Here is a 404,361-nt window from a genome sequence, read left to right as displayed (position 1 = left end):
GAGGGAAAAAAAAAAAAAAAAACAAGAAAATAAAACAAGAGATACGAAGGGGAAGTGGAAGGGAAATTAGACGAACAAGCCGGGGAAGAATGAAGTAAGTCAGTCGCAGAGTCGCCATGTCCATCCACAAATGCGGAGGCCGATGCCAGCCGCGGCTAAACACGGCAATCGTCGCACTTTGCTTCTCCGCAACTTCAATTCCGGGGTCACATTCGATCATATTCCTCCCCACGCCCATTGTCTTCGTCTATTTTTCCTTCATCGGCCATTGTTTCCACTTGGCTGCTCCCATAAAGCTCTGGACAGGACCATGAGATAGCTCAACCTGGTGTTTCGCGGTGCTACTTCGTCTTTTACTCTCCCTAGATTATCCCCGCAATGCGCGCACCGTCTCCGCTCCTGCGGAGCTTGAGCTCCAAAACATCGCTATCGCTGCCTTATTCGCGACGACTGCTCACGCCTCGCTTTCCAGTTACAGTCTCCTCTAAAACATCCCTCAGGACAGTTGCGAGCTATACGCATCCCCATCATGCCTCAGCCATATCGGTTCTGCCCACGGCGGTGGACACGTCCGCGCCTGATTTCAAGGAGAATGCCGAGCAGATGAAGGAGCTCGTAGATCGGATGAGCAATCTACATAGCACCATCTCTCAAGGTGGGCCACAAAAAGCAAAGGATAAGCACATTGCCAGAGGCAAAATGCTTCCTCGAGATCGGGTGACAGCCCTAATCGATCCCGGCACATCGTTCCTGGAGCTCTCCCCGCTGGCCGGCCACGAAGTGTACCCAGGCGAAGACGTTCCTGCCGGTGGCATTATTACTGGAATTGGAACCGTCGAAGGCGTAACATGTATGATCGTGGCCAATGACAGCACTGTCAAGGGAGGCACATACTACCCGATCACGGTGAAAAAACATCTCCGAGCACAAGCAATCGCCCAAGAGAACAAACTCCCCTGTCTCTACCTTGTGGACTCCGGCGGTGCCAACCTCCCCCATCAAGCCGACGTGTTCCCAGACAAGGAGCACTTCGGCCGCATCTTCTTCAACCAAGCCCGGATGAGCTCAATGGGCATCCCCCAGATCTCTGTGGTGATGGGACCCTGCACAGCAGGAGGTGCCTACGTCCCAGCCATGAGCGATGAGACCATCATCGTCGAGAACCAAGGCACCATTTTCCTGGCCGGTCCTCCCCTCGTCAAAGCCGCCACAGGCGAGGAAGTCTCCGCCGAAGATCTGGGCGGCGGCCAACTGCACAGCACCATCTCTGGCGTAACGGACTACCTCGCCGTAGACGACGCTCACGCCCTCATCCTCGCCCGCAGATCCATTGCCAACCTCAACTACCCCAAAACCAGCGTGCCCCTCAAACTCGACGACAGCACTATCAAAGAACCCCTCTACGACCCCGCCGAACTAAACGGCATCGTGGGCACCAACCTCCGCCGCCAGATCCCCGTCCATGAAGTCATCGCCCGCATCGTTGACGGCAGTGAATTTGCCGAATTCAAGCGCGACTACGGTACCACCCTTGTCACAGGCTTCGCCCGCATCTACGGCCACCAAGTCGGCATCGTCGCCAACAACGGTATCCTCTTCTCCGAGTCCTCGCTGAAGGGAGCCCACTTCATCGAGCTCTGTGCCCAGCGCAACATCCCCCTCATCTTCCTCCAGAACATCTCCGGCTTCATGGTCGGTGCCGACGCCGAGAAGGGCGGCATCGCCAAAAACGGCGCGAAGCTAGTCACGGCAGTAGCCTGCGCCGATGTACCCAAGTTCACTGTTGTCTTTGGCTCCAGCGCTGGCGCAGGCAACTACGGCATGTGGTAAGTTACACACTCACACACACACACACACACTCCCCTTAGGCCTACTAAGACAAACCCAAAAAAAAAAAGAACCAAAAGAAACAAACACTAACAAACAACCAAACAAATAGCGGCCGCGCCTACTCCCCACGGCTCATGTTCATGTGGCCCAACGCCAAGATCGGGGTAATGGGCTCTGAACAACTCTCCTCAGTAATGGAAGCAGTCGGACGCACCGCAGACCCGGCCCTGAAAGCTCGCATTGACCACGAATCCGAAGCGACTTTTTCATCCGCCCGTCTCTGGGACGACGGAGTTATCCCGCCTGCGCAAACGAGACGCGTTCTGGGATTGAGTTTGGCGGCGTCGTTGGGTGGAAGGGTGGATAAGGATGTGCAGACGCGGTTTGGTGTTTTCCGGATGTAGTCTACTTGCTTTGAGTGACAATATATTATATCTATTTATCTATTCTACTCACGCCTAGGTTCTCGGTCTGGGTCTTGTGTGTAACTGGGTCCTTTTGCGGGGTGTTTGTTTCTTGGTATTATATATCTTTGTCTTTTACATGGATATTGAGGTTGACGTGATGTATGGTTGGTTGGGATAGTAGAAATGCATGGTTTTACTTTTTTTTGAGTTCTTTTCGTATGTTAAAGAGTTTATCTGCGATAGGGTGAAGAAGAGGGGGCTTCAGTAGTGGAAGAAATCTTAAGTCGCTTATTGTGATAGTCCCCATAATTTATGGTGTGAAAGGAAGAGCGAATAAGAAGAAGAGGAACATCGCATTCTAATAATCTACTTCGCGTTGAACAGACTACTGCTAGTTTCGAAAAGGACGGAAATTTGATCAGAGTGGGAAAAAGGGGGAAGGGAAAAAAGGGGGAGGAGTCGAAAGGAATAACGGGCCAAATAAGGCACAAAGAAGCAAAAGCAAATATAGAAAATAAGTACGGAGTAGATAGAGAGAACTCAGGAGAGGAACTACTCTGTAGGAAGAAAAGAACAAGAAAAAGAAAAGCATAGTGCTGTTCTTTTCCTTAGCGGGTTTGCTTTTATCAGCTCGCAAAAAAAAAAAAAAAAAAAAAAAGATAATACTAATAATAATGATAGTAGTAGTAGTAGTAGTAGTAGTAGTAGTAGTAATAAAAAGAACGGCGGCGGCGTAGTTATAAAATGAACTGCTCTATATCCATAAAGGGAATGGTGAATGCCAATGCGGAGGGAAACCGAAGACAGATGCAACTTTTTCTCATTCCTTGAAGTAGAATAACAGGTGAAGACGTGTCAATTGGAAGTAAGACGAAAAGAGTTGAATGGTTGTGAACCGACAGATATCTATCATTGGATGGGCATATGATGATTGAAAACATTAGCATGGGTGAAGATATGTAATATGTATGTGCAGATAGGATGTGAGCCGGTGGCTTGAGGTATGCGTCGAGATGTGAGGTAGGTTTGGTTCAAATATACGATTGGGGAGCGAGTCGTTGGTCTGCTGCCCCTCCTTCATTTATAACATTCGTTAATTTATAGAATCACGCACGGTCCTTTCCGTTTCGTCTTCTGTCGTCGTTCTCGCTTGCGATCAGGTCGATTCGTATTTTCCCGCTTGGGTGGTTCGTCGCGACCCTTGGAGTTGCCCTGCAGGTCCTTTCGGATGATCTGTCGGCAGAGGTCAATGAAGACCTCGTTGACGTTGGCTCGTCGGCGAGCCGATGTCTCATAGTAAGGAGCGTTGCCCCAGCTCTGGGAGAGGGCAAAGGCGCGAGCACGGGGCACCGCGCGGTCCTCCTCCAGGTCGGATTTATTACCTACGATGACGATGGGGACTTTCTCGTCATCCTTGATGCGGATGATCTGTTCTCGTAATTCGGACAGCTCGTTCAACGAGGACATGCTCGTAATGGAAAATACCAGGAGAAACCCTTGGCCCTGTTTCATGTAAAGCTCTCTGTGAGTCAGGGTTAGCATGCGGGTCTGAAAAGGAAGTGAGTGGTTATGTGTCAGTCCTATAGCCGCAGGAGTGGATCCCCCCGGTGGACTGAAGAAGTGGGACGGATTGCTGATTTACCTCATGGCAGCTAGGGCTGTGTTAGTGGGAAAGACAGAGCCGTACTGTTGCAGGGAGACTTACTAAATTGTTCTGTTCCTGCAGTGTCAAGAATTTCTAGAATGCATTGTCGCCCCTATGGCAAATCAGCAACACGGATGACATGTGTGGTAACATGATCCACTTACGTCTACCTCGATCTGTTTGCGATATGAATCTTCGATCGTCGGGTCATAGCTCTCAATCCACACATTTTGGACGAATTGAGCTGCACGGTGTAAGTGACCATTATCTCCCAGGACGGGATGACCCCTGAGTCAGGTCCATCGACGAGTCAGAGGGTATATACCAGTAAGACAACTCTTTCCCACTCCACCTGTTGCGCACGAAATAGCAGATATCAGCGATAGACCTCAGCTATCTTCAATTGTCAGATGATGCCTACCAGCGCCGAGCACGACAATATGGTATTCCCGTCTGTATCGAGTGAAGCCATTAGCATCCGGCGCGCGCGCACGAAGTTCAGGGTCAAGGGACCCATATTGGGGAAGACGTACTGCGGCCGCATTGAAACAGCAATTGTAGTTCCCACTCAATCAACTGAAGTTATTCGATAAAATTTGGGCGCCTCGAACGGACCGGGACGATGCGATACTTGGTTCAATCGACCTCTTCCAACACAATCTTTGCTGGACCGTATTCTCCTAAATTTCCACCAAAGCGTATGATGCGACGATGCAATTCACGCAAACCAGCCAGATCAGATGAGTAGATAAAGGGTACACTTCGTTAGATTCGTGTCTCGTGAACAACCAAAGATCTCGGTGATGAATCGCGATTTCAAGCAATGGGATGGTCTGATACTGGGTCCCTTTGGGGGCGGGGGTGGGCTGGAAGAGCAACGGCAGCGATAACGCGATGCGTTACATCGGTCACAATGCCAATGCCAACCAATGCCGCGGAGGGAGGGGAGGAGGAGGGGGAATTGGGGATACTATGCAGGTCGTGGAATTGACAGCGCCACCGGGACCTGAGGCAATCACTTGGACTCGAGTGAAGGGTCAAAGGGGGTCGGAGAAGGCGAGCGCAGGAAAAACGGTTGATGTCAACAGAAATTCGGGTGGATTTCCGGAGACTAAAGACCGAAATAGAAGCTAAGTCAGCGCGCGGTTGTGGGGAGTTTTTTTTTTTTTTTTTTTTTTTTTTTTTTATGAGGAATTGCCAAAGGGTGGAAAGGATCCGAGTCGGAGGGTTCATGTCAAAGAGAAAAAAAGAAATACAAATAAAAATAACAATACCATGAAGGATGGATCAAATGAAATAAATGAAATAGTACAAAAAAAAAATGGTACATAATTCCCTCTTTTTGATCTTTTGTTTTCTGTTTTAATTTTGTTTTAACCCTGAGGTTTCATCTGATTCAATTGGGTTCCAATCCCTTGTTGTATCTTTTTGTTCATTTTGGGAGCCAACTTAACGTGTGTAGTTTCTTTTACCTTTTTTCTTTTTCTTGTTAATTTTTTGATATCCCTCTGTCCCTCACGGTTTCCTTTTCTTTTCCCTTTTTTTTTCACGTTGTCAACATTCGAAGCGGTGTGAGTGAAAAGAAATAATAATAATAATCAGTTTTGAACAAAATAAATAAATAAATCAAATCAAAAAGAGGCTTCCCAAATGTGCGCAACAATTGGCACGAAAACCTTAAGCCAGCAGTGGTTAAACCTGGAAAGGATTAACTCTCGTGGGACTTTCCTCAATCAATCCGCTGCCCAGTCCGATAAAGGTTTAGAGAACCCTAGGAAAACCCCCTTTAGTACTCCAGTCCCAGTGGTTTGGGATTTCCATTATTCCCTTTTGGGCTCATTCAGGTCGGGAACGAAAATAAATAAAAAATCAGAAACGAAATAAAATCCACCATCCGTGTTCAAGGGGGCTGGTGAATACCATCAATGGATCACCAAGGGAGAGAGAGAGGATCAAAACGGGGGGGAAAGAAAATACTAAGCCAACAAACAATCTATAAAAATTCAAAGAAAGCAAAAGCAAAATGGAAAAAAAAATAAAATAAAAATAAAAAATAAAAAGACATAAAACGAAAACAAGGAATGAACACTATCTATGGAATGTTTGCGGTCTCCTTTCGTCTTCTTCGTCTTCGTCTTCCTGTAGATAGTCCAGGTGGTTGGATCCTGGAGAACAAATAGTCATCATGTTCTCCAAATCAAGGTCACCCCCAGCCCCGATCGAGGGGGAAAAACCAAAGAGTTCCCACCAGAGTATCTGCAGGCGACGAAGGGAAAGCAACGAATTGTCCGACTCGGCCATAGCTCGGATTGCCAATCATTGGAGGTGAGGGTGATGGTCCTGATGATCTGCTTTCGGGGCTCCATCCCACCATTCCCAACCTGACCGACTGACCAAAAAAGTTCGAATGGACTATTGAAGAAAATGGGATACCGGACGAGAAAACAACAAACGCCCAAAAATGAAAAGAGTGAACAACGTACCAGAGCATGTATGAGTCAACCCGTTATCCTGTCAAAACAAATCAATATAGATCTCGCAGGGATCCCTTGATGGACGACGGGAAGGCATTTAGTTCTCAGAAATATAGAAACCTACAAGGGGGAGTCGGAATCAACCGTCGAGATATAACAACGTCCCATTAGCCTATGACTCCCTTTCTTCCCCCCTCCCCCTTCTCCGTTCCTCCGTAGATCCTGAAACGCTCTCCGTCCCCTGACCAATCGCTTAAACTACACGGTTTACTTTTACCTGTCACCTTGTTTCCAACCCCTCGGCTCTCCTACACCAAAAAAAGAAACCCACCTTTCCTTCCTCCCGGATGAGTGGAACGGGATCCGGTCCAAAGACTGGGCCACCGTACGCTGTCAGGCACCAAACAAACCAATGGCCAGACTCTTGACTGGGACATCCAGGGGGCGACGATGGGGCGCAAGAAGTACGACGCAGTGTCCATGTGATGGACCGGTCGATAGGTCCAACGGGAAGCATTTCCAGGAGGCAAACTCAACGACATATGTAACGTGATATGAGAAGGGGGCGTTGGCTCTGACCAGTAGTCTAAATGAATGCCAGCACGTCAGTTCGACCTGAAATCAATGTATCACATTCGACGGCCCACACACTGTGTGTCAAGCGAGGTCGACCGGCGTGCGACTGGTCATGGCCTACTTCTATTGTGTGGATGATATCATAATATGAGATACTATAGCAGCCTCGACTTACGGGCTGTACGACAAACGGCCCATGGCGGTCACCATATGTGTTCAGGAACGAAGAAAGAAAAGGAGAACCAAAAAGGAGGTATGAGCGCTAACGTGAAGGTATTAACATACACCATTATAGACAAACCAACCTCAGTCCGGATACGCGCCGGTATATACTTTGCACGAATCATAACTCATGCTATCTAATGCATCTCTATCCCCTAAATCGCGATCGCATGCCCCGCATCTCCGTTAATCAGGCCCGTCATCGCCGCCTCAAGCTGGCTGATGCCGCTGTACCGTTCGAGAGCCTCGAAGACATGGCTGAACACCTGTTGCTCTACGTCCACCGCCCACAAGAAATCAAGATGTTCGTACTTCGGGATGATCTTGGCCGTGGTCCCGCGTGGCAGCTCCTTCAGCATCACGTTAATATCCACGAGGCTGTCATTGCCTCCGTACAGTAGCACAATGGGCGTCTTGATGTTCTTGGTAGGGTACTTGACCGGCTTGTAAAATCGCTCGCTAGCGACAACGCTGAAGGGGGCGTGAATCTCGTCGTCGTAGAATTGAAAATTTTTGTGTCGGATGATCTGAAACCAATGAACTACGGATTTGGTGCTGGTGAAGGAGAATAGATGTAGGTATCCCGCTAGCTTTTGCCAGCGACTGATGTTCCGGCATTTCCAATTGAAGAGTCCGTCAAGGCACTTGTCGATGATTTGAACGAAGATAGGCGGGTAGAGGACCGTCTGCCACATCGTTGTCGAACTGAGGATGCTACGTCGGCCGAAGAGAAGGAACAAGAAATTCGGTGAGGCCTTCATCAGTGAGTCAACGAAATGGTTTGGCAAGCCCGTAGGCGCCATTGCGGGCGCAAGAGCCACGAAAACATCGACCTTCTGGTTCAGCAGCGGGTGGATAGAGAGTGTCGCGAAGGCTTGGGCGGTGCCCTGCGAGAACCCAACATACGACAGAGAAGGCTGGCCCGTGACTTCCAGAATATAATTTATGCTGTCGGGAATATCGTGAAACGCAAACTGATCGATGGAGAAGTCCCAGAACTCGTTAGACCCGGGCGAAAACCGCACGGACTTCTTCGAGTACTTGTTGCCGCGATTGTTTCCAAACCACACGTCATAGCCCCTTTCCACTAATTGAAAGGGAAGACACCGTTGTTCTTCTGACAAACATACCCAAACCTCACTGCACATCATGAGCCCATGGTGGAGGAAGACGACCTTCTTCCGAACGCCCCCTTTTCCTTGATTGACGCGCATCTTCTCCTCGCCTCTCCGGTAGGCCAAGCGGTGGAGGCCGAGCAAGTAGCCATCGCCGGTCTGGACAATATGCTCCTCAGTCTGATAACCGAACAAAGCGCATATATCTACAAAGTCGGAGGCCTGTGCGACTGCGGCGGCGATCCGTTCTTCTTTACTGCGCTTGCCTTCATCCTCAGGAGTTATAAATAGGTTGAAGATGGTTTTCGACCGGTCGTAAAAGAACTTGATTACCGTTTCAGCTGTATGAGGTTAACGAATAATTTGAGAACATCAACGCGACTCCTCTAACTTACGAAGACAAAATGTAATAATATGTATGATCCATTCCAGCAATACCAGAACCAAAGAAGCGAACAGAGCCAGATATTCAAACCAAAACAGTCGACCAATCACAGGCATGCGCGCCATGATGAGCGGCTTATACCTGAATCTTTAGTATAAGTATAGAAGGGTAACGAGTCTATCGCACTACCCGAGGCCTGAACTCCATCATGGGGGAAGAGGCAGAAATGCGCCAGGAAGCGAAATAAATGAAAATCTCCGAAACGCCCCCAGCAAAAGAAATTCCAAGAAAAGGAAACGCTCAGACGTCATTAGCATTTTCATGTGATAGCTGCTTATCTAATCCGGGGATGGCCCCATTTTTGCCTTCTTTTCCTGGAGTCTAATTTTGCGCCGGACAAGTGATTGGCAGGTCTTCCTTCCTCTGCCTTGTCGGCTGGTCTCCTACCTATAAGCAAAATGCCGAACTCCTGCAAAGACATCCGTGAGTACCAGCCAGCTCTCTCAATTATCGAGCCATTCGGGGTGACCGACCGTCGCTTCCGAGACCAAACCCCGAATCTCATGCTTAGCCTGCGGCCAACTTATTACCCTCCGCGATTGGAAAGGTTCCCCCTAGTCTAACCATGCTTTGATATCACCTTACAGGCGATGCATTGGCTCAATGCCTCCAGGAATCCGACTGTATCATGGTCCAGCGCCACACGCCCCGTGAATGTTTGAGCGAGCCGCTAGTTGACACACTGCCCATGCGATGCCAACAGCTGCGGAAAGGGTTCGGCGAGTGCAAGTGAGTCATATATACTTTCGATGGAAGACCTCTACAATGCCGAAACCAGGCCTAACTTGCAATCTTCATCCAGGCGGGGTTTGATCGATATGCGCAAGCGATTCCGCGGAAACCAGCCACTCGCCGGCGCCAGCGAAATGGAAGGCGGGAAGCGGAACAAGCCTGAGCAGCTATATGCTGGGAAGCCTGCCTTTGAGTCCGTCAAAGAGATTAGTGGGGATGAGGTCCAGATGGATCCCGAGAAGACAAGGGGCCTGTGAGGGGATGTTTCGATGCTGCCTCAGTACTGAAACCCACCGTTCCCTATCTCAAGTCGTTGACTATAGCTGGACTTTTGCAATTTTGTTCTCTTGGCATGGTTTGGAGTTTGTGGAGGGACTTGTACGATTATAGACCTCATGATTCCGGTGTACGATCTACTGTACATACTAGGTAAATTGATATTCACCGCTACCAACAGCTACTTGTTGGGGTGCAAAGTAGGCCAGATTGGTGTAGGGGTGCCCTGGAGCATACTACATGAGAGATAGCTCACCATCTGGAAAGATGGAGAGAGAGAGAGATAGGTTGTGATTTCGGATAGTAAACATTCATAAGTGCGAGCTTCAGCGGGTAAATTTTCAGTCGTAACTTTACATCTCCCCTGGCGCCAGTGCAAATAGATCACAAAAGAAATGCCTGCGCCACACATCCTGCTACCTTTAGTCTGATATCCGCTCTACATGCTTAACTCGGCCATCCTGAGAAGTCGTTCGTCCTGTTCCTTGGATCCACCCTTTGCGAATGCTTGGTAGCGTCGAATAGCAGCCTGACGGTGGCTGTCGTTCTCAAATATACATCCATCCTTTCTAGAGAGCAAACCCCCAACCGCTTCCGAGTTACAGTCAATAGCGGAGTTCAATGGGCACCCACAGAAACAGGAGTGGATCTCATAGCAGGGGTTATCACATTTGTGACCACATCGCATCTGTCGACCACAGACCTCAATGCACTTGACTTGATCATGGGAGAGACTAGAAACCCACACGGTCAGTACTACTATCTAGTTTCTTGGACGGTTCGCGCAGCTTCAGGTACCTATGGCATGATAGAGGACATCTGTGTCCACAGCCTAGACGCTCGTAACATGAGAGGTCACAGCCTCCGTAGGCAGTGTCCCAATCAGAAGGATCTGTTGACATTTGCCATGAGAAAAATCCGCTAAAGAGGGCATAGCAAGCACAGACCTTTCTTGTATATCACATTTTCATGCTTGGTGCATGTTAAAGGTAGATAAAAACCAAGCCTTCGTTTTGGATTCTTGCCCCCCATGAGGGTGACAACTTGCCACCAGAGGGAATCCGCATCAGCAAGCGTCGTTGAGTCTCCAAAGATATAAAAGCCGTTTCTAGCACGCGAAAGCGCAACGCAGACCCTGTTCTCTATAGATAAAAACCCGATGGTAGGCCGGCCGCTTCTCACCAGCGATAGAATCACTACCTCGTTTTCTTCTCCCTGAAACGAATCAACCGTCGCAACGTTCACATACTGACCCTGGAGATAGGAATTCTCCTTGAATAGCTTGAGCAGCTTCTTTCTCTGGCCATTATAAAATGTCAGAACGGTTATATCCTTGACCGCAACACCGTTGAGCACCAGGTGCATGAAGAATCCTAGAATCATTTCCGCCTCCTTCTCATTGTACTTCGAAGATAAGCTGTCATTGCTTTCTGGCCAATTGTGGGAAAAGAAATATGATCGTACATTCCCCATTCCTGGCACTTTGGGGCGTTCAAGAACTGACTCGTGATCATGAAGCTCGCCGTAAATGGGTTCCAGCAATCGTCGTATCTCTGGCACCATCCGCCTCTGTCTTCTAAGAGTCTCGTATTGAATCCCGTTATTCACGAGCCTTTCGAACATTGAGATGTCCAGGAAGAACGGTTCACCCTGAAGGTCCTGTACCGAGCAACTTCCCCTGAGTTGTTGGTGATCTCCCACAAGGATCATATGCTGAAGAGAATCGAGGCACGCCGCTGCTATCGGTGCTTCGATGGCTTCGGCTGCTTCTTCTATCAGAACAACCTTCGGTTTTAAGCTTGATACAAGAGCTCGGTACTTGCTAAGGCCCGTTGTTGTCATCCCAATCAGCTTGGCATACCGGAGGAGATGATTGTCCCGTTCCCACTTTCCTATGCGGAGGTCTTTGCAATTGTTTGTATTGAGTGTAACCAAGCTTTGAAACTTCCGCCTGATTTTATCCTTGAGCAGTTTTCGAAGAGTATTATATACTCCTCCACGTGCTTTGACGGGTATCTTCCACAGGTCGGGTTCCATCAGATACTTCTGGCTAGCTTCTTCAGAGGCCGAAGTACTTTGTCCGCAGAGTCTTTCTCGGAGACAAATGAACGGACCCTTGAGAACTTCACGGTCCTCCTCTTCAATCCCTTGCTCGGCTTCTAATTCTTTAAGTTGTTCATACTCCAGATCAATCTCGTCTTCATCGAAGCCGAAGTTCTCGGTTGAGTAGTGTACTTCGAATGGAACCACTTGCTCTCCAAGCCAAGCTATCAAGGGATTGCCATCTTCTTCATCATTGGGTCGTATCCAGCCCTTTGCCCCCTTCTCGAGAGAGTCACATTGTGTCGCAGTCAGTAGGCCATACTTTGTGAAAAGCTCAGGCGGAAGAAGACCGCCATCGTTCTCGACACTGAAGTTCTGCAAGAGATCAGCAATCGTGTGATAATATTTATTGTATCGCCTTTGGGCCTGTCCAAGAACACTGCCTTGTATGGTAGCAATGGGTTCATTTTGTCGGACTTCAAAAAGGGTACGCTTTTTTATCTCAGGGTCATTACTTCTGCCGCCCAAGCGAATATACTCCCTCTCAAAGCGAGAAATGTGCCTCAGGAGCTGATCCAGAGCATGGTTTGTCTGCGAGGCGATGATTATAGGCGGATCTCCTGGGTTCATGTTGGAGAGCAAAATCCTCAACGCAATTACAGAGACGAATGTTTTGCCGGTTCCTGGGGGCCCTTGGATAACGGCAAGGCTTTTTGTAAGCATTTGCTCCAAAGCCCTCCATTGAGTGTCATCCAGATCACCAGTTGGGTACTTAGGCCAGTATTCTAGAATATTAATTTTGCCTTCTTCTCCAGATGGACTGATAGCGGACTGTATGTCCATGACTGGGCCTGCTTTGACATACTCGGGAGTTTCCGTATTAGGGTGGAGTAAGCAGATTTGTTCGGCGAGTGGAAACCTGTTGAACTGTTAGTAGCTACGTTCGGTTTCAATACTCTTAGCAGGATGGAAAACTTGCTTTTCTCGGCTCATTTTCTGCAAAGCTGTCATCGTATGTCTCATGGACTCGAAGTAGCCATCTTTGGCCTCAACCATGATCCATTCCTGATGTGGATCGAACTCTGCATCCACAGACCGCGCGAAATAAATATCGATCTCTGGAGGGAATTGCTTTACACCATTTAGTGGCCGGGCTGCCACGACAGCAATAACACATTTACTTCTGAACGAATCAACCGCTGGAGAAAGTGCAACAATGGTGCCTGTCCGTAGCCGGTTAGAATATTCCCAGACAATGTTTTTTCCCGATCTAATGGTCGAAAACTGGATTCGAGTCGCCACGCCTTGTTGTGTAAATGTAATACCTACAATATGTACCTAGAGCCACATGATTCAGATAATCCCTCAATGAAGCTGAGCGAGAAAGAGGTACAAACCTTCTCGTAGATAGATACGATATTCGTCTCTTGCATCTCTGGATCCTCTCGCACGTACGCTACAGCGTCCCGTAGGGGAGCAACTGAGTCTTCTCTAAGCAACTCATAGTGGGCTTTCAGATACTCGTTCTTCGAGCTCCAGGGACCTACGATCCGATTTGGCAGCAGATCAACGAATTCGGTCTCAGATCCAGTTCCCATTATCTCATCAGGTGACGGAATTTCTGGTTTCAGAAGCCACTGCTGGGAATTATTGAGGACTGCCTCGGCAAAGTAAGCTTTGACATCTTGGTTGACGGGGACAACGGGGTGAACTGTTGGTTTCGTGGGTTGCTTATGAAGCGACCCGTTACTAAGAATACGGGAGCCACTCGATGGCTTCATGTTTTAGAGCCTGTCACTAAGAGTTCAGTGAGTTGTTGGTAATGAAGGTGGTGGTGATTCAAGGTAAGTTTTGAGGGAAACGAGAATGAGAAACTGAGGTTGACTCGTTTGCACTCTCCCAAATAGGTAGGCAGTTCAGGAACCCACACGAAAAGCAGGGAGCTTAGAGCGTTGACCCCCGGGTTATGTACTAGTGAACATTCTTTTTTCGATCTATTTTTCTCAGTAGAGAGTCCAATTCAATGTTAAAGGACAGTCGTTTAAGACTGCTCAATTCACTAAGTTGAGGAGCTTTATCGGAATCTTCCGAATCAGCCTTCAATCTAGCGTGAAAAGAGGAGATCACAACCGGAATTCATTCCTAATAGCAAAGCTCTTCCAGGGGATTCTGCTCGTTTCAGAAGAAAAGACAGGTCCTGTTCAAAGGACGCTATCGCTTGCCATACTCTTCCCCATCGAGTCATTTCTTTCACAGTGCTCTCGGATGCACACCGGCTGTTATGGTAAATAACAGAGTATACCTACATGTACAAAGTTCAATAGAGACATAAACTGTAAGAGACTTGAATTATCACGGTCTGAGAGGTGGAATTCTGCTTAATCAGTGGTCGACCACTTTAGTTGCTACTAGTATGGCATAATCACGACTATTTGTTCTTGTATGGACAGTCATGTTACGAGTCGCTAAGCAATCTGCCCAAAAAATAATTCAAATAATTTTCTTTTTCTTTTGTTTCTATCTTCTTTTCATTCTTTTCCTTCTTTTCCCATAAGCAATAAATTTTGTTGTAGAGGGGCATCCGCATCCAATGTTGTTACAACATACTATGATTTAGATGTATGATATGACGCTAACTAGATATGGATAGGTGTTTCCGCCTCAGGCACAAGGTGGGCGGGCAACGTGACTGAAGCCGGGGAAAGAACGATAAACGGATTTGGAGATAAAGAAAGGCGTCTTGCCGATTCCAGTATACACCCTCGCGCCGCAATACCATAGCTTCTGCCTTGATAACCCTGGGCGCAACATATGTGCGACTGAATTTCCTGCCTATTTCCCATCGTCTAAAGTCAGTGCGAGCTATCAAGCCATGAACCCTTGAAGTGCGGAGGCTCCCACCGAGAGATGGGCCATTGAGATAGAGCTCTTTGTTCGCTACTTATATATACACCTTATATGATATAACTTTCAGCTTCGAGATCGCATGCTCTAGAAGAACCGGGCCTTGAACTTTTACCGCTTGAGACAATGGCTTCGCTCGGGGAAGATGATGATGACAGAGATCTTGCAGGTGAGCTTCCCCTGTAACACCATTAACGATAGTTGCAGCAGCCTAATGATTTGGGCGATACATAGGCTCGCAAGATGGTAGCTCCGATAATGAAATGGACGACACTCTCCGGGATGCTGACGATGGTGGCAATGACAATGACAACGATAACGACAACGAGGCCGACGCCGACGATGACGCTGATCAAGACGCAGATGGCCAGTCAAATGCCAGTCACGTATCGGATAGCGCTGGTGTACCCCAACCAAATACTGATGTTGAAATGACTACGACCGGCCCAGTGAACATTGTACATGATTCAGTATCTGTGTATCATCCTCCAGTCCGGCCCAAATGTCTCACTGCCTCTACCTACGATATAGTTCCTACGACGGCTGCGCCCCACAGTACATCGATTAATGCAGTGACGGCGACTGCAGACATGAGATGGGTATTTAGTGGCGGCTCGGATGGATACGTACGGAAGTTCAATTGGGTGGAGTCGATTAACAGCAAACTGATGTTAACTGTAGCGCAACGGCACCCCTTCGTGGACAGCGTGGTCAAGGCAGGCGTGGTGATGACATACTGGGAAAACATGGACGGCAACACTCTGTCACCGGTGTATTCTCTGGCTAGCCATAGTGAGGGTTTGTGGTTACTGTCTGGCTTGGAGTCGGGTGCCATTCGCCTACAATCTGTCCGTCATGACGAAGGCAAGGAGATTGCGTTACTACAACAACATACTTCAGCCGTGTCAGTGTTGAACCTGACATCTGATGAGAAATCATTATTGTCCGGAAGTTGGGATAAGCGAGTCTTTGACTGGGACCTGAACACGGGCCAGACTAGGCGCTCATTTGGATCCAGTGCCAGACAGATATCGGCCATTGACTTACGGCCAGAATCTAGCCTTCCAGTTCCTAAGGATACTGAGACACCCCTTCCTAATGGGACTTACTCGTCGAATTACCAGGCAAGTGGTGGTAATAGCTTCGACTTCATGGATACGTCGAACGACCAAGGCGGTGTTGGCGACTCATCAAACCCGCAGGCGGGCTCACCGGCAGACTCACTTTTCGGTGGAGCGGACTCATTGTTCGGGGATGCAGATGGCACTGGAGGTGAAGGGGCAGGCGCGTCAGGGAATGCTTTTGGCATAGACGAGGATGATGAGTTTGGTAAAGCTCTGGCCAATGGCACCCTCCCCGACGCTGATGCACCCGGTGAGCCTGAGCCATCAGGTCAGCAAAATGGTGTTCCAGAAGCGCCAGCTTCAGTTGATACAAGAGCTCAAATAAAGGAGGAGGACGCGGCGCCCCAGCAACCAGAGACTCGCGAGTTAGAAGCCGCCGGTGCCTCGTCGCAGCCTGTTGTAAACGGCCTGCCCCACGCGGAGGAATTGGAAGCTGTGCCAGAGAGCCAAGATCTCAGCCAACAGACGCAGTCTGATAAGAACATATCCGATAACACCTTTCTGGCCGCATCCATAGATGGCACTATCCGAGTGTGGGACAGACGGCAACCGGACCCCATCGCTCGTATCTCGCCTCGCAATTCTCCGCCCTGGTGCATGAATGCATGCTGGTCTCCAGACGGCAATTATATCTACGCCGGCCGTCGAAATGGAACTGTGGAGGAATTCAGTCTTCACAAGGGCCTACGAGATCCCGAGCGGACTTTCAAATTCCCCCAGGGAAGTGGACCTGTTACGGCTCTCAGGGCGATGCCTAACGGGCGACATATAGTTTGGTAAGCCTTTGGCGATATTGATCGCATACGAAAAATAGAGAGTGAGCTAACCCCCACTTTCAGCGCCTCCCATGATATTCTTAGATTATATGACCTGAAACACGAGCAAGTCGCCCGTCACTCAACTGTCCCCTTTCTTATCATCCCAGGACATCGAACAGGAACTGTCTCACAGCTATACATCGATCAAGCGTGTCGGTTCATGGTTTCCACAAGTGGCAATAGAGGCTGGGAAGGAAGTACCACCGAAGTTTTATTGGGGTATGAGATCGGCGTTCCTCGATAGTCGGCTGTGGATCTGTACACTATCTGTATCTCTGGCATGCTTGTATGCGTGCTGTAGGGAATGCTTTGCTGTTTGGTGTAGTTTTAATGCATGTACCGGCGATATGTTAATGATAGCGCTGTGTTGAGTCATGTTAAGACACGACTGATGAGTTATACTATGATATCATCTCAGATTTAATGTTCGGAAATACCTGAATGAATCTACTAGTAGTATCGTGTATTGGCATGTAGCTCCGTATATGCAACCAATAAAGAAGAAAAGTACAATATGCTACATCATCCCTATAAAACCACCAACACCAACCAGATATGTCCAAGCCAAACAATAACCGTACCAACCAGAAAGCGATAAACAAAAATCAATCATAATCATAGCCCATAATCATCATGCACATCATCAAAATCAATCCCCTCACAAACATCATACTGTCCCGCCCTCCAAGGCCCAAACAACGAATTCCTCGACCAAGAAACATGTCCATCCTCATCATGCTCAAAGAAAACATACCCTGGCTGCTCCTCCCCAGCAGACTTCTCTACGCCCCAAGGCCCCGTAACCAAAGACCCAAACCCAGGCAGCGCCACATTCGGTACATGCCCACGAGCCTCAACCTGGCCCGCGCCCACATTATTAACAGTAACCAGATAAACGGGCGGGAGAGCCACATCCCGATCCGGGCGAAGCGGCATCGGAATCCACGCCTCGTTCATATACGACTCCGGCCTGTTCTTATCATGTCTGCCCGGTAATGGCCTGGAAAGAAGCATGGAGTCCAGTTTTGCCGTGTCGAGGAGTAACCCTGGTGTCTGGACGTAGAGAACGGAGTCGTACTGCATGAACTGGATCTGGCCGAGGCGGAGTAGCTTTGTATCTGTCGGGGTGTAGCCGGCGCTGGTGGCGGCTGTCATGTCGATGGGGAGGAGCCAGATGTTATATTTTAGGGAGGCTGTGCGGAGGAGGGAGAGCGCTGTTGAGACCTCGGTGGTGAGCTTGTGGGGTGGTGTTTGGTCCCATTCTTGGGGGTACATGAAGAGGCGGTCTTGAATTGCGGTGTTGTTTGTTGAGAGGGTTTTGAAGAAGAGGATTGCGGAGCAGATGTTTGAGGGGTCAGGCGTGGTAAGAAGTTGGAGATAGGCATAGTTGCCTGTTGGGTGGTCGTCATCGTCATTGGGGCTGTCTAGAAAGGTGGTGCGTTTTGTGTTGCCTCCATGGTGGGTGAGGCCGGGGATGGGATCTGGTGGTTGCGGGGGTTTGATGGCGTGTTGGATGCTGCGCACGGATTGTTGTTGGAGGACGTAGCCGGAGAGAAAGAGGACGAAGGTGAAAATGCAGATCACTCCCGAGGAGAGGATAACGGAGACCGTGGAGGAAGTTAGGAGGACCATTGCTGGTTACAGGGCTTTCTGCATTGGTATGTGGGACGTGGTGGTTGGATAGTTGATAGGGTATGTATGGATGACCTGTTGGTGTAGATGGTAAAAAAACCAGTATATGGGACACCGTTATACCACGACTGGGATGTATAGTCTTCTTGTTTAAATAGTAATATAGTAACTCGTAATCTCGTCTATCATGCAACTCATACGTCAAAATCCAGCAGATGAAGATCAATCGATCGCTCAAACCTGTTTCATCTCGTGTTTACAGCCAACCCGTTGGCGGTGCGACTATCGATAAGGACCAGTCTTGGCAGAATCCCGACCGCCAAGACAATCGCCTCAACTCCGATATCATTCAGTTCAATCTTTCATCTGCATCATTATTTCTCCGCAAATCCTTCACCTCACCTACCAATCCACCCCGGAAACCATGGCATCCCACCGCGCCGATGCCAGTTCCCTTCTCGACAACCGCGGCTACACCGGTCCATTAGTGCGCGGTGTCAATCCAGCCACTCTTTTCGAAAAAGCCGTGCGCGACCGTATCACGGACTCCTACTACTGGAAAGAACAATGTTTCGGATTGAACGCAGCGACGCTGTGCGATCGCGCGGTTGAGCTGACATCCATCGGAGGAACGTACGGCGTTTCCGAGAAGCCCACACCATTCCTCTGTCTCGCATTCAAGATGCTGCAACTAAACCCGGACCGGGATATCGTACTGGAGTACCTAAATTTCACCGACCCGGTCAACGACGAGGAAGGGGAGCAGACAGCAACGGAGCAAGCTGAGAATGGCGTGGTCAAACAACAAGGTGATTTTAAGTACCTGCGGGCTTTGGCGGCGTTTTACGTTCGCTTGACTTTCGACGCGGTGGATGTGTATAAAACGCTAGAACCGCTGCTTCTTGACTATCGGAAATTGAAACGGCGCGTACGCGATTCGGTCGTTCTTACGTATGTGGATCAATTTGTCGATGATCTCCTCACTAAGGATCGTGTGTGTGGTACGAGTTTGTGGAAGTTGCCTTCGCGACAGCAATTGGAGGATTTGGACCTCCTGGAGGAACGAGTCAGCCCGCTGGCCGCTGAGTTGGAAGAGATGGACAACGAAGAAGACAAGAGTGAGGAGGGTCAGGCTAGTGATGCTCGGTCAGCTGATGATGCCGGTGATGATTGAGATGGCCACCGGCTAGCTGCGAACGTCCTTTGGCTCTGCCAAATAATATATTGGTGTTGAGCTTCTTATTGCCGGCTCGGTCTCAGAGGCTACGGCTACTCGTGCAAACTCATGACAGTTTCCGGTGAGCAGTCGTTTTCATTGAGCCACTCACATCCCTTTAATAGGCGTGGTTCTCATTTGACCCCGCTACCTTACGTGCCCTGATAGGGCAACGATCGAATATCCTCGAGCGCCGTGACACAGACGCCCACGGAATTCTTGTCATCCTCTTCCAAATGGACTTGACTGTATGGAGACATCTACTACGGGAGAATGGGGCTCTACCTTGGGAGTTAGGAATTGGAAAAACGGCATTGCTGCTTGAGCATAGTACCAGTTTTGGTTACAATCTGCAGCATTCGGAGATACCCCATCATCTTTGCTACTCAATTGTAAAACATATGTTTATTTCACTTGCTGATTATCTCAATTGTACCATGTTCGTAAATTACTTAGAACGCAAATAAATAATCTCAATGTGGCTGCCTGGCCCAGTATCACCGAAACGGTGCAAATCAGAAACCATATCGGGGAATACGGATTGGGAAGAGCTTATGAGCAAATGGTACTAGAAGCCTTGTTGGCAATGCCACTTTTCCTGCCAATTTTGATACCATGGGCTATCATCCAATGTAGCTACCTCCCAACCACTGGGAACGAGCTCATTCTCCTCTTGTTCTTTTGCCCATTCTTCAAACTTGGGCAGTACAACATGCTCCACGTGCCATGTACCCTTGTACTCCAGTATATTCTTCTTGCCCTCCTTCAAGACCTTGGTTATCAATGCGGGCACGCCAGGTTCGTCCCGGAATTCGGTCACAGGTGTGAAGAGTGCCTTGAAGTTGAATACGATAGCCCCAGAAATGGGAAGGCGGCGGAGTGTTTGCCAATCTACTCTGAGATAGCAGTCCTCTAGTTGAAGATTGGGATCTTGGTACAGTCGGAGTTTCTCGTGGGGGTCCCCTTTAGGCATATACAAAGGCTGCCCGACTTCAAGACCCCAGGATCCTCTTTGTATCGGTTTGTCGGTCGGCATTTTGGTGAAAAACCTGCGTGATTATCTGTGAGTAAACAGTGGCCGAGACATTCTGGCATGATACACACCGATCCATGGAGAACTGCATCTTCTCCCTGTAATCTGGAACTGAGCCATGGATATGATGAAGCTGAAGTCCGATCTTGGTGGCGACATTCCACCCCAAAGCAGAACAGATGACTCCGGCACGTAAAAAATAGTTACCCGTTGTGTCATCACGTAGCATCACGCCGAAGTCCTCGGGTACGTTGTCGAGCAGTACCTCAAGGGGATGCTTGGATCTAACGTCCTGCTCTACTCCCAATATCCTATTTTGTAGGATGCGTCTGTCCACTAGAGAGAAGTATTGCGGATACCGGGCGCAGATGAATTGCAGGACCATTTCCATGAGTTCTTTACAAGCCAGCTCTGATCCTGGGAGCCAGCCCAGGACCGCATCCCCATGCCTTGCATACAAGTCCTTCCGTTGCGCAATCCGCTGTTTGTAGGTATTCTCAAGCTCTATCCACCAATCCGTTTCTAGCTTTGTCAATGCTGCCATGGTTGTCAATTGCACAAGTTATGTGGCGGCACTCGTAGTCAGAAATGAGCAAACGTACACATTGTCTGGTGGTAACCCCATCTAAACGGACGATATGGCCTAGGTAGCGCTTTTTCAATCTCGAACTCGGGATACGCCTGAGGCAAGGGCACACCGCTGAGTTTCGCATAGTCTGGAAAGTCCCCTAAGGCCTTGACTTCAGCTATTGAAAATCCCGTTGGTGTGTACCTGTCTTCCTCGCAGGTCCTATAGTCCGTGGTCATGGGAAGGATGTGCTTGAGAACGTTCTCTTCGCTGGCCTCACTCCTTCCTGTCACAAATTCCGGGAATGCAGTGAGTGTCTGACCGTTCTGAGGTGGTAAAACATTCGCATACTGCGTTGGTCTCTTCTCCGGTGTTATCGACTGTGGTGGCGTGACACTTCGAGGGCTGTAAAGTCTTGACCAAAGCCAAACTGGTTTGTGCTGCAACCTACTCAAAGCAAAGCATAGCCCAGCTAGTCCGAACACAGTGACGCAGACCAACCACCGATTATCCAGTTGATCGAATGTGTCCATGATGCTCCCTAAAATACGGTATGGCGCAGTAAGAGAACATATATGAATATTTTCGCTATTGCAGGCTCGAATAGTGCGAAGTCACATCTGTATCGTATCTCGTACGTAGACTCGAATATCGTGTGTCCAGGTATGGATGCTAGAGACATGACCATGAAGGCCCAGGGGGAATTAACCTTGATTTAATACCCTAAGGCAGATATGTGATCATCACTGAAATCAGAGATTGGCGGGATTCGCGGCTAGTTTGGGTGTGCCATGCAGAATCTGCAGCCTCTCAGGAGCAATGTAACCGAGTGTTTTTACTTTGTTCGGTGCGGAGATGCGGGTAAAGATAAGGATACCCTCTCGTATCGAGTACTTCGATGCGATAGACCTGAGAGGGGAGTGCAGTGCTTCTGAGAAGGTGTGAGGAGCCAATCCTCGGCGTCATAGAACTAAGCGGACGTAATATTAGAGGCCTGTTTCACCGACCTATGCCACACATCCACTGGCTACAGATCGTTCTACATTTGTATGTAGCATCGGAGTAGCCCGAGATGTAGGCACGTGCCCCATGATGTAAGGTAGATGCTCCCTTCATGTGAACATGCCATATCAAAAGCGGCAGTACGTCGTAAATCGTCTAAAGTCATTTAGCCCAGCTTTCCATAGTCTCAGTATTTCGTTCCGAAGCATAGATGAGGGGTCTGACCTACCATGAGATAAGTGGCAATAGATAATGATCAACCATGAAAATGGTCCTCCAGTAATATTGAGTTGATACAGAATGCGAGGGGATAAATTGCGAACAGAAATGACGGAAGGAGGAAAGAAAGTGCGCACCTCCGCATTTCCCGGAAAGGGAAAAGTATCCATCATCATGTGTCCAAGGTATGGCTTAGTCACAGCCCTATATGCATTCATATACGTGTCTATAAAGCTATTGAGATATCCTTATGCTAACCAGAAAGCTTTCCATTCAATGAAATGGTCAGCGGAGAGCTTAGGATTTCTCTGCGCAAACTAGATCTTTTTATCTCAGAGAGAACATTGAACATCGGCATTGGCTCCTACCTGCATTATCACCAAAATGTCGTGCCTTCCTACTAAATTAGTACTCCAGGACATGTAACAAATCTATTCTATATCACAGTCACGCGCTAACTGGTTTCCAAAAAGCGAAGATTGGCGTCACACATTCGCTTGGCCTTGTAAAAATCACCGAAAAGCAACATACATGTGGATCCGTCCGTGGAAACATACGATGCCACGACCACGAAACGACAGGAGGATCCTGATCTGTACTGTCCTGGCACTAGCCCAAAAGGTGAATACCGCGTTGGCACTGCCCATTTCTGGTCATGGGTCAGTTAGATTCACGCTGTCCCATTCGACGTGACTTCTAGTACGCCCGCTAGAACGTTCTAGGTCGTGAAGAATAAACAAGATGCCTAGATATCCAAGGAAGGCTGTAGCCATCAATTGTTGTCTTCATATTGGAGATATCTCTCAATGCTCCAATGGCCCATAGCCTTGATGATGTCCAGAGGTGTTTGGCCATTGGCGTCTCTAAGGCGTAAAATAGCCCCGTTCTCAAGCAGCACCGCAAAAGTATCGGGTGTCGACTGTCTTGCTGCCATGTGCAGCGGCGTTTCGCCATTATTAGCGAATACATGAAGATTGAATGTGTCTTGAGAAAGTAGAAGATTTACAACTTCAGCCGAATTGTCTCGGGCTGCGTAGTGTAGCTCGGTCATTCCACTTTCCCCTGGGATGTTTGTCTCGATTCCGCGCTCTAGAAGAAACTGAACAACTTCATAGGAGCCATGAGAGCAAGCTTTATGGAAGGCAGTCTCATTCTGAGCGTTTCTGATGTTCATATCAATGCCGGCCTCAATCAGTATACGAACCATAACGGTCTGACGATTCCGGTTCTCCCAGAGTCGAGCCGCTCGAAAAAGAGCCGTTTCACCTTTAAAGTCCTGCAGAGAGAGCAGATGGGCATACTTTTCCACCAAAAGCTCTAGCACATCTGGCTCGTCATTCCGTATGGCTTGATGAAGCACAGATCCACCCTCACCACACATATGGCTCAAGTCGACCTTATCCACAATGAGTTTGAGCGATTCGAGGTTACAGTAAGGTATAATACAGATCATCTTGGGCTGAGGCAGCAACCGATACAGCTCCAAACTGGCGCCTCTTTCAAGAAAGAGTTCCACAATCTGGGTATGCCGGAAACCAATTGCAATACCCAGCATGCTAATTCCAGTCACGTCATGGGAGTTCGGGCTGACCCCTGCATCGAGAAACCCTTTGACAGCGTTGATTCTACCTTTCTCGATGGCATCTGCAAGTGGCTGGCGTGGGAGATTGATCCTGTATCCGGACCTTTGGAACCGATAAATGAATGGGCATTCGGGAATATATGCTCCTAAGTATCTCGTGAGATATTGAGTGTAGTCCTCTTCATTGGCCAAAGCATAGCCCTTGGCAGCCTTGGGCAGTAAGGAGCGTAATATTTTGCTGAACCTTCGACAGGTGCTAGCGAGTTGTCCTAACGATGGAGCGTCGAGATAGGTAACAATCATATCGATCAGCTCAGTTGGCAAGCCATTTAGTCCACGAGACTGTCTCATCTCGGTTTCAGGTGTCATGATAGAGATAGGATATGTAACTCAATGTGTAGAACTATCTATGGCTTTTGCTAGCCACACTCGACAGTGCAGAAATTTAGAACATGTATGTAGTGTCTCGTTGCTGGTTTGCAATCTATTCCCAGTTTCTGTACCTTGTGGCCGATTAGATGACCATATATACCTCATTGGGGGCACCAGTTGCCAGAAAATTTAGAGAACTTTAGAAACTTCTACTGCTCGTTACTGTGCAGTCTTAGTGAAGATACCCCCTTTGTGATTGATTAGACCATGTTGTGAACAATCCTTTTGCGGTAATCATCAGCCATACAAAGACTCAACATAGAATCAATCAAGAAGGGTATTCATTGAACTGAAGTGACAATCCACACCTGAGTATGCTCAACAAGTAGGTACTGAAATACACTGGAGAAAGTGTAGAAATTTGCCTGGCAATTAGCGCGGCGTATGATAGACTTATTGGTTCCAGCATTGGGACAAGATCATATTTAATGTCTTTTACATTACTTACCCCATCTGAGAAGCATGCGACACTGCACAAACATCTCAGCCACGCTGGCAATGCCATTGATATGTTGGAAGTATGTCCTGAGGCTCCTCATCGTGAGTACTGGATGTGAGGCTAGCGTGAATGACAAACGGAGTAAGGTCCGAAACTAGGACAGATCAGCCCGCAGGCTTCGGAGATCCCTATAGAACCGATCAATCAAGCAAACAACCATACCCATATGTGGTATAGCAATGTACGTATCGCAACTGGGGTTCACTGTCTCGTCAGTGTGGGTCTCACCACTCAGCCTTAATGACTCATTGTGAAGTTTTGAATGGTTGTTTGTATGTTTTCAACGCTAGGCTGTTGGTCACTAACTGCTAGTCTCATACTGAAACCATCTGTGATCGTACAGAAGTGGCCAGGCCGGGAAGACCACTTATTCAATTCGATCTGATGGTTAGGTTAACGTTTCAGTGGGCGTTGTAAATCACCCGAGAGCTAATGAACGCTAATTTGGCGGTTCAATGGAGACGCATATAGGCAGCGATGCTTAATACATATCTTGCTAATTCCATTATTATAGGATTACATCCATGCTGGACCTTTCCCACTGACAGTAACATATTTGATTGTATTGCAAACATCCAGCCCGCGCGCTTTACAAATGCTCCGTATGACCCTAACAAGTATACAACAAAATCAAAAGAGACAACTTAAAAGAAATATGCATGGAGAGAAGACACTTCAATGAAATTAGTTGTATGTACTTTGGAATAGCACACTTGCATGTGCTTTCATGTACACGATAAGGTCGGTCAAGGTATGTGGCTCACGGAATAGAGTAGAGTCGGCGACAAGCGGACGACTGTTTGGGTGTGTGGTTATATCGTGAGACGTTGACGGCTGCCAGCCTTGATACAGGCCTTCATAGCTGTCGAGGCTATTTTCAAATGGCAAGGCATCATCAAAACCATGCAGTTGCGGGGATACCTGTAAACCCCTGCAATCATGGAACGACGCCGGGGAGTCCCGAGCCTATCAAGTCCTGGACTTCGGTAGGTGAGGAGGATATGTCACAAATGGGTATCATAAGACCGCTATATTCGCCGAACGCGCAAATCGAGATGACAAACGAAAAAATCAAGACGGAAGAAAGAAGCCAGAATCTCTTTCTGGATCTTATCAATCGGGGTTCGTAAGCTATGTGTAGTCAACGTTAGCCTTGTGAAGCAATCAGTTGACAAAATAAGAACTGTACTAACCCGAAGAACTGGCCGAGAGTAGTCTTCATTGTCCTGGAGTGACACGTCACTATCACGACGGCCACCTGCGTACAGTACAGTATCCGTCTTCAAGCGAGTATCGGTAAACGTTGGTAATCTTGAGGAGCCGGCAGATAATGTATGGCTGTGGTTGTCCGAAAAAGCTCGATTTGCGACACTCATCTGAGAACCTTTGCTGTTCCTACCATCTAGCAAGACATTTGAGACGCTCGGACTTGGGCTTGTCGAACGTTCCTGGCGTTTCTTGAAGAAGATCAAGAAGCAGATGGCTATAATTGCAGCCAAGCCGCCGATTGAACCCACGACCACGCCAGCAATTGCACCTCCACTTAAACCCGAGCCGCTACTATCCTTCTCAGACATACTGGCACTTGGGTCTGACGTAGGCTTCGCATTGGGAATTGTGATCGTTTTCACCTCCCCGGCAACGGTTTCAACCGATTGACTTGCCGTCGTCGTCGGTGCATCAGTGGTTTTGGAAGAGTCCGTCGATGTCGTCTGCTAAAGGTTAGCACGCAATAATAACCGATGTGTGTGAGACTGCAATGCCATGATCCCCATCATTCAGCTTAGTAACTTGATCAACTTGTTCACCTCATTCTGTGCAAGGACTAAGTGACTTCAATGAGGGAGCAAAACAGCTTTGGCTTTCATCCACACCAAAATGCTGAGTTGACGGGAGTTGATCGATTGGAAGGGAACTTTGCGTGGGTTGATAAGCAGACAGGAAAGATCTACTGACCGATGACTCTGTAGATGTCGACGTACTCGACGAAACTGTGGCTGTTCCTGAGGGCGAATGCTCGTTCATTTGGATATAAGCAAAAACGCCCTTGGACGCACTTCCACAACTATCATCGGGATACCCGGGACACCCTGTATCACACTTCGACGTATCAACGTTGGTCGCTTTGTTGGGAGCAATGTTCGAGCACCAGCAGCTCTTCCCTTGAAGAATTCCAAAAGCATAATCGGAATTACATGTATCCGTACAAAGTCCGTTTGATTGATACACACTGATATCTATGTGCAGGTTAGAAAAACCACAGGGCACAAGAGCACCACAGAAACATACTAGCAGAGTTCGAAGCTCCCGTGTTCACGGTAGAGCAATATGTGATATCCGAAGCAGCAAAGGCTTGCCAGGAGAATAAAGTAAATAATATGAGAGCCATATTACGATGCATGGCGGAAATGGCCGGATAGCGGTTTAGTCGTGGCAGTCGTACGTGCGTTCCTTTCCCAGCTATGCGACACCTAATATAAATCCCGGCCTCGACCAAAACGTGCGGAAAGAACCTCCCTCTGGATCAGAATAAGTCCCAGGATCGATAAAGGTTTTAGATCGGTCGCTCGGTCGGCAGGATATACAATTGGTGGATTTTTTGGTCGGTGTCGACTGAGAAACAAAGCTTAATAACCGTGGTCAGACCGTGATTCAAGCTCAAGGCTAAGAAAAATTGTCTGTTGGCTCGGGGTTCCGTAGAAGATCCTTCTTCAGTAGGATCAGTGTGGCAGTTAGTTACTGACGTCGGTCAGCCACAGCCATGAACACATACAAATGGGCTTGCAACTACCATGCGACATACCTGTGAACTAGCAAGGCCAGTTAACCTTTTTTCTTTTTTTTTTTTTTGTGAATTATTTCTTCCCCTCTATCTTCAAGATAAAGCTCATCTAACTGCGACTAGACGGTTGTTTTGGGGGCCAAGAGTACGATAGCGTGCGGATCAGAAGACTATCGCAACATCATGATCATCGTCACCTTACAGACAGGAGAGAAGGGACGGCCGACCGGCTCACGGAGGTTTGGATAGAAAAGAACCCGACAGGATGTCAATAGTAATGACAGAAATTAAAAGTGAAAGGGAGGGAAAGAAAGGAAGAGAGTGAGAAAGGAGAATAACGGTTCTCCTCTTTGGGTCGACGAGAAAGAGTGAGTTGAGTGAGTCGGGTAAGGTCAGTTAAACAATGGATCCAGTTAAACAGCTGGTAAGTAACGAAACAAGAAACATGGAACGAGAGCGGGTTCCCTTCCCGGCGTTCCACCAATGCAGCCAGTAATCGTTCTAGAAAAACACACCAAGAAAGAAATTTTGATTATCAGGGTAAGAGTCCGTCGTATGTACGGCGTACGTATGTCCATGCATCTAGGCTCCAGCTACGCTAACCTAATGGGTAACAAGGCATCTACCAGCCGAATCGGCCGTAATTCTGTCCAGGATGAAGTATGGGGGAAAGAAGGAAAAATGAAAAACAAACGAAAATTACCGGCATACCCACTTGGAAGTGGGGTTTAGAATACCAAGCAGTAGTACCTTGCCTATCTTAGTACTATGCAGGCTGCAACAATGGAGTAATTCGATTTACAGCTGGTCAGCCCAAGGTTTTAGTAATCCCGCACTCAGTAACTACGACGGAGTACTCCGTACAAAGTAGTTAACTTGTTATCTTGGTTCAACTTTACAATCCAGAATGAAACGAAGTCTTCTAGTGAAAGAAGGGAAATGAGAAAAATTTATCTGGGTTTGTATACCGTTCATAGAACAACATTCCACTGGAATATCTCACGAATATATTTTCTGATCCAACCTGACAGCAAAGGGATTGGCTGTGTCCATTTGCAAGATGCCTCGTCGTCAACATGAATGTAATCTATTACTATGCCCGTAAATATCGGTCTAGTATGTGGGTATGTACAAACTATCCAAACAAAAACCCCCAACTGTGAGGAGTGTAGTAATAGTATTGTTGTACCAGAGTGGCGCCACCTGGACTGAAGCTGGAAAATATTTCCAAAAGACAGGCCATGTACAGTAGGTACTGTACCTAACCTACATACTAAGATCCTGCCCAGGAGAAAATAGAGAGAAACAAGCCAATTCTTATTTCCTGACCCTGGAGATCGATGAAAGGTACACCTGTGCGACTGTACATTTAAGGTAGAAGAGAAACTCTAATGGATCTGTGGTTGCACGCACTAAGATTCAAGTACAAAGACATCCTTGTCATTGACCTTAATTTCTTCAATGATGAATGGGAGACTTTTTCACCTTGGCCGCGTCATTTGTCTGACACAGCGGGACGACAATACGTCACGTCACATACCACAACAATACCACACACTCCTTCTCTGCCTCATCTCTCTCACCTGGACTGGTTTTCCTCCTAAAGGTCAGGGAAGTTGTCAATATAGTTCTTGATCAGGGAAAAAAAAATTGTTTTTGAGTCTGCCTCTTTCTTCCTACTATGTTCCTTACTTGAATAATGTGATGAACGATTCAGCGTTTGAGACACGGTCACGGATGCAGATCCTGCCGGTCTCATTGGCCATGCATTGCCCAAAGTAGTACTAGTACTTCATTCCAAATATTCCATACCATACTGATCCAATATCAGCAAGTTGATATGGGAGTTCTCGCGCTTTCTGGAATTTCCCGTTACTGGAGTTTTTATTATTTCATGTTTAGGGATCTAATCCCAACACTTATTTCGATTGTTTATATCGTGGCATTCCCTGGACCGGGGTTACTTCTGAAGGGGGTGGGTGCTGACAGTTACCGTACAAATTTACCCTTGTCGTTGATAGGAAGATATGTATAGACAATACAATAGTGACGGACTCTCGCACCCGCCACCGCACAGGACAACTTGTGGTCCTCAAATGGATTCGGTCAAGTGGAGATGCGACTTCGAAGCAATGGTCTAGAAGGGAGACCACGCGGAATTGCGATGAATTCCTATGTATGAGGTTGATTAATGTGTCATTGACCTTATTATTATGCTTACTCGAATATTCTCGTGTCCTTTCCGGTTTCCTTGCTGTTCTGGCCGTGCCTGGATGGGCTGGACCAGCAGCCGACGATCCATGGAAGGGAGGCTGCGGCTTTAATACGCAGATAACATACAGCGTGGTGGGTCTGGTGTGGTTTCAGGTCGGCTATCCCGTCTGTAACCCAAGGTCGACCTAACGGTGAGTTCCACGGACAATAAGATATGTAAAATCGCAAAGGACAAATCACACAATACGGAGTACTTCCCACTTGAAATATCCATGGGTACACCCATCTCGGGTCAATCACGGTACGCGTTCGCGAGATACACTTCACGATCGAGCGAAAAAAAGGTCCTTCAGTCCCAATACATCATACTTACGTGGTCCAACGGCTGGTAGCAATCAACCATGGCCTGGAAATCAAGGCAGGCAGGCAAGCAAACCAAACCACCTATTGAATCTCAGAACATGTGACACCAAGAATGAGTGGAAGGAATCGATCCGCGATCTCTCATCAACACACACGGTCAATCCTTTCTCTTTCAGATCCTCTACACTGGTACCGATCAAAGTGATTGCCGATGCTTATCTTAAGGGACCACTTTGCGAAAATCCGCAATGGAATCTATTCTTGATTGAGCAGTTACCCTGACTCAATATCTGCCAGTGCTCATTAAATATTTTCTGAAGAATATGCTGTGGCATTTAGATACATGCCATTTCAGAAGCAAGAGCAATGGTCGAAACTTTCCGACATGCCTTTCTTTCCCGGTCGCATTGATACTCATCCCCGCTTTAATCAAGAGTCTAGACACATGGCCAGTCAAAAATCATGACTCCTGCCGTGGCTGCATACTTATCCTCCATTGACATAGGGGCATGCTTGAGATATCTACGTATCGTTGGACTTGCCCTGTCCATCGTGGATACCATGGTACGACTAAGATAGGAACCTGTCGCAGAGCCCGACCAATAGCATGGGCCAAACGCAACCCAACGAAGGAGATGACGACGCCCACCCTCTGCATGCCATTTCTGCCCAGTGTACTTCGCACGGGGAAGGTCCTGTCGAAGTGATAAAGAAGTGAAACCCCGCCTTTCAGAAGTCCGTTCTCGCAAGCAGAAGTTTGCCATCAGTGAACCTTCCTCGCAGGTCTCCCGCGCAGATCATACCATCTACTAGCCTTCTCAGACAAAGTGCAAGCGCGATATTCGTGATCTAATTAGAAAAGGGTCGTCTACAATTCTGACTTTGGTCGACAGATGGCGATCAGTAGTGGCACGGCCACCACCGTATGGGCCAGCTTTGTGGAATACGAGTCATATAGTTCACTGGAATGGAGGGGTTGTCTGTACCTGGAAGCTGTCAACACCGCAGCCTTATCTCTGGCACAGGCGGTAATATGCCGGGCTGCTGCTTTGCTATGCTTGACATCCACAAACAACCGGATAGGGATACTAGGGATTAAGATAGTATCTCTTCGTCGAAGCTCAGGCCATAAGTGTACGAGTGGTCGCCATTCTTGACATAAATCATAAAAACCCTCACTAATCCCTAAATGGTAACGTCTCGTATTTTCAAATGAAAGGGAAACAGAGGAAAAAAGAAAATACCAATAATGGTGTGGCTGAGGCAATGACAAGAAAAAGTGGGAAAATCGATTAGTCAAATGCCGATCCCCTTACTTTGCATCAAAAATAACCTAAATCATTGCAATTAAACCCACAACACCGGTAAACAAATGGTAGAAAAAGAAGAGAGGTAAACAAAACGCCCCTCCAATGAAAGAACATAAACACCAAAAAATCCCAACTACCAATCCACCAGAGAAGAAAAGAAAACAAATATAAAAAAAAAAAAAAATAAATAAATAAAAAGAACATCACAACAAACAAACGAACATTCCCCAATGTCCAAAACAGTCTCTGAGAAGAGATTCCTTTCCCCCGATCTCAATCAACAAAAATAGCAGCATGAAGGGAAAGAAACAAATAATTACTTATATTTAGGATCATCCCGTGTCCATGATCCATTATTGTGGGAACTTAATTTAACATTGTTTTTTATTATTTCATTCCTTGGCTGTGGCGTTTCTCATCCAATACAAATACAAATACGGCCCATGTATAGTAAATCTGCGCATACACATTAAGTACATACATACACAGTACTCTGTACAGTACATGCAAATCTCCCACCCGCGTATATTTGGTGACCCTCCTTACACCGGTCTCCCAAGCAATCATTCAGTTCAATCCGTGATCTGAGCTAGAAACAAAACCTGAGGATCTCGAATCGACCTGCTAAGCCAGACTGGATTGCCATAAACCGGGTCCCAAAACAAAAGCAAAATACCCAGGCTTTCCCACGTTACAGTAACATCGTTACCACCACTCTCTCTCTCTCTCCAGAAATATCACACGGGTAGCCAAATTCCAGCCCGTCCCATAATGTCAGCCCTGGCCCAGATATCCACTTAATAAAGGGAAACTAGAGACGTGTCATATTGCAACCCGGTCATCGCCTACTACAGCACATACCTAACCGTATGGGAAGGATGGAGTAGGTACTATGTACAAAGAAACCGAGACGTTATCCACAGCGTACCCATTGTTTTACAATATGGGATAGGCAAGTGTCCTTCGGTACTTGACTCGGGCAACTCCTGTTTCGGATATCGTACCTGATCGTCATGAGAATAGTGGCTATCTGCTAGCCTTACGGCGTTCTTGTTTCGCTTTGCTACACAGTAAATAATAGTGAATGCCTTAGGAATCAACTGGTAATAGTATCAAAGATAAGGGGAAAGAGAGGATTGTATGAAGCGATGAGGCTACAAGGGGTCGGAATGCCACGTTCTAGGTCATTCCGATTCGTAGATATGGAGACATATCTGAGAAATATTCCTCTCAGCCGCAATCTGCCAGGGTGCCCTGTTCCTGTTGTATCACAATTCACGACATGGCCCATCAGGGGCTGGATGCGCTGCGTGCGTCTGTAGCTAGAAGTCCAACGGGGGTAGTGAACATAGCACAAGTGCTCTTAGGTATGTAGAAGGCTTTCGGGAATTAGTTGTATGGTCGCTCAATAGCTTTGTTCGTGTGTGGAGGGACATACCGGAGTATAATTTTTTTTTTTTTTTCAATATGCATCAGTGCTTTAGATGTAGATGCTAGATATGCGGTAGAACGCATGTGTTTTCAGTGGCTGTTGCTTTCTTCGTTGGTTGGGTTAGGAAAATAGTTTTCGATCGCAGCGCGGATGTATGTGTCAGGGATGTGAAGTGCGGTGTAGCAGTCATGTATGCATGGGTGGGAAAGGGAATAAACGATGGCTATGGCTGAAATTCGTGTAGGTCAGTCTACGTGTACTGTATTATGCTGGGGTCTCGAATTTGTTTGCATGTTGCATTGGATCCTTGATATATATAGTGAACTATCTACTAAGCTGCCACTGATAGAATTGATGGCCGCATTCGAAGACCATCTACTGCCCCATAAAATTGATTTCAAGCTCTGTGGAGTAACCTTTCCATCCTGCTCTCTGCAACTCATTAGCTACAAAGATAGCATGTTAATTGCATAGTGTTCATACATATATCGAAAACAATAATCACCTTCCCCATATCCAGCGTTAGCCATGCGCACCGGCAACCCCGAATGAGACAACCAACACAAATGCATAAGACATTCAAACCATACTCCCACCTCCTGACAACGGCACCCTCCCCTTTGAGCAAGACCTAGGCTGGTAGTGGTGGAAGTGTACGATGGTTTACTGTGGGTATAATTTTCACAGAAAGATGTGTTTATCACGGTAAAGTGTGGGAAAACAATGATGGTGAAAGGGTCCAAAGAGGACAGAGAAATGAATCTCTCTTTAAAGTGGACCATATTGAAAGAGAAGTAAGTGCCGTTATCTAAAATCTGTTAGGATGAATTAAAATTTTTGACATAGATATAATTCAGCTTCGAAGTAATCCTTAGATGTCCTAGCCAAAGAGGTACTCAACCAAAGCACTGGATAACTTCATGACAACGCTCCCTACAGAATTTCCGACCAATCCTGCCTCCTAATCCAATCTCCGACAGTAGGCACTTCGAAGCCAACCTCAAGCTATGTTAAGTCAGCACCACGCAATGGCTAACCTGTCTAAATCATATAACATACCTGGTTTGGATGAACGACAGTAGGGTCATCACGACCCTCATAGCCAAACTCATTCCAGTATCCCCAGTTATCGATGAATTCCCTCTTTAGAATGTCTGGCACACCCTCGATAGACTGTCCTTCCGACAGAGTAACACACTCAGCAGGAACCCCAAGCACACGACTCCAGGTACGAACAAACTCCTCCGGCGTCATCCACTCCCGATAAGCGATCAGATTCTTCCCCGGCGGGCACGCAACAAGAGCCTTCACAGCTGAACCAGTATCCTCTTCAGCAGCAGCAATAGGAAGTTTAACGTCTCCTTTCAATCCACCAACAAATTGATAGACTCCATTCTCGGCCTACAAATCATCAGCAATGAAACCAGTGATTACAGTAAGTTCTCAACAAACCAACCTTCTTTGGTCTCAAAAACGGACCGAGAAAATTCGACAAATACCACCCAACCTGAACAACACTAGTCTTCTTCCAAAGCTCCGGATACGCCCTCCTCCCGTAATCAACCGCGTGTGCCTTGGCTTCAAAATGCAGCACCCGTGTATACTTACCCTTCGACCATTTCGACGCATCAGACAGACTAGAGAAAACAAGCCTCTCCAACGTCTCTACCTTGATTGCAGCATCGAAAACATTCTTTCCCTGCTGTAGCTCATACTCATATGTCCGTCTGATCTTCGCTTGATCTTCAATCTCGCTGTTCTGGGTAATTGTCGCGAATGCGTTCCAGAAATCAGTCACGCTGAAGATGGCCGTTGCTCCTTGGAACGCTGCTTCGAGAGAGGCGGTGTCATCCAGCTCTGCTTGCACAACTTCAACGCCCTGTGCTTGGAGGGATTGGGCTTTCGCACTGGAGGCATTCCGGGTTAAACCTCGGATTCGCCAGGTAGGGTCTGCGAGGAAGCTCTTGATAACGGATCCGCCTTGGTTACCGGTGGCACCGAGCACGACGAGGAGTTTAGTAGGCGACATTTTAGAGGAATCCTGAGCTTCGAGAGTTTATTTTGAGCTGCTGTTCTACCTTATCCCTTGGAGAGCATTGAATCGCCCTTAAGTATCCTGTTTCATTGCGTTTTTTTGAATTTCTAAGCAACGGATTTAGCATTCTTATGCCCGTCAAACGACATCGAACTTGGTTATATTATTAAGTATAGTGGACTGCGTTAGATGTTATGGATGTTTACTAATTGATTCTATACAGATTGTCATGATACTACTAGTAGTACTCGAGGGATGCATGTCTGTCCAATCATGTTTTCAATTCTTTGTAGTCATATTGATGGCCTACCAATAGGATCAAATCAGCCCCATCTAGTGATCCAGATCATATTTATTCTTCTCAAGACCTCCAAAGCTACCACAAGTTAAAACCTAACAGCACATGTGAAGCAACTGGTCTCGATCCCAACCTCCTTGTGTTCCATACTCCCAGGATTTCCAATTGCCCTAAGCAAACCTCATAAATACAGTGTCGCAGCATATCTTGCCAAGGCGCTGTGATTATCCTATATTGCCAACACCTCTTCTTCTCTGTGTACATCTTCCGACTACATATTAGTAAGGTGGGTCTGAAGTGATTGGGGGCGAAGAAAAGATATCCCACCATCTCGGAGAGAACGACGTCGTCTGCAGACTAAGGCAATAGTAGTCCAAGGGAGATGAAGGGAAGGTCGATATTTTAGTGAAGCTGTATCGATTGAGGTAGCTTGCTTACCAGAATGCGCTGAATAGGGATTTTCAGGCCATGTGGCTTCATTCTTCTTTTGGGAATATAAAGTGTGTTGAGGTTATTGGTGTCGGTAGTGACAGGACTGGAAGAAGAGATGGCAGGGAGTGAGTAATGGTCCATTTCCCTGAGCTCGTTGTGGATGGACATCATTTGATGGCGGTGGTTGGATGTCTCCTTCCAGTGGCTGGAGGTGTCCAGGTTCATGAGCTGGAGACCTATCGGACCTGATACCGTGGGCCAGGACGTGTATTACATCGTGTCTGGTTGTAAGAAAGCGAAGATTGGATCGGTTACGATGTTGAAGCCCTATGCGCGAGCAATGGTCCAGTTTTCTTGGTCATTGTATGGATTTCGGGGTGGTCTGAGGGACGGGGTATGTGTTCCACTTGTTTGACGGGGAGTGGTGATTGATGGGATGAGGTCGGGAAGTAGCTGCTGGATAGACATACTATTCGAGTAGGTATGCCAAAGGGGCAGATTATCCAAACTCAGGCTGATAAAGACAGGTTGAATGCGTGGGTGATTAATAGAGAAGGCTACAAGATCCGATTATCAAGCTTGTAAACTACACGAAACTCCGCTTTGAACTACCGGGCTAAGAGATATGAATCTCGAAGGGCTATCGGCCAAGGAACAAATGGACCCTTCTGTCAAGGTATGGACTGTATCCATGCCCTCTATGTTCATTGAAACTGACGTTTGCTCATTAGTCCCAGCTGATGGGCCGTTCTATACCAGCTTCGTGGAATTGGATTCATCGCCCCGTTTTCTTTCATGGCAAGCACGTTCATCAATGGGCGGATATCCTATTATTCATGGGCCACAAGGAGCTTGCCAGACTCGACAGCTAAGGTCATTTCCCCCACGGTGGCGGCTGGATCTATCCTGCCAACAGTGCTTTTGTTTTTCCCAATTGAAGATGCACAGACGCTTCAGTCAATAGTACCCCTATGGCAACCAGCGCCGGTATTTGCCGCTTTCATGACTGAAGTCCTTTGCCGAGCCATCGAATACATAGGCCGAGGTAGACAGGCCAAGCCCGATTCTCCGTCAGCAGGTGAAAGAACCGATTCCGATTTGCTCCATTTGCATGTCTCTATACAACAACAGGGATCATCTCAGCTTGTTTTCATGACTTCGATATTCAGCTACCTGCGTTCTGAAATTTTCTCCCTCACCCGCCTGTCCTTCTCAGTAGACTCATTTGCAGCCGTCGTAACTTTAGCGGAGGGAGCTTCCATATTTCCTTAAAACGATTTCCTCCTTGTGGCTGCGTCGACCTTTCTGTGGTGCTGGGTTAGCGTCTGGGATCTTTACCGGGTCAGAATTTCCAATATATCCCCGTTGTCAGCATTGGTCGGGCTGCTTGCAGGTTTTTCAGGGATTGGACCCGGTGCAACCGCGGCGGCCATCTGGTTCTGGTACGAACGGATGATGAACCAAAGGGAATTCCGTCAGCGCAGTCAAAAACTTCGCTGTTCTCGCTGTGTCGTCTTAGAGATGGGTATCGAACATGAAAGAGTGGGGAAATAGTGGGAATGTTGCTGGTGAACAGACGTGGACAAGAAATAGAAGTTGGCCCTATCGTCTTCTGTAGACCTACTTATTTCGCTGTCCTTGCACCGTAGGATGATGGGTAATACATATAGATGTTGTGGCCGTAGGTTCTGGACGTAGAACGCTTGTTCAGCATTCACTTGTGTGGTCCCCAAACTAGATTGGTTTCCAACTAACATGCTGCCATATTAGGGTTTCAACATCAGAGCGGCGAAATCCAGCAACACAACCAAGACAGATACAGAGACGACTTAGTTCTAGAGCAGAATTAGTAAAATCCTCCGCGTGAGCTTATTGTATGTTCAACATACTACCAATGACTGTGGCCTCGTCCAGGACCATAACCACATTACTGGAGGTACTCTGGTTATGAATACTTAAATCAGATGACCCAACGAGGTTACCACTTGGGAGTAACAATCCAGGCCTCACGCTTGGACTGCTGTTCGTACGAGATGAAGAAGTAACCGAGGCTTGGTAGCTCTCCTCAGTTTTGATGCCCTGCTCCGCTAAGAACCCTTCCATATCCTTGATATCAAACCAGTCTTCATCACTGGGAATCGCCAACACGCCATTCGTCTCACGAAAGAGAAGAAGGTTCGGAGAACGAGAGTCCCGCCCCGCGGAAGGGAAATGCGTCCCCGCTCCACCGAGACTAATAAAAGGAAACAGACGGTCATGGACGGGATTACATGGTTTCTTCTGGAGTACCCGCTCAAAATAGAGTCGGATTTGCTCTCGTGAGACAGTTTGCAACACCAGCCCAAATTGCGGCTGCATCTCCTCGTCGGTCAGTGTGTCGTTGCACACGAGCCGATACCCATTTTCTGCGCAGGTACGGTAGAGACTCTCTGTGAATTTTGAAGTCGTGTATTGTATGGCGTGATCCTCACGGCCTACAGAAGATGTCTCACGAATGTAAGCGTTAGGTTCATGAGCCGTAGATGCAACCGGCGGCAAAAAGCCGTTAGATGAGCCCAAAAAGCGACGCCAAAAATCAGACGAGAACGCCTTTTCTTTCGTCCATGTTGGGGTACTAGTAGTTTCTTTATTGACCTGGCAAGGGCCCGAGGACGACGGTTTGTCGCTAGACCTTTGTTGGGGTTTCTGACTTTGAGCAGTAGTTGAACTGCGTTCCTTTCCTTCATTGGGCGATGCCTGAGAGTCGGCCCTTTCTAATTGGAAGCAGATCTCATTTTGGAAAAGCTTCACAGCCTGGAGCAGCTGAGCATGGGACATTTGAGCACCTGGCTTGATAACTTGAGCGTCGAATGAGTCCATGATCTGATTAAGTTGTCCGAATGCATCTTCTAGTCTAGCAACCCGAGATTTTAACGAGGCAAATAGCAACTGTTGCCGGGACCGATACGCCCGCTGGGCTTCTCGAAGCTGCGTCCGTCGTACCTACGCCAACTATGAGAAAGGGGCCAAGAAGCGAAAACTATACCGCTCACCGTGTCCGGTGCCACGGTCGGCACTTTACGAGGCCGGCCTCTGTTCCTCGATGACTCTCCCTCAGCGGTGGACATTTCTGTCGGGAGCCCCTTGGAAGCTTCTGTCTGTCCGTAATTGACGATTCTGGTTGGTTGGTTCGTCGTCGTTTTGACGCGCTTAGGTTGAAGCTTTCGCCTTCAAAGTCGACCAAGGGCTTGGCAGTCTAGATTTATTGATCAGTAATCAATCTATGCACGTGTCTACACTTCCCTTCCTTAATACAATTAATTATATTTAACGTAACTGGTAAGCGAGCGACGCATGTAAGCTGGCGACGCAGCTCTATGTTCCATACAAATCAGCCCTTTTTACTACTGGAATATCTCAGCAACCACAAGCCATAGTAACATAATATTCGAAGATAGTATATATTGGTACTTTATCTTTAATCTATAAAGTAGGGAAGTTTATATAAGCGATACTTCTTTCAGTAGTAAATATTGCACCTGTATTTTTGATATTTCTACTGGAAAGTGTAAGACTGAAAAATAAAAAAATAAGAGAAAAATATTTAAAGCCTTTTTTACCCTATAATATATTATATATAAAATATCATATCTTTGCAATCTCTGGTTGCTGAGATATCCAAGTAGCAAAAAGGGCTGATTTGTATGGAATACAGAGCTGCGTCACCCGCTTACATGCGTCGCTCGCTTACCGATCACGTTAGGCAGACTGCCCCCATAAAGAGATGATGGCACCGACCTCCAGTGTGCTCTACAAAAGCTCATAATATAGGATCTGTGTTGAGAATGGCCTCGCTCAGAGAAACGTGATACGGGCTCAAAATCTCATATTTGTTTTCATAAGTCATGTCTCGTGGGTCTCCTTGAAGGCAGAGTAACAATATCTAAATACTTGTTCCAGCAAATTTAGAGTATTACTCTCTGTCGTGTCGTTTAATCATGATAGCTGTAGATCAAGGAAATTCAACGCAATGCTTGCTATTTTGAAACAAGCCCGCCGGGAGATCAGATAAGTATATCACCACCTTCCCGAGCGAGGTCTCCCACGTCTGTCATCAACCAGCTCACGTTGTTTCATCCGTCGCTCTTCACGAGGCCGGAAGGGGGGAGACATCGGTCTGTCCAACATCAATGGCGGTTCCCCTGGCATTGCCGCTGGTGGTGGTGGAGGCGCTGGGGGAGGCATGGAGCTCCTTTCACGGTGAATTTCTTGGATTCGTCGACGACGTGCGCGGCGAATGTCTTCCGACAAGTCAACAAGAGCAGAAACATCTTCCTGTTCGAAGCTATTAATAGTAAGCTTTATAGTGGGAGATACATTCACTCACGAATTGAAGGTATGAAAACACGTAATAGGAAGATACTGTCTCCTCGTATTCAAACCCAGATCGTTCAATTGCTTCCTTCACTACAAGGTCCTTGGTGATCTCCGTCCAGAGCCCATTTCGTTGATCTTTCATACCAATGTATCGCCGGCCCACTTTGCCCCGTGCAAAATCTGGGTCGCTTTCCGAATGTCTTTCTTCACTTACAGTAAACTTGGGCTTTTTGTCTTTAAGGGCTGGATCTCTGGGCCCGTGACAAATTTCATCTTGCAATGCCTCCCGCTCTGTCTTGGGGGCTGCAGAAATAATTGCCCAATCGTCTCCGGCCATTTTAGGAGTGGTTTCTCGTAAAGACCTCTCGAGCTCACGAGGTCTGCCATAGACCTCTTCTAGTACTTCATGCTCATCGAATCCTCCTGGCATTACTTCATGGATGGATATTTCCTTCTCACGTTCGATAGACTTTGATCGAGATTGGGGAATCGGATATTCTTCCTGCCTCTGCCGAAGAAAAGGCTCCGGAGGTGGGCCGCGTACTATATTAGGAAGCTCTGGTCCACCACGTTCTTCAACGACTATCTCTCCATGAGATGCCGGTCTCAACTCTTTCCTCTTGGGCTTCTCAAAGCTGACTTCGGGACTAGGTGCGCGGGGCGGACGAGGTGGTCGGGAGAGATCATAATCTAACAGTGGGTCAACTATCATGCTACCGTCTGTGTCAGGCAGCAAGCTCACCTTCTGGATCGTGTACATGTCGCTTCGCTGGGCTTCGGTGAATAGGCGCCCGAACGAGAGAAACATCCGCAGAGTCTTCTGATTCAGGGGATGACGTGCTGTCGTCGTCTTCATGGAGGTCAGCCTTTCTTGGAGGACGTCGCCGCCTATTTCTCCGAACTAAAATATCATCTTCTTCCTCTTCATAATCATCCTCCTCTACGTCTGTGTTAGGGCTAGACTCAGGCCGTAGCCGCGGCGGTGCATGATAGTGAGGGCCACTGCGGGTTTTCCTGTATTCGTGCTTCATTTCATCGACACTGGGCGGTAACTCCCGCTCATATTCCGAACGACGGCTTCTCGGTTTCGAGAGCTCATCGCGTACGTCGCCGCGCCGCGCGGCGGAACGTCTCTTCGGGATGATGGGAGCTTCGTCTTCGGACTCGCTTCCCGTCATCCTCCTTGTCAACTCTTCATCTTGGGAGATATATTCTTCTTCCTCCACGACTTCTCTCCGAGGTGGTCGACGACGTTTGAAAGTATCATCCCTAACCTTCCGGAGCTCTCTCGATGTCTCACGAGGAGGTTCGCGGGTCAATTCAAGCCCTGCATTGTCTCGAACGCGAAGACGATCAAACTCCTCGACTAGTGGGGGACTGGGAGCTCGAGGTTGTTCGTAGAGTGCTTCCTCCTTGTAATGGCGTCCACCTCGCGGTCGATGTTGGTATTTACGATGATGATGGTCCCGTTCAACTTCGTACATGTCCTCGTCATACTCACGGGCACGATATCGCCGGGGCATGGTGTAACCCAATAATCGAATAGCAAATAAGACGAATTATCCAAGTTGACCGTAACAAAAAAATTAGAAGTGGAGCTAATTGGTCTTTATCGGGTGCCTTCATTGGACATTTCTGCTACACCCGTCCTGTGAGGGGCAACTCGTGCAGAGTGATTAATTGATTGTAGGCACTCGGGATCCTCTGCTGATTCTCAGAAAACAGAGATGACCTGATATCGGGTGTAGGGAAATAACCCGTGAGACACGTGCACTGTTATGGTAGGCGAGAGCGAAATCGCTGAAACGTCAAATCACAATGACTGTCTGTTGGAATTGAAATTCGACCCCGCGGCTGAGTTTGCTGATGTCACCGCTGCACAACGGAACCTAAAATGACCTAAAATGTGACAAACCACCAAATAGCTTCGCTTATTGCTCTTTTAGATTACTATACATCTCCATTTCCAACCCGTTATGATCGTCTGCTGGCTCGTCAAGTTCGAAAATACCTAAATCCGATAACTATATTAAGCCCTTTCACTTTTATTCTCCCGTAAGTTAAGATTGACGCTCGAACCATGGTTGAGGTTATGGCTTAGCCAAGAACTCCAACATTCGTTATCGATCGGAATCGGCTGGCTTCTTGTTCACTTGATTGGTGTGACATGATCGAGGGATCTACGACGAATTTCCTCGGGGACTTATGAGCGATGCAGCAGCTTTCTTAATGCAATTCACATAGCTTATAATGCAATATTGCACGGTGAGGTCCGTTGAGATCAGCAAGAGGGGGGAAAAAAGGCGAGGGCTCTTCGTTTCTCCTTGTGCACCGAATGCATAAAGATCAAAAGGAACAATCTCCTCTATCGGGTTTGCTTGAATGACTAAAGTCGTTCCTTTTTTTCCCAGTCGTTTGATTATCGTGACTATTTCAAGTCCGACGGTACTATCCGAAAGCGAGACGCGTCTGCCCTTTCTCAGGCTTGCCCCGGCTATTACGACCTGGTCTGCCACGGGTGCTGGAAGATCCCGTGTTATTGGACGGGCGTGGTGTCTTCTGGGGTTTTATGGCTTCTTGTCTTTCTTGTCTTTCTAGTTCCTTGGCAAAATGCCAGTCATCGTGTTCATCTCTTTCAGCCTCCGGCAGCCGTTTTTCGCACCGTCTACAAGTATAGAATCCCAATCCAACTTCTGTCATTTCAGGATTGCATGGGCCTTCAGACAGAAGCATGTTCTCGTTACTCTCTTCCAGGCTCGGCGCCGGTGTCTCCGACACAGCCTCGCTTGGCTGAGGCTTCGTGTTGAGCCCGGGAGACTGGTTGAAGAAACGTTTTATACCATCGTCTTCGACTTTCCTCCGTTTCTCGCTCGGTTGTAACATTTCCGGCAAGCCATCTGTAAGACGGCCCTTCGCTGGGTGACCGATACTTCTGGCCTGGTCTCCTCGGAGTAGAAAAGAATCTATTGCTTTATGATTGCCAATTCCATCCTCGAACCCAGCGACACTCATTGACAAGTTTGCACAAGGCCAGGCGCGTCCGTCACCGATGACCTGTCGAAGCAATGTCCTCCCGAGATCGAACAGTAATGTCTCGTCGATCGGTGTTGACCCAGGTATGGGGCTTTGACGAGAGCGAACTTGTGCCCCTTGCCTATGATGCAGGGCGAGGGTTTTCGGACGGCGTCGGTGCTCAAGCACACCATCTTCCACGAGACGGCCATAGATATCTGCAGCAAAGATCCGCAACCACCTTTCCGCCTGCTCGAAGGAGTTGATACTCGGTCTGAAAGACTTGGCAGAGAGCATGGACTTGATTTGCGTTCTGGGGTTCACTTCACTCTTATCCTCACCGCGAATGATTCCAAAGATCCAATTAGCAGTATCATCATCCAGCTTGGCCCGGAACTGCTCCAGCGTAACTTGTAAAAGATCGCTAACTTGTTCCGTCCCAAAGAGAGCTATGACCTGATCGCCCAGTTTACCCCCGAGCATCCGTATCTTGGTGAACTTGAAACCCCCAAGAAAGTTTTGGATAGCGCGATTGCGTACAATGGTCTGTTTGTTGGGTTTGTTGCTGGAGCTCCCCAACTTTGCCATCATCTTGTTCTTCGCTATACCTGCGGAGCACGTATAACTCAGCCTATCCCAGACCGCCGTGCGAACCCCTCGGACAATCTCTGACCCAATAAGCATCGCAACGTCATCCCAATCAGGATCATCCACTTCCGTCTCGTTCTCGTCTAGATCCACTAGACAATCGTCCTGGTTCCATTCCAGTGCCGTTGTAGGGGGGCGAGGTAGCGACGCAACACGATCATCGCCATCTGGCCCATTTCGTAATTCTGGATACTGTCGAAGTAGAACACCATAAACCAGCGGGGACAGATCGATGAAAACTTCGTCGACGCTAGCTTTCTCAACGCTAGCTTGTTGTATCTGAGCGTGAGGACCCAGCCCCCGTTCTTCATCAACCAGGTCCGTATACCATCTCGACAATTCCTCCTTCATTTTTTTCAGGATCTTGCGCGATTCCGCCCGATACGGATCCAAACACACTTTATCCGTATTCATACACTTGTAAGAATCCTTCCTGTACGCCCATTTTCCACCCTCGCCTTCTCGAAACGTCGCAACATGCTGTAGAATAATCTCCGGACATAGCTTTCGGGCTTCCTTCGCAGAAATCATCCTTGTTATCCCGAACGCCCGAGCAGGGTAGTTAATCGCGATCAGCGAGTCCCACTGGCGTACAGCGAGGGGTATCTCCCGCGGTGTCTGAAGACGCACCATCTCACATTGTGCGTAGAATGCATCAAGATCAACATGAGCAATTACTCGGAGCGGAGAGGCTGTCGAACCTTGGCGAAGAAGCTGCAGTTGGCGGTAGGTGTACCGGGAATGGTTCTTCACGGGGTGGCTCGGGGAGGAGGGCGATGCGACGAACGGATCTGGGGACGAGCGCGACATATCGATCTCGATGATTCTAGCGTCATGCTGGCTTTACGAGTGAAACGTGAAAATTCGGAGCTGTGGCATCCCGGTTTGTGAACGCTCGCAGTCTCTGCTCTAAGAACCATACTTTATGTCGAGAGTGAAGATCATCGCCTAGACTCAGACTCGTCCGCCGACCACATGGCTAGCCAATTGGGAGCCATTGATTAATACCAATTTGGCTTAGCGTTCCATTCGACATGGCCCACACAAGGTATCCCATCTCTTCTTATTATGTTCATCCAAAACCTCCAGAGTATATGTTCATAGTCAAAGTGACGATATCTCGGTAGAGAGGAACACTAGACTCGATATTAACTGGTCTCCATCAGGGCTGTTGCTCGGATTGGGCCAAACTCCTCTCAATTGAATCCAAGTTCGATCTGGAACAGACGCCTGGAGAAACTTGGACTTTGTAGGACCTATGATATATATATTTCCTAGTACTAACCTCCAAGAGTGAAGCTTGGGCTCCAGCGAAACCATACACCATACTACACATGAATTTTTAATACCTCGGGATGGTAACATGAAGAGTATATTCACTACTCTAGAGCAATGTCTTAAGCACTATTTCGTGAAATTAGTGCTCGTGCCGTACAATCTGCCCAGATCACAGAGGATAGATGTTCAGGTGTACTATATGGCTTCTTATAGTTTTCCTCTCCTTTCCGTTCTTTTTCTTTTTCTTTTCTTTTTTTTGCCCGTTAATGATGAGAATTGACGAGCTTATCAAGTGACACCTTGCAAAAGTTCGCTGTTTGATGCCCTGTGTGTTTTAAGGCCCCTGCGCTCTTGTTTGTTTCATCATCTACAATCCAATATGACAGATTTGGGATAATCCGGCAAGGCTTCGAATGTGTGGGAAAACAAAAAAAAATGTTACGAATAGGATGGACAGCAGATCTTGAAACCGGACATTCAAACACCTAATCGAAATTTCGATCAGATGGAACATGCGCTTTCTTGTCGTGGAAAGGCTTCGAGATTATAGTGGCACCGGGCAATCCAGGTTAACGTGTCAATATTATGGTCTTGTGCATAGGTGGAGACCTGTCGCTCCGCTTCAAATGCCTAAAGGTTCACATCGTGTTTGATCATCTTGATCCCGAGATGATCAAAGAAGACTACGGTGGCGGCTTGGGCTTAAAGACTGACTGCCCGTACTGTATTCGACAAATACGATAGCCCTTGGCATCCATCTTGTTTCGCGAGAAGGTATAAAAGGGTGTCACTTGGCCATGATCACATAAGGTTCCGTTCGCCCTGTCCATGTGACTTGACGCTGCTGCAACGTGGTTGAAGGGGTGGCATATCAAGCCCGGCAATGCAACAGATCAGTTGACTCTGAAAGCAGTCCATGGAGTTAAAATAATGAAAGCGATGATAAGGACCAAAAGTTGACTATCAGTCGATAGGCTGATTTACTTTGATTTGCCATCGCGAGTACGTCTGGAAATTGATCTGACGGGGGCGAAATGATATTATAACACATGGGTTCCAGTAACTTTCAATTCATTAAGACTAGGCCCTTTCTCGAGGCAGAGGGAGCACTCCGTATGTACCATGATAGCCAGTCCACGGAAGGTCAATCGTATGTTCCGAAATGAGAAAAGACTTTCGGGGCACCCGCGGTCTCTAATCTATTATCGAGTTAGTTCGAGACTTCTACCGTGTAATGGTCTCAAGTCTACAATTCGTGTTCTGCGAACTATATCAGCTAGCACTGCAGGTGGTAGCGGTAGCCTCTCCTCATCTATCCTCAGGTTGATGATCTCCCGGTGAGGCAAGATGGGAGGCACTCAATCAATGGAATACTGTACATATCAGCGCCATTCGGATCTAGGTACCTGCCCCCCAGCCAAGGCAACTAGTTTAGGTGCAGCTACCGTACCGAGGCGCCCCGTGTAGCAGCGGAAGGACACTTGGACAGATGCCATTCGGGCATCAGCGGATAGGATCCACACTCTGGGACTCACCGCTGCATATAACGTCGCGATGGATCAGGGAATCAGCATGTGAGGGTTAAGAGGATAACGTGGTCTCCAGGAGGGCCTGATTCGACTCGTCTAGAAGATCTTCGACTAGATTTTGAAAGTTCGAGGAATTACCTCAATCTTGACGGTTATAGGGGAGGCTTTGATCCAGTCCCCACACCCTAACGAAGGGGGAGGAGAGGGGAGCCCTCGAGGGATGGAAGGCTGGGCTTCCGATCAGACGGGTAGTACTCCAAGTCGTCAACCTGCAGAAGCAGGCGGTGGCGGGATGGTCGAGGAGAGAAAGAGAGGGAGCCGATCATGCAGCTGGCCAGAAATGGCTATAGGACTGGTCATGGTACCAGTAACCACAAGCAATGGTGGTGTGTGAATAATAGCCCACCTCGTTAGTGAAGCAAGACTGGCTTCATTATCTTGGTTAATTGTTGATAATTTCGATAATCTACTCATTAGTCACCCTCTCTATACGTTGAACCAGACGAAGACTGGAATCCTCCACTCCGGGTAGCGGGTCGGGCGGGCTCGAGCCTTGGATCGAGAAATGGGTTTACAGCGGAGCGGTTGACAGGGCCAGTATGGAGAAGAGAGTGGATGAACTAGTTCATAGTACGCACTGTAGTGTCAGCGTAGTATGCCTTAGTGTCAGCGGTCAGAACGAATGAGTGCCCAAAGTCCGCCACGCATTTCTGCCCAACAACATCATCGATTCTCTTTCTGACTGGCTGACAGCATTTTCGGCAACGGCAAACCTTGACCGGTCGCTCAGGTACATGGATTGGACGCCCAGGGTTTGGTTTTTTAGGCGCCTTTCGTGTCAGTCACAATGAGCTTTGAGTGGCAAGTCCACCAAAACACTGTCTTTCAGGATCTACAAAGTAAGTTTGATGGTGATGTTGCAGTCTGCAGAAGAGAAGAACGGGTTTAAGTAATTGAAAAAAGAAGAGAAAGTAAGATGAGAATATACCCCGTTCTTCCATGGCAAGAAATCATTGACTTTTGGAAGTTATTCTTGAAAGTAGTATTCGTAGGATAGTATCGTACTCCGTAGTACCACTGCTTTCCTTGCTGCGTACGTCTTCTGCTGTCTTACTTGACCTGTTAGTATTGGAAGTCACGGAAGAAGACACCGCCTCTGGATTGGTTCATTCTACCCCGTAATTCAGTTTATAAATTTTCATGTTTCTTTTCTTTTTTTTTATGATTTCGAGTGTGATTAACTCCTTTTGCCTCACCATTTCAAAATGAAGCAATAAACCATGTCATTGCGTGGTGGAGAGAAAAGAGAGACAAGAAACAAGTGGGTGAGGCTGGCGTAGGCTGAGAAAAGTATTCTTGACGGATGGTCTTCCTTTCAGCTTACCACTTACCCATGGTTCCATCGATGGGTCCAAAATTCCGATGAAATGGAAAGCGTACTGATCCAGTAGGTAAACAACAGATGCATTCATTACTACTAGTATAGGATCACCGTTGGAGAGTTTAATCATCGCGCGCTCAGAATTGTAAGTACAAGAGAACATCAGAGGAATAATACTTAATAAAAAAGATAGCAATAAAACTTTACTCCAGAGAAACTCGTCCATTTGAACCTATTTTAATCTGGATTTTGTATTTTTAATTTTTGAATAAAATTTAATTTTTCCTTCCCCCCCCTTCTCTTCTCCCCCAACAAACGAATAAGCACACGGCGAGGGACAGGAAAATCATTCAGATTTCCAAGCCCTATTCGTCCAAGCCGGTCCTTCAACCGCTTCGAATGTTCTGCTGAAGGGAAGAGTGGAGTCAATCGTGGCACCAGACAGAAAGGCCAGCAGCAGCCCAAAACCGGCCCAACAGCCCAAATGGTCCATTTTGCATCCAGTCCAATCCCAGCACAAACAAACCCACAACCGTCTTTTCTTTTCCCTCCCCACCCTCCACTTTCGCCTTCTTATCTCCCCGTGCGCCTGTCCGTCCTTTTTTCTACCTTCGCTCCCTCTCTTTTCTTGCTCTTTTCCTTTTTTTCCTTTTTCCCCTTTCCCTAGTTCAAGTCCACCCCTGGCATCTCCCGCCAGCTCGAAGGAAAAAAAAAAGCCAAAAGTGTACAGGAGTGCTTGGAAAGAGAAAAAAGAGAGTCATCATCAGCGACGGAGTGCCCCCACTTAGGATCGGCCCCCTTATCCCCTCCTCACCTGAAACCCTTCTCTCTTCGCTTGTCCTCAAGTTCGCTTTCTTTTCATTCACTTTACAACAACTCATTCTCCCCATCCGTCATCTCGACTCTCCGGTCCTGTCGTTGCCGTTCGGATACCTAGCCTGAGGAGACTTACTTGACCCCAGCCTTTCACACAACTACTGTGGGCAATAACTGTCATCTGGATTTCTTTCTTTATTCTCTCAACTGGTGAAATATCCCAGAGAGATCAATCTTGTGGACTCGCTTGCACTTAACACCTTGTTCTCTGCATCGTGGGTGTTTTTGTCAATCAAAAAGTTCCGGTTTAGCCTTGATTACCATCAGCCTTGGAGTTACCTGGACGCACTCTCACATTAGAGCCGTACTTCTGCTGTTGTTTCTGCTTCCCAAAAACAACTCTCCCCTAAAGGACATCATCTCCCATCACTGGACCTTTTTTCAACTTCATAACCTCCGGATTCCCTGGATTTCCTGGTGCCCATTTGGATCCCTTGGCTTTTAGTACCTTAATACTGGACCTATTCCCTGGACAAAATGACTGGACGCCTTGGATATGAAGGACGCCCGGAGCGTCAGAACGAGTATTTTATTCCTGGTGATGGAATCAGCCGGGAAGTGATCCAAGCAGACATATGCCGTTACCTTGGAAATGATGCTCTCGTAAGACCTGGAAACCACCAAGTGTGTCTCCCGATATTTCCTTAAAACAAAAGACTGTCGAGAATCGATTCGGTCTGGCAATGGCAAATGAGCCATTCGTTGTAACCCTGTTACTGACTGGATGTGAAAACAGGGCCGCCAGGGCTACTTTATCCGTGCTTATAGAAATCTCACCTCAGTAAGTGAAACGATGCGGAGTTGAGCCCTTTGTCTCCACCTCTTGAGTGAATTATCGAAAACTGACCGGGTGCCGTATTCCAGGAAATGATTGCTGATCTCAAAGCTGACTCTGCTCGGTGGGAGGCAGATGTGCTCCGTCGCGCTGACCAAGGCTATCCACGAGGTAGTTACATTCAAGACTACAGTGTGTCTCAACCGCCACCTAACATGGTTCCAGCAACCTATGCATCTTCCTCAATTCATGAAGGGCGACAGCAGCCGGGTCCATCTCCTCCACCTGCTTACACTGCACCACCACCCCAGCAATATGTGGATCCGTACACTCAACCCCCTTATGGGCAGACACAAAGTCCCCCTTATCCAACTTCTTCCTCATACCCCGCAAACCACTCACCCTTTGGATCTGGCCAGACGTACCCTCCCCCGCAGGTTCCCTATTCTGCACCCAGCCAACCCCCGGTGTCTGCCGATATGCATCAAACATATACATACACCAGCGCCGCTGGCTATGGCTACGAAAATGGGAGAAACAACCCTAGGTACCCTGGGCCTGGTTATGAAACCGAATCGGACTATTCCCCTGTTACGTCCGGAATAGCTTACCCTGCTACTACCGCCCCAGACCCACGGATAGGAGGAATGGACCCCAGATATACCCCGGAGTCGGCATACCCGGACCGCAGTAGGCCACAGCCAACAAGGGAAAGAGATTCAGCCCGCCGGCGGTAGATGAAAAATGCTTTTCCCTTTTGTTTGTCTATGGATCCCAGGGGTGTAGCTTCAATTCCACCTTTTGTCTCGGGAGAACATCGCCTTGGGAGTATTAAAATCTGCGCAACCTTCTTTGACATTTTCGCCCCTACCTCCAGCATCTAGACGGATTAGATGCCTTCTTTCTTGGCCTGTGAAAGACCAGGCCAAAGCAATGATGCTTAAGCTGTTGAGACCAAATTGCAGTCTATTTGGAGCCATACCTTAGGAAACCCGGATCTCGTGTTTGACCTGGATGCCAATCAAGTTATCCTTGGTTGTTTTTTTTTTCTTTATGCTCATGAGACGTCTCCGACGTTGGCTGGTTGTTTGCCTTTTTTTCCTTATCCTTTTCTGCTTGACCTGGCTATTGCTACCGTTAAAAGGGTCAGAAAGCAATAATAATGTGAACATTGACTGGCTTTTGGGGCTCTTGCGTGATGGGTTATGAAAAGGTGGCTTTTTCGGCTATGTTGTAATGCCCGGTGCTGGTCTTGATTGTTCCTGTTATTTTGCCTCCAATCTCCACCATTGGAAACCTATTCCCATTTTTTGCGATTTTGCGGTGTACTGGATGTGATCATTTGTTATTTGTCTGCCTCTTTTCTTCCCATCCTGAGAGGTATTTTTTTTTGACTGTTTCTTCCAACGTGAGGAGTCTGCAGGGAGCATGCGACTGATTCTGGATTCCATCAGCTTAGGAGCTTTGATGATATACAGTGATGCTGTTCATGAGCTACATGTAGATATGAGCATATATGGCGTTATTCTTTGTCTATTCAATGGCTTTAACCCTGGAGGTTCTCCAGAACCGTTCAATAACTGATGTTTGCCAGTTGGCTCAGACTATGTCTTGCTTTTGTTACTCAAATTCCTTTTGGATTGCCACTCGCTGCCTATGGGTGCCGTCGTTCTTTTATGACTATGCCCATTCGGTCTAACTTGATCTCAATCCGTGATACCCCCTGGACAATCTGTGACTGTATGTTCACTAGATTCAACTGTATCCGTCTCTATCCACATGAACCAGGCCTGAAGGAAGTAGCTGCCATGTCCACTATTGCTGGCGATATTATCTCTATGCACATTAGTCGTCATTTGTTTACACCCTGGAGGATCATGGACGCCGTGGCGATCGGTGAGGGTATTGTGAAACATGGTAACAGAACCTCACTGTCTTTGACAATATATTTCATTCTCCCACCCATCCATATCTTTATCTCAGATAGCCAAGGCATCTCATCTTTGCATTGCATCTATCCTTTACCTTCTGTCCCGCCTTGGCCTCTCGTTTGCTATCCTCGCTGGGACGTATGCCCTTCGGATCCTTCTTGGCAGCTAGGTCTGCTGTCTTTCCGGGATGGAGTCAGCATTTCCACAATTTGGAGACGGTGACGTAAACATAACCATTTATGATGATATTTATCGATTACATTCTACCGTACTCAAAGCCCGTTCGCGTGAGTTGAGAGACCTACTTTCATCGCTCGGATCGTATGGTATTGGACACTTCGGCTGTGTGCAACTTGAGCTTGTGGAATCAGCATCACATGGATACGGAGTGCTCGAGGTTCTGGTAAGTTGTCGCGGGGGACGATCAGGGCTTGCGGTGCTAATGGCTCCTTCAAACACTAGGACCCGAATGACCAGTATCGTTATGGCCCGATGTATATGCAGCTCCAGAAGCCCATCATCATGTGGCCTCCAGAAATCCGTCTCCTTTGGGCTAACATGTTCAAGATCTTGTATGGCCTCTGCCCTTTATTAGACCAGGGGGGCCTCCGGAACGTTCTATGCCGCTGCTGGGAGCTAGTCAATCTAGCCGATTGCCTTAGAGCCACGCGCACGGTATTTCCTGCCATCGTAGATGCTCTTCAGGAACTAGGACCACATTTCTATGCCCTCATCGCCGAGGATCCGATAAACTGGATAAAGCTGGGCACTTACATGCGATCGGCACTAATCTTCAAGGATGCGGCAATCCACGTCATTGGCAACTGGAATGCTCTAGAAGATGACCTCGACTATTTGCCGAGTGTCGTCCACGAGTTATGCGAGAGTAAACAAGCGGAGCTCGTCGAATTCAAGCAAGTGCTTGAGGCCCGCATGCTCACCTATTGTCCCTACACAATAGTCCCTGGTACTTCGTGCGCCGAAGACATGACCACCCCGGGTGTGAAGGACTTTGGTATGTGGACGGCAATGACTTACTACAGCCAGTGGTTTTGTATGGCGGTCGCCGAAAACCGTACCTATTATGCTAGTGACGGTGGTGCCGCATTCTACCGTGCCATCTACGCCGGAGGCGATGCCTACCTAGATACTGAAGAACAGGCGAATACGAACGCCTTTCCTATGAGTGCGTACAGGGCCAAGATGCTTGATAGATCACTGAACATACTCAAAGCCGAAATGAGCAAGTTTGTTTCTATTTTGTTGGTCAACGAAAGCCATTATGATCCGGCTCTTATGGGAGAACTACCTTATCTGACGTGCTGCAAGGTTGATGACGAGGAACTCCCATGGGTCATTTGGCCCGATGGTGATTGGCATGTCGATAGTGACGAGGAACTTTTCCTATCTGACTACGAAGCTTTGACAGATAGTGATGGAGAAAATGAGATTGAGATAGATATTACCGAGCCTGAAAGTACCACTGCTGAGGTTACTTCGGCTGATACGAGTGCAACTTTTGCCACTGACACTTTGCCTTTCGATACTGACATTACTGATGCTGAGTCTATCGAAACTGAAGATGGAAACGAGAGTGAAGACAAAAACGCTTCCGTTGCTGACGAAGATGAAGAAATGACGATAGCTGAAGAAGAATAGTACTACTGACTTGGGCATATGGATTGCATACTTTGGGACATCATACACCAGTCATTTATTGAATTAGTATTACCGAGTCACAGGTGAATAGCCGCCCCGAACTACTACCATAGGATAGGAAACAAATGGCATTATTCACCGCTCTATAATCATTTTCCTGTACAATACACAGCAGTCACGCTGAACACCAAGCCCGTAGGCCGTGAGGTATAGAGACGATTGAGGAGGGGGGCAATGGTAAGAAGAGCGCCTCAAGCAATCCAGATACCATTTATCTGAATATCAGCCCGGAACAACACAAAATCTCCTGCCCAGCCTCAGGCGATAGGCGGTGTAATCGGAGATACCCGGCAGAGTAGGTAGGTAGTCTTTTGAATTGACTCGAATTCCCAGCTAAATACACCAAGCAAAAATCAAATCTGAAAATCGACACGGACTCCTTTCAGTCACTGGCGGATTTACTCGTCATCGTAGCCCTGCGGGATAACCCGGGGTCCCTGGGGAACTATGTCAAGTCAGACAACCATGGCTCAGGAAGATGCGGAAATAGATGAACGAAAAAACAAGGAACGACGCAGAGATGGACTTACTGGGATATGTGAGGGGGATGGGTTCCGGGTCAACATCGCCGAAGGCCCGTCTGATCGGGGGGAGAGACACCAGCATGACGGGGCCCATGGCACCAACGACAAGCGAGTAGAAGATAGCGGGCTTCTCGTGAGAGGCCCAGCGAAGGTAGCGGAGAGGCGTCGACCAGAATTGAGGGGTGGTCATTGTGATAGGGAAAGGTTGGAAGTAGTCGGACGTTAAAAGAAACTTTTCGCAGGAACGGTGGTCGCGAGACGGTTGAGCGGACGGTACCGGCGGGTTAAAAAAAAGGAGCAATGCACTTTATCGAGTACAATTGGTCAACCGTAGAATTGAGCGATTCCCGGGGTCCAGGGAAAGACGATTGGGAGGGGGTGGTGTGTGTGGTTGAGACGTGCGACGGGGAGAGGGGAGGTTGAAGGTGACGAAAGTCCGGCAATGCAATGCGCCCGTCAATTCCAAAGCGGCGACCAAGTCTTGGCATTCGGTCCAAACACGTCGCCCGTTTACATACTCATCGATCTTCATGACAACTCCGGTTCACCCCAGCTTTGATTTCGAATTCCCTCTGCTCATCCTTCGCCGTCGTTCTATTGCTCCGCTGTGCGGAACTCTGTAAGATGCGGTGGTGTCTTTCCTTACTGCTGTTCGGCTTCTTGGCTGTTGTACATGCGTTGAGTAGTTCGGGGAACCGTCTACTGGTTGTCTTAGAGGATGAGGCTGAGAAGGATTCTTATTCTACGTTCTGGGGAGATCTGGAAGGTGAGGCACAATAGCTAGCTGGAAGCAATCGGTGCTAACTTCTTACAGCTCGGGGATATAACCTCGCTTTCGAATCGCCTAAGAGCGACAAGCTTTCCTTGTTTCAGCTCGGAGAGAGAGCTTACGACCATGTCCTCCTCCTTCCTCCTCGGTCGAAAGGTTCGCAGATTGTCCCATTGAGAATACTATCTGGTCCATAGTCCAAGTCAATTGACCCGTAATGCAGGCTTTGGGCCTTCTTTGAGCCCCAAGACCCTCATCGAATTCATGAACAAAGACGGCAACGTCCTTCTCGCCCTTTCCGGAACGTCCACCACTCCCAGCGCTATCAGCTCGCTCCTGTTGGAACTTGACCTTCATCTGTCTACCGACCGGTCTTCTGTTGTCGTTGATCACTTCAACTATGATACTCTCTCTGCGGATGAAAAGCATGATGTCCTCCTCCTCCAGCGCCCCGGCCAGTTGAGACCTGATACCAAGGCATTCTTCGACGGCGAGGGCGTTCTGGCTTTCCCAAGGACCGCCCCTCACACTCTGGGCGACTCCAACCCACTTCTTGCTCCCATTCTGCGCGCCCCCGCAACTGCTTACAGCTACAACCCCAAGGAGGATGTAGGCTCGGTTGAGGATGTTGCGGCTTCGGGTTCCCAGCTGGCTCTTGTTTCGGCCATGCAAGCCCGGAATTCTGCCCGTTTCACTCTTCTGGGCTCCGTTGAGAGTCTCCAGGACAAGTGGTTCTCCGCCACTGTCAAAGCTCCTAGTGACGGAAAGGAATCTGAGACTGCTAACCGTGAGTTTGCCAAACAACTGACCGCCTGGACCTTCAAGGAGACTGGAGTCCTCAAGGTTGGCAAGATTGAGCATCATCTGGCCCAGAATGGTGAATTGAACCCTAAGATCTACCGGATCAAGAACGAGACAGTATGTGACGACGGCCACGCAATTGTGAGATATTACTAGCAATGAACTGACAAACCTCTTCACAGGTCTTCAGCATTGAGGTTTCCGAGTACAGCTACGACAAGTATGTTCCTTTCGAGGTCCCCGAGAATGACGCCCTTCAACTCGAGTTCACCATGCTGTCCCCCTTCCATCGCCTTGACCTCCAGCCTTCCGGCAAGACAGAGAACAGCACCATCTACAGCACCAAGTTCATCGTTCCTGACCAACACGGTATCTTCTCCTTCCGTGTTAACTACAAGCGTCCCTTCCTCACCAACATCGAGGAGAAGCACGAGGTGACTGTCCGCCACTATGCCCACAACGAGTATCCTCGCAGCTGGAAGATCAGCGGAGGATGGGTCTGGATCGCTGGCCTCTGGTCTGTTATCGGCGGTTTCCTGGCCTTCGTCATCGTGTGGCTCTACTCTGCGCCCACATCTACTGCTTCGACGACGAAGAAAACGCAGTGAATAATGTATTGTATCCATCGATGATCGCTTGAATGAATTGTCGTTACATGATTGTTAGACTGTATATATGTTTTTTTTTTTCTTTACATGCCGTAGAATTCTACACCAGAAACAGATCGTGTCCTTGTTGCACTTTTTAACTTCCTAAGTGGTTAAGGTTAAGACAGTTTCCAGGCCACTCTGGTAGGCTTGTTCTTGAGTAGCTATCGATAAGTTCTGCGTAAGTCAGCTCTTCCAAAAAAAAAAAAAAAAGCTGTAGTACGTATTATCGCCGCCAGACCTGTAAATCCCATCGTATGACGACACAGCTTCTGTAACATGTCGATCAAAGACGCAGGCTGCCGCTCTTGGAGCATCTTAGGTAATTGCCACCACCAATGGAGGGACCATCATCATCCTCATGATAAGATCGATAATTATTGGCTGGCGATATTAGCCATACATTTTTTCCCACCCAGATTCTGCCACATCCGATAGAGCATATGATTGGAGACGATTTAGGCGGTGATGGACCCTTTGCCACACTGTACCTGAGCTTTTCGCAACCCTACCACTAGTGCCTACCACCTATCTTAACGTTGCTGGGAATTTGGGTGGGCCAGTAGATGCGTGTCCAACTACCTCTTCCCCATGAGCAATTTATTCTCCCAATTAAGGGAATCGTGATGATAAATACGACTGGAATGACGTTTGCCACAATGACCTGGTACGTACCACTCACCAATGCTCGTGCAACGTCCCACTGTAGTTCTCAAAATTGGTAAAGGTCTGGCACCTAGGTCCGGCCTAACAGAACCGAAAAGCGCCACAGTGTCGGACTATATCATTGAAGCTCCACAAATGGCAACGTATTGCTCATCTTTATCCATGGTGACGCACAATACCACTCTGCATTCACAGTACTTCGGTATCCGGTCTACTCCTGGGGAAGAGAAGGGCAAACTTCTACCTAGAGGCTTTGACAGCTACCACACTAGGTGGTGTTAAAGTTGGCAAGCTTTATAGGCAATAGTGGCTTCTTCTAGACTTCCAAGAAGGGTCTCTGGAACTATGGTTCTGGAGACGAACTCTTGACGGCTACCGAGTAACTACCGTAAAATGGCCGAATAACCACCGGATATCTAGGGCTTGCGGCACCTCACGTTAGTCCGCTTGGGTGCGAGCTGGGTGGCGTAGGGAGTATTTTCACATGCAATGCTTTGTTTTCGTTGGGAATGGCTAGTATTGGCTGGTGTGGTGTTCTGGACCGTTTTTTTCACGGGTTTTCCCCAACGTAGTGGATCCGGAAACCGAGCGCTGGGGTGCTGAGATGCTGGGTTGCTTTTGAGGGTGTAAGGACAATGGTAATTGAAATAACCCTGGAGAAAAGGTAGTGGTGAGAACTGGCATGTATGTGATACGATTTGTGTGGCCAAGGGAAAGGGCACTTCTCTCGATTTGTTGTAGGGACGCTCTGGCGGCGGTGGCTGTGGGCTCCATCACCCTTTCGGGTGGTTCCTATGACCAAGGAGTGTGTCTGACAGTTGGAATGAGCATGGTAAGGTTCTCATGGAGCGTAGAGTCTGGTTGCAATTGTGATGCTCGATATATGGTGACTGAGAAGCGAGTTGCTGACTGTTGTGGTGAACTTGGCAAGGGTAATATTAGGCGAGAAATCGTTTGGATATCAATCTGTAAGTCTCATAGCTGTCCAATGGAACCCGCTCGAATGAACTGTCCTGGAAACATTGTCCTAGGGCTGTGCGGCATACTTCGGAACATAATTCCGGACTCCGGAGCCATATTCGAGATCGAATCATCAGTGGGATTGAAGAAATAATGCGAGAGCAGTGTTCCTTGTGTTCAGTCAGTTGTCGTAGAGGGAAGATTCGCAGCAAGATGTGATTGGGGGGGTCGTGTAAGCCATGCAAGCCGTGCATCCAGTGGCAATAAGGATCGAGCAGTGGCTAGTTGAGCGGTAGGCCTCACTTCAATGGGACTCAGGTGATGCTTTTTCTTCGTTCTATTCGATCTGTGATCATAGCAGCTCAGATGTAATCTGATTCGATAGCATATGAGACCCTGGGTTGCGTAGATCTGGCAGCGGGAGGGATGTATCACGACTCTCAGGGAGGACATTGGCACGCCAGCGGCTAACGAGGACTATGGGCTACCCAAATATAGGGGCTCCGTTCACCTGGTTCGAGTGTGGATATAAGGGGAGTGGATACTTGAGAAATGTTGCACCGAAAGTCCGCTGCGTGCCTTGATTCGAGGGCATCCTGCTGGTGGCATCTCATCCCGCCAATCAGGACGGCCAGTTCCTGGGTGACATGAGCCCTCAAGGCCTACGGATGGATAACGGCAGTTCTCCCTTTCGCGCTTCTCACTCCGTCAACCCACAAGGAACAAGTGGCGGACAAGGTAGCTTTTGGAATTCCCCATTTGGTAGCCTTACGGTGGTCTCCATTTCACGCTTCAACGAGCCGAAAGTCTCGACTGAATCGATCCCTCGTCATTGTGGGAAAAGGCAGGGCTGACGCCTTCAATCAATCTTTGCTGTTCTCCTCTTTTATTCTGGGCCTCTTTTTATTTGTCTTTTTTTTTTTACTTTCCCCCCCTTTTTTTTATTTTTTATTTTTTTTAGGAAACCAGTTACTACTATCACGTCGATCCTGGACGGCAGCATGGAGTTCATTCGTGCAGAAATCTTGGGGACTACGTTCGAAACCACCAGCAGGTACTGGCCTTCATGGGTGAGATACTTCGTAACGGTGTAAAATAACATTCCATCAGATACGCAAATGTGCAACCGGTCGGTTTGGGTGCGTTCGGACTTGTGTGGTATATACTACACCTATCCTGGATATTGGGTCCAAAGCGATCTTGGCCTCTGATTTTTGCAGGCTAACAAAAGGGGCTTCAGTTCCGCATATGACCAAATAACTCAGCAACATGTCGCCGTCAAGAAGATGATGAACCCCTTTGCCAACTCTTCCATTGCCAAGCGGACGTACAGAGAGGTCAAACTTCTGAAACAGCTGCGCCATGAGAATGTTTGGACCCCTCAGTCGTGCTCACCCGCAGATACGCCTGCAACGCTAACTTGAGGCAGCTTATTGGCCTGTGCGATATATTTATCTCTCCACTAGAGGACATGTACGTATGGCAGAATTCTACATATAGATAGATTTTACCTTGGAGCCAAGCTCTCACAGCGTACTGATGCCAGGCTTTGCTAGATACCTGGTAACAGAACTCCTGGGCACTGATCTCAGTCGACTTTTAAGGGCAAGGCCCCTCGACAATAAGTTTGCTCAATACTTCATGTACCAGATACTGGTATTGCTTCTCGTATAGGTGATGATCTGGTAGAGAGATTCTAACCTTCTACAGCGCGGACTGAAATATATCCACTCTGCCGGCGTCATACACCGTGATCTGAAACCAAGCAATCTCCTGGTTAATGAGAACTGTGATTTGAAGATTTGCGATTTTGGTCTGGCTCGAGTACAAGAACCTCAGATGACCGGTTATGTCTCGACGAGGTACTATCGAGCACCAGAGATCATGTTGACATGGCAGAGATACGGTAAGATGGTGGATATCTGGAGTGCGGGCTGTATTCTCGCCGAAATGCTTCAAGGAAGGCCACTGTTCCCAGGGAAGGACCACATTCACCAGTTCTTCCTGATCACAGAAGTGCTAGGAAACCCACCTCCAGAGGTGGTTCAGAAAATAACTAGTGGAAATGTGAGTGTTTTCACTCCTGCCTTACAAGAGACCACATTAGAGGCTTACACTAAGGGCCTTCTAGACTCAGCGGGTTGTCAATTCACTACCAAAACAGGAGCCACGTCCACTGAAGGCTTTGTTCCACGAATTCGACAACAATGGTAATAACACTTTAACTCGAATAAACCCACGTTTAAGGTGACTTATTTGTTATGACAGTCATCAGCCTCCTCGAACAACTGCTCTTGTTTGATCCAGACAAGAGACTAACAGCTGAGACCGCTTTGCAACACCCCTATCTCGCTCCTTACCATGATCCCGACGACGAGCCTGCAGCTCTCGAAAAATTCGACTGGTCGTTCAATGACGCCGATCTTCCTCCAGAGACATGGAAGCTTATGATGTGTGTTGTCATTAGTTCCGCAGAGTGTGCAATTAACTAAGAATCTGCAGATACTCCGAAGTCCTCGATTACCACAGCCTCGGTTCGGCTGGGGCACTGGATCTAGGACCGGGGATAGAGGAACCAACATTTGACCCGACTTTCGACTTTCTCCAGGCGGATATATGAACTTCATCGAGAACTGAGAATACACGCAATGACCTACACTCGCCACTCAATACAGGAAATGAGGCCAAAGGGATAGTGCATATGCACCTTTTTCTGGACGCCACTGGAGGGAAATTGTGACCCATGGAATCCACCGTTGAAACCCTGGCATATGCAGACTGGGTAATGAGTTTTGGGTAAGTGGACTATATTTGGAGACTTTATGTGCCCCTTACCTATTGAGGTCTCCACAGAGAATATTAAATAGTGAAATCCAAAGCAAACATTCTAAACCAGTCAAAGACTTTTTTGTTTCTGTTCAGATCTGTTGTGATCTGCTTCGTACCGACTACTGCAGGCTGCGGCGCTTACCTGATATTTGTATCTTTAGGTGAACGAATCCTATTTCATTCCCCAACCGTCTTGCCGCAGTTGAACCACCGAGAAAGCGAAGAACATTCATCTACACACGGTTAACGTCATGCAAATTCTCTTCAGCGCCCCTCTCTTCCTCCTCGGCACAGTGTACGCCCTCCCCTCCATTCAACACCAGCATCACACCATCCCAAACGTAACCTGGGAATTTTCCGTGTACCAAAATGACCATTGCACGGGAGAAATAACACTTTTCTCCGGAATCCGAAGCACATCGTGTCGCGACGCGATTCTTAACGGCGGAGCGTTGTCCTACATCCCAGACAAAATCACTGATTCCCATTGCAGGGTTTATCTCTTCAACGATAACCACTGTTCTAGTAACCAGACGGTCAGTGTCTTTGGGAAGGGTATAAGGCCGACCTGTCGGGTGCCGAGATGGGAAGGAAGTGAGACTCAGATCAGGAGTTTCTATGTGAAATGTTGAATTTGACCTTTTCTTTACTCTGAGAACACTGCTTTGAGAAGTGGGTTGCTATGGCGGATCAGTGGAGACGTTGAATTCCATATTTACGAATATATACCATGCCTACAATTAGCCAATTTATGATGTCATTTAATGAAAATACGCTATGATGATCTCGGGTACCTGAACCACTCTCTCCAGGCTTTACCAAAAAAATTTAGTAGCTCTCAACCGAGGCAACCCCCTCCACCCTGTAAGGGAAACGGATCAAAGCAAGGGACTAACCCTGCTACAAGCCATATACCAGTATTTAGATAATACAGAGAATTGAGAAAGGCGGTAAAAATGAAAGAACTATAATCAGAGAGGCCCTAGTTTCCTTCCGTAGAAAATTGATTTACCAAGTAAGAGTACGGCAATTGCATAGATTGTCTGATACTGCTGGGCTTTATATTGAATAGCTATTGAACGAGGGATATAAGGCCAAAAAAAGAGCAGAGTAACAAGCAAGTCTCCATAGTCTAGTGGTTAGGACGGCGGTCTCATAGCAATATGACAGCTCCTATCTAAAGGAACTGCAATCCGCAAGCACGAGTTCGATTCTCGTTGGAGGCACATTCTTTTTTCGGCTCTGATTTTTTTTTTTATAACTCACTCAATTTGTTCCATGACCAAGCAGGAATACCCGGACAGTGTTCCTTCGGCCATAATAGCGGCAGGAAGGAGGTGATGAGGACTTGTTTCGCCACCAGATTGTGGACCTAGATCCAAATTGGCGACACTCTCGATCGGTTCGGTGGTCAGAGTTAGTAAGTAGCAGTGCATAAATATGCGAACTTTTAACGCCAAGTTTCCAATATATCCAGGGAACTCAGGAGTGTATACTGTCGTATTCAAACAAGGGTTTCTTGGTGTGCCATCACTGCAGGAATATCTGCTCACCACTAACAAATGGCTACGTATATGAAACTAGAGTTATGGCCTCTATTTTCTTGAAGCACGCCTTAAGACAATAGCGTAAAAGTAGTCGAATGGTTCTGCATTTGTATCTACTACAGCTTAAAACATATATACATACAAACTTCGACTTCCGGCCTTACCGCAGAGGCTTGTAAGTAGGACAGAACTCAAACTCCATGCAGTCACCGGAGACCAAAACACAGCGGCCATCCTTTGGAACCTGGCCGTAGCCACAGGCAGGGCCAATCTCTGAAACACACTCACCCTTGAGCAGTCTGAAGCCCGGGGCGCAATCAGGGCCCTTCTTGAGCACATACTTCTTACCGTTGAATTCGAATCGCTCAGGATCGGGGCACCTGGGAATCTCCTGAGAGACACACTCGCCTCCCTCCGGGATACTAGTACCGTCTTCACACTTGGACTTGGTTCCAAGGCAAGTCTGGATCTTGGGGTCCCACTCCGCGCCATCGTCGCAACGAATCTTGTCATGCTTGGAGAAACATTCTCCGTTCTTCGGGTCATAGCCCTTTTCACATTGAGTCTTTTCAAAGGAGACACACTTGTTCTTGCAGGGGATCCATTTATGATTGGGAGGACACCTGGGTTCTTCTTCAATGACATAGCTCTCGCCATCCCAGTTCCTTTGGGACAATTGACACGACAAACCACAAAATCCTTGCCAACAAGGTCGCCAGTCTTACACTTGACCTTTCTCTTGGAAACACACTCGCCCTTTGCAGTGAGCTTGCCGCCGTCAGGACACTCGGAGGTCTTTGTCGACACGCAGCGGCCGACTTGGAGGAAGAACCCATTGGCCTCGTTGCAGACCGGCTTACGACCAGTAAGACACTCCTCGCCGTCAAAGTTGGCGCTTGGATCCTCACACTCAGGGGTCACATTGGAAACACACTGGGTTCCGTCAAAGTGCGCTTTTCCTTTGTCCTCGCCGTCGCAGTAGGGCTTGATTATCACAACACAGTAGTTGCCCTCCTGGCGAGAGCCCTTGGGACATTCAGGGGTGAGCTCCCAAATACACCTGCCGTTCTCGAGCTTGCTGCCAGGTTCCAAACATTCGGGAGCCTCATACTCGACGCAGGCATTGAGACTGAGTTCATAGTTGAGCATGGGAGGGCAGAAAGGACCTTTGCCAATACATTGGCCCTTGCTCTCTCTAAATTCGGGTGGACAATAGGCAAGACCACCAGATGGCTTCGTACAGCGGTCCTTGCCCTGGGTGGTGTCGGAGGGGCACCCGTCCGTGCCGGGAATGGAATAGCAAGCTTCCCCATCCCAGTGCATACCAGGCGAGCAGCACTGACCAGTTTGAGATGCCAAATCGTAACTGTAAGTGTATCCATCCTTGCAGGTCGGCTTAATGTTGCCAACGCACTTTCCATCCTGGAGCTCAGCATCGTCTCCACAGCCGGGCGTAATATCAGAGAGATAGAAGCCAGTCTTCCGGTTGAACTTGCTTTCATCATCGATACATACTGGATCTGAATCAGAAACACAAAAGCCGTTGTCAAAATTGCCAGCCTTGCAGGTAGAAAGCGTTCCAGAAACGCATTTTTGAGCTCAGGGGCCCACTCGGAATCAGTGCCACAGACTGGAGGCTTCTCACTGACGCACAGTCCGCCCTTGAAGCTTGGAAGCTCAGCTATGCAGATCCCTGAAGCAACGCCAGTTCATCTCTAGGTAGAGTGAAGGCCACCTACTAATTACTAGCGGAAATACATACATCTGTAAAGGCCTTTAGATTCTTTCTTCGCGACCCACTAAGAGCGCTATGTACATGGTCCATATGTAACACGGGAAAACTGTCATCCTTGAGATTTAGGTTAGGAATTTCCGACGCAGCTGTAAGGGTCTTATAGATACATCGCTGTTGCAGGTGGAAAAACTCTGCTTGTGCGATTACCATTCATACATGGACCCAGCTGTAAAAAAGAACCCCAACTGGCCCACAGTACGGGATTAGTAGTCCGCTCCCAAAGTGATCTAGCTCATCAGGCATATAAGTTTACTATTTATCTCCTGGAGTCCTTCATGGCAAAGCCCCGACAAACCCAGTCCCCTTCTAGCAGCTCGATTCATCATGCTTTTAAAACCGAATCTTAAATTCCTGACACTCCTGGCCAGCAGCAACGTGCTAGCCAACCAATGTTGCTCGGCGAACAGCGAAGCCCCAAAGGAGAATTTCCATGAATCCTGTTCCGGCCCGTCCAGCGGGACGGGAGTCGTCGCTGGATATGACTTTGACTACATGTGCAACAAGCACCCCAGCACGTATGAACCAGGCCAAAGGGGATTCAAAACGGCACAGACATGTGCCGAGCATCGTGCTACAGACCCCCAATGCAAGGCCAGTGTATGGAGAGCTTCGAGCAAGCTTTCTGCTAAGGTTACTACGGAATCCTATGACGCCGTTATCGGTGACGGATGGCTCTTTCTCGAGAAGAATGAGAGATCCGACAAACTGTCGGACGATTGCCAGGGACAAATCGATTCTGTCACCAAAGAATGCAAAGAGAGAGAGGCTAAACGCCAGGAGGAGAATGAAGCCTGTGGTGAAAAGATCATCAGATGCGAGTCGGAGAAATTGCGAAGCGAGAAGAGCCTGGATGAGTGCCAGTCTAGCAAGGATACCCTGTTGCAGGACAACAGGAACTCCCCTGAGAAGGCCATGCAGTGTGAATCCAAAAAGACGGTATTAGAAAGCCAGCTGGACCATTGTCAGAAGGACCAGACTACAGAAACCACCAAGTGCAATGATAAAATTCAACAAAGCGAGGCGGAGAAGAGATCAGCTGCCAACCAGTGCAAAAGAGATCGACGGGAAGCGGAGGATAAATGCACGCAAGAAAAACGAGCCCTAGAAGAGCGTATCAGAACCCAGAAATACACTGGCAAGTGCAAGATTGGGCATACGACAGTCTACTATTGATCGAATTTTGTCCTCTCCAAGGATGGAGAGTTTTATCTCCGACTTGAAAGCGTTAACAGTTTTTGTCCTTGATGATTATTCACTGGAAGCCAGTAAGCAAGAGGTGAGAACATTCACTTCTCGGTATGAGCTTGATTTCGAGCTTTGGGGTCACGATAGTAAGTATTATTCTGGTTTGTCGGAGACGGAGGGCCGAGCGATATGGGTAGATAAATCGGCTTCACTTCTGGACAGAGCTCGGGGATGGGAGTCTGAGCCTGCGTGTTATCTCAGTAATAAATGGTAGATGACTTGGTACGATGTGGCTCGGTTTTTGGGTAATCTGTTGGAATATCTTGAATGATAGATTCAGTACTTGTCACTTGGAGCTGGCAGGTCAATCAATTTCACATAAAGTTCGGAGAGGTTCACTGAATTACGCGTGTACAAGGGTACAGGATCCATGATAGACTCTGTTTCTTCCACAACTCTGGGCTTTTCTGGACGTAGTTTGGTAGGTACTATAATACTGTAGGGTGCTCTGGCCTAAAACTCTTGAGGTGCGTGTCGCGGAGCGTCCAAGGGCGTTGCCGATCACTCGGAATCAGTCACACAAGACTCCCATAAAAGCAGCGGGACATGACACAAGGTCTAGAGGGCACGATCAATGTGAACTAACAGCAGCAAATTAGTGGGTAGCTTGGTATACATACTCCAAGCCTTATCAAGAGGGTTACTCCACATGTATACCTCGACTCTCACTTTAATATTTTTAGATTAATCGCCGAGAAAAAGAAAATTGGCGCTAAGCTAAGCTGAAGATAAAAAATATAAAAAATACAAATACAAATAAAAAAGAAGATCTCCGTCAAACCTGTATGTATGGTAGAGTCATTTGTTCGGTTGGAGTCGATGCATGTTTACCCCAACACATACATTAAATATGGGCCTTGGCAGTTGGAGACACTCGATGAGATCACATCACGATACAAGATCATGACAATTAGCTGGACTGGTTCCATTTCTAACACTTATGCTAATCGCGCTGATCACGATAATACTACGTAGTACTAGGAGATGCTCTGGGATCAATGGCTGGTGGGTGTACAGTTACATAATCGTCAGCTCGGCATTTCGGAACCCTCTAATAATAAAGTGATAAGTGCTCTGATATTGTCGCGCACTGCATGAAATGTTTTCGTACATCCCAATTTTACTTCAGCAGTTTTGCATTAATTGAGTATATATCCCCCATCCACAATCAAGGCATGGCCCTGAACAAAAGATGCGAAAGTGGAACATAGGAACAATACAGTATCCGCAACTTCGTCTGGCTGCCCCATTCTTCTCATGGGGGCAATATCCACGGCGGGCCTCAGCCTTTCACGAACTTCCTCGCTGTGTGTTGTCATCGGTGTCTCGATTATACCGGGGCAGACACAATTCACTCTGATGTCATCTTTCGAATAATCTATAGCGTCAGACCGTGTCATGGCGATTATGGCGGCTTTGGAGCTACAGTAGGCAGCTTGTAGACGTTAATAAAACTATTACGCACCGAGAGAGCAGCAGAGAGAGAACAAGAAGGCATTGACTCACGAGCCTTAGGGCGGCCAACTATGCCTAGCTGGCTTGCAATATTGACCACAGCCCCCCTCTGAGGAGAGCGACTAGGATCATGACTCGGTAGCGGCTCCTGCTTGATCATCTGTCTTAGTTCTGCCCTTGAAGATAGCCAGCATCCTCGATAGTTGACATTATTTATTTGGTCAAAGGTCTCTGTCGACATCTCTGTCGATCGCAGAGCATCTCCGAAGATTCCAGCGCAGTTCACTGCGTAGTCCAACCGTCCAAAGATATGGGCTACCTCGGCAATAAACGAGTCCACAAATTGTTCATCTGCGATATTCCCTGCTCGGGCAACGAGGTGGGCTTGAGGGTAGGAGCTAAGGATTGCTTGTTTGGTTTCATCTAACGATGCTGGGTTAAGGTCTGTAATTGCGATTCTATCACAGCCCGCCGAGGCAAAACTTCTTGCAACTGCTGCTCCGATACCTGGCTGGCCTGTTAGCAATACAAACCATAGGAGTTTTGCGATATCTCATCGCACCAGTCCCACCCGCTCCGGTGATGACGGCCACACCGGGAAATGTATAAGCGCGCGCCATGAATCTGCGTAGAGGTTGTCTCGAGCTCAGCTGTGGAATCTTCTTGCCAAAAAGTAAAAAGTAAAAGGTAAAATGAATACTACTATACTACTACTACTACTACCCATACACAGTAGTATTAAAATAAATAAAGAATTCGCAATCAAGCCGATCGGGTTGTGGTTATATCGTTGGAGTCAAAAAGTCGCGGTGGGGTTCCCGAAGTGGGCGCTAGTGTTGGAGTCAATCTTTCTCTCTTGTGTCTGTCCCTCAAACTCCATTCAACCTCCTCCAAGTCAGAAGTCCGCCAACCCACCCCCGAAAAACCCCCCCTTGCATACAATTGTCTCCAAGTGGGGAGCTATACCTATCCGAATCGTCTGTGTGTTACTCCCCCAAATGTCTTGATGCTGTCACAATCGTCCTCACCTCAACCTCGTGGCAATCGTCGCTCGAGCGTTGGAGCAAAAGCTCGTGTCTGCGACCATTGCGGGCGGACATTCAGGAGAACGGAACATCTGGAACGGCACGTACGCACTCGTAAGTTGGACCCCGTCCTCATGGGAAAATTAAGTAATAAATTATGCCGGATATCGCATTGTTCGCAAAAAAAAAAAATAGTCCATTATTAAGGATTTCTGCGCAGATACAAAGGAAAAGCCGTATGTCTGTTTCTGCGGGGCTGCATTTACCCGACGGGATCTGCTAAAGCGCCACACGCGCATCACCCATGAGAATAATGGCTTGATATCGCCGACTTCACAGCCCCAGCAAGAAGCTGCAGGGCAGTCGCTTGCGCGGCATACATCAGATCCCCCGGTGACCCAACCATACAATGTACAACCCGCACCACGCCCGGATATCCCTCTCGTACCACCTCCTATGGAGCAGTGGTCCGGGCCGCAGCACGGACCGTACCTGGAACAGAACCAGAGCATGCTTAATGCAGGTGGTCAGAGTACAGGCTTAGGCCCACATCCTGCAGTAACTCATGATGCGGACATCTTACAGGCTGCTCAACTATTGCTTCCCGGTAGCTTTCGGGACACACAACCCCCTCGTAAGTATTATCCACCATGGTGCTCGGATAGTCATAAGGCTGACCCCTCTCTAGCCCAGCCATTGCCGTATCTTCCAGAAGAGCTTAATCATTTCCAAGAATTCACCCATTTCTTAGACTCCATTGGACTGCCTTCGGAATGGGTTCCCGCCCTAAGGGATGTGCCTCAGGTTCAGGGTACAGTTCCTGCGGACGTGCCTGACCCGGTCAGGAACCCGAGAGAGCCTCAACAGGGTGTATCTCGTCGGAGCCAGGCGGAGCGCTCGCGCGCCGATTCGCCCTTCCGATCCTGGCTGCCCTCGGTACCTTCAGGGGATCAAAGCTTAGGAACGGTTTCCGACTATGGTGAGCAGTGGATCCCCTAACTGATCACCGAGTTTAATTGAGGTCAGAGTTGCTAAACTTCTCCAGAGCCTCCTCAACATTCCATGAAGGTCATTCCGCCGAAGGTTAGCGAAGAACAGCGGCTACGTCTTGCGGCTTCCTTAGAAGAGCATCGCCACCTTATTCCCGACTTCGTCCTCCCGTCGCGGCACACGTTAACAAGGTATCTGACATCTTTTTTTGATGGATTCCATCCTCATCTACCATACCTACATCTTCCAACACTGCGAATCAATGAGCGCGCCCCTGAGCTTGTTTTAGCCTTGATGACAATAGGTGCCCAGTATCGGTTTGAGCATCGTAACGCAGAACGGCTTTTCTATGCTTCCAAGGCAATTGTGTTGCATAAACTGTCGAAAGAAACACACACCCCACTGGCAGCATACAATGGTATCATCCAAATACCGTTGGATAGCATTCGTGAACTATCCCAACAGACAGGGCAAGCTACAGCACTATCTCCTTCGGAAAATGATCTCGGAACGAGTGCGTGGAGACAAATCGAAACCATTCGCACCTTGCTCACCTTAATGGGGTACGCCACATGGGAGAAGTCTGAGCTGGTTCAAGAAGCCTTTAGTTTACAAGGCCTGCTGGTGCGGTGCTTGCGCGAATTCGGCTTGACTGAGAACATTACGGTTGTCCCAAGACACTCACCCATGCAGTGGCATGAATGGGCGGAAGAAGAATCGATTCGACGTACCAGGTTTATCTCCTTCTGCTTCGTCCATGTCCATAGTATAGCGTACAACATATACCCGGTACTTCGCAGCAGTGAGGTTCATCTGCGACTACCCTGTTCCACGAAGGAGTGGAAAGCAACCACCGCCCAGGAATGGGAGCTGGCTCAAAAAGAGGCTGGCGCTCAACAACTGTTCTTTCAAGACGCTCTAGCACTCTTACTACAACCATCGCGGACGACTGTCTTGCTAGAGCCGATCCCTGCGCCACTGGGGAACTACATTCTTCTTCATGGTCTTCTTCAGCGCATCCATCTTGTGAGTGAGCTCTCTTTACCGACCGGAGACCAAGCCCTTGCTCTACCGACAGAAGAGCTGAATAAACTCGAGTGAGTTACTCCTATCCTATGTCTTTTAGTAAGTCATTGACGTTCCTCACTAGGAGAGCTCTCCGATCCTGGACTTCAGTATGGCAACAAGCCCCGGAATCGAGCCTTGACCCTCACAATGATAATGGTCCCATCCCCTTTACTTCGAGTTCACTGTTGGGATTAGCCTACGTTCGCCTTTCCCTGAATCTGGGGCCATACCGTCAACTCGAGACTAGGGACCCATACCGCATAGCCTCTGCGTTGCACAGGTCACCTAGGCCTGGCAGAAGCTATCGACTGACTCCTGCGCTTATATATTCAGCGCATGCGTTAAGTATCCCTGTGCGCCTAGGAATCGATCATGTTGCGCGCAGCCAAGCGTTCTTTTGGAGCGTCCGCCACTCAATTGCCAGTTTAGAATGTGCTGTCCTCCTCAGCAAGTGGCTTCTCTCTTTAGCGGAGACAGGGAGTGATCAGAATTTAAGTGGTATGTACACATGGATTGATCATCGAAATGAACAGTGCGGGTTAGCTAATTTCAAATCGCCTAGATAATGAGAGTCGAATATTGAACTGGACACGTTGTATTGTCGAAGAAGCATATTCCTCGATGGACTTGGAAGACTGGGAAGCTGTCCCTAGCTTGGACCCTGTCGGCCTTGGACTTGCAGTCATCAGACTTTGGTCCCGCCTGTTCCGAAAGAACACGCAGTGGCCGTTTATCAATGTTCTTGGAGAAAGTCTTGAGAAATACCTGACATTGATTCGTCCGGGCTGAGAGATCAGTAATTATCTTGATATCCGGTATATAGGACGCTATTTATGGCAGGCGGGTCGACCAGTAACATAAAAACAAAGCGACATCGATAACTTTGTTTCTACCACGTGTCCCTCAACCCGTGCGAGGGTCCGCGTGTGGATCAACTCAGCCTACTGAGCACTACCTCCATCGTGATGTTGTGGTCAAGCCAGGTACGAATGCGACGCCGCACATACATCTGGATAGTGGAAAGCTCTATCCTGACAGGAGCCCAGCTTTCTGCACCATCCCAGTCCCATGAGATTCGGTAGTCTTGATGCATCACGGGTAGATGATGCGCCTGAGAACATAGACATTGGTGGTTAGGTACATAACGCCTTGAAGGCACATATTGTCCTGGACTCTATCCAGGTTGGCGGAAGGAAAATTACCTGTGATTGAAAACTATCGCGAAGATTCAAGGGTTTCCTATTTGGGATACTCCTCTCTACACAAACTTCTCACAAAGTACAGACAAAGCTTTGCGTTATACCAGCATATCATGTATATAAGATATGTACATACCATCATGTGGCTTTGCAAGTCATCAGCCATTGTTATAACTACCATGGAGGTGGTTACGGTGGGCACCCAAAATATAAGTATTCTAAATCCATCATTGTACAAATCAAACTTCCCATGTTGACAGACATTTATCGGTGCATTAGTCTTATATAGGCTTCCTTGCGGTCATGGATTGCCTTTCACAGCAATGCCAAAGGATTCCGCCCAACATTACGGCCTATGTACGTGTAAGGTCGAGGCAACATAGGTGATTAGAAATACAATATATAGATTTAGAGTTGCCGTTGTCCTACTGGATAGGGAGTATGTCAATGCATAATAACCTTATTGAACCAGGAGCAATATTGTGAGAGACAAAAAAAAGTGTAAAGGGAGAAGAGAAAAATAAAGAAATTAAACAAAAAGAAAGACACGAAAATGTGAAAAAGAAAAAGATGTTGACGAGAGTGGGATTTGAACCCACGCCCCTTTCGAGACTGGAACCTTACTCCAGCTGAGAGATTATTAGTGAACGTTCGTTGAGATACTATATTGATAGTGGTACTAACCGCCTTGGACCGCTCGGCCATCTCGCCTATGGGTTGTGAAACTGGCTTTTTTATAGATCCTTAAATGCAAGAATACAGCACCCACACTAAGCCCGAGCATTGCAAGGTAGAAAAATGAGATTACATTTAAGTATAATTGCTTCCGAACTTTAATTGCCATTTGACTTTGTTTTGTCTTGTATCATGTTACCTTGTTTTATCTCCTCATATTTTGTTTGGTTCTGGTCTGGATAAAGCTTCAGAAGGCAAGTTGGAGTTAGGACGGGGAGTGGAGTGACAAAATATAGATTTGGTGGAAGAGAGAGGTAATTTGTAATATGCGCTCTGGGCTGGATGTCGGCTAATAGAACAGCCTAATATCGCCCAAAAACCTAGACGTCACGATCATCGAAACCATCAGATTCCAGACTACAAGGGCATGCCTGTCGATTTTCTTCCCCTTAATCGAGGGCGATACATAGGACGACATCCGTTGGGCCAAAGAGTCAGATTAGCTCTGTGCACGAGAAACATGGCTTCCAGGTAGCTAAGCTAGTCGGAAATGCTGGAATTTTGTAGCTCCTGATTTCAATGTAGTGACGTAGGATAGGTGCTTATTATAGCTGCACCATTCCCATGGAACTGTTGGCTCTGGAATTTTGAGGTCTGGACTCTGGAATTGATGTTCGCCTATCAGAGCGATGACCGCGGCTGTCTGCTCTCCGATGAATTGCCCAGCAAGGAGTGAAAGGGATCATAGTCTCGGTAATTCGTATGTACATCCAGATGGATCTGGAGTAAGGCGAAACATGGAATGCGGCAGGCCTAGTGACCAGGCCGCAGCATCAGGTGATAAGGGCCCCGTGACTGAATATGACCTATCCCCTTCGGTTTGTTTAGAATTTCCAGGGTGTTAGTGTATCCCATCTCACAAAGGAAGGTTTTTATTTTCCCGATATGTTTTGGTTGAGACCAGGGTAGAGATGGGACAATGCAAGGACAACGATATTCCCCGAGAGAGGACACGGTGCTGATATTCGTTTGTGCCCCAGCTAGTCAACCAATCACTCGGAGGAGGAGTCATACACGGACATCCATGTAACTCGTTCCGATCTAGGTCTGACAAGACCCTCGGACAGATGTGGCTTAAGGTCTTTCATGATCCTTCAAGAGGAAGTGGATCACCAATGACACCCAGGGACCGAACGGTGAGCCGGTCATTTGACGGGAAGGCCATCCCACACCCAGCCTTTGATGGATATCCGCCGTTCTTTTCTCCATAGTTCGGCCCCATTTCGTGGAAGGTGGCCTGAATTATTATGTCTAGAATCCGAGGGGTCCAATAAAGAGCAATGGTAGTGTCAACTAAATACTACTAGTAGTTGTGCGGGTGGCAAAGAATAAACCAATTGTTGCATTAACATTTCACTACTCCGTACATCTCACAATCATGACCTAATAGTCCCCAGGACCTTTACCCGATGTAGACAAAAACTACTAAAATGTAGTCCAGAAGTGTTTAGTCCACGACTACTTATTCTCCATGTACTGTACATACCTCGCCCTGACCATCACTCATTGAATTTGGTAAATAAATACCTCTCTAGAATTCCCTCTTCCATGTGGACCGCTCTTTGTTCACCGTTTGCTCTTTAATCTCCTCTTGAACCAGTAGGAGCTCGTGGGAACGGCAGCTCTCCAATGGTGGCCCCGATTGTAGGGCAGCAACTTTCTCCTCTTTCCTTTTCCTCCCTTTATTCAACTCCTTTTAATTTTACCCAGTATCCACTTTGGCTATCCTCTCACTCGAAATACACTGCAGCCAACGGTAAGACCCAACAACGGCTAAGGCCAACAAAGAGCGAGATCGTCGCTTGTTCTGCCTGCTTTCGTCTTCGTCTCGCCTTCCCCAAAGCTGCTGCATCTACCGACTACAACTGCGGCTGAAGAACGGTGTGAATATCTTGCCTGTCGAGTGGATAGCTTGGCAAGGGAGGCTTGATTGCTTCATTACGCTGCGAGGATCTTCTGGGTTTTACTCGGCCTTTGTCAACGTGCCCTTGCAGTGGGTTCCCCGGACTGGTCAACGGTTTTTTCCAATACGAGAGGGTATTCTACCTCTCATTCTTACTCTCCTCTCTAGTACTAGTTACTGACCAAATTTACTATTGGCTGTTTCGCTCGCTTCCCCCTGCGTTGGTTGTGCTCTTCTTTCACACCCCTCAATTCACCGCTAGGCTTCGATCTGTGAATGCATTTCTGTTACCGCTATCTCACCTTGGACAACCGTCTCCCCAAAATGCAGTCACAACCTCTCCTCCTGACTATGTAGTTTCTGCGATACACTTCACTTGCTCCATACTTACCTCTTCCCAAGTTTACCATTATCCTGCGCTCAAAATGGAGTCTCTCCCAAAGGGCTTGGTGTCGACGACGAAAAAAGTGCCGTCGGAGCTGGATGACAGGAATATCGTGGATACAAGCGATGTTAGGCGACTGTGGAAAGGTAGTCCATTTCCTCCGATGTAGCGATAAGCTGACTGAGATGTTTCAGTATACAACACTCATCCTTCGGTCCATGAAGGCGACATTGGATACAGACTGGAGAACTTCTTCTGGAGGATTTGGAGTAGCGACCGGCTTTGCGGCTCGCTTGACGGGTCCATGCTGGCCAAACTGTTTCAACAAATATCCGAGTCTAATCCTATATCAATCTCTGCACTCCAGCAGTTAAAAAAAGTGAGCAGGCGTATGCCTCCGACATCAAGTCAACATCTCCATGATTTAGACAAGAGGCTAATTCCCGTCCCCCAGGAAAAAGGAAGCGACGATAAACCACAAGAATCGCCGGGTAATAGAGCCATAAGAGCGCCTTTACAGCCCATCTTGAAAAAATCAAGTGCGCCCTCAGGGGAGACACACAAGACAACTCGGTTGCTCCTTACCGGTCTAGAAGGCCAGAGCATTACGCGCAAACCATCCAACCCCCCAACCCCCGTTCCACAATCTCAACCTATGATGGAAGATACCAACCGACTGATTTCAAAGCCCAAGGCCGTTTTTGTAAAAGGGAAGAACACCAAGCGTCGGCCGGTGATCATGCGACGCAAATCATCACAAACGTCTTCCGGTGCAAGTACCCGTACCCAAAGCCCACACCGGACTGCAAAACTACTAACCCCGGGAGCTCGGACAGCACCATCCAAGCAAGAAGATTCTAATGATTCTGAAGCTGAGACAGTGCACATAGAGCGTAAGTCACCGTTTCCGGGGGCTATGAAATTACCCTCTCGAGAAGCTCCCCTTCAACATTTAACGTCTCTATTATAGATGTCGTACCTCATGAGAAAAGTGGTGATACGGCAGACAAGCCACCCGAGCTGCCACCTGAGTTTCTACTCAACCTAAAAGAAATCCTCGCCAATAAAGAACCAGCCCCACAGAATACCAAATCGACTCCCCCTAAATGGGGCTTTGTTACCACGGACGATTGGACCCACTACGATGTAAGATATCTATCTGCGGCAAACTATGAACAACCGTCATCGGAATCGCTGGTTGATAAGGGCTTTCGTTCCCGCTTCACGGAGCAAGTTGGCTTGGAGAAAGAGTACTTGGCCAAGTCCGTGGGAGCAAGCTCGAAAGACGGACTACTGCAGTTTCTTCAGTCTAGATCTTTCGAAATCAAAAGCAGTGATGCATCTCATGCCCAGCCGGACTCGCCTGTAGATACACCCGCGACGAGCGCCGGCATTGCAATCCCGACACCAAACACTGATAGCTCTACAACCTTCTCTACTAACAGCCTTGGTCGCGCGACATTTGGAGGCTTCCCAACGCTATTAACACCATTCTCATTGACGCGCGGACGCAGTCAGCTTAGTCTGCTCATTGAAGAGCATCGAAAAAACCAACCGGCAGAATGTAACCCAGTGGGCAGTGACGAACAGCAGTGACATAATGCGGACACCTGGATAGCAGTTGTCACCTTGGACGAGGACACTGGGTACTAGAGATTTTGAGGACCAAGACGTAACTTGGGGCTAATAAGAGATTCAGGGTCCATGATATATGTATTAACGAAGACCAAGATCAAGTAGAATACACGGTGATAATCAATTTCGCACCCAACAACGTCATCTATACAAACCACACCCCCCCCCTGAGACCAAGCTCACCCCAACTCCTCCAACCGCACATAAGAACATTAGGGAAAAAAAAAAGGCTACATCATTAAGCAGGTGCAACCTCCTTCTCCCCAGTCTCCAGATCACCACCAGCCCCCCGTCCACCCCGTAATTTCCACCACCTCAGTCCCTCAATAACCATCCCTGCAACCCAAAACACCAAATTCACCAAATCCACCCAAACAGCATGCCTCATCCTCTTCGTCTTCTCCACCTCCTCCTCCGACCCCTCCCCATAGACCCCAATATACAAACCCCCAAACACCCCAAAAACGACCAACCACAAAACCACCAACACGAACCCCCACCCAAGCCTCCCCAACGAACCCATCACCATCCTCTCCCTCCCCAACTTCCCCAACTTCATCATAACAGCCCCATACCCAAGATACACCAGTCCAGTCCCCGCCCCCAAAACCCCAGTAACGAGCGCATACACCCACTTCGCATTCTGCGCATCCCCGTTCTTATGCGCCGCGCGCACGTCCCGCCCGTAAAGCCCGACGACGGTGAGTCCGAAGACGAGCTGCAGGAAGTGCAGGAGGAGCTGAACGTGGGCTTTTAGGCGGGCCTTGAGGGGTGGTTTGGGTGGAGGAGCTGGAGTGATGGTGCTGCTGAGGTTGATCGAGTTGGGGTTTAGGGTGTCGTCATTGCCGTTTTTGTTTTTGTGGGTTTTGTAGGCTTTGTTGCCGACTTTGAAGGCTTTGAAGAGGAGCATCCACCACATTTTTTTTTTGGGTCCTTTGGATGGTTTCTTTTGTAAGGGGGTGGTTGGTGTGGGTGTGGGTGTGTTGTATTAGATGTGGGACCTGACTGGTAGGAGACGGTAGGGAACTCAAAAGATGAATAGATAGATAGATAGGTAGGTAGGCAGGTAGATAGCCGAAGTAAAAGGACAAGTCCAGATTAAGACAGAATAATTAAGAAAAAAAAAACCAGAACCCAATAAGTTCTCAAGGTCTTGGAGGGAAGCGATCCAGCGCAGAAATATGGATTAAGACCCAACAATGGGCATCTATTCGAGAGGATGGATATAAGAGAAAGAAAGCGTTTGCCGAACGAGAGGATTGAAAGAACGTTTTCTTCTCAATGGAGAAGTCCCGGACAAAAGAAAGGCGAAACTGATTGATCTTGAATGAGGGAGTGAAGGAAAGAGGATTGTGATTGTTCTATCTATCTAGGTGGAATGGGAGTGTCAACTTACGCCCTTATATATGTCCGTCATTGTCGTTGTTGTCAATGGAGGGGTGGATGGATAGACGGGCTTCAGTTGTTTTGTCTTCGTTCACTTTTGTCTGTGTATTGGCCTGTCATTTGAGTGTTACTATATTAAGTATCTTCTGCGATGTTTCCCCCTTCTTTCTTGGAATGGTTTGCGGAGTTCCTGTCCATTCGTTTGGATGTTTGTATCTCCTGTTGAAACATGAGGTGTTCTTGCTATGGAGTCGTAGGAGAGGTTGCGCGCGCTTAATGATGTGGCTTTGGTTTTGGATGTGTTGGTTAGCTTGAGGTAAACTAACTAGGGTTGTACATACTCGGTACGTAGGCGATGAAGAATGGTGGGATTGGGTGGGGTTCGGGGAAGCGCTGGGGTGGGGATCATCCTCCATGGTCTAAATTTGGGTCTGCAGAAGATCCATCGATGCTTGCAAAACAGGATGTGGTTGATTGGAGGATAATGCTTGCCATGATTTTCACCATTTATATACATAACATCCATTTCTCAATCACTGAATACCTGTGCTCCTCCTGCCAAGACGAAGGACACACATCTCAAGCAATCCATTGTTCCTCCCTATGCCCATAAATTATTCCGTATGTGCATGTACTAGATTTTCAAGCCAGGGTGATGGCCTTCTCTTTCTATTTTACCATTTTACCATGTCAGTACTCATCCCTTATGACTTTTTACTTATTAAGTTGACCTAAGTATACCTTAAGTATCCTCTAAATAGTCCAAACTTAGTATGTACTAAACATAGGATAGGTAAAGAGACATCTAAGTACTTACAACAGTCTCAATAAAATATATCTTAATAAGAGGTTGAATTCTTCAATGACTGTATGGAAAGATTACAAACAAAGGATTATTCTCATTGTGCACTGGAGATCACATGGTTGCCGAGTTAGGGCCTTCAGGCGCCTACATCTTTTGTTCCAGAAGCCCAGATATTCTTCTCTTAAAGACCCTTTTGAGCCAAAACCCCACATATTCCTGAAGTAGAATCTTCAAAACTGCATACGCGTCTCCACGGACATCTGTCATTAGCAATACTTCTGTTGTTCCTCAAGAAGCAATCCCTCGGAGTACTTTTTTTACTAGTAGTTCGTCCAGGGTGATCGCCTTATATTAGACGCCTAATGACGTCGCAGACACCTGGTTCCTTCCATTGGATGTCTCGACAATAGCTATATGTAAGTGCGGCTAAATCAACCAGTCACAATGTTGGTCGCGATCCGAGCTGGCGCAAACATAGTAGTTGATGGGAAAAACTACTCCGATAAGTTCTTGGCGGGCTAAAGTTCATTCGTATTCCATCTCCTCATTTCCAATCGCAGGATGACGGCCGATTAGTAAATAATGGATCTTATCACTGATGTCAGAGAACATCTGCCCGATTAGCCCGCATTGTAAGGCATATAGCAGAGGTATAAAATCCAGCAAAAGGTCGTCTTAAAATAATCATTAAAATTGAGGACGATTCGTTCAAACCAAAAGGCTATTTTTAAATCTTTCCTCCTCGGAAACCACCATGTACACCATCGAGAAACCGTTGGAAGGGACCTTTGTCTACTCTCTATTTGGCGTTCAACAGCCTGACAGTTTTCAATCACCTGCTGTTGAAAATCTTATCAGAGCATTCAGTCATCTCATGGATGATGCCAACTGCCACCTTGATCAAGTAACCCAGGATGGGATTCTTTCGCCAGGGTTAGGGAAGACACGGATATGGATTGCCACGTGGAAATCGGTCGCCGACTTCGAGGCATGGTGGGAGTCAGACAATGTTGTCAAATTTTGGTCTTCTCTCCCTCCTGATGCAGGCATGTGGCGCGAGTTTGTCAAGGTCCCATACGGTCGATCCCATTACCAAGCCACGCAAAACCGGCAAGCAGGTTTAGGCGTCCATTTTTCCCACAAGCCGGCCGAGAAAAAAGGTTACTGGGGCTGGATAAGAGATTCCATCGGAGAGCTATCTAAAGAAAACCGCATGGATTCCCTTTTGTCGGCGCCACCAATACCGGAACGAGAGGCCTCTCTCAAAGAAAAGACTTTGGGACGCGTCACAGTCAATGGGTTTCCTGACAATATCTGCTTTACTATTGAGAGGCAGGACCTTTCTGAGATGACAGGAGTTGAAAGAGGTGTTTGGTTTGATCAATTTGACCAAGCTGTCGGCAAGTGGATGGACGATCTTTCGCAGGCAGCCCCAGAAGCGGGAATTTTAACATCCCGTATGTGCTATGACGAGCGCCTGGGGACCTACAAGGAAGGAGATAGTGAGTTCCACAAGCACAACAAAACGATCGAACTGTTCTACTTCATGGATCTCAGGGCCATGGAACGACTGGGTCGATCTAACAAAGGCCATGTTGCATTGCGTAACAATATTTTGAAAACATATGGACCAGGCGGGGCTATGTCAGAATGTGGGAAAATGGCCTTGTGGGTGGAGACCAACATCCTTAAGGCACCTGAGATTGATGCCGAGTATGTTGGATGCGTTCCCGGGACGGGCTTTATGGCTTATCAGAACCATGAAGCATTTCGATGTCAGAAGTAGGCAAAATACTTTAAATTATATTTTACTGTCTATATTCCATGAGAAGTGTGGGCCATTGTCTTTTTGGTAGTTTTTATAAATATATCACTGCCATATCCGCGTTTACTAGGGTCGTGAAATGGGGTGGTTAGCTTCCTTGACGAAATTTGGCCTCATCATCTGCTGAAGTACACCCAAAATAGAAACTTGAGCCACCCCATCTGGTTCAATGGTCAAAAGGGGAGGCTGGTGTCTACGTGCCGAATGCCCAGGCTCATCTTAGATAGCACACTCAATTGGAACAGTCACATCGAACAAGTAAATCCTTCGGGACCTCAGCAGCCTCGCCGGACTAATCTGGGGAACCAGCCACAAAGGCCTCCGACAGATATACTAAGCCACGATTCTTCCACAGATAGTTGATCGGGATCCGAGCCGCATAGCTGCCTTCGGGCCATCCTTGGAAAGTCCACCAGAAACGGGTCCTGGGAGTTGCATATGATCGTAAAAACGTAGACATTAGATTTACATGATGTCAACATACATAACAAAAATAATCCGATACCGAATACCAGCCTGGTCTACAGCCAGTAGCCAGGAAATTCATGCATTATACTGTCGACGTCATGCTCATTAGTATCTGAGTGGGGATTCATTATGTAACCGTTTGCTGAAAAAGAGAAAGAAAATGAAAGGCTAATATGCGATCATGCTAAAACCAAGACTAATAATAACGCAAAGACGACAAAGGAAACGAAGAAGCACGGCCTCAAGAGTGAAACATCACTCCACACGAATGGGCCGCGCATTTATTTGTCAGGGTGGTCGAGTCGTCCCCCCGTCTGTCGCAGTTTTAGCGCCGGCCATGGCCGTGGCCCGATTCCCCGGCGGTAACGGAGTTTTGAAGCACGTCGGGGTGGCAGGTGGCGCCGGGGATGATGCAGAAACTGATTCCTCGTCGTCCTCATTTGCTATATAGTCATCGTCATGCAGTCCTGCCCCACCCATGGAGGAATGATCGACAGACGCCCGGTCATATCCCAGATCATAGGCTGCTGGTTGAGCCGCCGCATTCTTCGTCACGTTCTTCGTCGCCTTTTTGTTCTTCCGACCTTTCATCTTCGCTTTCTCCAATAGTCTCTTCTTCTCTGCCAATCGCTTCCGCTCCTTGCGATCCTTGATCTCGTACTGCCGAATAAGAGCCTCCGGGGGACGGCCAAAGATGCTCTCATATTCACAGAACTCACAAATCCAGATGTCTTCCATGCTTGGTGGGTGGTGAAGGTTAGCGTACTGCTGCTGGATCTTGCGCTGGCGTGCAGCCAGGGCATAGATACTCCCAGGTGACCGCTTCTTCTTTTTACCCACGGCTGTCGGCTCTGCCCCTGGAGCTCGGTGTGATAATTGTCCTTGCTGATCTATCTGGGAAATGGCATGGGGGCTGGTCTGCGTCCCTTGTGTAGAGAACCCTCTCTGGTTCTGTGCAGCCGGGGGTAGGGAACTGGGTGAACGATGTGCGGGGTATGGACTCTGCGCTTGCAGTGCCATACCCTTCGATGAGTCGGATTCACACGTAAAGGTAAACTGGGTTTTTGTGGGGGTGGTAGTCTGCTGTTCTAACATGCTAACATTTCCTGATCCTCGAGGAGGTGAGGAGAATGCCGAGGCTGCAGCGTTAGCTATAGCAGCAGAAATGATTCCTTGATCAGATTTGGCAGTGGTGTCAACTACATTGGGATGTGAGAAAAGTTCTCTACTAAGAAGGGAAGGATATGTGGAATCACGAGTATACACACCTGGTGAAGACGAAACCCCGTCGCGGCGACCTGACGTCCGAACCTGTGCCCAACTGACCTGAGTATGGAGAGACAAGGAAGCCCTGCCTGTGCTGCTACGCGCGCCATGACGCCCAAGGCGCCCTCTCCCCGCACCGGAAAGACCGTTGGACACAGGGGATGCAGGGCTTCCAGTGCCATAGAAAGTACTCACATGACTTCCTTCCCCAGATGTAGGTGCGGAGCTCGCGAGGCCCATGCTGGAGAATTCAGGCGAGAGCGTGGAGTGGTGACCCGCCAGGGTTCCCGGTGTGGGGATCTTGCGTTTCTTCTTATTGTTAGTGTTCTCAAAGGCATCATAACCGTCGGGACCTGCCGAGGACGACTTGATCTGCGTCCGTGCTCCGTTACCCGAATATCCTAGTGGCATCGTCGGGGATGGGGACGATTCACGAAAGCCAGCACTGCGGCGCACAACCACTGGGCCATCTTCGTCGCCGCTCTCCGCGTCAAAGCCGGTCTCGTAAGGGTGATGATGGTCGCGCTCAGGGGTCTGTTCAGGGCCGTCACACTGCTGTACATACACTTTAGACTCATTCACAGCCTCTCCATTATCTGTACACGTTCCGTAGAATAGTTGGGTCGCTGGGGGGGCCGGGGGGTAGAGGATGGACTCGGCCGTCTCGGAAGACAGCCGAGAGCGAAGAGTACGTTTGGGAAGGGGACGGATCAGCCTATCCGGATAGACAGGCGACGGAGTATCTGGGGCTGTGTTATACATCCCATCTGCGGGCGACAGTATCAGCAACTGAACAACCGGCAGATCCTCTCTCGGGAGCTTGTCATCCAGCCCTGGGACAATCTCCTGAAATGACACATATCCAGGCCAGATGATGTCCCCCAGAGGAGTAGGCATCCTTGGTGAAAGGACATACTCAGCGTAGCAGTCATTGTGCCAGTATCTTCGTCTCTTTGAACATCCACAACAACAGCCACACGGGCTTTTGTTTCCTGACACTCCAGTTTGCTGATGATGAATACGACTAAGTCTCCCCCGCTTCCTCACTTTAGGCTCTTTTTCCCTTATTTCCCTTTTTTTTTCTTTCTTTTTCTTTTCTTTTCTTTTCTTTTTTTTTTTTTATGTAGCGAGTGCTAGGATCCGTTCTTTTGGAATTATCTAGAGTGATATTCTTTGGGGCCCGACCTGATATGGTGAGGGTGGAAAGAAAGGACGAATACGGAGATGATCCTAAGCCCCAATACCCACTGTCAGTTGTCATGTTCTAAAATGCTGCCAACCGAACCACAACTCGAGACTAAGTTCGGAGACACGGTGCCTAATTTCTTCCAGGTTTCCCCCGGTCTCAAACGCCAAGGACAGTCTGAAGGACTATCTAGAAAAGCAGAAGAAACTCACCAAGGGAACTATTTACCGAAAACGCCGATGCAGACTTTTTGGTAGCCCAAGTTGTCGGTAAGGACCCCGGCACAAACCCCGACCGTCACCTCAGAACAAAACGGAAAGGGAACGACAAAAAAGAATAAGAAGAAATAACGGGCCAATCCAAACAATCGGAGAAGGGTGGAATGGTAACGGGAAACGAGGGGGAAGTATAGGGGAGGAAGAAGGCGGAGGGGTGTGGAATCGTCTCGTCGTCGTTAATAATAATAACTAATGTTCATCTGGAGCTGCGGACCACTAGTGCCTGTGCCTCAGGCCAGAGCCGGCCGCTAATCCCGTTTGGGTCGGGGATATCATCCGGCATGTTGGCCGTCATTCAATATGTCACAGGAGACAATACCCGGGCGATCAGCGAATGACAAACCTGTAAAGTAACGCTATTTATGGGGTTGGAATTTAGGGTCTATGTCTAAATCCCATTGTAGTCTTGCTAAGAAGTGGGAATAGGGAAGATAAAAGGGGAAAAAAGAGGAATGTCATGATCTACGGCTGACACTCCCAAAGTCTAATTTACTATCCTTGTTATCTCAATTCTCGCATCGCTGCAAGGAACTAGTCCTCTTCTCCCGCATCATCCACCAGCCCCCGTAACTCCAGAATAACCTCCACCACAATCTCCGGACATTCATGAGGCGCCCAATGTCCAACCCCATCCACTATCTTATCTAAAGCCCCAGGCTCCTGATAAATCCCCCAATCCAACTTCCCCGACACAAAAACCGCCGGCACCTCAATCTTCCGCGAACCGTTCCCCAAATCCCAGGCGTAAATGGCTTGTTTTCGGTGCCAGGCGCTGGCAACTTCTGACGCCGCCTAGATTTGCCGCTGCCCTCTCACCAGGTGGGCGTTCTGAGATTGTAGGCAGAAAGCAATAGTTCGATGTCTGTTGAGCCATCACTGGCCAGTCCAGACCCCCCGGATCGCATATCGCGTACCATCTTCTCTATTTGCTCTCCTCTCCCACTTGCGTTTAAAAAGTTGCCGATCGCGGCGTGAACACCGAGGAGGAGAACGTCGGGGAGAGCATACCTGGGATCATGGGAGGTAAAATTTACCACTCTAGTGGTAGGCAAATAGGGCGTGTAGGCGCCTGAGAACCCCCGAAAGGTCTTCAGCCTGTATTTATTTACCGTATTCGTTTTCTCGAATATGAAGTGAAATGCCCCGAACTCTGCGTGGAGGGGACTTAGTAACATCATCGCGTTTTCAACGCTGTTAACGTCTGACGAGTGATGATTCAGGCGAGATCTGAGTTCCGGAAAATACCGGTATAAAGTCATCCATACCTTGCACATCTCAAGCTCTTCTTCATCTTGGCGATAAGTTCCCATGGAAAAAGGTATTATATATGCAGCTTGTAAGGGTGCATAGTTTGTATTATTCAAAGGGCGGTTCTTAGGGTCATAGACTTTAGATATTACGCATTGGTAATTGTCACGGGCTAAACAGGCATCCCGCAGCGCAGATTGGTCACTCCGGGTGACAGGATCAAAATTTTCAGCGAAGATGTTTTCAAATGATGATTGGTACCCCAGTCGAGGGGATGGGCTTACACATGGTGTCTTTCCTCCGTTGGCAAGCATTGGGATCATGATTCCAGTATCGATATGCCTCCATAACTTGCGCAAATCTTCATCTGTTTCACACGAGTCGACATCTTCGACCAGGTTTGATTTACCATCTAGAGATAGGCAACGGAAGAAAGTTCGGAGAAAATGTACTGTCTTATCAGACACATCACTGGATGTATATCGATCGAGTCTAGCAGATAAGGTTTCCCCTATCTGCTGATGTACAGTGAAGTCTGTCGATATTGTGGGACTTAAAATCCCCTCGGAGGGGGATGACATCTTAGCGGGGTGTTAACGCTCACCATTAGCGCGAACGACGCTGGATTGAGAAGGCTAGATATACTCCGTAGACTAAGGTTTAATCTCTAGAGTATGTGGGCGTCCATATTAGTGATTAGAAAAGAAAAGGAAAAATTAGGGGTCCTTACTGGGTTAGAGGGGAAATCTTGGGGGTTCGTCAGTGTCGCGTCGAAAGTTTCGCATCGCGAAGAAGAGCGAAAGCGGGGAAGGCGGCGGACCGGACGGCAGCCAATGAAGACTCAGGCATGGCAAGCAATCCATAGCCCGTAACCGTTCCCGTCACTCACTCAGTCTTGCTCGTTTTCCGCTTCTCTCGCTCTCCTCACTCGGTTTCTCTCTCGCTCGTTCGCTTTTCTCACAAAAAGCTCCCCCACCACCCTTCAGACTATGTAGTCCTCGGCTTTGGTGCGAGCTCGCTGTCGCTGGTTTTGGATCTTCTCAACCTTTTGTCTCAATTGCCAGCTCCTACTCCTTTCTCGCTCGCACATTTGCTTTTCCTCCGCATCATTTTTTCATTCCTGTACGAGTCGCTTTCAACTCGCAGCTCTCTACTCGCGTGCGATAGCTTGCCCACGGGCAGCGTCTGCTCGACATTGCCCTTTGCCGACTCACTATAGCTATACCATCGTGCACCTTTTTATTCTCACGGATATTATACCGTCAGACCAGAATTCCTTATTCTTAGCCCACCTTATATACCCGCCGCCGCCTTCCACCATGACTCCTCGTCGTTCCTCTCGTGCCCGTACCTCCCAACCCTCGCCCGCTATTCTTCAACACACAAATTCCTCGAGTTCTTCCGCCTCATTAACTCGTGAGAGAAGTACTCGTTCCAACGCTAAAAATCCGTCCCCTCAGGGGTCGTCGGGCCACCGGTCCCAATCCATCGACGATGCCGACGCCTCCAAACTCGACTTCCCGCAAACGAGGCAGCGTCAGCGCGCCCGGGGAGACGAAGAAATAGATAAGATTGCTGATGTGGAGGAAGAGGAGGGTGAAGAGGATGAAGAAGAGGAGGAGGAAATAACCAGGTGCCTCTGCGGCCAACAGGAATACCCAGGCCTTCCCCCTTCTCGTCGGGACCTCCTCGGACGCAATGGTTTGCATGGGAGAGTTAAAGATGACCCCATCTTGAATTTCTCTGCAGACTCATCAGACTTGATGTCCGATGATATCGGAAGTATGTTCATTCAGTGTGATCAATGTAAGGTTTGGCAACATGGTGGCTGTGTCGGAATCATGGACGAGGCCATGAGCCCCGACGAATACTTCTGTGAAGAATGCCGCAAAGATCTTCATAGAATAAAGAACGAGTCAAATGGGTATGTCCACCACAGTTATTTGATCTTTTACTTTCGTCGCTTGAAGATATTTTTTCCTTATCCTCGAAGTCGGTTCTTCTCATATGGAGAGGTACCATTGGAATACTTTCCGGGTGGATGGTCCACTGGAACATTTGAATTTTCCTCGTTCATTCGATATTTCTTACGTTCCGTTTTCTAGAAGACGCCATTGAGCATCTCAACGTTACGATTAGGGCACTCGCTTACCATCTGACAGGCAATACTCGTCTCAGTATCTTCCAGTCGCCCCACCCTCCCCTGGTTCCTCCTCCCGAGACTCATCCCGTGATAATTCTAAGCGGGCAAAAGATTCCAAATCGCGACAAAATGATCCATCTAATCCTAAGCGTCGGTCGACGATGAACAGCCGCGACGCCGCTTATGACGAAGAAGAGCAGATTCGTCGTGCAATCGAGGAAAGCAGGGAAGAAACCAAGCCAGCTTCAGAAGAGGTTGCAGCCCGGAGAGGGAAAAGAAGTCGAAGTGATAGCGAAGCGTAAGTAAATATGAGACGGAGTGGGGTAACTCCGCCTGGATCAATGACAACTGAGAACGAATCGCTAACGGAGACGCACTCTAGACACAAACAGGCGACAAAGCGACAGCGCACAAGCTCACCGTCTCCGGGTGCTGTTTCGAATAAACAAAGCAATTCGGTATCGCAGCCGGCATCAGAAGACGAAAAGGCCAAGGCTGCCACAAACGGGACTCGAAGACAGAGAGCTGCATCCCGAAGCCAGCATAATAAGGACACTAAAGATGCCGAGGAGCCTGAGGCCGAACAGCCTGAAGCGACAAACCGTAGAAAAGGAAGATCAGATCGACGGAAAGGTGATGGTTAGTAGTGCTACAACTGTGGTTTGTCGTGTCCGCGAGGCTAATGCTTGTAAAGGTGCGGACTCTGACCACGAAGCGGTTTCGCCAACAAAAACAGTTGCAACGAATCCAGAACCACCACAGCCGAGTCCGGACACAACAGCTCCTGCCCCAGAACCTGCGCCTTCCCGTCCATCTACACGAAAGTCTGGTCGACCGCCCGCGCGCCGCGGTGGGCGAGTGGGCCGCAACCAATATACTAGAGACCGTGATGTTAATGGGAATGGAGACTCAAGCTTCATGATGAATTCCCCCCGGCGCGGACAGTCCCACGACACTAACGGAGATTCACCTAGAGTGGCTGGAGTCAACGGGACATATTTGAATGGCAGTGAGTCAGGGAAGCCTAGCCGGCCGCGATATGTGAACCAACGAACTACTATGAATGAAATGAAGAGACGCGTTGCCGCCATTCTGGAGTTCATCTCCCGAATGCAAGTGGAAATGGCCTCCGCTGGTGAGAGTACTACACCTCCGGGGATTAACAGTGACCGGCTTAACGGCATCCTCATGAAGGCTGTGAGTGAGCAGCTGGAGAATGCCATGGCGTCGACGGTTAGCGAAGCAGACTCTGGTACAGCTACGACCGATGGGGAAACTGGAGCCATATCGACAGAAAAGGAATTCAAGGACTTAAGTAGTGTTGAGATGATGGATGTGCTTACACGGCACCTCCTCAAGTGGCAGCAAGAGTATGGGAAATTCGGCGAGAGGTGACAACATCATTCTTGCTTTGGGTTCCTCTCTCCTCCTTTCTCATATGATCCAATTTTTTCTTGGGCAAATATTTCCACCAGGGATGCTTTTTGATGCGTACGATACCCTGTTCGTCTCTTCTCAACATGTGGATATGTATATTACGGATACTGGAGCAACAGTCTAAACTTGGACCGGTCCCGGCGTTACGTGAAACTTACGGCATTAGTACACTTTTCTGCTTAATATGATTTTTGCTTTTGATCCTCTTTACGGGAAACGGCGTTACTGTCACAGTGACTTTGGATATAGTTCATACTGATTATCGATATTGGTTTCTTTCTCGGATGCGGCGGCGCCTTGCTTCCCGGACGTTTACATTCACTACACGGTTTAGTCATTTCATTTAACTCATGTTGAGAGATAGCTTTGTGTGGTGTTTTTCTCTTGGATTCGTATCTTGATCGGAGTCTTTTCTCGGTTCACTACAGCACGGCGGTCTTGGTGTTGGTTGATTGCATTCATCGCTTGGCTAGCCTGTGGTCTTTACCGGGTGGCCCATCCGGACATTTCTCTTTCCTTTTTCTTTCTCCTTGATGTCTCCATGGACGCGTTGACGTGTTGAAACTGAGATACTTGTAACCCTTTTCTATGTGAAATATAAATCCTAAGCTTCATTCCATTTACTTCATCCAGAGGACGACATTGATCAAAGAGATCGTCTTTCTATGTCTGACCCCTTTTGAATAAGGCTATCAGATGGTTCTATCAGGTAGATTCCCAAGAGCTTGGTACTAATCTGTTTTCTATGGCTTTGCTTGAACGTTCTATAGCATTGTCAATTGGGATTTCCAGTTGCCCTGGATGGATGCGATGACATTTAATTATGTATTGTCGGGGTATACAGGAAAGAATACATACGGAAACTGGGATCCAGTAACTAGAGAAGAGTAGTTATAGTGGAGGTTAAAAGGATACATTCTACTTGGATGTATGTTACAAGGAGAGACAGGGAAAGCGAGGGGCTAATAGAAAACAAAAATGTAATATTGCAATGAAAGCCTATGATGCCCATAATTAGTTTGCTTTCTGGATTGAGGCCGGTGTCGTGCATCTATACCTACAGGTCGTGGTGGCAGCACAACCACTCAAGGCGAGAAGACCGTACGAGGCGTTGAGAACGATCACTGAGCATAGCACTGTCTACGCGTAATAAGACTTACGTATCAAGGACAACTACAGAGCAAGGTATGCGGAAGACACGCATGGCGAAGGTAAAATTTACATCAACCAATTCGAGTATATTACGTTGCTAGGTACAAAGGCCATCCATCATACAAATTGAAGCAAATTGGAAACATTGCGAAAATCAAAGCCCACTTCCATTCACCATCATCCATGGGAGATAGAACATTCAGTCGTGATTTATCGTGCGGATAGATGACTGTGACGTCAATACCCCTGACCCAACCAAAGGAGTTGCGGATAAACTAACCTTAACCAGGTAAAGGCTAAACCAAAGTTGGTAAATGATCTACAGACGAGAAGACTGGATAACCTTGTAGTCCACAACGAGCTCCCGACCACCATCGTTGATGACCAGAGCACGGACGCTGCCGTGGCCGTCCTCGAAGGCGTCCTTGATACGGCCGAACAGGTCGCCCTGGCGTGCAACGGGGATGCCCTGCTTGACATCACCGGTCTCGGTCATGGCGACGATCTCGCCATCACGGAGGTCGAGGATGCGGTAGGTCTTGTAGACAGGGCCAATCATGGTCTGGACGACAACCGAGGGAGAGGGGTTCGAGACGAAGCTGGACTCCTCCTGCAGTTGGCTGGTGAAGAGATCAACACCGAGGTAACGGTGCTGGCCAGTCTGGGGCGACACGGAGATACGGATGACCTGGCAGGGACGGCCCTGGAGGATCAAGATGTCGCCGATGCGAATGAAGTTGCAGGGAATGGGCACGGTGTCAGCGTTCTTGCGACCGCCGCTGCGGGGCTCAACAACGCGAATGGCCTGGCGGGAACCACCACGGGAAACTGGACCGCGATCGTCAGCAACGGCGACATCCTGACGGTCATGATGATGATGATGATGATGTTCACCATGATGATGATCATGGTGGTGTAAAGGGTGCATGATGCGGTCGGCAGCGCGTTCCACACCACGACGGAAGGAGTGGTAGTTACCGTTGTCGTCGTAGTATCCCATCTTGCGGGCTGGGGGATGATCAACTACAGTAGTAGTGCTAAGAGTCTGGACTTGGGAAGGAGGGTTGACTGGCTCGACAGACAATGGACGTTGGCCTTGAGAAGAGCCGACGTAGGTGTCGAGAGGGGGAGCTTGATAAGCCTGGTCGTACGAGACGTCGAGCTGGGGGCGGGCAGGAGTACGGTCGTACGAGACGGGTTGACGGTTCTCGTAGGACTCTACACCAGAATGCTGATAGCTAGCGTTGGTGTTGTAGACGTCGTAGGTCGGCTCGTTGACACGACGACGATATTCACGCTCAGTGAGGTCTAGCTGGTTGGACAACTCCTGGTCGTAAACCTTAGGGGGCTCTTGGTAGCGGACTGATGAGGTAGGTTCACGATAGCTAAAGGCAAGGGAGGTTAGACTAAGATATAAAGAAGAGGGTTGGGGGACGAGGTGATTGGGTGATTATATTGTGGACGAGAGGCTGGGGGAGGGCAAAGTGTTTTGAAAAAGAATATGATCTGTGCCATGATTTGGTTTGTTTTGTTTTGGTGCCACGTAATTAGTTTGGGGGGACTAATGGCCTTAGCCCCCCGACCAGCTGAAGCCACCATTGATGTCGTGACACCGCTTGTTGACACTCCCCACTTGGTGTGGAGCATCCCCGGTCCCCACCTGTAAGGGTACCAACAAAACAAAACAAAACAAAAACAAGACGAAAAAATACACTGGGGCCGAGGGTAATCGGGGAAGAAAGACCACAACAAAAATACAAGCGAGCTGAAAGCGAATTAACCCAGTTCTCCCCAACTCTGATATTGGAGAAAACCAGGGCCAATTGCAGCTCCCCATCACAAAATCAATAGTCTATGGAGATCGGAGCTCCGAAATTGAGATCAGATGCACAATAGCCGATAAACATACCGTTCACGCGCGAGATCGACCTCAGGATAGGGCTTCTGCTGCTGGAACTGGCCTTGGTGCTGATACTGGTCTTGTTGCTGGAACCGGTCTTCGGTGTAAACCGAGTATTGGTCTGGCTGGGGGGCAGGGGGAGCAGGGGGCGGAACAGGACGAAAGTCGTGCTGGCCGTGTAGATCTACCTCTTCCTTTCCGTAGATACGGGGATCTGGGAGAGGAGCAGAGGTTCGAGTGTCTTCCCGTTCGACGTGCGAAGGACGATCGAGATTGACTTCTCCCTCTACTCTTTCAGGTGCAAGAGTAGGCTCAGGAACAGCGTCACTCCGGTACGACGACGGGAAGACACTGAAGGGGATGGGGACACGAGCGTCAAAGTCCAGATTGGCTGTCCTTTGGCGTCTTTTCTCGAATGCCTTTCGAACTGATACGAACGAAAGGCTAGACAAGAAAAGACTTTTTAAGGGGTAGTCTTTCTCGTGGGGAAAGGAAAGTGGAGGTGAATGAGACGATTATAGATCCGATAGATAGATCTATAAAAGCGGAGAAGAATTCCTGATGAGAGGAATGCGAGATAAGCTTAAAGGGTTTTGAGAAATGAAGAAGAGGGAGGAGAAGTTGAGGGGATGAAGTATGGATAGGAAAGAAGAGGAGGAGGAGTAGGGAAATAGTTCAGCTAGAAATAATAACAGCATTTGCTAAGTATTCTCATTACATCGTTTTGGTTGTTGTTGACAACACGCGTTTGTTTACGGCGCTTTCCCTGATTCGGGTGGGGTTGACCAACCTCCCCTCAGCTCACAATCTTATCAATTCAATTGTTCTTTCTCTCGCTCTGTATCTCTGACAAAAATTGGCTCATAGTATTCCCTTTCTCCCGAGGTCCATTCCCATCGTATCGTTTGGGAAACCAATACACACATCCATACATACATCCAAGTCACTGTCTAATGAAATGTTTCGTATCAAGCACACCCTTCGAATGCAAAGAAACTAAAGAAGCAGTAAAGTTCCGACTATATATATCCAACCTCATCCACTTTTCTCTTTTCCTGGTCCAGTTAGTCCAATCGGCACTCACCGCAATCTACTCCGTATGAGCTTCATTGCCGCTTTTTTCATTGTAAAAACAAAGCTAAGACTCTTCACATGCACTTCTCCAATTATACGTGGTTTAGTGCGTATCATTTAATTTGTCGCTGGCTGAATGGGAGGTGTACCGGAATCGCCTTGACCAGCACCCACTTTTTAATCACCATGGCAACCTTCACTTCTTCCGAGGCGAATCGGGCATCTGGATCCCTTGGCACGGAGCTCAAGGTGATCGACGCTGGAAGCGGACGGGTATCGGCTCAAGTTCATAATCTTTCGTCCTTCACAGGCTGAGATGTGATTGACTCTTTCGCTCAACTCAATTATGGGAGTCTGGGAGAGTCAATTCTGGTAAAATGGACTAGAACCTATCCGGACCGACTCCGCCGTCGGCTTGTGAAGCTCCTTCTCAACTTCCTGCCTTCGTGGAACTTCTTCATTGGTGTTGCACTGCTCTGCCGCCCGTGTTACCCTCGGCTTTGGGCTCCACTTAGTCTGCGTCCGAGATCGATCATGATTGCTCCAAATTTACGGCTGCTAGTAGTCCGCACGCCTGCCTCGCTATTTTCCTTGAACCTTGTCTCTCCAACGGACCCCGTGCATTGGCTTATCTTTCTGAAAATTATTTTGCCACAATTGCCTGATGAATCATGAATCGCCAGCCACGGGTCTAGCCTTGTCAGCATCGGCTCCAATTCAGGTGGCTGGCTGAGTCCCTCTGGCTGTGCATGTGGGGAGAGTTCATCGTCCCAATCGATCAGAGTGGAGAACACCCGAAAATCTTGCCATAACCGATCAAGTTCCCCATGGTAATCAATTGATCCTCCATCTACAAGCGATGTAGAATTTTGATATTCGGTACTATTGATTCTCAGCTGGGGCCAGAGATACGGTTGAGGATGAGGATACGGTGTACAGTATGAACATTACTCCGGTACAGTCCGCTGCATCGAAACCAAAGATGCCTCGTAGCGTCTCCCACTACCACACAATTCCCCACATGCGATTAACCGAAGCGAACCACATGGTAGATGATCCATCACCCCAAAGGAGAAAAGGAGAGGACCAGAGTATGTAGTAAAAAGCTCAGCTAACATTGCCAACAATAGGAGTCAAGTTCTATTGTAGGTACTTTGTTCCTTCTAGAACCTTGTAATGATGATCGCCTCTGAGCTAAGAAACTAGTTGGCTAACCTAATTCTCGGAGTTGTCGCTAGCTTAGAGATCGTAGATAATGTAGGTACGACGCAGCTGGTAGATCGTCCGTCGAGTAGAGCTGACCCTCCCAAGCTGTATACTACCAACACAACAGGCAGCGCTGTAAATGAAATGGCTCTTCAAGTTTGACAGCGATGTGATATACATCAGTTAAACCTATGGCTGTACGGAATCACTCTTCACATATGCTGGTCCAGAAGAGGTATAACCCACAACCCCATTAATCCTATTCCGCAGTATATTCTCCTGGCCACAGACCCCCTGATCCTTCATACCACAGCTCCATAGTGGCCAAATCGCGATGGTGACAAGCGTGAATGGTAGCGTCACCAGGCTCACCATCTAGCAGACCGACCTAGAACGAACTTGTATGAAAGTTAAATAAGACGCATATGCCGTAAATGCCGGCGACAAAGCTAGTGAGTCCCCGCATTTTTGTCGATCTGAACTAATCTCGCTTATTGCTCAGCCAGCCATTACTGGCACCGCAGTCCAGGTTCCCGGGTCACTGGGGTATTCAGCGTCACCCCGGCTCCTCAAATTATCGATGATATTGTCCAGAGATGAGTGCTGAGTAGTGAGAGCTGCGGATATTCGAGTGATGTGAGGTATACGAGTTAGACAACCTCTTGCTCGTCCTAGTAAAGGACTTTTCGGACCTCACTTGTGCGATAACCTTCGCCTCGGCACAGGAGAAGAGGCCAACGAGCCATACCCGCTGCGTACCGGGTGCAGCATACCACTGTACATACACAAGGTCGATTCCGAACAACGTCCATGATTCTACCTATATCGACAAGCACATCTCTATAGCTAGTTGGCAGCTAAGTATTGTGTCCTCCTTAGCCCTACTGTTCTCTTATAGATCGCAAGTAAAAGACCCAGGCTCATCCTTGTGGACAGTGCAGAAGAAAGCGCCTTCGAGACTGGACTCTGTGTGAGCGTGAAGGGTATCACGACTGATGAAGCTGGCTTATAGATATCCTGCCGCGCATGGAAGAGATAACGCAGGGAAGTACACGAGCTTGGTTGGAGATACCCAGCTCAGTAGACTCGATATCCACACGAGTTTTAAACACACCTGTGATGAACCTCCCATAAACCATACTTACTGACGACCATGGACTATCCCTCTTCTACCGGGACACAGCCTTGTGCCTGCCACTTATACGAGGGATTATGCGATGTATTATACCTCAGGAATATATACCGTCTTGACTCCTGAACAGCACCTCATGGCCGTCCCTTAATATATCGATTTTATATCACGAGAAACGTCATTTCAATGTAAATATGGGATGTGTTGACGATCCTAGAATAGAAGAGGGCTAATTGGTTGAATAAGATTAGAAATATGCAATACTCAACGTGGTGGCTTTACTACTAGACAGCCAGTATAAACCGTTAACTTTTGTTCCTCGTGTTGAGATAGCAATTAGTCTACACAAGACAGGGGGTGGACTTATGCACAATTTAGAGTCGATTGAGGACCTTGACTGATGGTATATAGAAAGACAACATTAGCCCCTTAATTGATGCCAGTGGTCATTCCAGTGTGCGTTGCATGGATCATAAGTGGTGATTATGGGTACTACATAAGTACCTTCATCTTATAGATCTTGGGGCCGCATGTTAGAACAATCATATGTAGAGGTATATCTAACACAACCATGACCATTAGTTGTTATTTTAAATATGTACTCATTTCATATTGCCGATTGCAAGCAAATATATAATAACTATGTAATACATCTATGACTTGAGGATCAAGAGAGAGATATATATATATATATATATACTTTGGCGGGAGGATTAGCTGATATTGGGATAAGTAGTGGATAGACAGAACCACTTTCTAGTAATGCCTGAGAATAACTAATCGACCTCTACAAAAATAAGGCGGACATGAGAGTTCATCAGTATTAATTCTCAGCAAAAGGGGTGTTAATGTGAAGCGAACATGCAATTGTATTAGCATTCATGTCATTATCTCTCTATGCCCCCTGTTCGCCCTTCAACTCCTCCTAACATGCGGCAAGCCGCGAGAGGTGATCCCAATGGAGAACAAACGAGAAAAAAAAAGTCACACGAAAGTAATTGATTATAGATTAACAACAGCGAACCCAAAATGTCATTGTACAAATGATACATAGATGTAAGGGATCAAAAATGAAGTTAGGTCAAATCAAAGGAACCATTCCCGGTATCTGACCGCCATAGGCCTGGTAGCCAAAGAATTTCATCTCTAACAGGGGTATCAAATATCAGTATTAGAGTAGTATTGTGGTGTCGAGCGGTCCCGGCCACCGAAAGCGTATAAAGGTAAGCCGTATCTCATTAGTCTCTGTTTCCTTATTCCACCAACTCCTTCTACCTGGAGCCCTCTAGATAGAGACAGCAGGCAAATGTATTATAAATAAATAAACGAGGAAATAATTAAAGCATATATTCCATAGATATGGTAAAAAGAATAGGATGCATACTCTAAAGCAGTCCATGTCTAGTTTCGTAGGCCAAACGCCTTCCGGAGTCGAGGGAATCGCTTCTTACGACCGGAGGCGAATTCCACGTCTATGGCATCTGTGGCATTGGTACCACCTAGATCGGCTTTCCTGGTGCTAGCATCTACGGCGTTTGACGCCGTGCTGCCATTTCGAAAGGCTTCATCTGCCGTTCGGGGTCGCTCAGAAGAGCGCAGAGTCAAGAGCGGAGCGCCTGCGTCCGCCTCCTTGCGATCGGAGCGGAGCGGCCAACTATCGCCATTCGAAGATCTGGAGATCGCCCTCCGAAGCCGCCTAGGAGAGGAGGACGGCCTGATATTGTTTGTGGTTATCGTGGTGACAGTGTTTCCCCGAGCACCGTCAAGCAAAGGGTTCTCCCGCACTTGTTCAGGATCTAGAGAATCGTTCCTAGCTTCTGAACGAGATCGGGAAGTCCCGCGCTCCGACGGTGCTTTAGGTTTCCTAATGCTTAAACGATGGAATAGACTGCCTTTGCGTCCACTGGGTTGTCGGAGGAACTCCTCCATTTCTTCCTCGGACATCCCGCGAGATTTAGCCACAGCGGCAAGCGCAGGGTTTCGAGCAGTTCTGACGTCATTTTCTTTCGTCTTGGCAGCCCTAGAAACCAAGTCAGGTCGTTCATTATCAGAGCTATCCTCCAATTCTGTTGAGTCACCATCATGAGCGCCTTGACGTCGGGGTATGCCGCGAACAGGAGGGAGCTTATTCACTACGCGTTCTTCATCGTCGCTCGAATCTTCAAACCGACTTTGCCATTTTTTTTTATTTGTACCCTGCTCATCATCTGACTCTGCGAATCGTGACGTGAATAATGCCCCTGATGGCTTTGAAATCCTGGCCTTCTGCACTTTTCCGGTAGAGAAGAAAGCAGGTTTCTCACGCCGAGGATCGTTCGATCGCAGAGTAGCACGTAGTGCACCAGTACTTGAGCCGGATGAAAGAGGCCGGCCATTGGTAGGTGCTAATTTTGTACTTTGAGGGGAATTAGTCCGGAATGGGCTGTTTGAGTGACCTCGTAGAGTTCGTCGTATCGTATGTGGGGATTCTGTCCGCGGGCGATTTGATCTCTTGAAGCTGCTGGATGAATCACTACCGTGGGATAGTGGCCTTTGAGGCTCCGGGCCGTTCCAATGAACATATACATCGTCATCAATACCACCTTTCAGCAAGTTTGGGGCCCACGAAGCGGGTCGCTTCTTGATCTGTTCATCGCCAGCCTTGTGACGCGGCTGATTGGAAACATTTCCAGAATGTGGTTGTAACGGGCCATGAACAACCGAATTAGTTGCTTCACGCGCAGGGCGACCGCCGGGAGCGTTTAATGAATTAGACCGTCTTACTGTACCCGTAGAGCCAGTGGAGCGGGGGGCATCTCGCACATTCGTCCTACTGTTGGACCGCGGGGGAAACGGCGGGTACGGAGACGAGTACGGAAGCCGTTCATGTGAAGAGCTTGGAGATTCTGGAACCGGTGAGAGTGATATAGTATGCACTAGATTTGCCACGCGAGCAATTTGACAGGTTTGCGGAACGTCAGTCAAGTTCGGAGGTACTTGCTCAATGTTGTGAATGTTGTCATCCGTGGTCTCATTGGTTTTCACTGCATCTTTGCGCTGGGTCGACGTAGGCTCATCAACCACAGCATTGATAGAACCAAAACCATCTCCCTCAAGTCCTTCCTCAGCATCACTGTAGATACTCTCGCCGGATTCGTCCTCATCGCTCACATTGCTCCGAGTCGCATGAACCGCAGGATCGCTTGGGTCTTGCTTCTTGCCTTTCCGCCTAATAGAGTCGTGGCTTGTGGAATCAACTTCCAAAGATGACCGTGGAAATCCTCCCGGTACGGTATACCAGTCAAGGCTCGACCGCCCTCTTTCGCCTTCCGGGGTAGCTCGTTGAACTGCAATCCCAGGGACTGTCAAGTATTCGCTTGTCTCCAGCTTCTCTTGATGTGAGTTTAACGAGGCTGACTGAGCATCCTGTGCAGTTTGCGGCTCTCGATCTGAAACAGAACTATTTTCGCTTAGTCCCTCCATGGGTGCTCCACTCTTAGCCGCCGCCGCAGGGGTAGCTGATGCTGTTCGATCTAATTGTGTATGTGGATTGGCGTCTGCTGACTGTGTGTTTGAGATGATAGACCCAATGGCATGGTCACTCGAGAAGGAAATCGGAGACACAGTAGGATCTGAGGAAGTCGTCGATTCATCGTCACTCATATCTTGCCGGGTAGGTTCCTGCTGCTCGCCATCCCTCGCCTTTCGTATGCTCCCAAACGAAGGGAGCTCAGGTCGAGGCTTGAATACTTCATCGAATTCATCCGACCCCACAGTAGCAGATTTCCATTTACCCATTCCAAACCAACCTGTCTTTCCCTTTGGCTTCACAGGAGGCGACTCAAAACTAATATCTTCTGGGGAGGTTGGTGGGCTCGCAGCCACCCCAACAATTTCTGCCTCGTCATCAAAGCTAACCTTGACAGGCTTTCTTCGGGACCCAAGTCTAGAACCCTCATCAGATCCGACAGATGTCCCATCCGAGAGCTCGCTAAGAGCTGGGCCGGGCCGCAGCACTACCCCAGTTCTTCCCTCAGGAGACAGTGAGCATTTTCTCGGATTCTTCATAGCTGATTTGGCGGGAGACACTGACCGGGGAGGAGGTTGGTGCAAATGTTCGCCAACAAGACCCATAACCGACAGCTGACTGGAGAAGCGGGTCGATCTCCCCGGACTGCTGCTCGGCGGGCGAGCTTGCAGCTGCCGAGATTCCCGTTCAGGACCAAACGAGCTAGTAGACTCTGGCGAGCTGACAATAGAACTCGGTAATGGATCCTTTAGTTTTTCAGGTGTTGGTGTCCGGACTGTCGATCTGGTCTCGGGCAACGAACGCTCAACAGGCCCATGCTCGACCCCCTCCGCCGGAGTGTCTGCCTCTGCACGTTCCTCCCCCGGGTAGTCTTCAGGGACAGTCGAAGGTCGTTTCATCAGAACTGGACGTGGCGGCTGTTTATGATCTGTTTCTGGAAGCTGCTGACTGAACGCAGGAGGATCACGAGACTGGTGCTGGTCTGGCTGGTTGTGTACTGACCGACCACCAGTCTCTCGAGCTGTAGGAGCTTTATATGCCAGGTCTCTAGTATTCTGGTCTCGGGGCGCAGCTAAGCGGGGAGGGGATGGCTGATATGTCGCCTCCTCGCTTCTGGGTACGATCGCGGCTTGTGCTGCGAGGATCGCAGTGTCTACCGGCTGGACACTTCTACCGGGACTGCTCGAGAGAACCTCCCTTGTCTTCCTCCGCGCAGAAGTATTGGCAGTCTGCAGAGAGGATTTATGGGTCTTGAGGGAACCAGGAGATGACAATTGGCTAGCTAGGGATGCACAAGCGGAAGTGTCACGTCTATCTATGGCCTCAGAAGACAGGGTCGGGGAGTTGGGCCGAGAGTTCATCGGGTAGGAGAAGTTGATCGAATTCCTACTTCCAGCTCTCTGGAGCTCTGGTATCTGGTCCAATTCGTGGCCATGGGCTGGTGGCTGGCTAATAGAGCCTCTGGCAGCCGGGTCGACGCTCACTCCTCGGCCTGATGGCTGCCGCTTCACAGGGGACGTTGGTCGCAAGGACGGCCCGACACTAACTGAGCGCCGATTTGGGGGAGTCCGGGTCGCATATTCCCGGGGGATTGAAGGGATGGGAGGGGCGATGGGAACTGGACCGGAGCTGGAAGCCGGACGGCGAGGGGATTGATCCCGGAAGGTCCGGTTGCTCATAGAGCTTGAGCTATTGGCTCGACGGAGGGTATTTTGGCTAGAAGGGCGCAGACTACCGGCGATACTAGACTGGGAGGCGACAGAGGCGCGCCGCTGGATCATTCTCTTCGTCTGGACATTTTCCACTGGAGTCGGAGTGGGTGTGAGACTCCGTAAGGCAGCAGCAGCGGCGGCAGATGAGAGACTCGATGAGGACGGTTGAGACTTGAGGAAAGCATGGGAGGCGGCAGACTGGGCCGATTGCGCATTAGACGTCGAAAGGGGCTGCTAGAGATAGACATTGGTATTAGTTGTCCATGGTGTTAGACCAGATTACCATATTGTAGACCGACCTGATGATGCGACGCGCTCCTCCGTCTCCGGAACATTTTGGCGGACTAAGACGAAAACCCTAGAACGTGTCGCCGTCAGGCAGACACGCAGGGTTAAGAGTAAGTATTCCGCTCACCCCGGCAAAATGTCTTGTCTGGGACCTTTGAATAAAATGCGACTGTTTTGACGGGTTCTGCTTTGTTGACTGAGAAGAGAGGGATGGAACACAGGGAAATAAAAACCGGTGAGTGGAAGAAGAATTTCGAAGGGTTTGCCAAGCAAGATCTAAAACAAGGTTAAAAAAGAAGCCAATCCCCATGGATTCGCTTTAGTTAATCCGTCACTCAGTGAAAATGATGAAGTCAGTGGTCGAAGGAAGAACCACGAGTACGGAGTAAAAGGGAGGCGGAGAGCAAAAAGAAGAAAGTCTGGAACTTGCGTCATGACGGTGGAGTTGCAAATCGGGCAATCAATACGAAACTAACGGGTTAAGGGTTTAAGGTTGTGTTTTTTTTTGGCCCTGAGTAATTTTAGTTTTGGCTCCTACAGAGTACAGAAACCAACCGCAGGAACCTGAACCTTTTTTATTATTATTGTTGCATGCATTAATCAAACAGTACTAATTGACTCGAGGGAATTAATTTAAACGCTCCGTAAGGGTTGATCTACTTCCTGAAGAATAACGTTTTTATACATCATATGGGATTTTTCTGGAAGGTATTAAATGGGATAACCCCACTACATGTGATACGTACTGTGTACTAAATAGTACCTACGAAAAGAGAGTCTATTTGTAAAAAATTCGGCGCTATTCGATTTCGCTAATAAGGAGAAATTCACTACGGTGTCACTTGGCGACTTGAACAAGAATATATACAATCAGTATTACATTGCTCGAGAAACAAAAAGCCTATGGATGGACTTACTTCATAGCACTGATGTCTGAAGCTCTGAAGATTATAAAGGGTCAATTAGTCTCAATCTAAACTCCCGGGCCAGACACTACGGTTCGCTTGCTGCAGATCGCCCCGGCTGCAACGTGCTTCTTAGCTCAAATGTCGACTAAAACATTATTGATATGGCTTTCAAAGTTCAGTATTCTTCTCCCTTTCTAGAACTAACCTTGGCTCTGAGACCTGGTAAAACAGCTGAACTGACTACTCGTTGGTGCACAGGACGTTAGCGCTTAGGGCGATTGACAGCTGTGGCTGTATTCAAAATACACGGAGGCGGCTTGAGTCGAGGCCCTTAGCCTTTAGGGGTGGAGGTATCTCGGCACTAGCGGTCTTCTACAGCACACTCTCTTGGCCCGTAGATAGTTGGACAAGTAACCAAACAGAAACCACAGTGGGAAAAAATAAAAAGTTTTGATGACAAGGACGGGATTCGAACCCGCGAAGTTTCCCACTGGTGATTGGTGAAGACCTAAAACCAGCGCCATAACCACTCGGCCACCTTGCCAGGGCATAAGAAGGTACATCCGTTTATTACCCTGAGAGGAGAATAGGAATGACCTTGTCAAGATAAAACTACAAGATCCTCTTTAAGTTGGCAAATCGGAGTATTAGCACCGCCTGGCCTTTGACCTACCCTTTGCTACACGTAGACCCACAATGGTATTGTACTAACCGAGACGAGTCTATCGTCCAACACGGTTGTTAAGTCTGTCGGGATCTTTCATCCAGACCAGTTTGGTTCCCATCCAACCAGAAGAGCAATACACACTTGACTTTCATCAATCAAAGTCTAATTATCCAGGTGTAGGTACAGAACATATACTAACTGAAAACTATGCGAGACGTTGCCTAACAACAAGGCGCTGCGGGACAGAGTGGAAGAACACCAGATGAACAAATATATAGTACACTACATGGGTTCAACTAGAAGGGCGGAGGTAGAGAGTTGCTATCTTTATTGGAGGCTTTTTTGAAATAGTGATTACTTGTGCTTGATAACAACCTTTCCTCACGGATGAAACGAATGAAGGACTTGAATTCAGCCCTAGCATTTAATCCTTTCGCAGAGCAGACCGACTCGGAGACAAACAGCTGCTGTATCTATACCAATTTATTTCCCTGACATGGAAGGCAGTCGAGATTTATAGGCTTCGATTGCATCGAAAATTCTGCCCAAGCATCATACAAGTCCATCCGGAATCGTTGATCGGAGACCTGGGCTTCCACATGAAGTCGGAGTACTTCTCCCAAAGACGCCAAATTTCGACCTTGTAAGTCTGAAATCACTTGACATAGTTCCTCTTTGGCTGGCTGAAAACGGAAGCTCTCTGGAAAATATCTTGATGCCTCAACATGACTAGAATCGGCGATGAGGGTGGTCACCCCGCTTAGGGCTGCTTCCAAGGGTGTAACTCCTAGTGTCTCATAGCGAGAGGGACAGATGAAAACCCCATTACCTTTTGCCAGGTGGAACAGAGCGTGAAGTGATGTTCGAGACAATTTAGATCGGAAAGTTGCATACCGAGTGAACTGTCCGGGTACTTTCTTGCTCAGTTTGTGGAGCTCGGTGCTGTCCATATTGGAATCTCCAGCAATGAAGAGTTGCACAAAGATATTTTGAGACCACAGAGCTACTGCTACATCCACGAGGAGATCCACATTCTTGAAGTAATCAACCCTGGCAACTGCTGTGAACAGTGTAATCCCGCCGGTGTTGAACACCTCCGCAATTTCGCTCTCGACATGGTAGTTTGAACTAGCGAGCTGGATGGGAGGACATACCTCCCTGATTTTCGCAGGGTTCACCCCGTAAGACAAGAGAAGCTTTCCCTGTAAGCGTGAATATTGCAGCACGTGTCCGTTCCCCCGATGCTTGAGCAGCTTTATCCCTACATCCTGCTTTCGTGCTAGGTGCTCCGCCTTGTCTGCATCTCCGTACGCGTGCGCTGCCATGGCCTCTGAGAAGATCCCGGAGAAATGCCGATGGAACGGGGCATGATGAGTGACACAGAATGGCAAACCGCGGGGATGGTATTCCAGTAGGGTATCTGTCTGATGATAGAGCATGGGAGTCCCTTTTAAGCCAGAGTTTTCCATGAGCGTACTAGCGGCAAGGGAGATGGCATTCTCCATGCCAGGGGGGTTCATGTTAAAATTGAACGCGAGTATTGCACATAGATTAAAGTTGATAACTTGAATTGTTATGGTTGGTTCATCAATGGTCTCATCCCTTTGGTACAGGATGATGCCACAGAAGATCTCCATACTCTTGAATGCCTGGGCGGCGGACATCGATAATGCCTCAGTTCCCACTGTAGCTGCGGATCCATGTTTATTAGAATAATATCTCTTGTTTAGAACTATAATAGCAGGGAGAAGAAGATTCGAGAACGCGCCGTTAGCGTAAGAATAACGATGTAACCTAGTCTCAGCTGTGGATTGATGCCTTAGATGGTATTCAAGTGAGGAAGACATTTCGAAGCCTTAGTATGTACTTTGTTACTATATATCAATAGGATATGGTGCATATACGGGTAGGTTGTATTATAGTGACCGTTTGAAGCAGGCCCCAACGGGATGGAGCAGACATATACTCAACTTCACAATCTAACTTCGAGTAAGCTTACAAGTTTGCTCTACCATTCGATATTCCTTCCAAGGTTCGAGATACTCGTATTGGCTTAGAACAGGGGAATGGGAAGCATTTACGCAAGGCTAGACATGACGTTAGCAGAGGTGCCACAGTTGACTTTAGGTACATGGTCAATAATGTCCTTGAGCAGCCAGAAACACGGGTGCTTCGCATTGGTAGAGGATGGTTCTAAAGTTATGCCACAATGGCAATCATGGGATCATTTCTAACCAAGTAAGGAGGAACCAATGATTACTTGGTAGGATGGCTGTTTAGTTGAGTTTTCGTACTCTCCGGTTTCAAAGCATAAATAATATACAATGTTATACAAGCATCGCTACTGAGTTTTCAGACACCAGTAGCAAAGCTATTACCAAAATTGGGTCTAATATACTGGATGTAGAACGAGGTTAATGTCGCAAAGAGGTTTCACTTTGTTATATGTCGCAAGCATTTGTTAGGAAGGATAATAGTTTGCCACAAGTTGTATACCGAATTACAGCCAGGACACCATTCTACAAGGATAACTCAGAGCCACAGCAGCCCAAGCCTCTGGCCATCTTACCCCGAATTTTCAGGGGGCCTGATCGGGTTGCTGTCGTATGACAAGCATCCCCATGGATTTGGCCAATGATAACTATCTGTTTAAGCTTACGGTGGTTCCAGATCAGCCATCTCACTAAGTTAAAGGAATTAAAACAAATGAGATAAAAATCAGAAAATACTTCAGTATGGCTACTTCAGTTCATACATAATTAAGTCAGTATGTCGCCGAGTGCGGTCAACGTGTCATCCTACTAGGCAGATGTATGAAGGTGTGTATCTAAGGCCTCATATCGCTGCATTCTAATCTATTTCTTTTCTCATGGAGAATCCCTGACCAGCGATTGAGGGCTTTCTAAGCATGTATTTACTGCCCATAATGGTCTTATTCACTGTAGAATATGACTGGCGGAGTGTGAGTGAGGACTGTGCGACCTACCTGCCTTGAGTTGCCGACTTTCGTTGTACTATAACTTACGCATTTGTTGAAAGAATCCTCAATTTCCTCATAAAATTTCCCCCTAACAACTGCCATTCAGTGATGGCTGACCCCCAGAACGTCCGGGAGCCTCGAAACCGCGAAATAAAGATATTGATTCTTGGGCTAGCCCGCACCGGCACGTCATGTAAGTCGCAAGTCCCTCACCATCCCCTTAAATGCCAAGTTAACCACCACCAAACAGCTCTCACCGCCGCCCTCCAACAACTGGGATACAGTCCCTATGACTGGCCCGACCGATGTATGCTCGGTCACCTCCCTCGGTGGACCGAAGGCCTCCAAGCGAAATACCTAAACCGTGGCCGACCACTTGAAGCTGACGAGATGGACCAACTCACCAGTGGCTTTGACGTACCGCACCCTATTTCTTATCCTTCAGCTTTCTCTACTTATCCCCCTTGGCTTAGCGAAGGAACTCATAGGCAATCATCGATACCCCCTGCTGCCTCCTTGTTGACGAGCTAATCGCCACTTACCCCACTGCGAAGATCATCCTAAACTACCGCGATCCGCACAGATGGCTCAAATCAATGCAAGACACCGTATTCGCCGTCGCACGATGGCCATCTTGGAGAATCCTGGCATACACGGATCCACGCTACGCAGGAGCAATCGTGCAGCATCACATTACTCTGTGGGATGAAATCTGGGGAGGAGACGAAGGAGAGAGATGTCGGGAGATGTTCGTTGAGCACTACAATTATGTACGGAAAGTTGTGCCGCCGGGGCAACTGCTGGAGTATCAAGTGCAGGAAGGATGGGGACCCCTGTGTCGGTTTCTAGAGGTAGAGGAGCCTAAGGAACCATTTCCGGTTGTTCATACGGGGACACAGTTTATGAGGACTGCTGTGAGGGGGTGGTGGGATTGCGTTGGGAGGAGTATTAGGAATGTGGGAGCAGTAGCGGCCTGCGCATGGATTTTGGCATATGGGTTGTTCTGGAACTTGGGATACTTTTGAGGTTGTTAATGAGATGAAATTGAGTCATAGATAAACGTGGGACTTATCCATTTAGATAAAATCAACGGTTCGGTGGGGCAGACTAGCGTAAAAGGCTGTTCACCGAGTCGAGTTGCCGAGTCGATTGACTCTTAGTCTTTTCCTCCGTCTTCAATTGTCCTACTACTTACTCCCCGCACAACTTTAATACCCCATGGATTCGCAGGGTGACCTAAATATCACTCACTTTGATGGTGTGTATCCTGATAGTGAGTATCGAAATAATCTCTTGCGAGAAGGCGGTATCCCTTAACTAGTGTCTGTAGCTCAAGCACCTCACAGTCTCCTGTCAGCTCTGCTGCAGGGGGGCAATACCTATCAGAATTTTGAGACATCTGATGACCACACAGCATCCCTTACTGGATATACGCAACATGCACCACTCGATATCTGCCCTCTCAATGAAGAGGTGGTACTCCCCGAGATGCAGATGAACGAATTTCTGGATGATGGGTCGTCCTACAGTTTTTATGATACCCATGATATTGGAACCTTCAATGCAACAGAGTTTCAGAAGCCGTCATACACTGCTGGCTATGATGGACAATTACAACAGTCACCTAGTGTAACATCTACGCAGAACCTGAGTTTCTTTGAACCCGACATGGCTTCACGAGATTTTGATAGCTTGAATGCCAGTCTACCTTGCAGCAGAAGTAACAGCTACAGCCGATTAACTGGAAGTTCATTATCAACGCCCACGTCCATCTCGTCAGACTGCGGCATGGATCCGATGCAGAGATGGCGCGAGAGCCCTCCAGAAACTGAAGCAGCATCTTTGTCAGCTATAGCGGATGCCTTGCGTACAATGTCTACTAATAGGGCTGTTCATTCGAGCTCAGGCGGAAGAGCGGAATCTGTCGCAAGCCTTCAGAGCGGCACTAGTCGCTCTTCAAGCTCAATTGCATCGACCAGATCGTCGAGATCAGTCAGCCGCCGAAGCCCAGTACCCAAGTTCAGAGGCCGAGTGAGAAAGACACGCAATGATACTGCCGTACAGAAAAGCGATACTCGGATATTTCATTGTACTTTCTGTTGCGACTCATTTAGACGGAAGCATGATTGGACTCGCCACGAAAAATCACTCCACTTGAACGTCGATCAATGGGCTTGTGCCCCATATGGCGGTTCGGTATTGTCCTCGACAGGGAGAACCCACTGTGCTTATTGCAATTTGCTAGATCCGACTGACGATCACCTTGAGAGCCATAACCATAGCGCTTGTCATAGCACTCAAGAACCGCGTTTCTTTAGACGCAAAGACCACCTTGTACAGCACCTTCGAGGGTTTCATAGTCTTAAAGTTTTACCAACCATTGAAGACTGGAAGGTGGAGCCCCCTCTAGTCACCTCTCGGTGTGGTTTCTGCGATGAAAAACTACATTCATGGCAGGCACGTGCCGATCATTTGGCGAGTCATTTCCGGCAAGGCATGACCATGAGCGACTGGAAAGGCGATCATTGCTTTGAGCCATCCATTGCGGCTCAAATTAAGAATGGTTTCCCCCCTTATCTTCTGGCATCTGAAGCTAAAAGCATGGTGCCGTTCTCTGCGACCGACCCGGCGACATTGGATCATTTGTCACAGATCTATCAACGGAATGGAGAGATATACTCAGAACAGCAATTGGATGCAGTTGACTCCGAGGGCGATCCGTTATTCGACCTCACACCTACATCATATTTGAGATGGGTGACTTTCCGCCTAGGGCGTTTCGCACAACAAAGTATCGCAAATGGCATATTTCCTACCGATAAGATGTTCCAAGATGAATCTAGGCGGCTGGTATACGGAGATAAAGATGCATGGGAGCAAACAGTAGCGGATAATATCGAGTGGTTGACAGCCTTTCGGAGACAGTGCCTTCCCACATATTTGAATGGTAAATGATTGACGCTCTCCAGTGCAGCTCTAAGGACTTTTATACTTAGCTTTCGCTTTCCAATTAGTCTAGAGAATCACCGTTTGTCCGAACGAATATCTTTTGTACGCGATATGAGCGCCTCCCAGAAACGGTTGGATTTCCACAGTAACTCAGTGGGGGCTTAAAATATCTTATTGGCCAGGTTATTCGGTTCAAGGCACGACCAAATGCCTAAGGTATTTTGGTCGAGCGGTACAACGCTCAACCTATCCTGCACGGTTGCGCCCTCTTAAACGTATGTACATCGCTCTTCCATTGTATGGGTAAGAGAAAACCGAGAGGCCAAGGTGGGGCAGCTCAAGCTTACTCTAATACAGACTTGTTGGTTATTTGCTGAAAACGGGCTGAGTGGATACTGATAAGCCAGCCTTAGGGCGCATTCTCCACTAAACCGCGCCCTAAGGCCCATCTCGTGCCGGACTTGGTACTGGTTCTTCACCGACTTCATCAGGTATCCCAGTTTCGAATTGTGAGCTAACAACACAGTATAAGCCGTATAAATATCCCCCGACCCTCGGGAAAGGGCCCCTTAAATATGTTTGAGCTGGTTTCTGAGCCAACAATCCGACGATAGAAGCGCCCCTACGGACGAGCTCCGACCGACGCCGTAATGGACCACTCTGCAACTCAATCGGCTTGTACAGGAATTTCTGAAAAACGGAGACTTCTAAACGAGATTTACGAAAGAAGAGTCAAAGCTGGTAAGCTTGTCGCTGGTGTGGCTGCTAAAGCCAACAGTGACATGTTCAAGGCTACGGTGAGACCACCCACTCAAGCTTCCTTTAACATTCTCTAACACGAAAACTAGGGAGCCGGAAAACCGAAAGCTAAACGCTGGGACTGTGAGACCCTAATTCATAGAAATACCACTTGATCATGAATACCTTCAGTTGCTGATTGGATTCTCCAGCTCATTTTAGCTCGGAATGCAAGTCACGACTGCCTTGTGTGCTTCAACAAACCGCTGGCTACCTCAAAAACCCGGGCCTGATTTCTCTCGGGGGTGGACTCCCCTCTAGCGAATACTTTCCGTTATATGAATGCACACTTCGTGTGCCCAAACCGCCACACTTTTCTGAGAAAGATTCATTATCGCCCCACAGTCCTACAGCCCAGACTGTCAGCATTGGTAAATACGACGTTAATAATGAGCTCTCAGAGTATGACCTCTCTATCGCGCTGAACTATGGGCAGTCAACGGGCTCACCCCAGATGACACGCTTCATTACCGAGCACACCGAGCTAGTCTTCAACCCGCCCTATGCCGACTGGAAAATCTGTCTGACGGTTGGAAGCACGAGTGCCCTTGAGCAAACGGTCCGCATGCTTTGCGACCGTGGACGGAGTGACTCCATCCTTACAGAAGAATATACCTTCTCCAGCGCACTTGAAACCTTCGCACCCCAGGGCATTAAAGCCTTTGGCGTCAAAATGGACGAAGAAGGACTCTTACCGGAGAGTATGGATGACCTCCTCAGTTCTTGGGATGAAAAGGTCCGTGGCGCCCGAAAGCCACACGTCCTATATACTGTTCCCTCGGGACAGAACCCGACGGGCGCGACCCAAAGTCTCAAGCGACGTCGCGAAATCTATGCAATCTGCCAGAAGCATGACATCTACATCATCGAAGATGAACCTTACTACTTCATTCAAATGCCTCCCTACCAAGGCAAGGGCACCCCTGCACAAAAGTCTCCCGAAGATATTGAATCTTTTCTGACCGGGCTTGTCCCCTCGTATCTGAGCCTTGACGTCGACGGCCGAGTACTGCGTATGGATTCTTTCTCCAAAGTACTCATGCCAGGATCGAGATTGGGATGGATTACAGCCAGTACACAAGTAGTCGAGCGATATAGTAACCACGCTGAGGTCGCCAATCATGGCCCAAGTGGGATCTCACAACTCATGCTCTGGAAGCTGCTTGATGAGACCTGGGGGCATGAAGGATATTTGAAATGGCTGATGGATCTGAAAAACAACTATACCAGAAGGAGGGATATGCTGCTTGCCGCTTGCGAGCAGTTTTTGCCCAAAGCCATTGTTACTTGGACGCCGCCCGCAGCGGGCATGTTTGTAAGTTTTTCTTTATCTCTTTGGCTGAAGGATGACAATTACTCGTTCATATAAATTCCCTGAACATTAACTGACGCACTACTACAGCTCTGGCTCAACGTTGACCATTCAAAACACCCAGAATACCCCCATCGCTCCATTGAAGAGCTCGAGGAAGAAATCTTCCTTCAAGGTATTAGCAATGGCGTGCTCTGCACTCGCGGCGCCTGGTTCCGCACTGAACCAAACACACCTGCGAGTGGGATGTTCTTCCGTACAACATTTGCAAGCGCCAGTGAGGAAGCAATGGGCACCGCTATTCAGCGATTGGGTCAGGCGATCCGCCAGTCATATCGAATCAAGTAAATGCAATGCCGTGTGTACAAGTGACGATAGACGATGCCACCCCTGGCCACAAATTAGCAAGGCTATATTGGCTATATCAAAATAAGGCCCGTATGGCACCTAGCAATAGAAGATGACATAATATAACTATGGGGTCCTGATTCTTCGGGATTCATACAAAACCACGTTATACTATTATAAATAGAGAAGACAGTTTATACATTGAGGTAATAGAGTATTCGAAGCCGCCTTACTAAAACAATAGAGACTGAGCCTTCAGAAGTGTAAAAAAATGAGTGACCGAGAAGAATTGGTTGAAAAGTTTTTTCTTGGAAGCTATCAGTAGGAACATAAAGGCCTTTGAACAGAATAGCTCATGCAAATGCTCTCAAGGCTTTATAAGGTGCTTCAAAGAACAAAGGACGAAGAATGTAAGAAATAAAGAAGTTAAACGGCGCGTAGAACGCTATAACTTTACACTATTGCTGTCAAACAAAGCAATACCCCAAGAATGCACAGTACGTACCAATCAAAGCTCAGGAATCTCCAGAGAACAGTGCCAACAGGTATATCATTTTTTGGTATACATCTCAATTTAGCCTCATCATTCTATCACATGGAACCTTCCATAAGGGTTATCATAAGCACTAATGCTTAGTACCAACTAGATTACAAGGGTCAGGAATTGTAACAGCGGGAAGCCAGAACAGGACGGGAGGGTCCTATCGGCGCAATGGATGAAGCATATCAAGGAGCCGGTGGATAACCAAGCGGCCTGCGAAGTCTCATTTATAGTTAGGTATATCAATAGATGCCACTTCTATAGTATGTGGAGTTAGTCCTTCGGGGGATTTGTTCTTATATCAACTTATTTATTTTATCTACCTTATAATATTATACACAGACTGTTATGTCCTACTTCGTGACGTCATTCGTCCATATCCACAACACCCCCGGGGATGAATCGCAGCTTCTGAGCATTATTTACAGAGCAGTACCGAGGGGCGTCTGATGAACAGGAATCTAGTTCTTTAGGCTTCACATAGAAACCCAAGTGTTTTATGATGTCATAGATGGAGCACGACATATCTATACATGATTATCGTATCCTCAACTACTACCGAGGTCACAGAAACTATAGGAATTAAGTTTCTTACAAATGCATAGTGACCTTCAGGGGAGAATAATCAGTCCAACTAATCCACAGCAACAACAACCCCGTTCATCCGACATCTACATGTGACATTTATCTACCGACACTACCCCCCCATCGGGTAATCAATGTGGCTGATCTACACAACACCTCTAACACATTTGGAATCCTAAGTATAAAACAACTAATACACCTCACACCCCCCATATCAAAACACCCCCAACGCCCACCCCCAAAACAAACCACACCAAAACCACAGAAAAAGAAGAAGAAGAAAAAATGAGCAACCCCCTCCCCCTCCCAGAGGGAATAACCACCCGCCTAATCCCCACAAAAACCCTAACCTTCCACATCCTCGAATCCAACCCGGACCCCAGCACTCCCCGCCCCCTCCTCCTCCTACTACACGGCTTCCCCGAACTCGCCTTCTCCTGGCGCAAAGTCATCCCCCCACTAGCTGCAGCAGGTTACCACGTCGTAGCCCCGGACCAGCGCGGCTTCGGCCGCACAACAGGCTGGGACACACGACCCTTCTCGGAGGTCGATCTGCACACATTCACGCTCACCAGCTTCGTCCGGGACATGGTGACCCTCGTACATGCACTGGGGTATCGATCTGTGCAATGCGTGGTCGGACATGACCTCGGGGCCGTCACGGCGGCGATGTGTGCACTTGTACGGCCAGATTTCTTTAAGAGTGTTGTGTTACTGAGTCATCCGTTTAATGGGAGTCCTGTTTTGCCATTTGGAACTGCTGATGGCTCCTCCTCCTCTTCTTCTTCTGGAGAGGGGGAGGAGAAGGGTGGAGGAGGGACGGAGTCTGCAGCGGGGAACCATGTACATGGAGAGCTTGCGGCGCGGGGTAGGAAGCATTATAAGTGGTATTATTCGACTGAGCCTGCGAATGAGGATATGGTGGAGCCTGTGGCTGGGCTTGGGGAGTTTCTGCGTGGGTACTTTTATCTGAAGAGTGGGAGTTGGGATGGGAATAGGCCGTTTCCGTTAGAGGGGTGGACGGCGGAGGAGTTGGTGAAGTTGCCTTATTATTATGTTATGCCATTGGAAGCCGATATGCGGGAGGCTGTACAGAGGCATATGGAGTCGGAGTCGGAGGTGGCGGTTGCGGCTTCGAAGGCGTGGTTGTCTGATGAGGAGTTGGCAGTTTATGTGGGTGAGTATGCGAGGACGGGGTTTCAGGGTGGGTTGAATTGGTATCGCGTGCGGACAGCTGCTGGGGGGAGATATACCGGGGATTTTGATGTGTATGCTGGCCGGAAGATTGAGGTGCCGGCGGCTTTTGTGTCGGGGAAGTTGGATTGGGGGATTTATCAGGAGCCTGGGGCTTTGGAGAAGATGGTGGATGGGAGGGTTTGTTCGGATTTTAGGGTGTTGAGGTTGGTGGATGGGGTTGGGCATTGGGCGCCTCAGGAATGTCCGGAGATTGTGGTGGAGATTATTCTGGAGTTGTTACGGGGGCTGTAGGTGATTCTCTACCCTATGTAAGTGCCGGGGTGGTGGCTTGCCTAGTTGATGATAGAAGGTAGAAGCTAGATAAGAGTAATATGAAGTTTTACATTGATTAACTCCGTCATGCCAGATACTATATACTAAACTGGTTTCCAGACATCCGTAAAAAAAAAGGTAACTATATTGGGTATGTACGAGTGAAGTCAATGTAACAAGCATGCACAATTAGAGGATGGAAGATAAACATAAGCATTTACATCATCATAACGCCCATCACAGCCGCTAATACCGCAGGTAGTAAGGTCGTAAACGTCCCTCTTGTTGCTTCATGTGCAACAGCATCCGACGTCAGCGACGTTGCAGCGAAGATCTGTGAGAAGCTGATATGACTCGAGTTGAAGCAGTTATCGCGGGTGACCTCGGTGACGTCTTCGGGTTCCGCGAATTCGATGTCCACGCACTGCGACATATCAGCACATATCTATGAATAAGACCCAAGGCATATATAACATACATTGTACAAGGCGGCGCCATGTTTAGCCGTCTCGACGAGTTGAATCGTAGCATGATCGCCTGGACTCACACTGATGTTGGCCGGTAACGGGACCTGTGGCAAGCAAACTGTGCCTGGGTACGGCTCATTGGAAGGGCCATTAATCTGAAAAGGTGGGATCATGGGATGGCTCATATTCTCGGGTACTGTGCCAATGCCCAAGTTGATGTAGATGAATGCTGTGGCGTGACCCTGGAACCAGCCAGGTTGGAAAGAGATCGCACCGCCGCCGACAGGCCACTTGGTTCGGTTCGTTGATGTGGGCATACCTCCGCCTGTGGGATAAGCGATTGTTAACAGAATAACTTATTTGGGCTATTGTTGGGTCATCGTACAAGGATAGATCCATTGTTGTCCATAGGGGTATATTAAGGAGCTGTTGTCTGTTGCGTTGGGGCTCATAGCCACCCCGAGACCGTTGGCTTCCTCGACGGTGCCGTTTGTATGTAAGTTGTTCCCTCTATAGCCCGGATAAACGATGACCGTGTGGGCATTTGCCAAGCCCAGACACATAAAGAGGAAGGCCATCCATTGCGATCGTGATGATTGGAATGTCCTCATGGTATACAGTATGAGGCTCGACAGAGATGTCGATTTAGAAAGGGAAGAAAAAAAAAAGTAAAGGTGAAAGCGACAACGACAGAGCGCAGAGATACAAAACTCTCTTGAACCCTCTCGACTTAGAAACACATCCGATATTCAAGCCAACGCGACGTCAACCAATATGCGACCAGTTTAATCGTTTAACACGATCATCATCGAAACAAGCTTCCAGCAACTTAAGGAAGATGGGCGGGTAGACAAGACTTTTTGAGGGGCACAAAGCATGGTCTTAATCCTGCAAACGCGCTCGCCTCCAGACCCAGTGGGGAGGAGATGATCATGTTGGACGAGTGAGGTGGGCGAGGAGATGTGATCCAACCCGCAGATGGGGGAGTGCAACACAAAACTCTGTGAAAACCTTTGACAGCTGCAGCATGGCATTGGATGTGCGCGAGAGGAGTAAACAGTTGATCAGCGCCTGGGATTGGACCGACCCAGAGCTCCGAGACGCTCACTGCAGGCGGCATCACTTTCGGCAGCGTGATTCGCCGTCTCATTCGTGGAAAGCCTGTCCTGCAAGCGCCCCTAATCGGACGCTAACAAAGGCACATCACTGCCGCTATCCAAAGGCTGGGCGCTTACAGAGATCATCCGAGAAATGAAAACCCCTGATGGGGTGTTTGACAGAATAGCATAGTGTAAGTAGCATCGGAAATAGGCAATGCTGTCAATATTGAATCGTTGACATTTACCTCAAGATACAATCTGGAAGATAAACCATATAGAAGACTGATTTGTTTGGTTTGTTCGCGATGCAAACCCAAATCCCCCGATAAGATAACGAAAATCCCACTCTTGACCGCCCGCATCGCGATCAATCGCACCACCACCACCACCACCACCATGCTCTCAATTTCAACACCTACCCGAAATCCCCGTTAAAATCCCTGCAATAATGCCCCACAGCAACCGCAAGAGAAACCTCAATCACCATAAGCGTCTCCAAGTCACCGACTCCAGCGGCTGGACGCACGTCACCACGGGCGGAAAAAGCGCCCATCGAGCTCTGCGTACCACCCAACAGCACCATGACAACCCAGAACAGGGCGAACAACCCCAGATCCTTGTCCCCGCCGAAGCGCCGGCGCAGTTGAATTTGGAGAATCTCCAAGCACAGTTCCGGGGCTATCGGCAACGATGGGAGGGGTCAGAGAGTTGGAGGGTGGTCGAGAGCGCATTATCGTCTGCGACGGTGAAAGTGGATCGCATTGTCTGTATTGGATTGGGAAGTCCAAGCGGGTTTCTGAAGGGTGGTTGGGTGGATAGGAGGAATGTGTCAATGTACCAGCTCGCCGGGTTAGTGAGTGTTGTGGATTTGATGAGTGAGTCTTACGTTCTCGATCTTCCTATGCTTCTACAGGCGGGTAAATAATTTACATGCTGACAATACCTGATTAGAAAAATCAATCCCGAATCTCGAAGTCTTTGCTCAGGACCCCGTTTTCAATACCCATGACAGATCCCTGCTCGCTTCTCTTGACATTACCGTTCTCGACCATCCCCATGGCTTTGAAAAAGTCTCCCCTAGCGCTCTCCTCTATTGTCCCGGCGCGGAACGGACGCACCTGGAACAACTGCTTTCTCACGCGCCTGCGCTGGTTTTCGGTGGCCCGTTAGAAGATATCGAGTCGGAGGCTGTGAAGCAGTTCGTGTTATCAAGGATGTCCGGGAGGATTCCGCGGTTCGAGGACATGGAACATGCTTTCTGGAATATGAGAGTATACTCGCCTGGGAAAGGTGAGCAATAAATGAGAAGCCGACATATTATTAACATTCACTGTAAATACCTTTGTAAGATATGATTCATGACTTTCGTCTAGACTAACTGAATAGGAGTAGAATGCTACTGCCAAGAAACTCTATCAACGAACATATGGATGCTGAATTGAAAGTAGTATTTGCAAAAGTCTGAATCACCCCATCAACGTCGAGTGTTCAGAAGATATATACACAGTGACACTCTTCCATCAACCATCCAGCTATGCATGTGCAACATAGAAAGACTCTCAATAGTTCACACAAAAAGAAGATACCAGAAACGCATCAATCGAACATTTCAACCATCCATTAAATTACAAACCAAAGAGCAGAATATAACACCGAAGCGTATCCTTGCAAAGCCTATACTGCATCGTGAAAAGGAATGTGGTCGTTATCATAAAGGAGAGGAAGGAAAGACGGGGTAGAGAGGGAAGGGTGTCGTGAGAATCGTAGGAAAGATCATGAGGTGCGACATAATCAATGGAACCATTAATTATGCGGCTGTCTTGCCACCACAATCAGGAATTTTGAGCCCTGGCTTCAACTTGCGCGCGGCATCCATAAGACCCCATTTATCTTCCCAATTCTCATCCTTGGTGTTATACTGGATCTTCCACGGCTCATCGAACGCCTCGAACCTAAGAACCTGTTAGAATATGGTCCATCTGAATTTAAACGGGGGCATACCAAAAGTAATCTGTGCCATTCTCCAATGCTTGGCAAATCCAATCCGACATAAATTGGTTCATTTCATCGATGCCAGCCACGGAGCCAGATTTATCGTCCGTACACTTATTGTTCGAACCACAATCGTTACCTCCACCACTTGGCCACCCTACCTCAGATATGACTTGCTTCTTATTTGTGCCCTTCGTTAGCGGGACGTCGTTTTCGTTCCAGAAATTCCAGGTCCAGCTGGCAGCTTCCTTAGCTGTAACACCCGCAAAGAATGGGTGCACGTTAGACATCACTAGATCTGTGGCCGTGACAAGATCTTCCTTCCAGTTGTCACCAAGGTCGGATGTCGCTATGGGGAGGTCATAGTTTTTCTCTTTGAAGTGATTCCTCACATCATCCATATACGAGATCAGCTTCTTCTTCGCACTTGCGATATCATTGCCCGCCCGATACAGTGCTTCGTTACCGACAATGGCTCCCTTGAAAACGGATATATCTTTCGTACCGTCCAGGACCTTGTACAGTTGCTTGATTTGCCGATCATTTGTCGTGTCGTTCGAGTCGATCCACACTCCTAGCCAGACCTTCATGTCCTTCAGTTCTAGTCTGTCAATAGCATGTAAGACCATTTCTGTTTGATTGCAATCAGTGCCGTAGAGCCGGACAGTGTTGGTCAATTGTGAGAGCACCGCCACATCACGCGTGACGTTGTTTTGCGAAGGTGGGTATTTAAGACAGAGCGGATATTGGACGCCCCAGGGAGTATAATCCATGCCCGGAAATACCTTATGGAGGTCGGGATTGTTCATTAAATCTTTGATTTCCGAGGAATCTTTAGTGAGGTCGCCATTCGATTCGGTATCGCTGGATGCCGATTTTGTAGTATCGGGGTTTTCATTCTCTCGATTTCCTAGAGTACCACCGACAGCACCGCCAACAATCGCCCCGACCACAATGAACGCCAAGGCGAGGCCTACAATCCACCCACGTTTGCGACTTCCTCCCCCAGGTGTAGGTTTGGTCCATCCGCTCTTTTCTCCGGCCTCCAAGCCTGCTCCGGGCACAGGCCCATAGGATGGATTGTCGGCTTTCTTCGACTTGAAGAAGCCAAATAGCCCACCTGCGGCGGCTCCCCCAGCAGCGGCGGCTGGAACTGCCCTCGCACTTTGACTCGCAGACTTGCCATTCGGGGCAGGCGTGAAGCCATCATCCCCATCATCGGCGATCTCATCAGGGTTTATGACGAGGGGATAGTCCCCCGCGGCGCTGTAGGCCGATTGTCGTTGATATGGGCCTGCATCCATAGCCCCCACACCCTGATACGGGCTATCAAATAAACTACGTTGGGATGGGTTAGAGCCACCGGGAGTCAGTTGGCCTGCGGGAGCAGCGGCGGCACCTAATGCGACGTTCGAACCGTAAGAATCTCGGGGCCGCAGGTTATCGGTGCTTTCGTGCGATCCGCCGCCTGGGGGAGTTGGAACGTAAGGGTTGTCGGATCCGGTAGTGTTATAGCCTCGTTCAGCAGGCATATTGCGTCCGTCTGTATCCCTAAAAGCGTCAATTCCACTCTGACGGTTATGGGAGTTTGCAACGCCAAGGGCGATACCGCTGATACCACCGCCCACAGCGGCAGGGCCAAGATTGTCCATTCCTGGCGTCGTTGAATTGGTGCGCATCGTTTGCGTGTGCCCCGAATGCTGAACCCAACCCCGATCGCCGTGTTCGTGCGCCGACAGAAAGCCGCTGGAAGGCGAGCTTCCCATCGCCTGGCTTCTGGCAGAAACCGGGGACACATCGTTGTGCCGTGGAGGGCTGTTCATGAAATGTCCTTCTTGAGAACGGATTGGTGAAACATCTCCTGCGTCTCCCGCACCGTCATCACCTTGGTTGAAGCTGAATGACCGGTGGGGACCGGACATCGTTATGGGAAATAAGCGGTAGTGGTGATTTAAATCGTGTATTTAACGGTTGTTGTTAAGTTTTAGACCAAAATTCCCGAAAACCATAAGATCTAGGCCGAAACTGAGAAAATACCCAATATTAAGGCTCCCGAAGGATGGATGAAGTGAAACAGGGAAGTAAACGAGCAAGCAAGGAGCCGAATCAGGCGAGGACAGCGCAGAGGCAGTAGTGGGTTGATCGATGGAGAAATAGAAGGCCCTGAAAGTACCGGATCAGCGGGCAGGGACAGAGTCTCGAACCACGGTTCCCGAGCCGACCCAGACGAGTGTCTGGATCATCCACGAATCGAAACGGGACCTGTGTCAAATTGAGTATGCTGAACACTTTCAAATCAGAGGCACAATAGAGCACCAAAGAGGGGACATACTGGAAGACAATCTGACAATGTCACCAAATTAAACGTGACGGGATGTGAGGGGGGGGGGGGGGGCACAGCCCATCAGCGGGAAGTATGTATGAAAGTAGGTATGTAGATCGCACGACAGGAAACTGGGGAGAAGGGGGAAGAAGAGAGAACGATGGAGAACAAGGCCCGCCAAAGATTGAACAAGAAAAAGGAAAAGGAAGAGAAGAGCAAGTCGGCCGTCAAATGTCTACTTGATACTAGACAAGACAAAAGAAGAAGAAAGAGGCCGACTGCATGCGGAAGATAGACGCAAAGTTGAGTGGCGGCTGGTGACCCTGACAACCATTACCATACGTACATGTACAGGGTCCAAGGGTCCAATCCTGTCCCGGAGGAGACCAAAAATACCTCCACTCCCACGTTACCTCGTCTAGACTAGTCCTTTTCCAGCCTTCTCCCCATCTTTTTTTGCGAGATCTGTCAATGTCCGGTTCCATTCCAACTTATCACCCAACCCTGAATGCGGCCTCTGTTACAGCACAACTTCTAGAATATTATGGCTGAACATGATAAATCAGTATCCTACTCTAACACCTCCACACTGGTCAAATCTATCAAGTACTACCCTCTCCAGTCGACCGCTCCCGGACATGCACACGTAAGCTTTACACAGTATGCGCACATGCCTCGGTTTGTGTCTCAGAAGCCATGATCACTGTATGACCTGCCCTCTCGTGGTGCAGAGCTTATATGAATTTAATGACATTATTCAAGCTTGGACTGCATCAACGACCCTCGTAGTATTTACAATTCTTCGGGATCTTATTTTCTCTTATTCTGTTCTCTTTTTTTTTTTTCTCTTTTTTTCCCTTACTTTCCATTGGCCCCCACTCCCTTCGCATAATTGTTCTCATTTAGACTCAATCAAAAAAATCGAAAACATTCTGATGTCTCGGGATTGCGTTCCCGTCGCATTCCGTCCCGTCCTCTGTCCGAACTTTAATCAGAGATCTATAAATATTCATTCGGATGAAGGAAGTCGGGAACATCAATTATTAGGAAGGTTTGGCGATCATATTTAGAAAACGAAGGGCAAAAAAAGAAAAAGAAAAAAAAAAGCGAGAGAGAAAAGAAAAAGAATCACGAAAACGTGCATCCCATTCGTTCATGGTACATGCAATAATTCATTGACAACATACGGAGTACATAATATCCATATCACATAAAGAAATCATTTTTCCGTCCCAAATCCCGTCATAATCATATCTTCCTGCTGGCATAGTCATTACGGTCATAACAGTGTGTCATGCAAGACAGAAAGGAATATAAAGAAGAATAAGAAGAAAGGGAAAGAAAAGAAAACATGTCCCACCCCCAAACACCACAACCCCATAAACAAGCTATAAACCCCCGTATTTCCGGCTCTGGAGACACCCATGATCTCTAAATAATGGGTATAGTGACCATGTTTCATACCCCAGGTTCACTGCCGGATTGAAGCACGGACTTCATAAAAGTACTGTAAGTAATGATTGCAGAAAAGACGTCAGAGAATCGGTTTCGGCACGACGATCGACGACAGTCTCTATCGATCTAGGTTTCCTAAGCCTCAACTTCCTCTGCGCTGCGTCGGGATGCAGAGTATGTATTTGCCCCACTGACCCGGCCTAGAGGAGCTGTTGGTCGTCTTTTCCGCTCGAGAAATCTTCGTTTTCCGGCTCGGGTCTCGAAGTGTCGGGGAATTGCAGTCGGTTCCTGGCCCGCAGCCAGCATAGTACTGCGCATTTTGTTTCGATACGCGTCAACTATTTCCAGGAAATTGGTTAGTCTCTGCTGTCATTCCAATTCCTCCTTTGAAACTCGTGGTAAGGGAGCCACGTCGATGACACGGGTGTGGGCGATGGACAGTTTCCCGATCCGTCGACGCCACATGTAAGGGATGAAAAGGTGTATGGGGAATTACGCACGAGAACGCTGTAGGAACAGCATGCGCCCAGCGAAGACACGACTTTGGCTCCAACTCATTCGATAACCCAGGTCGTTCAATAAGACTTCCTTATTTCGACGTGCTCGAGACAGTTTTGGAACAGCAATTTCACTCTCCCCTTCGACACTGGGGGCTGGGACCAGAATGCGCCCGACAGTTGGGGTTTCCTCATCATCCTCGTCATTCTCGTCCTTGATGTATCTTCTTCCAGGAATGACTCGGCCGGGAGGGTTCTTCATTTGAATGGGAAAGTATGTTCGAGGGTAGACGGAGTTCGACATTCGGTATGAGTCGGGGATCTCATTCATGTCCACCTGATCCAACATAACTTTGACACGAACGCGGCAACCCCGCTGATTATCGTCGACGAGTATAAACTTGCGGCGTTTGCCCTCAGGAAATACGCCGAACAACGCATCATTGCTTGGGTTGCGCTCATCATCGTCGTTGCCGTCATCATCTTCGACTTCCTCTATCTTGCTTGAAGACGTAGCAACAGCCGGGTGCCGCCCAAGGGCGGCGATTCCACTATCCCGAATGAGAGGGGGTATTGAAGGGCCCCTAGCACCCCCTGAAGGAGGTGGAAAGGCAGGGAAGCCGTGAAATACCTGGGCAGTGCGAATCTCCGTTGGTGAATGTCCAGGAGTCGGATGACCGTCCGGAGCAGGTGGACGATTGGTACCATTCCCAAAATCAGCGGTACCTGTATTATGAACAGACCAGGTTGTATATTAGCCTACACTGAAATGCATATTGTGGATCGTGATTCAGGGCGTCGAGGGTACAGCGTCGATGGTAAAATAACAAACACGAAAGGGTATGGGTAAAACAGTAGAAAGACGAAGGCCACTCCAGACACAATACAAATACATAGGGTACAATATCCACCACTTCACAAGACCTCCTCTGTTCAAACATGGTATCCTTCCGCACGGTGTTATGAAAATATAGATGGATGGTACATGATATTAAGATAAGACCGCCGTTTAATCAATCTTGAGGATGGTGGCGAAAACAAATCATACGTGGTGGAACATACCGCTTACTTCCTCATTACTCGTATTTCCCTCAGGTTGAGCATGGTGGTGATGCAGTTGCGGAGGGCCCATGGCTAGAGGACCCAATGACGGGCGTGGACCGGGAGCTGTCAGACTCGCACCGGGAACACCGGGTGCAACAGGTGTAGCAGTGGCCATGTGAGAAGGCGGCTGTGCTGGGAGCCCTTGCCGTCTATTCATCTTGGCCATCCTTCTCACACGCCTGCTTCGAAGTCGGGGATCTTGATTGCTATTTCTCCAGCTGTCAACTGCACGTTGGATCAACCCCCGTTTTCCCCTCAATGCCGGGTTAAGCTCTGCCAAAGCCCATCCAACAGCATTACATTCTGTTTCGTAGACTAGTCTGTTACCTCTGTATTGGTCCTTACTGCAGCAGGCTCGAGGATAGACACAATTCTCCGTCTTGAACTCCTGGCTTAGGCTATCCACGTTAACGGATTCAACATCACAACGGATGGTATATTCCATCTTCACACGGTCCCGAGAGTACTCAAAAGCAATCCACTGGACTCCGTTGCTGTCCTGGCGTACGACCAATGGGGTGGTGGCTGGAATGGGGCCTGGTGCAGCGCTAGTACTTGCTCCGATAGCTGAGCTGTGATGATGATGCACACCGCTTGGAGGGATTGGGGCACTAGTCGCTGCAGGAAGTGGTGGGTTCAAAACTGTCCGTTGTGGAGGTGTCGGCTGTTGCTGAGCCGTAACTGTGCTGGGGCTAGTCGCCATGGTGACAGCTGGTGCTTGGGTATGGGGTATAGGCGCAGAACTGGTCTGGTGAGGCAATATCATCGACTGCGACGTAAGAGGGTGCTGTGATGAGTGTGCGTACGGTGAAGGCTGCACAGGGTTTATAGGAGAATATGGTGGGTAGCCATACATCTGCGATGCCATCTGTGGCGATTGGCCGTAGAGATTCCGGCTGTGCTGCTCATGTGACTGAGAAGTTACTGATGCCGGAGAACCGGACTGTGGTGTTTGGTAGATTGGAGGGTAAGGCCGCTGCATCTGGGTTGCTGTTGCCATCATTTCAGGTGGTCCTAGCAACGAGTTAGTGACGAAAGAAAATGGCCCGAATGGAATTCCTGAAACGGTTGGTCACTCGATTGTGCTCTAGCTTCAGGAACTATAAGGCCGGCTATGCCTGTAGAGGATATAGAGTGTCCATAAGGGCTTCTAACTCACCACTTGAGGGATACTGTGCTGGTGCACTTGCTGCTGTATATGGAGGATGGGATGCGTAATACGCTGGCTCTTGTGTGGGTGGTCCGTACGGGTTCTGATGGTGCAGAATTCCGCTTCCCAGGGTGTGGGGGCCGTATGATCCAGAAGATAGACTTGCGCTGGGCTGAAGAGGCGAATTGGGGTGCTTTTGCTGTTGGACAAGACTCGCTGGCCTTGGATGTTGAAGTTGAAGATGTGGTGGGCCTTGATGCCCTGAGTGTCGAAACTAGACACAGACCTAGTTAGCACTTGTCTATAGCCTGCTATTCTAGGAAAGACTATTGGAACAAAGTCTCCATGGTTAAGCAGAGAAGGGCAGCAGATTGCGATATGAGATTGCACGCTCTGATTAACTGGGTTGACTCATTTTGTGTTGGCAATGATCCTTGAAGGTCTGGATGTAGGGGGGCTCCACAGAGCCAAGTTCATAGCATTGCAAGATGTTGCAGATAGCTTGGTTCCAATGGTGGATCTATGCATCAAAGATAGAAGTAAATCGGTGAAGCATTTCACTCGACATCACCACTGAATTCAATAGGGAAGGAGACACCAAATTCCCTTTCCTGTTTTCCTGTACTCTCCATAGAGAGTTATCCAAGAGTTCACTGAGCAGCTCAGCACAAACTTGATGCCAAACACGTTGCATGAACGCGTATGCCACATTGATGGGAGGGTCACCAACAAATGGTCTTGGCGAGGCCAAACAACGCAGTATCTCAATGCCTGGGGTCAGGTATAACAGCAGAACGTATTCAGGTTCCTCATAGCTCGGTGATACAGAAAGTGGTTCATGCTGGGGCTTGTGGTTTGCGAAGGCATCCACATTCGACTTCAGGGGTGAATTCAACTCCGGACGTAGTCAAGATACTAATTGAAACAAAATAGCAAAGGGAGCAGGTGGCCCATGGTTCTGCCTCAGGTTATAGGCAAGCATACCCATGGATGGAGCTCTCTGAGTGATCGTGACAGGGAAGATAAGTGGTAGAACTGACGACGGTTCTTGAGTACAGGCCCAAGAGTCCAGGATCTTTAGCTTATTGCCGAGTTTCTCTTGGTAAACCTCATGCAATAGCTGGGTTGTCCTTGGATGGAAATGGTGCTATTGGAATGCGACTTTGAAACAGAATCCAACGCGATTCTAAAACAAAATAAAGAAAGAAAGAAACCAGAAACAAAAACAAAATAGCAGCACTTACATGGTCGTCAGCAGGTTCGTCTTTGTATTTGGACGTCGATGGATGGGCTAGGTCAGTCTGAACCATGCCGGTCATGACTGACCTTTAAGTGGTCTGCAAACGAACTGTCCTGTTATGATCGATGGATTCGACCGGTAGACTGTGACCAAAGGCAATTTAGGTAATGTTCTATTAGAGTTCTCTTTGGAGAAAGGATAAAACGGAAAGAGATGTTTTGGGAGACGACAACGTTTTCGAAGTGGCCACGGCTGTTGTGACAGAACTGCACGGGTCATAAACCAACGAGCGGCTGACAGCAGGGTAGTACCTCGTTGGGCTATAGCTCTAGACTTTGAGGCAAGGGATCTCTTGATGAAAGATCAAGGGTGTGCTGCAAGAGCCAGTGTAACGTGGAGGGTTCCAGGGTTGTTATTTAGCTGCACCGGAGGCACATCCTTCAGGTTGACAGGCGTCAGAACAGAGAAAGGAAACTATCCCCAATGTGGAATGGGAGGACCGGGGGGGAGAGGGAAAAAATAATTAGGGAAATAATTAATAAAAATAAAAAGGAAAAGGAAGATAAAAAAAATAGAGAGGGCAAAGGAGCGAGTGAGTGGTGGGGATATCAGGAGGGAGTTTGTAACTAGCGGGAAGGTGGTGTAATATGGACCAGGGTGGATGCAGGATACAGGAGAACGATGCGATGTGAATGTGACAACCTTGGGAGGTGGAATGAAGCCCAGATTAAGCCTAGAGCTTGGAACTGGGGCCGAGAGATGCTATAGATTAGATGTCTGGGAAGGATGATTTGCAGCATGCAGCGACGGTGCGTGGAAACGAAGAATGAAAGGACCCAGAAGCCGGACGAACCTTGTACGGGCAGAGCAAGGACTTTCCTTCAAACGCAAAAAGAATAGTGTGCAGAAGACGACCGTTGAGCGTCCACGTCGAGTCCTGGTTTCGGTGTATTTTCTGATTTGCTTCCGGATTGATTGTGAATAATGAAAAAAAAAAGAAAAAGAAAACCAAGAGAAGTCGAGGGGAACAGATCGTGAAAAAGGTTAAATATAAGAGTACTTTTTTTGTTATCTTGAACTTCGTAAAAAAGGATAAAAGAAGAAAATAAAAAAAAATGATTTAGTAATTTATAAATCAACGAAAACAAGTTCCAAATAAGAAAGACAAAGACAAAGACAAAGAGTCGGAGTGACCCGCTGAGTGATGTGACGACAATTTATGATAATGGAAATCACCGTGTGCCAATAGTCGGCTCTTAACTTCTTGTACCCTCCAAAGGAACCAGAGATATCGGAGGGGAGCAAGTAAGAGAGAGGGAGGTGGAGGGGAGGAGGTGGTAAATAAAAAAAAAGAAAAGAAAAAAACCAAAAGAGAAGGAGAGGAGAGTAATACTACATATCTAGACTGTCAATCGACAATTGTCTTTAATATGGTAACGGTAGAATTAGTTAGTACTTTTATGTATGTAGGTGTTGCAGAGGCAGTATGAATACTGCTGATAGCCATGTACAATTTCCATCACAAGTACTCCTAATAATAATGAGAATAATAATTAAAATTATGGCACTAGTAAATTATAATAATCTTGAGCCATGACTACAATTATTGGTATTATTATTATTATTATTATTATTATTATTTTATAAAGATAGAATTCTCAAATAAGAAAACAGAAGGGTAGAGAAAAGAAAATATGAAATAAAGGACAAGGGAAAAAGAAAAGGCTCTGTCAGACACATGCAGCTAGGCAAAGTTCTGTTAACATTGCCCACACCATCAGACCAGACCGGGAATGGTGAGGGAGAGCGGATGTGTGTGGGCATGGGTGTGTGTCCCCAGGCGGATTAAGTGTGTGCCTGTATGGCTGTGACAGATCGGGTTGGGCACGATCATTGATCGCTTGCTTTCTATTTTTGCTTTAGCCCTGTCGCAATCAATGTTACCTTTCTTTTCTCTCTTTTCCTTTCTGGGACTATGATGGAGGTTAGTGGGCACTTAGTGCCATTGTTGTCTGGGAGGGAAAAAATAAATAATCATAATAATGATGATGGTAATGAGCGGGAAAAAAAAAAGAGGATTAGAAAGAACGGACATGACTGCAACCAAAAATCCCAAATCTAAAATTCCCCATTGGTATCTAGAAAGTCGCATAACCCACTCCAACCTCTTTAGGTTTGGAAACTTTGGCTTGGATGGTCTGGAATAATGAAGATTGGCGCCGGGAGGAATAGGCACAGTACAGTAGTCAAATGTAGTTTAGTTTGGTTTGGTTTAGTTCATCGGGGGGAAGTCGGCGGCTATGTGGGTTATTATTCTCTTAAGCCTTTCAGTCATAGTGCCCCTTCTTCAAAACAAGAAAAAAGTTTAGTGGAAGTTAAGGAAGCTAACGTCGTGTTCCAGGTTTGGGATCTCGTCGAGGCCAATTTCAGGTACCACACAGGTCAGCTTGTTTCACTCACACGAGCAAGTCCAGGATACCCACCAGCCATCCGAGAACGAGGATCATCGGCATCGTGACTTGAGACGGATCAGGAGCATCAGCCATCAATCCATGATCTCCCTTCCACTGACAAACCAATCTAAAATTGATAGCTTCGTGCTGTACCCTACCTCCACTTAGTGCATATGGAACCAGTAATTCAGTATCAGTGGGATCGTCTACTGTACTTAGTACTACGTAGGTAGATTGGTCTGAGGTAGTAGTATGCTTGCATTGTATGTACATACATCCAGAGGCATATCAAACATTGCAAACCGTCCATATATTGTGACCAAGAGACCATGGCGGTGTTGGTAATTAAGATGATGATAAAAATAATCATTCTGGGCTGCTGCGCAGCAAATATGGCCCGACTTACAATTTTTCTTTTCTAGTTGCCTGTTCATTTTGCCTTTTTCCCTCTTTTACTTTCTGGGTAAATCAATGTTCTTTTTCTTGTCCTAAGCCCGGAGTTGGTAGTAGCAAACTTAACGCAATAATACGCGCGACTCGATCTGGTTACACTTCGGTATGGAAACAACCGATCTGACTTGCTCCCGTCAGCCTTGTTCCCACTTTTCCAAACGCCACACGCCATTCCAATCCACCCCTCCCGAGCCATCCATCAATTAGAACCCACTCGTGAGGGGCACACCGAGCAGCTACCTAATGATGATGCTACTATGTTAGGGTTCCGAGGAGAAGAAAAGCAACACGAGACACTGTCAATAATCCAGAACTACGAATTGTAACTTCCTAATTCATTCCCCGTCCCTCCCTCTTCGGTCCCGTCCAAATAAACTCGAAACAGCCTAACGGCGTTCGGCCGGATGATTCCCCCTTACTTACCTAGATGAGGATGTCACTTACTGCTGAGCCTGAGAGATACTTGTGTAACCCTAAGCCGTAAAGGGGCAAGCGGCTGATCGATCATTACCCTCTTCTGTTTTTGTTGCGTATCAGCAACCAATCTTTGCACCGTGCATTTCAAACCCAACCCAAGATTAAGTAAAAAAAAAAGAAATGAGGTCAGAAAAATAATGTAGAAAGTCCAAAAGAAAGGAGAGAGGGAAAATATGGATATGGATATGAATAAAGAAAGAAATTGCGATAACTTACCGTTGCAATTAGCGATCGAGTCACCCTGTCATCGTTTGGTTGGGGTTTCCGGGTGCCCCAGAGACATCCTCGGAGCCGTAGCCACAACGCTATCTACTTAATTTGAGTTGTCCGTCGGGGCTCGCTTGAATCTCCAGATTCCCTCGAACTACCAGCCTCTGAAGCGTCAGGATTTCATGCCCCTCCCCCAACACACATGTACTTCCGTGCAATCAGCCTGTGCACCCACCTGGCTTAGTGACTCTTGGCATTTTTGGAAAGCGACACTTCGAGGCCCTGCCTTTTTATTTTTTTTTCTTTCTTTTTTTTTTCCCTCTTCTTTCAAATTTACCTTCCAAATGAGACATGAAGCCCAAAGTAATAAAAGAAGTAATAAGGCAGTCTCGGCCACATTGCAACAGAGGCATTTTTTTTCTGAGCTAAGATAAGCTCCCCCATCCATTTCCCAAAACATAGACAAGCATGGGATTGGTCTCGTGCATCGTACCCATGTGAAAATTAAAACTGAATCTAGCAGCGGGTGCGCATAAGATCTCCATCTTGGAATTGCTGGGGTCTCCATCATGGCCTGTAGGTATCCGGACGTGCGTGCATGCCGCTGTTGATAATGTCAAAAGTAGTATCAGGGGAAATGATGCCTCAATCACGAGGTTAAGCAGTCGACAGATATGTGCATGTATGTATGCATGGGCGGACTTACTGTGGACAATATACTTTTTACTTTTGGTATCCTGCACTTTGCTCTGTGCACTTATTCTGCAGTCTATGCTAAGCCCTGAATAGATGCTACCTAGGTACCTAGTATGAGAGGGGGTGCGCTTGTTGCTGTTACGCTTGTGGGCAATGGGGAGCTCCCTCAGCTGTCGTCGATAGTAAGCAACTCTCGTTCGTATAGCGTACCGTTCTTTGGTAGGTTTGGAACATCGGAAAATGCCCTTCCAGAACAGGGCTAGTGGGAAGGTCGTCGTCATCAAAAAAAAAAAATCAAATATCTCCCCTTTTCAGTTCACAACTGCTGCGCCGCTTCATCGCTTGAAAAATCAACCGGCCACTCCTCCAGGAGGCCATGTGTACTCCGTATGGCATGCTCACCACCTTAGCTGCCTTTTAGCGTCGGGTCAGTGGAGCATTTGGGCTGGACGCAAGCAACGGTGTCAGGCTTCCTCGGCCTACGATTGGCACAAGCCTTTGTGATCGATGCAGGGTGCTAAAGACCGCCCATCTTCCGCCTCCATAGTTCCGTATTCACCCCGGTCGCTTGCCGTTCACCGGCCACCTCTAATTATTCATCCTTTTTTTAATGATTTTTCTTTCTCCTCCCTGAGAGAGTATCTTGAAATGCCGCAGCTGATGGAATTTTTTTTTTTTCTGTTTTTTGGTTTTGGTTCACATGACTAGCGATAGTCCTTCTTTGTTGGATTGGAAATTGAAAACCCACTCACATATCGAACGTAGTTCCAGAACAATCTCAGACCCGTCTGGTTTGAAAAATCACATTGCAGCACTTGTGCAGACTTCAGCACGCAGGCAATTTGAGAAAGATAGCCGCGGTCTCGAGATAGTTTACCACAATAAAAAAGAGGGGCAAGTGGGCAAAGCTTTGGGAAACTATAGAGGCGCGGAGCCGACCTAAGGTACGGACAACTGGGGCTTTCAATTACCAGGACATACTCCGTACGGAAACAACCGCCTTGATCAGTATCGGTAGTGAGTTGTGATCCCATGGGGTACCGATCAACGCACATGGGGTTTTTTTTATTTATTTATTTATTTATTTGGCTGACCATGGCTTCGAAGTTTGCTCCGTACAGGGATTGTTTCGGGAGGCCGTGCTCGGAAACAACCATGCGTGTCGATTAGGGTTGTGGGAATTGCTAACAGGTTGAAGGTCACTAGGGAAAACATGCTTAACCGCTCCTGGCCGGCAGACTACGTTAGATCGTCGAGTGGATATGTTAGCTACCAACAGTGGGTGATACATCCTTTTCCCTCCTCCTCGATATCCAGCGCTTTACCTATGCCACTAGATCTCAAGAGACTGAGTCAACAAATGTGACGAGTTTACTAGCTCGCACTTTTGTTTGCTCTCCTGCTGTCAAGAGTCGTCACATACATAGTATGACTATTGCCTAACGAGTGGATGAGACTCGTCGCCAGCTGAAACCGATAACGAGCAGATTTATAATAACCGCTTTTAAGAAATAGTAATTAAAAAAAATAAATGAGCCCCCAGATGAAAAGGAAAAGCGGAGCAGCATCACAAAAAAAAAAAAGCTAAGAAGAGCGAACCACGGGGGGCTGTCTTTCCGACTCCGACCCCTGGGCGGATCAAACAAATCTCACAGGCATTGCTTGATATCGTCGGATCGACTGGGGCTGTGAGTTGATCCGCCGTGATACCCGTAGGTCGCTAAGCCTTCTGTATAAAGGACGGAGGAACGCTCCGTATACTCTATCAAGTTGGACTAAATCTTAAAGATAGGCGTTATAGTTATATCATTATCACTACTGTCAATTCTCCCTTTTCCTCCTTTCTATATGCAAGACATGTACAACCCAAGTTCTACCAAAAATATAACTCACAAAGCTAAAACGGCGCCAGTGTATGGAGTCCGAACAGAAATTTTTTTTTTTTTTAAATACAAAAAAAAAAAAAAAAAAAAAAAAAAAAAAAAAAAAAAAAAAAAAAAAAAAAAAAAAAAGGAAAAAAGAGAGAAAAGAAAAGAAAACCGGTAACTGTTCGAAAACTTAAAACACCAACACATACTACATGCCTAAAGACTAAACCCATAGAAGATTAACTTCCTTTCATCCAGTCGAAATTTAATATTACCACTAATTAATTTCATCCCCTCCCTTTCTACATTTGCCCTTTTAATCTCTTGGCTAGTATACTTCGGGAGATGATCAGCAACCGGGGGGTGTCATGCACATCAGATTTTGCGTTTTCCAAACGGATAATATTAATAACATGTTATCCCTGGTCAAAGAATAACGATCAACAATATTGCAAGAGGACAAAGGGGCCAGATAGGTCCCACGTTCCATACTTGACAGGTTTGTCTCAATGTACTCTAAAGGACTACCAGACAATATGATAGTGTTCAGTACGTATGTGCTACAGTGCTTACAGTACGACAAACCGCAATACCAATCTCGGTCTCAGCTCTGATACTCCTCATAATGATGTGAGTAATATAGACGTCATGCGATCCTAACCCATCACAGCCTCCTGGATGGACCATCTCGAATAATATTAAGAGTCATACTAGAACCAAAGATCACCAGCTAAGCCCAATCTTATCCCTATCAGGCATGCCTCCGTACGAAGTGTCACTGGGAAAAAACTTAGCCAGACGTCGTGACTCTTTCATCAACCTCCCTTACGATCCAGCCCCGCAGTCTCCGTCTCCATAACATCATGGTCCACTCTTTCTCCTCGGACATAATTGAGAGGGTAGGGGGTCAAATCGACGAGACTGGCCCATGATCGCCCAATGCCAACCCTGTAGAAAACAAAAAACCAAAAAAAAAATGATAATCATTTTTTTAACCGTTGGGTATTAGCTACAGGGTGGGGCGAAACCACCTCGAGCTGATACTGATACTACTCTACTCTGAGTCAGGTCCCCAACGGGCCCTGTCAAAGTGGGAAACGCTCCGCAAGGCTCACTCCTTGACCAGCCAAAGTGCTTAGACCAGAAACGAAATCTTGATCGTCTTGGCCATTCCTTGGCACGCCGTCCAGTCCCTGGCAGCTCTAACACCCCCCCCGGGACGACTCACTAGCTTCGCCTTGTTACCTTGGCTCAACAGGTGATCCATGTTTCCCCAACGTTCGGATCGATGACAAAGAGAAAAGTCGAGACAAAAGGGAACAAAAAAGCTAAACAACTATACGGAAACCCTATCTGAATTTTGTCATTCTTTAACCATGGGTCCCTGATTTGAAATAGTTCTCCCCATGGCACGACACGGCCCCAGTATCGGATATCCAAGCCGTAAGAAGCACCCGAGGGAGTTCTCCGTGGTAGATCTCCGAGAGTTACTACTACCTGGCCTTAGTCATCTCGCGTACCTTAACTCCGACAGCACTAGTCTCCCATCCCATCCATATACTCTTTCATTCTGATAAAAGGCAACTGTCTGTAAAGGCTTCGGTCTCGCCAGGCCGATTATGGCCGGCCTACTGCGCGATAAAACTGGTCTGTGTGATGATCCCCACTAGGGAGGAGGTGAGTGGTGAGAAGCTGGAGCATAGCGGAACTCCACCTCACCTCTGCCTCTCTTTGTCTCTTGTCTCATTCTCCCGTTGTTTTCATATTTTGAACCACTCATTCGCACGTTCCGGCTCGGTCCTATCCATCCGTACTTTAGCCCCCTTGTGCTCAGTACTATTGTCAAGCATATTACTGGAGTACATCTCGTAGTTATACAACCTTATCGCCGACCCATGCCGGGACGTCCCAACAAGGCCATTCCAGGATCCGCGTTCGTCCAGTCATTTTATACTACTGCATGGCCATTGACAGGCAGAAACAGACCATCAACTGAAACAAAAGTAAGGCTGGCAGACAGCATCTCACCACTACTAACAGTTTAGGGAGGGGTTACCATCGCTATTGCTATTACTATTACTACTATAATGAGGCCTATTATTATGATTATGACCATGACTATACTTTTTCTCCGCACGCAGATCCATGATAGTAAAAAAAAAAGAAAACCCCATTCAGTCTGCAAATGGAACGCCGACGCAAAAGAGCCGCTTACCCAAATAAGGTTGGTGGCAGGTTGACCTCAAAAAAAAGAAAAGAAAAGAGAAAGAAAAGGAAAAAAAAAAAAAAGCTGTGGCCGAAGCTCGGGAAGCCCGGTCGAAACAACACCTCCAACTTCGAACTAGTATGTCAGTGGAGAGGTACCGTGCCTTAGTACTCCGTAGCCTAAGTGTACACATAATCCACAATCCACAATAATTTCCAGTGCTGACCTGCTCGTTAGTAATCCAGCCTACACAGAATTACCCAACTAGTTCAACAAGTAGTGTACCCTCAAATATTAACAGGATCGTTTTATGGTTCCCTAAGCCCAACTAAACCCATTGTGTCGCGCCGGCTGTAGTACACGGAAATGACCGAACTTCTACCGCCACTAAGCAAACGTTATTTTTTTTTGGTGAGAGGTAACTAGGTAGAGGTTCGATTACCCGAGATTTGGTTTGAGAATAGTGACTGTACCGCGTACCCATACTCAGGTATTCAATTAGTATTTGCAGTGATATCGAATGATTGCCTATGTTGTTGGATGGTATGGTATGGACAGTAATAGGTTAGGTAGCTAAAGGTAGGGATGCTACCCTGTCCGGATCGATTAATTCCGTAGCTAATGGTTGAGGTGATACAAACCACCACCACCAACCAACTATCAAGATAAAATCAATCAATCAAAATTAATATCCATATTATAATCATGATTGTTAAAGGGGCCAGTTAGATTCCCACCTTTGGAAGAACATGTGATCTGAGCCCTGGGCTCAACTCATTGAAACCATGATAAACCAAACCACAGGAAGTATAGTACGTACCTTACTTCCTACTTACTACGGAATACTTACTATTCTTAACATACCTGAACCCAAAGAAAGACCAACCGGTATTCTCCGGCCCCACCACCCGGAGGGAGTCAACCGACGGAGAGAATTTCGAGGTTCCATGGGTTGATTATATGTACTTAATTTTACTTCCTACAAAATTATATGTGCTCTGCGGAAGAGCGGCTAGCTAGCTTTGCAGCTTACGAGATATCCGTAAAGTCTTGGACTACTATGAAACTAAATCAACTAAATCAACTAAGTTAGCCAACTAACTAAGTACTACCCTAGAAAAAATGTAATAGATTATTTTTAGGTGATGGCATGAGGTAGGTAGGATAAAATCAAAGTCGGGTACGAGTACTCCGTCTTTGCACTAAGCAACCAACCAACTAGGAGGAGGAAAAGGGGAAATAAAATAAAATGAAATAGAAAAATAAATTGTAGGGAGTACGAAAGATGCACAAGTTGCAGACGTGTAGGAGGTGGGCCGGGTACTCCCCTCCCCTCCCCTCCCCTCCGCGTCGTACATACACTTTTACATGCTCAGAGCACCGTCGGTCCTAATCTAACTGACTCGTAGAGAGAGTGGGCTGGCATACGGAGTACCCTGTCGTTAATAGCTCATCGCAGGCTATAACATTATTGTTCCAATCCATACCGGATAGTTTCTATTCGGCTAGTCGGGAATTGCTAGATACCGTATATCTTTCTTTCTTTTTTCCTTTCATTTTTTTTTTTTTAAAAAAAAAAAAAATTCTGCTCGGGGCCCCGTACTAGGTTGTCCGGGATTGGGGACTTGGGGTAAAAAAAAATAAAAAAAAAGGCGCACAGGAAACCCCGACGTCTAGACAGAAAGGGAATAGGGGAATAATTCGTAGGTACGCGAAATCAGCAAATTATAACCGACCAGGTCCAATTAAAGACCATGTTCATGTTTCATCCTTGGGGTCCCTTCGCACTGACGCCAAAAGTGAACTAGCAGCGGGTGATTAGCGGAGCGAAAAGAGGGACATCCCGAGGCCCTTGGAAATTTACCGTCCATTTTTACCAGACACCGAAAGACGGATTGGATTGACTTTCAACGTGAAGACATACAGAGTATGGAGTATATACAGAAGGGGGAGAGAGCGGGAAGTGTGTTCCGACGTGCGAAGCAAACCAATTCATAGAATTGATACAGAATCTTCACAAGAGACTGAAAGAAAAGTAAAATAAAATAAATAGTAAAAAGCAAAAATGGTTGCAGAAAAGTAAGTTAAGGCAACGCATCATAAAGTTTAGTAAATATTCACCGACAGGTTTACTCAGTAACGGAATGTGAGCTATGTCAAACTTTTCTTTTCTTTTCTTTTCTTCTTACCCCGTTATTAATTAGATGCAGAAACGGTTGAAGAATAATTCAACAACAATACCTTTACTTCCTAGACACACCACTACTACTACCTACCAGAATGATGGACATGCATGGGAGGCATGTATGTACATCCGTACGAATAAGATACCCTGACGGGCAATGTGTCATCGCAGGCCATGACTCGATGTCCCGTACATTTGTCCAGTATTTCCTTGTCTCGAATTCGTGAGGTAGTATCGTTGTTAGCACATCACTACCTATCCTGGAGCAAACATCCAACGGATTCGGATTAATCAGAAATATACTATGACTAGTAAGTAGTTGCCCACTCCTCCATGCCGATAATCCGAAAGGATTGTCGACCACCAGGCAACACATCCAACAACCACTCCCCGACGTGATTGGGGAACTCATCACCACCGTCTTTCGTCATCCCGATGCTAGTGGTCTTGGAAATGCAACGATCCTCGGACCCTCGGGATTTAACTTAGCTATGGATGTTTGTTTGGCCACCATGAACCAAGTGGCTTTGGGATTAAGAAGTTGTCCCGTACACCGTCTAATGAACCAGCCTATTCTGATTTTCATTTCGTGGAGCAGAGAGGAAATGACCTGAGATGAAGTTCCAGCGCCTAAGAACGCCATTGTCACACCCTCCCGCATTGGAGTCGAAACGTATGTTTTTCTTTTTCTTCATTTGATCACGATGTCCCTTCCCTTTATGCCAGGTGGCAGATTGGATAATAATAGAAAATAAACAAATATATCTATCATTCCCTGTTGTATCTAGTAATGATAAGTAATAAATAAAAAGAAAGTAAAAAGAAAATCCAACGGTTGACGGATGGAAAGGATTCCAGGGGACCCATGCTTTCCCGTCGATTCCTTGTAGACGTGCGTGCGATAAAACATGTTTATCCGCTGCGGGAGAGTTGCGTTAGAACGTGCCTATAGCATCTCTGGAGTTGAACTAAAAAGGAAGCTAAACACGGGCGATGCGACGTCCGACGCTGATCGAAATATAGGGCTTACATCTGGGCTTGTGAGAGCTGTGGTTTCTTTCCGAATGCATTGGCGTTCAATCCTCCGACCAGAAAAGCAAAGCAAAGAAAAGAATTGAAAGATAAACAAACAAGTGGCTACAGGTAACAACTTCAAGTGACTGACTGGCTGTTCTGCAGAAGCACCCAACTCCGGCCCCAAGGGGATACACAGCGTCCTGCTAGAGCTTACCTCCCTTCTTCATCTTCGTGTCCTCAGCCAGTCACCGAGCGGCTTCCGGTAGTACAATATCACTCTAGCAGTAGTCAGGAGACTTGCAAAATTTCTGGCCTCCCTTGCTCATTGGATCTCTCCATGTTTGCTGGGGACGATGTATACAATGATGCAATAAATAACCCGCAACATATAGCCAAAACGTCATGGTCACATTTGATTGATCGCTTCGCTTTCCACATGAACACTGAACCACATCATGATCAACAATTCATCTGCACGCTAAATTCATATTGTAATCGTCGACAACCCATTATACATCCAAGAAATGAGCACATGACTTCATATGTGTACACTACGGTGCAGATCCGAACAATCGGATTGCTGAGCGTAGATGAAACTGAAAGGGAAAAGAGAAGAAAAGAAAAGCAAAGAAAAAGAAAAGCAAAGAAAAAGAAAGAAAGAAGGAAAGAAAGAAAGAAAGGAAAATATTAGAAGGTGGCAAAAGACAGAAAGAGAGCCAACTTTATAATCAATGTTGTCAGTTATCCTGCTGAGTTCACAGACTCCGCCAGCTTATGCTGCTCTGCCGGCTTATCCTCGACTCCTCCAGGAGAATCGTCGTCATCTTCCTCGTCGTCGCTTGAGAAGTCGTCGACTGCACGACCACGCCGCTTATCTTCCTCTCGCCTCCGACGTCGCTCCTGTACATACTCACGGTAGCGGGCATCTATGGGCGGTTAGTTTGGAAATCTACAGACCCGGGAACGTTTAGGTCAAGCATACCTCGTATCTCTTGCGTCCTAACTGCATACGCTTGGATCTCCTCCTTGCTCAGCACCCGCAAGACTATCACGTAGTCCGACCGTTCCTCGAAGCGCTCACGGCCAGCTTCCAGGGCCGCGGGATTGACCAGTCGACGATCAATCTTGGTCCATCGCGCTCCGGGAGGAATGCCTTTCTTGTGCGCGTCCTTCAGAGGCGCTACTCCTTCTCGTACAGGGTTAGGTTCCTCTGGAAATTTGTCTGTAGGTGTCTTTAAGATTCCTTTTGGCGGGGTCTCGCTGTCTTTCGAAACTGTAGATTCTGCCCTTTTGTCTTCCTGACACTCTGCCTGGATCATCTCCTTCGTGGTAGAGCTATCCCGTGGGCGTGGGCGTGAGTGAGATCGGCGCCGTCGAGGGCGTTCGCTGCCGCTTGCAGAATCATCAGATCTGCTAGCTTTCGGGCGAGCTGACGCCTCGCGTCTGTGTCTCCTCAGCTCCTCGTCAGAAGTGTACGCATCAGAATCACTGTCCACTTGGCGTCTAGACGGCCCCTGTGGTCGACTATGACGATCTCGCGTATCCTGATCATAAGAGCGATGACGCTCAGCTCGTTGAGATTCATAGTCATCATAGACACCTCCTAGGACAGCCGTCCCTAGCCCAGTAGTAGTGCCTTGGGAAGCAGGCTCATTAGCGATAGAGCTCCTTGACGCGCCATTATCATAAGGATGCCGACTACTTCGACTGCTGTCGTGCCGCCGATGCCGATGTCGGCGGCGGTGAGAATCTTCGTAATCACTTCTGTATGATGAATACCCTTCATCCGCTTCTTGGTGTAGATGAACCGGGTTCCGCCGCCCCGTCCGCCGGTGCGCGCTGGCGACGTCAATATCGCTATCAGCAGAGCCCTGCATCGGACGCCGTACCCTCGAGTCCCACTCAAGTCTGTCGAAACCTCTTGTAGATGGTGGAGGTTTTGGCGATCGGGGTCCGCCTCTTGGTACTAACTGAGGATCATCAATCCCGGTCAAACTTAGGGGCCTTTCCCTCCAATATGTGCCCCGATCGTGTCGAAGCCGCGCAGCCGAGTCTTTCTCGAACTGCTCACGAGGATTAGTATAGGAATAAGCATCATAATCGTCAATGTCCTCCCCCTTGCGAAGACCTCCCGTAGGCGGATATCGCGAGCGTCTACTGGGGCCGTGCTCCCTGTAACCACTGTGAACTATCGGTGACATAATCGCCCTATCGTTCGGGTCCAGCCTTCCTGTATCACTGGCATAATCGATATGAGAGACCGAAAGAGGGTGGCGCCGGTGGCGTCGAGGCGAAGAGGAATGCACCGGATGATGGTCGTGGCTAGCAAGAGGGCTAGGAGAACGGCGGTAGTTAGATGTTATGATAGGAGGGGCTCTGGGGCCATGAAGCCGACCAGGAGCCAAATGGGTGTCTGCCGCGGAGGTAGTATTACTCCGTTGTCTTGGACGAACTTCATACTCGGTTCGCAATTTGGTTGAATGGCCCGCATCTCGATAGGTTTTGGAAGAAATCCGCTGGGCTTCTAATCCTCCTTCCCGAAAATATCGGGGGTCGTACGCTGTCACCACATAAGGCCCGCTGGACGGATAGCCCGAGTATGCGGATCGACTAGCGGAGGGGGGTTCGTAAGAGGAGCTGAGCTGCACCGTTCCGGTGGAGGCTCGCATGGGATCAATCATACGTGAGCCGCTTGGAGACATGGGCCGATGGTGTGTAGCAGGGCTTATTCCAATCCCTCACAGACAATGGGGTGAGTTACAAACCGCGATCGTGGTAATGCGGAGGTGGGCAACGTTTGATCAAAGAAGACAAAGCACTGAGATAAGCTTTGTCAATGAGACTTCGAAGATTAAGAGGACAGACAAATCAGAGGTAGACGAGACAAAGAATTTACATAAAATGGAAAGAACGGGGAAGAAATCTGCAGTTTGAATAAAATCGAATCCTTTGGGCACCAGGCCAGGAAAGTCGAAGAACTAAAGAAAGTTAAGGCTGAGGGGCAAAAAAAGAAAAGGAGCTAGTTTCGGATGCCTGATCCTGCAGGCCACAAGTGAGACAGCACGAGCGGCAAGACAGCGATATTTATAGAAAGCAGAAGATTGATAGTGGACCACTGAGGTTTTGTTGAGGAGAAGCAAGGAGCAAGATAATAAATCATGAATCACAACGGGGAGATTAACAACCAGAATGGTAAGAGATAATAGTAATAATACCTTTGGGAGTCTTGAGTGGGCTGTGACGAAAGAGGGTCCTCGAAGAAGCGCACTAACAACGGTCAGAACCAACCCATCTAATGATGGCATGGATCACCATAAAAGTGGAACACCAACCGGCTTATCTAATTCGTATAGTCCGGTTGCCTCCTGGAAGAGCTGATCATTCGCCCCATTAGGGCTCCCTTAATAGAAATGGTCTGATTCGCTCAATTTTTGAAGTGAGAAGTGAAGTAGTTACTGATATTTGTCGACAAGTTCCCGCTGTTCCGTAGTGAGGTGGGATCTACTCTGTACTAAGTTGTAGTTGTGGTGGTGATAATAAAGTACTAGGAAACCATGGGTGTCAGTGACATCTCCCGTTCCCTTTCCCTTGGGTGCATTTTGCATCAGTTTGCACCACCCATGGTCACGCCCCCGGGCCGGATGAGTGTCTTTCCTGTTCCGCAACTCAATCGCTTGACTTCACCCAATCATTCCAATCAATGCCACCAAACATCGTGCAGAGCCTCAGGGCATGACTTGGATAAGACCGTATCACAAGGCCTCACTTTCTTCCAGTTCGCATACCAGTCTCGGAACGGTGATTCTGATGCCGATGCCGGATCAAACGGACTTCAACCTTCAAATGGTCCTTTTGTCTCCACTGCCCCTCCGCTTTTAACCATGGTGATACCGCTAGCACTAGTGGCTCCTAACGAATGAGATACCGTTGAAGTCTACGGAGCAGGCTTCATATCCTCCATCAGCGTCATCTAAAACCTTGACTTTTGATTCGGGGGGAAAGAGTCCCCGTTGCCCAAATGTCGGCGGGCGAATCACCCGCTCTCCCGTATCCACCTTTTCCACCTGCCGGTTGCCAAGCGATGCGTCGGCTGAACTTTTGTTAGCGCACAGAAAGATGCACTGCATCCATGACATCATCCAATGGAATGTACTGCCACTCGGGTTCTCAATGTGGGTTCAGGCATACTGTACTCCGGAGTAAGATTAAGGAACCCAAGAGTGGAGTCCGCGAATTTCTAGAAGAATACTCCCTCGGCTACTGTATGCATGTATGTACTGTACCTTTGAGTGTAAAAAATCATCCGTATAACCAAGACACAATGCTAATTGATCATCTTCGAACCCCGCAGCCATGATGAATAAGTCTATACGTAGATTGTGATGTCAATTCGCCGGTTATTGAAGACCCAAGGCTGGGCTCAGCACGGGCAACCGGGCACTTCCCGCCTCAGTACCAGGACGCCCGAATGGTAGTGGAGCATCATTGATGCTCCCTTACTTGGCCGTGATGATTTCCGGTAACAATATTGGGCATCGACCGCCTTGAAACAGCCTTTGCTCCCCGTTACCCACATGTTCGCTTCACTTTCTCTCAATTCTGACTTCTTTGCACTTCACCGGCCGAGTGAAGAGAATGCGGGATTTCTTTTATCTTCGCCCGTCACAATGGTAGACTTTTCCCGTCATAACCGAGGCGTGCAACCCATTAGAGTGATCGAGTCTTACCTACGACCAGGTCATGTTCTAGAGTGAACCCGCGACACACACTTGACACACGGAGTAGCAGCATGATAAAACGCTCTATTTGGATGAAAAGCCTGAAGCCATTGTTAGAGAATATGTTTGTCACATGCTGTCAAGGGGCAATTCGGGCTCTTGCGTATGCAACTATATCGCCCAAATGCCTTGGGAATTCCCAGTTGAAGTTTCACACTAAGGAGTAACAATGTTATTGTCTAGTCATCGACATTGCGCAACAGTGTTTATCATTTACCCACAATCGACCCTTTTCATTGATGCACCGCCACCCTTACGACGGCAAATGTTTGATGAGTGAGTGAAGCTTTATGATCAAACCTTGCTTCGACGACGCAAACTCATATTCAATGATGTACAACATTCTCACTGCACAATCAGCCACTTCGCTACTCAGCCACAGATGTGCCTTGGGGTTAGCCCAGCTCAGGGCCAACATGCTTAGGGCTAATCATGATGTACTTATCATGCGTCATACATCGCCGGGGGTGCGTTTCGTTGCCCCCGGTTTAGCAGATGCTTCATCGCGGAAGGCAGCGAACCTTCAAGACCTGAGGCCTCATTCGAACTCGCATTCTCATTGAGTCGCGCATACCCAGGCGCGGTCGTGGCCACACGGCACGAGCCCAGGATGTTGGGCGTTTACTGTTCTATCTAGCTGTCTTTCACCGAGAATAGGCGGACTCAACAAGGTGCTGTGGTAAGGGCAAACTAGCAGAAGGATTCACACGTGTGCCCTGCAAAGCCCGTGGTGAAGGGTCTAAAGGGCAACAAACGATGATTCACCTTCCTTCACCCTAGTATGGGCATATACAGTCAGTTAAAAACGACTGAAACCCTTTTCCCTATTTTACTCCCTCCCATTATAAAGCATCCTATACCAAACCAAAACCCTGCATGTTTATATAAATAGTATTGGACTCAAAGCGCTTTTTCAAGATAAGAGTAATCTCCTCTCAATCGGTATTTAGCCCCTTCATAATACCTTCCCATCTGTACCTAACACACCTTAGAACTCTAAGCCAAGCCATCAACAAGTACCCATCCATCATCGACAGCCACCCGTACTTCTATATCAACTATGACACGGCGCGCATCGTTAGCTCCCCAAAATGCCGAGGACACCTCCAGGCCCAGCATGGCTGGATGGTGGGTATGCTGCTCATGTGGCGCCGAGAATAATCCCGGTTTGAGTCACGGCCGATGCACTGTTTGCACCCACGAGGCATGTCCTTACTGCACTCCAGCGTGATAAAATTCCTTGCACTGGATGACCGATTATTGTATATTATTTTACCTCTTTTCGTTCTTCACATTGATGGTCCATGTTGGATTCTTCTGTTCGCTTTTTTATTTTATTTTATTTTTCTTTTTTAACTCCCTCTTCTTGGGATGTTTTCGGGTTCAAGCTGTGTATATTATATATCTGCGACTATGTATGAGATCGAAATGTACAATAAGCAAACTGGTGATGCAATGTGATCAATTTCCTTTTGGACTTCCATGAAATGTTTCCCTTATTCAAACTAACTTTATCCATATCCTTCACAGTTAAAGCCAATGTTGAAGCAACACGAGTTAAAGAGGGACTCAGAACCATCCTGACGTAGTCAGTGATCAACCACGTGAACAACCATAGCCATGGTCAGGGCTGTTTTAACTTTCTTTGAACTGCTTTCTGATCTATATGTGCCGAGATGATAGATTGCCGATTACACATCATTTGACATGGATAAGATGGTAGCTATATTTACTTGCTTGTACCTCTCCTTTGGTTCTGTCTTTACTAATCTCTCTTTAGTTTCAAATTTTATATATCTGTACCAATGTGTTTAGTACGATGTTAAGACACTGCAGTTCAACAGCAACGCCCAATTGAATCCAAGCGGGTTTGATCATTCCTTCACAAGTGTTATAACGTAGGCCCACTCATGCATTATAAAGAAATTGATAAAAAAGAAAAAGGGAAAAAAAGAAAAAAAAATACGCCGGACCCGGGAAACTTCAATTCTAGTACTGTAAGACACTGAAAGTACAAAATCGCTAGGCTCGACGGGGATCGAGGGGGAGCAAGCTGATATCCATTATACAACTGGGTGTGGCTACAATGATGCTCATTATCTCTTTTCAACCCACCAGAATAGCAAAGTATATAGAAAGACACAAGCCTCAGATGAGGAACGGAGTATATAGATGCTAGGTATAGCTTCCATCACTTTTACCCCTCAGCTCTGAACTAAAGTGGAAGACAACCTGGTTGAGATCTAAAGTCCTGGGGATATAGAACGCCTTTCCACAGTAGGCCTAAACTGAAAGATATTTTTCACTCTTATTAATATGTATGTATGTATGCGACGTGATAGCTTTGTGTCCAAGCAGACCAGTGCTCCGTTACCAATATTTCCAAGAAGACTAATAAAGAAGAAAAAGAAAAATCGTCTAAGGGTTGAACGAAGATGCAGCATTTTTCAGAACGACCAAAACTCCCGCGTAATGATGGTGATAATGATGATGGATATATACCGCCGCAATGTTCCCAGTATTATTAGCCAAAATTGTATCTCAACTGCGTTGCTCAGCTCTGCTTCGTTTCCGTTTACGCTTCGATGGCCGATCCGTAGACTCGCCATTTGCAGTGACAGGATGTTCAAGGCCAGCCTCAGCCTTCAGTCTCTGTACCACGGGCCCGAGCTCGAAAGCGCTTTCTAGACTACTGTGATCCGCACACGGACTTTGCTTGAGGGGCAGCAACCAGTCAAGTATAGAGTAACCCAAAACTTGTTGGAGGTTTTTGAAAGAAGTACCCAGGTCAAAAGGATTTTCGCCTGGGAGTGTCTGGAGAATCGCAAACACATGCTGTTCCCCTGTGGGTGGGTATTGTTGATGCTCTGCTGTAGTCTCAGTAGTTAGAGGCATCGGCGGTAAAGGATAAGTTATTGTACGAAATGTAGGTGCCCATCGGGACTCAGGGTCGAGCTTAGAAAGCATATGCTTAGGAACACGTATAGCTATTGTCCAGACTGCCGACCGACGATTCAGGTTTTCGATTGTCGTCAAATTATACATCGCAAGTTGTACAGAGCTAAGCGTCATTCCAAGTGTGAAGATTCCGAAAAGGCAACTCCTGTGAACCATTAGATTATTATCCAAACGGTCAACCGTAATCACAGCTGTGTTCACTCACAATCCAATACCAACAGCCCAGTGAGGATTGACCTCACCCGTCTTGGAAGGTTAGCCGACCCAGTACAACAGTTTCACCGAGAAGATATGCTCTTACCTCTCGTCGGAGTTCAGCAGTGAAGATCGCACAAACAATTAGAGTGAATGTGCAAAAGACAAAAGTGTAAAACACAAATTGAATGAAGAATTTAAATGAGGTTTCCGAGACCACACCCCCTACCCTTGTGATAGTGAGTAACACAATGTCTTTCCAAAGGAGAAGCATAACCTACCAAGGACAGAAGTGGTCCATCTTACGAACACACCGGTCTACTTCCCGGCAATGGTGTGCCCTGTCTGTCTTGTACTGACAACAAGTGGAACAATATATAGGCCTTCCATCTGGTTGGCAGATAAAGACGTCTTTCGTATAAAAATTTTCTAACCCTTCTGCATTCAGGGGGAACGCCTTTCCTCCAGCGTTGTGATCGACGCCCCTTTCGAGGTCTACCTCAGCTGATGCGTCTGATTTCTCAGCTGACCCGGGCTTTCGATGGCTTTTCCTCCTTCGTTTGCTGCCTCGACGACGGGTATTCAGCGCCTCGGTATCTTGTTGACCAGGAAGATATGAAGATCCTCGCGGTAGGAAGCCGGGGTTCCAAATGACATTGTACAAGAGCCGGAGATATGTAAGAACCACCGGTGTGAGCAAAACGTAATATACAACAATTATGGCGATGCCAGCGCCAACTCTAGAACTGCGATTATATTTATTTAGAGGGGTAATAAGGTAGTCGACTGAATTCGAAGAGATTATTAGCATCACCGTTGATTTCCAAATAGGGGAACTGACTGCATAGTGGTTTGGTAATAACGTAGGAGGCATAAACGACAGTACAGAGTAGCACCAGAGGTATGATCCTAGCTACCGCTAAACTGACGCGCCTGTCTGGACGCGCCATCAGAGATTAACAGTAAAAGGGCTGGAATTGCCTCTGCATTGAGGAGTGGTAGGACGGACGAGTATCGGATTGAATCTGAACTGTATCTATACAATAACGGGGAAACAAGTATGTACAGCCGCCACAGGAGGCACTATAGGTCGGGAAGATGATAGCCTCGGGCTCTGTAGAAATATGGCCGATAGGGGGATGAAAGTGACGTTGTTGCTGTCCATCGTCAGGAACGTGACAACCAGCTGTTGCAAACTCGTCAAACTCTATACATGACGTCGTCATGTGCTGTCACATGATGGCAAGCGATTTTAGTTTTATCTTACAATCTATCTGTACTCCGTACGATCTAATCAAGATCTCGACCTTGTCGTTTTCAATGACCGTCCGTACGCGGCCGACACAAAGAATGGTTGGTAAAGGCTCCTAGCAGCAACATTAGCATTACACCAATCCCTTGGTCACATTGTCCATGTGGCCAACGTTGAGAATCCTGCGGCGTGATAAATTATAATATTGGGTTTGCTGTCGTTCTCTCACCAACACTGGCCTTCCAAGATAGGATAGCGATCCACATGCCCACCATCCAAAGGCTATCAAGCTTTTTCTTTGGAGTTACTATTAAATCGCGCACTTTGACGAGGTATGCCTTTAGAAGGCTTCAAAGTTTCTGCCTATGAGTTTGTAGCAATGCAAAAGATGCTATCCAAGGATGCGAACGTCATCCGGACGGGGTTATACTAATTCTCTTGATGAACGTGGTACTGTATAGCGGTTGGAGCGGCTGTAGCCTGGGAGAACAACGCTACGTTTAATTTCTTGCACGGTAATCCACAGTGGATGTGAGTAATTATAAGCTTCCCGCATGATGCAGGATTTAGAAGGAGTTGCAAAATAGTACTGCCTCTCCAGGTAGGTATCAGCGTACAGTAAAATCAGGATTGGTGGTCAGTATCTCTTGTTTGATCGATATGGCATGGCGCCTTCAGGAGCGAGGTCCGGGCAGTAGATGCAATATTGCAGTTGCAAAGATGTAGGAAAGGCGGGGTGGGGCGGGGGGGGGGGGGGGGGGGGGGGGGGGGGTAGGTAATTAGGGAGACAGGAACAAGAAAAGAGGGGAAAGGAAAAGAAAGGAAGGAAGGGACAGAGACGGCTGGAGGAAGAGAGAAGGCCTCGCAAAATTGAGAAAGCAAAAAGATGAAGAGTCATTTTCTATTGAGTAATGAATCAATTTTGGTCACTCTGTCATTCTTCGTGTTGGGCGTCATACAAGATCCGCACGTGGATTGCCTCAGGACGACAGCAGGCAGCAAACAGGGATGCCTGGCTTAGTCGGAAACCGAAGTACAACTGTTTGACCGACAGAAACACTAGTAACTTCGCTGGTGGACTCCCATAATGGGTTAAAAGTGACGGTAAGAGCCAGAAGGCTTAAGACTACCAAAGAACATCAGTGCTGAGCTGGACTGCTGGAGAGACCTGAGGCTCTGGGTCGTTGCCTGAATGGTACCTTGCCTAGTCCCCATAGTTTAAAAGTGGATCCAAACACTTTGCCCGTTCAAGCATCTCATCCAGGCTATGCATACTAGTAGTCCACATCCACTTCAGAAGCCAAGAGGGAGTAAATTAACAGGAAGATATAAAAAAAATATAATAAATATAAAAAAACCCTTGTAATAAAAATTAATTAAATCAATCAAACAGATGAAAACTGCACAGTTACTGGAGGAATGGCGGGTATGAACGGGCAAAATCAAGTGCCCAAGCCTTGCCGGTATTCCGCCTTTTGGAAGACAACCAGCGAACCCCGAGGACAAATTGAGTCAACTTGCTGCAGGATTGCAGTTGATTCTTCTTCTAAGGCCTCCAGTCTACCGGAGCTATGATTCAGAATGCTGCTGAATGTCGCTCAAATGGATCTAGACACATAACGGCCCGGACCCTCAGGGCCAAAGTAATAGCCCGCCAAGCCACTTTTTCGATCTACTTGCTAAACCGCCCCTTCTTTTTGCAGAAGATTACCCTTACCTGATAACTGAGGTAATATGGTTTTAGCCCCGATTGGGGCAGAGCTGTGGCCTGGGGCTTGCCTGATATGTCGAAGCCACACTATTCAGGGCGAAGACTGCCTTGTCATTGTCAGAGTGATTCATCATTCTCGTCTTCTACCTCTATTTAAACACACGAGGTTCTCACTCTTCATTTGTATTTTCATTAACAACAATCACATTGACTTCTACTTACCACTGTGTACATTCTTTGCTTCAGTCTATATCTACTGAGCCTTATCCTTCACTGTCTCTAGCTACCAGACCTCTCGCGAACACAAGTTTATAATCTGTCTGCAGCATCCACGTTTCTCGCGACTGCAATCCTGCCGACTATTCCAAACAGAATATCTGAAAACAACATAATGCCTTGCTACCACGAGATGTCGCATTTCTCTCAAGTCCCTGCTCGCATGGAGCGAAGGGACTCAGTCAGCTCTCTGGTATCAGTTTCGTCTATCATGGAGGACGATTCCTTGGTTCATCGGCCATCCATGTCCTATGTGAATGTACCTGACAGCTCTCTCCACGACCTCTCCGGCCATGCCAGAACCAACGGTTACCTTTACATCTGCTGCCAGTGCCAAGATGGACCCAAATTATACAACAACCAACCCCAATGCGTTATGTGCCAGCACGTTGTCTGCTCGGACTGCCGCCATGTGAAGTAATGATCTAGAACATTTCGACCGCTGGAGGTAAGAGTTTCCAAAGTGAATACTAGCGTGGTATTTGAAAGCTGACATGTTTCCGTATAGTGTTCAACTTACTATACTTTAATGTCGAGACGGGATCTTACGACAGCAATGCGTTTTTGATGGCTATCTGAGCGATTTCTTTATGAGCATGGCACGGCAGAAACATTCATGGGCGAGGGAGTCTTGGGTCTTCTTTTTATCGTTAATTTTTCTTTTCCTTTCTTGGATTTTTATTCTCATGCATGAGTGCATAGGGTTGAGCGGTTACAGTGTTTTGACTTTTGTGATGTTTGAGTTTCGTGATGGCCATGGGGCCGCTACAAGACAAAGTATAGCTGGACTATACTTAGTCTTGCAGCCGAAGAGTGCCTCGCTTAAGGCCGAAACTATGGATCGTGGGGCATATTATCCCTACTTTATTTATTTGGTTTTTTTTTCTTCTTTTTTTTATGGCAATTCGTCTTGTTTAGCAGATGCTACTAGATCTCCTGTCTGTATTCTATAGTGAATCAATATCCATTCAATTTTTTGTTGACATTATTCCAATTCTACGATAGTAGAGTTTGACCGTGCCTCAGAAAGTGACCGAGTGCCGCCTTATTGCCTCGCTACACACACCCTTCACCCGAAACCCTCAACGACAAAAGTCAGAACGTAAAGACTAGGCCAATAATCCACCAGTCATCGTTGATTACACATACTGTAGGGATCAATAAATAGATTCAAACATTTGCCACCTGTCATCCGTAACCGCGTTTTCAAACTGACAGGGTAAAATCCCATACATAACACGTGTGGTCGATCCGGCCCCAAGCCAAAACGAACCAGTGACCCCGTATTGATTTTCACAGCTGAGACCATGGGCAAGCTCGAGGCTGACTTCTGGTAGGTTGATACTCTGAGCCTCAAGTCTTGGTCCACCAGTCAGACTTGCGAAATACCTGCAGATCATGCAAGCCACTTGCTAGGTTTCCCTTTTGGCTTTCACATCGCAAATGATCCCACCGCCCTTTCTACCGGTTACTGAGTGCATTTAGCCCTATGCTGGTAAGAGAACTGGCGGTCTTGGGGCTTTTTTTGGCCCTGGTTCTCATGTTTGACGATTTATTTTTCCGCTTTTTCGCGTTTTACATGTTCAGCTCCGATGAATCTTATCTCTATCCCTTCTATTCCTTTGTTTACTGGCCCATTCTCTCCATACGAAGTGACCCTTCATCTGACTGAGAGAGGCTGTGTTCGTGATTTTTCTTTCTCGTCGCCGTGGTGGTGGTACAAGGGAGCCCATCGAAAAACCAACAGGTCGAAGAAACTGGGCATTCGATCGCGTGCAAATCGAATTCCAAGACATCTAATAATAAAATCGCGAACTATCGTCTTCATTTAATCTAGAAATTTACTAAGCCATCATCGCGGGTCGACCAAATCAAGTGCCCGCCCGCTAGGATGAGTCTCAATATGGAGGGTGTAAGACGGGCACCCGTTCTTCCCACCCCACTTCCCTGTAACTACAGAGCGTCGGACGACATCAGAAACCCATCAGAGAGGGAAAAAAAAAAAATGAAAGATCAAAAAAGAAAAGCCCACATGGTGTAATCTTGGCATGATATCACTGCTATAATTATGTCTAGCTTTCTTAATGATAATACGAACTCACCACGGTCTATGTGAACTCCCTCTACTTTTTTGTTTTGCGGATGTCCCGTATGACAATCTGCTATTTCGGGACCTGTCAGATTCTCACGCAAAGCTTGCATTGCAGATTCTGTTGCGCAGTGCTATAAAAATAAACCTGGGGGTTGTATTGCGATTCAAACCAGAGCATCATGATGCAATGGATGTCCACTCTATCGGGGTCAGTTTCCAAGGATCGATTAAGACATGCATAGTTATTATACAATTATACATGGCCCTTGTTTCGTGTGTCAGCCAAAATAAATACTTCCACTGGGATAACATCTAATAACCCTAATAGTACAATCCTCGTACTACTACATACATAGATTATCAATACCCTGCAACGATGCTATTATCCCGATAATGTCCCATTCTTGATTTATTCTCCGTCTCTGCCTTTGTTGGATTTATAAGACATTCCACCGTCTTCCAGGTATGAAACCCCAGTGATCCTAGCACATTAGTAACCATAACATATACAAAACACGCCGATCGCTTGATAATCCAGAAACCCCCAAGCTGTAAAAATTTATAAGCAGCATTTCTATTTCAGCCTTAAACAAAAGTACCCACGCTAGTAGCTACCCGGGTCCTTGGTTTATGTTTTTTTTTAAATCTGACTTGCTTTAACAGACGCCCAGTAGGCCGTTTGATTTTAGTTTCATCCACTCGGCCGGTTCAAGAACCAAGGTCACTTGCTCACCCCTCCTCAGCTCCCAGACACACACTGCATACCCTTACCGTTGGACTTGTTTCAAGAATTCTTTTGTTCCGTTTGTTGTTCGCTGTTGTTGGTAACACCAACAACATTCATGGCCGTGGTATGGAAGGCACACACATATATTATCAGAATGATCTGCGGTGCCATGGTAGGAAGTATGTACTATACATAGATTGTATCTTTGGCTTAAGCTGTTCTATTATTATTACTCTTATTTATTTATTTATTTATTTTTACTCAATTTTCATTTATTTACTCATCTTCTAGGTCTGTCCGTTTTTTCCCTCCCCATTCCGAGATATAGAGTGGTGGAAACTGATTGGAGGTCTCGTAAACCGGGACTACACAGCCCCCAGATGTCGAGACCGGGATAGTCGGGGTTGCTAAGAGAGTTCTAGTATAGTGTAGAGTGCTAGTAGTATAGGTGATGTAACTTAACTTCCTCCATGCATGCCTGAGTCAGAAGGTCACAGTATTTCTGATGAGTCAGTCTTTCAGAGCAAGAATCGCTGTGACTCAACCTGCTTTGTTTGAGTTGAATAGGAGAGCGAGACTGTTGCAGGTGACACGCCCTTGTCTTGCTGGGTTTTGTTTAGGGTGCGGGATATCCTTCCTAATTTTGGACCTCCGCTGCTAGGCCTGACTCCGCGGGGAGCCTGAGGTCACGGGTAATATACGGCGTCGGGCCATTCGGGGTGACCATCGGGGCATCGGCCAATCAAATCCCCGAACTAGACGCCCGTCTGCGCCTTGGGGTTCGTCGGTCTTAGGCGCTAGACGCCCCGTCCCACCGCGTCCGCAAATCAAGAAGAGGACTACAGAGGGGCCAAAAAAAAAAAGAGATAGATTAAAATCAAACACTGCGGTATTGTTCGTTTGTTTATTGCTATGTACTCCTATGAACCGAACGCCCGGCTGTACAATCGCATTCTTCCATTCCTTTGGGAGGGCGTGGCGCCCGACTCATATCTGTCTAGACCAGGCGTCGTTGGTTTAACAATAAGCAGTCCTCGGTCTCACCGGGCCGTCTAAGGGCCTAATGTTTGCTGCAGGGCGTGGGTGGAATCGCCTACGCCCACCTCCTTCAGAGGAAAATGAAGAAAAATATGATATCCTCACCAACTCCACACACCGTTTCTAACCCAAATATTCATAGATCGAAGCGGTATAATAATAAGTGCCCGTTTAAATGGGCCAAAAGGAGACATTAGATGCCGAAACTGTTAGAAAAAGGAGGCGGGAAGCTGGACCTGCTAATATAACAAGGCGGGGAAAGAACGTTTTCTGAAAATTCAGAGAGAAAGTAAAAGAGACGCGGGTATCAAGGTAGTATTGGGAAGAAAGCTGCTGCTGGTATAACCAGTATGAAGAGACTTCCATGTCTAGATGATCTGACGGTTTTGCACAGTTATGTGCTTTGCCTAGTTTGAATCGGCAATTCTCAGACTATATCGGTAGCTCACCTTAAGAGGAGAAGAGCTCCCTTCAATGTGAATGTTCGGGTATTGTAGGCAAAGGATTGTTACAAGGGTAAGACTCGTGAAGGATCCTGGAGGAAGCGTCTACGGTATGCGGCTATCTCCATGGCCACAGTGTTAAAATCTTTCACCTTGTCGCGTCGCATGTCGTTAATGATGTTTTTCAAACCAGCAATGTAGTTGTCTTTTTCTTCTGGTGTTTTGCCCTCTCGAAGAGATCCCATCTGGACAAGGATTTTGTCATCTGTCGATGTTAATAACCCTGTGTGTCAGCATCCGCACAATGCAAAAGCGACCACAGCTGGCAAGAATGAGGGTATAGAATGGATGGATGGTGTGGAAGGCTGGGAGGAAAGTGCTGAAAGGAAAGCCGAAGTTCAAACAACAAAAGGAAAAAAAAAAAAGGATGCGCGAGGCACGATAAATAACTATAAGTCATGGCACATGGGGAGGTGTTGCGTGTAGTTTGCTCAAGTCTGTCGACGCACCGCTAAGAGTCATATCACGAAAATGTTGGAATTCACAAGACCGGTCGTTGCAGACGCCACCTGCCCCTTCGAAAGGACAAAGGTAAACCATAGGATCAATATTATGGCTGTAGGTTAGGGAACGATAGCCACCCGTAACCTCATCAGTGTATTTTGGATGGTAGCGGAAAGCCTTGAAAGATTTCAATGGACTAACGTAAGGCGAGAACTTCTGGTCTGAATCTCCCGGCTGTCGAGCATTCTATATAAGGTGCGTCAGCCTTCAATTCTCTGCCGAAACAGGAGATTCTCGCACATCCAGAAGGCCAACCTGATTGTTTTCAAATAGTGAGACGGCCGATTCTTGGATAGTACCAACCGGTGGTTCACCGGTGTTCTGGGGGTTTTGCACTGGAGAACTAAGAACGGTGGGCTCAACGGGGCCAGGAGAAGCTGGACTAAAAGGGGGTGAATAGACCGAGTCAGCTGGGCTTGCATTTCCTTCCGGTTCCGGGGGCTCATAGGCTTCTGAAACCGTAGATTTATCAGAAGCCTGATCTTCAGTCATTTCAACATCTTGTTCACTAGAGCTCGAAGACATGTCAGACTGGTCTGTCACGTTCGTGGCTTGAGATTGGTCCGGTAGGTGACCATGATGCTCTTCGCCCAACGGACTTGGTTCCACTTGGTTAGTATCTTTTACACCGTCCGAGACCCAAGACATATGGACGTCTGGCACAGGAGACTGGGCGTTGGACTCCCCTTGCCCAGCGGATGCAGAGTCGTCACTATCGTCATCACTGTCGTCGCTATCACTATCACTGGATTCATCCATAGCTGACCCTGTGGAATCGGAGGAAGAAATCGGGGTTGATTCCCTACTAGCTTCAGATACGTCATGTTGGGCCGCAGTAATGCCAGACGGACGCGACGGGCTGCCTGCATCGATTGGAGTATTGACGGATGGCTCTTGAATAGAACCCTTTTGTTCTTGAAGCTGGGACTCAGCCTCAGAGCCACTTGATATTTCGATATCTTTCTCATCTGGAGCAATTAGTTGCAGATCTTGGGCTATATGAAGGCATTTTGAGGCAGTGTAAGCCAAGGCAGACAAAGCTACAGAAACAAGAAACTCTCCGGGAAGAAAGAGTAATGGGCATAGAGAGACATACCTTCATTTGCTGATTCCTGCATGGTTCTCAGCCTGTCTAGTGCTGATTCCACCTCTTCCAGTGACAATCCATCGAGCTCTGTGTTAAGATTGCCCAATTCCTCTAAGAGTTGCTGTCGGCCCTCTTTTCCCCTACTGATATCTAGCAAAAGCTTCTCCTGTTCAAAATTGAATTCCTCTAGCCTTGTCTCAGATCTTTTAATTTCTGCGTCCAAAGCAGGAACTCCGGCTTCGATCTCTCTTTTCCGTAAGACTTTCGACTTCATGTCTTTCAATTGTTCAGCATCCATGGAGACCAAACGACATGAAAGACCGTTTGAAGTCGGATGATGATTAGGGGCGGATGATGTAGTTTCTTGCAAAGTGTCCATGGCGTTCACTTGTGAAAGATTGTGCTCAGCGGAAGCTGGTGCAGCCTGTATGGGCGTATCACAAGCTTCAGTATCAGTTGGTGGAGATGTTTCAGGAGGCGATGCCTCTGAATCCGCCGCACGAGGAGACTGAGTACGACTGGCAGCTAATTTTGCCTTCTTGCGTTCTTCCAGCTCTGCAATCCGCCTGTGCATTGCTTGTATTTCAAGGTCTTTCCTACGGAGGTCTTCTGGATCATTATTCCGTGGAAATTGCGGGGTCGCAGACAAAGAAGCCCCTTGACTTGACGATGTCACAGGTCTCGGCGGAAGGGACTCCGCAGCAAGGTAGTTCCCTGCTGGACCTTCCGGAACTGAAGGGACATCATTTTCTTGGAAGGTCTCAATATCCATAGCATCATCTTCGTCATCCCCATATAGATCGTCATCGCTGATGTCAATGATAAGCCTATCGCCTGAGACACTATTGTTCACTCCGTTGTTAGATGTCTTCCTAGGCAAAGGAACAGGTTCGTCAAAATCAGATGCTCGCGGGCGCTTGCGTTGATTAAAGCGAGGCTGCGGGGTGGAATCAATCATAAGCGCTGGGGTAGACGTCGTAGATGGGTCGTCATGTGCCTCCTGAGCTACATCGGTCATGAACAATCCAGGGATACGTGCAAAAGAACCTGTCTCAGGATCAGGGGGACGCTCAGGCAGGGGATGTTGTATTGACGATGAATTCAAGGTTGGTGTAAGATCGTGAGTCGTTTTCGTGTTTGACAGGTCATTACTTGGAGATGCATCGCCTGAGGTTGACTTTTGCTGTAATCTCATGAGACCTTGCTTCTTGAGTTGCTCGATTCGTTGTCTAGCCAACTCTGTTTGTGCCTTATTCTTTTCCCTGACACGAACCTCCTTTTCTGCTGCGGGTGCTTCTGTGGAAACACCGGTGCTACGAGTCTTTTCAACATCTGTAGCTGAGCTGTCCGATGTCGGTGCTTCCTTTGTCACGTCCCCTGGAGGTGATGTTGGGACTCCCGTAGATTTAGCAGCCTTCGCAGCTAGCATACGCGCAATGACCTCTTTACGTTCCATGGGTTTCGCCGCACACGGTTGAGATGAAGGGGCGGACGTTGACGCGTTTCCTGCCAGCCCAGTCGATTGCGTGACATTTTCCGCCCTTACGGCTTCAGTTGCAGGAATGTCACCTGATCCAGGGGTTTCGACCGAGGCCGTGAGATCTGTGACAGAATGATCGCGCGGGGTTGAAACTAGTGAGGGTGCTTGAGTTGATACATTATCCGGTTGCGGCGTGGGAACCTTGATCCCCACTTCTTCATAAAGTTGCCTGAGTATCACTGGATTGATACCTTCGCCAACAAGCTCACTGTATCGAATACTGTGAGGAGCTAAACTAAGAAGGGCACCCTGCGCTTGTACTCGAAGCTGTGCTGGAGACTTTCCGCCGTTGGATATCACTTGTGCATCTGTTGTAGGTGGGGAAAACACGGATTTCGCAGATAGGTCTTGACCGATCGGTCTTGGACTAGCTCCGGCTATCCTGCCTGCGGGGACGAACGGCTCGACATTGACTGACATCGGAGGGTTGTATGCTGCGAAATATTAGTTTATAGTAGCGTAAAAGTAACACCAGGGTGAGTTACGGGATCCACTGTCTCGGCTGAAAGAGCGTGAACGAGTTGAGGAAGCTTCGCCCTCCTCGACCTCCGAAGACACACATCGAGAGCCTTTCGGCACATGGTCATTGCAATGCGTTTCGCTCGCCCAATCTCCTTTCCCATCTACCGTATGGAGATTAGTGTTTTGTTGTGGTCCCCGTCGGGAAGACGGGGAACTGGTACCATGGCGAGACTCTATTCCTTGTTGCGAACATTCCCCTTCCCTATCAGTAAGTTCACCTTCCTCTCGTTCCAAATCTTCCTTGGGGGCTGATGAGGTGGTAAACTGCGGATGATTATTAGTCACAGAGCCCGAATTGGGTTGAACATCACTCGTCAGAGGGCGACTAGGAGGTGTATTTAGAGGCGCAGTAGAGACTGGCATTGGCGGGTATCTCAACGGCGGCATTTGTATAGGAGGGAAGGGAAGGGGAGGAAATTGCGAATGGGCAAAATTGCCCATGAAAGGGAAAGGAGGCGGCGGCAATGAGCCAGCCGGCCCGGACGCTCCTAGTCCAGGGAGATGAGAATTTGCGGTGAAATTCACATCGTTATAGTCGAGCGGATACCGAGCGCCATCCTGTGACTGTTGATATGCAGGCATTTGATTTTGATTGAAGGGAAAATTGTGCGGAAGAGAAGGCGGGAGAGAGTTTGATGTAGAAGGATTTGATGGCCATTGTGGCGTATAATTGGAAGGTTTCCCCAAGGACGTTGGGGTTTGGTAAGACATTGTTCAGTAATCAACTGAATGACTACCTTTAAGCTCAAATGTGAGATATGCTGGAAGATGTGAGTAGCAGAATAGTTGTCGCGACTTTAGGCGTGACACATCATCAAGCTGTGAGGAGCAGAATTCTTCAAAATGCACCTGCCTCAGGAAGGTGAAGTGAGGTCGCGACCTGATAATATTGAAATGATTCTTTATAGAAGAGAAACTGTACACAAGGCATATATTAAACCTTCCAAAGCGAGGCGAAATGTGAGGGAGAGTAAAGCATACGTCGCAGTTAAAACGACAGAAGACTGTAGGAAGCAAGACGTTAGGGGGAGGTGATCGATGTGCAACTCCAAATCCAAAGGAGGTCAAGTTTCGTGCCGTACATTCACCACGTGACGTGGAGATACAGATCGGGACTAGTTCGTGATCGGCATCGGGAGCCTAAGGAACGCAGGATGTAAACAAACATGCGGGCCCAATGTGCATGGAGCAAGTGGTCAGTGACCTACTGTATCCAGGGACCTGCCACTTGCGGCTTTGCTGCAGCTTTGCCAATTACCTCTTTACCTTAAGGTTCTGTCAACCAGCCGGACTTCCCACATGTTCTTTGACTGATTTTAATGCTTTCATTTGTGATTCTCTATAGCACTTATGTTGAGCTTCTCATGGCCTAAACATCTTATTATACGACTCTGACTAAACGCTTGAATGATGACCTATTGATTTAACTACGATATGCTTCCATCACAATTAAACGGCTCGCCAAAGCGTGCGAACCCGTTCAGCCGGGCATCCATATCCCCGTCACCCTCGCCATCTCCTGCGCCCAGAGCTGCACGTCCAAAGTCAGCGCTTATGACACAATCAAGTAAATTCGAAGAGGCGAGAGGTCACTTCCGAAATTCGTCCTCTCTCACACCATCCACCCAAGCCCCATTTGCTCGCATCACTGGTCGTCAAAGGTCTAATTCTTTGCGGAATGATGTCACCTCAGGTACATTCGCACCGGAGTTCATCAAGTCGGAGGAACTTCAACGTGGAGCAGACCAAATCCGGGGACTTGAAGGAGATAATGACTTTTCTGGGAATAAATACGTCTGGCTACGTGATCCTGAAAAGGCGTTCATACGAGGGCTTGTGCTAGAAGAAGGACATAATGGAAAGCTTCTTGTACAGAGTGATGATGGCGAGGTAAGAATACTATCTGTATTAGAATGTCATGGTTGCTTACAGATCATCAGCAACGTGAGGTAGATGTGGATCAAGTTGACAAGGTCAACCCGGCGAAATTCGACAAGGCGGACGATATGGCCGAGCTTACTCACCTGAACGAAGCTTCAGTGGTGCATAACCTCCACACTAGATACCAAGCTGATATGATATATGTTAGTATTGTCTAATCTAAGAATTCCACGGACGGAAAACGCTGACTTATTTATTCCTAGACTTATTCCGGACTTTTCCTTGTCACAGTAAATCCTTATTGCCCGTTACCGATCTACTCCAATGAATATGTGAAAATGTACAAAGGACGGAGCAGAGAGGAAACTCGACCTCATATTTTCGCAATGGCAGACGAGGCGTTTCGAAACCTAGTGGAAGAGGGCGAGAACCAGAGCATTCTTGTAACGTATGTTTATCGACCAATTGGGCGTTGCCTGGATCCATGCTGACATGCAGGCGAAGAGGAGAATCTGGAGCTGGCAAGACAGAGAATACCAAAAAGGTTATTCAATACCTTGCAGCAGTCGCAACATCTGATACGCCACATGCTCGCTCGGGTACCAAGCAATTGTCTATTCTTTCTCAGCAAATATTACGAGCAAACCCAATACTTGAAGCTTTCGGTAATGCTCAGACAGTGAGAAACAATAATTCTTCCCGCTTCGGCAAATTTATTCGAATTGAGTTCACCCGTTCAGGTCAGATCTCTGGAGCATGGATTGACTGGTACCTTCTGGAAAAGTCCCGCGTCGTGAAGCCTAATTCTCAGGAGCGCAATTACCACATCTTTTACCAATTACTGCGGGGTGCAGACCCAGCCTTAAGGGAAAGCTTGCTGCTATCTGGTCTTGGAATTGATGATTTCGCGTATACAAGAGATGGAAACGACAGCATCATCGGAGTATCAGATGATGAAGAGTGGAATTCGTTGCTTGAGGCATTTCATGTTATGGATTTCTCAGAAGATGACCAGATGCATATTCTTCGCACGATCTCGGCTGTTCTTCACCTAGGAAATGTAGCCATTGTCAAGGAGAGTCTGCGCGCCGATCAGGCGGCCTTGGGCCCTGATGCATTGAAAAGCGTGGAAAAGGCCTGTCAGTTGCTGGGGATACCTTCAAAGCCTTTTGTGAAAGGCTTACTTCACCCAAGGGTGAAGGCGGGTCGCGAATGGGTGGAGAAGGTCCAAACGCCAGAACAGGTCCGACTTGCCCTTGATGCTCTTGCAAAGGGAATCTACGAACGCTGTTTCGGAAATCTTGTCAATCGTATCAATCAACGGCTGGATCGCAGCGCCACCACTGGAGATGACAGTTATTTTATCGGCGTCCTTGATATAGCAGGTTTTGAGATATTTCAGAACAATAGTTTTGAACAGCTATGTATCAACTATACTAACGAGAAGCTGCAGCAGTTCTTTAATCACCACATGTTTGTCTTGGAGCAGGAAGAGTACGCGAAGGAGCAGATCGATTGGCAATTTATTGACTTCGGCAAAGATTTGCAGCCGACAATTGATTTGATTGAGCTAACTAACCCAATTGGTATTTTCTCGTGTTTGGACGAGGATTGTGTCATGCCAAAGGCCACTGACAAATCCTTCACGGAAAAGCTACATTCACTCTGGGACCGCAAGTCTCCCAAGTATCGTGCCTCCCGGTTGAGCCAGGGATTCATCCTCACGCACTATGCTTCTGAGGTAGAGTACGATACGAATGGTTGGCTTGAAAAGAACAAAGACCCATTGAATGACAACGTGACCCGCCTGCTCGCAGCTTCGAGGGATAAGCACGTTGCGACCTTATTTTCGGACTGCGGAGACCCAGATGATGAGGCCGATTACCCTAAGAGTCGGGTCAAAAAGGGGCTATTCCGCACAGTTGCTCAGAGGCACAAGGAACAATTGTCAAGTTTGATGTCTTCACTAAACTCGACTCATCCTCATTTCGTTCGATGCATCATTCCCAATCACAAGAAGAGGCCGAAGATGTTCAACGCCCCCCTTGTTCTAGATCAACTACGATGTAATGGTGTATTGGAGGGTATCAGAATTGCTCGCACGGGGTTCCCCAACCGGCTTTCATTTGCTGAGTTCCGTCAGCGATATGAAGTGCTCTGCCGCAATGTGTCCAAAGGATACTTGGATGGACAAAGCATTGCTCAAATGATGTTGGACAAGTTAGGCATGGACCCAACCTGGTACCGCGTCGGCCGAACGAAGGTGTTCTTCCGGGCCGGTGTGCTAGCTGAGTTGGAAGAGAAACGAGACGAACTTATTCGTTCCATCATGACACGTTTTCAGTCAATTGCTCGAGGTTTCGTGCAGCGTCGTATCTCTAACAAACGCCTGTATCGGGCAGAGGCAACTCGGATCATCCAGCACAATTTCGCGGTCTATCTGAAACTGAAAGCAAATCCCTGGTGGAGGTTGTTTTCGCGAATGAAACCCCTGCTTGGTGAGACACGAACGGCTAATGAAGTCAAAAAGAGGGATGAGAAAATTCAACAGCTGGAGACAAAGGCCAAGCAGGACCTTGCAGACCGCCAAAAACTGGACGAAGAAAGGCGCCGCACAGAGATAGAGATCCAAAAGATCCAACAGACCCTGGAGAGTGAAAGAGCTCTAGCTCTGGATAAGGAGGAGATATTCAAGAGACTGCAGATGCGAGAAGTTGAGCTGAGCGAAAAATTAGCTGGTGCGATTGCGGACCAGGAAAGCCTTGAGGACCAATTAGACGAACTGATCGCAGCAAAGAAGAGATGCGATGAGGAGCTCCACACACGGATAACACAACTGGAGCAAGCCGGGGAGATCATACAACGCTTTGAAGCCGAGAAACATGAGATGCAGGCACATCTTGAAGAAATTGACCGTAAATTGTTAGAGGCAGAGCAGACTTCTACCCAGAAAGACTGCAACATCAAAGAACTAGACCAAGAGTTGAAAATGCTACAAAGCCACCTCACCTTGAAAGAACGGAAGGTTCAAGAGCTGGAAGCCAGGCTATTGAAAGTGGATCAAGACCTTGATATTAAGCTAGCTAACACATCCAAAGAGCTGGATCAGTCGAAAAAGCAAGTTAAGGACTTGGTCGACGAAAACCGCTCGATCCGCCAGCAGATTTCCGATCTCTCTGCAACTTCTACAGGATATGAGGAGATGCTCAGACGCAAAGAGAGTGAGATGGCTGTTCTGCGAAACGATGTAAGAAAACATGAAGAGGATAAGCAGCAATTAGAAACCGAGAGAACATCCCTTTCGACTCGCCACGACAACATGCAAGAACGTCTACGAGAGCTCCAAGCAGAGATGGACGCTATGAGATCAGAAAAGGCTCATCTAGAAAGAGAGCTCACTGATGTCAAAAAGCTCCTCGACGAAAAGATGTCTGAGGATGCAGAGGCTGTGGAGAGCCGGAAGCTTTTGGAGCAGCAGATCCATGACCTTAAGGAACAGTTGTTCCAGGCACAAGCGGACCTTAGTCGAGAACGTCAATCAAGGGATGATGTTCAGATGCTTGCGGAGCACAATCTCGCTGAGTTACGCGATAAGTACACATCTCTCAATGATTCAAAGATAATCATTGAAAAGGAGATGTACATCCAGCAAGATACACTCCGCCGTGCCACCGAGGCCCGTCTCGCCGCTGAACAATCACGGAAAGAGCTTCAGACTGAGCTGATCAAGCTACGAGATCGCTTCACTAGCGTGGAAAATGCTCGTCTGAGTGCGGAAGCTGAGATTGAACGAAACATCAAGAACCAGGCCAACGAACGACTGGATAGCGTGCGGAAGGACCTTGATGAGAAGTCGCGTCAAGTAGATGAGATCGAGGCTGAGAGGGGGCGACTTTCAGTCAGGGTGCAAGAGTTAACCAACGCGATCGCTGAATCTGACAACTTCCGCATTCGCCATGACCAACACAAGGAACGGCTAGAGCGCGAGTTGGTAACTCTTAAGGGCCGCCTCACTGCATCGGAAAATGACAACCGGGCGTTGTTAACTAAGATCCAACAGAAGAATCTCGATATTGCTAGATCGAACTCGAAGGCGAGCGAAAACTCACGTCTCCGGGTTACAACTCTCCAAAGAGAGAAGGGAAAACTCGAAGAGGATAGTAAGAAGCTAGCCCGCCAGCTAGGGGATCTTCAACTTTCGATTACATCGCTGGAGAAACAGAAGGAAAAACTTTCGTTGAGCTTGGAAGACTTAAATCATGAAGCAAACAGGGAGCGCAAAGCCTGTAGGAATGCTGAGAAGGCTGCATCCACAGCCAACCTCCAGCTTGCTGAAGCCAATAGGAATCTAGAGACGGAGAGACAGCTGCGGAGCCAAGCTCAAGCAAACACGCGCAAACTTCAAACCTCTCTTGACACTGCAAACAAAGAGATCGAGGACCTTCATCGTCAATTGATGCTGCTTCATAAGGTTGTCGACCCTGCCTCCGATCAGTCTCCAGAAACCTGGGAGGAAGTGCAGCCGGACCTGTCGAAGAAGGTAGACCTGGCTCAGCTACTAGATACCACGCGGACTCAGTTGCAAGTGACTGAAGAGAAGTATAACAGAGCAGAAAGTCAACTTGCAGAAATGCGACGTCGACACGGCGATGAGATGAGGGAGCTAGACGCCCGCTACTCTTCATCCAAGCGTGCTCTACTGGAAGAGATCGACCAAAACCAGGTTGCTGGGAACCGTACACCAACGCATCTGAGAAAAGATTCTGATAACGGGATTGTGAAGAAGTACAATACGCCAACGACGCCTAACCGAAGGTTTAACTTCAATGAAAACGCCAATGACTCAGCCCGATCTGATCGTACAGTGGACACTGTGGGTTATCAAAAACGGATGGACATGGCAGCCGAACTCGAAGAGCTTCAGAATAAACTTCAAATGAGTGAAATGCATAACAAACACCTCCAGAGCCAGGTTCAGCAAGCAAACCCTCTTCGAGACATGCGGCAAGATGAGAGCCCTTCTGCCAGGCGGATGCAACTCTTAGAGCGCGAAAATGGCCGCTTGCATGACCAGCTTGATGATTCTGCCAAGAAGGTTTCTGCACTTGAGCGAAGCATCCACTTGGGTGACCTCTCCTTGCGGGATGTGCAAGCCAAATCGCACGAGGAGCTTTATGACTTGATTAATTCCCAGGAACAATCCAGACGATCGTTGCTCAAGGTGCACAATGAAGCTATTGCTGAGTTTAGCGACATGAAAGCCCAATTGGAAAAGCTCAAGCGATCGAAAGCTACACTGGAAGTTGAACTTCGAGATTCGCGATCTGAAGCCCAAGAGCTGCAGCTCGCTAAAGACCAGGACGCTGCAAGCCGAAACCAGCTGCTCCAAGAGTTCGCCGATTTACAAATTCGGCTAGATGCGGAGACATCGAAGTCTGCCGACCTTGCCGCAAGCCAAAGCCTTTACAAAACTCGTGCTGATGAGTACTTTAGCAAACTTGAGCAAGCAGAGGTTACCGTTCTCAAGGCTACTCGGGCGGAGCAATTTGCTAAAGTGCAAGCCCAGGAGGCGGAGGACACCTGCGCCCGGATAATGTCAGAGCGCAAAGAGATGGACAGCCTTGTGGAAGATTTGCAGCGGCAAACACAAGCTCTGGAAGCAAGAATGGAGGATCAGGCAGCAGAGCTACAAGGTGCACTACAATCTAAGCAGCGTCTCCAAAATGAGCTTGAGGACTATAGGAATCAACGCGCCATCGATATCGAAGATAAGGAGACTTCAATGGAGCAGACGCGACAAAAATACCAAAGGGAATTTTCTACCCTCAATAATGAACTCGAGATGGAGCGGGAGAAGATCCTTAAGGTCCGCGGCGAGAACTCTCGACTTCGAGAAGAGCTCGAGGATCTCCGTAGTAAATGGGACAATGAGGTATTGAATAGCTCGACATGGGCTAAGGAAAAGTCCCGAATGGAGGTCATGCTCCAGGACGTAACAACCTCTCGCGATGAGGCTGTCAACGCTCACAATGAGGCTCAAAGCAGGGTCGTCACACTTTTGTCGCAGGTCAGGGATTTGCGTACCTCAGTCGACGACGTGACTGCAGAGCGAGATATGCTGCTCAAGGAGAAGAAAATGCTCGAAGTCCGTTTGACTGAAGCTGGGGAGAGGTTGGAAGAACTTGCCAAAGGAGAAAGTCCATCAATGCGCAACGCGGCTAGTATGAATCGCGAACTCCTTGAGCTCAAATCTAAGCTTGCCCAGCAAGAAGATGTCTCTGCAGCTGCTGTTGGGAAGATGAGGCGAGCGGATGCTCTTGTGACTGAAATACAAAAGGAGATCACCGCAGAAAGAGAAGCCAACGCCCAGCTCTTCAAGGATAAGGCTACTTTGGAGAAGCAATTGAAAGAGTCACAGCTGCGCTGCGTGGATCTGGAAACAAAGAGCTATTCTTCAGGCAGCCAGGATATAAAATTCCTGCATAAGAGAATCAAAGATGTAGGTTCACCACCCTGTGTTGCTGTGGAATAATGACCGTGTGCTAACGAACTGTGTTTCAGTTGGAGACCCATCTTGAGGAGCAGGAGGCTAAACATAGCTCAGAGCAACGTTCTTCACGGAATGTTGACCGTACTGTCAAAGACCTCCAGTCCCAAATTGAGCGAAGGGAGAGAATCAACGCACAACTCACTGACGACGTCAACAAGGCCCGCGATAAGATCGATCGTTTGCTTCGAAGCATCGAGGAGCTCCAGCACAACGACACAGATACACAACTGCAGGTGCGTCGGGCGGAGCGCGATCTTCGAGAAGAAAAGGAAAAGTCATTGCGACTAGAGCGCGAGTTACAGGGTTGGAGAGCTCTGCGAGTCGAAAGAGGACGCGGACATGTCACTTTCAGTGATGTCGGAAGCAGAAGGGGTAGCAATGGGTTTTCCTCAAGCGACATACCACAGAGGATGCCGAGCAACACCAAAGGCTTTTTATAGAGAATATAATAATCGAGCGGGTTGACCCTGCAGAGCGCAGCCGCAACTGAGGAGTCAGGTTTCTAATATTGGACCTGGGCTATGGATAATGACAATGACGATATGTCTATGCTGCATGGCTACGCGGTGTTTAATGTGAAGAACTAGTTGATCTTTTTGCTTCTTGCCTTTATGTTTTGTCTCATGTTCTGTTCTTTTCCTTTGGTGGCATATGTGTATATGAAGTTTTAAGTGATACAACGATCTGCATTTAACTTGGTTCAATCATTTAACATGTCGAGCAATTTCACAGAAGATTGTTTTCACGAAACTAAAATCTTGTGTAGCCATCATCCCTTAACTTAAGCCCACTGTGGTGAGGAAACACTAGTACATTATTTCTATATTCTCTTGAGGTTCGAAAGATCACAATGCTTTGGATTTTGCTGTTTCTTTGTCTTAGACTTGTATGAAATGCAGCCTGACGTATTTGATTTTGCACCTATAATCTAAGTAACCTAATCGGTCGACTTAACGTATATTAAATCAGTGATGACTCTGAAGGATCGAAGTATGTAGAAAGATGTGACGAGCATAAGGAGGCTAAGTGGCAAGCATAGAAATTAGATATACTATTAGTACCATAACGATTACTCTCCTAGCAGTCAACCACTATGGCGTAAGAGTATTCATAAGGTGGATATTCCCGTCTACATCCCCTAGGTATCACAATGACAGTTTCATCCAGGCACTCTTACGATAAAAAACTTGCAATATAAACAGCAATTCTTGGTATCTGCCAAGTTCAATTTTATTCGCCAAAACCCAATATAATTGGCCGATAACAGATACTTTAGCCGCGCGCCTAAATCACGGCTAGCGCTCGCTTGAACCAAACGTTTCCCGAGCCCACCTAAGCTCGGATCAAGTTACTTTGCCATGACATGAGGGCATATTTCTTCCACCCCAATCTCTTGTCCCCTCCAGACTTGCATTGAGATCGACTCGCGCAGTTATTCACCATGGTAAGCTTCCTATTTCCCCATAACACCAGCAAGCAAGACTCAGCCTCTCCCAATGTGCGCCCATGTAAAGTTCCACCACCCGCTAATCAAGCTTTACCCTATAACAGGCGCGAAACAGCGAAAAAGCCCAGTCGATGCTCTTCCGCTTCCGGGCGCAGCAGGCCGCGGATCTCGGAATCATCGACATGGGTCGCACCCGGCGTCCTAAGGCGATCACGTCGGTGGACTCGATCCCCATGTGTGAAAAATGGCGTGGGCAGGTCCTCAAGGAGATTTCGCGCAAAGTGTCCCGCATTCAAGAGCCGAGTTTGAGCGATTATCAGATCCGGGACCTGAACGATGAGATCAACAAGCTGATGCGCGAGAAGTGGATCTGGGAGATGCAGATTCGGAATCTGGGCGGTCCGAATTATATGCGTGGTTCGGGGCGGGTGTATGATGATGAGGGGAGGGAGATTCCCGGTGGTGGGAAGGGTTATCGATATTTTGGACGCGCTAGGGAGCTACCTGGTGTCAAGGAGATGTTTGAGGCTGCGGCTCGACGTGGTCGTAAGCCTGCGGAAGAGGAGGGGGAAGAGAGTCGCGGTCGCGGTGGGGATATCGCGACGAGGAAGGTCGATGCGAACTATTTCGGCTATGGGCTGGATGAAGACGATGGGACGCTGCTAGCCTATGAGAAGCAGAAGGAGAAGGAGGCCGTTGAGCTTCTGCGTGGGAAGAAGGAAGATGACGTGGAGGACGGATGGGAGCCATTGCCTGGTGACGCTGGTGACGGCGTGGAATGGAGATTGCCGACCTTGGAGGAAGTACAGGAGGAACTTGTTGACCGTCGGAGGAGAAGGCTGTTGGAGAAGATCACTTGAGATGGACGGTGTGCATGGACTGGTGTACGGGCGTCCTCAACATTTTTCTGTTCAAACTTTTATTTCATACGGCGTCATGGGTGTCATTTCACATTGTGTTTATCATACGCGTATATGCTCCACTTTCGGATCCCTGGCTTTCCTTTCACGCATTTGAGGAAAAGCAAAAAGCTCAACTGATGATACCAACAAGATTCATTCTATTGTACAAATGGACATACTTATTCTATTTACAGTTTATGGGGTTGTTTCCTTGCCATTCTTTCGGCCTTGCGCGCTTGGGACATACTAGTTCCCACTTCGTCTTTCGTGCCTTCTTGACGATGACGTTCCTCTGCCTGCAGGTCATCCAGGATGAACTTCCCCAAGCCACCTGCGCGCCATTTTTGGATAAAATGCAATGCCGCAAGGTCAGTGTTCGGGATACCACCCTTAGCAAGGAGTCCGGTATGACGGGCGAAATCGTTTAGAAGAGGCATAATTTCATTTGTTGGCGGGGACCAACGCTCATATACTTGGGTATCATGCAAATTTATATGGTATAACAGATAGTCTGCTAATGTGACGGGGGAGATCACAGAGTCCTTGACGCAACCACAAAGTGCCAGTTTCAGCATCTTTTCTGCATCTGGAACGTATGGCATGAAGACACCGGGCGTGTCCAGCACGTAAACATGAGAGCCGTTCTCTCTCTCGATGATCTTGACGGGAGTTCCGATTTTCCTCGTAATGCCGGGCTGGCCGCCTGTCTGTACAGCCTTGGCTTTGCGGACTCCCTGATTTCGCAGGTTATTGATCAACGTCGATTTTCCGACGTTTGGCATACCGACAACCATAACCCGACAACCCACGAGTTTGTCGGGTCCTTCAGCATCATTTCGTAAATGTTTCAATATAGAACTCACATCCGGTCGGGACGAGGAACTAACAAAGAACACAGCGCTGTTTTTATCGAAATTCTGGACTCTTCTCTCTGCCTATATGAAGGAACAGCAGTATAAGCATAACTATATGTAGCGCGAACCTGGACGTTTTGGAATTTTAACTTTACCTGTTGTTGGGCTGGTGACCCCGATTCTGCACCTAAATCCCTCTTTGTATATACGATTAATCGTCTGGTTTTCCCCAAGGCTTCTTCAAACATGGGATTGATAGATGTAACTGGCACTCTATAATCGCGACACTCCACGACGTAGTCAATGGAAGAGAGCATATTTTGCATCTTTTTCAAACCTGCCCGGTGGTGACCCAGGAAATACGACCTTGGGATGGACGTATAACTGGGGAAGGTCTGTCGAGGAACGAATTTGGCTGCCATCCTACAATAATCTAATAGATTTTATTAGCAATTAAGCAATATGGTTGTATACAGGTTCTTCTTTCACACATTATTGAGGGTCAATTGCGAAACAGAAACCGGCGAAAGAAACAAAGACAGTTTGATATCATTCCCGGCAATATGTCTGAGATGAACGGGCGGTGAGGGAGGCGGTAATGTTGCTACACCATATTTACTTCCTGTAACTTGATTGGCTGCCGAGCTGACTTGAGCAGCATGCCTCAGGTATCTATCAGAGCCTAGAGGGGTAGTGCTCCATACCTGGGCCAAGGTGGCCATCAAATACACTGAATCCACGTAAGATAAGGGTGTTCACCTAGTTGTCCGAGGACACTATCCGGAACCATCCCACTGGTCCACAAGGGTGTGGAGCTGACGTCATTCCACGTTTGCGCTCCACTGGGCTATCACTGCCACAGATGGGAAAAAAAGTATATCTAAACGTAGATGTCACTCCATGTCGTCAAACCTTAACATAGATCTCAATACCTCTGTAGTGAAGTTTTGCATCGTCGAGTTTTAGAACATCAACCTCCTATCGTAATGTCAGATTTCAAGCTAGCCCACCGAGTTGGACATCTTATCGTTCAACCCGCTGACCTCCAACATGATCCTCCGGAAAGTTATCTCTTCATTCAGGATGGACTTATCGTGGCATGCGGGGTGCTATACGCTATGTGCTACTTCTTTTGCATGCTCCGAACATACAGAGACAAGACATATCCAGGAGCTAGCTACGGGGGCATACAATACCTGTAAGTCACAAACTATCATAAATGTGAGAGTATGTATTCTAAAACGTTGCCCTAGCTGCTTGACCATGGCATATGAGATATACTATGCGTTTACCACAACATCTACATGGTTCGAGAAGCTTGCTTTCCTAGTTTGGTTCGAATTCGACCTTGGCTTCACAGCTGTCGCAATTCAGCACGCCCACAGTCCGAACCAAAGAAAGCGGCTTTACCGGAATATGATTTGCGGCGTTTTAGCTGGTGTATTGTTCCTCCGGTTGTTGGCTAAGGTTTATCCCGATGAACGAGAACAGATCACTGCATATTGGACCGGCATCATTCTTCAATTTCCCATTGGTTGGCTGTGCCTGTACAGCCTGTGGAAGAACCATGATACAAGCGGCCATTCCCTTGAAATGTGGTACGTACCCTTGCTAAACATGGCAACGCAAGAGACCTTTCGCTGAGTGATTTAGGATCACTCGATATCTTGGATGCTTCACGGCGTATGGCGTCTTTTTCTGGCGCTATCTAAACGTTCCCCAAAATTGGGCGTATGTGGGGTCAGCTTGGAGTATTTGGACCATTATATTGACTCTCATTCCGGAGACCCTTTACCCATTCGTCTATGTCTGGGTCTTCAACACAAGAAAGGCCAAACCGGAGTAAGGATCTGTTATACATTGATGTTGCTCAAGTTTTTTGTGTGAAATGTAACATCAGCTTCAAGAGTATATAACTCCGACTCCGTACAGAGAACCCATCTCATGATATATGTATATAGAATGGTTTGGTGTAACCTCGGTGCAAATTTCGACTCGTAACTAGAGTCAATACTCTGGTGCATTTCTCTACCCAATCTTCAGAATGGCACATTCATGATTCGACAAATTGGCAGAACTTTTAGTATGTGGATTAACCATCTGTAACAACTCTCAAGAGCAACTTTAGCAGTTATGTAGGACTAAGGAGTCTAGGTTGTCTAAGATCTTTGCTTCCCGGAGTAGATACTGTGTACTTCTTATGCTGTGCCTTGTGCGTGATAATTCATCGGCGACTGCTGCAAGGCATAACATTTATGCACATATGGTTGGGATACTTTTTTCAGTACCAAGAGAGGAGTACAAGTGCTGTTCGGAAAAAGTTCGTTGCCTAGGGTGAAGTTACTGAGACAGCTCGGAAAGGCGTTTTTAGTAACGGATTTAAATTCAGGAAAATACCTCGGCTCATTCTTTACCCCGACTCGACATCTATCCCTACTTACCCCTATTGTTACCATTGGGTACTCTAGGAGCAGGGTTAATTCCTCCGGACCCAGGAATACAATCTTGATTCGCAGTCACTCGTTTTAAATCATCATCTGAGAGTCTGTCACGGAGCTGATCTCGGAGATATTCACATCACTAATCATGATATTTATTGTGATGATCCACTTCGTCGCAGTGCCCCACTTTAACAGATCCCATAAGATCACATAAACATAATTCATTGCAAAGAAAGAAGGTTTAGATCATAGTAGATCCACTCTTGAAACGATGGCCGTTGTGCAAATGATGGGTGCTTTCCCATGGAGCCCGCGGAGACGGATCCTACTACTTAATGCAGCTCAACCCCTCGCGGGCCATTGTTGATTATTACACGATATACTTCATCCTGTGTGTTATTCCTCGATCGCAGCAACATGTCTTCCTCTACTACACTTGACAAAATCAACGTTGTCAACGACCCTCGGATCCGTCGCTGCTCTGCCGCCATCAATGGCAAGACATATGGTGTGACCTTTTGCTTCCCCCGACGTCTGGAGAAGGTCTCACTAACTTGATTTGGATAGGATATCTCCTCGCCGAGCCTGAGGGCGGCTTTACTCGCACGGTCTTCTTGGTATGCCATTGAATTCAACCAATGGGACCACTGGTAGCTGACTCGTGCAAAACAGATTCACGGTTTCCCAGACTTGTCCATGGGATGGAGATACCAGATTCCTGTCTTTCTCAAACTTGGCTTCCGCGTCGTTGCTGTTGACTGTATTGGATATGGGCGATCAGTAAGCCTAGGATAACTAGCTGTGCTGTATGATTGGTTCTGAGCTCGTGCTGATCTTGTTCGTCTAGGATGCACCAACTGGGTCTCTCGATGCCTATTCCTACAAGTCGCATGCCGACGACTTGGCCGAACTTGGAAAGCAACTCGGCTGCGAGAATATCGTTCTCGCCGGTCATGACTGGTATGTTCCCATTCCCTCCGGGATTAATGCTTGATGAGAACACATCTAATCCTCCGAGTAAGGGGCTCGGTGATTGCCTCCCGTTTTGCTCTCTACCACCCTTCTTTCATTACCCATCTCATTCTCTTCGTTGTCCCATATCTCCCTCCCTCGCCGAAATACATTGATACGGCAGATCTCGCCAAGATCGTCCCCACAGTTGGGTACCAACTGCAATTCGGCAGCGCAGAAGGTGTGGTTGAGTCCCATACTCAAGAGAAGGAAGGTATCCGTGCTTTCCTCAATGGCCTGTACGGTGGGGCCACTCCTGAAGGCAAATTTGCCATGGACTCAACCCGCGGTTTTGACTTCGAGGTGGCCACCAAGCTGGGTCATACAAGATTGCTCAGTGAGGAAGAACTGAAGTATTACGTAGAGGAGTACTCGAGAAATGGACTCCAAGGACCTTGTATGAGCATTCCCTCTCATCCTATAAAAAACAGAAAAACTAATGAGCTTGTAGGCAACTACTACCGTATTCGCCAACAAAGCTGGACGAATGAGCAGTCCCTCCTGGCCCAGGGCAAAGAGGCGATCTCAATCAAGTGCCCCGTGCTTTACGTTCATGCGCTTGCTGACCTTGTGGTCAACTCGGAGATGCCCAAAGCCATGGTACCATTCGTGCCAAATCTCACTGTGAAAGAAGTCGAGGCAGGGCATTGGGCTCTGTGGCAGAAACCAGCGGAGGTTAATGCCTTTGTGACGGAGTGGCTGCAGCAGCAGGGACTTGTTGACTCATCTAAGCTGTAAGGCGGTTGATACTTTTATTTTTTTTATTTGTTTATCTATTCATTACTTTTTTTTCAAGTTCTATGTTGCCTTTCTTTTACGGACTATAATACATTCGCTAGTAATTTTTGTTAGAAGCAGATGGCCAATGCATTAGCAATATAGGTATATGAATCATGAATTCTGATTTTTTTTCTTGGCATGAAATCGATTTTAGTCGACAAGAAATCACCCCTCATTGGCTTACGTATCGATTTATACAGCTACTATAAATCTTAAGTCAAACGTCACTGCCCCCCCCAACTGACTCTCTATCAAGTCTCAATATTTACAACAGAAGCAAGTCTCTCAATAATATACTTGATGAATCTTACTGGGAATGCGATAACCCAATCTTGTATTCAGCGTCGAATCAATAAATGTCCCTAATCTCAGCCTTTCGACCCCGCTCTATTCGAACCTCTTCCCTTCGCCACAGGCCCCCAAGAAGGCGGGATGAGCGAGAACAAAGCGACATTCATGACGCCGTGGTTGAGGAAAGTGACGATGCACATTCCATTATAACCCCTTCAAAGCATACCCCAAAGGCGTTTCGAGTCTTACGCGGCTCTGTATCGGCTGGTGGGCCTCTGCGTCCTTTTCGATTGGTGAAGCAGGATATCATCAACCTGCGCCGGCGATATGTTTCGGATTGGACTATATTCAACCAATTGATCTTCGCTAGCGCGGTATATGTATTCTTTACCAATCTCCTCCCGGGGATCACTTTTGCCAGTGACTTGTATGTCTTGACTGGCAAGACATGGGGAACGATTGAGGTTGTGCTTAGTACGGGACTCTGTGGAATTGTCTTCTCTTTGTATGCTGTCCGGAAGAATCACGAAGATTGTTCAGGCTAATCAATTCCAGATTCTCTATTCAACCTCTAACAATCCTTGGCGTTACCGGCCCTTTCTCTGTATTAGCGGAGAATATCTATGCATTGTGTGATGAAGTTTTCAAGGTATTTCCTTGCAGAAGCAAATCCGCCACTTGTATATCAATCACCTCAGCAGTATTTGATAACAATAACAGGTGCCCTTCCTCCCTTTCATGGCATGGTCTTTGATTCATGCAGCCTGGTTGCATTATATATTAGCCATAATCAATGCCCACGACTGGACTATGCGCTATGTGACAACATTCGCCACAGAAATCTTCTCTCTCTTGAACAGCATTATATATTTCCACAAGGCCATCCAGGAGCTTGAAAGAGCACACGACACTCTCTCATTCGCTGCTTTCCTATACGCGGTAATCGGCGCCGTCGGAACCATGCTCTTCGCCATCTTTCTCTCCACAGCCGAGAGTTGGAAACCTTTATTCCATCGCTACATCCGAATGGGGCTCACGGAGTACGCCGCTGCCATATCTATCATCGTCTTCATCGCCATGCCCCATATCGGCGAATTGGCACACCTTGATAAGATGACTCTTCCCGTCAGTAGCTCCTTCAAACCTACATCACCAGACCGTGACAAGTTTTTCGTCGAGTTCTGGACCTTACCCGTCGGATGGGTCTTCGCCGCCATAGTTCCAGGAGTCATAATCACCATCCTCTTCTTTTTCGATCACGAAGTAAGCTCCATCATATGCACAATCGACAGATACGGCACCCGCAAACCCGGCGGCTTCGCATGGGACATCATCCTGCTGGGCACAACAACTGCTCTCTGCGGAATCCTGGGCATCCCACCCGCCAACGGCCTCTTGCCCCAGGCTCCCCTGCATTCCGAATCACTCATGCATTCGGAGCGAGAACAGCGCACCGTCGTGACAGATGGCGAAGAGAAAGTTGAGACGCACGAAGTTAAGCGCGTTTACGAACAGCGCTGGTCCTCTTTCTTGCACGCAGGGGCTATCCTTCTTTTCGTCAGTCCGCCGTTCATGAAAGTCCTCGGCTTAACGCCGACGAGTGTTCTCGCCGGTTTATTCATGTTCATGGGTGAGCAGAGCTTATCGGTCAAGTAAGTACAGACTGTCAACTCGTTGTTATGGGGGAGAATATAGCTCACCCAAGCATAGCCCTATATTATACCGAACCTTTTATCTTCTTACCCCTCCATCTGAACTCCCGTCTTTACCATCTTCTCTTGCGAAGAAACCAGGGGATCCGGATCTTAATGACAGTAGCACTCCACCACGTCCCTCTTACATCCCCATCCACCTATATACTATCCTACAGATCGTCATCACGGTGGCTATCTTCATCGTCACCCTGACGCGAGGTGCTCCCGCCTTCCCCGTTTTAATCGTGGCTCTTGTTCCCTTCCGCCTACTAGTAATGAAACGCTGGTGGCCGCGCGAGGTCCTCCGCTTTGTCGATGCCTGGGCTTGTAGAGAAGGTACTCCTGAGGACGATGAAGATGCAGAGGCAAAGAAGGATGAGCTTAGCGGCGACGATATCACCGGTCGTGCCGGTCTGGGTACCGAGGCAGTTGGGACCTTTTCCTCGCAGTTAGATGAATCCAGGCGTAAGCCATCTGGGACGCATCCTGGAGCGCCAGCTGTGATATCTAGATCTACGTCTCATCCGGGTGAGGTTGATATTGCGGATAGGAGTGACTCTGGACAGGAGTGGGTGGAACTTGAGTATCGGACGCGACAAGACGAGGAATTGGGTCGGTCGATCAAGGGGTGTTGATATTGTCGTCTCGCTGGTTCGTTAAATGATTAATGATGGGGACGGACAGAGTTCAGTCATTTGGATTTTCTATCATAAATCTATATATAGTTATTTTGACAAAACATTATTATCCCAAGTCGACTAGGGTATCTCCTGTAGACAAGACCTGCGCCAATCCCATTCCTTGACTCCTAATCATAACCAATACACAAAGAATAGCGCCCATGCCTGTATCAGTAGCCCAAAGTCGAACAAAGCGGCAAAAAGGAATATCTTGCGATTCCTTCCCAATTATCGATAATACATCATGCTCTCCAACCCTGAACAAATTCGTGAAGACGATCGATAACCACACCGAATATAGCATTTACGCTGTCACCGATGAGTTGCTCGAAATGACGAATAGCCTCCTCTTCTGTCATCTCTAGATGAAACCTCTCTTTGACCTTGAGTACCGCCTTATCCGGCTCAACGCGGATATCAGGGATATTGGCGTCGACCATCAAACTGAACAAGTTGAGGATAAGGTTTGCCGACTTGCGCAGCGTGGTGTACGCGGTGAAGCAGTATTGCTTGAATTGAAGGTAATGGGGAGATGTGGTGCCGCCCATTCCTTCAACCATTTCTTTGCAGAGCTTCATCATTGGAGCGAATGGTTTGGGGTCTCGACCGAGGATAAAACCGAAGTCGGCGTGGAAGAAATGGCCATCTGGGGCGAGGAGAAGGTTCTCAAGGTGCCTGTCGCCGACACCGAGGAGGTATGTAATCACGCAGTATCCGGCACAGGATTTGATGTAGGTATCCATAGTCTCCTTTCGGACACCGAGTGGTTCGCTCTCATCAGGGTTGTTTGCTTGGAGATATGCAAGGACTGACCTGTGCTTGGCTGAGATCGCAGATAGGGAAGCCGATGGAATGAACTGAACGGCGCCTGCCGTAGCATTGGTCGCGAGAATTCGATATGGGGTCAGCTTAAGATCCAAATTCTCCTTCTGTAGGAGACGGTCCATCAAAATGATTATTTGTATAACGAGCTGGTCTTGACGGAGATCATCACCGACTTTGAAAAGGATTGGATACTTCTGCCCTTCCGATGTCTTGAAGGTGATGAGTAGAGGAGACAGGGTTGATTTGAAGACGTTGGAATCGTCCGGAAAACAGCCCGTGACCGATATCTCTGGATCGATGGGCAGCGGCAATGGAGGCTCGATGTGCACAAGCTCGTTTTTAGGATCTTTCAGATACTTTTTGAGCTTCTCAATCTTCAGTGGCCGGTTATCTCGTGAAAATCTGAGGTCCTTGGCGATCTTTGAGAGCACGGCAACCAGTTCACCCTGGCGTAACAGCGTTTTCCGATGCTCGGGATGCACTTGTTCCAAATCGGCCATGAAATAGTACTCTACCCGAGCGAAGAGTCTGCGCTGCGCGGACAAGGTCCCAGGGCTAGTATCATCACATTCAACCATAAGATACCAGTGGAAATAACTTCCGAGCTTGAAATTATTTGCAGCGCGAGTGATCAGAAAATTAGCCAGCGACGAATCATGGGCAGCATCTTCAGTGTCATTGCTGGAATTTTCTTCGTATTTTAGCGCCTGTACTAGCTGGAGGAGGTAAAGGAGAAGCTCCTCATCGTCAGCCTTTCGAAGCCTTTCAACTGCATAAGAACGGACTGCCGGGTTATCGAACGTTGGTCCAAGGAGCTCCAAAGCATCATCGACATCAATTTCGGTCCATTTAGGAAGAATTTCCACTGCTTGATGTGATTCACCGGCATCGCGCCAGTTCACCGACTTAACAAATTTAGTCAACGCTCGCTTCTCACGAGTTAGATAGTATCTGAAGCGCCAAACAAGGTCCTTCTCCTCAGCAGTGAGGTCTTGCGTTGGCTCGTACGACAGTATGGCGTTTAGTTCATCCCGGATCTTTGGATTTGGTTTCAGGTCTCTGTCCATGATGCCAGTACGGTGACTACGAATGAGTCTTCTGTGCTTGTCCTCACATGGATTACCTGTCTGCCCAACTTCAGGGTCGTATATTTTGATCACACCCTCTCCATCAGCACCTTCGATTCCGGGACCAAAGCGAACCTCCGGTGCAGGTTTCAGCGCAGAACTAGGATTCACAGGTGCATTCTGGGGGTACGACGAGACCGGGGGCGGAGGATACTCGTGATCAGACCAGACGACGGGGTGGTCAAAGCGTGGAAATTCGACGTAGAGAGTAAAGTTCTCATCATTCAAATTACCTTCATCCGAATCATCTCCATCAGCCCCATATTTCTCCCGGTGTTTCTGCTTCGTCGATTTTAGAAGGATGGCCCGCTTCCTTGCGGATTCTTCGGCATTAAGTTTCAGTTTCTCCAGCTGACGAAAGACCATCTGGTCCATCCAATCGATCCGTGGTATTTCTCCCATTTCATGCTTCTTGATCAGGACCTCTACTCGTTCCAACTCTATCTCCTCGAGAGAAGGGCCTAGCGAATCAGGAGTATTGACCTTCCGTCGCTTCGTTGATGGGACAGAAGGGGTAGTTGTCGAAGAGAATCCATCGGCAGCTTTGTGGCGATATACCTTGCACTTCTGCCTCCCCATCTTCAATTTACCCTCTTCATCAAACAGGGATATTGTTGTTCCTCCGAATGGGACGTAATGGCCCTGCGCACCTTCGCCGCCAAATGGGGACAAGTCCCAAATGGTTATCGCAAGCTGGCATTGGTATGGGGCATCCTTGAGTGACATAGGCATCTGTAGCCATTCATTCCAAGCGCGGACCGATTTGAACGTCCTATATGAGGTTTGCAAAGGCACCCCCAGCGGTTTCGAGTCTGACCATAATTGCACCGACACAAATAGATCGGATGTGGGGTTCTGCACGGAACCGAGGTGTCGCAATTCCGGTCGCTTGAGGAGTACAGAAAAGGGTATCTCTTTTTGCTTCCCTTCCAAGGAGCCACTGCCGAGTAATTAGTTGATTCGGAACCCAACATCTGCCATTACAAAGCAACCCAAGGACTTGTTTGGCGTTTGCGGCGTCGCTTACATTTTGATTTGAATCGGAAAGTCCACCTGGGTGGAGATAGCGAATGTAAAGGCCTCCATTTTGATTCGGAGATTCCGAATCCGCCCTCATTGACTCTTGGAGTCCTTCATGACATGTATCTCTGTGAGAGGAAGACAAAAGAGCTTCGTCCGGAGAGATGGCAACGCGGCCTGTTGATTGGCCAAGATTCATGAGCAACTTATCGGATGACGCGGGGTCAGCTGATTTCACGTGATATCTTTCGCAACGCGTTTGGCGCGCGGGCAGTGTTGAAAAAGTAATAATGATGGACAGATGAGAGAGATTGTTGGTGAGGCCACTACTACGGAGTACTATTAGTGGTCTAATTGCCTCATGCCTTTCTTACCTAAGTGACTTCGGTGCTCTGATTAGTTATTCCTAGTGTATTATATCTTTGTCTCACTGGCCTGTCATTGTTTCGGCCCAACCCCTGTCGCGTCTTGTGTTTAACGTACTTTCGTCGAAGTCCCGCCACTAAGCATGGCACGCATTACACACAGCCGTAGGCCTCCAAGTCAATCTTCATCGCCAGGGCCTTCATCCGATAAAGAAAACCGCCAAATTTCTGCTCGTGTTGAAAAAAGAAGCCAGGCTCAGACCATGGCCTCCGGCGCCAATGCCAAGCGCCAGCGATTGTCAAATAGAGCGTCCAATATTCAAAGCGGCAGTCAGTCGCAAGTACCAGGATCGCAACAGGATCGCGATAAACAATTTTACGACCCAGATCAGGATGAAAAAGACCGAAGACGGGTTAGGAAGGGACTCAGGGACTTGACGAGGGAGCTACATGGTACGGTCTCACCGCACAGTACTTTATTTTCAATGTATTAACAATGGTGTAGATTCTAGGAGCGAGTATATGCAACCTGGCAATCATGGCATTCGGGACACCATCCAAAAGGCCAACGAATACTTCCAAGAAGTTAAGCAGACTTCAGACGCTACGATCGACTCACGTCTCTTGGTCAGCGCCGCCGACCTCTCGTACAAGAAGACCGCACATTTAGTCTTGGGAGATGCATCTGCAGGTATAGATGTGGATGAATTTGTCTCTAAGTGCATATCCTTTATGCGCAGGGCTCCAGAAGATTCGCAAGCTATGCTGTCGAGTACACAGCGTCGTCGTGGTCAAGCCTCAGGCAGGAGCCAAGCGGACCCCAATGATAGCGATGAGGATCAAGGAGATGCGATGAACTGGGACTGGCTTGGACGGTCTGCTTCTTTCCGCCATAATGCACGGCCGTCCATTTCCGGGTTCTTGCTAGGACCGTTGTCGGTACAAAAGCGTACCCGACAAATCACACAGCGAAGGGTTAGAGAGCGTATCGATCCGTCACAAGCAGTGCGACCACAGGAGCTTCGGGAAGAAGACCTTGATCGGCAAGAAACGTCCAACCTTACCACCATGTGTACCAGCATCAACAAACTGCTTGCAAGAACGCAGAATGCTGGCCAGGATATGGTAGAGCGACTTCTGTCGCAACTAGAAGAAACTCCCACAGACGAGATGGTGCAAGAAGTGATGGCTCAACATCATGTTGCGGATGATGGTGGTGTTCCCCTGTTTCACTTCTGCATCAACCCGAGGTCGTTCGGACAAAGCGTGGAAAATCTGTTCTATGTCAGCTTTCTGGTCAGGGATGGCACAGTTGGAATTCAGGTAGACAGTCGGCACTTGCCAACTCTACGTAGGTCTCCCCTGGGCTTCATTCATACTTGTTTACCTAACGTTGGTTATGACAGATGCTGCGAAACCGTATGCCCCAAGCGAAGCCCAAAGGAAAGGGGTTCAGAAACACCAGGCTATATTCAGCCTTGACTTTGAAACCTGGCGGGACCTAATCGAGGTGTACGGTATCGAGGAATCCATCATTCCTCACCGCGAAGAAGAGCAACATGAGAACACTGGGCACGGCTGGTATGGTTAGGGGCTGTCTGGCCGCATTGCTCTGCTGACGACAGTCTCTGGAGCCGGGCATCTGAGTTCTTGTTATTTCCTATCTTTCCCGTTTTGTAATTAATCGTCGATACTTGTGATACCCATCTTGTTCTGCACGTTGCAAATGAAAAACCCATGTTTTCGTAACATTGCTTATTACTCGTAAAAGAGTTCTGCGCACGTGTTTCTAATTGAATTGGAATTACATAATAATTCGTGATTTGAAAAAGTTAACTAGTTCCTCCGTAAGGTAGCTTAGCAAAGCAAAAGAAAATCCAGTCTGTTGGCTTAGAGATGCACCGCGTTCTAGACCGTAGGCCCCGCCAGCATTGCCCGGTCAACATCCAATGTCCATGTGTGGCGTAGGCCGAATCCGTATTGCAGTAGCAGTAGGTACTATGTAACATATCGCTTCAGTCAAGCCTCAAAATAAATTCAAGAATTTTCCAGGTACCAAAATATATGATTGGAGGAAGCGGAAGTCTTTTCTGGTTTGAATGAGCCTTAGGCAGGAGTCCTTTGGGCCCCGCGCTACGTTGACGTCACACTTAGCTGTCATACTGTTTCAGCCACAAGTCCAGATTCCTGTGCTTAATTAATTAAACTGATTACTGAACGAACCTCCCAGAGCATGTGAGACCACGAAAAACTAACTGGCTGTAGCTATAGTCCCAATAAGTACTTCAACCCCCCATCACGACAATCTCCCCCTGATCATAGTCACACGAAAAAGTATACTCTCAGTCATGGCTCCGCAACTATTTCCCACGAACCCATCCGAGGTGATGGTAATCCGCAATGTGACGTCGGACGTGATAACAATGAGCTTGCCATTCGCGAGATATGGACGTTTAAAATTCGGCGGACGAGGAACTCTAGGTACATATCTATAGCCAAAAATCGATTTTCTCAACCGTCAAAGCTTGCGCAAAGAAAGTCTAACACCAACTCATACAGTCAAGTTGGCATCCGGCGCCATCGCAGTGTTTTCCCCCGTCTCCCTCACACCTCAAGTCCGCGAGGCCATCTCAAGTCTAGGCGGCCATCTCAAGTACATCGCAGCGCTGGACCTCGAGCACCATATCAATATCACGTCGTGGAAAGAGGCGTACCCGGACGCCGAGATCATCGCGCCCGAAGGCCTCTACGAGAAGCGGCAATCCAACCCCGAATACAAGGATACTCCGTTCCGACACGTGTTCCGCAAAGAGAACCACGGCCAGCAGAAAATCTCCGAAGAGTTTGACTCAGAGTTTGAGACCGAATACGTGTACGGACACCCGTCACGGGAGCTCGTGTTTCTGCATAAGCGATCGCGCACGCTCATCGAGGCGGATCTCTTATTTAATCTCCCCGCAAGGGAGCAGTATTCGAAGACGGGCGAAAGCGCTACTTCGGGACTGCTTACCAAGATTATCAGCCCGTTGCTGTCAACTAATGCGCCTGCAACATGGCAGAAGAGGTTTGTGTGGTATATACTGTCGAGTGGCGACCGGAAGGCCTTTAATGAATCAGTACGGCGCATTGATAAATGGGATTTTAATCGCTTGATTCCCTGCCATGGGGATGTGGTTGAGAGTGGGGCTAAGGGGGTATTTCGGACGGTGATGGAGTGGCATTTGGAAGGAAGGAAGAATATCTGATTATCTTTCTTTGATGTCTGTCAGTTTTTTCCGGCTACTGTGTTCTATACTCGTTCTGTGTTGATGCGGGCGTCCGACTGTACTACTACTACTACTCTGGGCTATTGATATGGGATAATCAATGTAATTGTATCATACCACATGCATTTCTTCATCGGCAATTCTGGGAAATATAAGTTAAGAGAATTAAAACCTTGGTAATCAATCACTCAGTTAAAGTGGAAACCGGTGGGAGAACAAAAAATGAACTAATTAATACTAGGGTGGATGACAATGTGGCGGTCAGATGATCTTCAGGCTACCATGCTGAACATGACGTCACTTCAGCCACAATCTTCAGGTTTCCTTCAGTTTGCTCGTCACCCGTACGGCGAATGTCGTGTATTTCATTTAAGGAAGAGAAAGAAAAAGAGGGAAGGAAGAAAATGAGGGAAAAAGATCCCGAGAAAACACCCATGTTGGGAAACTTGCGATACTATGTGAAATTCTTTCCATGGTAAAGATATGGAGCTATTGAACCCTTCCAGGCATAGGCCAGATATAGAGTGCGATGGATAGTGGATAAAGTGGATAGCCTGCAGTATGGTTTGCTTGCTGTTTTCTGCTTAGTGATGGACATGGTGGAGTACCTTTTCAGCCTTAGTTTGCAGCTAGTTCTGTTGATTCACTCACAAACTAATTTGTCAACGGTAATGATTTTCGAGGATTTCCGAACTTGTTCCCTTGCTTTTTTTTGTCATATGTACGGAAATCGAAAACTTGAAAAATTGAAGGAATCGAACGGTAATCATTGCTCCAGTAGAGGGGTCTATATTGCGCCACATATGAGGCCTGTAAACCGTACGGTCAGAGTATACTGTGCAACCCCCAGGTATACTCAAACTGTATCGTTGTCCACCGCTCAACAAAACTACCTGAAAGATAATCTGGAGCCTAGACGAGACGTCCACGTTGGGCAGAACACGAGCCCTTCTCATGAGCCAATCATCGAGGAGAAACTATGTCATGTCGCCAAAGTGACGATCAAAACCAATTAACTTCATTAACTCGTTCGAGAAAAAAAAAAAAAAAAAAAAGTTGCTGCAGATCTTCCTGGTCTGGTTGGAAGCTTGTATTTAAACCGGTTACTTCCTCCACCCTGCTCGCTTCTTGCAGCCGATCTCTCATATTTTATACCGTCCTCCTAGCAGACTACTGAGTGCAGTGTGATATCGAACCTACCTATACTCCGCATACTCCCTTATCAGGTACCATTATTTCGTGCCTGCATCTCTGACCTCACCATCTACACCGCTACTCCAGACTCACACAACACATTACGCTGTCATCATGCCCGTCATCTCACGTCTTGTGTCGATTGTTCTCCGCGTGGTGGAAATCATCTGCGGTGCGGTACGTTCTCCATGCATCTTCACAGGAGGGGCGATTATCTGTGGGAAAAGACAAAAGAAAGCTAACATAATCCGATCCAGATCGTCGCTGGTATCATCGGTTACTACCTTGGTTCGTTGAATGACCTTGAGGCTTGGCCTCAAGCACGCTGGATCTATACAGAAGTGGTCGCCGGTTTATCCATTCTACTGGGCCTGATATGGCTGATACCTTTCTCGTCCGGCTTCTTTTCATGGCCCTGTATGTCTTCGCCGTGCTGTGCTGTAGCGAAATCGAGATCAATAGCTGACATATTCTGACAGTTGATGTCATTATCTCTCTCGCTTGGTTTGCTGCCTTCGGTATCCTCGTTGATGCTATCCACAAATTCAGCTGCGGAAGTATCTGGGCATGGGGTGGTATCGTTCATAACGACGTCTGTGGTCGGTGGAAAGCGGCAGAGGCATTCAGCTTCATCTCTGCCTGCGTCTGGCTTGTGTCGGCGATTGTGGTTCGTACTCACCTTTACGCCTATGGTGGCAATGTCGTATACTAACTGGGTCTGTGCTTAGGGTATCTGGTTCACCTTCCGCGTCCGTGGCACTGCCAGTGACGGAGTGTAAGTTTTCCATCATGGTTCCTGGCCACCTACGTGATGCTTATCTCTATATAGTAGCAACCGCCGTGGCTTCTTTAGACGTTCCGCTGTTTAAAAATAGAAAGCTATGCTCGACGATCTTGTTTGATTTTCTCAGCTGCCCGACCAGCCCTGGGTATGGCCGACTATCAGCGAAAATCAGGCCGGTGATTCAAAGAAGAGACATCTATCAACCACCACGACACTCTTTATACCCCGATCCTGACACGATACTCCGCGTCGTGATTCAGCATTGGCACAATACAGCGCCGCCCTTGTTAAAGTCGCGTTAAGTTCCGCTTGAGGTTCACGGCTCGTCATCAGCGAGATACATGACCATTAACACGGGAAACGACCTAATGATTCTCTTTAATTACAATTAATACTAATACAGATACCCCGTTGGCGTGTTGATGAGCTCATGTGGCATGTTGGTGGCAAATATTATCACTCGTTATGTTTAGACCATGATCTTTAGTCTTTAGTTGACAATTCAAGTCTACGTTGGCTTTTTATCAAATGTGTGTTGTTGTATGAATGCCTCGCTTTTCAGGTGTCTTAAGATGCTTTGGTCCGTAGTTGCAGTCAGGAAAGCGAGTGACTCCGGCTGGTCGGGCTAAATTTAATCCTTAAAAACCAATAAGCTGCCGCCTTCCCCTTGACGATTGAGACATTCATTAAAAAAAAATATTATACTAAAGTCCAAGTCGTGGAGGAGTTGAAGCCACGTTGAGTGATTCGATGACTAAGTTCATTTAAAAGGGGCCGAATTGATATTCCTTTCCCGCGGTTCACTTTCCACTCATCCATGGCTTATGTTGCCAAAAATGCATTCGGACCAGACACCCAGAGGGGGATCCAGGTCCAGGTCCTCTTCCCCTGAAAAGAAATCCCCGGACTCGGAGGAGTATCCGATGCATATTCTGGCCCATGAGGACCCGTCAGGAAACAACCCATTTGTGATCGTCACCAGGCCAAGTACTGACTCTGTACACGCCGACGACCATTTCCAAGGCACCGATGATTTTCATGGCACCGATGAGCCGCTCCTGCCAACCTCAAGCCCACGATTGCGCCCTGATCAAGAATCGGGTCGATTCTCGTGCTCTCTCTCTAAGATCTATGCATGGATTAAAGGGCCATCGCCGCCGCGCAAGTATTTAATCAACCCGTGGCTGCGCCAATGGCAAACCGCTCCTGGTCGGCTCGTGCAGCGCTACTTTCCTAGCAAGAGCGCTAAGGTCTGGCTCCTTCTGCTTTGCCTAGGTGTCTGGGGCGCTGTGTTTATAGAGACCTTGCATTATTCCATCTCGGCCCAGGACATTCCGGGCTATGGAAAACCTGTAAAACTACCATGTTATGGCGGACTGTGGTATGGTAACGTCGAATGATTTCTTCCTGGTCTGGGCCTTATCCTGTGTACTCATCTACTTATCATGGCAGGTCGAACGCTACTAATTGTGGGATCAATGGCGATGATTGTCGTCCCTTTGATAAAGGAGGGTTTGCATTCCACTGCCCTGCAGGCTGTGCCTCCACGATCGTGCTTGAACCATATTATGTAGGCGCGGAGGAAATCAATTACAAGAATCTCGTTATCGGAGGGGGCATGGAGAGCTCTGAAAGTAACAACTTCGGTGTATATCGTGGGGACTCTGCAATCTGCCCTGCAGCCCTACACGCTGGACTCATCAGCGACCAGAAGGGCGGTTGCGGCATTCTCCGTCGGACAGGCGAGTACTCCGGCTTTGTATCCATCGAGAAGAACGGAATCTCAAGCATAGGCTTCCCATCTAACTTTCCACTCTCTTTCACCTTTGGTAGCGGGGAGTCTTCCGACGAGGGCAGCGTAAGCTGTCAGGACCTCCGATGGCCGTTGTTCACCTTCTCTCTGATAGTAACTGCTATATTATCACTATTCACCACGTCGCCTGCAGCGTTCTACGCTTCTATATACCTCATCGTCTACTTCCAAGTAGCTCTTTCGTCTGATCCACCTTACTCCCCAGATTTCTACGAGGTGGTATCCACCGCACTGGGCCGGTTTCTCCCTTGTGCCTTTGTTGGATTTGCAGTATACTATTTCTGCGTCCGGCACACGCTAAAAGACCTGGACGCCCACTGGGACAAGACCGTCCTCTGGCTGGGTCCCTGTTGGGTGGGAGCCCTCAATACCGACACTTTCGACAAGATCCCCATCTCCCGTTTGACGCCCCACGACATCCAACAGCAACCAGGCGCCATCCCCGCCTTGATCATCATTGTCACTCTTCTGATCGCCATCGTGTTAACCCAGGCCCTCGCTTTCCGCAACGAGGGCAGACTCCCCAAAATGCTGTCTATATACGGCATCATGGTCTGCGGCATCGTTGCCCTTCTCGTCGTACCAAACATGAACCTACGAATCCACCATTACATCCTCAGTCTCCTCTTCCTCCCCGGGACTACCATCCAAACCAGACCGAGTCTCCTGTATCAAGGTCTCCTGGTCGGCCTATTCATCAACGGCATCGCAAGATGGGGCTTCGACAGCATCCTCCAGACCGCAGCTGCTCTACTCAACGGCGCGGAGTTGGGGAGTATCCTCCCCGTAATCGGGGCTCCGTTCATCCCTTCAGCCGAAAACATTGTCTTCAAGTTTCCGGATGTCGCCGAGGATGCTGATGGGATCAGCGTGTTGGTGAATGATGTAGAGCGGTTTCAGGCTTTTAAGTCGGATAATGGCTCTGTGGAATCCTTCAATTGGACGCGGCTTAAAGCCGATGAGCCAGAGTATTTCCGGTTCGGGTACGTCAAGATGAATGCGCTTGGTGGGCTCTGGTATGAGGATTTTACGAAGCCTGTTGTTTGGGAGGCGGATGGGGTGTGGAATAATTCTGGACATACCTGAGAAGTCTTGGGTTGTCTTCTTCAGAACTCTTTCATATTATTTCGTATATATAGAATGTATATATTACTGTCATGGCCCGCATAGGCGATGTTCACTGAGGTGAGCTAGCTATAGCAGACTGGTATATACTTAGTGTATAGCTTGTACAAGGATTCTAAAGTCCATCAAAACATGACAATGCCCTTAAAATGACCCGATTTCATCACGAAGCGCCGTAACACCAAGCATGCTTTATATTCAAAGTCACACGCTTTCCCCATGCCAGCGAAGAAACGAAAACGCAAATACAGAAGTCATACCCAAGAGGAGGTTCACGCTAACCTCTTACTTTTTAGAATAGTTGTTACATCTCACCTGCACGGTCTTCTGCTCTCCACCATCCCCAATGACTAGTGCCGTCAGTTTTCCACCCTTGAAGCAGCCGGTGTCGATGCCCTTGGTGTAAGCCTTAAGAGAAAGTGACGACTTGGAATCATGACCATAGATGACGGTCGTGAGCATCGACTCGGGATTTTCGAAGGTCTCATGGAGACTATCAGAGAGAAGTGACTGGTGCTTGTTGAACAGCTGATATATTCATTAGCCCTGAACAGTAACGACGATTGCATATATGCAAGAGACCGAGGCGGGGAAAAGGGACTCACCTTCGTCCACTTCGTGCCTTTGAACGAAGAACTCGGCACATGCGTATCCAAATCAACAGTCAACATATTCATAACACTATACGGATCTTGCTTATCGAGATCCACCCCCGGAACCAGCCCTGCATGGACCACAACAACCTGTCCCATATCCTGGATCTGGCCTACGTTAAGAACAACCGGACAAGTATCGAGCCAATCGGCCTGCTCATCGCTCAGCTGTCGCGCCAATTTGCGCTCCCTTGTGTACTGTCCCCTGTGCATGTTTGCGTCGTCTAGGAATTCGTCGTTTATGGTGTTGGCGGCGATCATGTTGTGGCGGAGACTGAGGACTCGGTCCTCATGGTTGCCGCGGACACAAGACGCTGAGTATTTGCGAGCTAGGTCGACGACACCTACGCTATTAGGGCCCTTGTTGATCATGTCGCCGGTGAAGATGAGATGGTCGGTGTCTGGGTTGAAGGATGTCTCTTCTAGGAGTCTTTCCACTGTAGAGTCCCCGAGACAAAACAATGTTAGTACTCAGTAAGCGGGATATATAGTGTAGGGATATTATAGGCAATATACGCACACTCATCCTTGCAGCCATGCACATCACCAATAAAAATCAACCGCCTCCCGCCATGCTGATCGGATTCCGATGCCACCTCGCCAGGCAACAGCGACGGCTCCAACGTCCTCAACTGAACCATATTATCGAATCTGGGTAACGCATTCGCCCCAAACCACCCGCCCACTTCCTCCTTCACCTGCGGATCCAGCGCGCGCAAAATCGCTGCATGTTCCTCTAGCCGCGGCAACACGATGAACTTCCAACCAAGCCAGCACGAGAGCAGAACCGTCGTATAAACAACGACATAGCGACGGAAACGGGGTGCCGTTATGATCGAGCCGAGTATCTGGACCCAGCGCGGGTAGTCGGAGGAGGTATCGGTGTTTGTTGTGGGAAGGGAGGCATATTTGGGGTTGATCTTCCACTCGTTTCGGACGTAGTCGATTAACGGGCGGGTATATCTGGTCAGACGGTAGGATGGGACATTGTTGTTGTCGTCGTTGAAAGAGTGTAGACCGTCGTCTGAGGAGTCGTCGGTGTAATCGAGGTTGTTGATGTTGGAATATCTTGCCATGGTACAGGTTTAGATTCCCGAGGTAGCGGGTTCTAGGGGACACGGTCGGATTTCCGGGACGGATGGACTTCTTTTCTTTGAGGATGTGGATCGCCCTTGGTCGGGATGGAGTTCACTATACAGTGACAGTGACAGTGACCATGTCTTGTATATCAGGGGATTGAGGTCGTGTGCCTTCTGGAGCGGCTTAGATATGATAAGGCGGCAATGTTCGTATCCGCGGAGGCTTTTATGACTTAAACCAGTTAGCATGATCATTGATGGATAAGAACCTTGAACTCGAGGCCAGCGAAACGATCGCCAATAAAGTTTGCATTATTCCCAGTTGGGTTAGGGCCCTCTAAATATAGATTATATAATACTCCCATTATCGGTTGGTTATAAAATTATGCCAGTATAAAATTGGAGAATGTTGTTCAATTCCTTTTAATTTTTATTCCTAAAAAAAAAATTAGTAAATAAATCAATAAAAATAAATATATAGAAAGAAAGAAAGAAAGAAAGAAAACACTGACTTATGAATAAAAAATACTCAATATGAGAATATTGTAGCACCATGCGATAATCATCATCGCCTGTCTATATAAGGCACTCATCCCCTCAAAAGTTGCTAACTCGCTATGAAGCACACTCGGATCTCTACTGCTATCCGCAAGGTATACTCCACAGTCTTCCAAGTAATGCAGACTGCTCTAGCGGAGTCTCTGCTACCACGGGTAAGTCTTTACCAGTTCCGGGTATATAAGTCTTGCTTTTATTAAGACAGCGATCATCGACATCTCCCTTCTTAGAGTCAATACCAAGTCCCAGACTCTAAAAGCATAACGCCCAGAAACATAGCAGGACTTACCTTGTTACAATGGAACTAGCCTCAGACAACCCCACTTCGACACTCGTGTCCACAACCGAGCATCCGGTCTTGGATGACGACTTTCCCACCATCTATGACGCATGGCGGCCCTATCTATCTCCCTGCAAGGAGACAGATGAGGTATAGGACAAACACAAGGCTGTGATAAAAGCAATTACGGACCGCGTGGATACAGCGGGATTTTATGCATAGGCAGCTATCGAGTCAACGATAACGAATCACATCACAATAGCCGGCCTACATTGCTGATATCGGCGGAGAGAGAACATTGACGAGACTGGCGTCCGGTAGTCGACGAGGTTAAGAGTATATTGGAGGAGTTCGGGATCTGCACGGTTCATGTCATGATTTACAGGGAGCCGAAAGAGGAGAGGTGGTGAAGCTGTTCGAGGTGATTTGTGTTGTTTGGGTTGTTGATGGCCATAGAAGAGTTGCGGTATTTGGTGGCTGGATTGTTGAATGAAGGGATTTGTGGTCACTACTAGCCCTGCTTTTTCTGGGGTTTTTCTGTTGTTAGTATACCGAAGTACATTCTCCGTGTTGTAGCGTACTACTAGTATTAGTACACCTCTGAAATCTATGATGGTCCTAGACTGTAGTCGTGCATGTACACTCTTCATATCCCTATCAGACGAGAAGACGAAGCCATCCGTACATCCGTACAACAGCATTCTAGATCTACAAGGCTTTCAGTGGGATTCGAAGCTATTTGTTCGATCTACTCTTTGGCTTATGTGCTTCATTCTCAGAAGACGGGAAGCTAGGCAGTGATCTGAAAGATGTATAAATTGCTGGTGCCACGGATTTGGCCCAATTGCTAAGTCATTGAATGGATGATGATGATGATGATGATGATGATAAGTGACGCCCTTGTTTCGCCCTGCGTATGCTTGCCCATGAACGCCTTGCTAATCCGGAAAGTGAAAGAGAAAAAGAAGGAAAGAAAAGAAAATTATTACATATCAATCGAGGAGAATGATGAGTGTGAATGCAGAAGGGAAAAAAAAGTAAAGAGAGAGAGTGTGTGTGAGGGGGGGTACAGGAGGCGGGGGAGAGAGAGAGAGTCGGTGAGTTAGAGTTCAAGATCTTCGACAATCTTTAGCATGCTTTCAAAATCACAAATGAGACATTACATTAGACAGGAGGGTATTCGCTTGCTGCGGTTCAAATTAAAAAGAAAAGAAAAGAAAAGATAAATGCAAGTAAAGTAAGGGAATCGAATCGATCGCCGATGCAGTGAAGAAAAGTGACAAATGAGAGGCAAGAGATCTTTCGGTGAAGCCAAGTTTAAGCACTCGAGCGTCGACGCAACTCATCTCGGTTGAGAAGTCGCCGGATGCGGGTGACAAATCTGGAGGTTGTGGAGTCTGTAGTTCATCAGGATTAGCAAAATGTGACAGGTAACATTTGGAGGACGAGAGGGGACTCACCGCTGCGGTACCTGCATGTTGTATGCTTCGAAGAAGTCTCCGAAGGCGGCCGTGATGAAGAAACTTCGGCCCAATAATTGACATCTGGATAGCCAGGGAAGTTCTTGGACCATGGGTTGTCCTCGGATTGTAGTTGAAGGGCCACGACGTGTGGATAGAGATCTCCCAATGGATAGAGAAGTTCCTCTGAGGAGAGGTCTTGCCTCATATCCAGGCTTTGACTCCTCTGTGGTGAAACTCATTAGATATTGTTTCTATGAATCATAGTCATAAGAGAGAGGTTGCACTCACGTAAGGCTCATAGTTGGTTTTGTAGCCCATCTTGATAAAAGGTTGAGGAAGGAAGAGGGATCGTAAGTTTGTGCAGAACGATCAATGGTCTGCTGAGGGGACGGGTGCGGTGATCTTTTTATCTTTGATATCGATCTTGATCTTGGATCTTCAGAGTGGTTTTAGCTTTTGAGATGAGTGTGATGGGTAACAAAGCGAGAAGCCTTCAAGTCTTTATAACGAGCGATGCAATCGTGGAGGCAGTCAGCCACACACACACACACTGACAAGGTGGGGATTTTAGAGTGCATGGCATCGAATCCACCGATTGATTGACATGGGCTCGACTCCTGATTTCGATTGGCAATTTTTCTTTCTTTTTTCTTTTTTCCCTGATTAACGCCATCTCCGATCCTGAATTAGCGTGTTGAATGATGGGTCAAATCAACTAAAATGATTTGAAATTTAGAAATTAGAACAAGAAAATTAAAGTCATGATCTCATCATGAAGTGTGCACAGGCTGTTCACGAGATGGCTAATGAAAAATGAGGGGAGTGACCCACTTGCAAGGGTTGGGAACCAATCATGGTCAGGAATGAACCGAATCATTCGCAATCAATTACCTCTTAGACTATTAGTGGGCCTTAGCCGACCTCGTATCTAAGCGTGTGTCCTTGTGCAGCAACCCAGGGAACGGAGATGGTGCTTGTGACCGGCCACTCATAATTCTCGGGTGCATTCGGTCGACCCACCCGTCAGGTACACAGACTTCCGTCCCTGAATGGATCTAAACCATATCGGGATTCTCCTCCTGAACATTGAGCAGCTAAGCTCATTCTCGTTAGTCACTTGACTTGGTCACCAATAGTAGTGTTATACTAATTGGGTTAGTCATCCCAACACGAATCAAGTGTTCGGCCTGATCGACAGGCCAACATACTTCATTTCGCTTCTTACTGAATTTCTCCCTTGCGTCCAGTGAGGTCATGTTCACCCCATCACCACGTTGTACAAGATGCTGTCCCTCAGCAAAATATGATAATCAGGGCGTGTCCACGCGCTATCACCTCCTGTGTTACCTCAAATGTAGGGTGTGAACCCCGACACCATGTGTGTGTGTGTGTGTGTGTGTGTGTGGGGAGATGTGGCATGTACTGTACGTATGTGTTGGTGACACGACAGCAAGCAGCTCCTGACCGCTGCAACACAACAGAGGATGCCCACAAAGGAGCTGTCACATCTGCTTCAAGTTGCGGCATCCACTATTGACAGTGACATTCAAGGAACCCCGTTTCGCTCGATCCCACATTGGGTAGGGGCGTTGGTCCGTACCTCGCATAGATAGAGTCCCATTGTCAACTGTCAATGTCATTCATAACGACCGCCCTAGTAACCATTGTCCTGGGCCTCGCTAGGTGAGGCGTGCTGAGCATTGTTGATGGGCTAACAAGGATCAACACTCACTAGTTGGAGAACTCTTCCAAATCTTTTTTTCCTTAGTGTCCCCGGGGTTTCCAAGTTGCTGGGTTCAGACTTCAGAGCGCTCAATAATCAATTAGTCTAGCGATAACTAATCGCCAACCGCAATCCTCTCATTGATCCGCTTACTACATGGGGTAGGACTATCGAGACTAAATGACCAGGGGTTGGTATGTTAGTGACGCCTTAGCGTCTTAGGGCCAGGTAGGGGGTTCCGCTTCGGTTAAGAACTAGGAGCACTAGCAGAGCACAGCCACGTCCAGACCGACACAGCCACGTACTAGGGCTGAGGTGGCTGTTCATATGTGGCTAGAGCTATGTGTGGCTTGACCCATTTTTTCCAATAGCACGATGGGGGATAGCCTCAGATCCTCAATATGAGCTCCACTCTGCCAGGGCTAAAGCTTATGACGACCATGTTCATACCGCAGAGGAACCCTTTCTGGGTCGTCCTTTACTCTATCCTTTCCATATTCACCGAATTTGTCTTTCGGGGTGCCCGTGCTTCTCCCTTTGGCCGACATGGACGATCCATCGTAAAAGAAACATAAATGCTATCATTTCCACTCTCCCTTACTCTCTTCTCCAGATACCCCAGACTACAGTTGAATATAATACTCTATTGACTTTTGTTCTTCATTGTGCTTCGGCCTCTCTTATCTTATACTTTAAGCTCCTGCCGCTTGCCGTACATGCTCCAAGCCAACCATAACAATGGACGTTCAGGGTTCTGGAAGAGAATGCTGGGAAAGTTCTCCATGTATGGAAATACACGAGTCCTCTCCCCTGGCATCTATCGCTTATCATTCCCCTAGTAAGAAACACCCCAATAGCTTGCGCAACTCTCATGATGGGCTTTCTCTAAGATCCGGTTCCCTGGCAGAATCGATCGGTCTGGACTCCGAATACAATGGACATGGACAAGCACCTGCTGTCTGTGTCTCCGAAAGTCCTTGTGAATACGATATGAGCCCAAATCAGGGGAATCTCACGCCCACGGAAGAGCCCCCTGTGGATGCGGAATTCTCTCAAGTGGATCTCAATGAATGGTACCCCCGGTATTGGGCCTGCATGCAACATTTCCTCAACCAAGGACAATACTCGCCTCAGGTGCAAGCATTGGCCGCTTTTGTCAACATTAGACTTCCATATCAGCGGTCCACCACACCGGTCATCGATTTTCCAGCCCCCCAAAACATGGACTCCGGAGTGGAAGGAACCTATAATGCTCCTTCGTTGAGGCCATTTATCCGACGTCTCATCGTGACAGGGTATGATACTCCATCAGTCTTGCAGGCATTTTTTGGCGATGATTGGCAAGCAGGAGTCGGCTGTGTTTGCAAACAGGAACGGATCAATTACTTGTTTACTGCCAAGAGTGGAGGATGGACATCAACCAAAGCGGCATATGACATGCTTCCCGATGAGCAGACACCATTTCTCCGGCCCCTTCGCGAAGCTACTGAAGAGGAACTACGTATCGCCGAATCACGGTGGAGTGAGTGGCTAGCAATGGAAGATTGGATGGTAGGATCGCGAAGTCCATGGTGAACCGGTCTAATGAAGCGACGAGCAATGAACCTGATGATATTTGTCACTCCTTAATTTATTTTCTTTTGTCATATCATCACTTTTCTCCTTTCACCATTTTTTCTCTTCTTTTCTTTTCATTTTTTCTTTTTTTGGTGTTGATTACCCAGTCTAAAATAGGGCTTATTTTTAGCGTCAGAATTTAATTTATATTGATTGCATTTTTGCGCCGCGTCGGATCCTGAAACCTCGGGATCTTCTGGACTTGCTTCGTACTAATTGAGGATGACCAGGGTGGGTTGGTATAAAGGTTTTTTTTTTTTTTTTTTAAAAAAAAAAAAAAAAAAATTGGATTTATCATATGCGCCCACCTGTATGGATGGTTTTCTAGATTGTTCTCAGCATGAATCCTCGGTTGGGAGTCTCGGACACATGGTCAAAAACACGTGCATTAGCGCATTTAAAATCATCTCAACAATGCCCTTATATTCGTAAATCCGTCTGGAGTGGATTAATCAATCTATTATAGTTGACATTTGACGTGTCAACGGGTGTCCATAATTTCTCGGCTAGCGTCCAATTGACGGAAGGAAACAAATCGCGAGACTAAACCGGGGGGTTCAAAGAGAAAGTAGTAGTTGCGCACCGCCACAAGTCGGTGTCTCCGACATGACGGGAGCTCCGGAACCACGCCTTTCCGCTTTCGGCATGGGGTTGCTGTCAATCTTGAAGGAAGTTGATGATCTCAGCAGCCATGACAAATACTCCCTTCCTGACTTTACCATTTGAAGTAAAAGTCACTAACATGAGAAGACTGACTCACTCCTTCGCGCAATCGCTTATAATGCGGTTTATAATGATCAACGGGAACTCCGGTAATGAACTTTGATACATTGAAAGCATGGAGCCTATCGCGTCGCTCCGGAAGTACAGTTCCCTGAAGCTAATTATATCTCCGCTGTCATATCCTGCCTCTGATGGATCCCCCGAGGCTTTTCTCAGCGTCTCGTATCATCGTCAGCCATGATCCGCACGCGCTAATTCCTTTGCTGAAGGCCCAGTTACCTTATTCCATTCCGTTGCTACGGCGCCTCCAGCATGGTCTAGCGTATCCATCATCTACTGCTAAAATTCTGACTACGTTCTCAGGGGTAGATGCGCCAACTTCTCCGTGGCTGGCTGCATATGTGGATCTCTTCGCGGGTCGCGAAACACAGATCGTGATCTACTCAAGCCTCGAAGCCCAGGCGACGTACCCTGGCATTGACGACGACGAATTTGTCTCGATTCTGCGAGCGTCCTGCGAGTCTCTGGAGCAGGCTCGTGCACAACTATTGGCTCTACTATCCCATGTCAAGACGTACATGCTACCGGACTACCTGTCATCCATCCAATCGATTGGATCCTGCCCCATTCCCAACAATCTGGGCCGGGATCCTGCATCCAGACACTCGGGTTTGATCCCTGCGCCGTCCCCTAGGGCTTTCCTAATTGGTAACCTACACACGGGACTATTTTCCTTACTAAGTGACTCGGGGGGTTATACTCATTCGGACCCCGTTCCAGGCCTCCGGGTTCACCGCTTCGATGATCCTCCATATGTCAAGTACCTATTTAAGGGCCAAGACTTTGTCATAGATAGCTCTGACAGCTCTGACAGCCCTGACAGAGCTCCGGCCCCACTTCCAGATGGCTTTCGCTTCACCGACAAAGGAGGCCGAATCGGGGTTCAACCACATCAATACGACCTGATACGGTTTCGCACCAGTGTTCCACGCTCACGTGGAACCTTAACCAAGCTCCCGGGAGTGACTATTTATTCCGATCGTGAGACTCAGCTCCAGCCACATTTGTCTGACAGCTCAGATGCAGCTGAAAACTCAGCTGACCGGGCTCCACTCGGAGAAATGCCCATCGCGTGGGCCTTTCTAGGTATTGATGGCAGCTTGGCAACCCTGCATGTTGAACCGGAGTACCGGGGTCAGGGACTCGCTTTGCATGTCTCCAAAGAGGCCATGCGACGAGGGATGGCCGAGGGTGGCATCTGGCGGGACCGCGGAGAGAAGGGCGAGATTTTGGTCCATGCCAATGTACTTAAAAGCAACACGGCCAGTCGTCGAGTGATGGAAAAGCTGGGTGGTGATATTGGATGGACATGCACGTGGACTGTGGTGGAATACGATATGTAGAGTGTGCATCGGTGTAGAGCGTTATCCTGCTTTGGGTATATTGATTTGATAGGCTATAGAATGCTCTCCATCTTAGTGAGAACTACACCTATCATACAGATAATGTCTCGTATTTTATATACAATATTAAGATGTTGACTGCATCATCAAGTGGTGTTTTGATGAAGTAAACTAAATAATCTTGCAATCTTTTGCGACCGGGTCGGGACATACAACAAATATATATAGCGACATTTTCACCCAGGCCTACTGTGAAGAGTCTATCTTGTTAAATATACCCTAACTTACATACTTCAATTATAAAAGATAACAACACAATTCTAATAGAACTACACAGAAATATAAAGATATATATAAAAGATAAAAATAAAGATAGGAAGTGATGTGACGAAAATAACGGTGTGCCTTACTGTGTAGAGATTGAAAGGTCAAGATGAGATTACTGTGTACGGAGTAGGAGTCGATAAGCATAGGTAAATCACCACCTCACAGTTTCTATATAAATTGTAAAAACTATAGCCGCCTGAATAGAACATTGTATCTTTTATTTATTTATTTTTTTTTTTTTCCTCGAGAACGTCACTTCATGAATCTCTTGCAGACTTCGACAAAGTATGACTCTGACTTTCAACTTCCTCTTTGGGCATAGCCAATACACCTTACCGGATACGGACTAGGTCCCCGATGTCGCAACCCCGCGGTGAATCATTGGATGAATCATCGTCTAAAGGAACTCCCGAGATAAAGTCCCGTTTCCATCAATTGCAACTCTTTCTCTTTCAATTTTCCTAAACTTCTGCTACCCAAGATACAAAATGAGCGGTCCTAAGGCTGTCGCTGAGAATATGCTCTGGGGAGGTCGATTCACCCGTGAGTACACCCGTATTCTATTAGACTGTCCACTGTACCCAGGTTTGAGATACTGATGCCTAGTGTTATTCAGAGGGCCTCGACCCCCTCATGGTTCAATACAACCAGTCCCTGCCCTATGACCGCATCTTTTGGAAACAAGACATTGCCGGCTCAATTGCTTTTGCTCGAGCCAATGTGAAGACTGGTATCCTCACGGAGCAAGAGTTCTCCGAGATTGAGCGTGGCTTCAAGCAGATTGCCGAGGAATGGAGCACCAACACATTCGCCGTCAAGGAAAACGACGAAGATATCCACACCGCAAATGAGCGTCGACTATCAGAAATCATTGGCAAGGAGATTGGAGGCAAGTTGCACACCGGTCGGTCCCGCAACGAACAAGTTGCGACTGACATGCGGCTGTGGTTGCGGGATGAGCTGCGCAGGCTGGACAGCATCCTGTGCGATCTCATCAAGGTTTCGATCTCTCGTGCAGAGGCCGAGCTCGACTACCTCATGCCAGGTTATACCCATTTGCAAAAGGCCCAGCCAGTCCGGTGGAGCCACTGGATTTTGTCGCACGCTACGGCTTTTGCCAGCGAGCTGCAGCGCCTCCGTGAAGTCACCAAGCGTGTCAACCGTAGTCCCCTTGGTACCGGTGCTCTTGCAGGCAACCCTTTCAACATTGACCGTGAGGCAATGGCCAAGGAGCTGGGCTTTGAGGGCCTGCTGTACAACTCCATGAATACTGTCGCCGACCGTGACTTCGCCATGGAGACTATGCAGTGGGGTAGCTCCTTCATGCTCAAGATCTCTCGCTGGGCCGAGGATCTGATCATCTACAGCAGCTTGGAATTCGGCTTTGTTCGCTTGTCTGATGCTTACTCCACCGGCTCATCGTTGATGCCTCAGAAGAAGAATGCAGGTAAGTCTAATACCCTTTGCTCCTTATGTTTCATCAAACAAAGTGATCGCTGACAGAAAACAGACAGCCTGGAGCTTCTGCGCGGAAAGGCCGGTCGAGCCTTTGGCCAAATGGCTGGTCTGATGATGACGATCAAGGGTCTTCCCACTACCTACAATAAGGATTTGCAGGAGAGCATCGAACCCCTCCTCGATCACATCAAGACTGTTAGCGACAGTATCCAGATCGCAACTGGAGTGCTGTCGACTCTTACCGTTATTCCTGAGAAGATGACGGCTGCCTTGGCACCGGAAATGCTTGCTACCGAGATTGCCGACTATCTGGTTCGCAAGGGTGTCCCTTTCCGTGAGGGTCACCATATCTCTGGTCGTGTTGTTGCCCTGGCGGAGAAGACCAGCATTCCCATGGATACACTTTCCCTCGAGCAACTGAAGACAGTTGATGCCCGCTTCGATGAAGATGTGCGCACCTGTCTGGATTATGAGCGTGCAGTGGAGTTGAAGGATGCTGTCGGCGGCACTAGTCGGCGGGCTGTCTTGGAGCAGACCTCTGTTCTGAGGAGCCTACTGTGAGTGCGCAGTCATTTACCATTTCGGGCCATATTAAAAAAAGTAGCAAGATGATAATATCTGGTATATACATATTCTAATACATAAGGTTTTCAATCAATCTTTTTCTTGGAACTCTTGGAACTCTTGGCAGCAGTACCGCAGCTTAGCCTTAGCAATCTTTGCAAAGCATTCTCTAGCCGTGTCGCGCCGACACCAGATGGCAACGCGATCCTGAATATTACCATTGGCATCCTTTCCGTTCTCGTGTGTGCGGTCTGGCTGCCAATGTGCTACCTGTACAAGCCCGTTGCCATTCGGGCTGTCCTTGGAGTTGAATACATCCTCTCCTGGCTGCGTGAGGTGCTTCCAGAAATCTTCGGATAATGCAGTCCACAGTGGTCCCATTTCGGAGGGATTCCTTTGCCTCGGATATTCGCGGCAGACTAGATGGCCATTGAGGACAAGAAGCTGAGTTTGTCGCAGAGTCCATCTGGGGCAGAGCGATGGATCCGGGTCACAGAAAAACTGCCAAACGCAGAGTGAGTACACTTGAATCCCGTATCTTCTAATGCTGGGTTGGGAAACCTTTTATCCTAGTCAAGGCAGTCGCCCTTATCCCACAGTGCGGCCCATCCGTTCACATACTTGTCACCTTGATAGTGTGCGAGGAATCTTACAACTGGCTCAAGGTTATCCAACATTTTCCCGGATATCCCTGGAGGCGTTTATCCTTTTTCGAAGAAGGAGCAGTGATCAATCGACAATCTACTGAATATACAGAGTAATTCCCCGCTCCTGTACATACTCAAGAAACTTTATACGCGTCCATGCTTGTGCAGACCGCAACATTCCAAAGAATCCATCTATCACGCAGATGTAGATCGCAACCCTGCAGAGTTCTCTTCGTTACGTCAACGAACAGAAAGTAAATACGTGGCCCAAGCCTGCAGAATGTATCGTCATGCCTTGACCAGGTCTTTTCCGACTCCGCAACAAGATGGCGGTCAAGAAGATCCCTGTTTCAATGACACATCTTTCAGCTAAGGCATTGCCGGAAACTTTCTGCAACGGAGATGATCGCTCGGGGTAGCTTGTATACATTTATCTCTGGCCTTTGATGATACTTGTGAGCGCTATCTCTCATCCTTCAAGTTTCCTTGGCTGACGATGTGTCATATCCTTTTTACATGCTCTGCAACTGACCTGGACATAAGAATTCGGAACTTGGATGTCTGTTAATTCCTGGGGACCGTTTCCCTTCCATTCACTTCACTGCTGTGTTCGTCACAGCCCCACCAGTATTCCATGCGAGGTACTCTTAGTTCCTAGGGTGAGATTGGCTATAGAGTGGATTCGAGAGTCTGGATGAGTGACGAGCTCACAATCGAGGACTTTCTTCTGTCTTTTCTCCCGGGTCATAGAGTAAACGAGAGAAAGATTGATGGATATCATAAATACATACTCTGTACATGCAGAGATGAACCCCGCAAAGTCAAACACCCCGAAGTAAAGTAAAACATACCCAGTCCTACACAAGGGGAAATAAATGGGGGAAGAAGAGAAAGTATTACTATTATTTGGGGCCTTTTGAATGCTTTTCTCCATTGGGCTTGTCAGTCTGTACCTCTCCAGGATTAGCCACCCACTCTGGTCGATGGGTCGATCGCATCGACTTCCTTGCAGTATCATAATCCATAAAACTCATAGCATGGGAACTAGCCAGGCCATGAGTAGGGAGACCATTTTGCTCCGAAGCAGAAGTATCAAAGTTCGCAGATAGGACTACGCCATCGGTAGTGATGACCGGCGGCGAATTGGCAGGTGTCGTAGACTCCTCTACCTGTTCCCGTGGTGGTGTCATTGGGGGTGTAGCAGGTTGCTGACGTCGGTGGTACGGAACGTTGATCAACTCCCTGCAGGGTTGGGCTGGCAGTTCGGCGCGTGTAGGGACCGACTGATTTGAAGACTGGCGTTGGTGCGGTGGGATGTTTATAAGTTCTCGGGTGGGCTGTGCTGGTAGTTCGGCGCGGGGAGTGTAGACTCCTGTGTCGCTGAGCTCGGGGGTTGAGGCGTTTGGGTGCGTGAATAGGGTGTAGGGTTTTTGGGGAGGGTAGAGGTGGAATGCGTCTAGTTCGGCTGCGGTGGACGTTGGTGAGATGGGGGTGGTACCGTTGGTGGAGTAATCGGTAGGAGTGAGGAGAGAGTTGGTTTCTGCTTTTTCTTTCTTTGATGGTGCTGGTTGGTGTTGGTTAGTTTGCGCGCTCTCTCTCTCTCTCTGTGTGTGTGTATACTAGGTGTAGAGGGGGATAGGAAGGGGTCTTTGTTTGTGTACCGTGTCTGACTTGTTCTGTACTCGTTGGGTCATTCTGTGGTGATTTGTTGTCGGTATCAAATGTCGTTTCCTTGAAGATATCAGTGAGAGGACTGCGAAGGGAGGTGAGTCGCCTTACACGCTTCTTGCGTTTGCGATAGACGAAAAACAAGGCAATAGCAAAGAGTATGAGAAATGCGATGCCCCCTATCACTCCTCCTATGATAGACGCAACGGGCGTTTCATGGCCGGTTTCCGCATCGGCATTGACATTGTCGGCAGCGCTCGTACCGGTGTCAGTACTGATGGGTGATGTGCTGGATGTAGAAGCGGCGGTGGTCCCGGGAGTACTGGTGGTTTCAAGATGACTAGTCGTAGCTATGCTGGTTTCAAAGGTGGACTGTTTCGAAGATACTGGGTTCGTGGGTGTCACAGCATGGATCTTTGTAGACGTGCTGGTAGTGGTATCCGTTGTCGTGTTATCATCGTCCGGACAAACACCACCAGCAGAACATGGGTCGACAGAGCAACATCCCTGGAAAGGGCCTTGAGAGCAGACATACCACCGCTTCTGACCGGAGCACTGGTGGCTCATAGTGAGGATAGAATATTGACTATAGAAACAAGCAATATATGCCTGTAAGGATTCTAAACCCTAAAAAAACATGAGAAAACAGAGGTGATGGGAATTTCCTAAGGCGAGCCAGACGACTCGCCTTCCACGGAGCACCGGGTGTCTATTATTCAAGACCCGGGCCTGAAAAGAGATGAGTACTCCAAGATCACCGTCACTCAATGTGCACCCATAATATCCACACTGTCTAGACTAAGAAGGCTAGACGTTGTGCGTATTGGGCAGGATTCTGCGCCTTTGTTTGCTATACGACTTGGCAGATCCATGTGGTCCAATGCGATTACTATCCATGCAGGGCCTCGGTATACATGCGTAGGACAGGTAAGAAACCTGACCGTCCACAAGGCTCAATTCCTGGACACAGGTGCTGTTCCCCTTCGGGGGTGTGGAGAAATGGCAGTTATGATGACTTCTGATAGAACCACAAAACCGGATCGATCCGTACGTTCATTTGGGCCGTAAAGACTTTGTTTTAACTGGGAGTTTGAATGATTGAGAACGGAGTTGGGAACTCTTTTTGCTTTGTTACCTTGTCAGCGTTCAGTTCTATGCCAGATATGGGTGTGGCTGTTCCTGGGTTCTTTGTTTTTTTGGTTTACCTGATAGATCCACAGGGTGGACAAAAGAATCAGACTTCATGTCTCCCCCATGACATTCAATTGATCAATCAAATGTTCTCCTGGGCATGTTGTTGATTGGGCCAAACTGACGATAGGTTCACATCGAAAGCTAAAGGAGCCCCTTACACTAGAAACTTTAATAGCTTGGGAAGTCACGGTATTGAGCCAACCCTAATCGACCCAGTAGCATCTTGAGAAAAACTTGGAGACCTATGCCTCTCAGTTCAAAACGAAATTTGCAACACAAAAGAAAACTCCAATTGTATGATCGGTAATAAAGGGCTATAAAATAACAATACAACGTGAGTACACCGAACTCATCGCCTGGGAAATTGGATATACACATATAAACACACAGGAAATAAACACTGCCAGATTTTCGTGACGCTATTTTACCTCCACTAAAACGACCCCTCCTCTAAATACACCTCTCCATCGGATCACACTTGAGTGACACGCTTAGTAGACACGCTTGAAGGGTGGCACCGGCTTGCACTCCTTCTCATCCAGGGTGTTGTGCTCGACGGCACGGTAGCCCAGGTCGATCTTGCCGTGGGGAGTCTTCTGCCATGTGAGAGTGTGCTTCATCCAGTTCTCGTCATCACGGTCGGGGTAGTCCTCACGGGCGTGAGCACCACGAGACTCCTTACGGTTAGCGGCGGCAACAGCGGTTTGGGTGCTATATCATCTTGTGGTCAGCTATTCTGTTTGTCAGATACTTCAGGGTAATACATACGCGCAGGTCAAAAGGTTGCGGAGTTCAAGGGTTTCCACGAGGTCAGAGTTCCAGATCATGCTGCGGTCCTTGGTACCGACCTGGTCGTACAACTGGTCGATCTCAGTGACCTTGGCGACACCCTCATCCAAACTCTCCTGAGTACGGAAGACGCTGACGTCAGTCTGCATGGCCTTCTGCATAGCGTTACGGATGTCGAAAGTCGACTTGGGGCCGTCCGCAGTACGAGCGAAGTCGAGATCCTTGATGGACTGAGCACCGGCGTCGGAGCTCAGCTCACGGTGAGGCTGGCCAGGGGTGGCAATGTCACGGACACGGTGAGAAACAGCGCGACCGAAAACGACCAGATCCAGAAGAGAGTTGGCACCAAGACGGTTGGCACCGTGGACGGACACACAAGCGGCTTCACCGCAAGCGTACAGACCAGGAACAACCTTGTCGGCACCGTTCTCATCCTGGGTCAGGACTTCACCAGTGTACTTGGTAGGGATACCACCCATGTTGTAATGGACGGTGGGCAAGACGGGGATAGGCTGCTTAGTCACGTCGACACCAGCGAAAATGGAAGCGGTTTCGGAGATACCGGGCAGACGCTCGTGCAAGAGCTCAGCGGGCAAGTGGCTCAGCTGAAGGTAGATGTGATCCTTCTCAGGACCAACACCACGGCCCTCGCGAATTTCCAGGGTCATGGAACGAGAAACGACATCACGAGAAGCCAAATCCTTGGCGGTAGGAGCGTAACGCTCCATGAAACGCTCACCCTCGGAGTTAAGCAGGTAACCACCCTCACCACGAGAACCCTCGGTGATCAGACATCCAGCGCCGTAGATACCTGTGGGGTGGAACTGAACGAATTCGAGATCTTGGTTGGGAAGACCAGCACGGGCAACCATGGCCATACCATCACCAGTGCAAGTGTGGGCAGAAGTGCAGCTGAAGTAGGCACGTCCGTATCCACCAGTGGCCAGGACGGTATGGTGGGCCTTGAAACGGTGCAGAGTACCATCCTCCTGGTTGTAGGCAATGATACCGCGGCACTCACCATCTTCCATTAGCAGGTCAAGGGCGAAGTATTCGATGAAGTAGTTGGTGTTGTGACGCAGGGACTGTCCGTAGAGAGTGTGAAGAAGAGCGTGACCAGTACGATCAGCGGCAGCACAGCAACGGTAGGCCTGGCCACCCTTTCCGAATTCCTTGGACTGACCACCGAAGGCACGCTGGTAGATACGGCCGTCCTCGGTACGAGAGAAGGGGCATCCGTAGCCCTCGAGCTCACGAACACTGGCGGGGGCTTCTCTGGTCATGTAGTGAATGGCATCCTGGTCTCCGAGCCAGTCAGAACCCTTCACAGTGTCGTACATGTGCCATCTCCAGTCGTCCTCGTGCATGCTATAGTGTATAGACTTAGCGCAACTGCTATTGACACGCTCACCAAGGGATGACCTACTTTCCAAGAGCAGCGTTGATACCACCCTGGGCAGCAACAGTGTGACTTCTTGTAGGGAAGAGCTTCGAGACACAGGCAGTGTTAAAACCGGCTTCCGCAAGACCGAAGGCGGCACGAAGACCAGCACCTCCAGCACCGACGACGACAGCATCGTACTCGTGGTCCTGTCAAAACAGTCAGAGCGCTAGATCATTTGGTGTAGTCATTGTTATATAGACTTACAATGATCGGGTACTTCTCGGCGATAGCGCCGGTGGCTTCCCTCGCGCGCAATGGGTTGCTGCCAAAAATCCGGGCTTGTGGAGAGACGGGTCAGTAAATCAAGGCATAGACAATTCTCGCGACCTCCAATGCGTACCTGCAGGCCGGGTTGAGGAGAAAAGACGTCTCTGATCCCTCAAGGCACGAGAAATCTGCGCAATCCGCTATGTCAGTATATGTAAACAGAGGGGACGATGGCGCTTAAGGGTCCTGAAGAGACCGTCGGCTAACTGACCTTGGATGCGGGAGCTAGGCTCCGCAAGCTCAGGGAGCTCATGATGACGGGTCAAAAGAAAAGAAACACTTCTCTAATGAGCCGAAGAAAGGGTGTAGTTAAAAAGGGGGGGGAGGGGGGAGAAGGAAGCAGCACAAAGATAGGGAGAGGAGAGTCTTGAAGTCAACGGTGGTGGTGGTGCTCGCAAAGCAGCACTTTTGGATCGTCGGTTCTGCTGGGCCGAATTCCTGGCTGACATAAGCCTTTTCTCACTTGCCGACGGGGAGGACCGGGGCCGAGACTGCCAATGAGAATACACGCAGTGGTAATCACCTCGGGCAGCCGGCGTTTTCTCATTGGCCGAGGATCTCAAGGCACGTGGCCGGTCTTCTTTTAACCCGGCAGCAGCGAAGAATCCCGGAGACAGACGGTACAACGGAGAGTAGCTGGTCTTGACACGGACGGGGAAGCGTTCAATTTTTATTGCCTTTCTCAATCTGAGGTTGGCGGGACAACTACAGCATTCTTCTCCCTATGTGCTGAATTGAGCTACTCTCTGAATGACACAATGTTAACTATCCATTGCTGAGATAATCTATTACCCGGTCCAGTCATGTGATCTTCTGCTGGCGGCAAAGAGAACCAGCAGGGATATGCGACAGGTTCATCTGCTTGTCTTCGCTCCCTCAGGTTAGTGAAGATTGGATCACATCTATATGCGAATTCCTATTATGAGAACATTCGTAGAATGAACCACTAGCTAAAAAAAAATTGATCATACACATCCATTCAACCATGCAATGTAGCCCAAGATGTAGAGGGAAGAAAGGCGTTATCTAATTATACTGCATGTACGTAGCCGTCGAGTTGAACTTCAGGTTGCCCTTGATCACCTTGTCCACAGCCGCCAAGAAGTCCTTCTCCGTGGCAACCTTTCGTCGCGCCCGGATCGCGAACATACCGGCTTCTGTTGCAACACTCCGGAGCTCAGCTCCTGTGGCATTCGGGCACAGCCGAGAGATCAACTCCCACCGAATGTCCCTCTCCACCGACATGCTCTTGGCATGAATTCGAAGGATGTTAGCACGACCCTCTACATCCGGAAGCGAGAACTCGATCTTGCGGTCAATTCGTCCAGGACGCATCAGGGCAGGATCTAGCGTCGACGGCCGGTTTGTAGCGAACATGACCTTGATATTACCACGAGCATCGAAACCATCGAGTTGAGTGATCAGTTCCAACATAGTACGCTGGACTTCGTTGTCGCCACCAGCACCGTCGTCGAAACGTGCACCACCCACGGCATCGATTTCGTCGAAGAAAATAATGCATGCCTTCTTTGTTCTTGCCATCTCGAAAAGCTCTCGAACCATCCGGGCACCTTCACCGACATACTTCTGAACTAGCTCGCTACCAATGACACGGATGAAAGTGGCGTCGGTTCGGTTGGCCACAGCTCGAGCGCAAAGAGTCTTACCAGTACCGGGAGGTCCGTACAGAAGGGCACCCTTTGGTGGGTCGATACCAAGGTTGACAAAGCGCTCCGGGGAAAGGAGGGGCATCTCGACGACTTCTCGCAACTTCTCAATCTGTTCTTTGCAGCCACCGACATCTCCGTATGTCACATCGGGCTTATCTTCAACGGTCATCATTGTTACGCTGGGGTCGATCTTAGGAGGCAGAGGCAACATAATTTGGTACTTATTCCGGTCGACACTAGATACAGAGTTAGATCTAGAACGGGCCATAGAAAGCCGGTAAACTTACCCAACCCGCATGCCCTCCTCAATATCTGTCGGACTCACTCGCTCCCCTAGGTTGACAACGAACTTGGCGATTTGCTTCACATTGATGACATATTTGCTCTTGTCCGAGTCCTTCTCATCTTGAATAATCTTCGTACAGCGGGCTACCTGCAACGGTTGCTCTTCTGCCATGCGTTGCCTATCTGCAGCAACATCCCAAAGGTGTGGTGGTGCAAGACCAGTGTCGGATTCCTATACATGTCAGGTACGCAGGTTCATGCTGATAACAGCTCGGTCGAACTACCTTGACACCGATCTTCTCGTTTACACTTGCTTGCTTGTCTTTAATCTGCTTCTCGAGTTGCTTTAAGGCGTTCGCATAGGGAGCGGCGCCATATGTCTTCAGCACTTGGATATCACTAGCAATATTTAGCCATCTATCCCCGGAAACCTAACAACCATCACAATGGAGCCACCGTATCACTTACGATTCTGTGAGAGGGGTGATCTTCTTCTCCGGCTCTTCATCATCGGCGAAGTTCTTGTACTTCTCCCAGTTCTCTCCCGTGGCGCTAGGCATGGTGAGAGGTAGTAGTTGTGAGGCGATAAGACAGTGGACAAGGGTGTATCGAGTTTTAGAGGAACAGAGTGTAAGAGAGCAAGAGTCGGTAATATACGTAAAGGTAGCGTGAAAGGATAGAAAAGGACGATGAATGGGAGATGAGAGCTTGATCGGAAGGAGGAGGAGAGTGAGTGAGTGAGTGAAGTAATCAGGTGTGAGCTCCAGGTTGCTGCGGCGGTCGGTTCGAGCTGTTGGCGCTAGTGGTGCCAAGCCCAACACCAGCACAAGAAATTCCCAGAGCCGCCTCCACGGTCTGGATCTCCTTCGTCACATTACCCCCCCCATCTTTCCTCTTATTTTCAATTTTCGGTACGGTGTTTGGATCAGAGACAACTTTCAAAATGGCTACGGCAGTCTCTCAGGGGGCCGCTGGCAATAACACCTTCAAGGTGCGTCCGTGTCGCAGAGAGAAATACTTGGCGTGGGACGGGTTCTAATAGTCGGACAGGACAAGGAGAAGCCTATGGCAGTGCGGACGTCCAACATTCTGGCCGCTAGAGGTATTGATTATGTTCTGAACCTATGGGGAGTATGGTGCTGACATGAGAACAGCCGTCGCCGATGCCATCAGAACGGTATGGATGTTGCAATAGTATGCATCCCAAATGAGGGGCTAACATATCAATTAGTCTTTGGGACCTAGAGGAATGGATAAAATGGTACGACCTCCGTTATCTCTCTCTTTCTCTCTCCAAGAATATGTCGCTAATACGATTCTAGATCCAAACACCCAAGGGCAACACGATTATCGTACGAATCCTATTCTCGAGCCAACAATCGATGCTAACCCCCCGCAGACCAACGATGGAAACACTATGTTGAAGGATATGAGCGTTATGCACCCCGCAGCCCGGATGCTAGTCGACCTGAGTGCTGCTCAGGATGTTGAGGCTGGCGATGGAACTACATCGGTTGTCGTAATCGCAGGAAGCTTGCTGGGTGCCGCAGAGCGTCTCTTGTCCAAGGGCATCCACCCCACCGTCATTTCGGAGTCATTCCAAAGAGCTGCAGCCGCAGCCGTCGAGATCCTTCACAACATGTCCCGCCCAATCAGCTTGGTCGACCGTTCCACTCTCCTCCAGGCGGCCTCTACATCTCTTTCATCGAAAATCGTCTCGCAGCACTCCGGTCTCCTTGGCCCTATGGCCGTTGATTCGGTGCTGAAGGTTGTGGATCCTAAGACTGCTGAGAACGTTGACCTCAGGAATATCCGGATTGTTAAGAAGGTTGGCGGCACAATTGAAGACAGTGAGATGGTTGATGGTTTGGTGTTGAACCAGTCCGTCATCAAGAGCAGTGGCGGTCCCACAAGAATCGAGAAGGCCCGGATAGGTCTGATTCAGTTCCAGCTTAGCCCACCTAAGCCTGATGTGGGTTAATTCCCTTCAAAGATAGTGTTTGCATTGCTGACGAAGATGAACTACAGATGGAAAACCAGATTGTCGTGAACGACTACCGCCAGATGGACAAGATCCTCAAGGAGGAGCGTCAGTACCTTCTCAACATGGTTAAGAAGATCCAGAAGACGAAGTGCAACGTCCTTCTCATTCAGAAATCCATTCTCCGCGATGCCGTGAACGACCTCTCCCTCCACTTCCTCTCTCGTCTCAAGATCCTTGCCATCAAGGACATCGAGCGTGATGAAGTTGAGTTCCTGTGCAAGAGTCTTGGCTGCAAGCCCGTCGCCAACGTTGACTCTTTCACCGAGGACAAGCTGGGCACTGCAGACCTTGTGGAGGAGGTTCATTCCTCCGGGGCTCGCTATGTGAAGATCACCGGCATCAAGTCCGCCCCTACCACCAACCAGACCGTGTCGATCGTCGCTCGCGGTGCCAACAACCTCATCTTGGACGAGGCGGAGCGTTCCCTGCACGACGCCCTCTGTGTTATCCGCTGCCTGGTCAAGAAGCGTGCCCTTATTGCCGGTGGTGGAGCACCCGAAATCGAAGTCGCTCAGGCCCTCGCAAAGCGCGCTCGTGAGCTCACCGGCACAGAGGCTATCTGCTGGAAAGCCTTTGCGGATGCGATGGAAATCATCCCCACCACGCTGGCTGAGAACGCCGGTCTCAACTCTATCAAGGTGGTTACCGACTTGCGTCACCGCCACGCCCAAGGTCAGCACAACGCCGGTGTCAGCATCCGCAGCGGCGGTGTGAAGGACGATATCACCGAGGAGAACATTTTGCAACCTCTTTTGGTGAGCACCAGCGCGATCGAACTCGCTGCTGAGACCGTTAAGATGATCATGAGAATTGACGACATTGCCTTGTCGAGGTGATTTACGGCGGGGATAAATCTTGAAAAGTGGAATGTATAGAAAAGGGTAGTGGTTGTATCATGACGAGTAATTCTTCCAAAATCAGATGATTATTTAAGCTACCTACATACCTACTTAGCTGCTTACCGGGAATTATAATATGCTTCATATGTATCGTACATGCTAACAGCCCCCTATATCAAAAGGCTAACGTCAAAACACTCGCAATATTTCATGCAGCAGCTTCATAGAGTCAGTCCCTTATGGTTTACATTTTTTGATACCTCCAGAGCTTAGCAATGCGGTGGTGTCCATCTTACCTTTACGTCGGAATTGGCCAAAAGTGTCACCTTAATGGGAACTACGTGCTATAGTTAACTGAATTCATTTCTAGGGACCATTACGCCCAAATGTGATGAAGGGAAAAGGGTATAGACTGCAAGACACATGAGAAACTTATAACGCAGGCAGACCATAACGCCAAAGATCAACAAGCACATCAAAGGGAATAAGAACAGCTCGGCCAGGAACTTTTCCTCCAAGACACCCCGAGACAGCCCATACATCACTTGGATATAATCAAAAGAGGTTGCTATGCAAACAACAAGAGAGATAAAGAAAGTATAGTATAGGAACTGCCCAAACAAAAGAAAGAAATATAAAGAATGGCGGGGAAAAAATATGTGCACCCAAGTTCTCGTCACACCATATCATTGATAACTCGTAACCAACGCCCGTTCGGTTCATAAATACCTTTTAGATCCATCTGGTTCACTTGTCGTTCTCATACGAAGCATTTCACGCAATCACACCTGATCCAGCAGCTCCAGAGCTCCATCGGAACCGCTTCAAGCCTCCCTTGATGGCCTCTTGACCACAAGCCGCGGATGTTCTGCCACCAGAAAAGTTGCCATCACCCATGACTGACCCGACCCCTGTGCTTGCCTCCATCCTTCCGACCTCACGGCCAATCACATAACCTGCTGAGAAGCTGATTGCTGAGAAGAGAACCACGACACCAGCACTGATAACCCAAGTCATTATCGTAGGACTAGCCGTCGAGTCTGCGGTAGTTGCTCGACGATTCTTCCTAGATGCAGAGGCGTGGTGTTCTCTCGGGGAACTGGACCGCCGTCTCACCTTCGGAGCGGAGGGAGAAGAGCGTGGTGAATAAGTAGCCACGGGTGGGTTCATGGGCCGTCTGGATGTATTAGTCTCGACAGCCGATGTGGGCACTTCTTCAGATATATGTTCTCCCATTGCAACTGACTCCGACACCAGTCGGAACGAAGCAGGCTGTGCTCGAGAAGGCCCCGAGGGTGGGGTAGGTTGCGGATCAGATTTCGGCAGGCCCCGTGCAGCGGCCGCACAGGAAAGAAGGGTGGAAAGACTAGAGCGGAGGGCGGCATCGTGGTCTGCATGGTAAGACGGTGAAATCATATTGTACGGGCTATGCTGTTGTGATTGCCTGCGAGCTGGTCTTATGCTGGCTTGAGAGTTCCGTCGGATGGCAGTTTGACGGCTGGAATTCGATACCTCGCTAGGCTGGGGACGACGCCTCTCAACTGGCCTGGTCCAGGCTGGGTTCTCCGATGCTGGCGGATGGGTGAAGACATTTGGCTGCGGGACAAACGGGGATGAGCTGATCCGCATCCCCAGCGCTGTTGAGGCATCATCCTCATCACTTGAGGGACTATCCGGCATCAACGGAGGCCCAGGGTGAGCTAATAGCGGACCTCCAAGGGATCTCTGAGGCATGTCTTCATTGGAACTTGTCATAACGCGATCCGATTCACTTTCACTTTCCTCGTACTCGTCTTGACTACTACTTTGTTCACGGGACGAATAGTCAACCTGCGCCGCTGTGACAGCAGCCAGGCGCTGCAGACGCCGTCGCCGACTACGGTGATGGTATGCTCTCGATCCATGTTGCTCGACACGCAGACCCGTTGTGATGATGTCATCATTGGTAGCAATGGAGGAAAGCGACGAGGAGGATGGCTGCGAGGCGACCTCGATCCACGAGTCTATGTAATACTGAAGTGAGTACATATTGTTATAACAGAAACGGTGATGCCTGGAATAAGGGGTGTAACGATATGCATGTTGTACGTGTAAGGAAGTTGTAGGAGAGGGGACAACGAAGTAAAGGGGACGTCTATTTGTCCCAGAACGAAGTACTTACCTTCGGATCTCGTGGGAGCGACACCAGATGGAGAACGTGACAGGAAGGGATTCCGATGATGAGCGTCTCGTGGCGCTCGTTGAGGCTCATCGGGTTGCACCTGACTTAGCAGGTCATAGTGGTTTGGTTGCATAGTGTTGAGTATCTGGTCGCTCAGAAGTATTGGGGGAAAATCAAAATGGTGAGATGGCAGAGAAGACAGGCCCCGAAGAATATAATATAAAGTCGATGAAGGTGGATGGGAAGGAGGGGTGTTTGCCGATCAATATCACATCCACATAATCAGACCACCTGTGGCTGTAAGGGAACCGTCCGAAGCGGTCAAGAATGATAGACTGACCATAAGCCCAGGAAGGGGGGTGAGTGTATGAAAGTGGGGGGAAGTGCGTGGGGAAAACCAAGTAAGTGGATTGATGGATGAGTTTATTTGCGCCTGATTATCTTATCAGGAGCGGATACCACAATTTAACCACTTTAATTAGTTCACATCGCCCATCAAAACCACGACCCTGACAGAGGACGAGTCAAGGTGGTTGGTTGGTTGGTTGAGATGTGCGGGAGTAGGGAAGATGAGGACGTGGAGTACTGGCTGGTCGAGGGAGAAGTAGAAGAGAAGTAAGTACTGGCAATATGGAAAGAATGATGTCGACGCACAGCTGACTGCCTCGTGCTGGTTTTTAAGTTCAATCAGCAGATCACCACCGGGAGCCACTCACAGTTCACCCGACATCGGCAGAGGACCAAGGAATGACCACAATGACTCTCCAAAGCAATCCGGGAATGCCACCAAAGGAGATCAAACGGCAAAGACCAGCAAGAAAGCCTGCAAGAGGAACAAAGCTGAGAATGACCGGAACTGTCCATGGGAGCCACTTACCTGACAATCAATATTGGCGTTTGCCAAGGCTAAAGCCTCATACCTCTCTTTTACACCGGGTTTGAGGACTGACACTTATGTCGACAAAAAACAATCACGAAAAAAACACATTCCTATTGAATCAATAACGATCATCCATTATTTCATTCTATCCAATTACAATAATCATGCAAAACCACAAGTAAACTTTTCGAGTGCTCAAAGCCAGTCAGTAGCAACAATCCGTACGTAATCATACAAACGATCCTGAATCCTGTTCAACGGAGATTAAAGAAAACAACGGTTCGTCAAGGTATCGTGTGGAATTAGAAGGTGACCTTAGTACCCTTGTACTCGGGGATACCGCCACGGGCCTTGTTGGGGGGACCACCACCACGTCCACCAAAGCCGCCGCGGCCACCGCGACCACCACCACGGGGACCACCACCGCCACGTCCACCAAAGCCGCCACGACCACGGCCACCGCCGCCGCCGCCGCCGCCGTTGTTGGCACGGGGGGTGCTGAAGTCCAGGCGGACCGGGCGGCCATCGATCTCGGCACCGTTCAGCTCGTTGAAGGCTGCGCGAGCTTCCTCAACCGACGAAAACTGGACGTATCCGAAGCCCTTGGGACGGCCCGACTCGGGGTCGGTCGGCAGGCGGATGCCCATGACGCTACCCTTCTGACCGAAGACCTCGTGGAGAGAGTCCTCGTTAGCACTGAATGGGATGTTGCCGACGAAGAGAGTGTCGCTCTCAGGGCTGGCCTGATCACCGAAAGAACGGGCACGAGCCTGAGCCCGGTCCTGGAAGCCACCCTGATCCCTGTTGGCGGGACGTCCGGTAGCGTAGTCAAGGTTGATCTTGCGACCGTCGATTTCGGTGTCCTTCTTAGCCTCAAAAGCCTTAGCGGCATCGACAGCATTGGTGTATTCGACATAACCGAATCTGACAGTGTTAGTACATCATCGTGAAGGACTCGATAGAAAATTACTCACCCGCGAGAGCGGCCAGTGTCGCGCTCAGTCATGATACGAACACCAGAGAGCTCACCAAATTCCTCGAACTCACTCTGAAGCCAGGCCTCATCCACGTTCCAGGAGAGATTTCCAACGAAGAGATTGGCGGATGCACCGGCAGCAGGCTCTTCAGTCTTGGTCTTCTTGGGAGTGGTAGAGACATCCTCCTCAGCCTTGCGCTTCTTGGAGTCCTTGGCAGACTCTTCGCTGTCTTCAGACTCAGACTCGGAAGAGTCGGAGTCGGAGTCAGAGTCACTGGAATCGGAAGACTCCTAGAACCATTAGCATCTGGAATGAGATAGAATATGACAATACTACATACCTTCTTAGCCTTCTCGGGAGCCTCCTCGCTGTCAGACTCGGACTCGGACGAGTCACTGTCACTGGCCGCCTTAGCAGCCTTCTTGGGAGCCTCTTCCTCATCAGAAGAGTCCGACTCAGAGGAGTCGGAGGACTCGGCAGCCTTCTTTACCTCCTTCTTAGCAGGCTTCTCATCCTCTGACTCGGATTCAGACTCAGACTCAGACGAGTCAGAAGACTCTGAAGACTCCTTGGCCTTCTTGGACTCCTTGACCTTCTTGGACTCCTTCTTAGGCTCCTCCTTCTGCTTCTTGGCGGGCTTCTCCTCCTCGCTCTCACTGCTGGAAGCGTCCTCCATCTCTTCGTCGCTGTCAGAGTCGGACTCCGATTCAGAGGAAGCTTCGGAAGAGGATTCAGCGGCCTTCTTCACCTCCTTCTTGGCAGGCTTCTCATCCTCACTTTCACTCTCGCTGCTGGAGCTGGAAGACTCCATCTCCTCATCGCTGTCAGACTCAGAGCTGCTGCTGGGAGTAGGCTCCTTCTTCTTGCGCTTAGACTTCTCGCCCTTGGAGGCGACCTCGCGAGCAATCTGCTTGCTCTTGGCCTTAGGAGACTGGGAAGCCTTGGAGACACCAGAATCCTTGACCTTGCTCAAGGCCTTGTCAACGGGCTTCTCAGCACCCTTCTTGGTAACGGACTTAGTCTTGGACATTTTGAATCTGGCGACACCGACAGTTAGCTCAGAGGATAAAATAGACATGCGGCGAGAAGTTAATACAAACCAAAATATGATAGACTTAAAGTATAAATCAAAGCGAAGATTGTCTAATGATAGATCCCACGAATGTGCGGCAAATCGTACAATCCCTCAATCACCCGATTTTAGAGAAGAGATTTCTCAGATACCCACAAATAACCCACAACGACAGTGTTCAAGCCCACAAGAGACGGACAGGAAATACGCAACTGTATAATGAAACCCACGAGAGTAACCCACAGATCCCACAAGAGATATTGCAATATGCCACAGCCCACAGCCCTCTGTATTAAGCCCACAGGATGTCTGTTGAAAGTGAATACGGGGGGGAGATTGGTATGATTCACTCGGTAGGAATACTACTAAGTGAAAAGATATTGAAATAGAAAAGGCAAGGATAAATAATAAGTGAAGATAGAAAGAGGAAGAGGAAAAGAAAATTTCAAAAGCTGGAGCTCTGATAAGATGTGGACCCGGGCGGAAAACAGAGAAGGAAAAAAAAAAAAAACGGGGCTGGCAGAAATTCTTGCACACCGCCTACCGGACCCAGGGACAGACCAAGGAGGTGCTCCGTACCTGTAAGCGGCCAATCAATCACCCGGCAGAATTGTTTGAGCATTTTCTCAGGTGGTTCAACCGTGTACCATTTGTATTGTCAGGATCATCCTCCCATTGTGTTAACAACGGCAATTCTATATCCCTTAGAGATCTAAGTCGACAGCTATATATCAAAATACTTACAATAGAGAATTTGAGATCAAACTGGGTTTTTTTGGTCAAGATAAAGACATCTGTATACACAAATAAAAAACCCATTTCCCAGGTCGGAGGTCTAACTTGGAATATTGACCGCCTTCCCCTTTAGGCTTGGCCCGGGTGCTTTGAGTGGAGGCAGAGTAGATATTTGATTGGTGAAGATTTACCCACTGTATGTCATTCTCCAGAACCAACAATTGCATTGAGTTGGCCGCATCCATCTATTCTGCCCCCGACTCGTTCTTCTCTACCTAATTCACCAGACCTTGGCCCTGGGCTCATCTATTCCACGGCTTAGTTTCGCATGACAGATACGCAGTCAATGGGTCGCCCTTAATCACATCTCGTCTCGACAATATGACTTTTCCCCCTTCTTCCTACCGCCCACGGAAGAAGAGAAAGTTCCCCTTGTCGTCCACCGGGTCAAACAACGCCCTCATTGTGGACGATGGAAACGGCAAACATACTCCTGCATTCCCTTTGGCTTCCTTCCTATGGGCCGCTCGGGCAGGTGTATCTCAATGGCTCATTCTACCTCTGATTTTGATGGCTGTAGGCCTATTTCGCTGGGCTGTTAGTTTGTGGGGATACTCTGGTAAGCTGAACGATCCCCCGGTGAATGAGACTTGTCTCTAACCCATGTAGGCTTCCAAGTGCCCCCGATGCATGGAGATTTCGAGGCGCAGAGACACTGGATGGAGATAACAATTAATCTACCCATGTCAAAATGGTACACATACGATCTTCAGTACTGGGGGCTTGACTATCCGCCATTGACTGCATATCATAGCTGGCTGTTGGGAAAAATGTTCGTGAACGCTTGATGCCGCGAGATATAGCTGTATTGATGCTGATGATGGCAGTGGTACTCTCTTTGATCCCTCATGGTTTGCTCTGGATGAGTCCCGTGGCTTCGAGGATCCTCAGCTGAAAGTATACATGCGTGCTACGGTGGTAGTATCCGAGTATCTTATTTTCATCCCTGCAGTTGTCAACTTTCTGCGCCGATACACGCAAATGCATGGAGTCCCAGTATGGTCCGCCTCTGTCGCCCTGGTTGCTATCCTTCTGCAGCCGTCGACTATATTGATTGATCACGGCCATTTTCAGTACAACACGGTGATGCTGGGGTTTGTAGCTGCAAGTCTGGATGCGATTCTGGCAGGGCGCATGCTCTGGGCATGTATCTTCTTCGTGGGTGCCTTGGGGTTCAAGCAAATGGCTCTGTATTACGCTCCCGTCATGTTCGCTTTCCTTTTAGGAATCTGCCTTTTCCCTCGGATTCAGCTCATCCGCCTTCTTTGCATTTCCCTGGTCACAATTGTCGCGTTTGCCGTCCTTATTGCCCCACTTGTGGTGAGTGCACTCAGTGCTGATGCTCAGAATGAGTTGTCCTCTATTCCGCTGCCTCCCCTACTACAGGCGCTGCCTATCGAGCTAGACAAGAGCTCGATACTTTACGCACCCTTGCTTCAGCTGGCGCAGCTCATCCACCGAATCTTTCCTTTTGCTCGTGGCCTGTTCGAAGACAAGGTTGCAAATGCCTGGTGCGCCATTCACACGTTTTACAAACTCCATCGATTCGAGGGGACTCTACTCCAACGGGTGTCATTGGGTGCCACATTAGCATCAATCTTTATCCCCTGCGCCATAATTTTCCGTCACCCACGTGCCTCTTTTCTTCTTCCGGCCTTGTCCACCGTAGCCTGGGGATTCTTCTTATTCTCTTTCCAGGTCCACGAGAAGAGTGTTCTACTACCATTGTTGCCCATGACGCTCATGCTCTCTGGCGATGGAGGTTTAAGCAAAGAAACCCGCGCATGGGTGGGGTGGGCCAACATGCTTGGCTCTTGGACGATGTTCCCTCTTCTGCAGCGCGACGACCTCCGAGTTCCCTATTTCGTCATGACATTACTCTGGGCCTATCTACTTGGCCTTCCTCCCGCCTCTCTGGAAGTTTACCGTAGCCGAAGCTCTTCAGATGACTCCTCGCCGCTCCCCGAACATCACATTATCACCAAACTTGTTCATTTGTGCTTCTACTTTGCCATGGTCGCGTGGCATGTGCTAGAAGCCTTTGTTCCCCCTCCGCCTGGAAAACCTGATCTCTGGGTCGTGCTGAATGTGCTTATCGGTGCTGGCGGATTTGGACTTGCGTATCTGTGGTGCCTGCGGAAGTTGGTTTTACAGTGCTGGATGATTGAGCGCAAGGTGGAAAAGGATACGCAGAAAAAGAACCAATAATACACACAAGCGTTTGTTCCTACATTCAAACCACATCAGGAGGTTAATTTGAGAGATACCCATTTCCTTTTCAAGGGCGCCATGCACAGCTCGTGATTTGTATATAACACTTATTGCGCAACCTACACTAACCATATCCTATCTTCACTCAAAGGCCGGGGCAGATCAAAACGAAGCCTTGATACAGAACACTATCTCCATGTCAATCCCCTCACAGGTTTGATCAAGAGTCATATTTTACATTCTAACTTATCTCACATGAAAGGAGAGTTCCCATCAACCATTACAGCAATACACATCTAATATACAGTCTATGCGTAAACCCGAATCCCAAAACACCATGCAGTGAAAACCAAGCTGCGTGCACTTGATCCCGTTCCTGGCAGCGAATAGCCTAGACCTTGAATCCGTATCCAGCCATACAGGCCTTGTACTGTTCAATCATGGACTTGCATTCTTGCTGGGGCTCGTCGGATTTCGAGAAGAGCATGCAGTCATCACGGGCGGTCTTTTCGGTTTTGCAGACGCAGCAGGGCTGTAGAAATAATTGATTAGCATCGGGTTTGGGGATGTGTCGAAAAACGCTAGGGTAATCGTACTTTTGGCTTCTCGGCAGGCGCCGGGGTAGGTTCGGGGGTTTTCTCAGTAGAACCTGGGGGATTTGTATGTTAATGAGTGGACTTGCGGAGAAACCGGAGGTCTGGAGAAGTTGACTTACTGCTGGAACCGACGAGCCACGACATGATGGAAAGGTCGTTTTGAGTGGTTGATGGGAGAGATTGACTGAAGAGGGGGGGGTTAAAACTAGATGGTAGGTTAAGACGCGAGATTGCGAAAGATTGTACTCCGTGGATGAATCAACCTGGATTCAAGAAAACGATGCTGATTAATGCAATGATGCGATGCGCCAAATGGCGGCACTGGTTGCTGTGGATTCCTGGAGCGGCGATCGCAAGTTTTGTAGTAATTTTGGTATTGATCAGATTGGGTTTAGCGTGAGATTTTGGGTTCTCTCATTGCAGGTGCAAATCATCCCGCTTGACTGGCTTGAAGTTTTTATTCTTCTTTCCTTCGCACTTGTTTTGCTTTTCCACACTCTTTATAAACGCTCACTGGGTTTTCGCTAGATATAGTCGTCTTAGACAATATACAGATCATCATTTTTGTGTTGTCTTCTCACATTGCCTTATTTGGATACCAATTCCACCCCTGAAATTACCCCGCCATGGCCCCTCCTAAGGTCTTTTCTCTTGAAGGCAAAGGCCTCAAGCTGGACACCGATGTGGATGTCGAAGCCCATATTAAGCCTCTGATTGAGAGCACCGACTACACTGAAATCCGCCTTGGTGGCAATACTTTTGGCGTGAAAGCCTGTGAGCGCTTGGGTACCGCCTTTTCCACCCAGAAGAACCTCGAAGTCGCTGAACTTGCCGACATTTTCACATCGCGTCTGATTGAAGAGATCCCCGACGCCCTGACTCACCTTTTGAATGCGCTCCTTGAGATCCCGACTCTTCATACCGTCAACCTTTCCGACAATGCCTTCGGCAAGCGGACCTCGAAGCCCCTCGTCGACTTCCTCTCTGCCCACGCTCCTTTGCGCCATCTTATCTTGAATAATAATGGTATGGGCCCTGACGCAGGTGTGGAGATTGCCGGGGCACTGGTGGAGCTTGCAAAGCGTAAGGAGGAGGCCCGCAAGGAAGGAAAAGAGGTCCCTCGGCTGGAGAGCATTGTCTGCGGCCGGAACAGACTGGAGAATGGAAGTATGGCGGCGTGGGCACGTGCATATGAGGTGCACGCTGTAGGAATGCGCTCAGTGAAGATGACACAGAACGGCATTCGTCAGGAGGGTATCTCCCAGCTGTTGAGAGAGGGTCTCCGCCACGCCAGCAGCCTCGAAGTCCTTGACTTGCAGGATAACACCTTCACCATTTTGGGCTCCACAGCTCTCTCTGAGGTGCTTCCAGGCTGGACTTCCCTGCGCGAGCTCGGTGTCGGTGACTGTTTGCTCTCCGCTCGTGGTGGTGTGAAGGTTGCGCAGGCTTTGGCCGGTGCCAAGAACGAGAAGTTGGAAACACTTCGTCTGCAATATAATGATATCACGGCCGAGGGTGTTAAACAGTTCTTGCACGCGACCAAGACCGCACTGCCTTCGTTGCGCCGAATTGAGCTAAACGGAAACAAGTTTATGGAGGACGACGACAACGTCAATGAGTTGCGCGAGATCCTGGAGGCTCGTAAGGAAGAACACGGCAAGGATGACGACCCGGAGGAGATGTGGGGTGTGGACGAGCTGGATGAGCTCGAAGAGGAAAGCGACGAAGAAGAAGAGGAGGAAGAGGAAGAGGAGGAAGAGGAAAAGGCCGAGAAGTTTGTGAAAGACAATGTTAAGGCTGAGGAGGCCAAGGTTGCTCAGAAGCAGGACAAGGACGTTGATGAACTTGCCGAGGCTCTGGGAAAGACTGGTCTGTAAACACGCCCTGGCTTGACCGATCATTCGCCTACTCCCGTCATTTCCCATATACCCGATGCAGCGGGCGGTACCTACTTGCGCGCAGGAGCTGCGGTCATGTCTAATGATGTGTCTAGGACCGGCTGGCATGCGTCCGTTGGTTACGGTCAAAAGAGTTCACAACAATGAGCTCCGGAAAAGACCGAGTCAACGTGCCAGTTGAAGTTGTCCTAACACCGCCCGCCGTGAGTTGCACCCGCGCTTGGATACGGCTGACGTCCTTTGTTTTATGCTTCATGCCCCCTTGTCACACTCGCATCTTGGTATTTTTCAGGGACTTTAGATTAGACAACTATTGGCCTGTTCCAACCATACGACTTAAATTTTGCCCCAGTGATGTATATAATGAATCAAAAATGAGAACGAAATCCACACGCAAGAGGTGTTATGTAGGAAGGAATAAGTAAATCATCTTAGGGTCGATCTGGACATAGATCCTGAGATGGCTAAGCTAGCTTGTGATAGATACAACCCTAGACAGTAGTACTTCTTATTCGTCAGCGTGTATAGCTCTCCAAGTTTATCTGTCATTGTTCAGGGCGTGTGTTTGATATTATCTAGGTTAGGCCTGGTGGTCCGTTGCCACTTAAGCCCTCCTGTGGATCATGTTTCTTCAACTCACACCAAAGGTGGTGATTCTCCCCTTGCTGGGCGTCTTCTGCATATATCCCTAAAGAAGGTCATCCCATTCCATTCTCTTCGTTGCATCTTTGCCACCATGCCGTCCTGAAGCACGGTAGTACAACCTGGCCAGTTTCTTGCAAATTCTGACAGCGCGGACTAGTTCACATTGATGGTAAAGACTAAAAAGTAAATCATACATCAGTCATCCAAACCCGCCATAACCAATACCAGGATAATCAAGAGAAGCAGGCTCTAGGAGATAGGGAAGGAACGAAAGGGAAATCGTACTCTTCCTTGAATCTAAGATCTATCTGCGCTTTTGCGGCCTTGGTGAAGCGCCCTTGAATTCGGTAATTCTGATAACCGAAGTCATGGCGCTCGCATGCCCGCTGAAAAGGGAATCCTAAAGGGTTGCTTGGAGCCTTTGTGCAACCATCAGAGTACCAGTCTAACTGAGGAGGGTCGTTTGCCTCTCTGCGAGCAGTGAAATCAGGCAGCTCGATGCCAAAAAGAAGTTCGTCAGTAATAGACTGAAGGCCCTGGCTTCCTGAGAGGCTTGGAGCGTCACCATTTGGCGTGGCGAGGGGGAGGGCCAGGGCGGCTGGGAGGAGAGCAATGAGAAAGCTGTTAGCCTTCATTGCGTTATTGAGGTTATAGAGAGTTAGGGGGTTGGTTAGTCAAGTACAAATAGAGGATGGAAAGCTTGTAGCACCCAAGAATGATATGTAGGCTGATGAGAGCCGTACACGATATACGAGTAAGAGTGTGAGGAACAGAAACATAGAGGAGAGAGCAACCACTGCTCTTTCTATTTGTGGTCAGATGCTGCATTATGTGAACATGATCTCAGTCTGTTCTTGCCCGGTGGTAGGTATCAACGCATCACAGTGATGCCATGCCATAATGTTATCCCGCTTAACCATATCATACTTAAGCCCCAACTGGCCCAAATATTACAGGCGCCAGTCCACTAGATTGCCAGCAGTAGTAATTCCAGAGAGCCTTGGGTTGTAGCATAGACTCTTAGCCTGAGTCATAGTCTTGACTCCGACCAATTGACATAGCCAATAAAGTTTATGCCGGATAATCACTGGAAGATGAAGTTAGGGATAATAGGCACCGCGCTTCTTTGAGAGTACTTGTATAACTATAACTATAACTACATAGTTTGTAGACAGAAATCGGAACCGGAGAAACAACTCGGGGGGAAGACACAGATTCTGCCATGTCTTACCGTCTTTTGCCCTTGTTGAGTGACAGAGGCCGATAGGAGACCATTCCGAAACAGGCAATTTAGGCTTGGCGTGGAGTATTGGGAATCGCGCGGAATCGCTGCCTTTATAAATTACTTCCGACTTTCACCTCTTCTTCCTCCACCACTCCATCCTGGATACCATCTCCTCAATCCCCCCTCTCGTTCGACCCCGTGTGTGAGGAGCGTTTCAGCATTCGCTCGTCCCAAACCACACCTGCGATCATTTGCGCCGGCTCTTGAGCGTTACGGTGAACTTTGTGAAGAGTGAGTGCTAAAATCCCCTCTTCCTTGCTTCCCATTCACCATCATCTGCCGTCGGTTACTGCCAAAGCTATCCGGGCGCCTGGTACAGCATATTACTCGCGCATAAAATGGAGACCATTCATGATTTTGCATTAACGGAGGTTCCTGAAGAGGCACGTGCGCATGGGTTGTCCCGCCATACTCCAGTGCCTGGCGACGTCAGCCTTTTTTCTTGAGAGATGGGTAGCTCGGGAAGCTTCGTATTCTCTATTGGCGATCCCATGAGCGGTCGCCTTCATCTAAAATCTAGCGCTCATAAGATTCATCGTCTTATCCTGACTTGACTAGTCATTTTATATCGGAATTTTCTCTGTTTTGCGCTAATCATAGTGTTTCACCTGATAGGTACTTCGAAGTCTCCTGCCTCTCGTTTAGATCACATTGACAACATGCCCTTGGAAGCGAAGGAAATTGAACTCAAGGCGAAGGCCTTGACGAAGGCCGCCACTCAGAATGAACCAGCAGCCAACATTGTATCCTTGCTTAAAGAGCTCCAACAAGGTGTGAAGGCGACAGAGGATCTGCTGCGATCCACCCGTGTGGGGATCATCGTCAACAAATTCAAACAGCACAAGTCGCCCGAGGTCTCCCGCCTATCCAGTGAAATCGTGTCCAGGTGGCGGAATGAAGTCAACAAGCAGAAGGCGAGTGGATCGCCCGCGCCCAGCCAGCGTTCAAGCAATTCGCCGCGCCCGGCTCAGAACGGAACCGCTTCACCTGCCGGTACGACGCCTACAGACAAAGCATCCAAGTTGTCGGTTGCCCCGGATAAACGTACATGGAAGGCAGATGGTGTGGATGTCAATCAGACGGGAAGTAAGATTCGTGACAGTTGCATTGGGCTGATGTATGATGGACTGTGTCTGAACTCGACGGAATCTCCGCGTAACGTTCTGTCCAAGGCGTCAGCCGTGGAGGCCGCAGCATACAAGTCCTTGGGCCCTGAGACCAAAGAGCAGTACCGTACCAAGATCCGCAGTTTATTTCAAAACCTCAAGAACAAGTCGAATCCAACTCTCCGCATCCGTGTCCTCAGCAGCGATGTGACCCCCGAGCAGTTCGTGCGCATGTCACACGACGAGCTGCGCTCCGACGAACAGCGCGAGAAGGACGCAAAGATCCAGAAGGAGAATATGGACAAGGCAATGGTTGCCCAAGCAGAGCGCAGTATCAGTACCAGTCTGCAGTGCGGTAAATGCGGACAACGCAAAGTCACATACACCGAGGCCCAGACGCGCAGTGCAGACGAACCGATGACTTTGTTCTGTACTTGTCTGAACTGCGGAAAGTCCTGGAAGCAGTAACTTCTTTCTTCCTCACTCCTCAATGTTCTACTTCTCTATCTTCCTCCGATTTATTGTTCCATTTCACCTTCTTACTCCACCTCATCTTTACTTTCTATAGTTGTTTTATCGAGTCTGTCCAATTACGCTACGGCGTGGAGTTTGGTTGCTTAAAAGAGGTCGTCATTCTCGGGGGGCAAGCAGGTTGAGCCCCGCGAGTTTTTTTTTTTTTTTTTTTATCATTACCATTACATTTTGACTATTTAGTGCCGGTAGATAGATGATTAACGAAGTGCGTTGACTGCTCCCAATCAATCAATTAATCAATCAGGACAACAACATAAGATGATAATGATATCAAACCATACCATACCATCGACGTCATCGTGAAAACACCCCCCTCATACAACCTCAAATAACAACTACAACACCACCATTCACTAAACCATATCTCCAATCCACACAAGAAGAACCTTAACGCTCAAAACAACAAAAACAGAAAAGAAAGGAAAGAAAAGAAAAAAAAGAAAAACCAAAGATGTCCAAACGAACCTCCCTCCTCACGCGCACGCGCACATTATGCCAAAACTTCTCCACCAGCGCTCCCCTCCCAACGCTCCTCTCAAACTTCACCCAAAACACTCCACCCACAGCCCTGGAACACGGTCTCCCGCAACTCGCCCCCTTCCTCGGGCGCCCATTCACCGGTCAGGAAGGACTACGACACTACTTCGGACTTTTGTCTGAGCTGCTTACGATCGAGAAGATGGATTTCGAGCCGGAGGAGAAATGGGTTGTGGATGAGAGGGCGATGGCGGTTTCGCTGAGGGGGGAGGCGAGGTTTCGGTGGAATGAGACGGGGCAGGCTTGGGATGAGACGTTTGCGTATCGGATTGGGCTTTTGGAGGAAGGGGGGGAGGTGAAGGTTGTGGGGTATGAGGTTTGGGCGGATACGGGGGCGGCGTATTTGGCTAGGGTTGGGGGGTTAGATTAGTGGTAGGGGGTTTTATCATGTGTATTTCATGTCTCTTTTATTTCTTTTCCTTTTACTTGTTCGGTTGGGGAAGAAGGGAGATGTATGATATGATTGAGAGAAGGGGTGTGTATTTGGAGCATGATAATAGTAATTCAATCAGTTCTTGTCCACATTCCAGTCGATCCAGCCGATGTTCCCGGATTTCCCGTCTGGATACTGGAAGACTCTTGCTGGGGAGCTGTATCTCGCGTACTCCTTGTCGTCCATTACTATTGTGACGTTTCCGTCTCTTCGGCCTGTGGCGTTGAAGCCCGGTCCGAAAACCTTGTACTCAGCCATGACGGTATCCTTGTTCAAGCGACCCTCGCCATCGACAATCCAGTCGATGTACCCAGCTGGAATGATACTTGCGTCTTCGGAGGTGCGCGCGAATATAGACCGGTGCTGGCTATTCCATGGACGGCCCAGAGCGCATTTACCCCGGATATCGGGAGCTATGGATGTATTGGCTGCCTTGACGGTAGAATCGACGATGTACACGCCGTAGTTGTTGGTGAAGGTAGTGTTAGTTCCTTTCCAAGCTGTGATACCACCGCCGCAGTTGCGTAGAAGAATCTCAGACGATTGGATCCAGGCAGTGCCGAAACCGTAGAGAAAGTCAGTTTGGCCGGCGATGATACTTTTGTGGAAGTAGGCGTTGCCCAGTTTACCCACGTAAACCTGAGTTCTTTGGTTAGGTTCAGTTCACACTCGACTGCAAGAGTAGGGAAAGCGTACAGTGTCCTGGTAAGAATAGAACCCGCAGTGATAGAACCCGCCATTGGCGCGACTGAAGCTGATCGCATGCGCCGGTCCATCGGAGTAGTCTCGCCAGGTATTCGTGAAATCAATATTGTATGCCCGGAAATCGATGTTGCCGAAAGGTGTATCCTCTGGCACAGGATATCCTGTCGTGCCCGATCCTGTATAGCTTGATTCCAGCGTGGGCGCGACGGTCAGGACGCTCGAGAAGACATTATCCACTGCCTGACCGGTATTGTCATGGTTGGCTTGGGCCCAGGTAAGAGTGACCTTGTTTTTGGTAGCATTGTTAGGGTCATCAGTCTGTCCGAGGAGCGTGACAGGCCCGGACCGAGTAACATTTACTTGCTCCTTATACGTTCCTGGGAGGATGAGGATGGTCTGGGTGGTGTTATCATTCGGGAGGGAAAGAATGGCGTCTTGCACAGTGGTGAAATGGGCGGAGGGGTCAGTCTTGGAGACAAGAATTGTTCCTTCCGGACAGCTGAGGGCCGTTTGACAGGCATATCTAGAAGTTTTGAGCGGGCTTGCCGATGCCAAAAGGGCACCCAACAGGAGTGATAGTCCCGATGAACGCATGGTGACCAAATTGTATGGTGGGAATCCGCTGGTATGAACAAGCAATCCCTCTCACGCTCTTCCCGAAATGCAGTGTGAATCTTTTATACCTCATAACGGAAAATCTATCTCATGTTCTTCTACCCCGGGAAAAATTGCGGGGAGACACAGTAGTAAAGTCAACGCGGATCAATACCGTTGGTCAAGCATACGCAGCCAACTCCGACTGTCACAAGGCTTATCCATAGCCCAAGAGCTTGTATAACTACCTAGGTCACTAATTGGGCGAATCTGGGGGTTCTGGGGATTGGATCACTCCGCATTTGGGCGTAAATTTCCCCAGACCAGGAGACGGAGAAATTTGATATAGTATGCGGAGAATTGCTTTCCACCTGTTAGCATCTTTAGTCTAAGAGTTAAAGAACATGAGAATTTTTTTTCGTATATCGAGTCAAGTATAAGACGACCGGTATGCCATATTATGGATTGTAACTTCGAGATGCTTAATCATTCTACCGCGTAGAATCATATACCCAGTATGGGGTGGACCTAAGGTGATGTCGCTATGTGGGGTGCCGTATGTATACCAGACATTGAAGAGAGCACGGGCATAGGCTCAGACAGCACCATTTCACATAGAGCGGATGAGTAAAGAGGCCGATGTAGTCTTTGTAGGTGAACAGTAACGACAAAGCAGTAGCATATCACGAGTCCACTGTGTCTTGAATTCACCAAAACGTCGCGGTACTCCGGCAGGTGACTTCCACTTTGGGACAACATCGGACCACTTCAGGCCAAGCGAACTGGTGCCTCAGATTACAGGCCAACAATCATCCCACTGAGGGATTTTCTGCTTTCTGCTTCTTTCCTTCTGTTTCCTTCTCTCACGTGGATCCCAATACCAGAGCGGGGCGTACCTTGCAGCAATTGTTCATATGATCAATACTAGGCGCATAGTCCGTCGCGGTGGACCGAACCCACCACAGCTTTCGAGCTACTTAGCTAGTAGCCAGCTCAGCTCCAAAGAACGCTAGCCCACCACACTACACAGTACTACTACCCACTCCGACTACTCAGCTTGCATGATTCAAATATTCGAGAATCTACCTCGGTGTTTTCTCTCTATCGGGCGGTGTCCGAGGGGTAACTGTTACGTAGTCCGCGCGGTTGAGATAGTGAGGGCTCCACCGTACCTGCCAAGAGGGGCTCTGGGTGCGTTGAGTGGACCGTGTCTAAGATGAGACTGAGCGCAGTTTAGATTTGCCGATCCGAATAATAGTCAGGGGGGGGGGTGAAAGAAAAAAGAAGGGAAGAAAAAAGAGGAAGAGAAATGGAAATGACAATAGATTTAAAAAGATTTTTGAGAAAAAGTAGGAACAAAAGACAGAAGATTGTGGAGGACAGTTGGTTTACTAGAAATACTAAAGAGAGAAAAAAAGAAAACATTCTTTGGAAACCCTTGATTTGACTAATTTACCACTATTAATGACATACATACATGATAAAAGAAAGGAAAATTCACTCTATAAACGTAGAGCAAAGTAATAAAGGCATAAAAAGTCTATAATACGGGGTAAAATAATAAAGCCGGTGCACCAGCTCATGCATGTATGCTCAAGTGATATCCAGATCGGATAATATTAAATGAAATGAGCGTAATCAAGCGTTTACTCGTCCTCTTCGACCTCAGCACGGGCACCCAGCATGTAGCGGGACTTGCCGTGGGCGTCGACCTCGTGCTCAATAGCCAGCTTGGAGAGGTGGCTGAGCATGTTCTCGATCTTGGTGTCAGCCTTGGAACGGTTCTTGCGGCCAAGGTTGTCAAGACCAGGGATGATGGTGAGGAGGTAGTAGACGACGGCAATGATGATGGTGACACCGATGGAGTAGGCCCAGATAACAACGACAGTGACAATGTCGACGTCACCGTTGACGGAGAACTCAGCCTTGCTGGGAGGGCTGGTCTGCTCGTAGTCACCAGAGAGCCAGCCGAACACACAGAACAGGGTGGAGAGGACATCGACAACGAAGATAGCACCGACCAGCTGCCAAGAGGGCCAGGTCTTACCACCACGGGTAACGAAGATCAGCCAGTTCTCAGTAAGGGCAACCTCAAGGAAGAGGATTTCCTGAGGAGAACCGAAGTTCTGGATGATACCGCCGTTGGAAAGGAAGAGAGAAGCACGGATGATCCAGGTGGCAGCGGCAAGCAAGATACCAAGGATGACGGAGATGACCCAGATCTTAGGAAGCTGCCACTCGACAGGACGCTGCTCGAAGTGGGCGTTATCGTAGGCGATGGCAATGGTAGCCAAATCAGCGAAGAGGGCAATGAAGACAATAAGATCAGCACGGATGGTCTCCTCGATGATGATCATGGAGGTAACGAGGTAGATCTCAAGATGGAGACACAGAGCAATACGGTACTGAATGTAAGCCTTCATACGCTGGAAAATCTGACGAGCGAGCTTGATAGCGTCGACAATGGTGGAGAGACCAGGGGCAAGGAAGACAATATCAGCGGCGGCCTGGGCGGCTTCAGTGGAACCCTCGACAGCGATACCACAGTCAGCCTTCTTGAGGGAAGGAGCATCGTTGACACCATCACCAGTCATGGCAGTTAAGTGACCACGCTGCTGAAGCATCTCGACGACCTGGTATTTGTGCTCGGGGAAGACCTCAGCGAAACCATCAGCCTTCTCAACAAGGTCGTACTGAGCAGAGCCAGCAAGACCACCGTGGATAAGACGCTCAGAGTCGTAGACCTTGGTGCTCAGGGCAAGCATCTTGCAAGTTTCCTTAGCAATGGCAAGAGCATCACCAGTCAACATCTTAACGGAAAGACCAAGGTGCTGGGCCTCAGCGATGGTGTGGGCAGTATCTTCACGAGGGGGGTCAAACATGGGGTACATGCCCAGAAGTTGCCAGGGCTCACCCTCCTTCTGGACGGCAACACCAAGAGAACGGAAACCACGGCGAGCGAACTCAGCAGACTTCTCACGGAACTTGTTGGCCTCCTCCTCGGAGCACTCAGACATGTTGAGAATAGCCTTGGGAGCACCCTTAGCACAGACGTAACGGACACCGTCGCAAGTACAGATGGTGGTGATACGCTTGGAGACGGGGTCGAAAGGAGTGTACTTCTCGGTAACCCAGTTGCGAGCGAGGATCTCACGAGCCTTGGGGTAACGACGGAGAGTAAGGATGGTAACCTTGTCGATGGGGTCGAGGTTCTTGACGTTGTGGTTGGAGGCAATAGCAGCAACAGCCATCATCCAGTTAACATCAACGCCCTCGTTGACGTAGGGCTCACGGATGGAGAGCTGGTTGGCAGTAAGAGTACCAGTCTTGTCAGAGCACAGGATGTCAACACCAGCAAGGGATTCGATGGCAGTGAGCTTCTGAACGATAGCCTTCTGCTCAGCCAGGTAGGCGGCACCGACAGCCAGGGTGGTGGTGGTGACGACAGGGAGACCGACGGGGACACCAATGATCAACAGAATGAGAGTCCAGCGGAGCAAGAAGTTCTCCTCGTTCTCAGGAGTAGCGATCATCATATGACGGTAGAAACCACCAATCCAGGCAGCGAGAATCCAGAACATGACGAGAACCAGGAGAGAAGTACCAATGTTGTCCATGACAGCCTTGAAGTGACCGGAATCAGAGGCACCCTGGACGAGAGCAGCGGTCTTACCGACGAAAGACTGCTTGGCGGTAGCGAGAACAATACCGTAGGCCTTACCACGCTTGCAACCAGTGGTGTAGTAGCAAGTGTCAGCCATGTACTTGTCGACAGCAAGAGATTCACCAGTGATGGCGGACTGGTCAACAGCGACCAGAGAGACTCCAGCACGGGCCTCAATGCCAGTGTCGTCCTCATCATCATCATCCTTCTCCTTGAGGGTGTCATCGTTGGCGGTGGCGAGGTATTCCTTGTAGGTCTCGAACATCTCGGGCTTGGAGTAGTCACAGATCAGGCGGACATCGGCAGGAACGACGGTACCTTCCTCGACCACAACCTGTAGAGGCAATTGGTTAGTCAATGAATTCCAAAGCGTAGCACATAACAAGCCAGGCACATACGATATCACCAGCAACAAGCTCACGAGCAAGGATCTCCTGCTCTTGTCCCTCACGAATAACAACAGCCTTCATGGCAATGTCACCCTTCAGCGAAGCAACAACGTCGGCGGCCTGCTTTTCCTGATACCAACCGACGACAGCGTTAAGCATAAGAATACCAATAATCACACCCAAATCGATCCAGTCACGCAGACCAGCGGCGAGCAAAACAGCAAGTTCCATAACTAGTAGGTTGTCAGCGGGGCTGCAATTCCTCTCTAAAACGCATAGCTGTCGAAAACGTACCATAGAGAATAGGACCACGGAAGTAACCAATGAACTGAACGAAGAAGTTGGTCTTCTCAGTAGTCAGTTCGTTCCAGCCAGTGCGCTTGCGACGAGCCTCAACATCAGCGCCACGGAGACCAGCACGCAGGTCGGTCTCGAGCCACTCATCGGGGCAGACGAAGCCCTCCTCAACACCATCGCCTCCCTTCTTCCAGAACTGCCAGCTCTTCTTCGCCTTCTTGGTGCTCATAGCACCAGCAGAAGAGGTCGAGCCACGGCGCTTGTCGCGAGCAGTCGAGATATAACGGTTAAGAGCGGCATACTCATCGAGGTTGGCGCCATCACGGTCACCATTCTCCACGTCGGGAGCATAGGAGATTCTCCGCTCCGCCATTGTTGCTTCGGCTCACACAGCCTTTGGGACCCAACGATATGAGCAGATGCAAACAAAGTATGGCAGGAATGGCAAGAGTCGGAATTCCTATAGAGAGAAGAAGAAGAAGGGAGGGGAGAGGGGTGGAAGGGATGTACTCTTTAATATGTCTGGATGGGGGGGGTGAGCGAGATTGATTTGCACGGGACCTGAACAAACACGTCTTGGTCTCTAAGCTCCAACGGGCGACCTTCCCTGTGCGTAAGCCCACTTTTTTTTTTTTTTTTTTTTTTTTTTTTTTTTTTTTTTTTTTTTTTTTTTTTTTTTTTGGGTTCTAAGTTTCGGGGTCGTGTGGCCGGGTGCAGTAGCCACTTTGATCGAAAGTTCACTGTCCCTGAAAGGCCGACCCGACCTCCGACCCTCTTTGGGTCCAATCCTCCTGCGCACACACATTTTTGCTTAACGGGACGCACTCGCGAGCAGATTTTTCTTTTTTGTTTTTTCCACCTTCACATATTTTTCATTTTTCATTTTCGTCTTCCCTGAATGGCTGAATTCTCCAAGGTAAATGTGGGCCCCTTACCGCATCTAGTTTAGTCTCACCCTTTGGAAAACTCTTACCTTTCCATATTAACACGATGGTACGCCGCCTTACGCCTCTGGGGCCTTGTCCTCTATGCTCAATGGAGTAATCTCTACTGTACGGTTAGTCTCCATGACCGGCAGCTCTGTGCCGAGTTCGCCCCCCTCTCCTCCACTCTCTCCATACACTTCACAGGAAGCGTAAACCACGGGCGATGAGAGGATTCTGGGGTGTCATGGTACGTTGCAATACATCGGTAAAATCGGCCACAGGGCAAAATGCCACCCCATGGAAGGTATGTGACTTGTAAAATACCATACCGCTTGGCCCGGTCTCCATCGGTCTAGTTATCGGCCAGTCTCTCACTCTCGTACCTGACTCTGGGGGTGTGATTGTGGGCAAAAATTCTCTTACGGTACGCAGTGCCGCGTGCGGGTGGCCCTCGTTAATTTTCCTCATCCTTCCCATTCAATCTCAATTTTACTATGCGCGATTTTCCAGCCGCTTGCGACGAGGCGTTTTTTTCCCTTACCAAGTCACCAGAGTACTAATTTCCATTCGAATAATCATAATCATCAAATTTGCCGTCAAAGTTCCAGGAAATTTGAGACCAACATGAAAGGGCAAATGAAGGATAAGACAAGAAAAGCTATCGGTTTCTGTTATCTTCCTAGTTCCTGCAGCAAATGACAAGTCAGGATTTGCATCAATTTACTTTTGATTTCATTTTTCATTTTTCTTATTTTTTCTTGTCTTTGGGACCTCCTTGCAGAGGCAGACGAGAGACTCATCTTCTTGAATCCAATAGTAGCAGTAGATAGAGAGGACGAGATTCCGAGGATGGTAAAAATGAAACTGTTCCGTTACGGGTGCATACGAGACATACAGGGCAAACAAACAAAACTAACATTGTTTCTGCTTGGCTCTGCTGTTGCAGCAAAATACTCCGTTTGGTTACTTCAAAGTTTTCCTTCATACGGTTACCATTCAAGGGCCGTCCTACCCGACCTTCCCGTCACCAATAACCACGAGTTCAGCCAACCGGGAAAGAGCAAGGGGCGACACGAAAATCCCATCCCATGCCATTTCCGGGTGCAGGGCAAAAAGAGGGTAGATTAAAAAATAAAAATAAAAATAAAAATAACAAAAAAAAGTAGTAAACAAACACCATCTCGAGTCCGAGACGCGATGACACTGCATGGTTAGATTATGATACGATGCTTCCAACAGGGTTTAATCAATGGATCATCGTGAGACTCCATCCGAGAGTAATAACGTCGTAGAATTAATCGTCTCCATGGTCAGAAGTCCCGACGGGAATTGTTACGGGGAAAGGGAAGAAAAAGTCAGTACGAATTGAAAGAGAGGTACCTTTTGTTCCCTTCCATCTTTTTTCCATTGTGGTCACTGTCAAGCCATCATGATTCAAGATTACACTTTTTTCAATACAGCATCGTTACCACATCTCATGGCATTCACATCCAGAACCTGAGTAACGACGCTATTCCCAAACCCAGCGGTCATTATGTCATCAGGATTAGTAGTTAGTTATTTCCTATCGATCATTTGTTGTTATCAGCAGTGAGGATGATGAACAATACTAGTAATTATTATCTTCTGCAGACGCACTCGCTGGTCATATCCCACGACCCGCTTAATTCCAGTTATGAATTTATTTGAATTATTTAGTTTATTTTATTTTTATTTATTTTTCTCTTCCTGGTTTTTGATTCCGATGAGTATTATTATTATTTATCTAATGTAACTAAAAACCCACACTAGCTCACCCAAAAAAATACTAACCCGGAGTCGATCGTTCTTGCTTCCCACCAAAGACCGAGCGCGTATGACGAGAAGAGACTCTCCACTCCACCTTCATTAGCCTCGCTCCAATCCGCGTCCTCTTGAACGTTGATTGAGTTTCGTCCCGTCCTTGTCTCGTGGGGAGCAAAAGGTCTCCATTTCCGAGCGTCATTTCCTGTGAGTGGTCGTTTGGCCGTGAGAGTCTCCGCCAACTAGTCAATGGCCCTCTCCATTTGGTTGCTTCTCGATTATTGCGATGGGATCATGGATTATTATTCTGGCCCTGCCATTGAGTAGCTTTTCTCGGTTCCCACCACCTATCATTAGTCCCGTTTGGTGTATAAGACTAGGAGCTATAATCAGCTTGAACTATCTGAGAATAGAATAGATTAGAGTATAGCTTCAGACCTCCGTAGCATTTGCCTCACACATGGGTTGCAATCGATGATTTCATCGGCGTTGATCCTGTGAAGTCATAGCCATCATCAGATCTTACCTATCTACATTGCGATAAGGTCCATCCAATTTGGATGCTCTCCTGCACCCTGAACGGGGAGGAAAGATAACCACGTTGCGTTGCGACATTTTTCCATGGGCTTGACAGACTGCGCTGTATGCATGCATGCGTGATAATGACCAATGGCCCTCCTGCAAACCAAGGGGGGGGAGGAAAAAGCGCTTGCTCATGCATGACCATGCCCGCCGATCGCCCGTGGCTGGTCCCTTTTTCCGATATGATCCTGTACTGAGGTCCGAATCATGACAGGTGAATGAGCGATATGACTATGAAAAGGCAAAAAGCCTCGCGCCAACTAGAGCGTCATCATGCCGCAAAAACGGAAACTCCAGATTAGGATAGATTCAGGTTGGAAAGTCGATGTGTCCAATTAATGAACGTAATTCATTTGACAACACAAGGGTGCATTGAAGTTCCTCTACTAATGCCCATGCTCTCTGCTATGCATGCATGGGCTTTGACACGATCATCGTCACCACTGCCAACCACCCGTTGTCTATCGTCAACCGCCCACGTCGTGGTTGCCGTTGGTTGCCCATCCCCCAGATCGGCTGACATCTCGCATCGGTCTGATAGACCAACCTCTTTTTTCTTCATTACCATTTCCTAGACCCGGTTTATTCCCTCACTGTCGCTCGCTATTATCCATGATGCAACAGGGAAATTGCCGGTTCGGGATCTCCTCCACACTTTTAGCTCCTCCCACAGAAGGCTTGTCTGTATACGAGAGCGAGTAAAAGTACGGTGGTATAGAATATACGCCTGCCAAGGCTGCCTCCACATTCAAATTTAGTTTATTTAGTTTCGTTATGGATTTATTTGCTTTTCGGTATGGGGTTAAGGCGCTCTGTAGTCTGTGGTACGTACAAAACCCGCTCTTGCGGGATTCGGTGAGAAAATCTGGAGTAGATAGACAGAAAAACCCCATACAATGCTGCTGCAGCAGAACGACGAGGTCCATGTCGGGATATTTCGAAGCTTCGGAGGGTCAATCGGGGCCAGTCTGGACCGCATACCGCCACCGTCCTGATTCAAAAATTAAAATAAAATAATAAAAAATAATCATAACAAAAAAAAGACCTCAGACCTCAGACCTTTAGACCACCCCCATGGAGCCTAGTAAGACTACGGAGTACAATGGTTATGGTATCCTCAGCGACAGGAGATTTCGGGGAGAAGGATGACCTGCATCATCCCTACTCCATACCATATCGACGGGGTTCACGATCCCAGTTGTCTCAGTCACATGTACGACTCGGGGGTTTGGGTAGACGATGCCATGTGGAACATGGCAGATCCACCATTGAGAAAGAAAGGAATGCCGTACTCTTTGTTCACCAAAGCTGTCCGGTATGCTTGATGGTATGTTTCCCTCGCCGACGGACGTCCTGTTCGCAGATCGAATGCTGTTTTGTTCCTATTTCAGTTAACTCTTTCGCGATAGTATAGACTACTGAATGAGGACAAGTCCATAGCAGCAGCAGGTTAGCGGGCGCTTTCCGCGGCTGATGGGGACCGGTACGGGTACGAATGTCGTTAGTAGATACGCTTGCCCGTTTAGTACCCGCTCATCTCGACTCTAGTGGTGACTGCTTATTGAATTCCGCTTTACTCCTAGCTCTGCAACAGATAACAAGGGAAGAGTCACAAAAATAGCATAAAGATGATTTCACGAAGTACGGAGTAAGTACGTACATACTCGGGTTCTTGTCCCGATAAGCAGAAGAAATAACGGATTCTGAATGCGTCGTTGCAAACGAGCCGAGGGAAATCCCCAGCCACCTCCATGCCCCATTCCCTCGATAATATTACAAAGGTACGACTTGAGACAGTAGTAGCTCTAACAGAATTAGTTCATCATCCATACAGCTAGATCAAAGCACCATCCGCCTATAGTCCCGTGCACGCAACAATACTACCTGTGCAACAATTACTTTACGTAGTTAATCGAACTCCGGGGGATTCTCACCGTTTGCCGACGCGGTTTATTTTACCTCAGTTTTGAGTGATGGGGTGTAACCGGCGGACGTCAGCCAAGAGTTCCTCCCTCTCTCTCTCTCTCTCTCTCTTTTTGATTCCTCCATGCCTTTTGGTCTTGGTTGTTGTACTTACAGACCATCAATATTACATACCAATACCAGCTTACCTCATCAGTAATCCCTCTTCCTTGGAGGAAATGGAAACCCTTAAGTGCAGAGCCCTAATCGATTACCTTATGAAAAGCATAAAAATTTTCTACACGATGACAGTTGGCAGGGCTGAACCCAATTGCTCCAAGATGAGAATTACACTCGTACGGTAGATTCTATCCTAATAGTTGTTGGTTATACCAGTGGGGGTTTTTTGGTGGAAAGAAACAGTCAAGATTTAGTCAAGGAATCGACTGGTGTTGGTAACAAAGAACCCCACAACAGGACCCGTGGTTGAGCTCCTTCTATTGAGACTCAATTCTATGGCTTCGGGAATTCCTGACCCTGACCCAGTACCGTTGATAATAAATCATGTGGATGTGATTGAGAGACGTGAAAGTTGGGTGGGTAAAGGTTTGATTTTTTTTTTTTTTTTCTTTTCTTTGACAGTGTCATCGACGTGTGGAATTTCCATGGTTTGGCTGTAACGGGTGTCAGTCGAAACCTCATCCATACAAAGAATTTTCAACCCTCCGACGGCAAAGAGGCAAACCAGTCTCGTTCTAGAAAATCGAAGAATAAGCCAAGAATCTACCTTACTGACTGACGTCGCGGACAGCAAATACCTACGTGGACAGATCTTCGACTACGTAAATGCCTCATGCCATGGACTGGAGATGGGGGATCGATGAGTGAGTGATATCAGTAGTCAACTTTTCGATATGCATTAGAACAACACACTATTATCCCGCAACGGGTCCCAGCCAACCAACGGTGAGGCTGTCGACTTAAACGGGCGAACGAAGTGGAAATAATCGCCACCGGATTGGGGACGCCGCAGCTCTGATGGGGGTGTGGCTCCATCCGTGACTCGCCCGACCGCTTTCGATGCCCGTTCTCGACGTTTTCTAGAAAACTGGATCGAATGGAACGGTGCGTGTTAGGTGCATTCTTCGTCCAAGAAGCTGGGATTCGCCTTTGGGTCGCATTCTAGGTCGGATGTCGGCAATCTGAGCGTATCTGAGTCTTTTTGTGTGGGATGTTGGTTGGTTGCATTGTTGTTTGGTGGATGGTGTGGCCATGTGAGATGCAATTTTTCTATTTTATTTGTCTTGAAATGGTTTACTCCAGAATGTTACGTCATAATCGGCAGTCCGAGGAGATGCTTTTTTGTTTTCCACACACACGCACGCACACACGGTCGGGTAAATTGGTCGGGATTCCAGAGAACCACTGGCAATTGGGACTCAATTAATTGGGATTTCCCTCTTTGGGACCTGAGGAACAGCTTTCCTTGTCGGGCTAGATCGTACGGTCTCGTTACGTAAGTTTCGACAGATGAGTAAGCCCCTACCGCTTTGGGTAAGTACCTCTCATTTCCCTGAGAGGGTATTCACGGTGCCTCTCACTCTCGACCGACTGACGAGAGCCGCGTACACTCACACCACACACACACACGCAGATTTCCTGAACGAGGAAATTATTAGATTCTCCTCATCATGTCCCGGAAGATCTTGCCGGTCTCGCCTTATCTACGTGCATGGTGCTAGTTGTGCGACGGCGCTAACGACAATTGTCCGCCGGGATATTACTTTGACAATTGTGGAATATATTTCCTGATGTCCTTAAATCTTCAATTACGACGTACCTATACCAAAATGTTGACAGATAGCACCGTCATGCGAGAGAGAATGGCGCTATCTCAAATGGATCACCGAGGTCTTCCGTGGTCCTGAATGAAACATAGCTAACGAGCTGTACCTACAGTAGCACCTCTTTTAGCCCGCTCACTAACCGCTAGTAACAGAAACGGGGAAATTACTTCCCACTCACCGATGCTAAATTGCAAATAATCCCCCCAATCCCCACCGGCGATCGCCCGTCGCCAAGCTGTCTCATCGAGGATCGTGGTGAGGGATTTTCTTCCAGTACGGTCGTATTATCGTCGCTTCCCGAGGTTGCTCCATGGTTTGGGTGTGGTCTTGTTCGCCGTCTTGGACCTCTTAAGTGTTCCAGATACGGAATTGATCTCGGTTGTGCTTGCCAAGAGCCAAGACATTGTCCATCGGGACAGCCATTGGGGAGGAGAATCAATTATTGTCTATCTATACATAACTCACGGGGATTCCGTTCATGTCACGCCTGCAGGACTGCACAAGAATACGACATCGGCTTGCCCCAGATGGGGGCGTTTGCTCATCGAGATCCCATTTGCAGTTTAGACGGAGGCACATCATCTCTTAGCGAAATCCTTCCCACCTTTCCTATCCTGTACAAGACGGCCGCGCTCAGACGAAGCTACTAACCTGTCTTGCTACTATGAGAGATTTTCCCCCATTATTAGGCCCTTTTCCCTCTACGGTGCCACGGTGGCAGCGGGCAACGCCAGCGTGATGCCAATCAGCTTTTTCAATTATATTACTCCATGGAAATCATAGATTATCGGTCATGAGATGATAAGAGCTCCTTGCAGCTACCAATTGCCAAATCAAAAGGAGAAACACAGTGGTCGTCTCGGGGTAAAGCCGAGCCTCGACTCGGAGATGATCTGACCATCCGTTGCCCCCAACCCATAGCTCGCTGTCCCCATTGTCCCTGCGTCATATTGTGCGTGATTGTCATTCATAACCATTGTTTAGGATTCAGCATCGGCTACACGCGGTCTCGTCGCCGCTCTAGAGGACTTCTTCTACAAGTAGTGCGAACGGCTATCTCGGCGTGCAACATGACGACTGGAAATTAAATTCTAACATTGAGAAATCAACACTATTCTTTTTGTTCTTTCCAGGCCCTAGTCTCCATTAAAATTTTCAATAATTTATGAGAGGTTTCCATAAACCGGGTGCATCTGACATGACATCGGGATATTTCACACCTCGGCAAGGTCCTGGTCTCGGCCCAGCCCCCAAACTCGCCGCCATCGGCGTCGCGGGAATCGGCACGCGAAGGCCGCCTTCCTTTCCCTATCACAATCATCCTATTTGGCGATGATTTTTCTCTGGACGTTTTCTAGCGTTTCTATCCAACTGTCTATCCCTGGATATGATCAGGCGACTCCGTCGATGTTCCATGGTTGGAACAGTCGGTCAGCGACTAAGAACTTTCGTTCGGTGGTTGACGCCGCCGCGACCCAAGATTAAAAATCTGCTAAGGCAAAATGCTCCATGAGACAAGTCTCTACCGACGATATTGTTTCGGATGCTCCTGTGCCATGCAGTATGTACTCCGTATAGAACCATGCAGGAACTATGCTGGGAATTGGTCCGCCAAGGGAATAGAATGCAATAGGGTCGGCGAATAACCTTCCTGGCGGAATTCTGGGCCCGCGCTCAGAATCTCCCTCGGGAATATGATACCAGCGCCTGACAAAAGTTGTCTCAGCCTGGGTCGTCGCAATAACGGAGGTCTATCGATTGCCCTGGAGAGTGTATGCTAAAGTATATTCACCCTATAGTAGGCTGTGTAACGGCTCGCTGCCAAGGGATCTTCAGCATGGATATTCCCCGCATGATACCGTACATCCTGTATGTACGACTGTCTATCTGATCTCATCTGTATGTTCGGCTCTCGTCAATGCAAGAATGTCAACCTCCTTGCGTGATGGAAGTCTGCCAGGCTGCATCCCACGGGACCGGGAACAGAATGGCACATCGACCCTGCAGACTTGTTCATTGGAATGCTTGGGACCGTGTAAACGAGCTCTGCGACGTCATCGGAAGGTGCTCCCGACATACAGAGACATACATGCACGCCTACTCAACCTCATACATACAGCACCCCCATACGTCCCGGCCCAGCCAGGCAATGCAAGGCGAATCATCCCCCTCGGGAAAAAAAAAATACTGCTTCAAACCCTCCTAGAAGGCAGCAGGGACCTCCGGGGGCATACTCCATACAGTTCCCCGAAACGAGTTCTCGATCGACATCAGCGCGCTGATCGCTATCTGCCTACGACCAAGTGCCTAAGCGGGCGATACCGCCGACGCCCCATGATGTCAAAGTTTTCTATATTCAGTATACTTCGAGACATACGTAGGCCCTTTGTACACGCTGTTCAGATCCAAGACAATGCCAGTAGATGATTGATGGATGAATTGGAAAGACAATGATCCAACCCAGCCACCAGTTCAGGCAACACAGATTGTTGAACGTTTACTTGTAGTTGACAGGCAGTGATCGACAATGCGTCAGGGGCTGTGATGAACTTATTTCTTCACCGCCAAGAGGCGAAGTGTTCGTTCGCAGTGAACTGTATGGGGTCAAGACGCCCGCATTGAGGGGTAATGCTCTGATGCATTCCGTTGGGTTCAGCACAAGAAACGAGTTGTCTCTCCAACACTGGTGTGTGTGTCCATTGTGACGACCCAACCACTGAGAAAATGAAGCAATCCATTGACTCCGCCAAGCAAATGATGTGCAGTATCAGCAAGGCTGGTTCTTGGCGGATTTCCCCCTTGGGGGAGAGTCAGTCTATCAATAGCCCCAAACTGCAGCGTCAAATGGATCTCAATCAGACGATAAGGGAGGAACTGAAATGAAATCCATGACCTTGCAAATGACATAACAAGAATAATCAATCAGACCACTATCGCTACACCTACCCCAAAGCACTCGCCGACGACTCAGCTTGGCAAGGAACGTTAGTGCGTCGTTTTCGACGTCTCCCCCATGGAGTACTCCATATTTTTGCCCCCTACCCCTATAATATAACTCACATAATAATAATAGGAAGAAGACCATAACCACCAAATCATGAACAAATAATCAAAATTAATGAGTAGGATTATCCACCGTCGGAGAAGATGACGATAAACAAGTCCCATTCCACCCCCAACCATCTGACTTTTTCTCCTGAAATTCCAATCCCGCCAAGGCCCAAACCATAAAAAAAAAAAAAAAAGAGAGAAGAAAAACAAAACCCTAAGCCAGACTTCCCCATACATTCCTCGACAAACAACTATCGTTTCTTGGCAATTTCTCCTCCCCGAATCGAAGGGATACGCACTGCCCCCCCTCCCTCTCTCCAGACCAGACAAGAAAACACAAGAAAATAGACCAGAACATCAGTAGATAGTCAACAGCGATAGTAGTCTCAGCCAAGGAAAAGGTTGTCGTGTCATTGATCGACGAGGCGGAGTTTCAATGCATGTTATACGTAGTTTATTAGTTGGTAGTTTGTTTTGCCCGATAAGATGAGTCTTTGTTTATTTTATTTGTTTTTTTTAATTTTTACCTTTTTTTTCCCTTTGGCGCATTTTTGAGTTGAGTTGGGATTGTTGGGGGGGATGAGTTCGGGCGATGATGGTTTTTTTCTTCATCGAGATATACTTTTCGATATTGATTTTATTTGTTGTATTTTATTCTTATTTTTTGTATGTTTTTTTGAGCATAGGTAGAGGTTGATAGGATAGGATAGGATCGGATGAGGAATAGAGGGATCTAGATCTGGGTTTGTTTGTTGGCCCTGTTCAGTTCCGCCGTGGCTTGTCTTCAAGATAGGGGGTCTAGATGTGATATATTCATTCTTATCTTGGATCCTACATAACTACACAGTACACAGTAGTAAAGTCGGTGGTAAGTAGTGTCCTACCCAACCCAGATCATTAAACATGGAGTACTTCATCCAACATATCAAAACCCAGTAGAAACATCACCACCGCCTTCCTTCACGGTCAATGGTAAAAACAAGTAGAACGAAAGAAAGGGGATGACAATTACATCATCATCTGACAATCTCATTCAATCAATCAGTCTTGATTGACTTCTGCAATGCCACCACCGTTTTCAATGTCCCGGTCCACTTTGCATTTTTGCCTGGTTTGGCCGTGGTATTTCTTGGCTCCTGGGGGGAAAAGAGGGGGAGAAAGTCGGCTGTGGTATGTTTGAAACAGGGTGTGTGTGTTTGAGTTGAATGCGGCGGGTATTTGGGTCGCGTTTGAGAATGTAGGTTTGGATGGGTGTGTGATGTGAGTGTGGTAGGGTTTGGGGTTTGGTTTCAGGTGGAGGGATGGGATAGTTGAATTGGAGGGGAGAAGAAGGTATGTGGTTGGTGGTGTCCGTTGGAGGAAGGTAAGTTCTGAGGATTGGGTGGTAGTAAGTTCATGTAGATAATAGTAGTGGATCGTATAGAGTGATCTGTGGGATTGTGAATTGTATATGTATATGTATATATGTATTGCTTCGGTTCTATTATATGTAGTTTAGATGTTTCTTGTATTTTGTGGTGTTGTAAGTAGAATATATATATATGTCGTTTATACATATGTATATAGATAGGAGTTTCGGATGAACAGCATGACTATATATACCTACATAATATAGAGCTGCATGATGCTAGTGAAAACATATATATATACATAACTTATTTGTATCAATATATCAAAGATTATCAGTGGCTGGCTTGATCTCCATCTACCTACATACAGGTTTGGGTAAGTGTGATATGTGAAGTTTAGAGAATATATCGAGATATGAAGACCACTGTTCATGTCTAGGATGCTGATAAGGAAGAGCATTAGAGGTTCCTAGAGCCGTTTTATAGACGAGGACAGAACTGGGACAATGATAGTCATATTCATGAGGTGTAATATCGATATGTGTGTGTTCGTGTGTGTATGTGTATAGAACCATCTTCCGGCAGTGAGGAGTTCTGTCCAACCCGTGGATTTGTGTGAGAATATTTATCTCCTGCAATTGAACTGATTCTCGATTAATAGATTTGCCATTCAATAAAGCACTCTGTAGACTGATAGAGGACGAGATATGTAGAGGCAGTATGTCCCTTCGATAGAGAAGAATATCTCAAGGAAAGCCCAGTGGCAAAGCCTATGATATACTGCAACACGCAAGAATTGCCACTAGAAAGCAATCCTCGCACCCACAGTGCACGGTACCAGACTCCCAGGCATATGTTTCTCAATCGCGAACTTAGCCCTCCAACCTGAGCAATGCCCCGGCAGCAGCACAGCAGGGTCCAGTCTCTGAAGGTCTTGGACAGTGCTTTCCGTGTCGGCCGCAGTGCTAGTAGCAAGATGAAAGCCCCCAACAACCGCATAAAGAGGAACAGAGCCATCGAGGCTTTCAACCGCATGTCGAGAGCAGTTGACGACACCTGCATGGCTGCAGCCTGTGAACAGGACGAGTCCTTTGTCTGGAAAGGTAACGAGTTAGAGACAACCCAGAGTAGAAGAACATAAGAATGATTCATTAAAAGCATACCCTTAAGATTACACATGAGGAAACGCTCGTCGGAAATAAGCTCATCAGAAAACCAATCCTTTTCCTCCTTGTCAAAGCGCATACCTCCTTTGACACCGTTTTCGTACGCAGTCTGGCGGGGGATTTCGCCAGAGACCAGGAAGAAATCATCAAGCACAGTGTGTACCTCGTCATGCTTTTGGATGGCTCCCCCGGCTGCTTCGAGTTCCTCGAAGGTAGGGTCCGCCTGAAGGGAAACGATGTTTGGACCCAGGGCGAGTCCGCGATAATCGGGACGGTCAGGATGAAGATCTACTGATACTTTGTCTGTATGACCCTTGGCTTTTTTGGCCTCGGTTATCAATGCAATGGCTCGGGCAAGGCCACCTGGATTCTGTTAGTGGAGTGACCTGACAGGGAACTCATGAAGAATCAATAAAAGTTGAGCGATCCATACCCGAATGGTCCCGATGCCAATGGGATAATTGAACCAGCTCAACAGAAGACAGATCCGGCCGTAACCGCTTGACATTCCTCTCCCATATCTCGCCTTCAGGGCCTGCATCGAATAGAACTGAGTGTTTTACATCGCCTTTTATAGCTGTCTAGAGGCAATCAGTATACATTGCCGTCGGTTCTTCCGGGCGAAATGGAACATACCACAAGGATGGACAGTCCATGCGCCGAGCAGCAAATGTCTTCCATCTGCAGTTCCTTTTTGGCTTCACCTCGGTCATGTACTTCATGTGTTGAGTGTAGAGCAAGAGAACCCATCAGACCCGATACCTGGACGGTGTCCTGGGCAGGAGGGGAGAGAGGATCGAGCTCATTGTCGATGATGACAAGGGCTTCGAGAGAATCGACTTCTACGAGATTTAGATCAGACATGTCTGGGACGTATCAACATGGGTCGAAGAGGATCCCTTTTCTCTACTCCGTGAGGGGATCGTGTGTTTTTTGTTACTATGAGCGGAAGGATGGAAACGTCAATGCGGGGACGGAGGATAATTGTTCTTCCTTAGCCCTAAGACGACTACACTCATTACAGGGCGTAATAAACGTCGTCTTTGGCTTGATTATCTACATATTGAAAAGATTGGGATATTCTACTTGTAGGAATAGGTTATCTCTGATGATCTAGGTGTATCCTATTAGCTGGTTATAGATGAATATGTGTCAACAGAGCAAGATGCATCATAGGAGATGCTATACCATTGTTATGACCCTCCTTAGCAATAGCAAGTACATGGTATATAACTAAGACATGTTATATAGCAAAGATATGACCAATTTCCATTCAATTTCCGTACAATTTCCACCAAACCGTTTATACCATCAATTGCTCTCGTTGTTTGACCCAACCGACCCATCCACAATCAGGGGCCCCTCCCAGGTGGTCGCGACCGAGTCCTGCTGATGCTCAAGCTGGCTCTCACTAGAAGCCTGTTGGCCCTCATCAGAAGTCTGTTCTCCCTCATCAGAAGTCTGTAGTTCTTCATCAGAAAAATGTAGTTCTTCATCAGAAGTCTGTTCTCCCTCATCATAAGTCTGTAGTTCTTCATCAGAAGCCTCTAGTCCTTCATCAGCAGCCTGTAGTCCCTCATCAGTAGCCTGTAGTCCCTCATCAGTAGCCTGTTGGCCCTCATTAGAAACCTGTTCCAAAACCGGACCGTTGCTGGCCTCCACTTGCACAGGGTAGCTCTGCTCCTCCCAATCATGCGGATATGGGGACACCAGGTAATTGTTATATCCCATCTGCTCGGAGTAGTTCTGCTCCCCCCAAACGGGTGGATAAGGGCCAGGAGCACCAGCCATATAAGGGTTCATATAAGGACCAGAGGTGGGTTCGGTCGGAGGGCCCTGCTGGTACGGATACCCCTGTGGTGGCATCTGAAGGTGGTGCATCTGGGGATAAGGCATCGGGGGACACGGCACCGGAGGATATGCCACCTGGGTGTAGGGCACCTGCGGATAAGGCATCGGGGGACACGGCACTGGAGGATATGACACCTCGGTGTAGGGCACCTGGGGATAAGGCATCGGGGGATATGCCACCTGGGGATAGGGCGCCTGGGACCCGCTGGCAGACTGATGCCCTAAATAACATATTAGCATATCAAAGCAAGGCCTTCATAGACAATTATGAGTACTTACTATTCCCGACTGCCATTGCAACCCTCAGAGTGCGGCCGTGCAGCTGTAGCTTCTGGGCCATGCTGAGAGCTGCTTGGGCATGTTCAGGACGCTGTAGATTGTTAGTTTCATGCTGCAGACAGTTTGGAAGAAGCATATGATAGATGGCTTACTTCGTATTGGACGAACGCCCCAGGCAGTTGCCGGCCTAGCTTGTTCCTGCTGTACTTGAGCGCGATATAGCAGGATCCGTGTTGCCTGAATTCTTCATACAAATCATGCATGAGCGTTTGCTGCTCGACGGTGACCGAAAGACTAAGAGAAGGTTAGCATTCTATCAACATCGACGAGCGAGAGGAGTGATACATACTTCCCAACGAAGAGCCGGGCAGTCAGACCATGACGCTCTTGGACCTCATCGAATGTGATTTGAGGTTCATTCTCAAGTGGAGGGTAAAACTCGTTGGTAGGACGGTTAGGATGGGGAGGCGGAGGGTAGATGTTCGTTTGTTGGATATTGTTGTTGTTGTTGATGTTGTTGTTGATGTTGATGTTGTTGATCCAGGGAGCCATCTTGAAGGATGTCTTATGATGGATCGATATGGTATAGACGATATGACTATGGAAAGTAGATTTGTATAGTTTGGTGATAGGTACGGGTGCTTGGTGATAGATGGGTGTGTATGGGTAGAGAAGAGAATAGAAGAAACAGAAAGAAAAGGCCACCCCTCTGGCTTACAAACGTGCACTCAGGAACTCATGGTTAGCTCAGAATTTGATAATCATTTTCTTTTCTTTAATTCATGGGTTTATCTGTGTAGGCTTCTACGAAAACCTAGGAGCATCATTAAAAGCCATGGTCGAGTCATGGGGAGAGGCTCCCCATGGCCTGCTACCATGGCTACTAAATAGAATAAACGAGAGCAGAGGATACTAGAGAAGGGCCTATGCATCTGGTGAGTATTCTGAATCGGCTTTGAGAGAGTTGCTGGCTTAACGGCGAGTTTAACGACGGATTTCATAGTCATGACGAGATCCTAACGACTCTTTGCAGAACTCTATACCACCTACTGATGCCTAGTACGTATAAGTAGTACATACGCAACAGGGAAAACAGAAGGCTCAACATTTGGGATAGCTTGGCAGTGTCTCAGGCAGACCTTGGAGAAGTTTTCACATATACAGGAACCCTAGCTCGCTGAAGGAGAGGGCAAGGGCGTTATGCTTCAGCCTCAAGTGTTGAGGCTATCACTCGATTCAATAAAAATAACCAATAATGCTGTATAAAAAAAAAAAGGTGATATTACGGTTTGTTGGCTCCACAACTAACTGCCTTTACTTCAACCTTCTACGTTGACCTTAGAAACGCCCACCCCAACGTAGTTAAGGAACCCCCGGACCAAGAAGCCAAAGCTTGTTTTTCCCATACTACTGCCAGAAAAGCAAGAAGAGCCGCAGGCCAGAATCGACTTCTCTTAGAGAAACCTGGGGACTGGAACGTAGACTTGCCCATTTGTTATCCTCTCGACCGTTCCCAAGTCTCTGTTTTTCAAAATCCTCCAAGCCACACTTCTGGTCGACCAATAAGAAATGGAATAAAATACCATTAATATTTATTACTGGGAACTCCCAGCAGTTTCGGAATTTGATGACTATTGAATGTTATCCTATCCGGACGTCATCACTGAATTTAACTGGTGATAAAGCACAAAAACAATATTTCACATTAAAGGTGAGTCCCACTGATACTTCCATGGAATGCTATTGAGTCAGGACATAATTACTAGTCTTGAAAAGCTCGTTTTTAATAATATTCCTATGAAGGTCGTTGTTTGTATAGATAGGTTTCCCGATTGGGATGATTTAGGGCTGAATTTGGCTTGGCATCTATTCTACTGATGCTCTCACGCTGTTGAACGATGCCTAGGTGAAGATATGTTGCTTTACACACATCCCGGACTTTCTGCATAGCATATTAACGCACTATTAATATATAAGTCATTTTTTTCAACTCTTACTTTTAGAAGTATACTATCTAGTTCTTAACTAACACCTCTAATTTAGCGTAAATAAAGTTTGACTTGGAGTACCACACGATCTGTTGGTCGCCCCGCGGGTCTCCCAATAAGTCGTCTTATGCCTACAGCATAAGGTTAAAACAGGCAAATGGGGGTCGGTCATATACGGGTAAAGATGATGGCATCACTGACCCGATGGCTACCTAGTAAAATACTCGTTAAAGTGTTTAATACTCGTAACGACGCATTTAATTTATTTAATGCAATCCTTGTGCCTGAAGGCGGTGAGCGGGGATTCAGTTTATCAATCAGTGCGAACTCACGCGACGTCATTTCAATCGCCCCCGAATTCCGAGTTTCTTCCCTGCCGACCATTTTATTTGGACTTTGAACTACCAAGATCTCTCCTCGAAAACGGTCATAACAATCGCACCATGTTTCCCACGGCAAGGTGCTTCGCTGCGAAGCCTGCAGGATTCTTCAAGCGCAGCGCAGACGAACTGGGTCGCCTGTCAAAAATCGGTACTTAACTCCCCCATTTCCTACGGTCGGACCGCCGATTGTTTCTTGCGATCGATCTGCTAATACCTTGGTTCTAGCCTGGAACTCGGAAGCCCTACATACCCCGACGAAACCTTACGTCCTCCTCGACTTCGAAGATGATTCCACTGTCGCCGGATGCAAGACAATGGCCGACCGCGCCGTTGGAGGATTCAGCACTGCCAGTTTAGACTACGTCCCTGCCGACCCAGCGACTCATTCGCCCGCACACGCTCGATTCCACGGAAGTATTTCGACGAAGCTCCCCAATAACTGGCGCGTAGAGCGGACGGGTATGATAACCCTTCTTTTTCCCCCCCGCCCCCAGAATCCAACCCTGCCTGTAACAAGGAATTGACAACAGAACGATGATAAAACAGGATATGCGGCCTTCCGTAACAAAGACCGAGGCCTGTGGCTCTTCGGACGACTTTTCTGGGATATGGATCCTTATTCTTACCTCGCTTTGCGCGTTAAGTCCGACGGACGTAGATACACCGTGAATATTCAGACGGATTCGATCGTCGAGACGGATATCCACCAGCACCGACTGTATACTCGGCATCATAGGATCCAGGAGGCTTCGGATGAGTACCTCTCGTCGCATGCTGCTGAGGAGGCGGCGGAGTCGTCTGAGTTGGAGGAGGAGGACGTGTATCCAAGCCGCATGCCTGCTTCTCTTTCTGATGTTCCGCCCGAATCAACTATCATGTCGACGTCGACCAGTACGGAGACAGCGGGAACGACGGGTTGGGAGACGATCTTGTTACCGCTGAACGCGTTCGTGCGGACGAACCATGGATTGGTGGTTGAGCCGCAGACGTCTATCTTGCGGCAGCGGGTGAAGAGTATCGGTATTGGACTTACGGATCGGGTGGAGGGTCCGTATGATCTGCGGATTCATAAGATCTGGGCTACGAATGGTGTGAGTGAGGCGGAGATCGAGGAGGAGAGACGTATCTGTGGCGCGGATGCGTTGCCTCTGGACGAGGGCGTCCGGACTGGCTGGACGCAGGGGTCTGTGCAACAGCATGCGAGTCAACCGGAGGCGCCGAAAGCGAAGAAAGGATTGAAGGCGTTGCGTTCCGAGTGGGATCAATGAATGGATATTAGGTTTTAATTTGTATAGTAATTTCTTATTTTTAGGTCTCTATACCAGTTTTTCAACTTGACCAGTAAGGATTTCCGGACATTTTACAATTGAGCGTTCCATATACCATCTCCCTGACTAGACGATAGTAGCCCTAGTTACCACCAGTGATCCGCTCCCAAGCCTCATGGTACTTGGCGCTCGTCTTCTGCGCAATCTCATCGGTCATGCGTACACCCGGCTTGCCCTTCAGTCCCTCGCTCGTCAACCAGTCACGCAAGAACTGCTTATCGAAGCTCTGCTGTCCACGACCAATCTCGTACGAGTCCTTAGGCCAGAAACGCGATGAATCAGGAGTGAGGACCTCATCGGCCAGCACAACCTCGTTAGTCTCAGGATCCAAACCGAACTCGAACTTCGTGTCGGCAATGATCACACCACGAGTAAGCGCGTACTCATGAGCGACCTTGTAAAGCTGAATGGCGAGAGAGGCGATCTTAGAGGCATAAGGTTCACCAACAATAGCAACAGCTACAGCCAAAAAAATGATTAGCCAATAATCCATGACCGCGAAAGAAGAAACCCCCCAAAAAAAAGAAAAGCTCAATCAACCAATGCCTCCGAAATCGGAACCTGGGAAGAAGTGGAGATATAGATAGACATACCCTGATCCGGATGGATGTTCTCATCATGCTCACCCTGCTCCGCCTTGGTGCTGGGGGTGTAGATAGGACCACCGGGAAAAGCCTCGCTCTCCCTCAGACCCTCGGCGACCTTGATCCCGTGCACCGTGCCGGATTTCTTGTACTCGTTCCAGGCGGAACCGGTGATGTAACCGCGGACGATGGCCTCAATGGGGAGGATCTTCAGCTTGCGCACCAGCATGCTTCTGTTCTGGAGGACGGGACGCAGCGACTCGGGGATCTGAGGCGGGAGGTCGAGGGTGAGGAAGTGGGTGCGGAGAGAGGGAATGGCATCGGAGAGGATCTTGAACCAGGTTTTCGTGCACAGGGTTAGGAGGATGCCTTTTTCGGGGATTCCCTTTCATTGCTCTGTTAGTGATGCTGTTGAGAATTGAGAGAAGAGAGGGAAGTCAACAGCGAGAGGGGAGTGGTACATTCTCCATGATCACATCGTACGCGGAGATGCGGTCCGTTGCGACGAAGAGGAGGGTCTTCTCGTCGACATCGTACAGGTCGCGAACCTTGCCTCGAGCGATAAGAGGGAGGGCACCCTGAAGGTCGGTGTTTGTCAGAGCTTCAGACATGATGGGATTTGTTGGAATTGGGCGTAGGACGGGGGGAAATGTCTAGAAGATGATGTCGAGTCATAAAAAGTTGGGGACGATAATCGATAAGCGGGTCACTCTTTTTTTTGCGGCGGGGTTTCTGGCCTGAGGCAGGTAACCCCGCCATATCAGAGAACTCTACCATCTATTCGTGAAGAAGGGGGGGTAATCGAGCGATTTTCAGTGGGAAGTGAATATGATCTATTTGTAAATTAAGCTTAAAGTAATACATCGCTCTCGCGACTCGTGACTGACTGGTATCTTCTTCCCAGCTCACGCAGCTTTAGTCGATGGAGATAGTAGAAGTTGCTAGTCTACAAACAGAGCCTGGCGAGCCTGAATGAACTCTTGTCTCTCCTTAGCCCATTCTGGTCGTACAGAAGACAGTGGAGAAGGTTGTTCGGCACCGGGGAGGAGCATATCGGGATCGATTGTGCGAATTTTGGTACCACGAGGTAGACGATGAGAATCTTCTGCATGCGGCCCGGCTTCGATGTGTTCGATCGTCTCCAATCCTTTAGAGTCAACTTTACGTTTCAGGAGCTCCCAGAATTCACGATCCGATAGACTCCACAGGACCTCCTCCTTCAATAATCCTCGTTGCACCAGATCCCCAATCAACCGACCTATCTTCCTGGACATGACGGCATGAGCCGGGTTGCACCACACATCCCTATCGCATTCGCCATAGGCCCTAGAATAAACCAAGGCCAGATCAATGTCTCGCAGGACCAGCAAGCGATGTGGTGAAGACGTGTCCGGGAATGCTGTCACAGAGTCATACACGCGGCGCGCATCCTCTATCGCAAGTTTGCCGAACGCGACTGCGCCTCGTAGAGAGTAATCGAGACGATCAGCGCAGAGGTGAGGAGCGGGACTCTCCACCAGAGGATAAAGCTCTTCCTCGAACGGTTTGAGATCAACGAAGCCATGTTTGGTAAGTATCTGTGGCAGCTCAGTGGTCATGATGTACCGTGACTTTTGGACCTCATGATAGCTCTCCCCCGGCTTTGACAAGGCTCCATCGACGTCATGGCTGAGTACCGTGTGGCTGATATCGTGCAAAAGACCTGCAACTTGCTCCCCAACGCTAGCACCAACTTTGCGCACTAAGAGCGACGCACCTATGGAGTGCTCCAGTCGAGTCACTGTCTGGGTGATACCCAACAGATCGGTTTGGCCGTGGAGACCGATGCCTGCGAGTCGGAGCAGCGCTGGACACCGAAGCAGCTCGGCTAAAACCGGCTCGGAAATGATGTGCTCCCCGTAGATTTTGTCCTGTATAACCACCGTGTTGTCAGGGTGAAAAGTCAGGGTTTGGAAGGAACCCGCACTCAAAGAGGAAGACATTGTGTGGTGGAAGTCGGATATTTGTTTGTTTGGGGATACGTAAATGAATGTTGGTCGATTTAGTTGGTCTTCTTAAGCTTGTCTGTTAGCGCATTCCTCTGCTTGGCTCTTCTGCCCAATGCTTGTTTCTCTTACTGTTGAACCCCGCATTCAAATCTCTGGGTGCGTCAGATTGATTTCCAACGCTGAGGACTCGTGGTTCCAAGGTTGAGCAACTGATCACTAACCGTGGAATGAGACAAGATTAGGTGCACACTGGTACCTGAGAAGGATATGTGGTTTCAAAACCATTAAAGACGCAGAGTATAGAAGAGGCCAAGTTGATTGGCAATCGGGTAGGAGAATGATACCTTTATATAGGTGAGCCTGGTGTCCATAACGTGACTTTCCTTAGAAAACACCTAATACAGAATTCAAGTTAGATCATGACCCGGTAGCATCACACAAGACAAGCATCTACGACTTCCTCCAACTTGACGAGGTCTGTATCAGTAGTAATTCGAGACAAGGGGTCAAAGAAGAACATTACTATGACGTTGAAGATATAAATAAAAAACAATATGGCCCGTGGATAAGGGCGAAAAGCATCACTGCCGAGAACAAGGACGGGATGACAGTCAATGCAGTCGATCTAAAAAGGTCAGGATGCTCAGTAAAACAACGCACAATCACAAGACCAGAAGTGGCATTCTACTACGTAATCGCTCTTCGCTAAGAGAGCATTAAGGAGTCCCTTACTGGGAGAATACGTAGTCGAATCGTCTGTACTCTTATTTCATTGTCTAAGCCTTGACAGAGAAAGGACGTACGGCCCCAGACGCAGCGATTGTCAGCATTAGAGATAGACTGCTTCATCAACCCCAGAAGCATGTTATCTGTGGTACTTCATTGACACAATAAGCCACGTAGCTTTTTCTTCCGTCTCTTTTCTCGTCGTTTTTCTCTGAACAAGGGTCAAACATAGCCAAAGAGGAGCCAAGCATCCAGCCCTAACTCTTGCAACATCCTTACAGAGACCCACCCGCAACGGCTGGCTATCTCCTTAGTTCAGAGAAAGGACCAATGACTATTAGTTGTAAATGAAAATAAGCTGAGTATCTAGCAGGTTACAAGCTCGTCAGTCTTGACTTTCACTTGGCCCTTATCCTACTTGTCTCTACAGGCTAGCAGGGAGTTGAATCCGTGTCCCGTTCAATTCAGTATCTCCGATCTGAGACAAATAACTCAAGAGATTAATGTCAAGAAGAGAAGCAGGCAAAACAAAGATTTTTTAATAAGTAAGATGGGAATAATGACGGACTACACTCCATTTATGAGCACTATCGATGGTGTCGCTGTTCTGCCATTCAGCAATGACCCACCTTAAGTCATTTGAAAGAATGCATACGAAGAAAGCATCCGTTGGTCACCTAGAATGTTCAATTTAGTCATGGAAAAGAACCATTACGCTTTGAATGTTTAAATCCAGCCAGGTGTTATGTTTCCCTGATAACTCGAGAAGTATTCCAAGTAAGTCGTAGTAAACACCCATAAAAACACATCTCATTAATCATATCATGTAGAAGCCGATAGCAGTATATTAAATTAAACATAGACACATGTCTTTTCATAGCCAGAGCGTTTTCATCACGCCCTCCGTCATTCCCTGGATCATCAACGTGCTCAACAGTGGTCGGTAGTCTTGCACCACCCGACACATATAGCCACGATGATAGCGATTATAAGAACTTCATCCACGGTCAGCAAAGCCAATCTAGCCAAAGTCCAATGGGTAAGCCTGTATACTTACTGCAAACAAGCAGAATGTACCACTTATATTTCCTCGCATTACGAGCGCTTATAATCGCATGGCCGATCTTTTCATTGCCCTTCTCATAGTTCAATCGCGTTTCCTCCGCATTTTCCTCGATTTTCTCAACTATTGGTTCCTGCGAGCGAACAAGCTCGGCGACTTCCTGAGAAAGCTCGCTAAGGGCCATCAAATCCTGTTCAATCTTGCGGATGGCAGCTGATCGCTCCAGAACAGCAGCCTGTGCATCTTTCGCTTGTCGAGTCCGAGCCCCTTGTACCTGTGACTAGTTAGCTCATTATATCCCTATAAGTCCATAGCCCTTGGAACTTTAAACTAGAATAGTATTAAAAAAAAAGGGTAAATACCTGGAAAACCATCTGTGTCCCCGCCAACACCTGCTGTACCCCATGCTCTACCTCTTCGGGCGAGGCTTCAGGGTTGGCAATCTCATATCGCCGCCATACCTGGTCGCGGAGCGCGCGATCAAACTCCGTCTGCGACCGATAGTAATCCTGAATAGCCTGTTGCACTTGGTTCTTTGCCGCATCGACCTGTGCGCGCACACGAGGATCACTCGGATCCGCAAGATATCTAAGCTCATCTACCAGCGTGCGGACTTGTTGGAGTGTGTTGTTGATACTGGATCGGGCATCGTCGAGTTCCTGGCGGGCGGCTTGGTCGTCTGACACAGTAGTGGAGTTGAGGAGGGCTTGCTGTGCGGAATAAAGGTTAGAGTCGCGGAGGGTCTGAAGTTGATTGAGCTCGTGGGTGATTTGCTGGCGTTTGGTGAGGACGGGGGTCAATGTGTTGATTTCGAGCTCTGGTGTTCACTATTAATTAGGGCTGTTCATGTTCATAGGGCTGGGATGGTGTTGAGGTGGGGAAGGTTTTATTTACCATAGCCTTGTTCAAGGGCGCTGTAGTTAATATTTGTTGTTGCCATTGTGTTAATATGTTTTTTCTGGAAAGTTTAAGAAGAATGATTATAATTGAAAATTGAACTCGAAATGCAAGGGTGGGTTTATATCAATGAAGTTTCGAATGAGAGTTGATTCTATTTTAAGGGTGGGAATGCGGAGGCCTGAGGTTTAGCGGAAGGCAGTGCTGGATCCATTTTTATACGCCTCGAGCCGCAGCGCGATCGACATGGAAATAAGCACTAAAAGACCCCGAGGCAGTGCTACATCTTCTCTATTGGCTATTTCGTATCTTGAACTCGGTCTTGACCCGCATAAACCCGACCAAACATTGACAAGTGCATCGACAGTCATGTCTGACACACCAAGGAATCAGCATGCGAGATGCATGTCAGTGCAGCTTGACTCACACCGTTCCTACAAAGATGCCATTTAAGTAGTGAGTAGGACTTTTCCCTCAATTCAGGAAAGACTCCCCGTCAAGCAACAACTTTTGCGTGTAAATCTTGTGGCCGATCTTGATCGGAAATGCACCTCCTCCACCTACCAAACGAGCTTCTACAAGTGATCGCAGACAACCTATCCACGGACGCAGACCTGAACGCGTTGATCCAAACACACAGTCGCTTTTACCACCTGCTAGAAACTTATTTGTTTGAGCATAATGCCCGCTATGGCGAGAGTTCTGCCCTCGTCTGGGCCGCAGCGCACGGCCAAATAGAAATAGCAAAGAAGTCACTTCGAGCAAAAGCAGATGCCAATACCCTTGGTCGCCTCCACCATTCTATCATCAAGCTCAACTTTCGTACTTGCCCAAGTATTGCCTTGCCTTATGATCCTGTTTATGAATGGGACTTCCCCGACCGTCGGTGCAGGTCAACCCCGATCATGCTAGCGGCGGTGTGTGGACATAAGGAGGTGGTTGAGCTTTTGTTCCACCACGGCGCTGACATCAATCGCATAGTCGGCGACGTATGTACCCCTCTACTCGGGGCGATAGGACATGGACATGTTGATGTTGTGGAGTACTTACTGGTCAATGGTGCTGATCTGGAGGTCGAGCTGGGTGGTTACTTTCAATATAATGCACTCGAGCTCGCAGCGCATGAAGGACATGTGGAGGTGGTGAAAACGCTGCTTCGGCATGGAGCGGATCCCAACAAGTCCTCACCACTCGCGCTTGCAACCGGTATGGGCAGACTGGAGGCGACACGTGTGCTAATTGAAGCTGGAGCAGACATTGGGGGAATAGCTGTTGACAACGTCGGGACGAATGCATTTTTCAATGCAGTGTATCACGGTAAAGCAGCAGTAGTCAGCTTGTTAATCGAGTATGGGGTCAGCCCTGAATACAGAGACAACGACGGCATGACTCCCCTCGCATATGCCGCTTATTATAGACGTGATAAGGTTATTGAAGTACTTTTGAACCATGGTGCCAACGTCAACGCCTTGGTCTATGGCTTTACCGCGTTATCCTTTGCGATCGATGAAGGAAAGGTGCCCGCGGTAAAACTACTGCTTGAGAACGGTGCAGATTTGACCATGACGAACGAGCCATTTCTTTTACGTACACTTAAGAGAAGCCACAATCAGGAAGCGGACACCGCGATCGTGGAGCTGCTACTGAATCACAGGGCCGATCCCAACTGCTGTGACCGGAAAGGGAGGACGCCATTGTTTCTTGCTACAGTTAAACAGCATCTCGATATTATGAGGTTGTTGCTTGTGCACGGAGCCAACCCAGACCGAGAAGATGAGAAAATCGATTTACTATCATGGGCCTTTCTGAAAGGTCATGAAGACATAGCGAATATGTTACTCGCATATGGCGCCCGTGAATCATGGCGAAGAGGTGATCACATCATGACACATTGAGGTAAGTAAGTATTGGAATTGCTTTTGTCATGATGACCCCCCAGCATGTAGTGACTCTTTAAAAGCAACTGTCACTGACTTTTAGCCCAGTCTCTATCCATCTATCTTGAGAATCTCAAAATGGCCGAAGAGTTTATCTCAGCGCCGGATCTAACATCTTGGACCATTGTACTTCCGCGAGCTCCTAATGCCTCTGTCTGCCAGTCCCCAACAATGCAGAGCAGTCATGACACCACTCAGCCTCCCGAATACTACTATCACGTATACAAATTTGGTGAACCAGATCAAGCCTCGCTCGAGTGCCTCAGTCAAGAGCTTCCTGCTTCGGATGACGACGAAATGTTGGATGATGAAAGCGACTTTGATGGCGAGGAGCCTCTGCCTTCCGGCGAATCTGAGTACTTTCCTGGTGGCTATACGTCGAGAAGTCAGTATGAAGGTAGGACTGACGACCAGTTATATGATTCGGCACTAACCGTGTAAAGATGCGCTCCTAGACGACAATATGATCGATGACAGCGTGTCGCTAGATACTTCCTCTTGCTCCTCAATTGCTAGTGAAGGAAGCGAATGTGGCATGAAGATACTTGATGAGAGTGATATCAAGGATATCAAGACCAGAACTCTCATGGCTATTCCTATCTACGACTTCATGAATATCAAGCGCATCCGATCCATGATAGACAACTTTACGCAGCAACAACTGGTAGATGCTGTTAGGAAGGTCTTAGAGGTTGATAAATTTAAGGTCAACCAACAAAGAGTGACAACATACAGGATAACATACAGCCACCCTTCATTAGAACTGCGCGGTTTGATTCAAAGGCACCTTGTGAAAGAGGTACCTTGTCCTGACGACGAGAGGGCTACCAATATCCTTTCTTTCGATGACCTTGACAATAGTCTCCACGAGAAGAGTAACGCGCAACTAAAGCAGTTATTGGGTGGGGCGCTCAGTGAATTTCACACGGCGAAGCTGTATGCTATTCTGGAGGAACAAATCCAAGCGTTGCCGGAAGAGACAAGAGAGCAAATTCACACAGAAGCGCGCCGGCTATTTGATGAGTCGAATTCGCAGGTGCTTTGGGGTTAGTGAGCGAGGAGGCTGGGTTGGTGAGACTGTAGCGTGGGAATGGTCCTCTGGTCACTGATAGAGCCAGCGACCTATTAAAAGGGAAATTGTTAAACGGTATCTATCCTGAGCCTTAGGATGTGTCAGCTACAGAGTAGCTATTCACGTGGTAGTGTCGTGGTGGCTTTCTTTGCTCCATTGCTTTAATTGATTCAGTTACCCTCGTGTTCGGCAAATTAGCGTCCATCGATTTGGAAAGATCGCCTTGACGGTGGCTGGTATTTCAACTTCCGTTTAAACCTCCTAGATCCGATCTGTTTAATACTGGTAAAGACTCCAAAAATCAGTGCTCTGACTTAGTGGGCGATGTTGAAGAAAATGGCAGAGACAAGCGATCAGAGTAGTTCTACCCTTTCCACCCAAGGCGAGCCCAGAGATGTGTATGAATATGAGCCATTGCCCACCCCCACTTCCATCAGACTCATAAAAGTGGAGGGCAAAGACGAAGATGGAGCAGTCCACGTGCGACTAAAGACCATCGACTTGAAAGACGCTCCTTGGTTCCACGCCGTCTCATACACCTGGGGAAACCCACACACTGAGCTACCCCATGTTCAAGCAGCTCATGCGGCTTACTCTCAGAAGTACCCACCTGAATATCGAGAGTTTATAGTAGCAAACGGGAAACTTTTATATGTTAGCCGAAGCGCCTATGACATCCTAGTATCCGTGCCGAAGGATGCCTGGGCAAAGCGATGCAACCAGAGAAATCCCAATAACCAACTTCGCGCTAGTATTCATTCAGCCTGTATGGCGAACAAGAAAGAGTACGTTGAGGAGCTGATCTCCGCCGGAGTTGATATAGACGTTCAAGACGAATATGGTCGAACTCCGTTGTCCTATGCCGCGAGACTTGGGAAGCTTGATTTCGTGGAACTCTTGCTCGCTGCCGGTGCCGATCTCAACATCGTTGATGGGAATAACAACCGGCCTCTCGATCATGCTCGGGAAGGCAGGGCTGAAGAGGTTATCAAATGCCTTGAAGAGGCTGAGGAAAGAAGTAAAGCCGATGGTCCTTCCATATCATGGCCCGAGGGCCCTCAGATGTGGTGTTGGGTCGACCAGATCTGTATTGATCAGAGCAATCTCGAAGAGAGAGCTTCACAGGTGTCAATCATGGATCAGATCTACGAATGTGCTTCTTACACTCTTATATGGCTTGGACTAGAAGACAATTATACCGAAGTGGCTGTTGAGACGATCCAGAAGCTGTATTCCGCGAAAGGAGATCTTATTCATGCCAATGAAATCATTCCCTACACGCACCAACCCAAGGAGATATATGCCATAGCTGATATTCCATATGTGTCGCTAGCAGAGTGGACGGCTCTTGCTACGCTTTTTCTACGGCCATATCTCAGAAGACTGTGGGTGATACAAGAAAACATTCTTTCCGACACATGTCTGGGATATTGTGGTAGATTCGAGGTTCCTTGGAGGGCATTCTGTACAGTTGCCCAACAAATCTACTTCCGCCAGCTCGTCTTGGGGAGAGTTACTTCAACCGAGTTTATCGACATCAACAGTCCCGTGGTGGCTATAGAGAGTGAAATTGTGCATCTGACCCAGTGGAAGGATCGCCTACAGAAAGGTGAACGAGCTTCTATGCCCAAAGCCCTCTCTTTAGAGAACCTCCTCTTCGAGACCTGGACCTTTCGCTCCACAGACCCAAGAGACAAGATATTCGGACTTTACGGTCTTCTACTCAAAGCTGGACCTGTGCCCTGGAAGCCAGACTACTCGAAATCCACCGCGCAAATCTACGCAGATGCTACAAAAGAAATAATCTGGAACGCTGGTGAACTGCGCATGCTCTCTGCAGTCCTCGACCGCTCACTCCACAACACCCCTAACCTCCCATCATGGATCCCAGACTACAGCGTCCCGTTTGTTAACATGATGTGCTCTAACTACAACGCTGCCGGAAATCTCCCTCACCAGGCCATCCAACCCAGCCCTTGGAATGTCCTCACAGTATCCGGAATGAAAATCGACACCGTCCTACAAACAGGAAACACAACTTCCGGACCCAAACAGATGTCCATGTTCTTCGACGCACGCTGGTTCGAGCTCGCATTACTCCTCCCACACCCTTACCACAATGGCCAGGCCAGAACCGAAGCACTATGGCGCACTTTATGCGCGGACCAGAAGAGAGACGGATCCTTCCCCGCCCCTGCAGCGTACGGGGACTTTTTCCGAAGAATACTCTGTCGACTTACCTGTGTCAAAGCAGAAGAGACCGCCAGAGCTGCCAAGCAAGATCCAAATCTAGTAGTACTTGAGGCAGCTCTATACCACATCCGACAAGTTCTATCAAATCCACCAATTTCTGATCTCTCGCCCGAACAACTTCAACATACCTTCGGAGACCCAGATAAAAATCTCAGCAGCCCTGACCTCCAAACGCTAACTCATCTTCTCTACAAGCTCCATTTTCTTGGCGTGGTGGAGGAGGATCCCTGGACGCCAACTATTGATGAAATCGAGGAGTCTTACCGCAGTACTAAATGGCAGACATGGGAGGAGAGCAGTGCTCTTCCGGGCGATGGTATCGAGTTTCACGAAGCGCTCCGAAGTAAGCATGGTAGACGGCGTCTGTTTGTAACCGAGAAGCGATATCTCGGGCTTGGTCCTGCATCGATGCTTGATGGAGATGAGGTTTGGGTTATACCTGGTGCTGGTGCTGCGTTTATTCTGAGACCAGTTGAGAAAGGAACGTTCAGTTTGATTGGTGAAGCGTACGTACATGGAGTTATGAATGGAGAGGCTGTTGGGCAATGTGATGCGGATCTTTCTAGTATTTATTTGGTCTAGGGTTTTGGATAAGTTAGCAATTTGAGAATGAGATGATACCAAGAGATCGGAGTTTTTGTAGACTGAATCTGAGAATGACATCAGGGGTGATTCGGTTTGGCCTTGTCTTCTGACGTAGAGTACCTTTCAACGAGATTGTGATAACCATTATCTAATGACGCTTTATCGCTATTGTAGTCGAGGTCTTTGACTGGCGTAATGTAGCAACTCACCCTTGGGGTTGTGTCAAGGGAGTGTTGAGTGATTTGGGACTTAGTAATGTTAAAGTTCTGGTTTGAATATTGCTAGTTAGACGAAAGACCGTCTCCTATAAAAGCGGTCACTAAAGCTAGTTTTATAGTGCTACTTGAGAGAGGAGGAGTTTGGTATAGCTATACAGTTATATTGACGTAAATACATAACAGGACATTAGCAAGCTAGAGTCTAATTCTAAAAAAGCAAAGCAATAAACACCGTCAATCTGTCTAGAGTAATGCAGCGCGGTAGGACCGCTTCCTAGCATTCAAGTCTCACCGAGAGACTCTCACAGTTTGCTAGAGAAGTAGGGAATGTTCTTCTGCTCATACAATTCCCTGTACTGGGCCTTGATGATATCGGCACCCTGTGACACGATTGGTATTAGCTATACTGCACTTCACGGGTTTGAAGGGGTTCCATGTTCTCACCTTTTCACCGATCATGTAGACCGAGTTCTGGATACGGCAGTCAGGGATGACAGGCATGATCGAGGCATCAGCAATGCGGAGGTTCTTGATGCCATGGACCCGCAACTTGTTATCAACGACACCATGTTGGACGTTCTTACCCAGACGGGCAGTACCACAAGGGTCTGAAAGGGGGTTAGTTATTGCATCTCGAATTAGGCCAGAAAAGGGAATACTTACGGAATCCAGTCTGACTGCGGTCCAGGACAGCCTTGTTCATGGCCTCGTCGGAGTCGAGGGGCATGTTCCAAGGATACTCCTCGAGAACGAGATCCTTGAAGCCCTCGCCCTTGGTGAGGACATCGTAGGTCCACCTGACACCCTCACGCATGGCCAAGACGTCGAGGTCGCTGGCAAAGAAGTTAAGGTTGATGTTGGGCTGCTGAAGAGGGTCGGTGCTGTTCAGGGTAACCTGACCACCCTCAGACACGGGGCGAAGGAGATCGACAATAACGGTCATGTAGCTACCAGATGGGGGCACAGGGTAATGCCACTGGAAGGCAGAGCTGAAGAGACCAACGAAGTCGAGTTCGAAGTGGGGCTGGCCAGCAGGACCGAAGGGGTCAAGGCCACCGTTAGCAGCCTTGGCCTCACGGTAAGCAGGGTAGCGGTTCAGGCGCTCATCGATACGAGGGAAGCCAACCAGCTCCAGGAAACCGGAAGCGGCCGGTCCAGTCTTGTCGCGGCGGTAGGCAGCAACAGCAGCCTCGTTGGCCGGTCCAGCGCGGTGAATGTGGTCATCAAGGCCCACACCATCCTTGAGGCGCAGGACGAAGGGCACAATCGGGTGGTCGAGGAGGTTCTTACCAACATGGGGAGAGTCAACGACCACATCGATGCCGTGCTTGTTCAGCTCAGCAGCAGGACCGATACCACTCAGAAGCAGGAGCTTAGGGGTCTCGAACACACCCTGGGAGACAATCACTTCGCGAGTAGCATAGAGATTGAGCTCAGCACCGTTGGTGGGGTCGATAACGGTCACACCAGTACAGGTTTGGGTGGTGCGGTCGATGATCAGGCGCTTGGAGTGGACCTGAGACAGGATAGTGACGTTCGGCTTGTTCTCGAGGTACAGCCAGCTACCTTGGCGCTCACCCTTGTAGATCGTGTCGACACAGTGGGTAAGACCGTGCATTTCACCGGAGTAAATGTCCTCGGAAAGCGGCTCGCCCTTGGAGGTCCAGGCAGTGGTGAGGGCATTCCGGAAGGTCTCGAGCTCAGGAACAAGCTCAGCGTGGGAGATCTGGACAGGCCCACCGGTACCGATCTTGTTCAGATCAGTGGGGTAGAGCTTCTCGTCATCGTGGTAGGTAGCACACTTGCGGAGGTACTCCACACAGTTGTCCCAGGTCCAGTCACTGCCACCGAACTCATACCAGTCATCAAAAGTGGCCTTAGATCCGGGGATCCAGGTAAAGTAGTTGGCACAAGAGCTACCACCAAGAGCTTTACCACGAGTGTTAGGCTTTTCAACACGCTCGTAGTCGTCACGCTTGATCATGGTAGTCTTGTAGGCCCAATCATACTGACTGCCACGGAGTCCGAAGGCCTTGGAAGGGGTGGTGATGTCCTCGATCTGGCCGGAGTTGGCAACACCAGCTTCGACGACGAGAACACGAACGCTGGGGTTCTCGGAAAGGCGACCAGCAATAGCATTGCCAGCGGTGCCACCTCCGACGACGATGAAGTCGTATTGGTTGTTGTTGACTTGGGCACTCATGGTGATGGTTGGAGTAATAGCAATAGTGATTCTATTGTAAATTGAATTGAAAGATTTGGAAGAAGGTTGTTATTGTTGTTGTCTTGCTGTTTTTGTTTTTGTAGTAACTGTTATTGTTGTGATGATGATAAGAAGATGTCTTTGGTGCTGGAATCCATGGTTCTTTTATACTGACATCCTCTATAGGATTGATGCTCCAGACTTTCAAAGACATCGTCATTAATGAGGGGGGTGCCGACTTTCCGTGGTGGATTGTGAAGGTTTTCGAAAATAGCTCATGGAAGATGATGCATTCAGAGAAAGTAAGGTCGAGCTAAGGCTGAGCTAAGATTGACCAAGAATGACCGTAGAAAATCCGACGGTGGAGATGGTTCGGCGATCGATCGGACGCCAGATACTACTTCCGAAAGGGGACATAGTAACAGGAACACGGGACTTTTAGCACCCATCCTCTAAATAGTCATACTCAGAAAAGCCACTTGTGGCGCGCTGCGCTCGCTTTTCACGTGATATTGGCCTTCCCCTCACGCGGGTACGCGGGCATGCTGGGTTTCAATTTTCCCCTCATGAGGGGAAACCATCACGAAACGGAAATAGTGAGGGTTTTTACTGCTCCACTATAGCTTCAATTTTCTCGTATCCACAAATTTTTGCGTGCCACTGACGATTTTCGAATTACACCTCATAGCGATAAGGAAGCCCGAATACTCCCAATGAGGCGTCAGCACCGGGCCGAGTATCCACCTCCGAGAATAGGCCGGAGACCTTCAATGGGGAATGTGGATGTCAAATTGTGTCAGTCCACATCTAAGAGAAAAAATATATATAGGGGCGATGGGCCTAGATTGGTGTGAACCCCAGATTCCTCCATTTGTACTCCAGAAATAACAATAGAGTCATTGCGTCAGACATCTACTCATTCTCCATTCATACAACCCACATCAACATGATCAAGAAGACACCACATCAGTATACTTTGGCTGAGGGTAGGCATTCATAAAACATAACAAGTCAACAACCTTGGCTGACGGGTGTATTTGTAGGGCAACCTATTTCGGACCCCTCGGTCTCCACGACTCTCCCAACTTTCGGTGGTGGCAGCTTGGTTACCCTTGCCGACACGACGCTTCTCGAGACTCTGGCCCATTTCAACCGTGAACGGATCCCGGAAAGGTAATTGCCAGACAGCTGGTCACTTGTGGTTTACTTGATTACTTACTCTGGTTAGAGTTGTCCATGCCAAAGCAGCTGGTGCTTGGGGAGAGTTCGAAGTTACCCATGATATCTCCCATCTCACTAGTGCCAAGTTCCTCAACGGAGTTGGCAAGAAGACGCCGGTTCTTTGCAGAATCAGTACCACTGGTGGTGAGAAGGGTAGTGCCGATACGGTTCGCGATGTCCGTGGCTTCGGTGTGAAGTTCTTCACTGAGGAGGGTAACCACGATATTGTTGGCAATCACACGGTATGATTCATCGTATACACATGATATACCTGTAACAGTCATACTAATCATAGCAGCCCGTTTTCTGGGTCCGGGATCCTATCAAGTTCCCGGCAGTCAACCGCGCCCACAAGAAGCACCCGCAAACAAACGCACATGATTTCACAATGGTAAGGGCAACACCTGCTCCTTGGGTTTCCGCAATTGCTCACTTCAATCCAAGTTCTGGGATTTCCATGTCAACAGCCCCGAGAGTGTCCACGGTCTTCTTCATCTGTTCGGCTCCCGCGGTATCCCTTCCTCCGTCCGTCGCATCACTGGTTTCGGTCTCCACACCTTCAAGCTTGTCGCTCCCGATGGATCCTTCAATTACTGCAAGTTCCACTTCCGCCCCGAGCAAGGCGTCGGCAACCTTTCCGAAGACGAAGCTACACGCCTTGCTGGCGCCAATGCTGATTACCATACTACGGAGTTGTTCGATTCGATCGCACGTAAGAACTACCCAGTCTGGGGTCTCTACATCCAGGTTATGACGCCTCAGGAGGCCGAGAAGGCCGGCCTGATGACCTTTGACATCACCAAGGTCTGGCCACACAAGGACTTCCCCCTCATTCCGGTTGGCAAGATGACATTGAATAGAAACGTAAGGGCTACTCCGACCCCCCAACTGAGCTGCATTCCATACTAAAACAAACATCTAGGCTGCCAACTACTTTGCCGAAATCGAGCAGGCAGCATTCTCTCCATCCAATATGGTTCCCGGTATCACCTACACGCCGGATCCCAGTATGTGAAACCATATTTTCAATCCGCTAAATGCATGTCGAATCTAGTGCTGATCAACCCTTTCAATAGTGCTCCAAGCTCGCATGTTCGCCTACCCTGACGCTCAACGTTATCGTCTCGGAGCCAACTACACCCATCTGCCACCAAACCGACCCGTTGCACCTGTATATGCTCCCTTTGAGCGTGACGGTCTGACCCAGACCAGCAACTACGGCGCAGACCCGAACTACCAACCCAGTATGTTTACGCCTGCAGTCCAGGCGCAGCAGTCTACACAGGACGTGCGTCATGCAGAGTTCCTTAAGGGCGCTGTCCTGGGATTGAACAATATCCCTGTGACCGAAGCCGATTTCGTGCAGCCGAGAGCTCTGTGGAGAAACGTCTTTGATGATGCCGAGCGCAGACTGTGCGCATCAAACATCTCGGAAACTCTCGTGACCCTCCCCGCAGAGTTGAGGACCGGTGTCATCGATATGTTCAACAAGGTTGATCCGGAGATTGGCAGATTGATCTCCGCCAAGCTGAGTGGATCCGCCAGGCTGTAAGGAGAGGATACCATCCTTACAGTTGAGGCCCAGGTCACAGTATGAGGCTGGATGCGAGTGATTACTGTGCGGGTGTTTCGGTTCATGATTTTGACGCTTCTTATCACGTCGGCTATATGTACATATGTATATGGGTTGGGTTATTAGACTTAATAGATTCAATTCAATTTTAATGTCACTTAAGACCGGAAGTTTCTTGATTCACTAGACAATTATAGCATGGACATCATCTTATTGAATATTGTTGGTGGAGCTAGTACTATTGTACACCGTTAGTATCTTCGCAATATATATAACTGCATCGCACCAATTAAGATATACTACATCTCATCTCCGTCCAAGAATTGTGCGCTCACTCAGACAAAATAATATATAGTATACTACAACCAGAATCCATACCCCTTTTGGTTGTCCCCAACAAATCAGTCTATGAGCATGAGTGTAGCCATTCAGTGTTGATGCAGGCTTCGATTCTAATCATGTGGCCCGTGCACATCAACGAAGTATGGTAAAAATTACGTGATACCGCGGCCCACCACCAAAGAACTTACCGTGTATCAACAGTGGATACTCGATGAAAAAGTTGCGATAAAGAGAACAAAACTTGCCCAATAGCGTGTAGCTAGACGGTCAGCAGGGTTGGAGATGTCAATTGTACCCCTCACGGTACCGAATACCCCTCGTGAAGGGTTTGATAATCTGGCGATACATTCGGTTTCATGGTATGTCGGATTATATACCGATTTCTAATATTAGACTAGTGTAGTGTGAAAATTTTCTTCGCCCCTTTTTGCCCTCGGGTTTTCTGTTGAAGACTTGGAACCATGTGGAATGTACTTGTCTCCTGGGGAGTAGTAGCCCTGGACAGCTAAGAGTGAGAACAAATATCTGTACTGGTTCAGTTCTCAAAGTTGAGCTTAGAGAATTCTAATTGAAGCAGTCCAACTCATAATGATAAGGTAATATAGCCTATAGTTAAGCAGAGCCATGATGGACTGCTCTCGACTCAGATGACACTTGGAATCCTCATTTGACCGGCTTATCTACGGAAGTTCAACCTCAAAGGATCTCTCGTGCAGATTCGGGTGATCAATGCAGGCTAGCACCGAATAGGATTCTCGGGACCCATTCGGCCCACCGAGTCTTCATTTCTCCTCGGTAGGGCTTCCGACCACGGTTGACCGTGCGGGGACGGTCCGTCTCGCCTTTCTCCAAGTGGAAATTGGAAATGTGGCTGGTGTCGGTCAACAGAGATCGATATCCCGAGCATACTGACATTCAAGCCTCAATGAATGATTGTTCTACTATTTTTCTGTATATATAGGACGATCTGTGTACCGAGGTTAGACACCCTGGCTCTTCGTGTATAATGGATAATATCTGATTTCGCAATCAAAATACTCTATTACATCCAGCCTTTGACATCTCCGGCTAGTGGCTTCCAGCTTCACGCTCTGTATTGGAAGACCAATCGTGTCTTCCGGTTCAATTGAGATCTCCCCGGAATGTGGAAGAGACCCGGCCGAAGCCTGCGTTCACAAGATGTAATTCGCCCAAAACTATTCCCCGGAACACCGCGAATATGGCTTTCTCGACCATCCAACCTGAGTTTCATAAACGCCAGAACTGGACCTGATAGTGCCGTGGTCATACGACCAGAAGATGGGATCCTTCGACTCTCGAGAAACCTTTTCTGAGTCCACTAGCTAGGCAAGAAGAACGAGGCCTATTCGCTATCAGTGACCAATTGACGTTCTTTTTCTCCTCCTACGCTAGTATCCACCAAAACAAAGCTCGTCGTAATAGAGATGGCTTCATGGTAGGGGAATAAACTCGCTTATGGAGTTCTATTTGTCTAGCAAGGGCGAGCTTCCTAGGCAACAACCCTGGCCTTAAAGTGTAAGACAAGCCTATATCCTTCTAAACTTGCGCCACGACGGCCCACGTCTGTCTTTGGAATGTGTGAAATTTAGGGATACCTAAGAGGTAGATAGGAGTTACAGTCATTTTTTCCGCTTGGACATCCATAAAATGCTGCGATTCTGTGATTATGATTCAGTGCCCTCTTGTCGCAGCCTTCGGCATATATTGTTATCTACAAAACAATGAGACACCAGATAACGAACCGAGCTGTACATTTTTATTCTTGGAAATAATAATCTGCTCCTAGAAGATCTAGTCTAACAAAATGGGAAAATTACGTGGCTGTCGTGCCCGCCTCCGATATGAACAATATGCCGGCCTTTGTTCTTGACATGTTCTGGTTTCCCAAAGTTGGAGACGCCTCGAAAGTGCCCTGCAATTTCAAACTGTACACTTTCTCCAGCCTGGAACTCGATGCCTGTTGCCCAAATTCCAATCTCAAGCTTGACGATTTGTCCGGGTGGAATGCACTCCTCTCGGTCATGTGGGTGGAAAGGCCAGTTAGGGTGCATTGACTTGTCGTGGTCAATCGCACGCTGCGACGCCCGGATTATACCAGTAGGTCCTTTGTAGATAATCACCTCTGTCCGCAACTCCTCAGGTATTTCGTGAAATGACTTGACTGGCAGACCTTCCCATGGCACATTCAAGCACAACATAGGCTCGCCTGTGGACGATACCTTGCGAATGATAACAAAAACATCCATATCATCATGTTCTTCGCATGACATGTACAAGACAGCCTTTGGTATGCCTATGATCCGCGTCGTCTTATCAAACGTGTACCTGAATGTCAAGAGGTCTGTCTGGGATGTTGCATCGTACGACAAGGTGAGGCTATCTGTAGGCTTGTTGAGGGCTAACTTGTCATTAGGCGCGAGGTATGCCTTCTTGTATTCCGTATTCGGAATGGGAAAGTCCTGCTCCACGATGCCGCCTATCGATGGCGTTTGACCGAATCTCAACAATGCCATGCGAACGCGGGGTGTGCTCTCCCAGCTATTGTCAAGCCCCTTGAGGTACCGGTCGAAGAACTGGAGTAGCTCCTGGTTGGAATCCGGACACCCCCACAGGTCATACCATTCCTGGTAGGGATGGAATCTGAGCCACTTGTCCGACGTCTTAGCCTTGAGCCATCCTCGGATGGCGCCCATGCCATGCATAGTATTGGACCAGGTGCCGGTGACGTATGTCGGGATATTAATATTTTCGATCTCAGCGCGTTTATCGTTCCAGTACGCATTCGCAAGAGGGTATTTGTCGAACATGGCCCGGATGCTCTCGATCTCGCGTCCGTGTATGACATTTTTCGAAATGAGCTCATCGAAGAGATCGGCACAATAGATACCGCCACGAACAAATGTCTCTCGGTACATGTCTGCGCAGCCTTCCCAAGGGGCAATGGCTTTTAGTGAGGGTGGCTGCTGTGCGGCAACAAACCATTGGCTTTGCGCAAGATGGGAATTGCCTGCCATCCCAATACTTCCGGTGCACCACGGTTCTTTGGCGATGCATTCAATCACATCATAGCCGTCTTCTCCTTCCTGGGTTCCTAGCACGGCACAGGAACCCTCCGAGTCAAAACTACCCCGATTATCAATATTGACAATAGCGTATCCCTTTTCCACCCAAAAAGCGGGATCCGGCGCTTCGAATTTCTCTAGCCCACTCAGCACGTCGTCACGGAGGCCCAGATTAAACGGAGCCATCAAATTCAACGCGTCGGAACCGTTGAATTTCTTTCCAAAGGGACTCCAGCAAACGATAGCTGGGACCCTACCGGTGGGAGGACGAAGAACGTCCGCATATAGTGTGACTCCATCCCGCACCTTGTACCCGACGTCATGTTCAACGAGGATATCACACGTCAAAGGTCGCTTTCCCTCTTTCGACCACCCTTTGGGCAATACTTCGGTACGCGGATTGAACCCTTGGTAGCCTAACCCTATTTTGGGACGGCTCAAAGGTCTGTAGATGACTTGAACGTCGTCGAACTCCTTCATGATCTTCGTTTGAAAGTTTCGAGGTATTGAATAGTGTGAAGGAAGGAAGGACTCCGGGGATGTTCGTTGGACCCTGTTACATATAGGTTTGTCTCAGCGGTCCTCAAGATTTCCAAGAGGATAACACTAGGTTGATCCCACCAATATGGAATTCTTGACCAGTATCCACGTATGAGAATACTACTTTTGTTGTGCAGAGGCCAATCGGCTTCTTTGAGTCTAGGCTAGCGCCATTCAGCTTCGATACATAACATAAAGCCCCATTGGCTAATCTATCCCATAATTCGATTCGACCGGATACATACTATAAACCCTGTCATGGGCACCGGCTGATGGGTAATGTTGTGGCTTCATTCTTCATAGTTACGGTTATGACCATCATTTCCAGTGTACTTGAGACTGTCAAGTCAAATCTCAGAACGTATGATAACAATTTGTCCGGAGCAAAATACAGTATGCACCTGTCCAGCGTTCTCAAGTGTTGTTCCGGGGAGCGTTTGCCGAACCGAGAGCGAACCGGGTCTTGACCTCCACATAGTTAAGCCGGCTAGAGCTCTAGCCCATAATTCCGTTTCGTCTGATTCGCAAGTCTGTTGTTCCGGCCGGTACGGAGCAGATTAGTTAGGCGCTAGTATCCGAACCGGCTTGGCTAGAATGGTGAATCCACCATTAACGAAACCTGCTTCATAGTCCACGAGACATACGATGAGACAGGTCGCCTTTCATCCCCACGAGAATGGAACTTGCCCCGTATTCCCGACGTTTTCTGCCTGTCTGCGGGGTAAAATTCCATGCCTAATTGGTGTGAATTGAATAAATGGAGAGCCCGCTCAGGCTAGAACACCCATTGAGTTTTCGGAACATGTGGGCGAACTTGAGGGCAACCGAACCGCCCTGAAAGATTTCCGATGGAAATTCCTTACCCTTCGGTATGGCTAAGAGCCATGCTAGGGGCAGCTACCGGGAGGACTCGACTATGCCAACTTGTGTCTTTGTAGCAAACCTATAGGCATCTCTTGGAACGAGATTTTAATCCGCTGGAGAGCACAGAGCTTCTCCAATCTTGCACAGATCCATCTGTTTTGGCTAGAAGTCCGAGATCTACTTTTCATAATAGCCCATCTACGATGTCGATTGGTGTAGCTTTGCTTGGGGCTGGGGTCTTTGCAAAGAGGGGTGTGTGTATGATGTGGCCGCAATATTCCATGAAGGCTCACGGCGATTCTAACGACCGAGAATCACAGAGCACCTTCCGGCCATCAAGTCATGTGCATCGTTAAGTTTGAAGGCTGTCTATTCGCGATCGCAGACGTCAGCCGAGAGCTTCGTTGCTGCAGCTGACGAGGATGCCGACGCGTACTTTGATTCGCCGTCTGTTCAATCCAAGTCGCTCGATGATCTGTTACAGCGTCATGATATTGTTGCCGTCATCATCGCCGTGGCGATTACCGCGGCACCGGATCTGATCAAGAGAGCATTGGCCGCAGGAAAACATGTTCTGAGCGAGAAACCAATCGCCCCTGACGTCGAGACGGCCCTGAGGTTGATGGATTACCACCAACAACAGACGAAGAGCGGCATCCTATGGGGTGTGGGCGAGAATTTCCGATTCTGGGACTCAGTTCATAAGGCTGCGAGGATCCTCACGGAGATGGGCGGAAGCCTAGTCACCTTTTCGGTGACTGCATTTTCTTTCACGGATTCCAAGAACCCCTTCTATCATTCAGACTGGTGGGTTATAACAGCTCTATTATCCAGGCTTTTTTCGCTAATATTTTATATCAAAGGCGCCGGAAGCCTACTTTCCAGGGAGGTTATTTACTGGATGGTGGGGTTCATTTTATCGCAGTATTACGAACGTTACTAGCTGCTCTGGGTCAAAGGTTGGAAGTCGTATCCGCATATACGACCTCTTTGCAAGAGGGCCTTCCTCCGTTTGACACTGTTCATGCTATTTTGAGAACTAACCAGGGACGGAGTGGCACCTACACCTCATCTGTTGGAATCAAAGCCAAGCGTGTCATGGAGTTTGAGATTGTGACCGACAAAGGCTATGTCATATACCGCCCGTTCCAGATGGAGATCTTGATCAAGCAAGACCAGGGAAGCAGATGGGAGGAAGTATCGCAACCGGCACCATTAATGTGGGGTGTGAAGGAAGAGGTCGCTGCGTTCTCTGCGAGCATTTCTACAGGTAGTCTGGATTCCAGATTGTCGACCACTGAGGCCCTCGAGGATTTGAGGATTGTGGAAGCCATGTTGAGGTCGGGTGATGCACAAGCACTGCCCGTAGGTATCACCAGAGACCCAGCTTAGCCCGGTTTCCCCATAATAATTCTAAGAGCACAGGATGATCTTGAAATAGTAAGCATAAACGCTATTCCTGGAATCATCCTATATCAACACGTGGGCCAAGCAACGCTACAATGTAGGCGTCCGAGCCGGCAGTGCGTCGTCAAAGTGAGCAACTACTTCACCCCGGCAGGCACGTGGTCCACATTCCGAACGTATGTATAAAAGTAGTATCTAGGATATCGTATCCTAAACTGAACGTTCAATCCCTATCCAAATTCCTCAAAGGCTTCCCCTCAGAACCTTAATTTAGTTTACCGTGCATCGGCCAACCACAGTAGTCCGAATGGCAATGTTCCCCGCGCTTGCTGCCTCCACTCTCGGGCCACGCCGAGCGTGGTTCTTCTCCGTATTGCACCGCTCTTTGGCTTGACTTTGCCTTCCTTTAACCGTGTAGAAGAGCTATCCTCGGTCCGGCTAAATGCACGGTAGTAACACTTCAGTCCCTTCCATGCTCGGCAACTCCTCTTTGGCACCGCTTCCCAAGCGGAAGCGCTTATCGTACGCTTGCAATTACTGCAGGACCAAGAAGACACGGTGTGACGAGCAATTCCCCAGCTGCCGGAACTGTCAGCTGGCAGGTGTCCAGTGTATTACCGTTGATAAAAGGCGGCCGAATGCACCGGTCCAGCATCGCCGCAAAGATCTGCCCGTGACGGAACGAACCCTGGAACCGGAGGCAACAACCAGAGTGGTCGCCTTGGTGTCTCCGGAAACGACGACGGGGGTCAGTCGCTCACCGGAGTTCACCATCGCTTCAGCACGCTCAAAATCCCCATCACCTGGACCGAGAGACTCGAACGAGTGGCGCAGCTGGGACACGAGACATCTCCCGGTACTCCCGACACGCGCAGGGTCCAGCATCGTACAGATCTCGACACAATGGCTCGACCTAGCTCTTTCTCGGCTTCGAGTTCCACCCTCGAACTACGTCCGTGTCCAGCTAGAGCCCTGTCTATCCAGCCCAGAGCTTTCGGATGAGTACACGGTTGCTTCTATGGAGCCGGGATTGCCGCCTTTAGACGAGCTCCATAAGTTGACGAAACTCTTTTTCAAGGTTTATCATCCAATCTATCCATTTCTCGATCGGGAAATGGTAATGTTGCTCGTCCGTGGATCCTCCGACATGTCACGGCGTTATGCCAGAACTCGTAGGGTTGGCAAGACTTCTCGGTTGATGCTCCTTTATCTAATCACGACTTTGGGCACAATGGCAGGCCCAACAGGGTCCCAGCAACATCTCAACACATATCTGGGTTACTGTCACACACTCGTGGGCCACGTCATCCTGCAGCCATCAATAGAGGCAGTTCAGGCGCTCCTTCTTTTCTCAATAACCCTCCGTCTCCGGGATCAACTATCGCAGGCATGGGATGTGCTCACGCTCGCTATCTCCATGTCGCAGACATTGAGGCTGGCCCATCTTAGTGCTCACTTACGAACCATACATGACACGGTATCAGACAGCGACAAGAATCCCATGCGCACATGGTGGGCCCTGTACGTATTCGAGAAGTTTCTCGCCTTTGACTCCGGTCGACAGTCCACCCTGGACGATCAGAGGTTATCATCCGTAGGGCGACAACACCCAACAGACCCGATGAATAATGGAAAGATGCTGGTACTTCAAGATTATGAGAAATTCCTCACCAGCCTGGCAAATGTATTGCGTGAGATGCAACATCGTTCATGGCATACATGGCGGACAGAGAGTCTAGATACAACGAGCGACGCGGATGCCCGGGCGAGCAAGATTCGTACTGCGGGCGCAATCGACACATTGCTGTGGGAATGGCAAAGAAGCCTGCCCTCTGAATATCAGTAAGCATTTTATAAATGGGAGCTCATTCCAGCTCCAATCTGTCTGCGATGAGCCCTTCATTTGCTGGCGCATTCATCTGACAGCTGTGCTTTTACTAGGATCGGGACGTCTAGCTCCGCCGATGTGCAGCTCACACCTCAGTGGGCTTTCCTCTCATTTTACTATCACCAAGCGTGCGTTTACCAAAGCTGGTGTCACCGATCATGCTTTCACTTTTGCTTGGCGTGTTCCCTCGCTAATGCCCACTAGGATCATTGTCTTGTATCGAAACACTCTTTTGCTGGATTGGAGTGAGGTGAAAAGGGAGGTTGATCGGTATGGATCTGGGGAACCTTGGCACTTACGGCTTCGCAATGGGCCCCAAATATGTCTTGAGGCCGCGAAGGACATGACGGACCTCCAAGTCATGGTGGCTGAGGCCGGTGAACCCAGCTTTTTGGTCCTAGGCACCTCACCGCTAGCAGCGGCCTACGTCTTGGCCGTCCATATCCGTCGCCAGCCAGCCTCTATCTTGAGCCGGGCACACTCCGAGGTACGTTTATTCGAGAAAGTCTGGGTCCACTGTGGAAGACGTGTTGACTAGGTGCCAATCCAGCTCATGAAGGCGGCCATGGCTATCTCGCGACAAAGATATTCATCCAGTACAACTCAAACCCCGTTGCATAAGTCACTCGATGCTTTAGAGCGCTATGTCTCTGAGCTACTAGGCGATATAGCCATTCAGTCTTCAGTCGAGTTCAACGCGGACCTTAGGGAGAATCATCTTACCACGATGACCATTACGGATCCAGCGCTGTCAAATCCGCTCGAACCTCCACCATTCTCGTGGGGATCGTTCGACTTGCTGAGTTGGGATTGGAATGAGCTCGTTCCGCAGACCTAAATGGCTATTCTCAAATTTATAGGTGCCCGAACCCTCACAAGTAGCTTCACCTTGGTAACGGTTGCTCCCTCGCAAAGGCACGTTTGTGAATGTTGTAAAAGATCGGAAAGGGCTTATCGGCGTAGATATCGTCTGCAGTTGCGGTCCCTATAGAGCGCTTTGGAGCCCGCCACCATTAGAGCATCCTCTTGCCTTGTTATTATAACGTCCGTCACCGACGTGTTAGTCCGAAAATAGTCATCGTCCTCAGGCAGACATTGTGCTGAAGTTTGGAGCCCAAGCCGGCATTGTTCGGCTCGGTTCGATACCAGGGCACGGACTCCGGAGTTCTTCTGTGGAAACCTTATAAGGTTCTAGCTGCAAAAGCTCTCGCCCTCGGGGGGGTCCCGGCGGTCCCTTTACCCCAACTTACCCTAATATCTAAAGCCCTGCTAATGTTATACCGAGCCCCGGACAATCATTCCCCGAGATGTCGAGAAGGGCTAGGGGAAAGTCAAATAGAATACATTATGTATAATAGAGAGAAATCCCATTGACGAAATAGAACTTTATTTCTGGAGTCTTCCTCTTCAATCAACAGTAAATTGACCATGGTACGGCTCGAACCCCTGTTGCTGCTTCACGCTGTCGGCGTGCTAGCAGCAGTTTACCACGACTCCTCAGGACCCTCATCATCTCTGGGGACGTTCCAGAATCCTTCTGTCCGGTGCCGACCTCGTTTTCGATATTGGCTCCCGGATGCGGGAGTTGACAAGGGGATAGTTTCGACAAACATCAAAGACAGTGGGGAGCGAGGCGCAGGTGGTATCGAATTCGTCCCATTCTACAACTACGGTGGTGAAGCTGGCGATCCGCCACCTCAAGCCGACTGGGTCACCAATGGGTTCGGTACACCAGCCTTTCGCGATGTGTTTCGCGCTGCTCTCCAAGCACATAAAGAGGCGGGCTTGTTGATGGATTTCGCACTGGGCCCGAATCAGGGTCAGGGTGTTCCGGCTTCCAGTGATGATCCTGGCCTGCAATGGGATCTGGTAAAGACGCAAGCACTATGTTTGACTAGAGAATCAAAGAGACTGATTATTTGGCACTCAGGTTCCGTTCTCCGTTCCAGTCGGCAGCAATGAAACCTTCCAAGGGCCGCTTCCCGGCTGGGGAACCGGAGAACTGATCGCAGTGGTATTGGCGGAAGTTCTTTCACAGACCAACATCTCACTACCAGAGATTGACTCGCCCTTTCTCACAGCCCAGAGTGGCTATCTCAGTTTAGTGCTTGAACATGAGAGTCTGACCGACATTACAGACCAAGTTTCTGAGGATGGTCAGCTTTCAATAAGCCTTCCCACGGATAGGGACGGTGTTGGCCACCGAATTTTCGCCTACTACCAAAAGCGGACCTTGCACAAGAATCTGCACTTTACGAATAATGCTACAACGACAATCTGGGACAACGGGTCTTTCGCTGTGGATCACTACAGCTCACGCGGTGCTCAGACGGTCATTGATTTCTGGGAGAGTCATATTCTTATCGATGGTGTAAAGGAGTTATTGATGGAAGTAGGGAATTACGGTATGTCTCCCAATCCACTGGCAAAAGAAGACACCAGATTGACTGTGGCATCGTATCACGTATAGCTTGGGAAGATAGCATGGAATTAACCTCAAACACATCATGGACGCCAGCACTGCCTGAAAAGTTCCAACGGAAATTAGGTTATAGTCTAAAACGATACCTACCAGTTCTGAATTTCGGAACGCTCTGGCCCAACAACAATGTGAATATTCAAAAGTACCGACCCGGTGCAGTGCAAAGCATTCTAAATACACCAGACTCTGGGGCTGGCTATATCAACGACTACCGCAGCGTCCTCGAAGATTGCTATCGGGAGTACCTCCAGACGATTACTGACTGGGCACGCCATGAGCTCCATCTTGAGTTTTCAGCACAAGTATCCTACAATCTCCCTATGGATATGGAGGTAAATATACCTGTCGTAGATGCTCCTGAATGTGAAAGCCTTCAGTTTGGCGATAGCGTCGATGCCTACCGCCAGTTTTCGGGACCAGCATTGCTTGCTGGTAAAAGAATTATCTCAAACGAGATGGGTGCAACAATGGCTGCTTACGGTTATCCCTTTCGAAATCTTCTGTTCTCCGTTGGCCGTGCTATTGTAGGTGGTGTGAACCAGTTGGTTCTGCACGGGCAGAGCTATACTGGAGATTACTACGAGACAACTTGGCCAGGCTACACTGCCTTCTCATACTCAACCTCCGAACTTTATTCCAACAAACAGCCCTCATGGGATCACGGGTTGTCGGATGTTCTGAACTTTTTCGCCAGAGTTCAATATACCCAACGACAGGGTATCCCAAGAGTGGACGTGGCCATTTATAATAAAGTCTCAGCCACCGACGCTGCCGCATTTCCCTCTATGTATCAAGCGGACGACTTGGTTAATGAAGGTTTGTCTTCCCCCTGTCCTTTAAACTGTTGGTACCCCGGGACCTAAATCATTTCATCTAGGTTGGTCGTGGGCATATCTTTCCCCAGATAACTTCGCCCTCCCAGCGGCTACCGTGAGAAACGGTACTCTAGGTCCCGATGGACCGCGGTTCAAGGCTCTGGTCATAACAAGTAACAGTACTATGACGCTCTCAGGGCTACACAAGATCCAGGAATACGCGATTCTTGGACTACCGATCATCATGAGCGGAGGGTTGCCAGGCATCTTTCCTTCCGCCAATGAAAGTGTAAGCGCCACCATTGAAGCAGGCCTAGCACATTTATCAACCTCCCCCAATGTGCATCTCGTTCGTACTGGTGGTGTCGCTGATAAATTATCCGCCCTTGGGCTATCGCCTCATATCCAAGTTCAAACCGACGGGAGATGGTTAACAACCTGGAGAGAAGACTCCTCGAGCGGTATCGACTACGCCTTGATTTTCTGCGATTCAAATACTTCCTCCGGATATATCACGATCACTGGCTCTGCGAAGGATAAGGTCCCCTTCTACCTCAACGCTTGGACGGGTGCTATGTCCCCCGTTTTCACGTACAATGTGACGGATCATGCCTTGACCCTGCCGGTATCGCTCCAAGGCAACCAGACAATGATCATCGCATTTTCACCACGTGGGCTGAATAAATCTGGAGAACCAACGGTCCATGCTATCGAGACTCCTCCTTCGGTGATCGGTGCAACCTTTGACCAGAGCAACGGCTGGGTCGCCCATGTCACCAACCAGGGGTCTGAACCCACGCCCGAAAGAATCCATTTGTCCAGCGACAGATACGTTGAGCTGCCTCAACACCAGCGAACAGCGAGTGCGTTTAATCTGACCAACTGGCACCTCGTTGCCGAGCATTGGGAAACCCCAACGAATCTCAGTGATGCCAATACCATTGCTCGGAAACATAATACCACCCATGAATTGCCGGCACTGGTGTCATGGAGCGAGATTCCTATCCTCAGAAACGCGTCTGGGCTGGGTTACTATACCACAACGTTCCAGTGGCCACCTACCACGCACGCAGGGATTGACGGAGCTGCAGAGGGCGCTTACATCGTCTTCCCCTCAATCCTACATTCAATCCAGCTCTCCATCAACGGACACAGGGTCCCGCCATTAGACTACACCGACGCCAAGGCGGATATCTCCCGGTATCTGAAAGGCGGCACAAACGAAGTCCGAGCAGTCGTTCCAACCACAATGTGGAACTATATTCGGAGTATCCTGCCAGAGATACGCGACCAAGGCCATCTCCCAGGCCTACTTGTCGAGGGACTGCCCGTGCCAGGTATTTCGGAAAACGGCCTGGTTGAAGAAGTTACTGTTATTCCATATTCGAAACTGTTGATCCGTTAATCTTCGTACCTGGAGCCTCGTACTTGGAGTGGATAACTCGCTCGGCCGAATGGTGATATCAAGTGTGGTCGTTCGCGCGATTGCAGGGGAAACGGGAATTGCTCTCAATATGGGGCTTGTTTACTTTATTTCCAAATATGGGGGGTTGCTTGAACTATATGATTATAAAAATGAGCACAGTTTGTTTTGTTCATAGTCAGCTGGATAGTATGGACTGAATCTAGCCTGTAGTGCCCATAGAGAAAGATAAGCCCTTGCTCGTGGAAGGCTTGGTATAGTCCTGACACTGAAGCGTTTGTGAGATAGGTCAACCAACGAATATATACACCCAAAATAACAAAATAAAAGAAAATAGAAACATACAACAGGAGGGATTCGCTGGTGGTCACCCACCCAACTACTAACCTCCCGGCGTGTGGCTTAAGTACGGCTGAGCGGACGGGAAGCCCTGTTCTCCACACCCTGTGGTCGTATGTATTAGCTTTTTGATGTTAAAAGGTATATATAGTATATAAATCGATGTTGACAGTACTTTGACGCATCAAGTTCAGGCCCATGTCTCTTGAAGGGGTGATTTAATAGAGTCATATGCTGGGATACTAAAAAGAAGCCTACTCTCAATCAAGCAAATCTGGGCAAATACTTTATCGTGCCCATCTCCGTAAGGTACGGACCTGAAGTCAGCCTAACGAAATATTGGACTATTGTCATTTACCCTAACCTGGCTATCTTACCTAGTCATGAATTTTAGTGCCCGCTATCTTGTAGCGTTTGATTGTGATTTTCCACTTGCGCCATCACTCCAGGCACCGGCGCGCTTGGCAGTGCGAATTAGAAAACACCCGAACCCTGCCGTTGCCTTCAGGTAGGCCTTGCACCATTGATATTCTGGGGCCGATAATTTCCGTCACAAGCGTGTTGTCGTCAAAAGTCCTGTCCAGATGGCAGGGACTATTGCGTCAATACAACGGTTTTGGAACGACACATCACACTAGCGCCCGAAAACCCCAATCTGGATAGGCATTGCCTCCGACAGATTATCTTCACATCTCGTTCCAGGGTTGGCTATTGCAATTGTAGGTACAGCTTCTGGGATATTCTCGGTCCATCTCTTGTTCTCGCTATTCTTTTCGAAGCTGATATAACATCAGGTTGAAGGCGAAAGTGCTCGGCCTGCAATCAAAAGTATTTGTCATTTGAGAGCAGGGCTGCAGGAACCGACCCACGGAATGTATTGATCAGCCCATCAAATATTATCCTCCCCTCTTGAAATGGGATCCACCCTGTCCTCGTGAGCACAATCCGACAGTTCGGCCAGTCCCAGCCCCCTGTTATCAAAGTAGCTCGTCGTACTCACCACACCTTTGGGACGGGCCGCCGACAGCCCACTCGTTCCCCGGGCCAATCATGTTCCCTGAAAATGGACATGACTCGCAGGCGAACTCACCCAAGCCGGGGTAATGATCCTTTGGCAAGCGTTGAGAGGGGTTCGTTGATGCCGGTGCCACAGGGGTCGCAAGGCGCATTTCTTGCTCTCGGATCCCCAGGACTGCTTTTGATTTTGGGGAGGGGGCTCTGGGCACCATATGATAAGCAAGGTGAGCCCCAGGCCCCTATCCGTCCACTGGGCAAAGTTGGATATATTCATCCACAAAGTAGGTCGATATGCCGGCAAAAGAGATATCCCTCATTCCATTTCATCTTTTATTGCCCTCGCACCCCGAGCATATCCAGTGTGCCGCATACACAGGAGATGGACCACGCTGCAGCACAATGGCGCAGAACTCGAGGGTGCAGAACTCGAAGGTGCGGAGCTTGAAGCTGCACAATATCCATCGGATCAACGAACTACACGCAGAGCTTCAGAAAAGCTACGCAACGAAGATTGATGATGAAGCGAGAGAAAATTTGTTAAAGGAGTTGGCCGACCTTACTATCTGCGGTCGTCAAAAAAGCAAAATCAAAGGAGTCATAGAAACAGCCGTGCACCAGTGGAATGCCGAGCTTCAGTCGCAAGACAGCGCGACTGTTAGTCTAGAAACACCGCCTAGAAATATCAATACACAGTCGAAGGATGACAAGGGAAGCTCCAAGCTGGAATTTACACTATATCAAACTGCCGAGGTCGACAAACTGGTCAGGGGTGAGCTCATCCAAGAACTTGATCGGATAATAGACCGCAGGATAAGTCAAAAGTTTATTGCCCACAATTTGAAGGATCAGAGAGATTATTTATATATCTTTCAGTGTGAGGAGGCGGAAGGCATGTGCAAGCTCGGGCGCACTGGCAATCTCTCGCGAAGGGCCAGTGAGCATGAGAAGTGCTATCCTAATCTTACGCAACGACGGTCCCTCTATTGTCCAAACTCGGAGCTATTCGAAAAGGTGGTGCAGTTGGAGTTAACTCAATATCGATACAAGCATGAATGTCCTAAGTGCAACGCGACTCACACAGAATGGTTCAAAGCCGATATCGATGATATCTGCCAACGAGTTGAAGTTTGGTGCCTGTTTTCAAAGGGCTTCCAGAGCATCGCTAAGCGATCCCAAGTGAGTATTCCATATCCTGGGTTCTCTTCAGATCCAGACAGATGGTACAAATGGGCTCAGAAATATGTCCAATCATGGGATAAGGAAATGTTACATCCTGAGCCAAATACTTCGGGCAAGTCTGTTGTCGATAATGATACCGTAACTGGAGACGACGATGCGGAATCGATGCCTGGACTTTCTCCTTCAAGCTCCGCGTCTGGAGCGCCTGATGATGACTACAGCAATCCTCCAACCCCAACTCCAATTGAACGCTCACGAAACGTAAAGTCAACCTGGGGACAGCGTTTGATCATACCGCCTGCATCGCCGTCCGTGTCGCCCGAGATCTACTGGTCCGCGGTCGAGAGTATGCCAATACCCAAAGACCGTGTCCTCTTTCCTAGGGTCCCTGGTGAATTCCCTGAGTCTCCAGTGAAGGTCGCGCCGAAGGAAATCACGGAGGATGAGAATGAATTAGTGGATAGTCTTGGGAACGTTAAGCTTTTTTGATTGCTTGTATTCATTCGCGTGACACCGTCTCATTATCTTGATGCTATTTGATATCGTTTCGAGCTTTGCTGACTGCTTGGATTTATGTATTGCTGGTTTTTGTTGTATTTTAAAGCCTTGTCTGGTGTATGAATGAAATCCTTTCCGGCTCAGGCGCCGTCTATCTAACAGGGCACGTCTAATTCGATTGGAATAGTGGGGGGGGGTTGTTTATACTCGGTTTAGGAGCGACATCGCAGATTCAACTGGGACTGGTAAGATTATAAACTTGCCTCTTGCCTGGTTGCGACGTGGCACTGAAGCTCCCCGCATAAATATATACGACCCCAGTGGCCCTATGAGTTTTACAGTGGTTGGGATCTCAGGTAACGCGACCGGTATATAAATTTGCAACACGTAATAAAGCATTTACCGGAGATATAGTTTTCAATACTATCTCAGCTATCACAGGACATTTGACACAGTCTAGTTAGCAGATTCTGAATGATATATGGAAACAAGTAAGGCAGAGCTATGGAATTAAGTTAATTTCCAGGGGACCAAACTTCCGCGGGTGGCTAACCCTATTAAAGGCTAAGGATAATCTCAAAAGATATGTAGGCCCTGCGATAAGTCAATTATATAATATCATGGAGTTGGTTACTCCATTCAAGAACGAATGCGGTATAAATCTATGCACTTTCCACTGAATCTAGACTCTACCTAGCCTCCCTTTCACGCCTACGAGGCTGTATCATTGGTTCACCACATTAGCCACCCCAGAACAGACGGATCTGATAACCGAGTCAGTAGTAAATAGAATATACTAGCCACGGTTCAGCAAATAACCTACTCGCAATGCTCACTTTTCCATTAACCATCTGTAATGTCAATCTAAACAACCTTTCCTGGCCCCGAGGACCAATAATGAGTAGCTCAATTACAGTACGGTGTCTTGGAGGGGGTATAAAAAATGCGGATGAAATCAGTCTTGGTCGAGCGCTCGGAAGTTTCTGCCGGTAGAAACCCGCCATTTAAACAGCTTATTCAAAATGGCGAGTCGTCTCTGGCACGTGTCAAGGAGTTTGAGAGGCCTAGGCTTTGCATCACTGGAGGAGCTGTTGATGAGTGGGCGGGTAACCCTTTGCGATGAGCGTACATACGCACTATTCCACCATTTAGGGTTATGCTAGCACACAATCCGTTTTTCTTCTCTTTTCTTTTTTCTTTTTGCTTTTTCTTCTCTTCTCTTTTCTTCTCTTCTCTTTTCTTTTCTTTTCTTTTTTTTTCGCATCTAGGCGCATCATAACGGCAGGAAGAGTTGTGCTCAACAGACCTTGTCCGTCTAAGACCAATAAGGGTATTCAGCGAGAAGGAAACAGGTCCTGCTCCAGTCACTACCAGCTGGAGCAAGCACATAGTAGTTATCAGTTCTACATGGATGCCTTAGTGGAGATGTGGGATGTACGGTTGTACCCGAACATGGGAAGTTATAACACTTCCTGTACAAAGTTGTGTAATGCTATTTGGGAAAATCATAAGTAAAGAAAACACGTATATTGGCGACGAACGCACAGACTGTCTCTGTTCAATAGCGTGAGTCCAGTGGAGATAGAATCGCTGTCCCTGGGTGCAGCACTGACGTTCCCCTCCTTTTGTTTTTCTCTTCTTCTTTATTTTTACTCTATTTAACACAATAGGAAGACCTGATAAACTGATCGTCAAGGCTAAAAGTATATTCGAATGGGTTGGTCACGTCAAGCGCACTCACATGGCTGTGATCGCTACAGTCACCCCCGGAGAAGTCCTTGGAATTGAAGTAGCTGTATCCTTTAGCCTTAAGGGCATGTAAGCGATGATAGCTATTAGACATGAGATAGAGGAAACCTTGGGAATTATCAAGTCTGGATGAACAAGGGTTTTATGGATCAACTAAACATGGATAGACTCGATGGCCCCGCTATACTAGAGATCCGATGGAGTAAGTATAAGTATAAGCATGCACTGACCTCTCCTACCCCTGTGAGCTACATTAGTTGCAGTGGGGAGACGTATGGGTCCTATTATTAGACGGGTCAATCCGTACTTTTTCATCCCGAAGAAACGGGTTGAGCTGTCATGCACTATGTCAATCACCGTACCCACATCGTGTCTCTTAGAAACGATGCTTAAATGCAACATATGCGCTTATCAGCGTGGGCATGTGCATGGTTCCACACCTAGTCTGGAGGTGGCAGTGGCGTTATGGATAATGTCGATCGTTCTTAGATTCTAGGGTTTCCACCGAACAGCCCACTGTTACTAGCATACCAGCTACTGAGCTAGTGATGCTCCGGGAAACAGAGCTTCAGAGAGCATTGGTATGTCTATATAACTGCTTTTAGATATAGTCTATAAATATAATTTACCTTCGGTCATTCTTTAGGAAACAAGAGGCTGACATTCGACGACTATCGGCTATGGTCTTATTTACAGGAGCTTTTCTTAAACAATGCTGGTATTCCTTATTTACTTACCTAGATGGCTGGTGCGTGATATACTCGTAATATACACCTTCATCCTTGCATGTGCTCGATCATTTTCTTCCTGGCTTCCTCTGCCTGCTCCTGTATATCCAGATCCCAAAGCCAGCGGAGACGCTGGTTCCACGTCTCCTTGAGTTTCTCTTCATCATCACCTACTCCATCCAGGCACAAACAGAGGAGGTACGCATTTTCCTTGCTACTAGTAACGACCCTCTGGCTTCGCGGTCGTCGGACCTCATCATATGCCTTGAACGCAGCTACCGCATCCTCCGGCTTAGTGACACGCGGATCCCCGAGGAGCTCAGCAATAACATGCGCATCTTCAATAGCCTGGCCGGCACCAGCGCCCTGATGAGGTGTAGAGGCATGTGCAGCGTCTCCGAGGATGGCAACCTTAGACCGGGAGTATGTGGAGATATGAGGATGCTCGAAAATCGCCCATTGAGAGGGGTCGGGCATGCGCTAGGTGAACCAAGTCAGCTGGTATCTCAGTCAGAATGGATTAGGACCTGAATTCATACCTCAATGAGAGCATTCACATATCTGCCCATATTACTAGCATCCTGTCGCATCTCTTCTCTCTTCGCTGGCCGAACCCAGGTGTCACAATCCCATTTCTCACTCAAGATATAAAGGCCAAAATTCACTTTCTTGGCCCGCATGATCGGATAGGAGATACCGTATGCCCCGTTTCCGACATACATGGTGGACACCCGCGCACGTTGCTCCCCGACGGCCTCCACCATCTCGTCCATATCCAGAACAGCGCGATACCCATACATTCCACTGTACTGGGGCTGTTTCTCCTTTGATTCTTCCGGCAGCATCGACTCCTTCACCTTGGATTTAATACCATCACACCCAACAACGACATCAGCGATGGCCGTTGTGCCATCGTCGAATCGTAAGGACACACCCTCAGCTGTTTCTTCGAGACTCTCAAGTCGCTTTCCGAATTGCACAATCTTAGGAGGAATCAGATTCACTAATGCATCGAGAAAGTCCGCTCGGCGCAACGTGGTCTGCCCCGACGGGAGTGCCTTCAGGTTCATCAGCGTTTCGCCCTCCCGGGCGCCGCTGGCCCATACGATCTCAAACCATGTTTGGCGGAAGGACTCGTATCCAGGGCTATCTGCGTGAGTTGTGACGAGCGAGTCATAAATTTCTCGAATTTGAGGGTCAATGAGGGGCATAGCACGGTGAGCGGCAGGGCCAATCGACAAGCCAAGCCCGATCTCAGCGAAGGCGTGCGCCGCCTCGTAGATCCGGACGGGCACTTTGCGTCGTAGGAGACCGGCGGCAAGTACCAGGCCGCCAATCCCACCGCCGACAATGGTGACGGTGAAATCCTTGTTTGATTCCATGCTGCCCATTTGTGACTCTAGGTGAGAAATAGTTCCAAACTCTTTGGCTTTCTTTTTTCTTTTTTCTTTTTCTTTTTCTTTTTCACGACCCAGTTCAGGTAATGATCGTTAAGCTTTTTCTGAAACTACTCACACAGGGGAATGTGCGTCGAGATCAAGGTGATCCTGCGGGCTAAGATACTGAAAAAGGGCTATGTGGAGCGTGGGTCAGTCACAGTCACAACTCAATAAAAGTACGGTAGAACCAAGGACGTGGCATGATTTGGGCCTTTGCTTGTAGCAGTCATTCATTTTACCTTAGTAATTCCAATCAAAATAAGCCCCAGCCAGTCAGCCAGTCTTGCATGTTCAATATAAGAGCGGAGATATCCGAATGAGCCGGGAGGCGGGTGGTTGGTCCAGACTTAATATGTGCGTTATTAATCTGAACAGGGATCAGGCAGAGGAACTCCACGAGGGGCACGGCGATTCGTATGTTTAAAATAAGTGCGTCGCATCGGTCGAGGCGCCATGACAGGGATCGTGTGGAGGTCAAAGTTCGACGGCGTCCCGGGCCGTGTGGGGTCAAGAAACAAAAGCACCCTCGAGATCCAACGCTTGGTCTGGGAATCTGTCCTGCTGAATTTTGATCTCGGTCTGGGTGTGCGTGTGTGCCGAATTCCACGCTGTATGTAATTAATTAGAAATTAATCTCAATGTCAGCCAGCCTACATTCCTAGAACCAAAGTATTCCCACTGGAATGCAAGGGCAAGACACGTGTACGAGCAGGGGGAAGCCTCGGCAAAGCTTCTTACGGGAATTAGTGGTCATTCGACAGGGTATCCCTGTGTTGATACCAATCCTGGCCCCCTGCTAGACTTGATTATTATTTTTTCAGCTTTTCGTTCTTTTTTTGTGTTTCTCTACCTTGGCAATAAAGAAAAAATCATGGCCGTCGTCGCCCGATAAGCGTCCCCGATCTCTCCTGTGACTGTCACCACAGACCATCATACCTCATGGAGAGGTCAACAGTACCATCTGATGGCGGCGACGTCTCTAGAGCGTCGATGGTTACTGTACCAACCATTGCCACGACGATAATTGCCCTAATTCTCACATTATTACGGCTATATGTACGACGGTACATGATCCGGATGTTGTCCTGGGATGACTGGTTCAATGTCTTTGCCATGGTGAATCTCGAGTTTACGCCGATTTACATTCTCCGGATACTTGGCTAACCCGGTATAACTCCAGGTAACCCAACTGGTTGTGCTGGGACTGGTTCTTGGAGCAACCTCGTATGGTTTTGGACGACACGTAAAATACGTGGGCCATGACCATGCGACGTACAGCATGAAGCTCTTGCGGATATGTGAATTCCTATTAATCTTCACAACCGTCTTCCTCAAGATTTCAATTAGCCTATTTCTAAAGAGACTTTTGTAAGTACTGATCCTGGGATATTGACCACGGCCACGCTGCGGCTAACAGTTGTTGTCCCCAGTCTCACAAGCAAGAAATGGAGGGTTTTCTTCTGGTGCTTTATCGCCTTCAACACCATCACCAGCGTACTCGACGCTGCCGTCATTTTTCCGCAATGTACCCCCGTGGAACTTAATTGGGATAAGTCGGTGGAAGGACACTGTTGGTCGGCTAATGCGATCGATGCAATTGGAATCGCCCAAGGAGGTACGACGCCCACCCATGTAGTGACGGTATAACCTGACATAATCTGCATAGCGATTGCTGCATCAACGGATTTTGCTTTGTCCATTCTGCCAATTGTTTTTCTATGGAACATTAAACTCCCGAAGAGAGTGAAAGTGGGCATATGCGGGATTATGGCATTGGGCTTCGCGTGAGTAGATGGTGATCGGAACAAGCTACGGGGGAAAGGATTGCTGACTGAAAGGCTGGAACACCAGGAGCGGTGGTTTCGCAATTGCTCGCACAGCCCTTGTTCCTAGTTTGATGACAACGGAAGATCCAACATGTGAGTATAATTCTTCGCACGTAATGTGTCATGCCGGTATATTGGAGCAGATTATTGATGGTGCTATCATCTAGGGGACCTGGTTGACCTATTCATGTGGGCCGTGTAAGTTGTCACGAACTAACCTATACTCCACCGGCTTGGACAAGAATGAAAGGGATGCTGACTTGGCTCCGGCGCAGACTGGAAGCGACCTTTGGGATTATCGCTGCCGCCGCCCCATCTGTCCGACCACTCCTCGGTCATAACTCCGTGACTACAAACTATTATTCTCGTGACAAATCGCATTCTCTACCGCTCCGGACCACGCGCACCGGGCGAACCTCGCGAATTGAGTGGGGGCATACTGTATTTGATACTAGAAACGAGCCAGACGAGCGAGATGACTTTGGCGGGGACAGCGAATCTCAACTTCGTCTGGATGACCGGGGTATCATGAAAACCACTTCCATTGAGGTGGTCACCACACTAGGGCATACTGTGGAGAGTGACCTAGATGCGAGACCAACTTCGGAGGAGAGTGCCGAAAGGAGATACGTCTAGAACAAAAAATAGATTTACGATACGATCTGAAATTGAAGCATGACCACGAACCAATCTCAGGCGCTCCACTTTGGTATAACGATGTCCTCGGAGGAACCTGGACAAGAAAAATTTACTCCGTAGCCTAATGAAATTCATATCGAAGCGTTCTTGGCATTTTATGGTGGAGCATCAGGTAGTATTGAGTTCCAGTGCTCTGGCGGAATTGTTCTGGCCGGCCAATAAGAAAACCAAGCCAATCCTCCTGATCAGTAATAAGCGTTACTAACCCATCTTAGCTCCGTGCCACCTCGTGCATTAACAAACCCTAACCGCGAACCGTCGCTTTTTAGTATCCGCGGAATGTCACCCCGTCCGCAAGTAAGCTTCCAAGAAGGGGTCTCGTTCGAAACCCAATAAAGTCGCTTGCGTAGAGATTTTTTACCTGAGACAGGCGATTAATGAATTGTTATTGCGGACCCCATGTCGCCGTGAACCTATGGTCGATGTTACATCGAGACCACTAGTTACTATCATGCAGGGGTTGCTCTTCACTTCGCTCGAATGTAATTTAGTATGAAAATAATCCCTGCAAGTAGGGTTTGAATGAATAATAGAATCTGCAAATCAACGATGCGAGTATAAATCACATGTTTGGCAGCTCATGAAGAACAAATCCTTCCAATAGATTAACCCCTTTGCTTTTTTTTTTCTCTCCTCTGTCAACGTTGGATAAGCTCTCTGCAACTGGTTGCACGTTTACCATGTCTGCAATGGAGCAGGAGGACAAGTATCCCTCGCCGGATGTGATGGCCGCAACTGGAAGCGACCAATCTTCAGAATATTCCAAGAAGAATGACGATGGCATCGTCCTCATTCCTCAACCGAGTGATGACCCGGAAGACCCCTTGGTAGGTCAAACAATCTTTCAAAAACACTGGTATAGCATTTCGCGACGCGTCCCTCTAACAAATCTTCAGAACTGGCCCATGCACAAGAAAATTACCATATTCGCATGTATCTGTCTGGCCGGTTTCGCGGGTCAGATGTCGCCTAATTCCAACCAACTCACCTTCATCTACCAAATCCCCGCATATCACAAGACCCAAACCGACCTACTAAACTCGGTTGCCGCTGGCCTAGCAGGATGGGTCGCAGGACCGTTCTTCATTATTCCTCTTGTGGCTGTCATCGGTCGCAGTTCAGTGGTACTCTGGAGTCTGGTGGCTATTTTCGCCTGCCAGATTTGGGCTGCCGAGATGACGGGTGCGAATGACTATATCTCCTTCACCATTTCGCGACTCTTCTGCGGCATGTTCGGTGGTATCCCTGCTATCCTGGGTAGCGGTTACATCATGGATATGTTCTATCTGCATCAGCGGGGTAAGGCATTTGCCATCTTCGAGGTTCTCATCATCTTTGCTGTCGTCGGCGGTGGTACTCTGGGCGGTTTCATTGCTGAGCATAAGCCCTGGAACTATGTTTTTTGGTGGACGCTGGGCCCTGTGGGCGCCGCCATCCTTGCCGTGTTCTTCTTTGTTGAAGACACTACTTTCCCCCGGGACCCTTCAATGCCGAAGCGTGCTCCCCTTCCCAAGGGCTGGCTTGCCAATCGCATTGCCACCTTCTTGCCGGGTACCAGAACACAACCATCGGGCAAAGGACCAGAATTCGTAAGCTCTCCCCAATAGCATGCAACAATGCTTCTAGCTATTCAGAATCAATATAACTAACAATATCTTCAGGTCCGCAAAGCAATCACCCCGCTGCAGATCACATTTACCCCCATCACACTCCTAACAGGAACCTACATCTTCATCGCCCTCGGTCTCCCCATCATGCAAGCCTCCACCTTGGCTACCTACCTCGAACCCCCCGAGGAAGCAGGCGGATATGGGTTCTCCTCCCTCCAAATGGCCTTCTTCACCATGACAGCCTGGGTCGGAATCATCAGCGCCCAAGTCTACGGTTTCTTCTTCAACGACAAGACGCCTCTCTGGCTCGCCCGTCGCCGCGGCGGAACCTGGCACACAGAGTACCGACTCGCAAACACCATCTTACCGAGCATCATCCTCCCCATCGGTCTCGGTATCTACGGTGCCGGCCTCGAATACCACCTCCACTTTATGGTTCTGGCCCTGGGTTCGTTCCTCATCTGGTTCGGGGCCCTGCTTGCCCTCCCGGTCTGCTATAACTATATCATCGAATGCTTTTTGAACAACCCCGTTGAGGCTTCTGTGTCGCTTAATGCGTATCGGGTCTCATTTGGGCTGATGTCTGTGTTCATTGTTACGCAATGGCAGTCTTCTGTTGGTGTGGGTTGGATGTGGGGGATGGGAGCGTTTTTGATTGTTTTTGTTGATATTATCATGGCGGGAATTATCTTGAAGGGGCATTTGGTAAGGAAGTGGACTGCTACATTGGGTAGCTCTTTGGATGTTACTGAGGATGGAGCGAATATTAGCGCGAAGAAGGAGGGTGGTGTATGAGCTGTGAGCTGTGCCTTATTAGATAGATTTCATACTAGCCCGGATGGGCTAGATTTATTGTTGGTTACTACAAGTACCATTCAGTCCTATCTTCAGCCTATAAATATATATTCGGCGAAGACCGGCTGCAGATTATCAATTGCTTAATAACAAACCATTATCTACGACAAGTAAGGAGCACACCACTCACTAAGTTGTCTTTCGGAGAGCCCGCTTGCCTTGAAAAAGCTTGAACTGTTTACTAATACACTGCAAGGTAAAGTGCTTGATCAGCTGGTTTCCCAGTGGCCCTTTCTGAAGGATACACGTTATTTAAGACAAACATATGATCGTCGGGATCGTGACATATTAATGTTTTAGTGTGATAAGAACGCGATGCATTGGAAGTCCTTTCATCCCATCTCTGGCCTCGTATGTACTTAGATGAGGATCATGCCTGTCGACTATTCTTCATATATCAATGTACAACTTAGTAAAGCCTCTTCTGAAAGTATTGCGGTAGTATTTGCCCTACTGAGGGCATCTAGGGTCAATCTATATGCAGCATTGACCGACAGGTGGGCTCGTTGATTATGGAGTGACGGATTAAACCCAAGATTGTGAGGTATAATACGGTTAGCATCATTTTTATTTCACGATCTAATCTGCAATACCATCATATATCATATAGCAAAGGACAGAAAATCCCAAAAGTGGAAGCGCAATCATCATACGCAATTTCAGCAGGTCCAAGCCCTGAACCCTTAAGACGGAAAGCCCTAGATTGTCGAGGTCTTAGAATGGCATGTCATTTCCATCGCGGTATGATGACTCCGCCGTCCATTTCTCTATGTCTTTCGCCGTCTTTATCATCTCATCGATTGAGGTCCTAGGCTGCAGATAATGCCAAGATCCGAGCTATCTTGCACGCATTTTCTAGTAGTGAAACTCCACGGGAGGTATGTATCAGGGTTGCTTGTGTTTAGAACGAACTCGCCTGCAGAATGATGTGGTCTCTGCGCCGCGTTAATGCCTGGATGTACATACCTCCTGTACACTTCTCTTCTCAGCTGGGCTCACACCTCCGTGGCAGCCGCCTTGATCCAGCCTGGACCATCGTAATATTGCGCTCGATAGTGGATGATGTCTTGATATACTTGGTATCCAATGCTGTTGCTGAAAGCCTATCGACATTAACGTTGAACTTGTTTTTCCACAATATCAGATTTCGCCCATCCTCAATGCCCTGTAAGCGCTTTTAACCTTCTCACTATTGTCGAGGGAGGTTTGTAAGGCGGAATCAAATTTTGTTGCCTATGAGGGAAGATGCGGTAGACTTTCGGCTTCTTTGAAGAGGGGACAGTGGGCAGGTCAATGTAAGTCCAAATGATTTTAATCGGGCCGGAAGCGCATACGCAATCATATCATAGCTGTCGCCAGATATCGCCGAAACGTAAATAGAGCCATTCGCTGGGTTCGTCTACTAAGCGTATCGTCTTCTCGTCTAATTCTTCTCTTGCTTTCACTGTCATAAAAAATTGCATGGGGCCTATGCGTGTATGCATCATCTTGATCGTGGACTTTACATCTTTTGATGTATTGAATGGATAGCATTTCATACAGAGATGCAGTAACTGCCACTTAGTATCTTACATACCCCTATTGTGCAAAGTAGAGTCCTCATGTAGCAGCGTTTACATGTTTCGACCCAGAACTCGCAGCGATCCATGAGTTGGACTGGTGGCTGAAAATAAAGACGCCTGCCCATGACTATCTATCGCTCTCCAAGATAAGTTGGCCATTGCTTTCGGAAAGTCGCAGCCGGACCTTTGTATCAGCTGCTATGGTCTCCATTCCGCTGATAGTATGACAGTCATGACCATCCGGCTCGGTATTGATATGGCCGTGAAAGAAAGCTGCTAGGATGGATGACTTCCATAGCGGCAGTGTTTGGCCTTTGTTGACACAGATGGTTGAAATCAAGATGATTCCCAACACGAGAAGCAAAGCGGGCAAAACAAGCCAGATCCAGGCAACAGACACGTAGACTTCAGTGACTAAGACGGTCCCGTTGACAACATCGTTGCTGAGATCAAACGAGAGCTTGGTCAAGGAGGCGGCGACGTTGGACATCACCTCTTCTAGACTAGTATTCCGAACCCTCAAGAAATTGCCCTTCAGTTCAGCGGGACCGTCTCCTGTCAACGAAATCCGTTGCGTCTTTTGGTCGTAATATACAACCTCTTTTTTGCTTCCATCTAACATGCCAGAAAACGTAGTGAATTGCTGATAGTGGAATGTAAATTCTGTCGTATTTACATCAAGGCTTTGGTTGATAGATTGCGAATTAGGGCTCCAGGATTGGTAAATAGTTTCCATCATAGTCTTTCCGTAGTTGGGTGGCGCGGTGGTGTTGATGAGGACCTTGCCATCATGAACCGAGATGTTATAAGTTTTGAGACACAGGGCAAGGACACAGACGGTTGTATTTTCGGCCTGAAAGGGCCGTGTTACGTTCACTCGGCCGTCTGGCTCCTCATGAATGCCAAGTTGGGTGTCAGCTACCACTGCAAGTGGATAGTCGATCCCAAGGTAGGTCTCGTTCTCGATCATCCAACTCACGGTGTTGACGGTCCACACGATCTCTTTGGGTATATAGCCCTGTAAGCGTGGTCGTTCTCCATAAAGCGGCGGGACATTAGTATTCGAGTGCTGTCCCTGAGAAAGGCCAACATTGCATTTGGGTGGATCCGTCTCGATATCATTAATGGTGGATGATAGATCACAATTGACCGTCACATTCGATTCCTCTCCACATTGACTACAAACCCCGACGGATTGGAAGGTAGGCCACGTACAATTTCCGGAGGGACAGCTGGGGTCAATACTAAAATCACTACCCCAAATCCCATTGTAGAGCGCACTGTATATCTTAGGGGAATCATTATCGGGAATGAAGCTCTTCGCCTGTTTGATTGTTGCGGTGGTTGGGTGGTCCGTGGCTATTGCCTGTCGCGTCGGATAACTCAGAATTTGTTGGATAAATGGGTCAAACACCAACGCCAACACAGTGATCAAGGCTCCAAGGGAGGCCAATGAGCTTGCTCTGTGGGACCATAGGATATTGATGGAGCCCCATGGTCCTCGGCTGGCACTGTCGAATGCCTGCGCGCCCTGAAGTGACTTTGGTTTCGTTCCCCGATGAAACCATACTCACTTCAACTGCCCAATTGACTCACCAATAAATACATGACTAATGGTTTCTTTCAACCTTCCAGCCATGCATACTTGGCTTCAAGGGGCACAAGACATTTCGTTTCTGGTTCTAGAGAGCTTTTATTCACATGATTTCGACCGAATATAAGAAGGATATTATACATAACTATAGGTGAAAGGAGTATTTCAGCTTGCGAAATAGCATTAACCCAACTCTTGAGAAGGTATCATTGCTTTTGTAACTCCTAACTATTTTAGCAATTCATGCAAGGCTGTGCAGAGACAGGGACCACCGAGTAGAGGCCCATAATGCTGCTGGTAGTACACCGATGACGCAGGAGGTCCAGAAAGCAAGACCCTAATTAGTAATTACCCATTGTTTAGAACCAAATAGACGAAAGCAGCGAATAGCATTTTCTCAGTCATATCTTATCCAAGGCCGATAGGGTACGGTGGAGCGAAGTTGTAGATAGTAGGGGATAAGGTAGAATTCTTGTAGGTATAATGCTTAATGCATGTAGGTTATTTTGCCCCGAAAATATCACCGACGTTTGCTCGAGTGGCACGGATTCCCGGAGAACCCGGCCCCCTATTGTTCACCATTACATCTCCTACTCTTAAGGATATCAATGATGGCCTTACAATATCCTATTGATTCTGCCGAATTTTTTTATAGTTCTATATATATAGAAGTGGTAGAGATAAAGAGCCTTCAAAATTAGTTTAAGATTCTAATCTAGATCTATATAGTTAGATCAAGTATCTGCTGACTAAGTATTATCTTTACTTATTCAAGCCTATTAGCGGGGTTTTCGGGTTTTTTTGGGGTCGGGTTAACCTAAATTGGCCCGGGTTAGAGATGGGTCCTAGATTCAGGATATCAACCCTAGAGATACCGTCTGTTCACGGTCATGGTTTAGAACTGATGATTAGTAGCTGAACCCTGGGTTGTAGGAGAACCAAACAGCAAAGGTGTATTCCATATCGGATAGCCAGCATGATGTAGACCGCTAGATTGATATTATGACACTAATATATAGAACAAATTACCTGATCAGTTACTCCAGATAAGGTTACTTAAGGCGCCCAAATCCCCCGCATTACCCCTCCCTCCCGGCTTCATCCTCCTCCAGGCTTCATCCCTCCTTCAACGTTGGACTTTCACAAATCTATCTTCTCACTTAGGACTAACCATTTCTAGAACAATATGCCTGCATACATTGTGAGTCTCCAACTTCTATACAGCCGCTGAAAACAAATTGTGGTTCGCTATCCTAACGTTCTCCAACTCTGGCAGGTTACGTGCAAGGAGGACGCATCGGATGAGGATGTTCAAGCGTAAATCTCATATACTGATGCCATAAAATATTGGCTAATCAATGGGGATCTTAACCAGAACAAAACAACATGTCATAGATCAGGGTGGTAAAATAGGACACGAGTATACGCTCATCAAAGGCTTTTCGTGGGTGTCCTCCGTCCGTGCTCTAAGATAATACGCTAACCGCCCTCTTCTCACAGGGTGACCTTTGATGATGAGGCGATAACAACACTTGAGTCGCTTGAACATGTAAAAGCAGTTGAGGCGGACAGTATTATGTCAACACAGTAGGCTCAAGGGGAGTTACGGGAAGTTTTTGTGGGTGTTGGGGGAAGGGGGGATATGGGGGGACAACGAAGTGTCTTGTCGGCATATGTTCACATTACTATTACTTGGTCGACAACCTGCACTGTCAGTGCTTATCCGTTTGAAGGTGGAACTGTGTTCACAATTAGCCTGATAGTGAGAGGAGCTAAGGGTACGGCGGACTAAGTCTAGCTTCCGGTCAACCTGGAAATTGTACCAAGTTTGAATCCCCTCAGCAGCATGAACAGTCTGAACAAGTCTGAGTACCTACGAGTTTGAACGGTCTAAGCGGCTTCAAGTAAAACAAGGTGACCGTAAGCTAGATTTAGTCCGCTGTGGTATGCCACGTCACATGATCAAGCAACCATCCCCCAAAAGAGACTAGACGATATGCTCGCCGTAAATAAGAAGCCCAACCTCTCTTCCTCTGCCATGCTCTGCACTGTCATCAACAATGCGTCTCATTCACACAGAGCGGTTGCAGCTTGAAGAATTCGCAGATGAAATCCCGCCTTATGCGGTTCTTTCGCACCGATGGGGTAAGGAAGAAGTGACGTTCCAAGACATCCTCCTCAGCCGGAGCCATGGTACGGAGGGCTACCGAAAAGTGGAGAACATCTGTAAAGTAGCCAACCAGGATGGCTTCGAGTATGCTTGGATTGACACCTGTTGTATCAACAAAGACAGCAGCGCTGAGCTGTCCGAGGCAATCAACTCAATGTTCAGATGGTACGAATCGGCGGAACGGTGTTACGCTTACCTACGGGATGTCTCTCTGGAAGATGATCAATCTGATTTATCAACCAAAGTTAGAAACAGTGAATACTTCAAACGAGGCTGGACCCTTCAAGAGCTCATTGCTCCATCGGACGTGCGTTTCCTTGCAGATGACTGGAGTGAGATAGGATCCAGGGAATCTTGGTGTACCTTGATACATAGCATCACCAACATAGACGAATCGATACTGAGAGGCTCAGCACAGTTGTCCGATTTCAGTATTGCCCGGCGAATGTCATGGGCTTCAGGGAGAAAGACGACACGTGTTGAGGATACAGCCTACTGCCTCATGGGGATATTCCACGTTAACATGCCATTGCTCTATGGAGAGGGAGAGAAGTCTTTTATACGACTGCAGGAAGAGATTATGAAGGAGTCAGCCGACCAGACACTTTTCGCATGGAAACCACGCGAATCATCAGACAGATCTGCAACTGGTCTTCTTGCGCGATCGCCTGATGATTTCAAGCATTCTGGAGATATCATACCTTTCTACTTTTCAAAGAAAGATTCTGCTCCGTTCTCGGTAACTAACCGGGGTATAAGGCTACATCTGCCCCTATACCACAACTTACTAATAAAGGATGTACTTATACTTGAGTGTCAGGATACCTCAGAAAGTCACATAGCCCTTGTGGGGATATATCTGCTGCCCAGCCATGGCGGCCAGTTGCAATATATGAGATATAACTCTGGGTTCTGCAGAATTCCTCTGTGGAGAATACGTCATGCCAAGCCTCAAACGATCTATGTGATGAAGACATCCATTGGCAAGGGAGGGAGCTCTTTGCTGCATGAGCGTAAACCTTATCGCTACACCGAATCCCGTCTCCGCAAAGAGTTATCGCAGTCAGGAGAGCGCCCGAAAAAGCTAATCCTGTGTTTCGATGGAGGGAGCCATAAGCATGGAGCGAATCATCAATCTAACATCGAGAAAATTCATAACATGCTTTATGGCACAAACGGCTCCCAGCTTTGTCACTACCAACGAGCTAACTTCAGCCGCCCTGACGACTTTAAAGCATGTATGGGTGATGGATATAGTGTAAGTTAACTTCTGAGACCAAAAGATACCGGAGTACTAACACTACTTCCAACAGTGGCTCGTAGATCATTATAACGTTGGGGATGAGATATTTCTTTTCGGCTTTTCTAGTGGGGCTTACATAGCTCAAGCACTCGCAAGGATGGTCGACTATATTGGAATCTTACCTGACAATAACGGGGTCTTTCTGGATGCCTGGGACGTGTACCAAGGCTGGAATAACTATGCGCTGAGGGCCGATGTTGATGAAATGTGGGAGGAGAGAGAGAATTATTTTCGAATGAAAGGTTTTCGGGAAAAGCTCAGCAAGCCAGCCAACAGAATCCCATTTCTTGGTTTATTCGATGCTGTCGTTGTCAAATCCAAATATCTCGGTAGAGAAGGAAAACGAATCTCTACAGGCACAGAAATTTCGAAATCAGCCAATACTATCTGCCATGCGGTCTCAATAGATGACTGTCAGGCTGAATTGCGTCCGGTTCTCCTGAATGAAGAGACCGGTGATAGACTACGTACGAGAGGAATCAAGCAAGTCTGGTTTCCAGGTAGTCATGCTGTGAGTATTCTGTTTGTCTATGAACCCTCCCTTTCTTTTCTTTTCTTCTCTTCTTCTTCTCTTCTTCTTCTCTTCCTTTGGTACTAACTTCAACAGGACATTGGGGGCCTCGTACCACTAGACTCCGATGAGACTTGGAGTCTCAGCCACATCCCGCTGGTTTGGATGGTCCGCGAGGCCATAAATGCCGGTCTGTCTTTCAGGCTCACGACGCAGTTTGGATGCGATGAGCATACGCAGGTCAGCCCACTAGATCTGACCAAGATACTGGACAGTAACAGTTTAAGCGGCCAGTATAATGCATTTACAGTCAGTCCAGGGACAATCTTCTCTAGCAGCCAGTTGAAGGACTCTTTACATCTGGCATCCACACAAGGCCACCTGCACAGCACCGTGAGCCACAAACACACAATCAATCAAACTATCACCCGCGCTCTTCGTGACCATACTGCATATCGACGGTTAACCCTCACGAAGCGCCGAAAGCTCCCAATTTACGCCAAACTGCATATTTCTGCTATCCATAGAATGGACGCGGAGTCTACCCATTACCGCCCAGCTAATCCGATCATGAACCGCGACCCGGGTAGAACAATAACCTTATATACTGCGTACAAAAGCCATCACTTGATAGCAATCAATGATGCCAACGATGTATTTGGATCGCTCTACGTTGCTATAAGCAATGCCGAAGCTCGGTCACTTGAGCCTGTTGAACCTCCAAGTCTATACTCCAAAATACGCGGCGTTGCAACTTCCCGTTTTCGTAGGGTCGGGGGACCTGCTTTAGTCTAGGATTCGAGGGAAGGTACGCAGCCTTGCACAGTTCGTTATGATTTTTGAAAGGAGTGAGATGAACATTGAATCTCAAGAGAGATAATGTCGAAGTTGCTCTTGTTTCCCGTCTAAATGTGGTATTAAAAGTCTTCCTATATACCTCGGCTCTTGTATATACACATTGAAGTGGTCTATTCCGGGTAAAGCTCATACATCTAGGCAGTGTACCCTCCCCGCTGCTGCAGGTTCTCAATGCGACCAAGCAAGAACTCCAGCTGGCGGTATGCCGCACCGGGGACATACTGGGGAATTTCTATGCTCATTGTCAGCACCATAATCCAGGACAATTAGCAACAGCTCATATGGATTTTCAGCTTACCATGACCAGCCAGGTAAACACTGGAGAAAGTCAACCCACGCTCGGTGTGAGCTGTACCTAGAAGTCCCGCACCAGCGATCAGGGTGAATGGCTCGGGGGCATTACCATTGGCGAGCTCCGCCAGACCATAATGGTAAGGGACATAAAGAGGTTCGACAGGAGGCTTCTGGAACCCTTGAGCACCGTTCCAAGTCATGTTCTGGATCGTCACCAGTGATCCGTTCAGGAAAAGGAGATAATCAAGCCAGCCGTGGCCAATGATCGTGTTGTTCGTCCGCTCGATCACACTGGGGAGGGGGCCCAGGGCACTGGGAAGTGATTGATCGCCATTCTTAAAGATCGTAGTTTCTCCGCAGACGGAGTAATCTGTGCGAGGGACGTGAAGGGCCTTTTGGACGTCAGTGCGGTTGAAGTAGTTGTTGGGTCCGCCTGCAAGAGAAGGGAAGCCCATCTCGCTCCAGAGATAGGGACAGTAGTCTGTTAAATGGTAGAAGTTGAAGCAAGGGTTGACATCGTAAGCAGCTGCGACAATATCGTCCCAAATAGCGCACTCCGAGTTGATCTTCGGAAGAACAGGGAAATCCTTTGGTGGCGGGTAAGTCAATGCTTCATCCAGGAACTTGTTGAAGCCACACTTGTCCGCACGGGAGTTGACATCTGCTAGGAAAGTGTCGTTCAAAGCGAAGACATTTGTATAATGGTTCAGATGCCTAACGGCCGGGGCTGTAGTATTGTCAGATTAGGCACCGGCGCGAGTGTCATAGCGACATGCAAAACATACCATAAATCATCACTGAGTCATCGTTAATGGAAGGGTCGTTGATCTGGATACCCTTCACATTGAAATACTTCTCATCCTCCTCATCCAACATTGCCGAAGCGATGTATGGAATGTATTGCCCGGCATAACTCTCACCGGTAAGATACACCTTATGACCGTGCAGGCCGAAGGTGTCGACAAAGTGCTTGAACCAGCTCTTGAACTGGGCGGCAACGTCCTCCTCGTCATCCACGGTAGACGGGCCAGGGGAGAAGCCCGTTCCGGCCGGCTGGTCGATATACACCACATTCGTCAGGTTGGTCCACGAGTAAGGGTTTCTGGCAGGCTTGTAAGTTCCAGGAAGCCAAAGGAAGGGACCATTTTCCTGCAGCAATCCATCGAGGGAACTGCATCCTGGTCCACCGTTCAGCCAGATTGTGATCTAGAGAATGGTTAGAGTTAAATGGACTACGACTACTCTGTTACGTGGACAGCGAAAACATACCTCGTCCTGCGCCTTCGGGTTCTGAGAAGGGAAGAACCAAAAGAAGAGGCTGGAGTTCCCAGCGGGTGAGTTGGGCAAGAGACCTGCGTAAGATTCTCCGACATCAAAGTCCACTTCTGGGATGCCAGTGCCATTGACAAGGAACCCTACAAGCACACGAACACATCAGCATTATTAACCCAAGTATTCCAAGATTGTTAAATACTAACTCTCAGTCTTGTTAGTCAAGTACTTGTAAGTATCATCCCGAGCTACTGGGACTGCCCGAGGCACCACTGCCTTGTGTTGATAAGCTCGCTGAACAGCCTTAGCTTTGCGATGAGGATTCTCCAAGCCGACGGCAGAGCCGACCAGCAAAAGAGAAGCGATAGCCGTTGCCACACGCATCGTAGAGAAGCTGTGCTAAGTTGAGCAAGGGAACCCGTCGACACAACCTCAGGATCTATCGACCGGGGGTGTGTGTGGTCCCTCGTGCGCTTTTTAAACAGCGAGAAACCAGGCAGAAACCAATCACCAGAGTGGAGAAGCTTGTCCCCGAGAACAAGCGACAGACAAGCATTGGGAAGCTTTCATGGCTTCCAACCCCGGGGCCAATCCTTTTCTCGATCAGGAAGGCAATTGTGGATATCTCAGATGCATACCCCGACGGGGATCCGACTTGTAGACCAGCCCCAAAGCAGCCGTGGTAATAATAATAATAATACTAGTATCAATGTTAGGCATTTCAACCTTGCCGGCTACTCCGGATAAGTAACCTCTCATCTCTCCCATTGGGTTGGGGTTGCATGTGGAGCTCCATCGGGATGCAACAGTTGATAGCGAGAAGCCAATAACGCGACGCATCACGGCTCATGGAACGTGTAGATCACGACATTAAATACACAGCAAATGTTTTGATCCACTTCTGCACTGCTGGAACACCGCCACTCAATTGACTTGTCTTTTCATGGTTCAATGCAGGTATTTTCTCTTCATTTCCTATTAAGCGAGGGTGAAAGAGGGGTTATAAGCGAGGATGGATGCAATAATAAGGAAACTCGTTGGGTAATGGAAAAATGGATTTACTGCATGTCCTATCCATCCCTTCGGAGAACAATCCGATATACCCTACGGAGTACTCCGTGGCTAATTTATTGCTAGGATGATGTCTCTAAATTATTTGAGCACGCAATGTCATGGCGATACCTTTACTAGGTATCGAAACCAAGGCACTAACGATATGATACCGTTAGTGATCATACCACGTCGTCTTGGTCGCTTCCATGCAGCGCAGTATGCAGTTGTACTTTCCTCCATTGAGGTATTAATCCGAAGGCGCAGAAACCGGGAAGAGAACCTATTATGAATGACATTCAACGTCGTATGACTTATGCAAATATGTTCAGTAGATATACAGGCATTTTGTGTGTGAACCAACAAGACCAAAAGATGCCAATCTCGCCCCAAACTCCTGGTATAATCGCCCCTTCGAAGAAGATAAGAATTTCTCACCCAAGATAAAACATCATACAAACAATGAACTATTGGGCGCAATGCCCTCAAGCCCAGATTCCCCGTCGATCATCGGCCAAAGTCGCCGGATTCGGTCGTCGAGAATCAAATTCTCAGCTTCCCATCTCTTCCGTTCCACAGACTTGGCTTCGATCTGCTTCTGGCCGCCGAACCAGGAGCGCCCAGACTTCTGGATGCTCTCTTGCTCTTCTTTTTCAGCCTTGGCGACAAGTCGGGAGACCATCGTCTTCCAGTTCTCCAGGCCGACGCGGAGGCACTCGGCGCAGCGGTGTCGGGGGATACGGTCGGATTGACCTAACTCGAGCATGGTGGCTTCCGCTGCGTCAACTGCGTCGCGGGTCCAGGCAAGGCCCGTTTCTTTCGATGATGATGCGTAGATAATCTCGCCAATGTAAGTCATGAGCCCTGCCTCGTCGCAGGCGGAGGTGGCAGTTCGGAGCGGCGGCTCATTTCCAGATGGGAGAGGTGCAGGGTATTCAACGGGGACTAGCATGATCTTAATCGAGTCAAAGAGGTAACGGAACGGGTCTTTGGATTTGTGTAGAGATGGGAGTTTCGGCATAATTGTGCCAGGAGGTGGCGGCGGGAGAGAACGGCGGGCCTTCAGAACGGAGGTAAAGATGGAGAGAGCGGTGGGAAGGTTGTCATGTCGGGCATGATAAACCGCAAGCGCGGTCGAGACACGCAGTATATTTTCCGATGGCAAGGACTTGCCATCATTTTTGAGAACTCCCGTTTTCACATCCACCACCTTCCCAGCGTCAACCAGTGACCCGGAGGCAGCAATGTCCATGGCCCATTTGTACATGTCGCTCGCAGTATCCTGCAAGCCCTTATAATCTAACCAATCCGCATAAGCGAGGGCAGCATCGAGCTTCTGCCGAGTATCGAATCCACGCGTAGTCAGGATCTTCATGTAGAAGACCTCGGGGCTCGGAGAAGCCTGCTCGCAATCCTCCTCCTGCGGCACCTTCTTCTGACCCGCAGGCATAGGCTTCGGGCGAGGGTTCGAAGGACCGACAACGTATTCAGCCGGCGCAGAGATACGCTGCTTTCGATCCGTCAGCCAACCCTCAAGGTTCTCCGCCGCTTTCGCAGCACCCATAAGTGCCTGGAAGTATCCTCTCCGCCACGGGTCACTCTTGCTGGACACATCAAATCCGGTCCTCCCAACACCCTCAACCAAAAACCCGCCATCCCCTTGCTCAACAATGCCCTTTCCTTCACCAGCCGGATCTTCCAACCGCTCCAGCAATTCCTTCAAATACCCCGCAACCATGGGCCAATTGGTCATCAGCTTGCCGATATCCTCTGGGTGCTGAAGAGCCTGCGCAGAGCGCAAGCACCACCGACTCTTCCACGACCACTCTGGCGGCGTAGGCCATTGATGTTCGATTTCTTCTTGATAGACGCCCAGCTTGATCACCTGGAACAAGACCAGTATAGCATAGAACGACAGACCGATCCGGAGACCGCGGTAAAGACGCTGTTTGTAATGTTCGCGACTCTCGGTCGATATCAATCGTGCGAAATGCTGTCGGAGGTGAATCGACAACGGCGGCACTGGCCGGCTGCTCGCCAATGGAGAGAGGAAGGGTAGCTGTGGCCTGACGTACGGGGGGGTTACAAGTTCGAGTCGGGACTTTTGCGTAAATGGGCGGGAGGAATGGCGTAGACTGTGGTGACCTGGTATCCGGGTTGGCCGGATGGCCCCCGGTATCCGACTTGGAAGGCGAGGAGGTAGCATCTCTGATGCTTTGGATTGTGTCGATGAGCTCGAAGACGGTCAATTCCGCTTTTCTGTGGTTGGAGGAAACTGGGAGGTATGTTTGCATGGTTTGCAATAAATTTTTACCCGCGGATGAACGATTGCGCAGATGTTGAGAGTAACAGCAACAAAATATTATGGAAATATTGACTCAGAAAGAATTTACAGATGATATAAGCGTATAGAGTAGGTGTTTCTTCCTACGCTATCAAGACGTAAGCACTGATCGCTATCATGCCAGCGAGAAGTGTACTCATACCAACATCGGCAAGTACTACTCCAAAACTTGAAATATCAGTGGGAATCAAAGATAATCCATTAAAGCAAAAACGTTCTATGATATCTTTCAACACTTAGTTCAAAATCACTTTAAAATTCATTACATAAAAAGCCCGTTCCAGAACACCCTCACTCTAAGCGCGGTCAAAGAAACCCTCAGTCTCAAGCATGAGGATGATCTCATGGACAATGCTGCGAACGGTCTGCTTGGAGAGATCAACAGTGAGGTGAGCGTTCTCAGGAGCCTCATAAGGGTCATCAACTCCAGTGAAGCCCTTGATCTCGCCAGCACGGGCCTTGGCGTAGATACCGCGCTTGTCGGTCTTCTCACAGTACTCCAGAGGAGTGTTGACGTGGACCAGGAAGAAGGAACCGTGCTGGGACACGGCCTCACGAGCGGCCTTCCGAGAGTGCTCGTAGGGGGCAATGGGGGCAGCGATGACAGCAGCACCGGCCTTGGTCAGTTCGCTAGCAACGAAGGCGATACGCTGAATGTTGGTGTGGCGGTCCTCACGGCTGAAGCCCAGCTCGGACGAGAGCTCGTGGCGGACCGTGTCACCGAGGAGGAGAGAGACAGCACGACCACCCTGCTGGTTCAAGGTGACCTGCAGGGCACGAGCGATGGCGTCCTTGCCGGAGTTCATGTAACCAGTAAGGAAGACGGTGAAACCCTGAGTGTGGCGAGGGGGGCTGGATTCACGCAGGATCTTAACAACTTCGGGGTAAGAGAACCACTCGGGGATGTGGGCACCAGTGCGGAGGCGGTTGCGCAGCTCGGTACCGGAGATATCCAGAGTCTTCACACCGGCAGGAACCTCATCCTTGGGCTTGTACTCATCGGTGTCCGGCAGGTAGGTGACCTGCTGGAACTCGACGACCTCAATACCCAGCTCGTCCCTGTACTTCTCGACAGCGTGCTGAGCGTCGTAGGGGCCGTAGAACTCCTCACCCTTGGAGTTCTTACCGGGACCGGCGTGGTCACGGCCAACGATGAAGTGGGTAGCACCGTGGTTCTTACGGATGATGGCGTGCCAGATGGCCTCACGGGGACCACCCATACGCATGGCGAGGCCGAGCAGACCAAGGACGGCCATTCCGTTGGGGTAGCGGGGCAGGAGGGCCTGGTAAGCACGGACACGGGTGAAGTGGTCAATGTCACCGGGCTTGGTGAGACCGACAACGGGGTGGATCAGGACGTTAGCCTGGCGAGCACGAGCCGCACGAACGGTCAGCTCACGGTGAGCTCTGTGCATAGGGTTTCTACAGTTGACCGTTAGCACAAGTTCGCACAGGGGTCGTCATTAACGCTCGATGAAAGTACCTGGTCTGGAAAGCGACAACTCGGGACCAGCCGAGCTTGTCGAAGTGGATGCGCAGCTCTGCGGGGGTGTCTAAAACGTGTTAGCACTCAACATCAAGACATCTATTCACGCGGGCCACAAAACGTACAGCGCAGAGCGACATAGTCGTAGTGGTTCAGCTTGTTGACAGCTTCGATCTTTCCACCGATGTAGAATTCCTCAACCTTGGTGTTGAGGTACTTGACGGCAGGGTGCTCAGGATCACCGCCAAAGACCAGCTTGGCTTCCTTCTCCCTACATCAGTGGAATACCATCGTCAGTCATCTGCATTACCTGATCGCATGCGAAACCGTGCTCCACGGCCAGACGGAAGCACTCACTTGTCAGCACGGTAGATATCATCGATGGTCAGGATGGCCAGGTTACGGTCATCACGGAAGTCGCGGAGAGTGACGCGAGAGCCAGCCTGCAGCTTAAGCTCGCTGATGACCTGTTGGGAGGCATCGAGGGTAATGGGCATAGAGAAAAGGTTGCCATCGGCAAGACGGCAGTTCTCACAGACACTAACAAGGCGCAATACGTTAGCGGATTGTCTTGGCTGCGTGTGGCGTCAATTGTAATAATGTTTTTTTTTTCCCCCAGACATTTGCCAAGTCTCATTGTCGAGATCTTTGAACTACAATTGGTTTTCTCGGGGTGCATAGGGAGAACGCAGCATACCCATCAAAATCCTTCTGGTTCATGAAGCCTGCGGGGAGATATCGGAGTCAGCCACCGAGTCAACTTTCAACGCCCCGCCATCTGCCAAGCGTTGTCGCAATACAACCAAGAAAAAACACCATTTGGCGATTGGGAACATACCCTCAAGAGGACTGAAGCCACCGTTCATGATCAGTTCAAGATCGCAAAGCTGGCGCTCGGAGAGAACGATGGCGGGCAAGCTCTCCGCCTCCGCTTCCAATTGGTCGTGGCGGGGAGCATCGCGAGCAAGAAGGTCCTTCAGGACACCACCGTGAGGAGTGTTGGCCATGTTGTATGTGTGTATGAATTGACCAATTTAATGTATAAAAAGAAGGTGGAAGAGAAAGAGAAAACACAAGAGGGGAAGAGGGTATGGAGAGATTAAAAAGAAAAAAGTTGGTGGGATGTGAGGGAAGTAGTCAGTAGAGGAGGGGGGGAAAAGGACGTGCGGAAATAGTGGGGGGGGGGAAATACAGAAGGAAAAAGAAATTGATTTGATTTAAAAGCAATTGGACCAAAAAATAAAAATAATAAAATAATAAAATAAAGAAACTTTCCATCCAAGGAACTTCTCAATTAGGTGATTGAATGGAAAGCTCCTAGGAGAAAGGCAAAAGGTTCTCGAACCCCGAGGCGAGTTGCCTTGTTCCAGCCAAAGAGGATAATAAGGATCGGAGTGAAGTCGTCAGGCTGTGGAGCTTCCAAACTCTTGGGCTTCCTTGGACGACGTATGCAAATTATGGAGTTTCTCAACATTAACACATCATCTATCACGGTGATTTCAATTATTTTTTCTCTTTTACTTGTTGAATATTCTTCTCTAAAGTAAATTAAAGCCTTTTGTTTAGAATATTCTTCAATCCGTTCCTGTTCCTTGGTTCGTTCATACCGTCTATCAATACTTACTCTATACTAGTCAAGAATCCTCCGACAACATACAACACCTCTTAAACCCATTCAGTTCCTTTCTTTTCTTTTCTTTTTTCACTGAATATTCTCCGAACAGTTTGATTTCGAGGTAGAAAATATCCCACCATTCATGACCATCCCCGAGCCCTTCAAGGACCACGTCGTCTCTCAACTGGAGATCAAACCGTCATCTCCTGGATCATCAAACCGAGACGAGTCATGATTTTCAGGGGTGATGAATGAATTATTCATGAATACTTTTCATTCGAGACAAATCCCCGGTGACTTGATAAAAGTACAATTACATGGGAGAGTGATTTTTCCTGTCTTTTTGTTGTTGTCTATCTTTTTGTTCTATAGTCCAAAGCATCTGCGAGATCGGATCGACAGGCACTTTCTCACCAATAAATGCCGGAAGGGTGAAACACGTCTGATATCGCCTTTCAAACGGCTTTTCGGTACCCGGCAGCCGTCATCACGTGGGGCACGTTCATCATCACGACATCCTCCACACGGCTTGCGTGATTGCTTCTCTTGGCAGGGCGGATCATGTGATCTGCACGGCCCTAAAGCTGCCACCGGATTCCGCTCCGACGCCGACAAGCTGACGTATGAGCCTTCTTCAAGATGTCAAAGCTTCCCGCCTGAAGAGTAGAACGTTTCACCATTCTCGCCGTCACATTGGCCAACGGTTATCATCCCCTTTTTATATCCGGAAACGGTGATACGGAATGGACACGTATACTACTACTTTTATATCGTTTGGAGTGCTCGGGTACTACGTAGTATACTAATCTAGATGACGATCGCCGTGTATCCCCCCGCATATATGTCACATTAATTAAGGAGAGTCGTCAGCAATGCCGTTTCATGCGCCGTAGGCGAGGACGGTCGTTATCAATGAAGTACCCCTGCCAAGAAGCCCATGGAGCCCTACCCGCAATGATGCTTTCCATTCGGAAGGTGGAACTGCTCGCACGCAGGATTCATGCGTTCGTGCTCACCTAGGTGTCACAGCTCGCGCGGACGTTGATAAAGGACTCGCGCTGTGAGACACGTCATCTCTGCTGATACACGGCAAGATATATGGAGGGCAATATACACAAGGCGGAATTGTCTCGGATAGGAGCTACCAGAGCTTCCTCCTATACTCCGCAATTCCTATTACGTACGGAGTAACTAAGTGGAGAACTATGACATATAGCTCTACCGTCCTAACAGAGTGTGTCTAAACGGGGGTCTCATACTCCATATTAGACATTCATATGCCGTTGCAAACCTTCTACGGCGAGTCGGCCTCAGGAGACCGTTGCTAGCTCAAACAACCCTATCGCCTCTAAACCATATACACCAACGCCTCCTCTGGACGCACATCCCCTTTCGTCAGCCGCTCCCATCCACCATACATTCCCTCGGTGCCTGCGACCCCTTTACCCCAGACCAGACGCATGTCAGGAACCGTAGCCGCGCGGTCGTCAAGCCATTGCTTCCACCGCTGATCCATTCTATCGAAAAATGCCTCGGGGCCGTCAAGCTCAATGGCCGTATCGCGGGCAGTAGAAGCATTGGATTGGATCACCCCGAGCGCTTGCATAGATGCATAGGCTTCGCGCAGCTCATCCTCGGTGTACACCTGCGTAGCTATCAGTCAACAGTCGCAACATGTCCCTTTCATGTAGACCATACCTTCTGCTGGCCTCCAACTTGGATGATAACAACCTTGCAGCTCTGAAGCGACTCGTGGCTCTGCACCAGTTCGCGAAGTCGCAGGAGTGCATTATCCCGAGCACCATAATCAATAATCACCAGCTTCGACGGCTCAAGACCAACCAACCAAGGCACCGCCCGATCTACATCCGAATACGCCAGAGCTTTCACCGGTCCAGCGCCCGACTGACGCTTCGCAATCTGCTGCTCAGCCGCCCGCTCCAGAGCCTCAGGCGAAGAAGTAATCTGCAAGACACCCAACGGCCCCGACCCAGCCGGCCGACACAAACAGTTATACGTAAGGGAGCGCGCCGTCTTAGTCGACGCAGCCAAATTAACAACAACCGCAGACGATAAGTCCGCATCCTCAGTAGTCCAATCCAACCCGGCCGCAGCACCGTAGGGATGGACAGGCGTTTCTTTAGGCGCAAAGACATACTCGCTGAGCAGATACCCGGCGCCCCAGATGGCACGGATGGCGGCAGTCCAAGCCAGCGTGTCCCGATCATCTTCACTCACGACCTCGTATCGGTTGTAGTAAGTCATGAGACGTTTCCGGTGCTCGCTAACCTCAGTCCAATGCCCGTGCGGCTCGCCCGGGATCAACGTAAGGTCCGTCGGGAGTCCTGAGGTCGGCCAGAACCCCCAGAGTGTCGATCCCGGGGCGATATCAGTCGTGCTTTCGAGGACCGTGGCATACCCCCATGCCGGGACGATCCCCCACGCCGATTGGTCGTTGTATGGCGCCGGAGCTACACTGGGGACGGGGTATGTATCCCACCTTTTGTCGATCAAATCAATGAGTCTCACCCTTGGTAAGGCATAAAATCGTAACATACCAATGAAGTAACTCGCCAGCACGTGCATAAGAAAGATTATTGGAGCTTAGACTGAGTATAAGCGGTCGCACGCGAACCGATGAAGGCGACAGTTGCCTTGTAGCGGAAGAGGCATTCTCAATAGTGACAACAGCATGTTGGCTATTGTCTTTCTTGGAAACTACATGGATGGTCTCAGTTTGGGACATGTTGGTGAGAATATCTGCTCCTTGTCGAATTATGAATAGTCTAGCTGTGCAGGATATTTTTCTTCCCTTTTATACTCATTTCCATGCTTCCCTTCCCAGTGTTAGTTGAATACACCAGACTTATCCACTATCGTTTTCGCCCCAACTTCCTAGTAGCCACTTACATCCTGTTTATCTCGTATGTCAGATTATAGTCAATCCATGCGTGACTCACTATATGTAATCAACCAGGGTCATTAATCATTTAGAACCTATGAAACATGAAAAGAAGGCAACGTCCTACACGAAGCCCCCAATCAGAACTTTCGCTGTGCGAAGTTTAATAGCTTGAAACGGATGATGGCGGTGGATGCCTAGTGTTTGGGGGGGACATTGCCTGCAACATCATAGAACAGGTTCTAGATTTACAAAGGGGTTGAATGGCGTTGGGGGAAATAAATATTAAGAACATATCGTAGATAACGTAATGAGCATTCGAGTAATTTAGAGGTCAACAACCTACGACGTATTCAGCGGGCTTGAGCGGATGTACCGGACAGCAAGTGGGGTACATGGCATCCGTATGTTTGAAGAAAGGCAACTATACCTACACTAAAGACGATCATTCTAATGAAGGGAATTATCATTAGGTGTTAATAATTGATTGCGGGTCTATTTAAGGGTTTAAATTCTATAAATGATCCATTGATCCTAGACTATAAGAGTGGTTCGTGACTACCGGAACCAACTTTTTAGGGCTTGAGCCCCACATGACTTTAAAAAGCACCACAAACTACCAGAGAAAGTAAACGAGAATCAAGACAATATCAGGGTCTTGCCATTTCTATCATGCTAATCATTATCATAGTCGGCCACTTGGCCAGCTTTTGTAGAAAGAGGAAAGAAAAACAACAAAAAAGCCACCCGCTATGTACAAGCTCCTTTCGGGAGCGGGGCCAGCATAAGATATCTTTTGAAACCATTAAATCCACCCATGACATATAATCCTCCAAGTCATAACAACATATGTTCAAAGCCAGTGCCTGTGTAAGAATAGAGAAAATCAAGGCTGTGTCGCTAGATACTAAAACTCCCAATCCCAAACGCCATTATCAATGCAAGTCGGAAGTGACCGACGACCATGTTCACTGAGCAGTGGTCATCTGGTTCTGCAGCGCCTGAGACAGGGCCTCCTCCTGCCGCTTGCGCTCAAGCTCCATCAGGTATTGAGCATACTTGGAGCGAGGGTTGTGGATGCCACATTCGGTCTTGGCTTGGCCCTTCCAGCGACCAGACCGTTCATCCTCGTTTTCCTTGACGGGCTGGGTAGAGTGATAGTCACCAATGCTCTTGTAGCCGCGGTCGAGCAACTCATTATAAGGCACATTGTTGTCCTTGATGTACTGCTTGACTTGATCGAAGGTCCAGTTGGCCAGAGGGTTGATCTTGATAAGACCGGCCTCGTCAACCTCGATAATGTCAAGGTCACCACGCTTGCCACCCTGGCTACGGCGACGGCCGGTAAGGACAGCATGAACGTTCAGTTCACGGTAGGCACGCTGGGCGGGCTCTACCTTGGCGGCCCAGTCGTAGAGCTGGTCGTCCCGTTCCCATAGGCGGTCACCGTACTTCTTGGCAAACTCTTCCTCAGAGTTGAGGCCTTTGGGCTTGTAGACATGGATGTTGTTCAAGGGGTACTTTTGGCGAACCTTGTCAACCAGAGCATGGGTTTCCGAGAAGTGATGAAGGGTGTCCAGGAAGATGAGGTCGACCATCTGAGGACGAGGGACATCCAGCTTTGAAAGCATATCAAGAGTGACGAGTCCAGTAAGACCAAATGCGGTGGTCTGGAAAAGGTGAGGAAGTGATGTAACACACCATCTCAAGACATCTACAGTACGTTGTTAGTCATCTACCTAGTGGGCTGAGGACCACTCTATGCTGACCTTGAGGTTCGAGGAACTGCAGCTGTCTGTTGAGAAACCGCAGGTGTGGCTTCGTGAAGACAATCTCAGGGAGATAGTCATCACTTGAGCTACCACTGACATAACCAGAGTCCGTGGCGTTGTCCTTCGACTCAATGTCCTCGGCGTGGGAGGGGTAGGTGTCAGACATCTTTGCAGGCATCTTCACAACGTGACCTGTATAGAGTTGAATCTAATGAATGAGAGAAAGAGTATTGAAAGACAAAAAAAGAGTAGAGATTCTAGCAAGTCTATATGACTATGGATGAATGGAAGAGGATGACAAATGACCAGGTCCAATTTGCGTGAGATGATGTAGAATAGTAATCATCACAACACGGAGGGGAGAGCCCACAACCGGTCAGATATAAGAAAACAGGGGCGAGCACGACATCAGCGGCAATCGGAACTTGATCTTGCTGGTGAATTCCTCATACATGCCGATTGATTCTGCCGACCTCGATCACGACATTGGCTGTGACCGCCTGCAGTTTCGGGGGAGCATGATGAAAAATTCAATTCCCTCATGTCCTGGGGAAATCACGCAATACTTGCATCTTGGGTCTCTGTGGGTCCCCGGAATGCTCTGATCGCAGTGCAAGACAGCGCAAGGTTGCTGATAAATCCCCTAGTCCTGTTCTCTAGAACATAGTCGAATGTCCAGAGAAGAACAACATTCATCCGGGGTAGAGGCACTTTAATGTGGTGGAACCTCTCTGCGTCCACCTTTCCTGTACGCAGGGTCCTCTCCTTGCTGAACACTATGACTGGTCTGGTAGTAGTTTATTAGCATTAGAAATAAAGAATGAGAATCACCCTAGCTTGTCTCACCTGTCAGTATTAATCTACTTCGAAGTACGGTGCAGTGAAAGCACGATACCATGTACCCCACTCGATCCATATTGATGGTGTTGCACCGTGAACCCTTCATACCCCGTATGTTGCCACTGAATTGTTGATGTTAAGAAGTTTCCCTCGATTCTGCCAGGGCGGTGAAATATTCTTCTCTCCCATGTCCGTCATGTGACCCTCGCGCGGACTGGGTTAAGACACCCCGCCACGTGCCGCGGATCGGCTTGCAGCAAACGGGTCGATTCTACAATTCCACAGCGACTTCTTTGACAGCTTTCTCCTCCAGGGTACGGTCCCGACGGGCGAGCTTCCATTGATCATCGGTGAATTCCTACGAGGTATCTGTCATACCTTTCTCACCCTTCCTTGGTTTCCTCTCTCCAACAACTCCAAACCAATTACTACAAAGAAATGGCATTGAACAACCCCACCACACGTCCGCAACGGCCGACACTGCAGGAATCGCTCAGGAGCAATTCCTTCCTCCATGATCATCAACAATACAAGCCCTCGGTCCCCATTAGCAGCATTAGCAATGTCCTTGAATCCTCCCTTGAATCGGGAGTAGGATCCTTGTCCCTCAACCCGATAAGCCCAGATCCCGAAAAGGTGACAGAAAGTGGCATCACGCACAGCTTGTTCAACCACCACGCGAACCCTCTTCCCACCGGTACCCCGCAACTCGTCGCAACCATCTACTACAAATCATCGGATCCAATTCATCCGCATCTCCATCCTGATTCGTCGTCAAATGCTGGGACTGGCGTTAAACTTCCGTCCCCCACGGTTCCCGTGGGTTCGGCTCCGACAGTTGATATTGAGAAGATTCCTCGAGAGCCTCCTGCGCCAGAACCCGAACCACTAGACCACATTTACGGACCATTTGTGTCGCAGCTTTGTTTGACAAACTTCCTCCAAATCCTCGAATCCCTTCCGACCCCTTACCAGCGCATGAACACCTCCCACCGCTGCCTCGATCAGAATGAGCACCCGCGCGTAGTAGAAGTTACTTTCTCCCCACCCCCCAACCCGGAATACCTCACATTCACAGACCTGCGCAAACATGAGAGCATATGGCGATTTGAGCGCGAATGGAATGTAGAGGTTGTGCTCCAGAAGGAGAGCGTCTTCCGCCGTCACAAGCGGCTCGTAGTTTTTGACATGGACAGTACCCTGATCCAGAATGAAGTAATTGACGAGATTGCCAAATTCATTGGCGTAGAGAAGGAAGTTTCGGTCAGTCTCTATGGACTCTTTTTTAAAAGTTTCGTTTTTATATTTGTATACGCTCGTGAGAGCTAACCTTTGCTATAGGAGATCACAGAACGCGCTATGAACGGCGAGCTGGACTTCTCTGCGTCGCTCAGGGAGCGTGTTGGTCTTCTCAAAGGAGTGCCAGCGGATGTTTTTGAGAAGCTGAAGTCTGTCATTACTATCTCGCCTGGCGCTCGTGAATTGTGTAAGGCCCTGAAGGCTCTCGGATGTAAATTGGCAGTTCTGAGTGGTGGCTTCCAGCCTCTTGCTGAGTGGTTGGCCGGTGAGCTTGGCATCGATTACGCATTCGCTAATCACGTAAGTACATTCTATTCTTCCGGGCTTTTACCTCTTTGGGGCCCTATTGGACTATTCGATGGTCCCGTGTACTGATTACTACGTGTAGCTCGAGGTAGATCCAGCATCTCAAACCCTGACGGGAAAGCTCGTTCCCACCTACCCTATCATCGATGCCAGCCAAAAACGCAAGCTTTTGCAGTCCATTGCGGCCGAGAACAACATCCCCATCGCTCAGACTGCTGCTGTCGGTGATGGTGCCAATGACCTTCTCATGCTCCATACTGCTGGACTCGGAGTTGCCTGGCGCGCCAAGAGCAAAGTTCAGCTCGAAGCGCCCACTCGTCTGAACGGAGAGACCATGGTGGACATTCTTCACCTTCTTGGTCTCAGCAAGGAAGATGTCAAGGAACTGATTGCCGAAGTAGCATGAGCATCCCAGGAGCTGTAGGTGTGTCGCGAGTACGGCAGAAGGCACACCCTATCTCAAATGATAACTGGCCAAAAGATTGCGTGGGGACTTCGCCAGGTGCATATTTGCCATTTGGATCTTGTCAGCAGGGACCTACAGGAGCACCGATTGATCGGCGTGCTTCGCTCGATTATTTTCTTTCCTAAGCCGAGGGACTCAGCTTCGATACATACGTATAGGCTGTCTGTGTTTTCACTTTCTGACGGGAGTAGTCGAGAGGACGGTTGATCCTAGAAGATATTATTTAACGTAGGCGTAGTGGTGTGAGGGATTTGGGTGCATATAAGGAAGGGCCACGGACATTACTGAATGAATATGCAGATTATATTGTTGATTCCATCTGAATATAAGTGTTGAACCCAATGAACGTCCAGAGCACCCTCGGAGGATGCTTTCTATTTTACCTCCCAAACCCCAACTAACGAATATATGCGAACGACGGCCCATGCCCGTCAATATCAATACATTTCATAAGATTGATAAACAGCCAACCTAAACCTGCGCCGAGAGAAAAGTAGACAATAGGGAAAGAGATTTATAAGGATTTTCACCGGGTAGCCTCATCGACAGCAACCTTGCTATCCGTAACAGACTCGCCCGCAGTGCCAGCAGAACGTCGCTTCTTCAAAACATTCTCGATGAACGCCTCACCAGCCTTGTAACTACTGCGAACCAAAGGCCCAGAAGCACAGTAGAGGAAGCCCATATCCAGAGCGCGCTGGCGCCAGAGCTCAAACTGGTCAGGGGTAACATATTCATGCACAGGCATATGACGCTTCGTAGGACGCATGTACTGGCCGAACGTAACAACATCAACACCAACCGACCGCAATTGACGGAGAGCATCCCAGAGCTGCTCCTCAGTTTCACCGAACCCAAGCATAAGAGAGGTCTTAGTGATCAGATCGGGCTTGGCCTGCTTCGCCGCCTCCAGGACGCGGAGCGACTGTTGGAACGTCGCGCGACGGTCACGGACAAACGGGGTCAGAGCCTCGACCGTCTCGACGTTGTGCGCATACACGTCCAGTCCGGACCGAGCCACCAACTTCACCATCTCCAGGTCGCCACTATAATCACCCGTCAAGCACTCGACCAGCATGCTGGGCTTCTTCTGCTTAATCTTGATAACCGTTTCGGCGAAGTGGCGAGCGCCACCATCCGCCAGATCGTCTCGATCCACGCTCGTCAACACCACGTATCCCAGACTCCACCTCGAGATCGCCTCGGCGGTATTCTCCGGCTCATGCGGGTCGAGAGGCGGAGGCCTGCGGTTGGTTTTCACACTGCAGAACCGACATCCACGGGTACAGGTGTCACCCATGAGCATGATAGTAGCGGTAGCAGCGGACTTGTCGCTACCGCCCCAGCAATCGGAGATGTTGGGACACCGGGCCTCTTCGCAAACAGTGTGCAGGTTCAGACCTCGTAGATCTTTCTTTAACCGTTGGTAGTTCTTGGAGTCTGGGATCGGGGTCTTGAGCCAGGAAGGCAAACGGGTCATTTCCTTCTTGCGGCCGGCGGGGCCGACCATGGCGGTTTTGAGGGCATATGCTTCGGAAGGCTCCAGCGGAGCGTTCTCTTCGCCTCCGGAGACGAAATCTGCGAAGGAAGGGCCGGCATTCAGCTTATCAGTGAAGTTTGTCCGTTTACGGGCTGCTACCGGGGCACCGGTGGCGGACGGCGAAGGTTCTGTTGTGGCATATGTGCGGCGGGGGATTGGGGCAATGGATCCTGTTTGAGGAATGGTCCTCGCGGAGGAATAGAGAAATCGTAGCCGGTTCGTCGATGCAGCCATGGTGATGCTATTCAACTTGCAAAAGTTGCGAAAGTTGAATTCCGCGGGAAAGATGAGCGTAGCTCCGACATGATAACGAAGTCCGCTGCCATTACTCAGCGTGTCTTAACCTTATTTGGTTTAGGGTGCCATATGCCTAAGGCCTACTTATTTGCCCTAATTGACAGGAGATACTAGTCTATTAACAAAATACGAAATCTATGGTTCTTGAATGAGGTCTTCATGCCGATGCAATGGTATCATTGTTCAATGTACAGGCTAGGAAATATTCAATTAGTGATTAGAAATTAACCACTATGGCTAGTTAGATAGACAGAGGAAATAAAACTGGAGGGTGGTGGAACACTTGTTCGTAACATAGGCAAAATGAAATATGTAGTGAAGGACGAGGATGGGCAATGATACAATAGTAAAGACAAGGTTGAACGAATGAGTGGAAGCGACAGAGGTCTATGCAACTTGGAAGTGCAGCAGACAGAAAAGAAAGGCAGGGATATGAGCTGAGATAAGACAATTAGAGAGGGAATATACTTGAACCTGAGAATCGCGATTAAGAGAGAAGAAGGCAGCAGTGGGTCTCATAAGGTCAATACATCGAGTGGGCATACAGAAGTTGAAAGGAAATACAGTCTAGGCTTTGGTCTCCAGGACCTGAGTTAAAACGAGCACAGCGGACTTTAGGGTTGCGTCGTGCTTGCGACATATAGCAAACAGAAGGTCGTCAATTATTCGGTCTAAGTTTTTGTTGAGCTCTCCACTCCGCGACCCCAATACCCTATCTCTGACTCGCGATGGCGATGACGGGGCAAGCGGTGTACATAACATAGCGCTCGCTCTCTCGGGGACGGTGTCAAGACGAGACAGGGTGGGGCGATGACCATGGTTTGCGGTTTTTCGTTTAGATGATGCTAACGACAGCACGTAGTTCCGCGCTATTAGTGCTGCACATAGACCATCTAATAGATTTTCTGCGGCATCTGGAAAGATTTGGCGAAACCTCCGCAGGATGTCCTTTTCGTCACTATGACGAACGAGTATAATGACCGGGGATGTCAATCTAAGCATGGTGCGTGGGAATTCCTTGATCGAATGTTCCAGCTGATCCATTGCCCATTCATGATCCCACCATTTCTTCAACTCGCCATTCTCAGCCGTGTCAGATGAGGGCACAGGTCGCCGAGGCTTTGATGGCGAGTTAGCTTTGTACGCTGCATCTGGCCGTGGAGGTGATTTTGGCGATGCAACACTGCGCATTGGCTTATCGCGGATAGCGGTGTCACTGATGCTCCCTACTGAGCTTACATGGATGAAGCCATCCTCCTTGTCCGGCTTAGTGTCACCCGGGGAATCACAAGATGCATCAGTAGTAGAATATCCGCTGTCTGACATCTCCAATGGTGTGTCGGGGCTGAAGGCAGATATTTCTTGATGGCCTAGATCCGGTGTTGAAGGCACTGGTGGCTGAGGTGGGGTTGGAATGGAGCAGCTCATGGCGGGAGAAGATTGTCGCGAAATGTCAACCAGCTTTGGCTTGGTTTTGCTGGCCACCGCAAACATCTAGGATAGTGTAAGTAAATATTAGATCAACAGTCTTAGAGAATGCCTACCACTGGTTCGTCCGCAGGAGCCTTCATCTCGCGTTTCCGTTCAGGTGGCGGAGGGCTCTGTTGAACTATCTGTATTCTTCTTCTGTTGTTTTCCTTCGACTTTTCTCCGGTAGTCTCGAATTCCAGGGGAGCTCTTTGGAGCCAGTCCTCACAGTACGAAAGGTTACTTGGGACCCAGCTTCCTTCACTCGATACGGTTCCTGACCGACTCCGCTGCGTTTCTATGGAAGAACCGGAAAATGTTCTCTTCTCGAAAGCATCTACATCCGAAGAGAGAGCTGGCGAAGACATGCGCGGGGAAGCAGTAGATACTGGAGTCCATTTTCCGTCGTTGGTGCTATATTGCTTCATCAAGTTGGAATGTGCCATGTGTACATTTGTTGTGTCCCCTGCTCTTTTTGGAGTCGGGTCGTTTCTGTGGGTGCTGTAGACCTCACTCGAAATTGTCGTTGGCGTATATACGCTACTCTTAGGGGTCCCATGGTCAGTGTCTAGGTCTGAGTCCGGCTTGGGGGAGAAATATGCGGAAGACGGCGAGGGCTGTGACTCCCTCGAGTCTGATAGAGGAGGACTTGGAAGCAGTCCAAATGCTTCCATATTTGTCTTCGTAATGTGCTGGTATGAGCGACTAGTCCGCAGCGCTTGATTTCCGGATGGAGGTCGCGATAGCCTGGACTCTCTGGCCGCGGACTGGATGCTTTCCACCGATGGAGATGATGGTAAGCGCAGTTGAAAGGGTTGCTTCATCCTGCGCACAGACCGAAATGGCGAGGCGGGAGTGGCAGATAGCCGCTCTGTTGATCGTTTGGGCTGCGCCGTGTACTCAGTTTGCTCCGGGCGAGGAGATGTCGAAGGAATGAATGAGAGAGAACTCTGCGCTTGTTGCCTCCTCCAGGGTTGAAATGTTGGGGAATAGCGAGGGTAAGCTATATCGTTTCCTTGGGCTGTGGGATCTTCATCTGTTACGTAGTACGAGGTGGTGTTCCTGTTCGCGTAGGTGGGAATACTGTTTGTCGAAAAGGCATATTGGTGATGGGAGAATTTTGTGTTGATATCCATATTTGCGAGAGCGCAGTCCATAGTGGACATGCCGGGCGAGGAATGTAGAGTAAATAGAAACAGGGACAGATCTTCAAACGATGATTTGGATACCCAAAATAGAGCGAAGCAACAGCTGTATGATCTACAGAGGCGGCCAGCGAGACCTTATACGAGCAAGCGAAGCTGCACTGAATCATCCCTTGGCTACCTGGCGGTCACAAAATACTAGATGCCGGGCATGCGTCTTTGCCCCCTTCCAGAGGGTCACCAAACACCCTGGAACATGAGTGAACTGTAAAGGGTCGCGACGCCTACTGTCCTTGCATTCCAGAAGAGGTGAGATCGAACAGCCGCGATGATTATTGGCTCTAAGCCTCGATATGCGCCACCTGCAGGAGCGTCACAACGTGGAGGATCCGCTCTTCAGGGCCATTGCAGTTCGTCATTATGGAAGGAATGAGACAAGCCGCGGCAGGGAAGCAGTGAAAGTCCCTAAAACGACTTGAACAGGACGTCACGGGCCTATCTTAAGCAGGACTGTTGCACCGGGCAATCAAAATCGGAGCCCCTAGAATGACCCCCTTGCTTCTGTTGCTGTGGGTGCGGTGATTTGCTCCATTATTGGAGGTGGCCGCAATATCCAGCATGTGCAAAGCCTCCAATGGTTGGTCTGTAAATGCGGAGATTTCGAGTGTCAATATTAAGATGCCACAAATGCCATCTGGCGGCGCGCGATGCCTTCTTGAAATGTGAGCTTCGTACCACGATTAGCACCAATGCCCAGACTACTACATCTGCTGTGGATGAAGGCCATGTTTCATGTTGACGAAGGAGTAGACCGCGTATACCAGGGATCAAACCCAAGGAGGTCTCTTAGAAGGGAGACCAGGGATTCCTAAAGAATCAACTCAATGTGATTCCCTTAACAGTCCAAAAAGGACGCAGGGAAAAGTACTACGGAAGGAGAGGACAGAATGGAATAGTAGCTCGATAGTTCATCTCCCTTTTTGGGGCGATCAATCACCTCCGAGACAAACAGTGCAAACTTCCACCTTTATCGCTGCTTTTATCGCCGATCCAAAGAAGAAAAAAAAAATGTAGAGCGGGAAAAAGAGCAGGAACATTGCCCTTTACTCCACCCCTTTTGACTCGAATCGTCTTTCTTTGCCCTTCGACAGCTCTCCTCATGCTATCGGAGTGCTTTATCGCGGCTACCCTGACGTCAGGCAAAGCCCCGGCGTCAGCGAGTCTCCGCGATGTAGGGATCTGCGTTCATGAGTTTCAACCATCACCCAACCTACGCTCCACCTTCAAGAAGAGCTCGACTCCGGCCAATTGTCTGGCTGTGAGTCCGTCACATGTGTACGCAGCTCAGGCAGAGAAAGCCATTGTTCATGTGTACAGCAGAGAAAAGGGCAATCAAGAGGCGGTTATTCCCTTCCCGGAGCGCATTCGCAGCCTTGCGATTGCGGGGAGCAAGAATGGCGACGTCTTGGTCTTGGGTACCGAAGGGGGCCGTCTGATCCTATGGGAAGTGAGTTTAACTTAAATCTACTGCGTCGCTATGCGGGGAGGAAACGATTGGTCAAGCAAATCTAACCTGAGCTCTATTAATAGACTTGCACTGGACGTCAAGTCGCGACGACAGCATCCCATTTGAGCCCAGTGACCGCCCTGGTCGTTGACCCCAGTGACAACTTCATTCTATCCGGCTCGTCCGATGCCAGTATTCATGTCTGGTCTTTAGTCGACATCCTCTCTTTCGCAAAGCTCCCGTCTGGTCGGGATCGGCGCCCACCAAACTCCCCCATCCGTACATTCTCGAACCACCGCGCTGCTATCACATCACTCGCCGTGGGACATAGCTCCGGTAGATACAATATCGCCGTTTCGACAGCGCAGGATAACACAGCCATCGCTTGGGACTATCACACCGGACGCGTCCTACGGACGTTCCTCCTGCCTTCCAGCGCAGTCTCCCTGGTCCTTGATCCAGTTGACCGCGCATTCTACGTCGGCTATGAAGATGGTAGCATCCAATCAGTGGACTTATACAAAGCCCAATCCTTCCAACATCCTCTCCACGACTCATCGTTACAGTCTACCCCCGCCCAGCCCTCCGCGGAAGAGAAATGGTCCCCACCGTCCGTCGACTGCGGCGCCGCGCAGTCCCTCTCACTCTCTTACGATGGAATGACCCTGCTATCCGGCCACCAGAACGGAAAAGTCCTCTCATGGAATGTTGGAAGAAAGAAATACGCCACGACCATAGCCGACTACACACATCCCGTGACGAACCTTCATATGCTTCCATTGGCTGGTCTTCCCACTCCCGGCCATGATCTGAAAAGAGTAGCACACACAATCGTCAAGCCGCGATATGACAGTAGCCTGTCAGAATCATCTCAAGCTGCAGGCGCCGTACCTGCCGATTACACCTTCAGCACCCACCTCCTCAACTCAACATCATCCAAGCCCGCCACAGCAAAGAACATCGATGGCACCGAGCGAACAAACCAGTTCACAGAAGCTTTCACTCAAGCTGTCTTCCCCGATTCAATGATCGAAGAAGGTCTCGCCGAGCTAGCTGCCTTTAACCAACCGGGAGGCAGTACTGCCCAAGGCTCGCCCATGATGACACAAGCCACGAATTACGAGGACCTCGCAGCAAAGGATTCCCAGATAGCGTCCCTAGAAAACGAGCTTGTAACCCTCAAAAAGAAAACAACAGCTAACGAGGCCGCCCGTCAACTCACCACAGACGAGGTAACAAAGCTCCGCTCCGACCTCGCCAATCTAACCGACTACGTCAACGAACTTCACCAGAAACAAGACCAAGCACAGCGAGAAAAGGTCCTTCGGCAAGCCCGGAAAGAAGAACGCGAAACCCGCAAACGGGAAGCTTGGTTTGCGGCTGAGAAGAAGGGAAAGAAAGGCGATGCCGTCGTTCGAAGAATAGAAGCCGAGGAAGCTATGCAGACCAGTGACTCGGACGATCAGAGCGGCGATGAGTGATTATTCTTTCCTCTTTCCTAAACTCTGTCGCGTTGCATTTTCTCCTTCCTGTCATAATCCTTTCTATACACTGTGCACGGCACTGTCATGTCCAATTTATCTTGATTTACGAAGGCGCTATGGTTCAAAAGTTCAGGTTCAACTTGATAGATGGTGAGAGGCTCGTTAGGTTATACTTTGTATGTACGCATTGTATATATGAATGACTTATGCTACAATTGCCATACTGTGGCGCTTATCCTACCTTCTATTGTTTCGTCGAAAGGAGGTAACTGGTAAATGGACAATCCAACAACGGCATGCCTTTGAATGGAATGTGGTGCCTTTAATTTCCAGCATACGCTATACTAATTTCCCAGACTCCCATTCCAGATGCATGGCCAAAGATAGAAGAATAAAATGTGACACGACGGAATTCCAAAATAACGTCGCATCATCAGTCCACCAATGAAGTAAAAGGACAAAATACCAATACGTACTAGGAAAGTCAACTGATCTGCTGGAGCAGTGCGCATTCTTTGCGTGACAAGATTGACAGGGCGCGTTTTTGGGTGACAGGAGTGACAAGTCGCATTCTTGAGCGTTTGATCGTTGGTCAATGGCTTGATGGCATACTTGGTGGTGGCAAGAAAATGATGCCCGCTGCTGGCCAAAATAGTCTTGCACATCCGTTCCGGACGGTACATAGCAGAGCAAAGGAATGAATCAAGAAAGACAGGGCGAAGCATGAACCTCACCTAGAATGTGCCAATACAACACTACTTGTGGTTCGTCGAAGATCAGAAGCTCCTCGGTTTATACGATGGTCTCGGCCGATGGGTACCTTCCACTAAGCCCCGAAGACTCGTCAGGCCCAGCCAAACAGCCTCTTCGGTGCGGATGGTTCTGCTCCCTTGGCCAGGAAGAAGGTTGACCCAGTAATCGAAAAGCTTCCCGGCTTCGGTCGGGCTGATGTCCATGTCGCAGAGCCGAGGGTCGTTGTGGATTGCTGCTTCGATACCTGCTACACCACCGAACACAACAAGGAGATGTTTATAGTCCGGGGGGATTTTCCGCCGGTCATAATTATCATGCTCTTGTTGCTCTTCCTCTAGAACAGAATAGACCGGGGCACCTCGCTCGGACGTTCCAAAGGAGAGGTCGTAGCCCCCGTCGAATGGACATTCAGTGAACACTGACGACAAAGATCGGCAGCGACGCACATAGTAGCCCCAATAGTACCCTGCTTCAGAACGAGGGGCAGACGGATGTACGGGTTGCGCATAGTGCTCGGGACCATGCTCGGAGAACCGGACGGTTACGCGGGCATATTCAGGCAACTGGATGTCCGGGAGGACGACCTTCTTAGGAAGGCCGGTATCGACCACAGTAGCACTAAAATTAGTAGGGCTACTGGATGAGTAGCGGCGGTTAGAATGATAGTTGCTCATCTGTGGACTATGCTTCCTCTGCCCGCCACCATCGGAACTAGATACTGCAATTCCTTCACGGTATTCACACCATTCGTTGGCGCGAAGATGGTGCGGCATGTCGAGGCTAGGCAGTAAGCCAGCTCCACGAAGATTCGGATGCATCGGAAAGAGATGTTTACGAAGATATGGCGGGGTCTCGAGGTATGAAAGTATATGGGCCAGAAAGTGCGATGGGTCGGAGTATGCGGTACACCCTTTGGCGTATGAGTCGTTACCGTTGAGTTCGTTACTCGTTTTGTCTATAGGGGACTCGTAAAAATCGCGTTGGTCGTGGTACTCGTCGCGCGGACTATTCTCATCGTCATCAAACACCACTACCTCATCAACACAAAAGACGGCGAGAGCACGTGCGATGATACCGGCCAAAAGAGTCTTTTGCTCCACAGAATGAGCACTTCCAAGAGCCTCGTCAGTATCACTTTTCCACTGTCGGTCCTAGCGGCAGAGAAACGAAACTAGTCACGCGGCATGGTCTATACATACTTGGCCAAAATGCTGCCTGGAAGAGCGACAGTCAATGTATGCGATCGGCCGCCAGTTGGGGTAAAAACGGCGGTAGGCTTTGAGGTGAAGGCATTACTCGAAAAGACATTATGATCAGGCTGACCGTGATCGTGAGAGGTCTTACGTTTCTAAGACGACCAATTGGGTCAGTAACTGGCGGTAAAGGATGTGGAGTTGAAGTCAGAAGAGTATATATATACCTTGGGAACGTTCGGACGTCGCATCGTGGGCCGCGGGCGAGGGGACGAAGGGGGCTTTTGAGCAGACAATGAGGGGCGCTTGGGATAGTAATTGGTGTTTTGCATGGGATCGCAAATATTTCACACAAACACCCTTTGACTAATCGACAGGTCTATTAGTTATTATGGACACCAAGATGGTTTGACCGATGAGGATGGTTCCTGATGACGTCGGTCTCCACCGCCTTATGGAACCTTTAGCGCCTGTCGCACTTTAATTTGTCTACCCTTTCATCATCCAGAATGGAAGGTCTACAGGTTCAGGTACCACTACCAATCAGTTTCCGATTCGCTTGGGATCATCAGGAACATGCCAAATTTGGCGCTAGGCCACTATCACAATGCCTTCTAATATACGCCCTGCTGCGCTCCTTGCTCACCAGCTGCTTCTCCTCTCAATTCCTGCATGATCTTCACCCCGGAACTAGTGCCAATCCGCTCGGCTCCTGTTTTCAACATGCGAATACAATCCTCCGCTGAGCGCACTCCTCCACTAGCTTTAACCTTACATCCATTACCTACCGAGCCCGCAGTGGCTCGCATGAGGGCCACGTTGTCAATGTTGGCACCGGGCCCATTGAATCCCGTGCTAGTCTTGATAAAATCAGCCCCAGCCACATCTGCAATGACCGACCCCGCAATAATCTCCTCCCGCGTGAGCTGCGAAGTCTCCAAGATGACCTTCAGTTTGATCGGCGACGGGGCTGCCTTCCGCACACCCAGTATATCTGTGTAGACATCCGTATATTTTCCGTCCTTCAACAGAGGGTATTTGAGAACCATATCCAGCTCGGCGGCTCCCTGCTCAACCGCATCCCGGGCTTCCTGCTCTTTCTCGGAGGTCTCATACATGCCCTCATGGAATCCCACAACGCAAGCCACCTTCACATCAGAACTTCCCTTGAGTTCCCGTACCGCGCGACGGACATGGTTTAGGCGGACGCAGACCGTCGCAAACTGGTATTGAAGGGCTTCGGCGCACAGCTGGTCGATTTGCTGTTCCGTCGCAGTCAACGCCAACTGGGTGTGATCGATGGTACGATTAACTTCGGATGGCAATGGTGTCTTGTATTCAGGAAAAGTCTCCGGAAGCGAGTCTTTTGTAGTAGAAATCAGAGCAGCCCATTCTGCGTCGTCTTTTGGGATAGACATCTTGCTGTAAGGGTAACTATCATAGGTTAGGCAGATGCGCCCTGTCAAAAATTATCGCGAACTCAACCAACCTAAGACTTAGACTCTATTCCAAACGTTTAAGTGGTTTTAAGACACGTTTGATTAGGTCGTGAATTTCCGGGGACAGCGAATTTCTCTCTCGTAAAATGCGGAGAAATGCCATCACGTGATAATATATCAATCAACATCACATGGAGATGAGCTACCGCAGCGTATGCTCGCGCAAGTCATTAGAAAATGGTTGTCTCCAGATTCCAATCAGAAGCACTAGAAATGTAGAGCGCTCATCCTATCGATAATAAAGCAAAGGATATAGTAACCGGCATAGTAACGATCCAACCCAAAACCACGATTGCCCATCGCGCCATGCGCAACACTCCTTATGAACCCTCAAGAACATCAAAACCCCACTGTTTACACTCAGCGGCAACTCTTGCATTCTGGCCCTCGAACATCATCGACGCGCCCAATCCTCCTAGGTCCAAATCCACCGGGTCCGCCGCCGCCGCCGCCGCCGCCTCCGGAGCCGGATCCACCGCTGCCTCCCCAGCGAGCTCTTGTATTTGGGTGATTCTGAGAACGATTGACATTGAATTGCGAGTTCTGCGCCGCCGTGTACGGGTCAAGCTGTGAATCATGTCAGTATGATATAGGCAAGTATGACGGTGGCGGGACAGGGCGAAGTTACTGAACAGCGTGGAAAGATGCGGGTAGTGTGGCGACTAAAGGGAATAATTCATCACGTACCGAGAAAAGGCTCACGAAATAGAGGCCGAAGAAGATATAAATGTTCTCGATAAGGCGGTTGATGCGAACCCAGAGGGGCGGGCTGAGATAAGGTACAGTCTGTGAGTTGTTATCCAAAGCGCAGAATGGCTGTCTCCTTACCTTCCGAGAACCTGTCCATTGGACAAATAGGTTTGAGGTTTTGACGACATGATGTAGTAGCAACCAGACAGTGTTGGTTTTGTTAATGACGGTAAAGCGTGGTGGTAAGTGGCATTCATGAGATGGGGATTGGCGTGCTTTATCTTAGCGCCGGAACTCGTGATTCTGGTTCCACTTTTAAGTCAAAGGTTTTCATATCGGGTAATTTAACTAGTGACCGTCTGAGGTCCCGTCAAAGCCAGGCAGGGGTAACAGTCTTACCTAGACATATTAAAACTCGGTATCTCGCATTTAACATGTCTTACGAACATACTACTACGTCAACTGAGAAGTTAGCCGTGTACATAATGAAATCTTACGCTAACTACTCTTCTATCTACTCCACGATACCTAAAATACATATAGAAAATCGAACGACGATAATAATAGGCAACATCCTTCTTTAAAATCTAGTACATATGGGTATCTATCTCTATATACAACTCCAGAGCTCCAGGGCCTTCCCGCGACATCGTCAGCCATAAAACGTAATTAGAAACGTAGTCTTGATTAATCATGTTTCTGGTCGTTCTCCGGGACTATCTCATTCTGCAGGTCGTCCAAACCACGGAAACCTTCTTCAACAGTCCACTTCTCGTCCTTACGAGGATGTAAGATGTGGCAGCTAGCCCCAACGACTAACAATCCCGGTGGCCGTGAGCCCTCAGCTTCAAATGCAAGGCACACATTTTCTAGAGTAGAACGGATCACTCGCTGATCAGTGCAGGAAGCCCGCTCAATAATCGCACACGGAGTATCCTTGGGCCAGGGAGTTCGTAGGCGCGAACCTTCCTGGGGTAGCGTAGTCAACGACTCCACTAGCGCCGATAGTCGGTGCAATGCCATCAAAAAGACCACTGTTTGAGTGGGAACGTAGGTAGGAGGCTCGGGAGCTGCACCCTTTCTTCCTGTGCCAGTGCAGATCAGGACCTGGTCGGACACACCCCGATGAGTTGCTGGTATATCTGCGAACAATGAAGCGCTCAGAGCGCTAGTAATCCCGGGCAAGACAATTGGAGTATACCCTTCACCACGGAAGAATTCAAACTCTTCACCTCCTCTTCCGTACAAATACGGGTCTCCCTGCTTTAACCGAAGAACATACCGTCCCCGACGCAGTGAGTCCAGTCCCATTTGCAGGAATTCCTCTTGCGCTTTATCCGCATTCCCAGGGAACTTCCGTGCAATATGAACTTCTGTTCTCCGCGGAATTAATTTTAAAACAGGCTCTGGAACCAGTTTATCCGCGAGAATGATGTCTGCATTCTGAATCGCATTGTAGGTTGCTCGCGTGAGCATGTCTGGATGTCCAGGGCCCGAACCTGCCAAAACAATTTTCCCTTTCTTTTGTAGGTGACCCACCCCATTGGTGCTATCCAGGTCATTTTTACCAGAGTATGCTTGAAGAATGGTATCAATATCAGCATCACTGATAGCTGCGAGTTTTTGAAGAGGCCAGTATTCGCATATTTGGGAGAGCCAGCGGATCCGCCGTGTCTTTGCGGCAGAGATGTCATCCTCGGTTACTAACTTGTTGAACGTGTGGCTTTGACCGGTAGAGTCATCCTCGTCTCCTTCGAGGGGTGCAGTACACAGACCTGCTGCATAGTCCTCCGCCCAGAGGCGCCTTCTTACCGCCCCCAATCTGTCTATTGCAGTACCAAGATTGGAGGGAAGAGAAGAAGAAATTTCTCTCCTTAAACGAGATGCAAGCTTGCAACCACGCCCCGATGTCGTTATCCCAATATGGAGAGGGCCATCTGAGTACGTAGAAAGTAAGCTAAAAGTACACAGCTCTGGGGCATCAGAGACATTGACAGGGATTCTAAGACGCCGACAAAGCTTCGAGATGTGTGCACCTATCAGGTAATTAGTTCATATTCCTCGTAACTTTTGAGATCAGCACATACTCAACGGGTGGTTCCCACCAAGGGTGATAAAAACCGTGTCAACAACATGGTCGACCTCTTCCCTTCCAAGAGACTTCAGGTCGTTATCTTGGAATTCTCTGCGTACCCATTGTACAGAGCCATTCTCTATACGCTCAGACAAGCTGAAATGCAAGTCTCCAGCGTCTGGCGCAATGATGACTGGCTTTGCGCCAGCTTCTAGAGATTTCGCACAACGAGCTGCAGCAAGAGGGTTTCCACCGATAATCAAATGGACTTGAGATTCAGCATAGACGGCCGTCAGCAATGGTGCTGGAGATCCGTTATCACACGATGCGTCTTTCATTGTGCCAAGTTGCCACCGCAGGTAAACCCTGCTGTTCCTAATGGCCTTTCTTAATGTACTAACAAGATAATTGTGAAGATGTGGGAGGCCAAAATCAGCGAGAACCGAGTGATTTTTATTCCTTTACCCCACAATCACCGAAATGGCAGAGGGGCTCTCAGTCAATATGATTGCTTGCGGGCACAAATGTCCGCGGAAATAGGCTCAACGCAACCGAATGAGAGGCGAATTGGAGATAAGGATTGAGTTTCTCCTGACAATCACAGTTGCGCAGTCCGATAAGCCTATCTAGGCGATTAATAAAGCAAATCCCATGTACCACAGTAGTTATCAGTCATCTGAAATTGTGACTCTTTCTTTTATATACATTTCTCTGTAGTTCCCAATGCGGTTAAAGCGATATTGCGTGATCGTGCATTTCGTTGCTTATCTAAGCCCCGCACTGGTCATCGCGAATCAGCCTGAAGCTCATTAGCTGTCATCGCGATGAGGGTGTTTGCACAGGTTGACTGCCTCCTTTGGCTATGTTTCTCACTGATCAGCTAGTTATGGTCGCTGCAAGACAGCCAAAGGTGCAGCATGTTAGAACACTGGAAGGATCCAATAGGGAACTCCTAGGACTTCAGTTCAAGACAAGACTGGGAGTGACATAGAATACCCATGATGCTCATCCGGGGAGGAAGATGCTATAGAAAAGTAAACAAGGAAGACCAGGACTTGAACCTCCTTAGTACTTCTCATGGTGACCTTGACCAGACTGATGCCTTAGTCACCAAGTCTAGAGTGTATGTCACGTGATGTAGAGCTTCGGGCAGCTTGACTGGCAAGACGTCAAGCTCCATGTTCGTTCCCATCCTCAGCCCGTCATTCCGCCATCAGTTATCTCTTCTCACGAACTACCTCTCATCCCTCGGTTTCGGATCATTTAATTCATTTCACTTGATACCCTATATCATAAACTCCGAAACCGTCAAACTCAGTCACAACATCCGTCATCATGGCTGACGGACTATTGAAGGCGGAGAAGGACTTCTCCAAGGATGCTGACAAGCTGATCCCCGAGGCCGAGCAGATCGCCAAGGTTGGATTCGCTTTGTATAGCTGCACTTGAGTGTGATGCTGACATGACTGGTAGACCGATGCTCAACGTGCGATTGATAGTCTGCTCGGATTGGAGAAGCAAGCGAGACAGGTATGACATATGACCGCCCCTGTGTGATGCACTGCGCGATACTGACGGAGTTTTTATACAGGCCTCTGATCTCCCAACTACATCCCGTCTTCTCGTCACGATTGTAACGCTCAGCAAGAACTCCGGAGACTGGAACCTTCTCAACGACCAAGTCCTTCTTCTCTCCAAGAAGCATGGCCAGCTTAAGCAAGCCATTACAAAGATGGTGCAGGTGGTTATGGGATTTTTGGATGAGACACCCAACACGGATGTGAAGTTGTCTGTCATCCAGACCCTCCGGACTGTGACTGAGGGAAAGGTGGGTTCCTCGAGAGTCTCTTTCTGTCCAGTGTATCGCTAATACACCGTACAGATCTTTGTCGAAGTCGAAAGAGCCCGCGTCACCCGCATCCTGTCGAACATCAAGAAATCCCAAGGCGATCTCAATGCCGCCGCTGACATCCTCTGCGAACTGCAAGTTGAGACATTCGGATCCATGACTAGAAGAGAGAAGACCGAATTTATCCTGGAACAAGTGGCACTTTGCATAGAGCGTGGCGACTGGACACAAGCAACAATTTTGAGCCGCAAGATCAATAAGCGTTATTTCAACCGCAAGCCGAAGAAGAGCCCCGAGGAGATCGCGAAGCTCAAGAAGGAAGCCGAAGAGAGGGAGAAGACCCGTGGTCCGGATGAGCCCCCGATGGAAGTTGACGACGACGTAACGGATCTGAAGCTCCGCTACTATGAACAACAGATCATCCTTTCGAACCATGATTACAAGTATCTGGATGTGTGTAAACATTATCGGGAAGTGCTGGATACAGAGTCGGTAGAGAACAACCCAGAACAACTGCGAGCAGTAAGTATTCTTGTATGACTTGATCTTGTCGGTTGTAAGCTAATGACCACATAGGTTCTTGCCCGGATTATCTACTACATCATCCTGTCTCCGTATGACAACGAACAGTCCGATCTGTTGCACCGTATCCAATCGGACTCTCGAATCTCCATGGTCCCCGTGGAAAACCGGCTTCTGAAGTTTTTCACCATCCACGAACTGATGCGCTGGCCGGCCATTGGACAGCAATTCGGCCCCCATTTGTGCAATACCGACGTCTTCAGCCCCAAGCCCAGCCAGTCTGCAGACGACCAACCATTCAAGCGGTGGCAGGATCTTCGCAAGCGAGTTATCGAACACAATGTCCGTGTCGTGGCCAAATATTACACGCGGATCCAGATGGGCCGGTTGACTCAGCTTTTGGATTTGACTGAAGAGGAGACGGAGAAGTATATCAGTGAATTGGTCACATCGAAGACAATCTATGCGAAGATCGACCGTCCCGCGCGGCTGATCAACTTCGCCAAGCCGCGCGATGCTGATGATGTGTTGAACGAATGGAGTAGCGACATGAAGAGCCTGCTGGGGCTCTTAGAGCGCATCGATCACTTGATCACAAAGGAAGAGATGATGGCCCGTATCCTCCCCACCCGAGAGAAGGGTAAGGCTCGTTAAATGGGTTAGTTTAGAAAGTGGTCAGCGATTATGAATCGGCGCTGGTTTCACGGCGTGTAAAATTACGAGACAGTATCTAGAAATGGATTAATGCTTTTGCATGCTATATACAGGATGCTGCGCCGGCTATTGCCATTTCCCCAAGCTAGTCGTATATCATCAGATAGTCTCCATGATGTCTATAGAGAAAGACAAAGTAAAAATATTCTAAATCTAGATATATAATCTAAAAGGGCAAGTCCATATCATTCACATCCTCCTCCTCAGCATCCTTCTTGTTACCACCCTCCAACTGCTCCCTAATAAACCGCACCGCAGCATCCAGATACGGCCTCTGACTAGGCAAGAAATGTCCACCAGGATGCCAAACAACCTTACCCTCCTTCTCCGGATCCCCCGCACAAGCCTCAACCAACGCTCTACTCCTCGACTCCTCAACCACAGCATCCAACGACCCCAAAACATGCAAAATTGGCGTCTGCAACGCCGGACTCTCATAGAACCCCCGATACCGCGCCCCGGGCGACCGAAACCCACTATAACAAAGCGCAAACTTAAAAGGTGGATGATTCAACCCCTCAAACGCCTTCGGAAACGGCACCCCCGACACAACAGCATCCGCCTCACCCTTCCCCTCCGACGCAACATTCGCATCCAAAAACCTTGCAAACGCCTCCTTCCGGCCCGGCTCGAGCAACGAAACCACCATAGCGGCCATGGCCGCGCCCTGCGAGAACCCGATCACGCCGTCAAAGGGCCCTTCCTCGGACATTACTTTTGCGACGGCGGCCAGTCCGTCCTCGAGACCGAGGTATTCGGGCGGCGAGGCGGTGTTGGAGCGCCGGAACCAGCCGTAGGCTTCGAGGGGCTCGGCGGGGGTTTCTTGGGAGGGTTCGTAGCCCGGAATGTCCGCGGGATTGAGGCGTAGGGGGCCTGTGGGGTAGGTTGCTGTTACGTCGTGGAGAGGGAAGGCTTTGGTGAGGTGTTTGATTAGGGCGCGGCTTTTGGCGTGGAAGAGGGGGCCGGATTGGGTGTAGCCGTGTAGCATGAGGAGTTTGAGGGGTTGTTTGGACATTTTGACTTCTTTTCTTTGTGTTTTTTTTAGTATAAGTTGAAAGGGGGGTTCGGTTCGGAGGGGTTGATGAGGAATAGTTGGGATAATGATTGATTGATATTGATGTGATCGGAGACTAAGTATGGTTTAGTTGAATTGCATTGTAGAGCCGATAAGATAAGAAAGGCGGGAAATGGTAGCATTATTTGCTTTTTCCCCTCGATGGTATAGAAACAGACCGGCCTCACCAGTTTGACACTGCAGTACAGGATGTGGAACTTAATTAGAGTCTCATCCTAGCTATAGTAACCTTCTATAGCTGCCTGAGTAATGCATCTAAGTTTAGTATCTTCGATACCCTGTCTTAAAGGCACGTACATGCATGTAAGTGATCGTAGGTATAACTACACCTACGTCAGAGTCATGCACTACGGGAGTATATAGCATAGGACCTATAATAACTTGAAGTGAACACGTCCACCATACGATGTATACTATTCATTCTCTTGGAGTTTTTATTTGCGAGATGAGTCAAGGATGATCCATTACACTGCAAATTTAGGCCCCTGGAGAGGTTGGCTTACCATATTAGAGGCTTAACATTGCGAAACCATGAAACTAAACGTACGGGCTCAGAGTGTGTGCTTTTCCTTGGCAAGTTTCAGGCATTAATATAGGCTGATATGCGAAAGTGTATACTCGGAGAGGCACACCGTCAATAACTAGTAACTTGTGGTGTCTGAACTACACGGACTGATTGCTCTCAGTACCAGGGCTTGTATACATATTTTGTCCACCCGCATTTTTAGCATAAATCTTGAAATCCACAAACCAACACTCTATACCCCATATTTTTCTTAATTTTTAGTCCACCCTGCACTAGTTCGATTTCTCTGTCCCTGTAAGGACCAATTCAGGTACAAATCAGGCGATAAGATAAGGCCACCCAAGGTGGAGAAAAGAAGTTTGAACCCCTCATTAAGTTTCATGAACATCAACAAAAGACATCCATTTATACAAAATCTTAACATCGTCAGTATCCGTTCTTGTCAGATCAGTAAAACCCAAAAATCACCAAAATGACCGACGCAAGCACAATCCAGACCCTCGACACCCGCATGGGCGAGTTCCTGGCGTACGTCACATAACATAACTCATTTCTTTTCCTTTACATCTCATCGCAACCATATTTGTCAACCCAAAGAGATAAGCCAAAACCATGACCAGAAGAAGTACACACAACCAACAACAGCTAACCAAGAACATCTCAAACAGAGCCATCGAATCCCACCCGATGATGACAGGCAGCCCACCCCACCCAACAGGCTTCTATATCCATGACTTCATCCGTAACACTCACACCAAGCTAAGGAGTATTGACGCCCAGAAACTCCAAGCGGCAGACTCTGCCACCGTCAAAGAGTTCCAGGATATCCGGGCCCGCAACGTGCTCGCTGAGCAACTGATCGAGGGCAGCGGGCCGATGGCACAGATGATGCTCATGATGGGGGGAGGTCCGCTTGACTTTGGTGATGCGATTAAGCAGAAGGCTCGGGCGGTTAATTCTATTTAAAGCTTGTATATGTATTGGTTCTGGGATCATGGTGTGTGTGTATGAGATAGGAATAGGTTTGGTATAGAAAACTAGGGGTTTGGCTTGCCTATGGATGTGACTGTGTAACCATGATTGACTCCGTTTCAGGGTTAATAGTGTGTGTGTATGCAAAGAAGGGCTTAGGGGTTTTGAATATGCCTTTTGGCTACGTAAGAGACGGTTTGTCTCTTTTTTTACTTTTCGCTCCCTCCAGGATACAATGATATTAACAAGTATGACACTCTGTATACAATCACTATAGGTCTCATAGTGTCAAGAATAATATGATATACAGGCATACAAAGTTAACTTGATGAGGGAAACTTCATTTTTTCAAGTAGACCATACAAAAGCTAAGAGACAAAGTAAAAAGGAAAATGAACACCGACAGCGATGGTGATGACAACACTAACCTCATTGCTCAAAGCTACCTCTACTAACCAAAATAGTCCTCCTCAGTCTACCCCCGTGACCGAGAAGTTGGCCTTAAATTAAGGCTTCTCCAGACGCCCAATTAACGTTCAGGACTTGCACCACATGGGCGAGAACCTGTTGATTTTGCTTGCTACGTCTGGATTAGTTCAGTATTAGTGTGAACGGGACGGTAGGAAATAATAACCTAGTCGAAGCTCTCTTACTGGATACCAGGCGAATGTCGAAAGGAATTTAGAATTGAACTACCAGTGCAGGCATATTGCATATTCAAGGTTCTTCAACCGAAGGAAACTGAACCCCGGAATTGAAGATAGAGGGGGAGAAGGAAGTCCGTATCTAATTACAAGGACTTTGTTTTTTAGACTCCACTGTGGAGCAGCCGCCTATCTATGCTACGGCGTATAAAGAGGCCTAGGACGAATGTGGCCTAAATCGTACTCCACCATCTAAAGGAATATACACCATGTCGGCAGTGGCTGGTTCGACTACTCTACAGTGGGACTTGGAATCTACGGGGATCTCTACGGGGGTACTACAAGGGCAATCCACGGAATAATCTGGAACATGAATACAATTGCATAGCATCGAGGGATGTACACGGCTTGAACGTCCTGGTCAGATAGGCTAGCCTACAACAGGACCGTATTTCTACATCCTGCCAAAACCAAGCGCCATCTGCCTGACTGGATCCAAGTTTCACCCGTAGTCACATCCGCCGTCCTAGCAATGCCAGTAACCAGCTATTCATCTTCGTCATAGGGGAGAATCCATACTCAATCCCCTTGACATCCGAATACGTGAATCAACCGGCAACGCTCATGCAGATATGCCCCATGGTAGGATCCACCCGTCATATCCTTCCATGACGGGAGAGGTGTCGGGAGAAGATGATGTCGTACGGATCCCACAGCATAAACAAGAATAAAAGCAAACAACGTTTCGATAGTAGTCAAAAAAGAGGCAAAGGTTGATATAGTATGGACCGATCATTGCCAGATATCCGGAACTCCCTCCATGTACGCTTTTTGGTGGAAACTTGGTATAGAAATGGCTGCGCCTGCTTGGGTACTTCTCATTTCCCTTCGAACCTTTGTATTTTTTGAGGGGTTTTCTCGCAAGGGGGCGAGGACTCCATCTTCTATCTGAGTGTTGCTCAAAAAAAAGATTAGATTAATCCATCGAAAAACGCCACATGTCTTTCATCATCGCTCCAGCCTGGTTGCGTCGTGACATCTACTTTCTGCGGAAAGAGCAGCCCTCAGTGAGACGGGCCTTGCCACCGGTGGGCTGGCAGAGGACGGTCGAGCAGCCGGCGCAGACGACGACGGTCTGGGCGTGGGAGAAAACGGTGGTGATGGTGAAGCAGCCGGGGCACTTGACGTCCATGAAGAAGGAGCGGGGAGCAGGCACAAGTTGCTATAATGTCGGGGGGGTACCAGTCAGCTATCCAACCCACCAACTCTGCATGTTCCCAGAATTGGTTGTCTTATCATACCTTGAGCTTGTGCTTGCGGGCCTCGGCCTGAGGCGTAGGGTTGAGAAGGTCGACCGCGAGAACCTGTCGGGGGAGAAAAATTCTTGTTAGCAGCGTGGACTTGGATGATTTCGATAGGAGCGGATTTCGGGAGGCGACGGCGATGGCGAGCACGAGAGGAAGAGTCGCACTCTTGATCTTTGCTTATGTCGAAGGATATCCGCGAGGTAATGGGTGGACAAAACGAGCAGAACCTACCATCTTGACGAGACTAAAAGTCGATCAGCGATAAAAGTTGAATGGTGCGCTGATGGAGATGGCCTGCTTGAAGGGTGAGGAACGAAGAAGGTGGTCTCGTGGAGAGGGCAAACTCTGAAGGGAATTCACTGCTCCCGTTCAACCCACTGGCCCTTTCTGGGAAAATAGGGCTCAAGCCCTCGCTAACACTACTCCTTTCAGGAATCTTGGCGTGTCCGGCAGCTTTACCCCGTACCGTTTCGAATCTCCCCCAATCAGCAGCCGCATTTCTGCTTACCTCACGAGGTCCCAAAGGTCCTTTCCGGAATGGACTCTTCCAGAGCAATCACATTATCGCCATCGTCATTCCTCTCCCTTCTATCTCCACGTACTGTACTGTACGGTCCCTCTCGTCCCATGGATCCTTGACCCGATCTGGCAACCAGACATTCGACATTTTTCCCCAATATAACGTTACAACATTAAGGTAGTATTTTCTATCAACTAAACTAATCAAACATTTAGACATCACATGTGACACAAAGGTTTCCAGCCCATCTGCATCTCAGGATGAATGGCCCGGCATTTTTGGTCTTTTTTATACAGCTTGACGCCAATTCGCAGAAGGCCAACCCAATGCTCCAATGCCTTGACCCGAAACATGAATCTAGCGAACTAAAATCAGAACGAAGAAACTCTCCCACCTGTTTATGACATACCCACCCACCATGGAAGTTCTTCGCATAGTTGACATGCAATTGAAATCTTGACACTATCTCTCAGCTCATCTTCTTCTCAACTGCATCAACTTGACCATTCGCGGTTTGCTTCTCAACATAGGGGTGCTTGATAGTGAGGCACCAGATGTCTATGTAGTCACATATCGTGGTGATAATGTCAAACTGTTGTCTGATGAGTATCGAGCAAAGGAACATGTGGGGACATGAGGAACTTACGATAAAGCTTCCATAAACACCAATCGCCAGACCGAGGCATGCGTACATGAATGCAATCTGACCGTCACCGCCGCCAAGTGCGCTGGGCCACAGACCGAACACAGGCCCAGCGCTGTCAAGCACAGCAAGTGCAAGAGGGCAAAGAAGCACGTTGAAGTATGGGAAACTGGCCTTGACCAGGTGTGCAGTGATCATCCTTCCCACCGCGTATGCGTTGACCAGACCCACGTAAAGGGCAAATGGGACCATGTGGTTCTCCAAGATAGTCGGTTGCAGATAGAGATAAGCCGGCACGAACGCCCACACCGCAACAAGAGGAAGGAGACCAAAGAGCGGCGCAATGGGGTCTTGCCCACGCTCTCTCCGAATTTGCATGACATGCACAATACTCGATCCAGTGGCGAAGAAGAGCACAATCGCGCCGTAGACCAGATACCACTGCGTAAAAGGCATGTCATACAGCTGCTCCGGGATGGTATCCAACTTGGGAACACCGACGGTCTCCAGCATTGACTGATGCCAGAAGCTACCGCCTCCCATGTAAGCCGTGAGGCCGAAGACAAGGCAAAGCGTCAGAACACCTTCCACGGGACCAGAGATAATGCCGAGAGTAAGCACTTGGGTGTAGTACTCATCCCAGGTCTGAACATAGAATGTCATGGTTGCTGTTTCACGTTAGTTCCCTTGAAATTGTCTCCCGGCAAGGAATTCAACGTACATCCCCAAAGAGTCACAACAGTAGCCCATGACTGGCCAAAATTCATGGCCGCACAGAAGATCAACACTCCCAAAGCAGTGTTACACGCATCGACGCCTATATGTTGAAAGATGAATTAGCGCTGGTTTGCCATACAAAGGTAGGTTTGCCTCACTGTGGTCGAACAGCTCGCCTAGAGGACCACTTTGCTTAGTTCTCCGCCTGTTATGACAGGATTAGCGTCGTATAACTATCAACAAATGAGTAGAGGCCCGTACGCTTGAATACCGTCTACTCCATCAAAGGTCTGGTACAAGAACAATCCCACGGCGCAGCTGGCATAAACCCAAGACGGACAGTCTTGGTCTAGAGTAGGGTTGTACCATAGTATCGTGAGGAAGTTAATTACCACAAAGAAGAAGCCAGTTAAGGTGATCTACCAGTCTTCAGTTATTCCCTGTTCTTGCCATGAGCCGGAGAATTAAAGACTTACGGCGTTAGGACTAAGGCAAGCAGGCTGTTAGCCAGGCTGGATACCGGTTGGAATGAAGAAGCGTCACTACTCACGCCATGCTCATGGGGAAACACTTGATCACGACATTGTTATAGAATGGTTTCAGGACATATCGGCTTATTAGCGAATGGTCGACTCCCGCATAGCGGTATTCCCGCAATTTGGGCAGTTGATGCTGCCGGATGTACACCATGTTGCGTTGGTCTTGTTTCCAGGGAGAGACTCTTCTTGTCCGTCCGGCTACGAAGAGTACGGTGGGAAGAAAGACTTTGATTTTTTCGCTGGGGGCCTTGGGGCTTTACAAAGATAGCGGTGAAATTAAGGACAGTAAGGCAATGTGTCACTCCGAAAGGGGGTAGGACAGGACTAGAGACAAGGGAAGGTCTGGGACTAGTTGTTGGGCTGTCGAAAAGACTTAAAAGGCAGAGAAGGAAGCCAAAGAGAAAAGGAAGAAGCGAAATACGAGCGAGACGAAAGAAAAACAGGATACGCGCAGCTCTTGTTGATTGATGTTCCCTTTTAGTACTAAATTTTTAGTAGGTATTAATTACTTTTTTTTTCTGCCGGTCAAAAATCGCTATTTAGCAGAAATGCCGCGCGGGGAGTCGCAAAACAACCCGAGCGTCGAAACTACGAGAGTCGTCAGAATTGAAGTTGGTGGAGAAATTCTGCTGGCTTCGGCAACCCACGTGTGTCCTTTCATTCGCTGGGTGTATTTTTGTTGGGAGGACCGGGTCATCTCCCAAGACCGCTGTGCATCCCACAGGACATGGTCACTTTCGTGATCGTCATTCATCATTTGCAGAAAAAAGAGGGGTAGGGAAAGCATGTTAGTAGCAACCCGAGGCAGCATATGAAGTCCATCGGGCAAGAAGTTATGTGACACATGGAAACTTGGGGCAAAGACTGGGGGAACAAATGTTCTCAAATAAATTTCTAGATACAAAGAGAAATGATATGACGATAATGCTAGTGCGGGTTGGATACACTAAGAGCCCTATGGCTGCTTTAGTTGAAATTCGATAGTGGATAGTGGAGCGACCAAGCTTTCCGTACTCCGTAAATAATGCCCGAAACTTGGAGCAACCGTTACATTCTTCCCCCAGAGATCGGCGGACTCTGTTCTCCAAACCATGCAGTGTATTTGCGCCCCATTGATCTCGGTCCATCCACAACCTTGATGCTTGGTTTCCTTCGGCAGAGTATTTGGCGTGCACTGGGCGTTCCCCGAGGACCTTACCTGTCATCGCAAATCGACTGGACTATGGGGTGCAATGCACTTAGCCAACAGGGCTCCATGGCATAGGAATCAGAATCCGGCTCTGCATGCTTTGGATGAGAGGGACAGTCTTGTGCACCGTCTCTGCCCATCCTTCGATACCCCATGACTGCTCCCGGCAAATCTTGCGTTCTTCGAGGTTCGCAAATTGCCAGAGGTGGTGCACAGTGTTCAAGTCACCAATTTGAACGAACCAGGCACCGACTCCCTCCATGACTTCGCGCCGAGCCCTGAGGCCCGTTCGCCAGTGCGATTCCCACTCCAAGAGGTTACCGGGGTGAAGCGTGTAGGATCGGAGTTCGAAAAGGCCGCCCAGTCGTCGGGGTGGGGTCGTTGGCCAGAACGAGAATTCCTGCATCAGTGATGTCTTCTTGCTCTTGATCAAGCTCTTCAGCTTGCGGTCAAATTCAGGAAACTCCGGATGGCGGGAGATGTTGTGGAGGGACGCATGATAGCCCTCATACCGTTGGTACTCCCAGATATGGACTGCAGAACTAGTATTAGCATTCCGAATTCACAGACAAGGCATGTGAGGGGTCAGGAAAGGGTCGAGCTTGATTGGAGATACCGAAAGTGTCATTATCCCCCACTTGCGTCCGCCAGCTTCCCACCAGATTCACCTTGTTTTCCTCAGTGCCGGCCATGCGGGGATACCACTGCCCTACCAGATCAACATATTCGTCTACTCTATCGGGCTTGACCTCGTGGAAGACGATCGAGTGGACGTATTTGCCGCGAGCGAGGACTTGGGAGAACGAGCGTTCGATATCCTTGTCGAGTTGCTGGCCTTCCTTCGTTCCGTAGATGAGCGAAGACAAGGGACCGCGCTTAGGCAATTGATTGACTTCTAGCTGATGTTCCTCTCCTAGAATACGGTGGGTAGAAAGTGAGCCCAATGCCTTATTATCAAGAACTTGGGCAGCGTCAAAGACAGCAGGGCTATAGTTACTGCTCGCATTGCTCGCACCCGGAGCAGTGGGAGCGGTAGCGTACTCACGGAAGCGATCACGGGACACAGGGGATGATGAGGCAGAGGCAGAAGCAGAGGCATCGACAGACTGACTCTCTTGCTGTTCTTTCTTTTTGCGAGCTACCTCCAAATTCTCGCGAAACTCCTTCTGACGCGCAGCAAATTCCTCGGCTGAAGTGGGGGTGATGTCACGAATGGAGGGAGCGCGGTAGGCAGTAGCAGAGGAGCTCAAAGGCCGGACCAGTGAGGACACCGGTCGGAAAATGCGTGGTGCGAGCATGCTTGTTTATCGTATACAAAATAAATGCTGTGCAGACAAAAAGAAATGCTGAGACAAATGCTTCTAGCAGAACAGAAAAAAAAAGGGCAACTTTCGAAAACAGGACAACCACAACAGTCGTTTAGCAGCGAACCGAGTTGACAACAGCGATACGACGAGTCGACACAGCTATGAAAAGAACACAAGAGGGGATTTAAGAGAGGGGAAGAATGGGGAAGCACAGACGAAAGACAGGGGTAAGGTTGCTGTCGACACGCGATGGCTTGCCGAACGGTTAAAAAGGGAGGTGTTGCAGGAGTTACACTCGAATCAAATGAGAACAGTTAGTTGTTCGTCAGCGATGATCAGGCGGAGAAGAGTAAATCCAGACGATGGCTGCCGGATACTGCCCACGGATCGTGACAGGTTGCAGAGTTAGTAAATTAAGTGACACACGGATAGCAGAAGATGGAAGAGCTGATAGGATGGGAAGTGGAAGAAGGTCGAAGGCGAAAAGCTGGGGAAGCAGCTTGAGTGCGGGGAAGGAGTCTTGACTCTAGCAGTCACGACACCCAATACTACTTACTACTAGTACATACATACCTTAGCAGCTAGTACAGCCACACTTACGGATTGGGCTACTTAGAGGAACAACGTCACCAATTGCAGTCCATGTTTAGAAACGTATGATCCAGCCCACAATCGAACAACATCTCCGACATTATCGGTTCGCTCATACCCAACGGGAATGCTCTGTAATTTGCTATGTTCTCGCTGATCTACAATGTGGATTGCTCCATAACTTAGGTTATTATGACGAAAACGACCCTTATCCTGCTCCACGTCTATTAATTTCAAACATATCGGGGGCAAACTACTTTGTAAGCCACTTTGGATCTGCGGGAGTATGTCTACTCGACGTAAGGGGATAATTACTAGTGCTGAGTTCTCCGTATTATAGTACTACTAATTACTCCGAAGTATTACTGTCCATAAAGAGCTCAATACCCGATGACGTCGAAGGGAAAGCAGCAACCGCCAAATGGCCCGAGCTCGATCCGAACCAAAGCGGACTAGTGTTTCCGGCTCAATGCGGTTACGACCGTCGAATCCCCGCCACAGCTTCATGGGAACAACGCTCGCTTTTCCCTCTCTTTAGCGGCTCAGCCTGTATCGACAGCTAGGATCGACGATCGGAACTTCTGTGTGAACATTGTACAACGTTATAAGACTAGTGTCGTATACGCTGTGCTGACGCTATGACGGATACCGTGAACCCTCCCCTCTCATATGAGGCATCAGCCTCGACAACTCATCCGCATGTGGCAACCACGCTGCCCCAAGAGGTCATTGCATGCTTGAAGAATTCACGATTTGTAGGTTTTTGCTCTACAAATTGATTTATTTTGATCTTTGGTTATCCTATGGAGACAACGACTGACTCTCGGTAGCTTCATCTGGCAACATGTGACGGCCTGACCCCTCATGTCTCTCTCATGTCCTATACCTACCTGCCCTCGACACCTTACGACCAGTACCCCACGATTATCATGACCACAAATCCCTCCTCTCGCAAGACCAACCATCTTTTGACCAATCCCCGAGTTTCCCTGCTTGTCCACGATTGGGTGTCACACCGTCCGCCCACCCGTGCACCCAACCCCGGAGGTCAGCGCGACGGATCCCCGCCTCCGGCTGCGACCCGTTCGTCCTTGGCCAGCCTTCTGTTGAATCTAAACACAAGCGCATTATCAAGTATCTCTACCACCATCGCCGGTTCGGCTCGTGTCCTGGAACCTGGCTCTGAGGAGGAAGCTTGGTGCAAAGAGCAGCATCTGGAGAACAACACTTTCGAGGAAGAAATGGGACTCTTTGGCCAGCAGCAGCAACAACAACCCGGCCAACGGAGGCCCAGTATCTCCATCGACGGTGACGTCCGGGTGGTCACCGTCCGGGTACGTGAGGGTCGGATTGCCGACTGGAAAGGAGGCGTACGGGACTGGCAGGTTGTCCTGGAAGGTGAAGGCCAACCTGCGCCGCTGGTCAATGGGACCTTGGAGTCGCAATAGCTGTAGTTTTTCATGTCGCGATGAGTCCACTTTCCCTCGGCAGTACCAACATGGAATATTATCGAGTGGCTGACAATTTGATACATTTATAATTGACATGTATTGAAGCCTTTCTTTTCCCGCATGTGTACAATATGACAATATCACTGCGATACCTCATGCGATAGCTCTAGCATTCTGCCAGTCGGTGATCTATATAGCCGGAGTTAAGATCATGACTGGGCCATTTAAACGTTACAGACTTCATAAGGCATACACAGTACAGGGATCAAAAGAGACAAAAAAAAAGTACCTATCAGACACAAACCACTACCGGCCATAAAGTAATAAAAACAAAATTCACTCAACCCTCGTACTAAAACTGATCACCAATAATTATCGACATCATCGATCACATGATCACGCCCCAATACTACATACTCCACATCCATCAATACAATCAAACCTACCAGTAATGCCCATCAACCTCCAAATACAACAAGACCACCACCACCACGACTCCAAGCTAGCCAACAAGCCCTCAATTGCACACACCCAGGCAATGCACTCATAGACAGACATACCACATCACCCAAAAAACAAAAACCACCACCACCACCAAAATGCGTCTCGCCCACCTCCACATCCCAGACATAACATCCTTCACACGAGTCTCCAACCTCCAACAAACCCTCACGACACGCCTCCTCGCCCACAAAAAGCTCATTCCCAAAGATACGCTCCCAAGCATAAACCCCATACAACCCCCGGACCCAACCATCATAACCTTCACCCCGAACCCCGTCTACACAACGGGCCGCCGTGACCTCCCTCCCTCCAACACAAGCCCCACAGCACACCTCTCACTACCCCCGGCGCTTGAGCCGATCCGCTCACTCCTCACCTCCGCCAACGGCGCAGAGTACCAACCCACGCTCCGCGGCGGGCAGACGACCTACCATGGCCCCGGGCAGATGGTAGCGTATACGATCCTCGACTTGCGGCGATTGGGGCTCACGCCGAGATGCCATATCCGGGTACTGGAGAATAGTGTTGTGGATGTGTTGCGCGGGTATGGGGTCCGGGGATTAATCACGGAGGATCCGGGGGTGTGGGTGCCGCCGGTGAGTGGGGAGGGAGTGCCGAAGAAGGTCACGGCGGTGGGGGTGCATCTGCGGCGGAATATTAGTAGTTATGGGATTGGATTTAATGTGACGGAGGAGCCGATGTGGTGGTTTAAGCAGATTGTGGCGTGCGGGCTTGAGGGGAGGGAGGCGACGAGTTTGGAAGCGCAGGGGGTGTCTGGGGTTGAGGTTGGGGAGGTTGCGGAGCGCTTTGTGAGGGCGTTTGTGGGGAGGGTGAATCAGGATTTTGCTTGTGGTGAAGGTGCGAAGGGGGAGAAGATTGAGGGCGTGTATAGGATTACGGAGGAGGATGTGCTTGGAGTGGATTAGAAGGGTTGGTTGGTGTGTTTGTACAGATAGAGCTTCTGAGCTGTGTAGCTTATGCTATCCGGCTGGAAACCAAAAATTAGAGTCATCAATTGGTAGATAGTACACATTCGCATGTCTAGCAATAGCAATAAACAGACCCGGTTCTCCCTGTCTTCTGTTTTGACCCAGGAACACGATACCAGGCAATAGAAAGATCCAGTCGAGTAAGGCATGATTGCCCGAGTCCATTCCAAGCTGGGTCAGTTCGTGTTTTTCCAGAACATTAAGCGTACATAATTAGAAAAGGGGATGCAGAAAAGTATATATAAAGAAGAGAAGAATGCAATAGCCACACATATAGGCTGAAGAGCTGGCATGGTAATAAAGAAGATCAGTCGCGGTAGGCTTGGGACTTTCGAAGCTCGTATTGGACAGTCCTAAATGGCGCAACGGACAAGAAGCAAATCAAAGGGTATACGGACAAACGATTGAAACCGTCAAAAGAAGCTAGGAGCAGCAACGGGCGAACCGTTTACAGGATGACACAGCCTTCCTTGGACCCGTTCGATCCTTGGGCTTTGACTTCAAGGGCGACCTTGGCTGCTTCGTAGAAAGTCTCCATAATGCCGCGATTCTGAACGGCAGAGCATTCTGTCATTGGATGGTTAATAAGACTCACTCGACCAAAACCGCAGGGCATCAACGGTACTTACCCAGGTACTTCACAGCACCGATCTCCTTTGCCTTCGCTAGGCCTTGCTCGTACGTAATAGCATTGGGGTTAGGGTTCTCAAATTCGTCTTTCCGCAAGTCACACTTGAGCGCTGTGAGGACCATCTTCACACCGGGGCAGTTCTCTGAAATCTCGTCGACCCATTTGCTTGCGACGTTCTCGAATGAATCCGGGCTGTCAACCTGCATTCGAGTATTTAGTTGATATTCACCAATATTGGGGCGCAAGGGTTCCTCACACTAAAACAGAGCATAATCACATGTGTGTCCTCATACGACAGCGCACGCAATCGGTCAAATTCCTCCTGGCCGGCGGTATCCCAGAGCGATAATTCCATGTGTACGTTGTCGACAAAGATATCTAGAGAGGTATGAATATACGTATCGGACATGGAAGGGGTGGAAGCGATTACCGTGGACATAGTTTTCTGGAGGGATCAAGGTTAGCAAACGCGAAGTATTAGTTAGGAAGGGGCTAGCACGCACCAAAAACAGTCGGCTCACTAAGTGGGAGTCGCGAAGTCAACATCGCAGAGCGTATAACCACGTGGAAAGAGTGTGTATCTTACTATACTGTTGGGAAAAACCTATGTAGCAAGGATTAGCGGAAATCATAAGAAAGGATGGGATACGATTATTACCCTCTTGTGAACACGTTCAAGGCCGAAGTCTTGCCACAAGCACCGTCGCCTCTAGTTCAATAGTTAGATCCCTGTCCTCCGGGTGATAGAAAAGTCGCAGATTTTACTAACAGCAGCACCATCTTCCGGCGGACAACCGTCTGACGTCCGCACAAACCCATCGTGAGAGGATAGTATTCAAGAAATTTGGTACGGTATGCGCGAGGGCTAGCGATAAGGGGTGTGGAAGGGATGCGATCAATTCGGTCTGGGGTCGACACCGACGTATATATCTAGAATATATAAGAGAATGTGGGACAAAGAATAATTTTTGCACTTCAGTGATAAGCAAATGAGGAGTTTGTGGCATTGGTGGTGAGGGAAGCAAAGCCACCGGTCATGGGCCGTGCAGACGATGTCATCGGACCTTGAAAGGGTCAGCGAATGAGACGATCCTCATCTGCCAAGGACTCAGGTCTAATTTCGCCTCGCCAAGTGCCTGAACCTCAAAGATTGCTCAGTACTCATAAGACACGCCACACGCTGGACATCAAAACTGCGTTGCATTCTTGTTGTTGGTTGAATCTCGGTGGTTGTAGTATCCGCATGTGCTCCATTTATGGGGTTTTTGTCCTCTGGTACCTACTTGGACAAGCTTCAAACTAAAGAATGGCTTTGTCTCACTCATTTGACCTTTTACTTCGCTACAATGCATATATATCCCAATGCTTAGTACTACATGGCTTGTATAACGTTTATGTACTCACATTATAACAGGACAGAAACGAAGAGGTTAAACTTTCATCGCAATTGCTTTCTAGACTTCTTCGATGCCGTCATCATGACTGCGGTGCGCTCAATTGATACCGCGTCCCCACTGTCTTAACCTGAGGTTATAAATTTAGAAAACATAGCCTACCACCATGATAACACTCAACGATGAAGAAATCACAGTCTAGCCGACGGACTCCATGCAATCCTTCTATGTTACAATCATTTTTTTTAAGGCAGTGACACAACATTTGTTCAGATTTCCTCGTCGTATTTCAACGATTATATACAAATATTTTCAGCCCGTAGATATTCTATAGGAACTACACTGTAACGAGGACTGTACTCTACATCGTTGGTCTATTTTGGGATTTTGTGATCGACGATACTTTTCTGTCGTGTGCGATATCTAGTGGCGCGGCATAAATATATATATTTCATAGTATACGCATCAACGTACATGGTGCGACATCGAGTCTCACGTGCCATGTGGATGTTCGGCCAGTTCAGACGAAAAACATGAATAATAACTTATAGATTATCAATCAGGTCTAGATAATCACAGCAATGAGACACTGCAAATAAGTTCCAGATCAATTCCAGATCAATTCCAGATCGAGAAAGATTGAAAAAGTACGGTCGGACCCATCGACCTTGGACTAAGCCAGCCGTAGCGCGGGGAACGTAGAGAAGGAAGGTGGTTGACAGCCCCGGCCTCCGATAGGCTGCCAACAAGCTCCATTGTGTCTCTTCTCAACCTCCATTATCTACCTCAACAACAAACAACAACTGAACGAATCTCACGTGCATCCTTACGAAATCCCTTGACCTTCACCAATATTCATATCCATACTACCGACAGACGAGAAATACCCGAGACCACGAAATAAAGAACCTCACAAAGCTACCCCAAAATGTCTGACGATGACTTCATGCAAGATTCTGGCGACGAAGAGTGTGTATCTCCCGCCTGATACAATAGCCCTGGGAACGTGCGGTTGACTCCTGCTAGTTATGACTTTGAGTACGAAGATGCGGACGACGACGAGTCAGGAGACATCGGGATCGAGAATAAATACTACAACGCCAAACAAATGAAAATAGATAACCCGGAGGAAGCGATCGACGAGTTTCTGGAGGTACCGGCCCTGGAGCAAGAGAAAGGCGATTGGTAACTAGAAATTGCACTTTTCGGGTTGGCTGGGCAGGCCGCTGATGATATCAAGGGGTTTTAAAGGTCTCAAGCAAGCCATAAAGCTGGAATTCAAACTCGGACGATACAGCGATGTAGGTCTTTCTTTGGTGCCCTCCATGCACTGGATGCCTTGCTGACTGCTCTAGGCGGTTGAGCACTACAGAGAACTTCTTACCTACGTCAAGTCGGCCGTCACACGAAACTATTCCGAAAAGTCTATCAACAACATGCTGGATTACATTGAGAAAGGCTCGGATGACGACAAGGCCTACCAGTGCATGGAAGAGTTTTATTCGTTGACACTACATTCGTTCCAGAACACAAATAACGAGCGTCTGTGGCTGAAGACCAATATTAAACTGGCCCGCCTATGGCTAGAACGCAAGGAGTACGGTCAACTGAGCAAGAAGGTGCGGGAGTTGCATCGGGCATGCCAACGGGAAGATGGGTCGGATGATCCCAGCAAAGGAACATATCTCCTGGAATTATACGCACTGGAAATTCAAATGTACGCCGAGACGAAGAACAATAAGCGACTCAAGGCCCTGTATCAGCGCGCTCTCCGTGTGCGGTCAGCGGTGCCACATCCTAAGATCATGGGAATTATCCGGGAATGTGGAGGGAAGATGCACATGAGCGAGGAAAACTGGGAAGAAGCGCAGAGCGATTTCTTTGAGTCGTTCCGGAACTACGACGAGGCTGGTTCGATGCAACGTATCCAGGTTCTTAAGTATCTGGTGCTGACCACCATGCTGATGAAATCTGACATCAACCCGTTCTATTCGCAAGAGACCAAGCCCTACAAGAGCGACCCCCGCATTTCGGCCATGACCGATTTAGTCGATGCCTTCCAGCGCGACGATATCCACGCATACGAAGCGGTCCTGAGCAAGAACCCTGATGTCCTGGCGGATCCCTTCATCGCAGAAAACATCGACGAGGTCAGCCGAAACATGCGGACCAAGGCAGTCCTCAAGCTGATCGCACCCTACACGCGGTTTACGCTGGCGTTCATCTCCAAGCACATTAAAATCTCCATCCAAGAGGTACAGGACATTTTGAGTTTCCTGATCCTGGACAAGAAGCTGAACGCCAAAATTGACCAAGAAAATGGAACGGTCGTCGTGGAAAGCGCTAGTGACGTGGATCGACTGCGATCCCTTGAGGAGTGGAACGCATCGCTTCGGACCCTTTGGCGGGCCACCTTAAATGACGGGGAAGGGTTTAGAACGGACGAAACGTCTCAACTCCACGGGTTGAGAGGCGGACCCCTCTTCCAATCGGGATTTGGTGATGAAGCAACACCTGCATTGGGTTTACGTACTGGGCGCCGATTACGGGGTGGATGGAAGGGTAAAGGCTCAGGACACGGGCCCAAGGTTACAGGTGCAGGCGGATATTAGGTATGCGTGTGTGTGGTGTAGTAGCAGTAGTGGTAGCAGTAGCAATAGCAGCAGTAGTAGTGAGTGGCTGTGGAAAAGAAGCAGACCAGCAGACACAATCCCAGTTTGCTGCCGAGTTTAATAATGAAAAGAAGTATACAAAACAATCATCGGCCGATAGAAAACAATGAATGAATGAACGAACCAATCCACAAACAGCCACCATCAAACTAACTGACACTACAAGAATCAATCAATCATACATACAGACTCCATATATGCACTTACTTGTCAACAAAAAAGCCAGCAAAAGCAAAAATACGAAGGGAAAAAAATCCCCCAAACCCAAAACCCAAAGGAAATAAAAGCATAATTTGAAAATCCTTTCTTTTCTTTTCTTTTTTTTCCTTTTTTTTTTAAAGAAAAAAAGAGGCAAACCAGGACACGCAAAAGAAAAGTAAAAAGAAAATTCTGCAAGATGCATACACTAATAAGACAATCAGTCAGGAGGACCCAGTTTCATCGCTCATCAATCCTTTATCACCATCCATAGCTTTGCAGGCTACGTCTGCGTCGCGGTTCAGCGATAGGACCAAAACACCGTAGGGAAAAGCAGTTGACGGTCCCATGGTCCACCTAACGAGAGGGGGATCCACAGAGACGACATCCGCTGTGGGGACCCGGAGTCCACCTTTCGCTTGGGGTTGAAATACTTGGTAAGTGTACTCCGTCGTAGCGTTTGGAGAGAAAGAAAAGAAAAGAAGAAACAAAAAAAAAAAAGGTGCGTAGTGGACTTGGCAGATGCATGTAGATGTGGTGTTTGTTTCTTCTGTTTTACCCCCTCCTTGGATCAAGATATTTGATTTTAGGAATAGATATTATCTTACAAAGGTATGTGTACTCAGATACTCAGACTACTGGGATGATAATATCAAGGTCGATGCAGCAGCCTCGGAGGAAAACTTAGTGATTAGTGACAAGTCGGATTTCCACCGGAAGTCAGCAGCTTTGATCTAGTTAGTTATCGTTAGAGATGGTGGAATGGAGACACGGGTCGTACCGACGTAGTGAACTAAACGCCTTGCGTTAGATGCCTAATGGGACTAGTCAATGATTCAGCGAAGAAACAACAACAAAGACAGGGATTCTCCAAACAGATTCAATATAAAAATATATAAAAATAGGCGATCAACCAGCGGAAGGGATAGCAATTATTGGATGTAAATGGTGTGATGGGGAGGGGCCTCGCGCTCTCTCTCTCAATCGATAATTATTGCTAAACTAAATAGATCATGTCCACCATCGTTGCAACATATCGGTAGAAATAATTCATACAATTATAGGGTACTGCGGCCGAGTGGAGTCATTGGCAGAAAAATGCGTGTGTGCGTTCGTTAATTTAGTTATTTTCTTTTTCTTCCCTTTTCTTCTTTTCTTTTTTCTTTCCCCCCCTCCCTCGCCTTGCCAAGAGGGGACAGAACCTGGTTACTGGAGTACTTTCGACGATTGGCCGCCTGCCATCGAATACTAGTCCGCCCCGCTGAAGGTTGGGCTATCATGTTAGGAGGGGGACGGAGAAGTCCCGTGAGCCTTTTCTTTTATTCTCTTTTCTTTTCTTTTCTTTTCTTTTTTTAAATCCACTTTTCCGTATGCTTTTCATTGTTCGTTCCCGAGGCGCTGAGAAAAACTAGGGTTGATTTTTTGATTAGTGGATACAGGGGGATGATAACGTTAGCTTATGATGTGGACATACATAATAAATGCTCGGTAGAAATGGAGTTTGTTTGCTTCCTGGAGTCCATCAGCTACTAAGAAGCTAGTTCGATGGGGGTCCCTGCGTGTGTGATAGTGGTGTTATTGGACAGAAGCTATCATTTAACGTTTGGTGATGAGGTATGTTACTTACGTGTCGTTTCGGTACCTACTCAGTGTTGAAATAGGTTCTGATAGGGATCAATGTCAGGTACCTACAGTAACGTACCATTGGAAGGATCCTTGGCGTGTAATCGGCCACATCATATTAGCATTGGTTATACCGAATCTTCATCCTTGTCTGACGGTTAGGGCACCGAAGAATCTCCGGGGTCCGCATCCACCCACTTTTAACCTTACTGTGTAGCTCTCATGATTTCTAGTGAGTACCAAGACTGTGGATGTTGAGCTACCCGTTTATAGGAGTCACTCATAGGCTAGGAAAAAGGAACTATATGAAAGTGGCGACATTCAATCAGCCTCCTCGATCTAAACGGTAGATAGTTGGAATGTGATCATGACTGTGATCACATCAGAACTCTAAGTACAGGGGCGACTCTCTTTGTTGTGGCCGTCTTCGTGCATTCATTCGTCTAGGTTGTATTTGATTTTTGTTGGCTGCGTTTCAAACTGTTTGTCCGCGTAAATTGACTGGGTGGGAGGGAGGCGGGGGGAGAAAAAGCGGTATTCCAGCACGCTGGGATTAGGATCAAGAGCCGGAACTCCGAACCCCAGTCCGATGGATGTCTCTCTATGGGTGGTTGACTGGGCTGGATAGTTGTAAAACATAAATCATCCCGGCATTCAGGTACCCGAGGAGTATGTGCAACGGGGCGGGATGTAACCAGAGAGGGGGAGAGAGAGAGAGAGGCAACCGCTAGCAAGCGACCCAAGATAGGTACCTAAGGTAGCAGGTATAAGCAGCTCACGGACGAATACCAAATCACAACGCCATCCGGGAGGGCAATGGCTTCGGAGCGACAGCCGAGGTAGCATATGCAAGTCTGATTCTAGTTGGATCGAACTCATCCTAGATGGTGGATAATTGAGCATGACGATTGGCAAACCCTATGCGCATACAGAAGAGAAGAGGATAAATTAACAAAAAGCGGATTATCGCTCCAACCAGACAGGTTGGAGAAGCTGGTAGCCGAGGGCATGGGTGTGCCGGCCGGATGGGCCAGCGGGCGTCAGACGGTTCATCCCACTGACCAGGATTGCTCGCGGTGGTGGTCTGATCTCACTATCTTACCCGGTGGCTCATGGTATTTGAGTTATAGCATTGCAGGTTATAGGATGGTAGGGTACAATCTATACGTGATTGAGGATGTCTATCCGCATAATCACGATCCTAGCGTGATCATCGTAACGTTGCTTCTTTGAGGCACTGGCGATGTATCACGATCATTGGAGGCCTTACGGAATAGCTCAACATTAACTTGACACTGGAAATGGGTCTGGAATCCTGGATCGATCATCGAATACGACCATCAATAGGACACGGGGATAGGGATGCGTTCACTGGAGAGAGCTCACCTCGGGCTTGTTTAGGTAACCCATTATTTTCTCGTAAAGCGGGACACCCAAAGTTACCCGGAATTCTAAGCCAGTGAGTAATACTGAGTATCACTTACTCCGCACTCGTATGCTGCATGCAAGACGGCAAGTAACAGGGACCGCGAAAGGATTTTAGATTAGAATCGATTGCTAAAAGTGTAACCCCCCTTGGGTCGTCGTCTCTAACTCTAGTTGGAGTTAGCAGAGACCCAGTTCGTACTCTTCTTCCGAAAGCAGGACCAGCGGACTATGGCAACTAGACTAGTGAGCTTGTTAGAGCGAATCTCAAGTTCCCAACAGCGGCGTTAGTTTCCGCTTAGTGTCGCTCCACCCCAGCGTTTGTCATCCATGTCGGGACATGTGGCCGCTTTCCACTGCATGGAGATCGAGGACGTTGCATTCAGATCGGGCGATTCCTCATTGTGTTCTTCTCTGTGCCTATCAAATACGGAGATTACATGTTGTCGGACTGAGTTTTTCATGGTTGAGTTCTGCACAGACAGTTGTGATCTGAGCCCTCGGCTTAATCCCGTGGAGATGTTGAGACGCACGTAGACAAAACCAAGGAAAGAGAAATTCAAAGGCAAAGAAAGGAGAGAAATAAAAATGAGTTTTTTCTTCTTTTTATAAAAAAAAGAGGATTCCAAGAAGGACTTATCCTAGAGACACACTACTACCACCACTATCACCGAAGATCCCACAGCCCCCAATCGAACAAACACCGCTCGGCATTTGCATTGGATCCAATGTGACCGGAAGGTCGTTCCGAATCCTGGATGTTGTTCCATACTACTACTACTACTACTATTACTACTACTAGTATATACAGTAGAAGAGGTATGGAGCTGTTTGCTATTTCACTTGCTTCAAGCATCTTGTTGAGTCATAGCCATGGGAAAAAAATGCCAATCGTTGAAGTACCGAACGTTGTTATCAACCTCATGATCCACTTTTGCGAAATATCACCGGTGATGTCGGGCAAGTCAAGTCACCGCAACTAGTGTTTCTCCGTCCAATCATGGAGCGGCGGCATATTCCCAGTGCTTAGCACCTAGTAGTATCGGGGTTCTTCCTGATAGTGTGGCAGTAAGGTAATTTGGTTGTAGGTACCGAGTACAAATCTCATACTGGTGGATAGGTAGGGAAATAGATTAATTCATAGACGAGGGAAAGTTCGGTAATATCAGGGTCCTAAAAGAGATGGAGACACCGAGGGGAAGGAAAGGAAGGAAGTAAAAGAAAAAAAGAAAAAGAATAATAGAATAATAGAATATAGAATAATATAATATAGAATAATATAATAATGAAAATAAAACAAAGTAGCTTCTGGATGGATCGTCATTTGAGGATCCATCCAAGTTCAAATCAACCACTTAACCGGTTGTTCCGCTGCATTTGCTACGCTAACTGACGTCCACCACCTCACCTCCATTCATAATCATTGATCATTACTTTCTCTTGATTAACCCTGTTAGACAGGTGGTTTTCAGTTGAGCCCTTTTCTTTTTATATCACACCTGAATCAGTTTCTCAATTACGATATTTTAATTTTCCTTTAAGGATATCCTATAACTACATTTAATCTTAATCTTATTTTTTCCTTTTTCCTTGTTATCGCCCATCGGCTGCAGGTTCTAATTATTGATTGTCATTTTAAAACAGGGCCGAATTTCATTAGTTTCTACTTCAACTTCATGTGCATGTCATTTCATTCTTCTCTTTTTTGTTTTCGTTTTACCATTTTTTTCTTTTCTTCCTTTTTTTTTTTTTTTTTTTTTTTTTTTTTTTTTTTAACCCTCTCTCTTTTCCTCCCCACCCACAAACTCCATTCCCGTATCGTCCTATGACAGCCCCGTCGTAAGTAAGTCCACTGACCGTATTTCTTTTATTGGTTTGTGTGTTATTCAACTTGTCCATAATTTCTTATTTTTTTTTATAAACCCTCTGATCGGCTGCACTCCATGGATTACCTTCTTTCGAGGCCTCTGACTGGAGCAAACCGCGACTAGTGGTTTGTTTTCTACCAACAAGACCCTATTAGTTTCACCACTAGCCATTCCACTACTAAAGAAATCAAAACCCCGCGCTGTCCACCGATCCTCAATCAACCACGAAGAAGCTTCTCCCCACGAATGTGTCGGTGATATTAAATTCCCTTATTAAACCCAGATCGTCGTCCGACCCTATCCCATTTTCTCCTCGCTAGGTCCCTCGGATCCCTGTCATCTTTCCATCTTATTCCCGTTAATATCTACTATTTTCTTTGAGCATAATTGATCTCACCCACCGCCTCCCCCTTTCACAAGGGCAATAAAAGTATCTTCCATCGCATCATTTCCTGCTGCTACTACTACTACGACTATTACTACTACTACTACTACTACTACTACCACTTCATTTTACATATCCACATACACACCTCAGGCACGTGTATGCACTGTTTTCGTAAACGAGACGTCAGAAGAAGGTCTGAGCCCTTTTCTTTTTTTTTATTGTCTCTATAACTTTTCCCCCCAAGTTCTATTCTTATCATCATATTTTTTTTTGTTCTTTTTTGTGACGTGATAAATAAAACTGTCATGTTCACACCTCCTTTACTTTTATCTATCTATAATTTTTAAACCTTTTATTTTTGTTTTTTTGTGTTTGATCTTTTATCACCTACCTTTTTTGATATAGAGTTATTAATTACCCACCTTTACAAAAAAAAAATTCACCCCTTCGAATCTTCCACCATCTTTCTTTCGGCCAGAAGGGAAAATTACCAGTAACTCTATCCTTGGAGTTAACCCTTCAATCATTGGTCTTAGGTGGAATCATTTGCCGATTTAACTTCCACTGTCATTCGTTCTCACTCCCATCCTTGTGACCTTCACGAGGGGACAGACCACCACCGATCTAGAGGTCGTCTGTCGGGTCTGTGGTTCATCAGAGACAGCCTGGATGTCACGTCGTGATATGTGTGTGTCTGTGTTTGACTCTCGGGCTTACACGCAGCTGGGGACCTAATCCTCAACTGCCTTTTCCGTCATCTATGCCGTCATTTCCTACCCTTTCTCATCCTTCCTCATGCTCTCCTCATTGGCCTCTCTCTATTTCGGCCTGGGATTCAGTTGTCCACTCTCGATGCTTTGTTACACAACCATCCACATCGTGTGCGGCTGTGGTTATCGTTCCTCCTCTCTATGATCACTTGCCTGTATCCCCCCGTTATTGGTGCATCTTGAATTTATAGATCGTACCAGTTGCTCGGATTCCTTACTTACAAGCCGTTGTCTGGTCTGTGCGCTAAGATTGTGATGAATAGGTTGCTGTCATCGTCGACGATCCGCCGAGCTGATCCGGTTCACATCTTCTCTGGAGCATAAGGCGCAGCAGGGGCACGACTACCTTGCTGGAAAGATGCTTCTTTGTCTTGTGCGTATCACGCTATGATCTTTGATGTTCCCTGCTGTTTCGTAGCAGACTGACACAGTCGGATGTCATTAAAGACATCAAATTATTTGTGAATCTGCACCTAGAAGGTCCTCGAGGCTCAGAACTTCCCTGAATTTTATATGCGATGTCCTTGGCGGATGTCCCTTGGAATCACCCCGGTCCTCTGAATCATCCTCTCCCTGCTAGGCAAGGCTCCGCAACCAACTTATATCATCATCGCTCTCCCCATTCATCAGCTTTTTTCAACTCCGGGTATTCTCAATTACCAAGTGCCGTGTATCCTGGAAATTCCTCTTTCTTCAACATGAACACCCTCTCGACAGAAGAAATGGAGCGGTTCCAGAAGCTGTCCAATGAGTTTGAACCGGATATCCAGGTAACTCCTACTACGCCCAGAACTGACCATGCAGTATAACTAACACCAAATCAAGGGTCCTCTAGTGTCAACGAAACAACCGAGCAGTGCTATCGCCATGGACTATGCGAGTGCTGATCCTACTTTTGTCGCAAAAACTAGCGTATGTGACGGCTCCTTCGGATCCCTACGGAACTGCTGGATGCTAACTATCCCACCCATAGGCGCTTGCAGTAACTCACCCATTCACCCGTATCATGAAAGGGGACGGCAACTGTGGCTGGAGAGGTGATGATTCGCGCCTTTCTGAGATCTTGTACCACGCTGACTCACTTGATGTAGCTATTGCATTCGGATATTTCGAGAATCTTTTCAACCTACGAGACACGCTCCGAGTGCACCGCGAGCTGCTTCGGATCAAGTCGTTGAACGTGCTCCTTAATTCGGTCGGCCAGCAGGAGCATCTGTATGAAATTTTCGTAGATGCGACAGAAGAGATCTTTAATCAAATATCAGAGGCGATACAAAATGGCGTCCGCGATGACTCGTTCCTCGTAGACGCTTTCAATAATGAATATGATTCGAGTGCCATCATAACGCATTTCCGAGTGAGTAGCAACCCTTGAAATGCTACCCTGTTTCCTCCCCCTATACAAACCAGGCTCTCGGGGATTTTCTAGCCAACGACGATTGACTTTTGCGAGTACAATAGATCCTGACAAGTGCGTGGATGAAACTCAACCCTCACCGCTACCAAGCCTTTCTCTCGTTGCCCGTGGACCAGTATTGCGCAACCCGAATCGAGACGGTCAAGACGGAAATTGACGAAGTTGGCCTCCAAGCTCTTGTTGACGGTGTGATCGAGCCCGCTGGATTCGCTGTTGAGATCTTATATCTCGACCGCAGCGAAGGTGACGCTGTGACTCCTCACATGTTGACTCCTGCCCGGCCAAGTGTAGTGACCATTCGTCTACTATATCGCCCGTGAGTCGAAGCTTAATGATGATGACCCTTTCCAAGGTTCACAGAATGCGCTAATATTATACAGGGGTCATTATGACTTGCTCTACCAGGCTGAGCCTACTGTGAATATGGAACCTGTGGTCAATTATCAATACGCGATGACTTCTAACTACACCCCATGGGATCAAGGCGCTCTCTCATTCGATGTAAATTCGAGTTTAATGTCAATTCCGAATCTCATGATGGACCCAACTTTTGGGCTTGGCCCCTCTCCGATCCCTGCCGCCCCGGCCAGTCCTTTCCAAGTCTCGTCGCCTCCAGATGTCTATCAACCTCCCATACACACCTCGCCACCTGTCCCTGTGGCATCTCCGCCACCTCCTCGGATGTCAGCACCTCCGCCGATGAGCTCTTTACCCAGCCGCTCGTCCGACGGGCCACAGATTCGGCTGAATCCGCTGGTTATGAAACCTAATCTAAGCCATTCTCTTCCGGTCACGACGCCATTTAAGAAGTATGTCCGTTCAGTTGTAGACCTTAAATGGCCAAACACTAATATTCGGATAGCTCTCCCTATAATCAAGCTCATTTCCAGAACCAAGACTTTGAGCCAATTCACTGGGAACCTAGTGAATCTCGCAAATGATCCTCGAGTATATTCCCAACACCGATACATCAATACCCCAACTTCAGGTCGCTACGGAGCATCACGTCCAAATATTTCTCTCTTATGATTCGCAATCAATGACCTCATACTACGCTCGTTGACCAGCTCCCAGGCTCTCTGACCAGCGCTCTACCAAGGGAAAGCTGCCACCATCACCGCTCTCAAGACGAAGGATCTTTTGACTGTGTCATTTGCTTTCGGTACAATCGAGGGTTCACACCTCCACTCGCTTCCTTATTACTTTTCTTCATCTATTGATCTGTCTGTAAGTCTGTTGCTTAGCGTCTGTCTTACGCGTTGCATGGGTATGAGCGTGATTTTCAAGTTTTGCTTTCAGATCATTACAACAGATATTATCTGGGTGGAAGCTTCTATTAAAATCTGTCTTTTTAATGAACGAAAACAATCCTGCCCTCATGTTTGACGAGGGGACTTTTACCGACATGATGACCTTCACATTTATGAACCAAAGTCGAGTTTAGCCGTAATTCCTCCGAGACAGTAAATCGGCGCATCTCTTCAGGCTGTACTACTAACGGGATCAGGTGAAGCATTACCCCCTCTTCCTAGGCGTAACCTTGATCTCAGATGTATCACATACGAGGTGCCTAACATCGTTTTGAAATCTGTATCTTGTGAGGTTTTCTAGTGTTAGGCTTTCCATTCCAGTATATACCTGAACCCCATGATACATGTAAAGGCATAAAGAATGTCATATATTTATTGCATCGTACCGCTGATATTGCAAGCACAACGCAGAGGGAGCCCCGGGAGTATTTCAGTGGCAAGCTTTAGGTTCAATATAGTTTTGAGGAGATTTCTGGGGACTTCCAGATACGACCAGGGTGTTGGAGGTTGCCTAAGGAGATTCGAGATCAAAATTAACTCCTTGGGGCTATATAAGATGTAACTAGGATATTGTATTTGCCTAAGCCGCTATACATAGAAGGTGCTGAGAATCTACAGATGACGATGAAAGGAATCAAATACTTGAGCCTCTGGCGCCGTATTTCAATTATATCAGAATGATATACCCTTGACTATCTTCTGGCATGCAAGTTTAGGTATTTGAAAAAATCGAGGCGTGCATAATAATATGACATGCAAAAACTGTGCCCGTCAGTGGGTGGGTTCAGTTCTTACATTAACAGTCGACAGCCTTGTTGAGTAATTAGTAGTAAACTGGGTCCCAATGGCGGCTTTTTATTTTGTTCTGGAACGCAAGCCCATACTTGAGTGAAAGTGATTGGATACAGCCTCAGCTTACTACTAGAGAGTAGAGGTTAAGGGTCTATTGTCGGGGACTCCGAGACGCGATTCTAGACGCCCGGTGGTTTGCTCCTTGTAGGCCCACATTTTTGTTTGAAAAGATAAGTAGGTTTTCAGGGACCAAACCTCCATCCATTTGGTTTGAATAGATAAATCAATTTTACGTAAGACGCGTCTAGCAGGATGATTCTCAGGGGTATTGATCGAAAGAACTTTGCTTTGGGATAATCATTTTGATTTATTGTATGGGCGCAGAACTTGTGCTTAGCCTTTAGGTACTCTTATTATAGACCCTTTTTGATAGACATGCAGATTTCAAACACTGTATCGTTATCGACTGTATTACGGTACTGTTACGAGCCCTTACGCAGTGGAACTCTGGATTAGAGTTTCCACCTGATTCTGACCTGAGCTGACTCAGCCACTCTTCGGGCTGCAGATAAAACGATTCAATCCCACCCTGACCTACCTTCTTTCTTTTCAACCTCATCATCAGTCCTACACGAAGGACTAAGGCTTCCTTTTTTATTTGTTTAGCAAGACCCCCCACGGGCCTGAGAGAGGCCCGTCCGCGCAATACAATCATGTCCACCGCAGTGTCTTCCGCCGTGGCATGCTTTAGGCTTGGAGCATTCTTCTACTACCAGCCGCAGCGGCAGTAGTCACGATTCCCATCAAAACCACCTTCATCCCGCAGACCTCTACTTGCAATCTTACGATCCGCTCTACCACCCCAATCCTCATTCCTACTCTCCACAGTCCTTAGATTCACAATTTATCCCGTCCGGTGATGAGTTCACTGGCCTCGAATCCTGGGATACTTGGGCTACGCTCGATGCCGGTTATTATCAGCCATCGATAGCCAATTCGACTTCTCTCTATCCGACACCTGTTATAGAATCACTGCCAACTCCTGTTAATAATGATCTCCCTTCGATCCTGGAACTTAATGACTCTCAAGAATTCCTCCGATCCCTTGACGCTGGTTTGACACGTCCTGAAGGTTCGTCCGAGAAACTCGTTCGGATTGCTCTATATGATGTACCTAACCAACCCCAGACTACTGTCCCGAGCCCGCTACTAATTTACCGCCTCCACCTGCAACCGCAACCATGACCTCGTCACCTAGCTCATCGTCTCCTTCCAGCGACTCCGTTCCTACTCCATCAGTTTCTGGCCTTGCAAAATCTACTAGCGCCTCTCGTATCGAGAAGCGCCAGCAGAACACACTGGCTGCTCGTCGGTACCGCCAAAGGCGAGTGGATCAGTTGAAGAGTCTAGAAGAGGAACTGCGCAAGGTCAAAGAGGAGCGCGATGCATTGAAGATGCGCGTCTCTAAACTGGAAGGTGAAACGGAAGCCCTGAGATGTCTTGTCGGGCGGAAAAAGAAATAGTTTTTGCTCTATGCTTTTGGATATTTAGATCAGTGGCATTATAATTGAGAGGATCTTGCTGTCATTGTTCGTCTATTTGGCGCCCCTTTTCCCGTAAGAAATCATACCTGTAAGCATTACATAGTAAGCAAACGTGATCGTCTAGACATTATAGCACAAAAATGAGAGAATTGGAAGTGGGGCTCTGACGATGTCGACAGATAAATTTAATCCTTCATGTGTAAGATATAGAATCTTTTCAGAGATGGATTTCTTCTTCATGCCCGTGGAAGTCAAGTGTGGAGAACAAACGGCAGTATGGGGGGGGGGGTAAGTGAAATCGAAGTGGATTCAAAACTGACCCTGTTAATTAAGGTTCCATGGATCGTCCCGAAAGGCAATAATACATACCATACTTAGTATATGTATGACATTTCCGTACCGTACGGTGTTCAGTGATATGCGCCAGGCACCAATGTCTCAATCAATCATAAATCTAGTCAATAAATCGAACTCTGATTAGAATGACTCTTTTTCTCAGTGTAGTTTATTCCAACATCTACTTCAAGAAAGCTCTACATCTTTTATACTGGAGAACTGCTATCAAGACATGGATGTATGATGTTCTCTGTATCCGATCTGTATGCAAGTTGCATACAGTATGATTACAGCCACCATCATTCGTTAGTAAGAATGAGCGAGAATGACTCATGGGAAGGGGCCCTGATTGGTCAGTCAGACCCATACTCGGGGTTAAAATGCTGTACGCAGGTCCACAAACATCTGATGGATACGTAGTAGATCTACTAGTTGTCTTCCTCCAGGAACAAGTGATGTGGGGAATGCTCCTTGCTATCGGTTCTTGACATGGAAATTTAGTTCAACACGAAGTTATCGATGGGTTACTAATATACTTAAGTACCTAGGAGAATGAACATGTCATGTCATGTGATATAATCCCGACATGACTGTGATAAAGTGATTACTGACTTGCTTTTCCTGCCATTCACCTTCTAGGCTACTCTATGTCGAGACAGGAGACCAAGGACCTCCCGCGGCTCATTACTGTATGAGTTTGGATTGAAATGCACCATGAAACTGCAAACTAACGATGTGCATGCATACTAATCATCCTCCGAGGAGGTCGATTGCAGTATCGACATCAGACTGCTTTGTCGTCCGGCAAGCCAAAGTGTCCCATGGGCTTGACGGTTTATTTCTTAATCAGAACCGTCTAAACGGGATCACTTTTATGTTCGGTCTTTCCGACTTTGCTTTACAGACCTATGCCGCACAGCATGATTACTAAAAAGCTTTGCAGAACAAGGTCTTCTAATACTGATACCCTTCACCACAGGTCCCTTTGTCGTCTTCCGGAGCGTTCTGACATCGGACTACGGCCGACCGAAGCGTCCCCTCTCCCCGAATAGCTCGTGGAATACACCCTAAGGCAGTGAGTAACAAGGAATTCTTCCCCACGCCGATGGGAACTCTAAACTCTTTTTGAGAGCTTATGTTACACTTGTGTCTCCAACGACTCCAATGGATTGGTTTGCAGTCTGTACAACAAGGAGAGATCTCCAACTTTAGACATCCCGATGATGAGCGGGTCGGAATTCCGCCGTTTTGAGTGGCCGAAGTGGCCGAGAGAAGGAGATCGGCCCTTAACCTTCCCCCGCATTTTGGCATCTCATGATGTCGTCCGCCCATTGCTTAATTCCCTCATTGGTCGGAACACTGCCCTCCGCTGCCCTTATAGATGATATTCAGACCGTAACGGAGCACTGTCGTGCGATCAACCTCACTCACCCCTCGGAGGTCGACCGAAGATAATTGCGAGAACTGATTGCACAAAGTATATAGAACGTTGTTGTGTCTACCGCACTACTTCATTGTGTGACACTATACAATGCGCTGAATAGCAGCAATGGAACCAACCGTCGTAGATCACCCCCCTCAAGGGGGTTTTGCCCTCATCTACCAGAATCCCTATTTACTGGGCGTTGCTTCGGTGAGCGCATGCAAATATACTATTCAAAAAGGCGACTAACCGTGATATCGGTTGTAGTTCTCAACTCTGGGGGGTCTCCTCTTCGGATATGATCAGGGCGTGGTGTCAGGGATCATCACAATGGAGTCCTTTGGAGCTCGATTCCCTCGAATTTACACTGACAGTGGCTTCAAAGGATGGTTTGTGTCAACACTACTCCTTGGTATGCGTTCTCGATCTGGGTTCTTGAATCTGAACAGACGATAGCTTACATAGTGTAGCTGCATGGTTCGGATCCCTGATCAACGGCCCAATCGCAGATCGACTGGGCCGGAAACTGTCCATGAATGTTGCCGTCGTTATCTTCGTGATAGGATCAGCTATCCAATGCGGTGCCGTGAACATCCCAATGCTCTTCGTCGGTACGTGAGATGTATACGTAGAGCCATCAACAATGCTAATAAGAGGATAGGACGTGCAATTGCCGGTCTAGCCGTTGGTCAATTAACCATGATCGTGCCTCTCTACATCTCAGAGGTATAGCATCTCAACCACTCGGTAAAACACCCCCATGTCTCACCCTATCTAGGTCTCCATCCCCGAAATCCGCGGTGGACTCGTCGTCCTCCAACAACGTAAGCCCATTCACCCCCACCCCACAGAAAAGCGCAGGCACACTAACAACCCCCCCCCCCCAAAAAAAACAGTCTCAATAACAATCGGCATCCTAATCAGCTACTGGATCGACTACGGCACAAACTACATAGGCGGCACACGCTGCGCCCCCAACACTCCCTACACAGGTTCCACGAAGACTACAGCCACCTTCAACCCTTACACAGACGTCCCACCCAACGGCTGTACAGGACAATCCGAAGCCTCCTGGCGCCTCCCATTCGCCCTCCAAATCCTCCCAGCCCTCATCCTAGGCCTCGGCATCATCTTCTTCCCCGACTCCCCCCGCTGGCTGGCAATGAAAGAATACGACGACGAAGCCCTGACAGCCCTCTCCAAACTCCGCCGCCAGGCCAGGGACAGCCCCGCACTGGTGAACGAGTTCCTCGAGATCAAGGCGTCGATCATGCTAGAGAACACGTTCGCCCGGGACCATTTCCCGTGCTTGTCTGGCTTCCGGCTGCATGCTGCGCAGTATATGTCGTTTCTGACGACGTGGGCGCGGTTCAAGAGGTTGGCTATCGGGTGCTGTGTGATGTTTTTCCAGCAGTTTATGGGCTGCAACGCCATGATATACTACGCCCCAACGATCTTTGCGCAGTTGGGTCTTGATGGGAATACGGTATGTGGTGTTTATCCTCTTGGTTTTGGGGTTGATTTGTCTGGGCTCTTTCTGACGTGTCTAGACTTCTCTTCTTGCGACGGGTGTATACGGCATTGTTAATTGTCTCAGTACCCTGCCGGCGCTTTTCTTGATTGATAAGATTGGTCGTCGGGTTCTACTTATGTCTGGTGCAGTAGGGACTTGTATCTCGCTGGTGATTGTGGGTGCGCTTATCGGGGCGTATGGATCCGATTTGGTCAACCATAAATCCGCTGGGTGGGCAGGTATTGCCTTCATTTATATTTACGATATCAACTTTTCCTATTCCTTTGGTTGGTTTACCCTTACATCTTTCCTTTGGTATCAAGAAAGAGTCAATTGCTGACTAGGTACAATATAGCTCCCATTGGATGGGTCCTGCCCTCAGAGATCTTCAACCTCTCCATTCGCTCTAAAGCCATTTCAATCACAACGTCGGCGACTTGGATGTGCAATTTGTGCGTTGATTTATGTTCTTTTAGAATTTCGTGTTGATCGTTGGCTGACATCGCATGCTAGTATTATCGGATTGATCACCCCCGATATGCTCGAGTCAATCACTTGGGGCACTTATATCTTCTTTGCGGCATTCTGTCTCCTTGCATTGGCATTCACTTTCTTCTGCATTCCAGAGACTCGTGGAAAGGTTTGTGGCTCATGAATTTTATAATCGTACACCAAGATCTGTCCTGTACTGACGGAAGCCCGATATTAGACATTGGAGGATATGGATCTTATCTTCGGAGACACAGCAGCCCACGAAGAGAAGCAACGTATTGTTCAGATTGAGGCCGAGCTCCGTGGTACGCAGGGGCCTAATAAGGACACCTTAGTGAAGCCCTCTGTACAGCAGGAGGAGTACGTTTGAGGCTCGTCTCTTCAATAAGTACCTCGCACATAACGGTGCATGTTTCCAATATTGTCCGGAATCGGTAAACCCCCACGATTATGTCACTGCAGTAATCGCGGAATAATTTCACCTATTTCTATACGATGCAACCGTTTCCCAAGATACTGTCTACGGCCCTGGTGGCCACTGTATCGTAACCGTCGCTCATTCAACGAAACTCAGCCTGTGGTGTGTAATTGACCCAATCAGAAAAGTCCATCCCGCCTAAGTTCAGTTCCTGGTCGACATCCGGGAACATAGCACCGAATGTCGGGTCGTTAAACAGCTGATCAGAAAATTGCATCAGAATAGGAGGCTGACCTGCTGGCCTATCGTCAGCAGTACTCGTGTACGCAGGTGAGCAAAGCCGATTAATGACTTGCAGACAACGAGCTGCAAGCCGATTGCTACTCAGTGAGGGATGCAACAACAGGTTCTTGGTAGCCTCGATGTCCTGAAGCCAAGCTGGAGCATCTGTGCTGGTAGGGTCTGTCATAAGCAAAATGATAGGGATTACACCGGCTTGAAACAGGAAGTAGAGCATATACCATGCTCCTATTCTCGTACAGAGATAGTTGCTCATGAAATCACTGATTGAGGAGATGGTCAACCGGGCATTTCGAAGACACAGCATTCTGCATTCGGCTTCAAGAGGGTCTTCCGGTTCATTAGATGAACTAGGCGTCCATCGCCTCGAAGCCCAGCGAAGGAGGATCGGTCTATACAATAGAACCCGGAGGTTCCAGTGTCGCCACATAAGCCGGTTTCGAACCAAAGCAAAAGGATCGGATTCTGATGTAAAGCTTGGCTGTTTGAAATAATCGGGAAGACCGTTGTACCATTCCTCCAATGGTTTCTGGAGACTTCGTGTCTCTTCCGGAGTAAGAGGCGGCGTGGAGATGAGACGCTGGTAGACGCTGTTTGTGAGCAGATGGAACCTGGCTTGAGCGATCATTCCGGAGTAAATAGTTGGACCGTTGACTTCCGGGGGCAGCGTCGTCGTTGACGCGGTCAGGGCCTGTTTGTCATTGTTAACACTTTCTCATGCATAAATCGCAAGAACCCTTACATCATCCTGGATGTTGAGAACAGGCTTTGCGTCCATAACACTCTCCTCGGGGAGAAGAATTGGTCGACCGAACGTCTTCGCAGCACCGCTATCAAAGATAAAAACTCCCCACCACAGCCTTCTCCTCATCTCTTTCTGAAGGAGACTTATTTTCCAGCCTGGGAATTCTTTGTGAAGGCCAAGACTCATAGCCATTCTAACGGCCAAGCCTAGAAAATTCCATCCAGTATTCGGCTTATTTCTCTTCTGCGCGTAGTTACTCAAGAGCAGCAATGCCTGAACGAGAGTAAGATTACCGGTTTCAAACACTGACACTCGCTGCAAGTGACCTCTGGCTTCCTGATAGAAAGTAATATCTAGGTCTGAGTTGTCGTCCCCAACACTCCACGCCCCCAATGCTAGAATGGTGTTCAAGAGTATCTGCCACGCCTGTCCATGTCGGCGAGTGGCTTGTTCGTAGAATTGAGCTCTGAAGGTGGCCTCGTGCACAAACGGATAGCTCCTGTGGTAGTTTAAGAAGAATGCGTCTATAAAAGCTTGTTCAATTACGCCAGATGGCGCGGCGTTTAGAAGCTGAGACTTCAAAGGTACTCCTTCCGGGCCAACGTTTGGTTTTGTTGATCCTACCGGAAAGTTCAAGTCAAATCCGTGCTTCAATAAAGCTCGAAGCGGCACAACACTTGAAGATGCCCCTGCAATGAAAGTCAGTAAGCAAGGTAATACAGAGTAATGCCAACGGATACCAACCGAAATATCCTGTACCCTCCGGCTTAATAGATAGAGCTGCCATGCCATCCGTCAGATCGCCGACGGTGATTTTATTCTCAGTCCAATCGAATCCATCGGCCTGCTGTGGAAGGGCTTCGGGAGCAGGTTCCGTCCTGTCTGCTTCAGTTTTGGCAGGGGTGGAATGTCTGGAAGAGGATTTAGACGATGGAGCTGGTTTTGGGCCTTCATGATCGTGCAGAAGTGATCGAACCGTTGCGTCCAGATCACCACCTGGGAAGAGTCTACCTAGAGCTGTTTCAAAAGCTTGTAGACGGTCTTCCACGTAGGTCAGGTGTCTAGAATGGAGCGTCAGTAAAAGAGACAGGCTTCTAGCAAAGGGAGCACATACTGTCGCGTTAGGGGGCTCCGAGTGATTTTCGGACTATATTTGCATTCTTTGTTCAGCTGCTTGCATTGTGCACAAGTTGGCTTCTCCTTGGAGCACTGGGTCCAACATTAGTTTCAACTCCAGGGATTGGTACCTCCATGTGGGAGACATGTTCTAACCTTGGACTTGCGCAAGCGACATTCGTCACACTGCACGATGGCCATCTTAGCAATTCATTCCCTTCTTGTACATCGAGAATACTTACAGCATAGGAGTGGGAGTCTCGCGTACTAGTCATCTTTATCGATAAGGGTCTGCTTTCAAATATCGGAAGTCTTGTGCACGCTGACAGTTACACAAAACGGGTGTCATCTGCAAGAAACCGTTAGCCATCAGCTTTGTGCTATATCAGGTGATATATGTCCAAAGATAAAGTGATAGCGTTGGATAATGTAAGGATTTGGCTTGCCATTTTGGGCGTTTGGTTCAGTCCAAGTTCCAATTTACAAAACTTTTAACATGTTCAGAAGGTAACATAACAAGACTGAAAAGCATTCTGAAGATTCGATATACAAAACAATCTAGGAGCGAAGCAGGGCTATGACGTTGACGGTGGTGGGGTATCTATGAGGAACGGGTATTGTAAAAAAAAAAGAAAAAAAGAGAAAAGGGGATACCAATCAGCAGGATGGGACAGTACAAGTAGTACAAAACAAGAACAAAGAAGGAGGTGATCAACTAAAAAAAAAAAAAAAAAGAAAGAAAAAGAAAAGAAAAGAAAAAAGAGGACAGAGAACATAAGGGACAGACATGAGAGGACATGGGGTCAACTCACGACAGGCATGGAAAGGAATCAATTGTTCATGTCCCTGGGACTTGAACTGGAGAGAAATCAGCGACAGATATAAACCCCCGAACCCACATATACAAGAAGAGAGGAGGGCAATATCTGGCTGATCGGATGAATGCTTCCGCATTGAAGGAATTCACGATGCTGATTGACGCTCTGGGCGATGTGGGGGAAGGCACCAGTCAGGTGACGCGCCCGCCGGATTGTCTCCCGGAAATTCAGGAACCAACTTCGGAGACCAACAGGATATGTCTTGAATTCTATGCAGAAATTACTTCAGATTTATACTAAGAGTAGTTAGCCATTAGGATTATATAGTCCACGGTGCTTAGTTAACTAGGCAGTTGCGTAAAGAATGCCCATGAATACATCTCACTTCCCAGTTTAAGGTTGGGATGCAACTATATATACTACGGTTACTATAGATATTGGTTTAGATGATTGCTGAACCACGTCATGCCGTATATTCCGTTTTCCATAATAATACGAGAACAACCTGCCTGAAAGCTTTCTCTTGAAATATGATATGCGATAGGTGAAGCAATGACGGACATTGACTGCCTAACTTAGTATGCGAGTGCTGTTGGGTATATATACTTCAATAGTCTGAGACAATACATTCGCTAAATATACAACTAACTGGTATACTGTAAAAGCTCTAAGGCAAGCAAATACAACAGCATTTCTATTTATATAGGGGGAGAAGTGGGAAGAAAAAATAAAGAATGTTGTGGGTAAGATGCATATAGATACCTTAGGCACCCTTAATCTGTGATATGAAAGTCTTGGCGTAGCGGAAAAGAAGATCAACCAATCATACATACAATCAGTTCGGACTTTTCCTCTGATACAACGTCATTTTTCAATTCACCACGGAAATCGTACAAAAACAGTCGAAGGCCATTGCTGCGACCAGTTCGCTTCTCAGTGTCTGCACCAGAATAAGCTCGTGACCCCTTACGTCAACGGGGTGATCTCTCGACCATGCCCACTCAACCACCCCTCCCACCCCTCCTTGCGCCCTATGTATCGTCTCTGCCGCAATCGTCTCTCACAGTCCTATCCTCCGTACTAGGTGCAACGGGGAATTGGCTAGTGTTGCGCTTCCTCTATGCGGCTCTAAGCGCATCTTCAAATTCCGAAACAGCGTTTGGACTGAATGGAGGCGACAGGGTGAAGAATAGAAGAGTCGTGCTTGTGAGTTTTCTGCGGGGCTGGGAATTTTGGAGATCCGAAGCGAAAAGACTGGTGAGTTTCTACCCCTCCATGTTTATCGTCTATTGCGGCTTTGAAGTTCAAATTATGTTGGTTTTTGTCCAGTTCTATGAGCTTCCCTAAAAAAGTATTTTTTATTTACGTCGTGAATGACCATAAATATTGACAATGTACTAGGGCTTGGACCTTGCACGTCTCACAGACAAGCGCCAATTCGCATTCGTCGATGGACTATCTGAACTATTCTACAATACTACAACTGCTACAGCAACTCCCCAACAATCATTCCCTGGTACTGCCGCTCTCCGAACAGTCCTTCCCGTACGATCCCAGCCGAGCCCTGTACCAGCGCGGGCCCCGCAATCTGTCCCGCGGCCGAGCAATGTCAGTACAAACCCAGCTTCAAGGGAAATCGGACCAGTCAAACGACTGCATTTATCGGGAAATGGCACCGCAGCTCTCGACGCCCTCGAAAGGGACATCGCTACAGTGATCCAACAATTGAAGGCTCCTACACCCGGTGAGGCAGAGGAACCCGAGGTTCTATTGATCGTCGATCAACCAGATTTGCTACTTGCGGCTACGGGTCCAAATAAAGGTATTGGGGCTACGGAGATGGGTGACTGGGTTATGGGATTACAACAAGTACGTGCTGGTCACTGGAGGAGCCATCGTCACGATGTTTGAATACCTCTGCTAACAAAACCAGCAGAATACCCATGCAACGATCTTGACGCTCTCCTCTGATTTACCACTGATACATAATGCATCTGCCTCGGCTCCCCACCCGGCAACACCGCTGGAAACAGAGCATGCAGCGTTCGCTATAGGGTCTGCCCACAGGGCCCAGATGGTTATGCAACTCCGTAACCTGGAGACCGGTGCTGCTAGGGATGTAAGCGGTGTGCTAAGGGTCAGCAAAGGAGGTGCGTGGGGACAAAATGAGGTGGGTACGGAGGGTAACTGGGAGGAGAGAGAAGTCTTATACTTCGTACAGAGGGATGGCGGCGTCAGTGTGTTTGGCAGAGGGGAATAGACTGGATAGAGAGTGTCCATATATCCAATATTGGCGTTAAGGCGCATGGAGATAGAAAGGGCCTTGCAATATGACATTGCCGCAATCTCATGACCCAACTTAAGTGATTCGGCTGGGACCGATCTATAGAGCAAGAGAAAAGCTCTTACGCTGCGGGAAGTGCTTGAACGCGGGTAGACAGATCACATTGGAGATTATCTCAATATTGTATCTGCCCGGACATGGGATATTCGCCAGCCATAAACAAGAAAGGAAATTCATGCATGCTTTCCCTTTTGATACTCCCTTTCGAAGACCCCAAGAAATTTTCCGTCTTTCATTTGTCGTCGTTATTCTAGGATAAACATGCTATGACGGCAAAAGGAAAGACCATCCCAACACCAACTCCAGGGGAAAGCGTCTTTTTTCACCTTGCATTGAAACTCGGCTACTTCAAATGCCAGGCCTTATCATACCAGCCCTCTCCAGCCTCCGAGAACGAAAACGCGACGTCGGGATTTGATTTACTGGCTCTCGGGGCCACGAGCGCCCTTGGGGGTGCCGGTCTGGAAGCCGTTCTTGAAGCGACGGTGAACCTCCTTGAGGTGCCTCATGCGGCCGGTACCGGTGGTCTTGCGGCGCTTGGCCTTCTCGCTCCAGTTGACTGTTCCAAGAAAATTCGTAAGCCTCATACTCCTCACAATCACAGCACTTCTCCCAGTAGATCCACGGTCGGCTATGCAAAGGGATAGGACTTAAGGTATAACCCGGGGATTCGTACACTTGCGAACCTTAGCGGAGGGGTAACCGCAGTTGGCACATGTCGACTTCTGGACGTGGAAAGAGCGGCGGCCTGAATATCCCAAACGCAAATCGCAACCGGTTAGCTTATCTGAACACCAATGTTCCTCCCGACCCTCCTAGCTGTATCCCCTATAGAGATCGGCAAATTTTGTCGGGCAACAGTTCGGAGTGATGAAATACTGACCACAACGCCTGCAGAGAGTGTGAGTCTTGTTGTGGCGCTTGCCAAAGCTGGAGGTACCCTTCGCTGTAATCGGTGTCAGTCTGCAAAGTCTTGTCGGCGTCGAAGCAGATGTTGCTGTTCGGCTGGAATATCGAGATTGTACGTACTCATCTTGAATTATGGAACTGCAGAGGAACACAATAAATGTCAGCAAAAAATTGTCCGTCACAAAATCCTGCGCTCCGAAATCATATGGGGGCTAGTGACCTACCTGGCGATTCCGCTGAAGGGCTGGTTGTCGTTGTCGTCGTCGCTAGGCGTATCGGAAGTTGCGCGCTGAGATCTGGGGCGCCTGCCGCTTAGCGAGTGTGTGTCACCAGGGCTTGTGCCCTGGTCTCGTGATTCCGTATTCTCCAACGGGAACCATAAGTCACATGATGTATCATCGTCTCCACCCAAGTATTTGAACTAAGCCTGACATGGTATTAGTTTCGATTTAAGGTATCCTTTCCGGCATACCATGAGTATAGCTCGTAGAATATGGACGGGAGGGACTTTTCGGATAATAGCAGTCAACTTGAATCTATATTGTGTTCACGAATGTTTTCTTCTTCTTTATTTCTTTTTCTATTCTCCTCGAGGACTTTCAAAATAGCCATATAAAGTAACAAATTATATTATACACTGTTTACAGGGTATTTCATCAAAAGCGCCCGGCGCCCCATATTGAACTGCTCTAATGACTAAGTAGAATCGAAGAAAGCTGGAGGGACCCATATAGTTTACTGTTCAAGGATGTCGTTCCCTATGAACTTAGCCATAGGATCATCTGCTGCGAGGCGGCTTTTTTTATACGTCTCCAACTCTTCCTCGGTGATACCAGATTGTACCTCCATCAACGTCCTCTTTTTCGACTTGGCGCCGGAGTCCTCTGCTCTCCTATCGTCAATGCCCTGCTCTTGGTTCGGACGTTCTACTGCATCTTCGGTTTCAACTTCAGGCTGCTCGTCTGCTCCACCGACGGCATCTAGCATCAACATCTTATCTGCCTCTTCGAATGCCCTCTTTCCATCTTCGCCGGTGCAGTAACTGTTCTTCACCGTGGAGTAACAGCAAGCATACCCCCATTCAAAGTTGTGCCACCAGCTGCCCCATACGGAAGTGTGGTTGTTGGTGAGGATATCCTCCGGATACTTTGATTTGGCTGCTTTCTTCGGCGCGCCCTTAATCGCCCCGGTCTCGTCATACTCAACGAACCTTTCGTTTTCAACGACCATAGTATCTCGTAGCGGTGTCGGAGCCAGATGTTCCTCACCACCATATTTCTCCAGAAGTGCTTTACGCTGGGCCTGACGTTTAGCTTCAGAATCTGTTTGTTCTTTCTTCCGTAAGATCTCTCCAGACGTCGGATTTGCTTGCAGGTGAATCTTCTGTCGACCGCTTTCCTGAGCTTCCCAGGCATATTTTTGAGCCTTTTCAAACTCCGCCGCATCGCCGGAAGCGCGAACGAAATTTTCCTCAGCAACAAGTGCTGCGGCTTGATCTTCCTGAGCGCCCATATCCACCATCCGTCGTGTCTTGGGATCATATTTCGCCGAGTCAAGATCGAGGTTCAGCAAGTATTTCGCAGTGTCTTCTCGAATACGTAGATTTCGAGTAGCTGTGCTTTGCTGCCTTCCCATATCAGATTCTTCAGCATACCGTGCCTCTTCCTCCGCACCTCCTTCCTCATCTTCACCATCTGTAATCTGTTTTTGTCCGGTTACCCGTTTGAGCTTTTCTAGCTCTTCGTACTCTTCTACCACCTGGCGATATTCGCTGGCATCGTAGCCGTTCCATCGGTCTCTTTTGGCATCCCATCCCATATCGACGTTCTGCACCACCTCGTCGGCCTGAATATCTTTACCGGTCCACTTCGCACCCTGCTTCCGAGGCCGACTAAGGCACTCCTTTGTTTTGTGGGTCATCGCACCACAGTTCTCACACGCGCCTTTTCGATACTTGGTCGCAGCTGGGCCGGCACGCTTTCCGCGCTCATACCACTTCGATTGCTCTGTAGTCTGCTTCTGTAGACGTTGATGCTCCAGATAATCATTTGTGGAATCGTCATCTATGTAGAACGGCTTCTTTGAGATGAAAGACGGAATATATTCATTGCGCTCCTTCGACGCCACATCAGCGGGCTTTCGTGATGACATGGTGACGGCGTGCCTCGAAAGATGTAATATATCGGAGTACTATCGAATTGTCTGTATTGCGATCGTAACCGTGAGGCGAGGAAGAACCTGTTCGGCGGCTTGCACTTTACCGCGCGAGATTAAGATGATCTTTGCTTGAGTTTGGAAGATCGCCCGATGGACTTGATAACGTGCACGTGATCTGGTGTTTTGTCCGCGCTCGGGAGGCGCGTAACTTTCAGTGGCTGCTACACGTCATGGTTCCAGTCAACTTCAATTAACTTGTCATTACGGATGACAACGCCAGTAGAGTGCCAGCAAGGGTGACATGAGTTCACTGTATACACGCTGGTCATGTCGCTGATAGCTTGCGCTGTCAAACACGCAACCGATGGAGCCTTTTCAAGTGCGCTTTAATTGCGTGGATCATTACCAAGCCGCGCCATCCGAATTTGATCCTCCGCTTCCCTACAGGGATCCATCTACTGGGAAATATGATAGACCCAAAGTGCCCATAATTAGGATATTCGGCGCTACAGAAACAGGTCAAAAAGTATGTGTCCATGTTCACGGCGCATTTCCGTACCTGTATGTCCCATACGACGGTGATTTAAGTCCAGAAGAAGGTTTGTTCTATCTAGCGTACCTTAGCCTGATAGCAATCCAGGCTAAACTGTGTTTACAGTCCGCCATGCTATAAGGGATCTTCACATCTCAATTGACCACGCATTGACATTAAGTTACCGTCGCAATGCATATGACAAAAAGGCCGCCTTCGTTGCCCATATTACCTTAGTAAAGGGTGTCCCCTTCTATGGCTATCATGTGGGCTATCGTTTCTTCTTCAAGGTTTATCTTCTCAACCCTATCTATACGACAAGAGTAGCGGACCTATTGCTCCAAGGTGCTATATTGAAGCGGCCATTGCAGCCTTACGAAAGCCACTTACAATATATCCCGCAATGGATGTGTGACTATAGTTTGTACGGCTGTGCGTATATGAAGTGTAGCAAAGTCAGGTTTCGATCCCCAGTACCGGAGTATCTCGAACTGACTAATTTATCGCATCGCTGGCATGATCGATCTATACAACCAGATAGTATTTCGGATGCGTCAGAACTCCCGAAGCAAAGTCACTGCCCCCTAGAAGTGGATGTTTGTGTGCAAGATATCTTGAATCGTCTCGAAATCCGCGAGAGACCTATACATCATGATTTCACGGAGCTTCTGAAGCCAGTCGACCAGAATGAGAAACTTGTTCCTAGCATGGAGGGACTATGGAAGGATGAGACACGCAGGCGGAAGAAACGTCTAGGACTAGCTGATCCTGGTAGTAGCCCGTTTGGCCCTGAGGAACTAGTGTCGCTATCAGCTGCTACAAGGGAACACTATAAAGGGAAGTGGATCCATGAGGAGGAATATCGTCAGTTGACACTCCGTACAGTCGCTGAGGAAAGGCGTCAATATGGTGGTGGGGACGTTAATGTCCATGATTTCCTCGTACAGGACCCCCTCGAGACTGATGTCAAGACTGTACTAGAGAGTATCGAGGATTTCTATCCGGACAACAATAAGTTCCCAAATCTGCAAGCATCTCAGGATCTCGAAACATGTGAATCAGCGAGCGCAGATGCTTATACCAACGAAAATCCTGCTTTACCTGGAGCGTCCGATAACGGCTCATACTGTTCAGATGACGATGACATTCCCGACCTTTTCTCAGAACAAGGTAACTATGAGGAGGAAAGAGATGTCTTTGATGACCCGCTGGCAGATGCGTTCTCTGATCTACCCTTTGAGGAACACCGGGAGCCGAATGCGCCCCTGGCTAGCACTTCTGCCGATTATAAGCCATTCCTCGACCGGACAGAAGGCCCATCAAGCAGACATCGCTCTAATCCCTATGAACGGGATAGATTGGAATATATCAATAGCCAGGCGAAGATCAAAGAGGACATACGGAGGGCAGAGAGATCCCTCAAGCGCCCAGAAAGTGAAATAATTGATCACATCCCAATTAACAAGCGGCCGAAATACGCCTCGAAAAGTCGTTTTCAACATTCGGAACATCATAATGAAGGGCTGGATCAAAATGAAGGTGTTCGATCTAATATTAATGTCGAATTTGGGGATATGGCTCGTAGTCATGAACCGTTGATGGGCTCGCCTTCGCAGCCACAGCCGCTTACACAATCAAGAGGTCGTCCTAAAGGCAGCGGACAGAACAACAGGATCAGTTTTCCAGTCGTCAAGGATCCAAACGACCCCATGACGGTATTACGCTTTAGCCAGGATGGTGGTCCTTTGAAAGTAACGCAGGATATTGCGGACTTAGCCGAACCCAACATAGATGCTTCGAAAGATGCGGGCGAAGATAAGAGCTCGCTGCCATTACTAATGTCGTCTACTGAAAGCAAGTCCACCGAATCAAACTCTTTTCTGTCAGAGGTGGCACTGATGATCTATGAAACTTTCAACATACCACAGAACACACGGATATGCTGTTTACGGCTTACCTGCCCCAGTCCTAGTGAGGTGTCGTCTACCCTTAGCGATTATGACTATCCGGCTGCTATCTATGACAAAGCCCATTACAGTGATCAGGGTGATGTGCCAGATCGCCCACGAGACTATGCAGGCAGGGAATTCCGCTTACAAGGTAGTGGGATACATTATCTCCCTGACTTTGATCCCACCGGCCGGTCACCTGCGATGCTTGGCGAACAAACTTCGATACTAAGAGATAGCCAAGAGCAAGAGCAAATTGATCAGCATCTCAGGGTGTCTTCTACCTCCAGAGTCTGGGAGTTCGCCCCCGTGCCGCCAAGCAGCTCTGAAGTTGTACAGTGGTTTGAGAGCATACAACGAGAACCGGAGGCCGGAACTGTGCAGCCGGAGAGGCATTTACACAAACCGAACACGAAGCTTAGCATCCTCTCACAGATCGAAGGTCCAACACAAAAGAATGAATATGGATTTAAGTACTCGCAGAAAGGAAGGTCGACCAGTGACGAACATCAGGCCCAGTATATGAGCATAATGAGCTTAGAAGTTCATGTTAATACGCGTGGTGTACTTGCTCCAAACCCAGAAGAAGATGAGATATCCTGCATCTCCTGGTGTATACAATCAGATGACGAGGATCTCGATGTTAACAGTCACCTTTCGGGCGTCCATGTTGGAATGGTCTTTCAGGGTGAACATGACAGGCCTGAAGAAAAGCTTTCTAAAGCTGTGAAAATCGACTTGGAACATGAGCCAACGGAGTTGGACTTGATCAACAGGCTAGTGGACCTTGTCAGACTGTATGACCCAGACATTATCACCGGGTATGAAGTTCACAACGGCTCCTGGGGATATGTGATTGAGAGAGCCAGAAAGAAGTATGATTTTGACATATGTGACGAACTATCGAGAGTGAAGTCACAGGCACATGGCAGGTTTGGTAAGGATGCTGACCGATGGGGATTCAACCACACATCCTCTATTCGAGTAAGCGGACGACATATGATCAATATCTGGCGAGCTATGAGGAGTGAGCTGAACTTGCTCCAATATAGCATGGAGAATGTCGTATTCCATCTATTGCACCGGCGAATACCTCATTATTCGTTTCGTGATCTCACTGAATGGTACCAGAGTGGAAAGCCTCGCGATCTCATGAAAGTCGTCGACTATTTCGTCTCTCGAGTACAAATGAATCTTGAGATCCTAGAATCAAACGAGCTAGTACCGAGAATCAGTGAGCAGGCGCGACTGTTAGGCATCGACTTCTACTCGGTATTTTCTCGGGGTTCCCAGTTCAAGGTTGAGTCTTTGATGTTCCGGATTGCAAAACCCGAGAACTTTCTACTTGTATCGCCGAGCAAAAAACAAGTTGGCCAGCAAAATGCTCTCGAATGTCTTCCATTGGTAATGGAGCCCCAAAGTGACTTCTATACCAGTCCCCTTATAGTCTTGGATTTCCAATCATTGTACCCTAGCATCATGATTGCCTATAATTATTGCTACTCGACTTTCCTAGGACGAGTACATCAATGGAGAGGCCGAGACAAGATGGGATTTACAGAATACCAAAGACAACCACGACTACTAGAACTGTTCGAGGACAAGATCAACATCGCACCAAACGGCATGATGTACGCGAAACCCGAAGTACGCAAATCGCTGCTCGCAAGGATGCTCGCCGAGATCCTCGAGACTCGAGTCATGGTCAAGACCGGAATGAAGATGGACAAGGACGACAAGGCGCTACAACGCCTTCTCAACAACAGACAACTCGCCCTCAAACTAATAGCGAACGTCACATACGGCTACACATCCGCGTCATTCTCAGGGCGAATGCCCTGTTCGGAGATAGCCGACAGTATCGTCCAATCGGGACGAGAAACACTGGAGAAGGCTATTGCCCTGATCCATTCTGTAGAGCGCTGGGGCGCCGAGGTCGTATACGGAGACACAGACAGTCTCTTTGTCTACCTTAAGGGACGCACTCGCGACGAAGCCTTCAACATAGGCGAAGAAATCGCTAAAGCCGTAACAGAAACGAATCCATCGCCAGTAAAACTCAAATTCGAGAAAGTCTACCACCCATGCGTCCTTCTAGCCAAGAAGCGCTACGTCGGCTTCAAATACGAACACAGAGACCAGAAAGAACCCGAGTTCGACGCAAAGGGCATCGAAACAGTCCGCCGAGACGGCACCCCAGCCGAACAGAAAATCGAAGAAAAGGCACTGAAGCTTCTCTTCCGCACGGCCGATCTAAGCCAAGTAAAACGCTACTTCCAGAAACAGTGCACAAAGATCCTCCAAGGACGAGTCTCCATCCAAGACTTCTGCTTCGCTAGAGAAGTAAAGCTCGGCACGTACAGCGAGCGAGGCCTACCTCCTCCGGGCGCCTTAATCAGTACCAAGAAAATGCTCGAAGATCCCCGTCTAGAACCCCAGTACGGAGAACGAGTTCCTTACGTCGTCGTAACCGGTTCCCCAGGCTCAAGATTAATCGACCGCTGCGTACCACCAGAGACACTTCTACACGATGCGCAACTCGAACTCGATGCCGAATATTACATCACCAAAAACATCATCCCACCTTTAGAGCGAATCTTCAACCTCGTGGGTGCCAACGTCCGCCAATGGTATGATGAAATGCCCAAAGTGCAACGCATTCGCCGGGTAGAAGGTACAGTAACCTCGACCGGCAAGGATGCCAGAAAGACTACCCTTGAATCATATATGAAGTCTTCAACCTGTATCGTCTGCAAAGCCAAGCTGGACGATTTTGATGTTCCGGTCTGTACTGAGTGCATGCGACAGCCGCATATTTCTCTTCTTGATTTGGTTACTCGCCAACAGCATACGGAGAAGAGCGTTTCTGATCTGCTGCGTGTATGCCGGTCTTGTATGGGTGTTCCGTTTGGTGATGAGGTGAAGTGTGATAGCAAGGATTGTCCTGTCTTTTATTCGAGGACTAGACATGTGGCTAATTGGAGGCATACTAAGGCTGTTTTGGACCCCGTGATCAAGTTATTGCAGAGTAAGAGTGAGAGTGAGCTAGAATGGTAGAGTAGGGGAGGAAGACTGCTATCGCACACTCTACTAACAACGGTCATTAGAGGGAGTTTTTTTTGTCTAGATAAGCGGATTTCCTGGGAGCCGGTGGTACGGGCGTTGAATAGAACCTAGTCATGATAAGATCGTGTATACTAATTTGCTCAATTACTGTATAATATCATCCTCCATACAGTATGATAATTTATATTGATGATGAATCTAGCAATATCCATATCTCACTGGAATGCAGAAGCCGTCAGTCTTTCTTCACGTGCGCAACTATGTTTCCCGCCCTTCTCAGAACCCTAGCAGCTCGTTAAGCTTATCAAGAGCAGTGGGCTTGAGATCGTCCTCTTCCTCGACTATCTCAACCCATTTCTCGCTTGAAACTCCGTCGGGTGTGCTACTGGTCACGCCCGCGCTTTGAACAACACACCCACCGCCGGTGCTGCCACCTCCGCTGGGACTGCCGCTGCGCTGTATGGTGTCAACAGGTGTGGCAGGAGTGGTAGTATTAATGCCCAGTAAGACACCCACACCACCAGTACTACGGTTGCAGCTCGGGGACTGACTATACTTGGGGATATCAGTGAAGTCCAGCAAGCTGAAACTTGCCTCGATAGGAATATCTGACGGTGCCGCACCAGTAGACGAAGCAAGCTCATGGGGCCCAGAGGTCGAGAGCCCAAAATCAAGAAGTTTCTCCAAAGACTCAACATCACCGCTGAAACTCTGAGGCATAGGGGCAGTCGCGCTTATGCTACAATGAGAGGGGAGAGGAGAGGTAGGGTCCAGGTCATCGGTGAACAGACCAAAGGGGTCGTTGTCGACAACAGGAAGACATCCCGGGATTTCAAAATGCCCCAGCGCGATCTTCCCTAGAATATGCGGGAAAATCCACGGGAAGCTGATTAGAGGCAACTGGTTTATTTTGGGCGTTGGCTTATGGAATAATTTGTGGTCTGTGGTTGAGTTTTCAGCACGGTACTTGTTAAGCGCATCGGTCATCTCCATGTTGGTGACGCGGTACATGGCGAGGGCTAGAGGGGTAAGCTGGTCAAAATTGCGGCCTCCGACTTTTTCGTAGCATTGCTTTTGGAATGTCTCGCGGAGCGTAGTTGAAATTGCACCGATCTCCTCATGAAATTTGTAGTCCTTGCTTGTGTTGGCGTGGCTGAGAACAAACGTAGACCAGACTTCGAATTCCGTTTTGATCTCGTGTTGTGCCATAACTCGTCGCATTGCGTCATCATATTGTTCTTTGAGGTTTTTTGCGAATGTGAGAAGGTCGCCAGAGACTTCAATCTCGCAGTTTAGGAGTCGCTTGTCAAATGGCATCTCGAGGCTGGGGGCGAAGTCAATTCGCTCAACAGCGTCATACAGCTGGCCCAGGATTTTGTTTGAGTGATAGATCCTGTCTTTGGGCTTGTGTATTTTCTCCATGAAGTGTGGCCACTTCCGAGGCTCAAGGTTGCGTGTTAACATGGCCGGGATGCCTGTCTTGTTGTAATCGACTGCGTCGGAATGCAGCTGGGCTAGCCGGATGCACTTCTCTTCGTTGACACCATCTTCGAGGAAGTCAGCTAACGCAAGATGGGCATGGGCAATCCTAGGAAGGAAATCATTCTTCATGTACGTGACAAAGAAGGAGGTTATGTCGTTGACCGTCACGTCCCTATCCAGGTCCTGAGCTTTGTTGCTAGTATACTTCATAGGCTCATGAAACCAGTCCTTGGGCAATAGATCCTGATCCCAGATGACGATGTAATCATCACCGTCCAAATCTCCGCCTGAGCACATGCTTGATACATCTCGATCGCCCGTTTGCGGCAAGACAACTACGTCTCGAAGATGATGCAACTGGGGAACATTGACTGCTCTCACGACACGGATGTCTCCCGGGTGAAGGGAAGGGTTACGAGCTAGGGTGCAGACCCCTTGGATCACCTCGGGCTTCTTGCCGGCTTCCGGGCGAGATACCTGGACGAAGATTTCAGGCAGGGCAGCAGTCTTTTCTTCGACCGAGGCAGCATTCCCCGGAACCTTATCGTGAAAGTACCCCTGGAGAAGTCCTGTTTCATCTATGCAACCTAAAAGACATGCCCCTTGATCGACAACAATCCTGGCCTTTTCTTTCAAGTATTTTAGATGCCATGCCCTCCACAGTGTCATAATAGAAGTCAAAAATGGCTCTTTTGATCTTCTGAAACCATCGAGGACCATCTGACTGATAGTGAGGGTCATCTGGTTTGGATCAACATATTTTTTGAGCCAGTAGATGGCCTGTGGATCGCTCTCTAATGCCTCATCGAGTCCCCGTAACATGGTGTGGAGTTTCGCATGAAATACTTGGTCCGGGATACCTAGCGTTGACAATACGATGATGAGCTGCCGGTTCAGCGTGGCCATGGAGAATTGAGACCAGCGGACGATTTCCAACCCATTGTGGATAGCTGCAAATTTAACCTGGCTTTTTCGAATGTGTACTTCCTGGCGCTGAGCCTCAGATGAGACTGCAAGCATTCCCTTACAGCCGCCTAGACGGAACTGAAACGCAGAGGGAGGCTCTCCTGTTGGTGTTTTTATCTTGAGTTCCGACATAGACATTTGTGCAAGAAACCGCGAGATCCTCCCGACACCATCGGAGAAGTTATACCCGTTACGTTCGACGTCCTCGATTTTAACTACGTCCACCGGACAACCAGCAATAGCCCGAGTGGTCGAGAAGCATTGTCCTAACCTTGCAGCATGCTTAGCAACATTGCGTATGCTATTGAAGTGTCCCATCCAAGCACGGATATTGGCAGCTGTGAGGTTCGGTAAAGGAGCGAAGAAGTAGGCACCGTGCTCACGGAATTGGGAATTCCCAAACGCGAGGAATTCGTAGCGCCTATCGCCAATCACAATGCCATTAGTCAGTGCTCTCTTAATGCGAGTGAATATTTCATCCATTGTACGGTCAGTCGTGGAGTTGATCCGACCTAACAGCTTCTCGTCCGTAAATCGTACTCGAAGGAAGCGATCTGCATGCTCTATAAAGCGCCTGATGACGCGGTTGGAGATATCCACTGTCGGCGTGTTATAATAGATGGTGCTTGGGGTGATTCTTGCGGAATGCATATAGCAGCAGTAAGGGGGGATCTTTGCTTGAGTCACTCCTTTGATAAACTTCAAGTCGAAGATCTTCATCGGGTCATAATACACCTGCTTCTTCGCTGACACGTGCTCCAAGAGCTTCACCGCTCGTGTCTCTCCAAGTTCAGACAATCTGACAGCAAATTCACGAGTCATCGTGAACTCGGAAAGATACCCGTTCGAGATACAAACTTCAAGCTGATAGCGGACTTGGAAGGGCAAATGAACAAAATTGTGGTCGAAGAGATCTTCCAACGAACATGTCTTCATTGATGATTGGGAGTCAGACAAATCTATCCATTTCCAAATGGACGGATTCATCTCCACGTTCGCGTCCCACTGGGTAAACCGATCTGTGTCTTGAAACGTGACGTTGTAGTCTTTGAGGATATTGCATAGAAGAGTCAGCTTCCCTTTGATATCAGCATCTCTAGGATACGTTATCTTGAAGGTGTTCCAACGACCTATGAAACCGATCAGTCCTAGTCCTAAGTAACGGTAGGAAAGGTAGACGCTCACCTATATCAATCACAGCCTTTGCCTTTTTCAGGCCGATGGGAAGGGAAGATAGCTCCAATGCATTACGGACGATATATGTCTGCCGGTACCAAGTCTCCGACTCCCTCCATGTATTGCTTTCCTCTGAATGAGTTACATCAATATTGCTGATGCGACGATGATAGAGTGGAGGCGAGTCCAACACTATAAAATGCGATATATCTCCTGTTACAGCATCTCGCATCTGGAAAATCTGACTTAGTTGAACGAAAGGAATCTTCAGGCGATATTCTTGAAGAACACTGCTGACTGGAGTGGGTTTAATGCCCGGGGTGAAGATGGGAAGCTGGAAGTAGACAAGGAGAGCTTTTTGCTTCAGATTGAGCACTAGCAGGGCGCGCTCATTATCGCTAGAACCGACAGAGCGCATTGGAAGCATCGTTGTCTCGTTGAACAGGACACCTATATCCATAGACAAGATTGGCATTTTCTACATGAAAAGTCAGAACCTCGAAAAGTCGATTCAGGAAGAGATACACCTACAACCTCAACTGGGTATGAGATGCCAGAACGGACCGGACTAGCGATCTGGGGTTCATCACGGTTCCAATCAAGTGCAATGTTGATGACTGACGCTCGACCGTTAGGAAGCTTGATGGTGTATAGTCCCTTCCTCCAAAAGTCTGTTTGAGGAGGAGGTCTGTCGAGACGCAAGAACATTTAGTAACTGTACAGTGAGAGCTCAGTGAGCCTTACCTGAAGCGGATTTTCCCTCTAGAGTCTTTGTTGCCATGAGAGTCCTCGAATAGATCAATAGAAGAGACATAGCCCTCGCTAGAGAATGCTTGCCAAAGGATACGTGTGTTAATTTCCCTCGGGAGGTTAAACAGGTTCACAGCCACAGTATCCCAGAATGTCCATGGGGCCAGTAATAACTGGGCTGGCTGTTGTTGTAGCCGAGATGAATTCTGAGGTTGACGTGAGGTGCCTTGACCGTGGCGGCCAAAGTCCCTCGAGCGGTTACTACGACGATTATGCGACATTGTCGTCAATGATCGCGATGATCGACGGTTGAAAGTGGAAGATGAGGTGGAAGAGGATGAAAGAGAAGAAGAATGTGAATGTGAGTGAAGGAGAGATTCAGTTGTGTTGTGAAGGCAGCGCGCAGGAGCAGTAAGCGGGCGATGGGGGCTGACATTAGTCTGGTGTGTTGCAATCGAAGAGCTTCTGTTCTCACTCTCCTTGTTTGTACTGGAGGAAGTTTGAGAAGAAGGCCTCGCCGTTGAAGACCGCTTGTGGTGCTTCTTTCCGTTTCTAAATCTTTGCTTTCTGGACCGTCTTTCAAATTCACGTTTACTCAACTGAGGTTCCTCGGTTGATTTTTGCATTTCTGTAATTTTTGTTATGACCAGTGATTAGTACTTCCCTAGTAGTCCCTTCCCCCAGTTTACTTACTTGCTTCATTTGTGAGGAAGGAAAGAGCAGACTATATGTGGTAAAGAAACACACTAATGAGATCAATGAAATCCAAAGAAAACAGGGACAGAAAAAAGAAAAACATCCCATGCACGAAGTGAACAAAGACCCCTTCCATCTTTACATAACTCTACTTATTGTTGTGTCATGATAATGCAGTCGATCTAAGAGGGATTAGACATAGCCCAAAGAACCCTAGTGAGGCCTGGAGGCGTTGAACCTTTGACCTGTCGACTTGCAAGCTACCAGTGTTGATCAATACGTTTGCAAGTGTAACTACTGCCTAAAGTGAATCGATATACACAATATTAGTGAGACATCGTCAGACTAGAAACGTTTCCAGCTGCTACTTCACATATGCTGTTGTAAAGGTGATCATTGGAGATGCCAGCGACCTGTGATTTCGATCTTAATTTACTATATACATGAAAGTATCCCCCTCCCCCAAATAAAACAAAGCATGCCAGGTTTAGTGTATCATTATTCGTCAAAAAACCTATCGGAGAGGTGGAACTCACACACATCAGGTCTGGGGTTGAGGGTTATGCTCATCAGTGACCTGGGAAAGAGAAGTGCTGGTGAAAAGGAAATCCTTCGTAAACTCCAGATCCATATCCAGGTTTATATCCTGGAGATGGTTCTCGCTAGTGCCACCATAAAACTGGGTGTCTTTGAGAGATCCCCGTCGGTTGGAATTAGACCTGTTGCTTTCTTGAGAACTGGGCTGGCTATTCTGGTCCATGTCTCCTAGCACTGTTCGGTCACGCGATTTCCTAGTACCACCTCTCCCGTAGATTGAATGCCTCGATTTCTTTTCCGTATTGTCATGGGACTCTGTTGGTAACTCAGCCACAGGGAAAGCGGTGATCCTAGATCTCTTAGGACTACGCCCGCCAGCATGGGACGTGTCAGTCTCAAAAGACTGGGCAAGATTGTTATCGGCTTGCGGCTGCGAATATTCATTCTCGGGACGCGTTTGCTGTTGTGTCACTTCCGCTTGCGATGGCCCCAACGTTGATCTGGACCGCGATTGTTTGGCCGAGGTTGGCGTATTTGCAGGGTCGGGCTTCCAGCCCATCACAGCCATCAGTCGAGTGATATGCTGCTGGGCCTCAGAAAATTCACGTGCTTTGGCTGCTCGCTCATCTCGTAGATGTTGCACCTATATCGTAGTCAGAGTTAGTTGAAGGAGCAAAAACGAGAAATAAATCAATACAGCCCGAGAGGTATCCTTTTCCATACCTTCTTTTCCAAGTACTGTATTCTCTTCTCTTTCGTTTGCAGCTCTTTAGAGGCGGTAGAAGCAGTAGCCTGCATGGTAGCATGTAACGTTGCGATCTCCTCTTTTTGTTTCGCGCCCTGCATGGCAAGTCAGAACGTTCCTCGAGATCTAACAATAATTCCGAATGCCTTACTTCTGTAGCACTTGCGGACAATTGCGCCTCGAACTGCTCCCTGAGAGTAGCTAACTCTGTCTTGAAATTCAGTTCAGCTTCACGGAGGGCGGACCTAATATTATCGGATTCCGAAACCTCCTCGTTTAACTGTAGGCCAAGTTCAGCACCTTGTCAATAGATTCAGGTAATTCCAAAGTGTCCTACCTTGCTTTGTAAGGTCTCCATAAAAGTCTCTATATCTTCCTTGGCAGCCTGCAGTCGAGCGACCTCCTCATCTTTTCGCGTTAACAGTAACCGATTTTCCTCCATGCAGTCACGGAATTTCGCCATGTCTTGTTTCAAACCCGAACTTTGCTCAATAGCGGCGTCTCTCTCCTTTGACCTAGCGTCAAGCATTTGCTGTAGCCGATCACTCTCTTCCATCTTTCGATGGGCGTCTTCCTGTAACTGCTCTAGCTGCTCCTCCTTTTCTGCTACAGAGGCAATCAAATCCAGCTCTCTGGTTCTTGCGTTTTGTCGGTCCCGATTGGCGGCCTCTTGGGAGTCACGCCGCTGATCCTCTAGCTCTCCTCGTGCCGCATCAAGGCTTGCTGTCAACTCCTGAATACGAGCAGACGCAGTTTCAGCATGAGCTTCGAGACGGGACACATTTTGTTGCAGCTCATTAATTGTCCTCGATGCTTGCTGCAACTGTAATGTCAACTCGTTATTGTGTTTTTTTACTTCCTGTGCTTCGAGCGATATCTTGTGTCGCTCTTCTTCGACAGCCCTTAAGGGAGCTTCAATACTGGCACAACGGCGTTCCATATCATGGCATATTTCCTCCACTTTTTGCATCATGCTGTTATGGGTTGTGCGTGCGCTTAACATGAGGGTCTCTGATAATCCAGCTCTCCAGTCATTTCTTGAATTAGGACGTTCATCACGGAATGTCAGAGCTGTGGCTGTTACCCTAAGTTCAAGAGGCTTAATTTCGGAAAATGAACATGCATTGCGGCACATGGGCTTCTTGGCTTTGAACATGAGCGCCCGAAAAGAATCGATGTGGGTCAAGTGGGAGGCTTCTTGATCTGGACTTGGTGAAAGTGAAGCCTGAAAATATAATGAGAACAGCTCGTAGAGCAATTCGTTCTCTGACTGTGAAACGAATGTGTAGCATATAGTGGAGTTCTGGCACGATGCCAAGTAAGGCCGTCTCGGAAAGCTTTCGATCAGCTCGTTGATGGGTCCCTTAAGCCGTGTTAAAGTAGCCTCCGCTGCTGTAGAGCCGAAGCCTTGTGAGGCCACATTTTGTAATCCGATCACAAGTGATTGTGCCACTCGGATAGTATCCACATTAGCAGCATCCGCGGAGTACCTGGGGCTTAATGCGGCAATCACATAATCTATGATCCTACATATCGCAGTCTGCCCTGGACAGAGCTTAAAGAACTTAGTTTTGTTTTCTACAGGCGCATTGCTTCGACTTACCACACTCGTCTCTGCTAACCGTGAAATATATTCCTGGGGTAGTGCTGCCAGTATGCGTGTGCTGTTCTCTGACAAGAGCCAGTGCAAAGCAACTTCAGGCAATCCAGAGGGCAAGGTGGCCGTTGGGAGGAGGTAAACCAAGAATGTTATACCCTACAAGGATAGTTAATTGTGAACGGTCTTCGATACTCCGTTTTTGTGTCTCAATACGTACCAGCATCTGTACTGCAGGGTCAATATTATCCCTCGTGACTTTCTCGCAAAGCTTCGCAATCTTGGACGAGTTTGTCTGTATCCAAGGCTCTCGCTGACTTCCCTCCACGGTCGCGCATATCTCAATTCCTAGTTTGATACTTTCCACAGCCTGATCGGTCATCAGACTTTGACAGCTCGTTGAGCAAGCAAGGATTACGCGCAGAACAACGAGATCTAAGGTTTTTAGGCCGCGCTTTGCACCAAAGAAATGTTTAATGTTCTGTAGCCAGCCAGGAACTTGCTGTGCGCTCTCATTACCTCTAGACACCTTCTGAGAAGATGCGATACGAGCAAAGGTAGCGAGACAGAGGAGGTTGCCCATATGGTCATCCAGATTGCGCAGCGTTTTAGTGAGCTCTATTTGGAGGTTGGACATGACCTCCGAGGGGATGCTGTGGAGAACACTTGGTGAGGTCTGCAAGCCGGTCATGATCTTGTAAATTGGAAGAATCGTTTCCGCGCAAGGATTGTCTCCTATTGTGCTAATTAATTGCTTGAGGAAGGGCGCAAGCCGCGCGGGTGGGATAAAATCAGCCGGAAGAGGAGACGACAAGATTGCAATGCATACGGGTATATACTACTCCAGTCAGCGAATTGAAAGTAGAACATGCAAAGGTCCGATCTAACTGATTGGTTATCAGTTCAAGGGATTGAAAGGGAGACTGACCTCTGTGCCATCATCTTCCATGGCCTTCTGGAGGAATTGGTCCAAAATATATGGATAACGTTCCAGTAAGCTATCGCGAAAAGCAGCTAGTGATGCTACGAGGTGTGAGCATACTTCTGGTAGGTCAACCACACAGAAAGCGCTTACTGAATGGGCTAATCAAATGCAAAGCGAGGCTGGAGCGAGACAGGCCGTCTATCAAAGCATCAACCAGGGGTCCAACCTGGCACGGCTTATGGGAAGCCCAGGAGCGGAGTGACACATTAGGTGTATGTTGAGCCAAGTCATAGAGGCCCTGGAATGGTATTAGCCAACGTGACTAGGGTTTACAAGTATAGTGTACGAGGCCCGCTGTACCTGGAGGGAGGGTGCATATGGAGCTGTGATGAGGCGCTCCACCTCGCGCCAAACGAGATCGGCACAGTCTTGCATTATTCAAGCTATTTTCCCATGGGGTTAGCCGTCGGTGGGTATCTTGGTCTATTCTGGTCAACCACGAGGTCGTTTATCTGATTCCGGAACACTCCGCCCAGCATGTTAAGTGGAGAGAGAAGGAAAACGATGAATGTGTGTACGGTGCCGTTGCCCCGCCAACTATCTAATCCGATATAGTACTGTCCATCAGTTGGCACACTACTTGGAGTACGTCCTTTAGGATAAAGGGAAATTTTCTTCTTAGAAGAAGAAAAAAAAAAAAAAAGATGAAGTGCTAAAACATTCAAGGACTAATAAAACCAGCGATTCTAGTACATTGTACTTTTTCCGGTATTGACTTATGGAGTCACGAGGCAGTAGTTAATATACCCCCACGGATTTTACCTGTCCATAATTCTCAAAGTACCCCCAAGTTCATAATCTTCTTAATTAAGCGGTTTATCCCAGATTACTTCAGATGGTGAGGACAACTTGCCACTGGGCATGTGCCTACATGTGGGGTTCCATTTGATTGATCTTTTTTATCACACTGTACCTGCCAAGCATTCGAGGGTGGGATGAATTCCGCGCTTATCGGACTTGACTCCGAGGGTTTCAAGGATCATGAAGGATGATAACCGAGTTAGCAATGGGTCCTTACAGGCCTCAGCCATAAATACAAGTCCTTTGCTTACTACCCCAACTCGGTCGATATCCGATGCAACTCCTCATTATTAGTGTCGATGGCGTATGAGCTTACCGCATGAAGAGCGGGTAGTCAGGCACGGCGTATAAAGCTGTCATAGCACCTCACCGAGACATGGCAATGGAAATTTATCCTGAAAATTTGGCACCCTCCAGCTTTTCATATTCCCATATCCGTGGTTGTTTCCTACTTCAATTGTGAGGCATGCGATCACTTTCCCGCCTACCACGGGGTTTCCCCACAAATCCCCGCGTACTCCATCGCCGACCCACACTCCCACAGCCCAAAGTCTGCCAAAGCTCAAGGATCGCGCGGTTAAATAGCTCGACCTCGAGCGGCAATGACCGTGAAAAACGTGGTGATGCTGCGAAATCCGAGCCGATTAGTACTGGTTCATCCAATTCCTGGACCGCGAGTCGAACGCTTCTTGTCTCTGCACTGGCCGCCGGACTCAGCTACGCCTATGCAATCTCAAGCAATAAGTCCCAGCCGGAAAGTCTGAAGCAGCCCCAATATGGATCTACACAGGATCTTAAGAAGGTGGGTATACTCATAGATTGACTCTTCGATGTGTACGCTATAGTATAGAAAAGACGCAATTGGCTAATGATTTCTCTACAACTAGGCCATTGCCGAATTACGAGTCAAGTTGGGCGATGAGGCTATTAGCACAGATGAGGATGACCTTCAGGTCCATGGATTCTCAGAGTGGTCAAGTGTCAACGCAGATCGGTTTCCTGTTGCTATCGCGTATCCGAAGAGCACGGAGGACGTTGCGGAGATTGCCAAAATTTGTCACAAATACAAAATGCCAATGATTCCTTATTCTGGAGGTTCCAGTCTTGAGGCCAATTTCTCCGCTGTCCATGGTGGCCTAACAATCGATTTTGGTTCAATGAACAAGATTCTGGAGCTTCACGAAGACGATATGGATGTGGTCGTCCAACCGTCCATCCAATGGATGGAGTTGAACGAGAAAATCAAGGACTCTGGCCTCTTCTTTCCTGTTGACCCCGGCCCCTCGGCGATGATCGGTGGAATGATTGGGACTAATTGCAGTGGAACCAATGCAGTGCGGTATGGCACAATGAAAGATTGGGTTATTAATCTTACAGTGGTTCTGGCAGATGGACGCATCGTGAAGACGCGCAGACGTCCGCGCAAGACTTCTGCTGGCTACAACTTGACCGGCATGTTTGTAGGGTCTGAGGGAACGCTTGGGATAGTGACCGAGGCGACTCTCAAACTGACACCCATCCCAGAGGAAACTCGTGTCGGTGTCGTCACATTCCCTACTATGCGCGACGCTGCATCTACTGCCATGCTGCTGATACGAAAAGGGATCCCTGTACAATGTATGGAAATTCTGGACGATGTTCAGATGGACGTTATCAACCGTGCTGGCGGCACGGGGCGGAGTTGGAAAACGCTACCCTCGTTGTTTTTCAAGTTCTCTGGCACAAGTGCTGGCGTTCTCGACAGCGTTAACTTAACCAGGGACCTGGCGAAAAAGAACCATGCCGACTCCTTTGAATTTGCCCGAGATGAGCGAGAGGCGCATGATTTATGGTCGGCGCGAAAACAGTCGTTGTGGAGCATGCTAGCTTTAAAAAAGGAAGGCTCGCAAGTATGGTCTACTGATGTATCTGTGCCGATTTCGAGACTCCCTGATATTATTGGTATGTCCTTGCGTAAAGAAGGCTTTCTTATCATATGCTAAAGACAGCAGAAACCACGAAAAAGGAATTGGACGATCTTGGGATCTTCGCAAGTGTTCTCGGCCATATCGGGGACGGAAATTTCCACACATGTATTCTCTACAATCGCAAGGATTCAGAGGAAACAGAACGTGTGGAGAAGTTTGTCTACGATATGGTTGATCGTGCTCTTGAGATGGAGGGCTCTTGCACTGTAACGTATCCCCTGCCTATTCACGACGGATGCGTACGACTGACATCAAAGTAGGGCGAACACGGTGTTGGGCTGGGCAAGAAGAAATCCCTTCAGAAGGAGCTTGGCCCAGAGACCATTGATGTTATGCGCAGCTTCAAAAAAGCTCTTGACCCGCACTGGCTCTTGAACCCTGGCAAGATCTTTGACTATGAGGATGAATCATGATTCGCGACGGCAACGTGCGCAAACTTCCCAGATAAAAGTCATTAGAATAGAATACTTGATGGGCGAAATATGTACATAGGTGAGATCGTCGAGTACTGTACTAAGTACTAGTAGTTAGTATAAATAGAAGGGAATAAAAAAGCCTCCCCCCTGTACTACCAGTAATTGGGTTGGACTAGATAGACTGTCTAACCAATGGCAATGAAGAGAAAAATCGATCTACTGTTTTTAGGCTAGGGCGGGGGCTGACTCATCTTGTGGCAAGTGACTAATTCCGGAGCGATATCGCAGTCATACCACGAGCATCTTTCTTTAAGCCCCTCTTTCATAGTTAAGCCGGTGAGTAATTCGTTTATAATGGACATCAATGGTTGCTTTCCCAATTATTTGGAACCATTGATGATCTCTATAATAATCCCTTGAAGTTATTAGCTTATTAGTAACGCTAGGTCGGCACTTTGACTCATCTGTTTTCGATCAAGATGGCATCGTCTCCTAAGAAGAAGTGCGGTACGAGGAATTAGCTCATGTTTTGTTATGGAATACCGTGTTGATGATAAATAGGTGTCCTCGGTGCCACAGGCTCTGTGGGCCAGAGATTTATCCTGTTGCTCGCCGATCACCCTTTTCTGGAGCTTCATGCCGTCGGTGCATCAGAGCGCTCAGCCGGCAAGGCCTACAAGGACGCCGTAAGATGGAAGCAGACTACGGCTATGTCTGAGAAGCTCAGCAACCTTGTTCTCCGGGATTGCAAAGCCTCTCAATTCGCCGACTGTGATCTTGTGTTCTCTGGTTTGAACAGCGATATTGCGGGTGAAGTTGGTATGTGGGATCCCCTTATTTGAAAAGGCTATTGCTAACCAGCATCTCTCCAGAAATGGAGTTCATCAAGGCCGAGATCCCCGTGTTTTCGAACGCAAAGAACTATCGCAAGCATCCCTTGGTCCCCCTCGTTGTGCCAACAGTCAACCCTCATCACTTCGATTTGATCCCTCACCAAAGGAAAGAATTCGGTTTGAAGAAGGGCTTCCTTGTGTGCAACTCCAACTGCGCGGTCATTGGTATCGTCATCCCTTTCGCAGCTCTCCAGGCCAAGTTTGGCCCTGTTGAAGAGGTCGAAGTCTTTACTGAGCAGGCCTTGTCGGGTGCTGGCTACCCCGGTGTGCCCAGCATGGACATCCTGGATAACGTTATCCCTTTCATTAGCGGCGAAGAAGACAAGCTCGAGAACGAGGCTCAGAAGATCTTGGGTTCTCTGAATGCAGATGCTACCGCCTTCGAGGAGCAGGCTGGGCTTCGAGTTGGAGCCACTTGCACTCGGGTCCACGTTACCGACGGTCATATGGCGTTTGTTTCGCTGAGATTCAAGAACCGCCCAGCACCCAGCGCCGAACAGGTCGTGCAGGCGCTGAGGGAATACCAGTCCGAAGCGCAGAAACTTGGGGCTCCTTCTGCCCCTAAGGAGGCGATTAGGGTATTCGACGAGGCGGACAGGCCGCAACCAAGACTCGACAGAGACATCTGCGGCGGATACACTGTTAGCGTGGGTCGGGTGCGTGAAGGCGCCCAGGGAGGCTACTTTGACCTCCGCTTTGCTGCTCTCTCTCACAACACGGTTATTGGAGCCGCTGGATCCTCGATCATCAATGCTGAGATTGCAGTCCTGAAGGGATACATCTGAAATTAACAAAGCAAGTTTAGATTAGAGTACATAGGTAATTACAAGGCGTTCGATACCACTCTAAGCAGGAGGTAGTCTATACTTCCCAGTAGATGATGATGTATGAGATCAATACTAGTACAAAGTTAACTAGTATTTAGTTACCCCTGTTCTGGTATTATGTAATCATTGACTAGGGTGGAGCAAAAGGAGCGGGCCTAGATCAGGACTAGCGTCGAATTATACACCCTAGCCCTAATTATCCTAATCAGGACAAGCACAAACTCCACTAAGCGAGTTTTCGTAGTGGATCGGATATCACTCGACAACTTTCGGCTTCGTCTGGTTTTTCTCCTTCGGACACTTCGACAACTAACCGGGTTCAAGTCGACAAAGCAGTCAAGATGCCTCGCGGACCGTGAGTATACCATTGCAGATATTTTCCATTGAGATTTACGATGAGCGCACCAGTCCTGGAAAAACTACGTTTGAAAGGGGCTCGATGGTCACCGTTGGATAGCAGAATCAAAGGAAACTCGACACTGACAGCGATGTCTACAGTACCAAGCACCAGAAGCGCCTTAGTGCGCCTTCGCACTGGCTCCTGGACAAAATGTCCGGAACCTATGCTCCCAAGGCCTCCCCCGGTCCTCACAAGCTCCGCGACTGCCTTCCCCTCATCGTGTTCATCCGTAACCGTCTCAAGTACGCCCTGAACGGCCGTGAGGTTAAGGCCATCATGATGCAGCGTCTCATCCAGGTCGACGGCAAGGTCCGCACTGACCCTACCTTCCCCGCTGGCTTCATGGACGTCATCGGCATCGAGAAGACCGGCGAGAACTTCCGTCTCATCTACGACACCAAGGGCCGTTTCACCGTCCACCGTATCCAGGCTGAGGAGGCCGAATACAAGCTGTGCAAGGTTAAGCGTGTTCAGCTCGGCAAGGGCGGGATCCCATTCTTGGTTACGCACGATGCGAGAACGTGAGTGCATACTCTCCACAAGTTCCGCGTCCATCAGTCGTTGGACCAAGCTTTGGTTGATCGGCGGAGGACGAAAGAACTTCGAAATTATATTACGACTTGCTGGCGATCAGTGAGGATCGAATTGTAGAACTGTATATGCTAACAACTGTAATCACAGCATCCGCTACCCCGACCCTGCCATCAAGGTCAACGACACCGTGAAGGTTGACATTGCCACTGGCAAGATCACTGACTTCGCCCGCTTCGACACTGGTGTTGTCATCATGGTTACCGGTGGTCGTAACATGGGTCGTGTTGGTGTCATCACTCACCGTGAGCGCCACGACGGAGGTTTCAACATTGTCCACGTCAAGGATGCTGTTGACAACACCTTCGCCACCCGTGAGACCAACGTCTTCGTCATCGGCCAGGAGAAGCCCTGGATCTCCCTCCCCAAGGGCAAGGGTGTCAAGGTATGTTTGCTATCCGTTCCACGTATTCTATACAACGGAAGATACTAACGCATCATACAGCTCTCCATCGCTGAGGAGCGTGACCGCCGCCGTGCTGCTGCCATTGCCAACTAAATGTATCCTGGTAGGTGACATTAGACACTGCAGCAAAATCAAAAGACTTGAAAAATCCGCTAGAGACGACATCTTGTCTTGCTTTGTGGGCCTGTATGACGCCGGTTATGATTCTATGATGCGTTTCTAGGAAGAAAAAAAAAGTTGTCTACAGGACGCATAATGGGGCTTGGTAGTTTCCATATCCATGTTCCGTAGGGTCAAGCCATAGCAAGCAAAACAGGGACTGCCGTCTCGTTTGATATGATACCTCTTAATTAGTCTTGTTCTGAAATGACCTGACATTTGATACCCCGCTCGAGTATTCGTCCAATGTAGATATTACCGTCTTTTGACTCTGTATCTTTCCGCGATATGGACCCTCTAGATAATGGTTCACAAGGAATAGTCCGAATGGGACGGAGAGGCCCGTCGCGCTCTGGTGGATGTCAACACCTTTTAGGTAACGGAATCTGGTTTGACCGATCGCCACTTTACCTCTCACATTGACATGATTCACACGTAAATCCCTCCAACTCAATCTCCAAATCTGAGTGGGACTGATTAGATAAAAGCACCACAGGTGAACTGAGCAAACGCCTGTATCACCAATTAGCGTCCGTTCATTACACCCACTACGGTGGGTAGAGTCGCAAAGATACCTGGATCTATACGAAAGGGGCACAAGTGGGAGTGGAACACGTCGAATTCTCTGCAGGATCCGTACGCATCCTTCCTTCTCCGTCATGCACCGCTCCCGTCCTACTCCGTCGTTGCCCTAAATGCCTTTTCAGTAGCGGCACCTACCATACCCTCCGTGGAGACCGATCCTCGGCATTATCATAGCGACGTAAGCGCGCTGACCATGCAGCAGGAGAGAAGAATCACCCGGCTAAAGCGCAAGCCCCATGCGACGGTCTTAAGCCTTGGCTCGGGTGCGTTGGACGGAGGTGACAAGTCATTGTTGGAGCCGATCTTACTTCCATTTGGTGTCCCCGTTGGGATTGAAGGATCGGAAACCAATCATCAGGGGGCATCGAGGTACGGGGAAATCGCGGCCTTTGAACAAAGGGGGAACAAATAAAGAATTTTACCCTATCGGGGGGATAGGCAACTCTTTGAAGCTTGATTTTGGGGATTGAGTTTGAAATCTAGACGGGACTATCCAGATGGATACCGACATGACGGAGTTACTCTCTCATCATTTCAGGAAGGGAACCAGCAGTGGCCTTGCATCCTGTACCACTATCCCTGTTCCTAACTTTAGAGTGCCTTCCTAACAGTTCGTGTGTGTTCCCTTTTTCAGCAGAGACTCGCGGTCTGAGGTGGTCCGCATGCGGATGATCTCTTGCCATGTTGAGATGCGTGACTATCGGGTGGAGATGAATGGAGTGCTCACATACTTTGTACAAATAATTAAATTGACTTAGTTTATGTACCGCGGGACCGCTACAGGAATCGGGATATATATTTCTATGCACGTCACGAGTGATGGGCCAATCTGCTTCATTATCTCCGGCAGACAAGCTGCAATAGAGTATAGTACCTAGGGTTGTGTACGGAATAGTGCATGTGTGGGCCGTTCAATTCAGAACTACAGTTATGAGGGAAGCACCAGGGACTGTGAAAAAGAAAACAAACATATAAAAATAAAAATTAGACTATTGTTTGAGGAAAAGAACGTCTTAGACCCCAACGCCACACCTTCTTTCGAATGCAAATGTTATGTAGGTAGTATGTACTACAGCAAGCAAAAGCAAGTCCGTTAACTGACAACTGTTCTTTCTTTTTCTTTTTCTTTTTTAAGCATGCCTTTCTCAAGATGCAAGCTCATAATAGCAAGCCATGTAAGGAACGTGACACTCGGTATATACTGAATCATTTTTTGGAGGGGGTGCCGAAAGAAGCGAACAGCTCACGAGACTACTGCAACTCACGGACTCGACTTCTCATTGTATGTACATAGTGGCTGATATTAATATCCACTACCTTTGTTTCTGGCAATATCAGGAAAGAAAGAAACTGACACACAGGCTTGGGGCAAATTGAACGCCAGCTTTCATTCTTTTCCCAGCAGAGCGGGTCTTATTGCTGCTACCTTGTCTTCTCTTTCAGCTCTCCATGTTGTCTGGGGCGTTCACCATTCTCTTCTGTGTGGTCGGTGAATTTTCTACCTGTAGTTCGACGTGGAGAGAGCCTTGGAGCGGTCCATGCAAGCCAACGCGCGCCATCCTTGATTTCCGAAAGATGATTGAGTCTCACGTTTTACAAATGACCTGGGGGGTCTTAACATGGACACCAACACACACAAAAAAAAAAAAAAAAAAAAAAAAAAAAAAAAAAAAAAAAAAACAAACGGCGCAATTGAGAAAATAAAAATAAAAAACGAAGCGCCGTTCCAATGAGGGTAATTGCCCATATACACTGGGCGGGAACTCCGACTCGCTTCATTTCCACCACGCCACAGGGACAACAATATCTATCAGCTCAACTTGGTCTAGTCTAGCACCGTGTACTCCGTATGTACCATGGAAAACTCATCGGCAGATGCGGACCAGGACAACCAATGGGAGTTTCTACAATTAGCCAGGGTTGAGTTCGGTTGATCACAGCATAATGGACTGGCCGTTATTTTTCGACGGCCGGCTACAGCCGTGAATTCTTTTTTTTTCAATGTCCCCACCAGGTAGTCCGTCGTAGTACAACATAGTACTACGGAGTACGTACGTATCAGTACAACTGTCATGCCCAATGATGAATCCTTTCGTGTACCTTGCCATAACGGTCCGCTAATTACACTTTGAAAATTTTCTCTTCTTCATTTCCTCTAAGAGGAATAATGGCTCAGGGCGTGAGTACAACAGAGAAACCGCTGCCCCATAGTGTCGCGCGGCGTTGGAGAACCAAATCGGATCGACATTTATAGCCTTTGAGCATCGACGATACCCTTCACGAGGTAGAGAAATATGGCCCCATGGGCAATAAACGAAAAAGAACGAGACGAGCGACCAACTTAGTTACTGGATCAGGAGTGTCCGCTAGCAGTTCCTTTGTTCCACCGTGCTCCATAGACAGTTTCTAGCGTGTATCCTCATGCAGGGTGCCATGGAGCTGAGAGAGAGGGAGAGGGAGAGAGAAAAGTGGCGATCTAAATTACTGGTCGATGAAGGTCAATTCAAGGCAGGATGATGCTACGCCCGTCTATCACGGCCATTATCATCAGAATTATGACTATCCTCATACAGTCCTCCCCTGCCAGATCCCGAGCTTTCCGTCCAGAAAGTCGACTTCACCGCTACAGTTACAGTCACTAGTTGCTCCGGCTTAACACATTACATGTCGACTGAACGATTGAACCACATCCAGTACGGGTGAATCTTCCAGAAAAGAATGGCTAATGCATCTTATTCGACCCCATGCAATGTTGCTGACCGCTTCTCTTCAATGCATTCCAATTGTTGAACGGATGGCCGCCGCTGGCTTCTATTATTGCTCTCTCATTACTCTTACCCTTCTGAACCAGTCTAAAAAAATTTTTACGCTAGTATGATGGATAAATGGTGACTTTTTATTGCCCGTGTGGAGTTCTATTTTCTTTTTCTTTCCCTTTTTTTTTTTTTTTTTTTTCCCCCCTTCTCTGTTTTTCTTATTATTCTGGGGGTTCCATTTGTTTTATTTTCTCGCTTTTTTTTTTCCTGTTTTATTTTTTACCTTTCTGTGGCTGGGATCTTCCCAGAATCCTTTTTAGATCATTTTGTTAAACGGCGTCTCAGGGGCTATGTTGTAATCGTTGAACGCTTTACATATATTGTCTCTTGACTATGACGATTGATTGATCGACCCGGCCCACTTCGCAGCTCCAGACTTTCCTTACTTTCAGGCTTCTTTAATTTTGCTAGTCCTCTATGGCCAATCCCCGTTTCTGGGCCTAACCTGGATTCCGGGAGACCCAGCGGTTTGGAACAGATCAGCCCCCTTCTTCGTTTCTTTGGATTTTATGATGCGCCACTTCCCGTCATGCTCAGATGTGAAGCCACTACAAGCATTAGGTCCTTCTAGTTCCCTCGTGAGTTGAACGTGGCAAGACTGCAGAATCTGCTGTTGAGATTGGGGACCATAAGAAAAATTTAGGCCAGGTAAAAGAAAAAAAATATATAAATAAATAAATAAAAAATACCAAAAAAAAAGACAAGGAAGAAAACGCAGGCGAATACTCCGAACTGGTGCAATAAAAGGCCAAGTGCCCGGACCCTCATTTCCCACTACAGTCTGTCTGTTCCAGATATCCCCTCGTTATCTACCTAAGAGGATTCAGTCAGCCTGCAGGGGCTCTTTTGACTCTTGACCCGCTTCTGGACGTTCTCTATTTCAACTATCACCATACCTATACTATAGTCTTGCTGTCTTCCTGTTCCATATCACGCCAGATTGTGCCCCAGTTGGTCCAACATATACTCGTACGCCTTCAGTATTCGCTTAATCGTCTAGGTCTCAGTTGGGTGGCGGAAACAGGCGCCTCGTTTCGGAAGTCGCTTAGCTGTTTGTACGCCCTGACGGCCTAACTAAAGTAATTAAAGCACGGATAAGAAGGTATGGACACTAGCTGCCCAATAGTCGGTCCACTGTGGGAACTGTCGTTTGTCATTTTGCTGAGATGTCTATCCCGAATCAGGATACAGTGGTAGGCTTCCATCTGTCACCACCTGAGGCCTTCTTTTCGTTGCCAGAGATTGGTTGCATGACGGGGGTTCCACGCCTTCGTGCGATGGATGAGTCGATGAGTGCGATGTCGATGCCGGCACAGTCGAGCTACCCATCGCTGTTCCAGTCAAGTGCGGAGATACCTCCGTTCTTCGTGACATACCGATGGTGGGAGGATGAAGCAACCACCGTGCTGTGGGCCTTTGACGTTGAGGATATCAAACGAGTGATCCAGTATGGTCTGTATCGAGATGAGAACCTGCCTCGTTCCTCCCTGCAAAGTCGAAATGCATCTGCCGTAGACAGTTTCCTGCTCACACTAGTCCAACCGAAGGAGAGGGCTTATATCGCCAACCTGTCATTTGTCCAAAAGGTCGAGGAGATCATTCGCAGGTGCAAAACAAACACCCCATCACTCGTCGCTTGGAGTTGGTTCCCGCCTCAAGTGACCCGGGACCTGGATTCCGCTGCCATTGCGGATGCGATTGATGCTGAGAGCCACTTGCATTTCACCCGCATTCCCTTCGAAGAGCTGGTCCGCTACTCCTTGGGTTACCCTGCGATCGCGGTCGAATGGTTTTTACAGCAGCATACCGCACTGTACATCCATCTGTTGAATTACTTCAATACCTTCCCCGAGGAGATAGTGAGGTACACCAAGGTTGAACAGGTAAAGTGGCCCGTTTCCCTTGTGCTTGATATTCGCAACAGATAGCTAACGTGCCGGTGAAGCATCTTCGAAATCGAAGCCCATTTGCTCACCGCGCCTTGTTTCATTGCCTGCTCACAGTGCAATCGGGAGGAAACTATGAGATGCCGAGCGCCACACCGGGCTTCGAATTCATAGCGGATCCGATTCAAGGTTTGTTCAAAGAGCTCCCGCCCAGCTTGACGTCGATATTAAAAGTCCTTTCCGTCCTGAGAGTCCGCTTTGAACGACAATATGTGCACGCCCGGACGATGGATTGGATCCAACCCTTTGATATCAACTTCTCCCTCTATGAAGACTTGACAGGATCGACATCCGCTGCAGATTTCGCTCGCACCCTAACGAACGCCGACGAGCGCAGCTTCTCCGCGCTGACGCCGCAACAAGTGATAGCGGAGGATCCAGCGGTAACGAAACTACTGCGCAGGTGGGAGTCGCTCAGCATCGAAGTCTGGGAATGCTGCACTGCGCTGCCGGACATGATCCCATATATTCAAGACTGTGTACAGGTACGAAGGCGGCCTGCCTTTACTTGGGTTTCCCCAACCGGCATCAATATGTGGCTAACTGAGCTGTTTCCCAGGCCCTCCTTGTCATTCGAAACTACCACTCGTTTTCCGCCATCATCAACGGACTGCGGAAATATAGCATCACCGATTCCGTCTTCAGCAATAACGGCGCTGCTGGCGCAATGGCTCTGAACCCGATCGTTCCTCCCGATTTGCTCTTTCTCATCGTGCCCTATCAGAACTACGCTGCCTATCGACAACAGTTCCAGTCGTCGCCCGGCATCCCCTGTCTCATCCCGCATATTAGAGAGTATCAACAACAAGGGCAGCCGGCCTTGCTCCAGATGTTCCAGAGAATGCGCAACGCTATGCGCTAGTTGAACCCACCTGTGCCGGACACACACATAGCATCTATTTCTTCCATATAATCGAGAAACTCGAGGATATGAATCGTATACGTCACGATTTTTCGCATTGAGCATGTTTGGGTTTACGGGATTTTTTAATAAATTGGCGCTGGATTTCAACTTCACGGTTTAAGTAGGGGTTAGTTCTGCATAGTTGGTTCGCATTGCAACCACTTTCCTTGCTCAGCGAGTTATCTGTTAGTTTGTGAAGCATCTCTTTGGCTCTGGATATGTATTTCATGCACACGTTAAATATTCGTTAATTGAAGAAATGTACCCATGCCCGAGAATATGTAACAAGGCCAGATCTTCTTTTCTCGTTATCATTTTCCCCGCAACCAGTGCTGAGAGTCGCAAAGGACAAAGCCTTCCATCTATGACATCCGAAAACCAACTGAACTCACCCGCCGCGTCTAGTCAACAAATACAAGGCAACCACAGACACGCACCTCGCCGTAGTAGCAACCGCATATTCCGCAGCCACCTGATCTAACCCAAACGTCAGCAATAACCAAGTCAGCCCCTCCTTCACCAACATATAGACCACCCAAGAAAGGCCCAACCCCCACCCAACACACGAGAGAATAACCAGGCCGAGCAAAAGCGCAGCGTTAATCTCCGCACCCCAGCGATTCCTCACCCACACGGCCGGGTTGCGTCGTCCTCGTCGGCTGTGCTGCGCCGGCTCAGCTCCTCTTCCGATGGGTCTCAGAGGCCTTGGCATTTCCGAAGACCCCAAGGAGGAACAGGATACGGTTCACGAACATAAAAACCGTCATACCAATGTTGCCCCAGGTGAGGAGATTCTGCCACGCCCAGGGATCGACGAAGGTGTCCCAGCCCACGCCGCGGTAGGTGGCATAGAGATGGTTGATGTCGCTGAAGACGTAGGCGAGGATGTAGTTGCGGAAGACTTTGGGGTCGTTAGTGTTGTGGTGGATGAGGAAGCTTAGGAGGCCGAGCACTGCGTAGATGTTTCCTAGTTGGCCGGCTAGGACGACGCTGCTTGGATGGATGGTCTCTGGCGGTGGGACGTTTGGTGTTGAGTCCACGATGAACTTGTTAAGATCTAGGAGGGGGAATATATAGCCGCCGAAGCTGTGAATATGGTTATTTGGAGGTCTTTGTTTTCAGATCGATAGCTGTAAAACGCGTTTAGTTTGCTGTGCGTACCAGGATAAAGGCTCAAAGACCCTGAAAAGAAAGTGCGGCCAGAAGGGAACGTCGACACCCATGGTGACGGTATTGATGTGGTTTTTCTTTCTGATATATATAGAAGTGAATATATGTGTGTTACTTATATCAGTGTTTTCAGAAGGGAACGGTTGGTTGCTTTGAAAGGAAGGTGATATGGTGAGGGTATTTATACAGAGGAAGAACAAAGAAAAGGTTGGGTGGGCACAGCTGGGGGGCCCGATATGAACATGGACCCAATGGTATGGGAAAGCTTAAGCAGACTACTAGTTCCCAGACTAAACTGCAGCTGCACAATGTCCAAGAAGAAAGATGGAAGTAAATTCCCAGGGATGGACATGGGTTGTTTTCCGCAACCATTGCCGGAGAGGTTGGCAAATTAAACTTCCTTTTTAGGAAATCCCGGCTCCATCAGGCGTGGGGGCCAATGCTCAGTCAGCCGTGCACGTGCCATCTAGAATTGGTTCTGGTTCGGAATACGGGGCGATAAGTTCAAATCTCAATTAATACACTACACACGCCATCGTCATCATCACCTTAACCCGTTTTTTTCTTATCTCCTCATATCTATCAACAAGAACTTCAAACCCCAGCTCGGCATGTACCAAGTTACTGAGACAAAATGGCCTGTGTAATCAACTCGAGCAATTCTATAGGGCTGACTAATACTGAATGATATCTTGACTACTAACTCCCGATGGTGTGAGTGCGAACAATGGACTCCAACGGCAACTTTGCCCGGTCTTTCGATGAATCCCTTACCCGTGAATTACCCCAACTGCAAAGCCTCCGCATTGCACCTCTCCGCCAACCAGTCTCCCGCATCCTCAGCATCCCCTCGCCGCTTGAACCCAATGCGAGTGGAGTTCGAGAGTCAAATTCCATCCCGAAGAGCAACAATTCAGCTGGAGTGCTGCCTGGCCGCAACGACTCCGGTGGGCTCACAGAGAGCGTCAACGCGGCGCGTGCAAAGAAAAATGACCATACAGTAGATGCGGTCTCAAGCTTACAGCCTCCTCCCAAGCCCATTCTCCCGGAATTTGTCAACCTCCGTGCTCTGGAGCGATTCCCTTATTCTTCATTCGACGACGACTCTCATGCTCGCAAGCGCCGACGGTTAGAGGTCCAGGCGGATTCCTTTGGAGAACATCTACAGCTGCCAATTCCGCAGGCGCACAAGGAACCACGACCGCCGCCATTCGGGCCTTTTGCTATTCTTAATGGCCTGAACGAACCACCGCCCAATGCCGCTCTTCTCCCTCCGATCGAAGCCGGTTCCATCACGCAGCTGCTGACCAAACCCTCACGAGGTACTTCCTTTGTGGAACCCGCTCTGTTGACTGCCAATACAATTGTTGAGAGCCAAAGTGTGGAGAGGATAGAGGGCAGGATCCATGAGATTCTGGCTTCCCCTGTGGGTGAAAACACTGTGGATGACGAACAGACCAATATAGAAAGTGGTCTCTTCGATGATGCGAGCGTTGATCAGATAGGATACGAGAAAGGTAATTTGCTGATTGACAAAGAGGCCCAACCCCGTGTGGAAGAAAAGGAGCCGCTGTCCCCCAAGACAAGAGGGCGCTCCCGCAAGAATCTTCGTAAATGGACCGAGGAGGAAACAACTGCTCTGTTGCGTGGCGTGGTCAAGTGTGGGATTGGCAACTGGACTGCGATATTGGCGCAACCAGAGCTTAAGTTCAACAAGCGGAGTGCTTCAAACCTAAAGGATAGGTATGGCACTGGTGGTGACCCTGCTGAGAAAATGTGGACTGACAGGAGAATAGATTTCGCGTCTGCTGTCCTTGGGCTTATCGGTGGGTTATTGTTGCTATTGTTTTCCCTGGCTTTGCCTTCTAATCTTTCGAAGTGCCGCCGACCCCAATGAGGCTACGAAGAAACTTCGTGATACCCTGGCCGATGCACTCTCACGGGCCGAAACAGAGGGTACCGACGGCGCCCCGGGGAAGATTCGCCTTCCACACCCATGGCCTGCCTCAGAGACGCCGCCCGGAGGTATCTCAGCTGGCAGCTCTCAGGAGTCTTTGGCTTCCAGCAGTACCCCGACCAAAGAATCTGAGCCTAAAAGCTCGATTCCTCAAGCTAAACAGGCCTCGGCGAAAACCGGGCCTACTCTTTCTAGCAAATCCAAGTCTACCTTAGCATCTCTTGGCATCCCTGAGCCACATTTCACCATGAAGTCCCGCCGTCGGTCTCGCCGTCCATTCACTGTCGCAGAAGATGAAGCTCTGCTGAAAGGCTATGCGGTACACGGTTTTCAGTGGACACTAATCCAACAAGACAAGCGATTGAACCTCGGCCATCGTAGAGCAACCGATCTGCGAGACCGGTTTAGGACCAAATTTCCCCACGCGTACCGTGACGGCGGGTCTGTCAGCGGTAACTCGTTCAATCAATCCGAGGTATCCGGTCTCAAAGATGGAAAGGACAGGGCGTCCGGTAGCAAGCGGAACTTGCAACCTACCAAACCACCTCCCAGCAGTCAAAATGGCAAGTCAGATAACTCTGAGCAGTCCGCATTAGGACCCATTGATCCTGCACTCTCTCCTCCTGCTCCACCGCCGGGCCTTCCTCTCGAAAGCATGGCAGTTGCACCTTCGACAGCCGTGTTTTCCTTCCCGTTGGATGAAAATGCTGCCAATCCATCAGGCGTGGACCCATCTTGGGCAGATAATACTCTTGCCCCAATGGTGTGGGATGAATTGGCATGACTGCAACGCAACTTGAAACTTTCTCGCACACACACTCCCTTTTGCTAACATGATCTCAGCTATGGGGCAGGCACATCCCAGGATTTCCTTAATGTTTTTCATGTAAATTCTTTCGAATATTTTACTTTGCGGCATGATGCCCAGTTTTTTTTTTTTTTTTTTTTTTTTTTAAACACACTTCCAGCGACAGTTTCTTACATTGCTATACCCTATATGGCTCAGGAACGTGTTCTACCGGTGGTAATGGTACAAGCACAAGCGAGAGAAACACCCATCCTTTTGACCTTCAGCACCCGGCCCCGTTTCCTATTTCAGGTATATGCTTTTGACTACTCACATACAATTGATATCATGTACACCATGCGCAGAAATAACCCAGCAAGTCACCAACAATGATCTTTGTCTAAACCGTCAGCACCTACAGAATCGAAAGTGGGAACAGAACTAGATATTAAATGCCATGTTTCGCCTTTAGAAAAACAAGAAGAATCGAGCATCAACATGAACGCTATTTTGCGTGGGAATTCCGCCAAGACAGACAGACAAGGTAACCGTAAGAGATGCACCAAAGACAAGAAGGGGAGGAAGGGAGAAAGGAAGGAAAATCACAGTACGGGTGTAACCGCAGACCATCGGTCATAGATTAACACACTCGCCTAGAATTGAAGAAGGTAAAAAAAAAAGAAGATTGAAAACATCACAGCTAGAGCAAGACCTTCACTTTCAATGACGATCCACCATCCCACAGCCCAATTCTACCAAGCATTGCGGTCCCAGTTCGGATCTACACCACACACACACACACCAGTCAGCAAAATCCGCATTACAATCAACACCGGTAGAAACAAAACTAATAGAAAACAGAAAAAAAGAGAAGGAGAAAGGGAGAAAAACAAACCCTGTATAAAGCTCGCCAAAACCTTACTCCCCGTCTGCAAAAGCGGATGGCCGGCAACAATCTGCAAGAAGCGCTGCAACCCCTCCCTGCGGTGCTCGATGACATCGTCACTGAACCGATTCGTGAACACCTTCCCAGGCAGCGGCGGGATAGTCACCCTCGTGCTCTCGCGCTCCAGGATATCGCGGAAATATTCGAAATCGGAGTAACGACGGCGCACGACGGAGTGCTTGAGCTTGAATGCGGGGATGTTGGTGCGACAGACGATTTCGTACGAGGTGTACATGTTCCGGGATGTGCCATGGGTTTGGGGGTTTCGAACCTAGGGAAATTTGGGTTAATTGGTTTTGAGGATGTTGGCCGGGGGGGGGGTTGTTCTATATATGACATTGGGGTTGGGTGGGGGGAAAGTTGTATGTCGCGCGACCAAGGCCGAATTGAATTTAATTGATACAATTTGTATTTTCTTTCCCGAATTTACACTAGCGATAGTGATAAACATACCTCAATCTCGAGGAAATTCTCCGGAGGACCGTAGATTTCCTCAAAGGTCTGCTGTCGCGACTCGGGGACGGCTTGCATTGTGACGGGGATACAACCTGTTGCGAAACAAGATGTTGAGTAAAGGTGGGGAGGAGCGAGAGACCGCGGGGAAGCTTCAGCCGCCGGACAAGGCGGGAGGGTGGAATGCTCGGTTTTCTTTCCTTCAAGTTCGACTTTGGGAGGTTTGGCGGTGGCTTTAATATGGGTAACGATGAGCTCGTTCGGAGGTCGCGGAGCGAAAAGACGCAGAGGATGGTTGGTGGATTTCTGTCAAAAAGAGGGAATTTTAGTATGACGACGACAGGCGGACTGATAACTGATTTCAATGTTCTCTTAGCGTCGTATTCCTAGCGTATGGTTACGTTCCGTGATTGGGGGCCCATCGTTGTTCCGTTCCGCTGTCATGTTGGGTCATGTGATTGTTGTATAACTTCAAGTTGTATCCCATATAGTAATTGATTCCTACCCTGGGTTATATCCGGCCAGTGGCTTAAAATCCGCGTGTTTTCCGTTACTGATTAGTTTTGGTAGATGGGTAATTTAACGGTCACGGGCCGGGTTATAAAAAAAAAAAAAAAAAAAGAAAAGAAAAGACAATGTTCCAAATAACTTTTCAGTTGGGGATTTTCTTGTGAACTCTGTCACTTAAAGTGATAATGTACTTTTCTGTTTTCAAATGGCTACTTTACATACTCCGTAGTAAACTTCTCATTGTGATACTAGTGTTTTATTCATTGGCTTTTCCCTTCAGCCCCGCACTGCTGCTTCGGGTTGCTGGCCCTAATTGAATTTTATTATTTTCAGCTGTATACTAACTAGGAGTCGGATCTCATCCGTCCCAGCTGAACATGTGGAGTTAAACCCCCAGTTCTTCTGCCCCTTCTACGTCATGAAGCGCCTCACTGCCGGTACCATTGGGAAACATCATGTCGATCCTTCAGCTGTGTGGGGCTTATATCAGCTATTTATCTAGCATCCAGCCCTGCTGCTCATTTACCTTCTCCCATCCACAATACTACTGTACTCTTCCCCCATCCTCACTCACATATTCCTCACTATCAGAGCAAACCTATCATACTCTATAGGATCTTATCAGAAACCAAACAATGTCTGACAACGAAGTACGTACACACAGTTTGAAGGTCGTGCATCCACATTGATTAAGCAGTAAAACATAGGATCTCAATTTTAATGATGTCGAACAAGCGACTTTTCCAATGACCAATTCTGATATGAAGAAGGGTGGTCATATTATGATAAAGGGTCGGCCTTGCAAGATTGTTGAGATGTCCACGTCTAAGACCGGCAGGCATGGGCATGCCAAGGTTCACTTTGTTGGCATTGATATCTTCACGGGCAAAAAATTGGAGGATATTGCCCCGAGCACTCATACTTCGGATGTTCCAGTTGTTCACAGAGCAGAATATCGGCTGGTATGCTTTGACTCCTGGATGGGGGCTTTCCATAGCACGTCCGTGTACTAATGGATTTTCTAGGATGGAATCGATGATGATGACGAATACCTTTTATTGACGGACATGAATGGCAATACTAAAAACGATGTTCCTGTACCGCAAGATGACCTTGGTCTCATCGTTAAGGATCGTCTGGACAACGGTGATTCTAGCTGTGAGTTACTGAAATCTTTGCTCAACTATGGTGCTAACGGATTCCTAGTCGTTACTATCGTCAGTGCTATGGGCGAGGATGCATGTATAAACATTCGGGAAGCGGAGTAATGTGACCTCAAGGCTTGGCCAACTATTTATGCTTGTCGAGAATGCTCGTCTTATCCAAGTTGTTCTGAGTATTTTGATATTTACACATACGCCTCGGAAAAGCGGTATTTAGTTTTACAAGCGCGTTCTACGTAAACTTCATGTCAATCACGTTCAGCGTAAAGGTAACAACTACAATTTTGCCAATTTGGACAAAATTTACCAAGCACGTGCTAACACCAGATCCGTATGTTGAAATATCGCGACCATTGTCCACGAATATGCACTGCGGGGTGTTATTGCATGCATTGTGGCTGAACCACAACCGTCCAACGATCCTGTTTATATTGACTTGAGAGTGGAGCAATCTCGAGATCTATGTTAGTGCTACTAAATGTGGATGATGGTGTTGTCATTGAAACGCGCATTTGAAGCGGCCTATTACTACATACGTGGTTCGCATCTGACACGTCAACCTGTCAGCTGGATGCTGTATCTGCACACTCTCATTAGTACTCTCCTCCGAGTGTTTTACTAGAGGGTGGACCCTTCGAGAGCTTATCGCTCCATCGACAGTCATCTTACTTCGATAGTGAATGGCACAAGATAGGCGAGAAATTAGGTCTGCAACAGCTGATATCAGGAATCACCGGACTACCTGGCAATTTCCTGTTGGGAGATGACGTAGCATATGCAAGTGTCGCTCAAAAAATGTCATGGGCTGCGAAGAGAAAGACAACAAGGATTGAAGATATCGCCTATTGCTTAATGGGAATCTTTGGAATATCCATGCCGATGCTGTACGGAGAAGGAGCAAAGGCATTTATCAGACTTCAAGGGGAGATTATGCGAACTGCGAATGACTACAGTCTCTTTGCCTGAACATCATCAGATCATCACGGTGGGATTCTTGCAAGTTCGCCAGCTGTGTTTGCTGGCTCCGGCAACGTCATCCCAACAAAGCCTTCCAATGTAATAGGCTATCCTATTGCCCTCAAACAGTAGAGGAATAAATTTATCACTGTATTTTAAAAGCGATGAGCCGCGGGGGGG

General features: G+C 48.4%; 145 protein-coding genes and 3 non-coding genes across 148 annotated transcripts; 69 read left to right on the top strand and 79 right to left on the bottom strand.

Moving 5' to 3' along the window:
- Nucleotides 1–255: 255 nt before the first annotated feature.
- On the top strand, nt 256–2,234 carry BDV38DRAFT_293641 (putative 3-methylcrotonyl-CoA carboxylase, beta subunit (MccB); the record flags this gene model as incomplete). The annotated part of the gene is made up of 2 exons (XM_032062298.1): nt 256–1,826; nt 1,940–2,234. Exons 1-2 carry the CDS (start codon nt 379–381, stop codon nt 2,232–2,234), a joined length of 1,743 nt encoding a protein of 580 aa, XP_031913162.1. The 5' UTR covers nt 256–378.
- Nucleotides 2,235–2,906: 672 nt separating this feature from the next.
- BDV38DRAFT_101445 (putative RAS small monomeric GTPase (Rsr1)) lies at nt 2,907–4,562 on the bottom strand. The gene is made up of 7 exons (XM_032050847.1): nt 4,416–4,562; nt 4,304–4,335; nt 4,208–4,234; nt 4,047–4,126; nt 3,943–3,994; nt 3,880–3,889; nt 2,907–3,759 (listed from the first exon to the last, which is right to left on the bottom strand). Exons 1-7 carry the CDS (start codon nt 4,424–4,426, stop codon nt 3,336–3,338), a joined length of 636 nt encoding a protein of 211 aa, XP_031913161.1. The 5' UTR covers nt 4,427–4,562; the 3' UTR covers nt 2,907–3,335.
- Nucleotides 4,563–5,354: 792 nt separating this feature from the next.
- BDV38DRAFT_248266 (uncharacterized protein) lies at nt 5,355–6,480 on the bottom strand. Its single transcript, XM_032054715.1, has one exon. The coding sequence runs from the start codon at nt 6,371–6,373 to the stop codon at nt 6,086–6,088; it is 288 nt and encodes a 95-aa protein (XP_031913160.1). The 5' UTR covers nt 6,374–6,480; the 3' UTR covers nt 5,355–6,085.
- A 161-nt stretch (nt 6,481–6,641) lies between these two features.
- BDV38DRAFT_248264 (sterol esterase) lies at nt 6,642–8,908 on the bottom strand. Its single transcript, XM_032054714.1, has 2 exons — nt 8,665–8,908; nt 6,642–8,610 (listed from the first exon to the last, which is right to left on the bottom strand). The coding sequence occupies exons 1-2, from the start codon at nt 8,777–8,779 to the stop codon at nt 7,310–7,312; spliced, it is 1,416 nt and encodes a 471-aa protein (XP_031913159.1). The 5' UTR covers nt 8,780–8,908; the 3' UTR covers nt 6,642–7,309.
- Nucleotides 8,909–9,112: 204 nt separating this feature from the next.
- BDV38DRAFT_283479 (PET191 family protein) lies at nt 9,113–9,703 on the top strand (the record flags this gene model as incomplete). Its single annotated transcript, XM_032060047.1, has 3 exons — nt 9,113–9,137; nt 9,302–9,443; nt 9,517–9,703. The coding sequence occupies 3 exons, from the start codon at nt 9,113–9,115 to the stop codon at nt 9,701–9,703; spliced, it is 354 nt and encodes a 117-aa protein (XP_031913158.1).
- A 458-nt stretch (nt 9,704–10,161) lies between these two features.
- On the bottom strand, nt 10,162–13,546 carry BDV38DRAFT_293632 (putative DEAD box helicase involved in nonsense mediated decay; the record flags this gene model as incomplete). The annotated part of the gene is made up of 5 exons (XM_032062297.1): nt 10,162–10,456; nt 10,521–10,614; nt 10,670–12,692; nt 12,741–13,103; nt 13,163–13,546. The coding sequence occupies 5 exons, from the start codon at nt 13,544–13,546 to the stop codon at nt 10,162–10,164; spliced, it is 3,159 nt and encodes a 1,052-aa protein (XP_031913157.1).
- Nucleotides 13,547–14,507: 961 nt separating this feature from the next.
- BDV38DRAFT_248258 (WD40 repeat domain-containing protein) lies at nt 14,508–17,013 on the top strand. Its single transcript, XM_032054713.1, has 3 exons — nt 14,508–14,838; nt 14,904–16,569; nt 16,633–17,013. Exons 1-3 carry the CDS (start codon nt 14,796–14,798, stop codon nt 16,853–16,855), a joined length of 1,932 nt encoding a protein of 643 aa, XP_031913156.1. The 5' UTR covers nt 14,508–14,795; the 3' UTR covers nt 16,856–17,013.
- A 206-nt stretch (nt 17,014–17,219) lies between these two features.
- Nucleotides 17,220–18,391, bottom strand: BDV38DRAFT_101394 (uncharacterized protein). Its single transcript, XM_032050846.1, has one exon. The coding sequence runs from the start codon at nt 18,241–18,243 to the stop codon at nt 17,227–17,229; it is 1,017 nt and encodes a 338-aa protein (XP_031913155.1). The 5' UTR covers nt 18,244–18,391; the 3' UTR covers nt 17,220–17,226.
- Nucleotides 18,392–18,444: 53 nt separating this feature from the next.
- On the top strand, nt 18,445–19,719 carry BDV38DRAFT_101229 (PRP38 family protein). The gene has a single exon (XM_032050842.1). It carries the CDS (start codon nt 18,668–18,670, stop codon nt 19,415–19,417), a length of 750 nt encoding a protein of 249 aa, XP_031913154.1. The 5' UTR covers nt 18,445–18,667; the 3' UTR covers nt 19,418–19,719.
- BDV38DRAFT_293630 (heme-dependent oxidative N-demethylase family protein) lies at nt 19,557–22,108 on the bottom strand. Its single transcript, XM_032062296.1, has 3 exons — nt 21,095–22,108; nt 20,564–21,029; nt 19,557–20,508 (listed from the first exon to the last, which is right to left on the bottom strand). The coding sequence occupies exons 1-3, from the start codon at nt 21,591–21,593 to the stop codon at nt 20,028–20,030; spliced, it is 1,446 nt and encodes a 481-aa protein (XP_031913153.1). The 5' UTR covers nt 21,594–22,108; the 3' UTR covers nt 19,557–20,027.
- On the bottom strand, nt 22,109–22,656 carry BDV38DRAFT_101271 (uncharacterized protein). The gene has a single exon (XM_032050844.1). It carries the CDS (start codon nt 22,497–22,499, stop codon nt 22,191–22,193), a length of 309 nt encoding a protein of 102 aa, XP_031913152.1. The 5' UTR covers nt 22,500–22,656; the 3' UTR covers nt 22,109–22,190.
- A 358-nt stretch (nt 22,657–23,014) lies between these two features.
- BDV38DRAFT_101273 (F-box domain and ankyrin repeat protein) lies at nt 23,015–24,752 on the bottom strand. Its single transcript, XM_032050845.1, has one exon. It carries the CDS (start codon nt 24,230–24,232, stop codon nt 23,054–23,056), a length of 1,179 nt encoding a protein of 392 aa, XP_031913151.1. The 5' UTR covers nt 24,233–24,752; the 3' UTR covers nt 23,015–23,053.
- A 1,155-nt stretch (nt 24,753–25,907) lies between these two features.
- BDV38DRAFT_283472 (uncharacterized protein) lies at nt 25,908–27,195 on the bottom strand (the record flags this gene model as incomplete). The annotated part of the gene is made up of 4 exons (XM_032060046.1): nt 25,908–25,925; nt 25,988–26,506; nt 26,751–27,031; nt 27,084–27,195. 4 exons carry the CDS (start codon nt 27,193–27,195, stop codon nt 25,908–25,910), a joined length of 930 nt encoding a protein of 309 aa, XP_031913150.1.
- Nucleotides 27,196–33,828: 6,633 nt separating this feature from the next.
- Nucleotides 33,829–34,924, bottom strand: BDV38DRAFT_293621 (NmrA/HSCARG family protein; the record flags this gene model as incomplete). The annotated part of the gene is made up of 3 exons (XM_032062295.1): nt 33,829–33,900; nt 33,955–34,296; nt 34,352–34,924. The coding sequence occupies 3 exons, from the start codon at nt 34,922–34,924 to the stop codon at nt 33,829–33,831; spliced, it is 987 nt and encodes a 328-aa protein (XP_031913149.1).
- Nucleotides 34,925–35,392: 468 nt separating this feature from the next.
- BDV38DRAFT_248218 (uncharacterized protein) lies at nt 35,393–36,206 on the bottom strand. Its single transcript, XM_032054712.1, has one exon. It carries the CDS (start codon nt 35,883–35,885, stop codon nt 35,631–35,633), a length of 255 nt encoding a protein of 84 aa, XP_031913148.1. The 5' UTR covers nt 35,886–36,206; the 3' UTR covers nt 35,393–35,630.
- Nucleotides 36,207–36,217: 11 nt separating this feature from the next.
- Nucleotides 36,218–37,163, top strand: BDV38DRAFT_101181 (uncharacterized protein). Its single transcript, XM_032050840.1, has one exon. The coding sequence runs from the start codon at nt 36,456–36,458 to the stop codon at nt 36,930–36,932; it is 477 nt and encodes a 158-aa protein (XP_031913147.1). The 5' UTR covers nt 36,218–36,455; the 3' UTR covers nt 36,933–37,163.
- Nucleotides 37,164–38,867, bottom strand: BDV38DRAFT_101183 (bZIP transcription factor). The gene is made up of 3 exons (XM_032050841.1): nt 38,693–38,867; nt 37,550–38,642; nt 37,164–37,495 (listed from the first exon to the last, which is right to left on the bottom strand). Exons 1-3 carry the CDS (start codon nt 38,765–38,767, stop codon nt 37,395–37,397), a joined length of 1,269 nt encoding a protein of 422 aa, XP_031913146.1. The 5' UTR covers nt 38,768–38,867; the 3' UTR covers nt 37,164–37,394.
- Nucleotides 38,868–39,238: 371 nt separating this feature from the next.
- Nucleotides 39,239–42,001, bottom strand: BDV38DRAFT_101041 (uncharacterized protein). Its single transcript, XM_032050839.1, has 3 exons — nt 40,759–42,001; nt 40,027–40,706; nt 39,239–39,974 (listed from the first exon to the last, which is right to left on the bottom strand). The coding sequence occupies exons 1-3, from the start codon at nt 41,537–41,539 to the stop codon at nt 39,717–39,719; spliced, it is 1,719 nt and encodes a 572-aa protein (XP_031913145.1). The 5' UTR covers nt 41,540–42,001; the 3' UTR covers nt 39,239–39,716.
- Nucleotides 41,942–45,013, bottom strand: BDV38DRAFT_100903 (DNA-directed DNA polymerase eta). The gene has a single exon (XM_032050837.1). It carries the CDS (start codon nt 44,484–44,486, stop codon nt 42,465–42,467), a length of 2,022 nt encoding a protein of 673 aa, XP_031913144.1. The 5' UTR covers nt 44,487–45,013; the 3' UTR covers nt 41,942–42,464.
- A 3,020-nt stretch (nt 45,014–48,033) lies between these two features.
- Nucleotides 48,034–49,122, bottom strand: BDV38DRAFT_248207 (uncharacterized protein). The gene is made up of 3 exons (XM_032054711.1): nt 48,736–49,122; nt 48,593–48,698; nt 48,034–48,561 (listed from the first exon to the last, which is right to left on the bottom strand). The coding sequence occupies exons 1-3, from the start codon at nt 48,759–48,761 to the stop codon at nt 48,211–48,213; spliced, it is 483 nt and encodes a 160-aa protein (XP_031913143.1). The 5' UTR covers nt 48,762–49,122; the 3' UTR covers nt 48,034–48,210.
- BDV38DRAFT_100940 (putative transcription factor RfeG) lies at nt 48,987–50,391 on the top strand. Its single transcript, XM_032050838.1, has 3 exons — nt 48,987–49,364; nt 49,477–49,521; nt 49,605–50,391. Exons 1-3 carry the CDS (start codon nt 49,218–49,220, stop codon nt 50,250–50,252), a joined length of 840 nt encoding a protein of 279 aa, XP_031913142.1. The 5' UTR covers nt 48,987–49,217; the 3' UTR covers nt 50,253–50,391.
- A 1,242-nt stretch (nt 50,392–51,633) lies between these two features.
- On the top strand, nt 51,634–53,105 carry BDV38DRAFT_271669 (uncharacterized protein; the record flags this gene model as incomplete). Its single annotated transcript, XM_032057361.1, has 3 exons — nt 51,634–51,849; nt 51,909–53,040; nt 53,101–53,105. 3 exons carry the CDS (start codon nt 51,634–51,636, stop codon nt 53,103–53,105), a joined length of 1,353 nt encoding a protein of 450 aa, XP_031913141.1.
- Nucleotides 53,106–53,563: 458 nt separating this feature from the next.
- BDV38DRAFT_283464 (NADH:ubiquinone oxidoreductase subunit NDUFA3) lies at nt 53,564–53,879 on the bottom strand (the record flags this gene model as incomplete). Its single annotated transcript, XM_032060045.1, has 2 exons — nt 53,564–53,610; nt 53,696–53,879. The coding sequence occupies 2 exons, from the start codon at nt 53,877–53,879 to the stop codon at nt 53,564–53,566; spliced, it is 231 nt and encodes a 76-aa protein (XP_031913140.1).
- Nucleotides 53,880–54,109: 230 nt separating this feature from the next.
- Nucleotides 54,110–56,050, top strand: BDV38DRAFT_248188 (dolichyl-diphosphooligosaccharide-protein glycotransferase). Its single transcript, XM_032054710.1, has 4 exons — nt 54,110–54,455; nt 54,504–54,614; nt 54,682–55,376; nt 55,442–56,050. The coding sequence occupies exons 1-4, from the start codon at nt 54,314–54,316 to the stop codon at nt 55,865–55,867; spliced, it is 1,374 nt and encodes a 457-aa protein (XP_031913139.1). The 5' UTR covers nt 54,110–54,313; the 3' UTR covers nt 55,868–56,050.
- A 2,483-nt stretch (nt 56,051–58,533) lies between these two features.
- mpkC (mitogen-activated protein kinase mpkC) lies at nt 58,534–60,024 on the top strand (the record flags this gene model as incomplete). Its single annotated transcript, XM_032057360.1, has 8 exons — nt 58,534–58,586; nt 58,643–58,690; nt 58,773–58,902; nt 58,962–59,005; nt 59,065–59,188; nt 59,243–59,599; nt 59,664–59,742; nt 59,801–60,024. 8 exons carry the CDS (start codon nt 58,534–58,536, stop codon nt 60,022–60,024), a joined length of 1,059 nt encoding a protein of 352 aa, XP_031913138.1.
- A 570-nt stretch (nt 60,025–60,594) lies between these two features.
- BDV38DRAFT_283461 (uncharacterized protein) lies at nt 60,595–63,853 on the bottom strand (the record flags this gene model as incomplete). The annotated part of the gene is made up of 4 exons (XM_032060044.1): nt 60,595–60,883; nt 62,073–62,458; nt 62,599–63,422; nt 63,709–63,853. 4 exons carry the CDS (start codon nt 63,851–63,853, stop codon nt 60,595–60,597), a joined length of 1,644 nt encoding a protein of 547 aa, XP_031913137.1.
- Nucleotides 61,483–61,587, top strand: BDV38DRAFT_t136. Its single transcript has one exon. It is a non-coding gene; the product is annotated as a tRNA-Met (tRNA).
- A 174-nt stretch (nt 63,854–64,027) lies between the features above and the next one.
- On the top strand, nt 64,028–65,162 carry BDV38DRAFT_293602 (uncharacterized protein; the record flags this gene model as incomplete). The annotated part of the gene is made up of 2 exons (XM_032062294.1): nt 64,028–64,749; nt 64,850–65,162. The coding sequence occupies 2 exons, from the start codon at nt 64,028–64,030 to the stop codon at nt 65,160–65,162; spliced, it is 1,035 nt and encodes a 344-aa protein (XP_031913136.1).
- Nucleotides 65,163–66,087: 925 nt separating this feature from the next.
- On the bottom strand, nt 66,088–67,023 carry BDV38DRAFT_283459 (SDR family NAD(P)-dependent oxidoreductase; the record flags this gene model as incomplete). The annotated part of the gene is made up of 3 exons (XM_032060043.1): nt 66,088–66,383; nt 66,455–66,910; nt 66,966–67,023. 3 exons carry the CDS (start codon nt 67,021–67,023, stop codon nt 66,088–66,090), a joined length of 810 nt encoding a protein of 269 aa, XP_031913135.1.
- Nucleotides 67,024–67,409: 386 nt separating this feature from the next.
- On the top strand, nt 67,410–70,854 carry BDV38DRAFT_293600 (C2H2 type zinc finger domain protein; the record flags this gene model as incomplete). The annotated part of the gene is made up of 6 exons (XM_032062293.1): nt 67,410–67,542; nt 67,649–68,062; nt 68,117–68,407; nt 68,474–69,515; nt 69,569–69,984; nt 70,049–70,854. 6 exons carry the CDS (start codon nt 67,410–67,412, stop codon nt 70,273–70,275), a joined length of 2,523 nt encoding a protein of 840 aa, XP_031913134.1. The 3' UTR covers nt 70,276–70,854.
- Nucleotides 70,855–71,259: 405 nt separating this feature from the next.
- BDV38DRAFT_t135 lies at nt 71,260–71,396 on the bottom strand. The gene has a single exon. It is a non-coding gene; the product is annotated as a tRNA-OTHER (tRNA).
- A 2,352-nt stretch (nt 71,397–73,748) lies between these two features.
- Nucleotides 73,749–75,231, top strand: BDV38DRAFT_271663 (uncharacterized protein; the record flags this gene model as incomplete). The annotated part of the gene is made up of 5 exons (XM_032057359.1): nt 73,749–73,854; nt 73,894–74,087; nt 74,163–74,601; nt 74,679–75,073; nt 75,154–75,231. 5 exons carry the CDS (start codon nt 73,749–73,751, stop codon nt 75,229–75,231), a joined length of 1,212 nt encoding a protein of 403 aa, XP_031913133.1.
- Nucleotides 75,232–75,581: 350 nt separating this feature from the next.
- BDV38DRAFT_283456 (uncharacterized protein) lies at nt 75,582–76,262 on the bottom strand (the record flags this gene model as incomplete). Its single annotated transcript, XM_032060042.1, has 1 exon — nt 75,582–76,262. The coding sequence occupies one exon, from the start codon at nt 76,260–76,262 to the stop codon at nt 75,582–75,584; it is 681 nt and encodes a 226-aa protein (XP_031913132.1).
- Nucleotides 76,263–78,139: 1,877 nt separating this feature from the next.
- BDV38DRAFT_100505 (phenylacetaldoxime dehydratase family protein) lies at nt 78,140–79,486 on the top strand. Its single transcript, XM_032050835.1, has one exon. The coding sequence runs from the start codon at nt 78,289–78,291 to the stop codon at nt 79,318–79,320; it is 1,032 nt and encodes a 343-aa protein (XP_031913131.1). The 5' UTR covers nt 78,140–78,288; the 3' UTR covers nt 79,321–79,486.
- BDV38DRAFT_293598 (uncharacterized protein) lies at nt 79,478–82,025 on the bottom strand (the record flags this gene model as incomplete). Its single annotated transcript, XM_032062292.1, has 4 exons — nt 79,478–81,026; nt 81,096–81,153; nt 81,289–81,860; nt 82,010–82,025. 4 exons carry the CDS (start codon nt 82,023–82,025, stop codon nt 80,116–80,118), a joined length of 1,557 nt encoding a protein of 518 aa, XP_031913130.1. The 3' UTR covers nt 79,478–80,115.
- Nucleotides 82,026–83,132: 1,107 nt separating this feature from the next.
- On the bottom strand, nt 83,133–84,781 carry BDV38DRAFT_100346 (HNH endonuclease signature motif containing protein). The gene has a single exon (XM_032050833.1). It carries the CDS (start codon nt 84,384–84,386, stop codon nt 83,370–83,372), a length of 1,017 nt encoding a protein of 338 aa, XP_031913129.1. The 5' UTR covers nt 84,387–84,781; the 3' UTR covers nt 83,133–83,369.
- Nucleotide 84,782: 1 nt separating this feature from the next.
- Nucleotides 84,783–87,803, top strand: BDV38DRAFT_100423 (putative transcriptional regulator (Cti6)). The gene is made up of 4 exons (XM_032050834.1): nt 84,783–85,729; nt 85,968–86,246; nt 86,331–86,587; nt 86,643–87,803. The coding sequence occupies exons 1-4, from the start codon at nt 85,125–85,127 to the stop codon at nt 87,341–87,343; spliced, it is 1,842 nt and encodes a 613-aa protein (XP_031913128.1). The 5' UTR covers nt 84,783–85,124; the 3' UTR covers nt 87,344–87,803.
- Nucleotides 87,804–88,856: 1,053 nt separating this feature from the next.
- On the bottom strand, nt 88,857–91,699 carry hexA (putative Woronin body protein HexA; the record flags this gene model as incomplete). The annotated part of the gene is made up of 4 exons (XM_032057358.1): nt 88,857–89,922; nt 90,447–90,881; nt 91,458–91,492; nt 91,661–91,699. 4 exons carry the CDS (start codon nt 91,697–91,699, stop codon nt 88,857–88,859), a joined length of 1,575 nt encoding a protein of 524 aa, XP_031913127.1.
- Nucleotides 91,700–95,076: 3,377 nt separating this feature from the next.
- BDV38DRAFT_100333 (uncharacterized protein) lies at nt 95,077–99,518 on the bottom strand. The gene is made up of 2 exons (XM_032050832.1): nt 99,369–99,518; nt 95,077–99,300 (listed from the first exon to the last, which is right to left on the bottom strand). Exons 1-2 carry the CDS (start codon nt 99,402–99,404, stop codon nt 95,251–95,253), a joined length of 4,086 nt encoding a protein of 1,361 aa, XP_031913126.1. The 5' UTR covers nt 99,405–99,518; the 3' UTR covers nt 95,077–95,250.
- Nucleotides 99,519–100,719: 1,201 nt separating this feature from the next.
- On the bottom strand, nt 100,720–100,809 carry BDV38DRAFT_t134. The gene has a single exon. It is a non-coding gene; the product is annotated as a tRNA-Leu (tRNA).
- A 547-nt stretch (nt 100,810–101,356) lies between these two features.
- BDV38DRAFT_271657 (uncharacterized protein) lies at nt 101,357–102,452 on the bottom strand (the record flags this gene model as incomplete). Its single annotated transcript, XM_032057357.1, has 2 exons — nt 101,357–101,405; nt 101,491–102,452. The coding sequence occupies 2 exons, from the start codon at nt 102,450–102,452 to the stop codon at nt 101,357–101,359; spliced, it is 1,011 nt and encodes a 336-aa protein (XP_031913125.1).
- Nucleotides 102,453–104,020: 1,568 nt separating this feature from the next.
- BDV38DRAFT_283449 (sulfotransferase family protein) lies at nt 104,021–104,937 on the top strand (the record flags this gene model as incomplete). The annotated part of the gene is made up of 3 exons (XM_032060041.1): nt 104,021–104,105; nt 104,163–104,329; nt 104,401–104,937. The coding sequence occupies 3 exons, from the start codon at nt 104,021–104,023 to the stop codon at nt 104,935–104,937; spliced, it is 789 nt and encodes a 262-aa protein (XP_031913124.1).
- Nucleotides 104,938–105,121: 184 nt separating this feature from the next.
- Nucleotides 105,122–107,262, top strand: BDV38DRAFT_100301 (uncharacterized protein). The gene is made up of 3 exons (XM_032050831.1): nt 105,122–106,859; nt 106,927–107,136; nt 107,219–107,262. The coding sequence occupies exons 1-2, from the start codon at nt 105,401–105,403 to the stop codon at nt 106,929–106,931; spliced, it is 1,464 nt and encodes a 487-aa protein (XP_031913123.1). The 5' UTR covers nt 105,122–105,400; the 3' UTR covers nt 106,932–107,136; nt 107,219–107,262.
- BDV38DRAFT_248102 (aminotransferase-like domain-containing protein) lies at nt 107,219–109,349 on the top strand. Its single transcript, XM_032054709.1, has 4 exons — nt 107,219–107,658; nt 107,710–107,743; nt 107,812–108,974; nt 109,062–109,349. Exons 1-4 carry the CDS (start codon nt 107,512–107,514, stop codon nt 109,317–109,319), a joined length of 1,602 nt encoding a protein of 533 aa, XP_031913122.1. The 5' UTR covers nt 107,219–107,511; the 3' UTR covers nt 109,320–109,349.
- Nucleotides 109,350–110,589: 1,240 nt separating this feature from the next.
- On the top strand, nt 110,590–111,961 carry BDV38DRAFT_248099 (alpha/beta fold hydrolase). Its single transcript, XM_032054708.1, has one exon. The coding sequence runs from the start codon at nt 110,731–110,733 to the stop codon at nt 111,931–111,933; it is 1,203 nt and encodes a 400-aa protein (XP_031913121.1). The 5' UTR covers nt 110,590–110,730; the 3' UTR covers nt 111,934–111,961.
- Nucleotides 111,962–112,019: 58 nt separating this feature from the next.
- BDV38DRAFT_100114 (copper acquisition factor BIM1-like domain-containing protein) lies at nt 112,020–113,141 on the bottom strand. The gene is made up of 3 exons (XM_032050827.1): nt 112,807–113,141; nt 112,433–112,746; nt 112,020–112,378 (listed from the first exon to the last, which is right to left on the bottom strand). Exons 1-3 carry the CDS (start codon nt 113,030–113,032, stop codon nt 112,172–112,174), a joined length of 747 nt encoding a protein of 248 aa, XP_031913120.1. The 5' UTR covers nt 113,033–113,141; the 3' UTR covers nt 112,020–112,171.
- A 629-nt stretch (nt 113,142–113,770) lies between these two features.
- On the top strand, nt 113,771–115,188 carry BDV38DRAFT_100276 (SRR1 family protein). Its single transcript, XM_032050830.1, has 3 exons — nt 113,771–114,396; nt 114,473–114,865; nt 114,914–115,188. Exons 1-2 carry the CDS (start codon nt 113,970–113,972, stop codon nt 114,820–114,822), a joined length of 777 nt encoding a protein of 258 aa, XP_031913119.1. The 5' UTR covers nt 113,771–113,969; the 3' UTR covers nt 114,823–114,865; nt 114,914–115,188.
- bgt3 (putative cell wall glucanase) lies at nt 115,089–118,001 on the bottom strand. Its single transcript, XM_032050828.1, has 3 exons — nt 117,846–118,001; nt 115,523–117,775; nt 115,089–115,473 (listed from the first exon to the last, which is right to left on the bottom strand). Exons 2-3 carry the CDS (start codon nt 117,433–117,435, stop codon nt 115,329–115,331), a joined length of 2,058 nt encoding a protein of 685 aa, XP_031913118.1. The 5' UTR covers nt 117,436–117,775; nt 117,846–118,001; the 3' UTR covers nt 115,089–115,328.
- Nucleotides 118,002–119,426: 1,425 nt separating this feature from the next.
- Nucleotides 119,427–123,361, bottom strand: BDV38DRAFT_271651 (uncharacterized protein; the record flags this gene model as incomplete). The annotated part of the gene is made up of 5 exons (XM_032057356.1): nt 119,427–119,629; nt 119,792–120,514; nt 120,851–121,906; nt 122,052–122,316; nt 123,287–123,361. 5 exons carry the CDS (start codon nt 123,359–123,361, stop codon nt 119,427–119,429), a joined length of 2,322 nt encoding a protein of 773 aa, XP_031913117.1.
- Nucleotides 123,362–127,686: 4,325 nt separating this feature from the next.
- On the top strand, nt 127,687–128,175 carry BDV38DRAFT_100041 (uncharacterized protein). The gene has a single exon (XM_032050826.1). The coding sequence runs from the start codon at nt 127,812–127,814 to the stop codon at nt 128,073–128,075; it is 264 nt and encodes an 87-aa protein (XP_031913116.1). The 5' UTR covers nt 127,687–127,811; the 3' UTR covers nt 128,076–128,175.
- Nucleotides 128,176–133,834: 5,659 nt separating this feature from the next.
- Nucleotides 133,835–134,823, bottom strand: BDV38DRAFT_248018 (uncharacterized protein). Its single transcript, XM_032054706.1, has one exon. The coding sequence runs from the start codon at nt 134,240–134,242 to the stop codon at nt 133,889–133,891; it is 354 nt and encodes a 117-aa protein (XP_031913115.1). The 5' UTR covers nt 134,243–134,823; the 3' UTR covers nt 133,835–133,888.
- Nucleotides 134,824–135,268: 445 nt separating this feature from the next.
- BDV38DRAFT_99886 (uncharacterized protein) lies at nt 135,269–138,100 on the bottom strand. The gene is made up of 4 exons (XM_032064252.1): nt 138,063–138,100; nt 137,744–137,825; nt 135,830–137,665; nt 135,269–135,773 (listed from the first exon to the last, which is right to left on the bottom strand). The coding sequence occupies exons 3-4, from the start codon at nt 137,547–137,549 to the stop codon at nt 135,589–135,591; spliced, it is 1,905 nt and encodes a 634-aa protein (XP_031913114.1). The 5' UTR covers nt 137,550–137,665; nt 137,744–137,825; nt 138,063–138,100; the 3' UTR covers nt 135,269–135,588.
- BDV38DRAFT_99927 (uncharacterized protein) lies at nt 137,688–138,277 on the bottom strand. Its single transcript, XM_032064253.1, has one exon. It carries the CDS (start codon nt 138,150–138,152, stop codon nt 137,826–137,828), a length of 327 nt encoding a protein of 108 aa, XP_031913113.1. The 5' UTR covers nt 138,153–138,277; the 3' UTR covers nt 137,688–137,825.
- Nucleotides 138,278–141,638: 3,361 nt separating this feature from the next.
- Nucleotides 141,639–144,196, bottom strand: BDV38DRAFT_99854 (DHHC family palmitoyltransferase). The gene is made up of 6 exons (XM_032064251.1): nt 144,046–144,196; nt 143,620–143,964; nt 143,060–143,564; nt 142,885–143,008; nt 142,789–142,829; nt 141,639–142,728 (listed from the first exon to the last, which is right to left on the bottom strand). Exons 2-6 carry the CDS (start codon nt 143,726–143,728, stop codon nt 142,167–142,169), a joined length of 1,341 nt encoding a protein of 446 aa, XP_031913112.1. The 5' UTR covers nt 143,729–143,964; nt 144,046–144,196; the 3' UTR covers nt 141,639–142,166.
- A 1,720-nt stretch (nt 144,197–145,916) lies between these two features.
- Nucleotides 145,917–146,523, top strand: BDV38DRAFT_99789 (uncharacterized protein). The gene has a single exon (XM_032064249.1). The coding sequence runs from the start codon at nt 146,133–146,135 to the stop codon at nt 146,436–146,438; it is 306 nt and encodes a 101-aa protein (XP_031913111.1). The 5' UTR covers nt 145,917–146,132; the 3' UTR covers nt 146,439–146,523.
- On the top strand, nt 146,438–147,150 carry BDV38DRAFT_99798 (uncharacterized protein). Its single transcript, XM_032064250.1, has one exon. It carries the CDS (start codon nt 146,608–146,610, stop codon nt 146,968–146,970), a length of 363 nt encoding a protein of 120 aa, XP_031913110.1. The 5' UTR covers nt 146,438–146,607; the 3' UTR covers nt 146,971–147,150.
- A 3,088-nt stretch (nt 147,151–150,238) lies between these two features.
- BDV38DRAFT_99749 (uncharacterized protein) lies at nt 150,239–150,667 on the bottom strand. Its single transcript, XM_032064248.1, has 2 exons — nt 150,324–150,667; nt 150,239–150,251 (listed from the first exon to the last, which is right to left on the bottom strand). The coding sequence occupies exon 1, from the start codon at nt 150,560–150,562 to the stop codon at nt 150,383–150,385; it is 180 nt and encodes a 59-aa protein (XP_031913109.1). The 5' UTR covers nt 150,563–150,667; the 3' UTR covers nt 150,239–150,251; nt 150,324–150,382.
- Nucleotides 150,507–154,056, bottom strand: BDV38DRAFT_99732 (uncharacterized protein). Its single transcript, XM_032064247.1, has 3 exons — nt 151,978–154,056; nt 151,137–151,876; nt 150,507–151,067 (listed from the first exon to the last, which is right to left on the bottom strand). The coding sequence occupies exons 1-3, from the start codon at nt 153,926–153,928 to the stop codon at nt 150,774–150,776; spliced, it is 2,985 nt and encodes a 994-aa protein (XP_031913108.1). The 5' UTR covers nt 153,929–154,056; the 3' UTR covers nt 150,507–150,773.
- A 9,846-nt stretch (nt 154,057–163,902) lies between these two features.
- Nucleotides 163,903–164,768, top strand: BDV38DRAFT_271646 (pre-mRNA-splicing factor ISY1; the record flags this gene model as incomplete). Its single annotated transcript, XM_032057355.1, has 2 exons — nt 163,903–163,905; nt 164,013–164,768. The coding sequence occupies 2 exons, from the start codon at nt 163,903–163,905 to the stop codon at nt 164,766–164,768; spliced, it is 759 nt and encodes a 252-aa protein (XP_031913107.1).
- Nucleotides 164,769–164,998: 230 nt separating this feature from the next.
- On the bottom strand, nt 164,999–167,248 carry BDV38DRAFT_271645 (putative GTPase MTG1; the record flags this gene model as incomplete). Its single annotated transcript, XM_032057354.1, has 3 exons — nt 164,999–165,745; nt 165,820–166,097; nt 167,173–167,248. 3 exons carry the CDS (start codon nt 167,246–167,248, stop codon nt 164,999–165,001), a joined length of 1,101 nt encoding a protein of 366 aa, XP_031913106.1.
- A 1,130-nt stretch (nt 167,249–168,378) lies between these two features.
- On the top strand, nt 168,379–172,516 carry BDV38DRAFT_293580 (Alpha/Beta hydrolase protein; the record flags this gene model as incomplete). The annotated part of the gene is made up of 10 exons (XM_032062291.1): nt 168,379–168,613; nt 168,673–168,722; nt 168,778–168,885; nt 168,953–169,065; nt 169,128–169,513; nt 169,568–169,850; nt 170,051–170,080; nt 170,312–170,699; nt 170,908–171,839; nt 171,898–172,516. The coding sequence occupies exons 1-10, from the start codon at nt 168,523–168,525 to the stop codon at nt 172,514–172,516; spliced, it is 3,000 nt and encodes a 999-aa protein (XP_031913105.1). The 5' UTR covers nt 168,379–168,522.
- Nucleotides 172,517–172,575: 59 nt separating this feature from the next.
- Nucleotides 172,576–175,815, bottom strand: BDV38DRAFT_247969 (phosphatidylinositol 3-kinase VPS34). Its single transcript, XM_032054705.1, has 2 exons — nt 175,541–175,815; nt 172,576–175,453 (listed from the first exon to the last, which is right to left on the bottom strand). The coding sequence occupies exons 1-2, from the start codon at nt 175,597–175,599 to the stop codon at nt 172,804–172,806; spliced, it is 2,709 nt and encodes a 902-aa protein (XP_031913104.1). The 5' UTR covers nt 175,600–175,815; the 3' UTR covers nt 172,576–172,803.
- A 226-nt stretch (nt 175,816–176,041) lies between these two features.
- Nucleotides 176,042–179,143, top strand: BDV38DRAFT_271642 (Nse4 C-terminal-domain-containing protein; the record flags this gene model as incomplete). The annotated part of the gene is made up of 4 exons (XM_032057353.1): nt 176,042–176,351; nt 176,404–177,249; nt 177,305–177,484; nt 178,458–179,143. The coding sequence occupies 4 exons, from the start codon at nt 176,042–176,044 to the stop codon at nt 179,141–179,143; spliced, it is 2,022 nt and encodes a 673-aa protein (XP_031913103.1).
- Nucleotides 179,144–179,663: 520 nt separating this feature from the next.
- BDV38DRAFT_99555 (uncharacterized protein) lies at nt 179,664–180,513 on the top strand. Its single transcript, XM_032064245.1, has 2 exons — nt 179,664–180,266; nt 180,334–180,513. The coding sequence occupies exon 1, from the start codon at nt 179,755–179,757 to the stop codon at nt 180,178–180,180; it is 426 nt and encodes a 141-aa protein (XP_031913102.1). The 5' UTR covers nt 179,664–179,754; the 3' UTR covers nt 180,181–180,266; nt 180,334–180,513.
- On the top strand, nt 180,473–184,041 carry BDV38DRAFT_271641 (uncharacterized protein; the record flags this gene model as incomplete). The annotated part of the gene is made up of 3 exons (XM_032057352.1): nt 180,473–180,530; nt 181,914–182,523; nt 182,595–184,041. The coding sequence occupies 3 exons, from the start codon at nt 180,473–180,475 to the stop codon at nt 184,039–184,041; spliced, it is 2,115 nt and encodes a 704-aa protein (XP_031913101.1).
- Nucleotides 184,042–184,203: 162 nt separating this feature from the next.
- Nucleotides 184,204–186,066, bottom strand: BDV38DRAFT_99606 (putative serine/threonine-protein phosphatase). The gene is made up of 3 exons (XM_032064246.1): nt 185,254–186,066; nt 184,686–185,170; nt 184,204–184,608 (listed from the first exon to the last, which is right to left on the bottom strand). Exons 1-3 carry the CDS (start codon nt 185,807–185,809, stop codon nt 184,366–184,368), a joined length of 1,284 nt encoding a protein of 427 aa, XP_031913100.1. The 5' UTR covers nt 185,810–186,066; the 3' UTR covers nt 184,204–184,365.
- Nucleotides 186,067–188,025: 1,959 nt separating this feature from the next.
- On the bottom strand, nt 188,026–188,825 carry BDV38DRAFT_247943 (uncharacterized protein). Its single transcript, XM_032054704.1, has 2 exons — nt 188,402–188,825; nt 188,026–188,336 (listed from the first exon to the last, which is right to left on the bottom strand). The coding sequence occupies exons 1-2, from the start codon at nt 188,429–188,431 to the stop codon at nt 188,064–188,066; spliced, it is 303 nt and encodes a 100-aa protein (XP_031913099.1). The 5' UTR covers nt 188,432–188,825; the 3' UTR covers nt 188,026–188,063.
- A 1,749-nt stretch (nt 188,826–190,574) lies between these two features.
- Nucleotides 190,575–193,579, top strand: BDV38DRAFT_271639 (uncharacterized protein; the record flags this gene model as incomplete). The annotated part of the gene is made up of 3 exons (XM_032057351.1): nt 190,575–190,674; nt 190,744–191,358; nt 192,540–193,579. The coding sequence occupies 3 exons, from the start codon at nt 190,575–190,577 to the stop codon at nt 193,577–193,579; spliced, it is 1,755 nt and encodes a 584-aa protein (XP_031913098.1).
- A 732-nt stretch (nt 193,580–194,311) lies between these two features.
- BDV38DRAFT_99428 (argininosuccinate lyase ARG4) lies at nt 194,312–195,972 on the top strand. Its single transcript, XM_032064244.1, has 3 exons — nt 194,312–194,449; nt 194,523–195,353; nt 195,417–195,972. Exons 1-3 carry the CDS (start codon nt 194,395–194,397, stop codon nt 195,923–195,925), a joined length of 1,395 nt encoding a protein of 464 aa, XP_031913097.1. The 5' UTR covers nt 194,312–194,394; the 3' UTR covers nt 195,926–195,972.
- A 1,901-nt stretch (nt 195,973–197,873) lies between these two features.
- On the bottom strand, nt 197,874–199,157 carry BDV38DRAFT_99355 (uncharacterized protein). Its single transcript, XM_032064242.1, has one exon. It carries the CDS (start codon nt 198,808–198,810, stop codon nt 198,154–198,156), a length of 657 nt encoding a protein of 218 aa, XP_031913096.1. The 5' UTR covers nt 198,811–199,157; the 3' UTR covers nt 197,874–198,153.
- A 538-nt stretch (nt 199,158–199,695) lies between these two features.
- On the bottom strand, nt 199,696–202,576 carry BDV38DRAFT_99395 (succinate dehydrogenase [ubiquinone] flavoprotein subunit). The gene is made up of 6 exons (XM_032064243.1): nt 202,149–202,576; nt 202,011–202,065; nt 201,875–201,948; nt 201,653–201,816; nt 200,206–201,594; nt 199,696–200,148 (listed from the first exon to the last, which is right to left on the bottom strand). Exons 1-6 carry the CDS (start codon nt 202,188–202,190, stop codon nt 199,929–199,931), a joined length of 1,944 nt encoding a protein of 647 aa, XP_031913095.1. The 5' UTR covers nt 202,191–202,576; the 3' UTR covers nt 199,696–199,928.
- A 387-nt stretch (nt 202,577–202,963) lies between these two features.
- rpt1 (proteasome regulatory particle base subunit RPT1) lies at nt 202,964–204,452 on the bottom strand (the record flags this gene model as incomplete). The annotated part of the gene is made up of 4 exons (XM_032060040.1): nt 202,964–203,843; nt 203,895–204,124; nt 204,177–204,291; nt 204,361–204,452. 4 exons carry the CDS (start codon nt 204,450–204,452, stop codon nt 202,964–202,966), a joined length of 1,317 nt encoding a protein of 438 aa, XP_031913094.1.
- A 383-nt stretch (nt 204,453–204,835) lies between these two features.
- BDV38DRAFT_283419 (chaperonin-containing T-complex subunit CCT4) lies at nt 204,836–206,772 on the top strand (the record flags this gene model as incomplete). The annotated part of the gene is made up of 7 exons (XM_032060039.1): nt 204,836–204,883; nt 204,943–204,994; nt 205,047–205,069; nt 205,124–205,153; nt 205,215–205,244; nt 205,292–205,864; nt 205,921–206,772. The coding sequence occupies 7 exons, from the start codon at nt 204,836–204,838 to the stop codon at nt 206,770–206,772; spliced, it is 1,608 nt and encodes a 535-aa protein (XP_031913093.1).
- A 661-nt stretch (nt 206,773–207,433) lies between these two features.
- On the bottom strand, nt 207,434–209,376 carry BDV38DRAFT_99265 (uncharacterized protein). The gene is made up of 2 exons (XM_032064240.1): nt 208,937–209,376; nt 207,434–208,778 (listed from the first exon to the last, which is right to left on the bottom strand). The coding sequence occupies exons 1-2, from the start codon at nt 209,067–209,069 to the stop codon at nt 207,550–207,552; spliced, it is 1,362 nt and encodes a 453-aa protein (XP_031913092.1). The 5' UTR covers nt 209,070–209,376; the 3' UTR covers nt 207,434–207,549.
- A 622-nt stretch (nt 209,377–209,998) lies between these two features.
- BDV38DRAFT_99345 (putative nucleolin protein Nsr1) lies at nt 209,999–212,058 on the bottom strand. Its single transcript, XM_032064241.1, has 4 exons — nt 211,894–212,058; nt 211,134–211,830; nt 210,791–211,083; nt 209,999–210,740 (listed from the first exon to the last, which is right to left on the bottom strand). Exons 2-4 carry the CDS (start codon nt 211,821–211,823, stop codon nt 210,119–210,121), a joined length of 1,605 nt encoding a protein of 534 aa, XP_031913091.1. The 5' UTR covers nt 211,824–211,830; nt 211,894–212,058; the 3' UTR covers nt 209,999–210,118.
- Nucleotides 212,059–212,981: 923 nt separating this feature from the next.
- BDV38DRAFT_283416 (dolichyl-P-Glc:Man(9)GlcNAc(2)-PP-dolichol alpha-1,3-glucosyltransferase ALG6) lies at nt 212,982–214,868 on the top strand (the record flags this gene model as incomplete). The annotated part of the gene is made up of 3 exons (XM_032060038.1): nt 212,982–213,219; nt 213,270–213,432; nt 213,488–214,868. The coding sequence occupies 3 exons, from the start codon at nt 212,982–212,984 to the stop codon at nt 214,866–214,868; spliced, it is 1,782 nt and encodes a 593-aa protein (XP_031913090.1).
- A 394-nt stretch (nt 214,869–215,262) lies between these two features.
- Nucleotides 215,263–215,611, bottom strand: BDV38DRAFT_283415 (copper metallochaperone COX17; the record flags this gene model as incomplete). The annotated part of the gene is made up of 3 exons (XM_032060037.1): nt 215,263–215,403; nt 215,468–215,520; nt 215,587–215,611. The coding sequence occupies 3 exons, from the start codon at nt 215,609–215,611 to the stop codon at nt 215,263–215,265; spliced, it is 219 nt and encodes a 72-aa protein (XP_031913089.1).
- A 482-nt stretch (nt 215,612–216,093) lies between these two features.
- Nucleotides 216,094–217,344, top strand: BDV38DRAFT_283414 (GTPase-activating protein RNA1; the record flags this gene model as incomplete). Its single annotated transcript, XM_032060036.1, has 1 exon — nt 216,094–217,344. One exon carries the CDS (start codon nt 216,094–216,096, stop codon nt 217,342–217,344), a length of 1,251 nt encoding a protein of 416 aa, XP_031913088.1.
- A 788-nt stretch (nt 217,345–218,132) lies between these two features.
- On the bottom strand, nt 218,133–219,141 carry BDV38DRAFT_247879 (uncharacterized protein). Its single transcript, XM_032054703.1, has 2 exons — nt 218,296–219,141; nt 218,133–218,186 (listed from the first exon to the last, which is right to left on the bottom strand). Exon 1 carries the CDS (start codon nt 218,836–218,838, stop codon nt 218,659–218,661), a length of 180 nt encoding a protein of 59 aa, XP_031913086.1. The 5' UTR covers nt 218,839–219,141; the 3' UTR covers nt 218,133–218,186; nt 218,296–218,658.
- Nucleotides 218,244–218,645, bottom strand: BDV38DRAFT_283413 (phospholipase; the record flags this gene model as incomplete). Its single annotated transcript, XM_032060035.1, has 1 exon — nt 218,244–218,645. One exon carries the CDS (start codon nt 218,643–218,645, stop codon nt 218,244–218,246), a length of 402 nt encoding a protein of 133 aa, XP_031913087.1.
- A 205-nt stretch (nt 219,142–219,346) lies between the features above and the next one.
- BDV38DRAFT_247877 (transcription elongation factor DST1) lies at nt 219,347–221,104 on the top strand. The gene is made up of 2 exons (XM_032054702.1): nt 219,347–219,526; nt 219,911–221,104. The coding sequence occupies exon 2, from the start codon at nt 219,955–219,957 to the stop codon at nt 220,867–220,869; it is 915 nt and encodes a 304-aa protein (XP_031913085.1). The 5' UTR covers nt 219,347–219,526; nt 219,911–219,954; the 3' UTR covers nt 220,870–221,104.
- Nucleotides 221,105–221,386: 282 nt separating this feature from the next.
- On the top strand, nt 221,387–221,842 carry BDV38DRAFT_283411 (uncharacterized protein; the record flags this gene model as incomplete). Its single annotated transcript, XM_032060034.1, has 1 exon — nt 221,387–221,842. One exon carries the CDS (start codon nt 221,387–221,389, stop codon nt 221,840–221,842), a length of 456 nt encoding a protein of 151 aa, XP_031913084.1.
- Nucleotides 221,843–221,911: 69 nt separating this feature from the next.
- BDV38DRAFT_99057 (putative pectin methylesterase) lies at nt 221,912–223,468 on the bottom strand. Its single transcript, XM_032064239.1, has 2 exons — nt 222,602–223,468; nt 221,912–222,544 (listed from the first exon to the last, which is right to left on the bottom strand). Exons 1-2 carry the CDS (start codon nt 223,202–223,204, stop codon nt 221,981–221,983), a joined length of 1,167 nt encoding a protein of 388 aa, XP_031913083.1. The 5' UTR covers nt 223,205–223,468; the 3' UTR covers nt 221,912–221,980.
- A 1,271-nt stretch (nt 223,469–224,739) lies between these two features.
- BDV38DRAFT_99053 (uncharacterized protein) lies at nt 224,740–228,177 on the bottom strand. Its single transcript, XM_032064238.1, has 3 exons — nt 227,552–228,177; nt 227,267–227,490; nt 224,740–227,202 (listed from the first exon to the last, which is right to left on the bottom strand). The coding sequence occupies exons 1-3, from the start codon at nt 227,925–227,927 to the stop codon at nt 224,851–224,853; spliced, it is 2,952 nt and encodes a 983-aa protein (XP_031913082.1). The 5' UTR covers nt 227,928–228,177; the 3' UTR covers nt 224,740–224,850.
- Nucleotides 228,178–231,173: 2,996 nt separating this feature from the next.
- On the top strand, nt 231,174–232,502 carry BDV38DRAFT_247867 (uncharacterized protein; the record flags this gene model as incomplete). Its single annotated transcript, XM_032054701.1, has 2 exons — nt 231,174–231,835; nt 231,897–232,502. Coding segments are annotated over exons 1-2 (574 nt in total), but the record flags the coding sequence as incomplete, so codon positions are not given.
- A 228-nt stretch (nt 232,503–232,730) lies between these two features.
- Nucleotides 232,731–233,185, top strand: BDV38DRAFT_99020 (uncharacterized protein). Its single transcript, XM_032064237.1, has one exon. It carries the CDS (start codon nt 232,818–232,820, stop codon nt 233,109–233,111), a length of 294 nt encoding a protein of 97 aa, XP_031913080.1. The 5' UTR covers nt 232,731–232,817; the 3' UTR covers nt 233,112–233,185.
- A 3,032-nt stretch (nt 233,186–236,217) lies between these two features.
- Nucleotides 236,218–237,086, top strand: BDV38DRAFT_98999 (uncharacterized protein). The gene has a single exon (XM_032064236.1). It carries the CDS (start codon nt 236,520–236,522, stop codon nt 237,018–237,020), a length of 501 nt encoding a protein of 166 aa, XP_031913079.1. The 5' UTR covers nt 236,218–236,519; the 3' UTR covers nt 237,021–237,086.
- Nucleotides 237,087–239,795: 2,709 nt separating this feature from the next.
- On the bottom strand, nt 239,796–241,023 carry BDV38DRAFT_293577 (MBL fold metallo-hydrolase; the record flags this gene model as incomplete). Its single annotated transcript, XM_032062290.1, has 4 exons — nt 239,796–240,088; nt 240,157–240,522; nt 240,593–240,740; nt 240,796–241,023. The coding sequence occupies 4 exons, from the start codon at nt 241,021–241,023 to the stop codon at nt 239,796–239,798; spliced, it is 1,035 nt and encodes a 344-aa protein (XP_031913078.1).
- A 447-nt stretch (nt 241,024–241,470) lies between these two features.
- BDV38DRAFT_283406 (uncharacterized protein) lies at nt 241,471–242,841 on the bottom strand (the record flags this gene model as incomplete). The annotated part of the gene is made up of 4 exons (XM_032060033.1): nt 241,471–242,231; nt 242,290–242,380; nt 242,442–242,583; nt 242,639–242,841. 4 exons carry the CDS (start codon nt 242,839–242,841, stop codon nt 241,471–241,473), a joined length of 1,197 nt encoding a protein of 398 aa, XP_031913077.1.
- Nucleotides 242,842–244,720: 1,879 nt separating this feature from the next.
- On the top strand, nt 244,721–245,928 carry BDV38DRAFT_271627 (CIA30 family protein; the record flags this gene model as incomplete). Its single annotated transcript, XM_032057350.1, has 3 exons — nt 244,721–244,808; nt 244,886–245,119; nt 245,207–245,928. The coding sequence occupies 3 exons, from the start codon at nt 244,721–244,723 to the stop codon at nt 245,926–245,928; spliced, it is 1,044 nt and encodes a 347-aa protein (XP_031913076.1).
- Nucleotides 245,929–245,999: 71 nt separating this feature from the next.
- BDV38DRAFT_98981 (phosphoribosylaminoimidazolesuccinocarboxamide synthase) lies at nt 246,000–247,366 on the bottom strand. The gene is made up of 3 exons (XM_032064235.1): nt 247,034–247,366; nt 246,582–246,957; nt 246,000–246,447 (listed from the first exon to the last, which is right to left on the bottom strand). The coding sequence occupies exons 1-3, from the start codon at nt 247,181–247,183 to the stop codon at nt 246,071–246,073; spliced, it is 903 nt and encodes a 300-aa protein (XP_031913075.1). The 5' UTR covers nt 247,184–247,366; the 3' UTR covers nt 246,000–246,070.
- Nucleotides 247,367–247,471: 105 nt separating this feature from the next.
- BDV38DRAFT_247857 (uncharacterized protein) lies at nt 247,472–248,622 on the bottom strand. Its single transcript, XM_032054700.1, has one exon. It carries the CDS (start codon nt 248,552–248,554, stop codon nt 247,514–247,516), a length of 1,041 nt encoding a protein of 346 aa, XP_031913074.1. The 5' UTR covers nt 248,555–248,622; the 3' UTR covers nt 247,472–247,513.
- Nucleotides 248,623–249,853: 1,231 nt separating this feature from the next.
- On the bottom strand, nt 249,854–251,400 carry BDV38DRAFT_247855 (t-SNARE). The gene is made up of 3 exons (XM_032054699.1): nt 251,244–251,400; nt 250,712–251,166; nt 249,854–250,623 (listed from the first exon to the last, which is right to left on the bottom strand). The coding sequence occupies exons 1-3, from the start codon at nt 251,287–251,289 to the stop codon at nt 250,294–250,296; spliced, it is 831 nt and encodes a 276-aa protein (XP_031913073.1). The 5' UTR covers nt 251,290–251,400; the 3' UTR covers nt 249,854–250,293.
- Nucleotides 251,401–252,151: 751 nt separating this feature from the next.
- On the top strand, nt 252,152–254,234 carry BDV38DRAFT_271623 (ankyrin repeat domain-containing protein; the record flags this gene model as incomplete). Its single annotated transcript, XM_032057349.1, has 3 exons — nt 252,152–253,072; nt 253,232–253,580; nt 253,639–254,234. 3 exons carry the CDS (start codon nt 252,152–252,154, stop codon nt 254,232–254,234), a joined length of 1,866 nt encoding a protein of 621 aa, XP_031913072.1.
- Nucleotides 254,235–254,591: 357 nt separating this feature from the next.
- On the top strand, nt 254,592–257,090 carry BDV38DRAFT_271622 (Ankyrin and HET domain protein; the record flags this gene model as incomplete). Its single annotated transcript, XM_032057348.1, has 1 exon — nt 254,592–257,090. The coding sequence occupies one exon, from the start codon at nt 254,592–254,594 to the stop codon at nt 257,088–257,090; it is 2,499 nt and encodes an 832-aa protein (XP_031913071.1).
- Nucleotides 257,091–257,330: 240 nt separating this feature from the next.
- On the bottom strand, nt 257,331–259,832 carry BDV38DRAFT_247851 (GMC family oxidoreductase). Its single transcript, XM_032054698.1, has 3 exons — nt 257,975–259,832; nt 257,756–257,919; nt 257,331–257,691 (listed from the first exon to the last, which is right to left on the bottom strand). Exons 1-3 carry the CDS (start codon nt 259,512–259,514, stop codon nt 257,614–257,616), a joined length of 1,782 nt encoding a protein of 593 aa, XP_031913070.1. The 5' UTR covers nt 259,515–259,832; the 3' UTR covers nt 257,331–257,613.
- A 560-nt stretch (nt 259,833–260,392) lies between these two features.
- BDV38DRAFT_247844 (catalase) lies at nt 260,393–262,426 on the top strand. The gene is made up of 7 exons (XM_032054697.1): nt 260,393–260,500; nt 260,558–260,687; nt 260,743–260,977; nt 261,034–261,126; nt 261,180–261,599; nt 261,658–261,742; nt 261,812–262,426. Exons 1-7 carry the CDS (start codon nt 260,461–260,463, stop codon nt 262,285–262,287), a joined length of 1,479 nt encoding a protein of 492 aa, XP_031913069.1. The 5' UTR covers nt 260,393–260,460; the 3' UTR covers nt 262,288–262,426.
- Nucleotides 262,427–264,467: 2,041 nt separating this feature from the next.
- Nucleotides 264,468–266,311, bottom strand: BDV38DRAFT_293575 (CocE/NonD family hydrolase; the record flags this gene model as incomplete). Its single annotated transcript, XM_032062289.1, has 1 exon — nt 264,468–266,311. Exon 1 carries the CDS (start codon nt 266,211–266,213, stop codon nt 264,468–264,470), a length of 1,746 nt encoding a protein of 581 aa, XP_031913068.1. The 5' UTR covers nt 266,214–266,311.
- Nucleotides 266,312–267,201: 890 nt separating this feature from the next.
- On the top strand, nt 267,202–268,608 carry BDV38DRAFT_293573 (Gfo/Idh/MocA family protein). The gene is made up of 3 exons (XM_032062288.1): nt 267,202–267,389; nt 267,458–267,944; nt 268,001–268,608. The coding sequence occupies exons 1-3, from the start codon at nt 267,341–267,343 to the stop codon at nt 268,527–268,529; spliced, it is 1,065 nt and encodes a 354-aa protein (XP_031913067.1). The 5' UTR covers nt 267,202–267,340; the 3' UTR covers nt 268,530–268,608.
- A 408-nt stretch (nt 268,609–269,016) lies between these two features.
- Nucleotides 269,017–271,270, top strand: BDV38DRAFT_283394 (transcription factor domain-containing protein; the record flags this gene model as incomplete). The annotated part of the gene is made up of 4 exons (XM_032060032.1): nt 269,017–270,386; nt 270,486–270,560; nt 270,637–270,919; nt 270,983–271,270. The coding sequence occupies 4 exons, from the start codon at nt 269,017–269,019 to the stop codon at nt 271,268–271,270; spliced, it is 2,016 nt and encodes a 671-aa protein (XP_031913066.1).
- A 590-nt stretch (nt 271,271–271,860) lies between these two features.
- On the top strand, nt 271,861–275,134 carry BDV38DRAFT_293566 (uncharacterized protein; the record flags this gene model as incomplete). Its single annotated transcript, XM_032062287.1, has 4 exons — nt 271,861–272,301; nt 272,363–272,837; nt 273,098–273,730; nt 273,792–275,134. 4 exons carry the CDS (start codon nt 271,861–271,863, stop codon nt 275,132–275,134), a joined length of 2,892 nt encoding a protein of 963 aa, XP_031913065.1.
- Nucleotides 275,135–276,796: 1,662 nt separating this feature from the next.
- Nucleotides 276,797–278,412, top strand: BDV38DRAFT_293564 (GIY-YIG nuclease family protein; the record flags this gene model as incomplete). Its single annotated transcript, XM_032062286.1, has 1 exon — nt 276,797–278,412. The coding sequence occupies one exon, from the start codon at nt 276,800–276,802 to the stop codon at nt 278,174–278,176; it is 1,377 nt and encodes a 458-aa protein (XP_031913064.1). The 3' UTR covers nt 278,177–278,412.
- A 2,298-nt stretch (nt 278,413–280,710) lies between these two features.
- Nucleotides 280,711–282,044, bottom strand: BDV38DRAFT_283391 (putative salicylate hydroxylase; the record flags this gene model as incomplete). Its single annotated transcript, XM_032060031.1, has 2 exons — nt 280,711–281,142; nt 281,202–282,044. The coding sequence occupies 2 exons, from the start codon at nt 282,042–282,044 to the stop codon at nt 280,711–280,713; spliced, it is 1,275 nt and encodes a 424-aa protein (XP_031913063.1).
- Nucleotides 282,045–283,091: 1,047 nt separating this feature from the next.
- BDV38DRAFT_283390 (uncharacterized protein) lies at nt 283,092–284,563 on the top strand (the record flags this gene model as incomplete). The annotated part of the gene is made up of 7 exons (XM_032060030.1): nt 283,092–283,217; nt 283,282–283,469; nt 283,532–283,716; nt 283,768–283,885; nt 283,953–284,020; nt 284,095–284,125; nt 284,203–284,563. 7 exons carry the CDS (start codon nt 283,092–283,094, stop codon nt 284,561–284,563), a joined length of 1,077 nt encoding a protein of 358 aa, XP_031913062.1.
- Nucleotides 284,564–285,256: 693 nt separating this feature from the next.
- Nucleotides 285,257–287,080, top strand: BDV38DRAFT_98867 (synaptic vesicle transporter). The gene is made up of 3 exons (XM_032064234.1): nt 285,257–285,453; nt 285,523–286,215; nt 286,288–287,080. The coding sequence occupies exons 1-3, from the start codon at nt 285,307–285,309 to the stop codon at nt 287,029–287,031; spliced, it is 1,584 nt and encodes a 527-aa protein (XP_031913061.1). The 5' UTR covers nt 285,257–285,306; the 3' UTR covers nt 287,032–287,080.
- A 1,700-nt stretch (nt 287,081–288,780) lies between these two features.
- Nucleotides 288,781–290,261, bottom strand: BDV38DRAFT_283388 (DUF3176 domain-containing protein; the record flags this gene model as incomplete). Its single annotated transcript, XM_032060029.1, has 2 exons — nt 288,781–290,184; nt 290,250–290,261. 2 exons carry the CDS (start codon nt 290,259–290,261, stop codon nt 288,781–288,783), a joined length of 1,416 nt encoding a protein of 471 aa, XP_031913060.1.
- Nucleotides 290,262–291,288: 1,027 nt separating this feature from the next.
- Nucleotides 291,289–291,858, top strand: BDV38DRAFT_247831 (uncharacterized protein). The gene is made up of 4 exons (XM_032054696.1): nt 291,289–291,448; nt 291,524–291,564; nt 291,623–291,691; nt 291,748–291,858. Exons 1-4 carry the CDS (start codon nt 291,434–291,436, stop codon nt 291,836–291,838), a joined length of 216 nt encoding a protein of 71 aa, XP_031913059.1. The 5' UTR covers nt 291,289–291,433; the 3' UTR covers nt 291,839–291,858.
- A 215-nt stretch (nt 291,859–292,073) lies between these two features.
- Nucleotides 292,074–294,837, top strand: BDV38DRAFT_98770 (uncharacterized protein). The gene is made up of 2 exons (XM_032064230.1): nt 292,074–293,675; nt 293,731–294,837. The coding sequence occupies exons 1-2, from the start codon at nt 292,308–292,310 to the stop codon at nt 294,316–294,318; spliced, it is 1,956 nt and encodes a 651-aa protein (XP_031913058.1). The 5' UTR covers nt 292,074–292,307; the 3' UTR covers nt 294,319–294,837.
- Nucleotides 294,838–295,124: 287 nt separating this feature from the next.
- Nucleotides 295,125–297,148, bottom strand: cpdS (putative serine carboxypeptidase (CpdS)). Its single transcript, XM_032064232.1, has 5 exons — nt 296,862–297,148; nt 296,653–296,798; nt 296,169–296,589; nt 295,388–296,110; nt 295,125–295,321 (listed from the first exon to the last, which is right to left on the bottom strand). The coding sequence occupies exons 1-5, from the start codon at nt 297,037–297,039 to the stop codon at nt 295,224–295,226; spliced, it is 1,566 nt and encodes a 521-aa protein (XP_031913057.1). The 5' UTR covers nt 297,040–297,148; the 3' UTR covers nt 295,125–295,223.
- Nucleotides 297,149–297,863: 715 nt separating this feature from the next.
- BDV38DRAFT_98774 (uncharacterized protein) lies at nt 297,864–300,312 on the bottom strand. Its single transcript, XM_032064231.1, has one exon. It carries the CDS (start codon nt 299,909–299,911, stop codon nt 298,157–298,159), a length of 1,755 nt encoding a protein of 584 aa, XP_031913056.1. The 5' UTR covers nt 299,912–300,312; the 3' UTR covers nt 297,864–298,156.
- Nucleotide 300,313: 1 nt separating this feature from the next.
- Nucleotides 300,314–302,703, bottom strand: sC (sulfate adenylyltransferase). The gene is made up of 6 exons (XM_032064233.1): nt 302,374–302,703; nt 302,233–302,260; nt 301,893–302,075; nt 301,661–301,806; nt 301,533–301,602; nt 300,314–301,471 (listed from the first exon to the last, which is right to left on the bottom strand). Exons 1-6 carry the CDS (start codon nt 302,540–302,542, stop codon nt 300,346–300,348), a joined length of 1,722 nt encoding a protein of 573 aa, XP_031913055.1. The 5' UTR covers nt 302,543–302,703; the 3' UTR covers nt 300,314–300,345.
- Nucleotides 302,704–304,157: 1,454 nt separating this feature from the next.
- BDV38DRAFT_98757 (DUF2855 family protein) lies at nt 304,158–305,994 on the bottom strand. The gene is made up of 3 exons (XM_032064229.1): nt 305,709–305,994; nt 304,849–305,650; nt 304,158–304,795 (listed from the first exon to the last, which is right to left on the bottom strand). Exons 1-3 carry the CDS (start codon nt 305,894–305,896, stop codon nt 304,499–304,501), a joined length of 1,287 nt encoding a protein of 428 aa, XP_031913054.1. The 5' UTR covers nt 305,897–305,994; the 3' UTR covers nt 304,158–304,498.
- Nucleotides 305,995–307,020: 1,026 nt separating this feature from the next.
- On the bottom strand, nt 307,021–308,002 carry met16 (phosphoadenylyl-sulfate reductase (thioredoxin); the record flags this gene model as incomplete). The annotated part of the gene is made up of 2 exons (XM_032057347.1): nt 307,021–307,766; nt 307,822–308,002. The coding sequence occupies 2 exons, from the start codon at nt 308,000–308,002 to the stop codon at nt 307,021–307,023; spliced, it is 927 nt and encodes a 308-aa protein (XP_031913053.1).
- Nucleotides 308,003–308,884: 882 nt separating this feature from the next.
- BDV38DRAFT_98740 (phosphoserine phosphatase SerB) lies at nt 308,885–311,036 on the top strand. The gene is made up of 3 exons (XM_032064227.1): nt 308,885–309,927; nt 310,006–310,263; nt 310,352–311,036. The coding sequence occupies exons 1-3, from the start codon at nt 309,103–309,105 to the stop codon at nt 310,673–310,675; spliced, it is 1,407 nt and encodes a 468-aa protein (XP_031913052.1). The 5' UTR covers nt 308,885–309,102; the 3' UTR covers nt 310,676–311,036.
- Nucleotide 311,037: 1 nt separating this feature from the next.
- Nucleotides 311,038–312,686, bottom strand: BDV38DRAFT_98741 (lipoate synthase). The gene has a single exon (XM_032064228.1). It carries the CDS (start codon nt 312,507–312,509, stop codon nt 311,262–311,264), a length of 1,248 nt encoding a protein of 415 aa, XP_031913051.1. The 5' UTR covers nt 312,510–312,686; the 3' UTR covers nt 311,038–311,261.
- A 453-nt stretch (nt 312,687–313,139) lies between these two features.
- BDV38DRAFT_271603 (uncharacterized protein) lies at nt 313,140–315,196 on the bottom strand (the record flags this gene model as incomplete). Its single annotated transcript, XM_032057346.1, has 3 exons — nt 313,140–314,066; nt 314,117–314,376; nt 314,410–315,196. The coding sequence occupies 3 exons, from the start codon at nt 315,194–315,196 to the stop codon at nt 313,140–313,142; spliced, it is 1,974 nt and encodes a 657-aa protein (XP_031913050.1).
- A 1,078-nt stretch (nt 315,197–316,274) lies between these two features.
- On the top strand, nt 316,275–318,273 carry BDV38DRAFT_98704 (putative ribosomal assembly complex component Ipi3). Its single transcript, XM_032064226.1, has 2 exons — nt 316,275–316,691; nt 316,775–318,273. The coding sequence occupies exons 1-2, from the start codon at nt 316,344–316,346 to the stop codon at nt 318,170–318,172; spliced, it is 1,746 nt and encodes a 581-aa protein (XP_031913049.1). The 5' UTR covers nt 316,275–316,343; the 3' UTR covers nt 318,173–318,273.
- A 678-nt stretch (nt 318,274–318,951) lies between these two features.
- BDV38DRAFT_271601 (putative RNA methyltransferase-domain-containing protein) lies at nt 318,952–321,539 on the bottom strand (the record flags this gene model as incomplete). The annotated part of the gene is made up of 5 exons (XM_032057345.1): nt 318,952–320,038; nt 320,128–320,276; nt 320,349–320,426; nt 320,519–320,572; nt 320,745–321,539. 5 exons carry the CDS (start codon nt 321,537–321,539, stop codon nt 318,952–318,954), a joined length of 2,163 nt encoding a protein of 720 aa, XP_031913048.1.
- A 221-nt stretch (nt 321,540–321,760) lies between these two features.
- BDV38DRAFT_98687 (uncharacterized protein) lies at nt 321,761–322,550 on the bottom strand. Its single transcript, XM_032064225.1, has 3 exons — nt 322,449–322,550; nt 322,308–322,389; nt 321,761–322,187 (listed from the first exon to the last, which is right to left on the bottom strand). The coding sequence occupies exons 1-3, from the start codon at nt 322,496–322,498 to the stop codon at nt 321,981–321,983; spliced, it is 339 nt and encodes a 112-aa protein (XP_031913047.1). The 5' UTR covers nt 322,499–322,550; the 3' UTR covers nt 321,761–321,980.
- A 321-nt stretch (nt 322,551–322,871) lies between these two features.
- BDV38DRAFT_247799 (putative siroheme synthase) lies at nt 322,872–325,418 on the bottom strand. Its single transcript, XM_032054695.1, has 2 exons — nt 324,398–325,418; nt 322,872–324,346 (listed from the first exon to the last, which is right to left on the bottom strand). Exons 1-2 carry the CDS (start codon nt 324,720–324,722, stop codon nt 322,998–323,000), a joined length of 1,674 nt encoding a protein of 557 aa, XP_031913046.1. The 5' UTR covers nt 324,723–325,418; the 3' UTR covers nt 322,872–322,997.
- A 301-nt stretch (nt 325,419–325,719) lies between these two features.
- On the top strand, nt 325,720–327,409 carry BDV38DRAFT_271599 (proteasome regulatory particle lid subunit RPN5; the record flags this gene model as incomplete). The annotated part of the gene is made up of 5 exons (XM_032057344.1): nt 325,720–325,803; nt 325,858–325,914; nt 325,976–326,212; nt 326,267–326,755; nt 326,810–327,409. 5 exons carry the CDS (start codon nt 325,720–325,722, stop codon nt 327,407–327,409), a joined length of 1,467 nt encoding a protein of 488 aa, XP_031913045.1.
- Nucleotides 327,410–327,516: 107 nt separating this feature from the next.
- On the bottom strand, nt 327,517–328,579 carry BDV38DRAFT_247796 (alpha/beta hydrolase). The gene has a single exon (XM_032054694.1). The coding sequence runs from the start codon at nt 328,482–328,484 to the stop codon at nt 327,636–327,638; it is 849 nt and encodes a 282-aa protein (XP_031913044.1). The 5' UTR covers nt 328,485–328,579; the 3' UTR covers nt 327,517–327,635.
- A 621-nt stretch (nt 328,580–329,200) lies between these two features.
- Nucleotides 329,201–330,301, top strand: BDV38DRAFT_247794 (uncharacterized protein). Its single transcript, XM_032054693.1, has 2 exons — nt 329,201–329,598; nt 329,739–330,301. Exons 1-2 carry the CDS (start codon nt 329,543–329,545, stop codon nt 330,034–330,036), a joined length of 354 nt encoding a protein of 117 aa, XP_031913043.1. The 5' UTR covers nt 329,201–329,542; the 3' UTR covers nt 330,037–330,301.
- Nucleotides 330,302–331,045: 744 nt separating this feature from the next.
- Nucleotides 331,046–332,314, bottom strand: BDV38DRAFT_247790 (40S ribosomal protein eS27). The gene is made up of 3 exons (XM_032054692.1): nt 332,225–332,314; nt 331,988–332,050; nt 331,046–331,908 (listed from the first exon to the last, which is right to left on the bottom strand). Exons 1-3 carry the CDS (start codon nt 332,225–332,227, stop codon nt 331,726–331,728), a joined length of 249 nt encoding a protein of 82 aa, XP_031913042.1. The 5' UTR covers nt 332,228–332,314; the 3' UTR covers nt 331,046–331,725.
- A 266-nt stretch (nt 332,315–332,580) lies between these two features.
- Nucleotides 332,581–334,892, bottom strand: BDV38DRAFT_247786 (aminoalcoholphosphotransferase). Its single transcript, XM_032054691.1, has 7 exons — nt 334,424–334,892; nt 334,350–334,359; nt 334,135–334,292; nt 334,032–334,078; nt 333,878–333,973; nt 333,160–333,824; nt 332,581–333,105 (listed from the first exon to the last, which is right to left on the bottom strand). The coding sequence occupies exons 1-7, from the start codon at nt 334,561–334,563 to the stop codon at nt 332,983–332,985; spliced, it is 1,239 nt and encodes a 412-aa protein (XP_031913041.1). The 5' UTR covers nt 334,564–334,892; the 3' UTR covers nt 332,581–332,982.
- Nucleotides 334,893–335,295: 403 nt separating this feature from the next.
- BDV38DRAFT_247779 (NIPSNAP family protein) lies at nt 335,296–337,460 on the bottom strand. The gene is made up of 2 exons (XM_032054690.1): nt 336,218–337,460; nt 335,296–336,135 (listed from the first exon to the last, which is right to left on the bottom strand). Exons 1-2 carry the CDS (start codon nt 336,897–336,899, stop codon nt 335,651–335,653), a joined length of 1,167 nt encoding a protein of 388 aa, XP_031913040.1. The 5' UTR covers nt 336,900–337,460; the 3' UTR covers nt 335,296–335,650.
- Nucleotides 337,461–338,137: 677 nt separating this feature from the next.
- On the top strand, nt 338,138–340,380 carry BDV38DRAFT_271595 (putative pyridoxamine phosphate oxidase; the record flags this gene model as incomplete). The annotated part of the gene is made up of 3 exons (XM_032057343.1): nt 338,138–338,254; nt 338,330–338,920; nt 339,505–340,380. 3 exons carry the CDS (start codon nt 338,138–338,140, stop codon nt 340,378–340,380), a joined length of 1,584 nt encoding a protein of 527 aa, XP_031913039.1.
- Nucleotides 340,381–340,749: 369 nt separating this feature from the next.
- Nucleotides 340,750–342,121, bottom strand: rho3 (Rho family GTPase RHO3). The gene is made up of 8 exons (XM_032064224.1): nt 341,844–342,121; nt 341,733–341,783; nt 341,661–341,678; nt 341,578–341,594; nt 341,505–341,519; nt 341,331–341,452; nt 341,073–341,274; nt 340,750–341,010 (listed from the first exon to the last, which is right to left on the bottom strand). The coding sequence occupies exons 1-8, from the start codon at nt 341,891–341,893 to the stop codon at nt 340,892–340,894; spliced, it is 594 nt and encodes a 197-aa protein (XP_031913038.1). The 5' UTR covers nt 341,894–342,121; the 3' UTR covers nt 340,750–340,891.
- A 1,014-nt stretch (nt 342,122–343,135) lies between these two features.
- On the top strand, nt 343,136–345,214 carry BDV38DRAFT_98440 (putative COP9 signalosome subunit 2 (CsnB)). Its single transcript, XM_032064223.1, has 4 exons — nt 343,136–343,437; nt 343,495–343,653; nt 343,709–343,769; nt 343,824–345,214. The coding sequence occupies exons 1-4, from the start codon at nt 343,397–343,399 to the stop codon at nt 345,078–345,080; spliced, it is 1,518 nt and encodes a 505-aa protein (XP_031913037.1). The 5' UTR covers nt 343,136–343,396; the 3' UTR covers nt 345,081–345,214.
- Nucleotides 345,215–351,930: 6,716 nt separating this feature from the next.
- Nucleotides 351,931–353,770, top strand: BDV38DRAFT_271592 (OTU family ubiquitin thioesterase; the record flags this gene model as incomplete). Its single annotated transcript, XM_032057342.1, has 6 exons — nt 351,931–352,182; nt 352,238–352,324; nt 352,386–352,715; nt 352,874–353,145; nt 353,210–353,638; nt 353,692–353,770. The coding sequence occupies 6 exons, from the start codon at nt 351,931–351,933 to the stop codon at nt 353,768–353,770; spliced, it is 1,449 nt and encodes a 482-aa protein (XP_031913036.1).
- Nucleotides 353,771–355,557: 1,787 nt separating this feature from the next.
- BDV38DRAFT_247743 (bZIP transcription factor JlbA/IDI-4) lies at nt 355,558–356,898 on the top strand. The gene has a single exon (XM_032054689.1). The coding sequence runs from the start codon at nt 356,173–356,175 to the stop codon at nt 356,452–356,454; it is 282 nt and encodes a 93-aa protein (XP_031913035.1). The 5' UTR covers nt 355,558–356,172; the 3' UTR covers nt 356,455–356,898.
- A 1,354-nt stretch (nt 356,899–358,252) lies between these two features.
- Nucleotides 358,253–360,910, top strand: BDV38DRAFT_98282 (sugar porter family MFS transporter). Its single transcript, XM_032064222.1, has 10 exons — nt 358,253–358,444; nt 358,502–358,646; nt 358,705–358,845; nt 358,896–358,960; nt 359,013–359,058; nt 359,131–359,720; nt 359,785–360,034; nt 360,103–360,199; nt 360,261–360,387; nt 360,457–360,910. Exons 1-10 carry the CDS (start codon nt 358,361–358,363, stop codon nt 360,607–360,609), a joined length of 1,698 nt encoding a protein of 565 aa, XP_031913034.1. The 5' UTR covers nt 358,253–358,360; the 3' UTR covers nt 360,610–360,910.
- On the bottom strand, nt 360,800–364,103 carry BDV38DRAFT_271590 (putative C6 transcription factor (Gal4); the record flags this gene model as incomplete). Its single annotated transcript, XM_032057341.1, has 7 exons — nt 360,800–361,648; nt 361,700–362,391; nt 362,447–362,763; nt 362,817–362,911; nt 362,975–363,004; nt 363,061–363,085; nt 364,096–364,103. 7 exons carry the CDS (start codon nt 364,101–364,103, stop codon nt 360,800–360,802), a joined length of 2,016 nt encoding a protein of 671 aa, XP_031913033.1.
- A 402-nt stretch (nt 364,104–364,505) lies between these two features.
- On the top strand, nt 364,506–366,055 carry BDV38DRAFT_98274 (uncharacterized protein). Its single transcript, XM_032064221.1, has 3 exons — nt 364,506–364,893; nt 365,038–365,505; nt 365,573–366,055. The coding sequence occupies exons 1-3, from the start codon at nt 364,630–364,632 to the stop codon at nt 365,894–365,896; spliced, it is 1,056 nt and encodes a 351-aa protein (XP_031913032.1). The 5' UTR covers nt 364,506–364,629; the 3' UTR covers nt 365,897–366,055.
- A 1,461-nt stretch (nt 366,056–367,516) lies between these two features.
- Nucleotides 367,517–369,154, bottom strand: slu7 (mRNA splicing protein SLU7). Its single transcript, XM_032054688.1, has one exon. The coding sequence runs from the start codon at nt 369,038–369,040 to the stop codon at nt 367,625–367,627; it is 1,416 nt and encodes a 471-aa protein (XP_031913031.1). The 5' UTR covers nt 369,041–369,154; the 3' UTR covers nt 367,517–367,624.
- A 131-nt stretch (nt 369,155–369,285) lies between these two features.
- On the top strand, nt 369,286–374,704 carry BDV38DRAFT_98238 (DNA-directed DNA polymerase zeta catalytic subunit REV3). The gene is made up of 2 exons (XM_032064220.1): nt 369,286–369,645; nt 369,705–374,704. The coding sequence occupies exons 1-2, from the start codon at nt 369,411–369,413 to the stop codon at nt 374,582–374,584; spliced, it is 5,115 nt and encodes a 1,704-aa protein (XP_031913030.1). The 5' UTR covers nt 369,286–369,410; the 3' UTR covers nt 374,585–374,704.
- A 165-nt stretch (nt 374,705–374,869) lies between these two features.
- Nucleotides 374,870–379,248, bottom strand: BDV38DRAFT_283355 (RNA dependent RNA polymerase; the record flags this gene model as incomplete). The annotated part of the gene is made up of 4 exons (XM_032060028.1): nt 374,870–378,171; nt 378,227–378,695; nt 378,749–378,905; nt 378,962–379,248. The coding sequence occupies 4 exons, from the start codon at nt 379,246–379,248 to the stop codon at nt 374,870–374,872; spliced, it is 4,215 nt and encodes a 1,404-aa protein (XP_031913029.1).
- A 941-nt stretch (nt 379,249–380,189) lies between these two features.
- Nucleotides 380,190–383,902, bottom strand: BDV38DRAFT_293553 (uncharacterized protein; the record flags this gene model as incomplete). The annotated part of the gene is made up of 9 exons (XM_032062285.1): nt 380,190–380,843; nt 380,924–381,040; nt 381,097–381,225; nt 381,283–382,500; nt 382,549–382,701; nt 382,763–383,380; nt 383,471–383,565; nt 383,618–383,765; nt 383,828–383,902. The coding sequence occupies 9 exons, from the start codon at nt 383,900–383,902 to the stop codon at nt 380,205–380,207; spliced, it is 3,192 nt and encodes a 1,063-aa protein (XP_031913028.1). The 3' UTR covers nt 380,190–380,204.
- Nucleotides 383,903–384,149: 247 nt separating this feature from the next.
- On the top strand, nt 384,150–386,795 carry BDV38DRAFT_247684 (uncharacterized protein). The gene is made up of 3 exons (XM_032054687.1): nt 384,150–385,130; nt 385,216–386,501; nt 386,556–386,795. Exons 1-2 carry the CDS (start codon nt 384,795–384,797, stop codon nt 386,308–386,310), a joined length of 1,431 nt encoding a protein of 476 aa, XP_031913027.1. The 5' UTR covers nt 384,150–384,794; the 3' UTR covers nt 386,311–386,501; nt 386,556–386,795.
- A 256-nt stretch (nt 386,796–387,051) lies between these two features.
- On the top strand, nt 387,052–388,447 carry BDV38DRAFT_247682 (aspartate-semialdehyde dehydrogenase family protein). Its single transcript, XM_032054686.1, has 3 exons — nt 387,052–387,218; nt 387,273–387,530; nt 387,584–388,447. The coding sequence occupies exons 1-3, from the start codon at nt 387,191–387,193 to the stop codon at nt 388,387–388,389; spliced, it is 1,092 nt and encodes a 363-aa protein (XP_031913026.1). The 5' UTR covers nt 387,052–387,190; the 3' UTR covers nt 388,390–388,447.
- Nucleotides 388,448–388,713: 266 nt separating this feature from the next.
- On the top strand, nt 388,714–390,355 carry BDV38DRAFT_247680 (40S ribosomal protein eS4). Its single transcript, XM_032054685.1, has 4 exons — nt 388,714–388,786; nt 388,930–389,352; nt 389,513–389,807; nt 389,868–390,355. The coding sequence occupies exons 1-4, from the start codon at nt 388,773–388,775 to the stop codon at nt 389,919–389,921; spliced, it is 786 nt and encodes a 261-aa protein (XP_031913025.1). The 5' UTR covers nt 388,714–388,772; the 3' UTR covers nt 389,922–390,355.
- Nucleotides 390,356–392,665: 2,310 nt separating this feature from the next.
- BDV38DRAFT_247676 (uncharacterized protein) lies at nt 392,666–393,470 on the top strand. Its single transcript, XM_032054684.1, has one exon. It carries the CDS (start codon nt 393,064–393,066, stop codon nt 393,226–393,228), a length of 165 nt encoding a protein of 54 aa, XP_031913024.1. The 5' UTR covers nt 392,666–393,063; the 3' UTR covers nt 393,229–393,470.
- Nucleotides 393,471–394,638: 1,168 nt separating this feature from the next.
- BDV38DRAFT_271581 (uncharacterized protein) lies at nt 394,639–396,196 on the top strand (the record flags this gene model as incomplete). The annotated part of the gene is made up of 3 exons (XM_032057340.1): nt 394,639–395,271; nt 395,334–395,819; nt 395,894–396,196. The coding sequence occupies 3 exons, from the start codon at nt 394,639–394,641 to the stop codon at nt 396,194–396,196; spliced, it is 1,422 nt and encodes a 473-aa protein (XP_031913023.1).
- Nucleotides 396,197–396,399: 203 nt separating this feature from the next.
- On the top strand, nt 396,400–396,815 carry BDV38DRAFT_98160 (uncharacterized protein). The gene has a single exon (XM_032064219.1). It carries the CDS (start codon nt 396,498–396,500, stop codon nt 396,717–396,719), a length of 222 nt encoding a protein of 73 aa, XP_031913022.1. The 5' UTR covers nt 396,400–396,497; the 3' UTR covers nt 396,720–396,815.
- On the bottom strand, nt 396,816–397,552 carry BDV38DRAFT_98159 (uncharacterized protein). Its single transcript, XM_032064218.1, has 2 exons — nt 397,400–397,552; nt 396,816–397,324 (listed from the first exon to the last, which is right to left on the bottom strand). Exons 1-2 carry the CDS (start codon nt 397,459–397,461, stop codon nt 396,913–396,915), a joined length of 474 nt encoding a protein of 157 aa, XP_031913021.1. The 5' UTR covers nt 397,462–397,552; the 3' UTR covers nt 396,816–396,912.
- A 387-nt stretch (nt 397,553–397,939) lies between these two features.
- Nucleotides 397,940–400,299, top strand: BDV38DRAFT_247671 (SANT/Myb-like DNA-binding domain-containing protein). Its single transcript, XM_032054683.1, has 3 exons — nt 397,940–399,151; nt 399,205–399,234; nt 399,288–400,299. The coding sequence occupies exons 1-3, from the start codon at nt 398,136–398,138 to the stop codon at nt 400,147–400,149; spliced, it is 1,908 nt and encodes a 635-aa protein (XP_031913020.1). The 5' UTR covers nt 397,940–398,135; the 3' UTR covers nt 400,150–400,299.
- Nucleotides 400,300–400,724: 425 nt separating this feature from the next.
- BDV38DRAFT_98118 (sorting nexin-3) lies at nt 400,725–401,893 on the bottom strand. Its single transcript, XM_032064217.1, has 3 exons — nt 401,552–401,893; nt 401,048–401,369; nt 400,725–400,933 (listed from the first exon to the last, which is right to left on the bottom strand). The coding sequence occupies exons 1-3, from the start codon at nt 401,627–401,629 to the stop codon at nt 400,905–400,907; spliced, it is 429 nt and encodes a 142-aa protein (XP_031913019.1). The 5' UTR covers nt 401,630–401,893; the 3' UTR covers nt 400,725–400,904.
- An 803-nt stretch (nt 401,894–402,696) lies between these two features.
- BDV38DRAFT_293551 (eukaryotic translation initiation factor 5A-1) lies at nt 402,697–403,329 on the top strand (the record flags this gene model as incomplete). The annotated part of the gene is made up of 4 exons (XM_032062284.1): nt 402,697–402,724; nt 402,797–403,023; nt 403,087–403,219; nt 403,268–403,329. The coding sequence occupies 4 exons, from the start codon at nt 402,697–402,699 to the stop codon at nt 403,327–403,329; spliced, it is 450 nt and encodes a 149-aa protein (XP_031913018.1).
- Between the last annotated feature and the right edge of the window lie 1,032 nt (nt 403,330–404,361).

This window comes from Aspergillus pseudotamarii (genome assembly GCF_009193445.1).
Source record: "Aspergillus pseudotamarii strain CBS 117625 unplaced genomic scaffold BDV38scaffold_30, whole genome shotgun sequence".
Lineage (NCBI taxonomy): Eukaryota > Fungi > Ascomycota > Eurotiomycetes > Eurotiales > Aspergillaceae > Aspergillus > Aspergillus pseudotamarii.
Note: the sequence above shows the minus strand (reverse complement) of the source record. Positions and strands in the feature narration are given on the sequence as shown.

Bases quoted from the DNA above. Each gene is read 5' to 3' on its own strand.
- BDV38DRAFT_98741 (XM_032064228.1), bottom strand. From the start codon at position 312,509: ATGGCTGCATCGACGAACCGGCTACGATTTCTCTATTCCTCCGCGAGG.
- BDV38DRAFT_99053 (XM_032064238.1), bottom strand. From the start codon at position 227,927: ATGGCGGAGCGGAGAATCTCCTATGCTCCCGACGTGGAGAATGGTGAC. The intron at 227,491-227,551 runs GTACGTTTTCGA...ACAACCTACTAG, and splicing joins CCGTGGTCCTATTCTCTATG to TTATGGAACTTGCTGTTTTG. The intron at 227,203-227,266 runs GTATGTGCCTGG...TTGCCTCTACAG, and splicing joins AGCTTGTTGCTGGTGATATC to GTTGTGGTCGAGGAAGGTAC.
- BDV38DRAFT_248218 (XM_032054712.1), bottom strand. From the start codon at position 35,885: ATGAACCTGGACACCTCCAGCCACTGGAAGGAGACATCCAACCACCGC.
- BDV38DRAFT_247743 (XM_032054689.1), top strand. From the start codon at position 356,173: ATGACCTCGTCACCTAGCTCATCGTCTCCTTCCAGCGACTCCGTTCCT.
- BDV38DRAFT_98282 (XM_032064222.1), top strand. From the start codon at position 358,361: ATGGAACCAACCGTCGTAGATCACCCCCCTCAAGGGGGTTTTGCCCTC. The intron at 359,059-359,130 runs GTAAGCCCATTC...CAAAAAAAACAG, and splicing joins ACTCGTCGTCCTCCAACAAC to TCTCAATAACAATCGGCATC. The intron at 360,035-360,102 runs GTTGGTTTACCC...GGTACAATATAG, and splicing joins CAACTTTTCCTATTCCTTTG to CTCCCATTGGATGGGTCCTG.
- BDV38DRAFT_101229 (XM_032050842.1), top strand. From the start codon at position 18,668: ATGGCATCCCACCGCGCCGATGCCAGTTCCCTTCTCGACAACCGCGGC.
- BDV38DRAFT_98757 (XM_032064229.1), bottom strand. From the start codon at position 305,896: ATGTCCCAAACTGAGACCATCCATGTAGTTTCCAAGAAAGACAATAGC. The intron at 305,651-305,708 runs GTATGTTACGAT...GATCGACAAAAG, and splicing joins GCTGGCGAGTTACTTCATTG to GTGGGATACATACCCCGTCC. The intron at 304,796-304,848 runs GTATGGTCTACA...ATAGCTACGCAG, and splicing joins AAGTTGGAGGCCAGCAGAAG to GTGTACACCGAGGATGAGCT.
- cpdS (XM_032064232.1), bottom strand. From the start codon at position 297,039: ATGCGTGTGGCAACGGCTATCGCTTCTCTTTTGCTGGTCGGCTCTGCC. The intron at 296,799-296,861 runs GTTAGTATTTAA...GTGTGCTTGTAG, and splicing joins CTTGACTAACAAGACTGAGA to GGTTCCTTGTCAATGGCACT. The intron at 295,322-295,387 runs GTAAGCTGAAAA...CAATGAGCATAG, and splicing joins TGTTTACCTGGCTGGTCATG to AAATTCCCCAGTATGTCCCC.
- BDV38DRAFT_247786 (XM_032054691.1), bottom strand. From the start codon at position 334,563: ATGGTGTACATCCGGCAGCATCAACTGCCCAAATTGCGGGAATACCGC. The intron at 333,825-333,877 runs GTACGTTGAATT...AACGTGAAACAG, and splicing joins TGTTGTGACTCTTTGGGGAT to CAACCATGACATTCTATGTT. The intron at 333,106-333,159 runs GTAAGTTCCTCA...ATCAGACAACAG, and splicing joins GTGTTTATGGAAGCTTTATC to TTTGACATTATCACCACGAT.
- BDV38DRAFT_247855 (XM_032054699.1), bottom strand. From the start codon at position 251,289: ATGGCAACAACAAATATTAACTACAGCGCCCTTGAACAAGGCTATG. The intron at 251,167-251,243 runs GTAAATAAAACC...AGTGAACACCAG, and splicing joins CGCCCTTGAACAAGGCTATG to AGCTCGAAATCAACACATTG. The intron at 250,624-250,711 runs GTATTTACCCTT...AACTAGTCACAG, and splicing joins GGACACAGATGGTTTTCCAG to GTACAAGGGGCTCGGACTCG.
- BDV38DRAFT_248264 (XM_032054714.1), bottom strand. From the start codon at position 8,779: ATGGCGCGCATGCCTGTGATTGGTCGACTGTTTTGGTTTGAATATCTG. The intron at 8,611-8,664 runs GTAAGTTAGAGG...AACCTCATACAG, and splicing joins TATTATTACATTTTGTCTTC to CTGAAACGGTAATCAAGTTC.
- BDV38DRAFT_247684 (XM_032054687.1), top strand. From the start codon at position 384,795: ATGCGATCACTTTCCCGCCTACCACGGGGTTTCCCCACAAATCCCCGC. The intron at 385,131-385,215 runs GTGGGTATACTC...CTCTACAACTAG, and splicing joins CTACACAGGATCTTAAGAAG to GCCATTGCCGAATTACGAGT.
- BDV38DRAFT_293630 (XM_032062296.1), bottom strand. From the start codon at position 21,593: ATGGACACATTCGATCAACTGGATAATCGGTGGTTGGTCTGCGTCACT. The intron at 21,030-21,094 runs GTACGTTTGCTC...CAACCATGGCAG, and splicing joins GGGTTACCACCAGACAATGT to CATTGACAAAGCTAGAAACG. The intron at 20,509-20,563 runs GTGTGTATCATG...ATAATCACGCAG, and splicing joins ATGCAGTTCTCCATGGATCG to GTTTTTCACCAAAATGCCGA.
- rho3 (XM_032064224.1), bottom strand. From the start codon at position 341,893: ATGGGTTTGTGCGGACGTCAGACGGTTGTCCGCCGGAAGATGGTGCTG. The intron at 341,784-341,843 runs GTTAGTAAAATC...CTATTGAACTAG, and splicing joins CGCCGGAAGATGGTGCTGCT to AGGCGACGGTGCTTGTGGCA. The intron at 341,011-341,072 runs GTAAGTACCGTT...ATCCAATGACAG, and splicing joins CGGTGCTGTGAAGTACCTGG to AATGCTCTGCCGTTCAGAAT.
- BDV38DRAFT_247969 (XM_032054705.1), bottom strand. From the start codon at position 175,599: ATGGAGGCCTTTACATTCGCTATCTCCACCCAGGTGGACTTTCCGATT. The intron at 175,454-175,540 runs GTAAGCGACGCC...ATTACTCGGCAG, and splicing joins TTTCCGATTCAAATCAAAAT to TGGCTCCTTGGAAGGGAAGC.
- BDV38DRAFT_101181 (XM_032050840.1), top strand. From the start codon at position 36,456: ATGGCAAGCACGTTCATCAATGGGCGGATATCCTATTATTCATGGGCC.
- BDV38DRAFT_247879 (XM_032054703.1), bottom strand. From the start codon at position 218,838: ATGCAGCATCTGACCACAAATAGAAAGAGCAGTGGTTGCTCTCTCCTC.
- BDV38DRAFT_100903 (XM_032050837.1), bottom strand. From the start codon at position 44,486: ATGTCGCGCTCGTCCCCAGATCCGTTCGTCGCATCGCCCTCCTCCCCG.
- BDV38DRAFT_98774 (XM_032064231.1), bottom strand. From the start codon at position 299,911: ATGCTACCTCCTCGCCTTCCAAGTCGGATACCGGGGGCCATCCGGCCA.
- BDV38DRAFT_247851 (XM_032054698.1), bottom strand. From the start codon at position 259,514: ATGAGTGCCCAAGTCAACAACAACCAATACGACTTCATCGTCGTCGGA. The intron at 257,920-257,974 runs GTAAGTATTCCC...ACCCCCTTTCAG, and splicing joins CCGCAGTCAGACTGGATTCC to ACCCTTGTGGTACTGCCCGT. The intron at 257,692-257,755 runs GTGAGAACATGG...ATCGTGTCACAG, and splicing joins TCTACATGATCGGTGAAAAG to GGTGCCGATATCATCAAGGC.
- BDV38DRAFT_99886 (XM_032064252.1), bottom strand. From the start codon at position 137,549: ATGTCTCCAAGCGGCTCACGTATGATTGATCCCATGCGAGCCTCCACC. The intron at 135,774-135,829 runs GTATGCTTGACC...AACCGCCCATAG, and splicing joins TAGGACGCAAGAGATACGAG to ATGCCCGCTACCGTGAGTAT.
- BDV38DRAFT_101445 (XM_032050847.1), bottom strand. The intron at 4,127-4,207 runs GTATATACCCTC...TACACCGTGCAG, and splicing joins GGGAAAGAGTTGTCTTACTG to CTCAATTCGTCCAAAATGTG. The intron at 3,995-4,046 runs GTAAGTGGATCA...GATTTGCCATAG, and splicing joins GCAAACAGATCGAGGTAGAC to GGGCGACAATGCATTCTAGA.
- BDV38DRAFT_248188 (XM_032054710.1), top strand. From the start codon at position 54,314: ATGCGGTGGTGTCTTTCCTTACTGCTGTTCGGCTTCTTGGCTGTTGTA. The intron at 54,615-54,681 runs GTTCGCAGATTG...CCCGTAATGCAG, and splicing joins CCTTCCTCCTCGGTCGAAAG to GCTTTGGGCCTTCTTTGAGC. The intron at 55,377-55,441 runs GTATGTGACGAC...ACCTCTTCACAG, and splicing joins ACCGGATCAAGAACGAGACA to GTCTTCAGCATTGAGGTTTC.
- BDV38DRAFT_247794 (XM_032054693.1), top strand. From the start codon at position 329,543: ATGACCGACGCAAGCACAATCCAGACCCTCGACACCCGCATGGGCGAG. The intron at 329,599-329,738 runs GTACGTCACATA...CATCTCAAACAG, and splicing joins CGCATGGGCGAGTTCCTGGC to AGCCATCGAATCCCACCCGA.
- BDV38DRAFT_247676 (XM_032054684.1), top strand. From the start codon at position 393,064: ATGAAGGTCAATTCAAGGCAGGATGATGCTACGCCCGTCTATCACGGC.
- BDV38DRAFT_99798 (XM_032064250.1), top strand. From the start codon at position 146,608: ATGAGCATGGCACGGCAGAAACATTCATGGGCGAGGGAGTCTTGGGTC.
- BDV38DRAFT_247799 (XM_032054695.1), bottom strand. From the start codon at position 324,722: ATGAAAGACGCATCGTGTGATAACGGATCTCCAGCACCATTGCTGACG. The intron at 324,347-324,397 runs GTATGTGCTGAT...ATTACCTGATAG, and splicing joins TGGTGGGAACCACCCGTTGA to GTGCACACATCTCGAAGCTT.
- BDV38DRAFT_101041 (XM_032050839.1), bottom strand. From the start codon at position 41,539: ATGCCCCGGCGATATCGTGCCCGTGAGTATGACGAGGACATGTACGAA. The intron at 40,707-40,758 runs GTGAGCTTGCTG...ACCCACTGTTAG, and splicing joins ACATGTACACGATCCAGAAG to ATTATGATCTCTCCCGACCA. The intron at 39,975-40,026 runs GTGAGTGAATGT...AGCTTCGAACAG, and splicing joins TGTTTTCATACCTTCAATTC to GAAGATGTTTCTGCTCTTGT.
- BDV38DRAFT_100333 (XM_032050832.1), bottom strand. From the start codon at position 99,404: ATGTTCCGGAGACGGAGGAGCGCGTCGCATCATCAG. The intron at 99,301-99,368 runs GTCGGTCTACAA...TATCTCTAGCAG, and splicing joins GGAGCGCGTCGCATCATCAG to CCCCTTTCGACGTCTAATGC.
- BDV38DRAFT_98440 (XM_032064223.1), top strand. From the start codon at position 343,397: ATGTCTGACGATGACTTCATGCAAGATTCTGGCGACGAAGA. The intron at 343,438-343,494 runs GTGTGTATCTCC...GACTCCTGCTAG, and splicing joins CAAGATTCTGGCGACGAAGA to TTATGACTTTGAGTACGAAG. The intron at 343,770-343,823 runs GTAGGTCTTTCT...TGACTGCTCTAG, and splicing joins AACTCGGACGATACAGCGAT to GCGGTTGAGCACTACAGAGA.
- BDV38DRAFT_247943 (XM_032054704.1), bottom strand. From the start codon at position 188,431: ATGGGCTACAAAACCAACTATGAGCCTTAC. The intron at 188,337-188,401 runs GTGAGTGCAACC...GTTTCACCACAG, and splicing joins AAACCAACTATGAGCCTTAC to AGGAGTCAAAGCCTGGATAT.
- BDV38DRAFT_247796 (XM_032054694.1), bottom strand. From the start codon at position 328,484: ATGTCCAAACAACCCCTCAAACTCCTCATGCTACACGGCTACACCCAA.
- BDV38DRAFT_247857 (XM_032054700.1), bottom strand. From the start codon at position 248,554: ATGTCTTCCTCTTTGAGTGCGGGTTCCTTCCAAACCCTGACTTTTCAC.
- BDV38DRAFT_99927 (XM_032064253.1), bottom strand. From the start codon at position 138,152: ATGCCATCATTAGATGGGTTGGTTCTGACCGTTGTTAGTGCGCTTCTT.
- BDV38DRAFT_98867 (XM_032064234.1), top strand. From the start codon at position 285,307: ATGTCTGCAATGGAGCAGGAGGACAAGTATCCCTCGCCGGATGTGATG. The intron at 285,454-285,522 runs GTAGGTCAAACA...ACAAATCTTCAG, and splicing joins ATGACCCGGAAGACCCCTTG to AACTGGCCCATGCACAAGAA. The intron at 286,216-286,287 runs GTAAGCTCTCCC...CAATATCTTCAG, and splicing joins CGGGCAAAGGACCAGAATTC to GTCCGCAAAGCAATCACCCC.
- slu7 (XM_032054688.1), bottom strand. From the start codon at position 369,040: ATGTCATCACGAAAGCCCGCTGATGTGGCGTCGAAGGAGCGCAATGAA.
- BDV38DRAFT_99854 (XM_032064251.1), bottom strand. From the start codon at position 143,728: ATGGCGCGTCCAGACAGGCGCGTCAGTTTAGCGGTAGCTAGGATCATA. The intron at 143,009-143,059 runs GTAGGTTATGCT...CACTATCACAAG, and splicing joins ATGGACCACTTCTGTCCTTG to GGTAGGGGGTGTGGTCTCGG. The intron at 142,729-142,788 runs GTGAGTGAACAC...AATGGTTCACAG, and splicing joins TGGGCTGTTGGTATTGGATT to GAGTTGCCTTTTCGGAATCT.
- BDV38DRAFT_98981 (XM_032064235.1), bottom strand. From the start codon at position 247,183: ATGTCTGAAGCTCTGACAAACACCGACCTTCAGGGTGCCCTCCCTCTT. The intron at 246,958-247,033 runs GTACCACTCCCC...GAGCAATGAAAG, and splicing joins ACGATGTGATCATGGAGAAT to GGAATCCCCGAAAAAGGCAT. The intron at 246,448-246,581 runs GTATGTCTATCT...TTTTGGCTGTAG, and splicing joins GAACATCCATCCGGATCAGG to CTGTTGCTATTGTTGGTGAA.
- BDV38DRAFT_99749 (XM_032064248.1), bottom strand. From the start codon at position 150,562: ATGGGATCTCTTCGAGAGGGCAAAACACCAGAAGAAAAAGACAACTAC.
- BDV38DRAFT_100940 (XM_032050838.1), top strand. From the start codon at position 49,218: ATGACTGGACGCCTTGGATATGAAGGACGCCCGGAGCGTCAGAACGAG. The intron at 49,365-49,476 runs GTGTGTCTCCCG...ATGTGAAAACAG, and splicing joins TAAGACCTGGAAACCACCAA to GGCCGCCAGGGCTACTTTAT. The intron at 49,522-49,604 runs GTAAGTGAAACG...GCCGTATTCCAG, and splicing joins CTTATAGAAATCTCACCTCA to GAAATGATTGCTGATCTCAA.
- BDV38DRAFT_248102 (XM_032054709.1), top strand. From the start codon at position 107,512: ATGGACCACTCTGCAACTCAATCGGCTTGTACAGGAATTTCTGAAAAA. The intron at 107,659-107,709 runs GTGAGACCACCC...CACGAAAACTAG, and splicing joins GTGACATGTTCAAGGCTACG to GGAGCCGGAAAACCGAAAGC. The intron at 107,744-107,811 runs GTGAGACCCTAA...TGGATTCTCCAG, and splicing joins GAAAGCTAAACGCTGGGACT to CTCATTTTAGCTCGGAATGC.
- BDV38DRAFT_99355 (XM_032064242.1), bottom strand. From the start codon at position 198,810: ATGAGCCACCAGTGCTCCGGTCAGAAGCGGTGGTATGTCTGCTCTCAA.
- BDV38DRAFT_247790 (XM_032054692.1), bottom strand. The intron at 331,909-331,987 runs GTATGATAAGAC...CCGACATTATAG, and splicing joins CCCGCAAGCACAAGCTCAAG to CAACTTGTGCCTGCTCCCCG.
- BDV38DRAFT_98159 (XM_032064218.1), bottom strand. From the start codon at position 397,461: ATGGGTGTCGACGTTCCCTTCTGGCCGCACTTTCTTTTCAGGGTCTTT. The intron at 397,325-397,399 runs GTACGCACAGCA...CCATATTCACAG, and splicing joins GTCTTTGAGCCTTTATCCTG to CTTCGGCGGCTATATATTCC.
- BDV38DRAFT_99020 (XM_032064237.1), top strand. From the start codon at position 232,818: ATGGGGTGTAACCGGCGGACGTCAGCCAAGAGTTCCTCCCTCTCTCTC.
- bgt3 (XM_032050828.1), bottom strand. From the start codon at position 117,435: ATGTCCGGTCCCCACCGGTCATTCAGCTTCAACCAAGGTGATGACGGT. The intron at 115,474-115,522 runs GTATGCCCCCGT...ACAGGTTCTTAG, and splicing joins AATGGCACAGATTACTTTTG to GTTCGAGGCGTTCGATGAGC.
- BDV38DRAFT_98770 (XM_032064230.1), top strand. From the start codon at position 292,308: ATGCGTCTCATTCACACAGAGCGGTTGCAGCTTGAAGAATTCGCAGAT. The intron at 293,676-293,730 runs GTAAGTTAACTT...TACTTCCAACAG, and splicing joins GTATGGGTGATGGATATAGT to TGGCTCGTAGATCATTATAA.
- BDV38DRAFT_99395 (XM_032064243.1), bottom strand. From the start codon at position 202,190: ATGAGCTCCCTGAGCTTGCGGAGCCTAGCTCCCGCATCCAAG. The intron at 201,817-201,874 runs GTAAGTCTATAT...CTGTTTTGACAG, and splicing joins CCGAGAAGTACCCGATCATT to GACCACGAGTACGATGCTGT. The intron at 200,149-200,205 runs GTATGTATTACC...AAGATGATATAG, and splicing joins CGCAACCTTTTGACCTGCGC to CACCCAAACCGCTGTTGCCG.
- BDV38DRAFT_247680 (XM_032054685.1), top strand. The intron at 389,353-389,512 runs GTGAGTGCATAC...CTGTAATCACAG, and splicing joins GTTACGCACGATGCGAGAAC to CATCCGCTACCCCGACCCTG. The intron at 389,808-389,867 runs GTATGTTTGCTA...CGCATCATACAG, and splicing joins CCAAGGGCAAGGGTGTCAAG to CTCTCCATCGCTGAGGAGCG.
- BDV38DRAFT_100301 (XM_032050831.1), top strand. From the start codon at position 105,401: ATGCAGATGAACGAATTTCTGGATGATGGGTCGTCCTACAGTTTTTAT.
- BDV38DRAFT_247682 (XM_032054686.1), top strand. From the start codon at position 387,191: ATGGCATCGTCTCCTAAGAAGAAGTGCG. The intron at 387,219-387,272 runs GTACGAGGAATT...GATGATAAATAG, and splicing joins GTCTCCTAAGAAGAAGTGCG to GTGTCCTCGGTGCCACAGGC. The intron at 387,531-387,583 runs GTATGTGGGATC...GCATCTCTCCAG, and splicing joins CGATATTGCGGGTGAAGTTG to AAATGGAGTTCATCAAGGCC.
- BDV38DRAFT_247844 (XM_032054697.1), top strand. From the start codon at position 260,461: ATGATCAAGAAGACACCACATCAGTATACTTTGGCTGAGG. The intron at 260,501-260,557 runs GTAGGCATTCAT...GTGTATTTGTAG, and splicing joins TCAGTATACTTTGGCTGAGG to GGCAACCTATTTCGGACCCC. The intron at 260,688-260,742 runs GTAATTGCCAGA...TACTCTGGTTAG, and splicing joins CGTGAACGGATCCCGGAAAG to AGTTGTCCATGCCAAAGCAG.
- BDV38DRAFT_98274 (XM_032064221.1), top strand. From the start codon at position 364,630: ATGCCCACTCAACCACCCCTCCCACCCCTCCTTGCGCCCTATGTATCG. The intron at 364,894-365,037 runs GTGAGTTTCTAC...ACAATGTACTAG, and splicing joins GATCCGAAGCGAAAAGACTG to GGCTTGGACCTTGCACGTCT. The intron at 365,506-365,572 runs GTACGTGCTGGT...CAAAACCAGCAG, and splicing joins GGGTTATGGGATTACAACAA to AATACCCATGCAACGATCTT.
- BDV38DRAFT_99555 (XM_032064245.1), top strand. From the start codon at position 179,755: ATGGACATGGTGGAGTACCTTTTCAGCCTTAGTTTGCAGCTAGTTCTG.
- BDV38DRAFT_248258 (XM_032054713.1), top strand. From the start codon at position 14,796: ATGGCTTCGCTCGGGGAAGATGATGATGACAGAGATCTTGCAG. The intron at 14,839-14,903 runs GTGAGCTTCCCC...GGCGATACATAG, and splicing joins TGATGACAGAGATCTTGCAG to GCTCGCAAGATGGTAGCTCC. The intron at 16,570-16,632 runs GTAAGCCTTTGG...CCCCACTTTCAG, and splicing joins AACGGGCGACATATAGTTTG to CGCCTCCCATGATATTCTTA.
- BDV38DRAFT_247779 (XM_032054690.1), bottom strand. From the start codon at position 336,899: ATGCTCGCACCACGCATTTTCCGACCGGTGTCCTCACTGGTCCGGCCT. The intron at 336,136-336,217 runs GTATCTCCAATC...CTAGTTCTGCAG, and splicing joins GGGGGATAATGACACTTTCG to TCCATATCTGGGAGTACCAA.
- BDV38DRAFT_101394 (XM_032050846.1), bottom strand. From the start codon at position 18,243: ATGGTCCTCCTAACTTCCTCCACGGTCTCCGTTATCCTCTCCTCGGGA.
- BDV38DRAFT_98704 (XM_032064226.1), top strand. From the start codon at position 316,344: ATGCTATCGGAGTGCTTTATCGCGGCTACCCTGACGTCAGGCAAAGCC. The intron at 316,692-316,774 runs GTGAGTTTAACT...CTCTATTAATAG, and splicing joins GCCGTCTGATCCTATGGGAA to ACTTGCACTGGACGTCAAGT.
- BDV38DRAFT_99732 (XM_032064247.1), bottom strand. From the start codon at position 153,928: ATGTCAGTCAATGTCGAGCCGTTCGTCCCCGCAGGCAGGATAGCCGGA. The intron at 151,877-151,977 runs GTATGTCTCTCT...GCCTTCATATAG, and splicing joins GCAGGAATCAGCAAATGAAG to CCCAAGATCTGCAACTAATT. The intron at 151,068-151,136 runs GTTGGCCTTCTG...CACCTTATATAG, and splicing joins CACTATTTGAAAACAATCAG to AATGCTCGACAGCCGGGAGA.
- BDV38DRAFT_100346 (XM_032050833.1), bottom strand. From the start codon at position 84,386: ATGTCATCCCCCTCCGAGGGGATTTTAAGTCCCACAATATCGACAGAC.
- BDV38DRAFT_99606 (XM_032064246.1), bottom strand. From the start codon at position 185,809: ATGGCAAGATATTCCAACATCAACAACCTCGATTACACCGACGACTCC. The intron at 185,171-185,253 runs GTGCGTATATTG...GGGACTCTACAG, and splicing joins GCATGGCTGCAAGGATGAGT to TGGAAAGACTCCTAGAAGAG. The intron at 184,609-184,685 runs GTGAGTCCCTTT...TGAATATATCAG, and splicing joins AAGGCACGAAGTGGACGAAG to CTGTTCAACAAGCACCAGTC.
- BDV38DRAFT_248266 (XM_032054715.1), bottom strand. From the start codon at position 6,373: ATGCTCTGGTACGTTGTTCACTCTTTTCATTTTTGGGCGTTTGTTGTT.
- BDV38DRAFT_99789 (XM_032064249.1), top strand. From the start codon at position 146,133: ATGCCTTGCTACCACGAGATGTCGCATTTCTCTCAAGTCCCTGCTCGC.
- BDV38DRAFT_99057 (XM_032064239.1), bottom strand. From the start codon at position 223,204: ATGCGTTCATCGGGACTATCACTCCTGTTGGGTGCCCTTTTGGCATCG. The intron at 222,545-222,601 runs GTACGCTTTCCC...CAAAGAACTCAG, and splicing joins TCTATTCTTACCAGGACACT to GTTTACGTGGGTAAACTGGG.
- BDV38DRAFT_99428 (XM_032064244.1), top strand. From the start codon at position 194,395: ATGAGCGGTCCTAAGGCTGTCGCTGAGAATATGCTCTGGGGAGGTCGA. The intron at 194,450-194,522 runs GTGAGTACACCC...AGTGTTATTCAG, and splicing joins CTGGGGAGGTCGATTCACCC to AGGGCCTCGACCCCCTCATG. The intron at 195,354-195,416 runs GTAAGTCTAATA...GACAGAAAACAG, and splicing joins GCCTCAGAAGAAGAATGCAG to ACAGCCTGGAGCTTCTGCGC.
- BDV38DRAFT_98687 (XM_032064225.1), bottom strand. From the start codon at position 322,498: ATGTCGTCAAAACCTCAAACCTATTTGTCCAATGGACAGGTTCTCGGA. The intron at 322,390-322,448 runs GTAAGGAGACAG...ACCTTATCTCAG, and splicing joins AATGGACAGGTTCTCGGAAG to CCCGCCCCTCTGGGTTCGCA. The intron at 322,188-322,307 runs GTACGTGATGAA...CATGATTCACAG, and splicing joins ATTTCGTGAGCCTTTTCTCG to CTTGACCCGTACACGGCGGC.
- BDV38DRAFT_100041 (XM_032050826.1), top strand. From the start codon at position 127,812: ATGCCCTTCCAGAACAGGGCTAGTGGGAAGGTCGTCGTCATCAAAAAA.
- BDV38DRAFT_98999 (XM_032064236.1), top strand. From the start codon at position 236,520: ATGTCAACCTCCTTGCGTGATGGAAGTCTGCCAGGCTGCATCCCACGG.
- BDV38DRAFT_248099 (XM_032054708.1), top strand. From the start codon at position 110,731: ATGAGCAACCCCCTCCCCCTCCCAGAGGGAATAACCACCCGCCTAATC.
- BDV38DRAFT_248018 (XM_032054706.1), bottom strand. From the start codon at position 134,242: ATGAGTTCCCCAATCACGTCGGGGAGTGGTTGTTGGATGTGTTGCCTG.
- BDV38DRAFT_248207 (XM_032054711.1), bottom strand. From the start codon at position 48,761: ATGACGGATGGGGAGAATGAGTTGTT. The intron at 48,699-48,735 runs GTAAAGTGAATG...CTTGAGGACAAG, and splicing joins GATGGGGAGAATGAGTTGTT to CGAAGAGAGAAGGGTTTCAG. The intron at 48,562-48,592 runs GTACACTTTTGG...TTTTCCTTCGAG, and splicing joins TTCTCTTTCCAAGCACTCCT to CTGGCGGGAGATGCCAGGGG.
- BDV38DRAFT_98238 (XM_032064220.1), top strand. From the start codon at position 369,411: ATGGAGCCTTTTCAAGTGCGCTTTAATTGCGTGGATCATTACCAAGCC. The intron at 369,646-369,704 runs GTTTGTTCTATC...CTGTGTTTACAG, and splicing joins TGATTTAAGTCCAGAAGAAG to TCCGCCATGCTATAAGGGAT.
- BDV38DRAFT_98118 (XM_032064217.1), bottom strand. From the start codon at position 401,629: ATGCAAGCCGTCCCCGAGTCGCGACAGCAGACCTTTGAGGAAATCTAC. The intron at 401,370-401,551 runs GTATGTTTATCA...AAATTTCCCTAG, and splicing joins AGAATTTCCTCGAGATTGAG to GTTCGAAACCCCCAAACCCA. The intron at 400,934-401,047 runs GTTTGTTTTTCT...TGTGTGGTGTAG, and splicing joins TTTGGCGAGCTTTATACAGG to ATCCGAACTGGGACCGCAAT.
- sC (XM_032064233.1), bottom strand. From the start codon at position 302,542: ATGGCCAACACTCCTCACGGTGGTGTCCTGAAGGACCTTCTTGCTCGC. The intron at 301,807-301,892 runs GTGAGTGCTTCC...CCACTGATGTAG, and splicing joins GATATCTACCGTGCTGACAA to GGAGAAGGAAGCCAAGCTGG. The intron at 301,472-301,532 runs GTACTTTCATCG...GGTCAACTGTAG, and splicing joins GTTGTCGCTTTCCAGACCAG to AAACCCTATGCACAGAGCTC.
- BDV38DRAFT_98160 (XM_032064219.1), top strand. From the start codon at position 396,498: ATGTACCCATGCCCGAGAATATGTAACAAGGCCAGATCTTCTTTTCTC.
- BDV38DRAFT_247831 (XM_032054696.1), top strand. The intron at 291,565-291,622 runs GTAAATCTCATA...GATCTTAACCAG, and splicing joins TCGGATGAGGATGTTCAAGC to AACAAAACAACATGTCATAG. The intron at 291,692-291,747 runs GTGGGTGTCCTC...CTCTTCTCACAG, and splicing joins ACGCTCATCAAAGGCTTTTC to GGTGACCTTTGATGATGAGG.
- BDV38DRAFT_99345 (XM_032064241.1), bottom strand. From the start codon at position 211,823: ATGTCCAAGACTAAGTCCGTTACCAAGAAGGGTGCTGAGAAGCCCGTT. The intron at 211,084-211,133 runs GTATGTAGTATT...TAATGGTTCTAG, and splicing joins CTCCCGAGAAGGCTAAGAAG to GAGTCTTCCGATTCCAGTGA. The intron at 210,741-210,790 runs GTGAGTAATTTT...TAACACTGTCAG, and splicing joins GACACTGGCCGCTCTCGCGG to ATTCGGTTATGTCGAATACA.
- BDV38DRAFT_101183 (XM_032050841.1), bottom strand. From the start codon at position 38,767: ATGTCCACCGCTGAGGGAGAGTCATCGAGGAACAGAGGCCGGCCTCGT. The intron at 38,643-38,692 runs GTGAGCGGTATA...TAGTTGGCGTAG, and splicing joins CGACCGTGGCACCGGACACG to GTACGACGGACGCAGCTTCG. The intron at 37,496-37,549 runs GTATGTTGAACA...ATTCTGCTCTAG, and splicing joins CGAGGCCACAGTCATTGGTA to AACTAAGTCGTCTCTGTATC.
- BDV38DRAFT_247877 (XM_032054702.1), top strand. From the start codon at position 219,955: ATGCCCTTGGAAGCGAAGGAAATTGAACTCAAGGCGAAGGCCTTGACG.
- BDV38DRAFT_98740 (XM_032064227.1), top strand. From the start codon at position 309,103: ATGGCATTGAACAACCCCACCACACGTCCGCAACGGCCGACACTGCAG. The intron at 309,928-310,005 runs GTCAGTCTCTAT...CCTTTGCTATAG, and splicing joins GCGTAGAGAAGGAAGTTTCG to GAGATCACAGAACGCGCTAT. The intron at 310,264-310,351 runs GTAAGTACATTC...TACTACGTGTAG, and splicing joins ATTACGCATTCGCTAATCAC to CTCGAGGTAGATCCAGCATC.
- BDV38DRAFT_101273 (XM_032050845.1), bottom strand. From the start codon at position 24,232: ATGACACCTGAAACCGAGATGAGACAGTCTCGTGGACTAAATGGCTTG.
- BDV38DRAFT_100114 (XM_032050827.1), bottom strand. From the start codon at position 113,032: ATGAGGACATTCCAATCATCACGATCGCAATGGATGGCCTTCCTCTTT. The intron at 112,747-112,806 runs GTACGATGACCC...CTTATCCCACAG, and splicing joins ACAACAATGGATCTATCCTT to GCGGAGGTATGCCCACATCA. The intron at 112,379-112,432 runs GTATGTTATATA...GATATGTCGCAG, and splicing joins ATGGCGCCGCCTTGTACAAT to TGCGTGGACATCGAATTCGC.
- BDV38DRAFT_100423 (XM_032050834.1), top strand. From the start codon at position 85,125: ATGACTCCTCGTCGTTCCTCTCGTGCCCGTACCTCCCAACCCTCGCCC. The intron at 85,730-85,967 runs GTATGTCCACCA...ACCATCTGACAG, and splicing joins ATAAAGAACGAGTCAAATGG to GCAATACTCGTCTCAGTATC. The intron at 86,247-86,330 runs GTAAGTAAATAT...GACGCACTCTAG, and splicing joins AGTCGAAGTGATAGCGAAGC to ACACAAACAGGCGACAAAGC.
- BDV38DRAFT_99265 (XM_032064240.1), bottom strand. From the start codon at position 209,069: ATGCAACCAAACCACTATGACCTGCTAAGTCAGGTGCAACCCGATGAG. The intron at 208,779-208,936 runs GTAAGTACTTCG...AGTATTACATAG, and splicing joins CGCTCCCACGAGATCCGAAG to ACTCGTGGATCGAGGTCGCC.
- BDV38DRAFT_100505 (XM_032050835.1), top strand. From the start codon at position 78,289: ATGTACACCATCGAGAAACCGTTGGAAGGGACCTTTGTCTACTCTCTA.
- BDV38DRAFT_100276 (XM_032050830.1), top strand. From the start codon at position 113,970: ATGCCCCACAGCAACCGCAAGAGAAACCTCAATCACCATAAGCGTCTC. The intron at 114,397-114,472 runs GTGAGTCTTACG...ATACCTGATTAG, and splicing joins GAGTGTTGTGGATTTGATGA to AAAAATCAATCCCGAATCTC.
- BDV38DRAFT_101271 (XM_032050844.1), bottom strand. From the start codon at position 22,499: ATGAATGCATATAGGGCTGTGACTAAGCCATACCTTGGACACATGATG.
- BDV38DRAFT_293573 (XM_032062288.1), top strand. From the start codon at position 267,341: ATGTCGATTGGTGTAGCTTTGCTTGGGGCTGGGGTCTTTGCAAAGAGG. The intron at 267,390-267,457 runs GTGTGTGTATGA...CGAGAATCACAG, and splicing joins TGGGGTCTTTGCAAAGAGGG to AGCACCTTCCGGCCATCAAG. The intron at 267,945-268,000 runs GTGGGTTATAAC...TTTATATCAAAG, and splicing joins CCCTTCTATCATTCAGACTG to GCGCCGGAAGCCTACTTTCC.
- BDV38DRAFT_247671 (XM_032054683.1), top strand. From the start codon at position 398,136: ATGGACTCCAACGGCAACTTTGCCCGGTCTTTCGATGAATCCCTTACC. The intron at 399,152-399,204 runs GTATGGCACTGG...ACAGGAGAATAG, and splicing joins GCTTCAAACCTAAAGGATAG to ATTTCGCGTCTGCTGTCCTT. The intron at 399,235-399,287 runs GTGGGTTATTGT...AATCTTTCGAAG, and splicing joins TGCTGTCCTTGGGCTTATCG to TGCCGCCGACCCCAATGAGG.